General features: G+C 43.5%; 2 protein-coding genes across 3 annotated transcripts; one reads left to right on the forward strand and one right to left on the reverse strand.

The window, feature by feature from the left end:
* Positions 1–20,755: 20,755 nt before the first annotated feature.
* On the forward strand, positions 20,756–147,943 carry MMRN2 (multimerin 2). The gene is made up of 7 exons (XM_030203354.1): positions 20,756–21,406; positions 96,069–96,197; positions 115,969–116,075; positions 124,096–124,173; positions 132,490–132,636; positions 136,825–138,759; positions 146,524–147,943. Exons 1-7 carry the CDS (start codon positions 21,135–21,137, stop codon positions 146,907–146,909), a joined length of 3,054 nt encoding a protein of 1,017 aa, XP_030059214.1. The 5' UTR covers positions 20,756–21,134; the 3' UTR covers positions 146,910–147,943.
* A 27,928-nt stretch (positions 147,944–175,871) lies between these two features.
* Positions 175,872–469,252, reverse strand: BMPR1A (bone morphogenetic protein receptor type 1A). 2 transcript variants are annotated; one of them, XM_030203356.1, is made up of 13 exons: positions 468,950–469,252; positions 397,601–397,731; positions 331,302–331,530; positions 242,178–242,340; positions 213,820–213,922; positions 211,029–211,128; positions 210,809–210,908; positions 199,034–199,172; positions 198,547–198,739; positions 197,086–197,383; positions 196,294–196,469; positions 189,978–190,108; positions 175,872–178,975 (listed from the first exon to the last, which is right to left on the reverse strand). In XM_030203356.1, exons 3-13 carry the CDS (start codon positions 331,366–331,368, stop codon positions 178,850–178,852), a joined length of 1,596 nt encoding a protein of 531 aa, XP_030059216.1. In that variant the 5' UTR covers positions 331,369–331,530; positions 397,601–397,731; positions 468,950–469,252; the 3' UTR covers positions 175,872–178,849. The 2 variants fall into 2 exon arrangements, with proteins under 2 accessions (XP_030059216.1, XP_030059215.1); XM_030203355.1 differs by lacking the exon at positions 468,950–469,252 and adding an exon at positions 468,119–468,312.
* Positions 469,253–503,441: the final 34,189 nt, after the last annotated feature.

The raw sequence follows: 503,441 nt of genomic DNA on the forward strand, positions 1-503,441 counted from the left end.
GTCTAATTGCTATGTTCTGCAAGGTTTGTAACCTCTTCAAAATTAGTTGCCTGCAGCCCGCAAAAAATTACATTACAGTGATCTGACAAGATTATGGCCTGAACAATCAGTCTGAATTGCACTGGTTCAAAACAATATCTGACTCTTCTTAGTCTTCTTAGGGTAAAAAAAGATTTTCTTTGTTAGCTGAGTCACATAATTCTCAAAAGAGAGTTTAGTATCCAAAATCACTCCCAGTATTTTTAACTCTGATTCAACTGGAAAACAGGAATCATCTGTATATGGTCTGACACAAGGTAACCTGTTGAGGGTTGAATGAAGGGGAAAAAAATTCATTTTGTACAAACTGAATTTTAATTTATGTGTATCAACCTAGTCTTCCACTAACTTAATACAAATGAAAACAAAGAGAGAAGCCATATTGGTTTTCATTTCATTAGAAAATGAAACCCCAAAATTTCCTCATGCCGAACCACATCCCAGTCTGAAAATCGTGCTGGCTGACTTTGAGGCCTATGCTATTTTCTAGTATGGCCATTCAACAGAATGGCCAGATCCATTTTGAAAACACAACCCACCAGGACAGGAGTGGCTGAGGAATGCTCCTGTCCTATTTGACAAAAGGGTAAGAAGTAGCCAGGGTTGAAGAGAATAGAGGAAGGTCCTTGGCGGAGTTCAATGTTTAAAGTTCTGTGGCACTGTAAATTATAGAGAATAATGCTGAATGTTCCAGCTGAAATCAGAGCATCCCTTAGATCTGAATACAGAAGTGGAATGAGTGAAATTCTGTGATTGGTTCTTACATTAACCACTCACAAACCAGGCACTAACACATCCCCTTATTATGGACATCCACATGTAAACTGAGCCATTATTATGGACATCCACATGTAAATTGAGCCATTTCTAAAGATCACAATTTACACATGGATGGCATTTACATGTGTAAATGCCAGAATTTACACATGGAAATTGTGACTAAGGCCTCTGAAATAACCCCCTTGATCTTACTAGAGTCTAGTAGGAAAGGCATATAGTGAAGCTCAGAATGATAAACCTAGAAGAAATATAAGGGTACTATGATATATTTGGGTTAGTCTACTTGTGGAAGCACAGTACACACACATTAGAACTGAGGTCAGAACATTTTCAAAGCCAATAAGATGTAGTCTATAATCATTTATGAGGGTGAGGTATTCATTCCATGCAGCAACATATCTCAAAGGAACAGGATTCCTGGAAATTTCCAACTTCAGTATTATTCCTCCCATTCGTATTGTAACCATAATCTTACCAAATGCAAACAATTATAGCACATGGCACTCTGAAGTCCCTTTGTATGTGCAGCATTTGCACATCAAGATGAAAGTCATATGAGAGAATCAGGACAAGTGGCACATTTGTATGGGAACTTGGTTGTGTAAACAAAACTCATATACATTATGGATGAGAGAGAATAAGGTTTATAAGCTGTGAAATATCACTAATAAAGCATTATGAAAATTGAATGAAAGCGGGCTCCTCCATCTCTGTCCTAACGTCACACTCTAATACTGAAATTTACTAAGACCTATATTTGGAGGTTTGATAGCAAAAGATAAAAACGTATTGAGATGCCAATGAAGTCATGAATCTAATAGGGCTTTTTTTTGAGGGGGTACTTGTGAGTACTGAGTACTGACACCTTTTCCATTGTCTGCTAAAATTGACCCATAGTCCCCAAGTTTTAATGAAAGGTCTCAGGCTCTACACACCAATTCTGCCTTGTTATAGATTCTGTGACTGGTTGCAGGGGGCCTGGCTATTGTGGGGTGGGTCTGTCAGAGATCACCCTAATCCTGAAGGGTGACCTGGCATTTGAGTACTGGCACCTTTTTTGCTAGAAAAAACACACTGCTAATAGTAGGAGGTATTTGGTAAGTCTGCACTGGGAAACCAGCATTAAGGGGCCCTTTTACTAAGCCGCATAAGCATCTACACATGCCCAATGTGCGCCAAAATGGAGTTACCGCACGGCTACTGCGTGGCTCTTGTGGTAATTTCATTTTTGACGCGCATCCGATACGTGCGTCCAAAATATAATTTTTATTTTCAGACGCACGTATCAGATGCATGCCAAGTGTCATTTGGCAGGCATAGGTCATTATTGCCCGGTTACCATGTGAGACCTTACCGCTAGGTCAATGACTAGTGGTAAGGTCTCAGACCTAAAATGGACAAGCGGCAATTTTGATTTTCCTGCACGTCCATTTTCGGCAAAAAAAATTTTAAGGCATTTTTTACAGGTGCGCTGAATAATGATTCTGCGTGTGCCCAAAACCCGCATGTCTACACTACTGCAGGCCACTTTTCAGCGCATCTTTGTAAAAGGACCTCTAAATATCCAGGTCATGGTCAGCTGCCAGAAGTTATCCAGATACCACTAATATTCAGAACCAGTTCCTGGATAGCTATCTGGGAAAGTTAAGACTGCCATTGATGCAGACTTACCTACCCAGATATTTATCCGAGCGCTAGTGATCAGATGTGATATTCAGTGCACTATACAGCTAGATGCCTCTGAATATCATGTTCAGGTCAGGTCAGTGGGAATGAACCAAACAGAAGCCACTCCTGCCCAGTTAACTGCCACTGAATATCAATCCCTTATATTTTTGGTTTTACAACAGTTCAGTGCAGTATTCATCTACAACAAACCATTTCCTTAACTTTGCATACTGGAGGTCAGAGAAATAGCTATTACAGAACATGGTTTCCAAAGCCTTGAAGTGCATGCAGGAATTGAATTAGTGAAAACAAATTCCCTTCTGGGGAATGTAATGTACCATACAAGGGCTAAAATACTATAAAAAGAATAGGGGAAGTTCAATCATTTGGCGGGTTCTGAGTTCCAAGCCATGGTATGGCTTTCAGAGGAATATTGTTCATGACCACTAAGCAGTTTCCAAATGCTGGCCTAAGAAAATAAAATACTTAAGGGAAACGTCCAAAATTGTTGCAGATCTGCTTCAAGGCACCTTGCTTTTCGGTTGCCTCATTTCATTTGTTTCATTTTAGGGGTTGTTTCGAATCATTTTGGAAATAGTGCATGGTGTTGGCGAATAGTGCACACTATTTCCAAAATGAAAGACAGGAAATTTGTTGGTTTCTTTTGGGGGGGCATATTGTTTTGAAACAAAATGGAAATGCTATCTTCTACTGCAGAACTGGTGCCAAGCTAGGTTTAAAACAGTAGCAAGTGCATTAGCTAAGTTTCTGACTTCTAGAAAAAATGCTATATAAATGTATTATACTTAAGTACAAAACTGCATTGACCTGTTACAATTTGAAGATTAATTTCCTCTTCCCTTCCCTCCCCTATGTCCAATATCTTCCCTTTCCATCCTTCCTTTCCCCTAAGTGTCTAGCATCTCCATTCCCTATCCTACACCACCACCCCTTCCAGGTGTCCAGCATTTCCACTTCCTTACCCCAATTCCTCCAGGTGTCCAGCATCTCCACTTCCCTTCACTTTCTTATCCCCTTCCCCCCAAGTGTCCAGCATCTCCACTCTACTTCCTTACCCCAATTCACCTGTGCAACATACTTAGTAACATAGTAAGTGACAGCAGATAAAGACTTGAATGCTCCATCCAGCCTGCCCAACAGCCACATTCATTATCAATTCAAGATTTAAATCGACAATGAACGTGATGTGATATACTTTATCATGATCTTTCTTTGGTATTTCTGGGACATAACCATAGAAGTCTGCCCAGCTCTGTCCTTATGTTCCAATAAAACTCATGCATCTTTTCTTATCAAATCAAAACAGTGGACTATATATTTATGTAGAGAAAACTCGGCCACAGCTTTATTAAACATTTCATTAATATTATTATTATTATTATTACATTTGTACCCCGCGCTTTCCCACTTAAGGCAGGTTATAATATAACTCACAAATCAAACCCAATACAACACAAATTGCTCCAATGTGGCTTTCCACCCCACACGGAGTTCTTCAGTATTGAAACACGCTCACCCAGAATTTTATAGTCTTTTTCCAACATCATACAAAAGCATGATCCACAGTGACATCGATCTATGCCTCCCCTCGCAGTGGTGTCACCCATGAGTGCCACATTTCTCCACAATTATTTTAGTAAATGCTAATGTCCCAGCCACATCTGGGGCCAATACCCCAATTTAAATGCCTAATAATTACCAGCTGTGACCTCTCACCCCACTCCCATTCCCACTGCCCAACAATCCCCACATCCCAATAATTGCCCCTATAAACACCCACCACATCAAAAGACAAGCACAATACACCAGGAAGAAAGAAAAATCACCAAAACCTCACCTTCCCTACTAGTCTCTGCTCCTTCCAATACCAAAATGTACTTTTACTCGCCATAATTTTCTCTTCACAATTCCCTCACACAGCTCCTCCTATTTTTTTAAACCCACCAATCTGAATCTTCCCTCCTCCTCTCTCTCCCTTCCTCTGTTGCCCACCAAAATTTTCTCTTCACAATTCCTTCACACAATTCCTCCTATTTTTTTAAAAACACACCAATCCAATTCTTCCCTCCTTTTCTGTCTTCTCTCTCCCTTACCCTGTTGCAAATAGCCCACCAACCAATCAATACCTATTCTACACTTCCCTCTTCTCCTGCCTTACCACCCCCCCCCCCCCCTCACACACACACACACCAAACTTCTAGCTTTTCAGATACCTGGCTCAGATAATGTTATCCAACCACCAGCTAAATCTGGTGGGTCCCCTTAAAATATATGATACATAACCCATGAATAAATTGAACACAGTTGTTATGCTGAATTTTTGGGCACAATTCCTTGGCTTATACACAATTATATCTGATACTTTTGGGGGGAGTAATTTTATAAAGGCACTTTTGCACAAAATTTCCCACTATAAAATAGGCATAAGCTATGTACATATCTCCCACACAAATTAGATGACCTGTTGTAAACTTACACCCAAAAAATCCATAAAATATTGGAGAAAGATTGTTATAGCAAATATTTTTAATTCTATGGTATAAATGACAGTATTCTCAACTGACTGTCATTTGAAGACAGTCACCCTCTGTGCAACAAATTTTTCCACACATTTTGATATCTAATAAATCCCAGAAATCATTCAATATAATTGCTAGAAACTAACATGTGCAACCACATTACCATGTTCTAATGCCATTAACACGCATTATTTTACCATAGGAGTGTGTTAATGGCATTAGCACATGCTAATACAGTAGTGTTGCCAAGTTCCTCTTTCTTTGTAATATAGCAAATGTCTATTTTGTAAAACCACTTCTTTTTTGAAGGTAACTATATCAGAAATTGATAGCTACAAGACAGTATTGAAAATGAAATATTGTGATAACATTTTGTGCAGCTCATAAGGTTCTAGAATGTTCCTGGTTGTTCCACCCTTAGAGAAGAAATAATAACCACATTAATGGCATTGCATACTTGCCAGAATGTATGTATGTATCCTAATTATTTCAAATATTCAGACACACCACAGCATACTAATGAGTTTCGTTTCAAATCATCAGTAACCTACCTAGGCTAGAGATTACAATGTCCCAGAAACCCCATGTGCAAATCAGTCAAATCAAAATGTTATAAAAATTAGGCTAAAATAGGATCAATATAGAAGTTATTCACATACCATTGGGAAAAATAGTATATATCCTCAGGTCAGGAAGGGCTGTAAACACTGCAAAAGGAGCAATAGCACCTCCCCAATGGCATCCTTCTATTATATATACTAAACCAAGTAAGGAGACCACGGGGCTCATTTTCGAAACAGAAAAACGTTAAAAAATTGGCATAGAGCAGCGTTTGGACGTTTTTCTCACAAAAAACATCCAAATTGCTATTTTCAAAACCAATTTTTAGACTTTTTTCTATGAAGTCCATCAGAAATGCATTCAGATCACAAGGGGGTGTATCAGGGGCGTGTTAAGGACAGGATCTAGGTGTTCCTAACACTCAGACATTTTTCAGCCATAATGGAACAAAACAAAACTGTCCAGGACTAAAACTAAGATGTTTTGAGATAGACCTGATTTTATAACGAATAAGACACAAACTGGTGCCCTAAATGACCACTGGAGGAAATCAGGGGTGACCCCCTAATACCCCCTAGTGGTTACTGACTCCTTCCCACCCCCACCCCAAAATATAACTAAAAATACCAGCCTCTATGGCAGCCTCAGATGTTAAATTCAGGTCTATTAGAGCAGCATGTAGGTTCTTGGAGTAGTATAGTGGTCAGTGCAGTACACAGTGGGGGACCCAGGTCCCTATCACCCTCTAACTGTCACACTTTTGGTGGAAACTGTGACCCTTCCAAAATCACCAAAACCCTACTTCACCCATAAGAGCTATTGTAGTTGTAAACATTGGGGGATAGTGGATGGATTTTGGGTAGGTTTTGAAGAGCTCAGGGGACAAGAGAGCAAAGGTAAGATGTGTACCTGGGAGCATTTTTATGAAGTGCACAGAAATGCCCTCTAGGGTGTCCCATTGCTCTCCTGGAATGTCTGGGAGACCAGTCTACTAAAAATACTGCTTCCTCCTACATCCTAATGGCATGAACCTCTATGTTTTACAATTCTTCTTCTTTTTTCTTTTTTTTTTTATCAACAATGGACCAAAAAACAAAAAGTCCAAAGCACAAAACCTTGCTCAAAACAGTATGTTTGAAAATGGCCTTCTTTCCTATTCAGATTTTGTACATTTTGTGCAAAATGTCCAGTCATACTTAGACAACATATCGAAAATGCCCCTCCACAAATTATGTTGATTCTTTATATAAAATATTTTGGGTGCTCAGAACTGTGAAGCAACAAGATTTTTACAATCATTCCAGTGAAATGAGTATGTGATTTCAACAAAGGGGTTACCCTAAAAAAAAGTCATTATAAAAAGTGTTTAAGAGAGCATTTAATACTCAGAGATAGTGGCTCTTCTACGATTCACAATATAAAGTAACTCGTCAACAACATGAACCTTCAGTATGTGTTCTCCTGTTTTCAAAGCAAGCACAGTGGATTAGTGGGATTATAGGCAAACATTGGTCTATTTTACAGTTAATGAAATAGTTTTCAATCATTACCCATTTTGCATACAAAAGGAGCAAAAATTTAAGAGAATATGGGGCCCTTTTACTAAGGCGCGCCCAAAAGTGGCCTGCACTGGTGTAGGTGCGTGTTTTGGACGCACGTTGGTCCATTTCCTGAGCGCGTCTAGAAAAAAGGAAATTTTTTATTGTGCCAAAAATGGAAATGCAGCAAAATGAAAACCAGTGCACATCCATTTCCAGTCTGAGACCTTAACGCCACACATTGACTTAGTGGTAAGGTCAATTTGACGCATGCTGGACGCGTGTAGGTGCCAAAGTAAAAGGGACCCTTAATGAGTAATATATCATCAGATTTTCAAGAAGGGTCCACAGAAGGTCATTCTCCTTGTGGACACTGTGTATATTACAGATATTCTATGACCACACAAAAAGTTTTTAAAAATCCTAAAACAGGTAAGATGTTTATATTACAGAAAGAAACTGGGTGGCACTAAGTGCTCCCCTCTGAAATGGCCACGTGGCAAGTGCTGCGGTAAAAAACACGCATCAAAAACATGTGCTCCCTTTTGCCACAGCTTAGTATAAGTACCCCTACGTGATTTGCCCAAGATCACAAGGATCAGCAGCAGGATTTGAACTGGCCTTCCCTGGTTGTCAGCCTAGTGCTGTAACCACTATACTATTTCTCCATGTTAGTAGTGAAATACTACTTCTAGAGGTGGTGACTGCCATTTTTAAGCCTTAACCACTAAGGACAGGAGTGAGTGGGCTTCATTCCTGCCCCATTTATCCACTGGACCACAGATGACATTAAGTTAGGCCCAAGGGGGCCTACTGTTACTGTGTTGGGGGTAGAAGTGGGCTTCTATTGTGGCAGCGGTGGGGTCCGCAAGATGGGATCAGGCAGTGGGGAGAGGGACTTCTACTGTGGGAATGGAGGGGTCTAGGAGGGGGGATCAGAATTGTGCAATGGTGTTGGGGGCTTCTATTATAGCAGCAGTGGAGTCAAGGAGAGGGGATTGGGATTGAGTGGTGTGGTGTGGTGTGGGGACTTCTATTGTGGCAACAGTAGGGATGGGCCAAGAAGGACTGGAGAACTTGGACTGCCACAGGCCGGTACCCAGCAGTTATGCAGGTGCCAGTCAAATTCAGTGCTGGCATCAGAAAAGCTAACCCAGCAAATTTAGGACTGCCTTCTATGCCGCTCACATATACCTGGCGAGCTGTGCGGACAATGGCACCAAATATTGTTAGCGCCCACATAACTGCTGGCTCCTCTCCTGTCTGCTTAAATCACTTTGAATATCGACCCATTCTCCTGATATACAGTATCACCTAGAAAAGCTGTGGACAGCATTATCAGGTTAGTCCATAGGCTTTATGAGCTGAAAAGAATAAAATGTTTCTTCTTGTAGCAGGGAAACTGTGAGAAATATGTGACATAACATGATTCTTCTTTTCATCAATACTGACTGTGGGTGATTCCGGAAAACCTTATACAAAAGACATTAATGCAGCCCGAAAACAGCAGAATGGCTTTGCTTGGAGAAATATAGGATGGCATTTGATCAGCAGGACTTGAAAGAACCTCCATCCCAGCCCCTCAAACAAAATGACCTCCAAAACCATAAGAATATTCCCAGTTAGGATGCATGAATGGAGCTTGTAAACTTCTCGATATTATATGTTATCCAATAGTTCAGCGAGATAATTTCAGTCCTCCTTTTTCCCATCCTCATATTATTTGCAGGCTCACAGGTCAAATTTCAAAAGGAAAATCCCTGCAGTTACCTTTTAAAAATCCGAAGCTAGGGAATGAAATTGTTTTTTTTTTAATCTACATGTCCTTGGCTGCACGCCTCATCCCTGTAAGCATAAATAAACATGCTGTGGACCACAATTTTCAAAAAGCACCCAATTATCAGGGCTACATATAAATAGAGACTGCCTCTGCTTCAGGAAGCAAGTGAGGATCTGGCTCTTTCTCAAGCCTTTAATACATAGAGTGACTGACTATACACCACTCTGCATCTGGACTAGCTTGCTATACACACTGTAACTTAGACCAGATCCTTATATCTTGTTTAACTGTACAAAGAACTTGCCTTGAGTTTAGCCACCCATTTATTTATCCCAACTGACTCTACTCCATGCATCTTGTCCCCATCTATATATCTGCACTTGGCCCCTCAGCTATACGGTAAGCTGTATTGTAGGAAAACATTAGTATCATAGCAATGTTATTTGAATGTTCTAATTGTGTGCTTATTATATATTTAATTAGCATTATGCTGACATCGTGTTATATCTCTGTTATTTGAATTTCAGTGCTGTTAAATGTTTATATTTTTGATCAAAACGGGAGCTGGGCAGACTTCTATGGTCTATGCTCTGATCGTGACTGAATAGATAGGGATGGGCTGGAGTGTAAATTTTAACGGGCTTCGAAGTTAGCTTCAGAACTTAGTATGAGAACAGTGCTGGGTAGACTTCTACGGTCTATGCCCTGAGAAAGGCAAGAACAAATCAAACTCAGGTATACATATAACGTATCTTGTTGGGCAGACTGGATGGACCGTACAGATCTTTATCTGCCGTCATTTACTATGTATCAGCAGGAATCCCTCACCCCAAGTGGCAAAGTACATAGTCTCACTGGGCCCCTACACACCAGGTTTCCAGGCTATTCCATGTGAATATGCCTGAGATAGATTTGCGTACAATGGAGGTGCAATGCCTGCTGGGATATCCCAAAAACCTTTAGTGTTTGCAGCCCTGTATGAAAGAGAGATGTAAAGGTAAGAATTTTTAAAGCTAGGAACAAGGGAGACTAGAACTGATCTTTTCAAACAAGTGCGTGCTTGCCAGTTGGCTAACTGGGATGAACTATAACTCCACCTAACTGTGGGTGGTAAGTGTGATTATTTCATTCTCTACAATTACCTCTCCTTAAAAGAATCTTCCTTCATATCAGTAATTTATTATATGCGAGACTGCTTATATGTCACTTGCAAATAGAAAAATGAATTGATTGCTGTATATGAGACTCCTCGGAGTCATTTGTTCTCATTTGTTCTTCCTTGGAGATTCCTTCCTCTGACCACTGAATAAAATTCAGGTATCTCTGCATTGATCTATGGAGGCAGCTAGTGATCTAGATATGTCTTCTGCAGAAAGCCTATGAAGCCTGAAAATGTGAATCTGGGCAAGTCACTTAACCCTCCATTGTCCCATGTAAGCCGCATTGAGCCTGCCATGAGTAGGAAAGTGCGGGGTACAAATGTAACAAAAAAAAAATTGGAAATTAGCATCACTGAAAAGCAACCTTCCCTGTATTTTAGTGCGGTCATACCTGCTAAGGTGAAAAACCTTGATGGACTGAAAGCATACACCTCACAAAGCTTTGGTAAACTACATATATTACATCTGTATTTCTAGCATAATGTAGATTCAGTGCCCAATATTCAAAGAAGAAGCCAAGCTCTTAATTTTATGCTGGTTAGGTTCCTAAATGTGTGCTCTTTTCAGCTAAGCTTAGGATACTGAATTTTCAGCAAAAAATTTCATTTTAATTTTGAAGCCTCACAGTCATGCTTATAAATGTAGGCTCGCCTTTCATTTGCCTATATTTATGAGCTTAATTTATGAGCCTAGTGCTGAAAATCAGTGCTAAGCACCTAAGATATATTTTGCCTTGCCCCTAATGCCACTCACTTTTTCATGTTTCTAAATTGAGTTTAGTGAAATTTTGAGTAAAAAATTATGCACTCAGCTCTAGTAAATTTTCAAGAGGTTAATTTAGGAGCATAGCTCCTTTAAATATCAGACCCTTAGGTTTTACTTCAGCTGAATGGCTCTCTGGTAAGGTTTGCCTCTTTGCAGATGATACCAAAATCTGCAATAAGGTAGACACTCCTGATGGTGTGGATAGCATGAAGGAGGACTTAGTGAAGTATTTTTCTGAAACCTGGACATCCCAGGTAGCAGGTTTAACTCCCGATGTCCATCTATTTTGGACTTAGACATTCATTCCCCTTCTGAAATAGTGAATAAATATCTACTGTATTTAATGGCCCACCCTGGTCCCACACAAAACATTCTCAGACCATGGCCTCTTGCCATTTGGGTGTTCCTCAGTTTTAGACATCCATATCCCAGTTTTGTAAAATTGGAATTTTGATGTCTATGCATGATAAATGTCTAAGTGCCAGTTTATGTGAATGATGCTCCTAAAATAATCATCATTGTCTGTCATGCTAGTATCACTCCCCAAATTGTGCCATTCTAGGTAGATGCATAGAGGGGCATAATCGAACGGGGAGCCCAAATTTTCCTGAGGGTGTCCTCGCAGGACATCCCCACGAAGGGGCGGGGAAACCATATTATCGAAACAAGATGGGCGTCCATCTTTCGTTTCGATAATACGGTTGGGGACGCCCAAATTTCAACATTTAGGTCAACCTTAGAGATGGTCGACATAAATGTTGAGATGGTTGACCTTAGAGATGGTCGTCCCCGGTTTTTGGCGATAATGGAAACCGAGGATCCCATCTCAAAAACGACCAAATCCAAGTCATTTGGTCATGGGAGGAGCCAGCATTCAAAGTGCACTGGTCCCCTTCACATGCCAGGACACCAACTGGGCACCCTTGGGGGCACTGCAGTGGACTAACTGATGCACTAACTGAATGGAAAAAGCCCTTCCCTTACCGATTCCTTAGCGATTCGGAAAGGAACGGGCATGCATGAAGGAAATCACATACAAATGAGCTGCTCACTGTTAGCTCATTTGCACATGATTTCCTTCCTAAGGAGGACATGCCAGTGCAGAGCAGCCAAGCATTATGCGTGGCTGCTCTGCGCATGCCAAAGACGGCTTCATAAATGCAGACAAGCTACATGTATAATAGCCGTCTGCAACCTTAAATAAAGTGCCATCTACAACCTTAGAAAAATACAAGTCCAGGTGAAAATGTCCAAGTGCTCATCAGGGACATCTTTTTTTTTTTTTTAGAATATGAGTGAAGGACGTCCTTGCCTCCGTCCCTGCGATGACTTCCAAAATGTATATGTTTCTGTGAGAAGGATGTCCATGCCTGCTATTCCTCTGACACCCCCTTTATTTATTTGGATTTTGGATCACAAGTAGCAGCAGTGAGATTTGAACTGATCACCTCTGGATTGCAAGACCAGTGCTCTAACCACTAGGCCACTCCTCCACTCCACCCCACTCCCTTGAAATTTGGCCATCCCTGTGGGGGGGGGGGCAGTTCAGGACATCCAAAATGTTTGAAAGAAGGACGTCCACACCTTCGCTATGCCTCTGCTGACACACACATACCTCCCCTTCCAGGGACCTGCATACTGCTGCGATGAACATTGGAGGCTGGCAAAAAAAGTTTTTAAAGTTGTTTTTTTCAGGGTGGGAGGGGGTTAGTCACCACTGGGGAATCAGGGGAGGTCATCCCCGATTTCCTCCGGTGGTCATCTGGTCAGTTCACGCACCTTTTTGAGGCTTGGTCATAAGAAAGAATGGACCAAGTAAAGTCGCCCAAATGCTCATCAGGGACGCCCTTCTTTATCGCTCGAGGATGCCCATATGTTAGACATGCCCCAGTCCCGCCTTCGCTACGCCTCTGACATGCCCCCAGGAACTTTAGGTGTCCCCACGATGGGAAGCAGTTGGGGATGCCCAAAATCGGTTTTCGATTATGCTGATTTGGGCAACCCTGAGAGAAGGACGCCCTTCTCCCGATTTGTGTCGAAAGATGGGTGCCCTTCTCTTTCAAAAATAAGCCTGCTAGTTTGTCTAGTGGTCAGGCTGTCCACGCATCTGGATAAAAAGTCATGACATGTCTGATTATAAGTATTGAAATTACTTTTCCTCCTTACCTTTTAAAGGAAAGGATAAGAGGGAACTAAGGATGTAGGTCAGGGAAATAAAGGTGTGCTATGAGTGTCTTGGAAGTTGAAGTTGTCTTCCTATGTTGTTCTAACCGTGTAATTCATTGCCCAACCGGTAGAAAGTTTTATGAAGTCAGTGAGACCCTATCTGATTAAATTGTAAGGAAAGGACAACAGCAGTCCTACCAGCTACTGTATAAAGATCAAGAAATCCAAGCCACCAAGGCTGCTGAAGTCCAGAAGTAAAAGCAACTCAGGCATTTCAAGATCAGGAGAAAGAGGACATAGAGGATCAGAATCATCTGTTCAAAGGGATAAAAAGTAGAAGGATGATTAGGCCTGTCATGGAACCTACTGGCACCTCTGGTAATATAGGAAGGAACCAGCAATGGAAGGGCTGGTGGCATTGGGGAGAACTCTCTTGGAAGAAGCTACCAATCAGTCGATGTCTGTATCCTAATAAAGCAGCTGCAAGCTAACAGATGTGTATAAGCTCAAGCCTACTCTTGCTCCTACAGACATGGTAACAGTAGTGGCAGGATGGAGTGCTGGCTCCCCGCACCTCTGTTGATATAGGTTAGTACTCCTAAGACCTGTTTCACCTGCCTCTTCTGCAAATCCCAGGGAAAAGGAAATTCATCTCAGCACTTAAGGTGAAACCTTAAATTCAAAAAGAAAGACAGGAGGGTCCCAGAAAGGGTGCAAGAGCCATATGCATGCAATGTACAGTGCCATGTTGATTGTCAGTACTTTCAATATTTCATAAACTTTTTATTTGGGAACACTGATCTAGTCTGTGGACTTCTATTTAAAGAAAGAAAAGTGAAATGCACTGGACCCTAAATCTACAGCTTCCTCCCTGTTTAGAGAACCACAAGAGGGATGAGGGTATAGTAAACCCCCATGTCAGAGGAAGAACTATGGATTTGTTATATATGGATGTTACTACTCCTTCAGTGGACTTCTGTTATGAGATGCAGCCTGGAATGGGTCAAAAACAGTAGGAAGCTCCATTATATTTTGAAGGACTGGAATGAGTGGCAAATACTGAAAATGCACCTATGTTATGTTATATTATACCAGACTTCTATTCCACCTTTACCTCCTACAGTTCAAGGACGGATTATATCAAAAGAGACTGGATCAAAGAATCCAGGAATTAAAATGTGAACAATTGATTATGAATACAGAACTTAAACAGTAAAATCATATCAATTAGAATCAGAAGATACAAGGCAAACATCATCGAATAACAAAGTTTTCTGGTTTTTTTTGAACATTAAATAGTACCGACAAGTTCTCAATGATAAAAGTAAAGAATTCCACAGTGTAGTCATCTGATAGTGTAGCGAAGAAGAAAAATGTTTTAAGTGATTGTAGCTTAATTATATCAGGAAAACACAAAAGAAGTTGATTTTGAGTATTATGCTTAGACACAGCATTCTGTAAAAGTGTGACCACATTTAACATATAGGAAGGGACTTCATCATACAAAATTTTTAAAACTGTAACATTCATCTTAAAATGAATGCGAGCTATAATCGACAGCCAGTGTAACTTCAGATAGTAACTTTTAACTGAATCATATTTTGGTACACCATAAATCAATCTAACAGCTGTGTCCTGCATTAATTGCAAACGATTAATTAGTGTTTTGGAACAACAGATTAATACAAGATTACACTAATCGAATCAGGGCAGTAAAAGTGATTGAACCAAAATCCTAAACATATCCAAATTTAAAAACTTTAATGACTCCAAAAACTGACAATAGTCAGTCTATCTATCCATCCATGGGCATAGGTTTATTTGCACATGCAAAGGAGAGTAGGAGCTGACAGGAATCTTCAAATTAGCAGAGATATCAGATTCTCCCACCAAAAGATGAGTGGGTGATGAGAAGGCTGGCTGCTGACTTCAATGGAACGGTGTATTGGGGGGGGGGAGCCCAAACGCCACATAACAAGAGATGGCCTGCTGCTGCTGAGCCAAAAATTAAATAATGTGCCACAGGGAGCCCATATCCCATGGCACAAGAAGGAGGAGCCCTGTCACAGCAACGGCAAAAACTGGAAGTGTGCCAATAGGGCTCAACTCCTAAAGAAAAGGTAAAAGAAATCTTGGGAGAGAGAGGTGAGAAAAAGTGTGAGTACAATGAGGAGGCATGGGTGGAAAGGAACAGTAGTTTGTGTAAGTTCAAGGGGGAGGGTAGTTTGGAGAACATTTAAGGGCAAGTGGGAGGGAAAGGACATGAAAGGAGGAAAAGCGGAGTAAATACACATCTCAACTTCTCCACACCCCCACTGCACATCACCCAACCCCTCCCAACAGACCACATCCAAACACACACACACTCAGACTCGGACATGTGGCTTGACACAACCCCCTAACTTTCCCTATTATCTCATACACACACCACGCACAGCCATCAAACATCCACAAAGACATTCCTACTCTTTCCAGTCCCTATAGACACAGGCATGCACAATGTGAAATGCACAGATATACACAATTCATATACAGCACCAGACAACACAGAAACCCCATATACTTCCCCTCACTCACACAGCAAGCCCTAAAATTTCTATTGAGACACCCTTTTCAACGTCTCTTCCGACTGGGTCTTCAGTCTGCAAATAGAGGAAGAGGAAATGTGCCATTGTGTCACACTGTGATGCACTTTTCAGCTTGTTGAATTTTAATTTAGCTTAACCTCCCCAAATATAGAAATTGAATAACAGGATGTGTTTTGATCATTTTTGGAACTCCGGTGCACTTTTCTTTGAATTATCATGTCAAGGATAATAAAAGCTATACAAATAGAGATTTTTGGTTTCATATTCTATCATTTTGAGGTAACACTTTTCCAGTTCACTTCTTAAAATCAGAATATAAAAGGCTAGGGGTGTATTATGCCCTGGTGACATCAGAAAATGAGACCGATCTGGTGTAAATGTGTTAATGACACTAATTAACAAAACATACTTGACTACATAAATATGCAAGCAAGAAAACTGAATTGGCCAATTAGGCCGGCTGATTCAGGGTTGCCAACTAGCTCCAGATTTTTAGGACAAGCTGATCTGGTATTGGTTTTACCCTACTGCTTTTCTCAGGTAATACAATAATAAAATCAAAACTACAACTCCATGCATGCAAAGGGGTACAAATAGGTCTGGAGCCTGCTGGTAACACTAGAATTATTGATGTCAGTGGCACAGCCAGATCATCAATTTGGGTGGACCTAAGCCCAAAGGGAGTAGACACAAAATTTTCTATCCACCTCTCCCTACTTTCCACCCCCTCTCTATCCCCCCCTAGGGTTACCATATGGCTCCAGAACAAAGAGGATAGATTAGGCCAGTCCGGATTTTACTTCCATTGAAAGCAATGGAAGTAAATCCAGAACTGGCTTAATCTGTCCTCCTTTTTCTGGAGCCATATGGTAACCCTATCCCCCCCACACCCACACACACAGTGCCCCCTACCCAAACTATAAATATCTTAGCTGGCAGGGATCTCCAAGCCCTTCTATTTGAAGACCTCCTGATCCAGTGGACAGGACTCCTACCAAGCATGGCAGTCAGCGACAATGTCCCTGAGCTGCCACTACTGCCAACACCCGCACATATGCGACATGGCCCAGGGACATTGCTTCCGACTGCCTAGCTTGGTATGAGTTTTGACCACAAGAGAAGGAAGTCTTCAGCAAGTGGGCCTTGAGGATCCTAGCCACCCAGAACAAAAGTACACTGCTACTGGGTGGACCTGAGGCCAAAGTGGGTGGGCTCCAGCCTACCCAGGCTCACCTGTAGCTATGCCACTGATATACAGAGAATGCAATGGGATTTTTTTTATGTAGGTATCTGCAAGACAAGCCATGAACTGGAAACTAGAAGGGAAAAGAGGTCTAGGAAGGCCAAGGCAGATGTGGCATGAAACAGCTGAAAAGGACCTCAATGATTGGGATATCAATGGGTCAGAAACATCTGCCTGACTGCCTTAAGCACCACCTGGCTCAAGAAGACATAATAATTATAATAATAATCTGCAAGGAGAGTTTCTACAGACCTAGCAGATTAAAGTTGAAATAAACAAATAAACCAGAATATTGATGTTAAAAAGGACTATTTGATGAGTCTAGCAAGGAAAGGCAAACAGAATCAAATTTAATGTAAGTATGGATACTAACTTACCCAAGTCCACTAAAGACCAAGTCCACTAAAGACATTTTAGGGCAATCCTAGTTTTCAACTTGCATCCCCAGAGCAGAGTGGCATTTGCAGTCCCTGATTCCACACATTGGCATGACTGCTGCATGTCCCATAATGGATCTAGGTAAGTTGGCAGCTATGTGTGAATTACTTCCAAAGCAACATAGTTGTGCCTTCCATTCACAGTTTTTGATTGGTTTACAATGAACTTCATAAAGAATATTAACATACACAGTGCCTCGCTCCCCTCTCTCTCTCTCACAGCAGCTGCCAGAGTGCTGGTCTCTCTCTTAACCACCCCCCCTCCCCCATCTACCTTTGAGCTGTTACCGGCCGCGATTCCTGTAAGCAACCGGTGCCAGCCCTGCAGGTTTCCCTCTACTGCATCCCAACCTTTATGATGTCACTTCCTGTTTCTTCACTCACTGGCAGGAATGTAGTAGAGGGAAGGAAGCCTGCAGGTCTGGTGTAGGTTGCTTACTGGAATCACTACCAGCGACATTTTGGAGGTAGATCAGAGCGGGAGAGAGGAGCAGATGCCGGGCCGGGGGGGGGGAAGAAAGATAACAATAGCAGGCGCAGAGTGAAAGTTTTAAAAAAACTGTATGCATATACGGGGGTGAGGATGGGAAAGGGAACACCCAGGTTAACTCAGGACCCACCCGAAAATGCAGGTCTGGCTATGCTCCTGGCCCTGCCTTATGTTTTTTAAGCATATCACTGTGATGACCTTTGCAATCACTTACCATAGGATACTGTAATATTAGAAAAACATCTGTAATAAAATTCAGTTCCCCCTTTGTGTTTTTTTCTTTGATTCTTTTAATTGATTCCAATTACTGCTGTGCTACTGATGTTGTGGCAGCCATGTAACTTCATATATGGAATTATCATGATGGTGTCAGTTCAGGAATCTCATTCCTAAGCTAAAATTAAAAGTTATGTTCTCGCCATGTCAGTACCACTTTAAAAATAGGTACATGATCTACGGATGTGGGTGGAGCGATTTTTATAGTCACTGTTGAAACGTGCCTGAACTTTTTCAGTTGAGGTATCTTTTTAATGAATCCCCCAAACCAACATCGCTGGATGCAAAGCTAAGAGATTTACCGTCAAAAACATTCCTCATTGTTAAGAAAGTTGTGCTGGTGAATGGGATGGATGAGAGAGGTGCTTCTGCAGGACATTGGAGAAATGCATTTCTTAAACTGACAGAAGTGGAGCTTCATACTAGCAAGACTGGAGGGCAGATATTTACTTCATATACCGGTATTTACTTTCTGCTGTCAAAGCCTGGACTAAAGGTGCTGAACTTGTAATGCATCAGGATCGGTGGGTGATGCGCTTTGTGTTCACTAAAGGAGTTCATAGGGGCATAAGGAAGTGCAGGGGGGGGAGGGGGTGTCATTGTCAGGCTGGATTTTGTGACTGTTGGGGCTTTTAGTTGATGCTGTTAAAATTAATTAAGACTTAATTCGTTGCCAGAAAATGTGGTAAAGGCGGTTAGCTTAGCAGAGTTTAAAAAAGGTTTGGACGGCTTCCTAAAGGAAGAGTCCATAGACCATTATTGGATTAGACTTGGGGAAAATCTGCTATTTCTGGGATAAGCAGCATAAAATGTTTTGTACTTTTTTGGGATCTTGCCAGGTATTTGTGACCTGGCTTAGCCACTGTTGGAAACAGGATGTTGGGCTTGATGGACCTTTGGTCTGTCCCAATATGGCAATACTTATGTACTTATGACTTTTTCACTAAAGCTGCGATAAAAGGGTCTCTGTGGTAGTGGCCATTTTTGCTGCGTGACAGGGCCCTTTATCGCAGCAGGTGAAAATTGGAAGAAATGAAATGGCCGTGCGGTAGGTTTACACTTGCTGTGCAGCCATTTTGAGTGTGAGCACTTACCGTCACCCATTGAGGTGGCGGTAAGGGCTCCCATGCTAACCCGGTGGTAACTGGGCAGTGAGCAACACTGCCCAATTACCGACGGGTAACTCCCTGTGGAAATACTTTTGTAATATTTGTGCTAGCACCTGAAATGGCATGCACTGGAGGTGAAACTACCACCAACACCCGCGTTGGGCCGGTGGCAGTTCCGGGTTGCTGTTCATAAGTAATGCCACACTGGGAAAAGACCAAGGGTCCATCGAGCCCAGCATCCTGTCCACGGCAGCAGCCAGTCCAGGCCAAGGGCACCTGGCAAGCTTCCCAAACATACAAACATTCTATACATGTTATTCCTGGAATTGAGGATTTTTCCCAAGTCCATTTAGTAGTGGTTTATGGACTTGTTCTTTAGGAAACCATCTAACCCCTTTTTAAACTCTGCCAAGCTAACTGCCTTCACCACGTTCTCCGGCAACGAATTCCAGAGTTTAATTACACGTTGGGTGAAGAAAAATTTTCTCCAATTTGTTTTAAATTTACTACACTGTAGTTTCATCGCACGCCCTCTAGTCCTAGTATTTTTGGAAAGCGTGAACAGACGCTTCACATCCACCTGTTCCACTCCACTCATTATTTTATATACCTCTATAATGTCTCCCCTCAGCCGTCTCTTCTGCAAGCTGAAAAGCCCTAGCCTCCTTAGTCTTTCTTCATAGGGAAGTCGTCCCATCCCCGCTATCATTTTAGTCGCCCTTCGCTGCACCTTTTCCAATTCCACTATATCTTTCTTGAGATGCGGCGACCAGAATTGAACACAGTACTCAAGGTGCGGCAACCTTTTAGTAAAAGCCAGGGCCCCAGAGTGCACCAATGTCCATTAGCACACTTTAAGCTTTAGTAAAAGGGCCCCAAAGAGATCTGAACTAAAAATAAAACAAGGCTGTAATTAAAACACTCTTTTCGAAATCAGAGCCTCCTTGGGAAGTGCAAGATTGATTTATAGCAACTGCTTTAAGAAAAATCTATCCTAGCACTCCTTTATGAATAAATAATTTCCTACAATTTCTTTAGAATATCAGCTCATTTTCTTCAGGCGTTCTCCCCTGAAAACTTATAAGAAGTCACTTGTGAAAATATATTTTCCATCTGTGTGATGATTCTGCTGCTTTATTCTTCATATTTGTTCTTGATTGTGACAAAAACATTAGCAAACTTTGAGCAAGGACAAACCCATCCACATCAGAACCTGAACCAGGCCGCATTAGGTTCACTCAGCCTTAAAGAAAATGGCTTGAACTGATAAGCTGATGTGGCTGCAGTGCAAACGCCATCCCCAAGGTATCATTTGTACAAAGAGACTTTTACCACTGGAGGGAATGTTAAAGAGTTTTAATTCAGATAAAGTAAAGGATGGAGAATAATGTAAAAGGTCTGGTGCTGAGTTTCCAAAGGCCCCTTTTTTCAGATGATGTGTTCCCTGTTTACATATTTTCCCATTTGTGCTGCTGCCTTTGAATCACAGATAACTAAATTCTTAACATATCTCTGAAGCAAAGCTAGCTATTTCATGAAGCTTTCCTTATTCTGAGAGTGCTCTAAAAGGCATATTGTTCAGACTTCATGAGCTCTAGTTTCCTTTATTCTCCTCTCAGTTTTCCCCCCTCCTTAAAGCTAACATCCTTTTCCTGCATCCCCAGGGAGAAAGCGACTGATAACACAGGGTTCCTGTTCACAGACAAATTTAGGAGCTTGCCAGAATCCATAATTTCCTTGAATAAGCTACACTACCCTTTTTCAGAGGGGTTTTTCACTCCTTACACAGGAATCAGTCTCACATTGTGTGCTGATCTTTGACATTTCCACACTAGAGGGAAGGGTTTGAAAGATTTTTCCGTTCTTTGTTGCAAGAGAGGGGTATTTTTTTCCTTTACATTTGTCACATTAGCAAGGTTTGAGATTTTCAGCAGACTTGAAGTGCAAGATTCAGAAAGAACAGGACATCATTTTTGACTACACTTGAGAAAGACATGGTGGGAACGTTTTTCCTTATGTGCTGCTTGACAGGGTTTGTGGAGGTGGCTATCTGCTTGAAAAATCCACATGAATACAACCAAGGGGCATCTCCTCACCACGCCAAGCCGGAAGCTTATGGGATGTTGGAGTACCCATATGAGCCCCTTTCCTACCAGGAAGACTGGGACACCGATGGAACTGAGAGCCTGCTTGATGGTCAAAGTGCCATTCGCTCCCAACATAGAAGGCAAGCGTCTGCAACTGAAAGGCCAAAACCTAGGAGAGGGTAAGCAGAAAAACTTTAATAAGAAATGTAATATTAATAGCAATACATTTGTTAAAGAGAACTGTAAGTAGAAAAATCTATCTGCCTATGGCTGGTTATTAATTTACATAGGTCTTAAGAATCTTTTCACAGAATTCTGTCGTGGTTTGGACACCAGGGTGAATGTGGATCAGCAAATATGGCCTGCCCTTAAAAAGAAATACAAGACAAATATGGGACTGTGGAGATTCCAGAATTATAATCAGCCTCATTAATGTCTGTTTTGTATGTCTCTATTTATGGGGTCATTTACTAATGGTTAGTGCATGTTAACAGTAGGGCCCTTTTACTAAGGCGCATAGGTACCTCTATGTGCATCCAACATGCGTCAATTTGAAACTATCTCCCGGCTACCGCGTACCCCTGGCGGTAATTCCATTTTTTACGTGCGCTAACTGGGTGGTAATCGGCAGTGTACGCACACTGATGATTACCGCCTAGTTAATGTGTGAGACCTTACCACTAAGTCAATGGGTGGTGGTAAGGTCTCAGGCCCAAAATGGATGCGCGCCAATTTTTATTTTGTTGCACATCCTTTTTCGGCCAAAAAAAAAGGCCTTTTCTGCAGGTGCGCTGAAAAATGGACCTGTACGCGTCCAATACACGCACCAACAACAGCGCAGGCCATTTTTCAGCACACCTTAGTAAAAGGACCCCAGTGATAGAAGTAAAATATGCTTATGGCAGATAGCACATTCTAGAACCAACAAGAGAACACAGTATTACCACACAAAACACTTACTGTAAACCTTATCTTTAAAAAAACAGGAGGAAAAGACCTCAAGCACCCAAACACCCACCCATTTTTCAGCGTCTTTCACTGGGGTAATGATTGTTATCATAGGTCAGAAAAGTCTCACATATACTTTTGTCATTTATCTTTTTATTTATTTTAATCAAATTTTTGGTATTGGCTTAGGTATTTCTTTTAAATAAAAAATCTTTTTTTTCTTTTTTTCCTATGCATAATTGTCCCAACAAATACATACTAGTTTTTCTTTTAGTCTTTTTAAGCAATGGGTCCTGTTTACTAAGCCACACTAGGCATTCAAACGTTTTAGCACATGCTAATGCTAGAGACACCCATAGGAATATAATGGGTGTTTCTATTGTTAGCACATGCTAATTTTTAGCGTGCACTGAAATGTTAGCGCACTTACAGAGTGGCTTAGTAAACAGGGCCCTGAGTTTGTTGGGACGATTATGCTGGTGGTGCACTAATGCTGACACAGTCCATTCACTTTGAACGGGCTGTGTTGGCATTGCCGCACGGTAGCCGCTGGCACAGCTTGGTAAATGGGGGAGGGGTTAGATATTTCTTTTATTTTTATTTTATTTTTTTATTAGTTTTAAGTAAAAAATCTATCCAAAGTCATTACAAAATATAATGTTACTTCCATTCCACAAGAAGAACTATATGATAACAAACATACAACCAATTAAAATTAACTAATTCGAATTAAGTATACAGCAGGTATACAAAAATGGAAGTTGTATAAAAATAAATAATAACTTGGAGGGAAAAACAAAGGACAGAGGGTAAAATTAAGAAAGGGGGAAAAGGGATCATAATAGTGTGATCAGATGGCTAACTAATGGGGTTTGATTCCAAATATTACTGCAGTGTTAACCAAACTTTGTGATTAGACATCTGGAAATGACCAGTATTGGCTGTACAATATTTATGAATTTGTAAAACATTATTCCACCAAAAATGAATGTTAAGTTGTGAACTATTCTTCCAGTTGGATAAAATATATTTGAGAGTTATTGCAATCAATGTGTCAAAAAGTTTAGAATCATAAAAAAAACAATTGAAGGAAGGTTGATGAGGCAATGGGTTTACTTGTTTTAGCCCAGAATTTTGATTGAAATAAATAAAAAGATAAAAGACAAAAGTATACATGAGGTTTTTTTGACCAATGATAATAATCACTACCCCAGTGAAAGACGCTGTAAAATGAGTAAGTGTTTCAGTGCTTGAGGCCTTTTCCTTCTGTTTTTTAAAGATAAGATTTACAGTAAGTGTTTTGCTTTGTAATACTGGCTTAGCTTGTTGGGTTCTACAGTGGTGTTTTTTGGAATTCCAGTTAGTCTCCACAATATAATTGGTACTAGTGAGATAGTATGTGCCAGGGGTGTAGCCAGACTTCGGCGGGAGGGGGGTCCAGAGCCCGAGGTGAGGGGGCACATTTTAGCCCCCCCCCCCCCCCGGCGCCTCCGCCACCAACAACTTTGGCCTACTTTTGTTAGCGAGGGACCCCAACCCCCGCCAGCCGAGGTCCTCTTCTTCCTTCGTTCTGTTTCTGAGTCTGACATCCTCCACGTAGCTACGCCCCTGGTATGTGCTAACATCATTAACATGTGCTACCATTAGTAAATTACCCCCTTAGTCTTTTAGTGGTCCTTTTACCAAGTGGCGGTAAAAGGACCCCTGTGGTGGCGTCGGCACATGAGATAGCTGTGTGTGCTGAGACCCCCTTTTACCTCTGCCTGTAATAGGCTTTTTTTGTTTTACAGATGGAATGGCCATGCAGTAAGTTTAACACTTGCTGTGCGGCCATTTCCTGGGGGATCCCTAACCACCTCCTCTTTAGGAGGGGGCTCTGGCGGTAGCCCAGCAATAATCAGGCAGCGCACAGCACCACCCGATTACTGATGGGCATGCCCCCCAGAGCTAGAAAATACAAAGGTACCGGCACTTTGTAAAAGGGTCCCTTAATGACACTGATATAGAAAAGAAGCAGCGATATGAAAATACTGGCATTGAATGAGATTTTCAGACGTTCATTAATGCAATTTAATGCATGTTAAATAATGCAAGCTCCATTATACTCATTGAGGCCTACTTGCTAATTGTGCACTTAACTTGAAATACCATGCATTAATATATATTAATGCATAACTGCATTCTGCACTTTAGTAAATAGAGCTCTTGATTGGTATATTTGGACTCTTCCAGGGATCCAGTTAGCTTTCTAAATAATACTTTCACTATGGAGACAATAGATTGCTCTAAGTACATAATTTATGAGAGGCAATGTATCTGACTCAGAGCAATATGACTCTGTCTTCAGCCCTTAGATTCTAAAAAAAATACCATATGCATTCTGGGCATGATATTTGATCCTGTTGTATTTTTTCAATACCATATTTCTTCGGTTACCACAGTCTCCTCCTATCTACAGTTGATTCATTGTGCCAGGTACTCGTGACCTGGATTGACCACTGTTAGAAACAAGATACTGGGCTAGATGGACCATTGGTCTGACACAGCATGGCTATCCTTATGTTCTAATTATCTTAGTTTATGGTTTGGTTATTACTCACCTGGGTTATGGCAATGTATTGCTGATGGATGTCACTGCATACTCTCTTACTTGCAATTGATCTATAATACTGCTATTTGGATGATATATCAAGCTAAAAGATGTGTTCATGTTACTCCATTGTTGTAAGAACTCAGTGGCTTCCTATTAAATTTAGAATTTCATTCAAATTGTTCATGATGTCTTTAAAGACATGCTGACCACCAGGAGCAGACTGATAGTGGTCGGGGCCCCCAGGCAGTAAGGCTCCTTGGCCCCCCGGCCATTGCCCGCCACCCCACCACTGCACCACTGCCCCCCTCCTGCACATCACAGCCCCCCACCACCACACTCTACAGACCCCTGCAAGTGGGTCCTACCTTGAAGGGCACTGGTATTCTAGTGGCTTCTTAGGGGGCAGGAAAGAATCCCACTCTTCCTGTCGCTGCTATTTATTTATTTATTTATTTATTTACGTCAATTTATATACCGTATCTTATTGCTACTGCAAGACAGAACGGTTTACAATTTATAAAAAGAAGCAATACAATAAGTACAAATTGGACAAACATTAGAACTCCAATCATTACAGGAAAGCACAGCAAACCCACAAACTAGCTACATAAGATGAGAACAATATAACTCATGATTAGTACACAGGAGAATGGTGCCTGGGAATGGTGTCACTGTGTTTTCAAAATGGCTACCAAGACTTCCTGTGGTAGTTTTGCAAGTCTTGGCAGCCATTTTTAAAACATGACAGCACCAGGCACAAGCAGAGTAGTGGCACCAGGTAGGAAACAGTGGGATTCTTTCCTGCCCCCACAGAGACCACTAGAACACCAGGGCCTTTTTCAAGGTAAGACTGTCAGGGAGGGATGTAGTGTTCAGCGGCAGCAGCGGGCAACCAGGCAGAGCCTCTGGGCTCTCGGGCACTGCCTGGATGCCCGAATGGCCAGTCTGCCCCTGCTAACCACTCAGCATGCATAGCTGGTTAGCCCTCTCATCCCATATTCACCTGCATGTGTTCTGAGGTCCGCTAACCTAAATCTCCTGACTGTTCCATCCCCAGTTAGGACTTGACTTGAGGCTTCACACAAAACTGTCTTTAGCTTTCAGGCCCCTATTCAGTCTTTAAGGCTGTTTACCAGGCCTTTGATTCCTAATAACAATCTACATTGCAATGCTCGAAATGTACAATATACATTTTGAGTTTTTGTTGTAAATATCAGGCAGTTTTTTTCTTTGATTTATATACTGTTTTATGTTTCCCTTGTTCTTCTTTACTGATCTTTGTAATGTTTATGTCTAGAGTTCAGTTGTCAGTATTTTATGTATTTCCCCACTAATTGTATGTAAACTGCCTTGATTTCTATACCAAAGGTGGCATATATCAAGTTAATAAACCATAAAGCGTATTTGGCTCCACACAAACTGATCAATTCTGTGGTGGGTTTCCAAGTAAAGAAATTAAAATATAAAACAAATTCCCTCTACTTGGTAAATGTACACCGCCTGATATTCAGACTCTAGGAAATAGCTGGGCTGCTCCCGCGGTCTACGCTAAACCGAGATATTGAATGCCGGGCCATTTCCGGTGATCAGCATTGAATATCTGGTTTAACTTTAGCTGGTCCGACTTTAACCGGCCAAGCAGATATTCAGCACTGGTCGGTTAAATTCAGACTGGCAAAAGTTATTCTACCAATTGTAGCGGCCAAATATGGCCACCAAACTTGGCTGGTCTGCCTTTAAAAATCAGCGGATAGCCGGTTATATCGTACGATATAACCAGCGATCTTTAAGCCACTAACCAGTGATATTCAGTGCTGTATAGCCACCCAAGTGCCATCTTAGCAGCCATTTTTTTTTAATATCAGACGGAGAAGTCCTAGCGCATCCTGTGATCCTTGCTCCACGGGCTCCAGAATTAATATGAGTGTAGTACTGTATGTGCCCTGCAGTGTAAATTATAAGATGTAGGTGCTGTTTGCAAATATATTTATTTATTTTATTTATTTTATTTTATTTTATTTATGCATTCTTGTATCCCACTGTTATCCAAAAACAAGTTTTGGTTCAAAGTGGCTTACAATTTACATATTAGGTGAGGAGCACAATAGTATTTCCATTTTACATGAAAAGTTCTTGATAGTCTGTATATATGTCTATAGGATTTTCAGAGAGGTAGTCTGTTTTTTTGTCTGCAGGAGTTTCGAAGGTATTTTGAGGTGGTTAGGGCATTGATTTATGTTAGTTGTTTGAGGGTTATTGCTGAGGTGATTTAGAAAGTTGCATGCATAAACTCTAATTAGTGCCAATGCTGTTATGTTAGCTGCCCTGATCCCTCTGCTGCAAAGACGGTTAATGAAGCAAAGAAATAATGTTGTGCATGTAAATTCTAATGCGTGGATCTCGAAGAGGGGTGTGGGCATGGGAGGGGCAAGGGTGGGTCAAGGACATTCCTAGAAACTATGTGCACTGTTATAAAATACACTCAATCCACACCTAAGTTAGCTGTGGGCATTTATACCAGGTTTTAGTTGGAGTAAATGGTCACGCCTAAATTTAGTCATGGGTCTCGGCACTGCATGTATTCTATAACCTGCATCTACTGTTAGGCGCAGGTTATAGAACAGCACTACGCGTTGGATTTTTTCATACCAATTTTTCGGCGCCATATATAAAATCTAGTCCTAAGTGCACACTCCATGCAGCAGCTGTTGGAGACATTCCAAGCATCTTCCCATACAGTTACTGCACAGAAAAATACTTTACTGTGTAGTAAGTGTACTGATGCACTTTCTATCTTCCTCAATGACAATCTCTGGTAAGTGACTGTGTGCTAAATGCAATGCACAATCCAGTAGTGTACCAAGGGCGGAGCGGTAGGGGTGGTCTCCCCTGGTACAGGTAGTAAGGATTGCGCGGAGAAAGTGCGCAGCTGTCAGCTCTGCCAGTCTCCTGCCCCCTCTGATGTTACTTCCTGTTCTGGGGAAGGGGATTGGCAGAGCCGACAGCCATGCACCTGCTCCACACATCTCCTTGCTATGCACCCCCTTGCTATGAGTAAAGGTGTGATGCACCTCAGGTGGTGTGGTGCGCCTTGGGGGGATGACGCGTCGGGGAGAGCACAATGGCAACTCACCCCGGGTGGCAAACAAGGTAGGTACGCCACTGGCACAGTCCATGCTCATTCCCAGCTCATAATCCATCCATTTCCCACCCCAGTATGGAGTTAGGGGGCAATCTATAATGGAATGTTTCCAGTTAAGCACCCAGAGGGGCCTGTTCCATAAAGGAAAGGACAGTAGGTGCTCACTTTCCTATACAGAGTACTAGCATAACCAGATATCAGCATGCCTAGCATTTAGGAATTCACACGCCAGCCATAGGCTGGTATAAATACAAGTGCCTAAGACAAGAAAGTGCAAGTGGGAGTCCCACCTGTGTTCTGCCCCAGTGTATGTCCCCCTTCCAAATACTAGTTATTTACATGCATAATGGGGAGAATAATATATATGGCACCAAAAAAATCAGTACCAAAAAAAAAGTGCCATTCTATAAGCCGCACTTAAAGTTAGGCATAGTTCATTATTTACAGCGAGACCCTGGGATACATGACAGACCTCATCAACCTACCAATCAGAAATACATCCAGATCAACAAGAGCATACTTAAACCTCCACTTCCCAAGCTGCAAAGGACTTAAATACAAATCAATTTATGCATCCAGCTTTTCCTACTTAAGCACACAACTATGGAACGCACTACCAAAAGCTGTGAAAACAACGTATAACCACCTAAATTTCTGAAAATCACTAAAAACTTACCTGTTCAAAAAGGCATACCCTACTTAAATGTCAGAACCCTGCAACACTACGAAACCAAAGAACGTAATGGACATAATGTAACTCTTCCTCTGTACAATTCCCTAACATGCTGTTCCACATGAACCTTATTCTATCATAACATCACTGTGAAACTGTTTATACCGGAATTGGTGAATGCCTTTACGGTACTATGTAAGCCACATTGAGCCTGCAAATAGGTGGGAAGATGTGGGATACAAATGCAACAAAATAAATAAATAAATAAATTCATAGAATACTGCTTAAGTGCAGGAGTCGTGTGTAAATGTAGGTGCAGCCACTTGCACCAATGAAAATGTGGTGCAAATGCCCATGCCTAAAATTACACTCGGTGCCCCACTTATGTGCATAACTTCAAATCACACCCCCCAGTCCATCCCAAAACACCCATGACCCTCCCATGTCTGTGCCCCCCTTTTTTAGGCCATGAGTAAAATGTAGTCCTAAATTTACGACTGTAAATACCAATTAAATCTAATTAGTGCCAATAATTGCTTGTTAAAAAAAACAGTTATTGGCACTCATTGGCTTGTTATTCAGTTAAACTGCACATACAAATTGGACACAAGCCCAAATATGTGCACATAATTTTTCGTTGGTAAGCCCAACGTGTTCTTACCACTCGCTCTTCCGGGACTACCGCCAGCCCAACGTGGCCGCCGGTGGTAGTCCCGCCCAAACCCTGGAAATGGCATGCACGGCGGTAATTGGGCATTGCCGCACATTGCCAGGTTACCACTGGTTTACTGTGGGAGCCCTTATCACCACCTCAGTGGGTGGTGGTAAGTGCTCCCGGTCGTATGGCCACATGGTAAGAGTTCTATTTCCGCATGTCCATGTGTGTCTGGGGGCTTTTTACCTGCTGCAGTAAAAAGGGCCCTGACGCGTGGGAAAAACAGCTCCTGCCAATAGCACAAGGTCCTTTTTTACTGCAACTTGGTAAAAGGACTCCTGAGTGCATGAATCAGCACTCACTGTCATGTCAGCACAGTAACAGCTACCAATCGATAAATCATGCACATTTAGAAAAGGACCTCAAACTAGTTATAGCCTTTCATCAGGGACTGCATTTTAAAGCAGTCTTTAGCCTTGTAAAAATATGATTTCTATTCACTTACTTTGGATATTTGTTTTTGTCTTACTGAACATATGTATTTTTACCTAGCAGTCTTATCCTTCTTCCTTGGGTTTTATGCCATTTAGAACCTGACCTATTCCTGTTCACGGCATTAATGATATGGGAAAGGGAAGGGATTTGGATTTGATATACCATGTTTCTATGGTACAACCAAAACAGTTGACATATATTATATGCGTGCACTTTCTCTGTCCCTAGTGGGTTCACACACTAAGTTCTTTTTATTTATTTACTTACTTACTTACTTACTTACTTATTTATTTGTTTGTTTAGTTGTTTGTACCAGGGGTAACAGAGGGTTAAGTGACTTGCACAGGGTCACAAGGAGCTGCAGTGGGCATCAAACCCAGTTCCCCAGGTTCTCAGTCCACTGTACCAACCATTAGGCTATTCCATTACTAAGTGAGCACAGTAACTGCAAAATAACGTCCCTGAGGTTAGCTATTTAATTCTGTCCTCTCCATTCTCTCTTCCCCATTATGTTCCCCCATTTCCCACCTTGACCCCAGCATCCGCCAGTATCATCCCTCTTATCCAAATTTCAACATTATCCCCCTGGCCCAGCATCTGCCCCATTTCTCTCTCTGTATTATCCCCCTTCCAGTTCCAACTAGCCCAGCCCTAGCATCAGCAACAGATCCCTTCCAGTTCCAGCCCCACCCCCACATCAGCCCAGTTCTATGCCCAGACCCCTAGCATCAGCCTATTTCTAGGTCCAGACCCTCCAACTACAGACCCCTTCTTGTCCCAGTCCCTCCAAAAAAAAGCCCTCTTAGTCCTAACATCAGCCATCTTTCAGACTCCAGCCAGCTGCTATGCCACTTTCGCCCTACCCTCTTCATTTAGCTCTCTGCCTTTCTAGATTAATGTTTTGCAAAGCCACAGAAGCATGTTGTTTTGCTCCTGCCACTGTGATGTGCTACTGCTGCCAATACCACTACATTTTTAAAAGGCAAACCTGTCTTTTGAGAGAAACAGGAAGTGGCATCCCTTAAGCTTGGACACCATGAGCCTTGGCCTCACTATCTGTCCCCTTAAAGCAGTCCCGTAGTTAGGAAAAAGGTTTTACATTTACCAGCACGGTAAGCACAAACCTTTACCACATATTAGTAAAAGGGCCTCTTAGTCACACTTACCCTTAAATATAATCACAATTTAACAAGTATGGTGGAGTAAATTTATCCTGAAATTTATGGCCAAAAATAAAGGCCGTAAAACCTGTTTAGAGGCATGAGTTTATTTATACAGTTCAATATGTTGTGAATAATTTTTCCATTGTCTTTGGAAACAAAATGCCTTATCTAACAAGTTTAGTATGTGGAAAAACAAAACCTGAATGCTTTCATTGGCATCAAATGTATAGTTTTTAGTTGGGAATGAATTAACATGTTAAATTTGCTTCATTGGTATTCATTAGCAGTATCTGTTGCTTCATAGCACACAGTCAAAAATTTGACAGGCCCTCTTGTTTTATTTGCTGAGCACGTTCCAGCAGTTCTAGGATTTGAAACACGAGCCCACCACATGATGGAACTTATTTTGCAACTGTGCACTGGAAGCAGGAGAAAAAAATAAATATTAATTGCAAGAGGTATGTTCTGCAAAATGAAGTATTCAGCTTTCCGTATGACCTGTCCATTATTAACTATGTATGGCATTCTATGGGACCTTTGACAAGTGATATGATCGTTTTATATTTCCTTTCTAATCTTGGCTCCCTAACACTATTGTTCTAAAGCCTCAAGCTAATCTGAGTTGTTGATCTTGTGGGAAATCTCCAACTTCATAAAATCTGTTGTTTAAGATCAAGAATGATAAGAAAATGCCCAATAACTTGGTAGTAATTTACACCTTTTGAAACAGAAGGGTAGGTAGTTAGAAAGATTGGGTAAAAAGAGGAATTAGCACACAGTGTTATAGCACACTCACTCTTTTACGTAGGTGCGCTGGCGTTTTTAGCGCGCATTAAAACTAGGCGTGCACTAAATGCTAAAGATGCCCATAGGAATACATTGGCGTCTTTAGCATTTAGCATGTGCCTAGTTTTAATGCGCGCTAAAAACCAGCATGCCTACGTAAAAGACTCCCTAAGCCTTCTCAGACTAAAAAAATACTTTTTTTAGTTAGTTGTGCCATATGTTTCTCAAAGGAAAACCCAGTATCCAGAACTACACCCAAAATTTATAACTCTAATTCAATTGGAAAAGAAATATTTTTTATAGTAATTGTATGACATGAAATATTCTGTCTTGGATTAGAAGCCATGAAATTTTTTGTTTTGTCCAAATTTAATTTTAGTTTATGACTAGCTACCCAATCTTCTACTAGCTTAACTCCAAATGTAGCCCTTATTAGCAACATTTGATAGGCCTTCATCCTGGGGAATAAGTAAGGTAATGTCATCTACAAAGCTGAAGTTTTTGACAGCATGACTATCTATGATTTTTCTTAAGGATCAGGGCGCAAATATTTACATGTCCATTACAGGCTAGATTCTGTAAATGACGCCCAAAGATAGGCACGGAAATGATGCTTGTATTCTGTAAACAGCTGTGAGCGGAATGACCTTTGCAGAATACTAGCTTAGGGGTTCTTTTATTAAACTGCGGTGAAAGGGGGCCTGTGCTAACATCGGCGCATGTTTTTGAAGCACACTGAGGCCCCATTTTACCGCAGCGGGTAAAAGTCTGTCCATTTTTGGGAAAAAGAAATGGCCTTGTGGTAAGTGAACCACTTACTGCATGGTCGTTTTGGTGGGGAGGCCTTACCACCACCCACTGAGATGGCGGTAAGGGCTCCCGTGCTAACCCATATATTTTTGTATTGCCGGAAATGGCACGCATTAGGGGTGGGAACTATCGCCGGGTTCCTGAGGTAGCCCGGCGGTAGTTCCAGATTGGCATGTGCATTTCACGCCTAATTTTGGGAGTGAGCATTTATGCCTGCCAAATGCTCGCATTCAACTGATGGCAGGCACGGAAATGCATGTTTCTATAATATCACACCTTATTTCTGGGAATGTCCCTGACCCTCCCATGCTCCTCACATTGCCACACCCCTTTGGAGTTGTGCGCTATGAAATTTAGGCACACATGTTATAGAATAGGGCGAAGGGCAGATCAGCACGTACCTCCTAATTACTGCCAATTAAGTGCTTGTTAACACCAATAATTGTGATCGCCTAAACAGCTAATTAGTTTGTGTGTGGATCTGTGATCTGTGCCCACAATTGCATACCCAATTTTGGGTGACATATACAGAATTTGGGGTACATGTGTAACTGTTTAGAAGAGTAATCACACACCACTTTTTCAGTCAAGACGACCATCAAATTAACAATGGCTAATAACTAAATGGAGGAAAAAAGACTTTAGATGCAAACAGTCACCAAGAGGCCCTTTCACAGAGTGATGGTAAGCCCAATGGGTGGCGGTAAGGGCTCCCCGCTGCATGGCCAAGAGGTAAGAGTTCTCTTACCGTATGGTCATGTGTGTCTGGGGGCGTTATACCCCCTGCGGTAAAAAGGGCCCTGGCATGTGGGAAAAACAGTCCCCAACACTAATGCAGGGCATTTTTTCCTGCAGCTTGGTAAAAGGACCCCCATATTTTTCAGTATCTTACAATCGGCTCACATATCTTACATCAGTCAAAAACCTCCATTATAATTTTTGTGACTTTTTAAAAATGTTACTACTGGCAAAATTCAAGTGACATTAAAAATACTTAAACTTCAAATTGCAGTTTTATCAATGTTCCAGAACAAAAACACTTATCTGTGCCCAACAGTGGCCCTCCATTTCATTCAAGTGACTTCCTCAGGGGCTGTATTTAAACATAATCTCTCCTTTCCTTCTGCAGTTAAACAAAGAGGCCTCAATTCTTTCAGGCTCCGCCCATTGAAATTACATCAATTTAATTATAATATAGTCAGATTTCTTTTCTTGCAATAGCCACTGATTAGATCCAAACATTATCGTCACCGCTGGATGACTGCAAATCCTCTCGTTTATTCCAGAAAATGTTATAGGCGTGCTTTTTATTCAGTGCTGACTTTCAAACCCCATGGTTCCTGAGTTTTCAATCTAAAAATCTCTCTTTGATCTTGCTGCAGAAGGGTCCTCTCGCGATTTTCATTTCTGCTGCTCTCACTCACTGTATCAATGACAAAACATCTCAGACTGTCGAAACTATGACTGTTCTCAATGCAATGAGAGACTAGTGGTGTGTTTATACCACTAGTGTATACCACTCTCTATGCTCGTTCATTCTAACTTTAAAACTTCTGATGGGTTTCCCCAAATAGAGTTTATTACATGGGCATTTGATGATATAGACAACATAATAAAACCCTGAATTTGTAGTGCAATTTTACAGGTCTTACAACATCTACAATCAAAATGTCCGCATATTTTCTCTCCATGTTTTGATTCTCTTGAGTTCAACATAGCAGGGTTATGTCTGCCACTGACTGGAACCTTCTCTCTGCCGTGGCCTGCCCTTGCAGAAGCAGGAAGTTACATCAGAAAAGAGCAGGGTGCAGCATAGAGAAGATTCTGGTCAGTGGCAGATAGCCTATGCCAGGACCGTGTATAGAGAAAGGAACTTTTGCAGTAAACGTATGGGCGGGTGTCAGAGACAGGGAAAATGCCGGAGTGGGGGAGGAGTGAAAGAGAGGGAGAGTGTCAGACCCAGGGACGGAGGGGAGAGAGATCATGTCGGTCATGTGGAGAGGAGGTACTGGGCGTCCCAACTGCTCTGGGACCTCGGGCACTGCCCAGTTGCCCCGAATCGTCAGCCAGCCCAGGACCATACCTTGCAGTTAATGCATGGTAACTTACTGCCCACTAACTATTACCATGGCAGATAGTGCAGAATCACTTAATGCCACCTCAGTCGGTAGTGTTAAATGCATCCCCATCATCTGTCATGGTTCATAAAATTAGTCTCAGGAAATTTCATAAATCTTTTTCTGCATGTAAAGCCTATTTCATACACAGAAAAGTGCTTTAAAGAATATTCTACAGCCACATACACGCACAAAAAGTAATCACACAGAAAGCATAAAGGCAATTCTATAACTGAGCGCATGCAGTTGCATGCACCGTGTGCACATAACTGCACAGAAACGTGTCACTTATTCTTGTAAGTGCACTATTCTATAGGGGCACGTATAAGTGCTATAGCATGGAACTGCACAGGGAGCACACATAGGCACAGCATGGGATGGGTTTGGGCAGGGCTGCCACTTACGCACTCAACTTACAAATACTGTAAGTTACGCATACTGTTTGCCACACTTAGGAGTGCACACTGACACCTGCCATTGACCTACATCTACATTTAGGAATGCCAGTGCAGGTTTATGCTATAACATAATCCATACGCTCAGATGCCATTATGGAAAAGGTTCTTCATGCCCAACATTGCGGCACCTACAAGGGGGTGCCCAGTTATAGAACTGCCCCTTGTGTGCCTGCTTTTAAACAATTTGCATGTAGGTATTCCAGAGGGAGTTATTAGGGCATAACAGAAGCAGAGTTGCAATGGACACACAGCATACATGCTTGATTTAATAATAGTGGTATCTATCAATAGCAGGCAGGGAGTGGTCTGCCCCCCACTGCTCTGTGTACATATTTACAGGTTGTATTATACTGATAGCCTATATAGCTAATGTGAAATACTTCCTGTTTGGTCCTGTAACCTTTACACGCATAGGTAAAATGTTGCATCTGACCTCTCCTGTTCCTTTGAGCAGGGCCGTGCCGATGCGGTAAGCGAGGTAAGCGCCGCAGGGGGGCGCCCACCTCTGGAGGGCGCCGCCGCGGTGCTTACCCTCGCCCCGCCGAGGACTTTAAATCTTTTGGCACCAGAGAGGGGGGTGCCGCCGCTCCCGCTGCTCTTCATCCTGGCACCCCCCCCCTCCCGCACCAGCCCTTTAAATTTATTTGCCGAGCGAGCGCAGCACCTCGTTTGCAAGTAAAAGAAGCGGATCCAATCATCTCATTGGGCCTTCCCTCACTGTCCCGCCCTCCTCTGACGCAACTTCCTATTTCCTCTAGGGCGGGACAGTGAAGGAAGGCCCAATGAGATGATCGGATTCGCTTCATTTACTTGCACACGAGGTGCTGCGCTCGCTATCTCATTGACAATTTCTTTTTAAAGACGGGTGGCAGGGAGAAGACGAAGCAGGGTGAGGGTGGGGGACAGATGGGGTGACTGTGAAGGTGGGGGAGGACTCGGATAGCAGAAGGGACTGGGTGGGAGACAGATGGGGTGAGGGGGACTCGGATGGGCAGAAGGGACTGGGTGGGAGCCAGATGGGGTGAGGGGGACTCGGATGGGCAGAAGGGACTGGGTGGGAGACAGATGGGGTGAGGGTGGGGGGCACTTGGATAGCAGAAGGGACTGGGTGGGAGACAGATGGGGTGAGGGGGACTCGGATGGGCAGAAGGGACTGGGTGGGAGACAGATGGGGTGAGGGTGGGGGGCACGGATAGCAGAAGGGACTGGGTGGGAGACAGATGGGGTGAGGGGGACTCGGATGGGCAGAAGGGACTGGGTGGGAGACAGATGGGGTGAGGGGGACTTGGATGGGCAGAAGGGACTGGGTGGGAGCCAGATGGGGTGAGGGGGACTCAGATGGGCAGAAGGGACTGGGTGGGAGACAGATGGGGTGAGGGTGGGGGGCACTTGGATAGCAGAAGGGACTGGGTGGGAGACAGATGGGGTGAGGGGGACTCGGATGGGCAGAAGGGACTGGGTGGGGGAGAAGGGGCATGGAGCTGGAACTGGGGTCTGAAAAGTGAGCAGGAGGGAGAATGGGGTCATGCCTGGTGCAGGGGTGGATGGGAGAATCAATGGATCTGGAACTAGGGGCAGCCGCAGGTGGGAACTGGGAGCCGAAAAGAGGGGGCAGTGAGAGAGGGGGATAGATCCTGGATGGAATGGGGAGTGAGAGGGAGGGCAGACCCTGAATGGATGGGAGGGCAGAGAGGCATGGATGGGAGGGCAGGGCCCAGGGAGAGGACAAATTGCTGGAAGGGGAGGGGAGAGAGGATTGCTGGCTATGGATGGAGGAGGGAAGGGCAGAGAGGGACAAGGATGGACATGGGGGCCCAGGGAGAGGACAAATTGCTGGAAATGGAGGGGAGGGGAGAGAGGAGGATTGCTGGCTAAGGATGGAGGAGGGAAGGGCAGAGAGGGACAAGAATGGACATGGATGGGAGGGCAGGACCCAGGGAGAGAGGAGAAATTGCTGGAAATGGATATAGAGCAAGAAATGAAGAAGAAAGGAGAAAAGTAAAGAAATAAATGGAAAGGAAGCCCTGAAAATGGAGTTAAGAGGACAGATAGCAGCAGAATCAGATACTGGACCAGCATGATTGAAAAAAGAAAGTCACCAGACAACAAAGGTAGAAAAAAATTATTTTATTTTCATTTTAGCGTTTGGAATATGTCCACTTTGAGAATTTACATCTGCTATCTTATTTTGCAATGTATAGCAATTTGTTTCTAAGAATATTGCTGACAATTCCTTTCAGTGTGGCAAGTGGTGAGCGATCATTTTCATGGGGGGGGGGTGATCATTTTCACGGGGGGGGGGGGGCGCCAACTGATAGTCTGCAGGGGGGCGCCAGAGACCCTAGGCACGGCCCTGCCTTTGAGAGCTGCTTTGGTCATACCTCAGACAGGTTTTAATTCTGACCCTATCATTCAATCCTAGAGCCCTTAGCACTGTATTCCTCTGCCCCCTCTCCTTTGGAAGAAAATCTTCATCCTGGTTTCAACACAACAAGACAAACTTCACAAGCCTCTTCTCTTTCAGCTTGGCAAATCCATCATCCTTTTTACTGATTCAACATTCATCAACTGCAGCATCCATTTCCAACTATTTCCCATGGGGATAATTCCACCAATTGGCAGCCCATCCTATCATTAGCTGTTGAACTGGGACAATTAATTCAGACAGGAGCTGCTGCATCCCACTTTCAACAATGTTCCTGCAGTGTATCCTGTTTTTTTATGAGGGTTAAATCAAAAGCAATTCCTCCACCTCCATAAATTTTGTCAAAATGAAGATATTGTAATGAATAAAAAACTAAAATAATGTTTGAAATTTGCTCTTTTAGTACATGTATTTACTTTTCTACATAGTTGCAACCTTTCACCACACATTTCTGCCAACGGACAAGTTTTTGAAAGCCATCGTGAATGAGCTGCGCATCTTGTCTTTTCAAACAGTTGCTCGCAGCCTTTCCACCTCTTCATTTGAGTCGAAGAGATGCCTCCAGAGGTATTTCTTCAGTTTTGGAAAAAGATGGAAATCGTATGGCACTGTCATGTTGCAACAAAATTTCCATCTTGTGTTTCCCAACTCTTCTCAATCATTCTTTATGTTTTCAGGGTTGCAATGTAACTTTTTGAGGGGGGTCTTTTACTAAGTCTGGGTAGGGATAGAAATCTAGCTGGTAGTAAACAACGAAACGCCCATAAGAATATAATGGACATTTTGGTGTTTACTGCCAGCTGATTTCTACTGCAAACTAAAAACCCTACCACGGCTTACTAAAAGATCCCCTAAGTGATTCTCCAATTGATGCTTAGCACATACTTAGTAAACAGGGCCCTAAGAGTTTAAATCTCTTCCATGAATGCAAGCATGGTTTAGCTCTCTATGTAATTATACATCGGAGAAGTGTAGTATGAGGACAGAAAACTAGATCTGAATCTGGGAACCTACTTTAAAAAGGCACATACATAAGGCATCTATGTTATCTTTATAAAATAGCTTAAAATGGGTGCCTTTTTGAACTTCTTACATAGGCGTCCTTTTATAAAATAAACCCCTAACTTGTGAAATGATAGGCAGCATAGAGATATAATAATAATATATTGTGCAAGAAATATGAATTTGGAAATATTAAATAACTGCCATATAGAAAAAGCGTTTATCTTTTTGGTTCATTTTTGAAAAAAAAAACATCCAAGTGAAAAATACACAAAATCAAGCCATTGGGATGTATAAGGAGCCAGCATTCTTAGTAGACTGCCCCCCCCCAAGACATCCCAGGGGAGCAAATGGGTACACTAGGGGGCACTGCAGTGGACTTCAAATAAATGCTAGGAACACATCTCATCATTGCTCCCTTGTCTGCTGAGCCCCCCAAAACCCACTACCCACAATCGTGCACCACTACAACTTTTATGTGGGCACAGTGGGTTTCTGGTGAGTTTTGGAGGGCTCACAGTTTTCACCACAAGTGTAGGGGGAGGTATGGGCCTGAGTCCACTTGTCTGCACTGCACTGCACCCACCACTAGACTACTCCAGGGATCTGTATGCTGCTGTAATGGACCTGAGTATTACATCTGAGGCTGGCATAGAGTCTGGCAAGTAATGTTTTTATTCACATTTTGGGGGGATGGGAGGGGGTCAGTGACCACTGGCGGAGAAAGGGGAAGCCTTCCCTGATTCCTCCCAGTGCTCATCTGGTCATTTAGGGCACCTTTTTTGTGCCTTATTCATTATAACAATTGGTCTAGCTCAAAATGTCTTAGTTTTAGTCCTAGACGGTTTTGTTTTGTTCTGTTATGTTAGAAACATCCAGATCTCACCCTTAACATGCCCCTGACATGCCCCCTTGTGATTTGCACACAGTTCTGATGAACTTCATAGGAAAAGTCTGAAAATTGCTTTTGAAAATACCAATTTGGATATTTTTTGTGAGAAAAATGTCCAAATGCAGATTTATTCCTCTTTTTGGATGTTTTTCTCTTTTGAAAATGAGCCCCAAGATCTACTAGGCTAGCCAAATTTCTAAAACAGAATATTTCAATCTGCTATTCAAAGCAGTACTACTGATGAAAAATATTAAACAAATAACATTATTAAGATCTATATTTATGATTTTTGTTTGATTCCCAATGAGATATAACTGATTACAATCTTTCTTCAAATTCCTCTACAATGCTAACTGAAACACACTAACCATCAACAGACTATTGGCCCAGAACTCTAGGAAGGATTTGGGTACAATTTCCCAGTCAGCATCTTCTATTCACATGTAAAAAAAAAACCTTCTACAACACATCATGTAGTAGGTTTGTCATCCTATAAAAATGCATATATCAACAAACCCTTTGCTGGAAAGTTAAAGAAATCCAAGCAACCTGCTTCTTATAATTACTTCAGTGACATTTGAGGGTAAGAAAACTTGTTGGATACAGGAAAGAGTTTATTGCTAGAGGAATACCCACGCCTTCCCTGTGCTCTTAATGCTGGAGGCTGATTAAAAACTTTACCTACACTGCCATTTTCAGCCAGAGCAGTGAAGGGAAATGAGAACAATGATAAGGTCACAAAGTACTTGGCTGCCTCCACTTTCTGAGAAAACACCCTGAGATGTAATCATCTGTGATATGGCCAAGATTCATAGAAATAACTTGGTGTACAATACAAGCAAGGCTGGCTGAACTTTTAATGAAAATTTCCCCTCCTTCTGGGCCAGGGTTATTTCAAGGTCTGATGGGCTCTCCCAATTCGCATGAAAATGGAGATCCAAGGAAACTGACTATGATCTGTGTGATCCCGGCATTAGGCATATTCTATAAATGGCACCTAACTCTCAGCGCCATTTATATTGGGTGCTGTTTATTGAATAGCTTAGCGCATTATTTTTTCGGTGCCGATTTTTCAACACTATTTATAGACTTCGGTCGTAACTGTATAGGAAGATGCTGCTCCCCCCCCCCCCTCCCCGGGATAAGTAGTGGATTTTCCCAGGTCTGCTTTAATAAAGGTTGATGGACTTTTCCTTCAGGAATTTGTCCAAACTGTTTTTAAACATAGCTACATTAACAGCTTTTACCTTTTGCTCCAGCAACAAGTTCCAGAGCCTAACAATGAGTTGACTGACTAAATATTTTCTCTTATTTGTTTTAAATGTACAACTACATAATTTAATGTAGTGTCTCCTGGTCTTTGTACTTTTTGAAAGTAAAAAATTGATTCACATTTTCCTATTCAGCTCCATTCAACGATTTTTCCAAGCTGAAAAGCCCTAACCTCTAGCCTTTCCTCATATATGAGAGGAATATCATCCCCTTAATCATTTTGTCTTTGCTCCAGTTATTACAGTATCTTAAATTTGATCATGTCATGATCACTGCTATGAAGCAGACCAAATACCGTTACCTTTCACTCCAAGCCTTACATTCCACTAAGACGTAGATCTAAAATAGTTCCCCCTCTTGTAAATTTCCTGAACCAGCTGCCCCATGAAGCAGTCATTAATTTCATTTTGGAAGTTTACTGCCCTAGCGTTTCCCCATGTGACATTTAGGGGCTCATTTTCAACAGAGAAAAACGTCTCTAAAATGGTATAAAATGGTATTTGGACATTTTTCTCTGAAAAATGTCCAAATCACAATTTTCAAAACTCAGATTTGAGTCGTTTGTCTCTGCAGTGCATCCAAATCACAAGGGGGTGTTTGGGGCAGGTTAGGTATTGGATTTGGGTGTTCCCATAACTTGGACATTTTTCTGTCATAATGGAACAAAGCAGTAACGTCCAGGGCTAAAAGTTAGACATTGTGGTCTAGACCTGTTTCAATCACGCCTAAGTCACCAAAAGGTGCCCTAAATGACCACTTGAGGGATTAAGGCATAATCCCCCGCCCTTACTCCCCCAATGGTCACTGATCCCCTCCCACCCTCATAAAATGTGAAAAAAACAGTACTGCTTCAGATGGTATGGTCAGTCCTATTGGAACAGCAAACAGGTCCCTAGAGTAGCCTAGTGGTCAGTGCAGTGCAATGTAGAGAAGGGGACCCAGGCCCAAATCCCACTTTAACTGGTATACTTGTAGTGAAAAGTGTGAGCCCTCCAAAACCCACCAAAAACTTACTGTACCTACAAATAGGTGGCATCTGCAGGCATAAAAGCTTTTTGTAGTGGTGTGCAGTTGGGGTACAGTAGATATTTGGTGGGCTTTGGAGGGCTCCCCATCCCCATACTATATAAGGGTGTAACAGTGAGATGTGTACCTGGGACCCTTTATGTTAAGTCCACTGCACTGCCTCTTAGGGTGCCCCACTGCTCTGCTGGGGTATCTGTGTGGCAAGTCTACTAAGAATTCTAGCCCCCCCCCCCCCCCCCCCCCCAACTTCCCAATGGCTTGTTTTTGTGCATTTCTCCCTTGGACTTTTTTTTTTTTTAATTGAAAATGGTCCTAAAAGATAGGCACACTGAGCACAAAACATCTAGCAAATGGCCATTTTCAAAATAAAAAAGTTGGATGTCTTTCTGGTTTGAAAACGGCCATGTTCACTACTGGATTTTTGGGCATTTGTCGCAAAATGTCCAAAATCAGATTTAGTCGTCATATCAAAAACACACATTCATGCTTCTTAATATTGGACTAATTGAAATCACCAAAACAGTAGAGAGATCAGTAGGTATGAACTATGAAAATCCAATCTAATCCTAAATACCCAATGAGGGATCAAGAAACAATAATACTGACTTTTAAATAACAAAATAAAAGTGGAGAAAAAGACCACTGTCTTAAATAGGCTCACAATAATCATTGTCAAAAAAAACTCCAATTAAAAATCACAAATTATATAAATAGCAAAATTCCAGAGTCCCCATATTGAAATATATTTATCATAAACTATTCTCTAATTCATAATGTAGTTCCATGTCACTGTAATATACTTTCACAATCTTTGTTCAAATTCATGTCAATAAAAGATGTGCTTATCTTCACAAAACCTTCAAAATCAGCAGAACAATCAGATTATTACAGTGTTACCAAATTTGTTATCTTCCCTAACTGCTGTTGACATTTGTCTGTTTAGTCTAGCCAGGTGGTCGGTAGTATATCCCAATCATTATTCTCCTTCCCTTCACACATAGAATTTCTGTCCATAAGGATTTTACATTGCTATAGGTTCCTGCAGAATTTCTATTCTGTTTGACTCAATTCCCTCTTTTATATAAATTGTCAGCCCATTCCAATGGGATCTACCTTATGATTGTGATATAATTTGTACCCTAGTATCACAATGTCCCATTAGTTATCTTATTTCCACCTGGTCTTTGAATTGCCTGTGAGACCTACCTCTTCATTTAGTGTTGTGGAGGGGCATTTTCAATATGATGTCTAAGTCGGACTTCGGACATTTTGCGCTAAACGTCCAAAATCCAAATAGGAAATATGACCATTTTTAAAACCGCAAAAATGTCTTTTTTTTTTGAAAATACCATTTGTAACAAGGTTTTGTGCTCTGTGCGTTTATCTTTTCAGGCCATTTTTGAAAAGAAAAAAATGTATATGTGAAAAATGTAGACAATCAAGCCATTGAGATGTAGGAGGAGTCAGCATTTTTAGCAGTCTGATCCCCCAGATATCCCACGACAGCAATGGGGAACCATAGGGGGCACTGCTTTGGACTTCATATAAATGATCCCAGGTTCACATCACACCATTGTTCCCTTATCTTCTCTGCTAAGCCCTCCAAATCCCACCCAAACCCCACTACCCACAACTGTATATCACTACAAAAGTCCTTATGGGTGAAGGGAGGGCCTATATATGGGTACAGTGAATTTCTGGTGAGCTTTGGAGGGCTCATAGTTTCCACCACAAGTATAGTAGGAGGTATGGACCTTGATCTACCTGTCTACAGTGCACTGCACCCACCAATGCATTACTCCAGGGACCTGCAAGCTGCTCTAATGGACCTGGCTATAACATCTGTGGCTGTCATAGAGGCTGGCAAGTACTATTTTTATTCATATTTTTAGGGAGTGGGACAGGTTCAGTGACTACTGGGGGAGTGAGGGGGATAATTCCTGATTCCCTCCAGTGGTCATCTGGTCGTTTGGGGCACCTTTTTGTGCCTTATTCATTATAAAAACAGATCTAGACAAAACCGTTTAGATTTTTCCCTGGACGTTTTTATTTTGTTCCATTATGGCTATAAAACATCCAAGTGTTAGGCATGCTCTAATCCCACACTAATCCTGCCTTCAAAATGCCCTCGACATAGCCTCTTGAGATTGGACGCACTGCAGATGAATTGCACAGATAGACGTTTACAAAACAGGTTTCGAAAATACCAGTTGGGACGTTTTGAAAAGATACTGGTCCAAATGGTGCTTTATGACACTTTTTGAATGTTTTTCTCTTTAGAAAATGAGTTCCATATATTTTAACTCTCTCGTCTTATTTTTTTAGACTTACAGCATTTATGTATTGATATTTCAAAGTGTGTTTTTTTTTAAATTTTTATCTACAATCTGCTTAACAGTACAAACATAGGGCTCTGTTTACTATGTTGCCCTAGAGGCTTGTTAGCATTTTTAGGTCGCGCTAAGCATTAGCACTTGCTAACCGTGTAGATGCCCATAATATTCCTATGGCCATCTACACTGTTAGCATGTACTAATTTTTATCACACTCTAAAAATGCTAACACACCATGGTAAACAGGGCCCATAGATTATAACCCAGAAATTCAATGCCAGGCCATGTCCAGGCTCTGGCATTGAATTTCCTGGTATAGGGAACCAGCAAAAACATAGCTGGTTAAGTGCGAATTTGTCACTTAACCGGCTATGAAGAAACACATAAAGATAGGATTGCATTTTATGTAGTCCTATTTTTGTGGTTATTGTAATCCGCCCCAGAATGCCCCCCAAAAAGCTGACTTCAGCTTGAGTGCTTATCCAGTTAAGTGCCACTGAAAATGTTCGGTTAGCCCTGGACAGGTGATTTAAATGGCCCAGAGAAGGTATTGGTGCATGATTATTCTTGTTTGGAGAGATTTGTGTGGAGAAGGATCCCAGAGAAGAAAGGCAGAGACTTCAAGTCAGAAAGGAATAGGGTAGTCCTGTGGAGGGATTATTTAATGCTGTACAGACTCAGGACAGAAAGACTACCTAAAACCAATTATTATTTTCCACTTGTCTTCAGTAAAGAGAGTTGGAGCACCATCTATCTGTTTCTGAGTGATTATTTTGAGAAACTTGTATGCCAGAGCCTTATAGAGAAATCCCTTCCCTCTAGAGAAAACTTGCTAACTTGGATTAAAATGTCCATGCAGTGAGTGGAGTGGGGAGAGACCCAGAAGAAATAAATTCTGTGAGGAATTTGGGTTATGAATCCATCAATGGATTACCCTGCAACCGATAAACCCCCATTACAGGATTAGTATGTGAGTGGGAGGGAGGGAGGATATCTCTGTTTTGTATGTTTATCTGTTTGTTTGTTTGTTTGTTTGTTTGTTTGTTTATGTGTGTTTGTGTTTGTGTGTGTGTGTGCGTGGGTTTGCTGGATATCAAATAAATTGGGACATCTGAAATCATGCCACTAAATGATAATATGATACAATCTGATGTTGGTCCTTCTCTACTCAGATGGTCACCAAATTCTTTGAAATATCTAGGTGTCTTATTTCATAGACATAGAGATTATTTTATGGAAATAAATCTTATGGCCATCTCTACAAAAGTTGATAAGTTAATTGGCCAATGGTCTCCTAATTCTTTGTCATGGTGGGGAAAAATGGAAGCCATAAAAATAACTATAATGCCCACTGTGAACTATTATCTAAGTATGCTTCCCAAATTAGCTCCCCTATCTTTCAACAACAAAATAGAATCTAAACTTTCAAAGTACTTATAGAGTAATAAACATGCAAAGATTGCATTGACTATCTTGAAAGCGTCTAAGGAAGATGGGGGAGTTTGTTTCCCAGATTTCTACCTATACCATTTAGCAGCCTTCCTTCGATATGGCTATCAAGACCTGTGGATGACACGTTTTGTCCCTCGTGGTTCCAAATTGAATCTGATTTGGTCTATCCTATTCCTCTTAATAGACTTTCTTATGCTCCCCAAAAAATTATTAAAGGTAAATCAGATACAATCCAGTCCACTTTACAGGCCATCAATAGTCTGGATACAGTTTTCAAGGAAAATAGATGGTTATCATTAACAGCTCCACTACAGAACAATGCTTATATTCTTATTGATAAATACCCCCATCTGTTGTTATACTTGATTATAAACACTTTGGCACATGTTTCACATAATAATAATTCAATAATATCCTTTTCACAACTTATGCTCAAATATAACTTACCCTGTACTGACTTGTATGCATGGCATCAGTTGAAACGATGCATAACTTACATTTTCCAGTCATTCCTTCTATTACCAACCTCCTCTGATTTGTTTAAAATTAGTTTACTTGGATATTTCCAAGGACTTGCCACCTCATTATTTTACAAACTTCTTATAGCTAAACAATTCCCTTTGAGACAAACCTACTACTTCACTATGGATAACTGACACTTCAGGGACTGGTACTACACATGATTGGTGCAATTTTTTCAACCAAGTTAATCACCAATTAGCCTCTACCAGCCTAATACAATCATTATATTTTGCCTTTCATAAAGCCATCTAGACCCCCAAGTAGAATGCATAGAGTTCATTTTAGTCAGTCTAATCTGTGTTGGCATTGCAACACTCAATTAGGTGATTTGATACATATGCTATATTCATTTCCAAATATTTATTCCTTTTGGACCTCAGTTTGGTCCATTGTTCAACATATATTGCCCATTTCTTCTCCACTGACATCCAAAATAATTATATTTCGATCTTTAGCGATTACTGAGTATGTATCTAAATGGCAATCACAGTTACTAGATATTCTTATAGCCTTCACTATTCAAATGATTTTACTTAACTGGAAAAAATGATAACTCTTTAAACACTACCTTTTGGTGGTCCTCTAATTTAATGATTTATAGATATGAATGTAAGGCACCTGAATTCTCTAACAGAATATCAACTATTGATAAAATATGGTTCCCAGTGTCACATATCACACAATCACCATAATATTTCAGGTGCTATCATTTTGCACATTAACATGTTTTTCAATTTTAAATACTATCAATAATACCACAACTCAGATCACTTGGGGGTCCTTTTACTAAGGTGCGCTGAAAAATAGCCTACGGTAGTGTAGGTGTGGGTTTGGGCGCGCACAGAATCATTTTTCAGCACACCTGTAAAAAAGGCCTTTTTTTTATTGCCGTGCATCCATTTTGGGTCTGAGACCTTACCACCAGCCATTGACCTAGTGGTAAAATCTCATGGGGTAACCGGGCAATAATGACCTATGGGCGCCAAATGCCCTTTGGAACTCATCCAATATGAGCTGCAGAAAATAAAAATTATTTTTCGGATGTGCGTATCGGACGCGCACCAAAAATGAAATTAGTGCAAGAGCCACATGGTTGCCATGTGGTAACTCCATTTTGGCAGGCGTTGGGCACATGTAGACATTTACGCAGCTTAGTAAATGGGCCCATGGGTTTGCTAATACATTTTATGTTAATTTTGTACTGTATTTTGCTGTTCATTTAATTGTAGTGGCAGTCTTTTATATTTATATTTTATGTAACTAGACAATATTCCATATTTTTCACTCCATGGACTGATGATTTAAGCTATATGTCTTTTGGCTTATTATTGTTTGTTTTGTTTATTTATTTATTTATTGCATTTGTATCCCACATTTTCCCACCTATTTGCAGGCTCAATGTGGCTTACAGAAACCTGTTATGGCATCGCCATTCCAGGGGATAGATACAATTGGTGTTACAACAGGATCATGGATGAGGAAAAAAGTGCTGAACAAAGTTATAAAAGGATGACTGTCAGATTAGGGTGACATGGTGAGGTGTTATAGTAAGCTATAGATTCCCATTGTAGGCCTTGTCGAAGAAATATGTTTTCAGTGATTTACGAAAGTTTGTTATTTCGTTAATCATTTTCAGGTCAGTTGGTAGTACATTCCATAGTTGTGTACTCATGTAGGAGAAGCTTAAATAATAAAATTATTTGAACTTTAAAATATTTTTCTGTTTAATCATATTTCTTTATCACCTCCCTGACTCAACAGTCACTAAAACTGGTTTACAAAAAAATACAATAGAAAAGCAAGTTGCCACCAGGCGCCACCCAGTGGAAAATGTAAAATATTACAATCATGCATTACCAACAGATAGCTTATTCCAGGTGCCTTCTTTTCTCATTGGGGGCCTTGCAGAAAGCTTTGCAACAGATTGTGGTATGCTATGCAGTGTTAAAATCGCAGCAGTAATCCATGGCTAATTGCTAAATGATACCTTTCTTATCAATGTCCAAGTGGAGATTGTCTCAGGTACTGACAGAGTGATGTTTAAAAAGAAAATACACAAGCATGCTGAGGTATTTTTTGGATTGGCCCCTCACCGCCACTCAATGCCGTGACAAAACACCCCGAACCCAACACCTCTTCCCACTCACCCTCCCCAGAAAACATATCCTTGGTGTCTAGCAGCACCTACCCCTCCCCCACATGATCAACCCCCCTCCCTTCCCAACTCCTGGAAAATATCCTTATTGTCATTGGTGGGATCAGGATACACCACATAGAGCAGGGTGCCCTCATTTTAAAGATGATAACCACTGGATGCAGGAGTGAGTGGGCATTGCTCTTATATCATTTGAGGTACAGGATCTGAGGGTCTGGTGCAAGGGGTCCCCTGGGGGGTTCCCACTAGATACCAGGGACTTTTACTCCAATCAGGTCAGAGGGGTGTGTGGGAGGTCAGAGGGCTGTCACTAGACACCAGGGATATTTTTCAGGGTCAGGGCAAGAGGTTGTTGGTCATATGGAGGGGTGGGTGTCGCTAGTCAGTAGGGGTATTTTTCAGGGACTGAAATGGGGGGACATTGTGGGACCCTTGCAGAAAGCAATCCGGGGCAGGATGGCCAAGTTGCAGGGGGAGAGGGGGTGCCACTAGACACTCGCTCCTCTCAACGAACCATTTTATGCTGCTTTGGATCTGGAGAACAGATTCCCAAGCTCAACGTGCATCGAATACTTTTTTTTTTCTGCTTGGCTGCAGAATTGTTAAAGACTGCATTTTAATGTAATTTGCAGTAATGGTTTCAATGCGAGTCAACACCCGTGCTGAAATCATTTCTGCATTGCTCAGCCAATAAAACCCACCATAAAAGGCCAGGTTAACCCCACTGTAATGTGTTTTTCATAGGTCCCTTGGTCAGTGGCGTACCAAGGGGGGGTAGTGGGGGCGGTCCGCCCTGGGTGCACGCCGCTGGGGGGGTGCCACACGCCTGTCGGCTCCTTGTTTTCATGCTCCCTTTGCCCCGGAACAGGTTACTTCCTGTTCTGGGGCAGAGGGATCATGAAAACGAAGAGCCGGCAGGCGCGCGGCACCCCCCCAGCGGCGTGCACCCGGGGGGGGGGGTTCTTTCACCGGGGGAATCGGGGGTTCGCTGTTCCAGGGGGCACTGCACCCGGGGGGCGGGGCGCATCGGTGATCCGCCCCAGGTGTCAGCCCCCCTAGGAACGCCACTGCCCTTGGTGCTCTATCCAGATTGGAAGAAAGGTTCAAGATTCAAAGAAGCAAGTAAAGTGTTCAAAAGACATTTATTTGTACATGACCACAGCATACATTGAATTCAAAAATATTTAGTAGCCAAGGGAAACTATGACCAGTTAAGCTTACTTCAGGTCCATATCACAGTACAGATTAAGCATAAATGTATCTAAGGTCACAGCTTTATTAACAACTTAACAAAGGAATTCAGTCTAGATACCTGAGCCCTTCCATCTACATTTATATATACCCAACCCCATCCACTGAAAGAAGGGAAAAAAAGGGAGGAACCAATCAAGGAGTATACACAGTAGGATCACCTCCAAAGCCATCAACCTGCCTTGTGCAACTAAAGTTGCAGTTCTCTCCAGGAGTTTGCTCTCAGTCAGGTGCTACTTGGCAGCCTGACCTTTCCAGCCTTCCAGGTCATGCACCAGGGTTCAACAATCAAGATCTATGGAGAAAGCTGTCTTTCAAAGAACTAACCCAATTAGTAGCATCATATTTTAGATGGATACATAAGGGAAAATGATGATTCCTTGAGATAATGATGTTTTAGAGTTCTTGGCAGGCAAGAGCCTACTCTTTTGCAACCCTGCAGTTGGGGAATCACCTTTAATATCCAATCTGAGGTTGATCTTTTGACATTTCAAAAGAATTTTAAAAACCTACTTCATTCTTGTGCCTTATATTTGAGGGTTACAGTACTTTGACAAGTGAGCAATGATGCCCCTCCTCCCCAGAATTTTATGTAGTATGCCATATATTGTATACTTTTCATTTTATTTTTGTTGTTGTTTATATGTTTATATTCTGGCTTCTTTCTTTTTAATTTTAGCATATTTTCTTCTTTTTATGTTATGTGGATTATATATTTTCTATTATCCAATTTGAATGGTGGTATATAAATATTAAATAATTCACTACCATCTTTGCAGCACAGGGTGGGATTTCCACAGGAAGACTTTGGAGCTCCTTCACTCAAAATGGAAAGAGTATTAATGAAATATTTTAAGTAACTTCCTTCACATTTGGAGAAGAGACAGTTTTTTATTGAGCAGTATAAATAAATTCAAGTGAATGGAAGATTTTCAGGTTAGTTTTAAAGAAAACAGTTTCACAATTATGCCTGCCTTTAGTGTAGCCATTGACTTTGCAGTCTTAAAATAGAAAATTGTTGGTCTTATCTGATAAATACTAATCTCAGGAGCATCTGTCAGGTGCATAATATACCTGAGGGCTAGGAGGATCCTATGAGTTTGGAATCTACCCTTATTTCACAATTTGAAATTATAAGTTCTAGCTTAGAGTACACTTGTGTAACAAGTCCAGCATGAAATAGCATCGGTATCACTGAAATATAGGCTACCTTCTTAAAGGGACACATAGCACAATGCAGTCCAAAAGTTCACACACACACATACATTTTTCCATTCCTGTAAAAATGTTGTACACACTAAATATAGTGCTTTGTAAAAGTTTTCATACCCTTCTACAATTTTTACACTCTGATGTCTAAAAATTACATTTCAAAATGCATTAAGGTAAGAATGTGTTTTACTGATCTACCCAGCATACTATACACCTTCAATATGAAAGTACAATTATAGAAATATTCAAAATCTAATTAAGAATAAAAAAAACAAAAACTCATGCTTGAATAAGTCTTCACACTCTTTGCTTAGCAAATCCAAATTAGCTCTTGTTCCAAAAATTGCTTAATAAGTCCCATAATAAGTTAAATGGAGCCCATTTCTGTCTGTTCACCTTATTGAGCTGATTCAAATATTCCTAGATGCAGCAGTAAGCTGTTTCTGATGTATGACGTGAATTTGAAGCAAAGGTCTAAACCTGCAAAACACAGAGCTATCAAAATTAAAGTTATTCAAAGGTACATATTAGGAAAGGTTATAAGAAAATTTCAGGGCACTGTCAAGTCCATCAATGTAAAGTAAAACATTTTGAACCATCAAGATACTGCCTTGATTAGACCATCCTTCCAAAGTCATTAGCCACGGGTTATGAAAACTGTTGAGGATAGTCACTATGAGGCCTAAGATTGCTTTAAAAGTAAAGGTGTCTTTGGCTGACTGGAAAAAATATTGATTGTTCAACAGTTATAAGATTACTCCACAAACATGGCTTCTGTAGGAAGGTAACAAGAAGTTATAGCTCATTTATAGTTTATAGTTTATGTAGATTTATTAGACCACTCTAACTGCCTTGGCAGAGCACAGTGGTTTACAGAACTACAATCATATAAAATCAGGAAAGGAATACCATTTTTGATTGTAAAGATAAATATTCATACACAGAGCAGTCAGAGAGGTAGAGTAAGGTAGACTCTCATGCTGGAAGAACCAGAAAATCTGCATCCGTGAAAGCCTGCTTAAAGAGGAAGGCTTTAAGATTCGCTTTAAAGGATTTTTGAGAAGAATCACTGCGGAGTGAGAGTGGGAGAGAAAGAAAGGAGAAATAAACAAAATGTACTATGTCTGGTAGATTCATAATGAGCTGATTTTGGATTAGAAAGGAGAAGGCGATGATCGTTAATGGAGCGAAGGACCCTTGCAGGAGAGTAGGGGATAGTAACACATGCTAGGTAATCCGGAAGGCCTATACAGAGAGCCTTAAAATTTAAGAGTGCTATCTTATAAGTGATATATTTTTCAATGGGTAGCCAGTGGTAGAGTTTAAGTAAAGGAGTGGTATGGTCTGAATGGCGACCATGACGGAGCAGTTTAATAGCAATGTTTTGGAGGGATTGAAGCTTTTTTTTTTTTTTTTAGAGAGAGGATCAAGGTAGATAACATTACAGCAGTCAAGGCAAGAAGTAAAGAGGGAAAGGATAAGGGCATGGATGTCGCGTTCTCGAGGACCTTGGCATACTGTCAGGCTTCTTCCCCGGGAGCACTGGGTTCGTGAGTCCTTGGGCCACTACCGTGGAGCGGCGGTGGCAGGCAAGATCACCTTCAAGGTAGAGACGAGACAAGACTGGACCGGAACCCCGGACTGGAGTTCTGCACAGGAATACACAGGACTGGAACGCACCGGACGGGTGTGCACTGGAGTGGAGCCCGCTGGACTGGAACACACTGGACCTAGGCTTCACCTACGCTAAACCACCGTTCCCCAAGGGTTGAGCCCTCAGGTTCGGGCAGCCGGTAGGGCTTACAGGAAAAACCGGAACAGGAACTAGCAGGCAGGAACAGCAGGAGTCAGGATACAGAAGTGCCCCGAGGCGCCTAGGCGAAAGCAAGGCAGACAGGCAGGGAATGTCCGGGTTCCAGCAGTAGGCAGGTTCAAGCAAGTCTCAGGGCGGGCGGCTAGCAAAGCAGTAGTCAGGGTCAAAGCACAGTCTCTGGGCAGGCGGCTAGCAAAGCAGTAGTCAGGTTCAAAGCACAGTCTCTGGGCAGGCGGCTAGCAAAGCAGTAGTCAGGTTCAAAGCAATGGTCAGGACAAGGAGCAAAACTATGGCTGCAGCTCCAGTATCAAAAAGTACTGGCAACAGACAGGGCAGAAGCCCCAGAAGCAAAAGAAAACACACACGGGAAAAACCAGAAAGCTAAACACGAGAAGACTAGGAAGCTGTACACTAGCTAACAGGAAAACTATGCCCAAGCTAACAAGTCATACACTAGAAACATACACAGAGCAATCACAGGAGAACTAATAAAGCTGTACACAGGCTAACAAGCAAAGCTGTGCCCAAGCTAACAAGTCATACACGAGAAACATACACAGAGCAATCACAGGAGAACTAGTAAAGCTGTACTCAGGCTAACAAGCAAAGCTGTGCCCAAGCTAGCTAGTCAAACAGTAGAAACTCACACAGAGCAAACAATGTAGCAGTGTACAGAGCACTCTACATACCAGGGCCCTTAGATGAAATGCAAAGACAAGGGCTGCAGGCTCTAAGTGATTAATAAAGCCTTTCAACACCAGAGGCACAGCTGCAGCAATCTCCTTGCCTCCAAACAGAGGCTTGACACACAGAGAAGTCAGCCCACAGGAAGGAACAGCGGGAGCCATCTTGGATACTGACATAGAGGAGTCAGCAGCCATCTTGGAAGAGGCATAGCCCACACAGGTGAGGTCCAGTAAGGCAATCACCACACAGAGCCAGAGAGAAACTAAGACAGAGACAGACACAGAGATAAGCAGAAGCCAGCACAGCCACTGACTCCCAGAAACAGGGTAAGAATGAGGGTGGTCACGGCCACAGACGTGACAATGGAAATGATTATGATCAAAGAAATGGCATATGGTACAGAAATGCCAAAATAGGAGGAAGGAAACCTTGGACAGACATGAGATTTGAGGGAGGAAAGAGAGAGAGAGAGGAGTCCCAGAAGATCCCAAGGTAACAAAAACTAGTAACTGGCGTGACTTATGCACTGAAAAGAGTAATAAGGGGATGAAGGAAGGGTATGGGGTCCAGAAAACCAACAGGCAACTGTTTTGTCTACATTGGCAATCAAAAATTCAGGATATGAGAAAGGAGAAGGAGCCTCAGTCATTTTTAGATCTGAATTATAAATAACAGTTAGACCACCCCACAGTCTTGAGGCGCGGGAAGCACACAGAGCATCAAAGTCAGGAGGAAGACAGGAGAAATAAGAGCATCTTCTCCTGTTTTTATCCAGGTCTCTATGAGACATAAAATAGAACAGGAACAGTCTTTAAAAAGCTCATGAATGAGAAAAGACATAGAGCATACTAAAGAAACGCCATATGGTGCAACACATAACATCTACAAATACAGACTTAAAGGAGGCTTACATATGGGACATTTGTGGTCTGATGAAACCAAAGTGGAACTTTCTGGTCTAATGCTGAACAATATGTGTAGCAAAAAAAAAAAACAACCAGAGTATATCACCCTGGTAACACCAGGGTGACGGTGGTGGCAACATTATGTTATTGAGGATGTTTTTCAGTGGTGAGATCAGGAAGCCTTGAGAAGATCCGAGAGAAAGATGGATGGCATAAAGTACAGGTAGATCCTGGAGGAAAACTTATTGCAGTCTGCCAAAGACCTAGGTCTAAGGAGAAAATTTATCTTTAGACCTATGGACCTAAGCAAAAAACAAAAGCAACAATAGCAGTAGCTCAGCAAGATGAAAGTAAATTTCCTTAAAAGACTCAGTCAAAGCCCAGATCTGAATCCAAACAAAATATGTGGTAGGATTTGAAGACTGCAGTCCACAAATAATTCACAGCTCACCTAAAAGAGCTTGAGCTATTCTGCCACTAAGAATAAGCCAAAACTGCACCAACCTACTGTGCAAAGTTATCCTAAATGACTCAGCTATTGTTCCTGTTAAGGGGCTTCCCCTAAGTCAAGGAATCCAACAACTTATACTGTACAATTGAAACTTTTTGGTTTCTTATTCTTACTGTAGGTACTTTTGAGTCTATATATAAATTTTCTTTCCTATTCAAAATATAGAATATGTTTTATATAGCTCAATGAAACAAATTCCTATTTTTTTAAGTATATATTTTTCATACATTAGATTGTGAAAAATGTACAAGGGATTTTAGTGAAGAACATATTAAGATACTTAGGGACCTCACTTTATGTGATCAGAGCATAAAAAAAGCAATCTCTGCATCTAATTTGAATATTTAGCACTGCTTGTGCCATGCTATCTAAAGCACTTGTTTACATATGTAATATAATTTAATACAATTATAAACTACCGTTCAGTACATATGAAATCCCCCTAAAGCAATATATATTACTATAATAAACATAGTAAATGGAAGATATGTGACTTCCATAATAGCTGGTAGCACTAGGCAACAGGAGTGTCTGTGCAGGCCCAAACCTTACCTCATCCAGAGAGATAGGGTGTGACAAGAATGCCCGTCATGCTGGGCTGCATTATTTGTGGGTGTTGCCCCCCCTACTGACTTGCTACAATCACAGTCACACCTGTGACCCAGTTCTGGTTTCATGGCCATGACATTGTGGGGGTGCAGGCAAGCAAAGCTGGAGGCTACTTTCAGAGGTGAGGTTAACACCAGACCACGCATCAGCCTGAAAAGAGAGAGAGGAAAAAGGGATCCTGGTGTTTGCTTCCCTATTCTAAAGGACCTGCTATTACTTGCTGCCCATTTCCTCTCCACATTCTGGAATTAAAAAATCAGGTTAATCCCTAACCCTTGGATATGCACAGGCTCTGCCAAAAGGTCAGAGCTGACCATCAGAATGGCCCATTAGTCTAGAACAGTGGTCCCCATTCACCAAACACCCTAAAGAACCTCTGCTGCAATTAGTGGGGTTTCAGACCATACCAAGTTTGCTGTACCGGCATGAAAGTGTCATGCTATAACTGCTTAAGCCCCCTCAGAAAGAAAGATACATGAGACAGAACGAGGAGTCACCAGCAAGGAGGAAGGGCAGGATCTCATGGCTCACAGCACACACACCTTGGCATGAATAGGAACAGCCAACGGCTAGGCCCCTTGGACCTTGGTTCATAGGACAGGGAAGCAGGATGGAAGCACATATGTCTATCTCCAGAAAAGCACGGGCAAAGGCAGAGGTGGAGTTATGGGAAGGCTATGAAGTGGTGAGATTGGTTCCCTCTATAAGAAGAGGGCAATGATGCCATCGTGGCCTCCCAGAAACAGACACAGCTAGCCTAAATCAGCATCCACCCAGTGCTGTTTGGCCTCTGGCAGTGCTTCATGCCATGGTAGTTCCTGCATTGTCTGGTATGTCACCTGTGGGAGCTTTTAAAGGTTCTTTTTAAATGTTCGTTTTGCCATACTGTATTATATTAAAGGAAGGAACTGTTGAGAATGCAGTCAGAATGCAGCCAAGATACGCACTGAATTTTTGTGTCCACATTTAAAAGAGAGATGGGTCAATATGAGTCTGGTCTATCTGGGGGTTTACCAGGCTTTGGAATAAAAGTAATCAAGGCTTCATTCGCATGCTTGGGGAAGGCACACTAAGAAATTGCAGATATATAAAATGCTGTTAAAGGCACACAGATCAGATAGGACAACCTTTTGAAGTATTCTGGGGAGAACCCATCAGGGTCAGGGACCGTCCTTCAGGACAAAAACTTAATTGCCTGCTGTACCTCAGAAACTCAGAGTGGGATACTAAGCTGTGCCCATGCCACCGGTGATAAGTGCAGAAGATTGGAGTCCTCCAAATAATCCACATGTGAGGAGCCAGGAGCAGCCGGAACTGCAGCATAAAATTGGGAAAAGAAGTCATGAAATACTCGGGCTACGTCTTTTGGTTGATATATCCTGGAGCCATCTGGGGCAAAAATAGTGGAGATAAACTTATTAGATGTCCAAACTTTAGTTCGATGGACTCATCGTTTACCTGCTTTATTCCCATAATGATGAAATCGAAATTGGCAATAAAGTCGCTTTTTGGTTATTTTCATAAATAAGGGAATTCAGGGCTGCTAAGTTGGCCATCATGGCATACTGCTTGGTGGTAGAGGGTTCCACCAAGTATGCCCATTTTTCCGCCCTGTACTCACTCTCCATACCTTAGGCAAGCCACTTAGCACGTGAACATAAAAATGCAATCACCTTGCCCCAAAGTACAGCCTTGGAGGCCTCCCCAAAAAGAGGGAATCAGTAGATTCTAAGTTAAAATCAGAGTATTTAGCCCATTTTTGTGCCAAGTAATCCTCAAATTCTTTATCTTGGGCCAGGTAGGTAGGAGGGGAACAACCCTGGTCTCTCACTCCTCTGTCCCAAGTCTGCATCCACCCAAAAGAGAGTATGGTCCGAGACTTCCATGGGGCCTATAGTCAGCCCTATAATCTGGGGGAAGAGCGACAAGGAAAGCAAAGTGTAGTCAATACAGGACCAGGAATAGTGCACCCTAGAAAAGTGGGAATAGTCCTGTGTGGTAGGGTTAAACAACCTCCATGAGTCTATTAAAGTTCAAGTCTTGCAGAAGAATGGTAACCCCTTACCACCTCCTAGCGCCTCAGGGGAGGATCTGACCAAGGAGGGATCCTCATCTAATTAATTATACTCCTAACACTTATTTTATCTTCCCTTTTCTAGTTCTACATCTTGTTGCTTCCTCCTCCCCCTTTCCCTTTACATTGCTTATTTCCATCATTAATTTACAACGGATTTACAGTGCTATAAAAACACTTATTTATCTTATTGCCTTATCAGCAGTGTTATTTTCATGAGATTTATAAGGTAATTTCATGGCTTGTTTCTAGATCCATTTGTTCACTGTTCAAAAATTTATAAATAAAAGTTATTAAAAAAAATCTCCCAGGACAACCCTGGGGGTGTCTGAATGATGTATGTCCAACTGAAAAAAATTGGGGCTCATACTGATTGGGGCTGTACAGTGCACAGAGGTAAAAGACCTGACCTAAGTATTTAAAGTGTATAAGCACATAGCGACCAGCATCATCCTTAGCAATCAACATTGTATGACAGAGGAAACCTTTCTTTACAAGTACAGCGACATTATTATTAGCATTTGTATAGCGCTACCAGATACATGCAGTGCTGAACACCTGACACAGTCCCTGCTTAATAGAGCTTACAATCTAAAGTATTTTTTTTTATTACATTTGTACCCCGCACTTTCTCACTCATGGCAGGCTTAATGCGGCGGGCAATGGAGGGTTAAGTGACTTGCCCAGAGTCACAAGGAGCTGCCTGTGCTGGGAATCAAACCCCGGGACCAAAGTCCACCACCCTAACCACTAGGCCACTCCTCCAGACAGACAAGACAATAAGGGCAAGTACTGGGTGAGAAGGAACAAGGGGAGGCAAATGAGTAGTGGCTAGGAGCCAAAAGCAGCAGTGAAAAGGTGGGTTTTCAGCATAGATTTGAAAATAGGTAGAGATGGAGCAAGACGTATAGGCTCAGGAAGTTTATTCCAGGCATAAGGTGCCGCGAGAGAAAAGGAACGAAGCCTGGAGTTAGCAGTGGAGGAGAAGGGGGACGACAAGAGAGACTTGTCCAGCGAGCTTCTCAGCAGAGGATGAATAATAACATTCTCCCACCCACTGTTGTCGCAGTTTAGCATGCACTGCATCTGTTAATTCAGTTGCTTGTAAACATGCCACCAATGCCCCATGGTGTCTCAATAATAATAAAATCTTAGATCTTTTAATAGGAGAGGTTATACTCGAGGTGAACCATGAGGTGAAGCGAGGCACTGCTATACTAGCCAGAGTTCCATTCAGTGAGCAGACAAGTGACTGATATCCAGCTATGAGGTAGAGTGCACCATGTGGAAAAAGGTACAGAGAAGGGCGACGAAAATGAGGAAAGACTAAAGTGGCTAGGGCTTTTCAGCTTGGAGAAAAGATGGCTGAGGGAAGATATGATAGAGGCCTATAAAATAATGAGTGGAGTGGAACGGGTAGACGTGAATCGCTTGTTTACTCTTTCCAAATGTACTAAGACTAGGGAGCATGCAATGAAGCTACAAAGTAGTAAATTTAAACAAATCGGACAAAATAGTTCTTCACTCAGAGTGTAATTTAAACTCTGGAATTCGTTGCCATAGAATGTGGTAAATGCAGTTAGCTTAACGGGGTTTTAAAAAAGTTTGGATAGCTTCCTAAAAGAAAAGTCCATAAGCCATTATTAAGATGGACTTGGGGAAAATCCACTGCTTACTTCTAGGATAAGCAACATAAAATGTATTGTACTGTTTTGGGATCTTGTCAAGTACTTGTAACCTGGATTGGCTACTGTTGGAAACAGGATGCTGGGCTTGATGGTCACAGTGGCGTAGCCACAGGTGGGCCTGGGTGGGCCAGGGCCCACCCACTTAGGACTCAGGCCCACCCAACATTAGCATACGTTTAGCAGTAGCCAGTGGGGATCCCAAGCTCCGCCAGCTGAAGACTTCCCCCCTGATGGTAACAAAAACGCTACTGTCCACAATACCGGCACCTGTGCATGCTCAGCTTTCAGCGCATGCCTGCTACAGACTGCCAAGGTGGAAAGGAGCATTTTTTCACCAGCTGAGATAATTTTTTTTTGGTGGGTGGGGGGGGGGGGGGTGAAGGGAACACTTGGTGCCCACCCACTTCTTGCCTAGGCCCACCCAAAATCTGTTGTCTGGCTACGCCTCTGGATGGTCAGTCCCAGTATGACAACACTTATGTACTTATGGTACACCATGAACAAGCAAGACCATTAGCAGAGCCCCCTGAAAGGGAGTGCACATGCAAAATGTAAGCAGCAGCACAATAAAGATAGTGTATATACAAACAACCCAATACCCGTCCCATTCCCACCCCCAACAACCACCCCCTTCCCCTTCCTCCAAAGAAACATGTCTGTCCTCCTCTGTGGAAGGACAGACAGTCACACTCATGCTAATGGGTACCCCCTCCCTCATACAAAGAAACATGTTGTAGAATAACCACTTAAAATATGACACCCCCCAACTACATATATTTTGAACTGGCAGACCCAGACTTCAAGAGAACTAAAGATCCTCACTATCAGCAAGGTCTTCTGTTTCACTTGAGCTTCTTGGGGGGCGGAGTCCAAGGCCATGGTGAGTGCTTGATTTCTGGCAGGATAGAGGTCAGGCGCTCATTGTGGCCGTGGGCTCTGCTCCTTGGGAGGCTCGGGCAGGGGCTTTCTGTGGAGCATTCCCAGCTGGCATGGCTGCTGCAGCTCGGATGGGTGCTGCCTGTGGATTGGTGTATGGCATGTAGTGGTTTCTCTTTGAGGTGGGGAGCAGTTTGGCATGTCCGTGCGTGTACCTAGGGTCACTGTGGGAGGTTTTTTGACTCATGGGGAGCTCACACGATGTCCACACTGGGAACAATTTCCTTCGGTGGTGGGTGCCGGGCATTCAATCATTCACTGTTGGCATGGATGGTGGTGGAGAGTGTTGGGCATCTGGGGTCTTTTTCCTCCTTCAAGACACTAGATATTATAAGGGAGAGGTTTATTTGCTAATTAGTGAGTTAAACATAAATTTGTAAGCAAGTACCATCAGCATTTTGAATTGATTAGAGGTATATTATAAAAATGTACTTGATATTTTTATTACTATTATTTACTATTATTTAGTCCCATCCCCGGAGATTTATCAGCCTCATTGGGATTACTTCTCTCTATATGCTACTATATATTCGTCCCAGAGTTGTATTCTCTTTTCTGGAACCTTATCAGCTTCCTTGCACCTACTGTTACCCTATTGTCCACTCTGTATATATTCCTGGAGTTGGTACTCTCCTCTCCGGAACCTGTAAGCCACATTGAGCCTACTGCGATGCGGGAAAATGTGGGATACAAATGTAATAAATAAATAAACTTAATTGGAATTCACATAGAACTTTATGGTGGTTGAGGAATGTAAGAGCAGTTTTAATGTAATGTTACATACACACAGATACTCCTGTAACAAGTCTGTGTCATCAACCCAAAGGCTCCAATCCAAATGATTTTTTAATAAAATAAGTTTTCAGTAAGACTTTAAATTTATTCAGGGAGCTTTCAGCCAGTGGTGTGCTGGAGCAGGCTCTCACAGACTCTCGAGAGCCGTTTGTTAAGTTTTTAAGAATTTTGGGAGTCGGTTCTCCATGGCTACTTTAACAAATGGATCCCAAAATGTGGGCTTGGGCCCCTCCTGAATTCTCTTTTACTTTGCTGGCGAGAGAGAGCCCCCTGTTAACAATTTACCAGCACACCCCTGCTTTCAGCCCTAATAATTGACAGTAATCCATTCCATAACATAGGTACAAGCCCAAAAAAGTGCTTTCACAGTTTGTTTCCCAACAAGCTCTTGAGGGAGTAGGAATTACAACCCTATGATCAGATGCTAATCTTAGGGCTCTGTCAGTTACATAGTGTATAATCACAGAGGCAAGGTAAGAAGGGGTGCTTTCATAATAAGCCCTATAGGCCAGTACTAAGCCAATGAAAGTGAATAAACAGAGGTGTAACATGGGCACGTCTACACTCTTTACCTAAAAGATGTGTTGTTGCATTTTGTAGTGTTTGAAGGAGTTTTAAATTGCAAATTGTAATACCCGCATAGCCCATTTTACTGTAGTCAGTACGTGACATTAAAAGTGCATGGATTAATGTGTTTAACACTGCTTCAAACAAATCTTAACTAATGTAATATGAAAAATCCCTTTCGAACAACCAAAGAAACTTGATCAGTACTGAGTCTTCCAGTCCTCAAGCTCCCCCAACTCAGCTGCCTCATCAATAGCTGAAACACCTAACATGATGCAAGTCATAAAGATACTGAGAGCGCTGGCCTTTCCCAACACGAAACAGCTATGAAACGGGGTACTTATTCCCTGGAACAACATATCACACAACTGCAATATTTGGAGATCTTCAAATTTTAAAAGTTCACAACAAATGTGGTGAAAGGAAGAGGCTAAGACACATGAATCCCCTATTGTGGTCAAGAGGTCTCCCATAGTATTTTCAGTTGGGTTAATCCTTTGCTAAGTTAGCAACCATACTGAGCATATTGGAATCTTCCTTAGACATTATTATTAACTAGTAAAAAAGGCCCGTTTCCGAAACCAATGAAACGGGCGCTAGCATGTGGCTTTTTTTGTGTGTGTGTGTGTATGTGTCACACAGTTATTTTGTGTGTGTGTGTGTGTGTGTGTGTGTGTGTGTGTGTGTGTGTGTGAGTGAGTGTGTGAGGGTGCGGTGTGTGTGCAGGTTGTTGATGTGTGTCTTTTTTTGTTTTGTTTTGTTTTTTGCTTGGGGGTTGGGGGATGTGCTGTGCTGTCCTTGGTCGCTGTTTGCTGCTGGCTGGGTCGCGGGTAATCCTTCCAGCTGGGCCGCAGCTTGTCCTGTTCGCCCACGTCCCAGATGGTGACGGGCACGTTGTTTTCCGGCTCCTCTGACTCCATGTCAAGCGATCCCAAATATAGTCTGTGCTATAGGCCCTCTGGCACTCTTCAGTACTGGCATTAGGCATTTAAAAATTCCCCCCCCCCCCCCCCCGGTCTATTTTTGCACATACCCACAGCAGGAATATTCTTCTCTCGTTCCAACGGTGGATCTGTGCTCTCTGTGCTGCACAGATAATGAGCCATTCTGCTGGGGAATGCTCCTCCCTTATTGTCACGTAGTTTCCTCTGATTGGTCCGTCTTACGTTGCCTAGTGTTGCCTGGGAACGGTGTTGTGATGGTCCTTTGTGTTTCAGAATGTTGAGGGTGTTTTTTCTGATTGGTCCGTCATGCGAGGGCGGGGCAAAGAGACATGGTCAGTGTTATGGCTTCACCACCATGAATCCATGAACCCTTCAGGGAGTGACTGAGTGACTTCAGAACGTTGTCTTCAGAACGTTGAGGGTGAGTTTTATTATAGTAGATGCATATTGCTCATATTAAAGGCTCATTTTATGATTAGGCTTTTTGAAAGCCGAGATCCGAGAAGTCATGGGGATCCTACAATTTGGATTTATGGTTTACCCACATGACTCCAAGAAGTCAATGGGCCAAGGGCAGAGCCACCCCTTTCTGGTGCTCACCAGTATCCCTCAGGCTCAGGACAATTCAGTTATTGACAAGACATGCTACTGGTTCAACTGGAATGATTGTACTACATCAGAGTGCAGGTACAAGCATATCTATATCTCAGCCTCCCTGTCAGTAAGTCCCCTAAGAGTTCTTTCTTAAGTGGCACAAGAAATGGAGGTAAATATCATTGACATCTGGTCCAGGGTGCCATCACCAGTCTTCTGGCGTTCATGATCAATAGGCATACCCTAACATGGAAGTGACTTCAACATTGTTTACTGGTTTCAGAAATGGTTTTAGAATACCCTATAATGGCACTATTAGTGAGCTCACATCATTAAATGTGAGCTGTGTTTTGCTGAGGTGATTCAGATAAAGTTGTAATCTAAGCTGTCTTTGAGACGAATTGCTGTGTCCTTAACGATGGTGACTCCAAAACCAGGAACCTGGGAAATTCAGGTTGATTCACAATCTGCCTTACCCAAAATGGTCTTCAGTGAATTGTTTCATACAAAGCTCCATGCTCCAGCCATGTTCCATGCAGTGTACAGTGATACCTCGGTTTTCGATGACTTCGGTTATCGTCATTTTCGGTTTTCGTCATTTTTTTCTTCAAAAAATTGGTCTCGGTTTTCATCGGTTACCTCGTATTTCATCAGCATGCCCACGCTGCTCATTTTGCGTTCTCCTGTGGTGTTGTTTCTCATTGTGTGATCATCAACCCTAGCTCCATCATGGGTCCAAAAAAAGTTTCCACAGCCAGCAGCCCTTCGAAGAAGAAGGCCAGGAACACGATCGAGTTGAAGAAGGAAATCATTGGAAGTAAATGCTATGTTAAATAAATGTTCCTTTATTCTTTACATTAGTCTTTTGTATTAATTTTATATTAATTTCTTATTGCCTTGGTTTTCGTTGGTTTCGGATTTCGCCGATTGTTTTCGGACGGAGGGCCTGGTTGAGCTACTAATATTTGTGAGTAATGCATTTGATTCAACAAATATAGGGGCCCTTTTACAAAGCTGCAGTAAGCACTAACACTAATAATGGCTTACCATGGGGTGCGCTGAGGTATCACTCTATAATATCGGAATAGGTAGAATACTAAATCCACAATAATCCAAAAGCAATTCTACAATTAACTTTGAGTGTTCAAGAGTAGATGGAAATCAATTGAAAAAAATGTGGACCGCCATTTCTATGTAGAAGCCAGAGGACAGTATGCTGGCGAGTCAATTGCTCTTGGAGGTGTTGAACAAACATATTTTCCCCTGAAGCAGCCGGACAGTGGCGAAACAGGGTTTCCCTGTCGGGAATGATTAAAAGACAAGATAAAGATAAAGAGAAGCAAAAGAAAATATTTCGTGAAGTTTCACAGATGGAAATGATCACCGTCTAAGATAAGTAATATTAAAGTTTTGGACTTTGTTGATATGAAGCATTGCGTGTCCGCCCTGAATGAGTGTCTTTAAGGGTGAGATGGCATTATGAATATGAAAGTAAATAAAGTGGAGTTTTTTTAAAAGACTAATGATTAAGAGGTTCCCTCTCTATTTAAAAGGTGTGTCCTTTACAAAGAGGTGCCCTGAGGTATCCCATGGTAATTTGGGGATGTGTGCTCAGGGAATGAGTCTAGGGGCGTAGAGTGGGCGTGTTCTGCACTAATTGGTTGGCATGTGGATATTGTCATGTGCTAACCGATTAGTGCAAGTTTAGCACGAGTCCCTACTTCCTACAGACTGGTGGCTGTAGGGGCTCTTACGCTAATGGGAAAATTAGCACGTGGTCATTAATATGAAACATAGAAAAATTGGCCATTTTATCCCAGTAGTAAAAATGGCCTTAGCACACGGGAATGTATCATATAATGGCACTCTAAGGCCACTTTTCACTGCTGTTTGGTAAAAGGGTCCCGTATAGTGTTGATGTAACCCAGCAACAAGCTGACAAAGATGTCTGCTTTGCTCAAAGAAACTCTGAGCAGCAAAGATGATCACATTACAGTCACTGTGATCACTAATTGGGACATTGGTATTTGCATACAGTTAGGCATTTCTTATCAGAGTTTGAAGAAGTCTCAATGTGCTAGGCTCTTCAGTCTCCAGTGCTGATCTGGAAGTAGTGGACTTGCTTACTAAAGGTTTTCTCCCATTCTGTATCTATGGGAAAAATGTTTAGTAAACAGGACCCTATATTCTGATGCCACAGGTGGAATTGAATTTGGCCTATTTTGGTGTGAATATTCCAGCATAGATTTAAATGTCATGGTCAGCTGGCTGCGCTGTATAAATATTGGAAGTGGGGGATATAACTTCTGAATAGGAAAAGCTGGAAACTAAGGCACAAGTTTAAAGTCCTAATCCAAAGCAAAAAGAAAATGTTATAACCGAATTTAACCAAGATATAAATGGCTAATTTAATAAACTGATATATAAATTAGTTTTGCTTTTATGAACAGGGTTTATGTTCAAAACAAGGTGCAAATCAGATATCACGTGGAGGGGCATAATCGAACGTGAACGCCTATCTCCATGGGTGTCTATGTCCGAAAACGGGTACGTGAAGAGGCAGGACAGACCGTATTTTCAAAAAAAATGGACGTTTTTCAGCTGGGCATTTGGTTTTTTTAGCGATAATGGAAACTAAAAAAGCCCAGCTCAAAAACGTCCTAATCCGAGCCATTTGGTCATGGGAAGGGCCAGGATTCATAGTACACTGGCCCCCCTGATATGCCAGGACACCAACTGGACACCCTAGAGGTCAGTGCGGTGGACTTCAGAAAAAGCTCCCACATGCATAGCTCCCTTACCATGGGTGCTGAGCACCCAACCCCCCTCCCCCAAAACCCACTACCCACAAATGTACAACACTACCATAGCTCTTAGGGGTGAAGGGGGCACCTACATGTGGGTAAAGTGGGTTTTGGAGACCTCCCATTTACCAGCACAAGTGTTACAGGTAGGGGGGGATGGGCCTGGGTCCATCTGGCTGAAGTGCACTGTGGTACCCATTAAAAGTGCTCCAGGGACCTGCATACAAGCAGGCCTCTAGGACTTGTTGCTGCTATATAACATTGGCACACCAGTTGACACCTGAAGACTAATCTCTCCGAAAACGTCCTTTATTGGAATAAGCACGCTTACTCACAGTTAACTGCAGATCAGAGGTTGTGCCCCACTGGCAACGAGTCTCCCTGGTACTGAGATGAGCAGTAGGTCAGAGCTGGCAGAATGCTGTACAATGCCCTCTTTCAGCCACATTCAAGGTAAGAACTAAGTTCTGTAATGTGGCTAACACATGAAAGGGATCTAAAACTGGCTTACAAAAATGGCCACTACCTCATGGACTACCGGAAACACAACAGGGCACACTCTGACCCAATAAGCAGAGGGAAATGCACCATGGGAGTAGAGCCTACCAACTACCAACATCGTGAGCATTTGCCACAAGCTAGTGGAATCACGGAGTCCAATACATTACATTGCTGATGTGACTCTGCAGTGCGCATAACAGAAAAGGTGTCAAACTCACCCGAGAGCCACATCAGAACCATGGAAAGGCTGTCACAGGATAGAACACATTCTGCTGTCATGGAGGTGGGTACGGCATTTGAGGCTGGCATAGAGGCTGGAAAAAAAGTTTTTAAAGTATTGTTTTGGTGGGAGGGGGTTAGTGACCACTGGGGGAGTCCGGGGAGTCATCCCCGATTCCCTCCAGTGGTCATCTGGGCAGTTGGGGCACTTTTTTGGGACTTGTTCGTGAAAAAAAAGGGTCCAAAAAAGGTGACCCAAAATCGCAGTAAAAACACCTTTTTTCGATTATCAGCTAAAGACGCCCATCTCTCCTCGGCCGATAACCACGCCCCAGTTCCGCCTTCACCACGCCTCCGACACGCCTTTGTCAACTTTACCCGTTTCTGCGACAGATTGCAGTTGGAAACGCCCAAAATCGGCTTTCGATTATACCGATTTGGGCACCCACGGGAGAAAGATGCCCATCTCCCGATTTGAGTCATAATATAGGCGTTTTTCTCTTTCGATTATAAGCAGGATAGTCAAAACTAGAGATATGAGATATGTTTTTGCTCATATCATTGTGGCATGTGCCACTAATATGCAAATATTTTTGTGCCAAATGCAGAGTGATGTGACAAAGTGACAACAAATTCACAAATATGATTTCACATTCTAAAAATACTAATAGTGTGTGTATCATCGCAATAACATGATTTTAGTGCTTTAAAGGAGCAATTCTATAACTGGGTGCCTCCAGTTAGAGGTCTAGAAGGCGCACAGTAGAAGCCAATTTTATAATGGAAAGTAACTGCCTACTCTCCGATATAGAATACTAGCATAACTGAGTATCAACATGTCTAGCATTTAGTAATATAATTCAACTCCAAAATTCTTTGTTAGGTTGCTCTTAAAAGACCTGAGCAGCACCACTCTGGGCTCAAACCTTTCATAGCCCTAAGCTTTATGTGCCATCGTCATCACTGGTCCTACTCCAAGATTATCTCATATATATATATATATATATATATATATATATATATATATATATATATATATATTGTAAAGAGTATGTAGGACAGGCCCCAAAGGAACCCTGGGATAGGCCAGAATACCCCCGTTATAGGCAGGCATTCCCCAGGAAAAAAACTAGAAATAAAGAACTACAACTCCCAGCATGCCCCAAGGGAGACCGGGGATAAGAGAAACTATGTGCATTCCCAGGAGTCTCCAGAGGAGGGCCGCAGGGGAAGGAATAAGGCTGATTCTCCAACCTGGTGGAAGAGGTGGTGGAACAGGTGGGTGGAGAAAGAAGAGCCACCAAAGAGCTTTAATGAAAGAAAGGGTGAGCAGCTGGGAGAAGGGCGGGGCGAGGAGAATATGGATTGGGCTCCTGAGGAGAGAGAGGCAGAGAGTGAGCCTTGCCCTATGGAGTTGACTGAACCGGAGAACACCCTGGAAGAGCCGATGGACTTTTCAGCTCTGGCTCAGCGAAAGCCAAGGAAGTAGCGGGGCCAAGCCGGGTCAAGCGGGAGGAGGTCAGGTAGGAGTATGACTGACCAAGAGGGTGGGACCCTAGGCTTTGAGCCCGCGCAAAGCCAGAACTGAACTGTGTTTTGAAAGCCTGGCTAAACTGAGCTGTGTTTTGAAAGCTTGGCTAAAATTGAACTGTGTTTTGAAAGCCTAGCTGGACTGAGCTGTGTTTTGAAGCTTGGCTAAAATTGAACTGTGTTTTTGAAAGCCTAGCTGGACTGAGCTGTGTTTTGAAGCTTGGCTAAAAGTGAACTGTGTTTTGAAAGCCTAGCTGGACTAAGCTGAAACCAGGGCTGAATTGCGCCGCGTGTTTTTTTTTCTCTTTTTACTGCTACTCTCCATGGGACCGGGAGAGAAAGCAGCGGTTGAAGCCTGCACGGTGTAGCAGGGTTTGTTGTTTTGGAGACGCAACTGAGAGAAGGAGGGACGACCCTCCTATTCAATAAAAAGCTTCATTATTTTTGGTTTTTTGAGGAAAAGGGGGAGCCATACAGGAGTGTGTTTTTTTTTTTTGGTTTTTGTTTGGGAAGAGCTGCAACCCCAGGAGAAAAGAGGATCCACTTTACAATTGGTGTCAGGAGTGGGATCGCTTTGCGGACCTGTCGCTCGAGGAGGCCAAGACCAGCAGGACAGAAAAACCCGACGGAGGGGCCAACGCTGAGAAAGGCGCAGACCCGTCTGGGGTTCCGGTAAGCGGGGCCTAGATTGGGGGAAATAAAGGGATCCTAGTAAGAAGGGGAAACATAAGTAGTGAAACCGCACTTGGAGGTGTCCTCTGTTTTTTTTCCCACCAGGAGTCGCTGTTCCGGAGCAAGGATGGACCCCAAGGAGATCTTCGCTTGGATGACGATGCAGTTCCAGAAACAGCAAGAACTGACGGGGAAGATGGTGGAAGACTCCTTGATGGCGGCACGAGAGCAGCAACAACCGGTGCTGAATATGCTCCAGGACTTTTTTCAGCGAGGGATCGAGGCTCCCAGGGGCGGTGGAGCCGGAGCAACTGGACAGGGGCCAGGAAGAAGCGGTGCGGTAGGACCTTTATCCCTGAACTCACTTACTTGGGGAAAGTTGTCTGAGCAGGATAATGTAGATGATTTCCTGACCGCCTTCGAGAGGGTGGCAGTGGCCGCAGGATGGCCACAAGAGCAGTGGGCCATGCGGTTAGTGCCTTCATTATCTGGGGAGGCTCTAGGAGCCTTTAGAGACTTGGCTCCTGGGGACGCTGCCAACTATGGGAGGTTGAGAGAGGCCATTAAGGACAGATATGGACTAAGTACCCAGGCTTATAGGCGTAAGTTTAGGTCCACTAAATGGGAAAAGGGGGAAACCCCTAAAGCGGTGGCCACTAGACTGATGGGCTTGGTAAAAAAATGGTTGGAACCTGATCGCCACACCACGGGAGAGATTCTTCAAGAATTAGTAGTGGAGCAGTTCCTGCAGGGCCTTCCTAGGGAGATTAGGGCAGGATTGGTCCAAAGGGGCTGTAAGACGGTGGAGGCCGTGACAGCCGGGTTGGAGTGTTATATGGAAGCCCAACATTGGGGAGAACCCGACCTGGAGGGTGGTAAGCCCCGACCTGTGAGAGGCTGGGGTTCGAAAAGTTCCTTCTTTAAGCCAGATCCCCAGGGAGGGAAACCCGATTACGGCTGGGGTGGTAAAAAGCCCGTAGTGCCCTCAGGCCCGGGAAAAAAAGGCCCCCTCGTATGAAGGAAAATTCTGTTATAAGTGTGGGAAGGCGGGGCACTTCCGGAGGGATTGCCCAGGTCGAGAGGGATGGACCTCGCAGGTTGCCCAAGGGTTTAGGCCTCGGTATACTGCTAAGGTGGAGGTTGAGGGTTTACCGATTGTAGCCATGTTAGACTCCGGGGCAGACCAGTCCATGATCTCTAGGAGGTTATGGGAACAAATAAGAAAAAGGAGGACAGGAGGTAAGGATGCCTATGAGGGAGCAGTGGCTATTCAATGTATACATGGGGCCAGTACTCGTTATACCCTCCATAGGGTTCACGTGAAGGGGCCCACAGGGGAGATTGAGATAGCCATTGCCGTTCTGCCCAGACTGCCACAGGAGATGATTTTGGGAAGGGACTGGCCCCCCTTTACCGAGTGTATTAGTGAAAAAAGAGTGTTGGTCACTACTCGCTCTCAGGCTCGGCGAGACCCTGAGGCTGAGGAAGAGGGAATAGGAGGTATTTTTCCTTTTCAAGGGGAGGTTTTAGGGGAGCCGGGAAAAGAGAGAAAGGGGAAAGCTTTGAAAAAAAAGGAGCAGAGGGGCAGACGGGAGGCCTTGGAGCAGGCAAGAAAAGAAAGTTATCTGCCAGTGGCCCCGAAAGAATTGAGCGAGCAGTTTCCCCAGTTTCATAGGGAGCAGGCCACGGACCCTACTTTAGAATATGCCTGGGAACGGGCCCGACAGGGGGAGGGCCAGGAAGCCCCGGGGTTCATGATAGAGGGGGACATTCTATATCGCAGGGTACCCAATTGGGAGAACTCTGAAGCGGGGAGACAGCTAGTAGTCCCCCAAGCTTTCCGTCCCCTAGTAGTAAGGCTCGCGCATGATCACCCTTTGGGGGGGCATAAGGGCTCCCAAGCTACCCTGACTCAGATATTGGGCCGGTTTTATTGGCCAGGAGTTTATGGGGAGGTGGAGAGGTATTGCAAGTCCTGCCCCAACTGTCAGAAGGTGACAGACCGGCTACTGCCTAAGGCACCGTTAAAACCCCTTGCTAGAGTGGAACAACCGGGGAGGAGAATAGCCATGGATATTATTGGCCCAGTAACAAAATCTCAGAGAGGCTTCCTCTACGTTTTAGTGGTTATGGATATGGCCACTAGGTACCCCTGGGCCATTCCTTTGAGAAGCATATCAGCGAAGGTCATTGCCAGGGAACTGATAAAAATCTTTTGTGAGGTGGGATTCCCCCAAGAAGTTTTGACCGACAGGGGGTCCAACTTTATGTCAAGTACCTTAAGGCAAGTGTGGGAGGCTTTTGGGATACAACATATCCGTACAGTGGCCTACCATCCTCAAACTAATGGGATGGTGGAACGTTTTAATAGAACTTTAAAGGGTATGTTAAAAAAAGCGTTAGGCGAGGATAGGACAGGTTGGGACCAACTGTTACCCTTCGTGCTATATGCCTACAGGGAGAAGGTGCAAGACTCATTAGGAGTTGCGCCTTATGAATTGATGTTTGGACGGAGGCCCAGGGGCATTTTAGATATTTTACAAGAACACTGGGTACCCCCGGACACCTCCGATCAGTCAGTGGTCGAATACCTACAGGATCTGAGGACCAGATTAGATAAGTTACAGGAATATTCCCAGGATAGGCTTGAACAGAGCCAAAATCGTCAAAAGGAATATTATGATAAGGGTACTCGTGAGAGGGCGTTTGTAATAGGAGATAGGGTCCTTATCCTAATCTCGGAGGATCCTCATAAGTTTGCCTCTAGGTGGAAGGGTCCCTGGGTGGTGAGGAGGAGACTTGGGCCTCTTACATATGAGGTGGCGAACGAAAAGGGGCGGGTCCAAACCTTCCATGTTAACCTGATGAAACCCTGGGTAGCAAGGGTAGGCTTTCAGACCCGGGGAGAGGAAAAGGAGGGAGAGGAGTTGGGACCGCAAATAAGAGATATTTTCAAGCCCGGTGAACCAGGGGTTAATCCCCGGTTGACACAAGTACAAAAGAAAGAGATAGGAAGGCTCCTGAAATGGTTTGATGATGTGTTGACGGCCTGCCCGGGAAATACTCACCTAGTGGAGCATGACATCATAACGGAAAGGGGTAAAGTAGTTCGGCAAAAGCCCTATAGGCTGTCCCCCATGAAAAGGAGGGAGGTGATAAAACAGGTCCAGGAAATGTTAGACTTCGGGGTGATCGAAGAGTCAAATAGCCCCTGGTCAAGCCCAGTGGTGTTAGTACCAAAACCCGAAGGGGAGTGGAGATTCTGCATAGATTTCCGCCAGCTTAATAATATCTCGCAAGCAGATGCATATCCTATGCCCTATATTGAGGAGCTGGTGGACAGGCTAGGATCTGCACAATATCTCACCACCCTGGACTTGACAAAAGGGTACTGGCAGATTCCCCTTACGTCAGGGGCACAAGCTAAGACCGCCTTTAGTACGCCCATAGGCCTGTACCAGTTCAAAAGATTGCCCTTTGGCCTTAATTCAGCAGCTGCAAGCTGCCAGAGGTTGCTGGACAGGGTTCTCCGCCCACATCAGGCATATGCCGCCGCCTATATGGATGATGTGGTAATACATAGTGGAGACTGGAACACCCATTTAAACCAGGTAGAGGCAGTGCTGCAGGCTTTTAGGGATGCAGGTCTCACCCTAAACCCAAAAAAATGCTATTTTGCGCAGTACCAGGTGAAGTATTTAGGGTATAATGTGGGAAGGGGAGAGGTCCGGCCCTTATTGAATAAGGTTAAAAGCATCCAAGAGTTTCCCAGACCAAACACCAAGAAACAATTGCGTAGATTCCTGGGGATGGTAGGGTATTACCGCAGGTTCATCCCTCATTTTTCCGCAATGGCCACTCCCTTAACTGACATGCTGAGAGGGAAGAATCCGGACCACTTGAGGTGGGGAGGGGAGGAGTTGAGGGCATTTGAACAGATGCAGAGGGCCCTGTGCCAGGAACCTGTGCTGAAGGCAGTTGATTTTGAAAAGCCCTTTGTCCTTCAAACAGATGCTTCAGGGAGGGGGTTAGGCGCAGTGCTGTCCCAAGAGCATGAAGGGGAGGAACACTCGGTGCTTTATTTAAGCCGGAAGCTCCTGCCTCATGAGGAACATTACTCCACCATAGAAAAGGAGTGTTTAGCCATACGATGGGCAGTGCAGGAGTGTAGTGTCTATTTAGAAGGGAGAAAATTTTAGTTGGTAACGGACCATGCTCCCCTGAAATGGTTGAATGTGATGAAGAATAATAATGGGAGACTAATGCGATGGTACTTAGCATTGCAGCCTTTCCAATATTCTGTGGAGCATCGGCCCGGGCGATGTTTAGGAAATGTTGATGCCCTGTCCCGAGTGGAGGAGGAGGAGGAAAAAGAATGCGGGGGTGGAAATTTAAGGGGGGGGTATGTAAAGAGTATGTAGGACAGGCCCCAAAGGAACCCTGGGATAGGCCAGAATACCCCCGTTATAGGCAGGCATTCCCCAGGAAAAAACTAGAAATAAAGAACTACAACTCCCAGCATGCCCCAAGGGAGACCGGGGATAAGAGAAACTATGTGCATTCCCAGGAGTCTCCAGAGGAGGGCCGCAGGGGAAGGAATAAGGCTGATTCTCCAACCTGGTGGAAGAGGTGGTGGAACAGGTGGGTGGAGAAAGAAGAGCCACCAAAGAGCTTTAATGAAAGAAAGGGTGAGCAGCTGGGAGAAGGGCGGGGCGAGGAGAATATGGATTGGGCTCCTGAGGAGAGAGAGGCAGAGAGTGAGCCTTGCCCTATGGAGTTGACTGAACCGGAGAACACCCTGGAAGAGCCGATGGACTTTTCAGCTCTGGCTCAGCGAAAGCCAAGGAAGTAGCGGGGCCAAGCCGGGTCAAGCGGGAGGAGGTCAGGTAGGAGTATGACTGACCAAGAGGGTGGGACCATAGGCTTTGAGCCCGCGCAAAGCCAGAACTGAACTGTGTTTTGAAAGCCTGGCTAAACTGAGCTGTGTTTTGAAAGCTTGGCTAGAACTGAACTGTGTTTTGAAAGCCTGGCTAAACTGAGCTGTTTTGAAAGCTTGGCTAAAATTGAACTGTGTTTTGAAAGCCTAGCTGGACTGAGCTGTGTTTTGAAGCTTGGCTAAAAGTGAACTGTGTTTTGAAAGCCTAGCTGGACTGAGCTGTGTTTTGAAGCTTGGCTAAAAGTGAACTGTGTTTTGAAAGCCTAGCTGGACTAAGCTGTGTTTTGAAAGCCTAGCTGGACTGAGCTGTGTTTTGAAGCTTGGCTAAAATTGAACTGTGTTTTTGAAAGCCTAGCTGGACTGAGCTGTGTTTTGAAGCTTGGCTAAAAGTGAACTGTGTTTTGAAAGCCTAGCTGGACTAAGCTGAAACCAGGGCTGAATTGCGCCGCGTGTTTTTTTTTCTCTTTTTACTGCTACTCTCCATGGGACCGGGAAAGAAAGCAGCGATTGAAGCCTGTACGGTGTAGCAGGGTTTGTTGTTTTGGAGACGCAATTGAGAGAAGGAGGGACGACCCTCCTATTCAATAAAAAGCTTCATTATTTTTGGTTTTTTGAGGAAAAGGGGGAGCCATACAGGAGTGTGTTTTTTTTTTTGGTTTTTGTTTGGGAAGAGCTGCAACCCCAGGAGAAAAGAGGATCCACTTTACAATATATATATATATATATATATATATATATATATATATATATATATATATATATATATATATATATACATAATTATATTCTCCAAACTCTAAGGGCCCTGTTTACTAAGGTGCGCTAGTGTTTTTAACATGTGCTAAAAATTTGGACGCGCTAGCCATGTAGACACCCATAGGAATATTATGGGCATCTACACGCTTAGAGCATGCTGATGTTTAGCACACACTAAAAATGCTAGCGTGCATCTAGCACACCTTAGTAAACAGGGCCCTAAATATTTTCCAATTTTTTTTTATTTTACACTTATCTTGATGCAAATCTATCCAAGTCGGCCAGGAGAACACTTTTCCAACATGTGCAATGTTTCGCTCAATGTCTTTTTCAAGGAACTTCTCCTAAAAATTGCACAGAAAAAAATTTTATTCTAGTGTCCAATTATTTTGCAATATAATTCTAAATGTTAAGAAACTCCACTTATTACCTCATATCGCCACATCCACGACAAAGATGGCGGTGGCATTCTAAACACCCTTTGTATAATGCTTTGAAATCAGCAGTTACAACCCCACCAGCCACAAGCCTCCTGCATTAAATCAGTGACACCCACTCAATTTTTGCATTGAGACCAAAAGATCTAATAGTATTCAATATATATATATATATATATATATATCCATCGTTGCTCTTTATCATTTTAAAATTATAACATTTAGAAATGAGCATTTACCCCAGTCATTGACCTGGTGTAACTGAACAAGCCCAAGTGTGGCAGTGACACATGCAACTTACAATATTCTCTAAATTACACATGTAAATGTGACCCCAGCCTATGTCCCACCCATATTCCGCCCATGTAGGCCCAGCTTGCAAATATGCACTATGCAAGTTAAGTAGGTGTTTCAAGAATAGACCTTAGATGACATACTAGAACTTATAGGTGTGTAATGCCAGTATACTATACATTTCCAGGTGTAATGCATGCACAAATGTGAGCACCTAGGTCAGGAGTGGGCAATCTGCAGCCCACCATTGAATTTTACACAGCCCATGAGACCATGGGAAATAAATGCAGAAAATGGCATTAACCAGAGTTTTTGCAATTTTAAATACTATGGGGCCCTTTTACTAAGGTGCACCAAAACGTGGTCTGTGCTGGTGTAGGCATATGTTTTGGACGCGCGCAGGTCCATTCTTCAGCGCGCCTGGAAAAAAGGCATTTTTTTGTGGCCAAAAATGGACGTGAGGCAAAATTAAAACCAGCACGTGTCCATTTTTGGGCTGAGACCTTACCACCACCCATTGATTTAGCGGTAAGGTCTCACGCGCTAACCGGGTGGTAAGTGGCCAGCCCGCGTAAACTGAGCCACATGGTAGACAATAGAAAATATTTTCCACCACGTGTTTTGGGCGCGCATCCAAAATGGAATTACTATCCGGGGCACGCCATAGATGGGTGGGTAGTTCCAATTTGCCGTGCGTTGGATGCGTATAGGCACCTATGCGCCTTTGTAAAACAGTCCTTATATTTTGCAAATATTTTCAGAATAACCACTCTAGCAGTTTGTTTCCATCATTTTTAGTTACATTTTCACTTATTTATTTTTTGGAGAAGGTTTTTGGAGCTCTGTGCATGTTGCGGTTCACTAAGCATAGTACTGACATTCACACAGCCCTCTGTGTATAAAGTTGCTAACCCCTGGGCTAGGTTATAGAACTGGTCTTTAAGACTTTAAATCTATACAGTGGCCGCTAACATTTACACACCAATTTCATGTGACAATGATTAAAATAATGGCATGTGCACACATGTGTGTGCACATGCATGTATAAATGATGAAATTCTACCTAAGCATTATTCTGTAAATACATATCTTGCATAGTACAGAAGTACCTCGGTTTTCGTTGACTTTGGTTATCGTTGGTTTCAGGTTTCGTTAATTTTTTTCTGCGAAAAATTTGTCTCGGATTTCGTCGGCATGCCCACGTGACCTTGCTGCTAATTTTGCGAAAACAAAGGGCGACCCACACATTCTCCTGCTCAGTTTGGCGTTGTTTCTCATTGTGTGAGCATCAGCCAGCGCGTCTAGCCAAACAATTCCATATGGAAATAATTGCCTCAGTTTTCGTCAGTTTCAGATTTCGCCGATTGTTTTCGGACGGATTATCGACGAAAACCGAGGTATCACTGTACATATTTTACAGGTGGGCAGGACTCATGCCAACGCATATAACTTACAGAACACAATATCTCCAGCATTTAGGCACAAGCACTAAACACCATTATAGAATAGGCTCCTATTGCCTGCCCTCAGGGCGCCTAAATTGAGGTGCCTAATTAAAAAATTGACCTCCCCCCCACCTTATATGCATTAGTGTGAGTCCTGCCGATGTTCCACTCATATGTGTATCAGGCCACAGATGAAACCATACGGCGTACTCAGAATTCGAAAGAAAGCAATGTTTATTCACCACCCACTAAACGCAGTAGAGAAAGAAAATGTGCAGAAAAAAGACGTTCAAATACTTAATATATTGGGCATCTGCATACAGTGATAGATTGAAAAACTTTGATATTATGACGTGACTGATGTGTATATAAGTTAAATGAATACACTAATACGACACAATGAAATCTAAACTACTAAAATAGTAGGAAGCATATCCCACTGAGAAAATAGGAACAAATGGATGCAATGAGAAAATCAATACAGGCATCAATGAAAAAAACTTATATGTGAAAAACATGTAAAATATACATGTGTGATACTGAACTGAGAGCACATTATAAAATGACAGAATAATCTATCTCACTGTTTAATCTATTAGGAGTCTGGGAATTGAGTTCAAAGATAATCCGTTGTTCTTCCTGTAACAATATATTGTCTAAATTGTCTCCCCTCCAAGGAAGAGACAGCATCCTGAATACCAAAAACTTCAAGTCACTAAAACTGTGATTGGCAGATAAACAATGCCAGTACTTATTTATTCAGTCTACGTTTGTGTTCCGGCATCCTCTGATCTTTCTAATTGTTTTGCCTACATACAGCATTTTACAAGGACAAATTTTTTTATTTCATTTATATCCCACATAATCCCAATAGACCAGTTTCAAAGTGGCTAACAGCTTATTGTAATTAACAATACAAAAAGTGATGCCGGATAGTATATATTAAGTAGTAATAAAGTAAATGATTGAGTACTATAATATGAAATATGGGAATGAATGCTAGACTCAAAAAGGTAACAATTTATAGTCAGCCAAGTATAATAACAATTAGAGTGGAACTGAGAAATTGGAATAATTGTACAATTAGGGATTTAAATTAATTATGACCATCTGTGAGAAATTGCTTAAACAGAGAGGCTTTAAGGTATTTCTGGAATATCAAATAATTAGGTTTCCATCTGATGAATTTCGGGGGAGAACTCCACCATTTGGTACAGGGGTAAGGGAATTCTGACATGTAGATTGACTTGTAGATCACATTTTTGCAACTGGGATAGCGGAGGTTTATATAATCTCTTGAACCGGGGAGAGCGTTGCAAAGGGGAAGATCAATTAAAGGTTGAATACAATCAGAGGTTAAACCATATAGAGTTTTGAAAAAAATGTACATGGTTTTAATGTAATTCTGGCTTTGATTCGGAGCCTTTATAAGCAAAGGGGCTGCACTTTCGAATCCCGTAGCCTTATAAACTAATCTGGCTGATTATGATAATATAGATAACATTCTGTGAATTGCATTCTGAAAGATGGTCAATATCATATCTCTTGCCTGTGGTTGGATGAAAAATTACACTATGTTAAGAGAATTAACACAAACAGAACACTAGCCGCATTTATAGTAGCAGACGAGGCAGAATTCAGAGCTGAGAGTGTTCTGTTTAAACACTGCTTCCTTTTGACTTCTGAGTCAAAATGTGGTTTCATCTGTGGCCTGATACACTTCCTTTTCCTGACGACATTTTTCCATCTGATTTGCCTGCCACTCATATCTATACCTATCTTTAAAACATGTACTATTTAAGACATATATTTACCAAATAATGTTTGGGCAGAATTTCGGCATTTATGCATTTATGTGCACACACACATGTGTACATGCCATTATTATAATCATTACACATGTAATCAGCATGTAAATGTTAGCATCCACTTTACAAAATTACACCCTTAAAGGCCAATGTTGTAACCAAGGTGCTTGCATGTTCAGCCAAACTAGGCCACACTTGCTAGGCAAAATAGGTAATGAGCTACATAATGATGAAAAACAACTAATTTCCTATAGTACATTAGCCTAGTGGTTAGAACACTAAGCTGATAGCCAGCATGGCCCAGTTCAGATCCTACTGCTGCTTCTTGTGGTCTTGGACAAAGAACAAATCTCCATTCCCGCCTCTTACGTCTCTAGTTGCTGACCTCGTTTTGTGCAGAATATCAATCAGGCCATAACACTCGTGGCCCAACCAATTCCACTGCCTGTGCTGTATGGGGATTCCCACTGAAATTGTGTGGAAGTAGCTAGAAATGTATGTGCAGAAAATCCCAGCAGGGTTTTCAAAATGAAATGCCTGCACATACCCTCCCTCACATGACCTATCCCCTCCCTGTTTCCCTCTCTTTTCCTGTATGAGCAGAAGTGCTGCAGAAGGGAATGAATGATTTTTCAGTTGGGATTTTCCATGGATAAAACTCTGAAAATTGCCCCTGAATGTGAACAAAGGTTCATAAAAATTATATAAAGTAATACCATACTATGGGGTCCTTTTACTAAGGTGTGCTAATGGATTCAGTGTGCGCTAAATGAGAAGACACCCATTATATGCACTGAGGGGCCCTTTTACTAAGCCGCGTAGGCACCTACACATGCCCAACACACGCCAAATGCACGCCAATTCGGAACTACCTCCCAGCTACCTCGTGGCCCGGGCAGTAGTTTCTTTTTTTTTTTACTCACTGCCACTGCACGCGCCAAAAAATATATATTATTTTCCGGCGCACAGCACTAACCAGGCTAATCGGCATTGTACGCACAGAGATGATTACCACCCAGTTAACACGTGACACCTTACCGCTAAGTGAATGGGTAGCAGTAAGGTCTCAGACCCAAAATAGATGCACTCAAATTTTTTATTTTGCCACACATCCAATTTCGCCCCCCCCCCCCCCCAAAAAAAAGGCATTATTTACAGGCACGCTGAAAAATGGATCTGCACGCATCCAAAACATGTGCCTACATTAGCACAGGCCATTTTTCAGCGCACGTTAGTAAAAGGACCCCTAAATCTGTTAGCGCACCTTAGTAAATGGACCCCCCTATATTTCTTACTGCTTTCTGGGAGTTAACACCCCTTTCCTCCTGCGTAAACAGAAGGTCAGAGATGAACTGACACTGCCCCCCCCCCCCCCAAAAAAAAAAAACAACTGTTTACAAGTCAATCAAAAAGTACATTACGTTGGTAGGGTGATGGGAAAGGGGGGTTGATGTGCCTGAATGAGTGATAAGAAGGTGACAGAGAGGCAGGAGAATTGTTTTTAGTAGTGAGTTTAAAATCTTAAGCTTCTACTAAGCCTCTTGTATCAGGTTTGAAGAGTTCGACCATTTTAAATGCCTTACAGGAACCACACTATTTAGTATGAACTCAGAAGGAGGTAGATTTAGAAGAAGCGTAAGGAATTCAGGACTTCTTCCCAGAAAGGGTGATGGATGTACAATGTGGAATGATTTTCAACAGACGTAATGGAAGCAAAAACAATACTGACATTCCAGAATGTATAAAACAATAGACATGTTCCTTAGTCATAGGAAATTAAAGAGACAGCCAGAAATCAGGCAGGATCTGCAGTAGTATGGTACGTAATCAAACGGAACAGCTTAGTTAGGCTTTATGATCATCACATGGAATCGATTTTCCACAGTGTAGTGGGGTAGTTACTAGCATGAATTAAGGGGTCCTTTCACAAAGCCACGGTAGGGCAACCGCAACAATGGCGCATGGCAAATCGGCCCTACCAAAGGAGTCCGGCAGTAGTTCCAGTGTGTGCTGTGCAACATTTCCGGTGCTGAAAAAATAATGTCTTGTAACGCTGGAGGCTTACCCAGCAGTAATCAGGCAGCGCCACGTATTACCCGGTTAGAGCTAGGTTAGCGCAGGAACCCTTACTGCCTCCTAAAAAGGAGGCGGTAAGGGATATCCCATGAAATGGCCACACAGCAAGTACTTAACTTACCGCACGGCATTGCCTTTTTTTTTTAAATCCTTTTACTTGCTACAGAAAAAGGGGGCTTCAGCATGCAGCAAACCCGCACATTGACGCCATTGCAGGGGTCCTTTCACTAAAGTTTTATTAAAAGACCCCTAAGGGAATAATGCATGCTTTTTGCCAAATAATACACATGTTATTTGTTCTTAATGCACATTTCTGTAGCGCAATGCAAACTAAACAATAATGAGATGCATAGCGTGCAAATGAATGCCAAACACCTCGCTATTATGCAAATTGAAAAACTTAGCTTGTATTTAACCTTGCAAGCAGTGTTATTCGTGGAAGAACACCAGCTTTGACTTGGCGTTATCTTTCTTCCCCAGGACCATCAATCTCTCCCCCCGCCCCTCCGCCTCCCCCCCCCCCCCCCCCCCCCCCCCCAGAACCTACTAGAGTTTTCCTGGTGTCTAGTGGGTGAGGAGTGATTTTCAGTCACTTCTGCTCCAACCTCTGCTGCTTTCAAAGTGGTGGTCAACCCCTACTGCTAAGGATCAGACTGTCAAACAGTGGCGCCAAACAGTGGGTGGGGAAATGTCATCATTGATGTTGGGGTGGAGAGTTCACCTCACACTGGCCTCTTTGAAAGACAACAGGCATGACTTAGGGCCCAATATCTTTGCTTAGCTATGGCAAGGAACTTGTCTAATTTGTGTTACTGAAGTACCTACCGCAAGTTAGTGATTTGCACAATAAATATCACTATGCTAAAATGTGCTGTTTTACTGCAGCTTAGTACCTACTAGATTTAACTGGCTAAGTTCCAGAGGTAGCTGGCTAAACCTCTACTTTCAAAAATTGCTCTGCATGGATCAGCTAAATTTAGTTCCCCAGGACCACAGAGATAAAGCTGGGTCTGGGGCAAACAATGTTAAGGACTCTGTTGCCACCACTCCCCCCTGCTCCCCCGATCCTCTACTTGCCTAGAGTCATTAAATGACAGACAGCAGTGATCAAGAGAGACTGCTCTGCAGGCCACAGGGTCCTCCTTCCTGCCACATCTCCTGCCTCCTGTGAAGTAACTTCATGTTTCCGCATAGGCAGTACACAGCAGGAAGATGGACCCTCACCAGCAGAGCAGTCTCTCTCAATCGCTGCTGCCTATCAGGGTAGTTTCAGTTCCTTGGGATTTGTATGTCAGCTGAAAAGTTCACTGCAGATAAGCAGCTAAAATTAATGAGCTATCTTAATCAATTAGGGGTCAATATTCAAAGCGATTTAATCAGCTAGGAACAACTCCTGGCCATTTAAATTATTTAAGCAGGGCTATCCACTGATATTCAGCTGCACTTCATTGGTTAGTGCTGCTGAACATCAGCACTAACCACCAGATGCAAACCGGCTATTTGGTGGACGGTCTGGGGGCAGAGTCAGCATTTATGCGGTTAAGCGTCGATATTTAATACTTAACCGCATAAGGTGACCACATAAATATGACCACACAAAACGCTGTCCTATCAGTATCCTATGCTGAATATTGCACTTAACCATATATGTTTTAGTCAGCTGCATACAATTGAATATTCTTGCTGGTGCCTGGACATGGCCCGGCATTGAATACCAGGGCACAAAGCTGGCAAAAGACACCACCAACCGGCTGAATATTGACTCCTTAGCTGCTCAGATGATCTCTGTAAAATGACACTATGGGCACAATATTCAAAATGATTTAAGCAGGCAGGAGAAGCTTTTTCCCACTTATTTATTTAGATTTCACTCACCTTTTTCAGTAGTAGCTCAAGGTGATTTACATTTAGGTACACTGGATATTTCTCTGTTCCAGGAGGACTCACAATCTAAGTCTGTACCTGAAGCAATGGAGGGTTAAGTGACTTGCCCAAGGTCACAAGGAGCAACAGTGGGATTTGAACCAGCCACCTCCAGATTGCAAGACCGGTGCTCTAACCACTAGGCCACTCCTCCACTTAAATTACACTGAACAAGTCAGGAGGGGATAGTCAGCAGCACTTACCTGGGCAGTGCAGCTGAATATCCTCTCTGACCGCTTTGGTATGTGCTGGGGGTGATTTTTGGGTGAGGCCAGGAATTATGCAGTCACTAGTGATATTTAGTGCTGGGACCCGCATAGCTAACCAGGCAAGTAGAACCACTTAACTAACAGCCCTAACTTTGCCACATAGGGGGTCTTTTACTGAGGCACACTAGAGTTTTTAGCGCATGCTAAAAGCTAGAGACACCAATGTATTCCTATGGGCTTCTCTAGCGTTTAGTGCACACCTATTTTTAGCGTGCACTAAAAACACTAGTGCGCCTTAGTAAAAGACCCCCATAGTAACATATTAAGTGACGGCAGATAAAACCTGAACAGTCTATTCAGTCAGCCCAACAGCCACATTAATTATCAATTCAAGATTAAAATCAACAATGAGCATGAATGTTATTGAATGGATGAGGGAATACAGTATTTCTAGGATGGGCAGGAAAAATTGCTTGTTCTTTTGGCCGCTGTCGGTGACAGAGTGCTGGGCTCGATGGACCCTTGGTCTGTCCCAGCATGGTGATGCTTATGTACTTATGGTCTTTCTTCAGTGTTTTTGGAACATAGACCGTAGAAGTCTACCCGGCTCTGTCATTATGTTTCAACTACTGGAGTTGCAGTCAAAGCTCACTCCAGCCTATCCGAATCTGTCATACCGTAAAAATCTGCCCGGCACTGTCTTCACATTCCAAATTAGTGGAGTCTCTGTTAAAGCCCTCTCCAGCCCATCCTAAACTGGATTGCTATATGCGAGACATAGACCGTACAAGCCAGCCCAGCACCGGCATTAGTATGTTTTGGTACTGAATATCAGCTGTACTCGCGTAACTTCCAGGTGCTGCCAATTACCCAAATATTCAGAGCAGGTGCCCGGATATGGCCCTGCACTGAATATCCAGGTCTATTTTAGCCAGCAATGCTGACCACCACAGGTCGAATATTGACTTGTACGTTTCTATAAGGATTGCTGTCAGAAAAGTGTTAATGCTTCTCCTCATACAATTCACGTTGCCAAATCTTGGAGGCATCAGGCCAAGTGCCAATCCTTTTTTTCACTGTGTGAATCTGTGTATAATCCACACCCTGACCTGAAGATCAGAGATACAAGAAAACAAATGACTATACACAAAACATGCCCATGACATTAATCACTCTTTACAAATTACATACTCCAAGATAGTTGTATTTATTGTGGGTAACACCTAGAGACATGTCCAAATATACATAATGACTAGAAAGAATATATGAAGAAAGCCTTTTCTAAGGAATTAAGACATCAATGGTATAGAAAACTTGAGGGCAATAGCCTTATGCTTTTATAGATGTCATGGCCATCGTCTAAACATAAAGTCATTGCTTCAGATTGGCACTAGATGAATATGCTGACTTTTGAATGACTACAACTTCAATCAGTAAAAGAAAAATTCATTATAGCACAGGGTCAGCAAATCTTGGCATCTGTGCCAAATACATTTTTCTCAGCATGCCACTCACTAAAAATTACCAACACCCGTGAGTATTTTCAAAACTCACTAGTCGTACTTATCTCACAATGCATTAAATCAGGCAGTTAGTCTAGGAGCTTTGAAAATGCTTGTGGTGTGGGCACTTTCATTGAATCATATCCAGTGTTAGAGAGGCAGGGGTCCAGGGAAGAAATTTGAGGAGAGGCACCAAAACCATTGAAAAGCTGCACCTTACGTAAGAACGTAAGAGTAGCCATACTGGGTCAGACCAATGTTCCATCTAGTCCAGTATCATGTTTTCCACACAGTGACCAAGCCAGGTCACAAGTACCTGGCAGAAACCCAAATCATGGCAACACTCCATACTACTAATCCCAGGGCAAGCAGTTGCTTCCCCATGTCTGTCTCAATAGCAGACTATGGACTTTTCCTCCAGGAACTTGTCCAAACCTTTTTTAAACCCAGATACGCTAACTGCTGCTACCACATCCTCCAGCAAAGATTTCCAGAGCCCAACCACTCATTGAGTGAAAAAATATTTCCTCCTATTTGTTTTAAAAATATTTACATGTAACTTCCTCAAGTGTCCCCTAATCTTTGTACTTTTGGAATGAGTAAAAAATCATTTTACTTCTACTCGTTTTACACCACTCAGGATTTTGTAGACCTCAACCTCAATCATATCTCCCCTCATCTGTCTCTTTTCCAAGCTGAAGAGCCCTAACCTCTTTAGCCTTTCCTCATATGAAAGGAGTTCCATCCCCTTTATCATATTGGTCACTCTTCTTTGAACCTTTTCTAATTCCGCTATATCTTTTTTGAGATACGCCGACCAGAACTGAATGCAATACTCAAGGTGCAAACGCACCATGGAGCGATACAAAGGCATTATAGCATTTTCGGTCTTATTCACCATCCCTTTCCTAATAATTCCTGGCATCCTGTTTGCTTTTTTTGGTTGCCACACACTGAGCAGAAGATTTCAGTTTGGAAAAAAGATAACTGAGAGGAGATATGATTGAGGCCTACTTTCAATGTAGAATGGGTAAAAGTGAATCGATTTTTTACTAGGAGATACTCAATGTTACATGGAAATACTTTTGTTTAAATTTTCTAAAATGTACACAGCTTATATACAGAAAGAGTATATGAATGATGTAATTGAAACAGTAAACGAATTCACAATATCAATGTCTCTGGTAACATTCAACAGCTTGTATACACAAACCAGGACTCATAGCCACCAACTTCAAGAAAGTGCAACAAAACAGTTCACACCAGCATAATATGGTAAATATATAATTTGTATGTATAGAGTACCCTCAGATATAAACCACTATAACTGCAGTCAATAATGCTGCTAAAAAGTGGCATAGCACTTCTTTCATTAGGTAACTCTAACAATTTTTTGGGAGAGCAACATATGCTCGTTTTTGTATGCGTCCCAATCACCACAGTGCTATAAAATCACTTGTTACTTTTAAAATAATATATACTGAGTGAGGCAAGAACTGGGAGGCAAGAACTTACGAGATAAGTGCACAGTTTTCACTCAGTATATATTATTTTAAAAGTAACAAGTGATTTTATAGCACTGTGGTGATTGGGACGCATACAAAAACGAGCATATGTTGCTCTCCCAAAAAATTGTTAGAGTTACCTAATGAAAGAAGTGCTATGCCACTTTTTAGCAGCATTATTGACTGCAGTTATAGTGGTTTATATCTGAGGGTACTCTATACATACAAATTATATATTTACCATATTATGCTGGTGTGAACTGTTTTGTTGCACTTTCTTGAAGTTGGTGGCTATGAGTCCTGGTTTGTGTATACAAGTAATTGAAACAGTGGCATAGCTAGTTGGGCCACGGGGGCCTGGGCCCCCCAAATTTCCTCTGGGCCCCTGATTTTGCTGGAGGGGTCCCCAACCCCTGCCAGCTGAAGCGTTGTCTAGCACCAGCCCTGCTCTGTCCAGCACGCTTCTTTTAGTGAAACTGAACATGCTCAATTTCACTAAAAGGAGCATGCAGGACGTGAGGGGAAAACAGAGCAGGGCAGGCAACGTGGAGGCGCTTGAGACCGGCTCTGGACAAGGCTTCAGCTGGTGGGGGACCCCCGCCAGCCAAGGTATTTGCTGCGGCAGTGGGTGGGGAGCGGCAGGGTGGCGGGAGTGCAACAGGGCGGCAGTGCAAAATGTGCCCCCCCACCTCGGACTCTGGCCCCCTCCCACTGCGAGGTCTGGCTTCGCCCCTGAATTGAAATATTACAGAAATAACAAAATCATTTCCATCATAACCATTTAGCTCACATCAAGGAAAGAGAAAATTACAATAGCAAAAAAGAAAATTAAACAAAGAATCATTGTGCCCTAAACCTATATTATATAATGGCGTTTCTATATAGCATTTACTCCACTAATCTAATACATTATTTCTCGTGACCTTTAAGAAATTGCTCCAATTGTAACAAATCCCAGAAAATATCATTTTTACCTTGAAAAGTAAGCAGGCACAATGGTATTTCAGAATAAAAGAAGCCCCTAGGGGAACTACTCTAGATTTAAAAGGTAAGGAAGCTTTTTGTCTAAGTTGAGTTGCCCTAGAAATATCATGAAAAGCATAAATCTTTGTACCATATGGAAATAGGAGGACTTTTTTTTCACTCAATGAATAGTTAAGCTCTGGAACTCATTTCCAGAGAATGTGGTAGCAGCAGTTAGCGTATCCGGGTTTTAAAAAGGTTTGGACAAGTTACTACTACTACTACTTATAAAGTCCATAGTTTGCTATTGAGATAGACATGGTGAAGACACTGCTTGCCCTGGAATTGGTAACAAGCAAGGTTGCTACTATCTGGATTTCTGCCAGGTACTTGTGATCTGGATTGGCCACTGTTGGAAACAGGATACTGAGCTAAATGGACCATTGGTCAGACCCGGTATGGCTATTCTTACATTCTTATGTTCTTATTACATTCTATTGACTCCACCGTCTGATCATTTCAATACTAATTTAGAATAAGATATGGGAATAAGGAGACAGCTAACAACTGCGGTAAGAAAATTAATAGAATTTCTGCTAAAACAGAGGATGTGCAGTTTCTGGAATCCAGTGGATTACAGGATCTAAGGCATCATGGTTTGATTTCTTTGACAGGGTAACCAGAGAGTTGGATTGAAGTAGAGAGCTAAACATGGTATACTTGAATCAGTGACAATCATTGGTGAACCCGGGCCCAGGTGTAACCCCAACCACATTATCTCTAGTGAGTTCACAATTGATGTTTTCATACATGGGACAATGGAATGTTAAGTGACCTGCTCAGGGTCTTAAGGAGCCAAAGTGAGAATTGAACCCAGTTCTCCAGGTTCTCAGCCCACTGCTCTAACCATTAGGCTACTCCTGTAGAGGTCAGGATTCCATACATTGATATAATACTCATTATTACCACTAGAGGTCTCAGTTGCCATTTTCAGCCTGGAGGAGTATTGTGGCGAGAAGGATTGGGCATTGCTTCTGACCCACTAGACACCACCCTTGGTAAGGCTGGGTTGGTGTCGAGGTTATGGGGGTTGGGGGACTTGCCAGGGGGTCTTCCTAATGGGTTGGCCTGTGGAAGAGGAGATGCTTCACAGGGCGGGAACCACATGATGGGCACAGGGCCACACATGGGAGAGCTGGAGGATTCCTTGGGGAGCATGGTCTGTTTGAACCACCAGGGGGGATTTCTACCGGGGGGTACTATAGTTGGGGAGTCCTTGCTGTCAGAGGAGAACTATGTGGGGGGGGGGGGGCTGTTGGAGGTGAGCCTGGGCTTTTGGAGGTTGCCACAGAGAGGGTTTTCCGTGCAGGGGAATACAGTGCTATGGGGATCTTCTAATTTCAAGGTTGAGTAGGTTGACTGGATGGTACAGAGGGTACTCATGGGGATCACAGACAATAGGCAGTTGTTGGGGGGCCCAGACATAGAGATTTACAGCTGCCCCTACAGCAGGCATGTAGACGTGCCTCAGAGCAGGTATAAATTCCAAAGTCTTGGTTTGTCAATACAGATGTGGAAATAGGAAATATACATCTGTATCCTAGACTGTGCCCAGATCACTCCCTTTCTTTATCATCCTCCTGACCTCTTGCCATCTACACGTACTAAACTTCCCCACGTGTGAAAGGCCCCTTTTCTCAAATGGAATTAAAATATCTGAGCCTCTCCAAACAATTAAATGCTGCCAATTACACAAGGGGATGCTTCTAAAATAACCACAAAACTTGAGGTAGCCAGATAGATAATGAAATGGCAAAAGCCAGAAGGATGCTTGGGTGCATAGAGAGATGAATTGAAAGCAGAAAAAAGGAGATAATATTTTCTCTGAATATGTCCCAGATGAGACCTCAGTTAAAGTATTATGTGCAAGTCTAGAGACTGCATCTTCAAAGGGATATAAATGGGATGGAGTTGGTCCAGAGGCTGGCTACTAAAATTGTCAAAGGAATTCATCATAAAACTATATGGACAGACTTAGAGGGGCATTTTTGAGATGACGTCTAAGTTGGAGTTTAGACATTTTTTTTGTTACATTTGTACCCCGCACTTTCCCACTCATAGCAGGTTCAATGCGGCTTACATATTATATACAGGTACTTGTTTGTACCTGGGGCAATGGAGGATTAAGTGACTTGCCCAGAGTCACAAGGAGCTGCCTGTGCACTAAACTTCCAAAATCCGAATAGAAAGCATGACCATTTTTGAAAGCGCAAAGTGTCTTTTTTTTTTTAATACAATTTGTAACAAGTTTATGTGCTCTGTGCGTTTATCTTTTCAGGCCGTTTTTGAAAAAAAAAAAGGAAAAAGGGGAAAAACAGATAAAATCAAGTCATTGGGATATAGGACGGGCCAGCATTTTTAGTAGACTGGTCCCCTAGACATCCCTGGAGAGCAACAGGGCACCTTAAGGGTCACCCAGGTCCACTCCGATCCACTCAGGGCCTCCGCTCTAGGTGCCCAGCGCTCCCACCAGGTGCTGTGGAGGACTTGCAGCCCTTCTGAATTTCCTCACAGCTGTATCCAGGGTGACTCCAGGTCCACCCTGATCTTCCCAGGGCCCTCGCTCCAAGTGCACAGAGTTTCCAGGTGCTTTTTGGCTAGGATCAGGCGACCCTCAGGGGGAGGATTGCTGGCTTCGGCCTAACCCCTGGTAAGCCTTTCCTCAGCTGAGAGGTGCCCAGCTCTACCACCGGCTGCCTTTCAGGTGCTGTGGAGGACTTGCAGCTCATCTGCATATCCTTACAGCCTTCTCCGGGGTGACACCCAGGTCCACTCCGATCCACTCAGGGCCTCCGCTCTAGGTGCAGCGCGCCATTTTTCTCTTTACATCTAATTTTCTTCTCAGTTGCTAAAGTACCTCAGTCGTTTATGGCCCCTATTCACATTCTCTTCCTAGCCCTGTCCCTTCCAAATCTTTTCCCTCACCCCCTACCTCTCTCCGCTACAGGAACTCACTGCCCATCCATCGACTTCATCACCTCACCTTCTCTCCCATCTTCTTCCTCCCTCTTGGCTTTTAATCTCCGTCTCTTTCTTCCCTCCATTTTGCCTTCCCCATTTCACCTAAATACCTCTCGCCTTCGACGCCTTCGTGGCCACACCTCTCCTACTCTCCTCCGCTCTCTTTTACTCCTTCTCTTACTCTCAGCCAGTGACATCAATCCCAATCCTGGCCCTCCTCACCAACTATTATTCCAACTCTACAGATCTCACCGCGACCTCTCTAACCTCATCTCTATTCCTCTACTCCCCTCCTCTTCTCTGCCCTTCTCTTACGCCCTATGGAATGCCCGCTCTATCTGTAACAAACTCCCCTATATCCAGGACCTCTTTATCTCATGTCACCTCCATCAGCTCGCCATAATAGAAACCTAGCTCTGCCCTGATGACTCTGCTTCAGTCGCAGCCCTCTGCCATGGTGGTTATCTTTTTTCACATTCTCCTTGCCCTGCTGGTCGCAGGGGTGGTGTTGGACTACTTCTCTCTCCCTCCTCCAGATTTCAACCCCTTCTTCCACCTCAATCTCACTGTTTTTCCTCCTTTGAAGTCCACTCTATCCGCCTTTTCTCTCCTCTGCCTCTTCGAATAGCGGTCATTTATCATCCCCCTGATAAGTCCCTTTCATCCTTTCTCAGTGACTTTGATGCCTGGCTTGCCTTCTTCCATGATCCTTCCTCCCCCTCTCTCATCCTTGGTGACTTTAATATTCCTGCTAATGATCCTTCCAACTCTTATATTTCCAAGTTACTCGCTTTAACATCCTCCTTTAATCTCCAACTATGCTCCACCTCCCCCACTCATCAAAATGGTCACTGTCTTTATCTCATCTTCTCCTCCAACTGTTCACCCTCTAGTTTCCTTGCCTCTGATCTTCCCTTCTCTGATCACCATCTTATAACTTTCTCCTCCCTCCCAGTCCCGTCCTATCTTATCTAATTTATCTAGGAATCTTCAAGATATTGACCCTTCATCTCTATCCTCCCATGTTTCAAACCTCCTCTCTACTGAGGCACCATCCACGTCTGTCAATGAGGCTGTTTCTTCTTACAACAATACTCTATCCTCTGCCTTAGACACTCTTGCACCTTTGATGACCCGCCCTATAAGGCGTACAAAACCCCAACCTTGGCTGACTTCTAATATCCGCTACCTACGTTCCTGTACCCACTTCGCTGAATGCCTCTGGCGGAAATCTCGGGCCCTTGCTGATTTCTTACACTTTAAGTTCATGCTGACCTCCTTCCAATCTGCTCTTTTACGCGCCAAACAGGATTATTATATCCAACTGACCAACTCTCTTGGCTCTAACCCTCGACTTCTCTTCACCACATTGAACTCTCTCCTCAAGGTGCCCCCTCCCCCAACTCCCCCTTCATTATCTCCTCAGACCCTTGCTGAATTCTTTCACGACAAAGTTCAAAAGATAAACCTTGAATTCTCTACCTCGCCACCTCTCCCTCCACTAGTCCGTTCCCCTCTCTCTCCTTCCCCTCATTCCTTTTCCTCCTTTCCTGAAGTTACTATAGAGGAAACTACACTTCTCCTTTCTTCCTCAAAATGTACCACCTGTTCCTCTGATCCCATTCCCACCCACCTTCTTAATGCCATCTCACCTGCTCTTATTCCTTTTATCTGTCACATTCTCAACCTCTCACTTTCCACTGCAACTGTCCCTAATGCCTTTAAATATGCTGTGGTCACACCTCTCCTTAAGAAGCCTTCACTCGACCCTATTTGTCCCTCTAATTACCGACCCATCTCCCTCCTCCCTTTTCTCTCCAAATTACTTGAGCGTGCTGTTCACCACCGCTGCCTTGATTTTCTCTCCTCACATGCTATTCTTGACCCACTACAATCTGGTTTTCGCCCTCTCCACTCAACCGAAACTGCGCTTACTAAAGTCTCCAATGACCTATTACTGGCTAAATCCAGAGGTCTCTATTCCATCCTCATTCTTCTTGATCTTTCCGCTGCTTTTGACACTGTCGATCACAGCATACTCCTCGATACCCTGTCCTCACTTGGATTCCAGGGCTCTGTCCTTTCCTGGTTCTCTTCCTACCTCTCCCTCCGCACCTTCAGTGTTCACTCTGGTGGATCCTCTTCTACTTCTATCCCTCTGCCTGTTGGCGTATCTCAGGGTTCTGTTCTTGGTCCCCTCCTCTTTTCTATCTACACTTCTTCCCTTGGTTTATTAATCTCATCCCATGGCTTTTTCTACCATCTCTATGCTGATGACTCCCAAATCTACCTTTCTACCCCTGATATCTCACCTTGCATCCAAACCAAAGTTTCAGCGCGCTTATCTGACATTGCTGTCTGGATGTCTCAACGCCACCTGAAATTAAACATGACCAAAACTGAGCTTCTCATTTTTCTCCCCAAACCCACCTCCCCACTCCCCCCGTTTTCTATTTCTGTTGATGGCTCTCTCATTCTCCCTGTTTCCTCAGCTCAAAACCTTGGGGTCATCTTTGACTCTTCTCTCTCCTTCTCTGCTCATATCCAGCAGATCGCCAAGACCTGTCATTTCTTTCTTTACAACATCCGTAAAATCCACCCCTTTCTTTCCTAGCACTCTACCAAAACCCTCATCCACACCCTTGTCACCTCTCCTTTAGACTACTGCAATCTGCTTTTTGCTGGCCTCCCACTTAGTCACCTCTCCCCTCTCCAATCGGTTCAAAACTCTGCTGCCCGTCTCGTCTTCCGCCAGGGTCGCTTTACTCATACTACCCCTCTCCTCAAGTCGCTTCACTGGCTCCTTATCCATTTTCGCATCCTGTTCAAACTTCTACTCCGCTCCATGGATAAATCCTTCTTATCTGTTCCCTTCTCCACTACTGCCAACTCCAGACTTCGCGCCTTCTGTCTCGCTGCACCCTACGCCTGGAATAAACTTCCTGAGCCCCTACGTCTTGCCCCATCCTTGGCCACCTTTAAATCTAAACTGAAAGCCAACCTCTTTAACATTGCTTTTGACTCGTAACTACTTGTAACCACTCGCCTCCATCTACCCTCCTCTCCTCCTTCCTGTACACATTAATTGATTTGATTTGCTTACTTTATTTTTTGTCTATTAGATTGTAAGCTCTTTGAGCAGGGACTGTCTTTCTTCTATGTTTGTGCAGCGCTGCGTATGCCTTGTAGCGCTATAGAAATGCTAAATAGTAGTAGTAGTAGTGGCTATAACATCTGAGGCTGTCATATAGGCTGCTAAGTAATATATTTATTCACATTTTTGGTGGGGTGGGAGGTGGTCAGTGACCACTGGGGGAGTAAGGGAGGTCACCTGTGATTCCCTCCAGTGGTCATCTGGTCATTTATGACACCTTTTTGTGCCTTATTCATTCTAAAAAAACAGGTCTAGACCAAAACATTGACATTTCAGCTCTAGACATTTTTGTTTTGTTCCATTATGACTGTAAAACCTCAAAGTGTTAGGAATGCCCTAAACCCGCCCACAAAATGCCCCCTTGTGATTTGGATGCACTGCAGATGAATTGCATAGATAAACGTCTGCAAAATAGATTTCAAAAATACCAATTTGGACATTTTGAGAAGAAATTTGTCCAAATGCTGCTTTATGACACTTTTTAAATGTTTTTCTCGTTCGAAAATGAGCTCCTAAAATGACCTAAATATGTACGTACCCTGGAGGAAAGACAAGATAGGGGAGATATGATAACAGACATTTAAACACCTTCAAGATTTATATGTACAGGAAAGAAGGATGAAAGAGATAGACTCAGGAGTAATGTATGGATCTGCTTTTTCAGAGAAAGGATGGTGGAATCATAGATTAGCCCCTATCCCCTCCCTTCCTCCAGTAGAAGTGGTAGAGACATGGACTAGCCTTGAATTCTTCAAGAAAGTGTACGACAAGCGCAGAGGATCTTTGAGGGAGAAGACGGGATTGTAGAGCTGAGTAGATGATATGGATGGGCAGCCCAGATAGACTATCAGGCTTCTTTTCGAAAGAGAAGGGCGCCCATCTTTCGACACAAATCGGGAGATGGGCATCCTTCTCCCAGGGTCGCCCAAATCGGCATAATCGAAAGTCGATTTTGGGCGCCCTCAACTGCTTTCCATTGCGGGGATGACCAAAGTTCAATGGGGCTTGTCAGAAGCATAGTGAAGGCAGGACTGGGGCGTGCTTAACACATGGGTGTCCTCGGCCGATAATGGAAAAAAGAAGGGCGTCCCTGATGAAAATTTGGCCGACTTTACTTGGTCCTTTTGTTTTTATGACCAAGCCACAAAGATGTGCCCTAAATGACCAAATGACCACTGGAGGGAATCGGGGATGACCTCCCCCTACTCCCCCAGTGGTCACTAACCTCCTCCCACCCTCAAAAAAAAATTTTTTTAATATTTTTTCCAGCCTTTATGCCAGCCTCAAATATCATACCCAGCTCCATGACAGCAGTATGCAGGTACCTGGAGCAGTTTTAGTGGGTACTGCAGAGTACTTCAAACAGGCGGACCCAGGCCCAACCCCCCCCCCCCCCCATCTGTTAAACTTGTGGTGGTAAATGTGAGCCCTCCAAAACCCACCAGAAACCCACTAGATGCCCCCTTTCATCCCTAAGGGCTATGATAGTGGGGTACAGTTGTGGGTAGTGGGTTTTGGGGGGGGGGTTGGGGGAGCTCAGCACACAAGGTAAGCGAGCTGTGCACCTGGGAGCTTTTCTGAAGTCCACTGCAGTGCCACCTAGGGTGCCCAGTTGGTGTCCTGGCATGTCAGGGGGACCAGTGCACTATGAATGCTGGCTCTTCCCACAACCAAATGGCTTGGATTTGGTCATTTCTGAGATGGGCGTCCTCAGTTTCCATTATCACCGAAAACCGGGGATGGCCATCTCTAAGGTCGACCTAAATGTGGAGATTTGGGCGTCCCTGACCATATTATCGAAATTAAAGATGGCCGCCCATCTTGTTTTGATAATACTGGTTTCCCCGCCCCTTTGCGGGGACGTCCTGCGAGGACGCCCTCAGGAAAACTTGGGCGCCCTGTTCGATTATGCCCCTCCACATGGTCTTTGCAATTATTTTTTATGCTTCTGTGAAATCTCACATATAAATAATTCAGTCTGTTGTAGCTTTTAAATAGTTTCCCTTTAAGGTCAAAAATATCCTAGCAGCGGCGTAGCGAGGCTGGCTGACACCCGGGGCGGGTCGCCGCTGAGCACCCCCCCCCCCCCCAGGTGCAGCACGGCGCACCCCCCCTCGGCGCACGCAAACCCCCCCCCCCCCCCCAGAGTGCATCTTTACCGCAGACGCTCCGCCCCGCTGAGTGCACGTCATCTCTGGGAGCTGCGTTGGCTCCGTTGATTCCCTGCTTTCTCTGCCCCGGAACAGGAAGTAACCTGTTCCAGGGCAGAGAGAGCAGGTAACCAGCGGCGCCGACACCCCCCCAGCGCGTGCACCCGGGGCGGACCGCCCCACCGCCCCCCCCCCTTCCTACACCACTGTATCCTAGACAAACCATAATAGACTGGTTGGAAAAAAAAATGCTTGCTAATGATTAATTCTGCTCCTTTGGCCTCACTCTCCTAACTGACTCAAGAAAAAGCATACACTGATTCCCCCATAAGTCAGAATGGGAAATGAGATGTAGTAACTATAAATAAAACTTCATTACCCACTTCATTTCCTTTCATTACATAAGGAACCAAATTGAAACTAAATGAATTCTCCTCCTTATTTGACATGTATACAAAATTTGTTGTACATCAGACAAGAAACACAAACATTTTATGTGGGACACAGGTACACAGATATGGTGATCTTGTAAGCCTTTTGTTTGAAAAGCAGGCTGAAATTGGAACAGTTCATGTTTGTGCTGTTTAAAGTAGCAGCACAAAGAAGAGAGGGTCAAAGTATACAGCACAAAGTATGAACAAAACAGCACAAAAGGCCTTCAAGATTGCAGTAGACAATGGTTCTTTATTCAAGACCCAACACAGGCTGTGTTTCAGCGTAACACAGCACAGAGGGAAGTAGTAATGCCCCCTGCATATGCAGTCACCCTGAAGCTGAGCAACAACCACTACATTCAGAGTAGACCTGGATTGTATTTAAATAGCATCATCTGGAATTTTGTCTTGCATATGTGACACATCCCTGACGCAGGCATTGTGACGCCAAAACATGGCCCATGTCAGGTCTTTGAATAAAGAACCATTGTCTACTCTAGTCTTGAAGGCTCTTTGTGTTGTTTTTTCACGCTTTGTGCTGTTTAAAATCTTATGACCAGATTATTCTATAGGTTGATTATGTTTTTTTTTTTTTTGTTACTGGTGGGAAAGTGATAATATCAGTTACCTTGTGGAAAATTAACTAGTTGAGTCATTTGAGAAAAAAAATGGGTCCTGGGAACAGTATACGTATGTAGAGAATTGTGAATACACAATAACTTGTTTCACAGCCCATGCTTCCTAACATTGTTTCAGGCAGGCAGTTACCAAAATAGATGTTTGTCCCAAGTATTTGTGTTTTACAGCATTTGATTTCATTCTTGTGTTTTTATGTTATTTAGTTCACCCTCTTACGTTTTTATGGGCATGCTTACATAGGCACTCCAGGTGTAATTTTACAAACCTTTCTTCAAAAACCAGGTTTGATTTTCAGGATGCAGTATGCTTCCTTTTCTCTTTTAATCTTTATTGTTATCCAACTTCTACTATTTTCCAGAAACTGGTGCTCCTTTGTGCAGTCCAGACTGACCACATTTGTAGCCTCCTGCAAAACAGAGAAATACATTGTCAAGTCCCAACAGCCATGTCCACAAGCCATCCCAGGACCAGAATGTCAGAAAGTCATGTGAGTACATGTGAAATGTCTTTAAAAGAAGTCAGACCTGTAGGGAGTAATTGTATAAGGGGTTGCAGACTTTATGCAATAAAGTAAGTACTCAGGTTGTGGCATTTTAATCATTTCCATGCAAGGCAATATGCAGGCAAATGACTTCTTACAGAAGACCTGCTAGCTAAAGGGTATACACCGTGATGTGATAGTACGTGCTTTGCCGGTGGGTGCAGGGCCGCGGAGAGACTAGGCCGGGCCTGGGGCAAGGCCGCCCCACCTCTGCCGCCCCGCTGCTGCCATCCCCGTCGCTCCCCCTGGCGCTGCCGCCCTGTCGCTCCCCCCACTGCTGCAGTCCGTGGTCTCGCCTGCCTGCCTCCACGGCTCCGGGCCCCCTTCATTCAAAGCGGCAGTCGCAGATCGCGTCTCTTCTGGTCTTCCCTCCCTGTGTCCCGCCCTCGTCTGATGTATCTTCCGGTTTCCATGAGGGCGGGACACAGGGAGCAAAGGCCAGAAGATAGGCGATCTGCGACTGTGGCTTTGAATGCAGGGGGCCTGGAGCTGAGGAAGCAGGCAGGTGAGACCGGGGACTGCAGTGCTGGCGGCCTGACCCTGGCGCCGGGCCCCCCTTGGAGGCCCGGGCACCAGGAATTTTGCCCCCCTTGCTCCCCCCTCTCGGCGGCCCTGGGTGGGTGTGTACAGGAATGGAGTTTGTACAGAGCACACAAGTATGCGTGTAGATCATATGATACTATAATTTTTATGCATACATGACAAATATTGCCATGGATAATTACACCCGCCCTAAGGCTGGTGTAAATGTCTATGCCTATCACATATACTAGTACTTTATAAAAAAGAAAGTAAGCACCTACAATAAAACTGTGGCAGTAATCTGTGACTTAGCACTAAACGTCAACTTTTTTGTCAGTGCCTGAGCTAATCACCACTCAGGCACTAACAAGAAAGATGACATTAAAAAAAAAAAAAACTCATGCCACAGCATGCATCAACCCCTTACTCTCAACCCTTTTCCTGCTACCCCCAAATGTATCAGAGCCTATATTGTAAAAAGTCTTAAAACGACCCGACATGGCCGTGTTTCGGCACAAAGGCCTACCTCAGGGGTCAAATAAATCTGCCAGAATATCTTCAAAAGGCTTGGTTTAGAGAAGATTTTGAAATCCTGGCTGTTTAAACTGCTGTAACTTCCCAAATATAAAGAGCCACTCTACATTGCAACAACGTCTCTGCCCTCTCTATCTGACTCATCCTTTCCAGCATTGCAGCGTAGCTCTTTATTTGGGAAGTTACAGCGGTTTAAGCAGCCAGGATTTTGAGATCTTCACTAAGCCAGTTCTTTTCAAGATATTCCAGTTGATTTGTTTGACCCTGAGGTAGGCCATTGCGCCAAAACACGGCTGTGTCGGGTCGTTTTATGACTTTTTACAATAAAGACTCTGATATTTTGATAAACTTTTCGAGTTTGCCTCACTCTTTTGTTTTATTGTTCATGTTTGCGTGAGGTTCTTTTCCTTCTTTTTTGTTTTTTCCTTTTTACTCCCAAATATATCCCTGGCAGCTATTGGCACCCACAGAAAACCAAACAGCAGCAGCGATTCAAGGAAGGACAAACACAGCAAGAGTTTATCTAAATGTCAAGTTTCAGAAAAACCTTCGTGAGGGCAGACAGGAAGTATATGCTATAAAATTTATTTTATAAATGTAACATAATATTTTAACATTGTGTTGCCCTGGACATCTATATACAAACACTTTGGGGGCAATTTTGTGAGTGCCCAGGATTCATGGAACATAGGCACCTCCTTTCCTTTATACTAGTGTAACCAGGGATTATCACACCTAACATTTAGCCATGAGCATTTCTATCGGCCACACAGCTGGTGTAAATGAAAGTGCCTAAGTGCAGCAGGTATGCACATAACTTACAGAGAGCATGCTAGCATATACACAGGAAAGTGCATACATACGTGCTTAAATGTTAAGAGCCAGGTTATAGAATTACCTTCTTGATGGGTAGCTTCTATGTTTCTCTTTCTGTTCATCTCACAGTCTCTAACCTCCTCTCTACCCCTGACCCCCCAACCACCACCTCCCGTTTGGCTCTTGCCCTTCCACTGCAAGCGTACTATTCTAAAATTCTGATCTCCTATTGTCCCCTCAAGTATTTTCCTCTCTCTTCCCCATCAGGCATATAACTTCCGCTCTCTCCCCTAAAAAGGCACATCTACTCTACTCTCTCCCTCTACCACCTTCTCCATCAAGCAAACTCCTCTCCATCCAGTCCTTCCTTTCTAGCAGGCACCTGTTCTACTCTATACCCTATTTCTCTTCAGGCACCTATTCTCCTCCTCACTTTGATTTCAATCAGGCACCCCTTGCCCTATCAGGTCCTCCTCCCCATCAGGTACCCCTACCCCAATAGGTACTTCTGTTCTCTTTCTTCTCCGCCCTCTCTATCTGGTTCACCCTTTCCATCATGCCTCCCTCCTCTCTATTTTCCCCTCTATACAAACTTTCCCATCAGGCATCCCTTTTCTCCCATCAGGTTTCTCCTCCCCATCAAGTAACCCCTTTCTTCCTCCTCCTCCTCCTCCTCCTCCTCCTCCTCCTCCTCAGGTACTCCTTTTCTAACAGGCCCTCTTTCCCTCCTCCTTCCTTCTCCATCAGACACCCTACTCTCCATCTGGTCCACCCTTTACCTCAGGCCTCCCTTCTCTCTCTCTCTCTCTCTCTCTTTTCCTCTCTGTATCCCCTTTCCCATCAGGCACTCCTCTTCTCCTCCTCATCCACTTCAGGTACTTGGGTGTTATTCTAGATCAGGAACTTCCCTTTTGTTATCAAATTAGTTCACTTGCCTGAGCTTGTTTTCTTACTTTATGACAATTTAAAGCAGTAGGAACCTATCCTGCTTATAATCGAAAGAGAAAAACGCCTATATTGTGACCCAAATCGGGAGATAGACGTTTATCTCCCAAAAACGAATAAAGCGGTATAATCAAAAGCCGATTTTAGACGTTTTCAACTGCACTCCGTCGCGGATGCGGACAACGTTGATGGGGGCGTGTCGAAGGCGTGGTGAAGGCGGAACTGGGGCGTGGTTATCTGCCGATCAGAGATGGGCGCCTTTCGCCGATAATGGAAAAAAAATATGCGTTTTTAGCGAGAATTTAGGGCACTTTTCCTGGACCCTGTTTTTTCACGAATAAGGCCCCAAAAAGTGCCCTAGATGACCAGATGACCACTGGAGGGAATCGGGGATGACCTCCCCTGACTCCCCCAGTGGTCACGAACCCCCTCCCACCACAAAATATGCCGTTTCACAACTTTTTATTTTCACCCTCAAATGTCATACCCACCTCCCTGGCAGCAGTATGCAGGTCACTGGAGCAGTGGACTTCAGGCAGGTGGACCCAGGCTCATCCCCCCCCCCCCCCCCACCTGTTACACTTGTGCTGGTAAATGGGAGCCCTCCAAACCGCCCCCCAAACCCACTGTACCCACGTGTAGGTGCCCCCCTTCACCCCTTAGGGCTATAGTAATGGTGTAGACTTGTGGGCAGTGGGTTTTGAGGGGGATTTTGGGGGCTCAACACCCAAGGGAAGGGTGCTATGCACCTGGGAGCTGTTTTACCTTTTTTTTTTTTTTTTGTAAAAGTGCCCCCTAGGGTGCCCGGTCGGTGTCCTGGCATGTGAGGTGGACCGGTGCAGTATGAATCCTGGCCCCTCCCACGAATAAATGTCTTGGAGTTATTCGTTTTTGAGCTGGGCGTTTTCGGTTTCCATTATCGCTGAAAAACAAAAACGCCCAGCTCAAAAAAAGATAAACATCCATGTTTTTTCGAAAATACGATTCGGTCCGCCCCTTCACGGACCCGTTCTCGGAGATAAACGCCCATGGAGATAGACGTTTCTGTTCAATTATGCCCCTCTAAATCTCTTCTCCAGATGCTCGTCTTCACCCTTCTAATCTCTTGCCTTGACTACTGCAGCTCCATCTATGCAGGTCTTCCTTAAAATGCCATTCATCTACTCCAAATGATACAAAATACTTCTGCTCGGGTTCTTTTGCATGCCTCCAAATTCCATCATGTTACGCCCCTTCTCATTCAGTTACATTGGTTACCAGTTTCTTTTCGGAGTCATTACAGTGTTCTAGTTCTGGCCCATAAGGCTTTCTACTCAGGTCTCTCATCTTAACTTTCTTCCTCGCTAATTTCATATGCACCCCCAGACTCCTTTGATCACATAACGATATTCGTCTTAGGATTCTCTCTCTTACAGAGGCTCACCTCCTTGACTCTACCCACTCCCGTGCCTTCTTCTGGCTTCCTCCCTCCCTGCGGAACTCTCTCCCACAAAGAGGGGCATTTTCGAAAGGGATGTCCAAGTTTTGATTTGGAACGTCCTTGCAAAACGTCCCAATCCAGGGGCGGGGAAACCCATATTTTTGAAACAAGATGGATGTCCATCTTTCATTTTGAAAATACCATCAGGGACGTCCAAATCGTTAAATTTGGTTGTCCCTAGATTTGGTCATCCCTAGACATGGACATTTCTGATTTTCAGCGATTTTCGAAACCAAGGACATCCATCTCAGAAATTATGAAATGCAAGCCATTTGGTCATGGGAGGAGCCAGCATTTGTAGTACACTGGTGCCCCTGACATGCCAGGATACCAACCAGGCACCCTAGGGGGCACTGCAGTGGACTTCATAAATTGCTCCCAGGTACATAGCTCCCTTACTTTGTGTGCTAAGCCCCCCCCAAACCCACTACCCCCAACTGTATGCCCTACCATACCCTTATGGGTGAAGGGGGGCACCTAGATGTGGGTACAGTGGGTTTCTGGTGGGCTTTGGAGGGGTCACTGTTTCCTTCACAAACGTAACAGGTGGGGAAGGGGTTGGTGCTGGGTCCACCTGTCTGAAGTGCACTCACCCACTAAAACTGCTCCAGGGACCTACATACTGCTGTCACGGACCTGAATATGACATCTGAGGCTGGCAAGACATATTTTTAAAGATGTTTTTGAGGGTGGGAGGCAGGGGTGTGCTGGTAAATTTTTAACAACAGGCTCTTTCTACGAATGTAGCCAGCTCTGCAGTTGGAAGGGCCAGGGGTGGCCGGGTGGAGGAAGGGGGAGCAACACTTGCTTCTCTCTCCTCCCTCCCTTCGTGTGGGCACGCTAGGCATACCTTTGCTGGCAACCAATAAATGGACTGCCACCACTCCCAATGTCTTGCTCTGAGTAGCATGCTGAAACTTCTCACACATGCTGGAGAAGTCCCAGCCTGCTGCTCAGAGCTAGAAACAAGGAGCTGGGAGCAGCAGCAATCTATTTACTTGGCTGGCAGGGCTCAGCATCCCCACCAGCAAAGTAAAAGAGAATTCAGCAGGGGGCCCAAGCCCACATTTTGGGAGCCAGTTGTTAAAGTAGCCCCTCCTTTTTTGAAAATGCCCCTCCATTCACCTTGAGCCTTCCTACCCAAAATTTAAGGCTCTCCTAAAAACTCACTTATTTGAATTGGCCTTTTTCTTATCCCCAGATTTGGATGGTTCCCGTTGGTTTCACTAGCCTTCTGTCTTACTCTATCCCCTATTTTCTTTCCTTTCATTTATTGGTGTTCCTTTGTAGTTATTTTTACTGTTTTTAAACATTTGTTTACATCACTTTGTTATCCTTCGGACAAAAGGCGATTAATTAAGTTTTACAAAATCAAATCCCCATCAGTTCCCTCATCCCGCGCCCTTTAATGTCTCCCCTTCTAATCAGGCACCTTTCCTCCCCTCCCTTCTTTCCCCAACAGACACTTCTTTTATTTTTATTTATTCAACAGATTTCTTGAATTATGATTCAAGAAAACAAGACAGGTAATATATGAAAAATGACAAAGAAATAAATCACCATAAATCAAAAGAGAATAACATGTAGAGTGGCATTTTAGAAAAGACATCTAATTCAGAATATGGACGTTCAAATCAGTATGTCACAACAGGAACGTCCATCTCACATGCATTTTAGAACAGGATACATCTTGTTCTAAAATACATGTTTGATGGACATCCACATGCTGGAATCATCCAGCATAAACATCCATTTTTCAAATTGAAATGTCCAAATTATGAACTGGGAAAACAAGGGACATGGATGTCTGTGAGGCAGTATCTTATAAAACAGCCACACAGCTACCCATGCAGAGCAGAGGGGTAGAGCAATGGGCTCTTTTTCAGGGGGCCCAGGTGGACTGGTGCTGGATTCACATTGTCTGGCAATGAATTCCAGAGTTTAATTACACATTGAGTGAAGAAATATTTTCTCTAATTTGTTTTAAATTTACTACTTATTAGCTTCATTGCACACCCCCTAGTCCTAGTATTTTTGGAGAGAGTAAGCAAGCAATTCACATCCACCCATTTCTATTCCACTCATTATTTTATAGACCTCTATCATATCTCCCCTCGGCCATCTCTTCTCCAAGCTGAAGAGCCCTAGCTGCTTTAGCCTTTCCTCATAGGGAAGTCATCCCATTCTCTTTATCATTTTTGTCCTCCTTCTCTGTACCTTTTCTAATTCTACTATATCTTTTTTGTGATGCGGTGATCAGAATTGCACACAGTATTTGAGGTGCAGTCGCACTATGGAGCTATACAAAGGCATTATAACATTCTCATTTTTGCTTTCCATTCTTTTCCTAATAACACCTAACATTCTATTTGCTTTCTTAGCCACCACTGCACACTGAGCAGAGGGTTTCAAAGTATCATTGACAATGACACCTAGGTCCTTTTCCTGGGCAGTGACTCCTGATGTGGAACCTTGCCTCACATAGCTGTAGTTTGGTTCTTCTTTCCCACATGCATCACTTTGCACTTGTTCACATGAAATGTCTTCTGCCATTTAGATGTCCAGTCTCATAAGGTCATCTTGTAATTTTTCACAGTCCTTTTGTGATTAACAACTTTGAATAACTTTTGGGCTCATTTTTGAAAAAGGACGCCCATCTTTCGACATAAATCAGAAGATGGACGTCCTTCTCTCAGAAACGTCCAAATTGGTATAATCGAAAGCCGATTTTGGACGTCCCCAACTGCACTCCATCACAGGGACAGCCAAAGTTCAAGGGGGCATGTTGGAGGCGTAGCGAAGGCGGAACTTGGGTGTGCTTAACACTTGGACGTCCTTGACCCATAATGGGAAAAAAAGAAGGACGTCCCTGATGAACATTTGGACATTTTCACCCAGACCTGTTTTTCTTATGACTAAGGCACAAAAAGGTGACCGAACTAACCAGATGACCACCAGAGAGAATTGGGGATGATCTCCCATTACTCCCCGAGTGGTCACTAACCCCTCCCACCAGTGGTGTGCTGGAGCAGGCTCTCACAGGCTCGCAAGAGCCGGTTGTGAAGTTTTTAAGAATTTTGGGAGCCGGTTGTTAAAGTAGGGCCCTCCATGGCTACTTTAACAACTGGCTCCCAAAATGTGGGCTTGGGCCCCCTGCTGAATTCTCTTTTACTTTGCTGGTGGGGATGCTGAGCCCTGCCAGCCAAGTAAATAGACTGCTGCTGCTCTCAGCTCCTTGTTTCCAGGTCTGAGCAGCAGGCTGGGACTCCTCCAGCATGTGTCAGAAGTTTCAACATGCTACTCAGAGCAAGACATTGGGAGTGGTGGCAGTCCATTTATTGGTTGCCAGCAAAGGTATGCCTAGCGTGCCCATACGAAGGGAGGGAGGAGAGAGAAGCAAGTGTTGCTCCCCCTTCCTCCACCCGGCCACCCCTGGCCCTTCCAACTGCAGAGCTGGCTGCATTCAGAGAAAGAGCCTGTTGTTAAAAATTTACCAGCACACCCCTGCCTCCCACCCTCAAAAACATCTTTAAAAATATGTCGTGCCAGCCTCAGATGTCATATTCAGGTCCGTGACAGCAGTATGCAGGTCCCTGGAGCAGTTTTAGTGGGTGAGTGCACTTCAGACAGGTGGACCCAGCACCAACCCCTTCCCCACCTGTTACGTTTGTGAAGGAAACAGCGACCCCTCCAAAGCCCACCAGAAACCCACTGTACCCACATCTAGGTGCCCCCCTTCACCCATAAGGGTATGGTAGGGCGTACAGTTGGGGGTAGTGGGTTTTGGGGGGGCTTAGCACACAAAGTAAGGGAGCTATATACTGTACCTGGGAGCAATTTATGAAGTCCACTGCAGTGCCCCCTAGGGTGCCTGGTTGGTGTCCTGGCATGTCAGGGGCACCAGTGTACTACAAATGCTGGCTCCTCCCATGACCAAATGGCTTGCATTTCATAATTTCTGAGATGGATGTCCTTGGTTTCGAAAATCGCCGAAAATCAGAAATGTCCATGTCTAGGGATGACCAAATCTAGGGACGACCAAATTTAAGGATTTGGACGTCCCTGATGGTATTTTCAAAATGAAAGATGGACATCCATCTTGTTTTAAAAATATGGGTTTCCCCGCCCCTGGATTGGGACATTTTGCAAGGATGTCCAAATCAAAACTTGGACATCCCTTTTGAAAATGCCCCTCTTTGTGTCATCAGCAAATTTAATTATCTCACCAGTTATTCCTATCTCTAGATCATTTTTAAATATGTTAAAAAGCAGCGGCCCCACTATCTACCCTTCTTCATTCAGAATACTGACCATTTAACCCTACTCTTTCTATCTTTTAACCAGTTTTTAATCCACAATAGAATATTATCTCCCGTCCCTTGACTCTCTAATGTTATGAAGCAGCGGTCCCAGCACAGACCCCTGGGGAACCCCACTATCTACCCTTCTGAGTACTGACCATTTAACTCTACTCTCTGTTTTCTATCTTTTAACCAGTTTTTAATTCACAACATGACATTACCTCCTATCCCATGAGTCTAATTTTTTCAGAAGTCTTTCATGAGGTAATTTGTCAAATGCCTTTTGAAAATCCAGCTACGGAATATTGACCGGCTCACCTTTATCCATATATTTGTGCACCCCTTCAATCTTCCAGTACCATGCTTGATTTTAAATATAAATTACCTATTACTAACAAGAGTTCTACAAGTTCATTTTTCAATTCTATCAGTACTCTGGGATGTATGCCATCTGGTCCAGGTGATTTGCTACTCTTCAGTTTGTCAAATTGCCCCATTACATCTTCCGGGTTTACAGATTTTTGTTTCTGTTTCTCTGACTCATCAGCATTGAATACCATTTCTGGCATTGGCATCTATCCCACATCTTCCTTCCTTCATCTTTATCCTTTTTGACCCCCCCCCCCCCCCCACCCCCCTTTGTATATTTCTTTTATTTCTTTGCCTCCTTTCATGTCTTAGTTCAATATTTTTAATCATTTTAAAACAGTTTATAGTTAGATTATTGATATTTTAATGTAACCTAAGGCACTGTCTGTTTGTTCCTCTGTCTCCTTTTCATTTCCAATTTTGAACTTTAAATTGCTTAAATATGACATGACTGGTGGTACTGTATATTAAATAAATATGGCCTATGACATACTGTTTTTCCTGATACTCAGCATTTACAAGGGAAATGCAGACAAAAGGCGGCACCTATTGCTAGCACTTGAAACTTCAACTGCAAAAAAAGACTGTTGTCTCATTTGTGTTGCTCCAGACACAGCTAGAAATATCTGCATACGCTAGCCATAGAACATCAACTGGTTATTTTTAAATTAGAATTTAAAATTAGCAATTTATCTTCCTCCAGTTGAAAGGACACAACTAAAGTAGCCCTCGTAGACACTTCCTTTTGTGAAGTCTCCAAGAACTCAGTTAAATTAAAACTATCCGGTGAGGCAATCTGATCTAAATCCTCTTCCTCCTCATCTGAGGCAAATATATTTTTAGGAACTTAACATCTAGAAAGCCCTAAGTCTTCTCAACAGGATATATCTAGGACATCTTTCAAATATTGTCTCAAAAACACAGCATGTGAAAGCAAACATAACAGGAAAATTGAGAAACTGAATTTTTTTTTGCTCTAGCCAGATGCTCCGGACATTCCAGTTTATGATAGTTAGAAAGACTCCCTTTAATTCCAAAAAGGCTGGTAGCCTGTAATGTGATAATTTTACTCCATTGTAGACAAATGAGTCCCTGTAGTTAGCAATCTAGTATCAAGTTTAAGAACTGTTTCTTTAAAGAAATCACAAAACTTCAAATAACAGTTCTGTTTGAGACACCACCCTTCATATATCTACTAAAGTAACAAACCTTTCATCAAGAGAAGTTTCAGAAGAATAAAGGGGTGGTGGGATCAGGACTTTAGGCAAAAGAACTGCAGAGGATAATTCTTTAAAGGAAATCATGACCAGCAAAGTATTACTGGGCAATCCCGTATTACTTTCTATATTAGAATCAACAAGAGAGACCAATATATTAGAAGATACTGAACTTATGCTGGACTCAGGGAAGGTCTTCTGATCCAAAAAGGAACTAAAAGCTTCCCTATTATTGACCACTGGCAGAGTCCTTTGTGTCAAATGTTTATCCATAAGACCAATGACAGTCAATTTAGAGAGAACAAGATCTTTAAATTTACCTTTTCTTTTGCCCATATCTCTTCAATCCAGCAGAGTCCCTGCCTCATCCAGGCTCCAAAAGGGTTACAAAGGGGCATCTCTCTTTAGCTATGCCCTTGTGGCTGCATGCAAAGACCCTCCCTCTCCCCTTCTGAAGCTTTAGGTGACATCAGCATGACGATCTGCCTCCTCCAATGGCATTGCTCCCTTGGGGGAGTTGTCACAAGACACTACACAAGCGATACCAGCATCAGGGTAAGATGGAAAGCTGCTCCCCATCAGGTACTTCTGTCCCCCTCCCTTCCCACCTCCTTCTCCATTAGGCACCCTCTCCTTTCTGTAACCTTACACTCCTCTTCCTCTAAAAGGCACCTCCTACTTTCTACCTCTTCTCATTCAGTCATCACTTTCCCGATCCTTGGGAACCCATGATCCTCCAAACCTCTAGGGTTTATATGTCTTTTCCCCTTCACTTCTTTCTTCCATGTTAAAGCATGGATGCCACTATAGATCTGTGAGCTCCTCTAGCTGCTGGTGCTGTTCATCCCCTCTCCCCATGATTCACTAATCTTCCATCTGAACTACATGCTGCTGCTCAAAGAGAAAAATGATTGAATCATGAGGGAAGAGGAGCAGTACCACCAGCTAGAGTAACTGCAGAAAGGTGAGAGACAAATATGAAATCTAGCAACACCCCTTCTTCCTGCTCCTGGCCCAGCTATGCTGAACAAGAGAATACAGTGTTCAGTCACCCCTTTTAACCAGACACTGTATAGCTAACTTAAAAACTGGAGACTCTGATCAAAAAACGGACATTTGACAACCCTAGGAGAACACGACGAACTGAAGTACTGCGGAACCCTACACATACTGATCTAGGTCCAGAACCTAAAAAATATATATTTTAAAAGAACTCTGAATTGTGCCAAAATAGTTATGCTGCAAGTTCCATGAAGCACTCAGATAGGAAAATGTAGTGTTAAGCTCATAGCCAATTGTACTTAATGCTGATAAAGATGCAAAGGCTGACTGGAGAAAAGCACAATGCACAATAGCCATTGCAATGTAACCACTTCTTACACTGCAAGAATAAACAACCAGGGAGCTTACAAGTAATTTAACAGAGAACAACAAATTATCAAAGTTGCAGCCTTCCACTGATAAGATCAAAGCAAGGATGGAAATGAAAGTTCAAAGAATATAACAAGCTGAAAACCATATATCAAGGCAGGAGGCCTCAGTGGATAATAGACACACACATGTGGCTGATTTGGCAACCCAGAACAAGAAACTCATAGACCATATGGAGAATCAGGACAAATAATAACTGAATAACAGAGCAGCATGAAAATAATTCATGAATTGCAATGGTCAGATAATGGACATAGCTGACAAATGCACTAGACCTACCTCAAGAAGAATGAGTGCACTAGATGGCTGTCTTGAGAAATAGATTCATAGCTAAAATTTTGAACTATGCAGATAAAGCAAAACTGAAGGTATTCCTAAGGAACAGAGAGAAAACTATAAATGCATCAAATTGCTTACATATCAGAGCATCACCCTGGTGAAGTAGGAAGTACTCCTGTAGCCAGGACCTGCCCACCAGGGGATGTATTATCCTTTCGCACCGAGGATATATCTCCAAATGTTGCCCGGGAGGGAAAGGCTAGGACAGCTGTTGTACTTGGTGATTCGATCATTAGGCATATAGATAGCTGGGTGGCTGGTGGACGTGAGGATCGCCTGGTGACTTGCCTGCCTGGTGCGAAGGTGGCGGACCTCACGCGTCACCTAGATAGGATTTTAGATAGTGCTGGGGAGGAGACGGCTGTCTTGGTACATGTGGGTACTAATGACATAGGAAAATGTGGGAGAGAGGTTCTGGAAGCAAAATTTAGGCTCTTAGGTAGAAAGCTGAAATCCAGATCCTCCAGGGTAGCATTTTCTGAAATGCTACCTGTGCCACGCGCAGGGCCCAAGAGACAGGCAGAGCTCCAGAGTCTCAATGCGTGGATGAGACGATGGTGCAGGGAGGAGGGCTTTAGATTTGTTAGGAACTGGGCAACATTCTGGGGAAGGGGGAGCCTATTCCAAAAGGATGGGCTCCATCTTAACCAGAGTGGGACCAGGCTGCTGGCATCGGCGTTTAAGAAGGAGATAGAGCAGCTTTTAAACTAGAAATGGGGGGAAGGCCGACAGTCGCTCAAAAGAGCATGGTTCGGGATAAGGTATCTTTCAAAGATATCACCATAACAGGGAAGATAGAGTATCCTGATAGTGAGGTTGCAAAAGAGATTGTAGTAGATCGGGTATCTTTAAATAACAATAAAAATCAGACAAAAGATTGCCAATTAATACTGTCAAGTACTAAGCATGATGTACTTAGGAACAACAAACATAGTTTGAAATGTCTATATGCGAATGCCAGGAGCCTAAGAAATAAGATGGGGGAGTTGGAATATATTGCACTAAATGAAAAATTAGATATAATAGGCATCTCTGAGACCTGGTGGAAGGAGGATAACCAGTGGGACACTGTCATACCGGGGTACAAATTATATCGTAGTGATAGGGTGAATCGGATTGGTGGAGGGGTAGCATTGTATATTAACGAGAGCCTTGAATCAAATAGATTGAAAATTCTGCAGGAAACAAAACACTCCTTGGAATCACTGTGGATTGAAATTCCATGTGCAAAGGGGAAAAGGATAGTGATAGGAGTGTACTACCGTCCGCCTGGCCAGGACGAACAGATGGATGCGGAAATGTTAAAGGAAATCAGGGACGCAAACAAACTGGGCAACACAATAATAATGGGGGATTTCAATTACCCGCATATAGACTGGGTTAATGTAACATCTGTACACGCAAGGGACATAAGATTTCTTGATGAAATCAAGGACAGCTTCATGGAACAGCTAGTTCAGGAGCCGACAAGAGAAGGAAAAATACTAGACTTAGTCCTTAGTGGTGCTCATGATCTAGTGCAGGGGGTAACGATACGAGGGCCGCTTGATAACAGTGATCATAATATGATCGGTTTTGATATTGGCATTGAAGGAAGTGAAACTAGGAAATCAAGTACGCTAGCGTTTAACTATAGAAAAGGTGATTACGACAAAATGAGAAAAATGGTGAAAAAAAGACTGAAAGGAGCAGCTCGCAGAGTAAAAAACTTGCATCAGGCGTGGATGCTGTTTAAAAACACCATCCTGGAGGTTCAGGACAAATATATTCCACGTATTAGAAAAAAGGGAAAAAAGACTAAACGTCAGCCGGCGTGGCTAAACAGTAAGATAAAGGAAATCATTAGAGCCAAAAAACAATCCTTCAGAAAGTGGAGAAGAGAACCAACTGAAAGTAACAGGATAGATCATAAGGAATGCCAAGCCAAATGCAAAGCGGAGATAAGGAGGGCAAAAAAGGACTTTGAGAAGAAATTAGCGTTGGAAGCAAAAATACATAGTAAAAATTTTTTTAGATACATTAAAAGCAGGAAACCGGCCAAAGAGTCGGTTGGGCCGCTGGACGAAAATGGTGTTAAAGGGGCGATCAAGGAGGACAAAGCCGTAGCGGAGAAATTAAATTAATTCTTTGCTTCGGTCTTCACCGAGGAGGATTTGGGGGGGACACCGGTGCCGGAAAGAATATTTGAAGCGGGGGAGTCGGAGAAACTAAACAAATTCTCTGTAACCTTGGAGGATGTAATGGGTCAGTTCAGCAAGCTGAAGAGTAGTAAATCACCGGGACCTGATGGTATTCATCCCAGAGTATTAATAGAACTAAAAAATGAACTTGCGGAGCTACTGTTAGAAATATGCAATCTGTCCCTAAAATCGAGTGTAGTACCGGAAGACTGGAGGGTAGCCAATGTTACTCCGATTTTTAAGAAGGGTTCCAGAGGAGATCCGGGAAATTATAGACCGGTGAGTCTGACGTCGGTGCCGGGCAAGATGGTGGAGGCTATTATTAAGAATAAAATTGCAGAGCATATACAAAAACATGGACTGATGAGACAAAGTCAGCACGGATTTAGTGAAGGGAAGTCTTGCCTCACCAATCTAATGCATTTTTTTGAGGGGGTAAGCAAACATGTGGACAATGGGGAGCCGGTTGATATTGTATATCTGGATTTTCAGAAGGCGTTTGACAAAGTGCCGCACGAAAGACTCCTGAAGAAATTGCAGAGTCATGGAATCGGAGGTAGGGTATTATTATGGATTAAGAACTGGTTGAAAGATAGGAAGCAGAGAGTAGGATTGCGTGGCCAGTATTCTCAGTGGAGGAGGGTAGTTAGTGGGGTCCCGCAGGGGTCTGTGCTGGGTCCGTTGCTTTTTAATGTATTTATAAATGACCTAGAGATGGGAATAACTAGTGAGGTAATTAAATTCGCCGATGACACAAAATTATTCAGGGTCGTCAAGTCGCAGGAGGAATGTGAACGATTACAGGAGGACCTTGCGAGACTGGGAGAATGGGCGTGCATGTGGCAGATGAAGTTCAATGTTGACAAGTGCAAAGTGATGCATGTGGGTAAGAGGAACCCGAATTATAGCTACGTCTTGCAAGGTTCCGCGTTAGGAGTTACGGATCAAGAAAGGGATCTGGGTGTCGTCGTCGATGATACGCTGAAACCTTCTGCTCAGTGTGCTGCTGCGGCTAGGAAAGCGAATAGAATGTTGGGTGTTATTAGGAAGGGTATGGAGTCCAGGTGTGTGGATGTTATAATGCCGTTGTATCGCTCCATGGTGCGACCGCACCTGGAGTATTGTGTTCAGTACTGGTCTCCGTATCTCAAAAAAGATATAGTAGAATTGGAAAAGGTACAGCGAAGGGCGACGAAAATGATAGTGGGGATGGGACGACTTTCCTATGAAGAGAGGCTGAGAAGGCTAGGGCTTTTCAGCTTGGAGAAGAGACGGCTGAGGGGAGATATGATAGAAGTGTATAAAATAATGAGTGGAATGGATCGGGTGGATGTGAAGCGACTGTTCACGCTATCCAAAAATACTAGGACTAGAGGGCATGAGTTGAAGCTACAGTGTGGTAAATTTAAAACGAATCGGAGAAAATTTTTCTTCACCCAACGTGTAATTAGACTCTGGAATTCGTTGCCGGAGAACGTGGTACGGGCGGTTAGCTTGACGGAGTTTAAAAAGGGGTTAGATAGATTCCTAAAGGACAAGTCCATAGACCGCTATTAAATGGACTTGGAAAAATTCCGCATTTTTAGGTATAACTTGTCTGGAATGTTTTTACGTTTGGGGAGCGTGCCAGGTGCCCTTGACCTGGATTGGCCACTGTCGGTGACAGGATGCTGGGCTAGATGGACCTTTGGTCTTTCCCAGTATGGCACTACTTATGTACTTATGTACTTATGATTTTTTTGGGTGAAGGTAACAGGGTTTCAACTATGGCACCACCATACTGCTCAGAAGCACACCATTGCAATAGTGAGTTTACTTTACAATTCCCATCAAAGGCAAAAGTCATGTATAACACCAATGTAACAACAGATGAAAAACCAAATGGCCTAAAGTAATTTCTGCAAAAGATACAGACAGACTAAGAATATGACCGGTGATCTGTAAGATATCAGTACAGTTTTAAATTTACATATTAATGTTATCTGTGAATTTAACCTAGTTCAAAAAATACAGTTCAGTTGATGAAAGGTGACAGAGCATGGAATCCCCTGGAAGAGTAAGGCCCTAAGACTGAGAGATAGTGAAGTATTAGCCCTCTACAGGAGGGGTGGTCAACTTGCCACCAAGGAATTCACTGAGATCTTCTCGTTCATACTTAAACCTCCATTACCCTGTGTGTTCTGGTCTCAAGTATAAAACCACATACGCTTCCACCTTTTCCTACATCAGCACTCATCTGTGGAATGCATTGGCTAAATCAGTAAAGATGGTTCAGGATCATCTGACTTTCAGGAAGTCTCTCAAGACCTACTTAATTGGGCAAGCTTACCCTAAAGATCCAGTCCTGCATCTGTGATTCCTGGACTACAAATCCTATCAAGATTTTGTGAACTCAATTACTTTATCTTGTTCCTGTAACTTTACACCATCCATATCCCTTTCACTTTATTGTACTTTACTGTATGTTTCTTAAATGTTGTAAGCCACATTGAGCCGGCCAGTGGTGGGAAAATGTGGGGTATAAATGATATAAAATAAATAAAGAAATAAAGAATTCCTTCCAAGTGAAAAGCAACACTATAAGTTACACAAAAAGCTTACTGTAATAATGTGTACACAAAATAATACAAATAATAATAGTGTGAGAATGACAGGGGGCAGATATTCAGTTTTAAGAACCGACACCAATGATTCGCAGAGCATCAATTTCCTAATGTAGCCACAATATTAGACTAGTCATATCAGCTCTTGTACATCATAAATCTGCTCCCCTGATGTGTAAACAACTTTAAACCAGTTCTCAAACAAGATTACTCTCAGGTGACACTCAGTCAAATGGAAATAAAAGTCCATCGCCTACCTCTGATGTATACATGAAACTTTCGTTTCAAATTTGTTATATTGCCAAATTCCAGTTCTATAGCACAATTATACACTATATAAAATGCATAAAGATACCACACTTATCTCATATGTGATAAGCCCATAGCCAGTTATTCCGATTTCCTCAATTCAGAAGGATCCCTCCTTCCACATGAAGGAAAATCATTGAACAAGTCATGGGCCTAGCAGAGTTACAACCACTGGTGATGGAAACACCTTCCACAAATGAAAAAGCATCAGGACTTCACAGAACGTTGGCCCTAGAAGCATCAGGATCCAGTGGCTGAGAGGCAGTAGAGTCTCAGCAACACAGGAGGAATTGGCCACGGTTGATGAAAGGTGACAGAGCATGGGATCCCCTGGAAGAGTAAGGCCCTAACTAAGACTGAGAGATAGTGAAGTATTAGCCCTCTACAGGAGGGGTGGGCCCCAATGACAGAGCCAAAGTAACAATGCCCTCTCAGCCCACCAGAAAGGGTGGACCATGCACCAGAGGTTTGGGGCACAACAAAGCAGAGAGAGCAGTCAAGCCAAACTTGATCAATCCCCCATATGACACTGACACCATCCACCAGTCCAGTTACATTTCTTCACCTGGGTAAGACTTGGAGTATAGCAGAAATGAAAAAAAGGTGATTACTATTGGAACATAAGGAAAGAGGTTCTTTTCTATATCTAGTGTACCTTAGTGCACAAGATATTTTACAGCTCTACCCCTAACTATGTGGTGGATTTGCTAGTTATTAGGAAGGCAGATTGGTCATATAGGTTAAGAAATCAAGGCTTAATGCAGTTTCCCACACTAAAAATGAAATTTAACTGTTATATATTTATTTAATTGGTTCTTTGTAAGCTGCTTTGGGGCTGCAACACTGTGGCAAAAAGGCGGGGTATAAATGTACTAAAATAAATAAATAATAAATAAATAAAAGGTGTGAGGTATAAATCGATTCATTAAATGAGCCTTGAGTAAAGTTCAGCAAATTGCTGGAATTCACTTCCTCCCGAATTAAGATTAACTTCTAGTTATTTGAAGTTTTGTAAATTATTTAAAAAACATACTTATTTGCTATATATCTGTAATCCTAATATTTGAGGTATTTATTCTGGTATATTGGAATTTTTTTTAGGATGATGTTACTTCCTAGGATTGACCTAGCTTCTTTTATACGTTGTAATCTGCACGGATCCAGAAATCTTAGTAGCGGAGTATACATTTATTGTATTGTATTGTAGATGATAATACCATGTGGCTATCAGATGCCTTGTAGAACTGCATAGGAGATTCTTTCTTTTCTTTGAATTATTTCATGGAGATTAATACTCCAATTACTTTCATACACTGTTGGTACTTTCTATGAACCTATGATTATGTAATTTCATAAAACTTGTAAAAATTGCCAGTCAGCCCTGGCAGGGTTTTATTGTTTGTTTGCTTTCCTCAGCAAAAAGGGGTAAATCCCATCTGTTAACACCCTTCTTCCCCAGGTAGAGGCACCAGGCATCAAGTATTCAGGGATTGATGGAGCCCACCTAAGATGGACTCCTGCCAAACTGCTCCCTGATACAGGATTCTACCTGCATGGGCACTGGAGCATTATGACAATACTGGTGTTTTGATAGCAATGGGGTAAAACATGAGAAACAGACCCTATTTTAGCATAATGTCTCCTTCTACATGAATATTTGAACTGTAGAAAACCTTTGAAAAGTTATTTTCATTTCTTAACATCTGTTCAATAAGCATTGGTCCACTCCAGGAAAATTCCATTCACACCACGGCAAGCCTGCTAATATTTTCACGTCTGAAAGCATTGCAAATGTATACAAATCTAACATACGTGGAGGCTCCAAGCCTGGCTCTTGAACATGTCCAGACAGAGCAGAGGGACATCCAGGATCAGACATGAAAAAGACACAGATTAGGGAGTGAGTATACAGAGGGAAGACATGAAGAGTAGAATGACATATCTAGGTATCATAACAGGAGGTGATACATAGAGCTAAAACTGAAATATATATAAAATGAACTCAGAAGTCAAAGCAATGTAGGTAGGTTGCCTTTTATTTTTAATTCATTTTCAAAGACTTAATCCCAGTGCTTGTTTACTCCTGGGGGAATTCCATGTCACCATGCATTGCAGAATTCTGCACAGAAATCAGGATGAAGCTGGTGATTTACATGGTTCCCTCTCTTTCCCCTGCAGCACACACCCCAAGCCAGGGCTGGCATTAGGGGATGGCAACCAGGGTGATTTCCCTTGGCATCCATGCCTGCCTCAAACTGAAGGAAACATAGCCTGAAGGCAGGTTTAGGGGCCCCTTCCTCAGTTTCTGTCATGGACCCCTTCCCCCTCCCCAGCTCAAACAGTTTCTAATATTTTTGCCTTGCCTCTAAAATCTAATCTGTAAAAGCCAGCAAGGAGGAAACAGCTATATGTCAGTCTGTGTCCTCCTCCCATCACGCTGAACTGAGGATGTGTGCCTCAGAAACGGCTATGCCTTGGGGGGAGGGGAAGAGAGAGTTCAACTCTGAGTACGTGCGGTGGAGAAAGAGGTGGGTGCGATAACAGGATTCAGGAAAAAGAAAAATCTACGTGAGTACTGTGAGTGTATAGGGGTTTAGAGAGCCATAGGGTGGTTGTATATTACGATCTCTATAATATAGTATTGGAATAACTAGTTGCTATATTTCTACAGGTACAGACTATCTCTGAAGCCAGTTTACCAAGTAAAGCAGAAAGTTGTAACCTCCTTGGAATGGAAGTGTTGTCCAGGATACATAGGAGTAACTTGTGAACACAATGGTAAGAAAAGAAAATAGTACTTACTGGAACCTTAATTGATTCTTACATTTAAGAAGCTAAGAATGGAACATGAAGAGCTTTGTCTTCTAAGCTGTGTGTGTGTAAACTTCCTGAGTCAGCTGCTCATCTACCACATGGTGTCTCTGAAGCGGTTTTCTCTGTTTGAACTGCATGAGAAACTTCACTTATACAGGATCTGTCAGCTCAGCATAGTGCAACATGATAGAATAGAGGCTGACCCGGGTAGAAGATTTGCACATAGCTTAGAAGGAATATTGTCTACTAGGGATATCTACTAGTCCAAAACCTACATTTTTCCCTCATAATTCCCTTAAGGTGGATAAGGTCCTATAATCTGTGTATAACATAAGATATGACTATTAAATTCTTTATAGACTTAGGCAGGAATGCTTTTTCTGATACACAATCTACAATTTCTGTTCTTAATATGGAGTGTTGGGGAAGCAGGCTGTGAATCAGGGAAGCCAGAGTTCAAATCCTACCACTTCTGTTGAGATTCTGTGACCTAGGGCAGAAAATAACTTTTATACCTGACTGCTACCCAACTGCCAATATTCAGAAGTACTGTAGCTCACAGTACTACTGAAGTAACAGGAGAGGTTGTGGCAACCATTTTATTCAGGCAGCAGCAAGAGGCAGAAGCGAATGGGCTTCGCTCCTGCCCCCATCATCCCCACTGGACCACCATGGATATGAGGTAGGCCAATCTTGTTCGGGGGGGGGGGATTGGGGAGACATTCCAAGGGGGAGGGAGTTGCAACTGTTGCGGGCTGGAGGGAGGGGAAAGAGAAGGAGGGTGCTGAATCGAGGGCAGGAGGGGGATTACAGGTGGTTAAAAAAAATTATGTGGGTCCCAGCCGATATTCAGCCGGAGCCCACTTAACTCTCTTACGTGGGCCCCGGCTGAATACCGCCACTATCCACATAAGCTCCAGCAGCCTGACCCACTTAAATTAGCCCCAGATATTCAATGCTGGTGCCCAGACATAGCTTGGCATTGAATATTTGGGGATGACTGCTGTGGGCTGAATATTACCTCCTTAGAATTTAGCCCACACCTTTCCTGTGGTAGTTAAAAGTGAGCTATATTCAGGTTCAGTACTACTACTACTACTACTACTTAACATTTCTAGAGCGCTACTAGGGTTACGCAGCGCTGTACAATTTAACAAAGAGAGACAGTCCCTGCTCAAAGAGCTTACAATCTAATAGACAAGTGAACGGTCGGTCCAATAGGGGCAGTCAAATTGGGGCAGTCTGGATTCACTGAACGGTAAGGGTTAGGTGCCGAACGCAGCATTGAAGAGGTGGGCTTTAAGCAAAGCTTTGAAGACGGGCAGGGAGGGGGCTTGGCGTAAGGGTTCAGGAAGGTTGTTCCAAGCATAGGGTGAGGCGAGTTCAGTAAGTATTTCTCTGTCCCCAGAGGGTTTCAATTAGTTTGTACCTGAGGCAATGGATGGTTAAATAACTTGCCCAAGACCAGAAGGAGCATCAATGAGATTTGAACACTGGTCTCTCTGATTCACAGCCTGCTCTTCTAACCCCTGTGTTAGTCCTCCAATACATTTCAGTTATACTGATTGATTTGGGTTGTCTGAAAGGTGTGCATAGTTTTTATCAGTCTCTTTCCCACTTTCATTGGCCTTTTCCACATATCTAAGACACATTCTACCACATTTGTACCAGCGCTATATTGTCCTTCCAATAGTTCTCAAGCAGCATCCATGTCTTTGCCCATATAGAAGTTTACACAGAAAGAAGTCAGTAGAACTTTGAGAAACTTTCCTGATGGCAAAGAGAATGTAGGGTGACAATATATCAAAGTTTATCCCATACAATGACACAAACATTTTCATCATCTGTTTTAGAGTCTTATGTTAAGCTGCTCTACTAACCCATTAGTTTGAGAGGGGTACACTGAGGTATATAACTTCTTCTTTTTCAAGAGATCATAAATTTGCTTCATTATTCTAAACTCAAAATGGATGCCTTAATATATCTGAATCTCCTATGGCAAATCCATTAGCAAAATTATTTCACTGAGGGCTCCAGTTATTTTCTGGGCATATTTCAAAAGAGAATGATCTCTGGGTAACATGTAGCACAGTCCAATACAAAAAGGATATACTAGTAGCCTCGGGCCTATTATTCTAGGAGTCAGACTATATTGATAGTTATTCAAGGAAGGGAAAAAAAACAGAAAATTGATCCAAGAAAATCCTTAATAAAATTTAACTTCTCTTCTTAACTCCAATTTTTTTCTGTGGGCTTCTTCTGCTCAGGCTCATTCTCCAGTTTCACCTTCCTTTTTGTTATTTATACTTTTCTATCTGTAGAGGGGAAGTGTGGCTCAGCAAATCCTTTGAGTCAAAGTGAGACTCCTGGTGGCCAGTTTGGTACTAGGAGCCAAACTATCCAGTTAGCAAAATGTAGTATTTATTGTGGAAATGTGACCTGATATTTTAGAATTGGAATCAGATCCAAACAAGCTACAACTCCTAACTCCTGTAGGTTCCATTGAGTGTTAGCCCCAAGAATATACCCAAGCTGACAAAGGATTGCTCCTACTGATCACCCACTACTGGCTTCATAATGAAAGGAGCAAGGTCTCCTAACTTCTATTGCAGCTTCCAACTATTCTCAGTAATAAATTCAGTCAGAAAGTGACACTCTTATAGATTTTGCCTTGATGCTCTGTTGAGAGTTCCATTGACTTACCATAATAATTTGATTTCCTTCTGTGTTTTCCTATTATTCTAAAATTGTGAAGGGTAATTCTATAATTAGGTGCTTGCATTTATGCACTGCTTGTTGCGTCAATGTACAGAATACTGGCACTTTTGCAGGTAAGTAGATTTACATGTAAGTGGCAGCAACGCAACTAACCACTATTCCAGTGGTTCTCAACTAGTATACCACCAGGAGCTGGAAGGTGTGTCATCAAAAATTTGACCCACCAAAATACAGTTATGAATGAAGAGAAGAAAATATCCAATATATTTTATAGGGTTTGAGGAGTAAGAAAATACTCCTCAAACCCTATCAAACATATAAATGGCAAGAGGCGTACTCACTCGCAAATGCACAGTAGAGACCCTCTCTGTCCCGCCCCCGCGTCAATACGTGATGACGGGGGCATGACAGAGAGGGAACCTGCGCACCTGCGAGTGAGGGAACCGCCATCGCCACCGCTCCCCCCACCCACCCGGAGTCGCCGCCGCCACCCACCCTCCACCCGGCCCGGGTACCTGGCTTCACTATTCAAACCACCGGAACGCAGCACACAGCTCATCTGAGCTGCCGTTGGCCTTCCTTACCTGCCTGTGTCCTGCCCTCGTTGGCGTTACGTCACATGAGGGCGGAACACACGCAGAGAAGAAGGAAGGCCGATGGCAGCTCAGATGAGCTGTGTGCTGCATTCCGACGGTTTGAATAGTGAAGCCAGGTACCCGGCCCGGGTGGAGGGGTGGCGGAGGGGACTCCGGGAGGGAGGGGCAGCAGCGGCCCCGGGGGGAGGGGCAGCAGCAGCGACCCATCCGGGGGGGGGCTTTCAACCCCCCCTTCCTTTACTAGCCCATTTTTACGGGCTCAACGGCTAGTAAAATATATTGTGTCACAATACAGGGACCAAATGGATATATATAGAGTCCACTAAATATGTGAAGAAGGGAATAGAGTCCTCAGTACCAGCACAAGAGTACACACCTGTGCCAAGCCATAAAAACAATAAGAGGCAACAAAGCCTCCTCTGCTATAAGGCTTCTTAAATCCCTGCAGAGCAAAAGCGCTTATCATATCCCAGGACTCATCTCCCAATCATCCCTCAAATTTGCACAAAAATAACATGAGTCACCCTAAACTAAACTGCTAATGAAATATCACTTAATACAAAAAATGATAGCGCCAAATAGCATTTATCTTAGTGATGTAATAGTCAGTTCATCAAACGGCTCACTAGTTCACTTTCATACAGCTCAACAAGGAGCCTTGTTTTGCTTCTTCGTCAGAAGCCAATTGTAAATTGTGTCTGCCATGGAAATTCTCATTCCTCCAAAACTTTGACAGCATAGTTGTGCTTTCCACAACAACCATGGGACCGATATTCTGCTGCCAGTGATAAACCTGGTGTCAGACCTGTGAGTTCTTGTACCAAGTAGAGCGCTGCCGAGCCAGGTTCTGCTTGGTGGCTGGACAACCCCGGGTTTCACCTGCGCTGACCACCGTTCCCCAGAGGTTGAGCCCCTAGGTGCGGGCGGCCTGCAGGGTTTACGAGATGGAGCAGGAAGCGGGGTGATGAACGTGATGGCCAGACAGGCAGCAGGCAAGGGAGTGATCCAGGTACAGGCAGAGTCAGTAGGCAGGCAGCAGACACGAGAGTAATCCAGGTACAGACAAGGTCAGGAGGCAGGCAGCAGTCACAAGAGTAATCCAGGAACAGGCAGAATCAGTAACAAAGAAAGTAGAGGAGAAGCACACTACTGAGCAAGTAACACCTACCAAAGTAGAAGCTGAAGCAAGGAGTCTAGGGAGAGCTCAGCTGATAAAGTACTGGCGTCTGACATCAGCAGAGAGAAGGGGCACAGCCATAGGACAAGAGCAGGGGAAGGAAGAACCGGAAGACTAATAGGAGAGAAGCAATGGAAGCCAGGCATTGGAAGAGCAGACCCAGGTGGGTGGAAGCAAAGCAATCAAAGAGCCTGGAAGCCAGGCAGAGAGAGAGCAGAGCCAGGTGCATGGAAGCAAAGCAATCAAGGCGCCTGCAGTCATCAAGGAGCCTGCAGTCAGAGAAGAACCACACACACACATGGCTCAGGGCTGTGCCAGTCAAGTGTGCATGTTGACGGGACCCTGCGCAGTCCAAGGACGCTGCTTGCATTGAGGTAGGGGACATGACACCTGGATATTCATTGCCAGGCCATTTCTGGCAACCGGCACTGAATATCTGGGGTATATTAACAGCTAAAAAGTTAACCGGTTAAGCCGATATTCAGCGCTAACAGATTAACTTTTTAGCAGTTAATGAAAGGCCTGCTATTTATGCAGCCTATTTTAACTGCTGAATATAGCTGGTTAAGCACTGAACATCCATGCCTAATTGGCTATGTCACGTGATTAACCAGTTAGCAGCTAGCCGCTAACTGCAGATATTTAGTGAGAGATAACCAGTTATCTTCCACTGAATATCTATTTAACCTTTCAGCAATTGTGTCTGGCTGGTTAAATAGCTTTGAATATCAGGAGGGCTTGTATGCGGCAGGTTAGGGAGAGTTGAAAACCAGGAAGTCAGGTACTTGAAATCTCCATAATTAGTTCCTACTTCTGTCGCCATCCCCAAATGGAAATTTTGCAGGCCACTGGCAGTCACCACCATTGTGTCTGTATTTCTCTTGCATCATTGGCAATAATTAAATGATATATAGGGCTTTTTCTTTGTTCAGAAGCAAAATGTAGTGTTCAGTGTGTCACACATGTGAACATTGTCTATTAAGTGTGTCACAACAGAAAAAAAGGTTGAGAACCATTGTGCTGTTCTGTATGGGTGCATAAGTGGCATAGCACATAAATGTATGATGGGCATTCACATGGGCAGGGCATGGGAGGGACATGGGTGGTGCTGCCACTTACATGTGCAAGGAACAGAATACAGTAAATTACACATGCCCTTGCTGCATTTACATGTCCACACTTATGCCAGATGTATGATTGGTATTACTGCATATGTTAGATGTAAGGCACACTGATGTTGGGTCATATCAGTATACTAAAATGGAATCTGGACACCCCTCCCATGAGCTCGCCTCCTTTTGGGTCGAGTGCTGTGGGATTTAGGCACCCAGAATTATAAAATAACATGCAGGCAGATGGACACACAAATCCAAATTAGTGCCAATTAATGTCAATAAATGATTCTTCAAATTTTATTTTTTTTCTGCATTTGTATCCCACATTTTCCAATCTAGGTGTCGGTTCAATGTGGCTTACATTTTGTTTCGGGTACACAATTACATTGCTGTTTGGAGAAGATGAGAGTATTTGTTCCGAATCTGTTAATGGTCAAGAATCTCAATGTTTCAGTTTGTTGTTCAGGTCAACTATGTGGGTTCATTGAAGAAAACTTTTCTGAAGAAGCGGGCGTTCAGGTGTTTCCGGAAGCTTACGTAATCATTCGTACATTTTAGAACTTTTGGTATCATTTTTCAAATCTTGGGACAGATGTAGGTGAAGCTGGTTGAGTGAGTACCTCACTCTCCACTTCCCTTGGCGCTTAGGGAAGTGGAGGGTGAAGTACGTTCTTGCTCCCTTTAGTGTGTTACGTATAGATAATTAGACTGTGTGGTCACAAAGTGGGGGGCAATCAACACAATATTTTATATCCCCAACACTCAACATTTCTAACCAGCATGGGCATCTCAAATCATCACAATTGGTGCTCCCAGCTGGGCGGGGGCAGTTAAAATAAAAATGAATGCAGAAAAAGCTAAGTTCCTAAAAATAAATCATCCTCATAAGGCAGGCTGTGAGGAAGATGTTCTGATTAATGGAGTGCGTTATAAACTAGAGTCTTAACTGAAAATTTGGGGGGTTGTATTTGATAAGCACTTAATGCTTGACCACCATGTTAATTTGTTGACATCAAAGGTATTTAGGCTTCTTTGGAAGCTGAGACACGTAAGAACATGCTTTGAAGTAGGTGTTTTTTGATTGATTGCACAGACATTAGTACTGGGACACCTGGATTATTGCAATGCTGCTGCGCACAGATCCATCAAAGAATACAATTACTCCAAAACATAGCTGCTCGCCTTATATTTCAATCTCCGAGGTTTGTTAGTGCTAAGCCACTACCTGTGCATGCTGCATTGGCTACCAACAGAAACTCGCTCAGTTTTCAAGTTGTGCTGTATGGTGTTTTTTTTTACTTAATATGGCCAAGTGCCGAATTATATTACATCCTTCATTACTGCACATAGAATTATACAAACCGTTAAAGGCACTATTTGACTTTACAGCTCCCTTCACCCCAGGGTTTGATCTATAAATCAGAGTTCTCAAAGCAATTTGCAAATTCTGCTGCCACCTGCTGGAATAAGTTGCCCTTAAATATTAGATCTGAAACTATGTATGTTTCCGTAAAATGCTAAAACCCTGGCTGTTTATCAAATCTACATGGAGTTGACGTTTTAAAAATTGTATAACGTTTTCTCTTGAAGCTTAGCCTGTTATGTTATCTAGGATTTTGCCCTACTTCTTAGTTGTAAGCTGCTTTGATCTAAAAGCATTTGGTATAAGTGGCCTATAAATGATATCTGTAATATAATGTAATTGCCATTAAAGTGTGCTGCCACAGACAGAAGTGGCCATCCTTGACTTTAAGGAGTCCTTTTACTAAGGCGCACTAATGATTAGTGTGTGCTAAATGATAAGAAACCTCTTATATTGCTAGTCGTCTTATGGTTTAAGCGTACGCTAAATCTGTTAGCACACCTTAGTAAAAATACCTCTATGTGTTTTCACTCATGGTCTACTCTAACACTGGATTGACCGCTGATGTAAAAAAAAAAAAAAAAGTATGACAGCTCAGGATATTCCTCCTGACTACACAATTGCACAAAATAGCACACAAGCAAAGACCATTTGGGACTATTTTTCATGTTTTTGGCATCCTCCTGTACAAAACTTTTTCCTGCAGTGCAAAAATTATATCAGACTTATCAATAAAAGTGTACCATTTTTCCAGTTGAGCAAACACTGATATAAAGTTTAACAAATGATCCCCAGTGAATCTTTCATTTCTTGGGTGTCTAGCAGTTTTGGACAAAAAATTTTATGAAATGTAAAAATTCAATAAACTGATGTATCCAAAAGAAGAAAATGTAAACAAAAAATCTATAACCAATTCCTATACATTTCAGATTATACAAAGAATAAGGACATTGTAGAAAGAAAAGTATTGCTTCAGCAGTTTTTAATATGTGGCCTATTCAACTCTCAATTACAGATCCTAATGCTATTCAAGTTCCAGTCAGTCCAGCAAGAGTAAAAGAGGGTGAGCAGGCCTCAAGGCCTTCCACATACGGTATGCTCTTGAACTTTGTTGTTTTATTCATTGAAACTCTGTATCTGCATTAGGCCAGGATTTAGGCATAAGCAAACTAGACTAGGGCCCAAATATTTAAGAGAGATGTATTAAAAAATATATTTCCAAGCTTCTCCCTATCTGAACACATGCTGAGGGTAATTTTGTAACAGGACACTTGGGCTCTGAAGGCAAATAGGCACATACATTGCACCTATTTTAGAAAGGCAACATATGGGCATGTTCAAAAGCTCCTGGAGAATATTCTACCTGCTCCAAGACAAGTGTAACTTCCCCTCCCAAGTTTGCACTGTGTGTGTATTTTTATAACATAGATGCCTATCATGCTGCTCTGGTCCCGTTCTGCCTGGCTTCCACACCAGAAACACCTAGACATATAGAGTGGGATTCTATAAATAACACTCAAAAATGTCCTCTGTAAATTTTGGCGGTAAACACTATTCTATAAAGAGCACATACCATTTTTAGAAAAGCACATATCGCCAGTTTCCATGCCCAGCTCTGGGTACCAGACTTTTGCCTCCTGAAATCTGATATAGATCCTGGCAACCAAGTTGGGCATGGAGACTCATTATTCTATAACACTTCATGCAATTATTTGGAATGCCCATGACCTACCATGGCCACACTCCCTTTTGGGTTGCATGCTATGGGATTTAGGTGCCCAGTGTTATAGAATAAATCACATCCAGATGCGCACACAGATCCTAATTGGCGCCAAATAACATCAATGAATTTTAGCTTCCAGTTATTGGTGATTGATAGCTTATTAGCCAGTTAAGTTGTGCACGCATCTCAGCAACATGCCTACATTTGGGTGCTTTCTATAGAATCCGGGGGATACCACTTATGAGCTGACCTCTTACTCTGTTGAACAGAGGAGACAATTGCCCAGGTTCCTATGCTGCTGGGGTGTAACTTCTGCAGAAGAGTTTTAGAGCTTGAACGAAGGATGAAGAACAAAGGACACTCCATGAAGGACACTCCATGACAGTCTCTGGAGAATGTCTGGAGTGTGGGTGCTATTTAGACCACTTCCATTACCCATTCTGTTCTGACCCCAGGAGGGGGTCTTTGGTTCCCAAAAACTAGTTAATGTTGGATTATTTGTAGTAAATAATTAGCAGATTTTAGTACACACAGCTTCAGCTTTAGAAATGTTAATTTCTTTCTTCATCTCTCTCTCATTCACCCCTGAATAATTCACTGCTGAGTCACTTTAAAGTTGAAGTAACAAAACATCTGTTTACTCACAGTTTGTAGTTAGATTATAATCAGACAGGCTTATATATACATATTACTATACATTTGTATTATCAGCTCCTTCCATGTGCTTAGATGGCAATGGATGCTCACACCACCATAGATCCTCTCAGGTTAGGAGAGATCATGAGCTCCATGTGCTCCATGTGCTGCATGTGCTGCATCTATCCCCCACAGGAAGTTGCATAGCAGTGTGACCTCTCTAAGTAATTCACATCAGAGGTCACAGAGTAATCACAGAGAAATAATAGGTGACAGGCAATGCATGTAAAAAATACAATTACATTCCAACAAACCCCTTCTCATGCATAACTGTCATGCAATTATTTATTCATACAAAGTCCAAGCTTTATACGCAGATTCACAAAACGTTCTCTGGGTAACGGTTTGGTCATGATGTCAGCTGTCATCTCACTGGTGTGACAATAGTGTAGACTGATGACCCCTTCTTTCGCCAGCTCTCGCACGTTGTGGTATTTCGTTGCGATGTGCTTGGTGCGTGACTGAACCTTGTCATTCTGTGACAGTCGGATGCAGCTCTGATTATCTTCCATTATCTGGATTGGTCTCTTTTCAGCTATACCAAAATCCAGCAAAAGTTTTTCAATCCACATCAGTTCTCTGCACGCTTCCGATACGGCCACGTATTCAGCTTCTGTAGAAGACAAACTCACAATACTTTGTTTATGACTGGCCCATGAAATTTGTACATTTCCATACATAAACACATATCCACTTGTGGATTTATAATCAGAATGATCCCCTGCCCAATCTGAATCACAGTAACATATTAGTTTTGGATTACTATTGGCTGAAATCTTTAATTTACAATCAATGGTACCTTTTAAATACCTTACCATCCTTTTAACTGCAGTCCAATCTGATTTGGTAGGTGAGCTGACCCTTCTGCTCAAAATTCCTACTGCATTTGCTATATCAGCCCTGTACGTGGTAGCTAGATATAAAAGCTTACCTATGGCTGATCTATATTGGATGTTATCTGGTAAAGGTTCTCTTACTGTTTCATCCTTCAGAAAATCAGTGATCATGGGAGTGCTTACAACTTGGGCATCTTGCATACCTAAACTTTCAATAAGCTCATTTATTTTCTGCTTCTGGCTTAGAAGATAAGAACCATCATTTTGTTTCTCAATTTCTATACCAAGATAGTATGACACATTACCCAGTTCTTTTATCTCAACATTCTGGTTTAAACACTTTACAATGTCCTTGTACTCTTGCTCACTTTCGCTTGCAATGAGCAGATCATCAACAAAAGCTAAAATGTATGCATATTGTTCATTTGTGCACCTAGTGTACAAGCATTTATCTGCTTCACCTTGCTTAAATCCTAAATTTGTCAATATTTCATGCAATTTTTCATTCCAACATTTTGCACTTTGCTTTAATCCATAAAGACCTTTGTTTAATTTACACACTAGCTGTCTTTGTTTTGTATTTATGAAACCTGTTGGCTGTTCCATGTACAAGTCTTCAGTTATATCTCCGTGAAGAAATGCTGTTTTCACATCAATGTGTTTGACTTGCATGCCTTTTGAGACTGCAATGCTCAGAAGTGTTCTTATTGTCGTGTGTTTCACTACAGGTGCAAACACTTCATCAAAATCTTCTCCATATTTTTGAAGATATCCCTTTGCCACTAATCTGGCTTTATACCTTTCCACTTTTCCTTGTGCATTCCTTTTTAACTTGAATACCCATTTGCATCCTATAGCTTTCTTGCCAGGAGGTAATTTTGTAAGAATCCAAGTATTATTTTTATCCAATGCATCAATTTCTTCTTGTGCAGCTTTATGCCATTCAGCAGCTTCTTCTGCTGGCATTTTCTCAATCTCATCCCATGTTAAGGGCTCTTGAGCTTCTGCTGACTTTGTTAGGTAAGACAGTCTTGGGGGTGGAACACCTTTGTTTTCCCTGGATGAGCGTCTGACTACAGGTTGGTCTGACCTTTCCGCATCCTCTATATCTGAGAGTTCTTCTCCAATTGATTCCCCTTCTCCAACTGTACTGTCTTCTTCAATGATCCTTTCTGTGTCTGTTTCCTCTGCCTGTTCCTCGTTAGATACAGATGAGTTGCTTTCAGACATCTGCCTTGGTATGGCATTTATATACACTGGCATGTCTATTATGGTTCTAGTTTCATATTCTGGATGATAAGGCTCATCTGGGATAATCCAGCCTTTATCAACCCTTTTGTTTTCATCAAAATATGTAACATGTCTTATGCCAACAATGCCAGTTTTCAGATTCAAAATTCTATATCCTTTGTGTCCTGGAGCATAGCCAACTAAAATGCCCCTTTCTGTTGTGGAATCCAGCTTATGCCTTCTTTGCTTTGGTACATGAGCATATGCTGTACTTCCAAATGTTCTTATGTGTGACAGGTTTGGCTTCCTACCATGCCATGTCTCATGTGGTGTGCGCTCAGCGCCTTTAGTTGGCATTCTGTTTTGTAGGTACACTGCTGTGAGAATGGCTTCCCCCCATAGTCTTTTAGGGAGATTGCTATCTGACAGCATACATCTGGTCATTTCCACAATTGACATAAATTTTCTCTCTGCAACAGAATTTTGCTCTGGTGTATAAGCTACTGTTGTGATATGCTGAATGCCTTCTTGTTCTAGAAATGTGCGCATGCTTTGTGAAGTGAACTCACCACCATTGTCGGTCTGAAGAACCTTTGGTTTTCTTTCAAATTTATTGCTCACCATGGCTACGTATTTCTTCAGCATGTCTGTGACTTGACTTTTTTTCTTTCAGCAAATAGGCCACACAGTATCTAGAGAAATCATCCAAGAATATCAGCACAAATCTGTTATTTCCCAATGATGGGATATTAAACGGTCCACATAAGTCACTGTGTATTAAGTCCAGCACTTTATTACTCCTATTTCCTGTGTATGCAGGAAATGAGGGTCTCACACCTTTTTGAGTAACACAGTCTATGCATTTCTCCATTTTACCAGCATCTGCACTTATCTGAATGCCGGTGGCCAGTTGCTTACTGTAAAGATCCTGGATCACCTTAGAATCACGATGTCCCAGGCGGCGGTGCCAGATTTCCAGACTACATTTACCATCATTCTTCCTTACTTGCGCCATATGTGAGGCTTCACCTGAAATGTTCAGCTTATAAACATCATTATGCATAAAAGCTTCAGCATACACTTCATCATTTTTAGAGATTATGCACTTACTGTTTTCAAAATGAATCACAAATCCCTTCTTATCTAATGTAGATACACTAAGCATATTGCAAACTGCTTGGGGAATATACAAGACATCACTTACAGGAATTTCTTTAACTTCATTAGACACTTTGCATTTTAAGAATCCAATACCTTTTGCTTGGATCTTAGCAGTCCCTGCGTTTGCAGTTTTAAGAATACCTTCCTCTGGACACATTTCCTGAAAGAAATTCTTACAATTGGTTAAATGGCATGTGCTCCCTGAATCCAAAATCCAAGTACTTTCATTTGAATTATTATTTACCATAGTCAAAGATTTTTCTGCCATTAGAAAGCCCTTGTGTTTATCTTTGTCCTTCATACATTTCCTGGTTTGAAAATTCTTTAGTTCCATTGGCTTAGGTGAGCTAGAGGGAGTGTTTTGTGTTTCCTTACACCATTTAGATACATGTCCCTCCTTTCCACATGAGTAGCAAATCAGCTTGCCCTTGGGTGGAGTTTTCCCATAGCTCCGCCTTCCTCTGTTCTTTGCCAAGAAATTTGTTTCATTTCTCTCTGACTGACTTTGAGAACACATCTCCTCAGAATCATTTATTATGCATTCCTGCCTTAGTTTTGATGTTGCCTGTTCAAAAGATTGCCCTTCAATGGCCTCATTTACAGACCTAAAAACATCAAACTTCTTTGATAGTGAGGTAAAAAGAAATGCTCTTTTCAATGCATCACACATGGGAATTCCAGAAAGTTCTAGTTTTTGAAATGAAGACATAAGATGCATAATGTGATCATTACATTTACTTTTATCCCTTAATTTGGTTTCATTCAACTCTGCCAGCCAAATTGGTTGCTGCTTTGCATATGTAGTTGCATACATAGTTCTCAGTTTATATAAAATGTCCTTTGGTGTATCTTTTCCCTCCACTAATATGGCTTGTTTCTCTGAGAGAGCTTCCAAAAGCATGCACTTCACATAATAGTTTGCATTGTCCCATTCAGCCATATTTTCATCTGTTCTGTCTTGGTCTAAGCATATATCTAATCTTTTTGCTCGAAGGAGACATATGAATCTTAGTTCCCACTGCCGATAATTAAACTCAGTTAATTTAGGCACCTTGAGAGAATAGAAAAATGGTGAATTTCTTCCCTCAGCCATTTTCTTAGCCTTCTGTCTGCTGTGTGGGGGGAGAGAGAGACAGACTGAATCTTCCCTTTAAAACTTAAGAGAAAAATGTGGCCTTTTTTTTTTTTTGCCTGGTAATATTTCTCTTCTTTTTCAATTCCTGGACCCTGGGCCCATAACCCTTTTGTTGGATTATTTGTAGTAAATAATTAGCAGATTTTAGTACACACAGCTTCAGCTTTAGAAATGTTAATTTCTTTCTTCATCTCTCTCTCATTCACCCCTGAATAATTCACTGCTGAGTCACTTTAAAGTTGAAGTAACAAAACATCTGTTTACTCACAGTTTGTAGTTAGATTATAATCAGACAGGCTTATATATACATATTACTATACATTTGTATTATCAGCTCCTTCCATGTGCTTAGATGGCAATGGATGCTCACACCACCATAGATCCTCTCAGGTTAGGAGAGATCATGAGCTCCATGTGCTCCATGTGCTGCATGTGCTGCATCTATCCCCCACAGGAAGTTGCATAGCAGTGTGACCTCTCTAAGTAATTCACATCAGAGGTCACAGAGTAATCACAGAGAAATAATAGGTGACAGGCAATGCATGTAAAAAATACAATTACATTCCAACAGTTAATACATTTATTCAGGCCAGTAAAATAAACAAACTCTCACTCTTTTGGTGGTTATTTATTCACTTTTTTCTGTAGAAGAGAGATTTAGAAATTTCAGAGAGTGCTGCTTCCCTTCACCACTGAGAAACAGTGAGATAAAGCAGTGTTTGTTTTCTCACTTGGTTTCATCCTGCTTTCCCTTTGGTCCTCTTCTGGAGTGGAGGAGTAGCCTAATGGTTAGCGCAGTGGACTCAAAAACTAGGGAACTCTGGAAAAGTCACCTAACACTCCATTGCCCCGGGTATAAAAAAACTTTGAATGGGCCGTGTCAGCACCAGCCCATGGACAGCCACTAGCGTGGCATCATAAACAAACCCCTTAGATTGATTGTGAGCCCACCAGAGACAGAGAAAGTGCATGCATATAATAATGGTAAACCACTTTGGTTGTACCCACAGAAAGGCAGTATACCAAATCATGACCCTTCAGGAGTGTTTAATTTTATAAATCTGTGCCCCCCTGCAATTTTATAAGCACCTATAGGAGTGCCCAAGCCAAATATTTTTTGTTTATTTTAGATTTCTTGGACTTCTGTGGTTTATTTCAGACATTCATTTTAATAAAACTTTTTAACATGCATTAAAACTTTTTAATATCTACAAAATGATCTGTATTAATTCATAGGTTATTGATGCACATTAAATCAAACTTGTGCATACTAATTTTAAGGTGCATGAATGAACAGAATGTGCATTAAGAAACTCACATCCTTAGAACCCATTTCTACTAATAAAATACTGGTTTATGCAGAATAAAGGTTTTAAAAATCACACTTTCCTCCCTCATTGACTCATAAGCAAAGCCGGCCCAACCATCAGGCAAACTAAGTGATTGCCTAAAGTGGCAGATTCAAGAACAATTGCTGTCAAAGCAAAACAGTAAGATTTGACAGCCAGTCAAACTAAAAGAATCGTCAGGAATCATCAGGAAAGACGCATAATTTTCAAATAGGCCATTGGCCTTGTAAATGGCTTTTGGAAATTCTCTTATTGGGCTCCTTTTACAAAGCTGATTCCCAGTATGGCAAATATGACGAAGCCCATTGGACTTTGTCACATTTGCCACACGGGAATCACTAACGCGGCTTTATAAAAGGAGTCCATTATCTCCCAGATTCTATATAGCGTGACTTAAGTTGTGCATGCAAGTCTAGTCATATTCTGGATTTGCGCACACAACTTAATTAGTTAAGTCAATCAATGCCAATAATTGCCACTTATCAATTATTGATACTAATTGACATTATTTAGAATTTACATGCAGAGCTGTCTAAGCGTGAGGCGCATAAATTCTAAGTTGCATAGTTGAAAAAGGGTGTGGCCATGGGCGTGGAATGCACAGGACATGGGCGTTTCTAAAATCCATGCGCAGTGTTATAGAATACACCCACCTGTGCGTAATTTAGACTTTGGTATTTATACCAAGTTTTCCTTGGTGTAAATGCCCATGACTAAATTTAGTCATGCAGACAGACGCTCAGCATATTCTATAACCCGTGTGAAAATTTAGGCTTATTCTATAAAGTACGTCTAAATTTAGACGTACTTTATAGAATATGCCTAGGTATATTTTGTTTCAGCGCCGATTTGTTAGGCATGATGTATAGAATTTAGTCCTATGATTATGTTGATCATGATTTTTTAATTTTTTTGTTGTTACATTTGTACCCCATGCTTTCCCACTCATGGCAGGCTCAATGCGGCTTTAATTTTCAAAATTTTGGGGGGTGGGGGGATTGCAAGGACTATAATATTGCCTATGTCCAGAGTATTCTTATAGCCTCCTTCTTGGGTGAATGTCTCCAAAAATGTGATAAATATATCCCAATAAATAAAAGTGAGAGGGGTTGCAAGGCTGAAGTTTCAACTAAGGCACCTAATACCCATTCACTGACCCCACTCACAAACATTAGAGTCTATGAATTTTGCACAAAATAGTCAAAAACAATTTGGTGGCATACATCTGTTGTGATAAAAAGATTATTTTGAAACCTATCGTTCTCTCTCTCATCTTCAGCTAAGTCCGTGGAAATCAAAGAAACAATTTACAATCAAGAGTCTCTTCTGGAGGACCTTCAAAATGATATTCATCAGGCAACGACTAATCTGAAGGCGCTGGAAGAAAATATCACCATCATCTACAAAGGAAATCAAAATAAATCAAGTAAGAGAGGGTCCTGTTAAGACCACTCTATTTTGTTATGGCTTCACTTACATGAAGTCCGACACCACATATTAGTATCTGGAGTCATTTAATGTATTGCATGACCAGTACATAATGTAACAATTGTCATACTATCCATATAGCTGCAAAGGCTGGGGGTAGTTTTATCCACATACAGTAAATGATGGGCGATATTGAAAAGCCCATTTTCATGAGTAAAACAATGTCACCTTCAGGGCTGGCTTTGAAACTTAACTTTTATGGGGGTAATGGCCTTTTACAGAAATGTCTGACCAGTATGGAGAATTCTATAACAGTATATATGAGAGTGCTTTCCTTTAAAGAATGCTAGCCTAACAGGTTAGAGATGTATGTATAATTTAGGGACAAGTACGTATCCCAGCCACAGAGCTGCTATAAGTGTTTACATCTAAATGCTGCAGGTATGCACATTGGGGTGAATTCTATATATGGTGCTGAAAAAAAAGCACTATTTTATAAGCCATACTTAAAGTTAGGTGCGGTTTATAGAATAGCGCATATGCACGTGACTCGCGCTTAACTTTAGGCACAGCTATTTGTTCCAAATAAATGTGATGCAAATGTATGTTAGGCTGGGAACGCCCCCATTTTGACCATGACCCTCTCATTTCTGCACCCTCTTTTTTTTTTTTTACTCACGCATAAAATTTACACACTTTAAGTTTCAATTAAATCTAATTAGTGCCAATAATTGCTTGTTAAAAAGCCAATTATTAGTTCAAATTGGCTCAGTATTCAGTTAGATTGTGTGCACAAATTGGGCACATACCCAAATTTATGTGCACAATTTTTGGCAGCTTTTATAGAATTAGGGGGCTTACTTATAGTATTCTATAAGTTACATATATAAGTGATAATCCTGCACATAGGTAAGCCTACCTGTAAAATATGCACTACGTAAGATATATGCGTATTTACAGAATAGCACATAGGCAGTATTTTGGCATTTACATTCATAAATGCACCTATTTATTCTAATCTTAAATGTGTATATTTGGTGCATCAAAGTTAGTGCACACTTTCTAGTATTGACCTATATAGCACAACTTAAATTGCATGTGCAAATCCAGTCGTAGTCTGGATTTGCTCATGTAACTTATCCTCCTGTTTACAAAGCCACGCTACCGACTTGCAGTGCGGTAATGCCGACACAGCCCATTCACAGTGAATGGGCTGTGTCGGCAATGCCGCACGGCTTTGTAAACAGGGGCCTTAATAAGTTAACAAGGCAATCAGTGCCTATAATTTCCAATTAACAAGCAATTATTGACATAACTTTCTAAGCATATTCTGTAAAGTGATGCATGTAAATTCTAATGTACTTAGCTGAAAAGGGGGCATGGGCATGGGTGTTGAATGGGCGGGATGGGCATTTCTAAAATCTATGCATGTTGTTATAGAATACACCTGGTTTGTGTCTAATTTAGTCACAGGCATTTACTCCAAGTTGGCATAAATGCCCACAACTAAATTTAGTCATGTGAATGGCCGTTCAGCCTATTCTATAAATCGTGCTAAAATTTAGACGTATTCTATAAAGTAAGACTAAACCTAGGAACACCTTATAGAATACAACTAGGTGTATTTTTTTCCTCGCAGATTTTTTAGGCGTGATATATAGAATCCAGCCCTATGTGAGACCTATGTGTTTGAAGACTAGATATACATGAGTTTGTTTCCTAAGGGCAGTGTTGGAGAGGGGTTTAAATTTGCACACATATTTTTTTAAAATTTGAGTGTATGTGTCTTGTTTTTATTTACATTTGAAAATTAATCCAAAAAAAGAAAAGAATAAGAAAAATCAGGATACAATTAGACATAAGGTAAATAATATCCCATCACATTAATGAAGATTATAGTCCACACCAAGAAGAAATCACATTGTTCCACTACATCCTAGCAATACAAGGAAAAAAAAATTCACAAAACTTCCTGCAGTATGAACATAATTTAATTGCATCTTAAAATAACCTGAAAAAGGAAAAGTCTCTTATTTAGTCAAGGAATGATCAACCCACTTTAGTTGAAAAAGGTCTCTACATGGATGAGTCTATTTTAGCTCACAAAACTGATGCACCCCAAATAACAGATGTAAATGTGTGCACATACCCTCAAATTCTATAAATCTGAGTATGTAATTTTGTGCTCTGTGCACACAAGTTATAGAATAGTGCCTGTTATAAGCCTATTTACACCAGGTCAATGGCAGACGTAAACGGGCACACCTATGTAGGCCTTACAGCACACATAGCTTATAGCATTCTGTCAGAAATGTATAAAAGGCATCAAGTCCTGGCTTTTTAAAGAGTCTTTTCATCTGTGAATGCTTGTAACCTTTTATATATGGTAGCCAGGACTGTTCTTACCTTATGTGTACCCAGTAAGCATTTTGTCTTGGATTGATATTGTTGTGCAATGCATTTTCTATCCTTTTGTATCTTTGGTCTATTTACTGATTATTTTTATGTTGTTTAATTTTATATATTACATTTTTATTATATATGCAATTTTGGTATTGTTTTGTTGTACACTGCTTTGATGCAGTCATCCAAATGCGGTATGTCAAATAAATAAGTTGCACACATAAGTTGGAGACACACCCGTGCCCTTTCCATGCTCTGCTTACGGGTAGGCCCCTTTTCCTTTTGGGCACTAAGGCACTAAAATGCTACATTATAGAATAGTGTGTAGTGAAATTATACACATAAGTGCCAATTATCTTGGCACTTACGTGCACAAGACATGCGTAACTGCTGGTGCCCAATTATAGAATTGCCCTGAGAGTATTTCTGGAGTAATTTTTAAAGTGGAATCATGCATATATCTGTGCTTTGTAAACCCGGAAAGAGGTCGTTTTACTAAGGTGCGCTAAAAAATGGCCTGCGCTGGTGTAGACACGTGTATTGGACACGTGCAGGTCCAGTTTTCAGCGCACCTGCAAAAAAGGCCTTTTTTTAGCCGAAAATGGATGTGCGGCAAAATAAAAATTGGTGCGCATCCATTTTGGGCCTGAGAGCTTACCACCACCCAATGACTTAGCAGTAAGGTCTCACGCGTTAACCGGGCAGTAATCATCAGCGTGCATACAATGCCGATTACCGCTCGGTTAGCGCTACACGCCAGAAAATTTCAGGCATGCCTACTGGACGCTCATACAAAATGAAATTGCCACCCAGGCCATGCAATAGCCGGGCGGTAGTTAAGAGGTGTAGGCGCTTACGCGGATTAGTAAAATTGCCCCTAAGTTTCATATGCAAGTTAAAATGTTCATCTAATTATTATACTTTCAATATAATTTAAAGTGCCTAATCATTCATATCACATCCCATGTGACATGTCCTTGTTAATTAACAGAATGTTAATGGGTCAATTCTAAAAATTGGTGTCTCAGTTTAGGACCCCCAATGCCATGGACTTAGTACCAATTCTAAAATGGTATCTTGGCACCAATATTCTGTTATAGAATACTAGTGTAAGCAAGCATCAGCACACCGTCTTATGCCGTGTCAATGGCAGGCATAAGCTAGCACACCAAGTGCTCCAAGTAATGTGTGTAATTTATAGTAGTCTATAAATTATGTGCATAACTGGGAGACACACCCATGGCCTGCCAATGCTCCTGCCACATGTGTGCACCAGTGGTGTAGCCACGGGGGGCCTTAGGGCACTGGGCCTCCCCAAGAACTGCAGCAGCCCTTTTCTTTTGCTCTGAACATGCATAAGAAGTCTCAATGTTGACACATAAATGCACCGCTGACTTCTGCAGGAAGGAAGCAACACGAGGAGGAGGGGAGCAGTGGCACTGGGCACTGTATTTATTTGGCTGGTAGTGCCTTGGCATCCCCACCAGCAAAGACATGTTTAGAGTTCAGGGGGACAAGAAGAGGAGGGCGGAATGCATTGCCTCCCAGTCCACTCCTTGACACCCCCAAAATTGGAGGGTTGGCTATGCCCCAGTACACACCCTTTGCAGTCAGGCACTATGGCACTTAGGTGCTTTACAGAATAGCACCTAGTGTCACATAGGCACCTGTCAATCAATGGTGGCTTTCATGTGGCACATTCCTCAAGGCACCAGCTTGTAGAATTGCCCCTTAAATGAGTAAAACTGATATTAGAATCTAAATTAGTTTATTCTTGTTGCAGGCACTGAAGATCAACTTCTTCAACATGTGCTTCTTCCATACATAGAAATCTTTCTCAGGGAACATTTTAAGCCACTGTGGACAAACTTCAACAAAAGTCTACAGGATCTTTCAATTAAAGTGCAAAACTTGTCCCAAAATGTTGAAACCAGCAAGGAAAACATAGAGAAACTTCAAGAAACAATGGTACCAAAGAAAGATCTGCAAGAAATGGGATCAAAATTTGAATCAAAGATTCAAGAGAACATTGACAGAGTAGACCAGCTAAAGCGAAACATGGACAATCATCTCCATACACAGCAGTCTGGGATCCATTATAACCTCACCATGGTTAAAGATGATACAGACATGGAACTGAAGAGAAATCACAAGATTCATCAGTCCCATTTTGCATTTTTGAGTAGCAGCATTGCTGATATTAAACAGGAACAGGAAAACCTCCAAGATGAAATTCAGACTGTAGCTAGAAACATCACAGAACTTTGGCTACATCACAGCACCAAAGATGGACAAGCTCCCCAAATCAATGCCCACAAAGTTAATGAGACTCTTGCAGCACATGCAAAACAGATTAAACATCTGTATCTGGATTCTCAATCAGCCTTTGAAGACATTTCTACTCTGAATAAATGGATACATGATCTAAGAAATCAACTGAAGACTTCGACAAATGAATATCAGATATCCTTAATAGAGAAATCTTTAATAATAGAAGAAAACAAAGATGAACTTCAAAAGCAGTTAATGGACTTAAACTATACCATCATAGGCCTAGAGGAAAGGAATCAGGATCTGCTAGACTACATTAAAAACTGTGAATGTCAGAGACTGAGTTCAGACATATCTATACTTGAAGATGACCAAAGAAACATCACCAGTCACCTTAAAGAGATTTTTCTTAACTTGGAAGAACTTAACCAAACAGAAACAAATTCTAAAAAAGCCTTGCAAAACTCAGTTGAAGATCTATCAATGGTCCTTCAATCTATCTACCAGTCTTTGGCATCTCAGCAAGAACAAGATAGAACTGTCATAAATGACATTACACAGTTTAAGGATCAAATTAAGAATTTTTCAGATGATGTTTTACTCCTAAAGAAGGAAGATGAGGAAATCAATATCCATATAAAAGATCTTCACAGTTTCTTTAACTCTCTCCTGGAAGATGCCTCACGTCATGACAGAGCATTGGTGGCCCTACTGGGAGATGATGTAATAGAAACCTTGTCTGAAGAAAATCCAGAAGCTCTGAAAATGTCAATATTTGAAATACATGAAATACTGAACGGCACCTCAAAAAAATTTGAAAAGCAAGATGCAATTCTAGAAGTCCTCAAGAAAAGAATACAAGTCTTGGAGATGCAAGCTGAAAATAGTGACTCACCTGAATCTTCAAGTACTTCTGACCTTGGTAATCAAGTTAAGATCATTTCAGAAGACAGCAGCAACAAGCAAGGCATCCTTGAACACATGGAGCCAAACCATGAAGCTACCTCAGAAGATGTGCTTGATAACTCTGTATACAATGACATTTTGACCCTAAAGAAAGACATCAAATATTTTAGTTTGAAAATCAAACACCTGGAAATGCTTTGTGCAGATGGACATTTCTGTTGTAATAACACTTTGTTAAACCTAGTAGAACCACTTAATGCTTCAGTAGAAATGTTAAGGGTAGATCTGCAGTCTTTCAAACAGCTGTTTGAGGAACACCAACACCTTTTCCAAAAACTATTTGGAAGAAATGATGAACTGATTGCTTCCAATATAAGTCTAGACATCACAAAGTTTCAGTCATTCATAATGAAAACCATGAAAAGGCACCAGAGAGCTGAAGACCACAAAGCAAGAGACAAGAAGCAAACTGGAAAGGAAGGCATGTATACTGGAACCTTCTCTAAGGAGAATAAACTACGTGAGAAGTTATTTGCAAAAGGTAGGATTGTTGCTGATAGTTTTTATAATTTATTTTCTCTCTCTCATGGTATATTATAAAATTATCTTTATTGAGTCTATTTGGTTAGCCCATGTTGACTATTGTGTTCCATGTACATGATATTTGTTCACTGAAATATCTTCTTTATATGATTTTACTGTCTTATTGAAATGTTCCTGTTGTGTGAGAGACTCTTTTGCTGTTACAACAATATGATTGTCAAGGGAGTTCATATCTTTCAGATTTTATTTTATGTATTTATTGGACAATGTATTTTACGCTGATCCAGGAAACCAAACTCTCTGCAGATTGCAATGATAAAACAAGTAACACAACATGTGGAACAAAACCAAATTGACAAGATGGATGATACAACATAAAATAGAGGTCCTGAAAAACGAGAGAGATTCTTAACAAATATCTTTATCATGCTGTTAATCATAAGTAGTGCCAGCCAACTCCCCAAGGAGTCTAAGGTTTAATGGCAAAATATGTCTGAATCACCTTACAAAACAGATAATCTTTTTCTAACCAAAGCTCTACAGGGAGAGCATTCCACAGGGTAGGTCCTACAACTGATAAAGCTTTATTGGATCTTTACTAAGCATGTACATTTTAGAGAAGAAAGAATCAAGTGCTTTCTCTCAAAAGGGACAAGACAGAAAAAAAATCCTCCGAGATAGCCTTCTATATAAAGAGGATCTTCCTTTTGGATGATCTTAAAAATCTGTACAATGATTTGACTTTTACCTTCCAATTTATGGGTAACCAAGAAAGGTTTTTCACTATATGAGTGATCCTCTCTCAGTACCCATACCTTGAAATGATGTAACTGCATTTTGGATAAACTGAATGGACTATTACAAATTAATAAAAACAACCAAAAATGAAAATTAAGACGATACCATTTTATTGGACTAAATACATTTTTCAATTAGCTTTCAGAGGCCAAAATCTTTTTCCTCAGATCAGGACAGTAAGCTATGGTTACGGTATTCTCTCCTGACCTGAAGAAGGCAGTTTTGATTTTTCAACAGTTAGTCAAAAATGTATTTAAATTAGTCCAATAAAAAGTTATCACTTTATTTCCATTTTCTGTTTATTTTTATTACCTTTTATTAACATGGCTACCACACTACTTTATCCTAAACTAAAAATAAAATTATTTTTCTACCTTATTGTCTGACCATTTACCTTTTCTAATTGTGTTGGTCCCAGTCTCTGGTTTCTGCTTTTCTACATCTTCCCTTAACACTCTTGCCAGGATTTCCTATCCATTTGTCATTTTCTCTCTCCTCTTTTTCATTCAGCTTTCTTCAATTTATTTTTCTGTATCTCCATCTAAATTTAATTCATTCTTGCTATCCAATCTTCAATTCCCCTTTTTACTATGTCTGCCTACAGCTTTCCATCTCTTTCCCTCAGCTCAGCTCTACAAATCTCTTATTTCTCAGTCTTTCATTTGCTCTATCCACTTTCTCTCCCTCTTCCATACAGCATCTGCCTTCCTTCATTCTTTCCCTCCCCATCCATTAACTACCCTCTTTATTTATCTCCCCTTCCATCCAGCATCTGCTCTTTCTTCACTCTCTTTCCCCCCAGCATCTGCCCTCTTTCTACCACTTCCCTTCCATCTAGCATCTGCCCTTTTTCTCTCCCTCTTCCACCCAGCTTCTGCACTTTTCCTCACCCCCCTTCTATCTAGCTTCTGTCCTCTTTCTCTCCCTTGTCTATCCTGTCTCCCATCTGAGTGCTTTCTGGGAACTGTGGGACCACTGAGAGTGTGGCTTTAGTAACCTAGAAATCACTGAGGATAATTTGAGAGCGGGAGACTTGCCCAAAGGTGGTTGTGACCCAGTCAGTGGGAGGAGGGTGCTAGTGTAGAACACGAGTGGCAGGTGCAAACGCACCTGTGCTATACTGGGAATAGACCCTCTATGTGGCCTTAGGGTAACCCCAGGTGGGTGACTAGGCGTTTCATGATAGTAGGGAAAACAGGGAAGGGAGTGGGAAATACAAACCAAAGGACTGAGTCAAACAGGAAAACAGACTCAATCAAGAGAAAAGCCCTTTTAAAGAGCCAGGTCTTTAAAAGAAGTTTGAAAGTTTTGAAGGATTGTTCAACATGGATGAGGAGAGGGAGGGAATTCCAAAAGAAGAGGGAAGCAAAGCAGAAAGTGTGGTACCTAATACTTTCAAGTTGTGTATTTCTAGGGCCAGGAAGAGCTAGATGGAAATCACTGATTGACCACAACAAGGAGAATATAGTGAGGTTGAATAGGTAGGCAGGCACACCTGTCAATCAAATCCACTACGCCACAACATCACTAACTTACAGATGTAACACAAGGACCTTACCTAAAGGGAAACAACGTAAATATTGCAATGGACCCTAGAACATCATTATGCCTATTGGGAAACTGGATAAACTGGATTACTGCAAATCCTTATATAACAACTCCATGATACCAGAATATCTGGCCTCGGTCACAAACACAGAACCTCACTGAGTACAGAATAAGTTACTACAAACTTAACATAGAAATATGTAGACAAATATTAAACTGAAATCCCAAGAAGCTAGACTCTGCATATAATGCAACAGTATAGAAAATTTAAACTGATGCATGTCCCCCTGCACTGTGCAAAATATAAATATAGCAAATGTAAATTCCTAAAACTGGCATATTCAATCACTAAATTAAATATAAAATTATTTTTTCTGCCTTTGTTGTCTGGTCCCAGTCTCTGGTTTCTGCTTTCCTCCATCTTTTAACTCTTTCCATGGTCTGTAGTCCAGTGGCGTAGCCAGAAGTCAATTTTTGGGTGGGCCAACAGGTTGGATGGGTGGGCACTAGACAGTGGTGTGCTGGTAAATGTTTAACAACAGGCTCTCTCCCCGGTCCACCTCTGCGCCCGTCCACCTCCCCTCAAAATTGCAGAGCTGGCTATAGCCGGGGAGAGAGCCTGGGGGGGGGGGGCAATGCATTACTGTCTCCAGGAAAAAAAAATTTAATGATCCCAGGTTCCAATTTAATTCATGTTTAATGTGGGATAAAATGCCATAAATAAGTAAATAAATATAAACTTTTAATGTTGAGCACCTGATTCTCAAAGTGGACATATTCCAAACACTATAATGAAAATAAAATGATTTTTTTCTACCTTTGTTGTCTGGTGACAGTTTTTCTGATCATGCTGGCCCAGTATCCGATTCTGCTGCTATCTTTCCTCTTAACTCCGTTTCCAGGGCTTCCTTTCCATTTATTTCTTTACTTTCCTCCTTTCTTCTTTATTTCTTGCTCTATATCCATAAGTAAAAGCTGGGTCCTCTGCAGACTTGACTGTCTAGTGGATCCAGCTTCTGCCTATTTTCTTCATCCATGTGCAGTTTTTCTCCTCTCTTCCTTTTCCCTCATCTCATCTCCTTCCTCATTCTTCCATGCCCTCCGTCCATGTCCAGCATTTCTTCTCTCTCCCTTCCCTCTCTTCCATCCATGTCCAGCAACCCTCCTCTCCCCTTCCCTCCATCCAGCAACCCTCCTCTCCCCTTCTTCCACCATGTCCAGCAACCCTCCTCTCCCCTTCCCTTCATCCAGCAACCCTCCTCTCCCCTGCCCTCTCCTCTCCCCTTCTTCCACCATGTCCAGCAACCCTCCTCTCCCCTTTCCTCCATCCAGCAACCCTCCTCTCCCCTTCTTCCACCATGTCCAGCAACCCTCCTCTCCCCTTCCCTTCATCCAGCAACCCTCCTCTCCCCTGCCCTCTCCTCTCCCCTTCTTCCACCATGTCCAGCAACCCTCCTCTCCCCTTCCCTCCATCCAGCAACCCTTCTCTCCCCTGCCCTCTCCTCTCCTTCCACCATGTCCAGCAACCCTCCTCTCCCCTTCCCTCCATCCAGCAACCCTCCTCTCCCCTTCTTCCACCATGTGCAGCAACCCTCCTCTCCACTTCCCTCCATCCAGCAACCCTCCTCTCCCCTGCCCTCTCCTCTCCTTCCACCATGTCCAGCAACCCTCCTCTCCCCTTCCCTCCATCCAGCAACCCTCCTCTCCCCTTCTTCCACCATATCCAGCAACCCTCCTCTCCCCTTCCCTTCATCCAGCAACCCTCCTCTCCCCTGCCCTCTCCTCTCCCCTTCTTCCACCATGTGCAGCAACCCACCTCTCCTGTCTGCCCTGTTTCCTTCCGGTCCCCCCCCCCGCACCGTACCTTTAAATATTATAGTTTTGCTGGAGTCGCGGGCAGCCGGCATTGAAGACATCGGCAGGCTTACGCCGGTTCCAGCAGCCTTCCCTTCCCTCGTTGCAAGTCGGATGATGGCTCCGCCCTCGTAGAAACAGGAAATACGTCAGAAGAGGGCGGAGCCATCATCCGACTTGCAACGAGGGAAGGGAAGGCTGCTGGAACCGGCGTAAGCCTGCCGATGTCTTCAATGCCGGCTGCCCGCGACTCCAGCAAAACTGTAATATTTAAAGGTACGGCGGGCGGCGGCGGGCGGGGCAGTGGCGGGCTGGGGAGGCAGATGCGGGATCGGAGCTCAGCCTGCTCCCTCCGCTCCGCTGCCTCCACTGCTGGGTGGGCCTGAACCAAAACTGGGTGGGCCTGGGCCCACCCAGGCCCACCCGTGGCTACGCCCCTGCTGTAGTCCATCTGCCACATCTCTCCCCTCCTATCTTGTTTATTTCCTCTCCTATATCCACCACTGACATCAGCCCTTTCTTTTCAAATTTCTTGCATTTATTTTTCTGCCTATCTGCTCAAATTTCACTCCTCAGTCTCCCTTTCTACTGCCTCTACCTACAAACTTTCTATCTTTCACTTATCCCAGGCCTTTCATGTCCTATCCTATTATTTCCCTTTTAACTCTCCCCCTCTCTCTCCTGCCTTTTTCCTGCACCTCCTCATTCTTCCCTTCTCTGTCTAGCATCTCCTTTTCCCCCTTCTATCCAACATCTCAACTCTCTCTCTCTGTCACCCAACTCCATATCCAGCATCCCACATTTGTGTCCCTATACCCCTTTCCCATGTGCATCATTTCTCCTATCTCCCTATTCACCACAGGACCAGTATCCTCCTTCTCTAACCCTATAGCCTCCTGTGTCTAGCATCTCCCCTTTGTCTTCCTACTTGCCCCATGTTCCGCATTTCCAATCACCCATTCCCATCCATGCCGAGCATTCTCCCTCTGTGTCCCTATAGCCCCAATACACCCTTCTTAATCTAGCATCTCCTCTTTTTTTTTTTTTCCACTCTGCCCACCACCATATCACACCCAACTCATTCCAGCTCTTTTCTTCCCTTCTTCCATACTGATCCCATCACCCTTCTTCCCTCTGCCTCAATCCAGCATCTTTCCTTTTTTCCTCCAAGATGCATGCTCTGGTCAGTACAGAACAAAGTTATAATGCACCAAAAGATTAAAAGTTTCTGTGCATGTCTGCAGTATGTGTGTGCTGAGGCTTTTTAGATGGCACTGATGAAGCAGTTGTGTGCAACTGTTTGTGCTTAGAGATGATAGCATAGCTGTGTCTTCTGTACCAAGTCTTGATGCTTTTCCATCCTTCATGCTCAGATTTGTGTGAATGCACTGAAGATGTCTTCACTTTAGTTTCAGAAGTCTCAGTCAAGCTAGAGGACATGGTACTGCCCCTTTATAATAGGACTTTTGAAGTTTCTACACAGGGGAACAGAGGTAACATCAACAAAAGATGCCCTGCTGGAGTACATAAAGTTAGGGGATCTCTGTGCCAAGATGTTCTTCGCTCTTTTTTCTGTGCAAGCAAATGCATCTTTTTGCCTCATATTTTGTTTTCGAGGTGATCGAGGTCATCCGCCAGGCTTTTGGGAACACAAGTCTACAGTGTTTGCACTAAGCCTAGCTATGTTCTGAGCCCAAACAGATGAGACATCTTACAATAGTACTTGGCAAGGTCAAAAACCAGGCTTGCTCTGCATCTTTATCTGCAACATCCAAAGAAACAAACTTTTTGTATGTAGACAAAAAAAAACAATGTTAGAAGACAAGACGAAAAGATAAACACTTCAAGATTTAGGAGATTTTTGTCTTTGCACCAATTTAGCAGAGCATAAAAAGCAAAACTGTGAAGACCGAGAAGGCCACAGTACATGAAAGGGGTGTACACACTTATTACTTCCTACTACTTCTAGCAGAGCTGTTCTGTTACACCACCATCTGATAACATCACCCACTTGTGTGCTTGTTAACAGAGAACATTAGGCATCTACAAATATCAGCAAAAGATCTTTAAACATGGAACACGATGGCAGAAAAAAAATAGTTCATGGTCCATCCAATCTGTCCATCCACTTTAAAAAGAGAAGAAGAGATACTGTGAAAAGACAGATTAAGCTGAAACGCAAAATATTTGCATTTGAGCTTAAACTGTGCCCTAGAGAAAGATGGACTACAGATACCAATAAAGTTGACTTATCCACAATCTAATTCTTCAAATCCTGTTACCTTTAACTTGCTGTTCAGCCAGCTCTATTATTTTAGGTTTTTCTGCGGCAACATGATTAGAGCACAATAAAAATTCTGTAAATATATTTTTCTTCTAGATTGATACTAAAGGAACAACTTTGTAATGTTAAAAATTAATAAGACTTGATTTTATATGAATTCCTGTTTTCTGACTTTAAGGTCAAATATTGCATAGAGAACATAAAAAATAGTTTTCATCACTTCTGGGTTAAAACCTAAGTAGAACTCATCTAAAAACTATAGAGATATACATAGGTGCCCGGTATAAGAGGCTTGGAGAGGCTAAGCCTCCCCCCTGCTGCAGCAGAATGGATCAGATGTGGAGTCCAGCTGCTCTGAGGGGATTAAATTGTTGATTTACCTCCATGCTCACAGCAGGAGCTGCAGTGAAAGCCCTCTAGCAGTTGTAGAAATTGGTTTATGGTTTGTTTACCTTACTGCTGGGAAAGCAGGGGGGATTGGCTGGAGGTGTCCTGGGTTGCCAGGGAGATATATAACGAGGATGACTTCCTGACCTGCACTGAGGACAGATAGCAGCAGAACGGATACTGGGCCAGCAAGATCAGAGAAACTCACCAGACAACAAAGATAGAAAAGATCATTTTATTTTCATTATAGTGTTTGGAATATGTCCACTTTGAGAATCAGGTGCTCTACATTAAAAGTTTATATTTATTTACTTATGTATGGCATTTTATCCCACATTAAACATGAATTAGGATGTTTTGTGGCTCTACATGAGAATTGTGATACTATGATCCCTTGTTTCATATTGTTGACGGTCTGCATTTTCCGTATGGGTGGTATATTGGTGTATTAGGTTCTGCCCAGTGTAATATTTATGGTACAGTAAGGTTCTGAGTGTGTTTTTGGACAAAGTTGTGCATAGTGTTTTGTAGTTGAGCGATTGTGGTTAGAATATGCTTTGAGCAACCACTTTATTCTTTGACATATGATACATATCTAGTATCTAAATTTAGTAAAAGGTATTAATTGTGACTTTTATTTTTATTTATTTATTTTTCTGCGTGTTATCAGACAATTATGGATTTAAGCTCCACCCCTGGCCCCACCCCTAACCCCACCCCCTTCAGCCTCCCCAAACAGTTGGGCCACCGACCGCCTATGGAGATATATGTCAAAAAATACAAGCATTTGTGTCTTAAACTTTAAGCAAAGTGACAATATGTTAAATTATGCTGGTGGCCTTGTTTGTTTTATCTAATCTTTATTTGCATTCTGTTGTGTTGCTTATATAGATTCTTCTGTGGCATTCTACGTTGGGTTTTCAGAAGGTGCCAATCACACCAAAATCTTGCAGTTTAATGAACTATACCTCAATTACGGAGAAGGCTATTTCCCTGAAGGGGGGTTCTTCAAAGCCCCCTATAACGGTATCTACATGTTTGCAATCAACGTGGAGTTCGGCCCTGGACCTGCCCTGGGCCAGCTAGTTCTTGGTAACCAACAAAGAATTATGCTTCATGCTAATAAGAAGAAGCAGTCGAATGGAGACCTAACACGTTTTGCTGTGGTAAAATTGAAGAAGGCAGATGAGGTATGGTTTGAGTTGCTGCAGGGCTCTGTTGTTAAAAAGACTCCCCCTGGAACTATCATGGGGGGATTTCTGATCTTCAAAACCTGAAGTGTTTGATCCAGCGTAAACTCTTCCAGTGTTAGGAAGACAACAGCCAGCAGATTACCCAAAATTGAATTCTTTTCACACTATGACTCTGGCTCCATCTAACACAGCTAGAAATGATGGAATATATTCTTTATTGAGAAAATATTGCAAATAAGACAGACATTGGGTAAGTGAACTATTCTATAACCATAGATTGCACATTAAAACACCATCACAAATAGGAGCACAACTGAACAGTGAAGCTAAAGAGAAGATACTTATGCCCTGCCCTGAAAGTGGTGGTGAAGTGAACTCTTTAGAAACACATTTTTGCACAATCAATTCCAGCTGTATACTGTAGATACACTAGTGACAGACAAGATATGCTATTCTTCTATATGAGCTGATAATACTATCAAGGTGAATTAGTTTAAGGGAATTGAATTTGCTCCAAATTTTTATACTAACACTCATATTTATTTGCTGATTACAGTCCAGAACTGTACAAGGAGGGTAGGAATACTGTAACCACTGGGGTCATACGTTATTTTCCTTACCAATGTGAATCCTCATCTGATAACCACCAAAACAACTATTTTGCATTGATTAAATAAATTGTTAATTCAAAGGTGCCCACTTTTTGACAATATTGAATGTTTAAATAATCACAGTGGTGCAAAAACAATAATGATGGTCATTTTGGAGAAATAAACTTAGCAGTCTTCATGCAAATCCAACTCACTCTTTAACAGTTCTTCTTACCCTGAATATTATCATGCTTCATTACTTTTTTTTTTCAAGCAAAAATAGGGTTACAGTTGTTTTCCTCCTTGAAAGAATTTGCAACTCAGAGAACATGGTGTCAGTCAATTTCCCTTTCGTAGGTATCAGAGGCCAGGAGCCTGATTGTGCTCAGAGCGAGAAGTTAACCAGGTGTTTCCTGGTGGTTATGTAGATACTCCACTTCCATAGACACATCAGGTAATCTAGTCTTTTTTGGTCTAAGCCAGCAGTTAGGCACATGGCAATTCCAGTCATGTTGAAGAAATCAGGGAAACAAGCAGGGGCGTATCTGAGGTTCGGCGGTAGGGGGGGCAGGGGCTAGAGTGAGGGGGCACATTATAGCTCCCCCACCACTGTCAACCCCCCCACCGCCGTCAACCCTCCCTCCCTCCCCCGCCCACTGCCGTCACCTACCCCGAGGTCCGCTTCCTCCGGCTTTTTAAAATATTGCTTCAGCTGGCGGGGGACCCCAACCCCCCGCCAGCCCAGCCGCGATCTTTAACTTTTTCATCCTCGTCGTGCAGCGCGCTGTGAAAGCTGCATGCATCTTTAGATCCAGTTGGATGGAGTCTGACGTCCGTGCTGCGACGTCAGACTCCATCCAACTGGATCTAAAGATGCATGCAGCTTTCACAGCGCGCTGCACGACGAGGATGAAAAAGTTAAAGATCGCGGCTGGGCTGGCAGGGGGTTGGGGTCCCCCGCCAGCTGAAGCAATATTTTAAAAAGCCGGAGGAAGCGGACCTCGGGGTAGGTGACGGCGGTAGGCGGGGGAGGGAGGGAGGGTTAACGGCGGTAGGGGGGTCCGGAGCAAAATCTGCGGGGGCCCAGGCCCCTGTGGCCCCATGCAGATACGCCCCTGGAAACAAGATACATGCCAGTACACAGTGTTTGAAAACTTCCACCCCTGTACACTGACTGCTCTTAAAGAGGATTATAAGATGCGGCTTTCCAGTTGGCATACATATGCACAGACACTGTATTTATTTTGCAAATAATTTAAATGCACTTTTTTCTAAGGCTCCCTATCCTGCTCAAACCAGTTTTGTAAGGACAGATGGCGGAACTTACCATCTTAACCTTGGGGGTTTTCCTATCATGTGACTGCCTGTTCTTCTGTTGATCTGTACATCTTAAATTAGGCATAGTCTTAAATTACAAGCACATGTATAACCAGCCAGTAAACCTTGCCCAAGTTCAGTCCTTGAGGGCTGCAAGCAGGCAAGGATTTCAGGATATCCTTAATGAATATGCATACAAGATATTTGTATGTCCACTATTCTCTGTGATATAAAAGTTTCTCTCATGCATATGTATTATATATATTGTAGGTTCTCAAATGTATTATCTAGTCAATACTTATAATTATCAAAATTCTAATTCACCATTGAATTCTTAAAATCCACTTTAATTCAATTTAAAAATAAAAAATGTTTTAAAAAATGCCAATATACCCAACCTTAGAAAATATACTAAATGACCATTCTATATGTAATATATTGTGAGGTGCTCAGTATATCCCATAATCCCTCTCTGGGATGTTATGGTAACTTGATGAAAATCATTGTACCAGAAGTTTATTAACATTCCAATAAAATGCTTATAAGCATTGATTATAAACTGGTACTTATCTGTATGCAGAATAACTTCTTATACACCAGGAGTTATTCTTCATTACTTATAAGCATTTTGTTCGAAGGTTAATGAACTTCTGGTGCAATGATTTTCATCAGGTTACCATAACATCCTAGAGGATTATGGGATATACTGAGTACCACACAATATATTACATATAGAATGGTCATTTCGTATATTTTCTAAGGTAGGGTTTATTAGTGTTTTATAAACATTTTTTTCCAATTAAATTAAAATGGATTTTAAGAATGCATATTTATTTAGGATATCCTGAAAACCTTGTTTGCGGCCCTCGAGGACTAAACTTGGACAAGCCTACAGTAAAGCATAAATTCCAATATTACCCTATACCAGAGGTTCCCAACTAAGTCCTTGGGATACACCCAGCCCAGTCAGGTTTTCAGGATATCTACAATGAATATGCATGGATAACAATGCATCACTCCCATTGTGTGGAAATCTCTCTCATGCATATTCTGACTGGGTGCGTCTCAAGGACTGTGCTGAGAACCACTGCCCTGTACCGAAATGTTGAATACTTACTCAACTCTACTTTACCCAATTCTGGTAAAACACAATGTCCTAAGCTAGTCATGTAGCTCATCATAATTTACTGTGGGGAAGCTATGATTCACCTTCATCAATTTCATTCTTAGGTAGGTTCTAAATTTGTCAAATAAGTTGATGAAGCACAGTATGGAAATGAGGAACATACGAACATAAGCCTTGCTATACTGGGACAGACCAAAGGTCAATGAAGTCCAGTATCCTGCTTCCAACACTGGCCAATCCAGGTCACAAGTACCTAGCAGGAAGAAGAGATCTAACCAACAGCAGGGTCACCTATGATTAACCTTTGTTTTTTTCCATTTACTTTTGCAAAGCACATCAAATCTTCCTAACGAAGGCAAATGGGGCTGGGAAAGAGAATGAATACCACTGAATTAGAATACCTTAGGATACATTATTACATTATTTTTTAAGTTGGTGGCTGTTTGGAACTCAGCCTTCCACCTGGTTTACAGTTAATATTGGTTTTAGAATTTTAAAAGCCCTCTGCTCACATAGCATGTGCCAAGGGGTGAAGGATCCAGAGGGAGGAGAGAGTCCCAGTCATGAAACAGTGACACCTAGTCAGCAGATTTAAGGAACAAGGTTGCAGGGATGGAGCCACGATGAATGTCCGTGGTCAAGAACTATCACTAAAGTGACTGGCTTGAGTGAATTGGATGGAGTTTAAGCTAAGGGAAACATCTGATCTGCTTAAATTATTTTTGTATTTAATAAGCTATGTCACAGTTGTATAGCACCACTGTATCACATGCTTGTGGCATCAAGAAAACTTTGTTAACATGGCACACGTTTTCCTCCCCAGAATGTATTTTACCTTAATTGCAAAGGTATGCATGGGCTGTTTTTCAGTATGAACATCACCAGAAATTTCTGAGTCTGACAAAACGTATAACAACATTTGCTCTCCCTCTTCCTTACTCTAGGAATGAATTGTAACTTTCACTTTTCTTGTCTGATTGCAATTTCATGTCCTTCTCTTTTTCTTTTGGTTAATTTAATCTATGATGTATATGGTAACCCGCCATATTGGTAATTCCATTTGGTGGTATATCAAATGTTGAATAAACTGTTAACTGTACTAAGATTCAAAAGGCGATTAAGTGAATAGACTTGATTTTCAATAATGATATTATGATAAATATGAGTATTTCCCCTTGTACCAGCCTATCTGGATCTTTAGACTCATCATTTGGGGGGCCTATTTTCTAAGCTGCATTAGCTGGGAATGGACAGGCAGATGCAGAAATGCATGCAGGAGAGCTGCATGCTGATGACTGAGCACACAGCTTCTACTATACTGCCACAATGATGTAAACTAATCAGATTTAAATTTCAAGTACTTGTGCAGTAATCAGGAGGACCTGCCAGACAAATGCACACAAAGGTTCTGTGAGGTAAGGGTGTCTTCACTGTGCACACATCCGACGAAAACGAAAGTGCCGCTACACATCTGCACATGAACTGGAATGTTGTTCTGTGCACAAAAATATTAGCCTCACAAAACTTTCTTGCATATTAAATTTTTGAGAGGCTAATATTATGTACAGGACAACATTCTGGGTCATATGCAAATATATGCTGCAACTTTTCTTTTGGTTCAGACATGTGCACAATGCTGCCAGTGGGTGGTGCTGTTTCACTATCACATTTTTAATAATGAGGGACAGGCAAGCTCCCTGACTGCCTCTAGCCATTGAAAACACAATATTGAAATACCACCTGCCACTGGCATCAATTCAGTTGGAGGTTTCCCGCTCAGCTTATAGCAGGGGTTCTCAACCCAGCCCTCGGAACACACCTAGCCAGTCAAGATTTCACTATACCGTCAATAAATGTGCATGAGATAAATTTACATGCACTACCTTCATTACATGCAAAATCAATCTCTTGCATATTCATTGTGGATATCCTGAAAAACTGGCTGGCTGGAGTTCTCCCCGGACAGATTTGGGAACCACTACTGAATACCCATGTCTACCTTGTTAGTTGTCTACCTTGTGAGTTATCTACCGCAGTGAACTCCTTTCTGCATCACGCAGTCAGTCATGTGAGCTCAGAATGCTGGTTAACCGCATGCTTCTGCCACTGTAGCTTTTCTGCATTTGCCTCAGAGTAATTAATCCACACTACCAGCTAACACAGGGGCCCCTTTACTAAGCCATATAAACGTCTGTGTGCGCTCTTGTGGTAATTTCATTTTTGGCATGTGTCCAATACACACGTCCAAAAATAATTTTCTTTTTCTGGCACGTGTCTGTTACGCGTGCCAAATGGCATTATGGCCCGGTTAATGTGTGAGGCCTTACCACTAGGTCAATGGCTAGTGGTAAGGTCTCAGACCCAAAATGGACACGTGTCAATTTTTATTTTGCCGCACGCCCATTTTCAGCAAAAAAAATTTTTAAAAGACATTTTTTGCAGGAGCGCTGAAAAATGGATCAAGGACCCCACAGTATGAGCTAATTTTCTTGTTAATCACCCAATGCAGAAGGAACAGATAGGGAAAGAGTGGTGATTGTACCTCACAGGTAGTTACTATGTGTTAATGGAGCAGATAGCACAATGCAATTAATGCCACCTCAAGACCTATAGCTTGCATCTGCATTATCTGCCATGCAATTAACCCACATTAAAAAAAAAGTCTGTGCATTGACTGAATGGGAAGGTGCTGGGAATGCCCCCAACAATTAACAATAAGGTTTTATAGTTACCACACATTCATTTTAAGCAGTTAACACACAGTACCTGTAAAACCTTACCCCTATGTTAGTAAATAGGCCTGTCAGTCTTTTCCAACAGCTATATAAAACACATCTACAAATCACGGAATACACATGGTTATCACTATAGTTCAGATGTTAGGTAACAATGCTTCAAGAAAATGTTTTACAGAGTAGATCAACACCACCATATTAAAAAATTATTATATTAAATTGCTCCTGGGTTTGTTGTAATGCAGAAGTATTAACATTTTATGATGTGTTCTGGTAACACTGTAATAAAATTCAACTTACATTTTATTTGCTGTGTGTGTGAATTTCTTTGTTCTATTGGGTATGTAGGACACATGCAGATTGCTCCCAATACAACTTCAACTCCTATAATAGGTAAGTCCTTAAGAAGAAGGCATGCACAACGCTGTCTGTAGGTGACCTTTATATGGCTATTTTATGAACGTCAGGCAGTGGAGGAGTAGCCTAATGGTTAGTGCAGTGGCCTCAGATCAAGGGAAATCAGGTTCAACTCCACCTGCAGCTCCTTGTGACTGTGGGAAAGTCACTTACACCCTCCATTGCCTCAGGTACAAATGGGAAAATGTGGGATACAAATGCAGTAAATAAATAAATAAACCATTTTGGTTATAACCACAGTAAAATGGCATATCAAAATCCCATCCCCTTTCCCGTTCCCCATATATACTCAATCAACTGTATAAAATTCATTTTTGAAACACAGTACAGAAAAAATATCAAAGATCACATTAAAGATACTCTTTACTAGAACCAGTATCACCTGATAGTAATAATCCGTGCAAATAGCAAAATCTTTCGGAGCCTCACTTACCCATAACAGAATGTGGCATGACTTTAAATAGCATGATAAGTTAACCGAGACCATGGAAAACATATATAAACATATACTTGAATATTTTGGCATCGGAGGCAATGTCCTAAACTGGTTCAAGGGGTTCTTAACCTTACGCTCATATCAGGTCACATCAAATTCAACTACGTCTGCTGAATGGACACCCGAGTGTAGAGTACCGCAGGGATCCCCCCTCTCGCCAACTATTTTCAACCTAATGATGATTCCCTTGGCAAAACTTCTATCAAACCATAACCTTAACCCATACATATATGCCGATGATGTAACGATATATATTCCTTTCAAACAAGATATTAATGAAATCTCCAATGAAATCAACCGAAGTCTACACATCATGAACACCTGGGCAGATGCATTCCGATTGAAACTAAATGCAGAAAAAACTCAATGCCTCATACTTACCTCCCAATACAACACGCATAAATTTACCGCTATCAACACGCCTAACTGCCAATCTAAATCTGCCAATCTCAGAAACTTTAAAAATCCTTGGAGTCACTATTGACCGCCACCTAAAACTTGAAACTCACGCGAACAATACAGCCAAAAAGATGTTCTACTCCATGTGGAAACTGAAAAGAATAAGACCATTCTTCCCGAGATCTGTCTTCCGCAGCCTAGTGCAATCACTTGTACTCAGTCATCTGGACTACTGCAACTCACTTTACGCAGGCTGCAAAGAGCAAATACTGAGGAAACTTCAAACAGCCCAGAATACAGCAGCCAGACATCTTCGGAAAACCAAAATACTAAAGTGCAAAACCCTTACGTGAGAAACTACACTGGCTCCCACTCAAGGAACGTATCACCTTTAAAGTATGCACATTAGTTCACAAAATCATTCACGGTGAAGCCCCTACATACATGTCAGATTTAATAGACCTGCCACCCAGAAACGCTAAAAGATCATCCCGAACTTTCCTCAATCTCCACTTCCCTAAGTGCAAAGGCATAAATACAAAGTACTGCATGCATCAACCTTCTCTTATATGAGCACGCAATTCTGGAACACACTACCACGCAACCTGAAAACGATCTACGAATTAACCGACTTCCGCAAACTATTGAAGACTCATCTCTTTGAGAAAATTTACTGCAAGGATCAAAACACATGAAATACATACACACTAATAGAATTGCATCAATACACCCTCTTCTGAATTCTCTTCCCCATACTTTCACCACACTTAAAACTCTACCCACAGATAAAATTGTTATACCCTAATGCTCTCTTGCTATTGTTCTATCGCCCTATCATTTCCCCATTGTTACTTTCCATTGTTCTATTCCCAAATGATATCTTGACTTTGACTTTGTCTTCCCATAACTCTTCACAATGTAACCCATAACCATACTGCGAGAAATTGTATTTCCATCATTCACAATGTATTGTAAGCCACACTGAGACCGCAAATAGGTGGGAAAATGTGGGATACAAATGCAATAAATAAATAAAAAGGGGACTTGTCTACTATAATCTGAAAGCATACACCTAACACTGCCTTGAGTGAATGCCTTCAAAAAGGCAGTAAATAAATCCTAATAAATAAATTAGGGATGCAGGAGTTCAGGCCTTGAGTGCCGCAAACAGGCCAGGCTTTGTAAAGCAATGTAATGTGAAAGTGTGCACTCTATTAAAGCGTAAGCAGTTTTTGCAAAGGTAGTGCACTATTTGCAAAGCGGGCGCACTCTTTCTCCATAGTGTGTTCATGCATGCATTAATCGCACGGCACCACGTGTATGTATTCATTTATGCGTGCACTACTGAGAAAGAGTGTGCTTTCTTTGTAAAACGTGCACACAAGTAGGGACATACACAAAATCAAACATGAAAGAGGAATCCAAAGCACAGCAAACCATGCCAAAGGGGGGGGGGGGGGGGGGCGGGGATCACAATAGGCCTCCAATCTTGGAGATTTTTTTATCTCCATTTTGAATTTTGAACTGATTTCTAATTCTGATGTTTTATTGTTGAGACTTTTTCTCTGACCTAGGCTTATGTGTGATCAATCAAGGTAGTTCTCATTCAGCTGGTCATATGCTGGATATAGCAGCTTATTATTATTATAGAACTGGAGAGTTATTGGCTTATGAATGTACCTCTTGGGTGGTTCCCTGGTTAGATCATTTATGCAGCGCTGCGTACGCTTTGTAGCTCTATAAAAATGCTAAATAGTAGTAGTAGTAGTATTACAAGAATTTAATATCTATAAATAAGGCAAATTACTATCAATCTCTGAAATATGACAGGGCAATCACAGCGAGAGGATAAATAGATACAACTCTCCTGTGGAGCGAGAACCGTACCCAGATTGGGCCTCCCCCCAAATCAAATATTTTAGACTTGTGGTGATACTATTAGAAAAGTTCTGGATGAAGCACCTGTATGATCTAAGAAGATTAAGGAAGATCTGGATCTTTGGTTTTTCCCTGAATTAGTTGAGTTAAAACGTAAACGTAGGCAGCTTGAGAGCCGTTCGGGTAAATCTCAGGGAGAAGATGATTATATGGCTTGAATAACAAATACAATCTGCTAAAGGACAGCATTATTCAGAACATATAAGCAAAAGTGTTAATCCTAGTAGAGAGCTTTTTTGGTTAGTTCATTGTTTTACACAAGCTCCATTGAGTAAACTTTCTAATACCCTTTCAGCGCAGCACTTTGATGCTTATTTTAAATTTGAATATGTTATCCCAGGTGGAATCCAGATCTACTGTGACTCGCTCGGGGAGCTGAAGATTCCCTCAATGATGTTCTAGTAGATCAATTGTGGTTAGCTTTTAGACTGGTAGATGTGGAGTATGTGCAAAGAACTGTGAATCATTTTGCCAAAGGGTATTGCGCCTTGGATCCCCATGTCGCAGATATTAAGCTCTTTACCAGACCAGATATATCTTTGGTTTGTAAACTTGGGGGTCCTTTTACAAAGGTGTGCTGAAAAATGGCTTGTAGTAGTGTAAGCACAGGTTTTGGGCGTGTGCTGATCCATTTTTTTTAGCGTGCCTGTAAAAAAAGGCCTTTTTCTTTTTGCTGAAAATAGATGTTCGGCAAAATGAAAATTGCCGCGCATCCATTTTGGGTCTGAAACCTTACTGCTAGCCATTGACCTAGCGGTAAAGACTCACATGGTAACCGGATGGTAATGACCTACACGCACCAAATGCCACTTGGCGTGCGCCCAAAAATAAAAAAAATATTTTTCAGATGCATGTATCGGACGCGCACCAAAAATGAAATTACCGCAAGAGCCACGTAGTAGTCAGGCACTAACTCCATTTTGGCATACGTTGGGTTCGCATAGATGCTTACACAGCTTAGTAAAAGGGCCCCTTGGTAAACTCTCTTCTAATGAATGGAGATTACTCAGAGGATATGAGAATTATCACCCTTAGCCCACTGCTCAGGGAGATAAACTAGATCCTCTGGACTGCAGTAATTATCCGCCAGTAGCAAATATTCCCACATTGACAAAGGTGATAGAAGCAATAGTGACTTCACAACTTCAGGAATATCTGGATTGTTTTGATCTGCTTGACCCTTTCCAATCGGGTTTTTGCCCATTATTTAGTATGGAGATGGTGCTTTTAGTACTGGTATCTACTCTTCAGGGCTATCTGGATAAAAAGATAGAGGTATTTTTGATGCAATTAGATTTATCTGCAGCATTTCATTTGGTGCATCACAATGTATTATGTAGGTTGGAGGAGTTGGGGGTGGGAGCAAATGTGTTCAAATAGTTTGAGGAATTTTTTAAAAAGCAATCTTTGCTGGCAAGAGGGATCTTCTGATCTGTGGAATATGAGACAAGGTGTTACTCAAGGGTCCCTACTACCCCCCATTCTCCTCAATTTGTATGAGTGATCAGGGTGTGTTGCGTTTTCCTATCCTATTAGATCTTTTAATTCTGTAAAGTTACTGATGAATGATTTTTATGGAGATTTATTACTGGCTGTCTCAACATTTTTTTTGAAGATTAATCCTGATAAAACAAATGTTCCTTGTCCAGTACTGGTTCCACCATTTCATCATCTCATATGATCTGATACCCTGGATCATTTGCATCACTGCATATCCATTGGCTAACATTCTCCATATCACAATCAGAGCAGCCAGGAACCTGTAGAAGATCTTTGGTAATGTTTTCAAAGACATAATCATCTTCTTCTCCCTCTCCATGTCTTTCTGATTTGTTTAGAATTATGTTCCATGCATTTTTCAGGGTTTGCTTTTTAACCTGATTCCAAGCATCAGCAACCATGTAGGAACAATCTTTTATGTTCAATTATCTGACGAATTGGATCATGCCACATTCAGTTTCTCGTCAGCCAAAATGTTTTTTTTTTTAGCAGTTGTTTCCTGCAAAGTCATTTTGATGAAACGATAACTCCTTGATCCATTGGTTGAATTACAGATGTCACATTTGGTGGCAAAAAAGTTCTTTGAGTCTACCTTCCTTTTGCTCTAGGCTTTCAGCTGCAGGATGTCATGTAGGTTGCGGATAGCCATGTGTTGTTTTTCTCTTTGGATGTTATGTAGGGTTATAATAGCGGCCCAGAAATTGGGTGGCCCAAAGATCTTTTTTGCAGGAACCAAAGACAGAGCTTGATCTAACTTTTGAATAGGTGACCTTTTCATGGTTTTTCTGGATCAACTCCCTTCCTCTTTTTCAAAAACTGAGATGTAGTTTACAATAGCATCACTTTGTCTTTTTATGTCAGATATTGTTGATGTTCCTACACCACAATCTTCTGCTGAATTTTCCCCAACACTCTTATTTTATTTTTTTATTTTTTGTTACATTTGTACCCCGCACTTTTTCCCACTCATGGCAGGCTCAATGTGGCAGGCAATGGAGGGTTAAGTGACTTGCCCAGAGCCACAAGGAGCTGCCTGTTCTGGGAATCGAACTCAGTTCCTCAGTTCTCCAGGACCAAAGTCCACCATCCTAACCACTAGGCCACTCCTCCACTCCACTCTTGATTTCTCCACAATATAAATCTTCTCTTTTAATGACAAAATGTGTCTTTTCTCTTTGTTGCCATTTTTAAGCTGAAAGAGCAAGGCTGTTTTCTCTGCCACGTCCCCGCAAGCTGAAAGAGCAAGGCATCTCCATAGGCTGAAAGGGCTTTTTTTCTGCTGCATATTAGTTAGGAAAGGACTGGAAAAGGAAAAGGCAGGGCTTTTCTCTGCCTCACCTCCACTCCCATTCACATCATTTCCTGCAGCAGACTGCACGGACAGCAAGGATTGGATGGGAAGATACTGTACTGTTGAGCAGATACTGGATCCAGATAATTGGCCATCCGGATGATCAGCATTCAGAGAATCAGTGTTTTACTATATATCAATATGCATAGTTAATACAAATAAAAATTGTGTGAAAATCATATTCGTCTTTCTTTTGACACATATTTCCTTTCGGTATGCTCAGAGATGAACAGAAGCCATTTTGAAATCAAACTTCAGCTTTTTCTCTCTTGCTTTGTCTCTTACTATAAAAAATGCTTCAAGGTCATTGAAATGCCACAAAAAGTCCACGTCAGAGGTAGAGAGGAAATATTCCAGCTTGCCCAAATATTCTAAAAGAATTCATTGTGACTGTGCAAATGTAATTCAGATTCAGCCCCTGGGATTCCATTCTCCCAAGAATATTTATTACTCAAGGTGCTAATTGTGATGAGAATTCTATGCAAGACATGTCACACAGGCAAAAAAGCAACATAGCACAGATTTCACCCACCACAGAAGAGATATGCTAACCTAGAGAACAGAAATTCTGACCTACAATGTACGTGTGGGGCTTTTATAAATAACAAATTTGGGCTATCATTATCAGCACTGAATGTCTGGTTCAAATGGTCTTCAGGTTCATATGCTTTTTCCATAGACCATAACATTGGCACTTGCACAGCATCTGTACCAGCTCCCACATAAATAAATATACGCATGACAAACATCATTAAAATGGATAATAACTTGGCCACAGCTTTATTAACTAACATCACAAGGCTAAAACAAACACAGATAAGAATTACTTGCTTACATTTCAATGTGACCTTCACTTCTCTTAATTCACCTATTTCAAAGCTAGTCTGTGCCAACCTAGCTGTACATACTTATTCCATCAAATGTATTAATACTCAAATATCCCGCCTTGTAAAGTGAGATCTCACCTCTGTTTATGGCGGTTCTGCACACAAGAGGATTACAGATTATCATTAAATGACGGTCACTTGAAATTATCATTTAATTTTACCTCCAAAGTGGTGACAGCCTAGAGCTCTTCACTGCTCCCCCCATTCCCAGCTGCAGCCAAAGGGACCTTAAAATTAGCCTTTAACAAATCCTGTATAGAATTCAAAAATATATCTAGTCCTTTATCAGATATATGTAAACCATCTGGGCAATAAAGCCCTTCGACAATCAGTTGTCAACAAGTCATGTGTGGGCAACATTCCACCCAAAGAAACAATAAATTTAGAAATTTTCCCATTTACCCACTTGTGACGATGCCTAATTGCTTTCACTTGCTTGGCATCCCTCCAAACCAAATGAGAAATCATTTGGTACCAGACCAAACGAGTGCAAGGAAATCGACACGCCAAACAAAGAAAAGCCTGTTTCATTGATCTGATTAAATCCGCACTCTTCACAAAACACAAATCATTTCCCCTCAAATGAATCAATAACAAATCAGAATGAGAATAACACTGAGCTTCAAATAATGTGGATAGCAACTGGTCCCACAGCATTCCATGCAATCCGAACCAGTGGATGGTGACTCCATAAGCTACCAACCCAAGATACCTTCCTCAACGTGTTTCTTCTGTATGCTTTCCAGCCCAAAATATATAAGAATGGCCACATAACCAAATATCTACAGGGATGATGTGCATAGAAGAAACTAACAAGATAGAAGAACAAAAGAACAAAATATTGTTAGTTAACTATCCACATATCTGACATATCCTAAGTATCTACTAGTTGCCCATTGTCCAATACAACAAATAAAACCTGGGGTCTCACTTCTAAAATCTATATAGGAGGCAGCCCCAATAGAAAAGAAAGCAAGAGCTCTTCAGCCTTGGAGCCCTCTTTTCTTCCTGGCTAAGACGGGGGGCAAAAGCCAGTACAACCCAAATAAAATGAGCTCCTGGGCCAATCAGAGCCCAGAACAACAAGTTTCAAAAATAGCCGGTTACATCGCTATAGGCATTTCCTTTATCTGTGTGCTAACTAAAAGAAGGCACTGTCATTCCTCTATAACAATTTTAAACATAAACATGCACCACCTGCTGGCCAAACTAGAGAAATACAGTTCAAGAAATATTCAATACAATTTACAGGCTTAAAAACACGTTGTTCTGGCACACAGACCAAATGGGGTAATAAATGCTGTTCGCTCCTGAGCAGCCGCTGTTAGGGGAATCTGTCAGAACCTTCGGCTAAGGTCCATTGGGCCTCTGCTAAGTGGTCTAGTAACTCATCCATCCGGGGCATGGGATAGGCATCAGATACAGTACATTTATTAAGTCTCCTGTAATCCATACAGAAGCGGGTTTGCCATCTTTCTTTGGAGCAAGAACTACAGGAGAAGCCCGGGTACTATGAGATTTCTTTATAACACCTAGGGCTAGCATGGTTCGGAACAAGGTATCTTTCACCAAGGTATCACCAAAACAGGGAAGATGGGATGTCCCAATACAAGGTTGCAAATGAGACCATAGTAGATTAGGTGTCCTTAAATAAAAATCAGACAAAAGACTGCATATTAACACTGTCAACTACTGAACAAGGTGTAAATAGGAACAACAAACATAGTTTGAAATGTCTATAGCGAATGCCAGAAACCTAAGAAATAAGATGGGATAGTAGAACATATTGCACTAAATGAGAAATTAGATTGGTGGAAGGAGGATAACCAGTGGGACACTGTCATACCAAGGTACAAATTATATCGTCGTGATGGGGTGGATCGAATTGGTGGAGGGGTAGCTTTGTATGTTAAGGAGGGCCTTGAATCAAATAGATTGAAAATTCTGCAGGAAACAAAACACATCTTGGAATCCCTATGGGTTGAAATGCCATGTGTAAAGGGGGAAAGGATAGTGATAGGAGTGTACTACCGTCTGTCTGGCCAGGATGAACAGACAGATGCAGAAATGTTATCGGGAATTAGGGAGGCTAACAAACTGGGGAACACACTACCACTCTGTATCTGTCATACCGGAATTGGCGATCACCATCACGGTACTATGTAAGCCACATTGAGCCTGCAAATAGGTGGGAAAATGTGGGATACAAATGCAACATAAATAAAAATAAAAGAATGTGTCCCAAATAAAGAGGGATCTAAACCAACAAATACTAAATCAGATTTCAAGACTGCTGCAAACTGAAAATGAGTTAAAGGAGTACTGTCTTTATTAATAATCAACCAAAGTAATCCACCTTCTGGAGGTATTTGGAAATAATGCCTCGCCAACTGCACCAGGCAAGAGACCAACTGGGGAGACTGATGTAAGTACAACCAAGTACCCTGCCCCATTTTGAGTGTCTAATGTACAAATACAATTTATCCTTTTTTTTTTTTTTTTTTAAATAATCACATCCCTCAGTAATAACCAATTTCTCTTTTTCAGTTTTTGATGGAGTGATTAACTCACCTTCATAGCACCACAAAACACCAAAGAAAAAGCCAATTGAAAAAGCCTTATTTCAAAAGTAGAACAAATAGAAGATAAAGCATCCAAAAGTTCTACCAAATTTCTCATTAAGTTACACACCAAAAATGAACTGGTAGGTTCATCAAGGAGTAAAATGCCAATCCTGCTACAGACTGGGTTAACACACCAAAAGGCCACTTTGCTTTTCGCAAAAATAATAAAATCAACCAGTACTTTTCTTGAACGACAGCCACGAGTCACTGTAAAATATGTATTCTTACAACTATGACTAAGCTGTGGGCTGCTACATGGAATATGAAAACCATAGAAAAACCCAGTCCATAATAGTTGAGCTTCATCTACCTTAGGATAAATTAACAACCAGGGATGCATGGTGACTACATTAATGGGAGAGGGAGCCTTGACCCTGCACACCAGAGGCAGTTGGCCATAATTATTGCACCAACTGCACTCTTCCCATGACCCAAAACAGCAGATTGCAGAATGTGCTCCATTGCATGTCAGTGTAAAGTTCAAATATGCAAATATTGTACAGACTAGTCATGAAAAATAAACTTCATAAAATTCAAATGTCACAGGCACTTATCTATATGGTAGTGTTTTCCATAGAAGGTGCTGAAAAAAGGATTTATGTATGCATCTGTACCTACCAGAATGTACCAATGATGCCATCTTGTGCCCAGAATGAGCAACTCCATCACATCTGTGTAATGAGAGCCATAGCAACTGAACTCTCAGCAAAACATACTGGACCCATTCAGATAGTGCTAAAAGCAATGCAAAGTCAATCGTTTGCATAGATCCATTAGTCTAGTTTAGAAATAGACCCCTCCAGTAAACTGTGATAGCTAGTGAGTATTATCTGCCTAAAAGGTTGCTGCAACTCACAGTAGAAACAGCAGGTAAAAATACTATTGAAACATTTCAATCCTGTTGAATTTTCTATTCTATTGCTTATATTCTGCCAATTTCCATTTTGGATTCAAGGCAGATTACATCACGAGATCTTCATTCTAATGAAGAGAGGGTACAATATAAATCAGGGACGGAGCTACAGGTGGGCCTGGGTGGGCCCAGGCTCACCCACAGACCTTCCAAGTCTCCCGCATTGACCAGGAGACTCCCGCTTTGGCGGGTCATCTCCCGTACTTGAGGCACTGAGTCTGCTGCACTCCTCCAGCATCTTTCCCTTCCCGCCGCAACTCCCCCCCCCCCCCCCCCCCCCGGACTGGCATTCCCTCTTTTCTTTCTTCCCTCCCTCAACCCTCTTCCCCTGAGTGCTACCTTTGTTTCAAAACTTGCTGGGCAGTAGCAGCGATTCCTCTCGCCAACCCGACATTCTCTCTCTACTGCAGTGGCCCGCCCTCTCTGAGGTAACTTCCTGTTTCCTCTGGGGCGTGCTGCGCAGGAGAGAGAAGATGTTGGCCGGCTGGCCTGTACATTGCTGCTGCCGCTGGCGGCAAGTCTTGAAAATTAAAGGTAGGCTCGAGGGAAGAAGGCTGAGTGACGAAGATGGGAAAAATAACAATTGAATATCACTAAAACAGCTTAAAAAGTTATTGCAGCTGGTAGAGAAACAGAAAGTTATAAACTGTACTTTGTGCTCATTTTTCTACACTGTTCTATGCAATACAGATTGCCAAATTTCAGTGAGGGGATCTTTTTAGTGCATGCTAATGATTAGCGCACGCTAAATGCTAGAGACATAAGTACATAAGTATTGCCATACTGGGAAAGACCAAAGGTCAATCAAGCCCAGCATCCTGTTTCCAACAGTGGCCAATCCAGAAATATAGAACTATAAGGGCGTCTCTAACATTTAGCGGGTGCTTAGCATGCACTAAACATGCTAGAGTGCCTTGGTAAAAAGACCCCTGATGTATTTTAATATGTTTTAGAAGATGTTTTTGTTTTGATGTTGTATAATACTATTATTGTTGGGTGTTTTTTTTTAAACTATGGTTTGTCTGATTTGGCATTACATATGTAAGATTATTCTCCGCCTAGAATTATGAACATAGTGTGGAATATAAAATCTTGTGAAAAAAATCAGCATAGCTATATTGCCGCACGCTAAACGATTAGTGTGTGAGCCCCTATCGCCTACATATTTGGTGGTGCGTTAATCTGTTTTAACGGCCATGCACTAATGGCAAAATTAGAGCATGAAAAAACTATTGTGAAGAGTCCAGTAAATCTGTATGGCAATATATACTTTCTTATACACTGTTTTACAATATTGAAATTTCTTGTAAAAAACGAGGAAAAGACCTCAAAACACCCTAACGCTTACTTTAATTTTCGGCAGCTTCTAACCACTGTTTGGTAGAAGCACCCCTTAGGACCCTGTTTACTAAGGTGCATTGGTGTTTTTAGTGTGCCTACACTTAGCGTGTACGCTATGTAGGCACCTATAGGGATATTGTAGGCACATTCATGGTTAATGTGTGTTAAAAATGTTAACGTGCCTATAACACTGCTTAGTAAACAGAGCCCTTAGTTTGTTGTGGACGGACACACTAGGTAGGCCTGGCCATATCGCCTTTATCTGCTGTCATGTTTGAAAACCACAGTCTAGGTCAATTTTTTATGTTTGCTACAAGAAATCTTTGTTTTCACTGGAGCTGCAATGTTTGGGTCAACTCATATTTCCCTGGGTCCTTTAAACGGAAATCGGCAGAGGTATACCCTGCTCACCAACAAATATTAAGAGCAAAAAGAAAGCAGGGAAATGTCTAAAAGCTCCTACCACTTTTCCATATTCCTTATAGCATTTTCCAGCTGTCTTACTCCTTGCACACTGAATTGGTGTATCTGTATTGTCACTATTAAAAAGCAGAGTCTTCAGATCTTACACGGAGTTAAAGGGAAGGGAAATGGGACTTGATATACCGCCTTTCTGAGGTTTTTGCAATTACATTCAAAGCCGTTTACATATATTCAAGTATTTATTTTGTACCGGGGCAATGGAGGGTTAAGTGACTTGCCCAGAGTCACAAGGAGCTGCAGTGGGAATCGAACTCAGTTCCCCAGGATCAATGTCCACTGCACTAACCACTAGGCTACTCCTTCACTGCGCAGACTCTGGAAATCTGAGTAAGCTCAGGGCTGAAATCAGCAAAAAAAAAAAAGTAGCTGTGCTTTAGATCAGTGTTTCCCAAGTCTAGTCCTGGAGTACCCCTTGCCAGTCAGGTTTTCAGGATATCCAAAATGAATATGCATGGATTTCATTTTTTGCATACACTACCTCCATATATGCAAATCTCTTCATGCATATTCATTGTGGATATCCTGAAAACCTGACTGGCAAGGGGTACTCCCCGCTCCTCCCGTTTTCTATTTCTGTTGATGGCTCTCTCATTCTCCCTGTCTCCTCAGCTCGAAACCTTGGGGTCATCTTTGACTCTTCTCTCTCCTTCTCTGCTCATATCCAGCAGATTGCCAAGATCTGTCATTTCTTTCTTTACAACATCCGTAAAATCCGCCCATTTCTTTCCGAGCATTCTACCAAAACCCTCATCCACACCCTTGTCACCTCTCGTTTAGACTACTGCAATCTGCTTCTTGCTGGCCTCCCACTTAGTCACCTCTCCAGTCGGTTCAAAACTCTGCTGCCCATCTCGTCTTCCGCCAGGGTCGCTTTACTCATACTACCCCTCTCCTCAAGACCATTCACTGGCTCCCTATCCGTTTTCGCATCCTGTTCAAACTTCTTCTACTAACCTATAAATGTACTCACTCTGCTGCTCCCCAGTATCTCTCCACACTCGTCCTTCCCTACACCCCTTCCCGTGCACTCCGCTCCATGGATAAATCCTTATCTGTTCCCTTCTCCACTACTGCCAACTCCAGACTTCGCGCCTTCTGTCTCGCTGCACCCTACGCCTGGAATAAACTTCCTGAGCCCCTACGCCTTGCCCCATCCTTGGCCACCTTTAAATCTAGACTGAAAGCCCACCTCTTTAACATTGCTTTTGACTCGTAACCACTTGTAACCACTCGCCTCCACCTACCCTCCTCTCTTCCTTCCCGTTCACATTAATTGATTTGATTTGCTTACTTTATTTATTTTTTGTCTATTAGATTGTAAGCTCTTTGAGCAGGGAGTCTTTCTTCTATGTTTGTGCAGCGCTGCGTACGCCTTGTAGCGCTATAGAAATGCTAAATAGTAGTAGTAGTAGTACTCTAGGCCCGGACTTGGGAAACACTGGTTTAGATAATCTAAACTTGGACTAAAAAACTAGTGCATGAGTTGAAACAGGAAAACTACATCAGACTTAGTTTATACCTTGCTCTGCCAGTATCTCAAGTGAAGTAGAATTATATACTTTTGAGAAATAAAGGCATTTAAAGAACAATGGATTCCAAACTCTCACCTACATGGAAAACCAGAATGATGAAAACAGCAGCAGCTATCTAAAAATCTGCAGGTAAACTAGCCCTTTCAAACAGGGGTGCAAACAGAGCATTTGCCCTGGATCCCCCATGCTGGAGGCCCTCTGAAAACTGGGCAGGGCAGTATTACCATCATCATACTACAGTCAAATTAACACAATGCATATAAAAACAAATCCAGTTCTTAAGATGGATAGCATTTGCCCTTAGTCTTCTTGTGCTGAAAAAAGCAGCCTCCTTGGAAACATAGAAAAAAACATCTAGAAACCAAATGTCTGTTTTTTTAGAATGGATTCATCAACATCTTCATTGTTTATACACCACAGGTGAGCCTATCCAGAACCAGATGATGGTCTGGGTGTTCAATCCTGCCCACAATCTTTGACCAGTTAGGAATACTGCTGTTATAACACTTAGTAGTCAGCCAAAGCAAGGCTACCAGTGTTTTCCTTCTGCTTTCCTATGGGTATATCCTATGTGCTAAAAAGCAGACACAATAGTCCTTGACTAGAGAACTTCTTACTGTGTCATCCACGTTGAACCTTTGGGATAATTACGGAATAGGAAAACCAAAATAGAATAGAATAGGTTGTGCGTGATGGTTCACTGTAGCAAAATGAGCAAACTGTACTAAATATTATTTGTTGGTGAACAGATCTTGAAAAACAAGGTTCTAAAACGTGCAAAATATAAAAACATGATCTCCCACATATGCATGAGCTGGGATTCCCCATAGAAAATAGTCATACAAAAGACATCACTAGTTATGTACTAAAATAAGAGTATTTACTTAAAAATGATACATTGGACATAATCTGTGTACAGAACAAAGCAAATTTATGGTCAACTTAATAAGGCACCTTTTAAATCAGATGCAGTACAAAATACATTTAGTGTTTTACATTTTCAAAAGGACAGTCTAAATTTCTGGCATACTGTATATAAACACAAGAATGACAGCTTACTGATGTTCTACCCTTCTGTTCTTTTGTCCATTTACAATTAGACTACATTACCTACAGTACATTATTATTCTCTGTACACATTACATTATGCTTTATCATGGCTGTCATATCATTAGACAAACTGAAACTAGATCCAGGCTCCAAGTCTGCACACAAGGGGTAAAACAAGAGGAGGCCAGAATAACAATTAATATTAGGGGGAATGATGATTTTTTTTTCTCTTTATTGTAAGTCTGATAAGAGAGGGCTACTTTACTCTGACTCTATATAGCATGATGTGCATTTTCAGAAAAAGTAAAATAGTATTAAGCTTTAAAGCAATCAATAATTAGAACTGAGCAGGACATTTCGGATCTTTACCCCTACACATTACCAGAACTAGCTTCTGTTTCAGCAAACCATTTCCTCTTCAGAATTAGTTGGGTGGGTAAATCATGGGATCATGAGGTAGCACATTACTGCCAGTACCTACATTATTAAGTAATCCAATCAATCAATCATTAAAACAAGCAAAGCTATTCAGTATCAATATTCCTGGAAGACAATGCATTCTAAAGGAAGCATGTATATGAAGTGCTGAAACCACTACTTACTAATAAGCCAGTATCAGTACCTTCAACTGAAGTTAATCAGAAATCTGCTGAAATTGTTCACCTCACTAAGGAGGGCTGATGCAGCAAAATGCAGTAGGCTTTGCACATACATTAGCTTGGTTTGTGCAGAACTTTGTATGTGCCTTATAGTTCTGCGCATGAGCTAAGTGTGTGTGCAAAGCATCAGGTAGACATCAGTGCACAACACATGTAAATCTATGCTACTAATGCTATTAGCTTTCTGCACAGATGCAGAGAAGTGTGCAGAAGGCCGACTGCAATGCCAGGGCTTTAACGCAAAGTCTCCAGAGGAGTAAAGGTTAACTGGTTCTTCTTTGGTAGCATTGGTGGAGATTTCATACCTGCTTTTTCCCTTTACTGCTATCGTCAGGACCCACAATTTTTTTCCTGGCTTTGATGAGGAGAGCATGGGATGAAAAAAAGGAGAGAGCTGAGGGTAGATGTGCTGAACAAAAGAGTAAAGTCCTGAACTGTTTTCAAATGGGTATAAACACTCATCAGACTGCATGTGATTATATCCACACATATGATAGAATGTTATTCCGTGCATAAATATTGATATTTTATGCATAGAATACAGTCCTGGCACATGCACAGATGTACAGTATGAGAATGCAATTCAATAAGTGCTGATAATAATTTTGTGCACAAGACATAGTTGCCACTAGTGCAGACCCATGTGTGCATGCATTCAGTGTGCTCTCTCATATTAGTACACACTTTTTACACGCAACTTATCTGCATGCTATTTGGTTACAACACTGGGGAGCAAAATGTTTGCTTTAGGAAACTGTACAAAATCTGCTTTATCACCATTATAATGCAGCACTAAAACCCTAGGCTAAGTTACTGTACTTGATCTTAAAAATGAAAGAATCATGTTATGATTAAAATACACGTGGAAGAGAAATAACCATGGAGAAAACAAGCTGGATCCTCAACCAGCTCAACACAGAAAGTTTTAGGCACGGGGACACTGCTAACTGAACATTGCAAGTAGATCTGTTGCTATAAAACTGAAATGCTCAGCTCCCAATTATTGTTTCCCAGCTCTCTCTTGGATGCACACCAGCCAACCTAGTTTTTAGGATATCTACAATGAATATGCATGAAGTAGACTTGCATGCAATGGATGCAATATATGCAAATCTCATGCATATTCATGAAAATCTGGCTGGGTGCACCCCAAGGATTGGATTGAGAACCACTACTCTAGCAGAATTAATTGAACAGCCATGGTAATCAACTTTAATAACCAAGTCGACGACGAATCAAAAATTTGAGAACTACAAAAATAAGTATGCCATGTGATATTCTATGAATAACACTTTGGAATATTAACATTTTTCAGTTTCACGTGTTGGCAGCCCGATGCTCTGGGCCGCAAGAGTAGCACTGCTTGCAGGGTGGCTCGCAAGTAGCATTATTCATTTATCATGGTAATCAGCAACCTATGAGACTGTTATACCACAGGTTTCTGACTACTGCGGTAAATCTGACCTCAGACTGACTGACCTCAGAACTTCTGTGTCTTGCATGTTTCACTTAATAGTAGCTGGTTTGATAATATTTTCCTTAACCATTCTCATTTAAGAAGAGAGCAGATTTTTCTCTCTTAAATTTCTTGGGTGCTAAGACATTTAACAACTGTTAACCTCTGAGCCAATCAGCGCCAACAATTGGGTGCTAATAATCAATTATTGATGTTAATTAGAACATTTTGGATTTGCATGCACATCTTGCTAGGCACTATTCTATAACGGTCCGTGCGCAAATTTTAAATTGCGTAACTCAAAAGGAGCGTGGCCACGGGAGGGGCACGGACAGGTCAGGGGCACTGTTCCCTCTAGGCTGAGCATCAGCCCTCCAACTATGGTCCTGCCAGTGGGGAGTGCTGTTTTGTTATCACATTTTCAATAGCGAGGGACAGGCAAGCTCTGTAGGATCCAGGGAAACTGCCATTCCCTTGCAATTGAAAATGCAATATTGAAGCACCGCACCCCACTGACAGTAATGCAGTTGAAGGACTCCTGCTCAGCTTAGAGCGAACAGTGGTCAGGGGCGTTCAGGTTTCAGTTGGTGTAAATCCTTGCACCCAAAGTCTGGCAAGGAAATTGGCTTTAAGCACTATTCTATAGAGGCCACACAGCTTAGAGCTCCATTTACAGAATAGTGCTCTGTGCAGATGTTTTTCAGAACATCAGACCATTTACTGAAAAAAAAAGCACTCTAGACTTGTCTTGCAACCTACAAACAAAAGTTAACTGAGCAAAATATTCACAGCTAGAAAAGCTGCTGAATCCACATGGCACATTTAAAAGAAAGAAAAAAACCATAAGAACGGGGCAGCCACATAGATCCTTCAACCATGAACTCAGGGCAAAATCACATCAGAACAATGCAAGCAATTTCCCAGACTGCAAAATGTTAAACGCCCATGGGGTTTTATGAATATGTCACAGAATTTGTGTCCACAGTGATACTTTTCAGTTTATCATATTAATTTTTTAAATATATACAAACAGTTTTGGCTGATTGCATATGGCTCCTAAGGCATCTGAATTATAATTATTACATTTGGCTTTTGAGACAACCCTACTCACAGAGGTTTAACACTTTCTGGCACAGAAAGCCAAGTAAACACTATGGAGACACCCTTTAGCAACAGCCACTGCACTCCAGCAGGAATGCAAGACTGAAAACCTTGGTTTCACAATGGAATTATTGTCCGTCGTCAGTCCTACTTCAAGAACTGAATGGAAAAATAAACACAAACAGCACATTTTGTATTCTGGCACTGCATAGGAGTTGTCATTTATCTTTTAAACCTCCTGCTCAGGCTGGCCAAGAAAGAGGTGTTGCCTGTGGCATAGCATACTTTTCAAGGTTCCTCAAACCCCACCTATTCCCTGAACTCTAGCACCTCTAGTCTTTCTAACCCCATATGATTAAGTGCCTGTGTACCCAGCCACTGGGACCTCTGTGCGTGTGTGTTGGAGGGTCTGTGCATCTAGCCCACAGTGTGGGGTGTCCAATATTCTATTCACCATGGAAATGACAGAGTTATAATATAAATAATAAAATATTATATGATTCAACATACACAACTTTATTGTATTTGCCTGCTGAAACGGCAATTTTTCTCTTTCTTTATCCTTATAATTGAAATATCTCCAAATGAATTTTTTTTCTCACAGTAGCTGAAATTGGAGCTTATTTTTAAGGTTGCCCTATCATTGTGCAAATTATTTCTATTAGCTTGCACAAATAAGCATCCACTTCACCCTGCCTGCATGGCAATTCATTTTTTTGTCTCTACAAAACTGTCAAACATGACATTCCTGATAGCTTTGACCTTAGAAACAGACTATGTGTTGTTTTTGGAAATGAGCACCAAAAGTTTTGTTTAAACTAAATCCCTTATTTTTGTCTAACTGTGGCACAATGTAGCGAAGTTACTGACCACTGGTGTTCTCCGAGGACAGCAGGTCAAGTGTTCTCTCACATGTGGACGACATCATCCAATGGAGCCCAGTGCAGACACCAACTAACAAGTAGATATTACTAGAAATTTCTACCAGTGCCCACTGTGCATGTGCCTTCCCACCCGATGCACAAGCGTGGGTTCCTGAATCATTTAAATGTGGCTAAATCAATACAACTCCAAGGGGAAGTCAGAGGGTATGTAAGAATACTTGGACTGCTGTCCTCAGAGGACACCAGCTACAGGTAACTCCACTTCTCCGAGAACAAGCAGGTCGTACGTATTCTCACATGTGGGAATCCCTAGCTACCAGGCTCACCGAAAACAATAATGTTAGGACAATAGGAATTTGAAACAGCGAGACCTCCAAGCTAATTAACCTGAAATTATTTATATACTAGTTGGGAAGGTGCAGCCTGAAACAGAAATCTGTGAACTAAGTGACCACCACCAGAAACACAACTTTCCAGGTCAAATACTTCAGCACACAGGAGTCAAGAGACTTGAAAGGAAACTTTCCATCAGCTGGTGAGAACAATGTTGAGATCCCATGACACGGTGGGAGGTTTGATGCAGGGCTTTGTCAATATCAAACCTCTCATAAACCAAACTAGAGGCTGTACAGAGATGCTTACCTCCTCCACAGAGATAAGCACTAATTGCACAGAGATGAATCCTTACAGAGTTAGTTTTCAAACCAGACTCATGAGAGGTGCAGCGGGTATTTAAGCAGTTTTTGTGTAGGACAAGCAAGAGGATCTAGGGCCTGACCCTCACACCAGACAGCAAACCTCCTCCACCGCTGTGAGAGCCAGAGACTGGAGGTTGGGATGCAGAAGGGATCCCTCATGCTACTTGACGAGGGTCAGAAAACATTACAATCTCCACAGTTCTACAGAGGACAACTCCAAAACAGGAGAAAACCAGATCAACCTGAGGCAATAAGGATCATAGCTCCTGGCCTTGCTTGAGTTTTTTTTATTTTAGTTATATTTGTACCCCGCGCTTTCCCACTCATGGCAGGCTCAATGCGGCTTACATATACAGGTACTTATTTCTACCTGGGGCAATGGAGGGTTAAGTGACTTGCCGAGAGTCACAAGGAGCTGCCTGTGCCTAAAGTGGGAATCAAACTCAGTTCCTCAGTTCCCCAGGACCAGAGTCCACCACCCTAACCACTAGGCCACTCCTCCACTCAATTAAGTTTCAATTAAGTCTTCTCTATGAGAGGTATCGGAGGATACACATACAGAAGACCATTCCCCCAATGAAAGAGAAAGGCATCCAACGCTCGTCTGCCACGTGGATCTGAGCCTAGAACAGAACTGGGGGAACTTGTAGAGATGAGTAGCAAAAAGATCCATCGAAGGTGTGCCCCATGCTTGGAAGATCTTGCGGGCTATGCCCATGTTCAGAGTCCACTTATGTGGCTGCAAAACCCTGCTCAGTCTGTCTGCCAGGCTGTTGTCCTTTCCTACCAGGTACGAGGCTTGGAGAACCAGTCCATGAAGGACGGTCCACTGCCTCATCCCTAATGCTTCCTGACACAAGGAATAGGATCCTTAACCCCCTGCTTGTTCACATAGAACACTGCAACCTGGCTGTTTGTTTGAATGAGAATAATTTGGCTCTGTAGCCAACTTCTACAAATGACCCTCAGCTTGAGGAAAATGATATGGTCATCTGTTTCCTGAGCAGACCATGTTCCCTGGGTGTGAAGCCCATCTAAAGGAGCTCCCCATCTCAAATTGGATGTATCTGTTAATACCTTCTGAGGAGGTGGAATTTGGAAAGGTAGTCCCACAGTCAAATTTGACTGAATTGTCCACCAGAGAAGAAACCTGACTCAATTCTGGGAGGATCTGGATGATATTCACTAGATTCCAGGCTGCCTGTGACCACTGGGAAACTAGGGTGCACTGGGCCTCTCTCAAATGGATATGTGCCATAGGCGTGACATGCACTGTGGAGGCCATGGGCCCCAATCTCAACATTTGCCAAGCTGTGACCTGATTGCTGCTTTTGACCTGAGAGACCTTGGCTCTCGCTTGGGGAAGGGAATGGCCTGCAACGTATCAACCAGGGCTCCTATATACTCTAATCATTGAACTGGAAGGTGGGACGGGGTAATGTATTACGAACTCTAGCAGCTCCAACACCTAAACGGGATGGCGGAAGCCATCTCCTTCACAAAACAAGTGAGAGACTCTCAGGTGGAGATTTATGTCTCTCTTGACGAGGACAGTGATCAGAAGGGACCCTATAAGACAACTCCTTTGAGAAGTAATGAAAGTCTTCTTCTGAGTCCCATGAGCAGTCCCAATCAGACTCCTCACCACACTCAGACTGAACAGAGCAAGTCTGTGCCTGCCCTGACTGAATGGAAAGACGTCCATGCCCAAAGAGCACCAGGTACAGCCCCACCCTTAGACTCCTGGGAAGCTTCCTCCCCTGACGTCAAGAGCAATACTGCATGGGTCGATGTTGACATCCTTCGGGGTACAGTCATCGAGGACTGTGCCACATAGTAGGAGCCTCAGGAAGGAGCGGAGGAGAGCTGCAGTTGGTGCAAGTGCTCTGGATGCCTAAGTGGAATGCAACTGCAGCTTCTGTGTCAGCAACTCCCTGAGCATGGCTCAGTATTGAAGGAAGTCATCGGCAAAGGTGGGGGAGCTAGGGCAGACACAGCCTGAGACAGCGCCGGTGCCACACTAGAAGTGGGAACTAGGCTGCCCAAAGACTGGAACTGGCACCTCTACCAAAGAGGGAGAATGCTCCTCCCGGTGCTGGCATTTCTCGGGTACTGGTGATGACACCCTGGTGCTCCCGGCATCGCAGTCCTATGGTGCCGACAAGGACGCTGTCGAACCTGTATGTGTCCTCGGTGCTGAAGTCTGGCCAGCCATCGAGGTTGATGCTTCTAGTGTTGATGTTAATGGACCGAGGAGCCAAAATGTTTCTCCTGTTGTGCCCTCTACTACATTTTCAAACAGAAAGAACAAGAGTTAGGCTCATGATTAGGCCCAAGGCACCTGATGCACCAAGAGCTCGGGTACATCACAGAAATCACCCGACTACATTGGGCGCAGCTCTTGAAGCCACTGGAGGTCTTTTTAGAGATCAAAAAAAGAATAGCGGCCAAATTAAACTCAATTGTAAACTGTAAAAATTGAGGTCGCGGCTCCAGTCTAAGCTGTTCTATCAACTCGCAAAACAGAAAGTAAACTTGGAACAACCGAAAACAGTAAAAACAAAAATGCAATAAAGTAAATTGAAAATTAAGGAAATAACATTGAAAGGGACAAAAATACCCGCACAGGAAGGCAATGCAATAGTATACACAAACAAATGCACTGAGACGAGAAAACGAAGATGTGTTCTCTCCACTTCATGTAAAAACGAAGACTGAGAGACCCACGTTCACTCGTCGGGTGGGATGGCACTGATGTATGCATGGTGGGACACTGCTAGAAATTTTTACTAACATCTACTCGCTAGTCAGCATCTACACCGGGTTCCATCAGATGACATCATCCACATGTGAGAATATGTATGGCCTGCTTGTCCTCATAGAAACATTTTATCAGCATGTGCTGTGTTGAAAGAAAAATATATGAGAAATATCCCATGAATAGCTCAGGTAAACATTTGAGAAAACATGTAAATAATGCTTGGAAAACATAATTGCAAAAACACAGAGATAATGTTCCAGGGAAAACTTCTCTCAGTAGAATGTACATTACTGGGGCAATTCTATAAAGGAAGGTGGAACTTAGGCACTAAGCTAGAATTCTATAACAGCAAATTTGTGCACCTACAAGCTGAGGCTCAAAGGTATACGGTAACAAAATTGCTGTAGCATGCTCACACTAATGAGCATGCAAATTAATTTCATGTTAAAATCGCAGCATTAATTAGCTGCTCATTACTCTACGCTAATTTTCCTGTCAGTGCCTGAGCACTGATTGGCCAAGCATCGCACTCTCCCCCCAAAACATTGGACCAACCCCCCTCCATCCTTTAAAAACAAAATTCCCTGGTGGTCCAGTGGACCTCTCCTGGCTTCCTCAAAGAAGGCCCTGGTGGACCAGTGGATCCCCTCCCCCCTAACATAGAAAAAAAGCCCTAGAGGTCCAGTGGGACCCCTGGCCAGGCCAGGCTCCCCCCCCCCCCTAAATCAGTCCTAGTGGCCTAGCGGTGCCCCCCCCCCCCCCCAATTCATACCTCCGAAAAAGGCAGGATGTCTGCTCTGGGCACAATCATTAAAATAGTATTGCCCCACCGGGTGCATCCTGAGATGCACTGGGGGGGGGGGGGGGGGGGGTCCAACTACCTGAATGGTATTTAGTCCTGCCCAGTGAATCCCAGAATGCCCTGGGCAATGCAGTCATCAAAATGGTGGCACCTAGAGCAGGACGGATTAGGCATCCCTCCTGCCTCCTATCAAAAGTATGAAGGAGTCTGGGGGGGGGAAGGGGTGGCCACCAGAGTTGACTTGGGATGGGGAGCCCAGGCCAGTTCAGGGGTCCCACTGTACCACCAGGGTTTTTTCTAAGCTTAGGAGTCAGGGGTCCACTAGACCACCAGGGCCTTTTGTGAGAGGGCCAAGAGGATCCTCCAGACCACAAAGAATTTTTGTTAGTTTGGTGAGGGTAGAGGGGGGCAGGCTGATGCTTGGGAGTGGGTGGGGATGGTGGTGCAGCACAGCAGCATTGTTGAGGTGGTCAGTTTGGTGTGAGAGAAGAGGTGCTGTTTGAAATCTCTTCTCTCAACCAACCCTTCTAACAATGCCCTGGACCTAGCATGATTTTTTCTGGGGCTAAACATGCCCGAGAGATTGTTTTTATTTTTTTTTTATAGAATTCATGCAGGGTACTAAATGACCACATTCAAATGCGATTTGTGCTGAAACCATTAGAGCACTCGGGGTACACTAAAGCGAGTGTTAGTGTGGCACTGATCACCTTTAGCACTGGCATTAGGTTTTGAGCTTCGGCCAGCTAATGCATTATAGAATACTAGAATAAGTCAGCAATTAGGTGTCACCACTTATGCCTGCTCTAAGACAGGTGTAAACATGAGCACCTAATGCAGCAGTTAGGTACCTGACAGTATTCAATAAAGTACGCACTGAAATAGAATACCAGAATCTTCCCTGTGCCCCTCCCATGTGAACACCCCCTTTGCAGTTATGAGCTAAAACAAGATGCCCAGATATAGAACAGCACTTAAGTGCACTTATGCACCTAACTGCCTTTTCCCTTCATTTTGAGGCTTAATTACTATTACCTTCCATTTTAATGCCAAACATTAGTCACCTAATTGGTGCCTAACTTTTGGTGCAATATTTAGAATTACCCCCTATATGTTATGTTTTTGTCAATTACACCCTATAAAACATGATAGAGAATAAATACTTCAACTCTTACTTGACCCTTTTCCTACTCATGAAACAGAAGCCTAAAAGTTTTTTAAAATGTGTTACTGGGTATTGCTGTAGTTATTTACCTAGATACCACAAGAAAATACACAGGTATAACTGAGGGAAAGACACTTAATGCAACAAATACATAATAGCCAATGTGCTTTGGAAACGGAATTTGCATTTTCAATTTAATTCAGATTAAAAACTTGTAAAGAATTTCTTCTGATGGTTTTCTTTATCTTGTCACTTCAGTCTTGGATTATGACTGGCGTGTGTTTCTTTGGTAAAGTTTGGGTCAGACTTAAGTTGATGAAGTCTCACTAAAAGCTATTCTACCATGGCCAAGGTTCCCTGAGGCTTTTCCTCATAGTAAATGTATTGTGCTCAGCCAAACTGTCTGGAGGTTACAAAATACTTTCTATATTATTTGCTTAGCAGGCAGGTGGGAGGAGGAGGAGGGTTTGTTACACATGAATATTACCTGAACAGAGGGATGATGCCAGTAAATTAAACAAAATCACACATAAGATACCATTTCCTTTTTGAAACTGATTCACAACATGCATAATGGTACACATCTAGAGGCGGGAGCAGACTGACCAAAACAGGTCAATGTTCGATAGCCCACAACAGGAGGGGGCCTCATTTTTTCCCAGCTTCCATCTAGTTTAACCACTTTTGACAGGTGACTAGGGGCCCATGACCCTTATTGCCCGGGGCCTAGATCACTGCCAGTCTGCTCCTGGCTAGAGGCATTTAAAATGATACCAAATTCTTGCCTACAATGACTTTTCAAGGGGTTTTATTTCCAAAACAGCTCTATAAGCTTCTAGGAGAACTTTTAATATGTTTTTTTAAATCTCTTTCTAAAATGTGATTACATTAGAATATGAAAGTTGCTGACATTTGACACTGACCATATTGCAGGAATAAGATAGCCCATCCTGCAGCATTAAGATTAACTCAAACGGTTGAGCTTAAAACGCAAAGAGCGCTAAAACACTGGCAACAACACAGTGATCACATACCTTAAGAGATTTTTCAAAAATTCTTCTCTTGCTATCCCAGAAAATCAGAGAGAAATATGTAGACCTAAAGAAGAAGTCCTAAGACCTACACAATCCCCACAGGCATGACTGTGCACAAGCAAAGAAAGAACAGATGTCTGGGGAAATGTATTTCTCTTTTAACAAACCAAACGACTTGTAATGTATTGCCTATATGTAATCGCAAATTATTTCTCATCTGGGATAATGGCAACAGAAGAAACCTGGCACGAGTAAAACCAAGAAACGCTCAAACCAAGATCTTTCTCAGGCAGCATCATAACTTTCACTGTTGTTGTATGACGTTTTGTAGGAATTGGCCTTGTCTGTAGAATTTCATCAAGTAGAAGGCAAAAAGTAAGAAAGCTTAAATCCTCCAGCTCTACAGTTGAATTTGTTTAGCTTTTCAAGGCTTTCACAGAAAGCACAACACTGTCTGGCCATAAAAATCAATGCCAGATTTCACTGGAGTCTCACTTGTGTGATACAGTCTTAATGCATAAAACAAAATAAAATGCATTGAACCAAAAAGAATAAAACTAAGGCTGTCCATGAACTTACACAGGCTCCTAAAGAGGATCAGAAGCGTCATTTTATAAAGTACTAGTAGAGTTAATAATTAGCAGCCTTTAAATGTTTTAATGTGGTGAGAAACTGAAAGAAGAGTTTCCACTACTATTTCCTCCCACTTCATCCCTTTTTCTTGACAAGTCCAAAAGTCACAATGATCAACCCAGGGTTACTCTGTCATATCTTTACATCCTGTGATTCCACCATCTTGGCAAGTGTCTTCTTGATCCTCAATGCTGTGAGCCTCGAAGCTGGATTGTGGGCCCAGCATTCTGACATTAACTTCAATATTGCTCTCAAACACTGAAAAAGAGAGAAAAATGTGGATATTCAGTAATGAAACCCCAATACATCTCTGTGACTATAATAACTGTAGTGCTGCAATGCCCCCCCCCCCCCCCCCCCCACCAAATTTCTCTTGGGGCCTATACTAGGTACTCTGGCAATATGGATATACTGAAACCACATCCCTCACTATCCCTCCAGCAAGGCTGGAAATTAACTGTGAGAAAAAGGTAAAATCCAGACATCTTCAAGGATAAATGGGTTGACGTTAACCCACAAATATAAAACAGTGATGTACTGCAAATAAGGACATCTTCAAGAAGCTTAATGTATCTCTGTAACTGGACATTGGGCTTAAAGGCAAATGTCCATCAAAAAATAAATTCACCCACCCCAGTTAGCTGCTTATTTTAATAACAACTGCTGATATCTTTTGAACATGAGGCTACAGACAGCACCTGTATCCTATGCTTCTTTACTCTTTCCAAAAATAACAGGACTAGGAGGCAAGAAATGCAGCTACAAAGTAGTAAATTTAAAACAAACCAGAGAAAATATGTCTTCACGCAACGTGTAATTAAACGCTGGAATTCGTTGCCAGATAATGTGGTAAAAGCAGTTAGCTTAGCGTGGGTTTTAAACAGGTTTGGGTAACTTCCTAAATGAAAAGTCCACAAGCCATTATTAAGATGGACTTTGGGAAAATCCACTGCTTATTTCTAGGATAAGCAGCATAAAATGTATTGTACTGTTTTAGGATCTTGCAGGATGCTGGGCTTGATGAACCTTCGGTCTGTCCAAGTATAGAAACAGATATGTATCATTAACTTGGGATAAAACTGCATTCTATCCAGTGGTTGTATTGAAAGTATCTTGGACGTATTGCTTGATTCTCTCTCATTCTCTCTATCTATCTATACCTACAGTGGTGGAAATAAGTATTTGATCCCTTGCTGATTTTGTAAGTTTGCCCACTGACAAAGACATGAGCAGCCCATAATTGAAGGGTAGGTTATTGGTAACAGTGAGAGATAGCACATCACAAATTAAATCCGGAAAATCACATTGTGGAAAGTATATGAATTTATTTGCATTCTGCAGAGGGAAATAAGTATTTAATCCCTCTGGCAAACAAGACCTAATACTTGGTGGCAAAACCCTTGTTGGCAAGCACAGCGGTCAGACGTCTTCTGTAGTTGATGATGAGGTTTGCACACATGTCAGGAGGAATTTTGGTCCACTCCTCTTTGCAGATCATCTCTAAATCATTAAGAGTTCTGGGCTGTCGCTTGGCAACTCGCAGCTTCAGCTCCCTCCATAAGTTTTCAATGGGATTAAGGTCTGGTGACTGGCTAGGCCACTCCATGACCCTAATGTGCTTCTTCCTGAGCCACTCCTTTGTTGCCTTGGCTGTATGTTTTGGGTCATTGTCGTGCTGGAAGACCCAGCCACGACCCATTTTTAAGGCCCTGGCGGAGGGAAGGAGGTTGTCACTCAGAATTGTACGGTACATGGCCCCATCCATTCTCCCATTGATGCGGTGAAGTAGTCCTGTGCCCTTAGCAGAGAAACACCCCCCAAAACATAACATTTCCACCTCCATGCTTGACAGTGGGGACGGTGTTCTTTGGGTCATAGGCAGCATTTCTCTTCCTCCAAACACGGCGAGTTGAGTTCATGCCAAAGAGCTCAATTTTTGTCTCATCTGACCACAGCACCTTCTCCCAATCACTCTCGGCATCATCCAGGTGTTCACTGGCAAACTTCAGACGGGCCGTCACATGTGCCTTCCGGAGCAGGGGGACCTTGCGGGCACTGCAGGATTGCAATCCGTTATGTCATAATGTGTTACCAATGGTTTTCGTGGTGACAGTGGTCCCAGCTGCCTTGAGATCATTGACAAGTTCCCCCCTTGTAGTTGTAGGCTGATTTCTAACCTTCCTCATGATCAAGGATACCCCACGAGGTGAGATTTTGCGTGGAGCCCCAGATCTTTGTCGATTGACAGTCATTTTGTACTTCTTCCATTTTCTTACTATGGCACCAACAGTTGTCTCCTTCTCGCCCAGCGTCTTACTGATGGTTTTGTAGCCCATTCCAGCCTTGTGCAGGTGTATGATCTTGTCCGACATCCTTAGACAGCTCCTTGCTCTTGGCCATTTTGTAGAGGTTAGAGTCTGACTGATTCACTGAGTCTGTGGACAGGTGTCTTTCATACAGGTGACCATTGCCGACAGCTGTCTGTCATGCAGGTAACGAGTTGATTTGGAGCATCTACCTGGTCTGTAGGGGCCAGATCTCTTACTGGTTGGTGGGGGATCAAATACTTATTTCCCTCTGCAGAATGCAAATAAATTCATATACTTTCCACAATGTGATTTTCCGGATTTAATTTGTGATGTGCTATCTCTCACTGTTACCAATAACCTACCCTTCAATTATGGGCTGCTCATGTCTTTGTCAGTGGGCAAACTTACAAAATCAGCAAGGGATCAAATACTTATTTCCACCACTGTATATATATATATATTTTTTTTTTTTTAATCCTTCACTATTTGTTCTCATGTAGAAAGTCAATATCAGCATTACCTAAACAGAACAATTTAAGAAACTGAATCATCCCTGTATTAACATTAAAAATGTCACCCGGGACCAGGTGCAAATGAACTATTCTCCACCCCTTATCTCCTGCCATCAATTTAATTTATGTCTATACTTAGGAGTAAAATATTCAGCAGGTATCAGTCAGCATTTTTATGGCTGCCACCAGCATTACTTCTGGATATTCAATGCCAGGCCTTGTCCAGGCACTGGCACAGAATATCTGAGGTTATACAGCCAGCTATCTCTTTCTAGTTAATCACAGTATTCAGGACTTAACTGGTTAAATGTCACTGAATATCAGCAGATAGCTCTGAACAAATGATTTAACTGGCCAGGAGCCTCTCCTGGCCGGTTAAATCACTTTGAATATTGACCTGTCAATGTTATTGTTTCTTGCATATATTTTCTATGCAAACCACAAAGTATTCAAAGTCATATGGAACATTTTCAAACTAATCGATAAAAATTTTAATGCTAGAAAGCCAGACATGGTAGCAGTGGAGAAAACAAAAACAGAATTTCTAGCAGAAACATCCGTATTATGTTCAAAGCAGGCCTCAACAAATTTTCATTAAATCTAGGAGCCAGCAGCTGAGACCTCTCTAGCTTCTCCTTCCTCATTACTCCAACATTGTTCCCAGTGAATTTTGTATTTTAAAGAGGGGGGTGGGGGAGGGGATGGACATCAGCAGTAGCTCTTTACTTTAAGTTCTTTTCCTATTCTATGCCCCTGGGCAAAGAAACTTTAGTAAATTAGTACCATAAGGTGCCTTTGCAAATCACTGGCAGAAATCAGCAGTCTCCCTTCCCAAAGCATGCTGTCAGCTGTGTGACACAGTAACGCCTTGATAGGTGAAGCAAAGATGCAATTGCCTCTTTGTTTCACATATCACCATGGCCTGGGTCCTCATCTCTATCTGTGTCTCTCATATGCACTTCCCTCCCCCCCCCCCCCCAACCTTCACCCTGTCTCTCTCATGCCCAACTCCAGCCTTCACCAGTCAGTCTCTCTCATGCCCCCTTCAGCCTTCACCCAAACTCTTCTCTCAAGCACCCTCCAGTTTTTGCCCAGTCAGTGAATCTCATACCCCCCCCCCCAGCCTTCACCCAGTCTCTCTCATGCCCATCCTCCATCCTTCACCCAGTCTCTGTCATTCCCCCCCCCCCTTCAGCCTTCACCCAGTCAATCTCTCTCATGACCCCATCCAGCCTTCACCAAGATTCTTCTCATGCTCCCCCCAGCTTTCAGTATCTCTGGCTCTCTGTGTCTCATAGCAGTCACCAGCTCGTCACGCTACTCGCAGCACTGCTTCTCCGGACTCTGCACAGCGATCGGGCTCTCCACATACTTGAGCCACGCGTTGCAGGAAGTTTGGAAAATCTTGCAGTTTGAACTTCCTGCACTGTGCGGCTCAAGTATGTGGAGAACTTGATCGCTGTGCAGAGTTTGGAGAAGCAGTTTCACAGGCAACATTGCAAAATGGGGACCCCCCCCCCCCCCCAAATATCTTTCAGGGGGTATGAAATCCCAGGCACTAGGGTACAATTACCAGGCTCCATGGCAACTTTGTGCCTGGGATTCGTCAAGCCCTGGTTTAAAGAGAAAGAATACCATCAAGTGCCAAGAAATGCAATCAGAGATCAAGAATATGTGGCCCAAAGATATAGAAATAGTTCTAGTTCTATTGGGCACCATCAGCCTAATTACAAAGAATTTACAAGCTCAGCTTAGTACACTGCCCATATACATAACACTATACAGGCTCCAGAAACAACTATTAGGCACAATGCAAGTACTAAGAAGAGAATTAATGTGAGCAAGTGCAAAGTGATGCATGTGGGGAAGAGGAACCCGAATTATAGTTATGTCATGCAAGGTTCCACGTTAGGAGTCATGAACCAAGAAAGGGATCTAGGTGTCATTGTTGATGATACATTGAAACCTTCTGCTCAATGTGCTGCTGCGGCTAAGAAAGCAACTAGAATGTTAGGTATTATTAGGAAAGGAATGGAAAACAAAAATGAGGATGTTATAATGCCTTTGTATCGCTCCATGGTGCGACCGCACCTCCAATATTGTGCTCAATTCTGGTCGCCGCATCTCAAAAAAGATATAGTGGAATTAGAAAAGGTGCAGAGAAGGGTGACGAAAATGATAAAGGGGATGGGACAACTTCCCTATGAGGAAAGGCTAAAGCGGCTAGGGCTCTTCAGCTTGGAGAAAAGGCAGCTGAGGGGAGATATGATAAAGGTCTATAAAATAATGAGTGCAGTTGAACGGGTCAGGGGTGTAGCCAGACAACAGATTTTGGGTGCGCCTAGGCAAGAAGTGGGTGGGCACCAAATGTTCTCCCCCACCACCACCAAAAGACATCTCAGGTGGCAGGAAAATACTTCTTTCCACCTTGGCAGTCTGCAGCAGGCATGCGCTGAAAACTGAACATGTGCAGGAGCCAGTATCATGGAGAGTAGCGTTTTCATTACCATCAGGGGGAATCTTCAGCTGGTAGAGCCTGGGATCTCCACCAGCTACCGCTAAACGTGTGCTGCTGTTGGGTGGGCCTGAGCCCTTAGTGGATGGGCCTTGGGTCCACCCAGGCCCACCTGTGGCTATGCCACTGGAACGGGTAGATGTGAAGCGTCTGTTCACGCTTTCCAAAAATACTAGGACTAGGGGGCATGCGATGAAGCTACAATGTAGTAAATTTAAAACGAATCAGAGAAAATATTTCTTCACTTAATGTGTAATTAAACTCTGGAATTCATTGCCAGAGAATGTGGTAAAGGCAGTTAGCTTAGCAGAGTTTAAAAAATGTTTGTACGACTTCCTAAAGAAAAAGCCCATAGACCGTTATTAAATGGACTGGGGAAAATCCACTATTTCTGGGATAGGCAGTATAAAATGTTTTGTGCATATTTGGGATCTTGCCAGGTATTTGTGACCTGGATTGGCCACTGTTTGGAAACAGGATGCTGGGCTCGATGGACCTTTGGTCTTTCCCAGTATGGCAATACTTATGTACTTATGTAGTGTAAGAGAACCAGGGATGAAAGGAAAGGACTGCGTTATAGGTCTTTATACAGACCCACTGGAACAGTGTTTGTCAGCCTGTAGACGGTGTCCTTAGCCCCTGAAGAAGCCCCTCGGTGAAACGGGTCCGTCGGGTGTGGATGCCTGTCCTAGACGCTCCAGCCAGCTAGGTGGTTTTTTTTTCTTTTTCTCTTATTTTGAGACCTTACAAATTTTGTTGTTGAAGCACATTGGAGCAAATTTTAAAAAAACAAATTCTACGAACAGGGAGGATCAGGGTTTTTTGAGACCAATGATTAAAGAAGTGATGGTGACGTTTGTCTTTTGAACTGATTCCAGCAGTCTTGCTGTGTGTCACCTTTTCTGAAGTCTTTTCCCCCCGGTTTTTCCTTTTTTTCCTACCCTGCTGAGTAAGTAGCGTTAACAGACTCGTTTCTGGATTATTGTTGTAATGCAAAAGCTTGAAACGAGTCCCCCTCTTTTTTCTGTTACTTACATTTGTATCCCACATTTTCCCACCTATTTGTAGGCTCAATGTGGCTTACATAGTACCGGAGAGGCGTTTGCAGACTCCGGTGTAAACAAATACAAAGTGATAGTGTGGTAAGATAAAGCTCATGTGGCACAGCCACATTAGGGAATCGTACACCGGAAGAGTTGTGTTATGTCCATTACGTACTTTAGTTTTGTTGTGTTGCAGAGATCTGGCATTTATGTTGGGTTGGTAGCAGGGGCATATCTGAACTGCGGCGGTAGGGGGGGCCAGGGCCAGAGTGAGGGGGCACATTATAGCCCCCCCTCCGCTGCCGCCACCATTGCCGATCCCCCTCCCCCCCAGCCGCTGCACATTATAGCCCCCCCCCCCCCCCGCCATTGCCGATCTCCCTCCCCCCAAGCCGCTGCCATTGCCAATCTCCCCCCCGCCGTTGCTGTCGCCTACCTTCGCTGGCGGGGGACCCCAACCCCCGCCAGCCGAGGTCTGCGTCCTCCTGCCGCTGCCGGTAAAAGAATTCCGCCAGCCAAGCCGAGGTCCTTTCATTTCTTCCACTAAAGCTGGCGCCGAAAGTTTCTTCTGAGTCTGACGTCACTGCACGTTGTACGTGCAGGACGTCAGACTCAGAAACAGAGGGGGAGGGGGAGGGTTGGCAGCGGTAGGGGGGTCCAGGGCAAAATCTGCGGGGGCCCAGGCCCCTGAGGCCCCACGCAGATACGCCCCTGGTTGGTAGGGTATGCCTTTTTAAACAGGTTAGTTTTCAGTTTTTTCCAGAAGTTTAGGTGGTCGTACGTAGTTTTCAAGGCTTTTGGTAATGCGTTCCACAGTTCTGTCCTTATGTAGGAGAAACTGGATGTGTAAGTTGATTTGTATTTGAGTCCTTTGCAGCTTGGGTACGTTCGTGTTGATTCGGATGTGTTTCTAGTTGGTAGGTCGATCAAGTCTGTCATGTATCCCGGGGCTTCACCGTAGAAAATTTTGTGAACCAGATTGCAGATTTTGAAAGCAATGCGTTCTTTGATTAGGAGCTAGTGTAGTTTTTCACGGAGGGGTTTTGTGCTTTCAAATCGCGTTTTTCCGAAGATAAGCTTAGCTGCCGTGTTTTGAGCGGTCTGAAGTTTCTTTCATGTTTGTTCTTTGCATCCCGCATAAATTCCATTGCAGTAGTCTACATGGCTTAGTACCACTGATTGTATCAGGTTGTGCAATACTAGGGCAAGACAATCTGCGTTAGTGCTCTAAGTCTCATTAAGGGGTAAATAGCATGGGTCACTGCCCTAACGCAGCTTGATTAACTTCCCCCTAAGAGGAAATCTAGATTGGGGAAGGAACACATACATTCTTGCATTTGAAACTGCACAGAAAGACAAAATAAGCTCTTTGGCTCCTGAGGAAGCAGATTGCGAAAAGAAGTGCTCTGTAGAGCTATCAGTTGCCAGCAAGTAAAAGATAAGTTGCTGTTTGCTCAACTTTTAATAGTTTCAAAAAAAATGATTGTTTATAAGTTTCAGACAATAATTTGAAGTATAAAACTTTTTTAAAAAGATTAAAAAAAGAAATTAATATTAGCAAGGAGGTTTTTTAGACTGATGACGAAGCGACTCAATAATAGGAGAAAATGCCAGTTGTGTTTGAAGTCGATAAGCTAATAATCTTCTTAAGTCTTTTCCTCCGAAGCACTACATATTTTACTTTTTATTTGGATTTTGCTCACACCTTTTTCAGTAGTAGCTCAGGTACTCTGGATACTTCTCTGTCCCAGACGGGCTCACAATCTAAGTTTTTATCTGAGGTAATGGAGGATTAAGTGACTTGCCCAAGATCACAAAAAGCAGCAGTGGGATTTGAACCAGCCACCTCTGGATTTCAAGACCGGTGCTCTAACCACTAGGCCACTCCTCCACTCATCTTGAAAAAGCTACATGATTGAATGTAGTTAGGAACTGTATTTTCTTGTGGACTTTATAGAATTGGTATTACTACAGCTCACAAGAATTAAGCCATTTTGATTTGGGGATATATACATTCTTATCATAACTGGTTCTGCTCCTTCTCACCTCCCCATCACCTCTCCATCGCTCATACACAAGTTAGCCTCTTCCTTTGTTCTCATCAACTGGAAAGCCTTATCCTGCTCTACCCACCCACCCCGTCATCCACCGCTAGGCAACTAGCATTGCCTCCCCTACCCCAAGGCAGCTGGTATGAGAATAATCTTTCTTTCTCCATTAACCTACCCATATCATCAGGTTTCAAGCTAAACCCTCTAAGTCAGTCAAGCTTCCCAGGACATCTTACTAGCCCCCCCCCCCCCCCCCCCAACCTACTTGTGCTGCTGCCTCCACCCTCCTCTCACACAAGTAAGCCACTTCCCGCAAACCCTGCTTATTGAGCAGCTCTCCCATGCTGACTCCTGTAAACTTGCTTTAAAGTCCTTCATGTCATATCTTAACCTCTCCCTTCTAGCTCCATCTCTCACATCCACATCCCGATCTCATACTTCCCAGTCCACCTAATACACCCAAACTCATGCCTCCCACTCAATTGCTGAGTCCTTGCTAGTCCCAAACATTGCTGTTACCAAGTTTCTATTCTCCCCACATTCCCCTCTCATCCTACCCAAACTCCAACTTCCAGTTCTCCCCTAACTCCCAACCTCATTCTCAGATGAAAACCCCCAACAATCTCTGAATGCTTGTGTCCTTCCCTCATTCATCTGTCTCCTGACCAGTCTGAACATCTTCATACCTTCTGCCCCTGCCCACCAATATATATATATATATGGACATTCCTGCTCTCCCCCTCTCCCTACCCACCCATAACTTGCACTCCCCCTTCCATATTTAGGAGTTCCATTATATTTCTCATCCTATCACCAAGTTGGTGCTCTCCAAAGTAGCATCCCAGTTCTCTTCTCCCGAAGCTTTAAGCGTGCTCCTGTTCCTGAACCATCTTTCATTCTCTATGCACCTACTTCTCTCTTCTCTTCTTGTGCCCTTTCCCAAACTCCATTTCTCTCCCCTACCACTCTTTCACTTGCTCTCCTGACCCTATGCTTTCCTTCCTCCCCATCCCCTTTTCTCTCTCACCCCTCAACCCATATTCCCCCTCTTCTCCTTCCATACCCCAATCCCATCTCTCTGCCTCTCCACTTTTCTTGGCTCTTTATTTCCTAATTTCTGCCTTGTCCCCCAGTCTCTATCAGCAAGACAAATCATAAAAAAGGCAAAAATAGGGAGTTTTTCCATGCTGTCTCCTCTTATTTATTATTATTTTATTATTATTTTATTTAGATTTTGCTCACACCTTTTTCAGTAGTAGCTCAAGGTGAGTTACATTCAGGTACACTGGATATTTCTCTGTCCCAGGAGGGCTCACAATCTAAGTTTGTACCTGAGGCAATGTGGGTTAAGTGACTTGCCCAAGATCACAAGGAGCAGAAGTGGGATTTGAACTGGCCACCTCTGGATTGCAAGACCAGTGCTCTAACCACTAGGCCACTCCTCCACTCCTTACCAGCTGCTACAATTTATGAGTTGTTTCACAGGCAATCTTCAGTAGTGGCAGTGGCTTTGGCAGGTTTAGGGATGAGGGCTGTGCAACTTCAGTGACTGCAGTAAGGACTTCCATAGCAGTGCTTTTCTCCCCCTCAGCCCCCTACCGTGTTCAGCTAGCACTGGTAAAACCCATGCTTCTCTGCTGGAAACCGAGTCCTCATAACTTCCTCTTGCAGCAGCTTAGTTTCTACAGCAGTACTGTTTGAAATTGTCACAGAACTCCTAGCCACCCATCTGGGGCAAACCTGTGGCCACTTAGAGGGTCTATCCACACCACAGCTCAGGTCCCGCCTGCACCTGCCATTTGTGCTCTCTACACTAGTACCCTCCTCACCCCGACTGGGTCCCAACCACCTCGAGGCGAGTCTCCTACTCTCAAGGTGTTCCCCTGTGATTTCTAGGTTACTGGGGCCACACTCCCAGTAGTTCCACAGTTCCTAGGCAGCACTCAAAAACCCAACATACAAAGCACCAGGATTCTTAATCAGTCCAAACAAGCAGAGGCAATAAACTAAAAATGTTTATTGTCATGAAAAATTAAAACAATGAACAGAAAAGAAGCAATCAGCAAAACAATAACAGGTAACTAAATATGGATCAACTATAAAACTGCCTAAACATTTGTTTACTATCCAAACAGTATCTGGGGAGTTCAGGACATATAGCTGCTCACAAGTTATCAAATACAATTGTTCACAGGGCCTCAACAAAGAGATCTTTCTCTCTCTCTCTTCTCCTTGGCTAAGACTGGAGAAAAAAAAGTCAGTACATCCTATATGAATTGAGCTCCTAGGCCAATCAGAGCCCAAAGCAAGTTTTCAAACGTATACTGCATCTTACTTCCTGTGTTTGACTAAAGAAAGAAAAAACAGTCATTTCTCTGTAACAGCTTTAAACATAAACATGCACCACCTGTTGGCCAAACTAGAGAAATACACTTCAGGAAATAACAGTTTACAGGCTTAAAACCCACTGTTTTGTCACAGAAATGCTGTACACTCTCCATACAGAATCTCATATGGTTCAAACTCTGTTGCTGTTTTGACACAAGAAGAAGTTATCGCCAAAAAATGTAGCACATGTTTTACCAATACTAGCAAGACATTGGGGAGAGTTGAGGAAGAGAAAGGGCAGGCCAGGAGCTTAAAGCTCCAAGAGGTGACAGCAAAGACTTGAGGCACTGGTCAGCAGAACAGTAGGTAAACCATTACCTCTGTTACCTCTATGACCAGCGGCATGTCAGCAGCCAGAAAGCACACTATTTAAAACTGAAAAAAATCTTTTATTTGGGACACCTACTTTATCTATCACAAGGGTGAATAAAGTCTTACTTACCTCATCACTGTTCCACCTATTCGATACCACTGGGCGTAGACACTTAACACACACAACTTCTTTCATATCCTCATAGGATGGATCACTTGGCACCATGTCATAATATGGCAACTGATAGTCTTCAACAATGCCTGCAGAGGGTGAGAAACAGTGCAGAATAAATCAAGATCAATTTCTCTTTTCAACAAGGTCAATCTGTGGGAGAAGCCTCCGCATGTTAATGCAGCTGCTGCACAGTGTTACCTCCATGAGCTGAACTGTAGTTTAATAGCTTTTATATATACATGATACTACAGTGTAATTTAAATGGGGATGTATTAAGAATTAGGGGAAGAAGTGGTGGGTATTTTCTTGTATTCAGGAGAAGATACTTTATTTGTTAACTGGGAAAGAATAAATATACTATTTACAAAATTGAATTTAACTGAAACATGTCTGACATATTAAGAAGCAAAATACAGGTTTTTTTTTAAGTACACTCTAGTACAGATGCTTTTTAAAACAATGAGGTGATGAAAGACCGCTCTCCTTGCAAGAAAGGAGCTTTGGTCACTGTTTTGCAGAGTGTTTTACAGGAGATGGAAAGGGTTCTCTCCTGGTCAAGTAGAGACAGTAGCGTACCAAGGGCAGGGCAGTCCGCCCCAGGTGCAGTCAGTAAGGGAGTGCACGGAGTAGGCACGGAGCTGTCGGCTATGCCGGTTCCCTGTCCCCTCTAACATTACTTCCTGTTCTGGGGAAGGGGACTGGTACAACTGACAGCCGCACACCTGCTCCAAACACCCCCTTGCTGGGAGGAAAGGTCTAGTGATATGCTTGTGTGTGTGGGGGGGGGGGGGGGGGGGGGGGGGGGGAGAAACGCACACACCGGCCATGCTGCACTTGGAGATATTTGTATTGGGTTTGACTGAATGACACATGTTGTCAACTACTATGTTTAATGCTCCTTTGTAAACTGCTTAAATCTAAACACACCTGTTCCAATAAGCCTTGGATCTAGTAGCTGTGATAGAACAGACTAATTTGGATTTAGTGGTGGACAGAGATGTGATACACCGAGAACTATGACTGGGATATAGTTATACTGGGCTATAATGTGATCAAGAAAGATAGGGTAGAAAGAAATGGGTAGTAGTAGTATTATATGTTGAAAATAATGTTACAGCGACAGAATTGCAGGACTTAAGGGGTAAGGAAGAGGTACTGTGGATTAATCTGAAAAGAAAGAACAGAACAGAATTTTTATTTTACATTGGTGTGATATACAGGCCTTCTGCACAGGCAGGAATAAAAGACAGAGATTTACTTGAAGACATCCAAAATACAGTTATGAAAGGGGAAGTACTACTAACAGGTGATTTTTAATATGCCAGTTCTTGATTGGGGCATCCCATTGTGGGGTTGTCTAGAAGTAGGGAGAACTGTTCCAGCAGTTGGTAATGGAACGCATCTGGGATAGAGCCATACCGAACTTAGTGCTTATGAATGAGGAGATTGTTTCTGATGTTATAGTGGGTGATCATCTGGCATCCAGTGATCACTGGATGGCGTAGTTCAATACTAAGACAGGTTCTCGAGAAATTCATTCATTCACTTCTAAAAATGGATTGCCTCAAGAGTTGTTCACTGGATGGGAACATCTGGAAGAAGTAGGAAAGCAGTGGTCAAAGGAGCTATTTTAAAGGCAACAAATGTTTTTGTGAGGAAATTAAATAAAAGTAAGAGGAGAAGAAGGCTGCTTTGGTTCTCAAAAGTTATAGCTGAAAAAGGAAAAAGTTAAACTTCATAACTACAAGAGATCACAGAAAAAGGAAGACAGGCAACAATATCTGGAAAAGAAAAGAGAAGCTGGCAAAGCAGCTAAGAAAGCAAAGATGCAAATAGAAGAAAAGCTAATATAATAAAATGAGGAGCAAGATGGGTTTTTTTTTAAAAGATATGTTAGTAACAGGAGGAAGTACAAAAGTGGCATTGTGAGAGTGTGACAGGGTGTATATCCCATCACTGGGAAATAGATCCCCCAGACAAGGGAAAGTGTCTCCAGCCAAACATAGGAAAACCACCTGGGTGTAGTCCATTCCCATGCTACTCAGGGTAGACCCCCTGGGACCCTGCTGGGGTGGAAGTAGTCCAGTGTAGAGACTACTTGGGAGATGCAGGGACAGATTAACCCAGTCCTGAAAGGCGGGGAGTGGATTAGTAGCGTGAGAGACTGCAATCTGTGGAAGAAATAACATTGACTGAAATAGTGATCTGCATGTGTATTTGCATACCAAGCAAGAGTTTGGACTGATTTAAAACCCCAGGAGAAGGGACGTTGCACCCATTGGCTCTCAGGGCCGAACTGAAGCCCTAGACTTATCAGGGGTGAACTGGACAAGGGGTGGTTGACATGGAACCATTTCACCCTGACAAAGGGACCTGTTAAGAGGACCCAGCAGCCCAAGGAAAATAGTCTGACCTCTTTGGAGATCTAGAGTTTGGCTTACACTTTGATAAGTGGTGAAAATCGGTTTGCAGTTCGGCAAACAGTGTTCTGGATTTTGACTTACACTAAAGTAAGCTGTGGATGGTGGATTCGGTTTGCAGTTGAGCAAACAGTGCTCTGGATTTTGACTTACACTTCTGTAAGTGGTGGATGGTGGTTTTTGGCTTGTATTTCAGCAAGCGGTGCCTTGTGGTTTTGGTTTGCTCTTCGGCAAACAGCGTTTGGTGGGAAACCCTCAGCCTATACTGTCGGGCAGGCTGCGTGAGTCACAGAGCGTCAAGGGTGAAGGAGAGGTATATGTAGAAGCTGACAAGGGATGCAGTGGAATTGGTTAACTAATAATTCTATTCTGTGTTCACCGATGAAGGGTTGGGAGCAGGACCACAGAAGACAAACAAAAAGAACGGAAGTGTGGTACACCATGAACGATTTTCAGAGTACTGTGTTCATTAGGAGCTAGCTAAACTAAAAGTGGACAAAGCGATGGGGTTAGATGGCATGCATAGAAGGGTACAAAAGGAACTTGGAGAAGTTATAGTGGCTCCACTGGCTGACTTTTTCAATGACTCTCTCTAGTCAGAAATGGTCCCGGAGGACTGGAGAAGGGCGGATGTGGTCTCTCTCCACAAAAGGAGATGTAAGAAAGAAGTACTTGGGAACTACAGGCTGGTTAGTCTGACTTCTGTGGTAAGTAAATTAATGGACATTCTTCTAAAACAGAGAATAGTGAGGTTTCTGAAATCCAATGGACTCCAGGACACAAGGCAACATGGATTCACTACAGGCAGGTCTTGTCAGACAAATCTGATTAATTTCTCTGACTGGGTGACCAATGATTTGGATCATGGGAGAGTGCTAGATGTGGTGCACTTAGATTTTAGCAAAGCCTTTGACACAGTTCTACATAGACAACTTAATCAATAAACAGAGTACCTTTGGTACAAGCCCCTAAAGTGACTGACTGGGTTAGGAACTGGTGACACAGGGTAGTGGTAAATGGAGATCATTCTCAAGAATGTGCTACAACATTCGTTTCTTGGTCCAATTATTTTTAACATTTTTGTAGGTGATATTGCCAAAAGGCTGTCTGGTAATGTTTGCCTCTTTGCGGATGATACCAAAATCTGAAATAGGGTAGACATCCCTGATGGTGTGGATAACATGAGGAGGGACCTAGCAAAGCTTGAACAATGATCCAGAATTTTTCAGTTACACTTGAATGCTAAAAAAAAAATGAAGGGTTATGCATTTGGACTACATAAACCCAAGGGAGCAGTACAGTTTAGGGGGGGACAAGTACTTCTGTGTACAAAAGAGAAGCAGGACTCGGTGGGGGGGGATTGTTTGTGAAAGGGAAGAGGGATGGAATTTGATGTACTGCCTTTCTGTGGTTACAAAGTGGTTTACATATTATATACAAGTACTTAGTTTGTAGCTAGGGTAATGGAGAGTTAAATGACTTGCCCAGAGACACGTGGAGATGCAGTAGGAATCAAACCTGGCTCCCTTGATTCTCGGGCTACTGCACTAAACACTGGGCTACTACTTCACTCTTCTACTAACTACTATGTGATGTTAAGGTGGCCGCAAACGCAGAAAAGGTGACGGCAAAAGCAAAAGGATGCTGGGGTGCACAGGGATAGCAATGGCCAGTAAGAAAAAGGGGGTGATAATGCCTTTAAGTCTCTAGATAACCCTTATTTAGAGTACTGTGCACAATTCTGAAGACATAACAACATAACATAAGAAAATAAGCATTGCCATACTGAATCAGACTGATTATCCTGTTTCAAACAGTGGCCAATCCAGGTTATAAGTAACTGGTAGGGTAGGGACCCAAAACAGTAAAAACAGATTTTGTGCTGCTTATCACAGGATAAACAGTGAATATTCCCCAAATCCATCTTCCCAAGACCAAAAGATATAGACAGGATGGAGTCAGACCAGAAGGCAGCTACTAAAATGGTCAGTGGTCTTTGCCATAAAGTGTAAGACTGAAAGATCTCAATTCATATACTTGAAAGAAAGGTAGGACAGGGGAATTATAATAGAGAAATTTAAATACCTCTGAGGCATAAATGCACAGGAGCTGAGTCTCTTTCAATTAAAAGGAAGCTATGGAATGAGAAGGCATAGGATGAAGTTGGAAGAAGATATACTCAGGAGCAATCTAAGATAATACTTCTATGCATTCACCACCCTTTCCATGAAGAAGTATTTTCTTAGATTGCTCCTGAGTATATCAAAATGATGTGGCTAGGCTGGTGATCAGGGTACACAGGACTAGTACTTCACTCTGGCTACCTATTCTTGAATGCATACAGTTTAAGATTTGTTCTTGATTTTTAAGTAATAAGTGTTCTGTTGGCAGTGTGAGTAGCAAGTAATACACAGTAACAGGTGCATGTATGGAGAGAGAGAGAGAGGGAGAGAGGGAGAGGGAGCGAGCGAGAGAGAGAGAGGGAGCGAGAGAGAGAGAGAGAGAGAGAGAGAGAGAGAGGGAGCGAGAGAGACTGTCAGGACATATGGGATAGCCTCCCAGAACAGCTGCTACAGCCGAACACGACAACATTGCATGAATTACAGGATTAACATACAGTACTCTTAATTGCAAAAACAAATAGGCAAGAAGGAAATCAAGCAAGGTATATATCATCACAACAGCAAAGAAATCTGCTATTGAGTGAATTCTAATACTGTTTCTTGTCACATACTCTGGATTTGATTGGCCCTGTTAGTTTTATCTCCAGTGTTCCAGCACATAAAGAACTACGTAAAGAAATTCAGAAACTGAGATGATGAGCAGGTGGTTCTAGGGGCTCATTTTCAACTCTAAGGCATGCGGTTATGGAATTACAAGTCATTATTTGCATTCTCTGAAAAACAGCTGTTTTGGTAGACAAAGAGATGACAAAGCAACATCTAGAAACATTAAAAGGAAGAGAATTTCACAAACTGTCATCTGGTCTGTTGCTATAAAAATGTATGACAGTGCAAAATAGAGCATGCAAAGTACAAAAAACTAAACAAAATTGTTTTATATAATCAACAGCAAATAGTATAAACAAGATGGACCCCCCCCCCCCCCCCCCCCCACACACACACACACACAAAGCAGGACTCCCCAAAACTGTCCTGGCAACCACACAGCCAGTATGATTTTCAGGACAACTGACTTCACATGAGAAACTGGGTCGCCAACATATCAAAATTCTTCTCATACATGTGACCATCTTTGGGAAAAGGTGACTAAAATGTCAGATCCAAAATGTGGACAATGACCAGTTTTTCATGCAATGGGTCCACAGGCAGTATGAAAAAGTTACATGTTTGAACTTCTGTAACTTTTTTTTTTCACACAAAAAGGATGTGGTTTGGACTGTTGTATTACACATTGTTTGCTCTAACTAAATTCATTAAAACCTCATTTTTTGTTTCTAGAGACCTTAATCACCTTTTCCCAGAGATGGTCACATATATTACACTGTCTATTAAAATGTTTTATTATGTATTGTTTTAGAACTGTAAATAGTATTCTATGAAATAGTTTGTACTATTTGAATTTTTTTACCGCTGTAATTGTCTATTGCTTATGTTTCATCTATTCTTACTGTACGCTGTCTTGTGTGAATTCCTTCAAAAAAGTGGTCAACAAATCCTAATAAATAAATATTTATTGTATATATCCTGCAAACCCTACCGGCTGAGGGAATCACCAGAATAGGTTTGGGAAGTCCCCACCATAGCTCTTTAGGCTAAAAATACTATTGTCTACTAGCATATTGGAAATATCTAAGCATAAATGCAAACATCAAATATGAAGTCACATACCTCCTGTGATACATCGACGAGACATTTCCCAAACAATCAAGCCAAAGCTGTAGATATCCGCCATGATGTAAGCCTGGAAGTGAGCTTTGTTAAGGCTTTCATCTAGGACTTCTGGAGCCATATAACGTTTTGTCCCCACACGGGTGTTTAAAGGAATATCGACTTCATTTGTATCACTGGATATAAAAAAAGAATCCAAACAAAAGATCCCCAAAATCCTCATAAATAACAATATTTAAAATCAGGCAACTTAAAAACAAGCACAAATCAATGCCATTTCCTCTTACAATGCTTTTTGCCCTCATTATTGGTCAATTGTAATCATAACTAAACGATCAGGTCTCTCCTATTTCTTCCATTTGTGGGAAGGCAAACTTAAGATTCCCCATCATGATTACATTATAAAGCTCATAAATGCCAAAAGTAATTTCAATCAGGGCACTGTAAAAAATAGAAAGTAGCGAACAAAGCAAAAATTACAACATACTCCTTTTCAAACAATAAATCATTTCTCATTTCACACTTTCTAATATAAATGTAACATATCTATTCTGTGATATAGCAACAGTAATACTTAGGATCCTTTCTGTGTGTAAATTTGACAACTTCTGGCTACTGCTTTTGTATCTAAGAATGACAGAACAGAAAAAATATGAACCATGTTGTACTAAAGTAGTGCCACTATACATTCAAATCACACTTAATTCCTCTAACACCAGGGATAATAACTCACATTTTTCTTAAAGGAATGACATTTCTGGTTAGTTTTTCTAGCTGATCTACATGACGAACCTGTTAAATTTGACCGCCAGCCCCAGATCAGCAATGCAGCAAGATCCATTCTTCTTTATCAAGACATTCTTGCTTTTCAGGTCTCTGTGTGCAATGGCAGGTTTGCCTTGCGTCCCATAAATCTCGGTGTGAAGATGGCAGAGGCCACATGCTGCAGAGTATGCCAGTTTGAGTAACGACCTGGTGTCAAGTGTTGCACATTTCAGGAAGTCATATAAAGATCCATTTTCATGGTAATCTGTAATCAGGTAGAGCTGGGTCCAAGAGCCTGTACCTTTAATATCTGCTGCTATAAATCCTGTTTTATACATAAAATCAAGTTTTAATTTTCACTCTTTTGTAACAACATGCAACAAAATCTTTTAATAAGAGTTAATCCAAGCAAGACCAGTGAATTTAAAAAACAAATGATGGAGACTGGATAGCATGTCCTCCTCCCCATGCTTCCAATCCTCCTGAACATAAAAGCCGAGGGATTGAATCCCGAGATCCTTGGAGTGCCCACTAGTCATATATGGGCGCTTCTTGGCCTATATGTTAAGCCCCCTGGATTCCTCACTTCTGCCGCCTCTGTCAGCCTTATTACTCATCTTCTTGTTTGATTTTTTTCCCCCCTACAGAAGCAACCCTCTAGGACAGGCGCCCCAAAGAAAAGATTACTGGGGGAGGGGCAGGGCAAGAGATTCGGAAGCCCACCAAAACAGGAACTATTCACCTCCACTGGCTCTGGCCCCAGAGAACCACTGCCAAGCCAAGCCTCAAATGGAGGCTCACAAGCTTGGCCTTGGGGTTGATAAAAACTCTTCCTGCTTAATCAAGGAAAAAACTGCAGATCAATCCCTGAGAGACTCCACTGTGCCTCAGGGAATCATGCCCAAAAAATAAATCCTGCTGCACTATTCCAACCTACACCATCTACTGGAGGCAGAGAAATACTGTCAAGTTCAAGGATAAATCACTCTTTATACTGACAATGTAACTGGAAGCTCGAGAAGTTTAATTGACAGGAGATGGCAGGAATGTGCTTGGCCCATTATCTGGCCTGAAGCCAGCAGATGCAGCTTGCTGCCATACAAAGTAATGTATTTTGAATGTACCAAGATGGCATCAGCTGCATAGGGAAGCAATTAAACCTCCTTGGGAGTAGACGGCTTCAACCTTGCCATGTGACACAGTCTCCTGTCAATCAGACCTCCTTGGTCTCTGCCTCCATCTGCCAGTGGGGGGGAGGGGAGAGAGGGCATAGACAGTTGGTCTGGAATGGTCTAGCAGGACTTTTTAGCCTAGATTCAGGTAGCAGGAAGGTACAGATTTAAATGGGAAAAGGAGAACATCTTTTTGTAAAATGCATACTTTGCTACATAGGCATTCCCTTGCTATGAAGATCAGAATGCAAATCTATAGACAACAGATCCAATCAGTTCTATATCCATCTCAAAACCACATGACCTGCTCACTCACCCAGGATGTTTTCATGACGCATTAAAACAGTCTGATAAATTTCCGTTTCCCGGAACCAGCTGGCTTCCTCAGCGGTAAAAAACACTTTAACTGCCACCTTTTCACCACGCCATTTCCCCATCCACACCTCTCCATACCGGCCCTTTCCAATCTGCCGTACCATGTTAATCTGTTTGGCAATAGTGCGCTGAACCTGGAAACACAAAACATAGGGAGGAGGAAAACAGAGTATATTGAAAAGTAATATATTAAAAGATGTTACTCAATGATGATTACGATACAATTCCATAAGACATCAGCATTTTCAGCAAAAGGTTCCTTCTACATTAAAATATCAAGAAATGCATCCCCTCTGAATGCCCTGACAATTTTATAGATGGTTTCTGTGTTTGCTGATAATCAATGCAAAGTCGATAAAAACAAAACAAAACAGTCTGCCTTGTGGTGGTGTTTAAGGAACAGGGAAATCAGCAGTCATGAGACTTACCAGTAAAGGCAGCCCTGATCCACTGCCAGAACTCTGCGACTGGTCAATCAGATCCTTTAATGACTCCCCAGCTGGAATAAATGCTTCATCTTGTTCCAGATCACGATTATAATGGCGTCTGACAGATTCTACTTTATGTCTGTTAAAGGAACCAGATACCAGTCTTCAGTTTTCAGCTATTTGTTTTTTTACACGAAATGTGAGAAAAGAATTGTATACAGATGACTTTATTGGAGGAGGCAGAAGCCCCCCATTTCTATCAACCCTGGAGATTAATTCTTGTATTTATTAACTCTCTCATGTCTCTCACTCCCCCCCCCCCCCGCCCCCAAATACTGTCTGAAGACCTCATCTTGGCTGAAAGTGTGTGGCCTCTATACAGTTACTGAAGTTGCAGAACAGATGGCAATTTACAGAAAGAATAATTTTATAACAGCCTAGCTAACTTGTGCACATAAGTTGCATCAATTTTCTAAAGAAAAGCATATGTATACTTTCCCTTTGAAAATTACTCCAAATAAAATATATACCTTTGGCATGCATATTTTATAAAGTATGTGTGTACCTCTGGCCATAAGAAAACCTCTACTTAGATCAGTAAACTTATGTACATACAAACTGTATGGGGGTAATGCAATAAAGAAGGTGCTAGGAACATACAAAACATCTCAAGGAAATGGGATGAGAATGGGCACATATTTTATTGATATCTTTAAATTTAATAATGTTTTAGATGATCGTTTGAGAAAGATCTCTGATCAGGATAAGAAGTTAAGTTGGGATTAAGCCTTTGCCAAAAGTCTGAAGATTGTAGCCCCACTGATAGAATTTAGGTTAAAAGGAAATAAGGGAGGGTTTAGGCCACAAGGGGAGGTTTTGCAATTTAAAGAAAAGACAATTAGAGAGAAGATGGAGGAAAGAAAAAGATTAACGTGCCAGAACTGTTTGGTTTGCAGTTAAATATAAACATTTGAAATGCATTAAAGAGAAATGAGTATTTTTTTTTCTTAGTAAACATTCAGTTAGATGCCCCTCTCAAGGATTATTTCGGGTGGTGGATAATGTGTAGAAAAAAAAGGTCTTAAGTTTAGGGAATCCACATTCAAGGGAGACTTTTTGTGATTATTTTATGCAGAAGGTAATAGATCTTCAAACAAATATTCTTTACCAGACAGAGGAGGTTAAAGAAGGGGGTAGTGTCTTGGTTGGTTGAGTAACAAATGTCAATTTATTTCCGTTATCAATTTTTCAGGTGCAATTAATGAATTAAGGTTAGGAAAAATCTAACTGGGTCCTCTTTCGACAACAATCCATTGCTGGTCATAAGAGGATTGGTTGAGCCTGGTTTAAGGTGGTTGACCACTAAGTTTTCTCTGAAAGAAGAGTGGGAGAGATGGCTCCTTCTTAATAGAATAAATCAATTATTAAGCCTATTTTGAAGGTAAAGGATAAAGGATCCAAAGCTTTGAACTAACTACAGGCCAGCTGCCAATCAATCCTGGCTCGTGAAGCTTATGGATAAAATTTTCTAAGGTCAAGTAGCAGATTTTCTGAAAGATTATAGTAGGTTAGATCATGCTCAAGCAGGATTCAGAAAGTGATATAATACAGTGTCAATTCTATTTTATTTTGAGACATTTATCTATGGGGAAAGAATTTCTGTCAATTCTTTTGGATCTCTCAGCAGACTTTGATTTAGCTCAGCATGATAGACTATGATGTATTTATGTTGGGTTGGGTACAATGGCATCTCTAGACAGAAATATTTGGGGTAACAACAGGAGGGAAATCTTAAATTACATTTCCACACATCAAGCCTACTACCACATTGCACACCCTCCCCCAACCCCCATTTTAAAATTAGCAATATAAGATATCATGGCCTTCTATGCATAAAGAAACTTTCCCCCTCCAGCTAGTTTCAGATCCCAGGTAAAACCTCTATTATAATGGATAGCATCATTCAACCAATTTTTCTGCATACAGTGATTTCTAGATTCTCTACAGGATAGGACTGCATCTCAACATAAACCCTGCACCTCCAGTTCTGTATCACAAACTCCATATTCCCCAACAATGGATCGATCCCTTTTACAACATGTCATACAAAATTTTTTTTAAATTGTGATCATCACCTTAGGAATAGTACATAAATTTTCCACTACCAGGCACTCTGATAAAATCAGATGGGTTTTTGTTTGTGTGGTGACACTACAGAATGTGGAGACCACTTGTCATGAGCAAGGCCTGCATCTAAATAACACAAAACTCTACAAAAAAAAAAAAAAAAAAAGTCATTTAAAACCTATATAGCAAACTTACCAAACCATAACACCACTAACCCATCTCTGAAAAGGTAGTGCTAGAAATATTACACTGGACCCTAGAACACCAATATGCTTACTACTGGGAAACTAGAACACAAAATGCTGCTTCTCAGGAAAGGAGTTGTTTTAGTCCAGTAGGTGGAATTGGTTTTACTGCACCACTGGGTTGTTATATGCTAGCCCCTGACGTAGCTCTTTAGGAGGGTGAAACGCGGCCATGTCAGGCATGTTTTAAATAATGTGGTGAATAAATTATTTTTCTCAATATTGCCACTGGCGATTTGCATCTTTTTTTCTATTCCGTTAAGGATTCCTACACAGGAAGTACATGCTAGCAGAATCTTTCACCTCAGTCTCACATAAAGAAATGTGGACAGACCCTAACCTGATTCAAAACAGGGGAACACAAAAACTGAAAAGGAGACCCCCACCCCCCTTCCGCCCAAGAAACCCAGATTATATAAGCCAGGCTATACCGGTTAAAAAGAAAAAAATGCATTTTCTCCTGTATGCTACAAAATAAAATAAAATAAAAAGTGTGTGTATATATATATATATATATATATATATATATATATATATATATATATATATGTGTGTGTGTGTGCGTTTGTGTGAAAAGGATGTATATTTCCCAAAATGGACACATCGGAAAAAAATATTAAATATTTTTCTTTTCTATCTTTTCAGTCTGGGCATTTTATTTCTGATTGGGCTGGTCCCAGTCTCTTAAGTACATAAGTAATGCCATACTGGGAAAAGACCAAAGGTCCATCGAGCCCAGCATCCTGTCCACGACAGTGGCCAATCCAGGCCAAGGGCACCTGGCAAGCTTCCCAAACGTACAAACATTCTATACATGTTATTCCTGGAATTGTGGATTTTTCCCAAGTCCATTTAGTAGTGGTTTATGGACTTGTCCTTTAGGAAACCGTCTAACCCCTTTTTAAACTCTGCTAAGCTAACCGCCTTCACCACGTTCTCCAGCAACAAATTCCAGAGTTTAATTACACGTTGGGTGAAGAAAACTTTTCTCCGATTTGTTATAAATTTACTACACTGTAGTTTCATCGCATGCCCCCTAGTCCTAGTATTTTTGGAAAGCGTTAACAGACGCTTCACATCCACCTGTTCCAATCCACTCCACTCATTATTTTATATACCTCTATCATGTCTCCACTCAGCCGTCTCTTCTCCAAGCTGAAAAGCCCTAGCCTCCTTAGTCTTTCTTCATAGGGAAGTCATCCCATCCCCGCTATCATTTTATTCGCCCTTCGCTGCACCTTTTCCAATTCTACTATATCTTTCTTGAGATGTGGCAACCAGAATTGAACACAATACTCAAGGTGCGTTCGCACCATGGAGCGATACAATGGCATTATAACATCCTCACACCTGTTTTCCATACCTTTCCTAATAATACCCAACATTCTATTCGCTTTCCTAGCCGCAACAGCACACTGAGCAGAAGGTTTCAGTGTATTATTGACGACAACACCCAGACCCCTTTCATAGTAACATAGTAGATGACGGCAGAAAAAGACCTGCACGGTCCATCCAGTCTGCCCAAGAAGATAAATTCATATGTGCTACTTTTTTATTTGTACTGTCCTCTTCAGTGCACAGACCGTATAAGTCTGGCCAGCCCTATTCCCACCTCCCAACCACCAGCTCTGGCACAGACCGTATAAGTCTGCCCAGCACTATCCCTGCCACCCACCACCGGCTCTGGCACAGACCTTATAAGTCTGCCCAGCACTAGTCCCGCCTCCCAACCACCAGCCCCAGCACAGACCGTATATGTCTGCCCACACTAGCCCCGCCTCCCAACCACCAGCTCTGCCACCCATTCTAGGCAAAGCTCCTGAGGATCCCTTTCTTCTGCACAGGATTCCTTTATGTCTATCCCACGCATGTTTGAATTCCGTTACCGTTTTCATCTCCACCACCTCCTGCGGGAGGGCATTTCTTGGTCCGTATCTCCTAACGTGGAACCTTGCATGACGTAGCTATAATTCGGGTTCTTTTTTCCCACATGCATCACCTTGCACTTGCTCACATTAAACTTCATCTGCCATTTAGCCACCTAGTCTCCCAGTCTCGTAAGGTCCTTCCATAATTTTTCAATCCTGTTGCTAGTTAACGACTTTGAATAACTGTGTCATCAGCAAATTTAATTACTTCGCTAGTTATTCCCATCCCTAAATCATTTATAAATATGTTAAAAAGCAGCGGTCCTAGCACAGACCCCTGAGGAACCCCACTAACTACCCTTCTCCATTGTGAATACTGCCCATTTAACCCCACTCTCTGTTTCCTTTCCTTCAATCAGTTTTTAATCCACATTAGGACATTTCCTCCTATCCCATGACGCTCCAATTTCCTCTGTAGCCTTTCATGAGGTACCTTGTCAAACACCTTTTGAAAATCCAGATACACAACATGAACCAGCTCCCCTTTGTCCACGTTTGTTTACTCCTTCTTCTAAATTATTTTCAAGATTTGCCGTTCCATTTTTTCTCCTTCTCTGCACTTGTATGTCACTGAGCTTTCTTTTTATGCCCCCCCCCCCACCCCCAACACACACTTTTCTCTTCTCTGCATTTAAATCCAGGATTTGATTTTACCCTAATTCTCCCTCTCCCTCACTCTCTCCATGAAACAGATAGCAGCGTGGAATCCTTCTGGATAGAAATCCCACGTATGAAGGCAAGTAGTATACTGGTAGGGCTGTACTACCGTCTGCAAGGACAGGATAGACAGATGGAAGAAACGTTTACAGAAATTAGGAAAGCTGGCGAATTGGGCGACATTATAATAATGGGTGATTTCAATTACCTCAATATTAACTGGATAAATGTTACATCAGGGAGCACTAGGGAGGTAAAATTCTTAGCTGTAATAAATGACTGCTTCTTGGAACAACTGGTCCAAGAACTTACAAGAAGGGGAGCTATTTTAGATTTTGTCTTTAGTGGAATGCAGGGCATGGGACAAGAAGTAAAAGTGTTGGATCTGCTGGGAAACAGTGATTATAATATGATCAAATTTGAGCTGATATCTGAAATGAAGTCACTAAAGAAACCTACTGTAGAAGTATTCAATTTTCGAAAGGGTGACTATGACAAAATGAGGAAAATGGTTAATAAGAAGCTGGAAGGGTCAGCCACAAAGGTTTGGACTTTAAATTTATTTATTTATTTTATTGCATTTGTATCCCACATTTTTCCCACCTATTTGCAGGCTCAAAGTGGCTTACATAATGTTGTTAACAATGTCATTACAAGATATTAGATACAGTTAATATTGTGCAGAGATTGAGTAGGGAAGAGAGAGGAAGGAAGAGAGTGATCGGGAGTTCTGTAGTTGGATTTTCATAACTGATTGGGTTGGTGAGGTGAATTGGAGAGTTGTCAGTTATCGGTTTTCACTGTAGGCTTTGTTGAAGAAGTATGTCTTCAGAGCTTTGTGAAAGGTAGTTATATCGTTGATTGTTTTCAGGTCTGTAGGTAGTGCATTCCATAACTGCGTGCTCATGTAGGAGAAGGAAGTGGCATGCATCAGCTTGTATTTTAGTCCTTTAGAGCTGGGGAATTGCAGGTTGAGAAATTTGCGGGATGATCTTGTGGTGTTTCTGGGAGGCAGGTCCATGAGGTTAGACATGTATATTGGGGCGTCTGCATGAATGATTTTGTGAACAATCGTGCAGATTTTGAACGCAATTCGTTCCTTAAGTGATAGCCAGTGAAGTTTCTCTCTTAAGGGTTTTGCACTTTCATATTTAGCTTTTCCAAAATGAGTCTGGCGGCAGTATTCTGGGCAGTTTGGAGTTTTTTGATAGTCTGTTCTTTACAGCCAGCGTACAGTGCGTTGCAGTAGTCCAGATGACTTATTACCAATGACTGTACCAGGGTACGGAAGATGTATCTCGGGAAGAATGGTTTAACTCTTGAGTTTCCACATGGAGTAGAACATCTTTTCGTTGTATTTTTCACATGGGTATCAAGGGTGAGGTTTCGATCTATGGTGACTCCAAGAATTTTCAAGTTTTGAGAGACAGGAAGAGAACAGTATGATGTGATTATGGTGGGGAAGTTTTTTTGTGTTATGTTGCGAGGTGAGTACAAGACATTGTGTTTTTTCTGCTTTAAGTTTTAGTTGGAATGCGTCTGCCCATGTGTGCATTGTTTGGAGGCTTTGGTTGATCTCGTTGGTGATTTCATTTAGATCACGTTTGAACGGGATGTAGATTGTGACGTCATCTGCATATATGTAGGCATGGATGTTTAAAAATACCATCGTGGAAGCCCAGACCAGATGTATTCCACGTATTCATAAAGGTGGAAAGAAAAATGACAGCCAGTGTAGTTAAAAGAAGAAGTGAAAGAGGCTATTAGAGCATCCTTCAAAGAACGGAAAAAGGACCAGAATGAAGAAAATAAGAAGCAACATAAGCAGTGTCAAGCTAGATGCAAAGCACTGATAAAGAAGGCTACAAGAGAATATGAAAAACTTGCTGTGGAGACAAAAACTCATAGTAACACCTTCTTCAGGTACATCAGAAGCAGACAGTCTGTGAGGGAATCCGTGGGACCATTAGATCATGAAGGAGCAAAAGCGGCACTCAGGGAGGACAAGGCCATAGCAGAAAGATTGAATGAATTCTTTGCTTTGGTCTTTACGGAAAATGATATAAGAGATCTACATGTACCAGAAATGGTTTTCAAGAGTGATGATGTGGAGGAACTGAAAGAAATCTCAGTGAACCTGGAAGATGTTCTTTGTCAAATTGACAAGTTAAAATCACCTGGACCAGATGGCACACAACCCAGGGTACTGAAAGAACTCAAACATGATTTCTGCTCTGCTGTTAGTGATCTGAAACCTGTTGTTAAAATCATCTGTAGTACCTGAAGATTGGAGGGTGGCCAATGTGACACCGATTTTTAAAAAGGGTTCCAGGGGTGATCCAGGAAATTACAGACCAGTAAGTCTGACTTCAGTGCTAGGGAAAATAGTGGAAACTATTATAAAGAATAAAATTAGAGAACACATAGACAACCATGATTAAATGGGTTCAGCCAAGGGAAGTCTTGCTTCAACAATTTGCTTAATTTCTTTGAAGGTGTAAATAAACACGTAGATAAAGCTGAACCAGTTGGTCTAGTGTATCTGGATTTTCAGAAAGCGTTTTACAAACTTCCTCATGAGAGACTCCAGAAAAAAATTAAAAAGTCAATCTCCTTCTGCGGATTTGGAATTGGCTTTTGGACAGAAAACAGAGGGTAGGGTTAAATGGCACATTCATGCAGATTGTGAAAAATTGCAGGAAGACCTTAAGAAACTGGAAGACTGGGCAGCCAAATGGCAGATGAATTTTAATGTGGACAAATGCAAAGTGATGCACATTGGGAAGAATAATCCAAATTATAGTTACCTGATGCTAGAATCCACCTTAGGAGTCGGCACTGAAAAAAAAGATCTAGGTGTCATTGTAGACAATACGTTCAAATCTTGTCAAGTATGTGGCGGCAGTGGCAGCTGTAGCCAAAACAGCACCTTGAATACCGCATTAAAAAAAAAAAAGATATAGGGGAATTCTCTTCAGCTTTGAGAAGACATCTGAGTAGCGTGGAATGAGTAGACGTAAATCACTTGTTTACGCTTTCCAAAAATACTAGGACTAGGGGGTACACAATGAAGCTACAAAGTAGTAAATTGAAAACAAATCAGAGAAAATATTTCTTCACTCAACGTGTAATAAAACTCTGGAAGTCTTTACCAGAGAATGTAGTAAAAACAGTTAGCTTAAAAGGGTTTAAAAAAGGTTTGGACAGCTTCCTAAAAGGAAAGACCATAAGCCATTATATAAAGATGGACTTGGGGAAAATCCACTGCTTATTTCTAGGATAAGCAGCATAAAATGTATTGTACTGTTTTGGGATCTTGCCAGGTACTTGTAACCTGGATTGGCTACTGTTGAAAACAGGATGCTGGGCTTGATGGACCTTCGGTCTGTTCCAGTATGGAAACATTTATGTTCTTATGCAAGGAATTATTAGGAAAGGGATGCAAAATAAGACCAACAATATTATAATGTCTCTGTATCGCTCCATGGTGCGACCTCACCTTGAATACGTAGTTCAATTCTGGTCACCAAATCTCAAAAATAACATAGCAGAATTAGAAAAGGTTCAAAGAAGAGCAACCAAAATGATAAAGGAAATAAACTCCTCCCATATGAGGAAAGGCTAAAGAGGTTAGGGTTTTTCAGCTTGGAAAAGAGATAGCTGAGGTGGGATAAGACTGATGTCTATAAAACCTTGAGTGGTGTAGAAATGGTAGAAGTAAATTGATTTTTTAAGTCTTTCAAAAAGTATAAAGACCAGGGGACACTCAATGAAATTACATGGAAATACTTTTAAAACAAATAGGAAGAAATATTGTTTCACTCAAAGAATCGTTACACTTTGGAACTCGCTGGAGGAGGATATGGTAACAGTGGTTAGCGTATCTGGGTTTAAAAAAGATCTGGACAAGTTCCTGGAGGAAAAGTCCATAGTCTATTATTGAGATGGACATCGGGAAGCCACTGCTTGCCCCAGGAGTGGTAGCATAGAATGTTGCTACTAATTGGGTTTCTGCCAGGTACTTAGATTGGACACTGCTAGAAGCAAAATACTAGGCTAGTTGGACCACTGGTCTGACCCAGTATGGCAATTCTCCTCCTTTTGACCTTTCATCTGCCTACTGGTTTTTACTATCTTCCTCATCTTCTCTCCAGATTCCCATTGCCCCCTCTATCTCTTTCCCCATCTTTCACCCACTCCCTAGTCCCCCACTTTGATCCTCTGTACTCAACTTCTCAGTCCTTCCCTACTCTCCATTGCCTCTCATCCCCTTACTAGTCCCAGCTGCATTCCTCTCTCTCTCCTTTGTTCCCATACCTCCAGGCTACTCTTCTATCTCATATCCTCTACCTCATCTCCTATTGCCTCATTTTCACCTTCTTCTTAATGCCATTTCCAGCCTCACTTAATCCCTTCAGAGACCATCCCCTTCCTCTCATACTCCTCCCTGTTCAATGCCTCTCATGTCTTGCATGTTTTCAGAACCACTCCTGGGGGGGGGGGGGGGGGGTGAAGAGATGCTGGACCTGTGGGTGGGGGGGAGGAGGCAGAAACGGTGGACCTGAAGTGGGGAAGCAGAAGGAAGAGAGGGAGATTAGTGGAGCAAAGGGGAGGCAGAAGAAAAGGGGAGAAATCCTAGACCGGGGAGGGGGGTTGAGGAAGCAGATGGAAGAGATAGCGAGAACTGGAGCAAAGGAGAGAAGAGAGAGGGAGAGATCCTGGATATGGGGGGGGGGGGGGAAGATGCTGCATCAACAAAGGGAGAGAGAGGGACATAGAGATCCTAGGTATGGAGGGAGCACAAGGACACAGAGGAAGGATACGGGCATAAGTACATAAGTAGTGCCATACTGGGAAAGACCAAAGGTCCATCTAGCCCAGCATCCTGTCACCGACAGTGGCCAATCCAGGTCAAGGGCACCTGGCACGCTCCCCAAACGTAAAAACATTCCAGACAAGTTATACCTAAAAATGCGAAATTATTCCAAGTCCATTTAATAGCGGTCTATGGACTTGTCCTTTAGGAATCTATCTAACCCCTTTTTAAACTCCGTCAAGCTAACCGCCCGTACCACGTTCTCCGGCAACGAATTCCAGAGTCTAATTACACGTTGGGTGAAGAAAAATTTTCTCCGATTCGTTTTAAATTTACCACACTGTAGCTTCAACTCATGCCCTCTAGTCCTAGTATTTTTGGATAGCGTGAACAGTCGCTTCACATCCACCCGATCCATTCCACTCATTATTTTATACACTTCTATCATATCTCCCCTCAGCCGTCTCTTCTCCAAGCTGAAAAGCCCTAGCCTTCTCAGCCTCTCTTCGTAGGAAAGTCGTCCCATCCCCACTATCATTTTCGTCGCCCTTCGCTGTACCTTTTCCAATTCTACTATATCTTTTTTGAGATATGGAGATAAGGGGAAGGATAATGCCACAGAGCAGTGATGCGGCCACAGAAGGGGGATGCTGCACAGAGTAAGATAAGGACACAGAGGAGAGGTGCTAAATGTGGATGGAGCACAGGGACACAGAGGGCACTTGCTGAACATTGGGGGGGGGGGGGGAGTATAGGGGCAGGGACACAGAGGGGAGATGCTGGACAAGATGGATAGGGACAGAGAGGACAAGATGGAGAGAGGACATAAAGAAAGAAGAAATATGAAAAGGACAGGAAACATTGGAAAACAACTATTTTAGCAGGCTTTTGGGGATAATTTTACTAAGATCTAATTAATCTATTTCTTTCGAGACAGTCTCCTAAGTTGATTTTGAAGAATTTGCAAAACAGGGTAAAGTTTGTATCTAATTAATTTTATTATGTTTTATTTTGGTTGTATAGGTGTAAGTGATTTTGTAATCCGCCTAGAATCGCAGACACTGCAGAATATAAGTTTAATAAATAAATGGGGATATCCTGAAAACCACAACTGGCTGGGTGTGCCTTGAGGACTGGGTTGAAAACCTCTGCACTAAAGAGTTGGTAGAAGCAAATTTATCTCACATATTCATTGCGTATATCCTGAGCACTCAACCAACTGTGGTGTCCTGAGGACAGGTTTGGGAACTAATGCATCAAGGGATGCCTACCACCCTCAATTCACTATTTTGCAAGAATACAGTTTAAATCCTTTGACTTTATATCAAATTACTGTACTTACTGTATTTCATATTCGTTCAACCAGTTGCACAATGGCTGGGAGACTGAAGAGAAGTGTTCTAGACTTGACTGTTTCAACAAAACTATAGAAATTGTTTGGTACTTGGAACTTTTTTTTTTTTTTATTTACCTAGGGAATTATATTCTGATTGGAGGAAACCCTTGTTGACTTAACTGCCACTGGGAAGATGCAACACTGAGGAGAAAATCAGGCTGGCAAAATTGACATTTTTGTTGTTAGTTTTGCAATCCTTTTGGAACCAAGAGAAACCTGATGATTCCTAAATTTACCCACAACCTCTATTACTTTGAACTGAGTTAAAGTGATCACTGAGAACATATGTGGACATTCTACTTGTGGAACAGAGCTCTCCTGAATTAAGGGGACTGGGAGCTTCAGCCCACCCAAGCAGCTGAATCAGGAGAAGCAAGGAACTGAGGAACAGGAGGACATAAGGAGGTTCAGGTGAGATTCTAGGGTAGTTCAAACCCCTTTTGCTGTACAAGTTCAGGGGATCAAGGAGGACCAGTTGCCAACCAGTAGATCCACTTCTTCAAGGGGGTTTCAGCTATGTGTGATCAAGAAAGACAGGCCACACAGACAGCCACCACACCATTTCTGTTTAAAATACACGTAAGCCAATGGATAAAGCTTTCTTACTTGTAACAGTAGATGCTGAAGGAAATGATCATGACGAGAAGGCACAATGTGACAGACAGAACAAGTGCTATCAAGTGCATACTGCCATTAAACAGCTCATCTGTACAAAAAACAAATAATGTATTATTAAGTGTAGAGGCCAATTGTATAACTATAAAAACAGCAGGCAAGAAGCCTTAGTATAGAAACTACTGATAAACTATAAAGCAGTTGGCCCTACCTGTGCTACCAGGAGGGGAAAGCGTAGGCTGCAAATCCTTGTTACACATATCAGTTCGACAGCACTCAATTGTCCGACGTAGCTGTGCATTTGGAGAATCCTATTGAAAATAAAAGAACATTTACACTGTCAAATTAATGTTCAATGTGGTTCAAGAGCGCTGAAATAGAAACAGATGCCCCCTTCCAGTTAAAAACTAGGGAAAGGAAATATTTTATTCTAAAAACCACTTTAGTATACTATAAAATTCACTTTGACCAATCCACATGACAGGTGCTAAAAGTGTTGAATGGAAAAATCAAGATTTATTCAATAGAGCTCCACTTTATAGCAGGACTGTAGTATCCAAGTCTGACTGACTGGATGTTGATGTATCTTAAATCCGGTTAATAAAAATACATTTAACTCTGCAGCTCTTTCTTTGATAACTGCCACAACTAGCTGGATTTACAGACAATTAAAACAAATGTCAATTATTTTAAAAAAGATACATTTTCATCCATTGTATGTTTATATTGTATATTTGTATATAAAACACACACACAGAGTATACTTTTGGTGGGGAATGGAAGGGGGAGAGAAAGATCCACTTGGGCTACCAAGAACAATTTAGGGTGAGACATTAGGAGGGGTGGTCCAGGGACCATGTGGCACCAAGGGCATTTGTGCGGATCAGAGAGTCAGGGGCGATGCAGAGCGAGTGTCACGGGGGAGGGTGGAAATTGAAGGAAGGGACCCACCTGAGATGAAGTGTCACACTTCACCTCAGATAACCCTTTTGCTCCCAGCTGCACCTTTACATCAGCCCTGACCGGCTATAAAGATTTAACATTAAGGGGAAAGTAAAATATTATGCTAAGTTCCAGCACAGTTTTTTACACTGGGAACAATTTCTATTATTTGCCTGCCCACTGTGCTATCCTTTGCTCAAGATTTTCCTGCGTTAGAGGGCTTTGCAATACAGGAAAGTCATGAGCAAACCAATACATAGCACAGTTTACTGGAATGGCCTCTAAGAGGGTATTTTCAAGAATGGCTTTGGGACAAAATCTTACTAGTGCTTGTTACCTGCAGACTTTGTACCAACTTTAACAGAAGAAGAATGCAAATTCCAAAATCATTTAACAAGCACTAGGGTAGTTTTAATGTACATGAAAGAAAAGAAAGCACATGTCTATTACTTATCCACGTAAATAGCTTGAATATTATCCTCTCAATCAGTATAAAGCACTCATAAACTTCATGTTCTATGGAACTGAGCAGTTTGCAGGTTATTTACACTTTCTAGATTCACTGTGATAAAAGACCACATGCCTTTACACTATTGTACCCAGAACCACCGTATGCATGAAACATCCATCCTTTGCTCTACAGAAGACTGTCATGTGGTTTTACGTTAACTGAGATTTTGGGGGCAAAAACGATCCAAAGGTGAAAACATGTGAGTTGCAGCATTTTATTAATTCATACATACAACAAGTAAATCTCTCTCAGGTATAGATATTATTTTAAAGGAGGAAAAGACTTCAGATGCTCAGCGTTCACTTGTAAGAGTAATTTTCTTGATGTGAATGCCTAACTGCTTGGTATCCACATTTGAAGATTAATTTTCTTCACCTGAATATCTAGAGAGCTTCCTCATAACTCAAAAACCCTCCATAAATCTTTTTCTTAACCCTTATCAGTTTTTAGGGATTTCAGTAGCAAAGAAGATAGTTATCCTCTATTAAAGTTACAAAAAAGGCACTTATCTTCCTTGTGGCTTAATCGACTGGGAACGCTCTACAGAGAGCCCCTGTACAGTGTCCCCTCAATGCAGAAATTGAAGGACCAGGCGAAGCCCCAAAAAGTTTTTGTCTCTGGGCTTCTCGAGCCAGTTGAGTCCTTTTCTTCATATGAAGACAAAGGGCACAACGAGCTGGGCTATGGTCGGGCCCAAGGCACTGAATACATCACGAATTGGTATCAGAGCCCAAGATGGTCCGGTTGCTTTGAGAACAGTGTTTGAAACCACTGGAAGTCTTTGATGACATGGAAGAGAAGACAGCCCTAGCCAAATCAAAAAACACGATTGTGCTAAAAAATAAAACGCAAAAAAAGAGATGACCTGGCCGAGCAGGCCTAAGGACGGCTGCGACTAAAAAATAAAGGAAACTTGATGTGGGTCAAAGGAAAAAAAATAAGAAATTATTATTTTTTAACAATACTGAAAAGAAAAAGAAAAAACCAAAGGCTCGACGCTGCAAAAAAAAAAAAAAAAAAAAACCAGAACTGAAGGCTCTCCTGGCCGAAGAAGCAGAGCCAGAAAAATAACTGCTGCTCCTCATGCAGAAAAAAAAAAAAAGAGAAGCGCAGATGCGTGCTCAGTACTTGTGAGGATTATTCAGCCTGCTTGTCCTCAGAGAATTCCTGTCTCTTCCCAAACTCTGCTGGGGAGTGCCATGGTGATCAGAGGGGATATTCAACGGTACTGTCCAGGTAAGTGCCATTGAGTATCTTCTCCTGACCCACTCAGCACAATTTAAGGGGGCAAATTTGAGGGGAGGGGTGGGTATGAATATCAGGCCCTATGTTGCTTTAAGTGGGCATCCTTTCTTCTGAATGCTGTGGCACATCATTTAAGCACAGCCACCAATACTATGTAAATTGCCTGTCTATTCAATCCCTTGATGTAGACTCAACCTTTGAACTACCACAAAGAAATGTAGCTGTGTTAGTAATATAGCACAGCTTGTGATGCGCCCATTTTGTATCCAGATATTTAAGATCCATGCTAAATGAATGAAGTTACCTTGCACTGAAAGTCAGATCCTTCATACTTCATGCATCCTGAGGTAAGAGTGATTTCTCTATGCTCGTCCTCTTCAATGATTGCAAAACAGTGGCCATTTGTCCTGGAATGAACACAATAAGAGGGTTAATGAGGTAGATTACGTTACAGCACAAGGAACTACCACAAAATATGTACAGAAGGTGAGCATAAATTAAAAAATATATATATATATATATTGAAGGATAAGGTGATGGTGGGTTAAGAGCAAACAGCAAGATACTCACCACACTCCAATCAAGAGTGAGACCTCATAAATAAGATGTATGGAGATCATCTGAAAATCCTCGGCATTACAATGGACCACAACTTAACACTAGAGAGCCAAGTGACATCCACAACTAAGAAAATGTTCCACTCAATGACACAATCAATGGTACTAAGCAATACTGCAATGGAATTTATGCGGGATGCAAAGAACAAACCTTAAAGAAACTCCAGACCGCTCAAAACACAGCAGCTAGGCCTATCTTCGGAAAATCGCAATTTGAAAGTGCAAAACGCCTTCGCAAAAAACTACACTGGCTCCCAATCAAAGAGCGCATTGCTTTCAAAATCTGCACTATGGTTCACAAAATTATCTACGGTGAAGCTCCGGGATACATGACGGACTTGATCGACCTACCAACTAGAAACGCATCCGAATCAATACGAACGTATCTGAATCTGCACTACCCAAGCTGCAAAGGACTCAAATACAAATTACATAAGTACACAATCAGCCTGCTGTCCTCGGAGAATACCTTCTACAGGTATGTAGCATTTGGGATGCAGCTGCAGTTCCTCCTCCACAAAGCCCACCAAGGATATCCTGGAGTTTAGACTACAATTATCAAACCCTGTTTCTATTACTTGGGCCAGCTGGGCTGGGAACGCTCTGAAGGATGTTGATGACTTTACACAATGGCAACACCTAATAATATTGCGGATGCACAGAGAAGCATAGCCAGGTTTTAACGCAAGGGGGAGCGGAGAGGCACGCGCACTGCGTAGATGCGACGGACTGTCTGAAAAATAGGTGACAGTTCCGCCAGAGTAGTTTGGCAGAGTGGTTGCTTCCCTGGCGCCCCACCTATGTCACTGGATGAACTTATGGAGCAGCCTAATGGTTAGTGCAGTGGGCTTTGATCCTAGTGACCTGGGTTAGATTCCCACTGCAGCTCCTTGTGACCTTGGGCAAGTCGCTTAACCCTGCATTGCCCATGTACAAAAATTTAGATTGTAAGCCCTCTAGGGACAGAAAAAGTACCTGCATATAATGTGTACAGAACTACGTATCTCTAGTAGTAGTAGTAGTAGTAGACATATGTCAGATTTTGGAAGGAACTGTGGAGGAGGACTGTCAGTGCAATGATTGGGGCTAGACAGAATAGGTAGAATGGGGGAGGCATGTGGAGACAGTGCTCCCCCAAATGTTATGACTGGTAATGCTGAATTAGTATCCCTCCCTCCACTGATAATACCAATGGGGAGAGCCAATTCTGGATAGGCAAATGAAGGTTTTTGGTACCACTGCCTCAGTACAGTGGCAGGTTTTAACTTAGCTAGAAGTCCCAAAAAAAGGTAGGAGGAAGCTGCAAGGCAAAAATAATAATGATCCAAAATCTCTTCCATTTTATTTAAAAGTATTGATGAAACTTCTTCCCATTCCAAAGGTAGTATAAACAATGAACAAAATTCAATATAAACATCAATCTCAATTTAACAACAAGCGAGACAGATTACTTCAGAAGCTGAGAACAGCAAGTTCAACCAGGCCACCAAGACTCCCAATCTACCTTTAAAGGCCTACACTCAATATGAAAAAAAGCCAGGCTTTCACCATCTTGTGGAAGTACAAATTACCTTCCTTTCTAACCTCTACCAGTATTCTGTTCCTAATTCATTCAGCCTCTGTAATAGCAACTGATGGTCAACCATATCAAAAGCTGCAGAAATGTTAAGTTGAAGAACTACTTATTGACCACAACTCAAATAATTTCTGATTTATAAGAAGTAATAATTCAGTACTGTGTAAATTTTCCCCATAGTTTTAAACTGAAACCTTTTCTTGAGGTAGAAGCCAAACAGCCAAAAACTCTTGTTCTAAAAGGCAGTTATTTTCTGTTCCTTGGCTGCTGGAGAGGTAGCTCATCCAGCGACCTCAATAAAGTGTTAATTAAGGTGTGGGGAAGTAGAATACTTGCATAGGTTGCTGAGACAGCTTCAAAGAGCCTGTTTAAAAAAGGCCCCTTAGATTCAAAACTATATAAAGAGGAAAGGTCCCACTGAACTTTCTTTCTGAGAAGTTCCGAGAGAAGAATACATTTCTCTGGTAAGTGAATGCTATTTTGCTTTGTGCTTTGGGAACTTAAAGATGGGGTTTAAAGGCAAAATTGTAGATTAGTGTTAGGCAAAATAAAAATATAAAAAGCAATTTTATCAACTAATCTCCACAGTCTTTTCCACTTAGTTTTACAAACTTTGTACCACAGCATTAAAAGATAGAATCTAGCAGGCACTGCAGGATCTAGTTTAGTCTTCCCACCCGCCCACCCCTAGGACAACTCTTCATTTATAGTCAGTTATTGTAATTACAGTAACAAGCAAGGAGTGCTCTTACAGAGTTTTAAGTACATTTCATTACCATCTAAGAAGGAAACACTAAATAAATCATACAATCTCTATATATAAAAGGCACCTCCAACCTTCTAATTGAAGCCTCCAACCAGAAACTTGAGGTGGCATAGATATCTGGTTTAGCAAGTACACAAAGGAAAAGAAAGTTGCAAGTAAAGCAATTAACTCCTGCCACAGTTGTTTTCTCAGGCACCTGGAGTGGTTGCCCTGGGTGATTAACAAGGTCAGCTGGGGTGCACAGGGAGGGGGGGGGGGAGAGACCCTGGAACTGGGAGGGAGGAGGGAGTGATGGGCCCCTGGCACACACTCTGACTCTCATACATACACTATAACTGTCACAGACACACTCGCACCCAGTCACACTCTCTCTGTCACACACACACATACTCTCGCACATTCCCTCTCTATCACACAGTCAATCTCACACACACTCTCTCAAACATACACACTCCGAGGAAAACCTTGCTAGCGCCCGTTTCATTTCTCAGAAACGGGCCTTTTTTACTAGTATACTATCCAGCTTATAATCGAACGAGAAAAACGCCCAAGTTCCGACCTAAATCGGGAGATGGGCGTTTATCTCACAAAAACGAATACAGCGGTATAATCGAAAGCCGATTTTGGACATTTTCAACTGCACTCCGTCGCGGATGCGGACAAAGTTGATGGGGGCGTGTCAGAGGTGTGGCGAAGGCGGAACTGGGGCGTGGTTATCTGCCGAACAGAGATGGGCGCATTTCACAGATAATGGGACAAAAGTATGCGTTTTTAGCTAGAATTTAGGGCACTTTTCCTGGACCCTGTTTTTTCACGAATAAGGCCCCAAAAAGTGCCCTAAATGACCAGATGACCACTGGAGGGAATCGGGGATGACCTCCCCTGACTCCCCCAGTGGTCATAAACCCCCTCCCACCTCAAAAAATGATGTTTCACAACTTTTGACCCTCAAATGTCATACCCACCTCCCTGGCAGCAGTATGCAGGTCCCTGGAGCAGTTGTTAGGGGGTGCAGTGGACTTCAGGCAGGTGGACCCAGGCCCATCCCCCCCCTACCTGTTACAATTGTGCTGCTTAATGCTTAGTCGTCCAACCCCCCCCCCCCCGAACCCACTGTACCCACATGTAGGTGCCCCCCTTCACTCCTTAGGGCTATAGTAATGGTGTAGACTTGTGGGCAGTGGGTTTTGAGGGGGATTTGGGGGGCTCTACACACAAGGGAAGGGTGCTATGCACCTGGGAGCTCTTTTACCTTTTGTTCTGTTTTTGTAAAAGTGCCCCCTAGGGTGCCTGGTTGGTGTCCTGGCATGTTAGGGGGACCAGTGCACTACGACTCCTGGCCCCTCCCATGAACAAATGCCTTGGATTTATTCGTTTTTGAGCTGGGCGATTTCATTGTCCATTATCGCTGAAAAGCAAAAACGCCCAGCTCACAACTTGGCGAATAAAACATGGACGTCTAATTTTTTCGAAAATACGCTTGGGTCCGCCCCTTCACGGACCCATTCTCGGAGATAAACGCCCATGGAGATAGGCGTTTCTGTTCGATTATGCCCCTCTATATAAACTAAAAGACACTTTTATATTAGGCTAAAATCCTTAATACTGTATCAAGTTTTAAATTATTGAAAAACTCAAAAGCACTAAGATGGAGTCAGCAGTCCAGCAGCGAGAGGGGTGCTAGCCAGTCTTTTGCACTGAGTGTCACATGTATGATTATCTCCCAGTTGGTGAGATGTCATATGTGTGTGCCCCATGCAAAGAGCTCCTAGCTCTCAAAGAACGTGTACGTTCTTCTTAAGGCTAGAGTAGCAGACTTGGTGGAGCTGAGGGAGACAGAGAGGTACATAGAAGAGAGCTACAGGGATGTTTTACAGAAGTCCCACCTCCAGTCGGGTAGCCCCTGTGTTACCTTGGAGGAGGGAGGTCTCCTAGAAGGAGAGCATCACCCTGGTGAAGTAGGAAGTACTCCTGTAGCCAGGACCTGCCCACCAGGGGATGTACTATCCTCTCGCACCGAGGATATGTCTCCAAGTGCTGCCCGGGAGGGAAAGGTTAGGACAGCTGTCGTAGTTAGTGATTCGATCATTAGGCATATAGATAGCTGGGTGGCTGGTGGACAGGAGGATCGCCTGGTGACTTGCCTGCCTGGTGCGAAGGTGGCGGACCTCAGGCGTCACCTAGATAGGATTTTAGATAGTGCTGGGGAGGAGCCGGCTGTCTTGGTACATGTGGGTACCAATGACATAGGAAAATGTGTGAGAGAGGTTCTGGAAGCCAAATTTAGGCTCTTAGGTAGAAAGCTCAAATCCAGATCCTCTAGGGTAGCATTTTCTGAAATGCTACCCGTTCCACGCAGAGGGCCCAAGAGACAGGCAGAGCTCTGGAGTCTCAATGCGTGGATGAGACGATGGTGCAGGGAGGACGGTTTTAGATTTGTTAGGAACTGGGCAACATTCTGGGGAAGGGGGAGCCTATTCCGAAAGGATGGGCTCCACCTTAGCCAGGGTGAGACCAGGCTGCTGGCGTTGGCATTTAAAAAGGAGATAGAGCAGCTTTTAAACTAGAAACGGGGGGGGGGGGGGGGGGGGGGGGGGGGGAGGCCGACAGTTGCTCAAAAACACATGGTTCGGGATAAGGTATCTTTCAAAGATATCACCAAAACAGGGAGGATAGGGTATCCTGATAGTGAGGTTGCAAAAGAGACCGTAGTAGATCAGGTGTCCTTAAGTAAAATAAAAATCAGACAAAAGATTGCAAATTAATACTGTCAAGTACTAAGCATGATGTAAATAGGAACAAGAAACATAGTTTGAAATGTCTATATGCGAATGCCAGGAGCCTAAGAAATATGATGGGAGAGTTAAAATATATTGCAGTAAATAAAAGATTAGATATAATAGGCATCTCTGAGACCTGATGGAAGGAGGATAACCAGTGGGACACTGTCATACTGGGGTACAAATTATATCGTAGTGATAGGGTGGATCGAACTGGTGGAGGGGTAGCATTGTATATTAACGAGAGCCTTGAATCAAATAGATTGAAAATTCTGCAGGAAACAAAACACTTCTTGGAATCACTGTGGATTGAAATTCGATGTCTACAGGGGAAAAGGATAGTGACAGAAGTGTACTACCGTCCGCCTGGCCAGGATGAACAGACAGATGCAGAAATGTTAAAAGAAATTAGGGACGCAAACAAACTGGGCAATACAATAATAATGGGTGATTTCAATTACCTAAAATCAATTATATGTTAAAGCTACTGATCGCAACACTACGTTGCACTTTCAAAGCATGCAACCGAGTCACTGTAAAACGAATATTCCTTTTGCTCAATTTTTGCGGTACCGTAGAATTTGTTCCTCTACTGATATGTATTTTCATCAGACATCTTATCTTCAACAGAAGTTAGAAGAAAGAGGATATCCTGAAAAATTAGTAAAAAAAAGCGAGGAAACGTGCCTCTTTCAATCATAGTGAATGGTTATTACATCCTGTGAAAGATAAAGAAGAGCTAGATGAAATGGTTACATTTGTAATGAAATATAATGCACATTCAAATAAAATGGTGAAAATTATTAAAAAACATATGGCCATGCTGAAGATTTATCCTTGTTTTCGTGATCTTAAAATCATGTTTGCTTACCAAAGACAGAGCAATTTAAATGATGTATTGTGCAGAGCTGACACGTGGAATAGACGTAGTACTAGTGACATAATTATGGGACATCATGGCGTCTGTGGCCATTGTACAGTATGCTCAATCATGATGAACTTGGATGTATTTGAGGATGTACACACAAGTAGAAGATTTAGATTAAAAGCTATCACTGATTGTCAATCTAGGAACGTGATTTATCTTCTGAAATGTCCTTGTGATCTGTATTATGTGGGACAAACGTCACGTATGCTGAAGACAAGACTAATTGAGCACCGTCATTGTATACAGGCTAAAAAAAACATATGAACCTTTGGTGTCTCATTGTTTATTGAAACATCATGAGTTTGCAGAATTACGTTGTATTGTGTTGGAACAAATTTATATAACTGAACGTAGAGGAGATGTAAGGAAATTATTAAGACAAAAAGAACAACGATGGATTTATGCATTGCAAACCGTGATTCCTAAGGGTTTGAACATATCAATAGAGTGGAAAGCTTTTTTGTGAAGAATTTCTCCTGATGCAAAGTGAGAGGTATCCTGAAACAATACTGATGTCATGAAGGAAATGACGTGACAGGAAATGACGTTGGAGAGTGTATGTGGTTTATATGGGATAGAAGCCATTCGAAGTTTAAAGACGCCAATGAGAGGCAAGATACGGGTGAAAGTTTGATGCTTGAAGATTTAAAATATTAGCCCTTGGGCGTAGATGTATTGGACATCATGGAAAAGAATGGATATTCAGAAGATGCAAGCTAAGTTATATTTTTTAATTGATTCACCGTTATTGTGGCGTGATAAAGAGCCTCTACCTTTGTGTATTGTTTAAGGTGTATGCACAAGTATTTTATGAATAAGAAGAGTGGAGTTTTTTTTTTGTGAAGACTAGTGATTGAAGAAAGGAGTTCTCTTAACTTTGAAAAGTATTGCTGTAAAGAGAATTTTTCCTGTGGTTTCTGAAGTCTTTTTTTCTCCACGCATTTTTCATAAATATACGTGAATTCACACCTGCAATACAGGGTTCTAAATAGTAGAAAGGTTTAATTGATTTTAGATACATATTCTACTAATCCTTAATATATATTAGTGATTTCAATTACCCCAATATTGACTGGGTAAATGTAACATCGGGGCACGCTAGGGAGGTAAAATTCCTTGATGAAATCAAGGACAGCTTTATGGAGCAGCTGGTACAGGAGCCGACGAGAGAAGGAAAAATTCTAGACCTAGTCCTTAGTGGAGCGCATGATCTGGTGCGGGAGGTAATGGTGCTGGGGCCGCTTGACAACAGTGATCATAATATGATCGGATTTGATATTAGCTTTGAAGTAAGTATACATAGGAAATGAAATACGTTAGGTTTAACTTTAAAAATGGAGACTATGATAAAATGAGAAGAATGGCGGAAAAAAAAAAAAAAAAAAAAAAACTTAGAGGAGCGACTGCGAGGGTCAAAAATTTACATCAGGCGTGGATGCTGTTCAAAAACACCATCCTGGAAGCCCAGGCCAAAAACATTCCGCATATTAAAAAAGTAGGACGGAAGACCAAACGACAGCCGGCGTGGTTAAAAAGTGAGGTGAAGGAAGCTATTAGAGCTAAAAGAAAATCCTTCAGAAAATGGAAGAAAGAACCGACTGAAAATAAGAAAGAGCATAAGGAATGTCAAGTCAAATGCAAAGCGCTGATCAGGAAGGCTAAGAGGGACTTCGAAAAAAAGATTGTGTTGGAGGCAAACACACATAGTAAAAAATTTTTTTTAGGTATATTAAAAGCTTCTTGGACCGCTAGATGACCGAGGAATAAAAGGGGTGATCAGGGAAGACAAAGCCGTAGCGAAGAGATTAAATGAATTCTTTGCTTCGGTCTTCACCGAGGATGATTTGGGTAGGATACCGGTGCCGGAAATGGTATTCGAAGCTGACGAGTCGGAGAAACTTAATGAATTCTCTGTAAACCTGGAGGATGTAATGGGGCAGTTCTACAAACTGAAGAGTAGCAAATCTCCTGGACCGGATGGTATTCATCCCAGAGTACTGATAGAACTGAAAAATGAGCTTGCGGAGCTATTGTGATGAATTGTGCAAAAAATATTATAAAATTCTGCATAACTTTCTATTGTATTGCCCTTCAATTAAATTATTTAAAGACCATGAATTACAACAAATTTTCATTATGCAGAACTTTCCTCAATTTCTGAACAACTTGCAAAGATTAGTTTAACTATAATTAAAGAAATCAGAGAAGGTGATACCCAAATGTATTCCATATTCTATCAACAGGAATACCATTCTGAGTCTAAATTGACAGATATTTCCAATCCCATATGTTTAGGGAAGGGGGGTTGGGTGGGTGTGTGAGTACATATTCTCTGCATTGGTATATGTGTGTGTGCTGAACATTTGCTGTGTTTGGAGAGGAGACAAGAGGGTAACGCAATTTAAAATATGCAATTCTTTAATCACATTTTTTTTCCACATAGCAAATTTCACCCCATTTCATTAAATTTTCTATAATACAGAAGCCGAAATTCCTTCTTCCATAGAAGTGCACTGGGTCATTTTGGGGGTGGCTAAGTTCTCTGGACCCTCCCCCCCCCCAAAAAAAAAAAAAAAATCAGATCTGACCCATTTTCAACCTCGTGGGGGTTTTTTTTAATCATTTTTTTCTTTTCGTGCCATTCATCTCATTCCATTAAATTTTTGGTAAATTATGTTGTTCTTGGATAGACAGCCAGTCTCAGCCCCTTTTATATAATTCTTTTCAATTTCTGACGGGTTGGAAAAAATAAAAAGTAATATTGGAGCACAATGGCATAATCAGAACTGTTTTTTTTGTTACAAGGGCCCATGGTTAACATGGATAGGCAGTTGGCATATATGTCTGAGCTATAGTTATGCCCTTATAGACGCAGATGTTAGAGTGCATCTGACAACTGATTTTTACGTAGTCTGTGACAGCTGTCATGTATCAAGGTTCATATTTTAAATATTTTAAACTCAAAACACTTCAAGCACTTACCAAGGGTAAACCACATACACAGTTTTAGAAACAAATAATATTTAACAATATCTCAAGAGGCAGTATGTGAGGACTAGGGACTGAAACAGACTGTAAAATCTCCATTTGATGAGTGAGGCCTTTCATAACACCAAAGACATGCTCATACACAAAGTCTCAAATGGTACAATCTTGTCTTTAGAATTAGTAGCAAATCAGAGTTTCTCTAAACACAAGAGGACTCATTTTATAGTACAAGCTCATTTGTGCATGTATCCAAAATGCACTCTTGCAGCTACATTATTAGACTGTGGGAGTCAGCAGAAAAGATCATCCACATTTACTTCAGAGTGACTGTCACAACAGAGGCTGGAGACATAGAGTTGGGGAGAGGTAGTAGAAAGAGTAATAAATGGTGGAGGGCAGTACGTAAAGGGGTAGATGGCAGAGATCAATCACCTAAGGTGGAAAGACAGCAGGGAGGAATTCTGCAAAAAATATTATAAAATTCTGCATAACATTCTATTGTATTGTCCTCCAATTAAATTATTCAAAGACCATGAATTACAACAAATTTATATTATGCAGAATTTTCCACAATTTCTGAACAACTTACAAAGATTAATTTTATATATAGTGCTTGGCAGTAGAACAAGGCTATCAGACCCAGCCAACCTGCTTATCACTGGTGCATGAAGGAAGAGATCAGTGGTTCCTCTATGCACACTCCCAATACTTTCTCAGAGAGGTGGTCTTCCAGATTGCTGTAGGCAGGCAGAAAAAAGAACCATCTTCTGCACATGTATTCCACATTCATCAGCAGGCACCATATTCTGTGCCTGCACAAATGCCCTGGGGTCCACCTCCTCAATGGCTTTTGGTTTCAGCTAAATTGAGAGACTATCAGCTCTGATACTGTGCATTGTGGAAGAGCATACATTTCTAGAAAATGGGGGCCTGAGTCAAAAGTGAAGGGGCACAGGCCTCTGGGGCCAGCACTCACCCATGGCTATGCCTCTCAAAGTGTGGAAGGGAAAAACTAGATTGCTTCTAATATCATGAAGTTTTCCAAGATAACAGTAAACACCAGAGGGCAGTATAAGATCAGTTAAACAGTTCCACTAGGCTAGGGATATTCAAATTTCAAGGAACTTTTGTTGCAGTTAGAACCCTATTACTGCGCACCTAAGGGTTAACTACTTAAAATCAGCTTAATTTTTCTTTTTAAAAGTGAACACTGAAGTTCCAGGCTAAGAATTTTTCTGCCCCTTTCTACAGAAAGGGAAATGGGACTTGATATACCACCTTTCTGAGGTTTTTGAAACTACATTCAAAGCGGTTTACATGTATTCAGGTACTTATTTTGTACCAGGGGCAATGGAGGGTTAAGTGACTTGCCCAGAGTCACAGGGAGCTGCAGTGGGAATTGAACTCAGATCCCCAGGATCAAAGTCCACTGCATTAACCACTAGGCTACTCCTCCACTCCAGAAAAGTCATGAATCTTTAATTCATCTATGACATTGAAAAAACTTTCTCCATAAACATATACACAGGTGTGCATACACCGAGTACCTACAATTTCACAAAAAGGTTAAAGTGTACCTTTGTGAGCCAGCATTTGAACCCTTGCTTTTATTGGAAGGTATAGGGTTGGTAGTAGTGGCTGAAAATCACTCGAGCTATGCTTTAATTGTAACATGTTTTCCCTGGTTTGGTTTTACATACAGTCAACCTTTACTCCTGATACCAAGGACAGGGATCCCTAGTCGTGTGCTGACATCTCTTCTGCTGAGGAGGCGTCTAACAAACACATGCTCTTTCTTTCCAAGAGGGCACTACCCAATCCCATGCTCTCTTGTGCTCTAGGAATGAAATAGATCTTCCAATGTCATGTTCACACTCGTTCTCACCTCCCAAAAAGGGGATGCCTCAACCTCATCTATTCCCAGGTGAAGGGAATCCCCCAACAACATGCTTGCTCAACTCTCCCTTGAGGAAGGTGATCCCTCTGCCCCAAGTTTACTGCCTTACACCCAAGAGGGTCCCTACAGAGCAATGCTTGCTGTCTTTCATCTTAACATCAAAAGGAAATTTTTGGACCAAAGTCACCAAATGACAGATGAGTCCGTGCACCTGTTCAAACGGCCATTTCATTTTATTAAACAGCTCCGATTACAAAAGAGCAGCTTTAAGGTTATTTCTTATTCATTCCCGTAAAAAAAAGTTTTAAGGCCTATACTCTTTTCAAAGATGCTTCAATATACAGGGGAAACAGGAAGTACCCCAACAAACCATCCATACAGCATAAGTTTCAAATTAATATAAAGAATATACACACAGGGTGACTAATGAATAAAATGGTTCATGGATATCTGAATTACTTAGCTAAGGGCCTCTGGCTTGTGCTCCAACAACATGGGCATTGCTTTAGCCACAGTGTGGCTGTGAATCACAGCTATATCTGTCCCAATTAAATGAAGCTTCTAGCCTCCAGTGTCCCCCTTCAGACTGGAAAACAGATAGCTCGAAAGCTATGTATCACCTGGCAATGCTGCAGTCCAGGGGCGTAGCCAGCTTCCGTGGGGGAGGGGTCCAGAGCCCGGGGAGGGGGCACATTTTAGCCCTCCCCCGGCGCCGCCCCCCCCTCCCGCCGCGAACCCACCGCCGCTGCAGCCTACCTTTACTTTTGCTGGCGGGGGATCCCACTCCCCGCCAGCCAATGTCTTCTTCTCAGTCGCTTCCTGCTCTTCAATTTGCTTGCTGACGTCCTGCACGTTGTACGTGCAGGACGTCAGCAAACATATTGAAGAGCAGGAAGGACTGAGAAGACGTCGGCTGGCAGGGAGTGGGATCCCCCGCCAGCAAAAGTAAAGGTAGGCGGCGGCGGGTTCGCCGGGAGGGGGGTCCTGGGGTGAATCTGCGGGGGCCCCGGCCCCCTCAGGCCCCACGTAGCTACGCCACTGATGCAGCCATAGGCGTAGTCTGACTGTTTCATTTTGGGGAGGGGGGGGCAAAGGATGGGCTGAGCATATTAGCATATTCATTTGCATATATACATATGCAAATGAATATGCTAATATGGAGGGAATTGAAATTTACAGGCAAAATATCACAGATGCACATTTCAAAAAGCTGACATATTTCAATTAATAAATTCTGAATAAAATACTTTTATCTACCTTTGTTGTCTGATCATTTAGTTTTTCTATTCGCTTTGGTCCCAGTGTCTTCTGTTTTATGCAGTGTCTTCTTTCCAGTAGGCTTCCCTCTGCTCCCCACCCTCCCAGTCCCATCCATCTCTTGCTCCTTCCCTCTGCTCCCCACCCCTCCCAGTCCCATCCATCTTCTGTTCCTTCCCTCTACTCACCATCCCTCCGCCCCATCCATCTTCTGCTCCTTCCCTCTGCTGTGCCTGACCTCTCCCAATCCCATCCATCTCCTGGTCCATCCCTCTGCTCCCCACCCCTCTGCCCCAGAAGCCTTCTCTTCAAGTTCCTGTTCCCACCTATGCGGGAACAGGAACTTGAAGAGAAGGCTTCGGGGCAGAGCCGAAGGCAGCGTGTACATCGCTACCGCTGTCAGGAACGCTGAAAAAGACTGCTGCCTGCGCCGGAGAGAGGGAGGAAGAGAGGGGGTAGACGGACACGCTCCTCTCCGTCCGCTTGGCTTCCCTGCCCTGTCTGTGTCCCGCCGAAAAGGAAATGACGTCAGAGGAAGGCGGGACGCAGACAGAGAGGGCAGGGAAGCCAAGCAGACGGAGAGGAGTGCGTGCCTGCTTGTTTTTTTTTTTTTTTAAACTACTGGCGCGGCGGCGCTTCGTCATCATTTGGGGGGGCATTGCCCCCCCCCTCGCCCCCCCCAGTCTACGCCCATGGATGCAGCTGTGATTTATAGCTGCCTGAACTAGTTGCCACATTTCAGCCCTTCAAAAAAACATCAGCAGCTGACTTTTATATTTCAACGGTTTTTATTGATGACAAGTCAAGAAGGACAAATCCACTTCAATACAGTAGCCTCAATACAATATTGCAACATGCATGGTGATTACATAACAAGTAAACCTCTCTACTTACTGTCATCAAACGTTTTAAATTTTTACCTCCTCCTCCCATCAGTGTCTTGTTGTTGTTTATTTACCACCCCCCCCCCCCACCAATTTTATTAATAACAATATTCTTAGTATAACTGCACCAAAGGTCATCTATAATTCTCTAAAGCATGTGATTTTCTGCAATAGAATTCCTCAGGTATATTCCATCCCTAAGTATTTAACAAGTTATTTCCCCCCCCTCCCTCCCCCCCCTCCCTAACCCTTTAAATTATCCTATCTTACCTATCGTGGAAGACAGCTGTATCGTGTTATGTGAGTATGGTTGTGGTTCACAGAATATTCCCTTATTTCATGTGCCAGAACTTAACGAGTTCACATCGAATTAAGAATATGGCTTCTACCTTTCTGAGTTAGAGTCCCCAAAAGGGGGCCCCAAATGTTAAGGAAGCGCTTTTTACGTTTGCAGGATCCTCTTGTTTCCCGCGCTTCCCAAACCATTAATTGATGCGCTTGATTACGCCAGTGCCAATATTCTGGAGGGCTTTCTGACACCCAAACCTGTAATATGCATTTCCTAGCAACTAAACTCAATTTACGGCACAATAATATCTTAGCCGCGGTCAAATCCCCAAATGATCCTAAACAGTCTAATATTAACTGACATGGGGTACCTGTTATCTGCGTTGATATGATATCAGATAAAAATTTCACTACTCTCCTCCAAAATCTCTGTGTTTTAACACATTCCCAAAATGCATGATAAAATGTGTTCTCCTGTTGGCCACATTTCAAACACACTGGAGAGTGAATCCCTCCTGATCGGAACAGTTGTGTTTGTGTAAAGTATGCCCTATGGAGTGTCCTAAAAGCGCATTCCCTATACCGGGCTCCTGTAACTAATTTAGGTATCCTCTTAATGTGTTTGTCAATATCCCAATTGGTTAAATCCAGATTTAAATCTGCCTCCCATCGCTGTCGGAGATGCTCCAGCCCTTTTCTCGGAATCAAGACCCACAGTTTTCTATGTATTCCCGAAATAGATGGAGTCGCAGGCGAGATTTCATCGTAAAAGGACTGTACTTTTTCTCCCAGTTTGGCTGCAAGATTCTCCTTACCCAAGGAATGAACATAATGTCGGATCTGGTTATATGCAAAAGTATCCCCCCATCTTTGTTCATCACTTGAAAGTAATTGGCCTAAGGGTTTGATTTCTCCAGAGGCATCCAGAATGTTTTTTAAGTTACAATATCCTCTGGTTGCCCATTGCTGAAAAACCGAATTATCCAGTCCTGGTAAGAATTCTGGATTCCCCTTGATCGTGATCAATTCCGATATCTTTGGGTCTCCCCCTAAGCTTCTCCCCAAAAACTGCCATGCATCCCAAAGGGGCGCTAATAAAATGCTATGTCTAAAAGCTTTTGGTATCATCTGTTTTCTGGTATGCAATAAGGCAATTAAATCAAAGGGCTGAAAGAAGGCCCTTTCCAATTCACTCGGTACATGTATACTAGTCCCAAACAGCCAATCTCTCAATGATCTTAGCAGGCAGGCCATATTATAATACCTTAGATGGGGTAGGCCAAATCCTCCCTGACTCCAATTACCCATCAAAAACTGTAACTTAAGTTTTGCCTTCTTTTTTGCCCAGCAAAATCTCATCACTACTTTATAAAAGTGCTTAATGTCCTTTTTAAGGAGTCGCAGTGGCAATATTTGCAACACATATAGCCACCTAGGCAGTATCACCATCCGGATGAGACTAATGCGTCCCCCCAAAGGCATCATCACTACGTTCCAAGCTTCTAATTGTCTCTCTGTCTGTTCTAAGAGTCTATTAATATTTAATTTGTATATCTCTGCAGTATTAGCTGCCAGGAGAATCCCCAGATATCGGAATGCTTTTTCCGCCCACGCCAAAGGGAATCCCTCAGCCCACAGACTACGAGCATCTGATGTTACTGCTATAGCTTCTGATTTATCCAGATTCAGTTTAAAGCCTGAATAATCCCCAAATTCATGGATAAGCTCTAGTAAATTTTCCAAGGATGACTTCGGCTTTGTTATTATAACCAACAGGTCATCAGCAAATGCCGCAATTTTGAATTCCTGCCGACCTATCTGCACTCCTTTTATAGCCTGACAGTCTTGGATGTCTCTGATCATGGGGTCTAAATAAAGGGCGAACAGCAACGGAGATAAAGGGCAACCTTGCCTTGTCCCCCTGTTAATCTCAAAGTCCTCAGATCTCCCTCCATTCACCATTATTCTGGCTCTAGGTGAAGAGTATAGCGCCTTAATCGCTTGTATAAACCAGCCCTGGAATCCATAACTATCCAAGACATCGAACATAAATGCCCACTCCACCCGGTCAAAAGCCTTTTCGGCATCAAAACTAATCAAAATGGCTGGTTCCGGGTCATGCTTAAGCCTCTCCAAGGCCGTTAGTATGCTCCGTAAGTTTTTGGAAACAGACCGGTCCTGGACAAAACCTACTTGTGCTTCATTGACTAACCTTGGCAATACTTTATTTAAACGATTAGCTAATATCTTTGCGAATAGCTTCACTTCATTATTTAACAACGAAATAGGCCTATAGGAAGATGCTAACAATGGGTCTCGATTAGGTTTGGGTAGTATTATAATTTGAGCCAGATTTAAACAGTCAGGCAATCGCCCTTCCTCCACCCATTCATTAAAAGCCCCAGTTAGAGCGGAGGTTATATGCTCACCCAGTATTTTGTAAAATTCGGCCTTGAAGCCGTCCGGCCCGGGGGTTTTCCCCAACTTACTTTGGCCAATGGCCCAATGCACTTCATCACTACTAATAGGAGAGTTCAATTTTATACGTTCTCTCTGTGTTAATTTGGGAGTCACCATATTTTGCAGATATATCTCTCCCTGTAGACCCTGCGAATCTCCTGCTTTGTAAAGATTTTGAAAAAAATCGCGGAAGACCTCTTGAATTTTTTTATCAGTGCGCACCACTCTACCTTCTCTATCTTTGATTCCTAGGATATGCTTTGATGTATACTGCGGTGCCACTAATCTTGCCAATAGTTTGCCCCCCTTGTCACCATGTTTGTATAACTGATATTTATAGTATGTTTGGGATTTTACTGCTCGCTCATGGAGTAATGAGTTCAATGCTATCTGTTCAGCTTCCAAATCCTTTCTTACTCCAATACTTGGGTCCCTCCCAAATTGATGCCTTAATTTAGCCAAGCGTTTCTCTAATCGTAGTATCTCTCTATCTCGAGACTTTTTATAATGGCTAGCAAAACTAATTATGTGCCCTCTCAGTACCACTTTAGCCGCTTCCCAATAGATCGAGGCACTTTGTACTGTTCCTTCATTAAATAACTTGTATTCCTCCCACTTTTTACCTAAGAATTCACTGAATTTTTCATTGCCATAAAGATAACTGGGAAACGACCACCCCTTTATATCATTATCTGAGTTTTCTATCTGCCAAGTCATCCAAACTGCTGCAAGGTCAGAGATTACACAAGGACCTATGACAGCTTCTCTAATATGGGTAAAAAAGGTTCTCGAGACCAACAGATAGTCAATCCTAGAATGTGTATGGTGTGCCCTTGATTGATGAGTGTATTCCTTATCTCCAGGGTGTAACGTGCGCCATACATCTATAAGATCTAAAGTGTTGCACATGTCTGGTAACCCCCTTGTTCTGTTACGTCCTCCTGCCACCGAGGGGTGTGACCTATCCATCTGCGGATCCCAGGCCACATTAAAGTCGCCACCTATCATCATAGGCAGTGAGCTATTCGCACTAAGGATCATAGTCAGTTTCTTATAAAATTTCATATCTAATGTGTTTGGCGCATAAATGTTTCCTAACCTAAGTTTTCTTCTTGCAATGGTTACGTTACAGAAAACAAACCGCCCCTCCGGGTCTTTCTGCAGCTGGTGAATCTGTGAGGCTATCCCTTTTCTGAATAAGATGGCTACCCCCCCTTTCCGCCCTGCTGCTGCGGAAGCTATGCAATCTCCTACCCACCATCTAGCCAATTTTGCATGTTCTAGGTCTGTTAGGTGTGTTTCTTGTAAAAGAGCCACGTCTGCCTTTATTCTTTGAAGATATTGTAAGATTTTTGACCTTTTAATAGGCGAATGAATGCCCCCTACATTCCAAGTCACTACTTTAATCCCCCCCATCTCCTAGCTCGTTGTTTAATGTCTGATGATCAGTTGTAGTGATCAAGTGGAGCCATCCCAGCCTATAGCTCCACTCTGTCTTATAATGCTTTTGTTGTTCTGGCTCTAATTTTTTAAACCATTCATCCAACCACATCATATCCCAAATATGATCTGTCTTTCCAACCACTCTTGTATTCCCTCCAGAAAAATGATTGTTATCTTTCTGTTCTTTCATCTCTTTAAAGTATCCCCCTACGCCCCCTTCCCTCCCTTCCCCCCCTTCCATCCCAATCCCAAATTTCCCCTCCTTCTGTGCTTCCCTAAAGGAAGCCGTCACGCTTAACGTTTACCCCACTACTCTATGACCTTCCTAATCCCGAACACCCTATTCCTCTTAAACCCTTTTTGAACCCTTTGTTAAACGATACTTCTACTCCCCTTCTTCATACCAGTATCCGGCTCGCATTTATAACAACCATTGACCCCCCACCCCCAACAATACCCTAATAGGGTCCCTTTATTCTTTACCGATTCTGCTTGCAGTAATACAGTGATTAACCAATTTGAACCTGTTGCAACCTTCAATTTAACGTTCTTGGTTATCTTTAGCTAAGGACCATTAAAACATTGTTTCAACGAAAGCTTTTTAACTTAAAGAAAGAGCCTTATAGCGAGTCTATGTCCTGTCTCCAGTATTAAGTTCAATACTTGCCGCTGATCCCCCTCTTTCCACGTGATGATTCAGGATTTAGAGCACACATACCGGATGCATTGTCCAGTTGTAGGGGTCCAAATTGTTCACATAGGTTAAAAACCCCCAATTGTAGACCCTCTCACTCAAAAGGTTTCCCACTCTGTCCTTATATCCATCAAGGTTTCCTCCGTAGGTTCCTTCTGCGCCTGTATCCATCAGGGTGGCAAGCGCTACTTGTTGAAGAACGTAAAACGTTAACATTTAACATTTAAGTTTTAACTTTATTGTAGCTGTAAAACAACTGCTGTACTGCTATTCAAACAAATCTCCAGCTTTAAATTCAGCATCAATTCCTTGTTACTTATGCCATAGCAGCTGACTTTTAAAACACTTACATATTTAATATACATGCCCCTAGAATACAGTTCTGATTGGTCTCAATTTTAAATACAGGCAATATGAAGCTGCAAATGTTATTGAGATGAAGAACAGATGAGCTATGTTTCTTAAGGAAACCCAGATCTGCAGTCCTTTTCCCACCAGGGGAATATATGCAAACTGGAAAGGTTTAGCTAACAAATAATATTCCCCATCTTTGCCTACTTATTTTGCCTATGATGTGTTCATCCAAAGAGATTACAAAGCTGCCAATTAACAAGACATACTGTCATGTGTGGACTGTGAGAATCCAATTGCAAGGGTGCTCCACTATTATATCTACAGTAGCTAGGAGAACAAGTATTGTTTGGCTTTGCCTCTCAGAAGTTATGGCAATGAATTTGTTTCATAAAAGAGCACTAGAGACAAACTAGCTCAGTTCCAAGTCATCTTTACTGTTTCTAAAAATGGGAGCCAACTGTATGCATTCACTGAATGCCACTGCATTCAAGATGTCAGGTTGCTAAGGAACAGTACTGTCAACTGTCAGCCCCAACTCACCCTTGTCCACCTTTGTCCCTTCCCCATGACTTACTCCCCCCTTTTCCATCTATCAAACTTTCACCATGGCATATCCCATTCTTCCATCTGTCATTCCCCCCCCCCCCCCCCCCCCCCGATTCTATATATAGTGCCCAAAATTGTGCACCAAACTTTCAGCGTCAATTTAAGAGGTACACCCTACTAGATTGGTCAATTAGTGCCAATAACTGGGTGCTAATTGGCACTAATTTGGAATTGTGCACACATCTTGCTGTGCACCATAACAATGTGTGCCCAAATCCTATAGCACACAAAAGGGGACATTTCCATGGGAGCAGCATGAGCAGGTCAGGGGCATTCCTAAAATTTGTGCAGTTATGTGCACCTAAATTGAATTACACCTGGTTTCAGCAGGCTTAAGTCCTGGTGCCCAAATCTGGGCATCAAAATCATCACTCAATGCTATAATGCACACTCAACTTGAGTGCCCATTATAGAATAGCGTTGAGCTCCGATTTTTTTTTCGGCACCGATTTTTGAACCTCCATTCTTTGCAATATGTTTCTAATTTAAGCCTCAACTATGAGTTAATTTGCAACTCCTCTCCCCAAACATACAGTTACTGGTCCCCAAAGATGACCGGGAGGGGCGAAACCAGTGGAGTATTGCTACAATATTCATTCATATGGAGTGTTTTGAGATCAGACACAGAAATTTGGAGATGCTGTACACTTTGAAGACATAATTTAGCTAAGTAAGTAAACACATTTATTATGCTCTCAGTATTGCAGCTTTTGATTATATGGCTTTTTGGAAAGACTTTTTGTTAGGCAAAAATGAAACAATTGTGAAAACCAAATGAGCCTATGTAGCTGTGCATGGGGATGAAGTAATTTTGAGCTCAACTATTTCCTTCTTTGCAATAATGTAAACACTCTGCATATGATCTTTTCTCTATATGATGTTAAGTTTGAGCAGTCAAAAATAGATCCTGTATTCACTGAGGTAATTTTTTTAATTAGGAAATAAAAAAGTAAAAATATAAAATAAAGTAATAAAAGGTAGCAAAATATATAAAAAGAGCTTCATCAGGAGCAGGTTCCCAGACCTGGTCAAACAAATGCTGCATACTATTACATTATATATATATAGATATATAGATATATATATCACCCTACAGCTGTTTTCTCAGCAACTGCTTAAAATTTCAATATGAAATTTTACAGCTTTATTTGATGCTATCATCTACATTTATGTACTGTGTGGAATGAGATTATCTTTAAACACAGCGAAGTTACAGACTCTTTAATGTGACAACCAGGCAATTTTTGTACATTCAAAAATGTTTGCACTATAAAACTACCATTATTTGAAGAAAAAAAAAGCGGTAGCAGCTTACTGTTAATGATATCACAGTGACGTAGACTTTTGTCTGGGAAGCAATGTTGGAGGCCTACCAGAAGCTCCACACAAAGCTGCAAACAACTGCAGAATTCAAGGAAGTGCTGCAGATGATCTGGAACAGACAGCCACAGGGACCGATTGACAAGGTGTTAAACTTTCCAAAGTGACTAAAGGCCTGTGTTAAAGCTGGGGGGGGGGATACTTTGAGCACTCACAGTGACTGCAAAATTCTGACACATTATAAATTGTATCATTTGAATGATGTTATTTTACTGTGTTTTAGATCAAACATTTTTAATGAACAAAAATCACTAGGTAATAACGCTAAAATGTCTGTAACATCAACATTGCTTAAGATAATTAAATGCATATATATCACCTATATCTATCTATTACTTAGCTGTAGCAGGTGTTCTCAGAGAGCAGGACAAGTATCCTCACACTTGGGTGACTTCATCCCAATGGAGCCCGGTGCAGACGCTGCCCAGCACACTATATCTTTAAGAGGCTTTTGGCAGTAGTCCCACCACGTTTGCGCAAGTGCAGGACCCTCAGTAACATAAAATAGCTAAAAAGAGAATTCATCTCCAAGGGGAGGTGGGAGGAATGTAAGGATACCTCGTCCTGCTGTCCTCAAAGAACGCCTGCTACAGGTAAGTAACTGCTTTCTCCGAGGACAAGGACAGACGTATCCTTACACTTGGATATCCCTAGCTACTAAGCTCACCAAAAGCAACAACACTAGGACAACAGAGTCTCGCAATGGCAAAACTACCTTGAATCCAATTAACCATAAACTATATACAAACTGGGTGTAGAGGTGCAGCCTGGAACAAACACTATGTCTAGCAGGGTTCCTATGTTGTCCAATTGCTGAATGTGTTGGAGATGGGGCTTTGGGTTGTTGATTACGAACCCCAGCAGATCCAACACCTAGATAGCTCTTTGCACTGATGTTGAGCGCCCTCCCATGATGTGCTCTTGACCACCCACTTGTCTAGGACAACTGCAAAACATTTTGTAAACACCCTGAGGGCAGGCGAGAGGCCAAATGGCAGGATGTGATACTGGTAGTGGTGCTTCCCTACTAAGAATTTTGTATGGATTAATCCTGTGTGTTGATTTTTTTTTTCTTTCTGTATCTGCTCTGAACTGGCTGGGTGAGTGGAATATAAAATATTTGAATTACATTAAATTAAGAATCTGAGGTACTTCCAGTGATCTGGAATTATCTGTATATAGGTATATGCATTCTTGAAGTCCAGGCAGCATAGCAAACCACTTTCCTGAATCATAGGGAGAAGGGTGCCCAGGGAAACCATCACAAACTTTTCTTTGACCAGATATTTGTTCAGGACCCTTAGGTATCTTGCTAAAGATGTAATTTGTTAATCTCACTCACACACACAAGGAGTGACTCGGGCTGCACATACTGCAGCAGGATATGTTTATCCACTCCTACCCTAGCTGAGAATATTTAACCATCTCTCTGACCTCATGCGCAACTTTCTTTAAATCAGTCACCTTACTTTCTAACTCTTCTTACTCTCTTACCTATCTATATGTTACAGCTTTGCTTTACCCTTCACTATCAATTAAAATGTTCTATTACGTATTGTGTTGACATTGTAAGTAGTACACCATGCCATACTTTGTATTGTTATTTGAATATTTTTACTGCTGTAATTGCATACTGCTCATGTTTGATCTATTCTTACTGTACACCGCCTTGAGCACATTCCTTCAAAAAGGTGGTAAATAAATTCTAATAAATAAAAAGACTTGAAGTGGTCCAGAAGAAGGCGACAAAAATGATATGTGGATTATGTTAAAAGACGTATGAGGAGAGACTGGAAGACATGAATATGTATACCCTAGAGGAGAGGAGGGACAGGGAAGAGATGATACAGACATTTAAATACTTGAAAGGTATTAATATAGAAACAAATATTTTCCAGAGAAGGGAACATGGTATAACCATTGGACATGATTTGAGGTTGCGGGGTGGTAGACTTAGAAGTAATGTCAGAAAATTCTTTTTCACGGAGAGGTGGTTGATGACTGGAAAGCCCTCCCGAGGGAGGTGGTGGAGACGAGAACCGTGGCAGAATTCAAGGTGGCCTGGGATGAACACAAGGGATCTCTAATTAGAAAATGAATGTTATAAAAAACAAAGCTTAAAGATTTGCATACGTGTTTGCATATCAAGTGATGCTTAGATGGCAACTCTGGCTATATCGACTAAGGCCAGTGCCGGGCTGGCTTGTATGGTCTGAGTACCACATATAGTAATCCGGCTTAGGATGGGCTGTAGAGAGCTTCAACAGAAACTCCAGTAATTTGGAACATGAGGACAGTGTTGGGCAGACTTTTACGGTCTGTGTCCCACAAATGACAAGATGGATTCAAATAGGCTTTGACGGCAACTCCTACAGTTGGAACATAAGGATATAGCGTGCAGACTTCTACAGTATATGTCCCAAAAACAACAAAGAAAGGCCATGATTGAGTATATATCATGCTCATTGTTGATGCAATCTAGAATTGAGAACGAATGAGACTGTAGGGCAGACTGGATGGACCATTCAGGTCTTTATCTGCTGTCACTTACTATGTTACTATGTTAAATCAAAAGTCTCAATGAGGCTTACCTGTAATTGAGCTTGGTGCTCTAGCCTAGTAAAGCCTTAGGAGCCACACAAAATAAATAAAGCTTAAAAGAGTTGAAAATGCTAAAACATAGTATAAGGAACAAACTATGAAGGAAGAAAATAAAAATAAGAAAAACACCCACACTGGAAGGCACAAATACAGGTACTGTGGAGATCAACAAGACGTGACCTCCTTGAAGGCACAAATACGCAAGAAAAAAAGTGCTGTGGAGATCAACAAGAATTGACCTCCTTGCTCGACAGAAAAACCGAGACTGAGGGCCCCGTACTCAAGTGTCAGGTGGAAAGGCACTCGCACATGTGCGGTGGGAATACTGCTGAAAGCCTCTCAAAGATACAGTGCACTGGATAGTATCCGCACCAGGCTCCATCAGGAATGTAAGGATGCATCTGCCCTGCTTGTCCTTGGAGAATATATATACATATATATACACACACACACATATATATATATATATATATATATATATATATATATATATATATATATATATATATATATATATATATACACACACACACACACATATATACATACATACACACAGACTTATCTCTATATATCATACAAATTATCTATCTGTATAGATATCCTATATAATAAAGCTCACCTCCAACGTTCTGAGGCTGCCTGGTGGCTTCTGGTGGTGGTGTCCTTCATGGAGTAGATAGTGACATCAGGGAGAGGGGAGGAGCCGCGAGTGTCCAATGTGGAGGGGGAGGAGTAGGGAAACACGCTCCGCGTGTTTCCCTACTCCTCCCCTACCCAGGAATCCTAGACGGCGATCGGCATCGACCCTCCCGCGCACACTAACCGCCCTCACAAAAACAAAAGATCAAGGTGGAGCGCATCGCTACTTCTTCGAGATGCCGGAGATGGATAATAGTGACGTCAGGGAGAGGAGAGTCGCCCCCCTCGCGGTCGCCGTCGCTCCCCCCCTTCACTCGCCCCCCTCCGTCTGCCACCAGGCCGCAGCCCAGCCCCTCACAGCGCCTCTCACCTCTGAGTGAAGGCGCTGCAGTAGGCACCAGCTGATAGTTTCCCTTTGGCCCTCCCTCCTTCCCTCCCTGTGTCCCGCCCTCGCAGAATTTACTCAGACGAGGGCGGGACAGGGAGGGAAGGAGGGAGGCCCGAAGGGAAACGATCAGCTGTTGCCTCTGCTGCAGCGCCTTCACACAGAGGTGAGAGGCACTGTGAGGGGCTAGGCGGCGGCTTGGTGGCAGACGGAGGGGGGCGAGTGAAGGGGGGAGCGACAGCGACCGCGAGGGGGGCGACTCTCCTCTCCATGACGTCACTATTATCCATCTCCGGCATCTCGAAGAAGTAGCGATGCGCTCCACCTTGATCTTTTGTTTTTGTGAGGGCGGTTAGTGTGCGCGGGAGGGTCGATGCCGCCTCCCTCCCAGTCCCGTTATATCCTATCTAATTTATCTAGGAATCTTCACGATATTGACCCTTCATCTCTATCCTCCCATGTTTCAAACCTCCTCTCTACTGTGGCACCATCCACGTCTGTCAACGAGGCTGTTTCTTCTTACAACAATACTCTATCCTCTGCCTTAGACACTCTTGCACCTTTGATGACCCGCCCTGTAAGGCGTACAAAACCCCAACCTTGGCTGACTTCTAATATCCGCTACCTACGTTCCTGTACCCGCTCCGCCGAACGCCTCTGGCGGAAATCTCGGGCCCTTGCTGATTTCTTACACTTTAAGTTCATGCTGACCTCCTTCCAATCTGCTCTTTTACGTGCCAAACAGGATTATTTTATCCAACTGACCAACTCTCTTGGCTCTAATCCTCGACTTCTCTTCACCACATTGAACTCTCTCCTCAAGGTGCCCCCTCCCCCCCTTCATTATCTCCTCAGACCCTTGCTGAATTCTTTCACAACAAGGTTCAAAAGATAAACCTTGCTTTCTCTACCTCACCAGCTCTCCCTCCACTAGTCCGTTCCCCTCTCTCTCCTTCCCCTCATTCCCTTTCCTCCTTTTCTGAAGTTACTATTGAGGAAACTACACTTCTCCTTTCTTCCTCAAAATGTACCACCTGTTCCTCTGATCCCATTCCCACCCACCTTCTTAATGCCATCTCTCCTACTCTTATTCCTTTTATCTGTCACATTCTCAACCTCTCACTTTCCACTGCGACTGTCCCTGCTGCCTTTAAACATGCTGTGGTCACACCTCTCCTTAAGAAGCCTTCACTTGACCCTACTTGTCCCTCTAATTACCGACCCATCTCCCTCCTTCCTTTTCTCTCCAAATTACTTGAGCTTGCTGTTCACAGCCGCTGCCTTTATTTTCTCTCCTCACATGCTATTCTTGACCCATTACAATCTGGTTTTCGCCCTCTCCACTCAACCGAAACTGCGCTTACTAAAGTCTCCAATGACCTATTACTGGCTAAATCCAGAGGTCAATATTCCATCCTCATTCTTCTTGATCTTTCTGCTGCTTTTGACACTGTCGATCACAGCATACTTCTCGATACCCTGTCCTCACTTGGATTCCAGGGCTCTGTCCTTTCCTGGTTCTCTTCCTACCTCTCCCTCCGCACCTTTAGTGTTCACTCTGGTGGATCCTCTTCTACTTCTATCCCTCTGCCTGTCGGCGTACCTCAGGGTTCTGTTCTTGGTCCCCTCCTCTTTTCTATCTACACTTCTTCCCTTGGTTCATTAATCTCATCCCATGGCTTTTCCTACCATCTCTATGCTGATGACTCCCAAATCTACCTTTCTACCCCTGACATCTCACCTTGCATCCAAACCAAAGTTTCAGCGTGCTTGTCTGACATTGCTGCCTGGATGTCTCAACGCCACCTGAAATTAAATATGACCAAAACCGAGCTTCTCATTTTCCCCCCCAAACCCACCTCCCCGCTCCCCCCATTTTCTATTTCTGTTGATGGCTCTCTCATTCTCCCTGTCTCCTCAGCTCGAAACCTTGGGGTCATCTTTGACTCTTCTCTCTCCTTCTCTGCTCATATCCAGCAGACCGTAAAATCCGCCCCTTTCTTTCCGAGCACTCTACCAAAACCCTCATCCACACCCTTGTCACCTCTCGTTTAGACTACTGTAATCTGCTTCTTGCTGGCCTCCCACTTAGTCACCTCTCCCCTCTCCAGTCGGTTCAAAACTCTGCTGCCCGTCTCATCTTCCGCCAGGGTCGCTTTACTCATACTACCCCTCTCCTCAAGACCCTTCACTGGCTCCCTATCCGTTTTCGCATCCTGTTCAAACTTCTTCTACTAACCTATAAATGTATTCACTCTGCTGCTCCCCAGTATCTCTCCACACTCGTCCTTCCCTACACCCCTTCCCTTGCACTCCGCTCCATGGATAAATCCTTCTTATCTGTTCCCTTCTCCACTACTGCCAACTCCAGACTTCGCGCCTTCTGTCTCGCTGCACCCTACGCCTGGAATAAACTACCTGAGCCCCTACGTCTTGCCCCATCCTTGGCCACCTTTAAATCTAGACTGAAAGCCCACCTCTTTAACATTGCTTTTGACTCGTAACCACTTGTAACCACTCGCCTCCACCTACCCTCCTCTCTTCCTTCCCATTCACATTAATTGATTTGATTTGCTTACTTTATTTTTTGTCTATTAGATTGTAAGCTCTTTGAGCAGGGACTGTCTTTCTTCTATGTTTGTGCAGCGCTGCGTATGCCTTGTAGCGCTATAGAAATGCTAAACAGTAGTAGTAGTAGTAGTGAGGGGCCGACCCCACCCCCAAAGCAACACTGCCCCCCTCAAAGCCCCTGAACCCCCTCCAAGCCCCCACCGTCGCTACATCTCCCACCCCGCCCCCTCCGAGTCCTCCCAATGTTCACAGCTCCTCCCACAGAAAGAAGAGGTAAGCCTATTTAGTTCCCTGTAAGCAAGGAAGCCAATTTGGTTGATCTCTGTTTTCACTCTCCCGCGCAGCCATCATTCCTATACACTCATAATAAAGCAAGCAAACGTATGAGCTGCTGCATCCAGGTTGTCGTTCTTTATTATTGGTCCATCTGTAACAACTCTAAAGCTGTTTAATTTGGACCCCCCTCCAAGCCCACAGCCACTCCCTCACACTTCCCCATCTGCCCCCCACCCCAAACATTCACACACACACAAAAAAAACAACTGATAGCCACCAAAAACACGACCTGAAGGATCCCTCCCTTTCAACCTATCACCACAAGAACGCAGACCCCCCTTCAAAACCCCCTCACCACTCCCTCACAGTTCACCATCCCCCACCCCCTAACATTCTCACTCACACACACCATCACACCCTCCCAACTAGCCAACCCCGCCAACCCCTCCCTTTCTCACCCCTCAAACAACATTCTGAAAATAAAAACACAATATCTATCTCACACACAACAACACTTCACTAATGACAAGCCACAACACGACCTGGGGGCGGTGGGGCACCACAAGCAAGCGGCGGCCGACCACAGGGCCATGGAAAACACCTGGAAACTTATGCATAAAGTGGTGAGTTGCAGGGGAGTGGGAGAGGGGAGGGAGGATGGCCTGTAAATCAGATGAGAGGAAAGGTGGCCGTGGAACTCAGAGGGGAGAGAGGGGGAGGGAACAGAAGAAGACAGCGAGGGGGGGGGGATAATCTTGCTAACGCCCGTCTGTCTCACGCAGTCTCACACACACACATACACTCTGTCACACACTCACACATTCACTGTCAAACACACTCTGTCAAACATACACACTCAAAAGAAAACCTTGCTAGCACCCGTTTCATTTCTTACAGAAACGGGCCTTTTTTACTAGTAGACATATAATTCTAGAGAAAGAAAGATCTACACACACGCAGGCAATAAACGATTAGTCACTAGATAATAGTTTTACTCTTGAGAACAGACTTTCTATAGCATACCAGTGATAAAATCACAAGTTATACCTTTTAGTTTGACAGGAAAGAGAAGGGATTTTGGATTCAGCTCATGCAAAAAGGCTTTAGAATACCAATATAAATTAGTATATGAGATTACAGAAATGACATTTATTACCAAACAAATGTGTAGGAGGGTCTAGCTGAAATATTTCTATTTATCTTGGAATGCCTCCAAAGTAAATATATGAAATTGCAATTTCTAAGGGATATTTAATCCATGATACTTACATGCACGTATTATTGACAGCATCATCAGGACAGTGCCCGGAGCAATAACATCTGAGAAATGGTATGAGGTCTTCAGGAGCCTGCGTTACTCCATTTGCTTGTTTCTTCGGGTCAGAATTAGTTTTCATTCCTGTACCATGAAGCATGCTGTCCAGGTTCTGCCCTATAAACCAACAGCAAAACATATATGGAGTTACACAATTCTTAAGACAAAATAAAATATGACTTGCATTTGGCTGTCTAGGCCAATACTGCTAAGTGGTAATGCACTATGTCATTACTATATGTGCTAGGAACTGAATTGTTAAATGAGCTTACAAAGTACACCCTACAATTGGTAGACGGAATGTTTCTACTATTTGAGTTTCTGCCAGGTACTTGTGACCTGGATCGGCCACTGTTGGAAACAGGATACTGGGCTGTATGGACCATTGGTCTGAACCCAGTACGGCTATTCTTATGTTATGCACTTTTAAATCAGCCTTAGAGACAACAGTGGAGAAGTTGTTGCACAGCTGTCTTTCAAAAAAAAAAATGCTAAAATTTGATTAATGTAAGAAAAATGAAAAACAGAAAAAGAGCTAAGCAAATAGAAAACATCATATGTACCTGTTCTTTCTAAGACTAGAGGGTGAAGGTGATAAAAGATCACATGTCCATCAAGTACTGCGGCTGCCTTCTTCCAACACTTATAATACTACTAGTCTATTATCAGAAGAAAAACTGTTTGCTCAAACAGAGCCCCAACAGGTTTTATTTAAATCATTTATTTATAATTTTTTCATTTTACAAGGGTCACTTGCAAACAGTAATACAGAGATGATTGCACATTAATACAATATAAGAAGCAAACAATCCCAACTGATATATGGATTATATACAATCTTTCTCTTTCTTAGACCACAAAGTGAAGAAAAATAGGGAGAGTGGAATAAGACAAGGAGATCAATTAAACAGTAAAAAAGAAAACATTATCCCCAGATATTTCTCATCTAATACATTATTCCACATTGATCATCTGGCTGGCTTCCTCAAGACCAAATACGGCGTATAGTCAATTCATTTAATTGAGAACATATTTATTGTCCAGATTTTAGTTAGAAATAATACATCTAATTACATTCTCTCTCTTTTAAAAACCAGAAATTATTTAATGATACATATACTCAAGTCTCTAATTCAAATCCCACTGATTAAAGCAATCCCAGTTTTCACAGGCTTCACTCCTTTCGAAGTAATAATTAAGGAAATATTTCTGAGGAAAACTTTAGGAGTCATACCTGGAACTCTGGGAAAAACAATAATCTCGACAATCATCCACAAAAACATCCATCTTATTCATCTTATTATTCAAAGTTTCTGGTCCATTATCATTTTCAAGATCATAACCACTTCTTGCTTGTACAGAACTTCATCTGTCATATCAATTTTTTCACTCTCAGAGGGTTCAGTAAAATTGTCCATGCAACTCTCCAATAAGATCATATCTGAAACTATTTACTACCACCGTTAGGTCCCGAAGCGCCTTCCAGATGGTATTCAATGTAACCTCCACAGAAGCCAAAAACTCCAAGATGATTTCTCTTGAGGTGTTTAGGAGTGGTTCCGCCGATTCGGGTTCTGCTGTAAACGTCCTCTGTTTCAGCATATGCCTCTAACTCACTCCTCCACTCCTTTGGGCATGGTGGTTGAATAATTCGGGAGCAATGGAGTTTTTTTTCCAGGTCCAAGAGCGTCGACGCTCCTTCGCCGGTGCTAATCAAAGGACTCGCCAACCCTTTCATCTGTGGGCAGTTCAATGCGCAGCGGTCCCGCACTTGCTGCTCAGGAGACAAAATGCTGGCCATCAGCGGCTGACCGCCGGTTGTTGCCGTCCCCCCCAACAGGTTTTATAAGAATACTTTGGAAACATAGACACAGCTATCTCTGAGATGCACACCCTAGCAGTACACTTCCTATTCTCCAATTTATTTAAGTAGTCGATATTTAGCCAGCGATGCTCAGCATTTTACTGGCTGCTGCTGCCAGCATTATGCCTGTAAAATCAATGCTGCGCCATGTCCAGGCTTCGGCATTGAATTTTCAGGCTTGCAGAGCTGGCTAAAACAGTCGGTTAAGTGCAATATTCAACAAGTAACTAGCTATGGGGTACTGCATAAAGATAAGATTGACTTACGTGGCCCTATTTATGCTGTTACCCTAGCCGGTTAAGTGCTGCAAATCAGAACTTAAGTGCTGACTCCTTTCCTGGAATACCCCCAAAATAGCTGGTTTTGCGTTAGGCTCTAACCAGACATTTGCAGTGGCACTAACCTGATAATTGCCACTGAAAATGACAGGTTAGCCCTGAACAAGGAGCTTAGATTGAGAACTGGAGACAGTACCAGGCTATCAAACCCATTATATAGGTTGAAGCCAATAGGTGGAGCTTGCCACTGCACTGGTTCACCCAAAACAATAGCAAACACTATTGAAAACAATAGTAAAATATTATTAGAAATAAGGGTCTGCCTAGGCATGGTCCATCTATAAAAAGTCAAAAGCTGTTCCAGTTGGATTGGCAGAGTCTTAAAAGGTGGAGGACAAAAGATTTTTTTTCAATAGTTATTTGACAGCCCGACTGTGTTTTAATCTATTTGAAAGCTTCCCATGTGTAGATATAAATATCAATATCATGAAATCAAAACTGAATATCAATAAACAGCTTAAAAAATGATTGTAGCTGGTGGAAACAGAATAAAGGCTGTATTTTGTGCTCGTTTTTCTACACTGTTCTATACAATACAGTAATTCATGGCCAAATTTTAGTGAGGATATCCTGTTTACTGATTGGTTCATCTTAACTGTTGTTCTAATTTGGCTTGGGAAGCCTGGTGTTATAAAGATTGAAAGTAAAATTAAACTTTCATTGGGGCATATTGAATCAGATCGTCACCTCATCTCTTTTGTATAAATGGATTATTCTGTTTTGAGCATGTTTCAAGGACAAGTGGGTTCTCATAAGTCAAAATAATAAAAATAAATATTTTCTTTCATGCAGATCTCTCATTTGTTTAAACATAACTAACTCCCCTGTTTACTAAAGCTTAGCTCGATCTGCAGCAGGGCCCATCTTATTCCTATGGGCCCTGCTGCAGGTAACTCGAGCTAAGCTTTAGTAAACAACCCCCTAAATGAGCTATAAGCCCCTAATGCAGTCCATTGATTTTCTTATATTTTGTCCTTGTGATTACTCACACTGTGCCAAAACTGGAAATACAGTGAGACAGAATAATAGAATTGAGTAATATCCAAAACTTAACATTATAATTGTGTTCGCATTTGGATAATAACTGAGAAAATGCTGTTGAAACATGATTTGAAGAAATAAATACAGAACTGAAAAATGCTGGCACATTTAGGCCGACTCTGGACTTCTGCATGAGGATAGCTCTGCCCTCATTGTTGGAAACGCTTAAATAGTAGTAATAAACAATATTAAGTGAATTTTTATAATATACCACTGCATTCCACAAAACAAAAGGAGCAAGTTCCCACAACTCATCTTTCTCTTTTGATCTTGGCACAGGGAAAAAAATAAGATTTTAAATGCTCCCAGGATTCAACCTAATTTATGTTTAATGTGGGATATAAATGTCGTAAATAAAAAGATACAAGCTGTACAAGCTGGCATCTTTGAAAATATAAGCGAGATTAAATAAAAATGCTACCAACAATAAAGAACAACATGGATGCAGCAGCTCATAGGTTTGTTTGATTTCTTTTTGAGTGTACGCAGAACGACAGCTGTGCAGGGAAGGGGAAACACAGTTTAACCCAAATGGCTTCAACTTTTTGGCGTCATGCCATCTCCTGTTCGCAAGGAAACGTCCCTAAACAGGCGATTTAACCGGCCAAGAGCTGTTTCTGGCCAGTTAAATCGCTTTGAATATCGACCCTTTTAGCCATAAAGTAAAGCCACCAAAGCTGCATTTTGCCCATGCCTTCCTCCTGGGGCACTGCCCTAGTTTCATTACACTGGACAAGCATACTCTTGATCGAGGAACCAAACTCAAGCCTCATGCTTTCCAATGCAAAAATAGTAACCACTGGTCAATCAGGCCAATCCTTTCTTCAGTTCTGACACTAAGAGGAAATGCAATGTTATTCTCATTTAGGACCAGATTACATGTCTATGAAGAAAACAGGCCCTTGAAGTTTATACAAATAAAAACAAGGAACACTGCCCTTATATTTCAGTTTTATTAGGGTCCAATGGGCTTTTTCAACTCAAAATCCAAGCGGGAAATGGAACGGCAAGAAGTTTTAGATTCAGTAGAAAAATTAATTTCCTGTTACTCTATCAACCACAAGATGAATTAATAATCTATTCATCAGGAAACCCAATGAGAATTAATTCAAGAGAGACAACATGGTAGGTGCCTTGATATGTTAAAGAAAACAATTGTTGCTAGAGGCATTTTCATCTCTGCTTGACCCGTCTCCTTCATTCAGTAAGAAAAAGAAAAGTACTACCAGATTAATGTCTAAATATAACATGAAAACAACAGGCAAAGTCATCCTTAAACAGAGGATTTACAAACTTGGCTTATTCATGCTTTGAGTGCAAGTTCAACGAGAGAAAGGCAGTCAGCAATGTCATGGCAGAGGTATATCAGGATGGCTGGGGTGGGTGGAACATAACCCACTGAATACAAGCCTTGGAGTTCAGCTGTATAACCTTTCAGATGAGAGCACTGCAACTTCATAGTGAGCAAGGCTTTCATTATACAACTACGAACTAGTATTTTCTGTCCTAAGCTAACACAAAGATTCAGGAACAGGTGGGTACATGTTCATCAATGTAAAATGATAACAAAGATCATTCTCTATAGATATTTTCACATCTACACATTTTTCAAATTTAAATTTTCTGATGATGCAAAGCTAACATCTCAGATATACGATATATCAAACAACCTATAAAAGGATACTTATGTGTATTGTGATTTTGAAAACCAAATCCATTTTAAAAATAATTCCATTTTACATATATATTTTTTCAATCTGATAATGCAGGAATTTTGTGCAGAAAGTGTTATAAATTGTGTATATTCTGCATAACAATATAATCACCGTCTGAGTAAACATCAACTAAAAACCCAATATAAAAAAAAATGTTTACTCAGATGCAGAATTTACAACTTTTTCTACAGAATTCCCCTTGGAGTACTGTAAAAGGACTTAATGAGGGCAATTTTGAAAACTTGTTGCTGCTAAAAACCAAACCATTTCACTGTGGGTACTTCTACCTGCATAAGAAAAGGGATGGGAATGGGAAGATTCAAGCAGGTATTTCTGTGAGTACAGGTGCAGCCTTGCACATATTCAATGGGAAATCCTGAGTGATATTTTCCCTTGATAAATGTGCTTACAGGCCTGCTTACAATTATTCCATATAAGATCCAGCCCCCCCTCCCCCAGCGGTGTCTATCTCTTAAGGTCCAATTCCAGTTTTCCCCTCCTCTTCTCCCCTCCCTGGCTCTCTCGGGTCCAGATTTAACATTTAGGCAAACCCTCACCCCTCCCATCTAAGACCCCCAAAAATTCACCTTACATTTCTGTTCTCCTCTCCACCCCCCACCCCCAAAGCTCTCTTCACAGCTCCCTTCTCCATCTAGAAAATGACGTACAATGCAGCAATATCTGCCTTTATCTAAAGTACATAGGTTGAGGCTTTTTCTTCAGCCTGCACTGGCTGATGCTGTCACTTCTTCCTCTTCCACACCACATGCATTCTAACGTTCTTGCAGTATTTCACCAAATTCCACATGCAACAGTTGAAAAATTATACACCAGTGGGGAACTCTGTGTACATTCTCTGTTATACAGGATTCCTCTGAGAACACATGGTGGTACTACAATATATGAAACCTGACTTTGGATACTGCTGAATTCGTGCAATCTGCTCCCATCACAGCACAATTAGCTATCAATTACATATCTTTTTCAGTAATACATTAAGTTCTGGCATACTCTCATAATAAATATAATTCAAAGTTCAAGTAGATGACAGTGACTGTACAGAAAACTGGAATCTGTTGACTGTAATATGTTGATAGTTAAGACACAGTTAAGATACATATCAACATGCAAAGATGATGCAAGACATATCATAAAAGACTAAGTGGTCTTTTCTTGAAATATACTATATTTGATGCTTTAACAAGTTACCACAATACACAAAGAACAGTTGTCATCTCAATTGCTTTGGTCCACAAGTTAATTCTGTAGTTAGAAAAATGTATTTTCTTGATGAAGAAGCTTCGTGTCATTCGGAACTTTTTTGAACATAATATGAATGATTGGTAAATTCTTTATTATCATTATCTATTCATTATTGTAATTTGATTTAATTGGGTTGTTCTAAAAGGTCACTGAAGAAGCTTCAAATACTATAGAACATGGTAGCAAGATAAATTTTTGGTTTAACTAAGGGCTCCTTGTAATAAGCAGCAGTAAGCCCAATGCGGGCTTAGCGCTCACTATACAGAAAGTACCACCGAGCTACCGCAGCAGCCCAGCTATACTTCCTACACCTAGCGTGCCGTCATATCCGATGCTACAAAAAAAATTTTTATTTTTGTGGCACCGGACTGTATCCGGCGGTAATCGGTCAGTGTTGCATGGTTGCTTTACTTGCTGTCAGCCATTTTCTGCAGGAAGGTGAGACTTCCCTTTTACCGGCTGCAGTATAAGGGGGCCTCGGCGCACATGTAAAACACGTACTGACATCAGTGCCGGCCCCCTTTTGCCACAGCTTGGTAAAAGGGGCCCTAAGTTTGATAGTGTTTCCTCTTTTTATATCAAGTTTCACTGGTTGCCAATTGAGGCTAGAATTTCATTCAAGTTAGCCTGCTTTCTTTTTAAAATATTACAGGAGCAAATACCTATTTATAAGCTTGTTTATTTCTGCTTTACGTCTTCTTACAGGGTCAGGAGAAGTGATACCTATACTTTCTTGACATTTCCATCAGTTAAGAGCAAAAAATGATTACTACTACTACTACTACTACTTAACATTTCTAGAGTATTGATAAACCACGGCAGTTCAAGCAGCACGTTTATGGAAAGATATTGCTGGACTGTTTTTTTTTTTTCCTTTAGTCATATCTTATTTAGGAAGAATATAAAAACTTTGTTATTTAAAAAATGTACAACATCGTTAGCTTTTCTTGCTAGATTTATACAGTTTTCTCAGGTTCTGGTTATATTGATGTTTGTAAATCGATTAGAACTGAAAGGTGATAGCAGATCTAAGCCTGGATCTAATGCAATGTAAAAACAAAAGCGTAAGAACACCAAGAAAGAAAAACAATCACCAGTGCTTAATTTCTGAGAGAACAACCTGGAAGCAGTTGTGTCACTTCTTTTTAAGCTCTAAAGCAGCAAAGGTGCTCTGCTCCAGTCCCTCCCTTCCAGGCTGCCTGTAGAAGAGAGAAGGGGTGGGTGAGAGCCCAGATCAGACAACTCTACTGCCTAACTAACCCAGTCAGTCTTCTATTGTGCCTGCCACTAACTCGCCCACTCCCTCTCCCTGCTCCACACCGTTCCACTTCTTTCCTGTATAGAAATTAAGCCCTAACAACAACAAAAACCCACAAAAGGAGACATGCCTGCTCTACAGATTGCATAAAAACATGTTTTCAAAACCCATCTGTCTCCCTTACTTCAATTCCCTGCCCAGAAATATGATAGCCACTAAAGCACCCTTCTGACTGGGCCACTCACAACTCAGTTACCTGCTGCCTTCCCTCATGTTGCTGACCAGCCCAGGGGACAAGATGACTGCTGCTGAAGCTCCTATTAAGCCTGGGTCTCCTCTGCTGCTTCATGTGCCAGGAAAAAAAAGGATAAGCCCGACACTCCTCCTCTCCTGTAGTTGCTCAACTGCCACAACCTGTTCACTTGACACTGGGAGAAAAGCAACAGCTGCAGCAGCTCCCACTGTTCCTCCGTACTCTTAAATGGCCTTATGCGAATGCCAGGAGCCTAAGAAATAAGATGGGGGAGTTGGAATATATTGCACTAAATGAAAAATTAGATATAATAGGCATCTCTGAGACCTGGTGGAAGGAGGATAACCAGTGGGACACTGTCATACCGGGGTACAAATTATATCGTAGTGATAGGGTGAATCGGATTGGTGGAGGGGTAGCATTGTATATTAACGAGAGCCTTGAATCAAATAGATTGAAAATTCTGCAGGAAACAAAACACTCCTTGGAATCACTGTGGATTGAAATTCCATGTGCAAAGGGGAAAAGGATAGTGATAGGAGTGTACTACCGTCCGCCTGGCCAGGACGAACAGACGGATGCGGAAATGTTAAAGGAAATCAGGGACGCAAACAAACTGGGCAACACAATAATAATGGGGGATTTCAATTACCCGCATATAGACTGGGTTAATGTAACATCTGTACACGCAAGGGACATAGGATTTCTTGATGAAATCAAGGACAGCTTCATGGAACAGCTAGTTCAGGAGCCGACAAGAGAAGGAAAAATACTAGACTTAGTCCTTAGTGGTGCTCATGATCTAGTGCAGGGGGTAACGATACGAGGGCCGCTTGATAACAGTGATCATAATATGATCGGTTTTGATATTGGCATTGAAGGAAGTGAAACTAGGAAATCAAGTACGCTAGCGTTTAACTATAGAAAAGGTGATTACGACAAAATGAGAAAAATGGTGAAAAAAAGACTGAAAGGAGCAGCTCGCAGAGTAAAAAACTTGCATCAGGCGTGGATGCTGTTTAAAAACACCATCCTGGAGGTTCAGGACAAATATATTCCACGTATTAGAAAAAAGGGAAAAAAGACTAAACGTCAGCCGGCGTGGCTAAACAGTAAGATAAAGGAAATCATTAGAGCCAAAAAACAATCCTTCAGAAAGTGGAGAAGAGAACCAACTGAAAGTAACAGGATAGATCATAAGGAATGCCAAGCCAAATGCAAAGCGGAGATAAGGAGGGCAAAAAAGGACTTTGAGAAGAAATTAGCGTTGGAAGCAAAAATACATAGTAAAAATTTTTTTAGATACATTAAAAGCAGGAAACCAGCCAAAGATTCGGTTGGGCCGCTGGACAAAAATGGTGTTAAAGGGGCGATCAAGGAGGACAAAGCCGTAGCGGAGAAATTAAATGAATTCTTTGCTTCGGTCTTCACCGAGGAGGATTTGGGGGGGACACCGGTGCCGGAAAGAATATTTGAAGCGGGGGAGTCGGAGAAACTAAACAAATTCTCTGTAACCTTGGAGGATGTAATGGGTCAGTTCAGCAAGCTGAAGAGTAGTAAATCACCGGGACCTGATGGTATTCATCCCAGAGTATTAATAGAACTAAAAAATGAACTTGCGGAGCTACTGTTAGAAATATGCAATCTGTCCCTAAAATCGAGTGTAGTACCGGAAGACTGGAGGGTAGCCAATGTTACTCCGATTTTTAAGAAGGGTTCCAGAGGAGATCCGGGAAATTATAGACCGGTGAGTCTGACGTCGGTGCCGGGCAAGATGGTGGAGGCTATTATTAAGAATAAAATTGCAGAGCATATACAAAAACATGGACTGATGAGACAAAGTCAGCACGGATTTAGTGAAGGGAAGTCTTGCCTCACCAATCTAATGCATTTTTTTGAGGGGGTAAGCAAACATGTGGACAATGGGGAGCCGGTTGATATTGTATATCTGGATTTTCAGAAGGCGTTTGACAAAGTGCCGCACGAAAGACTCCTGAAGAAATTGCAGAGTCATGGAATCGGAGGTAGGGTATTATTATGGATTAAGAACTGGTTGAAAGATAGGAAGCAGAGAGTAGGATTGCGTGGCCAGTATTCTCAGTGGAGGAGGGTAGTTAGTGGGGTCCCGCAGGGGTCTGTGCTAGGTCCGTTGCTTTTTAATGTATTTATAAATGACCTAGAGATGGGAATAACTAGTGAGGTAATTAAATTCGCCGATGACACAAAATTATTCAGGGTCGTCAAGTCGCAGGAGGAATGTGAACGATTACAGGAGGACCTTGCGAGACTGGGAGAATGGGCGTGCAAGTGGCAGATGAAGTTCAATGTTGACAAGTGCAAAGTGATGCATGTGGGTAAGAGGAACCCGAATTATAGCTACGTCTTGCAAGGTTCCGCGTTAGGAGTTACGGATCAAGAAAGGGATCTGGGTGTCGTCGTCGATGATACGCTGAAACCTTCTGCTCAGTGTGCTGCTGCGGCTAGGAAAGCGAATAGAATGTTGGGTGTTATTAGGAAGGGTATGGAGTCCAGGTGTGCGGATGTTATAATGCCGTTGTATCGCTCCATGGTGCGACCGCACCTGGAGTATTGTGTTCAGTACTGGTCTCCGTATCTCAAAAAAGATATAGTAGAATTGGAAAAGGTACAGCAAAGGGCGACGAAAATGATAGTGGGGATGGGACGACTTTCCTATGAAGAGAGGCTGAGAAGGCTAGGGCTTTTCAGCTTGGAGAAGAGACGGCTGAGGGGAGATATGATAGAAGTGTATAAAATAATGAGTGGAATGGATCGGGTGGATGTGAAGCGACTGTTCACGCTATCCAAAAATACTAGGACTAGAGGGCATGAGTTGAAGCTACAGTGTGGTAAATTTAAAACGAATCGGAGAAAATTTTTCTTCACCCAACGTGTAATTAGACTCTGGAATTCGTTGCCGGAGAACGTGGTACGGGCGGTTAGCTTGACGGAGTTTAAAAAGGGGTTAGATAGATTCCTAAAGGACAAGTCCATAGACCGCTATTAAATGGACTTGGAAAAATTCCGCATTTTTAGGTATAACTTGTCTGGAATGTTTTTACGTTTGGGGAGCGTGCCAGGTGCCCTTGACCTGGATTGGCCACTGTCGGTGACAGGATGCTGGGCTAGATGGACCTTTGGTCTTTCCCAGTATGGCACTACTTATGTACTTATGTACTTATGGGTGGTGTGCACTGCTATTATGTGATCCTTGTACAGATAGACGGACAGACAACTTTGACAACAGGTACTCTAGTTCTAGAAAAATGCCCTTAAAAATGGCACACGCATCCCCAGAAACATTTTTAGTACATTTAGTATATGGGCTGATATTGGATATAATTGCTTAGTACTGTAAAATTGTAAATCTGTTGTATCACAATGGCACGTGTAAATATATGGTTGTTACGTTTTATAATTCTGATCACCTTACTCAGTAATCAATCTGCTGCACTAGAAGAACCTCTTAAAATCCCATTTTTAGATTTTTCCAGATGCCGACCTAGGTGGTCTGATCATAAGACTGTTGATTCAAAAGCAACGCAGGCTACTACCAGCCCTGGTTCCTACACATGGGAATCATGGGACATAGGCCGCTTCTCCAATTGAAACAGAAAGAAATTTCAAAACACCAAACATCAATTACTGAATGTTCACTGTGTAGATGAAAATGAGGGAGAATATTTACCAATCCCAGTTGGCTACATAAACGCACGCTCAGTTATCAATAAAACAAACTATTAGAGATTGGATTATTGAAGAGCAGCTAGGATTGCTACTCATCAGCGAAACCTGGCTTCATTCTCAAAATGACCCAGTAATCAATGACCTCTAAAATCTCACACCTCACCAGACCAAAGAAAAGAGGAGAAGGGGTAGCAATTCTTTATAAATTCTTCTTCAAATTTGAACTAGTAGAAGAACATTTATTCCCCTCCCTTGAAATACTAGCATGTAAAATCTCCGCGATATCCCATCTAATCAACTGTGCATCACATTATTCTATCGCTCAACTGGCAGATGGAATGATGCACAAGATGATTTCCTAAATTTTACATCTAACATATGTACTAATTTCTCAAATACTATCTTAATTGGAGACATTAATCTGCATCTAGATACTCAACAAGTGCAAACACCAAAGATTTATCCAACTTTTTTATCTTCCTGATGTTTTTCCAGACCAGAGGCCATATACTCACATAATAAAGGTCATCTAAAAGATCTATTTGTATTTGCTTATCCAGATGTCCACTTTATCAGCAATTTCTTATGGTTGAAAATTCCATAGTCAGACCACAACAATCTGACCTTTACCCTAAACTGGAAAGAATCAGAAACCAAAAGAGGACCAAATCATTTATTAACTTATAAAATAAGAGGCAAAGTGGATAGTAAGCTGCGTTGGTCCAACTAGCAAGCAGCTATAACACCATTCCAATGATTTCTTCTCCACTATTAATCAGACTTCATTGGCTCCCAATAAAGGCATGATCTGTTTTCAAAATCTGCACCTTCATATGCAAAATACTTTACGGAGTGACGTCCAATTACATGCAAAACTTGATAAACCTCCCGGCATTAAATGCTACCTCAGGCACCAGAGTCTCTCTCATTCTGCATTGCCCTGAGGAATATCAGGTACAAATCCATATTTACCTGTGGCTTTTCATATTTAGGCACAATGTGGTGGAAAACTCTTCCAAGAGAAATAAGGCATAATGATAACTGTAAATCCCTAAAAACGTTCCTGTTCATAAAGTTTTTAACTCAAGATACTAATTAATTTCAGTATTTCCACTGGCCATCATAACACTCCACTAGTTGTAAAATTGTGCTCTCGCTTTGTAATCTTCAAATCTCACTCATTGTAATTCAACTTTTATAATGTGTATGTATGCCGCACTGAACTGAAATTGTTTTTGGATAATGTAGGATACAAGAACCAATAAATAAATAAAAAATAAATTTAGGGACACATATAGATTCCATATACCTACATCAAAACTTGGGCTTATGCATGTAAAAGGTGTGAGAAATATGTAAATATATTGCTTTTTCATTTAACATAATTACAAAAATAACATGCCCTGGTAGAAAGGAACTCTTTAGGGGTAGACCCTCTTTAGGGGAACCCGAATTATAGCTACGTCTTGCAAGGTTCCGCGTTAGGAGTTACGGATCAAGAAAGGGATCTGGGTGTCGTCGTCGATGATACTCTGAAACCTTCTGCTCAGTGTGCTGCTGCGGCTAGGAAAGCGAATAGAATGTTGGGTGTTATTAGGAAGGGTATGGAGTCCAGGTGTGCGGATGTTATAATGCCGTTGTATCGCTCCATGGTGCGACCGCACCTGGAGTATTGTGTTCAGTACTGGTCTCCGTATCTCAAAAAAGATATAGTAGAATTGGAAAAGGTACAGCGAAGGGCGACGAAAATGATAGTGGGGATGGGACGACTTTCCTATGAAGAGAGGCTGAGAAGGCTAGGGCTTTTCAGCTTGGAGAAGAGACGGCTGAGGGGAGATATGATAGAAGTGTATAAAATAATGAGTGGAATGGATCGGGTGGATGTGAAGCGACTGTTCACGCTATCCAAAAATACTAGGACTAGAGGGCATGAGTTGAAGCTACAGTGTGGTAAATTTAAAACGAATCGGAGAAAATTTTTCTTCACCCAACGTGTAATTAGACTCTGGAATTCGTTGCCGGAGAACGTGGTACGGGCGGTTAGCTTGACGGAGTTTAAAAAGGGGTTAGATAGATTCCTAAAGGACAAGTCCATAGACCGCTATTAAATGGACTTGGAAAAATTCCGCATTTTTAGGTATAACTTGTCTGGAATGTTTTTACGTTTGGGGAGCGTGCCAGGTGCCCTTGACCTGGATTGGCCACTGTCGGTAACAGGATGCTGGGCTAGATGGACCTTTGGTCTTTCCCAGTATGGCACTACTTATGTACTTATGTACTTATTCTGTAGACCCTTCCTAACAGAAACCACCATATTATAGCTTTTTTAAATCATTAACAAAAGAAACTCTGCTAGTTTAAAGTAATGTGTGCAGTGATAAAAGTGTTGAGACAGAGAGAGAAGAAAGGAGGGGTAAGAAACTCAAAGAGCTGAAACAACAATGTATCTAAAAATGAGACCATGAAGCTATAAGACTATGGAAGGTGGAAAATGCCATGTGCTGAACTATGCAAAGTTCTCACATAAAGGTTTAAAGATACAAAAAAATACAGACCAAGCAGAACTAACAATGGATAGGGGCTCAGCTGCTAGGGTGATGGAAAATTTTTCAGAGGACTGTCATATGATAATTAACAATGATGTATTAGGGGTTGGTAAATGTGATCAATATCCACTGAAAAACTTAGGGGCAAATAATTAATGTAACTAAAAAGAAAGGGTATAAAACTGTAAACATTAAGAAGGGGTGTGCCTCTTGCTTCTAGAGACAACCATCTTTGCAAAGGTGTATTTTGAAATAATAAATTAATTGAGATCTGTTTCACCAAATCTGGTCTTTTTGTATAAGTTCTCAGGCTATCTGGGGGCTGTTTATAGCAAAAGGCTGGTTATAGAATAGCCCAGATTGAGATGCAGATAAAAATATGGGCACAGTATTGTATTGTTTTTGTGTATTTCTATTCCGCCTCTAACACAAGCTACAAAGCGGATTACAATAACAAAACTTCTTAATTCAGAAGGAGGTTACAAATTTACTAGATTCCACAAAATCCTCAAATCGTTCCTATTTAAACAAACCCTCACAAAGAATGACCATATCTCAATTATTACCTGAACTGGTTATTACTCTATTTACCATTAACTCTCTCTTTACTTCATGTACAATTTCTCATTCATATTTTCTAAATGTTAATATCTATAGTTATCCCAATATGTTTATGATACTATATTGTAAAATTGGATTCTTACAACAAATTACTTTCTTATGTACCCTATACTGTTTATTATAAGCCACAATGAACTCAAACTTGATTGGGATAATGTGGGATATAAATGTCACAAATAAATAATCTTATATATAATTCTCACCTCCAACGTTCTGAACCTCACTGTGTGGCAGGGAAACACTGAAGCCCTGTAGTCTTCTAGGCTGTCAGCAACACTCACTCTCACTCATAGACCCGCCCTCAGCCACGCCCCATCCACACATAATTCACAACCCCAACATTCTAAATGCAAATTTGTAGTTGCAAGATCCCATGAGTGTATGCCCCGCCCTCACGTCACGTGATGCCTTGGAGGGCGGGGCTATGACACTCAGCCAATCGCCAGTTCCACCGCCCTTCGACGCTACCCCCAACGCACTGCGAGAAACAGCGGCCTACGCAGGGCCTCCACCCCCCCCCATGCACAGCCACAAACACCGAGCTACGCAGGGGGAGGAGTGCCGAACCAACACCTGATCTGTCGGGACCCCGAAGCTGCCGCCCGCCAAAAAAAAATACCCACATGTACCCTCCTCACGCTGCCGTCCTGCGCCCTCCCGACGCTGCCGCAGGTAAACCTTGCTAGCGCCAGTTTCATTGCTCACAGAAACGGGCCTTTTTTACTAGTAAATAAATAAAACAGAATTAGCTACATCATTTCATGATTCGACTATACTGTCTGACTTTACCAAAACAAAAGTAGTAGAGAATTCCTGCCAAAAAGTCTCATTACTAGGATACTTTCTACCAATGTAAGTACTCTCTAAATAGGTCTGATCAAAAGACAGTGATCTGTCCAAGTCAGAGGTTCCCAAGAAATATTGTCCATTAAAAACTCTGCATTATCTCCCCCATGATATGCTATAAAAATCCAATGAGTGGCCTTTAATGTGAGATAGGCTAATTGGGACACATTTGAATGATAAAGAAGATAAAAGTTGAAAAAACTGAGAAACATGGGATCAGATACATCTCCCAAGTGAAGATCTGAATCACCCAAAATTACCAATTTATCAAATAAAGAGCTATAACAGCTAATAATCTCAGTTAGTTTTGGTTGTATAACATTCCAATTACCAGGTGGCCTATATATAAGTAAAACCCCAAGAGAGATATTGTAATCCTTATCAATTAATTTACATACCACATATTCCAGTTCTTTCCCTACTTAACTACCCACCAATTTAAAACTTTAAAAATCCTTATAAATAAAAGCAAGACCTCCTCCCATTTTATCTAACCTAGGTGAATGAATCACCCTGTCGTCTAATGGCAAATATTTAAAATATATGGGGAGAGAAAAATATTTGGAATCCATTTTTCCATTATAAATACTAACCCTGGACCTGAATCACCCAAACCTTTTATAACCTGGGCTTTGTTACACACTGAACAGGAGTTAAAATAAAAACATTCTACCACAGTGCAACTGGGAACTTAAAATCAGTAGAAAATGTAATCAAATTAATAAGGTTTAACCAATACATTCTAAATAATATTTAACCAGAACATAGCCCAAGCAAAAAAAAAATTATTAACTTGTAATTCCCACTTTAAATGAGCCCTGGGTTAAAAATCAATAAAATGCAAACAAAAAAACCCAACAGAATTGCATCCGAAGAACATACGAAATTGCGTACTATAGGGGCGAGGTATGCCCCTTTGGAATGCCCCTTCGATGTGACATCTCAGGACTCAGCATGACTTTTAAAGCTCCTTCTTGTACGCTGAGACCTCCCTTCATTTCACAGCTGGTCAAAGTTAGATGTTAATTCAAAAGTTCCTTACGCTCAAATAATTGCAGAACAGTAATGGGTATGGGTAATCATAATGTCACTTTTACTTGTGGGTACAGTTGATGTGGGGTTTGGACATACATATATTCTTTCGATTTTCAAAAGGTATGCATGTACATTTTTTAGAAAAAAAAACTGTACTAAAATAGTAAGTGTAAAATGTGTGCAGTTTCAGTGTAGTAACTTTAAAAGGGAACAAAGGCACATATCTCACCTTTGAAAATTTGAGCATACTAACTAAAGGTCAGGCAGGCTGTTGCAAAATAACCCACTTATCTTCTCATTTTACCTTATGTATGTGTAGCAATGTGCACACAGCATTGATAGATGCCCTACTGATGCAAAGCTTTAACAGCTCATGAAGAAAAAGTGAAAAGCAGCTGGCCAATGAGAAAATAAAGAAAACATGAAGAAAAGCCCTTAGACTTGCAGACTGATTTCATGGCCTTTTAGGTAACTCTGGAAGACAGACACTGGCAATCAGTTTCATTGCTTCATCCACCCTGTCATAAAAATTCTTGCTTTGTCTCCTGGAACATTATAAATCTGTAGAAGCATTTCCTAAGAGCTGTGTGAAAATAAAGGTCAACCAAAGAGATTCTACTATATCTCAAAAGAAAGATATAGTGGAATTAGAAAAGGTACAGAGAAGGGTGGCAAAAATGATAAAGGGGATGGGATGACTTCCCCACGAGGAAAGGCCAAAGTGGCTAGGGCTCTTCAGCTTGAAGAAGAGACAGCTGAGGGAAGATATGAGTGGAATGGAATAAGTAGATGTGAATCGTTTGTTTACTCTTTCCAAAAATACTAGGACTAGGGAGCACACAATGAAGCTACAAAGTAGTAAATTTAAAATGAATCGTAGAAAATATTTCTTCACTCAATATTTAATTAAACTCTGGAATTTGTTGCCAGAGATGTAGTAAAAGCAGTTTGCTTAACAGGGTTTTAAAAAGGTTTGGATAGCTTCCTAAAAGAAAAATCCACAAGCCATTATTAAAATGACTTGGGGAAATGTATTGTATTGTTTTGGGATCTTGACAGGTACTTGTGACCTGGATTGGCCATTGTTGGAAACAGGATGCTGGGTTTGACGGACCTTCAATCTGTCCCAGGATGGCAATACTTATGTATTTATTAAGTTGATACCTTTTTACTAGACTGGTGTCACTAGGTCTGACACATATCTTGGTCAGATTCCGGAGGTTACACTCCTTTCCTTCTGGTCAAAACAAAGCAGAGAACTGGCAACCAAGCTACTCATCTAAAAGTTGTGAAAACATTTCACCTTTTTGTCCTCTACAAATGTATGTGTAGTTTTTCACCTCTGTAGTTTTTCAATTCCCTTCCTTAAGCCTGAGAGTCACTGAGAGAAGCCCTAAAGTCCACAAAAACACCAAACTGTCATGAAGGAAGACATTAAAAAATACAATATTTGAAATTTCTGTCCAATTCACTAACACTACACACAGGCGAGAATGAACATTTAATTACAGTTGGCATCTCATTGAGGAGCTAATGCAGAAAGCAATCACAAGTTGCAGTGCACGACTAACGACAGGCAGGCATTCACATTAGTCCACAAATGATGCAGAAACTGGTCTGGAGCAACAGATATCAGTGCTAATAAGCTGCCGCACCTGGGGCCCCAGACCTCCTTACACCCCAGATGACTCTTGATGCTCTTATCACTCCTCCCCTTTCTGCATTAGCTCCAGAAGTACCCTCCCTCCGTCAACCCCCCTTCCCCAAAGTAAAACATTTCCAGTGTCCAGTGCCTCCTGCTGCACTGAAAAGCCCCCCACCCCATCTTGGAAAATGGCAGTGCATCCTACACAGAGCAGGGTCTGTCTGTTGAGATAGCGGTGTCACAGCCTGGAGCAAGCGGGCATTGCTCCTGTCTCTTCCAGATTCTCTCGATTGGAGGGGGGGCAGAGGGTATGTAGGAAGGGGTCAAAAGATGCACTAGACACTGGGAATTTCTAAGTTCTGGGGGAGAGGTGGGGTAGGTGGAACTATTTTTTTTTTACAATTATTATTATTATTGTTTGTTTGTTTGTTTTTTTTGGGGGGGGCAATGCAAAACTAAGCCAGTGACTTGTTGGGTGTTTTTTTTTTCACTGTCACCCTACCTGTTAGTGCATGAGCCAACCACCGCTCACATACTGTCAGGAAGGGTGACATCTTGCAACTGGTTGTGGATTACTCCCAAGTTTCTTATTGCAGCAATTATCTGCATGCTCATTGCTCACCACATAACCGTTGAATTTGTTCATTAATTCCATAGTAGATGCTGCATGCTAAACTGCCTTTTTTTACCTGTGGCTTTCTGCATCGGCCCCTGAATTATGTTGAAATGATAGTTTAAGACGACTGTAAGATGTAAACCAAAGTTTTTCAAATGCATGTAAAAGAGAAGCCTGCTACACAGTGTTAAAATGAGTGCTGATGATTTGTCTTTCATAATTCATAGCCCAGGATCTTCTCAAGGTTTGCACTAAACCAGAGGTTCCCAAACCTGCTCCTGGAGGCACTCCAGTCAGTCAGATTTTCATGATACTCACAATGAACATTCATGAGAGAAATTTGTATGCACTGTCTCCACTTCATGCAAATCTATCTCATAAATATTCATTGTGTAATACTGAAAACCTGACTGCCTGGGGTGCCTCCACAGGTTTGGAAACCTCAAAACTCTTGTCTACATTTCACTTTTGTTTTTTTTTAAACAGGGGGTTTCATATACAGTGGTGGAAATAAGTATTTGATCCCTTGCTGATTTTGTAAGTTTGCCCACTGACAAAGACATGAGCAGCCCATAATTGAAGGGTAGGTTATTGCTAACAGTGAGAGATAGCACATCACAAATTAAATCCGGAAAATCACATTGTGGAAAGTATATGAATTTATTTGCATTCTGCAGAGGGAAATAAGTATTTAATCCCTCTGGCAAACAAGACCTAATACTTGGTGGCAAAACCCTTGTTGGCAAGCACAGCGGTCAGACGTCTTCTGTAGTTGATGATGAGGTTTGCACACATGTCAGGAGGAATTTTGGTCCACTCCTCTTTGCAGATCATCTCTAAATCATTAAGAGTTCTGGGCTGTCGCTTGGCAACTCGCAGCTTCAGCTCCCTCCATAAATTTTCAATGGGATTAAGGTCTGGTGACTGGCTAGGCCACTCCATGACCCTAATGTGCTCCTTCCTGAGCCACTCCTTTGTTGCCTTGGCTGTATGTTTTGGGTCATTGTCGTGCTGGAAGACCCAGCCACGACCCATTTTTAAGGCCCTGGCGGAGGGAAGGAGGTTGTCACTCAGAATTGTACGGTACATGGCCCCATCCATTCTCCCATTGATGCGGTGAAGTAGTCCTGTGCCCTTAGCAGAGAAACACCCCCAAAACATAACATTTCCACCTCCATGCTTGACAGTGGGGACGGTGTTCTTTGGGTCATAGGCAGCATTTCTCTTCCTCCAAACACGGCGAGTTGAGTTCATGCCAAAGAGCTCAATTTTTGTCTCATCTGACCACAGCACCTTCTCCCAATCACTCTCGGCATCATCCAGGTGTTCACTGGCAAACTTCAGACGGGCCGTCACATGTGCCTTCCGGAGCAGGGGGACCTTGCGGGCACTGCAGGATTGCAATCCGTTATGTCGTAATGTGTTACCAATGGTTTTCGTGGTGACAGTGGTCCCAGCTGCCTTGAGATCATTGACAAGTTCCCCCCTTGTAGTTGTAGGCTGATTTCTAACCTTCCTCATGATCAAGGATACCCCACGAGGTGAGATTTTGCGTGGAGCCCCAGATCTTTGTCGATTGACAGTCATTTTGTACTTCTTCCATTTTCTTACTATGGCACCAACAGTTGTCTCCTTCTCGCCCAGCGTCTTACTGATGGTTTTGTAGCCCATTCCAGCCTTGTGCAGGTGTATGATCTTGTCCCTGACATCCTTAGACAGCTCCTTGCTCTTGGCCATTTTGTAGAGGTTAGAGTCTGACTGATTCACTGAGTCTGTGGACAGGTGTCTTTCATACAGGTGACCATTGCCGACAGCTGTCTGTCATGCAGGTAACGAGTTGATTTGGAGCATCTACCTGGTCTGTAGGGGCCAGATCTCTTACTGGTTGGTGGGGGATCAAATACTTATTTCCCTCTGCAGAATGCAAATAAATTCATATACTTTCCACAATGTGATTTTCCGGATTTAATTTGTGATGTGCTATCTCTCACTGTTACCAATAACCTACCCTTCAATTATGGGCTGCTCATGTCTTTGTCAGTGGGCAAACTTACAAAATCAGCAAGGGATCAAATACTTATTTCCACCACTGTACATTAACAGAAACCCATACAGACATCATATAAATCCTAAGAGACATCAAAAACACATACCATATAGCTTTGCAATTTCAAAGTATGTGTGTTCAATAACCTCTCCAAAAATCAGAAGTTAAATGGAAAATCCTTTAAATAGAAACCAAATTGAACTTAATATGAAAAATTAAGGAAGTTGTACATAAAAACACTTAACTTGGGAAACCAGAAATTTGTTGACCGCTGTTACTCATTTCAAATCTCTAAAAAACTAGCATACAGCTGTCAAAAGACAACAAAAATTAAAATCTTTCCTTAAAGTCAAGACATACCTGTAAAGAAAGGATCATCAGCTAAAACTGAATACAAAGTGTGACTCTAAAAACAATATCCTATAAGAAAACTTATATAAAAATTGTGGTTTTCATAAAATCTTTAAAAAGAATGTACTGCACAACCAAAGACACTCCAGACACTCGTCCCCTATAACATGCAAGAGCAGCCACCTGAGTCCGTAGGGAATTATATGACAACCCTTTCTGCAATCCTGCCTGCAGGAAGGCCAACATTTGCGCCACAAACACCGAAACGGCAAACTAGCGTACAAAGCACACCATGCATCGAAGGTCTACCACACTCGAGCACAGGGCTGTGCTAACCCGGTAAGCGGGGTAAGCACGGCAAGGGGGCGCCTCACCTTCAAGGGCGCCGCCGCCGGCCGAGTCAGTGTTGTGTTCTAAAATTTAAAAATATAAACCTCGCGTTGGCACCTATATGCGCATGCGCTGCTGGCTCTGGCTGCTGCCTTCCCGTGCGCAGCGCTCGTTCGTCTGTTTAGGCTTAGCACCGCCCCAGCTCTTCCATGCACGGCGACGGCGTGACACCACTCCTGGAGCCTCGCAGGCAGTCCGACTCCGAAGGACCTGGACGGGTGCGTGTTGCCGACGACGACGCGTTGGAGTGCTGAGAGGAGTAGAGCCGGCGCCCCTGCTTGATGATCCGTTGCTGCCCACTCCCACGGCGCTCGCATTAATTTTGTTTTTTGCTGAATGCTGAGCCTGAGAGTCAGACTGTGGTGGACATCATTGCATGGTAAGGTTTCGCCTTGTTGTTAACTTCATTACTCCGTAATGGCTGGCTGGCTGGCGTGGTGGCCTACTTATCGTTATCAATAAAGAAAGTACATTTGAGGCTGCAGGTTGGGTGGGGGAACTGGAATCAACCAGGCCAGCTGGGGAAGAAAAGAAAGACAAGGCAAGGAAATTTCTGTGTGTGTGTTTGGGGGGGGGGGGGGGGGGAGAGAACAAGCTAGAATCAGGGAGGAACAAAGGAGGGGAGAGTAAGGGCAGGAAAGGAAAATAAGAGCTGATGGAACAGAAAGGCAAAGAGGAAGATAGGAAAAACAAGGCAAGGAAATTTCAGTGTGTTGGGGGGGGGGGGGGGGAAGAGAACAAGCTAGAATCAGAGAGGAAGGAAGGGGAGACTAAGGCACGAGGAAAGGAAGATAAGCTGATGAGTAATAAAATGGATTGTCCTAAGAAACAAGATGGCAAGCGATCCGCAAAATCCAACGTGGAGACAAACAAAGCAGATCAATCAGTGATATGGTTCAAAACTTTATTTTCAGAGATTCGCCCGACACAGACTGTGTTTCGCCCACAAGGGCTGCGTCAGGGGCTCTACAAAAGCAAATAAAATCAAATACAATTAAAAACATATATGTTTGTATAATACTATATCATAAAATGTTAATAATGAAAAAGAAACCATATCAGATATATAAAATCAAACACTTGGAAGGAGAAATCAAATATCGTCGAGGAAATAAACATAAATACCTGCATAAACCTATATTTACAAACATACAAATTTGAGTAACACAAATAAGACAATCATAAATTCTCTGTTATGCATATAATTATCTGAAATAGAGATAACTGATTTAGATAGCATAAGAACAATAGTCCAAACAATAAAGCGAATGCTACATACCTGTAGAAGGTATTCTCCGAGGACAGCAGGCTGATTGTTCTCACTGATGGGTGACGTCCACGGCAGCCCCTCCAATCGGAAACTTCACTAGCAAAGTCCTTTGCTAGTCCTCGCGCGCCTGCGCACACCGCGCATGCGCGGCCGTCTTCCCGCCCGAAACCGGCTCGAGCCGGCCAGTCCAGTATGTAGCAAGACAATACACTTCAAGGGAAGACACAACTCCAAAGGGGAGGCGGGCGGGTTTGTGAGAACAATCAGCCTGCTGTCCTCGGAGAATACCTTCTACAGGTATGTAGCATTCGCTTTCTCCGAGGACAAGCAGGCTGCTTGTTCTCACTGATGGGGTATCCCTAGCCCCCAGGCTCACTCAAAACAACAACCATGGTCAATTGGGCCTCGCAACGGCGAGGACATAACTGAGATTGACCTAAAAAATTTACCAACTAACTGAGAGTGTAGCCTGGAACAGAACAAACAGGGCCCTCGGGGGGTGGAGTTGGATCCTAAAGTCCAAACAGGTTCTGAAGAACTGACTGCCCGAACCGACTGTCGCGTCGGGTATCCTGCTGCAGGCAGTAATGAGATGTGAATGTGTGGACAGATGACCACGTCGCAGCTTTGCAAATTTCTTCAATGGAGGCTGACTTCAAGTGGGCTACCGACGCAGCCATGGCTCGAACATTATGAGCCGTGACATGACCCTCAAGAGCCAGCCCCGCCTGGGCGTAAGTGAAGGAAATGCAATCTGCTAGCCAATTGGATATGGTGCGTTTTCCTACAGCCACTCCCCTCCTATTGGGATCAAAAGAAACAAACAATTGGGCGGACTGTCTGTGGGGCTGTGTCCGCTCCAGATAGAAGGCCAATGCTCTCTTACAGTCCAATGTGTGCAGCTGACACTCAGCAGGGCAGGAATGAGGACGGGGAAAGAATGTTGGCAAGACAATTGACTGGTTCAGATGGAACTCCGACACGACCTTTGGCAGAAACTTAGGGTGAGTGCGGAGGACTACTCTGTTGTGATGAAATTTGGTGTAAGGGGCCTGGGCTACCAGGGCCTGAAGCTCACTGACTCTACGAGCCGAAGTAACTGCCACCAAGAAAATGACCTTCCAGGTCAAGTACTTCGGATGGCAGGAATTCAGTGGCTCAAAAGGAGGTTTCATCAGCTGGGTGAGAACGACATTGAGATCCCATGACACTGTAGGAGGCTTGACAGGGGGCTTTGACAAAAGCAAACCTCTCATGAAGCGAACAACTAAAGGCTGTCCTGAGATCGGCTTACCTTCCACACGGTAATGGTATGCACTAATCGCACTAAGGTGAACCCTTACGGAGTTGGTCTTGAGACCAGACTCAGACAAGTGCAGAAGGTAATCAAGCAGGGTCTGTGTAGGACAAGAGCGAGGATCTAAGGCCTTGCTGTCACACCAGACGGCAAACCTCCTCCAATGGAAGAAGTAACTCCTCTTAGTGGAATCTTTCCTGGAAGCAAGCAAGATGCGGGAGACACCCTCTGACAGACCCAAAGAGGCAAAGTCTACGCCCTCAACATCCAGGCCGTAAGAGCCAGCGACTGGAGGTTGGGATGCAGAAGCGCCCCTTCGTCCTGTGTGATGAGGGTCGGAAAACACTCCAATCTCCACGGTTCTTCGGAGGACAACTCCAGAAGAAGAGGGAACCAGATCTGACGCGGCCAAAAGGGAGCAATCAGAATCATGGTGCCTCAGTCTTGCTTGAGTTTCAACAAAGTCTTCCCCACCAGAGGGATGGGAGGATAAGCATACAGCAGGCCCTCCCCCCAATCCAGGAGGAAGGCATCCGATGCCAGTCTGCCGTGGGCCTGAAGCCTGGAACAGAACTGAGGGACTTTGTGGTTCACTCGAGATGCGAAGAGATCTACCAAGGGGGTGCCCCACGCTTGGAAAACCTGACGCACCACTCGGGAGTTGAGCGACCACTCGTGAGGTTGCATAATCCTGCTCAACCTGTCGGCCAGACTGTTGTTTACGCCTGCCAGATATGTGGCTTGGAGCACCATGCCTTGACGGCGAGCCCAGAGCCACATGCTGACGGCTTCCTGACACAGGGGGCGAGATCCGGTGCCCCCCTGCTTGTTGACATAGTACATGGCAACCTGGTTGTCTGTCTGAATTTGGATAATTTGGTGGGACAGCCGATCTCTGAAAGCCTTCAGAGCGTTCCAGATCGCTCGTAACTCCAGAAGATTGATCTGCAGATCGCGTTCCTGGAGGGACCAGCTTCCTTGGGTGTGGAGCCCATCGACATGAGCTCCCCATCCCAGGAGGGACACATCCGTGGTCAGCACTTTTTGTGGCTCAGGAATTTGGAAGGGACGTCCCAGAGTCAAATTGGAGCAAATCGTCCACCAATACAGGGAGTCGAGAAAACTTGTGGACAGGTGGATCACGTCCTCTAGACCTCCTGCGGCCTGATACCACTGAGAGGCCAGGGTCCATTGAGCAGATCTCATGTGAAGGCGGGCCATGGGAGTCACATGAACTGTGGAGGCCATGTGGCCCAGCAATCTCAACATCTGCCGAGCTGTGATCTGCTGGGACGCTCGCACCCGCGAGACGAGGGACAACAAGTTGTTGGCTCTCGTCTCTGGGAGATAGGCGCGAGCCGTCCGAGAATCCAGCAGAGCTCCTATGAATGCGAGTCTCTGCGCTGGGAGAAGGTGGGACTTTGGATAATTTATCACAAACCCCAGTAGTTCCAGTAGGCGAATAGTCATCCGCATGGACTGCAGGGCTCCTGCCTCTGATGTGTTCTTTACCAGCCAATCGTCGAGATATGGGAACACGTGCACTCCCAGCCTGCGGAGTGCCGCTGCTACCACAGCTAGGCACTTTGTGAACACCCTGGGCGCAGAGGCGAGCCCAAAGGGTAGCACACAGTACTGGAAGTGGCGTGTGCCCACCTGAAATCACAGATACTGTCTGTGAGCTGGCAGTATCGGGATGTGTGTGTAGGCATCCTTCAAGTCCAGAGAGCATAGCCAATCGTTTTGCTGAATCATGGGGAGAAGGGTGCCCAGGGAAAGCATCCTGAACTTTTCTTTTTCGAGATATTTGTTCAGGGCCCTTAGGTCTAGGATGGGACGCATCCCCCCTGTTTTCTTTTCCACAAGGAAGTACCTGGAATAGAATCCCAGCCCTTCTTGCCCGGATGGCACGGGCTCGACCGCATTGGCGCTGAGAAGGGCGGAGAGTTCCTCTGCAAGTACCTGCTTGTGTTGGAAGCTGTAAGACTGAGCTCCCGGTGGACAATTTGGAGGTTTTGATGTCAAATTGAGGGTGTATCCCTGCCGGACTATTTGCAGAACCCACTGATCGGAGGTTATGAGAGGCCACCTTTGGTGAAAAGCTTTCAACCTCCCTCCGACTGGCAGGTCGCCCGGCACGGACACTTGGATGTCGGCTATGCTCTGCTGGAGCCAGTCAAAAGCTCGCCCCTTGCTTTTGCTGGGGAGCCGCGGGGCCTTGCTGAGTCGCACGCTGCTGACGAGAGCGAGCGCGCTGGGGCTTAGCCTGGGCCGCAGGCTGTCGGGAAGGAGGATTGTACCTACGCTTGCCAGAAGAGTAGGGAACAGTCTTCCTTCCCCCGAAAAATCGTCTACCTGTAGAGGTAGAGGCTGAAGGCTGCCGGCGGGCGAATTTGTCGAATGCGGCGTCCCGCTGGTGGAGAGACTCTACCACCTGTTCAACTTTTTCGCCAAAAATATTGTCCGCACGGCAAGGCGAGTCCGCAATCCGCTGCTGGAGTCTATTCTCCAGGTCGGCGGCACGCAGCCATGAGAGCCTGCGCATCACCACACCTTGAGCAGCGGCCCTGGACGCAACATCAAAAGTGTCATAAACTCCTCTGGCCAGGAATTTTCTGCACGCCTTCAGCTGCCTGACCACCTCCTGAAAAGGCTTGGCTTGCTCGGGGGGAAGAGCATCAACCAAGCCCGCCAACTGCCGCACATTGTTCCGCATGTGTATGCTCGTGTAGAGCTGGTAAGACTGGATCTTGGACACGAGCATAGAGGAATGGTAGGCCTTCCTCCCAAAGGAGTCTAAGGTTCTAGCGTCCTTGCCCGGGGGCGCCGAAGCATGTTCCCTAGAACTCTTAGCCTTCTTTAGGGCCAAATCCACAACTCCAGAGTCATGAGGCAACTGAGTGCGCATCAGCTCTGGGTCCCCATGGATCCGGTACTGGGACTCGATCTTCTTGGGAATGTGGGGATTAGTTAAGGGTTTTGTCCAGTTCGCAAGCAATGTCTTTTTTAGGACATGGTGCAAGGGAACAGTGGACGCTTCCTTAGGTGGAGAAGGATAGTCCAGGAGCTCAAACATTTCAGCCCTGGGCTCGTCCTCCACAACCACCGGGAAGGGGATGGCCGTAGACATCTCCCGGACAAAGGAAGCGAAAGACAGGCTCTCAGGAGGAGAAAGCTGCCTTTCAGGAGAGGGAGTGGGATCAGACGGAAGACCCTCAGACTCCTCGTCAGAGAAATATCTGGGGTCTTCCTCTTCCTCCCACGAGGCCTCACCCTCGGTGTCAGACACAAGTTCCCGAACCTGTGTCTGCAACCTCGCCCTGCTCGACTCAGTGGAACCACGTCCACGACGGGGGCGTCGAGAGGAAGACTCCCTCGCCCGCATCGGCGAAGCTCCCTCCGCCGACGTAGTCGGGGAGCCCTCCTGGGAGGTGGCCGCGGTCGGCACCGCACGCGGTACCGACGTCGGGGACCTCAACCTGGGCGATGGGCCAGCCGGCGCCACGCTCGACGGTACCGGAGGCGCAAGCACCACCGGTACCGGAGGGGTAGGGCGCAACAGCTCTCCCAGAATCTCTGGGAGAACGGCCCGGAGGCTCTCGTTCAGAGTGGCTGCAGAAAAAGGCTGAGAGGTCGATGCAGGCGTCGACGTCAGAACCTGTTCCGGGCGAGGAGGCTGTTCCGGGCTGTCCAGAGTGGAGCGCATCGACACCTCTTGAACAGAGGGTGAGCGGTCCTCTCGGTGCCGATGCCTGCTGGGTGCCGAATCCCTCGGCGACCCAGAGCTCTCGGTGCCGACACGGGGAGGAGACCGGTGTCGATGCTTCTTCGATTTCTTCCGAAGCATGTCACCGGAGCTCCCCGGCACCGACGAGGAGGACGTAGAATCCATCCGTCGCTTCCTCGGGGCCGAGACCGAAGAGGGTCGATCTCGGGGGGGCTGTACCGCAGGAGCCCTCAGGGTAGGAGGAGACCCACCCGAGGGCTCACCGCCACCAGCAGGGGAATGGACAGCCCTCACCTGCACTCCACTCGATGCACCACCGTCCGACAACATCAGGAGACGAGGTCCCGGTACCACCGACGTCGATGCAGCTATCCGATGTCTCGGCGCCGATGCAGAGGCCCGATGCCTCGATGCACTCGATGCAAGGGCGGCCGAGGAAGATGGTCTGGACGCTGACGACGTCGATGCACTCGAAGATCCCGGTGCCGATGCCGACGAAGAGCCCGAGAACAACACGTTCCACTGGGCTAGTCTCGCTACCTGAGTCCGCCTTTGAAGCAGGGAACACAGACTGCAGTTCTGAGGGCGGTGCTCAGCCCCCAGACACTGAAGACACGACGAGTGTCGATCAGTGAGCGAGATAACCCGGGCGCACTGGGTGCACTTCTTGAAGCCGCTGGAAGGCTTCGATGTCATGGGCGGAAAAATCACGCCGGCGAAATCAAAAGCCGAAATGGCGAAAATTGAAGCACCAAAATTTAGAGGGAGAAAAATCTCGACCGAGGCCGAAAGAGGCCTACCCCGACGACGAAAGAAAACTTATCGGGGCAAAAAGCTGGAAGTACGGGGAGGATTGACACGAAACCCGGGGAGGGTTTCCGGAGCACTTCCCGCACTAGAAGAAAGCTTTTCCGAAGAAAAAACACGCTCAAAAAAACTTTGGACGCGCGAGGTCGACTTTCCGGGGCTCGACACGGCGAAAAAACGACCGTACCGAGTGCGGACAAAAGAAGACTGGCCGGCTCGAGCCGGTTTCGGGCGGGAAGACGGCCGCGCATGCGCGGTGCGCGCGGGCGCGCGAGGACTAGCAAAGGACTTTGCTAGTGAAGTTTCCGATTGGAGGGGCTGCCGTGGACGTCACCCATCAGTGAGAACAAGCAGCCTGCTTGTCCTCGGAGAATTAACATAATAAAATATCATTTATACTTACATATATAAAGAATCGAACTCACAACAATTATAGCAAAATACCTCATACAATTTTATCACATCAATAAAAATGTTGAAACATAAAGCTAAGTGGTTGTAAACCCTTTATTTGTTCAGCAATCCCACAAAGATGCACTCCACCCTTCAGCTCCTATTTCCTTTGCATCTTGTACCAAACCAGGAGGTGGGGGGGGCGCCAACTGATAGTCTGCAGGGGGGCACCAGAGACCCTTGGCACGGCCCTGCTCGAGCATAAGCCGTAGAAGTCGACTGCTTTCGAGCCTGCAGCAAAGTAGCTATCACCGCCTCTGAATAACCTTTCTTCCTCAACTTAGACCTCTAAAAGAGCCAGGCCGTAAGACCAAAGTGGGAGGGAGCTTCCATCCAGAATGGACCCTGGTGGAGCAGATCCGGTAAAACTGGAAGGAGAGGCGAATCCCATAGAAGACAAATCAGATCGGCATACCAAGGTCGCCACGACCAATCTGGAGCTACCAATATGACGGGACTGTTGTGCCTTCCAATCCTGTGCAGCACCCGGCCAATCAATGACCACAGTGGAAAGACACAAAACAGGACTGCTTCCGGTCATGGCTGCAGCAGAGTATCCAAGCCTTCGGACCCAAGTTGACTTTTTTGACTGAAGAATCTTGGCATTCTGGCATTCTCCCGGGTGGCCATCAGATCCGGTGTTCACCACATCTGACAGATTAGGTGAAATGTCTGAGCGGACAGTTCCCATTCTGCTGCGTCCAGTCGATGCAGACAGAGAAAATCCACTTGAACATTGCTCTGCCCCGCAATGTGTGCCACCAAGAGGCACAGAACACGAGACTCCGCCCACTCCAACAGGTGATGCACTTCAAAAGCCAGTGACAAACTATGCATGCCTCCCTGCCGATTGATACAGGCCACCATTGTCGTGTTGTTGGACAACACTCTCACGACTTGGCCGATCAAGAGATCCTGAAATGCCAGGACTGCATTCACTACCGCCCTGAGCTCCAAGCAGTTGATGGGCCACAGTGCCTCCGCCGCTGTCCCAACGCCACTGAGCATAATGGTGGAGACAATAGGATCCCCCCAGTCCGACAGGCTTGCATCTGTTACTACTACCACCCACTGTGGTGATGCCAGGGGCATTCTGCGCCGCAAATTGGGGCGGCAAAGCCACCAAGAGAAGCTGAGTCTCACTCGAGGCAACCATGGTAGGCAAAGCTGATAGTCCTGGGAAATTGGTGACCATCTGCTGAAAAAGGAAAGCTCGCCCACGGCACAACCTACAATGTGACCGTCATCGAGTCCAGCACTTACACGTAGTCCAAAGCTCGTGGACTGTGCAATTTGAGAATGTGATGAACTTATGAGTGCAGCTTGAGTTGCCATGCACTAGGTGATTCTTGGTGATTCTTGGCAAAATTGAGCACCCAGCCCAGAGACTGCAAAAGGGCAATAACTCTGTCGGTGGCCAACCGGCTCTCCTGTTCCGAGTTTGCTTGAATCAGCCAATCGTCGAGATAAGGCTGAACTTGAATGCCCTCTTTGTGGCGGAAGGCCATCACCACCACCACCACCACCATGACATTGGAAAAGGTGTAGGGAGTGGTTGCCAACCCAAAGGGCAATGCCCAAAACTGAAAATTGCACCCCAGGATGGCAAGCCGAATAAAAAGATGGTGAGGCGGCCAGATTGGAATATGGAAATATGCTTCTTTGAGGTCAAGAGCCGTTAAAAATTCTCCTGGCTGGACCACTGCAATGACGGATCACAGTCTCCATATGGGAGCAACAAACTCTGAGAAACTGATTGAGCTTCCTGAGATCCAGAATGGGGTGAAAGGCACCCCCTTTCCTGGGCACCACAAAATAAATGGAGTACCGACCCATGCGCTCCTTGGCCAGAGGCACCTGAACCACAGTCCCGAACTGCAGATGATCTTGCAAGATATCCTCTATTGCCATCTGTTTGGAAACCGTGGCGCACTGAGACTCCATGAGTGAGTCAGCAACGAGAGAACAAAAATCTAGTTTATATCCATTGCAAACAACTTCCAGGACCCATTAATCTGACTTAACTTTGTCCCACTCCTGGTAATTGAGAGTCAACCAGCCCCTTACCTTCTGTACCACAGAGTGGACCAGTGCCCCATCATTTTCAGGGACGGGCTGGAGTTCCCTGATGAGAAGCAACGCCCGAGGCTCTTTTGTCAGCCCGAAAGGAAGGCTGCTGCTGAAATCTCGAGTGCTGAAAGGCTTCTCCAGACCAGCATCTGCCAAATAAGCAAGGCCACTCTCCATGTGGGACAAACCAGAGGTGAGAAACACTGCCTCATGTTTCTGTTCCATAAACTGCTGGAGCCAACTAAGACAAGCTCCAGCAGCATACGAACTGCAAATCAAGGCCTGAATAGACACAGCGACTACCTCAAAGGACCGCTTCAAGGAAGCCTCAAGGCGCCTATCCTGCATGTCTTTTAGTGCCACACCATCCTCCACAGGGAGGACAGTCTTCTTGGTGACTGCTGCCACCAAAGCATCAACCTTAGACAGAGCAAATTGCTCCACCTTATCCACACTCACCGGATAAAGTCGAGCCATAGCCTTTGAAACCTAAAGGCCTGCATCTGGGTCCGACCACTGGGCCAAAATCAATTCTTATATGGCCTTATGCACCGGGAATGCTCTAGTCGGTCTCCCAGTGCTCACCATCTTAGGATTAACTGTCGCCTCCTCCGCTATGGCAGGATCAGAGATGTTCAGAGCCTCTAAGGCGTGAATAATCAGGGAAGGCAACTCCTCCTTATGAAAAAGCCGCACCTCTGTGGGATCATCCTGCTCCTCCTGGAGGAATTTACTCTCTTCTGCGCCATCTAAGCTGGCATGCCGCAAAGACCCCTCAGAAGAGACCTCCAGAGAGGCAGGTGTGGGCACCAAGGACCCAGCCTCTGACCCAGAAGCCAGCTTTCTGTGCTTGAGGAGTGGATCCTGAACCAGAGGAGGCAATATCTGCCCCAAATCCCCCACAGGGCCCCTGGGGGCCACCAGAACTGCCACAGGAAGAACGTAAGGAAAAGTGCACTTAAGCACAATAAAATGAATCCTAGGGATAAATCTCCCCCAAGGCCTCAATCCTTGGAGATCCATCCAACAAGGTATGCAATGTAGGCTGAGAGACACTCACCAAGGAGGGGAATGCAGTACTCTCCTGAGAAGCAAGCGTTCTCGCCTATCCCGCTAAAAGAGAATGCGGGCCTGCAACAGCAGAAACACTACCATTCAAAATGATGCTCCTGCCAAAAAACTCTGCATAGGAAACCGTAGCATCGGAAATGGAAATAGAACCCTCACCCCATAGACTCCGGTTGATGTCTCCCATTTGCCGGTTCTACCAATAGCTTTGTGTGCGTCCTTAGTAGTGGAGATCCAATATAAGCTGATTTGTTTTATATTAATTCTTATGAATATTCCATTGTCTGTACAGAACCCCTGATGAAGGTCTGGGTGCCAAAACACGGCCTGTGTTAGGTTCAGTTTGTCAGCTTTGGATCAATAACCTACTACTCTGATAATCTTGAAGATTGTGGTTGGCTTCTTCCACTCCTGTGCCCACTTGTTACTGTTTGTGGAAGAATTATTTTTCTTATTTTCATTGCTTCTCATTATGCTACATGATCCAGGAGAAAGACATGGTAAGAGCAAGGAGAGAAAGAATCATGAAAGGTCAGCACTGTGTACCTGCTAAAATCAGGGAGAATCTACTTCCTGTTTCATGTGCAATACAGGAAATATTTGTTCTCTAATTTCAATTCCTGTGTGGAGCTGGCAGGAAGAAAGGAGTTCCCTGATCTGCATGGGGCTAGTGGCGTTGGGGAAGTGGGAGTTGGGAGCTGGAGATCTGATACAGAGGATGGGAGGAGGGCACTGGTGTTGGGAGAAGGAAAAGGAAGACAGATATTGTTGGGGGGATACACATGAATATATGCAGGAGAAGATGCAGGTGAAGGGGCAAAGAGAAAGATGCTGGGGTTAAGGTGGAAGAAAGGACAGAAAAATACTGGAGAAGGAGGAGATGAGTGGATGCTGGAAGTGGAGAAGGAAATATGGAAGAGACAGGGGCAATGGCCATGGAGGAAAGGAGAAAAAGACAAAGGGCTACAAAGAATATGAGGGATAAAAAAATGTGACAGATGAGAAAGGGTGGAAAAGTAAAATGAAAATGACAGGGCAGTGAAGAAACAGAAAATGGAAGTGAGCTCCTGGAAAGGTACTTGGAGAAAAGCAACAAAAGGAAGTAGTAAAAAGAGACCAGGACCAACACAGGTCTGATAGCAAGGATACAAGCAAACCTATTTTTGATATTTAGAGAATAAGATGTCAGCTTTGATAATATGCATTTCTTGTATTTTGTTCTTTACTGATGGACATGCATCTTCTGTTTCTCCCTCTTTGCGGTTCCACTGCATCCACTTTGGTTTCTTTGTTGTTGTTTTTTTATTTTGTGTACATATTTGTTTCTAGTTTGCAGTCTTTTTAACTGATAGCCTGAGTTTTCCTTGTGTAAAAAAAGATGAGGGATTCTGTTGATGTATAGATTCCATATAGGAATCTGAATAAGTCTATTTTTCCAGATGGAAAAGAGCCCCAGTACCTCCTCTCCTTAATAAAAGGCATCCCCCCACACCCCCGATTCCTGGAGGTGAAGTGGTGTTCTAGAACATTTGCAGTGCTAACTTTTCATGGGTAGAGTTGGTGCAGTTTGAGTTCTTAACTTGGAGCTGGTAGGGTAAGCTGAGTCTCTACTTGCAAGGTTTTTTTTACATCACAGTGTCTGGTAGCAGAAGGAGTTTGTACTGCTATCACGATTCGACAACAGAGTTTATATGTTGAGTTGCAAAGCGAAACATTCTACTTCTGCTCTGTACCCCTTATTGTTAAGAGTTTTATTAGCTTATCTAGGAATGCCCATATGAATGATTATGTTCTATATAATTTATATACAGTTGACTTCTCTGTGAGTTCTTATACTCCTCACCTCAGGCCTCACGAATATGCAGCAAAGCTATGGCGATCACCAGCACCAGAGGGCTCAACCCTGCAAGAATGGACTGGACATTTTTCTTGTGTGTGTGGTTTGGACCCCATCAGCCTGTTCAACTTTGGTTTTATGTGCAAATATATAATTAATATAATATGTATTTTCATGAGTTTGTAATAAACAATTGTTTAACTGTTTTCTATGACTCCCAATTCCCATAATCCTTGATTATAGTTTTGAGGAGCTGCGGGGAGGGGGGTGGCAGCAGATATTGCCTTGGATCGTCCCTGCCACCAAGTCTTGCTTGTGTGCACCCAAGTAATCTGAAAAGTTATTTTTCTATTCTAAGTGAGGAAAAACATGCCACTTCTAATGAATCAAAATACTGTGTCCAGAACACAAGAGCTAATGCAGTAATCAAAACCAGCTGGATGGCAGATCAGTTTTAAAAATAGCCTGGAGAAGCACTGAAGAATGCCAAGAGAAAAAAAAATCAAATATTCTTTTTGACTAAAAGCTTCAGTGAAGAAGTACGGTGAAAGACATGGCACTATGTGAGCTTTCCTATTTTACATATCCAGAAATCCTGAACTCCAGCCCATATCCTTGAGTAACCTGATCATTTTTTTCACTGCTCTACTTAGCATAGACATGCTTTTCAACTTCTATTCTTCAGACATTTTGGTTAGCTAAAAGACTTGCTCCAGCTGCAGGTTTCCAATAAAAACAAACAAAAAGGGTTGGCCCTAGGCTGGACATGAATATAACATCCATTACATTAACACTAGATTTATAAGTTAGAGAACTGACCCATGTACTCTGAATAAGAAATCTTGCTCTTTCCTCGGTGATGTCCTGACAAGGCAAAGGTAGAGGGGAGGGCAAACATGCTCTCTAGGGTCTTCTACAACATAGGTTCTTATCATAGAGTACATGTACCCCAAGACCTCAGCAAGGGGTATGTGGTAGCTGATAAGAGATCTTCCTCACCTCCCTCCCTGGTGCCACACTGCACCTCTGCTGCTGCTTCTCTATACCAACAGCAGCAGCGGGCAAAACAACAAAGCAGTCATGGGGTTGCTGTTTTCATGCACATCCACTGTCAATTCTGCTAGTCCCCGCACCCTCCTCAGACATCAGCTTCCTGTTCCGAGACATCAAACCAGCAGAGCAACAGCATGTGCATAAAGACTGTAGTCCTGTGACTGCTGGTCTGGAGAAGCAGCAGCAGAAATCGTTGAGAGGAACAGAAAATGTGAGAGTAGACAAGGGGAGAGGAAGGAAAGACTCTAGATGGAAGGCTGGGGGGGGGGGGGGGGGAAGAGACAGAGAGAGAGAGAGACAGAAGACGCTGGATGGAAGGGGTAGAGAGAGAGAGAGACAGAAGACGCTGGATGGAAGGGGTAGATAAAGAGGGGAGATACTAGAAGAGTGGAAGACTGGGGAATAAGAGAGCCAGGATGAAGGAAAGAGGGGAAAGCTGTAAGTAGACACAATTAAAAGAGGGAAATTAAATATGGACAGAGAGGCAGAAAAATAAATTGAAGAAAGCTGAAAGGGAAAAGAGGAGAGAGAAAAATGACGAGAGTTAAGAGATGATGGAGGAAAGTAGAAACCAGAGCTCAGACCAACACAATCAGAAAAATAAATAACCAGACAGCAGGGGAATAAAGCCTGAACAGGAAGGCCAGTCAAATTAAATGACAATTTTTACCAAGGGCTGCCTGGAACAGCAGAGATCCCAAGGGGAGATACCTCCAATGGAGATGCGGGAGGTAATGGGGGGGGGGGGGGACCCATTTCCCCTGCAGCAGTGGCTCTGTGAGGCCCGAGCCACGCCACAATATTACCTGTGGGTGATGACTTGAGACTGCGGAACCACTTTACCAGTATGTTACATGAACGGGAAATCTGCGAGCAAGGCTGTCAGGCTCATCTAAGTACTGTGGTTTTAATCGACATGGCTGGGAGCTAGACCAAGGACCAGGTGCACCAGCCTGCACAACCTGTCATTTGCTAAAGGTAAAGAAAATACTGGATTTTTCCACAGAGCACCAGCCGGTGATATCACTGGGAAAATTCAGTGTTTCTACCTCCATCTGCTGGTAGGAGGGGAATACAACCCACTAGTTAGGATGGTGCAGCTAGATACTAAAGAATATATTTTTATATGTATTTCTGGAGTATACACTGGACTTTTTGGACACGACTGAGAGCTTTAAGAGATAGGGTGACAATGGAGTATGTCCAGTGAGTAGGGCTTGGAGAAGAGATATGCCCTCTCTATTTCCAACCCACTCAAAAAAGGAGTTACAGTGGCTCCCAAACCTGGTCCTGGAGGCACCCCAGCCAGTCAAAGTTTTAGTATATCCACAATGAATATTCTTGACATAGATCTGCATGCAGTGGAGACAGAGAATACAAATCTCTCTCATAAATATTCATTGTAGTTATCCGGAAAACTGGATGGGGTGCCTCCAGGACCAGGTTTGGGAACCACTGAGTTAAGGGAAGGCCACATCTTCAGCATCTGTAGGCTCCCAGTGCTGCATATTACAATCCACCTAGGGACCAGTTACATAAGTCATTGTGGAAATGATCCATTCCTGAAAGTTAAAACAGTCCTCCATCCTTCAATGAACTGCATATATTTCATGAACTTGTCACATTATATTAACAATAGTTACTGATATACTTAAGTATTGCTTCCTCTTTGAAGACAATTTCGGAATTTCCTTTCATTTTTAATTGCATTATATTCCCCCATCTCCATGAGCTTTAATGCAGGATGCAGGGCTCAACAAAGTTTCTTAGGATCTAGGATCCAGACTTGCAACAATTAGAATTTTTATTAATATATGCACATTCATAAATTGCAGATTCATAATGTGCTCAAGATGATGCACAGCAAGTTGTTTAACACGATAAGATGCAACTGCTCTCCCCTTCGCCTACCCATCTACAGCCTATCATCTGACAACAGAGAGAGGCTTTAGGCTGTGGTTGGTGGGGCAATGGGAAAGAAGCCAAAGCTGCACCAACTAATGGTGGTTGGGACAGTGCACTCACCAACCCACAAAAGCAGCAACCTTAGACTCTTTCTATCACCCACCTGCCCCCAGCAGTTGCAGTTTTAAGCCCTGCCCACTGCTAGCCACATCCACTCCCACCAAACACAGCCACTCTTCATTGCTTACCCAGCCACCACCCCAGCAGCAGCAGTGGCTCACATTCCTGTCCGCAGCAGTAGACTCTGAATCTCTCCTCTATCCTCCCAAACAGTAGCTTATTTCAATCACCACTCCCCTATCCCCCCCCCAAAAAAAAACCCTAGATTCTTAAACAATTTAAATTTATCCTACCAACAGGGTTGCTGGAGAATCGTCTCCACAGCAACAATGCCCCTTAAGGGCTGCTTCTGTAGTTGCTAGCACTCCAAGTATCCTCCTGATTAAGGAAGTTCTATGTGGGCTGCCTCGCTAGGGTGGATACCCCCAGATTTCTCTCTCTCTCCCTCTGCCTCCTTTCCCATCTCTCCAGCATGCAGAAACACTCGTAGTTCTCCCTTTGCCTCCCCCCCACACATTTGCACGCACACACCCACCCTCCCACAGCCATAGCTCTCTCTGTCTCTCTCCAGCACACAACACCCATAAATCTGTCAACCACCACACTATATACCCTCCTGTGGCATACCCCCCCTCCCCGGTAACTGTCTCCCAATGGCTCCCCCAAAACTGAATGTTCAATACTGCTCATCAGCTTTTCATCTTCTCCATCTGCACACCTCCCCAGGTCCCAGCACATTAACACCAGTTTTTGTTCCCCCTCCCTTCCAGTAGAACAGACACCCACAATTCATGCTCCCCCCATCCCCAGCAATATTAGAGAAACAGAAATGCAAGGTATCAGATATGTACCTTTCCCAAAGCTGACATGGTCGAACGGATAAATATTTTTTTTATGTTCTACCTTTGTAGTCCGAGTCTTTTATTTTTCCATTCGATATAGTCTGTGTTCTGCTTCTCTCTGTTTTCCCTGCTTTCCATGGTCTCCTATTAGACATTTCTTCTATCTCCATGTCTGCTATCCATCTTCTCTCTGTGTCTCCATCTGTCCTCTCCAGCATCTCAACTCATTATCCCTGTTCCTATCTTCCCCCATGCTTAGCACCTGTTCTTTTAGTCTCCCTATCCTCTCCTCATATTCAGCATTGCCCCTCTCAGTCCCTATCCTTCCCCACAGTGGCATGCTGAGGGCGGGGTGGTGGGGGCAGCCCGCCCAGGCGCAGATCATAAGGGGGTGCTGCCATATACGTTCCCCCCTCCCCCAACTGGTGCTGTGCTGCCATGTATGTTCCACCCCCCCCCCCCCCCCCTCCGACCAGTGCAGTGCTGCCATGGGTGTCCCCGTCCCCCTGACTGGTGCGGTATTATTCTCCCTCCTTTCTTCACCTCTTCTCGCCCGATGCAGGCATTTAAACTTTCAGGCCTCCAACAGTGTCAGTGCACAACAATGTAAGCGCTGCTTTCGGCCATCTCCAGAAGCCAGGAAGCTGTACAGAGAAGGCTTCCGGACAGGGCCGTGCCGACACGGTAAGCGAGGTAAGCAACGTAGGGGGGCGCCGACCTCTAGAGGGCGCCACTCAGTTGCAAAATCTTTTACCTGAAGTTGTGATTCTCCTCTCTCCCCTGCTCTTCCCGCATCAGGAAGTGAAGGTAGCCCAGCAGTGCTGAGACAGACATGCTGCTCTGCTAAAGCTGTTTCAAAGAGTACAACCAGCAGCTATTTATGGCTTTGGTGTGTGAACAACTTTCATTCAGGGTGAGCTGGAACAACATTCAAATTAAAGAGAACAGGTTTGGAGGCAGGTGTGCAAGTGAAACTGGGGAGAAATAAAAAATAAATAGTGTAATTGTTATCTGTAAGTGGTTCAAAGTTTTTGTTTTTTGAGCATGTACACTGAGAGGAGGGCATGACTGCAATGATGTGTACATAATTATCATAGCTACAGCTAAAATCCATTTAATTGGCTGAGGTTCAAAGAGGAAGTTTAGCTGACGTATAGTGTAGAATAGCTGGTAAGTAAAAATCTGATTGCTTTTTTTTGTGTGTTTGTTTTTATATAAAACATTCTGCTTGGATAGGGAGAGTTTGTGTTATTTGAAAATACACTTTGCTTTAATGAAATTGCTAAACTTTAGAGTCAGAGACTTATCAATGAGGGATACATACAGTGGAAAGGAAGCCCTGGAAACAGAGTTAAGAGGACAGATACCAGCAACAGAATCAGATACTGCGCCAGCATGATCAGAAAAAGAAAGTCACCAGCCAACAAAGGTAGAAAAAAAATCATTTTATTTTCATTTTAGTGTTTGGAATATGTCCACTTTGAGAATTTACATCTGCTATCTTATTTTGCAATGTTTAGCAGTCTCCAAGAGACTGGGCTCCCAGTGAGCCAGGGAGGTCAGACTGTGTAAATGAAATGAAGAGAACCCCCCCCCCCCCCCCCCCCACTGAAACAAAGACAGGAACATGCATAATCAAAGCTTAGGTCTCTGCAGTTACAAGGGCTGGCCATTCCTAATTATGCTAATAGTTTTTAATAGGCTAAGTCCCTCTGAAAAGCCTCTTTATAAAGGCAGTGCTTTCTCTGGAGAGCAGTGTTAAGAAACAGCAGGAATTGTGTTTATTTTTTTAAACTGCTTTCCTGTGAAAGCTAATTTACAGTTTTCTAGTATATGCTTGACAATGAAGGGTGTGGTAGACCCTTTTGTCAGGTCTGGCTGGGCCTGTAGTTTTCAGTCTAAAGGAAAGATAAGCAATGGAGAAACATCTAATGAAGAAGCGAGACGGGGGGGGGGGGGGGGGGGGGGAGCACCAACTGATATAGTCTGCAGGGGGGCACCAGAGACCCTTGGCACGGCCCTGCTTCCGGGGCACGCCGAAGGCAGCGTTTACATCACTGATGATGCCGGTGGGCCTGGAAGTTTGGAAGCCTGCAGAGCGAAGTGGGGCTGAAGAGAGGAGGGAAAGCAATGCCAGACCATAGGGAAAAGGAAAGAGGGGTGGAGGGAGGACGATGTAATGCCAGACCCTAAGAGGGAGGGGGGTGGAGAGGAGGGAGAGTGATGCCAGACCACAGGGAAGGGGAAAGGGGAGAGGAGGGAAAGTAATGCCAGACCAGAGGGGAAGGGAAATAGGGAGAACGATGCGATGCCAGACCATAGGGGAAGGGAAAGAGGGTGCAGAGAAGAGAGAGAACGATACGATGCCAGACCATAGGGGAAGGGGAAAGGGGGGTGGAGAAAGGAGGGAGAGCAATGTGATGGCCAGACCACAAGGGAAGAAGAAAAGAGTGGAAATAGGAAAGAGAGCAATGCCGGACCAAAGGGGAAAGAGGAAGCAACAGCAAAGATGAAAGGGAGGGGGGCAGAAACTGGATCCACTGGGGGGGAGGGGAGGGAGAAAGGTGGGACGCATGAAGGTGGGGATACTGGGAAAAGGCTGGATCTGGGGAGGGGGAGAATGAGATGCAGCACTATGGGGCAGGGGAGAAAAGAGGGAGAGATGTTCCCCCTTCTTTCTTCCTCTCTTCTGCACTCCCACCCCAGGGCCAGCAACTTGGGAACAGAGGGAGGAGGGAGGAATGGGGACACAGAGAGCAGATGTTGAACATGGAGGGATAAGGACAGGGACACAGAGGGGAGGTTATGGACAGGAGAGATAGAAAGCCAGAGGGAATGATGGTGGACATGGAGAGAGAAAAAAGTCAAATAGGAGATACTGGAAAGTAGAAGATGAATATGAATATAGATGGGGATCAAAGGCGAGATAGAGATGGAGATGGGAGGAGATGCTGGAATGCATCATGTAAAAAAGAGAGAGGGGGCACAGGCTGGATGGAAGGCAAAGAAGGGGCAGGCACTGGATGGAAGGGGCAGAGAAAGCGGGCAGACACCATATCAAAAGCGGGAGAGAGCAGACGCAGGATGGAAGAGAGAGGACAGATAGTGGATGGAAGGGACAGAGAAAACAGGCAGACGATGGATGGAAGGAAGAAAGAGAGCAGACGCTGGATGGAAGGGAGAGAGCGAAGAGAAGATGAGGAAAGCAAAAACCAGAGATGACAAAGGTAGGGGGAAAAATATATATATATATAGCTTTAGAATAAAGTATTATTGTAGCTCTGGTAACAGAAAATGAAATAAGTTGATCTTTTTATTCAACTAATTTTAAAACATTTTTGACTAACTGTCAGAAATCAAAAAACCCATCCTCAGGTCAGGACAGAATACGCAAACAGCAGTCTATTGTACTAACCTGAGGAAGTAAGTTTTGGCTTCTGAAAGCTACCTGAAAAATGTATTAGTCCAATAAAATGGTATTATCTTATTTTCCATTTTTTGTTTTATTTCTATTTGTTAATTTGTAAAGTGGTGATTGATATTTGACAGGGTCTTTTTTTTTTTCAAATTTACATCTAACTTTATATTTTGCACAGTACTAGTAGTACTGTTTCTGTGGTGTTGCATTGTATGCAGAATCTGGCTTCTTGGGGGTTCAATTTAATTTTTGTTTACATATTTCTATTTTTAGTTTGTGGTTACTTATTCTATACTGGGTAAGGATGTATCTGTGTTCTATGTTTGTGAAAAAAGACATGCTTTTCTGTTGGCAGGATCATCGTTACTAATCTGGCTTGTTTAGTTTTACAATGGGTGCATTGATGTTCTAGTGCTCACTGCAATGTTTAAGATGTTGCCTTTTCCTAGATATACCCCCTTGTTGTATGACGTAGATTGTTACTAAAAATAATTTTTTTATATAGAGGAGGGGACGTAAAAGAAAATGATGGGCCCTGGGTGGCAAATATACTAGATATGCCACTGCTTCCCCTGTGATCAACAATGCCCCTCTGTGCTCCTATCCTATCCCTTTTCCCTGTGTCCCTGTTCTACTCTTACTCCATGCCCAGAATCTCTTCTCTGTGCCTGTTCCTCCCCTCTCTTCCCTTCCTCCCACACCCCAGGGTCCAGCACATCTCCATTTCCCTCCAGCCCCCCCCCCCCCCCCACCCCTGGGTCTAGCACATCTCACTCTTTCCCTCCCCAGCTCCCCTCATGGGTCCAACATATCTTCCTGAATTTGGGAGCGCTGGGGAGAGGGAGACACTGAACCCGGTGGGGGAGAGAGGAGTGCGGACAGGGACAAAAAGTATTTTCGGGCCAGGTGAAAATCTAGGCGCCAGATCCGGTTTTTTTAGGCGCCATGGTGACCTGGTGCCTGGAGTTTGTTGAGCCCTGCTTTAATGGACTAAAAAGGTATATATAAGTACATAAGTACATAAGTAGTGCCATACTGGGAAAGACCAAAGGTCCATCCAGCCCAGCATCCTGTCACCGACAGTGGCCAATCCAGGTCAAGGGCACCTGGCACGCTCCCCAAACGTAAAAACATTCCAGACAAGTTATACCTAAAAATGAGGAATTTTTCCAGTCCATTTAATAGCGGTCTATGGACTTGTCCTTTAGGAATCTATCTAACCCCTTTTTAAACTCCGTCAAGCTAACCGCCCGTACCACGTTCTCCGGCAATGAATTCCAGAGTCTAATTACACGTTGGGTGAAGAAAAATTTTCTCCGATTCGTTTTAAATTTACCACACTGTAGCTTCAACTCATGCCCTCTAGTCCTAGTATTTTTGGATAGCGTGAACAGTCGCTTCACATCCACCCGATCCATTCCACTCATTATTTTATACACTTCTATCATATCTCCCCTCAGCCGTCTCTTCTCCAAGCTGAAAAGCCCTAGCCTTCTCAGCCTCTCTTCATAGGAAAGTCGTCCCATCCCCACTATCATTTTCGTCGCCCTTCGCTGTACCTTTTCCAATTCTACTATATCTTTTTTGAGATACGGAGACCAGTACTGAACACAATACTCCAGGTGCGGTCGCACCATGGAGCGATACAACGGCATTATAACATCCGCACACCTGGACTCCATACCCTTCCTAATAACACCCAACATTCTATTCGCTTTCCTAGCCGCAGCAGCACACTGAGCAGAAGGTTTCAGCGTATCATCGACGACGACACCCAGATCCCTTTCTTGATCCGTAACTCCTAACGCGGAACCTTGCAAGACGTACCTATAATTCGGGTTCCTCTTACCCACATGCATCACTTTGCACTTGTCAACATTGAACTTCATCTGCCACTTGCACGCCCATTCTCCCAGTCTCGCAAGGTCCTCCTGTAATCGTTCACATTCCTCCTGCGACTTGACGACCCTGAATAATTTTGTGTCATCGGCGAATTTAATTACCTCACTAGTTATTCCCATCTCTAGGTCATTTATAAATACATTAAAAAGCAACGGACCCAGCACAGACCCCTGCGGGACCCCACTAACTACCCTCCTCCACTGAGAATACTGGCCACGCAATCCTACTCTCTGCTTCCTATCTTTCAACCAGTTCTTAATCCATAATAATACCCTACCTCCGATTCCATGACTCTGCAATTTCTTCAGGAGTCTTTCGTGCGGCACTTTGTCAAACGCCTTCTGAAAATCCAGATATACAATATCAACCGGCTCCCCATTGTCCACATGTTTGCTTACCCCCTCAAAAAAATGCATTAGATTGGTGAGGCAAGACTTCCCTTCACTAAATCCGTGCTGACTTTGTCTCATCAGTCCATGTTTTTGTATATGCTCTGCAATTTTATTCTTAATAATAGCCTCCACCATCTTGCCCGGCACCGACGTCAGACTCACCGGTCTATAATTTCCCGGATCTCCTCTGGAACCTTTCTTAAAATCGGAGTAACATTGGCTACCCTCCAGTCTTCCGGTATTACACTCGATTTTAGGGACAGATTGCATATTTCTAACAGTAGCTCCGCAAGTTCATTTTTTAGTTCTATTAATACTCTGGGATGAATACCATCAGGTCCCGGTGATTTACTACTCTTCAGCTTGCTGAATTGACCCATTACATCCTCCAAGGTTACAGAGAATTTGTTTAGTTTCTCCGACTCCCCCGCTTCAAATATTCTTTCCGGCACCGGTGTCCCCCCCAAATCCTCCTCGGTGAAGACCGAAGCAAAGAATTCATTTAATTTCTCCGCTACGGCTTTGTCCTCCTTGATCGCCCCTTTAACACCATTTTCGTCCAGCGGCCCCAACCGACTCTTTGGCCGGTTTCCTGCTTTTAATGTATCTAAAAAAGTTTTTACTATGTATTTTTGCTTCCAACGCTAATTTCTTCTCAAAGTCCTTTTTTGCCCTCCTTATCTCCGCTTTGCATTTGGCTTGGCATTCCTTATGATCTATCCTGTTACTTCTTTACAAAGACCACATCTGTTTTGAAAAACCTCTTTCAAAGTGTTCACTCATTAGCTGTACCAGAGCCGATGATGGGAGGCGGGAAATACTGCTGGGCAGACTTATATGGTCTGTGCCCTGAAAAGGACAGGTACAAATTCAAGGTAAGGTATACACATATGAGTTTGTCTTGGGCAGACTGGATGGACCATGCAGGTCTTTTTCTGCCGTCATCTACTATGTTACTATTCATTATCCTTGAATCTTGCTCCAAACTGACTGAAGCACTGGCCTCCTTTATAAAACAGCTAGACTAAAGACCTCATCTAGTCACCTGAGGTAACACATAAATCAAATTTTATGTAATCCCTATCCAATGCCTGCAGCGATTCTATCATTTATTTAATAGTTTACACTTCCTGACCAGAATACCTTATTTGTTTTTCACCCCTCTCTCCCACCCCAAGATTATCTACTTAATTCACACTTGGCATAAGGCTATGAAACATACCACTAAAAATTAGACATCTATCCCTGAGTTGAAGTGAGGCAAGAGCAAGCTGTTAATAAGGTATGCAAGTGCAGCCGACTGTACAGAACGGCACAGAGCTCCGCCTGTCTCCACATGTGCAACTAATATTTTTCTACAGCCGTCAGAGAGGAGTCTGAGGTCTGGCAACATTCTTCAACAAGCTCTTTCCAGCTCAGCCTTTTGTTTTCTTTTTTTCTTAGTCATTACTTTATCCAATTCCCTTGCTCTGCACTGCCTTTCTACAAGAGGGCATTACACCATGTCTGAAAACCCTGTCCATTCATGCCAAGGGCAGGAGTTAAAACACAGCAGTTTAAAATCTGCAATCAGTAGGAAGGGTAAAGGAAGGAGATTGTAGGAAACACACAGACAAGAGCACTTTTTTTGGATCTATTGCTGTTCTTTCTTACGTGTATTGAGAACATCTGAAAATGGTTAACTAGGACCTGAAAAATTGAAAGGATTTTTTTTTCCCTGCATGTGGCAATGAAAACATTCTAAATTTGGGCTCACCAACGGGTTGAGACTATTTGCATTTTTATAGCATAAGGTAAAATTATGTATCATACCTGATAATTTTCTTTCCATTAATCATAGCTGATCAATCCATAGACTGGTGGGTTGTGTCCATCTACCAGCAGGTGGAGATAGAGAGCAATCCTTTTGCCTCCCTATATGTGGTCATGTGCTGCCGGAAACTCCTCAGTATGTCGATATCCAAGCTCCAACCACAGGACTCAGCACTTAGAGAATTACACCCACAAAGGGACACTCTGCCCAGCTCACCACCGTCGAAACGGGGGAGGGGAATTAACCCAGCTCATCCCCACACAAGTGGGGGAGGGAATCCGTCCAGCTCATCCCCGCGGAGCGGGGGAGGGGCACCACCCCGCTTGCATATCTCTTCCAAGGAGACGGACCCGGCCTCTGCCATTGAGGCCGCCTGAGCTCTCGTGGAGTGAGCCTTCAGCTGGATAGGCGGCACCTTCCCCGCGGCCACATAAGCCGCTGCAATGGCTTCCTTGACCCATCTTGCCACTGTAGGCTTAGCAGCCTGCAGACCCTTACGAGGACCTGCAAACAGGACAAACAGATGATCCGATTTCCGGAAATCATTGGTCACTTCCAAGTATCTGATGATGACACGTCTCACATCCAGATATTTGAGAGCAGAGTATTCCTCTGGGTAGTCCTCCCTACGAAAGGAAGGGAGACAGAGCTGCTGATTCACATGGAAGCGAGAAACAATCTTGGGCAGGAAGGAAGGCACTGTGCGAATAGTCACTCCTGCCTCAGTGAACTGCAGAAAAGGCTCTCGAAATGAGAGTGCCTGGAGCTCGGAAACTCTTCTGGCTGAAGTGATAGCCACCAAAAAGACTGCTTTCAACGTCAGGTCTTTCAGAGATGCCCTCGACAAGGGTTCAAAAGGCGGCTTCTGCAAGGCTCTTAGCACCAGGTTGAGATTCCACGCAGGCACCACTGAGTGCAGAGGAGGGCGCAGGTGATTAACTCCCTTGAGAAAACGTACCACATCTGGCTGCGAAGCCAGGGAAGCACCCTTCAGGCGGCCCCTGAAGCAAGCCAGAGCCGCTACCTGGACACTAAGGGAACTGAGCGACAGGCCTTTCTCCAGACCTTCTTGCAGGAACGCCAACACTGAAGAAATTGGAGCAGTGAAGGGAGAAAGTGAGCCTGCTTCACACCACGCTGCAAAGGTACGCCAAACCCTGGCGTAAGCAGTAGAAGTAGAGCGCTTCCTCGCCCTCAGCATAGTGGCAATGACCTTGTCTGAGAAGCCCTTCTTCCTCAGACGCTGCCGCTCAATAGCCAGGCCGTAAGACCAAAGGGGGAGGGATCCTCCATCACCACGGGACCCTGATGCAACAGGCCCTGCTCCACTGGCAGCCGCAGAGGGTCGTCCACTGAGAGCCTGATCAAGTCCGCATACCAGGGACGTCTGGGCCAGTCCGGAACCACCAGGATTATCCAGCCCGGATGCTTTGCCACCCGGTCTAGCACCCTGCCCAACATGGGCCAGGGCGGGAACACATAGAGAAGCTCCTGTGTCGGCCACTGTTGGAGAAGAGCATCTACTCCCAGAGATCGAGGGTCCCGTCCTCTGCTGAAAAAGCGCGGCACTTGGCAATTGGCCGATGACGCCATCAGATCTAGGCTCGGCTGGCCCCAGCGTTTCGTGATGTCCAAGAACGCCTGAGCCGATAACTGCCACTCTCCGGGATCCAAGGTATGGCAACTGAGAAAGTCCGCCTTGACATTCATGACTCCGGCAATGTGGGCCGCTGACAGCTGTTCCAGGTTCGCTTCCGCCCACTGGCATAGATTCATGGCCTCCTTGGCTAGAGGGGCGCTCTTGGTACCTCCCTGGCGGTTGACATAGGCCACAGCCGTGGCATTGTCCGACAGGACCCGTACTGGCCTCAACGCCAGTACCGGGAGGAACTCCAAAAGCGCCAACCGAATGGCTCTGAGTTCCAGGAGGTTGATAGACCACTTTGCCTCTGCAGGAGACCAGAGCCCCTGCGCTGTCCTTCCCAAGCAGTGGGCTCCCCAGCCCGTCCAAGAGGCGTCCGTCGTGACGACAATCCACTCCGGGGTCACAAGAGGCATCCCTGCAGACAACTTGTCTGTCTTCAGCCACCAGCTCAGTGCCTTGCGCACTGCTGGGTCCAAGGGAAGGCGCACAGCAGCAGACAGTGTTGTAGTGGTCTCATATGAGCCCTGGCCCAGGGCACTACTTCCATCGTGGCCGTCATAGAGCCCAACAGCTGCACATAGTCCCAAGCCCAAAGCGGAGAGGCTACAAGGAACTGGTCCACCTGAGCCTGAAGTTTGACAATCCGATTGTCCGGCAGGAACACTCTGCCCACTTGGGTGTCGAATCGAACTCCCAGATACTCCAGGGACTGACTCGGGCGCAGTTGGCTTTTCTCCCAGTTGATGATCCACCCCAGGGAGCTCAAAAGAGCAATCACCCGGTCCACAGCTTTGCCGCACTCTGCACAAGAGGGGGCTCGGATCAACCAGTCATCCAGATAAGGATGGACTTGTACTCCTTCCTTTCGCAGGAAGGCCGCGATGACCACCATTACTTTGGAGAAGGTCCGCGGAGCAGTAGCCAACCCGAACGGGAGGGCTCTGAACTGGAAGTGTCGGCCCAGGCCTGCAAAACGCAGAAAGCGTTGATGAGGAGGCCAGATGGGAATATGCAAGTACGCTTCCTTGATGTCCAAGGATGCCAGGAACTCCCCTGCTTTCACTGCCGCTATAACAGAGCGGAGAGTCTCCATGCGAAAGTGCCGAACTTTCAAGGCCCGATTGACCCCTTTGAGGTCGAGGATAGGCCGTACAGAACCTCCTTTCTTTGGTACCACAAAGTAAATGGAGTAACGTCCCTTGCCAAGCTGATTTTCTGGCACCGGAACGACCGCACCCAGGCGGATCAGATTGTCCAAGGTCTGCTGCACTGCCACAGCTTTGACCGGAGACTTGCAGGGAGAGAGTACAAACCCGTCTCTTAAGGGTCGGCAGAACTCTAGCTTGTAGCCGTCTCTGATGACTTCCAGCACCCAAGCGTCTGAAGTTACCCTGGTCCACTCGCCCAGAAACGAGGACAGGCGTCCCCCAATCTGCACTGGGCCATGGACCAGGACCCCGTCATTGGGTACGAGACCCTGGGGGAGGACCGGAGGGCGCACCTCTGGGACGGCGGTCTCTGCGAAAGGAATGCTGCTTGGGGGAGAAGTTCCTCTTGAAGGAAGAGGGGGCAGAGGAGCCCGACTTGCCCGGGCGGTACCGACGGGCTTCCTGAAACCGTCCTCTGGAGTTACCGGGGCGAGCACTGGTCCGAGCCCTGACCTCTGGTAACCTCTTGCCCTTAGACGTGCCGAGATCGGTCACAATTTTGTCCAGCTCGACCCCAAAGAGCAGCTTGCCTTTAAAAGGCAACTTAGCCAGGAGGGACTTAGAGGTGTGGTCAGCAGACCAATGTTTCAGCCAATACCACCGCCGCGCAGAGACTGTCTGAGCCATACCTTTAGCCGAGGCTCTCAAGACATCATACAGTAAGTCTGCCAAATAAGCCAAGCCCGATTCCAGGGCCGGCCAATCAGCCCTCAAGGAAGGATCCGAGGGGGAAGCCCACTGAACAATCGTCAGGCACGCCCTGGCCACATAGGAGCCGCAAACTGAGGCCTGCAAACTTAAGGCAGCCGCCTCGAAGGACGACCTTAAGGCCGCATCCAATCTTCTGTCTTGGGCGTCCTTTAGGGCCGTGCCACCTTCCACCGGCAACGCCGTTTTCTTAGTCACCGCAGTGATTAAAGAATCCACGGTAGGCCAAAGAAAGGCCTCCCGTTCACTTTCAGGTAAAGGATAGAGGCGGGACATAGCCCTAGCCACTTTGAGGCTCGCTTCCGGGACATCCCATTGAGCCGAAATTAAGGTGTGCATGGCATCATGCACGTGGAAGGTTCTAGGCGGGCGCTTCGTCCCCAGCATAATGGCGGAGCCAACAGGGGCTGAGGGAGAGACGTCCTCTGGAGAGGAAATCTTCAAAATACCCATGGCCTGCACTAACAGGTTGGGCAAGTCCTCTGAGCGAAAGATCCGCGCTGCAGAGGGGTCATCCGCTCCATCCGAGCGGGAATCCGTCTCCTCCAAGGAATCCGCAAAGGACCGTTGGGAGAACTCAGATACGCTGCCCTCATCTACATCAGAGGAGACAGAGTCCTCTAAGGCCTGGGAATCCACCCGAGGGCGTTTACTTCCGGGGGCCTCAACCCCTTTATCGGACAAGGGAGCAGGGGCAGCGTTTTGCATAAAGAAGGCCTGATGCAGCAGCAAAATAAACTCGGGGGAGAAACCCCCCAGACTGTGCACTTCAGCAGCCTGGGCCACAGCCCTAGACGCACCCTCAACCGGCGCTAACAAGAGTGGGGGAGAAACATGCTGCGCATCCAAGATGGCATCCGGCGCGACACTCCGCGAAGGAGCTGCGCGGGAAGAACGGCGCTTAACTTTAGCCGCTTTTTTGCCGTCGCCCAAATCAAGGGCGGCCATGGCATTAACGTCTCCCAGCTCAAGGGCGGCCCAAGAAGCCGTCCGAGCAGAGTGGCCGGCCAAGATGGCGGAGGCGAGCAGCGGGGAATGGGCGTTTATGGCGGGAAAAACCGCCGCACCGGAGGAAGACCCGGGACACTGACCGGCCTCCAAACTGACACCCAACAAGGGCGAATCAGACTTTAAGACCCCCGCATCCCCGCTAGAAGCGCACACGTGGTCCGGGGAGCGATTCTTCGCGCCCCTCGCCCTCCGACGCCATAGGCCATGTGGAGATCGATCGGGGAACCCCCTGCCCGCTATAAAAAGGTAAAAATTACCTGCTTCTCGCTCCGAGCTGTAACGAACTGGTGTCCCAGTGAGTAGCTGCAATAAACGTTTAAATAAACGTTGAAATAAACGCCCTGAAGGACGTCCAAAATTTTTTTTTTTTTTTTTTAACGGAGCCAGCGGGAGGGGGGAGAAAAGGAGGGACCTGGCGCCACCAGGTTTGCACTTGCTCAAGAAGAGCCCTCAACCCCAGGTACTCAACAAAACCTAAAAATTAGGCTTGGAGACCTAGCCAGAGCTGCTGCTGGTGTGACCACCACCTGCTGAGATAGAGAACATACTGAGGAGTTTCCGGCAGTACATGACCACATATAGGGAGGCAAAAGGATTGCTCTCTATCTCCACCTGCTGGTAGATGGACACAATCCACCAGTCTATGGATTGATCAGCATGATGATATGGAAAGGTATGTTGGTTTACTATATTTAAGGAAACACACACAGCGGGGGTGACACAAAGAATGATGCTGAATAAAAACGGCCAACCTACTGAAACAGTTCACATCAGAGACTTTATTCACTGTAAAATGGACTCGACACAAATCGTGTTTCGGCTGCCAAGGCCTGCCTCACGAGTCCCTAAGCAAATACAAAGACAATTTGTATACATGTACAAAAATATCAAAACTATAAAAACATAAGAATATAGTAAAATATAAAACATTTATATTTACCCATGGTAATCTACAAGGTTACAAACTTGAATTTAAAACAAAACTTGAAAACTAATATGATTAAAAGCCTAAATATATAATAGGAAACGAACAAATTACAGTATCCAAGAAAGGATTGACAACCAACCATACAAACAAATCTAAAAGCATAATCAAAAATTTGACGGAAGACTAATCATATGTGGAAGTCATACCACTTCTGTGTGGAGCCTAGACTTGTTATAGAAATAATTGTACTCCAGAAAATTATGTTTATATATATCAAATATTTAACTTTATTTAACTATAATATAAATGCAATACATGCCTTAAAGTCAGTCATTCACAATAACTCATTCATCCCACAATAACATACTCCACACTCTTCATTCACTTTCACAATCATATCATAACCTACGCTCCATTATCATTACTTCATTCCGATGACTAATACAAGGTGATTTTACAATTTCATCTGATCACAATATCTGTTATCAAAGTTCATTGGTTCAGACACTGCCTTAAACTGTAAACAGTCTTTCAAAAAAATATGTATATAAGGAAGTACTGTCCTCAATATGATAATTCAAACACTTCAATAGTCTCTTATTATCCAGTTCTGTAAAAAATCAAGTGGAAGATATAGATAGTCAGGATGACTAAAAAGACAATCGCTGTTGGGAGTTGTGATTTATTCCTGCGTTCTCTGTGAGGACTAGTACTGAGCCATTATCAGGAATATTCTTATCATTGAATATATAAAGATGGTCATCGGATCAAACAAATACAAGGCAATAAGAGACTATTGAAGAATTTGAATATCATATTGAGGACAGTACTTCCTTATGTACATATTTTTTTGAAAGACTGTTTACAGTTTAAGGTATGTGGCCCTGCATACTATGTTATGACTTGAGGTCCAGTGATACATCCCAACCGCTTCCTGACACAAGAAGTATGATCCCATGCCTCCCTGCTTGTTGACATAATACACTGCAACCTGACTGTCCATTTCAATAAAAACTATTTAGTTCATCAGCTGACCTCTGATAGGCTTTAGTATTCCAAACAGCCCAGAGCTCCAGGAGGCTGATATGAAACTGAGCCTCCTGAGCAGACCAGTGACCCCTAGGGTGGAGTCCATCTTCATAGCACCCCCCCACTCCCCATCCCAGGTTGGTCACATCCATTGTCATTGTCTTTTGAGGAGAGATTTGAAATGGGTGTCCCAGGATCAAATTGGGCCAAATAGTCCACCACAGAAGCGACTCTGCGAGCTACGAAGTGACCGAGATCATTTATAGTTTAATGTATTTGATATACTGCTGTTTCATGGCAACACAGCAAGGCAGTGTACAGACAAAATTAAAATCCCAAGGAAAAGAACATTATTCAGTAGGAAAGATGAAGGATAGCAAGTGCACAAACAACCAAGGAGCATGCATGCAGAGATGGCTTCAATCATTCATCAAACTTATGGGCTTAACAGTCATTGTTGTTCCCCGGTCTCCCCAACACTTAGAGAGACTATCATTAAAGGAAAGTTGAAATAAATTTTTAATACCGCCTTGATTTTTGGGAATGATAGCTTCAGACATAAGGCAGTGCGTAATGCATTCCACAGAGAGGGGGCAGTAAAATAAAAGGCACAGTGTCTTGATGTATAGCCATATATTTCTTTATTTTAAAAATTTATATTTCTCACTATCCTGCAACTCTAGGAGGATCACATTATATAATCAATATACAAAAAAAACCAAGAGAGACTGCAAAAGCAGTAATAAAACAACTCACATCAACATCTCATTAAACATATCTCCTTGGGTAAAAAGATATGCTTTCAAATGCTTATGAAATTGAAGAAGTGAGGTAATACTTCATGAAGTAAAAGGTAAAGAACTCCATTGTCAATACATATTGATGGTATACATAGGCTTTGCTCATTGAGAGACCGAAGTAGTCAAGATGGGGCGTAAGGGATAACTGCTGAAGATAGATATGTCAGAATTCCTGTAGGTACAACTTTGTGTGTTGGTATAAGTATTTTATATTGGACACAATAAGCAACTGGGAGCCAATGACATTTAATAAAGAGACAGATAATGTGATCTGACTTACGGACACGGGCCAAAATTCTTGGAGTCGCATTCTGCACAGATTATATATGGTAGTGCTGTCCAGCTTGTGATTCGAATCAATCTGCCAATTCATTTTGGGCAAATTGACTCGTTTGGGGGGGGGGGGGGGAATCAGGACTTTCCCCACCCCCCTTCTGCTGTCTCCCAAGTTGCTGCTGCTGCTGCTTTGCTAGAGCAGCAGCAGCGGCAGTAAAAGAAGCTACTCACCAAGGGGCCAGACTCATCATTCAAACAGGCTGCTGACTCTGCCCCTGAACAGGAATTGGCATCCAAGGGGGGGTGAGACCAACCGCTGTACCAATGGAGAGTCCAGCCTTGCAGTAAGTAGCTTATTTTGCTGCTCCTGCTGCTGAATCAACAGCAGCTGCAGTGGGAGGGCGGAACAGAGAGAGGGCAGAAGCTGGATGCAAAAGGGGCAGGAAAGGAGAGCAGATGGGAGGAAAGAGAGCCAACGCTGATGGATGGAAGGGGTGGGGACTGGAGAGGAGACAGACACTGGATGGAAGGGGTGGGGACTGGAGAGGAGACAGACACTGGATGGAAGAGGTGGGGACTGAAGAGAAAGAGGGCAGATGCTAAATGGAAGGAGGGAGACACTGGATGGAAGGAGAAGGGAAGGACAAGAGAAGGAAAGGGTGATGTTGGTAATGGGGGGGGCAAGGAAGGAAAGAGGAATAAGGGGAGTAGCTGAACATGAGGAGGGATAGGGACATAGAGATGAGGTGCTGGATGTGGGGGGGGGGGGAGGATAGGGACTCAGAAGGTTGCTGCTGGACAGGGCAAGAATAAAGATACAGAGAGGGGAGATGCTCAACATGGCAGGAAGATAGGGGCAGGGACACAGAGGGGAGATGAATGATGGACAAGGACAGAGAAGGAATGCCAAACGAACCAGGAGACCCTGGCAAAAGAGTTAAGAGAAGACAGAAGAAAGCAGAAACCAGAGACTGGGATCAACATGATTACAAATATTAAAAGACCAGACAACAAAGGTAGAAAAATGAATTTTATTTCCTATGTATTGATAGTAGCCTTAAAGAACTGAATAGGATCAAAAAATTGATTCATATGAGTGAATCAATTGAATCAAAACTTTTTGGCCGAATTGGACAGCACTAGTATATGGCATAAAAGGGCTTGTGGAGTATATGGCGTAAAAGTGCTTGCGGTAGACCAGAATAAATGATGTTGCAATATTTTAAGTATGAAACAAGTCATTTGCGAAGAGGAATCAAGCAATGAACAAACTGTACGGAATTCAATGAAAACATCCAGGTATCTAAAATGAGTAACCAAATCTATAGGGGCACCCCAGATGGATGGAGATGACATCTGTCACATTCCTTGAGGCCTGAGACCACTAGGAAGCTAGGGTCCACTGCTGGACCTGCCTCAAATGGAGGCATGTCATGGGTGTGACAAGCATGGTAGAGGCCATATGGCCTAGCAACCTCAATATCTGCCAAGCCGAGACCTGCTGGCTCTGTGGAACCTGGTGAACACTGGTGATCAGGGCACTGATTCAGAGAGCTGGAAAAAAGGCTTCGGCCTGAACCATGTCTAGCAGGGCTCCAATGAACTTCCAACTGCTGAACAGGAAGCAGACGGAACTTTGGGTAGTAGACAATGAACCCTTGTAGCACCAATATCCAAATGGTTCTCAGCACTGATTCTTGAGTACCATCCTGCGATGTGCTCTTGACCAGTAAATCATTCAGATAGGGAAACACATGCACTCTCAGCCTGTGATGCAACATTAAAAATACTGCAAGACACTTTGTGAAGACTCTTGAGAGTGGAAGTGAGGCCAAAGGGCAGAACACGGTACTGGTAATGGAAACCATCCTGAACTTTTCTTTGACCAGATATTTGTTCAGGGCCCTTAAATCTAAGATGGGATGAAATACTCTTGTTGTTTGGGGGCACAATGAAGTACTTGGAATTGAATACCTTCCCTTCTTCCCCTTGTGGTATGGATTTGGGCCTGTAGTTTCTCCTCTGTGAGCACATCCTTATACCGAGAGCTAAATCTCGATGCCCTCAGTCAACAATTTGGAGGGTGTTCTTCCAATATAGGGCATAACCTCCCCCCCTCCCCGAAAATTTTCATAACCCACCACCAGTCTAAGAGTACAAGGGGCCACCTTGCTTGGAAAAAATTCAGCCTCCCCCTGACTAGTAGGCTATCCTGGAAGGTCACTTTTATGGTGGCTATACTTTCCTGAAACTAGTCGAAAGCTCGTCCCCTGCTTTGACTGGGAAGCTGGATGGGGCTTTTGGGTTTTCTGCTGCCAGGGGTGGAAACAGGTGGACTGAATGAACCCACACCTTTGACCACCACCCGAAAACCTCTGAGAAGTGGAGGCTGCAGGAGGAGTGGACTGAAACAGGAACTTGATGGTATCGGCATGTTTTTGATAAAGTCAGCAACCTCCTCTACTTTGCTCCCAGAGAGACTATCACCTAGGCAAAGAAGAACCACAAGTTTCTCCTGAACCACTTGTTCTAGGTCTGAAATATGCAGCCAGGTGAGTCTGAACATTTCAATGCCTAAGGTGGAGACTGTGGACACCATATCAAAAGCATCATAGGTTGACAAGCTATGTGATTTTGGCATTCCTTCTGCTTAGCAACTAGTTGTGGAGTTCTGCAGCCTGCTCTGAAGGAAGAGTGTCTGCAAATTCCACCACAATACACAGCAGGTCATTCAAGATTGAAAAGACTATAGCACTCAGTTTAAATATAACTCGTGCCTTTACTGGCAACCAGTATAGATTTCTCAGAAATGGTACGGATGATTCATATCTAGAAAAACCATATATCAACCTTGTGGCCGTATTCTGCATTGTCTGCAGTTTTTCCCAAAGACTTTCAGATATAGCTAATAATGCTATGTTACAATAATCTAATTGGGGTAACAGCAAAGAATGAACCAAAAGTTTAAAGGCATCAAAATGTAACTTTGATCTAAGACGTCTAAGCCTTTAATTAACTATTTGGTTCACGTGATGTTCAAAAGTTACATGTTCATCAAACATTATCTCTAAAATCTTAATTTGAGCATTGTCAAGAGCCTCCTTAGGAAAGAAATCATAGTTGAGCACATCCATCATCTTGGCCCAGGGCTCATCCTCAATCTCCAATTTAAATGGGATGGACTCAGCCATCTCCCTTTAAAAAAAAATGGCAAAGGAGAATTCCTCTGAAAGTGCTGCATATTATAGATTTAACAAGGTCCTGAAGGGAACAACCGATTCAGGAAACCTTTAGTGCTACTGGAGGATCAGTAAGAGGGTGTATCACCAATGTCATTTCCTCTTGACCTGCAATTCTTATGAGTAAACCATCTAAAATGACTTTGGTTTTAATTTGGTTGGTAGTTTGCCTAAGTTATATTCCCAGTAGTTAATTCTCTGTATGTACAAGTTAAAGATTTGGAAGAAAAAATATCCTAGCAAAAGAGAGGACTTTCAAAGATTAATACTTCACAGTTAACAGTGGAAACCCTGGAACAATCAATTTCACAGATTCAAAATGTTCAAGTAAAGATGTTTCCACTAATAGAGTAAAAATGGACGCATTGGAAAATTGTGTCAGAAGTGTTATTAAGACTTATAAACTTACCCCGGATCCCAAAAATTCCACCTAAAGAAATGGCTACAAGATATTTCTCTGAAATCTGTCATGGTTCTCAAGGTGAAATGCCGTCAATTATGCAAGCTTACTATTTGCCACCTAGTATCATGGGGCTTCTAGGACTGAAAGGAGATATAACTTTGGATTCTTTTTGGAATTAAATATAGAATCGCTGCCTGCTTCAGAGCTACCTCATTCAACATTGGTGTTATCATTTGGCACTACTTATGACAGAGACTGAATGTTGAAGCAATATTTCAAGAATATAGAGAAACCATTCCTGGAAAGTACATTTATATTTACTGATGTGTACCATGAAACACAAAAGAAGCGGAAGCAATTTTATTGTTCTGCCCTCGTGTTTTTCAGCTTGGTGCTACTTTTTATTTGAAATTACCATGTAGAAATGATTTATAGTAGTAGTAAATGTAAAATCTCTTACCAGACTACAAATTATATTTTGGGGGGTTCTCATCTATTCTCTTGTTTGGCAACTTAGGGGCCCTTTTCCAAAGTGTCGGTAAGCCCAACGCAGGTTTACCAAATGCTAACCCAGAACTACAGCTGGCAGTTCTGCCTCGAATGCACGCCATTTTCAGTGCCAGAAAATTTTTTTTTATAGTGCGGCACTAACCCGGTGGTAAATGGACATCGCCATACGCTGACTGGTTACAGCTGGGCTACTGTGGGAGCCCTTACTGCCACCTCAATGGGTGAAGGTAAGAGCTCCACCCCCTCCCCCGCATGGCCACACAATAAGAGTAATCTTACTGCATGGCCACTTTTTTAAGAAGCTTTTTACCAGGGCCCTGGTACATGGGAAAAATGTCTCCCTGCTGCTACTGTGGGGCCATTTTTCCCGCAGCTTAGTAAAACGACCCTTACGAGAATTACTGTATTGGCGACTCAGGAAGAGGGTTTAATGGGCAGAATGTTATAAGCGAGCTCTCCACAGCCTATACAGTGTTCTTCAGTGCAAGGCCTGGGGGTCAATGGCGGCCTCTGTAGACCTCTGAGGCAGCCCCCATCATCTTTCTGTTATTTTTTTCAGCTATTATCTGCATCTTTAACCAAGCTCACAACAAAAAGGAGGAAGTGGATGGGGAAGAACCACATGCTTGCACAAAGAGAATGCATGTGGAAATGTTCTCCTCCTTGAGACTACCCTCAAAGTTTGAAAGTAGACTGGTCATTGACACATGCATGGGAAGACATCTTGTGATTCTCCTTCAGGACTTTTGCATCAAAAGTGGCCCCAACTTAAAAATTAGTGAAGACCACTGGCTTAGTATTTCAGCCTTTTCTCTTTTGTTCTTATTCTTTCTTTTTGGAGGGGGGGAGGATCTTGATTCCTCATTTGGAACGGGATCCCATTTGCTATTGTGGACTAGGATAGTGATATATGTATTACTCAATACTCATCTGTTTCTTTTTTTTTTCTCTTTCTTTTTTTTCTGAATATTGTGAATTTTCTGTACAAGTTCATTTTGATTGGTTTGTATAACTTAAAAATAAAAATCACACAGGGTGAAGGCAAGGAAATGCTCCAAAAGAGCATTAAAAATACTATATAATTATTACACAGGGTCCAATACCATTGGAGGTACAGTATTTTTATAAATACCAGCAAGATTATGAAGCACAGGAAAACTGACTTCCTAGCATTTTGGGAAAAATTTCCCTTTAAGAGTCCTTTTTTTTTTCTTATAAATCGGAAAAATAAAACTGCTTCTATTGAGAGAGATGCTTTAACTGGAAGGGCCTAATATTTTAGGAACTTAAATGTCTAAATCTACAGAAACGGTGCAGCAAACCTGCTTACAGCGATGAACTAAAATGTTTAATAACTCCCCTTATGACAGAAAGTTCACCACTCTACAGCCTAAGGCAGATGTACCCTAGCTTCTTAAATTAGGTAAACCAAACCTAATTCACTACAACATAGCTGCTTTTCATGTATTCAGATTAATCAAACTTCAAAAGTTGGTGTATCATCAAAGTTTAGTGTTTGGGTTCAAAAAGACAGAAAATCTGGGAGTGTATTTTTTTTCTTCAAAGTGTTCCCTCTTATGACACAGGACTTCCAGCCTGGTTTGCAATTTTCCACCAAGGTCTTTGATAACCCTGAGAACAGCCCATTCTGCCACATGAATCTACAGATCGTGTGCCAGGGCATTTTTACAGAAAGCCAGATACACATGAGCTCACACTGCTTGCCCAGAATTAAAACCATGTGCTAGATACAGCTTATCCAAGCAAATATTCAGTTAAGCCTTGCTAAGGCCCTGGTCTCTGCTGAATGGCACATTTGGGCTGCAGCTTTACTAGAAGTCTTCAAGGTGCTGTAAAAATGGATCGTTTTGGAGCACCCTCAACTGTGTATCTGATAACAAGCTATGTATACAACATCTGTTTGCCAGGAAATTAAAAAAAAACAATACTTGTTTATGTGAATACGGGTCTGAGATGGGGAAACTGGTAGGGAAGAAAACACTTTAGAAGCAACAGAAAATACATCATCATACACACTGAACCACAGGAGAGGAGTTTTCTGTTTGATAGTTTGTTTGCTTTTTTAATTAAAGAAGCGGGAACAGACCCTTTAATGTACATCGAATTAGATTTTTACATTGAATGGAGAATTTCAATTTTATACACTTAAGCTTAGGTAAAAACCAACATTTTTCCCCCTCATATAATCAATTAGCAACCTAAGCCAATATCACCATGAGAAGGGAATTATTATTCACGTTTATTAATATTTGATTATCCAATATACATCAGTGACACCTAATGGAGTATAAAAATACACATTTGAAAGCAGGTCAGAAACTAGGGTTTCCTAAGCCCTCAATATCGTCTCCAAATGTAGCTGACTCAATCAATACTTGTGTCAGATGTGCTGGAGAGAACAGAACTACACCAGGGCAGTCTCCACTGGAGTCTGGGACTGTAAGTAGAGAACGGGAGTGCATCATGGGGCATGATGTGACACTGAGCCCGAATAAATGCCTACACTGCCTCCGCAACTGAAAGTGTCGACTCCACCAGGACAAAATATTCAGTGCTCGCTGAAAGAATCAGACTGAGAATTTGTCCCCGTAAGATGCTTTGGGTCAGCTTGGTGCTACAGGGGAGACACTGGAGAACAATATGGAGGAACTTTATATCAGAGTTCAACAATTGCAGAGCCTACACTCGAGGTAGGGTTCTCATTCAACATCCCAGAATTACCTAGTTCACTTCTTCATAAGCCTACTGATATGACATTGGATTCTATATGGATTTCGATATCTGATTTGGCTAAGACACTTTCTCCAGTTATTAATAATTTAGGGGCCCTTTTACAAAGCCGTGGGAGGGCTAATGAACAGGTTGTGTGCGCCAAATTGGCACTACTGCCAGGATAGAGCATGCTCCTGGTGGTAATTCCAAGTTTGGCGCACGCTGAATCCTGTGTTAGAAAATATTTTTCTATTTTCTACCACGGGCCTTGTTCCCGGTGGTAATCGGCAGAGCTGCCATGTTGGCGCACGCTGCATGGTTACCACATGGGTAGCGCATGAGCACTTACTGATAAATCAATGGCTGGTGGTAAGGGCTCAGGCCGTAAACAGGCACTTGCTAGTTTTAATTTTTGCACATGTCCATTTCCTGGTCCATTAAAAAATGGGCTTTTTCCAAACCGCAGTAAAAAATGGCCCAGAGAAACGTCACAGGATAGTTATATAGAGGGATCACCGTTAGGAATGTGTCTGCCTCCATTGTTCCATCACAGCTGAACACAGTTTAAACTAAATAAGCAATGTTTGCTGATCTTACTATGAAGATACTTTTGCAATATTTACTGCCATTTTCTCTTTTTCGCAGATTTTTGACTGGTTGACCCTGACGCAGGTTTCTGCTTTGCTGGGAGAAAGAGACTATGCAGCTAAGTACTTTTGAAATTGTTTACGCTCATGTTTTGCAACTGAACAAAAATATATTTTCTTTTGGGGGGGGGGGGGTTCTACTGACCATGAAGAAGTCCTTCTCTACCAGCTGATATCTGGAAGCTTCTTGAGGCTTTTTCCTCCCTTTTTCACTATTTTCATTGCTTATTTATTCCTATGTAGAGAACCTTATTTTGTTCATTTATGTTGATAAGCATTTAAGGTTCTTTTCCCAAACACTGATTTTGTTGTTTGATTCTAACATTAGCACATGGCCATTAATGTCAAAAATAATTGGTTATTTTACTGCAGTGCTAAAAATGGCCTTACCACATGGAAAAGACCTGCAAAAGGGCATGCCAATGCTACTTTTTAGCACTGTTTTGTAAAAGGGTTCCTAAGATTTGTGATTATGCTCCAATATTTCTGGCATTCACAAGGAGAGGTTTTGTTGAAAGTTCCAGGAGTAAAGGAGATTAGATTGATCTGCTATCAAGAGTGCCTTCTTGGTTAGGTCTCAGTTATTTGGAATGTTCTTCCCAGAGGCCTTTAATAGAAAACACATTAGTTGAATCTTAAGAAGGGGTTTAAGACATATTTATTTACATATACATATGATTAATTGGGGTGGGATAATTTTGTTTACAATTTTTGCTAACCTTATTTTGTTGTTCACTGTATGAAGCAGTTCACCAGATGTGTGGTATACAAGTATGAATAATTAAATAAGCTATATTCCACACTTTACAAATAAAAACTAGAACAGGGGATCACAACCAAGATTTAATTAATTTAATACAAAGTCTTTCTACTTTCGGCCAAAGGCTGTATAGAGCGGATTACAGCAGCAGACACAGCAAAAAGACAACATTCTTTTCTATCTCAGTTTTATATACCGCTCATTTTTCCAAATAGGATTTGCGACGATTTACATACGAGAAGACAGTTTTCCCACACAAAAGGACATTTACAAAGTTATCTAGCACAACCTAACATTTACTATCTAAAACATCCAATTCTCAACTTATTCATCAATTAAAAAAGTTTTTAAAACCTTTCTAAAAAGTGCATAAGATGACAAACCTTTCAAAAACGTAGGTAACGTTCCAAAGTCATGCCCCCTGAAGAGGAAAAGAACCCTCAAGAACCGATCTTAATGGAACATCTTTTATAGTTGGATAGTGTAAATTTAAGTTTGGTAGAAGTACAAACTTCTATCAGAAGAAGGAATCTCAAGCAGTTTTACAGGTCCTCCTGAGTTCAAAACCAAAAATGGATTTAAAAACCAGGCAGACAATTTTAAATCTTATTCGCTGATGTACCTTTAACCAATGAAGATTTTTCATTAAAAAATGAGACTCTCTCAGAATGACCCAATCCAAATATTAACCTAGCAGTGATATTCTATAATAACTGTAATCAATACATATTTATCACAAAAAAGGTTAGAGAGTATTAATGCTATGTAGCACCACAATTTCTCTCATATAATGTGAGGTCCATAATTTGAATTATTTGAAAAAAAAAGGGGGGGGGGGGGGGGAAGCCTCTGAAAGAAGCCCAGCCACCAACCCAAAGAATCAACAATAAAAACAAGGGTTGAGGAAAATCAAAGGGCTGTTTTATCTTCACTGGCATAAAAAAAAACCTTATTTGTTTAAATATAGAAATGCTGACCTCACATCCTGACTTAGGATGGATCCTCCAAAAAAGTGAAAAAGTTACTTAACTTAAATTTCAAATGCAAAGAACAATGTGCAAATGGTCAGTCCGTCACACCGACTTTGGCCAGAGTTTCGCTGTATGCGGTCTCAAGGCATGGGAGACCAGATTCCAGCGGATTCCCCTGATAGATTGAAGAAGTTGCTACAGAGGGAACAATTTTGGATATTCACCCTAAAGACGGAAGAACCTCAAAGACTAAATATGAGATTAGAATGGAGGAGTTTCCTGTGACATGATCATTTCCCAAGTTTTTGAAATTATATCGGGCTTGGTCCACGAGATATGATGATAGCCTCTTCAGACAGCATACTTTAGACCCAATACAAAGGCAATTACAACCCAATGTTCATCTGTTCACAGATAGGTCTATCAATAGCAACACCACAGGATGTGACATCTTAGTAATTCCACAGGATATGATGTCACTTAATTCAAAACCTATAAAAGAACAACGCCGCAGCCATTTTGTTGGGGATCCCATTGCAACAAGGCTGAACGTGCCTGATCTTACTGGCAAGTACTTTTTCTGAACTATATATTTTGAAATTTTGACTTGTTGGATTGTAGTTTGTTTTTGCACGTGTTTGTTTCAAGTATTCTATACATACATTCTTTTTAATGATCAAGTTTTTGTTCCACACATTTTTTTAAGGTCTCCCACGCCTTGAGACAGCATACAGCGAAACTCTGGCCAAAGTCAGTGTGACGGACCAACCATTTGCACATTGTTCTTTGCTTTTGAAATTTAAGTAACATTTTCACTTTTTGGGGGGATCCATCCCAAGTCAATTCTGTGAGGCCAGCATTTCTATATTTAAACAAAGGGAAAATTAGGTTCTTACCGCGATAATTTTCTTTCCTTTAGTCATAGCAGATGCAGCCATTACAGATGGGTTGTGTCCATCAACCAGCAGAGGGAGATAGAGAGCACACTTTTTTCAGTGCCTCATACCAGCTTGCTCCACTGCCTCTCTTCAGTATATGAAGCTTCCAAAGCAGTATGGCAAACCACAATGGGAATAACATGAACTTTCCTCACAGCGAACAATGGCCCTACAACAAAGGGCATTAACTCAGAATGGAGGGAATGAAACATCCTCCCGGAGGGCATAAACTCATCCTCCACTGAGACATAACTGGAGGGAATAAACTCATCCTCCCGGAGGGAATAAACTCATCCTCCAAAACATGAAACTGGAGGGAATTAAGTCATCCTCCTTTAATTGAACAAGAATCCTGAAGACTGTTTTCCGACTTTCTCCCTACTACTACTACTACTTAACATTTCTAAAGCGCTACCAGGGTTACGCAGCGCTGTACAATTTAACATGGAAGGACAGTCCCTGCTCGAAGAGCTTACAATCTAAAAGACAAATGTACAGATAATCTGAAAGGTCAGACAGATTGGGGCAACCTATATGTCCGAAAGGTTAGGTTTCGAATGCAGCATTGAAGAGGTGAGCTTTAAGCAAGGATTTGAAGATGGGTAGGGAGGGGGCTTGGCGTAGGGATTCAGGAAGATTGTTCCAAGCATAGGGTGAGGCAAGGCAAAATGAGCGGAGCCTAGAGTTGGCAATGGTGGAGAAGGGTACTGAGAGGAGGGAATCTCAAGGAAACACGAACAGAACCTGAAATAGATTTACAGCAGATAGCATCAGACAGGGAGGGATCATGGCTGCATCTGCTATGGCTAAAGGAAAGAAAATTATCATGGTAAGAACCTAATTTTCCCTTCCTTGTCATCAAGCAGATGCAGCCATTACAGATGGGATGTATCAAAGCAATCCCTAGATAGGGTGGGAACAAGCCACACCACGCGCCAGCACTTGCGCTCCAAAATGTGCATCCCTCCTGGCAGCCACATCCAGCCTGTAATGTCGGGCAAAAGAGAGCTTAGAAGCCCATGTTGCTGCACTACAAATCTCTTGAAGAGAGAGTGCTTCAGTTTCATCGCAAGAGGAGGAAATTCCTCTAGTGGAATGCGCCTTAAAGGCATCAGGCGGAGGCCGGCCGGCAAGCAAATAAGCTGAAAGGATAGATTCTTTAAGCCAGCGGGCAATAGTGGCTTTAGACGCTGGAGACCCTCTGCGAGAACCTGATAGCAAAACAAACAGATGAGCAGAGGTCCTGAAAGAGTTAGTAACTCGCAGATACTGCAGCAGAGTCCTGTGCACGTCCAACAGGTGCAATTGCCCAAAAGATTCTGGAAACTCCACCTCGACAAAGGAGGGCAAGAAAATAGGTTGGTTTAGGTGAAACGCTGAAACCACCTTAGGCAAGAAGGAAGGCACGGTCCGAACCGTGACCCCGGACTATGAAAACTGCAGAAAATGGTCTCTACAGGACAGCGCCTGGAGCTCTGACACCCGTCTCGCCAAAGTAATGGCTAATAACAAGACGGCCTTCAGTGTCAAATCTTTCTCTGAAGCACGCCGAAGCGGTTCAAAGGGAGCACCCTGAAGGGCCTTCAGCACTAGCCCCAGGTTCCAAGCTGGACAAGCATGCACAGGAGGACGGAGCCGAAGCACCCCTCTAAGAAACCGTGCCACATCCGGATGAGCAGCTAAAGACACGCCTTCAACCTTGCCATGCAGGGAGGCCAACGCTGCCACTTGCACCCGCAGGGAATTATAGGCCAAGCCTTTTTGTACACCATCCTGCAAAAAGTCCAGAATCAGCGAGACAGGAGCCCGCAGGGGTGTGATCTCTTTAGAAGCACACCAGACTTCAAACTGGCGCCAAATCATGGCATAAGCCACGGAAGTGGAACGCTTGCGGGCTTGCAGGAGAGTGGTAATTACTTTATTGGAATAGTCTCTGCCTCTCAATTGCGCCCTCTCAATCGCCAGGTCATAAGACCAAATCGGCCGGCGTCCTCCATGGTCACCGGACCCTGTGACAACAGGTTGGGAACCAGAGGTAACTGAAGGGGATCCTCTACGAGCACCTGTCAGAGGTCCACATACCAAGGCCTCCTGGGCCAATCCGGGGCGACGAGAACCAATTCTCCTGGATGCAGCCGAATCCGCAGGAGCACTCGCCCTATCAAGGGCCATGGAGGGAACTCATACAGTAGGCCCGGAGGCCAGGGTTGAGCCAAGGCATCCAACCCCGCCACGCGAGGATCTCTCCGTCTGCTGAAGAAGCACGGGACTTTGGCATTGGAGCTTGTCGCCATTAGATCCATCACAGGCTTGCCCCACTTGGCACATATCTGCAGGAACACTTCGTCTGCAAGTTCCCACTCCGCTGGATCGATCTGATGCCTGCTTAGATAATCGGCTTGCACGTTGCTCTGACCTGCAATGTGAGCTGCCGACAGAAACTGTAGATGCAGCTCGGCCCAGTGGCAAATCTGTTCGGCCTGCGCAGCTAGAGCTCTGCACTGAGTGCCGCCTTGTCGATTTATGTAGGCCACTGCTGTCGTGTTGTCCAACATCAGTCTGACAGCCAATCCTTCCAGGGTCACTTGAAAGGCCAGAAGCGCCTGAAACACTGCTTTCAACTCTAGGCGGTTGATGGACCACTCCGACTCCTCGGGTGTCCATAGACCCTGGGCATGCTTCCTCTTGCAATGTGCGCCCCAGCCTTTCAGACTGGCATCTGTCACCACTAGGCACCAATCGGGGAGCGCCAGCAGCATTCCTCGCCACAGCATGCTGTCTAAGAGCCACCACTCCATGCTGAGTCAGGCCGCAGGGAGCAAAGAGAGTCTGCATTGGTAATCCTGAGATACTGGAGACCATCTTTGGAGTAGAGCATACTGTAGAGGTCTCAGGTGCGCTCTCGCCCAGGGCACCAGTTCCATGGTGGCCATCATCGATCCAAGCAGCTGGACAATGTCCCAAGCTCGCGGGCGGGGCATCCTCAGGAGCAGACGGACCTGATTCTGAAGCTTGCACCGCCTTAGCTCGGGTAGGTACACATACCCCGAGGCTGTGTCGAACCTGGCCCCCAAATATTCTAGAGACTGCGAGGGGGTCAGGTGACATTTGGCCAAATTGACGACCCAGCCCAGAGATTGAAGTACTGAGACCACTCTGGCTGTTACATGCTGACTCTCTGCAGCAGAGTTTGCTCGAATGAGCCAGTCGTCCAGGTACGGGTGAACCCGAATACCCTCTCGCCTTAGAAAGGCAGCTACTACCACCATAACCTTCAAAAGGTGCGGGGAGCTGTGGCGAGGCCAAAAGGCAAGGCCCGGAACTGGAAATGCTTTCCCATCACCGCAAACCTCTGAAACTTCTGGTGCGGGGGCCGAATTGGAATGTGCAAGTAAGCTTCTTTCTGGTCCAGAGACGTGAGAAACTCTCCTGGCTGTACCGCCGCAATGACGGAGCGCAGGTTTTCCATGTGAAAATGCCGCACTCTCAGGGACTTGTTTAATTCTTTTAAGTCCAGAATAGGGCGAAAAGACCCTCCTTTTCGCTGCACCACAAAGTAGATGGAGCAGCGGCCGCAGCCGTGTTCGGCGGGAGGTACCGGGAACACGGCCCCTATCTGAATCAGACCTTGTAAAGTCTCCTCTACCGCCGCCCGTTTGGCGGCAGAACCGCATCGGGACTCCACAAACACGTCTCTTACAGGGGGGTCGAATTCTATTCTGTAACCGTCTCTGATCAGGTCCAAGACCCACTGATCTGAGGAAATGTTGGCCCACTCCTCGGCAAAGAGGGAAAGACGTCCTCCAATGACAGGACTCGAGGAGAGGGCCGGCGCACCATCATTGAGAGGGTCGCCCCTGAACTCCAGGTCTTGAGCCAGTGGCTGTGGAACGTTTGTCCAAGCGAAAGGAGTTCCTCTGCTGAAAACAGGCATGAGAAGTGAACCCAGCAGAATGCCCGGGCGGTACCTTCGAGCTTCACGGAAGCGAAGTCTGTAAGAGGAGTGGACCGCCGCACCCTTAGAGGAAGGCCAAGGCCTATCTTCAGGCAAGCGCTGGGGTTTAGCCTCACCCAGGCTGTCATGTCTCCCGCTCCTACCTGTGCCCCCGTTGGGGCAGGCGATGGCCCTCGGGCGGCGCAGCGTCCAGGGGGGCGGAGACGGACCTCCGCGGCAGCCGATGCTGCCACGGGTCAAATCGAGGCTGGCGGTCCGCTGGACCGAACGTCGGCCTCGGAGGAGGAGGCACGCCGGCCAAAATGGCAGCTCCGGCGTCGGCATTACCCTGGCTAGGGGCGGATCAGCGCAGAAGCTCCGCCCCTCGCGCCGGATTGGAGCACCGGCGCTGGGACTCCGCCTGCAGGGCAGTTTGGCCAATCGGGCCCCCTATTGTCTGCCAGGACTCGGGGATTGGTCCTCTCTCCGTGGGAGGGGCGGATTGGCGCTAAATTTAAATGGACAGGCTGGAAGAGTCCAATGCTTCCGGTTCTTTTGTCCGAAGCCGACGCCACGGATCTGGGAAGCTTGATTCTTCAGAGACTGTGTTCCTTTGACTTGCTGGCCGTCCTTGCCAGCAGCCTTCAGAGACTGTGTGCCTTTGACTTGCTGGCCGTCCTTGCCAGCAGCCTTCAGAGACTGTGTTCCTTTGACTTGCTGGCCGTCCTTGCCAGCAGCCTTCAGAGACTGTGTTCCTCTTCGGGCTAGCCGTCCTTGCTAGCCACCTCCAAGGGATTGTGTTCCTCGTCAGGCTAGTCGTCCTTGCTAGCCACCTCCAAGAGATTGTGTTCCTCTTCGGGCTAGCCGTCCTTGCTAGCCACCTCCAAGGGATTGTGTTCCTCGTCAGGCTAGTCGTCCTTGCTAGCCACCTCCAAGAGATTGTGTTCCTCTTCAGGCTAGCCGTCCTTGCTAGCCACCTCCAAGAGCTTGTGTTCCTCTTCAGGCTAGCCGTCCTTGCTAGCCACCTCTAGAGACTGTGTCCCTCGTCACAGTAGCCGTCCTTGCTAACCACCTCCAAGAGATTGTGTTCCTCTTCAGGCTAGCCGTCCTTGCTAGCCACCTCCAAGGGATTGTGTTCCTCTTCAGGCTAGCCGTCCTTGCTAGCCACCTCTAGAGACTGTGTTCCTCGTCACGCTAGCCGTCCTTGCTAGCCACCTCCAGAGACTGTGTTCCGCTTCGAGCTAGCCGTCCGCTAGCCACCTTCAGAGACTGTATTCCCCTTCAGTGCTAGCCGTCCTTGCTAGCTGCCCTTCAGAGACTGTGTTGCTGACTACTAGCCAGGCCGGCCGTCACCCCGCGGTTCCAGCAGTCCTGCTGACCGCCTGCAGCTGGGGGCTCAACCCTTGGTGAACGGTGGTCGCCGCGGGTGAAGATTCGGGGTGCGTGGCTGTCCTCGGAGGTCTTGCGGGGCCTCAGGGAACCTAAGGGCTCACCAATAACCGAAACAGGACAGGAACCGGAAGCCATGAGCTTGCCTACGCAGCCTGATCTGCGGGACCTGGCCAAGGTACTTCAGCAACAGCAGGAGCAGCTGTACGCCCTATCGGGGGCGCTCCAGAACGTGTGCTCTCAACTTTCCACGCTTCAGGTACAGAACCAGGCCGCTGTGGCCCAGGGGGCCGCAGCGACTCCCCGTTCGGGAGGGTTCCGCACGGGACCTCGGTTCCCTGAGCCGGCACGATATGATGGGGCTCCCGGAGGTTGTCGGGGGTTCCTCAATCAGTGCAACCTGGCCTTCCGGATGCAACCGGAGGCATTTGCTTCAGACCAAAGTAAGGTGGGGTTTATCATGGGCCTATGCGAAGGGAAGGCCCTGGCATGGGTGTCACCGCTAAACGAACAACAGGACCCCGTCTTGGATGATTATGGCGAATTCCAACGGCGCTTCCGCATGGTGTTCGACCTCCCAGGCAGACCGTCTTCCGTGGCATCGGAGCTGCTGCGGATTCAACAAGGGGAGGGAACGGTGGCTGATTATGCCATTCATTTTCGGACCCTGGCCACGGAACTGCGTTGGAATCAGGAGTCCCTGGTGGCTATCTTTATGGAAGGACTACAAGAGCGAATTAAGGATGAACTGGCAGGACGCGAGGTGCCGGTGCAATTGGATGCCCTGATTTCGCTCTGTGTTCGGGTAGATACCCGGTTCCAGGAGCGAGCTAGAGCCCGGGCTGAACGGCAAAAATGGGCGCAGGGAGCCTCCCGGACCAGTAAAAGGCCGTCTCCTCGCCGGTGGAACCGGGACTCCAAGGGGAACGGGGAGGAGCCGATGGTAATTGGCCGTCAGCGGCTGGCTCCCGCTGATCGGAAAAAGCGCCTGTGGGACGGACTGTGCCTTTATTGTGGGGAGGCGGGGCACTTTGTCCGTACTTGTCCCGCTCGGGCGGGAAACGCTCCCCCCAAGGCGCCTTGAGGGGAGGGGTCTTGGGGCACTCCGCTCCCCTACCGGATTCCCTGCTAACATTGCCAGTAACACTACGTTGGCACGAGACGGTGATCCAAACCCAGGCCCTGGTAGACTCCGGGTCAGAGGGCAACTTTATTGGCCACGAACTATTGATACAAATGGGCTGGCCTACACTTCCTCATCGACCGGCGTTGCAAGTAACCTCCATTCAGGGAACCACCCTACCGCAGCCAGTCACGGAGATCACCCCCTTTTTGGGACTTCAGGTAGGGGAGAATCACTGGGAGGAGGTTCAATTCCTGGTACTATCCCGGACCATTCACCCGGTGGTCCTAGGCTTGCCCTGGCTATGGTGTCATAGTCCCTTTATTGACTGGACTGGGGGGAAGATCCGGTCTTGGGGTGACACCTGTCGGGAGACCTGTTGTAGGGGCCGAACTAGCTGCTGCCCTGCATTAACTATGACACGCGAGGGGGCACGGGCAGAACTGGACTCCCTACCGGTGGCCTATCGGGACTTCGCAGATGTGTTCAGACCCGTGGAAGCGGAGAGTCTACCGCCTCATCGGTCGTTTGATTGCGCCATTAGATTGATGGCAGACACGACGCCACCCCGGGGCCGATTATACACTTTGTCCCGGGAGGAATCCAAGGTGATGCAAGAGTACATCCGGGAGAATTTGCAGAAGGGGTTCATCAGACCCTCTACGTCCCCTGCCGGGGCCGGATTCTTTTTTGTTACCAAGAAGGATGGCTCCTTGAGACCCTGTATTGATTATCGAGGCTTAAATGCCATCACTGTAAAGGATCGGTTTCCCCTACCGCTCATTCCTGAACTTTTGGATAGGCTACAAGGAGCCCAGATATTTACTAAATTGGATTTGCGGGGGGCTTACAATTTAGTTCGGATCCGGCGGGGGGACGAGTGGAAGACCGCATTTAATACTCATGAGGGACATTTTGAGTATCGAGTGATGCCCTTCGGTTTATGCAACGCACCGGCAGTGTTCCAACGACTCATCAATTCTGTGCTCGAGGATTTGTTGAACTCCACGGTGATAGTGTATCTGGACGATATCTTAATTTTCTCCAAAGACCCCGCCGAACATGTGAGGCATGTCCGGGCGGTGCTGCAACGCCTACGGCAATCCCGCCTGTTTGCTAAGCTCAGTAAGTGCGCTTTTCATCAGCGGTCTCTGCCGTTTTTGGGACACATTCTATTACCCGAGGGGTTGAGGATGGAACCTGACAAGCTCCGGGTTATTCGGGAATGGCCGCAGCCGCTGGGATTGAAGGCACTGCAACGGTTTTTGGGGTTCGCGAACTACTATCGCCAGTTTATCCCTCACTATTCCCAACTGACAGCGCCGTTGACGGCGCTCACAAAGAAACATGCGAATGTCCGGGATTGGCCGCCCGAGGCGCAAGATGCTTTCCGCCAGGTCAAAGAGGCGTTCAACTCAGCGTCCATCCTGTTGGCCCCGGATCCAGAGAAACCCTTTATCGTAGAAGTGGATGCTTCCGCGTTGGGGGCCGGGGCGGTTCTCTCCCAAGTTAACACCAGGGGCCGGCGCCAACCTTGCTCCTTCTTCTCTCGGACATTCTCCTCGGCGGAACGTAATTATACGGTTGGGGACAGAGAACTATTAGCCTTAAAATTAGCCTTGCAAGAATGGAGGCATCTGTTGGAGGGAGCCGAACACCGGTTCACGGTGATTACCGACCATAAGAATCTGCTGTATCTGCAGGAGGCCCAACGGCTAAATCCCCGACAGGCCCGTTGGTCCTTGTTTTTTGCCAGATTTCACTTTCAACTGGTATTTCGGGCTGCTGCTCAGAATACCCCTGCGGACTCTCTCTCCCGAGCATTCGAGACTCCAGAGGAGACAACGGAGATCCATCCCATGCTGGACCCGGCATGCATCAGCGCGGCCGTGGGAGGGGTCGCTCCTACGAAGGAAGTAGTGGCAGCCGCCGATCGAGAGAAAGTAATGCAATGGGGGCATTCGTCCAGATGGGCTGGGCATTTTGGGTATCACAAGACCCTTCGTTTCATTGCAAGACAGTATCGGTGGCCTCAGATGAGGCAGGACATTCTTCAATTCGTCCGCACCTGCCCGGTGTGTGCCCGGACTAAGCCAGCAAGGGGGCACCCTATGGGGGAGTTGCAACCACTGCCGGTGCCGATAGCTCCCTGGACAGAGTTATCCATGGATTTTATCACCGACCTCCCCAGCTCCCGGGGACACACGGTGATTTGGGTGGTAATTGACCGTTTTTCCAGAATGGCCCATTTCGTCCCCTTGCCCGGACTTCCCTCAGCGACCTCTTTAGTCCAACACTTCATTCAACACATCTTCCGGCTTCATGGGCTACCCCTTCGGATCATCAGTGACCGAGGACCCCAATTCACCTCCCGCTTCTGGAGGGCCTTGTGTACGGCATTGGGGGTGGAGACCCACTTCTCATCGGCCTACCATCCTCAAACCAATGGCATGGTCGAAAGGGTCAACCAAACCTTGAAAGGGTTCTTGTGGGCCTTTGTCAACCAGCGTCAGGATAACTGGGCCGCTTTGCTTCCTTGGGCTGAGGTTGCTTATAACCACAGCGCCCATTCGGCCTCAGGAGACTCTCCATTCTTCTTGGTATATGGACGACATCCTCGGCTTCCAGCACCTCTTCCGTCGGGATCTAAGTAGAGTAATTTTTCATGCTTTACTAATACTGGATATTTGAATTGATTATCACAACGTGGGAAAGAATAAAAATGCATCAGAAAATAATTAAAAAAGAATAATTACAACATAGTAAAAAAAGCTATAAAATTAGGAGCTTACTATAGAATGAAGTTTTTTTAGCCCAATGATCGAACCGTGGTGCGTGTTACAAAAATTTATATAACCGCACACTAAACCCTGGGTATTTTACCCACGGTTTCTGAGGGCTTTTTCTTCATTTTTAAAAAAGCACGTTAATCGCCACTGGCACATTAATTTTGTATTAAGACGGCGAGCCACCACTGCTACTGCCATGTGTTTAGCCGAAGCTCTGACAATATCATAAAGGGCGTCAGCAAGAAAGGACAAGGCCGACTCCATCCGCGGAGCCACATCTGAAAAGGGCTCCGCTCCATCACCGGGCTGTTCCACTGCCTGTTGCAACCAAGCCAGGCAGGCTCTAGCAGCATAACAACTGCATGCAGACGCCCGAATAGTGAGACCTGCAATTTCAAATGACCGTTTAAGTGCTGATTCCAGTGTACGGTCTTGAATATCCTTCAGGGCAACACCTCCTTCAACAGGGAGGGTAGCTCTCTTTGTCACAGCTGTGACTAGGGCATCCACTTTAGGCATAGCAAAGCGAGCCATATGCTCCTCACTCAGAGGGTATAATTGCCCCATAGCCCTGGAAACTTTCAAAGGTCCCTCGGGGTCAGCCCATTGAGCCGAAATAAGCTCTAGGATGGAGTCATGCAAAGGAAAGGCTCGAGCAGGCTTTTTGGTACTAGCCATCCTAGGATTCACAGAGGAGGCTGTGCCACTGGCAGGGTCCTCAATAGAAAGAGCCTGCAGGGCATCAGAAATAAGCGCTGGCAGCTCATCACGGTGGAAAATCCTCACTGAGGAGGGATCGTCCAGATCCTGAGTCACTTCTGCACCAGACTCTGGCTCCTCAGACCATGAAGGCCTGCCAGAGTCCTCCGAATCCTCGCAGCCCGACCCCGGGGGGGGGGGGGAGGAGGTGCAGCACTCTCTAAAGGGGAATGAGCCCTTCTGCGCTTCATATTCTGCCAATTATTAGGGAATAACGCCTCAAGAGGGCATACCCAGGCTATAATCCACTGGGGGGGGGGGGGGGGGCATTAGAAGAGCCCGTGCCGGGCTTTGTGGGAGAGCTCTTTTAAGCATGTATGCTTTATGCATTAATAAGACAAAATCAGGGGAGAAAAACTCACCCTGGGCACCCGGATCTCTGCCGGGGCTAGTAGCTCCCATATCAGCCTCACTCCGAGGCCTCCCCCCGGGCTCAGGACTCTCCATCTCAGCGGAGGTCGCGCCATGTGGTAAATTCAAAATGGCGCCCGCTGCCAGCTCAGAGCGTGAAAAATCGTCGCTCGCCAAGCTCGGGCCGGCTCTAACGTCTATACAGCACGATTTACAGAGCCCCGCTGCTGATCTGCGCTTGCCACACTTGGAACAGCGCTTTACTGTCTCTGCAGCCATCGCCGAAAACGGCGGTAAAATTCAAAATGGCAATTCGCGCCAAAATCGCCCCGATTGCGGGTCCTCCCCGGAGGAGTCAGAAAACACTCTTACCTCACTGGACCGAATATCACAGCTTCGATCCCACAGAAAAAGGCAAGGAAAAACCTCTGTTCCAGCGTCTAAGCGCCAAAGCACGATGCAACTTTTTTTTTCTAACGCTGTGAGCAAAGCAGAGGTAAATAGAACTCCGGAGGCTCAGGTGAGTGGGAAAGGCAGGGAAAGGGCGAACCTATGTGCCTGCATCCACTGTTGGTGGGGAAGGACAGGGAAAGCTAAGCAATGTGTCCACATCCACGGAGGTATGGGTAAGGCAGGGAAAGGGCGAACCTATGTGCCTTTAAAGTGAAGCTGCTATAGCCTCCAACACCCCTGCTAACAACTGGCAAAAGCACAGGAGCAACCTCCAAGCAGATTTTAGATGGAGCTCGAAGAAGCTGCAGCCACTCTGCTAGGGGAGATAGAGAATACTGGAGAGAGGCAGTGGAGCAAGCTGGTATGAGGCACTGCAAAAAGTGTGCTCTCTATCTCCCTCTGCTGGTTGATGGACACAACCCATCTGTAATGGCTGCATCTGCTTGATGACAAGGAATAAAAGGTTTTTTTATGCCATTGAAGATAAAACAGCCCCTTTGATTTTCCTCAACCCTCGTTTTTATTAACAATTCTTTCTTTATTTATTTGTAGCATTTGTATCTTTGGGTTGGTGGCTTGGCTTCTTTCAGAGGCCTTTCCCCCTTTTTTCAAATAATTCAAAATATGCACCTCACAGAACTACAGTCTTATGAAAGTACTTATTGCCATTATACAAGAGAAATTGTGGTGCTACATAGTATAACTGTAATCAATTACATAGTTTAGTAGAGATTTGACAGTATAAAGAGTTACAGCAATCAAGTTGAGGCAAAAGAATTGCCTGCACCAAAACCTAAAATCTGCGCATTGTAATGAAGACCTTTGGAGTCCAATATTATCCCCATCACTCTAGAATTATTTTTGGTTTCTAACTTCTCACCTGAGGATAGTGTCAATGACCTAGCTGTTATGACTGGAGATGTGTGAGCCCTTGTGCCCCGACTGAGCACGGCAAAGATGGAGAGATGCCGTACTCTGTCAGGCAGCCAGACAACCCCTAGCTTCACCTGGGAAGCGACCACCGTTCACTGAGAGTTGAGCCCTCAGCTGCAGGTGGCCACCAGGACTTCTGGAACCGGCGGGGTTGCACAGCCGCTGACCAGGATGGCAGGAATACAGACACAGTCCAGCACCAGAACTCCGAAGGCAAGAATAGTCAAAAATCAGTCCAGGGTCAAGGCAGGCAGCAAACAAGCGAAATCCAAGAAGTAGCCAAGGTCCGGGTACATAGGAAATCAGGAACAGGAGATAGCCAGCGAACAGCACTCCGAAAGCAACTCCTCAGAACAAATGAGGCCGAAGCAAAGAAGGCCTGGAGGCAGTGCTTTAAATAGTGAAGCAATCAGAGCAAACCAAACTCAGGTGCATCCAACATGGCAGCCCCCATAGGAGATCCTCCCATGACCAGATATGGAGTTCCTTCCTGTTCTCGTTTAGATAAGATGGCTGCCCTCTCCTGAGCTAGCCAAGATGGCTGCTGCTCTTGCTCCAAGCCGGATGACGGCTGCCAGGTTAGGAAACAGAAACCAACCCATCCCGGAGAAGAGTAGCAGAGCGTAACACTAGCTGAATATTTTCTACATTCCCAAACCACAGAATTTTAGTCTAGTGATTAGTGCAGCAGATTTTGATCCTGGGGAACTGAGTCTGACTCCCACTGCAGCTCATTGTGACCCTGTGCAAGTCACTTAACCCTCCATTGCCCCAGCTACAAATAAGTACCTATATATACTATGTAAACCACCTTGAATGTAGTTGCTAAAACCACTGAAAGGCAGTATAAAAGTCTCATTCCCTTTCCCCTTTTCTGTTTATTTAACTTAAAAACTAGTAAAAAAGGCCCGTTTCTGACACAAATGAAACGGGCGCTAGCAAGGTTTTCCTCGGAATGTGTATGTTTGAGAGAGTGTGTGTGAGAGTGACTGTGTGAGAGAGAGTGAATGTGCGAGAGTGTGTGTGTGTGACAGAGAGAGAATGAGACTGGGTGCGAGTGTGTCTGTGAGCGAAAGAGAGGGGCATAATCGAACGCCTATCTCCATGGGCGTCTATGTCCGAAAACGGGTACGTGAAGAGGCGGGACAAACCGTATTTTCGAAAAAATAGACATTTTTCAGCTGGGCGTTAGTTTTTTTTTTTAGCGATAATGGAAACTAAAAACGCCCAGCTCAAAAACGTCCTAATGCGAGCCATTTGGTCGTGGGAGGGGCCAGGATCCGTAGTACACTCACCCCCCTGACATGCCAGGACACCAACTGGGCACCCTAGATGTCAGTGCAGTGGACTTCAGACAACTCTCCCACATGCATAGCTCCCTTACCATGGGTGCTGAGCACCCAACCCCCCTCCCCCAAAACCCACTCCCCACAAATGTACAACACTACCATAGCTCTTAGGGGTGAAGGGGGCACCTATATGTGGGTACAGTGGGTTTTGCAGACCTCCCATTTACCAGCACAAGTGTTACAGGTAGGGGAGGATGGGCCTGGGGCCACCTGGCTGAAGTGCACTGTGGTACCCACTAAAAGTGCTCCAGGGACCTGCATGCACACAGGCCTCTAGGACTGGTTGCTGCTATATAACATTGGCACACCAGTTGACACCTGAAGACTAATCTCTCCGAAAACATCCTTTATTGGAATAAGCACGCTTACTCACAGTTAACTGCAGATCAGAGGTTGTGCCCCACTGGCAACCAGTCTCCCTAGTACTGAGATGAGCAGTAGGTCAGAGCTGGCAGAATGCTGTACAATGCCCTCTTTCAGCCACATTCAAGGCCACATTCAAGCCACATTTAAGTTCTGTAAAGGGATCTAAAACTGGCTTAGTTCTGTAAAGGGATCTAAAACTGGCTTACAAAAATGGCCACTACCTCATGGACTACCAGAAACAAAACAGGGCACACTCTGACCCAGTAAGCAGGGGGAAAAGCACCATGGGAGTAGAGCCTACCAACTACCAACATCGTGAGCATTTGCCACAAGCTACTGGAATCACGGAGCCCAATACCCTACACCCACCACAATGCATTGCTGATGTGACTCTGCAGTGCACATAACAGAAAAAGTGTCACACTCACCCAAGAGCCACATCAGAACCAGGGAAAGGCTGTCACAGGATAGAACACATTCTGCTGTCATGGAGGTGTGTACGGCATTTGAGGCTGGCAATTGAGGCTGGAAAAAAAAGTTTGTAAAGTGGGATTTTTTTGGTGGGAGGGGGTTAGTGACCACTGGGGGAGTCCGGGGAGGTCATCCCCGATTCCCTCCAGTGGTCATCTGGTCAGTTGGGGCACTTTTTTGGGACTTGTTCGTGAAAAAAAGGGTCCACAAAAAGTGACCCAAAATCGCGGTAAAAACGCCTTTTTTCGATTATCAGCTAAAGACGCCCATCTCTCCTCGGCCGATAACCACGCTCCAGTTCCGCCTTCACCACGCCTCCGACACGCCCCCGTCAGCTTTACCCGTTTCCGCGACGGATTGCAGTTGGAAACGCACAAAATCAGCTTTCGATTATACCGATTTGGGTGCCCACGAGAGAAAGACGCCCATCTCCCGATTTAGGTTACAATATAGGCATTTTTCTCTTTCGATTATAAGCAGGAGAGTGTGTGTGTGAGATTGAGAGTGTGTTCCAGGGTCATCCCCCTCCCTCCGAGTTCCAGGGTTGTCCCCCCTCCCTCCCTCCGAGTTCCAGGGTCGTCTTCCCCTCCCTCCGAGTTTCAGGGCCCCCCTCCCCTCCCTCCCAGTTCCAGGGTCCTTCCCCCCTCCCTCTGAGTTCCAGGGTCCCCCCTCCCCTCCCTCCCTCCCAGTTCCAAGGTACCCCCTCCCTCCTCCCAGTTCCAAGCTTGTCGTCCCTCCCTCCCTTCCATTTCCAAGCCCCCTCCCTCTGATTTTTATAAGTCATCTTCACTTACCAAGTTTGGGTTACGGCGGCGGGCAGCAGCGGTAAAACGTGTGCAGGCTCGGCACTTCTCTCTCGTTCTCAGCTGTGGTCCCGCCCTCATTTCCTGTTTCCGCAAGGGCGGGACCACAGCTGAGAAAGAGAGAGAATACCAAAAAATGAACATTTCAAAAATGACACAAAGACACAGCATAAAGCAATCAGATTTTATTCTTAACGAGAATAATAATAGCACAATAATTAGAAAGGCTTTTCATATTACACAGTTGATGCAGGTTTCTTCTAAATCACACCCTCTTGATGCACTTGAACCACAGAGGAAATAAGTTAAAGTGAAAAAAAAAAAAAAAAAAGGAAAAAGATGTGAAAGGATGTGGGAGCCTAACAATGAGCCCAATAACTTCCTCTTTGAGGTTTACAGGATAAAAAAGCAACACTTGGCAGAAAGAGAAAGGTTTATGTTTTAGAAGTAAAATTCCAGTGGTTAAAGAACAAGTGTGAAAATATAAACTGATTTAAAATATATAGGCCAGCATCTTGGATAACCTAATTTATAACAAACTATTTGTACAACTGCAATAGAAGAAAAAAATGCTCAAGATAGAAAGGTTAACAAATATGTTCAGCATGAATGGTGTAGCAATTATTAAAGCAAAGTGCACGTGAATATTTTGATGCCATACTGCATTACAAGAAGTGTTATAACTGTTTACCCTACATTTTTCTATACAACCTTAGTAAAGATAGATCAGTACAATTTACAAACAAATTAATTCAAAATTTAAAAAACAAAAAAAAAACAAGAACAGAATAGAAACAATCATACTTCCTAAATTACAAGGCAGAAAAGGAGAGTAAACAAAATATCTGGAAGCTTGTTTTTGATACTAAGGCCAGCAGGCGCACTTAACTTCTTATGATTCTGTAATTGCAGGGATAGCTGCATAAAAACTTAGGGGGTTGTTCACTAGCCACATTAAGCCTGCAAAGAGGTGGGAAAATGTGGGATACAAATGCAATAAATAAAGCATAGCTCAAGTAATCTGTAGGAGGGCCCATTTTATTCCTATGGGTCCTGCTGCAGATAACTCAAGCTAAGTTTTAGTAAACAAACCCCTACTTGGTAAAAAGTAAGAACCACAGAAAACTCTCTTGCCCACTGCTTCTACAACCAACCACCTGCCCTTCATATGCCCTGCCAGCACCGGAACCTGTAGTTCTTATAGCCTGGAACCCCCCCCCCCCCCCCCCCCCCCCCAATACTGTTTTGACTAAGTTAGAGAGGCTTGTATAACATACTGAAGAGGAAGGAAGTAAATGAGATGGGGAAAGACTGAAGAATAGGGGAGGTAGGACTGAAAGATTAGAAGGAAGGAAAATGTGAAAAATAACAAATAACAGACTGAAGACAGATAGCAATGATGAAACTAAACAGAAGAGGAAGGTATGAAAGACTAAAACAGTGTCTAGTTCCAGCCTGTCTGGACTGGAATGCTGGACTTATTCTTCAAATTTCAAAAGTTAACACTTTGGTTTTGGTTGAGAGACACTTGTCAAGGTTTATCTTTAATAAGTGGCAAGGAGTTTATATTCTACTGAAAAAAGTTTTTGTACTTTGCTTTGACTCTCAAAGATGCTACAAAATGAGGTATACAGAGGCTCCAGGGGTTGGCAATAAACCAGAAAACGTTCACTGAGCCTCTAAGAAAACAAACAGATAGAAAGGGGGGTGGGGGGAACCATATAGGTGCAGGGGAAGGTTTGGGGAGATTAATGAGGTGGAGGAAGCTGAGACAGGAAGGAATTAGGGTCCAATTCATGGGAATGGGTAGTGATACAATGGGGGGGGGGGGGGGGGGGAGGGCAGAGAACAGCTATTAGAAGGTGTTGGAGAAATTGCTAGAAAGCTGGGCTGTAACAGGGAGGTGATTGGCTGGTGTGTTGGGTGGGTGAAAAAAAAGAGAAGGATTGTTTATGACAGTTGATTTTGGTGGGTTTGTGTGAGAACGGTGGAAGTTTGGTGAGGAATGTTCGGTGTGAGGTGGTTTCAGGGGTAGCTTTTTCCCACCAGATCCCTCCCTAGGTTATTTCAGGTTGCTGGGGATGTGGTTTTCTGTTGTTTTGGGTGGGGGTATTCTTTTGTAGTTTGGAAGGGAGGTGTGTGGGGGGGAGGGAGGTGCAGAACAACAAAATAAGGATTCCGGGCTACCTTCATTATAAAAGGGAATTGATGAATAATAAATAAACTGGATGTGATTGTCCCGTGTGCGATACCTCTACACAAAGGTGAGGCCTTGATGACATTGCAGGTCTTAGAGCTAACTGTAGACACTAGTGAACATTGGTACATATATGGTGAGAACGGGCTGCTAGATCAACACAGACTAGCTGCAAATGGGGGGCGGGTAGAGGAGGAAGAGTTGCAAGTTGATGTTGCACTGGAATTAATTTATGAATTTTGACTTTGTAGTTTTCAATTAACTTGTTGTTTTGATGTTTAATAAAACTGCAGCCAAGTTTATGCTCCAAACTTAAATTATGGTGTTCATTTTGATGCTATGATTCGGGTGAGCACGAAAAGGTGTGAATGCCAATGTTAAATGATTTGAAAACAAGTTTTTCCCCCTCCTGATTTCCCCTTTTATTGCATATTCATTTTTTTTAAAGATCTCAATGGCTTCTGATGTTTAAAAAAATGTAATACTGTATTAGACAAACAACCGGAACATGAGAAAACAACACAGTTTTTATTATTTAATAAACAAGTTATCCAACACTCGTATCACCAATGTAAAAAAGTAACTGCCCCTAAACTTAATAACTAGTTGAACCACCTTTAGCAGAAAAAACAGCAACAAAAAACTTCCTATAATTTGATATCAATCAATCATTCTCATCACTGTTGGGGAATCTTAGCTAATTTTTCTTTGCAGAACTGTTTTAAATTCAGACACATTTGTAGGTAATTGTGCACGAATGACTCGTTTCACGTCTATCACAGCATCTCTACTGGGTTCAAATCAGGACATTGACTAGACTGATCCAAAAAAAAAAAAAAAAAAACACTTTCCTATTGTTTCTCCTCAGGAACCAGTACCAAGGCTAAACCGTGAATCTGCCTACACTTCCATGGGGCAATCTCCCCAGAACTACTGGACCAGCAAATGTGCATCTTCAAGGCCTTATGTTCAGTCCTTAATCAGGATACACCCAATGCTGGTCCAAAGAGATCTTCGGGAACATGTCTTTCTGATGCACAGAGGATGACTACCCTTAGCACGTTTCTCAGCTATGTAGCTGCCATGGTTCTGCATCCAACCCAAGTATCATAGGTTTGCTCCTCATCGACTCCGAACACCCAAGACCCAACTTTCTCAACATGTTTCATGCTGATGTCTGCCGATACTTCCCACTTCCTCCATTAAAGACATTACATCCAGAATTCTAGAGGACAATTATATCTCGAGTCACTTCTAGCACAGCTTCAACAACTGATGTGTAGGGCTAAATTTGACTTGGTATGATTCATTATGAATTCTACTAACTTCTGCAACTTAACAGTGCTTAGCATGGACCTTTCTGCTTCTGCCTAAAAGGTGTCCCTAATAAGGGAATCATTAAGGTAAAGAAAAACATGAACCCCCAGTATGAGCAAAAATAAAGTGACAACTACAGAATATATTGTAAATAGCTTAGTCTAATAGGCAAAGTACTGAATGCGGTCCTTCCCCATCAGAAATCTAAGAAACATCCCAGCCACAGAAAGTACCTACATGTGGGTGTACCCTTTCTTCAATTTGAAGGGACATTAAGGAATACAAGAAAAATATGTGAAGCTTTGTCTATGTGTTGAAAACCTTTGGCGCTGAAGGCATTCTTTGAGCTGTGCAGCTTATCAGTGGGGAAGCTTTCCTTGTTTGGTTTTGAGTTGGTCCAGATTCCAAAATTCAAAGCTCAGCGATGGCAGCAAAAGCAGAATCTGAACATCATCAAAATGTTTGATTTCAGCTGCTTGCTACTCTTTCATAAACCATGTTTACCATCTGCTTCCAAAGCTCCTCGTCAAAGACAGTGAAGCCAAAAGCCAATGGGTCTCAGCAGCAAGGATGCCAAAGCCCTGGAGCTGGGCCTGTAGAGAATGACAACTGCTCAGTATGAAAACCAGCTTTCCTCCAAGCAAAGCCACTTCCAGGCTCAGACAGTATACTTCAGAAGCCTCCCACTCTGGAAGCCATGTGTCAAAAGGAGATCAGCGTCAATGGTCCTTGTCCTTCAACAAATTCACAAAGCAAGTTCTCCTTAATGCCATGCTCTAGCATTCAGAGTTCTCTGCTTGATGCAAATTTATGTTAACTCTTGGACTTTATTTTTGTCCATTTTAAAGTAAACACAAATACAAAGGAGTACTATGGAAAAATACAACCATAAAAAAACAACATATATCAAAGATAATAATAAGACAGCATAGTGCATAACCATAAAATGGTTCAAATCAGGTCATTTGAATAAGCTGAATTAGAGATACTTATGCCATATTTTTTTCTAACTGCTGTACATGGTCAGTGGTGGTTTAAGAAGGAACTTTTCAGCCATTTAGGTTGATGAGATAATTCTCCAGGCTGGACCAAATTTTAGATTTATGCATTGTAGTTTCCATTTTATCTGACAAACCCCCATTTACTAAGCTGCACTAGCGACTGCCGGTGTGCTAACGCCAACACAGCCCATTCACTTTGAATGGATTGTGTCAGCATTGCCACACGGCTTAGTAAATGTTAGTAAATGGGGGGGGGGGGGGGGGGGGAGAAACATTTCAAATTTGTTAACTCTTGGACTTTAACTTAGGCTTTGGTGCCAAAAATGTTTATATCCCCTTCAGCAGCTCCTTGCCTCCAGAATGCCACACAACTCAGCACTCCTTATGCTTCAATGTTTGACATCAACTTAATGCTCTTTTGCTCAAGGAAAAATGATGATTCTCCCTTCCTGGATCATGATGCCACCAGATCTTAGGGCAGCTGCTGTAGTTGCCACTAGATAGTAGATGATGGCAGATAAAGACCAGTATAGTCCATCCCGTCTGCCCAACAAGATAAACTCATTACATATGGTATGAAGTGATACATCATATGTATACTTGATCTGGAGTTATCTTTGCCATTTTTAGAGCACAGACTGTAGAAGTCTGCCCGGTACAGGCCTTGTTCTAAAATTTCTGAAGTTGTTGTCAAAACCCCTGAAAAGCTCCACTCCAGCCCATCCAAATCTATTCAGCTTTGATCAGGGCACAAACCATTAAAATCTGCCAAGCACTGATTTTCCTACAAGTCTCAAATCTTTGTTTCAATGTTTTGTTTGATGATTAAAAGAAGCAACTATAACGTTTAAAAATAAATTAAAACAAATTAAAACTGATAAGTTTAAATGTAAACAGATTATAGGAATGGAGCAATTTTTCCTTGGCAGAAAGAAAGGACAGGCTGCAACATAGCGTAACCAGGGCCAGAGTAATCAGGAATGTTGTAGTAAAAAGTTCTACTTACAAAAATTTGAAGAATATAAATTTATAGTAAAAATTAAGCCCTCCGTCTCATGGAGAGGAGGTGAAATTGATAACGTTTTGCTTCAGACTTAAAGAATCATTTACAGATTTGAGACACTGATCCTACAAGGTTTAAATCAGGAAATGGACCTTTCAGTATTTTTACTGGGGACTTTTGCCTTGTTTTGTGTGTTATACATGGTTTCATTTGTTCAGTTTCTGTTTTATATGTTTAATCATATTTATGTATGATGGTTTTAGTTTGTACCTTTTTATTTGCAACTTCTATTTCTACAGTAATTTGTTTTTATGTAATCTTAACTACTCCTGTAATTGCTTCTATTACATTTATATTTGATTGTATTTTATAGGCCCTTCTTTTACAGTATTTGCTTTATCTTTCTGCCCTCCTGTTTTTTTTAATCTGTTTTATTCAAAAATGAGTGTTTCCTTTTGTTTTCTGATATGTTTTTATAATAAGATTCTCTCAATTTGCTATAATCCATCTCTCCATTACATGTCTTCACTGGAACTCAAACATGAGCTCCAGTGTAGAACATACAGAGTTTAATATTTTTTTTTCCATTTTCCTTTATAAAAACAATGTGGTTTGGATTGAACTGTAGTTTTACAAGGTGAGCAATCAAGGGTGAGTCAGTTGAGCAAGTTATTTTCAGTTTTAATTTTTTTTTTTTTAATCTGGAGTATGTAGTTACAGTTGGTCACTTCCTGTTGAGATTATATTTGTTTATCTTCAATTTCCAAATAAAGACAAAACTAATTCCTTGTAGATTCACATAATCTGTTTACTAAGATTTAATTATTGAGCTATGAGCTCAAGAAAGATAGTGCATAAAAGTTGATGAAAAGCAAGACAACAGCATCCACTAACAAAGAACAGAATTTATCAGTGTATTATTTATTTATTTAGATTTTGCTCACACCTTTTTCAGTAGTAGCTCAAGGTGAGTTACATTCAGGTACAGTGGATATTTCTCTGTCCCAGAAGGGCTCACAATCTAAGTTTGTACCTGCGGCAATGAAGAGTTAAGTGACTTGCCCAAGATCACAAGGAGCAGCAGCAGGATTTGAACTGGCCACCTCTAGATTGCAAGACCAGTGCTCTAACCACTAGGCCACTCCTCTACTCTGACTTGTTACTGGATGAGTTGCTGCTTTCTTTTATGACTTTTACGTGAGTGCCCCTGAACTATGTAGCTGTATGTATTCATTTTTACTTACAGTGGTGGAAATAAGTATTTGATCCCTTGCTGATTTTGTAAGTTTGCCCACTGACAAAGACATGAGCAGCCCATAATTGAAGGGTAGGTTATTGGTAACAGTGAGAGATAGCACATCACAAATTAAATCCGGAAAATCACATTGTGGAAAGTATATGAATTTATTTGCATTCTGCAGAGGGAAATAAGTATTTGATCCCCCACCAACCAGTAAGAGATCTGGCCCCTACAGACCAGGTAGATGCTCCAAATCAACTCGTTACCTGCATGACAGACAGCTGTCGGCAATGGTCACCTGTATGAAAGACACCTGTCCACAGACTCAGTGAATCAGTCAGATTCTAACCTCTACAAAATGGCCAAGAGCAAGGAGCTGTCTAAGGATGTCAGGGACAAGATCATACACCTGCACAAGGCTGGAATGGGCTACAAAACCATCAGTAAGACGCTGGGCGAGAAGGAGACAACTGTTGGTGCCATAGTAAGAAAATGGAAGTAGTACAAAATGACTGTCAATCGACAAAGATCTGGGGCTCCACGCAAAATCTCACCTCGTGGGGTATCCTTGATCATGAGGAAGGTTAGAAATCAGCCTACAACTACAAGGGGGGAACTTGTCAATGATCTCAAGGCAGCTGGGACCACTGTCACCACGAAAACCATTGGTAACACATTACGACATAACGGATTGCAATCCTGCAGTGCCCGCAAGGTCCCCCTGCTCCGGAAGGCACATGTGACGGCCCGTCTGAAGTTTGCCAGTGAACACCTGGATGATGCCGAGAGTGATTGGGAGAAGGTGCTGTGGTCAGATGAGACAAAAATTGAGCTCTTTGGCAAGAACTCAACTCGCCGTGTTTGGAGGAAGAGAAATGCTGCCTATGACCCAAAGAACACCATCCCCACTGTCAAGCATGGAGGTGGAAATGTTATGTTTTGGGGGTGTTTCTCTGCTAAGGGCACAGGACTACTTCACCGCATCAATGGGAGAATGGATGGGGCCATGTACCGTACAATTCTGAGTGACAACCTCCTTCCCTCCGCCAGGGCCTTAAAAATGGGTCGTGGCTGGGTCTTCCAGCACGACAATGACCCAAAACATACAGCCAAGGCAACAAAGGAGTGGCTCAGGAAGAAGCACATTAGGGTCATGGAGTGGCCTAGCCAGTCACCAGACCTTAATCCCATTGAAAACTTATGGAGGGAGCTGAAGCTGCGAGTTGCCAAGCGACAGCCCAGAACTCTTAATGATTTAGAGATGATCTGCAAAGAGGAGTGGACCAAAATTCCTCCTGACATGTGTGCAAACCTCATCATCAACTACAGAAGACGTCTGACCGCTGTGCTTGCCAACAAGGGTTTTGCCACCAAGTATTAGGTCTTGTTTGCCAGAGGGATTAGATACTTATTTCCCTCTGCAGAATGCAAATAAATTCATATACTTTCCACAATGTGATTTTCCGGATTTAATTTGTGATGTGCTATCTCTCACTGTTACCAATAACCTACCCTTCAATTATGGGCTGCTCATGTCTTTGTCAGTGGGCAAACTTACAAAATCAGCAAGGGATCAAATACTTATTTCCACCACTGTATGTTTTTAACTTCTGCTTCTCGCTTTTGTAATTTCAACAATGTCTACACAGATACTTATATATTCATTTGATCTCCATTAGGTATGCACAATTTTATATGTTTGTATTTTTTTAAATTCACATTTTTGATATTATTGTATTAACAATAACCCCAGATGCAGCCCATTGGTGGGTGAAACATGGTCATGCTGGACTTCTTTTACGTGAGATTTTCCCCTGCTGAATAAATTATTTTATCCTTTGAAGCATGATCTGTGCTTCTTACTTCCCTGCATGCTGTCTGCAGATCACTGGCCCTCTACTGATTCTCTCAATTTGAAACTAGCCATCTTTTCTTCCATCACTGGAAAAACAAGATGTGAAATTTAAAACAAGTCTTCCTCCTCCAACAGCCCCCATTTGCCCCCCCCCCCCAAAAGATGACCAAACACAGGCAAACTGGGAGTATGTCATTTCCACTACACTTCGTTCTAAATTCTATCCTTCATCCCTCCAATCCAATAATGCCATACTTACAGATCTTAAAATTCTAGATCTTCAGAGTTGAAGCAACAACAACAACTGATACACAATTGTTCAAAACTTTACCAAAAGTAGGATCTTAAACTTGATCCTCTGTGCAATGGGGAACCAGTGCAGCTGTTGCAATACTGGTGAAATGTGTTCATATCGCAAACATCCTATACTAACTCTCGCCGTGGCATTTTGAGCCACTTGCAAAGCCTTCACAAAATTTGTAGATAAACCAATTAACAGCCCCTTGCAATAATCAAAGCATGGTGTCACAATACTCTAAATAACCAATCTGAAACCGTCTTCAATAACCAATCTGAAACCGTCTTCCTTAAGATAGTTTCTCAATCTCCTTAATGACCTCAACTTAAAAATCACTTGACTAATTACCTTATGTACTTGATGTCTCATCATTAGTCCAGCGTCTAAAATCACACCCAGATTATACAGCTTATTCACTAACAGAATCAACACATCATCAATCAGAATCTGAGAAGAAATATCACTGAAGAGATATCCTGACAATACCATTAACTGAGTTCAGACATATTTAGTTTTAAGCAATTACCAGAACAGTGACTTAATTGCCTGCATGCACAGGGTCAACATCCTAATAATGTCTTCAACTGATTTCTCTATACAAAACAAAAACTGGATATCAGCATATAAATGGAATTGCAAATCTAGGCAATTCAGCAGTCTGTATAACAACAAAAAAACGTTAAATGTGGCAGATAAGTACAACCCTTGAGGCACTCCTGTTTGACACTCAATTTCAGATATTTGTCTGCTTCTTTAAATACGCAGTATTTCCTCTCTGACAAAGAGATCCAAACCACTGCAGTACTGTTCCACTGAAAGCAGTCACTCATGCCTACAGGCCACATTTTCACACTAGACATTGCATCACAATTGTGCACTGACTCAGGTACCCCAGTGTAATTATCGGCCATAACAATTATAAAAAAAAAAAGAAGGGCGGGAGGGAGGTTGCTCCTCGGTGGGAAAGGAACTAGAGTGGCTGGTCCCACACACTTGTACTCTTTCTTGCCCTACCCTCTCCTCTCACACAATGCTGACCAATCTCCAGTGGACATTTGTGTCTTTCCCTTTGAAAGAAAACACCACTATGGGCGCAAATATCCATACCTGGTCTTCCTGCATTTTCCCAACACAGTCCTTGTGATCCTTCTCCCTTCCCCCACCCATTTCTTGTCTTCTCTTTCTGTACTGAGCCCTAAGACCAAAGACTACATATCCTTGCCTTCCCAGTTCTAATACTGTCAGCAGCCAGGGACTGAAACTGCCTTCCTGGTTAACACACTGGCCAAATCCCCCTGCTTGTGGACTTGGCACACCCCCCTCCTCTTCTCAACTCTTAAAGCCACCTGCACTTCTACTCCTCTTTGGTAAGGATCTTTCACCTTCAGTTTTCTTCGATTTCTCCACCTCCTTCTCAAATGTATCTTGTCTCCCCTCTTCCCTTCCCTTTATGTGCAGGCTGGCTCCCTTCTCCTGTGGGTCTAATCCTCTTTTCACTCTTTGGGCCTCTCTCTCTCCTCTGCTTCAATTTCACAAACTTTGAGGTTGCCAGTAGCTATTAGAAGAGGCCTTGCTCTGGCCACCCCGCTGTTTTCTCTCTGCTGCATCCCTCTCGCACATCAGAAGGACCGACCCCGGGGCTGGCCAGAGGAAGGCCTGTTCTAATACCTGCCAGCAACCACAAAGTTTGAAGAATTGCAGCACAGAGAAGAGAGAGCAGAGGGGTACAAGGAGGAAGATAATGAGGCAAATCGCACAACAACTATGATCTGGAGGGGATTCCTGGACTCCCTGTAGTACACCTGGAGAGCAGCTAGAGCACATCAGTTGAAAAATGCTGCCATAATGCATGCCACATAGAGTGGCAAAGAGAATGGCATAAAGCTCAGTCCTGGCTCATAGATGATTTCCTTCATGTTCAGTATGTGTACAATTCTTGTTACTCGTGCAATTTGGGAAAGCAAGTACAAAGAGGGAAAATACCTGCCAATACTGACAAAATAAATGTCAAAATAACCAAAAACTAGTAGACACATCGAGATTTTGCAAAACAAGACCTTTCGAAAAGTGCATGAATACCACCAATGGTTCATCTGAAAAAGACAGCAAAGGCTTAAATAGATATAGACTTACCATGAACACGGAGAATGATGAGCACAGAGGCACACAGTAACCTGAGGTAAACTTGAAATCCAGCCATTTTTTGGTTTTGATTTGTTCTATGCACTGTTGCAAATGACCTGTTACTGAACAAATGTTATGCTTGGCTTGAAATTTGTGACATTCAGAGAAAGCGTAGGGTTTTCAGATGGTCTTCAGATAATTACTCTTCAGCTTCTACTGCTGCATAAACACAACCACCCTAGAATATAAAATGAAAAGTGTTGAAGAACAGGTGCCTGGTCACCAATAAGACCAACAAAATTGGGGATGAGAAAACCCACCCCACTATAAACAAGTTCAACAGATTGGCAAAAATTAGCATAATGCAGACATCATTTTTAAAGGCTACTGCAGACTAAGAGTTACTGTAGAAGACAAAACAGGTTTCATAATCAGACTGACACTCAATACCACCTGGTTACAAATCTAGAAAAAATAGGAATGCAGGTATGTAAATTAATAATCTTTTCTAACTGAAAGTAGAACAGTATGCATGAAATCAAAGCATATATTCTAGGGGTAGAAAAGACCAGGGCACCAAAAAATTAATACAGGCTGCTTTTCTGAGCCCAGGAAAGAATGATGCTATCACAGTGGGCCTGGAACACAAGAAAGCCATCACTGTAGGAGATCCTAGAACAGAAGAGAATCACAGCTGTGGCAGACAGTGGTCCTGTAATGAGCTGTTGTTGTGGTGGGCCTCAGGTTATTAGAAGCTACTACACTGCTGTTACTGCAGCAGGCCTCATCTGGATGAAGCCACTGCAGAGGACCCAGGAGAAGCTCAGTAACCTGGGGCTGCTTCCTAAAAGTATTGAAGAAAGGCTCAGTTACGGAAAGAAGGGACATAACCTGGACAGACAGAGAACACATAAAAAACGAAAGAAAAGGTGAGCAAGGAAAACAAGTAAAAAGCCCAGAACAAAAAAAAAAAAGAGAGAGAGAGAAATATCCTTACAATTCTTTCAGTGCACCCCATCTCTCAATCAGACTCAGTGGAAGGCGTTCATTATTTAAACACTAGTGTCTCGAGCAACAAGAATACCTACAAACATCTGCATAACGGAAAACAGATGCAACTACCTTCACAGTATGTTTCCATCCTTTACACATAAGGTCTATTACACCATACCACTACATTTGCTCCAACCCATAGAACAGCTTTAACTGAATAATAGTACAAAAGGGCTATCACTCCAAAATCTTCTCCAAAAAATTTGTATCATTATTCAAAACACCTAGGGAAAATCTACTACAATAGGAGGAAAGGAGAACCAGGAAGCGTGTATCACTTTTAACAACATACAATCTGGAACAAGAAAATCTAAGAGAAATCATCTTCAATCACTAATACTGGAGAATAAATTACTGGGGGGGGGGGGGGTTTCTTTTACTAAGCTGCATTAAAATGTGGCCTTAGTGTGCCCCTTACACGGCTCTTCCCCATATGCTAGAGGGCCATTTTTAGTTCAGCTGGAATGTGGCTGATTTTCCATTTTCTGAATTATTGGCCATGCACCAATGTTGCCATCAGCGTGTGGGTCCTAATGGCCAACTCTATTTCTCTCACAACTCTTGACTCCCTAATGCCTGATTAGATCACTACATTCCTCACAAAACTATCTCATTGACCCCCTCGATCCTCAAAATTGTTTATGACACCACCCACTGAGTAATTTTCTCTGTTCAAAGTCCCGAGTTATAGAATAAGTCCCCACAACACCTTAGATCTACATCAATTTAAAATAGGTCCAAAAACCTATTGTCAATGCCTACATAGTTGATACATAGCCCTCTAGGGACAGAGAAACTTCAGACAGCTTAGAACACTGCAGCTAGACTCATATTCGGTAAAACAAAATATGAAAGTGCTAAACCCCTACGAGAAAAGCTACACTGGCTCCCACTTAAAGAACGCATCACATTCAAAATATGCACCCTAGTTCATAAAATCATTCATGGAGACGCCCCAGCCTACATGTCAGACCTGATAGACTTACCACCCAGGAATGCTAAAAAATCATCCCACACATTCCTTAATCTTCACTTCCCCAACTTTAAAGGTCTAAAATACAAACTACGTTAACCTTTTCCTACCTGAGCATACAATTCTGGAACACGCTGCCGCGCAACTTAAAAACAATCTAAGAACTAGCTAACTTCCGCAAACTACTGAAGACCTATCTCTTTAACAAGGCATACCACAAAGATCAACAAATGTGAACTCCTATACATGTATCCTGAACTGTCTTATAATATTTGCTTGTTAAACTACTATTCATGTTTGATCATTGTCATGTTACCCAAGATCCTTCTGTAATACTAAATGTATATTTTCTTGTGTACTGCAAGTCACATTGAGCCCGCAAAGAGGTAGGAAAATGTGGGATACAAATGCAATAAATAAATAAATAAATTTCTGGTGATGGAGTGTGCTGGAGATGAGACAGGACTGCATCACTTGCCCTATGTCAGCTCCTTGTTACCTTGGCCAAGTCACTTAACCCTCCATTGGCACAGGTACAAAAACATAGATTGTGAGCCCTCTAGGGACAGAGAAACTATCTGCATATAAAGTGTACAGTGCTGCGTAGATCAAGTAGCGCTATAGAATAGTAGTAGTATATGTCCCCTCGCCATCACTTTCCTATGAACAATGTAGTTCCACCCCTCTCCTCCCTTTCTTTTTCTGTTGGGCTTTCAACCTTCTCTCCTATCTCTATTATCCTTTATTAGATTGTAAGCCGCTCAGCCAGAGCTCTGATGGGCAGGATAGAAAATTTTGGAATAAACTTGAAACTAATCAGTGAGCGTGCAGTAACGCAGATGCGCTTACTGATTAACACAGAAATGCCTAATCTCTACCCCCGACACACCCCCTCTGAGAAAAAAAATCAAAATTATTTTTCAGATTGCCTCAGTGATAAATCCCTTAAAGAAATCTTCCCTGCTTCCTTAGCTCTAGATTTCTGGCAACCATCTAACCTGAAAGAAAAAAACTTGAAAAATAATCTCCAAATTATCCTTGAAGAAAATGGTACAAACCCTGCAAAAACATTGAAATGCCAGTTATGCCAGTACACATTGCAAAACCCTACAGCTCCCCACCCCCCAAAATAAGACATACAAATTAAAAGGTTTAAGTTCATGCTTCTCTGTGAACGTGGTGCACATGATTCAATTAAAAAAAAATCAAAAACATTGAAGGATGATACATTGGTGAAAACATTATGTATCAAATTATAGTATGTATATGAAGATTGATATTAAAATTTAAAAGATCAGAATGACAAGGTAGGTCAACATCTCTCAAAGATGTCCCCCGATGACATTATAATCAAGATACTTAAAGGAAACAACAAGAATACACAAGAACAGAAAATGTAAGAAATTAAGATGTTCATACACTTTGAAACTAACACTGAAGGACTTATGATTTCCCATACCAGATTCCTTGATTCTATGGCAAGGATTAAATTCTGCAGCAAATTTTTCAAAATTCTACAGTACCTGCGAACATACCTTGAATACATAAAGCTAGATTCAATAAATGACGCCTCAAAAATGGGTGCGGGAAAAAGTCGGCACCAAGCATGACTCTATAAAAGGCATGCACCCTTTATAGAATTGCGTCTAAGCCTGGCTTCTGCAGTGCCCTTTGAGCACCAGACTTATGCTGAAACCCGGCATAAATGCTAGCCCCTTGGCACCCCCTCCAAATCTCTGTTACTTTCTCCCCTCACACTTTTTATCCTTCCTACTTTCTTCTCCATCCCTTCAGCCACCACCACTGTGATTTCTTCACTACATAAGTACTGCCATACTGGGACAGACCAAAGGTCCATCAAGCCCAGCATCTTGTTTCCAACAGTGGCCAATCCAGGTCACAAATACCTGCAAGATCCCAAAAAAGTACAAAACATTTTATGCTGCTTATCCCAGAAATAGTGGATTTTCCCCAAATCCAATGTAATAATGGTCTATGGACTTTTCCTTTAGGAAGCTGCCCAAATCTTTTTTAAACTTTGCTAAGCTAACCACATTTACTACATTCTCTGGCAACGAATTCCAGAGTTTAATTACACGTTGAATAAAGAAACATTTTCTCTGATTAGTGTTAACTTTACTACTTTGTAGCTTCATCGCATGCCCCCTAGTCCTAGTATTTTTGGAAAGCGTGAACAGACACTTCACATCTACCCGTTCAACTCCACTCATTATTTTATAGACCTCTATCATATCTCCCCTCAGCCGTCTTTTCTCCAAGCTGAACAGCCCCAGCCGCTTTAGCCTTTCCTCATAAGGAAGTCGTCCCATCCCCTTTATCATTTTCGTCGCCCTTCTCTGCACCTTTTCTAATTCCACTATATCTTTTTTGAGATGCGGCGACCAGAACTGAACACAATATTCGAGGTGAGATCGCACCATGGAGTGATACAAAGGCATTATAACATCCTCATTTTTGTTTTCCATTCACTCTTTCCCATTACTCCTCACATAATGCTGGGGCTCACCAGTGACCCATTATTCCTACCCCTTTTCTCATTGCTCCTCACCACTGCACAATCCCCCTGTGTAATATTCCCCTGCACTCCCTCACCTACTCCACACTAGCTTATGGATCAGAGAATGATAGATGCATGGCAGCACATCAGGCTATATCTTCCTCCTCTACTGTGTGGGGCCCAGGTGTCACAATTTGAAACATTTGGTAAAATCAGAGCTTTTTTTTTAGGGGGTACTGAATACCGGCACCTTTTCCATTGTCTGGTAAAATTCACTCATGGACCCCAAGTTTTAATGAAAGAGCTCAGGCTCTACACACCAATTCTGCCTTGTCATAGATTCTGTGACTGTTTGCAGGGGCCTGGCTATTGTGGGGTGGGTCCCTCAGTGATCACCCCACCCTTGAAGGGTGGCTTAGCAATTGAGTACTGGCACTTTCTTTACTAGAAAAAATGCACTGGGCAAAATGTAACACTATGGCCAAGCCAGTAGAGGGGGGAGGTGGCAGCCTGAGGGGCTGCAGTGGTACTGATTCATTGAGTCATCCTGAAAAAGGTGAGGAAACTGCAGGAAGAGAAGGGAAAATAAAGGTAGTTGCCTTAATGTGGCTGCCACCACATTCACCACCAAAATCAGCTTACAAGTTGCACCTAGTGTCCGTCTCCCATCTTCTGTGGCAATTCTGTGGGACTAGTTCATTCCATAGCAAGGGTTGAATTTTTCAACCCTTATGGCAGCATTATAGAAGTCTGGTGGCTCTGTGCATTACATAAACCCAATATAACTGCTGTTTCTTCACTGACCTGATGAAGGGAAGATAAAGTATCTGTGATTAACTATTGTAAGTTAAGTTTGAACAATAAGAAAAAAAAAAAACCCAAAAAAACAGGTTATCACCTACAACTGTTTTGTTGTAGGTGATTATTTATATTATCTATATTATCTATATTATATTATTATATTATCTAATATAATAAAACGCACCGTGAACATTCTGAAGACAACGTTCTGAAGCCACTCAAACACTCCCTGTAGGGTTCGTGGATTCATGGTGTGAAGCCAGCCAGCCGTCTCTGCCCCACCCTCGCGTCAAACGTCATGACGTCGAGGGCGGAAAAAAAAAAAATTCCGGCAGCGCAGCGTCAGGGAAGGAGGCGGCGCTCCCGACGTCTCTAGCCTTCCCTTCGCTGTGTTCCGCCTTCTTCTGATGTCAAGGATGACGTCAGAAGAAGGCGGAACACAGCGAAGGGAAGGCTAGACGTCGGGAGCGCCGCCTCCTTCCTTGACGCTGCGCTGCCGGAACCGCTACGGAGGTAAATTTAAAAAGAAGGAAAAAAAAAAAAAAGGAAGTTGGGGGGAGAGAAGAGGGTGGGCAGTAAAGTTGAACAATGGGAGCGGGAGGGCAGGGGAGAAACGACAGCATGGATGCGAAGGGGGGGGGGGCGAAGAGGGCGGGCCAGGCTGGGACATGGGAGAGAGAGGAGCATGGATGCGAGGGGGGGTCTTGGAAGGGAGAGAGGGGACTTGCTGGAAAAGGATGAATGGAGGCAGCAGGGGACAGAGGAGCATGGATGGGCATGGATTGGGAGGGCAGGGCTCAGGGAGAAAGGGGAATTGCTGGATAGGGATGAATGGAGGGGGCAGGTGACAGAGGAGCATGGATTGGGAGGGCAGGGCTCAGGGAGAGGGGAATTGCTGGATAGGGATGAATGGAGGGGACAGATGGGCATGGATGGATACGGATTGCAGGGCAGGGCTCAGGGAGAGAGGGGAATTGCTGGATAGGGATGAATGGAGGAGACAGATGGGCATGGATGGATATGGATTGCAGGGCAGGGCTCAGGGAGAGAGGGGAATTGCTGGATAGGGATGAATGGAGGGGGCAGGTGACAGAGGAGCATGGATGGGCATGGATTGGGAGGGCAGGGCTCAGGGAGAGGGGAATTGCTGGATAGGGATGAATGGAGGGGACAGATGGGCATGGATGGATATGGATTGCAGGGCAGGGCTCAGGGAGAGAGGGGAATTGCTGGATAGGGATGAATGGAGGGGGCAGGTGACAGATGGGCATGGATTGGGAGGGCAGGGCTCACACTCTCTCTCTCATATACAATGTCTTTCTGACTCTCACTCTCACACACTCTGTCTCACACTGTATCACATTCACTCACACACTCGCTTGGTCTCATACACTCACTCTCACAGAGAATCTGTGTCTCACACACACTCTCTCTCTCACCCACACACACACTCTCTCTCACACTGTCTCACATACACACTTGCACACACTCTCATTCTCACACACACACACTCTCTCACAAACACACACTCACACTTTCACTCTGACTCTCAAACAGTCACTCTCACATACACTCTCCCAAACATACACACTCCGAGGAAAACCTTGCTAGCGCCCATTTCATTTGTGTCAGAAACGGGCCTTTTTACTAGTTTCTACATAAAACAGTCAAAATGAGAAAAGCAAAAAAAGACCATGGCCCCAATATTCAGACTGCGGGAGCCGGACTGTCTCCCGCGGTCGGCGCGAAACCTGGATATTCAATGCCAGTCTGTTTCCAGAGACTGGCATTGAATATCCGGTTTAACTTTTGCTGGTCCAATTTTAACCTGTCATGCTGATATTCAGAACTGACCGCTTAAAGTGAGATCGGTCAAAGTTATTCCACCTATTGGGGCAGTCAAACTTGGCCACTCTCACTTTAAAAATTGGCGGCCCAATATAACTGACTATCTTTAAGCTGGTAAGTGGCGATATTCAGTGCCAGATATGCGACACTTGAATATCGTCGGATAGCTGCTTAAGTGCCGTTTTAGCGGCCATTTTTGTTTGACTATCAGGCTAAATATCTATATAAACAAACACATATATATACATATATACACATACATATTCTTTTCTCTTTTAAAAAGAAAAGTTTAGCTGATGTCTAAATTTACAAAACGTTTTTCTATCTCTGCCTATATAAATCATACTAAAACTGAAACATTTAATGTACTGGGTTTCAAGATTATTTTTCTGTGACTTTCACTGAAGAGATTGACAGGCATGGGTCCTCTTAAGCCAAGCAGAAGACTCAGTATTCTGTTTTATGGCTCATGAACTCAATTCCACATTGTAACCAAAAGGTCACATGATTTTAACATAGAGGAATAACAGATATATATATATATATATATATATATATACACACACACTAGTAAGAAAGGCCCATTTCGAAACGCAATGAAATGGGCACTAGTAAGGGAAATCCCCACCCATCCTCCCTCCCTGCCGAGTTCCATACCTCCCTCTGTCCCTCCGTTTCTCCCTCTCTGGCGAGTTGCAGACCCCCTCCCTCCCTCCCAGTTCAAGGCCCCGTTCACGCCCCTCCCAGCGAGTTGAACCCCCCCCCCCCCCTTGGCGTTACTGCCTGCCCCCCCCCCCCCCCCCCGTGGCGCAACCCTCTGGACACCAGCCTTTTGTTCGGAAACCCTCCCCTGAAGCCTGTGCATACCTCTGCTGATGGAGGCGAACTTCTCTTCTCGTGTTCCTTTCGTTCCCCAAAATTGTTCCGCCCTCGATGTCATCACGTTCTACGTGCGGCCGTGACAGAGAGAAATGGGAAGTGGAGAGACTTTACAACCATGAAGTTACGAACCCTTTACGGAAGTGGGTGGAGCTTGGGGGCTTCATTAGAACGTTGGGGTTGCAAATTATGTCCGGATGGGGCATGGCTGAGGGCGGGTGTATGAGTGAGAGTGAGAGTGAGTGGTGCTGACAGCCTACAACAGTACAGGGCTTCAGTGTTTCCCTGCCACACAGTGAGCTTCAGAATTGGAAGTGAGAATTATTTATATAAATACTAGTAAAAAAAAAAGGCCCGTTTCTGCCTGTCATGAAACGGGCGCTAGCGGGCACGGGACTCCCTTCCCCTCCCCTTACGCTAGTATCCCTGGTAGTGTAGAGGTACCTGTTCGATCGGGGCAGGAAAGAAAGAGCCCCCTCTTTCCTGCCCGTAGCGCTGCTGCTAGCTGCCCTGCTGCATCCTGTGCGAGTCCGGCTCTCGGCGTTTCAAAATGGCCACCGAGAGTTGAAGTCTCGCGAGGCTGCTTCAACTCTCGGCGGCCATTTTTTAATGCCGAGAGCCCGACTCACAGAGGATGCATCAGGGTAGCTAGCAGCAGCGCTCCGGGCAGGAAAGCGGGGGCTCTTTCTTTCCTGCCCCGAGCAAACAGGTACCTGTAGACCACCAGGGATAGTAGCGTAAGGGGAGGGGAGTTGACAGGGGGGAGGGAAGGTGATGGGGGGGAAGAGGGGGCGGTGTGCTAGCGTTAAAGGGGCGGGGCAATGGTGCAAAAGGGGCAGGGTGATGGGCACGTCCTCGGCGGCTGCGATTCATTGGAAGGGGAGGAGTAGGTACTCCTCCCCGTTCGTTCATTTGCGTGGCTATGTACATGTTCCACCCTCGACGTCATCACGTGTGACGCAAGGGCGGGGCATGGAGACATGGTGAGTGTTCTGGCTTCACCACCATGAACTTACGAACCGGTGTCTGAGTGCTTGCAGTGACGTCAGTGTCCTCAGAACGTTGAGGGTGTGTTTTATTATAGTAGATATAAACTGATTGACAATCTATTGTGTGTGTATTTGGTACCCAAATACTAAGGATATTAACAGGGAACATTAAAAATAATGGTACTAAATTTTAATGGGAATATAAATGTTTTTAAATAATGAAAAGAAATGACGATTAAAGAAGAGATGACAAGCAAAAACATGCAGAAATCCACACATTTAATTGTGATTTATTAGAAACGACAGCTGTTTAGGAAAAAAAGAAATAAAGGAATAAGTCTATATTTGTGTGGCAGACGGTACCTTTTCTTGGCTTAGTAACCTAAAAATGTTTACAGTATATTTGTTATGCAAGAAATACTAACCAGAAACAAGCCAGCCCACTTTCCAGGACACAGGGGCTCATCCATACATTAACATGGATGCAAGAAAGGCCACTCTAGTTAGAGTTTATGCCTCCTCCGATGAGCAACAAACAGGAAAGTTATGAGAGGGAAGGGTGGAGCGGGAAATGAAAGGACAGACAAAATGGTGATCTCATTAGCCCTTTTGCCTTCAGCAAGCAGGCTAAAAATAAAAACAACACAGCACTTATCCGAAAATGTCACTGATGGAATAAAATCCAGTGGTCTCCGGCTCCAAAAGTATCAGCTCTGCCAATATGTGTACGAGAGAAAACTACTGAAGAACTGTTGCTTTCAGATACTAGTTCTTAAACCAGCCGAGATGCCTTTTTGAATAGTGCTTTGAATATTACCTATCAGATACTACCTTTTGACTTTCATGTTCATTGTAATTCAATATTAATTGCTGCTTTCTGAGGTACAATCTTAAAAAGAATTTGAAAATCAGATTGGTTCAATAACTGGATGCATTGTCAGCGAGGTAAAAATAAGGAATGATACAAGATATGGTAAGTATGATCATAAAGAGCAGGATGGGTAATAAAATCTCCAATAGTTTACAGTGATTCTGACATTCTCTCATCCTGACCGTAACTAGTATTGATGCAAAGGGAACAGGATATGACAGCACAAGAACCACAAGACCATCTAGGCCACCCAGTTCTCTTCCTGCTCTAGTGCCACACTCTCCACTTCATCTCCAAAGTTTCCTTCACCTCTGTTTTAGCCTCTGCCACATCTCCTGGGAGGCTGCACCCTATGCCCACCACACTTTCTGTGAAGAAACACTTTTCCATCTTACTCCTGAATATCAAACTATAACAACATCTTTCAGAAATTTGTTTTCACAGAAGAAATGCCCAATTCTTGTGCATATTTTATACCTTTGAGGGGATGGGATGCATGGATTGGAATTATGCAAATGTCCACCAATTATAAACAATTTGGATTGGTAACACTGCATTATATTTTGGCCTTGCTCTGTTTGCCTGATTCCTTAAACTCTGAAGCTGGATGCTATGAAATTATCACACAACCCATTGTTCTGTTGCAGTGCAACAGATACGGGACAAACTATGAACAATTCTTTTGTACACATATTAATAAAAATGATACCTCTATACAAATACATTAAAATTAAATAATTTGCAAAAATATGTATTGGGCTATGAGCATGGAAAAGCAAATGAAGTTAACTGACTGAAAACTTAGCAGCTGACAGTCAGGCTTCTTTATTAACTGGAAAAAAAAGCATTGCTTCTTCCAGGAACCAAAACGGAATATTACAGCAGAAAGTGAGACACTTGTGGTTACAATTTCCCCGATAGAGTTTGTACAGTGATTAATATAGAAAACAATTAAGCCTGAAAGGACTGCACAAAAGCTCGCACCCCTGGTTAACAATACATACAAAGGAGATTTGTGGCAAGTTGAATAGAACACTGATTTTGGCCTCTTACTTCAGTGGGCTTGACCCTCTGACCCCTGTCAGCCTGGCGCTATTCTTGAAGGGAAACAAAATCTTATTTTGCCATTAATTACTGTTGGTGTCTGATTCCAGTATAAATCACTGTCTGTCAGACCCAGAAACTTTTCATTTTAATTGCTGCTTGGCAGGATTTAACATGGAAGAAAATTAGTAGCAGACGAAGGTGGAGTTTGTCTATTGGTGTATGGAGCTTTTGACATGTGGCCTAATTTTCACTCACACATGAGTCTCACATAAAGAAATAACAAAGGCTCCACCACCACGAGAAAGAAAAAAAAAATGGAAAGACAGGAAACCAACAAAACACAATAAAACACAGCTCTATAGCAGAGTTTCTTAATTTTTTTTTTTTTTTAAACCTAGTGCAAGCTATGGACCTCTTCCACCAATAAAAGCATATGAACATAGTTTACTAGCGTCTTTTTATAAGGTGATACATATAGAGCAATACAGGTCCTCAACATTTTACATACTGGGCCAACACTTTGGAACACATTGCCTCCCAACGTACAATCATTAAGAGACCTGAAAGACTTTAAGGGTGCCTTAAAGACTTTCTTTCTTCAAAAAGTTACTAACAGTCTATGACGGCAGTTAAGACCAGTTTGGCCCATCCAGTCTGCCCAACATGATAAACTCATTACACATGGTATGTGATACTTCATATGTATATCTGCCTTGATCTGTCCTTGCCATTTTCAGGGCACACACCGTAGATGTCTGTCCAGCACTGTTCTTGTACTAAAATTTCTGAAGTTAACATCGAAGCCCCTTAACAGTTACACTCCAGCTCATCCATATTTATTCAGTCAGAATCAGGGTACAGACCGCAGACGTCTGCCCAGCACTGGCTTTGATTCCCAGTTACCGGTGTTGCCACCTGATCTCTGTTAAGATTCCGTGGATCCATTCCTTCTAAACAGGATTCCTTTGTGCTTACCCAAGCATTTTTTAATTCCGTTACCATTTTCATCTCCACCTCCTCCTGCGGGGAGGGCACTCCAAGCATCTAATACCCTCTCTGTGAAAAGATACTTCCTGAGTCTGCTCCCCTTCATCCTCAATTCATGTCCTGTAGTTTTACCACCTTCTCATCTCTGGAAGAGGTTTGTTTGCAGATTAATACCTTTCAAATATTTGAACGTCTATATCAAGCCATCCATTTCTCCTTTCCTCTAGGGTATTCATATGTTCAAACACTTGGTCCTTTTCTTTTTACAACCAAGCCACTAAAATGTGCCCTAAATGACCAGATGACCAACGGAGGGAATCGAGGATGACCTCCCCCTATTCCCCCAGTGGTCACTAACCCCCCCCCCTCAAAAAAAAATATATATTTTTTTGCCAGCCTCTAATATCATATCCAGCTGCATGACAGCAGTATGCAGGTCCCTGGAGCAGTTTTAGTGGGTACTGCAGTGCACTTCAGGAAGGCGGGCCCAGGCCCATTCCCCCCACCCCCACAAATGTTAAACTTGTGGTGGTAAATGTGAGCCCTTCAAAACCCACCACAAACCCACTGTACCCACATCTAGGTGCCCCAATTCATCCCTAAGGGCTATGGCAGCGGTGTACAGTTGTGGGGAGTGGGTTTTGGAGTGCTCAGCACACAAGGTAAGGGAGCTATGCACCTGGGAGCTTTTTCTGAAGTCCACTGCAGTGCCCTCCCCTAGGGTGCCCGGTTGGTGTCCTGGCACGAGGGGGACCAGTGCACTACGAATGCTGGCTCCTCCCACGACCAAAGGGCTTGGATTTGGTTGTTTCTGAGATGGGCGTCCTCGGTTTCCATTATCGCCGAAAATCGTGCATGACCATCTCTAGGGACGACCCAAATGTGGAGATTTGGGCGTCCCCGACTGTATTATCGAAACGAAAGATGGCCGCCCATCTTGTTTCGATAATACGGGTTTCCCCGCCCCTTCGCGGGGACATCCTGTAAGGACTCCCTCAAGAAAACTTGGGCGCCCCGTTCGATTATGCCCCTCCAAATGTCCCAACAACCGCAACATCTGCCAAGCCGTGACCTACTGAGAGGTCAGAACCCAAGAAGCCAGAGCAACTAGAATGTCCACTCTCAGCCCCGGGGAGAAAAGCTTGAACCTTCTGCGTATCGAGCAGGGGCTCCAATGAACTCCAATTGCTGGGCAGGGTGTAGATGGGACTTAGGGTAGTTTAAAACGAATCCTAGTAGCTTGAGTACCAAAATAGTCCTCCACATGGAATCCTGAGTACCATCCTCAAACATGCTCTTCACCAGCCAATTGTCAAGATAAGGGAACACATGGACTACCATTCCACGTAGCGATACTGCAACTACCACTAGACATTTGGCAAATACTCTAGGTGCTGACGTGAGGCCAAATGGCAAAACATGGTACTGGAAGTGCTGTGTTCCCAACCGAAACCATAGATATTTCCAGTGGGCTGGGAGTATCGGAATGTGTGTATATGCATCCTTTAACTCCAGAGAGCATAGCAAATCATTTTCCTGAAGCAAGGGTAGAAGGGTGCCCAGGGAAACAATCCTGAACTTTTCTTTGACCAGGAATTTGTTCACAGCCCTTTGGTCTAGGATGGGATGAATTCCCTCATGTCGTCTTTTGCATGAGGAAGTACCTGGAATAAAATCACTGCCCTTTCTCCCCTGGTGGAATAGGCTCAACTGCATGGACCTTCAGAAGGGCTGGGAGTTCTGCAAGTACCTGCTAATACTGAAAGCTGAAGAAATGAGGTCTTGGTGAGCAATTTGGAGGTTTCCAACGTCAACTGAGTGCATATCAGAGATGGACTATTTGAAGAACACACTGGTTGGACGTGATAAAGGGCCACCTTTTGTGAAAAAAGCTTCAGGATCCCAATGACCGGCAAGTCATCTGGCACAGACACTGGGACAGCGACTATGCTCTGCAGGAGCCAGTCAAATGTTTGTCCCTTGCTTTGACTGGGGAGCAGCAGGGGCATTAGGCGCATGCTCTTGAAGAGAACGAGCTTGCTGAGCTTCTGAAGGTGGGTGAAAGGAGGCAGCGTACTTACACCTCTGCAAGTAGTAGGCATCTCTTCTCAACTTACCAAAAGACCTCCTAGTGGAGGAGGTGGATGCAGGAGCCCGGTGGGAGACAGAATTGATGGTATCAGTGTGTTTCTTGATCTGAACACTCCTGGCTTTCTTTCACCATTATTGAAACCTCTTTATTGGAATTCCCTAAAGACCCTGTTTCAATAGTATCCTTCAAGAATACTCCACACCGAACCATGGGGGGGATGCACTAAAGTCGTCATTAGAGCCGTTCTGTACCGAATTGCATAGCGAATCGGTAGGGAACGGCTATGTATCAAGGAAAGGGAATGCAAATGAGCTAGTCGTTGTAGCTCACTTGCATTCTCTATTCCATCGTAAAACTGTCGGCCAATCCGCCAGTCAAGCATGCGCAGAGCAGCAAAGCAATGCTGGCTGCTCTGCGCATGCCAAAAAAAATCCAAGTGCTCATCTTTTTTTTTTTTTTTTAAATAACTATTACTACTTAACTATTGGTGGGATTTGAACTCGACACCTCTGGATTACAAGACCACAGCTCTAACCACTTGGCCACAACTGTGCTTACTTGGATGTCCCTCCCTTACTTCCAGGTCTCTGAGCCGAGTGAAGCATGGCCAAAAAGGACGTTTTTATTATTGCGTGGGGGGGGGGGGGGGGCACAAAATGGACGTTTTGTTTTTTAAGCAAAGCTTTATTAAAAAAATCAAACAGACTCCGATGCTGCAGGCTCTTTTTTGGACATTCAACCCCGCAATAAAAACGTCCTTTTTGGCCATGCTTCACTCAGCTCAGAGACCTGGAAGTAAGGGAGGGACATCCAAGTAAGTACAGTTGTGGCCGAGTGGTTAGAGCAGCGGTCTTGTAATCCAGAGATGGTGGGTTCAAATCCTAATAGTTTTGTAAAAAAAAAAATAAAAAAAAAAAGGATGAGCACTTGGATTTTTTTTCTACTTTTTTAAGTTGTATGAAGTCTTTATTGAACATTTATCAATAAAGTGACAAGCACTTGGGCGGTTTTTCGGGTGTAGAACCGGGGGCGTAGCCAGACCTTTCATTTTGTGTGGGCCTAGAATTTGGATGGGTGGGCCTTCCAAAATCCACCCTCCATTGTCCTGCATCTTTCTCCCTCTCCTCCACTCCCAGATCCTGCATTCCCCGCTCCCCGAGGCCCAGCATCTCTCCCCTCTCACCTCAGTACTTTCGACAACAGTAATGTACATCCAACTGCCTGGCCAGCCCCCTCAGACTTCCCTCTGCTGCGTCCTACCAGGTAGGAAGTGAGGGCAAGGCAAAAGAAAGCATCTAAATGTGACAGAGACACACACATCGCGGCTGCTGCTGAGAAAGGAGCTGAGGTAGAACAGAGAAGGCAGGTGCTGTGGAGCTGCAAGCGGGAAGTAAATGCCAGATCCGGGGGTGGAGGAGAGGGAGAGAGGGGAATGAGGCAGCCACTGCTGAACTATTTTGGAGGCCAGACAAGGTGGGCCTGAGCCAAGAATGGGTGGGCATGTGCCCACCCATAGCTACACCACTGTGTAGAACGGCCATAATGGCCATCCATGATGAGCACTTGGCCGTTTAGCCCCCCCCCCCCCCCCCCCGATTTTTTACCTTTTAATAATTTTTCCAATCCCGCACAGACCTCTCGTTAGATTTTCCACCGTTTTCCAGCGTTAAGGCAATCGGAGAAGGTTAGTGCATCTCATTACAATAGGGTTTCTACACGATTTGCTCATCCGTTTTCGTTAGCTGCTACCGTCGTCGTAAAAAAGTGTTTAGTGCATGCCAGGGTAATCTACTTATTTGTTAAAGGCTCCTTAAAGGCTCGTTAAGTTTAGTGCATCTTGCCCCATGTCTGGGCGACTGTGCCCCCCCCCCCCCCCCCCATATTTTAGTTTCAAAGCTGCTCTATCTCCTTTGTAAATGTTGATGCTCGCAGCCTGGTTCCATCCTGGTTAAGGTGGAGCCCACTTTCAGACGGGGAATTTACCCGTCTATGTTTAACGTGTTTCCAACGCTCGGGGGAGGAAATAACTTCTGAAGTCATCCCCGGGGCATCAACACCCGGAGGGAAGCCAGAAGGCAATGTAGTGTCAGACACTTGCGGCAGAGCTCTTTTCAGCATGAACGCCTTATGCATTAAAAGTACAAACTCAGGGGAGAAAAACTCAGACCCTCCGCCTCTGAATTAGGAGAAACGGATATTGGAGCTCCTCTGGCAGCCTCTAAGCGAGGCGTCCCCTGCCCTCAGACTCCTCCGCAACCGCGAGGGTTGAGGCATGCAGTGCTTCCAAAATGGTGCCCGCTGCCAGCTCCATCGAGCGGGAAGAAACATCGCTCGGCATGCTCAAACCAGCATGAGCGTCTAAGGAGCACGTTTTACATGGTCCTGTGCTGATCTGCGTTTACCACAACGAGAGCAGAACTTAATTCCTTCAGCAGCCATCGCCCATTTTTTTCACAGGACAGGAATATAGCAATAAAATGGCGGCTTCACGCCAAAACTTACCCCGATGGGAACAGCGTCCGCGGGACCTCCCCGAAGGAGCTGGGCACCACTCTCACCTCAGAAGACAGAGTCAACAAGCTCCGGTCAAGCTGCACAGAACCAGGATCACTGGAAAAAGCCTCGGAACAGTCACGCAGCAAAAGCACGCTTTTTTTTTTTTTTTTTAACGCTGTGAGGAAAGTTGGAGGCAGGCAGCAACAGAGGGACTCCAGGAGGCGGGGGGAATGGGTAAAGCAGGGAAAGGGCGAACCTATATGCTTTTAAAGTGGGCACCACCAGCCACAACAACCTTGCTCAACTGGCAAAGCACAGGAGCCACCCCAGGCAGTCTGAAATCCAGGAGCTGATCAAGCTACGTCCGCACCTGCTGGGAGATAGAGAAATACTGAAGGCAGTTGGGGGCTAGCCATTCAAGAGGCACTGTGGTTTTTCAGTGTTCTATATCTCCACCTGCTGGTAGGCGGATACAACCCATCAGTTAATGGATTCATCTGCTGCTGATGACAAGGAATAATGCTGATTTTAATGTCCAAGTCTTAAGTAGAGGAGTGTGGTAGCCGTGTTAGTCCACTCTTAAGGTTATCAATAGAAATCAAACAAAATAAAACATGGAAAAGAAAATAAGATGATACCTTTTTTATTGGACATAACTTAATACATTTCTTGATTAGCTTTCGAAGGTTGCCCTTCTTCGTCAGATCGGAAATAAGCAAATGTGCTAGCTGACAGTGTATATAAGTGAAAACATTCAAGCATTACTATGACAGTCTGACAGGGTGGGAGGATGGGGGTGGGTCGGAGGTATGCATGGGGACATCAAAGCATATCATTGATATTCTAACAGGATGGGTGTGGTTCCTGGCCCATTATAAACCATAAAGCTGTATGTCTCTGTTGATCACCCCACCCCTCACCTATCCCTGGTGGTCCAGCATAAGGACAGCCCCCTCCCAGCCCCCCTACCTTAGTTGGAGGAAGAACGTAGCCTGCCTCTCTCCTCTTGGTTGACGACACAGCACCAGAGATCACTCGGACAACGCTGGGGGGGGGGGGGGAGTTGGGGTGGGCTGGAGGTCCACCGGACCTCCAGCCCCCCCTGTCGCTTGCTGGGTGGGAGGGTGAGAAGGGGTTTTGCTGGCAGCCACTAGACCACCAGGGACCAATTTTGGGGAGTTTGGGGGGGCTGGAGACCCACCAGATCTCCAGCCCTCCCTGAACCTGGGGGGGTGGGATCATCAGGGGGACCGGAGGTGCAGGGTGTTAGTTGACGGGGCAGGGTGTTTGACAGGTTTGGGCTTTTGACAGCCCAGACCTGTCAAACAAGTGCGGGAGGATTGTGCTGAGCGCATGCTCAGGCATAATTCGCCCGCACTTCTACCCGATGATCAGAGATAACTGTGCTGCTTAAATTTGCATGCATTCTCTCTGATCATCGGTGTGGTAAAGCCCTGCACTGTCCCAGCGCTATTTTAGAGCACTGTTTGGAGCTGCGCGGGGCTTTTGATCATGAGGGTCTCAGTACTGTAGGAACACTCTATTTGGTTCAGGATTACATTACTAGATTTAGCTTGAGACATTTGGAAAGACATTTTGGTGTTCTCAGGTGTTAAAAATAAAAGTAGTCAGCAACTAAGAAACTTTATCATGATTTGGTCTTGGAAAAAAAATGACAACTTCCATAGTAATTAATTGTTTCAAGAGATCTGTCTGTCTTGTCTGCATAGCTTGAAAAAAATCATGCAACAGACTTCTGCTTGGCCCAAGCACAGACACACACACACAATTAACTCAGAGACACATGATCAAAGTTCCTGCATTAAAGCCCACAATGCAAACCCCATAGTGTGACAACAGCACAGAAAAACAGCTAATGCTCAAAGCAAATGAATTCAAATTTTATGCACAGATAATTCACGCTGTTAGACCAAAAGAAAGGGGAGGAAAGTGCCTTGCACATGTGCCCAAACATTTCACAGTAAGTACGGTTCTTGTGCACATGTCCAGACAAAACTGGAAGTGTAAGCACACATTGATGCTGTTCTGCGCCTTTAAATATGAGCGTTTCAAAAATTGTTTAAAAACTTAGATTTTTGAAAGTTTTATATTTCAGTGCAGAAAAACAGGTACCAATGCATGTTTTCACTTTCTGTTTTGATCAAACACATGCACATTTCAAACTTCTGCGGGATTCCTTCAGCTTGTGAAATAAGACAAAACCCGCAGTTCAATGTGAGATTTTGCCAAGAAATTCTGTCCTCAAAACCTATGTGGTCCCTGAGTAGGCTTTACGTTTCGGTGTTATAGACCATAATTTGCTTCTGGGCACTACAGCGCTGCTGGCTAAGCATTAGGAAGAAATAGTTAAGGACCTCATTAATATCCATTTAAATACATTAGCATGCAATTTGCGGCCATCTTTGGCACATACGTTAGCACCACTGCCTGAGCCCTCTGAGCATTCAGCGCTATCCCCTTTTACCAGTGGCACTAGTTTTTGACCAACGGTCTCAGAGAGGAGGAAAAAGGGAAAGGAGCAAGGATAAAGGCCCAGATGCACTAAACCTGACTGACCCTTTTAATGACTCTTAACGAAGAAATTTTCAAACCTAGCATGCATCAAAGGCCATTTTCCGAGGAAGCTAGCAGCTAACGAAACTGGAATGCAAATGAGAAACTACCATTGAAATGTAGACAATTCGGAATGCACTAACCATACCGACAATAGCAACGATTCACTTACCGCCAGAAATTTAACGTCAGCTCAGACCTGTCGTTAAAGCCTGAGCTGTCATCTCCCCGCTGCCCCCTGCACAATGAAAAACCAAATTGCTGCCATGTTTAAAAAGAAAAGTGGCTCCCTGCTTCCCTGGTCCTAAAATAAAAAACGAAACTAAAAAAGGATCGGGAGGGGGCAAAGGCACTCATCAGCAGCGTCCTGTATGGACGGCCTTGCCTTGCCCCCCCCCCCCCCCCCCCCGAAGTCCCCGCTGCTCCGATTGTGAAATAAAAGCTGTTAAAAATGAAACCTTTGCAGTTGCTGGGCTCCCCCTCCCTTCCTGTCTCTCTCTTCTTCAGTCGGCAATGCTCCGCCTCCTGCCCTCCTCCACCTCCGTGCCCCGCCCCCCCCCCTGGAGTTTGTCCCCGCCGCTCCCCCCCTCCACCACAATGGCTGGTGCAGCGCCTCTCACCTATGTTTGAAGGCGCTGCAAGGGATGGATCAGCTGTTCTTGATCTCTTCTGTCTCCTCCATGTCTCCTTCTTCTTCCTGTGCCCGCCCTCCTCTGATGTCAGAGAGAGACAGGAAGGGAGGGGGAGCCCAGCAACTGAAAAGGTTTCATTTTTAACAGCTTTTATTTCACAAACGGAGCTGCGGGGACTTTGAGGGGGGGGGAGCAAGGCAAGGCCGTCCATACAGGACGCTGCTGCTGAGTGCCTTTGCCCCCTCCCGATCCTTTAATGTTTGTGGAGACATGCAGGGGAAAGTGGGGAGCCACGTGTTTGCGTTTTCTTTTTTTTCTTTTACGTTTCTGGCATGCGCAGAGCAGCCAGCATAACGCTTGGCTGCTCTGGGCATGCTTTACGAGCCGATTACAGACGGGGATTAGTGCATCGTTCTTTACAATACCGCACCGAACTTGTGCGACTTGTTTTTTAGGAGCATTGGTCGTTTTTTAAATTCGGTAATGGCTTTAACGGTTTTGATTTTTTAAAGTTTGGTTTATGCATCTGGGCCAAAGTTTGCTACAGACACATAGCAAAACAACAAAAGAAAGAAAAAAAAGGAATAAATTATGTCCTACAAAGTGCAACCATTTTTCAAAAGAATAATTCACTGTGATCTTCAAATTCCAGACTATCCTAGTTTAACTATATTTTAAACTGGTGTGCCAGTTGAAAAATAAACTGAATGGTATCTAATAGGATTGGAAAAAAAGACAGCAAGAGGAGAGAAATTAAGTAGACCCCCAAAGGTTCTTCTTTTCCCACTACCACTCTTATTTCATCTGGAAGGGTTTCTACTCTGTTGGCATCCTGCCAGCCCTATAAAATAACAGAGGCAGTTCTCATATCTCTCAGTGCCCCTCCCCCCCATGTAGCCTAGGCGCCCAATCTGACATGGCTCTCAAGGCTCCCTAGACTGCACAGCAGACTTTCTGGCTCCATTTCCATTGTTTGCCTTAGCTACTTTTCTCCTTACCCAAGGACTGGATTAGCATAAGAATAACTTCTTGGCTTCAACAACTGAATCCCCTAGCCCTACACTTTTGAACAGTACCAGATTCCCTATGGGATTTTTATTTCTCCACAATGAACCCTCAAACAATCTTTTACTATTAACAACTTTTCAAAAAGTAACACATAAATAAGAGGGCTGCAGTAAACAGGTGCTTTTCTTCCCTTCTTCAATCCAAGCTCAGAAACAATCCTCTAACAAAGTAGGGTGGTTGCACTGTTAGTAGACAGAAATGATGGTTAACAAATAAAAGCAAAGGAACAGAATGAGAGACACTTTTACTGAAAAGATATTTACTCCCGCCGGAAATCTGCGCAGCACTGAATTTGCGCAGAATTCCCCAACCGTGCAGGATTCTGCATTTTTGCAGAGAATCACCAATCAGGTGACGAGAGAGCACGTTGGTCACCTGATCTACTGCCATGGGACCTCCTCCTTTATGTAGCACTAAGAGGGAAAACTAGTTCTTTTTAAGCCCCTTTAGCTCACCACCCACCTCAGGGGTCACAAGCACTGTATCTTTGAAATACAGGAGATGTATCGACGGTGCAAATTACTAAATGGTGCCGCAGACTTAGTAAAATTAGACTAAGCACATCTACCGTGTTGCCAGAAACAAACAAGCACCATATGTGCTTCCTCTAATTTTACTAAATCTGTGGCCCCTTTTAGTGATTTGCACTATCAACACAGCTCCTGTATTTCAAAGATACAGTGCTCGAGACCCCCGAGGCAGGCGGCTTTATCCACCGAAACACAGTTCCGTGTTGGGTCCTGTATTTGTATTAATCGGCCCACTGGAAGTCCTTGAATCATCCCATACATTTCTCCTTGCATCTACTGAACGTAATGGCCACTACACTTCTTGTGTGCTCATAATAATATTCCTTGACAGATACAACAGCGATGTGGTCTTGCAATAGTGGTCCCACTAGAATAAGTACAGCCTGGTGGATCTCCTATTGCATCAAAAAAAAGTTATTAGAATGAAAATTCAAAACCTCACCTGAAAAAAAATGTATGGGATTCTGGAAATACACACAACAACATCCAACAAAACACAACATCCATGAACAAAAAAAAAAAAGATTGCTTATTCAATTAAAGTTATTGCATGTATCATAATAACTATTGACACAATTGTACATGTGATAACAAATATAAAGAATGATTACAAATAGTGATAAAACAGTAAAATAAAATAAAGAAGGATGCAAAAAAGAACACCAAACAGGGACACTTCCCAGGTTCTGGAGTTGGTCCATATCATACCTGGTCAGGTTACATTTCATAGGGACAGGATGACAGGGAAAGGGGATGGGATCTGATTTACTGCCTTTCTGTGGTTACAATCAAAGCGGTTTACATATTATATATTTAGTTACTATAGCTGATGCTTCTCCTGTTTCCACAGGATTACACAGACATTTTTCCTGCTTATTCTTTGTGAAAGTCTAACTAGCCAATATTCAGCGTGAGTTAACTGGATGAGAACAGCCGCCGACTGGTTAGCTTGCATCTCAGTGGATAACCAGTCATTTTCAGCAGCATTTAACTGGTTATCAACACTGAAAATACCCAGTTAGCGCCGAAAATAAAGACAACGATGTTGAGGGCATTCTGGAGGTGTGACTGGTTAAATCCTGATATTCGGATCTTAGCCGGCGAGGCTTAGCGACCAAATAAGGCCGCATAAAAAGAAGCCTATCTATGCCCGCTAATCTATGGTCAGTTAAGGCATATCAACTTAACCGGTCATGCACTAGCTGGCATTGAAAAACCCGGATATTCAATGCCGGTCACTGGAAACAGCCTGGCACTGAATATCAGGGTTGAATGCCAGCAGCGGGCATTTAAAGTGCTGCTTGTCACAGGCTGAATATCGGGTGCTGTTTCTTGGTTAATTTTAAGAAATTGGCAACTTTGATCATCACTACATTTTGGACAACACAGGAAAAAATGCATTTATGTCCTTACTTTCCAGTGCTGCACTGCAGACTCTAGCTTCTTAGTATTCCAGTTTGGTTTTTGTTTGCATGTTTCTTTCTCTCGTTTTGTGTTCATTTATTCTATACTTGGTGAGAGTCTGTATTTGCACGCGTGATCGAGTTTCCCTGTAGGGATCTGTAACAGTTCACCTTGTTCTGATTTTCAACCTCTAATTCCCCCACTAGGATACTATGGAGATATCTTCTTTCTAGACCAGAAAAAAACTATCACCAGACCTGCAAAGCAGTAAAACTAATCTCAAGATACAAGGATGTATTTCTACCTTATGTCCAGGCTTCCCAAACCAGCCAGTTTCACAATATCCCCAACAAATGCACAAGAAATCTGCATAAGCTGGAAACTAAATATGCTAGTTTCTCTTACAGTGGGGGAAATAAGTATTTGATCCCTTGCTGATTTTGTAAGTTTGCCCACTGACAAAGACATGAGCAGCCCATAATTGAAGGGTAGGTTATTGGTAACAGTGAGAGATAGCACATCACAAATTAAATCCGGAAAATCACATTGTGGAAAGTATATGAATTTATTTGCATTCTGCAGAGGGAAATAAGTATTTAATCCCTCTGGCAAACAAGACCTAATACTTGGTGGCAAAACCCTTGTTGGCAAGCACAGCGGTCAGACGTCTTCTGTAGTTGATGATGAGGTTTGCATACATGTCAGGAGGAATTTTGGTCCACTCTTCTTTGCAGATCATCTCTAAATCATTAAGAGTTCTGGGCTGTCGCTTGGCAACTCGCAGCTTCAGCTCCCTCCATAAGTTTTCAATGGGATTAAGGTCTGGTGACTGGCTAGGCCACTCCATGACCCTAATGTGCTTCTTCCTGAGCCACTCCTTTGTTGCCTTGGCTGTATGTTTTGGGTCATTGTCGTGCTGGAAGACCCAGCCACGACCCATTTTTAAGGCCCTGGCGGAGGGAAGGAGGTTGTCACTCAGAATTGTACGGTACATGGCCCCATCCATTCTCCCATTGATGCGGTGAAGTAGTCCTGTGCCCTTAGCAGAGAAACACCCCCAAAACATAACATTTCCACCTCCATGCTTGACAGTGGGGACGGTGTTCTTTGGGTCATAGGCAGCATTTCTCTTCCTCCAAACACGGCGAGTTGAGTTCATGCCAAAGAGCTCAATTTTTGTCTCATCTGACCACAGCACCTTCTCCCAATCACTCTCGGCATCATCCAGGTGTTCACTGGCAAACTTCAGACGGGCCGTCACATGTGCCTTCCGGAGCAGGGGGACCTTGCGGGCACTGCAGGATTGCAATCCGTTATGTCGTAATGTGTTACCAATGGTTTTCGTGGTGACAGTGGTCCCAGCTGCCTTGAGATCATTGACAAGTTCCCCCCTTGTAGTTGTAGGCTGATTTCTAACCTTCCTCATGATCAAGGATACCCCACGAGGTGAGATTTTGCGTGGAGCCCCAGATCTTTGTCGATTGACAGTCATTTTGTACTTCTTCCATTTTCTTACTATGGCACCAACAGTTGTCTCCTTCTCGCCCAGCGTCTTACTGATGGTTTTGTAGCCCATTCCAGCCTTGTGCAGGTGTATGATCTTGTCCCTGACATCCTTAGACAGCTCCTTGCTCTTGGCCATTTTGTAGAGGTTAGAGTCTGACTGATTCACTGAGTCTGTGGACAGGTGTCTTTCATACAGGTGACCATTGCCAACAGCTGTCTGTCATGCAGGTAACGAGTTGATTTGGAGCATCTACCTGGTCTGTAGGGGCCAGATCTCTTACTGGTTGGTGGGGGATCAAATACTTATTTCCCTCTGCAGAATGCAAATAAATTCATATACTTTCCACAATGTGATTTTCCGGATTTAATTTGTGATGTGCTATCTCTCACTGTTACCAATAACCTACCCTTCAATTATGGGCTGCTCATGTCTTTGTCAGTGGGCAAACTTACAAAATCAGCAAGGGATCAAATACTTATTTCCCCCACTGTATGTGTATTTATCAGAAATATTCCAAAATGGGACTGTGGGGATTGCTGGGACAAGTCTAGAAAGCCCTGCTGTATGCATGTGATCAGCAGCTGTTAAACTGCTATGCTACTATTAAAGTCTTGTAACTGCATCAACCCACTTGAATGTGAAAGGAGGGTGAAGAAAAAAAAAAAGCTATGTTATCTCCTTAATGGCAATTAGCACCGGACTATGCTGCAGCGGAATGAGCTAAGGTTGTTAGCCTGGGTACTAACACTATTAACGCAAACCAAATTTAAATGCATTTAAATTCATTAAGAAATCTGCAGGAATTCCCCCCCCCCCCCTTCAAATCAAAGTCTCTTAGGCACGTTTAGTGATGAATACTAGCATCAGATCCAGGGCAACACTAGAAGGATTGGTTAAGAGGTGTCTAATAACACACCCTTCTCTCCCATGAACCCAACCACCCTGTCCCAGAAAGGCTTCCCTAACAATGCCACCCCCCACCCACCCCCCTTTTCCCACCAAATTTAGAAGCCCTGTGATCCAGTGGGACACCTGGCTAGGCATGCCCAGACCCTCCCCCTCTCCTAAATCATCTCTTATGGCCTGGCAGTGGCCTATCCCCCCAGACCTCTCCATACCTATGGTAGGAAGCGGGAAGAATGCCTACTCCCGCCTTCCTCTGGGAGCCATCACATTCAAAATGGAAGCACCCTCCCCAGCCAGTGCATTATAGGAAGAAATGGGCAAGGCTTAACTACCATATAAGAAAGTTTCTCCTTCACACTTGAGGTATGGAAGGTTTTGGGGGGAAGTACGCCACCGCTAGGCCACCAGATATATGATCTCAGGAAGGTGGGGGGGGGGGGTCTGGGACAACCAGAGGCTTTGCTAATTTGGGGTGGGGGGGTCAGAGGCCCACTGGACCACCAGGGCTTTTTGTGAGGGTTCCATCAAACCACTGGGGATTTATTTTAGGTTTAGGGGAAGGGGCCAATGCTCAAGGAAAGCCTTTTTTTTCTCTTAAAGAAAGAGGTTGGGGGTAAGGGGCCACAGAACGATATGGCATGCCTTTTATACATACATACATACATATATATATATATATATATATATATATATATATATATAAATATATATATATATCCATCCTGTCAGTGCCTAGGCACCAACAGGAACATTGGCAACGAGAACTGAACAGCTAATTAATGCTGCGATTTTAACACAACTGTTAATATCCTGTGGCAATTGTCTACTAGGAATCCTTCAATAGCAATACACAAAGTAGTAGAGAAACAAGTATGCGTGCCTTATGCCAAGGGAACGTCTCATCCAGTCGCCGGGCATTTTATTCACCACTTCCGATGTACCCCTATTTTGCAAAATAGAGGTACATCGGAAGTGGTGAATAAAATCCCCGGCGACTGGATGAAACGTTCCCTTAGCATAAGGCCCGCATACTTGTTTCTCTACTAGTTTGTGTATTGCGATTTTAACATGGCATTAATTTGCATGCTTTATACTCTCAGCATGCCGCTGCAATTTTCCTGCACTAAGAGGCAGATGCACTAAACGTTTTTCATCGTTAAATGAGCCCTCGGGGAAGAATTTCCGATCCTTTCCATGCACTTAAGCCTATTTTCCGACGACAGTAGCAGCTAACGAAAACGGAATGGAGATGAGCAATTAGTGTGAAAACCCCATTGAAACGACATGCACTAACCTTTTCCGATTGCCTTTACGCAGGAAAAAGGCAGGAAAACTAACGAGAGGTCTGGACCTCTCGTTAGGACAGCTCTGTGCCAGGAAAAAGTGTTAAGTGAAAAAATAAACAAACTTTGAGCCAATCCCAGCGCATTAGCAGAGCTAAAAGCGCTGTGATTGGTCCAAAGGACCTCAGAAAACACATAAAAAAATAAAACTAAAAAAAGGATCGGGGGGGGCAAGGGCGCTCATCAGGAGCGTCCTGTACGGACGGCCTTGCCCCCCCCCCCCCGCTGCTGCTCCCCACTTTCCGCCGCTCCCCCCACCCCGAAAAAGCAAAATTGTAGCAGCCCCTTGCCCCCCTCCCTTCCTCACTACTCTCAGCTCCGCCTCCCGACATCCTCCGTCTGTGCCCCGCCCCCTTTGGGGGTCGTCGCCGCCATTCCCCTTCTCCATCGGGCCCCCCTCCCTCTTACCGGGCCCGTGCAGCGCCTCTCTCCTCTGTCCGAAGGCGCTGCACGGGCAAGAAGAACGCTGAATCAGCTGATGCCTGCCTTCGCGATGGCGCGTCTTTCTCCTGCTGCGCCCGCCCCTGACGTCAGTAACCTACGTAGGTTACTGACGTCAGACAGGGGCGGGCCCAGAAGGAGAAAGACGCTCTATCGCGAAGGCAGGCATCAGCTGATTCAGCGTTCTTCTTGCCCGTGCAGCGCCTTCGGACAGAGGAGAGAGGCGCTGCACGGGCCCGGTAAGAGGGAGGGGGGCCCGATGGAGAAGGGGAATGGCGGCGACGACCCCCAAAGGGGGCGGGGCACAGACGGAGGATGTCGGGAGGTGGAGCTGAGAGTAGTGAGGAAGGGAGGGGGGCAGGGGCTGCTACAATTTTGCTTTTTCGGGGTGGGGGGAGCGGCGGAAAGTGGGGAGCAGCGGCGGGGGGGGGGGGGCAAGGCCGTCCGTACAGGACGCTCCTGATGAGCGCCCTTGCCCCCTCCCGATCCTTTTTTTAGTTTTATTTTTTTATGTGTCAATTCAATTTGCCATGTGCTTGTGATTTGACTGTTTGTGGCATGCGCAGAGCAGCTAACATAACGCTTGGCTGCTCTGCGCATGATTTGGGGGCCGATTAACGATGTGTATTGTGATTCTTTGATACATTGTACGTTTCAATACCGATTCCAGCATGTGTGACTTTTTTTTTTGGTGCATTTTTCGTTATTTTAAAATCGTTAGGGACTTTAACGATTTAGATTTTTTTACGTTTGGTTGCTGCATCTGCCTCTAAGTTTGCAGTAGAATTTCATTCTACTGCAAACTTTCGAGTATCAGCCCCTGGGAGAGCCGCTATATCCCGGCATCAGACATAATCTACTTGTGTGTACCTCAGTCCTGCTTGTCAAAAGAAAATAATAAGACTTGACTAGACTAATGTCCACAAGGAGAGGTGTCTTTTTTTTCATTATTTTATTTAGCACCGTCCTTGAGGAATGCTCTTCCGCAATCTCTGTAGGATGTACAGTCTGACACGTTTTAAGCACTTGTTGGAGACTCAGTTTTTATGATGGTGTTTGTGGTCTCACTGCCCGAGAACTAGGTGAGAATTTCTTAGTCTGGGATCTGACTTGATAGGAGTTCTGATGATGATTTGTATGGTCTTCTATGGATGAGTCTTTCCCACCTTTTAAATGGCATTCCCACTGCAGGAACAGGCCTGTCTTCTTCGACCCTCTGCTGCAAGGGATATACCAAGATTGGTGGAAATCTTAGGGGGGCACTTACTGGATCAGCACAAGTATGCCTCTCTAATCAGGATTTTATGGCCTTTCACCCTAGCTAAAGGTCAGAAGGAAGTCGGGCTGGTGGGCTGGACCTTAGGAGAATTTTGATCCCTAATTGAGTGCACTTTTATGAGGGCCCCACTGGGCCAACGCAGGCAGGGAAAATGAATCACAGGAGCCACCTCTGAAGTACAATGAGGAGGGGCTTCAGACACGGGGGCAGATACCAGGGCCGCCAGCGTAGGAGAGGAAGAGACAGGGCCCCACCTGTAGCTACACCACTGTCCTCAACTCCCCAATTAGCAAAAAGCAATAGGTCTACATGTGCACATCCGAACCTTCACAATATGTAGGGAAATGTTTGTCTAAGTTTAAAGTTCATGATGGAATTGAAACAGGGAATTTGGGCATTATAAATGTGCTAAATTAACCTATTGTCAATATAAGTTAAAACACAATAAGCTATTACACCTAATTCTAATTGTAAAAGTTCTTTTTCAGATCTAGAACCGATTGCCATTCTCAGCAGGTTATCTATGGTATAGGCTATGGTCTATTGGACAAATTAGAAGGATGATAAAAGAACATATAGCACATCATCTTAGCAACCTTCCTGTAAATTGAACGGAAGCTCCTTTAGTGAAGCAGTGGGATATAGCACAACATAAAGTGGATGAATTGCAGTTTATTATATCAGTATAGTAACATTTGCAAAGGTAATGTATCAGCTGTCTTGCAGCGTAAAGAACAACCAGTTCATTTATATGTGGGGAAACTAATCCTTTTGGATTAAATATGGAGATAGATTGGTTGAATACCGCCATTCTGAAACACTCCAATCTTTAAATATCCTTTAGCAATAAACGCGCATGCTCCAGTGTCTTTTTTTTTTTTCAGTTCACTCCAGAATAGCAGAATGTTTTTCACAGCCTTGGAGAGTTTCCAGCCTGCACATGATTGAGAACAATTTTAACAGCTGTTATAATGTAAATTTGTTATTTATTAAAATTGTGACATTTGAGGAAAGAAGTTATCTTTTAGCACAATGGTTTCCTGCTTTATTTTCAGTCTCAACCCCTAACGATGTTACATAGCAAAACCTGGCTCCACGTCAGGTCAGAGCGGCAAGTTTATGTACTAGTGAGGAGTTGAATTGTAATTTTACATATTCGTTGTTTGAAGATCCTTTGAGAGAAGCACCTTTTAGATAAACTGGATTCTGATATTGCAGTTGAAATAAAAGTGTCTGTAGTGAAGCTGACTGGGAGATTGTTTTTCAAGTATAATCTCAAGATGATCTTCCCCAGAGTTTATGGATTATTGCAGTATGTGGAAACTGAATGTTCACAATGTGGTGAAATTATTGTGAATATAAGGAGAATGAACAGTGTTCATATATCTACTATAATAAAACTCACCCTCAACGTTCTGAGGACACTGACATCAGCGAAGCCAAGCCCTGACTTCCTTCAAAAAGGTTTGAAGGTTCGTGGTGGTGAAGCCACCAAAATCGCTCCGGGCCCCGCCCTCAAGGGCAGAGCAATGGCAGAACGAAGGGGTTGGCAGGGAGGCGGGGGTGGGAAATCGCTCTGGGCCCCGCCCTCGTGTCAAACATCATGACGTTGGGGGCAGAGCTATGGCAGAACAACGAAGGGGTTGGCCAGAGAGCGGGGAAGGGGGGTGTTTGTGACGAAAACCTTGCTAGCGTGTTTCATTTGCTCTGAAACGGGCCTCTTTTACTAGTATTTTAATATTTGATCATAATAAAGTATGTTTGCTATACATATATGAGATGTTATTAATATTTGATGGATATATAAATTGTAACCATATTGAAAGCATATTTTACCCAGATTAGGACATATTTCAAAAGGAAGAGCTTATCTTCCTTCATTGCCCAGGTTACTTCAGCCCTCCAGATATCAGAGGTAGTGCTAGAGGCTCTAGTAAAGGGAACCCAATTTTAGTGGGCATTTGATATCTGTTTTGCTCCTTTTCTCTCATCAGATCCTTCAGATGATGTTCTTTATGGAATATGAGGCACCCGCAGCAGTACTGAAAGAGAGTAAGGTAATGGAAAAGCTTTACCCACTAACATGGGAGGATCTGAGAATCTCTCAAATGCCCAGGATAGAGTCCCTAGTTATTGTGGTCACCAAGAGAACAACCCTATCTGTGGATGGTGGTGAGGTCTTCAAGGACACGCAAGAAGCTGGAGCTGCTCCTGAAGGTGACTCAAGGTGGCTAGCTGTGGGGGATATGTTGTTTGAGTACAGATTATGTTGCTTGAACAGTTCAGTAGCTTCCAGATAGTCTGGAGGCAACGTGTTTTTAGTCTGCCTTGGCCTTCCTGGCAGACACAGTATATGACTGGTTCAGATCTCTTGGAGATACATTGTCCCTGTAGTTATGGCGAGGCGTTAGTAGTGGCAATGGAATTGGGCAGCAGATACAAGCTTGAAGTTTCATCTTAGAAAACTCCTGTTTAAGGGTAAGCTTTTATTTGGGAAGCTTATAAAGGATCTGGAGGAGATAAAGCTGCAGCAGTTACTGGTCAAAGGGGACAACACTTGAAGGTCTTTAGGAAATACAGACTTGGGAAGGCAGTTATATCCATCTTCAGCCCAATCCAGCTGCAGGAATGTACAGATTACCCTCCAGTTGCCTCCCCAATGGCCTGGGAAACACCTCCAACTTGTCCCCCCAGACTATCCAATACCCTCTCTCATGTCCCCATCACAATCAGGAAGAACAAGCCAACTGCCAAGCTCAGCTGCTAGCTCCCAACTGTTTACAATGCCAGCTGTGGCCCACCATGCACTGCACAAGCTGTCCCACAGTGAGAGAATTCTACTGCCACAGCAGCCTAGTGTCAATCTTCCTGGATGTCCAACTGCCTAAAAAAAATAGTGCTTGCTCTTTACCTTTTTTTAAAACTCACCACCTTTATTAGCAGCCAGCCCCAGAAGGATAAACAAGGGAAGAGATCAGGACCATTTTCAAACAGAAAACACTCCCCCCCCCCCCCCCCCCCCAAAAAAAAAAAAATCAGGATCAGGAACTAGCGGCCACTGGCTAAGCTCCCCTGGATCAGAGATCTTAAGACAAGAGATCCAGAAGCATTACCCTTTCCTGGACAACTAATCCACAGGAATAGGTCTGCAGACTACTGCCCCAGGAAGTAAGACTGGGCTCAGAGGACCACAGCTTGCACTGTATGTGCCACCATCTGTGGGAGACAGCCAATACTGGCAAATTCTAAGGCTGCACCGATCCTTATATTTGTTATATTCTCACTTGAGGTGTCTATGTTCTTTGTTTCCAGCAATCTGTTTGCAGTGGGGGATAACTCATGCACCTGGACTGGTGTAGCAAGATATTAAGGAAACGACTATATTGACATGTTCAGCTGCAAGCATGCACAACACTTTTTGGTATTAAAACTGTAATTTAAAAAAATTTATTAACACTTCTCAACACATCAAAAAAGTACTTACGCAGTAATTCATTTCATCTGTCAGGAATCCAATTACATGAAAACTTGGTGGAAAAGTCAGCAATAGAGCTGGAATATGCCCTATTGAAAATGATCAGGACCTGCGGACTTTGGGATTACTTTACTAGGCTAATTTGAATAGTGCTACACCATTAATGCTTTTTCATGTTTTTTAATGCTCTGATTTAAGGCCTCTGTATATCAAGAGCTCAATACTCCTTTCTCTTATGACTCTTTGACCCACAATGGGCTCCAAAGCCCAAAAGCAGACCAGTCATTGATACCCGATTTATTTACAACTGTCATGTTATTTGTGAAATTCTCTAACAAACTCCCTGGCAACGCTTTCATGGTTCTGAAAGGAGCAGAGACAAATGCTGTCAGATTGACAGGAACCCACTGGTCCTTGCTAGCTGTGCTGTGTGTGAGCCAATTTTTCTAGATGGTTGACCAATGCAGAAAGGGACTTGTATATCATAAAGGGCATGAAAAGGTGCAAACCATACATATTTCTAGTTTTTATTATAAGCTGTTTTGCTCTTCTTGATCTGGGAGCAGATCTAGAATTGCAAGACAGCATTTTTCTGGTAACTACTTTTCTAAGGCTGTAGAAATTTGAGCTTGGACATTTTACCTATGCTAACTTGTGAATAAGTTGCTGGTGAGCAACTAAAAGCCAGAGACTCCTATGACTAAGGACACCTGCTGTATCCAGATCAACAATCAGAATGAGAAGTGGGTGTGGATAAAACTAAGGGTGGAGGGGCTAGTATGATGACTGTGCATACCAAGGACATAGGTCAACCCATATCAAATGAAAACTTATGCTTATGAGAGGCCCTAACTGCCAATATAATAAGGGAATAAAATTATAGACTTTGAAGGACCATGAGACATCATAACAGGAAACAGAATATTCTGGAAAGATGCATATTCATTAGGTAGGAAGGGTAATTATAATTAAGATAATAAAGAAAGGAAGAAAAAAGTATTTAACAGGAAAGAGAACTGAGGATGGCGAGCCTAAATGTGCCTACACTAGCAGGTGGACATATTGACAGCTCCCAGGGAAAACTCTATTTTTATTTGCTACATATTATACTGTATTGGGAGTTTGTTACTATTTCAAATAGAGGAGTGTGGTAGCCATGTTAGTCCACTCTTAAGGTTATCAATAGAAATCAAACAAAATAAAATATGGAAAAGAAAATAAGATGATACCTTTTTTATTGGACATAACTTAATACATTTCTTGATCAGCTTTCGAAGGTTGCCCTTCTTCCTCAGATCGGAAATAAGCAAATGTGCTAGCTGACAGTGTATGTAAGTGGAAACATTCAAGCATTACTATGACAGTCTGACAGGGTGGGAGGATGGGGGTGGGTAGGAGGTATGCATGGGGACATCAAAGCGTATCATTGATATTCTAACAGGATGGGTGTGGATAGGTGAGGGGAGGGTGATCAACAGAGACATACAGCTTTATGGTTTATAATGGGCTAGGAACCCCAGATCCTTGTTAAGTCCTTTCTGTTGGGTGTTAAAATATTCAATCATTCTGACTTCAAAGGTCTTACGTTCTTGTATGGTTTTAAAGTTACCTTTCAGGATTCTCACTGTGAAGTCACTGGTACAGTGTCCTGGTCCTGTAAAATGTTGACCAACAGGCGTGGGAACCCTACTGGCACCAGTATTGTTCATGTGATGTCTATGTAAATTGAATCTTGTCTTAAGCATCTGGCCTGTTTCTCCAATATAGCATCCTTCGTTACATTTTTTACACTGAATGATATATACCACATTGGAAGATGAGCAAGTGAAAGATCCCTTTATGTTGAATATCTTTCCTTTGTGGATGACTTTGGGGTCCTGTGAAATATTTTGGCATAGTTTGCAACTGGATAAATTACAGGGAAGTGTGCCCTTCTGTTCCTTTTCAGTCTGTGATGGAAGTTTACTTCTGATTAGCTTAGAATATTGCCTCCTCCCTCAAAACACCCAGGGAGAATCTGCTACAGTATAAGGAGAAAAAATCCACAGACAGAATCCCCCTTGTAGTGACATACAATCCAGAGCTGGAAAAACTGAGGAAAATCATAAGAGATCTACAACCTATACTCCAGGAGGATGAATTACTGAAAGAGATATTCCCATCCCCACCAGTACTGGCCTTCCGACAGCCACCCAACTTAAAACACAAGCTAATCAGAAGTAAACTTCCATCACAGACTGAAAAGGAACAGAAGGGCACACTTCCCTGTAATTTATCCAGTTGCAAACTATGCCAAAATATTTCACAGGACCCCAAAGTCATCCACAAAGGAAAGATATTCAACATAAAGGGATCTTTCACTTGCTCATCTTCCAATGTGGTATATATCATTCAGTCTAAAAAAATGTAACGAAGGATGCTATATTGGAGAAACAGGCCAGATGCTTAAGACAAGATTCAATTTACATAGACATCACGTGAACAATACTGGTGCCAGTAGGGTTCCCACGCCTGTTGGTCAACATTTTATAGGACCAGGACACTGTACCAGTGATTTCACACTGAGAATCCTGAAAGGTAACTTTAAAACCATACAAGAACGTAAGACCTTTGAAGTCAGAATGATTGAATATTTTAACACCCAACAGAAAGGACTTAACAAGGATCTGGGATTCCTAGCCCATTATAAACCATAAAGCTGTATGTCTCTGTTGATCACCCTCCCCTCACCTATCCACACCCATCCTGATAGAATATCAATGATATGCTTTGATGTCCCCATGCATACCTCCTACCCACCCCCATCCTCCCACCCTGTCAGACTGTCATAGCAATGCTTGAATGTTTTCACTTATATACACTGTCAGCTAGCACATTTGCTTATTTCCGATCTGAGGAAGAAGGGCAACCTTCGAAAGCTAATCAAGAAATGTATTAAGTTATGTCCAATAAAAAAGGTATCATCTTATTTTCTTTTTCATATTTTATTTTGTTTGATTTCTATTGATTACTATTTCAATAATTACTGATTGGCTTCTTTGACAATTTGAATAAACATTTATTATGTCTAATACTTATTTAGTAGCCAGAGTTTTTCTTGCCTGGAATTCTGCCTGGGGGAGTAAAGATTTACTCCTTCAGAAGGTTACTTCTGTCCCAGAGGCAAGACAGAAAGTATACACACTGTGTGCAGGTATTAACTCATGTGGAAGTCACAGCCACACAGTACATTGAAATGGATGCTGACAAAGCCATTAAGCGTTCAGATGCAACATACAGGAGAAAAAAAAAAAAACTGTGTGTACATACTTCAAAGTCAATATCAAATTTGATCATATTATGATCACTGTTATCAAGCAACCCCAGTACCATTACCTCCTGCACCAGATTGTGCGCTTCAATAAGGACTAGGTCTAGAATTTTTCCTCCTCCTGTTGGTTCTTGTAGCAGCAGTCCTCCCTAGCATGCCCTGATGTTACATTTACCCAGTATATATCGGAGTAATTGAAATCAAACTCATTATTATAGTGTTCCCCAGTTTGTTAGCCTCCCTAATTTCTGATAACATTTTTACATCTGTCTGTTCATCCTGGCCAGATGGATGCTAGTACACTCCTGTCACTATCTTTGTCCCCTTTACACATGGAATTTCAACCCAAAGGGATTCCAAGATGTGTTTTGTTTCCTGCAGAATTTTCAAATATTTGATTCAAGGACCTCCTTAACATACAATGCTACCCCCTCCACCAATTCAATCCACCCTATCACTACGATATAATTTGTACCCTGGTATGATAGTGCCCCAATTGTTATCCTCCTTCCACCAGGTCTCAGAATATATTGCACTAAATGAAAAAAAAAAAACTCCCATCTTATTTCTTAGGCTTCTGGCATTCGCAAATAGATATTTCAAACTATGTTTGTTAGTCCTATTTAGATTTTGCTCAGCAGTTGACGTTAATTTGCAATCTTTTGTCTGCTTTTTATTTAAAGACACCTGATCTACTATGGCCTCTGTTGCAACATTGCTATCGGGATACCCTATCTTCCCTGTTTCAGCAATATCTTTGAAAGATACCTTGTTCCAAACCATGTGTCAGCCTTCCCCCAGTTTCTAGTTTAAAAGCTGCTCTATCTCCTTTTTAAATGCCGATGCCAACAGCCTGGTCCCACCCTGATTAAGGTGGATCCCACCATTCCAGAATAGGCTCCCCATTCCCCAGAAGGTTGCCCAGCTCCTTACAAATCTAAAAACCTCCTCCCTGCACCATCGCCTCATCCACGCATTGAGACTCTGGAGCTCTACCCGTCTCTTGTGCCATGCGCGTGGAATGGGGAGCACTTCGGAAAATGCTATCCTAGAGATTCTGGATTTCAGCTTTCTACCCAAGAGCCAAAATTTGGCTTCCAGAACCTCTCTCCCACATTTTCCTATATGACTGGTACCCATATGTACCAATACAGCAGACATCTCCCTCAGCACTATCTAAAATCCTTACTAGGTGATGCGTGAGGTCCGCCACCTTCTCACCAGACAGGCAAGTGACCAGGAGATCCTCACGTCCACCAGCTACCTATATGCCTAATAATCGAATCACCAAATATAACAGCCGTCCTAAATCTTCCCTCCTGGGCAGAAACTCCTAGAGACACATCCTCGCTGCGAGAGGATACTGCATCCCTTGGTGGGCTGGTCCTGGCTACAGGATTACTTCCAGCTGTACCAGGGTGATAATATCCTTTTTGAAGGCCTCCCTCCTCCAAGGCAGTAACAAGAACTGCCAAACTGGAGGTGGGACTTCTCTACAAAGTCCCTGTAGGCCTCCTCTATATACCTCTCGGTCTCCCTCAGCTCCTCCAAGTCTGCTACTCTAGCCTCAGGAGAACGGATTTGTTCTCAGAGAGCTAGGAGATCTTTGCATCAAGCACACATATATAACCAACTGCATCTTATTATTAAAGAGTTATTTAATTAAAACTCAAGGTACTAGGTATATCAGATGAATATAAAGAGCCTTAAGACGGGTGTAATTTATTTAGTGTTTGCTTCTCAGAAACTAATTAAATAATTACAACTCTAAAGAAAACTAACCTCTTGTTGTCCTAATTAAACTAACCTCTTGTTGTCCTAATTAGAATAACTGACTATAAATGAAGAGTTGAGCTAGGGGTGGGTGGGAGTGAGGACTGAAATAGTCTCTAGAGGACCTACCTGTTAATGCTGTGGCAGAAAATTGAAGTTTTAAAATTATGGGGGAAAGGGTATGGTGACTAGCTAATTAAATAATTACAACTCTAAAGAAAACTAACCTCTTGTTGTCCTAATTAGAATAACTATGGAGGTAGCAATTCCAGCAGCGGTGGCAGTGGAAGAGACTGGATGGTTGTGGTTTGGATTGGGGAGGTGCTATCATGTACCCCCTACTGATGTCTCAAGGGGTACGCATATCACATGTTGTGAACTGATGACTTGAAATGATCAGGTAGGTTTTCACCAATTTCACAGCACTAAAACTGTGCTTACTATAATATTTGAAACAAACATTTTTTTTTTGTAGAAACACAGATAAAGATCATACAAACTATCCCAGTCTGCCCATTTATACCCGCTACAAAGCTCTACAATTCCATTCCTCTCCCTAGCGATCCTCTGTTCTTCTCCCGTGTTTTCTACAATCCAGATGCCACCTCCACTTGGAGGCTGTTCTATGCATTCCCACCCTTTCAGTAAAGAAATATCTTCTTATATTACTTCTGAGTTTACCCTATTTCATTTTCATCCTATGATCCATTGTTCCAGAGCCTCCTTTTAAAAAGGCCTGCCTCCTGTGCACTTATGCCAGAGGTAAATAATTCTAATCATATCTCCATTCTCTCTTACCTTTCTACCAAAGTGTACATATTAATATATTTAGGAGAAATTAAGTCTTACCTGATCATTTTCTTTACATTAGTCCTTCCCACTATTCCAGAATCTATAGGATAGTTCTGTCCATCAACCAGCAGGTGGAGATAGAGAACTGAAACATCTTGGCATCCAGTCCAGCTCCTCAGTATTTATACAAACAAGCAGTAAGGAGAAACTGAGAATAAATACAACCACCTTAAATAACTCGCTAACCTAACACTAACCAGATGAGCAAACGTGTGGGGACCTCTATCATCTCTGGACAACTTGTAGAGAACAAGAGATATTTAGGAAGCATGGTGGTTGGGAGGCGGGGATAGTGCCGGGCAGACTTACACGGTCTGTGCCCTGAAAAGGACAGGTACAAATCAAGGTAAGGTATACACAAAAAGTAGCACATATGATTTTATCTTGTTGGGCAGACTGGATGGACCATGCAGGTCTTTTTCTGCCGTCATCTACTATGTTACTATGTATGTTACCATGCAAGGTGAGTGTCATTAATTGACCCATTACTTCACACCAACTGAACATCTCAGAAACCTCAGGTATTCCTCTGGAACAGTGGGAAGGACTAATGGAAAGAAAATTATCAGGAAAGACCTCATTCTAGTTCCATTACATAGCTTTCCACTATTCCAGAACCTGTGGGATGTTCAAAAGCAATCCCTAGAATGGGCGGGATCCTGGAGCTGCTACCCTGAGGACCAAAGCCCTAAAACTGGCTTACAAGCGTGCCACAACATCCACCCTGTTGTGTTTGGCAAAGGTATGCAGCGTCAACCATATTACCGCCTTGCAAATATCTACCAGAGACAGTAAGTAAGGTAGTCTCCACCCAGGATGTTGCTGTATGCCCCATAGAATGAGTTCGCAAGTCCTGAGGAGCCTGCTTCCCCACAAACAAATAAGCTGATACGATAGTTTCCTTCAGCTAACAAGCAATGTGGGTTTGGAAACCATGAGGCCAAGTCTCTGTTTACCTCTGTCTAATTTGTGAAACTCATTCGTGACTTCCAGATATCTAATGAGGACTCTACGCATATCAAGAAGCTTCAAGGAAGAATACTGAGCCTCTTCATCCTTTCTGCAAAAGGAAGGAAGTGCCACAGATTGGTTAAGATGAAATTCTGAAATGCTGATACCACTTTTGGAAGGAAGGAACCGTGCGCAGGGAGATCCCCACCTCCAAAAAGCGAAAAAGGGATCCCAACAAGAGAGAGCCTGAAGCTCTGAAAACAGCCACCAAGAACAGTGTCTTTGGAGTAAGATCTTTCAAGCAGCCTTCCAGAGTGGCTCAAAAGGAGGCATCTGAAGAGCCCAAAGGACTAAATTAAGGTTCCACTCCGGACATGGCGTATGAAAGGGAGGTCGCAAGGGTCCCGCTCTCTGCATGAATCGAACGATATCCAGGTGAGCCACAAGAGACATCTTCTTTAGTCAGTCCATGAAACAGGACAAAGCTGCATCCTGAACTTTTAGAGAACCCGATGCCAATCCTATCTGAAGGCCTGCCTGGAGAAACACTAGGATGTGCATGATCTGAGCAGTGAAGGGAGGAAGTCCACGATCAGAACACTAGCCCTCAAATGTCCTCCACACCTTCACATAGGCCATGGATGTAGAGCATTTCCGAGCCTGAAGCATGGTAGTGATAACCAAATCAGAATGCCTTTTCATCCCAACTTGATGCTGCACCTGCTGCCCAATGCCATAACCATAGTTACTGACACGTCATGGCATACTGCGGGCCATAACATGTCAAACAGCATCCACCAAGTAGGCCAACCCCACTTTCAGCTTGGCACTATGGCACCTGTCTTGTGTTGCCGACTGCTGATGCCACTGCAGGCTTCCTTTTCCCACAAATGAGTTGCACACTGTTGCATGAAGGCACAAAGCGGCCACTTAGGCTTATTTCAGCAAAACTTCTAGCTTCCTATCCTGTAGGTCTTTTAGGGCAATGCCCCCCTTCCACCAGCAAGGTGGTAACCAGAAGTCCACTCTGGGAAGCTGCAATTTATCTTTCTCCTCCAGAACTAACAGAGACAAGCCATAATTCTTCCCACTCTCAGACCTGCGTCCAGTGAGATCCATTCTGCTGTAATCATGTCCTTAAAGTCTGGATGCATCAGGAAAGCCTTAGAAGGGCCTCTGCCCCCTCATAATCAATAAAGATGGAACTCCTGATGCCTAAGCAGAAGGCTCCTCAAAGGAAAGCACAGCCAGTGCCTCAGAAACAAGAGTACCAAGCTCCTCTTTATGAAACAACCTCAGTACTTTCAGATCACCCTCCTCCTCAAGAGGGAGCTCTCTCTCCTCTAATGGCTCCTCTGAATAGACCGAGGCCACATCAGATAAGTAGGGAGGAGCAGAAATCGCACACCTTCCCATTCCTGGAGGTTTAAGAGATCTCTAGGAAACCGGAGGGGCAGCAGGGTAAGAAACTGAAGCACCTTGAACCAACTCTGATTGTCCATACTTCAGTAAATAGGCCTGGTGTAAGAACAATATAAACTCCAGAGAAAACAAATATCACAATGAAGCTGAATTCTCTGTCAGGCCCCAAGACTTTAAAAGGGTGGCTGTGTTCACATGTGATAGCCACAGGTTGCTTCTCACTGCCAGTCGTCTCCAACAGAATGGTGCCTCTTCCTGTGCTCTCCTGCATCAAATTGCGCACTGGCCCTGCCGGAGAGCCCGAATACCTCGGCATGTTCGGAAGCCAAATCCTCTGCAGCCTGCGGTATTCCCAGCTTACCACTTCAATGCTGGTCAGTAGGAACACCACTTAACTGCCTCTGCGGGAGTTGCCATTGACCTTGACTGTCACCAGCGCAGGACAGTGTGTCCCAAGCAGTGAGTCAAGAACCCTCCCCAGGCTCAGGACTGATATTCTATCCCATTCTCTCCAGTAACCTCTTTCTTTCTCCTTTATTTTTTTTAAGGTGTTGTGCTGGAAAAGGATTACTCCACAGAAAGCAGGAAAGAGATTAAAGGGAGGGATGAAGTAAATTCGCGGGACACCACAGTGATCTGAAGACCTCCAGATATGATTCTGCAGACTCAAGCCACCCGCAAAGTTCAACTGGAGACCAGTTGACCAAGTGGACCACGAGCAAGAAACTCAGAACCAGAGGCTAAAAAGTGTGTCCTTCCACCTGCTGGAGATAAAAAATACTGGGAGCTGGACTGGATGCCAAGACAGAGATGTCTCAGCTTGGTTTTCAGTTCTCTCTCTCTACCTGCTGGTTGACAGATACAACTATCCCACAGGTTCTGGAATAGTTGGAAGCTACTTAATGGAAAGTCTGTTCCCATATGCTTTACGATGAAGACAAGTGACCATTTTTAGTAGCAGCTCTCTAGACTAACTCCATCCTATTTATAACCTTTTGAAGGTACAGTCTCCAGAATTGTACACAGTACTCCAAATGACACTTTTCTGCTCTTGGACTGTGAAAATATAAATAGTTTCCTGTGATGTTTCTGCCTATTATACACTTTTTGCCAATTCTGGACTTCAATAAACTATTTTTCTGCTTTGGAACAAAACTCGTTTTTCTTTTGTTGATACTGAGTGAATCCCTTGAAGGCTTATACCATGGCTGTCCCCCATTCTAGAATCCATGTTCCAAACTATAAAGTTTTACAGTACTCTGTAAACTCTAAAGGTGGAAGTTAGCCTTAACCAGGAGTGTCTTGCATAAAAAGAGTTACACAAAATGCTTTGGAGTAAAACCTCTCTGTCCTTCCTTATATTAACTTGAGCCTTGCATGCAGAATTCTTACTTTAGAAGTCTCAAAGGATGCCTTGCACAGGATGCTAATTACGAGCACTACATCACCATAAATTTACTTACACTCATGGCAGCTCCTCAAATTTCATATACAGTGGGGGAAATAAGTATTTGATCCCTTGCTGATTTTGTAAGTTTGCCCACTGACAAAGACATGAGCAGCCCATAATTGAAGGGTAGGTTATTGGTAACAGTGAGAGATAGCACATCACAAATTAAATCCGGAAAATCACATTGTGGAAAGTATATGAATTTATTTGCATTCTGCAGAGGGAAATAAGTATTTGATCCCCCACCAACCAGTAAGAGATCTGGCCCCTACAGACCAGGTAGATGCTCCAAATCAACTCGTTACCTGCATGACAGACAGCTGTCGGCAATGGTCACCTGTATGAAAGACACCTGTCCACAGACTCAGTGAATCAGTCAGACTCTAACCTCTACAAAATGGCCAAGAGCAAGGAGCTGTCTAAGGATGTCAGGGACAAGATCATACACCTGCACAAGGCTGGAATGGGCTACAAAACCATCAGTAAGACGCTGGGCGAGAAGGAGACAACTGTTGGTGCCATAGTAAGAAAATGGAAGAAGTACAAAATGACTGTCAATCGACAAAGATCTGGGGCTCCACGCAAAATCTCACCTCGTGGGGTATCCTTGATCATGAGGAAGGTTAGAAATCAGCCTACAACTACAAGGGGGGAACTTGTCAATGATCTCAAGGCAGCTGGGACCACTGTCACCACGAAAACCATTGGTAACACATTACGACATAACGGATTGCAATCCTGCAGTGCCCGCAAGGTCCCCCTGCTCCGGAAGGCACATGTGACGGCCCGTCTGAAGTTTGCCAGTGAACACCTGGATGATGCCGAGAGTGATTGGGAGAAGGTGCTGTGGTCAGATGAGACAAAAATTGAGCTCTTTGGCATGAACTCAACTCGCCGTGTTTGGAGGAAGAGAAATGCTGCCTATGACCCAAAGAACACCATCCCCACTGTCAAGCATGGAGGTGGAAATGTTATGTTTTGGGGGTGTTTCTCTGCTAAGGGCACAGGACTACTTCACCGCATCAATGGGAGAATGGATGGGGCCATGTACCGTACAATTCTGAGTGACAACCTCCTTCCCTCCGCCAGGGCCTTAAAAATGGGTCGTGGCTGGGTCTTCCAGCACGACAATGACCCAAAACATACAGCCAAGGCAACAAAGGAGTGGCTCAGGAAGAAGCACATTAGGGTCATGGAGTGGCCTAGCCAGTCACCAGACCTTAATCCCATTGAAAACTTATGGAGGGAGCTGAAGCTGCGAGTTGCCAAGCGACAGCCCAGAACTCTTAATGATTTAGAGATGATCTGCAAAGAGGAGTGGACCAAAATTCCTCCTGACATGTGTGCAAACCTCATCATCAACTACAGAAGACGTCTGACCGCTGTGCTTGCCAACAAGGGTTTTGCCACCAAGTATTAGGTCTTGTTTGCCAGAGGGATTAAATACTTATTTCCCTCTGCAGAATGCAAATAAATTCATATACTTTCCACAATGTGATTTTCCGGATTTAATTTGTGATGTGCTATCTCTCACTGTTACCAATAACCTACCCTTCAATTATGGGCTGCTCATGTCTTTGTCAGTGGGCAAACTTACAAAATCAGCAAGGGATCAAATACTTATTTCCCCCACTGTATGGGCACAAAACCAAATACTGTGTTCTGGTCGTCTATAATTAGTTTGTTACTATTATTACAATTTCTTCCAATGTGAAAATGCACCACTGGGAAAGAGAAGAAGTTTTTCATTCTACTACTATAAAATGTATTCTTTAGTAAGCAATGTATAATATGAAAGTCCTGATTATCATAGGTGGTTAGTGACCCACTGTTTAGGAGGCTGAAGCAGGAGGGGAAAGGGGTAGAGGAGAGGGGGCATAGACAATCCCCTGCAAGGTGTTAGCATGGTGGATAATTTTAAGAGACAAAAACTTGCCATATGCACATCAATGTTCTCTCTAACTTTTGCTGGCCCATGTGCTCACGAAAAACATTTTGTGCGCAAGTTTTCAATTTCAACTTGATGTGTGCACTATAGCCTATGTTCACAATAAGAAAGCCAGAAAACATGTTGTGCATGCATTTGCTAGGCAAGTGTGCTCCCATTCTGACCCATGTGTACGCGCACACGGGCACAGCTTAGAGGAACACTGTTGCACATGTTCTCTTACCAAGGTTCCTCCTATGACTTATTCCACAAAACCTTTACATAACAGAAACAAAATAATTTATATCAATATGGAATTCAGGTTCATCATCCAATTACATTTTTAAACTTCTTTTATTGGATCTATAAAACATGTACAGTTGCAGAAATATCCAATTATCCTTTCACAGATGCAATACAATGTACATAATATACAAATCCTGCACATTTCAAAAGCTGGCATATCAAAACTACTAACTGGTGGAACCAACTGAGTGAATAGGGGTATGAAAAATACATTCTTTTATATTTTGCATATCTCTACTCACGGGGGCCCTTTTACTAAGCTGCAGTAGGCACAAGCATGCACTTACCGCAGGATGCCAAAGTTCCAAATCTGTGTGCACTGATGGAGCGCTAAAATGTTTTTGTATTGTTTTGTTTTTTTTTGCAGAGGGGGCATGTCTAGGAGTGGAGAGTAGGTGTTTCTGCACTAATCAGTTAGCACAGCTACATTACTGCATAGCCCTTACCACCTACGAAACAGGTGTCAGTAGGGTGCTAATGCCATAATTTTTTTTTTAATGGCAACATTAACACATGAAAAATAGGGATATCAGTTTACAAAAGTATATTTCTGTCAAGCTGGAGCAATCCTAGCTAGAGCTAGATACTGCTGATTTACATGAAGGAAGATGACCTCAAAGTGTGTTTATAGCTAATTGTCTAACATTAGCACATGGCCATTAATACAGGAAACGCAAAAATCAGCCATTTTCAAACTGCAGTAAAAAAAATGGTCTTAGTGCACAGAAAAAAACCATATTAGGGCACATTAAGGCCACTTAACTGCCTCTTAGTTGGTTCCTCCAGTTGGCAGTTTTGATCTTTTCTAGGGAACCTCATTTGACTCCCTTTTGGGGGTTTCAAAAATTGACATATGCCAATTAATCTAAAAACAGTTTCTACCTTTGTTGTCGTACTAATTGGGCTGTTCCCAAACTCTCTTTTCCACTTTCTTCATGTTGATTTTTTAATCTAAGTTCTTCTCCAAGATCGAATGTTCATCTTTTTCTTTCTTCACCATCTTTCCTTTCTCTCTACATCTGTCTGACATTTGAGTGTTCCTCTTTCACGGTTTATCTTCTCTGCTTCTCCACTCACTTCTAAATTTTGCCCCTTATTCTTCCCCTCTGTTACCTTCAAATTCTCACACTCTCTTCTCTTTTTTTTTTTTTACTGAATAATTTTCAAATTCTATTATACAGAGAAAATACAAAACAAAGACAATAAAAAAGTCACATAAGCTTACTAAGAAACAAAACTACATTTTCACTTTGTAAAGATCTCATCATAAGGTGAGAGCATGAATTTAAACACTTCAAATTTAAAAAAAAAGGAAAAAGAGGTATATAAAATAACCTCACAATACAGCCTACTCCAAGTTATAACCCCAACCAATCCTTTTGATTTTAACCCTGATTTAACATAAATCTTTCCAGATGAAAGGGATCAAAAAATATATATTGTTTACCTTGATGGTGAATCAACACACTGACAAGGAAAAGATAGAAAAAATGTAGCCCCCAAAGCCAAATGTTTGAGTTTCAAAGAAAGAAAAAATCTTCTTTCACTATTGAGTAGTAAATGCCACATCTGGAAAAAGTTGAATGGCCTTGACCACAAAATTATGCAGTTTTAACCTTAAAGTACAACTTCTAAATTTTTTTACTTACCATTTTCTGAACAAAAGGTTACCAATAAAGTAGCACGGGAGGTAATTATATCCTGAGAATCCTCCAGAAAAGCGTTTCTGTAGAAGGTTGGCCGCCCACACTGCCTACCCGAGAGGGAGCAACACCTTTAGTAATCTAATAACACTTAGAAATAGGAAAAGACTCCCCTTGCTCAAGATGTAAAACCTCCACAAAATATTTTCTTAGCAATATTTCTGGTGAAAGCAAATATATAATGGGAAAATTCAAAAATCTTAAATTATAAATCTGTATACCATTTTCTAAGGATTCTATCCTATTACGGAGGCTCAAGTTTTTGACCAAAGAGGCATTAACTGCCTGCAAGGTTTAAATTTGAGACTGCATACCATAAAGATTCTACAACTTGTACAGAATAATCATGTAATTGTGCAATCTTCCCAAGGAGCAATTCTTCAGTCCTAGAAACTACACACCAAATATCTACCTGGGAGATCTTCCCGTTTACAACTGTTCCAGATGGAATATCCTTTACAGGATCAAAAGTAACAGCTTGTAGTTGCACTGGCTGCTGAATCCGCTCTAATTGAGGAAGAATGAGACCAGAATACCCCTGAACCATTTCAGTAGTGGGTTCTCGCTGGGCTCCATCAGTGGGCGGCGGAGGCAGGGTTCTGTCACCAGAGCTCAAAGAGGCACCCTTCTGAAGACAAATTAGACGTACACTCACAGTTTGAGGAACAGGTAAACATGCTTGTCCACTGGACCACTGATCTTGGGAGTAGAAGTGGTAACAGGTCTTTGAGTTTGGGATTTTGGCCTATTTTTCCTCTTCATCAGACCAATTTGTCAAGAAAAGCCCCCACAAAAAGAAATAGGAACCATCTCAACTTTCACTATTATAATGTTGCCCAATTTGCCAGGTTTCCTAATTTCTGTAAACATTTCTTCACCTGTGTGTTTATTCTGTCCTGGCAGACAGTAGTACAGCCCTACCATTATACTCACTTCCCTTCGTACATGGAATTTCTATCCAAAAGGATTCCAAGCTGCTATCCATTTCATGCAGAATATTTATTTTGTTTGACTCCATTCCCTCTAACATATAACGCAACACCCACCCCTTCAATTTGATCCACTCTGTCACTGTACCCCTTTGGCACACCTCTGAAAGCTTGAGAGGCAGGGTACCTACCCAACTTTTCCAGGTCATCTTCAAAGAGCAAGCACCTCTGTAAGGGCAAACTACCCCAATGCTGCTCGTTGGAGAAGCCACAACCATTTCCTGGCAACTATTAAGGCCACTGAGCAAGAAGAAACGCAAACATATAAAATGCCCAACAAGATGGCATCCCTCACTTCAAGTGTGTCACCTCAGGGGACTCTGGGATTTGCTGCAGCCAATACAGCATGGCCATGGAGGGGGCATGTCAAGATGGCGGACGGACTGGTAGACGCTTAACACCGTCGCTGACTTTTCCCAAGGTGAAGACGATTACTGCAGCAAAGTTACCTAAAATGCCACACACCAAAAGGAAAGGGGTAGTAAGGGGTTTACCGGTGGTGAATTCCGAAACCGCCCTAGTCCAGACGACGATGAAGAAGTATGCTACCAGCACTCCACGACAGACCGGCTTGAGTCAATCTCCCGCAATGGGAGACGCGGGTGGATCGTCTCTCCCACGGGGAGTGGAGACATCATTATCCTCGCCGGAGATTAATCCCCCACCTTGTCCAGCAGGCCTCAGAAGCGGGTTAGGACTTCTAGAGGCGTCTGAAGATGGCGCAACAGATGACCTGTCCACCGGAACCCAAGACGAGGCGCTGGGAGAACAGAACAAAGTGGAGCCAAAGGCTCCCGAGGCGGTAACTTTGGATACTATTTGGGAGGCGATACAGACGCTGACTTCTGTTGTGACCCCAATTGTGAGTAAATTAGATTTGGTAACTTCAGCGTTGGATACTTTTTAAAAAGAATCTGAAAAAACTAATATAGCCGTTCAATAGGAATTATTGACTTTGAAAGAAAAATCTGATTTGCTTATAAAGGACAAAATGGTAATCCATCGAAAGATAGAACAGTTTGAAAATTATAACAGACGTTTAAACCTGAGGTTCTTGAACTTTCCAGTTTCCTCTGAAATTAATGCGAAGGATTTGTTTAAAAAATTTCTGATGGAAAACCTTCTATACTCCCCAGAGTTGATTCCCCCAGTTAACAAAATATATTACTTACCAGATTTAAAAAGGGGAGAAAAATTGAAGGCTCCTGGAGATTTACAAAATTTAACTGCCTTCTTAGAACAATCAGCAACTGAAATCCTAGTTAGGAAGACCTTGCTTGTTTCATTAGTCTTCGAACAGGATGTGAATGCCATATTAAAAATGTACTTTAAAAATGCAACTAAAATGTTTCTTGGAGATAAGATATGGATCTACCCAGATGTGGTGAAAACCACACAAGATAGAAGAAAGGCTTTTCTAGCCTATAGAGAAGAAACTCGATTGTTGGGAGCAAGATTTATTTTGTCTTATCCATGTAAATGTTTGATAAATTACTTAGATAAAAAATATGTGTTTTTTGAACCGGAACAGTTAAACGTTTTCTTAGAAATGAAGAAAGTAACCAGATAGTTTCTGAACAATGAGAAAATTGTTTTCTTGTTGTTTTTCCACCATTTATACCTAACCCCCCTTCTTCTTGTTTTGAATAGGTGGTCTAAGAAAGAGATTTAATTGTTATGTTTTCTTTACCTCTCTCAGAGTAAGAGGGGAAAGATTATGTTGTTTCCTAAAAGTATCACATATGCTCTGTTTTTCTGGAACAAGATTGAATGCTTGTATAATATGTTGAAATTATAAATAAATAAATAAATAAATATACTGCATGGCCCTGGCCACACTGGCACCACCAACAGTGGTCTGTACCATTCCACCGCTGAAGAGAAGGCCTGCTTCAAGAGGTATTCCATGTTCCTCTCATGAACATCTCCTTCAGAGCAGATCCCACCTCAACTCGGGTAGTGGTCTTCTTGGTTACAGCCAATTTAAGGGCATCCAACTCATGAACCCACCAGTACTTTTCAGTTTCAAACTCAGGGGGTAGAATCTCTCAAGAGCCTGTGCCCCCCACAAGGACCCCCTCAATCCACCAATATCATGCAGGTGAGCAAAAAAAAAAAAAAAAAGCTTTTGTCACCCTCTACCAGAAAGGCATTTAAGTGTGAATACACAAAAAAAAAAAATTTTCCAGAATTGCCACCACTCACTACAATTTACACAAAGAACCTCAATGCAGATGCTATCCCAAAATGCAATGTTCTGCACAGAAAACATACTTCATTATAAAATCAAGGCACTTTTGGTGGACCCTTGGCTACGGCGATGTTGCATAATCAATGAAGTCCGACCTAACTGCTAAAAACAGAGACACATACTAAGAAGCTATTATGTGTAGGATACAGATCCATTTTGTGCATATGGTTGTTTTAAAACTGTCACACATGTCTTAACTCTCTCTAGCTGTTTATGCTAAATTTTAATATTCTTATTATACTTACGGATGGTTCACTGCACTGTACCAGCCACATCTGCATAGATTCATAATCCTAGGAAATACAGGAATCTTCTTGTTAGGTTTCTCAAGGCAGAAACTAGGTTCTTGAGCACTTGGACCACTGCCAAGGTGCGGCAGTGGCAGGAAAAACCACCCCACAACGGAGACAAGGCAGAACTCTGACAGAAACAGCTAGACTTCACATGCACTTGACCACCCTTCCCCAGGAGTTGAGCCCCTGGGTGCAGGCGGCCGGCAGGACTTACCGGACAGGGCAGGAACTGGATACCAACTAGGCTTAACAGGGACTGAAGATCAAAAGGGAAGGGAATATACATGGGCAGCAAGGCAGGAAACTGGGCCAGGACTCACAGACAGACAATACTACACAAGGCAGGAAATGGACAAGCTAGAGGACAAGAACTGAAAGCTGCCAAGCAGCCACTGAAAAACACTGACAGACAAGAGACAGGACTGAAAGCTGAAGAGCAGCCACTAAGCAAGAACACAGACAAACAGAAACTAGACCAGGAATACAGACCAGAAACAAGACTAGGGAAATAAGCAATAACCTAAGCTAAACTACACACAGACTAACTAGAACCAGACAAGAAACCAGACTAGGCAGAAGTGCAACAAGCACACCAATATACCAGGGACCTTAGACGATGTAAAGGCAAACACAGAAATCTTCAGATGATTAATAAAGCCCATCCGCAGCTGAGGTTCAGCTGCAGGAACCACAAGGCAGCTACAGGGGCTGTTCAGGCACAAACAAGAAAAGCAAGTCTGGCAGCCTGGAAGATCCGGACCGGACTAAAGTCTGGAATGGGTGACAGTCCATAGCAGCCACCAGTTCTGGCCACCAGAGGGCGAGGTGAGCACAGACAAGTAAACACACTTCTTTCAAAAAAAATTTGTTTCCACCACAAGCAGAATCCAGTAAGACAAGAGGATCTACTGATGTGCGCTATTCTCTACTAGTAAATCTACGTAGGTCGAATTACTACTTTTGAAAAACTGTTTGGAAATAGCTTCTTTGTTTGACTTTACAAAAACTTATCAGGATTACTTGATGGGATTCTGGAAAATTGATGATGCCTTTTTAATTCTACAGTTTAGGCTTAACTAAGAAAATGTGAACATCAGAAACATCAAAAAACTCTTCCTCCCTACAATACGTTACATTACCATTACATGTACAGATCATTCAAAGTAGCCTATGCCTGTGTTTCAAAAGAAGCATGCCATGTTATACTGTTGTTTTTTCCAACTTGATCAAGTGTGCCATGGGAAAAAAGTCACCATTGCTTGATGTTAAAATCCATACCCGCACAAGGGCTCTGCTTACAGCACTTCTCAATAATAAAAGGCCATGTGTAGTTGTACATACCCCTCTCCTTCCTTGACATCCTGAGCCCCAGAGTATAGAAATTAACAGGCAGCATGTTAGGGCATGGGAAGCCAGTGCTTTGTGCAGCACACACTGCATGCAACAACTCCCCATCTCACCCCTCCTAAGCCTCCTCTCTCCTTCCAGCCTCTAGCAGGGCTTTCAATGTTTTGGTAGCTTTTCTAGGCATATTTTGCAAAGCCTGCATGCCTGCAGTTAAGAGTCAATCTGTCTGTACTCATCTGTTTTCAGTGCCGAAAGCCACACTGAGCCCGCAAAAAGGTGGGATACAAATGCAATAAATAAATAAATAAAAATGTGTATGTACTAACCTAGACGAGACGTCAGAAGCAGTAAAGCTAAGAGAGTAATAAGGGAGCTGAACAGAGAACACTTGATGGAGCCTGCACAGCCTTGTGAGAAGCAGAAGGGTGTAATTTGTTCTAGCTGTGACAAAAAGCTGAAGCAGAGCCATGCTGACTTTGTATGCTGGGCTGAGGCTGCATTGGGAATTCAGGGTAAACTACTACCCAACAGAGCAGAAGCACATGACGTGGTAGTTCTTTTCCCCATTGCAGCATGAAGGAAAAGGCAAAGGAAGTGCACCAAGATTTTAGTAGTGCTATCTGGCCTCTAGTGCTGAAGCCAGGCAGAGCACCACCACCAAACTGTGGTCACCACTGCCATAGAGCTGGTGATATAATATAGGAGATCAAAGGCAAGGACATGGTGTGGCCAAATCCCACTGCTGCTCCTTGTGATCTTGGGCAAGTCACTTAACTCTCCATTGCCTCAGGTACAAACTTAGATTGTGAGCCCTCCTGGGACAGAGAAATATCCAGAGTACCTGAATGTAACTCACCTTGAGCTACTACTGAAAAAGGTGTGAGCAAAAACCTAAATCTAAATAAAAAAAAAAAAAGGTGTCAGCTATCTTACACACAAACACCCCCCTCCCCCCCCTTCAGGCTACCATGTAGGCACATTCCAGTGCTTACATACCCTGACCCTCTATTTCCTGTATGCCCAGACTCCCCCCTCTTCCTTCCAATGATGCACACAGAGACATCCACTCATGAGCATACCCACACCCTTCCCCTGTGCTCGCTCACATATATACACACACACACACACAAATCCCTCCCTGTGTGCATAGGCACAATCCGCACACACTCCACACTGCCCTTCCCAAAGTGTGTACCCATGAGCATTTGGGCATAATCTGATATACACAGATACACCTTTGTGTTATGCTTAGAGAATGCACGCACTTTTCAATTCTTTGGGGGGGGGGGAGAGGAGGAGGAGGGAGACAGTGTTCTCCCAGGTCCACACTGCCTGCTTTATGGAAGCTGGTGTACCAAAGAAATTTGGAAAATACAAGTGTGCCTCAAGTTTGAATGGGTTAGGGAACAAATCTTATAAGGACTACTATACTGTATTAGGATAACTGTCCAGGAAACAGGAACTTGCAATATAATAAGCAGTAGAACTGAACTGAAGCTACCTTGTATCTGCACTAACTGTGGCTTTCATGATACAGCCTAACTTAATATAAACACAGGGACGCATATTTATTTTCTTCATTAAGTATCACAAAGTTATACAGATGCCTAATTAATCTGCAAATGGGACTATTCTACAGAAACAAATACTATACACCTGCAAGCCTTGGGAAATATCAGTTTTGCCCTGGGACATCTTCAAACAGCTGGAATTTTACTAAAGTCCGGCAGCCACAATAGAAGTAGAAGCTCAAATCCTTTCATAATGCATAAAGCCATGAAAATTGGAAACTCGATATTTAAGATCAAAAGAATAGCCGAACTGGGTCAAACCAATGGTCCATCTAGCCCAGTATCCTGCTTCCAACAAAGGCCAATCCAAGTCACAATGACCTGGCAGAAACCCAATTAGTAGCAGCAAGATGTATACAAGATTTATAGCTTCAGTAAAGAAAAGGCAACATCACCTTATCAATGCCAGCCAACCACTGAGTAATCTGAGTTAGGTAACCAACTTTACGTGTTCATGAAGACATTAAAATTAAAGTTTTCTAATACAAAAGAATAATATTTCACCACGCTATTGTGTTTTTCCAAAGATATACATTTTTAAAGCAGGGCTGCATTTGAATACAATTAAAAAGGTATGCCCCCCCCCCACCACAATAGTTTCTTGTTACTCTGGGAAAGTCATTTAACCCTCTATTGCCTACAGCCACAAGGAGGTACAGCGGAAGAAAAACAAACAAACATGTGATTAATCGCAATTACAAATTTTAATCTCTATGCAGCCCTAAAAAATTTGAAAAGATAGGAAATACAGTACAAAACACAGTACATAAATATTGCCATACTGGGACAGACCAAAGGTCCATCAAGCCCAGCATCCTGTTTCCAACAGTGGCCAATCCAGGTCACAAGTACCTGGCAAGATCCCAAAACAGTACAATACATTTTATGCTGCTTATCCTAGAATAAGCAGTAGATTCTCCCAAGTCTATGGACTTTTCCTTTAGGAAGCCATCCAAACCATTTTTGAACCCTGCTAAGCTAATCACTTTTACTACATTCTCTGGCAACTAATTCTAGAGTTTAATTACACGTTGAGTGAAGAAATATTTTCTCCGATTTGTTTTAAATTTACTACTTTGTAGCTTCATTGCATGCCCCCTAGTCCTAGAATTTTTGGAAACAGTAAACAAGTGATTCACATCTACCCGTTCTACTTCACTCATTATTTTCTCTATCATATCTCCCCCTCAGCTGTCTTTTCTCCAAGCTGAACAGCCCTAGCCGCTTTAGCCTTTCCCTTTATCATTTTCATCGCCCTTCTCTGTGCCTTTTCTAATTCCACTATATCTTTTTTAAGATGTGGTGACCAGAATTGAAAACAATATTCAAGGTGCGGTCGCACCATGGAGCGATACAAAGGCATTATAACGTCCTTATTTTTGTTTTCCATCCTTTCCTAATAATACCTAACAAAACACAAATTGAAAAACTATAAATTAAAGAATCTAGAACAGCCTTACAGTTTTCAAAGCCTACTTCAGAAAAGCAAGCCTATTTTACAGTTTTTCTAAAAGACAAGAATACTAAGGCGTGAACACGATTATCACCATAATGACAATACATATGTGCAATGGTCATGACCTACACATTATCTCTCAGCAGTAACAACCCTGCATGGAACCACACCTATAGCAACCACTGTATAATACTGGGTGAGAAAAAAAAAAAACTAAGATTCTCTATCCCAAGGTTACTTCCAGTTAAAATGTACTATGCAGCTCCTGAAAAAACACCTAGAAAAAAAAGGTCAACTACATAGTATTTTTAAACCAGCCTGCTACATTGACAAGAAAGCCAAAATCTACATTTTAAGCTTCTTTTACAAAGCTGCATACCTGCATGGCAAATGAGAGGAAGCCCATTCAGTTCCTATGGGCTTCCTCTCATTTGCAACAAAGGAATCACTAGTGCGGATTTGTACAAGAAGTCATATACTACTTCCCTCATTAGCATCCTATATAATAAAACCCACCTCCAACGTTCTGAAGCTGGCAGCGTGGACAAAAACATTGAAGCATTCGTGCTCCTCCTCCCACAAGCGGCATCAACGACTGCCCAATAACAAAACAGCAGCAGCGCGAGACAGCGTGAGTCATCAGCGTGAAAAAAAAAACGAAGCTGGCAGTCGGAACGAGGAACGAGAGGGCGGGGCCTGCACCTCAGACGGAAGGAGAGCAAGTTACCGCTGTGCTGGCGAATTCACACAAATACAGAACGGTAAGGAGGGAGGGGAGTGAGGACCATCACTTACTTCACTGTTCCCTGTCTTCAAGTCGGACTGAAGAGTGAGGGGGCGGGGCCTGCACCTCAGACGGAAGGAGAGCAAGGAAAGGAGGGGGTCATGGAACTCAGTTCCACACACACACACACTTTGTATCTCTCTGTCACACACACAGTCTATCGCAGACACACACACTCTTTCACTCCCTCTGTCTCACACTCTCTCGGACACACACACACACACACACACATACACTCTGTCTCAATGACCGCCCCTGTGGTCCTGCCCACACACTCTCTCACATCAGATGGAAGGAGAGGAAGGGAAGGAGGGGGTCATGGAACTTAGACCCACACACACACTATCTGTCACACTGTACCTCTCTGTCACACACACACAGTCTTTCATTCTCTGTGTCCCACTCTCACACACACTCTCTCAGACACACACAGTCTGTCTGTCTGTCTCTCTCTCTCTCTCTCTGGGGTCTGGAACTCCAAACAAAAGGGGGACTTCACCTCGCACCGAAGAGAGGGGGTCCTGCACCTCGGACGGCAGAGGGGTGCCTGCCTGCACCTCATCTGGAAGGGGAGGAAGGGAAGGAGAGGGTCATGGAAGCTGGACCCCCCCCCCCATACACACACACTCTGTCACACTGTATCTGTCACACACACACACACACACACTCACACACAAACTGGATGGTTGGTGAACATAGGGTGATAGTACAAACACACAGACAAATACATTGGGTCAATTAAACTTAAAAAAAAAAAACAGAGGAAAAACAGAACGGTTGGTGGACATGGGGAGGGGGTTGCTGCACATGGGGGTACAACAGGGCAACACATTAAATACAATTAAAAAGGGAAAAAAATGTCAAACTCATGAACAATTTTCCACATTATACACCCTTCACAATTACTCCATCATTATAGCACTTTACTATGAACTGTTTGGTTAGCAACAATTAACTTATGAATATAACCTTGCTAGCGCCCATTTCATTTCTAACAGAAATGGGCCTTTTTTACTAGTGTTATTTATAATTCAGAGTTCTAGTAACCATATTATTCCTAGATATTAGTAAACAGGCCCACTGTTTGAATAATCTGCATGTTAGCGCAGGCCTTGAAAAATCTCTTTTCAATCTAGATGAAAAGCCCCAGTCTCTTTCATCCTCAAGCCCTGCTGTCTGATTAAACTTGAAGCAAGCAATGAGCAGACCAGAAATATGTGGCCATGTTTCGCCGTATGGCTGCATCAGGGGTAAAAACTAATAAAACTAATGAAATTAATATAATTAATCAAAATGATAAAATAAGCAAATAATAATTAAAGCAATCAAATTAAAAAGATAAAATCATATAAAATGCCAGCTAATTAAAATAATAGTGATAATATCAAATGTAAATATATGACAATAAAAAGTAAAACATGTTCTGAAATCTTGGCAGTCGGATATGATGCCACCATTGACATGTTGGCGAGCACTGATGATACAGCAAAGAGGCTTGACAGATGCAGGGTGAAATCGCTGGACAGCACAGGGGGAGAAGAGTTCCACAACTTGTGGGAACCTTTGTGGTTAACTATGCCCTCAAGAGCGAGAAGTCACATTTTGAACATTTAAATAGCTCACAAGGGGGGGAAGGGGGTGGGATTTGCATCATTTGGAGATTGGGGAGGGTAATGCTTTATTTGTATAAGTTAAATTCAACATTGCTATACTGGTTTGCAAGTTTTCTTTCAGACCTGTGATGTATCATGATGCAACTGTTGTCAATAAAAATGATTACACATAAAAAGTAAAACATGCATATGCATAATAGCTTTTTATATAAAAAAAAAAAAAAAAAACAAGACAAAACTGAGACTAATACATGAATTCAAAGAACAAGCCAAAGAAGTCAAAAATGTGTGAGAAGGGAATGCCTATAAGGGAGAAAAAAAAAACAGCTTTCCCCTAATAGCTCTAATGTCTGATTCTTGGTTTAATCCAAGAGGGACCACAGTTTTAAATCTAAAAATGAATCTCTGTTCTTTCTGCAGTAAAATCTTCTCCACATCTCCACCCCTCCAATGGTAGATGACTTTGTGTAATACAATGAATCTCAATTGGTCAAAATTGTGCCCTCTCATGCATCTGTTCTACTAAAGGTTTATTGGAGACATTTCTTTTTATAGCACTGTGATGTTCTATAACGCATTTATTAAACGCACGGCTTGTTTTCCCTATGTATAACATTGTGCAAGGGCATACAACAGCATACACTACACAAGTTGTTTTGCAATTGGAATAATGTCTCAATTCAAAATTTTCACCAGTATTAGAGTGTGTAAAAACTTTTGTTTTTTAAATTGACATGGCAAACTGAACAAGAGAGCAACCATAATGTCTTTTTTTTTCAAAACCAGGAATGCATTGGATGATAAACCAATTTCTCTTCAATACGTTAATAATGTCAGGAGATAAACGATCAAAATAAAGTGTGCATACTACTTTTTCAGAAGCTTTTTCTGTTTGGTCTGTAAGAGGGTCCTTCTATCTTGTTGGATAGCTTTAATATATCCCTCTTCAATACATCGCTTAGGGTACCCTCTATCATTGAATATGGCAGCCATACATTTAGCTTGGTGATTCATGTCTGTCTTCTGTGAGCAAATTCTTCTCAATCGTAAGAACTGATTATAAGGTAAATTGCTTTTGAGGGATTTTATTGTGGCACTGTAATGTAGAAATTTATTGACATCTGCTGTCTTACAATACAAACTAGTATCAAAATTGCCATTATTCAGGAATATCTTAGGCTCCCTTTTACTAAGGCATGCTCACGTTTTTAGCGTGAGCTAAAATTGTGGGCGTGCTAAACGTTAGAGACGCCAATGCATTCCTACGGGCATCTCTTAATGTTTAGCGCACCTACAATTTTAGTGCACGCTAAAAACGTGAGCGCAACTTAGTAAAAGGGGGCCTTAATGTCTAAAAATGAAATCTTATTGTAGTCATAACTGATCTGAAATTTAAGATTATCATCCTGAAAAGTCAGCCATGCGTAAAATTCTAAAAGGATATCCTCTGTACTTGTCCAAATCATAAAAACATCGTCAACATATCTGCGCCATAATAAAATGCTGCAATCTTTTAAAAAAAGTTTTTTCAAAATCAGCTATTTAAAGGTTAGCGATTGAAGGGGCTATGGTTGCTCATGGCTGTGCCTTTGATTTGTTTATAAAAGTTCCCTTCAAAATAAAAGTCGTTCTCTTTAAGGGCTAAAGATGACAGTTCATTAATGTATTCTATGGGGACTCTCTGTTTTTCAATTCTTTTACATAAAGCAGCTCATATCGCTTCTAAGGCTTCACTTTGGGGAATATTAGTATTTAAAAATTCTACATCCAGTGCTTTGTATATATCTTTGGTAATATATAAATTATGAAAATTTTTGGAAAAGGTGTAAGCAAGAACGAGTATTCTTTAAAAGTGAGTAAACAGGTCTATCCATTTCTAACAAGGAGTCAACCTTCTTCTTCAACAAGGCTGTGGGATCATTTTTCAAACGTGCATAAAAATCTTTAGCCTGTCTATTAATTTCATTCACATATTTATGTTTATCCATGATTACAACTGCTCCTCCTTTATCCACTTCTTTGATCACTATAGTATCATCATTTTCAAGGTGGCAGTAGCTTTTTTCTCTTCTTTAATTGGGTTATAAAAACACATTCTAGGCTCATTCTCCAGTTTCTCAATCTCTTTGGAGTACCACTTTTTCAAATGTATGTATCATGGGGTTACAGAGCCCAGGAGGGTTCCATGTACTATCTTTTTTAACAGAGATATCAGGGGTCAGTATGATTTGAAAACTGGTCAATGATCTTCAATTTGCATGTTAATTTAGAGATATCAATGCGTGTGTTCATAGCATTGTAGCAGGGTGTCAGTACAAAAGACAGTCCTTTCTGCAGGACAGAAGTTTCAATTGCACTAAGTACTCTTTTTAAAATATTAAATACTCCCTGAGAGGTCACAATTACATTATTCTGTTTGGTTGCCAATGTCTGTTCAGATCCCTGCTCTGACAGTTTACAGATTAGTGATTCAAAGGTGCTCCTCTTCCCCTTCCCCCCTCTCCCTCTGTAATATGGTAATCTCCCCTGTGCAGTGCTTTTTTTGTGCCGGTACGCGGCGGTAGGGCGTACCGGCACCTTTTTTTCAGGTCCCGCTCCCGTGCATTTAATTTTTCCGGTCGCGATTCCCCTCTCTCCCCTGCCCTCCCCCTCCATGCCAGCAACTCTCTCTTCCCTGCCCTGCATGTCCGACATATCCCCTCTCTCCCCTGCCCTCCCCTCTCCAAGTCGCGACAAACCGGCCGGCGGTGAAGACAGTGGTACTCACTGACGCAGGCACGCAGAAAATGCAGGGCGCGCGCAAGCAGGTTCGTCTTCTCCTCTGATCTCGCGTTGCTTCCCTCTCAGCCTTCGAGGGCGGGACGCACTGAGAGGGAAGCAACGCGAGATCAGAGGAGAAGACGAACCTGCTTGCGCGCACCCTGCGTTTTCTGCGTGCCTGCGTCAGTGAGTACCGCTGTCTTCACCGCCGGCCAGTTCGTCGCGATTTGGAGAGGGGAGGGCAGGGGAGAGAGGGGACATGTTCTGACATTTGCTGGTGGCAAGGTGTAGTATAGAAAGGAGTCCAAGGATCAAAAACCTCTTCAGACTCAATTCTTATACTTTTGCTCTCTCTCTCTCTCTTATAGGTGGGCTCTTTACTATGGTATTATGGGGTGGGGTGGGGGGTTCTTAACCCTTGTGGCACTTCTATTCCTCTCTCTGTTTTCATAATACCTGGATTTATTCCTCTTTTGGTGCCAAGGGTATACTGAATGGAATTTATAATCTGTCTCATCTCTCATATTTATCAAATTTCATACTCAACATTCTTCTTAAATCTTGCAAATTGTAACTCAAAATCATCATAGAGTTCCTTAAAGCATATGTCATGTGCTTTTAGAATTCCTTATCCAGGTTCTCCTTTAACGTTTCAGCTTTTTTCCTGTTTGTACAAGCAGTATCATTAAATCAAGTCAACGTTTATTCAGTATTGCTTCCCATTTTAACATAAACTCCAGATCATCATTGTACAATTTAGGTTCTTCGTTAACAAGCCCTCTGTGTATCATCTTGTTCCTACAATATTCTGAGTCGAGGCATGAAGTTCTGTACGAGCTAGTCTTTTCCTAATCTTGTTTCTTCCCAATGATCCATTTGGTTTCCTCCATCTGTGGGTTTCTCAAAAAAAAAGTTCTTTGGGTAACAGTTCCTGAAGCTGAGCCTCTGCAAATCTGTTGAATACTGCTGAACACTATTTTATTTACTGCTTTTGGTTTTTAATATCCTGTTTGGCTCCTTTTTGTTTTTACAGATATTTGGAGAATCTGCTACCGGAGGCAAGTTTGATCACCTCACACCACAGCCGGGACTAAAAATCGGCACAAGCCCACTATGCTAATGTAAGCAGGCTATGAGATGTTGCTTTTTTTTTTTTTTTTTTAAATAAGAGGCAGGAGAGCAAGCCAAAGCAAATCCCAGTCAAGGTATCTCAATTACCTCAAGGCAGACTAGGAGGGGATCGATGGGGAGGTGAAGAAGGGAGGGATCTGGAGCCACCAGGTGCACACCTAAACCCTAAAGCCTGGGTCAATTCAACCCCAAAAGTTCTACCAGACCTGGGTGACCAGGCCAAGAGCTAAGCAATCCAGAACTGCATAGTTATGACTATCCACCTTCTAGACAGAATACAGAGATTAAGGTGGTTGCACATGACCACATATAGTAAACCTCAGAAGTTCTCTATCTCCATCTGCAGGCAGAGGGACATAACCCACAAGTCTCTGGATTGATCTTTGGGATGCTATGGAATCATTATTACATATCACAACAAAAATATTTTACAAAACAATTTTGAAATCATAACAAAAGTGATTTAAAAAAAAAATGAAAAGGGAAAATTAGGTTCTTACCTTGGTAATTTTCTTTCCTTTAAGTCATAGCAGATGAATCCATTATGAATGGGTTATGTCCATCAACCAGCAGGGGGAGATAGAGAGCACTGAAAAACCAGAGTGCCTCATGGCCAGCTAGCTCCATCTGCCTCTTCAGTATTTGAAGCTTCCAACACCGCAAAGTATAATAACATGAACTTTCCTCACAGTGGATGAACACCCCAGAACAGAAGCAGTAATCCAAAGGAAGGACAGAGGATGTATCAAAGCAATCCCTAGATAGGGTGGGAACAAGCCACACCACGCGCCAGCACTTGTGCTCCAAAATGCACGTCTCTCCTGGCAGCCACATCCAGCCTGTAATGTTGGGCAAATGAGAGCTTAGAAGCCCATATCTCTTGAAGACAGAGTGCTCCAGTTTAAGCCCAAGAAGAGTTATCAATAGAAATCAAACAAAATAACAGTCCAAGAAGAGGAAATTACTCTTGTGGAATGTGCCTTAAAGGCTTCAGGTGGAGGCCGGCCAGACAACAGATAAGCTGAAAAAATAGCTTCCTTGAGCCAACGGGCTATCATGGCTTTAGACGCTGGAGACCCTCTGCGTGGACCTGACAACAGAACAAAAAGATGATCAGAGGTCATAAATGCATTCGACATGCACAGATACTGCAACAGAGCCCTTTGCACATCTAGAAGGTGCAATTGCCCAAAGGCTTCCGGAAACTCCTCTCTGGAAAAGGAAGGCAGGAAAATAGGCTGGTTTAGGTGAAACGCTGAAACCACCTTAGGCAGGAAGGAAGGCACAGTACATACCATAACTCCGGACTCTGAGAATTGCAGAAATGGGTCTCGACAGGACAGCGCCTGGAGCTCAGACACCAGTCTTGCCGATGTAATGGCCACCAAAAAGACCATCTTTAGGGTCACATCCTTCTCTGAAGCTCGTCTGAGCGGCTCGAAGGGCAAACACTGAAGGGCCTTTAAAACTAACCCCGGGTTCCAGGCAGGACACAGAGCCCGCACGGGAGGACGGAGTCGAAGCACCCCTCTAAGAAACCGTGCCACATCCGGGCAAACAGCCAGAAAGAGGCCAGCGACCTTCCCTCGAAAACATGCTAAGGCTGCCACTTGAACACGCAGGGAATTATAGGCAAGGTCTTTTTGTAAACCATCCTGCAAAAAGTCAAGTATTGGCGAGACAGATGCCCGCATAGGTGTGATCGCTTTAGAAGCACACCAAGCCTCAAATTGGTGTCAAATCCTGGCACAAGCCTAGGAAGTGAAACGCTTGCGGGCCTGTAGGAGAGTGGAAATGACTCTTGTCTCTCAATTGCGCCCTCTCAATAGCCATGCCGTAAGACTAAAGCGGCAGGCATCTTCCATGGTCACCGGTTCCTGTGACAAAAGATTCGGTACCAGAGGCAAAGAAAGGGGAGCCTCTACCAGCATCCGCCGGAGATCCACATACCACGGCCTCCTGGACCAATCCGGGGCAATGAGAACCACCTCTCCTTGGTGTAGCCAAATCCGCAGGAGCACTCGCCCTATCAAGGGCCATGGAGGGAACACATACAGGAGGCCCTGAGGCCAGGGTTGAGCCAAGGCATCCAACCCCGCCGAGCGAGGAGCTCTCCGTCTGCTGTAAAAGCACGGGACTTCGGCATTTGTACTTGACGCCATAAGATCCATAACGGGCTCTCCCCATCTGGCACAGATCTGAAGGAACACTTCGTCTGCCAGCTCCTAGTCCGCTGGGTCGATTTGATTCCTGCTTAGATAATCGGCTTCCACGTTGCTCTGACCTGCAATGTGAGCTGCTGACAGAAACTGCAGATGTAGCTCGGTCCAGTGGCAAATCTGCGCGGCTAGTGCCCTGCACTGAGTGCCGCCTATCGATTTATGTAGGCCACTGCTGTCGTATTGTCTGACAGAACTCTGACAGCCAATCCTTCCAGGGTCAACTGAAAGGCCAGAAGCGCCTGGAACATCGCTTTCAACTCCAAGCGATTGATGGATCACTCCGACTCCTCGGGTGTCCAGAGACCTTGGGCATGCCTTCTTCGGCAATGTGCACCCCAGCCCTTCAGGCTGGTATCTGTCACCACCAGGCACCATCAGGGGGCACTAGCGGCATTCCTCGCCGCAGCATGCTGTCTGAGAGCTACCACTCCATACTAAGCCAGGCCACAGGGAGCCACGTGAGTGTGCGTTGGTAATCCTGAGATATGGGAGACCATCATTGAAGCAGGGAACACTGCAGAGGTCTCAGGTGCGCTCTCGCCCATGGCACCACTTCCAAAGTGGCCGTCATCGACCCCAACAGCTGGACTATGTCCCAAGCTCGCGGGCGAGGCATCCTCAGGAGCAGACGGACCTGATTCTGAAGCTTGCACCACCTTTGATCGGGTAGAAAGACAAACCCCGAGGCTGTGTCGAACCAGACTCCCAAATATTCTAGAGATTGCGAGGGGGTCAGGTGACTTTTGGCTATATTGTCGACCCAGCCCAGAGATTGAAGTACTGAGACCACTCTGGCTGTGACATGACGACTCTCTTCTGCAGAGTCTGCTCTGATGAGCCAGTTGTCTAGGTACGGGAGAACCCAAATACCCTCTCGCCTGAGAAAGACAGCTACTACCACCATTAGCTTGGAAAAGGTTCAGGGAGCTGTGGTGAGGCCAAAAGGCAACGCCCGAAACTGGAAATGTTTTCCCATCACCACAAACCGTAGAAACCTCTGGTGCGGGGGCCAAATAGGAATGTGCAAGTAAGCTTTTTTCAGGTCCAGAGACGTGAGAAACTCTATTGGCTGTACCACCGCAATGATGGAGCACAGGGTTTCCATGTGAAAATGCCGCACTCTTAGAGACTTGTTGACTGCTTTTAAGTCTAGGATGGGCCGAAAAAACCCTTCTTTTCGCGGCACCACAAAATAAATGGAGTAACGGCCAGAGCCGTGTTCAGTGGGAGGCACAGGGACCACCGCCCCGAGGTGCAACAAGCCTTGTAAGGTCTCCTCTACCGCCACCCGTTTGACGGCAGTACCGCATCGGGACTCCACAAACATGTCTCTTACCGGGGCATTGAATTCTAATCTGTAGCCATCTCTGATCAGGTCCAAAACCCACAGATCTGAGGAAATCTTGACCCACTCCTCGAAAAAGAGGGAAAGCCGTCCTCCTATTACAGGAATCGAGGAGAGGGCCGGCGCACCATCGAGAGGGTCGCCCTTGAACTCCAGGCCTTGAGCCGGTCGCTGCTGAACGCTTGTCCAAGCGAAAGGAATTCCTCTGCTGAAGCGGGCACGTGAAGTAAACCCAGCAGAATGCCCCAAGCGGTACCTTCGAGCTTCACAGAAGCGAGGTCTGTAAGGAGGAAACCACCTGACCCTTGGAAGAAGGCCGCGGCCTATCCTCGGGTAAGCGCTGGGGTTTAGCATCCCCCAGGCCTTAAACAATTTTCTCCAGCTCCTCACCAAATAGAAGAAGGCCTTGAAAGGGCAACTTCACCAACCTTTGCTTAGAGGCCATGTCAGCCGCCCAATGCCGTAGCTGCTTAGCCGAAGCTCTGACCAGATCATAAAGGGTGTCAGCCAAGAAAAACAAGGCCGACTCCATCCGTGGTGCCACTTCAGAAAGGGGCTCCGCTCCATCTCCTGGCTGTTCCACTGCCTGTTGCAACCAAGCGAGGCAGGCTCGGCCAGCGTAACAGGTGCATGCAGACGCCCGAAAGGGTAGACCTGAAATTTCAAAGGACCGTTTCATAGCTGATTCTAGGCGTCGGTCCTGCATGTCCTTCAGGGCGACTCCTCCTTCCACTGGGAGGGTAGTTCTCTTTGTCACAGTCGTGACTAGGGCATCCACTTTAGGCACTGCTAGGCGCGCCAAATGCTCCTCACTTAGAGGGTATAATTGCCCCATAGCCCTGGCGACTTAAGGCCCCTCAGGGTCAGCCCATTGAGCCGAAATAAGCTCTTGGATGGAGTCATGCAAAAGTAAGGCTCGAGCAGACTTCTTAGTACTTACCATCCTCGGATTACCAGAGAAGGCTTAGGCACTCCCAGGATCTTCAATAGAGAGGACCTGCAATGCATCAGAAATAAGGGCTGGCAGCTCATAGCGGTGGAAAATCCTCACCATGGAGGGATCATCTGGATCCGGTGGCAATCCTGCACCTTCCTCTGGCTCTTCAGACCACCAGGGCCTGCCAGACCCCTCAGAATCCTCACATCCCGACCACGGGGGGGGGGGGGGGGGGGGCCACTGTCTGAAGGGGAATTCACCCTTCTACGCTTGTCTTGAGGCCGGGCTCCACTGGAGAGGAAACAGGTAGCAGGGCCGAATGAGACCCCTGTGGGAGAGCTCTTGTAACATGAATGCTTTATGCAGCAGCAATACAAACTCAGGGGAGAAGGGCTCACCCTGGCCTCCCCGTTCCAGTCCGGGGATAACAGTTCTCGTTAGCCTCCACAAGAGGCTCCCCTCCAGGCTCAAACCCCTCCGCTTCTGCGGGGGTCGTGCAATGCGGCACGTCCAAAATGGCAACCGCTGCCAGCTCCACTGAGCGGGAAGAAACATCGCTCACCATGCTCATGCCGGCTCTGACGTCTGAAGAGCACGATTTACAGAGCCCTGCTGCTAATCTGCGCTTGCCACAACGTGAACAGCGCTTAACAACCTCCGCAGCCATCGCCAAAACACAGTGGAAAATTCAAAATGGCGGATTCATGCCAAAACCGTCCCGATCGCAGGCCTCCCCGGAGGAGCTATATAACACTCTTAACCTCAACCGACCGAGTCCAGGAGCTCCGGTCACGCTGCACAATCAGAAGAAAACCTCTTTTCTGGAATCGCAGCACCAAAGCACGATGCGACTTTTTTTATTTTTACGCTCTGATAGAGGCAAATTTCCAACTCCGGAGGATCAGTAGAGTGGGAAAGGCAGGGAAAGGACAAACCAATGTGCCTGCATCCACAAGGCAGAGCGTGGGAAAGGCATGGAAAGGACTAACCAATGTGCCTGCATCCAAATGGCAGTGGGAAAGGCAGAGACAGGGCGAGCCTATGTGCCTGCATCCACATCGGGGGCCAGGTAAGGCAGGGAAAGGGCAAACCTATGTGCCTTTAAAGTGGGCACCATCAGCCACAACATCCCTGCTACAACTGGCAAAAGCACAGGAGCCACCCCAGGCAGATTTCTGAAGGAGCTGAATAAGCTGCGTCCACCCTGCTGGGGAGATAGAGAATACTGAAGAGGCAGATGGAGCTAGCTGGCCATGAGGCACTATGGTTTTTCAGTGCTCTCTATCTCCCCCTGCTGGTTGATGGACACAACCCATTCGTAATGGATTCATCTGCTTGATGACAAGGAAAAAGATAATACTATCAATCACAAGAAATAGCATGAGGGGCCCTTGTAAAACCAATTTTCATGCAGGTGCCATCATTTTTACAGTTTCCTATTTTAGGCATCTTTAGCACAATCAACTGCAGAGCTGTCCAAAACTTTCCTGGAGACCCAGAACAGTTTTTTTTTTGTTGTTAAATATTCTAAAATGCATATACATAAGATTAACTGGCATACACTGGAAACCCAGTATATGCTAATCTAGATCATATGTGTTTATCCTTAAAGCCTGATAAGCAGTGGGATCCCTGGGTTAGGTATGTTAGAGCAGTACAGGGATTATATCTAGTAAACAGACACAAGTTTAATTTCATTAGACATAAAAAATAACCTTAGCTAGCTAAAGAGTTAACAAATATATTAGAACACTGCTCCTGTCCACAGGGAATAATTTCATTTAAAAATGTATAACAACTATCAGAAAACAATTTGAATTCATTGTTTGGCATCAGATTTAAGCCTGTATTTTCTACAGATAGTGGTATGGAAAGGATCAGATTTAATAAACCAAACCTGGAATTAATTTGCTGTTTAAGGCATGAAACTACACAAATTCTCCCCTATATCTAAAGGCAATAAGGCACAGACAGTTGTAAAGCTGTTTTAGAAAAGCAAACCTCAACAGTCTGTAATTCTTCTAAAAATAGCAAGAACACTAACACCCAGAATGGGTTTTATTTCCTCTGACTCTTAAACTGTATGTATGTCTGGCCCTGATCTACTCTCGGTGGCTAATTTTTCCAGAAATGCATTCTGATAGGGGGAGGGCCTACAAATGAAGCCATACTTTTCTATACACATTCCAGAACTGCCCTTACCTTGGTCAGAAATCTTTACTAGAGTGGCCGAGTGAAACTGCACCCTGGAATCTTTTCCAAGCCTTTTTCATCCACATTTCCACTTCCATTAATTCCAACCCGATACCAAACTGATGCATATTTCCAAAAATCTGCAACACAAACATCAGTAGTTTTATTTTTTCCAGTTCTCTAGGAGACAGACATACTAATGAACACAAGAGGCCCAATTTACATAAAGCTTTCCTCATAAGCACTACTCTTGGTAAAAGCCCTTAAACCAGGCACAAGGTACAGTATTACAGTATATTCAATTCCAGCCGAAAAAGCCCACCAGAAATGTCTGACAAAAAGATAGTGAAATATTCATATTCTTTTCTCAGTGCATCAAGGTTAGAAAGACACAAACCAAAAATACAACACAAACACTAACTGAATACTTATGCTATCATTGACAAATGCATATCATGTTGGTAAAAACAGGAGTAAAGGAGCTCAGGCCCTGCTATCCATGCTCAACAGTAATTGATAACACACCATTGAGCATGGATTCAGTAATGTGGGGGGGGGGGGGGGGGACTCCACTTCAAATATGTGTAAAACAAACAATACAGTGAAAGAAAAATATAATTTATTGAAAAACTGATTTATCTGAGCTGCAATAAATCATCCATCACTATAAAGGACTGCGTTTCAATTCTAAGAAGTAGGTGATTTTCAGTATGATTCGTACACAAATGCTAACTCACTTTCTCTCTCTCTGCAAATCAGATTCATAAATATAGGCAAATGGATGATAGGCCTAAATTTAGGACCACAACTTTTTAAAATAAATGTAGGTGAATTTTCAGCTGAAAACATATTTGGTTGGCTAGAATTGCATTGTAGTCCAGACACTTTTCCTTCATTTAACCATATCACATCTGCTCTGTTGCATTCTGAAGGTCTCAGTTGTATTGCATCCTAAGAGAGGCAGAATCAGCTATGTTTCATCTGGTGACTACTGGCTATGTTGCATCAAGGTGAGCAGCTGTATTTTCAGTCTGCAGCAGGTGGTGATGATACACCTTGCAGGCTCTCAGTTGAACAGGACACATAGAGGGGTATAATTGAACGAAAACGTCTATCTCCATGGGCGTTTATCTCCGAGAACGGGTCCGTGAAGGGGCGGACCGAACCGTATTTTCGAAAAAAATAGACGTCCATGTTTTATTCGACAATTTGTGCGCTGGGCGTTTTTGTTTTTCAGCGATAATGGAAAATGAAAGCGCCCAGCTCAAAAACGAATAAATCCAAGGCATTTGTTCGTGGGAGGGGCCAGGATTCGTAGTGCACTGTCCCCCCCCCCCCCTCACATGCCAGGACATCAACCGGGCACCCTAGGGGGCACTTTTACAAAAACAAAAAAAAGGTAAAACAGCTCCCAGGTGCATAGCACCCTTCCCTTGTGTGTTGAGCCCCCCAAATCCCCCTCAAAACCCACTGCCCACAAGTCTACAACATTACTATAGCCCTAAGGGGTGAAGGGGGGCACCTACTTGTGGGTATAGTGGGTTTGGGGGGTTGGACGACTAATAAGCATTATGCAGCACAATTGTAACAGGTAGGGGAGGGATGGGCCTGGGTCCACCTGCCTGAAGTCCACTGCACCCCCTAATAACTGCTCCAGTGACCTGCATACTGCTGCCAGGGAGGTGGGTATGACATTTGAGGGTGAAAATAAACAGTTGTTAAACGGCATATTTTGTGGTGGGAGGGGGTTTGTGACCACTGGGGGAGTCAGGGGAGGTCATCCCCGATTCCCTCCAGTGGTTATCTGGTCATTTAGGGCACTTTTTGGGGCCTTATTCGTGGAAAAACAGGGTCCAGGAAAAGTGCCCTAAATTCTCGCTAAAAACGCATATTTTTTTTTCCATTATCAGCGAAAGGCGCCCATCTCTGATCGGCCGATAACCACGCCCCAGTTCCGCCTTCGACACGCCCCCGTCAACTTTGTACGCTTCCGCGATGGAGTGCAGTTGAAAACGTCCAAGTTCGGCTTTCGATTATACCGCGTTATTCGTTTTTGGGAGATAAACGCCTATCTCCCGATTTAGGTCGCAATATAGGCGTTTTTGTCTTTCGATTATAAGCTGGTCTGGCTCTTAAACCAGGTGACACTGGATAAGAAGCCCTCCACTTCCTCTCTGCATGTAAGCTGGAAGAAAATTGAGGGAATACCTGGCAAGGTCAGATCATTTCCCTCCAACTCCCCCTTCCCCCAGTAAGGGTTTTTGGGATTGAGATGTCATTAAGGAACTGACTGATGGTCTAAGGATTACAAGACAATGACACACACCATTTTTAGTAGTAGTAGTAGTATTTATTTACCGCCTTTTGAAGGAATTCACTCAAGGCAGTGTACAGCAAGAATAAATAAAACATAGGTAAAAGACAATTACAGCACTAAAAATACTCAAACAACAATACAAGATATGGTATAGTATGCTACACTAGAATGACAATAGACAGCATAGGGTGTAAGCAAAGATGAAACATGTGGCAAAGGAATGGCAACCATTAGGTGCCAACTCAGATATTATCTTGCCAGCACTGCTCTACACTACTGCTATGGCACGGAGACTATCCTAGATACTAGTGCTGTGCTGCTCTTATATCCCTCTGAGGAGCAGAAATGGCAGTGGAAGACCAACTTTGTTGTTTACTATTGAATTGTTCTCTGTGCCTAAATAAAGCACAGAAATGACAGGTGCCGCTTTTGCCACAGCTTTGCTCTGGACAACTGCATAGCTATTAATATGTAGCTGGATGCCACATTGATTGCTGAAATTCAGTGTTGATCTTGCCTGAAGCAGAACAGGCTTAGAGGTGCCAGGACATCCTCAGTTGGCTGCAGTGCAGCATATTCTAGGAGCTTCCTCTGAGACACCAAGTTTTTCTCTTCAGCATTATTGGCATAGTACAGACTACTACCTCAGCCTCAACAGTAACGGTCTGATCCCCCAGTAAGGGGCCCAAAGACCTAAAAGAGGAAGATTCTATTGCTTAATAGAAATCAGAAACAACTCTTTTGGAAAGAGAGATAGCAGCAAATCTGAAGGCAAAACATGACAGCAACGACTATGCCACAATAGAGGGGGAAGGTAACAGTCGCCCTTTCCACGCTTTTGTGAAGGAATGCAGAGCAACATGACTGAGTAGGTGGTTTCCCAATCCAAGCAGAAAAGGCATATTGAGCCCAGAGTCAGATAAGAAGAAAATCCTTTCATTGTCCGACTTGCAAGGTTCGAGCTACTACTGAAAAAGGTGTGAGCAAAATCTAAATAAATAAATAAATAAAGATGTTGCAAAAATGAATGGCGAAATCACAGCACACGTAACACTTGACATGTTCAGCTAACCGCCAGAACAAACTCCCTATATTACTCAGGCCAAGACCTCCAAACATATCATTTCGCACTTGCTTACAAAAGTCTGTCAGAAAGAAGTCTGGGGCAACAAGACCCCACAACATCCAATGAACCAATGCCCCTCCTCTTCAGTTCTTTTAGAAATATACTCCCTGACCTCTATCCCTAGTAAGCATTGTGCATCATACCCCTTAACCTCTCCCATTGTAGGAAATAACACAGGTGTAAAATGTAAACACTTTTCCACTATAGTCAACTCTCAGGAGTCAAATTATCACTTTCAGAGTATGGTTCAACCTCAAATTCCAGATGCTTAGCAAATTTCCCAAGTAAATACCAAATACACTTGTGTATAAATCAAGAAATTTTTACGTTAAAATCCTATCAATAAACCAGGGTTGTCTTATCTATGGAACATTCTCATCAGTGCCATGTAGAAAGACGTTGGTTATGCTGAAATTACTTTAGAAAACAGAGCCAGTGCTATATATGTCCCTGGTGCAGGAAGAACTCTCAATTCAGGGTGTACATGTACAGTGTTCAAGTTAAAGAGAAGAGGTTTGGAGGTGTGCAAGTGAAACCGGGAAGTGAAAAATAAATAATAATGATTGTTTAAAATTTGTAAGTGTTTTGGCTGATTGAAAGTTTCTGCTGATGTACACTGAGAGGAGGGCATGCCTGCAGAGAAGTGTGCATGACAATAATCAGGTGACCAGGAGACAACTAAAAGCCATTTGACTGGCTAATGAGTCAAGCAGCATGTTCAAAAAGGAATTTTAGAAAAACAAGAATATGGGGATGCTGAAAAATGTTGATTCCTGAATAAAATATTCTCCTTGGATAGGAAGGGTGAGTGATTTCTAAAAATACTTTTCTAGAACATTTTGCTTTAGTGAACTTGTCAAAATTTAGAGTAGAGAATAAAACTGAATTGAAGACTAAGAGGGATACATATATAATCCTTACATACTGAAATCTGATGATTTAGCTGATTCTGGATTTAAGTCTGTTCTGACTGCTGTAGAAATCTATGAAGCTGTGGACTATGGGAAGGGAGTGGGTTTGAGAAAGGCAGGAGAGATGCTGGAGGAGATGGAGAAAGAGAGGGTGCCATGTTGGACATGGGAAGTGGAAGGGAGGGAGAGAAAGCAATGTGGGACGCAGCCTAAACTTTTAGAGGGATCACAGAATTTTTGGCCATTTTTAGTCCTAAAACTGCCCTTGACTTATACACAAGATCAACTTATACACAGGTATACACGGAATACACTATTTAAATGTTTACTAATGCATACCGATTGATATGTTCTGCTAAGTTCTTCCAACAGTAATAGATCTCAACATTCCAGCATCTATGCCTGTACCTTATCTGTTGCTATCAGATGTAGTGTTAACAGCTTTCAGAAAGGAGGTGGGGTTTGATGGGGCAACGAGAGGGGTGCCGGTAAACACCAGGGTTTTTGTTTTAATTGAGGAAAGGGAGGATCACGTTGGGGGGCTGGGAAGGTCCAATCAGGTCAGAAGGGAAACCGGAGCCAATGCAGACTGTGGGAGCTCCCTACACTGCATCAGAACTGGTGGTAGATGGGAAAATTAGGTTCTTACCTTGGTAATTTTCTTTCCTTTAGTCATAGCAGATGAATCCATTACGAATGGGTTGTGTCCATCAACCAGCAGGGGGAGATAGAGAGCACTGAAAAACATATTGCCTCATGGCCAGCTAGCTCCATCTGCCTCTTCAGTATTTGAAGCTTCCAAAGCAGTGTTACACCACAAAGTATAATAACATCAACTTTCCTCACAGTGGATGAACGCCTCAGAACAGGAGCAGCAATTCAAAGGAGGGAATGAACTCAACCTCCTGTAACAGAACAGAGATCCTGAAGACAGTTTTCCAACGTCTCCCAATGAGGGAACATATCTACAGGAACAACTGAACATAAAACCAACATCAATCACACAATGAACCACTGAGGGAGAGCTCATGGATTCACCTGCTATGACTAAAGGAAAGAAAATTACCAAGGTAAGAACCTAATTTTCCCTTCCTTGTCATCAAGCAGATGAATCCATTATGAATGGGATGTATCAAAGCAATCCCTAGATAGGGTGGGAACATGCCACACCACGCACCAGCACTTGTGCCCCAAAATGCGCGTCTCTCCTGGCGGCCACATCCAGCCTGTAATGTCGGGCAAATGAGAGCTTAGAAGCCCAAGTAGCTGCATTACATATCTCTTGCAGAGAGAGTGCTCCAGTTTCAGCCCAAGAAGAGGAAATCGCTCTTGTGGAATGTGCCTACTATATGTCTTGTTCGCTTAGTGACTGAACCAAGAGGGTCTTTTACTAAGTTGCGCTCACATTTTTGGCGTGCGCTAAAATTGTGGGCGTGCTAAACGTTAGAGATGCCTATGCATTCCTATGTTTAAATCACCTAAACAGAAATCTGTGGGGACTATATATCAAATACCAAGATCATGTCCCAAACAATAATATATTCAGCAAGAAATTTCTAAAAATTTCTAAAAATTTATAATAAATAAGGTACTTGTTTACCGTTATGGCTTTCATACTGTTCCTGCATCAACAAAATGGCCGCGGCATTTCAGCGCACGCCTTCCTTTTAAATAAGCTACAGCTGATCATAAAGAAAACTCCAGGATTGGATAATCAATCCAAGTGACCAGCCAATCAAATTAGATCAGCGACCACCAGTCTATTTCAGAATTCAAACCGTCAGGATACAAAGATTTAAGCTGAAAGATCCATCTTTGTTCTTTAAAGTTTAATAATTGAACAGTGTTTATATACTGTTATCCCACAGGATGGGGCTTTAAATATCATTCAAGAAATATTGGATCAACATTCTGCTCCCCATCGGATTTCTACTGAATTCCTTATGAAACTTGCTCATCTGGTCATTGAGAATAATTATTTCTTTTTCCAAAAACATTTTTTTGTACAAAAAACAGGTATAGCGATGGGGGCTACGTTGGCTCCCTCCGTTGCAACATTATATTTAGCCAAATTTGAAGATCAGATGATTTATACATTACAGGAATTCAGTAATATCTCTTACTGGAAACGTTATTTGGATGATATATTTTTTATTTGGGAAGGTTCTGAGACATCTTTGTTACATTTTATGAATAAATTGAACTATTTACAGAATAATTTGAAGTTTACATTCCATTATCATCATCAAAGTTTGGAATTTCTGGATGTCTGGATATTTAAAACATCTAATCAGATACATACTACTGTGTTTCAAAAACCCACCTCTCGAAATACCCTGCTACATTTTTCTAGTTCTCATCCTTATCATCTTAAAGCTAGTTTACCCATAAGTCAATTCTTAAGAATTAGAAGAATATGTTCTGAAATGGGTAATTTTGAGGATCAAGCTAGAAAATTGACAAAGAAATTTTTAGAAAGAGGTTATCCCAAATCAGTGGTTAGAAAGGCTTATTTACGAGCAAAATTCTCCAATAGAGATCTAGTGTTACAATACCGTGCCAATGACCCAGAAGATAAACTTACTGTTGTACTCCCCTACTCTCCATTAAGTTCGAAAATTTTGGAAAGTATTCATCAGCATTGGCAAGTTTTACAGATTTATGAATGTTTCGCATATCACCCGATTGGTGCTTATAAACGGAGTAAAACTTTGGGTGAGTTATTATCATATAGAAGATTGGATTATGAGAGTACTAATTCTGTTGTTTTGGGTCATTCAAAATGTGGAGCATGCCAATGGTGTGATACCACTATTGAGGGTGTAGTTTGGAGATATTCTGATGATTCTCGACCTATATATGCTAGATCGAATACTAACTGTTTGTCTAATAATGTGGTATATGTTATAATTTGTCCATGCTGCAAAATATATGTAGGGAGATCCAGCAGACCTATTAAGGTGCGTTTGAATGAACATAAATCTCGTATAAAAAATCAAGTGCTTTCGGCACCTTTGGTTCAACATTGGCTAGAATTTCATCATTCTTTTACAGATCTTAGATGGAGAATTATTGACCATATATGCGTGGGATGGGAGGGTGGTAACACTGTTCAATTATTAAACTTTAAAGAACAAAGATGGATCTTTCAGCTTAAATCTTTGTATCCTGACGGTTTGAATTCTGAAATAGACTGGTGGTCGCTGATCTAATTTGATTGGCTGGTCACTTGGATTGATTATCCAATCCTGGAGTTTTCTTTATGATCAGCTGTAGCTTATTTAAAAGGAAGGCGTGCGCTGAAATGCCGCGGCCATTTTGTTGATGCAGGAACAGTATGAAAGCCATAACGGTAAACAAGTACCTTATTTATTATAAATTTTTAGATTATAAGGAATCCCTTTATGGAAGGTAGTTGATTTTCACTTTCATTGTTGTGTTGCAGTGAGCCTCCTCCTTGATAAAGCAGTTTGCGAAACTTGGCCATGTCGGCGGGGGTTCCTGATATCTTTATGCTGCTGCCATTAAAGATAAGTTGTAATTTCTAAGAATTTTTAAGAAAATCTTTTTTGAATAAAAATAACTAAATATTAGAGCAAAAGTGGGATTCCATGAGGATTTGCACCGCGCCATTTCGTTTTTAACGAAAGAACGATAGAACAATACTGTTCAGATGGTTGCGAGATGCATAGAAATCTGATAATCCCTATAAATACATATATAAGATCATGAGAAATACTCTGCTGTATAGATTTGAATACCAGTTTGAAGAAATTTCCTGCTGAATATATTATTGTTTGGGACATGATCTTGGTATATACATTCCTATGGGCATCTCTAACATTTAGAACGCCCACAATTTTATACTGCGCCAAAAACATGAGCGCACCTTAGTAAAAGATGACCCAAATTTGTAAATCGCTGGTTGGTTTTATGATAGAAGAGTGGTATATCAAGTACAATAAATAAATGCCTTTTTCGATGCCTAAAGATATTTTTGCCATATGCATTAATTATAAGTGAAAAATCTCAGTGCTAGCCTCCTGTTTTACCAGGTCCAGTATTCAGCAAAGAGAAAAAAGAATTTCTCAAAATCTGACAAAATGATAGGTGGGAGGACATGACATTTCTCACCTTGTTCTTTTTGCTTTGTCACATGCAAACTCATGTGGGGGCTCTGTAGAAGAGAAAATTGCTATGACAAATCAGACTGAGCCAAAAGGGTCCAATAGACTGATCTGTTGAGCATTTTCTCAGATTTCCAAAAAAAGTGTTCTTTTCTGAAAAATGTGCAAGCAAGCTTGTTTTTCTAAAACAAACCTGGCAAAACCTTTAGCCATCCTTCTGAATGGAAATTTCAGTTTCAGCCTTAACAGCCCCCAAAATTTCTTACTTTGCTTTTCTGATGTGCTTATCAAAAAAGTACTAAGAACAGGGTTTACAAAATCAAGGGTTTTCTAGTAGATTGTGTAACATTTTATAGGGAAAGTTCTCTATAGTGTGCACATTGCAAAGTGTTAACAAAATAAGGTGACAACAGCTGTTGCCAGATAATCTCTTTGCCCATGGCAGGTCTATTCAGTCAGCACTTTCTTCTTAGCATCGTTCTCTGCATCTCTCACAAACAAGTATTTACTCCTGGGGAATTCTATGCAAGAGGAAGTTAAAATATGTCACATTTTAAAATTTTGTATACTTGTGCAAAATTAGAGAATATAAATACCATTAAGAAATAAAATAATCACTGTAATAGTGATTTTTAAACTACAGTACAGAAAAAAAAGAGTTGTTAAAGGCACAGTATTTAAGATTTTGACACAGAATTCCCCCCGGGAGTATTGTAACAGTACATCATAACAAAGACTTCTGGTTTTCATGGATTTAAGCTGGGTAATGTACAGCTTGATAGGAGCTCAGAATTGCAGGCAGTGTTGACTTCTTCCAGCTGTCAAAACCTGAGGTAACACAAAGTTATACAAATAGCTGTTGCCACAAATGCTATCAGCAACAGTGCTGCTGGCAGCTTAGAGCTCTCATCACAGATTGTAAGGAAGATGTAAAAAGCTATTTGACAATGGGATGTATGCAGTGTAAATTATTAGATCTGCCTCACCCATTTGGGCAGCGGAAGCCATGGGCTCTCATCCCCTCTAGATACTTAATTACCCCAACCTGGTATCTGCCCATGACAGTGTTACTCAGTCAAGGCAGTATAGACCCTTGTAATTAGAAAGGAACCCAGTATGTAATAGATAATGTAATATAGTTTATTAGTATTGATATCTTACCCAAAGATAGTACAAGCAGTTCAGGCAGTCATATGATAGAACAGCATCTCCCGCTACGTCTGTCTCCAGCCTTCTCTCTTCTCTGGTCTCGTCTTGTCTGATTTAATACCCCTCAAACTGGTCCTTATATACCATTTTGGCTTCATTGGTTCCAATGGACACTAGCTTTGTCACCAGGTTTCTTGGACCTTATCAGTTGATCAAAATGACTTCACATATTCTCAGGCTCTAACTATAAACAAGATAAGTTCAGAGCGCGTCTTGTGAGATGACTTTGCATATTCCCCAAACCTTTCCCTAGCCCCCCTTTGGATGTTCTCACCCTGGGTGCAGCTGACCCAGTACTATCTCTAAATAACCATAGCAACTCTTGCTCATGACGTCTTGCAGGTGCCAGTCCCAGAGCAAATGCCCCCCCCCCCCCCTCCCTTGCCAGCTCAGCACTTGCTACAGTGAAATGTAACTGTGTCAAAGGTGATCCCTGATTTTTACAAGCTAGCTCTCTGGGAACTCATTTCAGTTTGTGCTGCAGTGAAATATATTTTGTATCAGAGGTGATTTTTGGATTTCAAAAGGCCTAGCTCTTAGCCTGGGCCACTGGCCTGTATTTTACTAAAAGCAAGGGCCAGCATAACTCTTCAGCAGTTACATGCGTCTTGTACATGTTAAGTGCATTACTCTATAAGATAGCACAAAATTGCAAGTGGATGTACACATAGGCGGTGCATGAGAGAGGCAATGGCGCGTCTTCAACTTATATGATACTACAAATTACACACACACACATTGCATGGCACTCTTAGCACACCCATTTACAGCAGATTTACACCCAAAGCCGTGTATAAATTTAATAATGGTACAAAAGTACATAAGTATTGCCATACTGGGAAAGACCAAAGGTCCATTGAGCCCAGCATCCTGTTTCCAACAGTGGCCAATCCAGGTCACAAATACCCGGCAAGATCTCAAAAATGTACAAAACATTTTATACTGCTTATCCCAGAAATAATGGATTTTCCCCAAGTCCATTTAATAACGAACTATGGACTTTTCCTTTAGGAAGCTGTCCAAACCTTTTTTAAACTCCGCTAAGCTAACCGCCTTTACCACATTCTCTGGCAACGAATTCCAGAGTTTAATTACACGTGGAGTGAAGAAAAATTTTCTCTTGATTCATTTTAAATTTACTACATTGTAGCTTCATCGCATGACCCCTAGTCCTAGTATTTTTGGAAATCATGGACACTTCACACCTACCTGTTCAACTCCACTCATTATTTTATAGACCTCTATCATATCTCCCCTCAGCCACCTTTGCTCCAAGCTGAACAGCCCTAGCCGCTTTAGCCTTTCCTCATAGGGAAGTCGTCCCATCCCCTTTATCATTTTCATCGTCCTTCTCTGCACCTTTTCTAATTCCACTATATCTTTTTTTGAGATGCGGCGACCAGAACTGAACACAATATTCGAGGTGCGGTCGCACCATGGAGCGATACAAAGGCATTATAACATCCTCATTTTTGTTTTCCATTCCTTTCCTACATAGACATTTTCCTGCTCACGCTCCTTTAAGGAGTAGCTCAAGCCTGTAGCTTCACCTTCAGATACTTAAACAGCATCTTCAATGTACAATAAATCAGGAAAACTTAACTCTTTGTCCCTTTATTAGTGAAGGATATATCTGTTGTTTGGAGATATAGTAACATACATAGTAACATAGTAGATGACGGCAGAAAAAGACCTGCACGGTCCATCCAGTCTGCCCAACAAGATAACTCATATGTGCTACTTTTTGTGTATACCCTACTTTGATTTGTACCTGTGCTCTTCAGGGCACAGACCGTATAAGTCTACCAAGCTCTATCCTCGCCTCCCAACCACCAGCCCCACCTCCCAACCACCGACTCTGGCACAGACCATACAAGTCTTCCCAGCACTATCCCCGCCTCCCTACCACCAGCCCCGCCTCCCGATCTTGACTAAGCTCCTGAGGATCCATTTGGAGATATGAAATAGGGATTCACCTGCTCTTCTCACCAACACTGCAAGTGTAAAAATAGTTAGCAAAAATATATTAATGCTCAACTGGGAGGTAAAGGATATATTTGGGAGACAAGTTTCTTTCCACTTCAGAGTCCTCTCAAGTGTAAAGCAGACACACACTTGGGTAGTGAGCTCTTACACCCTAAATCTGATCTCTTTGACAGACATATGATTAGACTGTTAAATCTTCCCTTCTTTTCATCATCTCCTATGTTGCTGATTTCTCTCCTTCATAGAGCTCTTGTGACCTGTGGCCTCCTCACGTTTTGCGGGTTAACCGCTACACATCACATATAATACACAGGCTGTACCTCTAGACTCAGCTAGCCTCTTCTTTTATCCCAAACTCTTTGGTGCAAGGCAGTGGCGTACCAAGGGGGGGAGGGCGGTCCGCCCCAGGTGCACGCCGCTGGGGGGGGTGCCGCGCGCCAGTCAGCGTCGTTCCGGGGCAGAGGGAGCATGGAAACCAACGACGCTGACTGGCGCGCGGCACTCCCCCCCCCCAGCGGTGCACCCGGGGGGGGTCGCGCTGCACGCACCCGGGGGGCGGGGCGCATTGGCGATCCGCCCCCGGTGTCAGCACCCCTCGGAACGCCACTGGTGCAAGGCAGACAGGTGCTCCTCTACTTGCAAGGCCATTTTATAGCTCCCTCCAAATTTACAGAGGGAACAACCTCTTATGTGACAGAAAAGTTCTGCCTCCCTCACATCACACTGCTAGATGGGCTCTTTGTAGATGGAAGCAAACTTGTGAAGCTCCTGCTACCTAAGTTTTCGATTTGTCTGCTATTGAAATAGCAGATTATGGAATTGTACACTGGAATTAGCTACTGATATTACTTGCTCCTCTTAGATACCGTTTCATGACAACAGAGAAAGATGTTCCTTGGCTCATTTTAGAAGAGAATTAAACGGAGGGAGGGGAAATGGAAAGGAAAATATGATTGCCAAAGAATAAGAAAGTTGGCAGCTCTGTAAAACTTATAATGCCAAGATTGTAATGGCTAAGGTGGTTATTTTTTCTAATACTTTGACATCTCCTAGTAGTAGATCAAGTTAGTAAAATCGCCTCCGACTTGCTATCTAAGCAGTCAAAAAAGTGTGAAAGATGTTAACTCAGATGAATCCCAATACATTTTCTGAGTATATTTTTAAACGTGATCACAAAGATCAGGCTAGAATTTGAAGCATATGATTTTTTTTTATTCCTTTTTGAATCTCCCTTTGTTCTTCCAACAGAGCCCAGCGCACATCCAAGTGATGCAGACTGCCTCCAGAACCAAAATTTAAAACAATTAATTAGACTAAGAAACAATAGGAGGGGAGGAGGTGAAAATATAGATAACACAGTGATAAAGAATCTGCTCACAATAGGTCACCACCCAAGCTGTGGAGAAAGTTCAAATGTACTTTAAGGTTAAACAGGGAATGTTTTCACAAAAAGGTAGGTCTTAAGTACCAACTTGAATCTTCAAAAAGATAGCTCTAAGCCTAACTCAGCTGGTAGAGTGGTAGAGCACTCCATAAAATAGGAGTAAAAACTGAAAAACAGGAAGTATGGGCTACATGAGATTGCATGTGAAGATGAAAAGGAATTGTAAGAAGATTCTGATGTGCAGAAGAAAAAGACCGGGTATGCAAATAAGGAATGAGAGCTCTATTCTATTGACAAAAAGTGGTAAACCGGAATGTGAAATTGGAAAAATAAGAATGAGAACTTTGTAACTAATCCTACTATACAAATGAGCTGTGACCGACACACCCGCAAATGCGCAGTAGAGAGCAGCTGTCATCAACGTTCCGCGCATGCACAGGTCACAGTGATCCATGGCCGGCGTTGCTGTCCCGCCCCTTCCACCGACGGCACACCAACGTCCACCCCCTCCCAGACATCATCGCCGCTGCTCCTGCCCCCCTCCGTGCCAGGCTCTCTAACTACTCCACCGCTCCCACCCCTCCACCCCCACGAGGACGCCGCCACCGCCGCTACCCCCTCCACCACCCTCTCTGAGGTCACCGAAGCACCAACCTCCACCCCTCTCCCCAACATTGCCACCGCTGCTCCCGCCCCCCCTCCGTGCCGGGACCCCTGCACTGACATGACAGCGCCTCTCACCTCCTCCGTGTGAAAGCGCTGCAGGCAGCAGAAAATTGATCTTCTGCTGCCTGCAGCACTTTCACACAGAGGTGAGAGGCGCTGTCATGTCAGTGCAGGGGGCCTGGCACAGAGGAAGGAGACAGCGGCGGCGTGGAGGGTAGCTGGACATGGGGGGAGGGCAGCGGAGAGAGCAGGGTTGGTGGATGGGGGAGGCCAAGGGAAACAGGACGATTGCTGGACATGGCGGGAGGGCTGCTGGACATAGGGGAGAGAGCAGGGCTGCTGGACATGGATGGATGGAGGTGAGAATTATTAAATTTACAACAACTCGCCCCTTAATTTTCATTTCTTCCTGTCGCTCTTTCATTACATTTTTAAAAACAAAAAGCTTGTCCGTTTTAACGGACTTAACTGCTAGTACGATGATAAACTGGAGTTACACTATCACACCTTTTGGTTCCATGAATTAATTTAAGAGCAGTACTTTAAACTAATTGTAAACGCCTTAATTGATACTGAGGAACACCATGCAGAAGGAAATTGCAATAATCCAGAGACAAAATAACCAGTGAATGAATAAGTAAACAAAGAGATTTTAAATCAAAAAAGGAATGGACTAGATGAATTGGTCTTAAAGCAAACAATTATTTCTGAAGAATAGATAAATATGGTTTGTAAAAAGTAAGATGATTATCAATCTGCACTTCCAAAATCCTGGTGGAATCTTTAAATGGGATAGGGACATCATGTATCATTGGTGAAATTGGTAAAACTGAAAAAACAGCATAAGGAAACAAAGCAATTGTTTTTGATGGAGTCGATTTAAGGCCGCTTGAAGCAATTCAATCAGATATTTGAAGGAGCTTATCCATAATAGAGTTAATCAAAGAGGGGAATCTAGTCTCAAGAGGAAACAACAATTGTATGTCATCAGTAGGCTGTACCAAATATTCACAATCGATTCAGCCAAATAGTGATTTAAATTTGAATACGAATAACCTGGGGCTCTAATATGCTAAATCCTACTAAAACACTTAGATGCGTATTTTCAAAGCACTTAGACTTACAAAGTTGCATGGGGGCTCATTTTCGAAAGAGAAAAACCATCTAAAAAGTGGCATAAAGAAGTATTTTGACGTTTTTCTCACAAAAACGTTCACATCAGTATTTTTGAAGCCTATTTTAAGGCTTTTTCTATGCTGTTCGTCTGCAGTGTGTCCAAATCTCAAGGGAGTGGGTTAAGGGCAGGATTTGGGCATTCCTAAGACATAGTCGTTTTTCAGTCATAATGAAGCAAAACAAAAAACCTAAGACGTTTTGAGCTAGACATGTTTTTATAACAAATAAGGCACAAAAGGTGCCCTAAATGACCACTGGAGGGAATCAGGGATGAACCCCCCAATACCCCACCAGTGGTCACTGACCCTCTCGCACTCCCCAAAAATGTGAATAGAAATTGACTTACCAGCTCTATGACAGACTCAGATGTTAAAAACAGTTCTATTAGAGCAGCATACTGGTCCCTGGGGTAGTGTAGTGGTTGGTGCAGTGCACTAGGGAGTAGGGGACTCGGGTCCCATCTCCCTCTACCTGTCACAATTGTGGTGGAAACTGTGATCCCTCCCCAAGTCACCAAAACTCCTACTGTACTCACATATAGGTGCCCCCTTCACCCATAAGGGCTATTGTAGTGGTGTACAGTGGAGGGCAGTAGGTTTTGTAAGGCTCAGGGGAAAAAGTAAGGGAGCAAAGGTAAGATGTGTACCTAGGAGCATTTTTATAAAGTGCACAGAAGTGCCCTCTAGGGTGCCCCATTTCTCTCCTGGGATATCTGGGGCACCAGTCTGCTAAAACTGCTGGCTCCTGCTACATCTCAATGGCTTGATTTTCTATTTTTTGCACTTATTTGGGGGTTTTTTCCGAAAATGGACCAAAAAAATGTTCAAAGCACAAAACCTTGTTTGAAACAGTATTTTTGAAAAAAAAAAAAAAGACTTTCTTTCTTATTCAGATTTTGGATGTTTTGTGCAAAACGTCCAAAGTCGGACTTAAACATCATATCAAAAATGCCCTTCATAGTAACCTAAGTGTTTTGAAAATGAGCCCCTTGATCTCTGATTTCACATTGCTTCTTTTATTATTTGTTATATTAAAGCTCAATACGCGTTATTCGTATTTGGTACTCTTATTTAGCTGAATAATATCTTTTATTATTTGTATTTGGCCGAAAAGTAAAATATGTTATTCAGTACAGCTCTAGTCATCAGCACAGATAAAAAAAAATCTGATCCCAAGAGTCTGAAGTAAAAGTGCTAATAGGGAAAGAAAATTATTAAAGGGTACCAGTCCAAGGACGATCCCAGATGAACTCCACAGGTAAGCTCATGGATGGAAAAAAAACAATTATTACAACAACCTGCTTTTTTTGTTTGTTTTTTAAACAGGTAGGATACGGAAAAAAAGACCTGGGGTGAGAGGAGGAGGCGGAAAAAGAAATCAGACAGAAGGGCACACACCAGGCACTCAACCTCTATATCTACTTACCACCTCCCTTGAAGGAAATGGCCATCTAGAAACCACAATGCCCCAAGATTCATAGCCCACCAGGAGGTCTAGCAAAGAGGCCAAAACAGCTCCCTCACCCCCATCCTCCTGTTTCATTAGAGGAAAGGTGTGTAAACCTCTCATACAACTCCAGGTTCACCCAAACTCAATCTCAGGTCACAGGCATCACCCCACACCACTGGGAGCCACCCACATGAAACCCTGCTACATGAATCCAGGCTACAATCATCTGCTGGAGGCAGAGAACACTGGCAAGCTCCAGGAATATATCCCTTTGGTAAAATGTATTCATACCTGTTAATTTCCTGTCCTTTAGTTGGGCTGCACCACCTTGACCTATTAAGTTGTTATCCCCACCTACCAGAAGGTGAAGGTAGAGAAACTGATTTCTTCTAGTGATATCACTAGTATAAGGGGGGCTGGTGCTCAGTAGAAAAAAAAAACTCTAGTATGCCTTTGCCAAAACAGCGGAAAGTCTCAAAATGTGTACCCTTGTCCCATTAACCACTACAGCTATAGACAATTTTTTTTTTATTATTACTGCTGGCGAGAAGAGTTCCAGCAACTGCAGTCTTCCGAGGAAAGGTCTCATGATAGTACAGCCAGAGTAACAGAAAGGGTCTGAACACACTCTAGCCAGCCCATAATTCTTTACAAAGGAATGGAGCAACCACCACGTTATCACCTGGCAAATATCCTCCAGACAGACTGCCCAAGCCTCCACCCGAGTCACGTGTGCCCTTAGCCTGGGAAGCACTCTTCTGTTTCTACAAATGAAAGTGGTCTCAATGTTTGCCATGATCCAACATGCAATGGAGGCCTTGGACGTCACCTGGCACTTCCTAGGGCCATGAAAGGGAACAAAACGATGATTTGAGGGCCAAAACTCATTTGTCTCCTGCAAATACTTGGACATAACTCTGCAGAAGTCCAGCTTGTGAAGCCTCCTGTTCATGAGCCTGAGCCCCCATCCTCAAAGGAGGGCAGACAAACCATATGGAAAGGGAAAACCACGTTGGGAAAGAAGGAAGAAACAGCGCGGATGATTGGTGCAAAAGAATAATCCCACCTCGCAGGGCCTTCACTAGATACACAATCTCCAAAAGTTTAGGGGGCCCTGTCAGATGTGCTCAGGATTCAGGAGGCTAGGATTACTGTCTGGATTTTTCCAGGATTCTAAAAATGTATAAATTACCTGTCTCAGAGTCAGAAGGATGGCTAAATGTGTGAATATTTTTCAGAGTTTAGCCCACGTCAGCTCTCCAATGTCCCCCTCTTCCCTTCCAGTACAGAGGCTGTGGTAGAAACCAGCCAGTGGGAAGGCTTCTAGTCACAATAAAGATGGGCTGAGCTGCAAGGGCTTTGGGGAAGCTGAGCTCTACACGGAATCAGGAGAGAACCAGTGAGTTTTCTGGGGCTGGGGTGAAGATTGTTGAAAAACAGTACAGCTGAAAAATATGGGGGAAGTGTGAAGGGTCTGTTGTCAGCTGTGGAAAAGAACTGACAGCAAATGCCATAATTTTACAAGATGGTGGACCGGGGTCGGGGTGGAGGGAGCACAAACTGAATGAGCACACGAGAAGCAAGACAACGCTAGAAAAAGAGAGCTACAAAGTGCATGTACTTCTGTACATTTCTGTGTCTCTGGTGACTACAGACTCATATAAAGTTTCCCTTTGAAAATCTGGGCTGGAGTCAGGCCTACAGAGGGGTGAGGTAGTCTTCAGGAAGGAACTCACCGCTGTTCTGATGGAAGCCTCTTGCTTGAAAGATGTACTGTTCTGTGCGGCTGGCTAGAAACCATGACACCGACTTCTTCACACCAGGGGAGATTAGGGCCGTGGAGCTCTTCAACTGGCAGGGCTTGGGCATCCCTGCCAGCACAGGTAAAATTTTAAATGTGTGTGGGGGGGGGGGGGGGGGGGGGGAGAGGAGCAGAGAGGAATGGTGACTCCCCCCTCCCCCCCAAAAAAATGGGCTGTTGGCTACGTCCCTGCCCCAAACCAGTCTGGTTTTTATGATAGCCGCAATAAATATGCATAATGTATTTGCATACAATAGAGACGATGCATGCAAATATTTCTCATCTATATTCATTGTGGCTATCTTGAAAACCAGACTGGCTTGGGGGTCCCCCGAGAGAGTGGGTTGAGACAGGGCCGCAGAAACACTGGGCCGGGCCTCCGCCCCTGACACCCTCATCGTCGCCCCCCCCCCCCCCCCGAGGCCGCCACTCCCTCCCTCCACCCCCTCGAGGTCGTCACTGCTCCCCCCCCCCCCCCCCGAGATCGCCGCAGCCACTGCTCCTCCCTCCACCGCCGCCGGGCCCCCTGCATTGAAATCACAGTCTCACCTCCATGAAAGCAGTGCTGCAAGCAGCAGAACGCCACCCTTCGGCCCTCCTTCCCTCCTTGTGTCCCACCCTCGTGGAAGTTACGTCAGACGAGGGCAGGACACAGGGAGGGAAGGAGGGCCGAAGGGAGGCGTTCTGCTGCCTGCAGCACTGCTTTCAAGGAGGTGAGACTGCAATTTCAATGCAGGAGGCAGACAGTCGACGACCGAGGACGGGTGGGACTGCGGCGCTGGGCCCCCCCTTGGAGGCCCAGGGAATTTTGTCCCCCCCCCGCCCCCCCCTCTCGGCGGCTATGGGTTGAGAAACCCTAGCCTGGAAAACAACTAATATTTTTAATTCTTATAAGTTTAACGTATATTTATTTTATTTATTTAATCGGCTTTATAAACTGCCTCTAAGAAGAAATTCACTGTTCACGTGTCCATTGTGTACTTCAGCCCATGAAATGAACAAAACCACAATGGAAGAGACTGAAACTGAGGTTTTACCTACAGTTATGCTTAACAGAACTTGTTTTTATTTTTTTATTAGCACAAAACTTTAAACCACAGGAGATTATCTCCCATGGTTAACACAGATAGACAAGATTCTTTTGTTGGGGCTGCAGCAAACTCTTTTTTGGGTTGTTGTTTTTTTTAATACCCATTAACCTACACCCTCCCCTCCGAAAGGAAACAACTGTGTCCCCTGTGAGGCAGCTTAAGAGAAAATAGCCCAAGGTCCACAGGGAAACAAAGCCAACAATTCATCTGTACTAACTAAACTGCTACCTTTTTAAATAATTAACAATGCTCATTACCAATTGAAAAATGCAAGGGTAGTTAGAATAATCAATAGTTTTAGAATGCTATTATCAAGGAAGGGAAATAGGTGGTTAAACCTTAAGCATTAACTCCTTCATTCAATTAAGACTGGTTTTACAAGATCTTCAATTTTCCTCAGGTGTTCAGATATTATGCTGGGAATAAGAGCTAGAAGAAAAAAAAAGCTAGAAAAAAAAAAAAAAAAAGAGCACAAGCATTAAAAATTATTGGACACAAGTATATAAAGATGTAGAAATTGCAGATCAATTAAAAAACTTATTGTACTTCATGGACTTCAGAGTCAACATGCCAGGTAGTCACATTAATTACTTTAAGTAATCTGCAGCATCCCACTCTTATCAGAAGAAAGGTTCCATCAAGAAACTGGCCTATGAGAAGCAGAAATACCTCACACATCATCTGTGTTACATGAACTTACTGTTTATTATTTTCAGGCATTTCATCCTATTTTAATACCTCAATTCTAACAGCTGTTTCAAAAGTTTAAACACAGGGAAGAGATCCAATCGCTCCTCTGCTGATGTGGCACCCCGGGATTGGTGAGCTCTTGGACCGCAGTCAAATTTGCACTGCCCACTCATCCTGGAGGGCAGGCAAGCCCCAACTGGCAGCAGGCGAGTTGCCCCAGCTATGGTAGACTGGAGCTAGAACCCGAGGGTGAACTGGAGCTGGAGACAGCCTGAAGCTGATGAGACACTGGAGAGAGAGCTGGAACTGAAGACTGGAAATGTACAAGAGCTGGGGACTGGAGCTAGCAGATGTACTGGAGCTGGAACTAAAGAGAGAGCCGGTACTGAAGACAGCAGCAGTACTGGAGCTGGAACTGCAGAACACACTAAAGCAAGGCCAAGCGACCTGTTACAAGAAAAAGGGGAGGAAAGCCCAATCTCATGAAATCATCATGGTTGCCATGATGGTCCACCAGCCACTGGCCTTTCAATAAAGTTTCCGGTGCACATACGCACCTAAGGATCCCAACACCAGCCGCAGCAGGGTAGGAGGCAGCCTTCCAGGCCAGAGGAAGGACCCGGCAGAAGACCTGCACCCCGAAGAAGTTTGCTGAGCCCCATCCCAACATACCACACCAACAGCAGGTGAGCCAGGGGTCAGGGCACAGTGGAGGCCTTGACAGCTGAGCTAGGACAGTAGTTCTAAAAAGTCAAGAGGAGTCTGCATTTTTTTTCACAGACCAATTTCTTTTATTACTAGGAACTGAAGAATCTATGCAAAGATATTAACACAAACATTAGGTCAAGATTTCTGGAAAAAAGAATGAGATTATAGTGGATTTATGAAAGACAGTTTGCCTTCTGATAGTGCCAGTTTCTTCTGTAATATGATGAATTTGTTCTTATCTACTTCCTTTCCTTATTTCTGCTACACCAATTTAGCCGAGTTATGCTGCCTAACCAGAAGACAGAGGCAAAGATCACTGACTTTCTGTGAGGTCGTCACCACTATAAAGAGTGGTGCAGCCCTGGAACTTGCCAGTATAGTGCTCACAAAACAGAATCAAACAGATTTGTACTAAATTGCAAATACTTGGAGCACAGCCTGCTTAGCATTGGGATTGTTGCTTAGTCCCTGAGCTCTCTCTACCTATGCTGTAATTATCAGATTTTCACCTGGAGCGTTAATAACAGTTTTCTTTTATTATATTTGAGTACTGGAAGATGTCTGCTGGAAAATAAAGTAAATTAGGCACCGCATTTGGAATGCAAGGAGGAGGTATAAGATCAAAGCAAGATCTTCCTACACCTCTTAATATGGCATCACCTTGCGAGCTACTAGAGCTTCTGGAACTGGTAATGAGTGAGCTTGGTATCATTAAAATCATGATACAAGATAGTTCACAGAGAACTACTGCATTGCAACAAGACATAGCAAACATGTCCGTTCAACTTACTGTGTGTATGGAGAGAGCCATCCAAGTTGATAACAGAGTATCAGAGCTTGAGGATAAGGCCCACATGTGGCTGGACGATCATGCCACCATTGCTGAGCTGCAGAGGGATCTCAAGAGGCAAAAATTAGAAGCTGCAAGAACATAAGAATTTTGGGCCTTCCAGAGGGGATAGAAGGAGCACAACCAGTAGCATTCATGGAAGATTTCTTACCTTAAGTTGCTACACAAAACGTAAAAAAACAAAACAAACACCCATTTGAAGATGAGCAGACCTATCACATTCTAGTGTGGAGGGTTGAAAATATAAGTGGAGCATGCCCTTTTGTTTTATATAAGTAATGGAAATATTAGAGGAAAAACAGAGATGTCTGATCTGCAATGGAATGGCTCACAACTCAGAATTGTGCCAATTTTTAAAAATACATTGTGCAATGTAGGAAGAAATTTCTCAGCATGTGCTTACAGCTGAAACAATTAGAAACTCAATATGGGCTTTTTTACCCAGCGACTATAAAGGTCACATATTGTAACCACATATTCCATTTTGATGACCCCAATGAGCTCAAAGGATTCATTAGAGCTGTTCAAGCTGCTGGCATAGGAAGAAATCCTAGTTCATGTAGGGTATGTTAATCCTAACAAGAGATATCTGGGGTATAAGCTCTGTAGCTGTTACTGTCCACTGACCTTTTACTAACACTTGATTAGCAAGGGGGCAATATGTGTTTTATGGTGTTAAATTTAGGTGAACTGTAGTGTACATTTGGTTGTATGTTCTACTAGGTGAGGTGGGGGGGGGGGGGGGAATAAGCCGGATCTGAGTTAGCCACCATGATGTTACAGTGCTAGCTGGGGAAGTGTTGGCAAAAAGTGTATGTGTGTGGTGGGGGGGGGGGGGGGTAAATACCTGTTGATGGAATTGTGGGTATGGGGGTAGAAATGAGAAGGGATCTATTTTGGAGTGTTGCATAACCTGTGTACAAGAGTCTTCCTATCAAGGGCTGGATACGTATGGATGGTTAATGCCTGTACTTTGTTTATAGATTTTTTCTTTGACTACACTGGTAAAGTGGATGGTACTGTAGTTGTATGTCTATGGCTAATTTAAAATTATATTCGCTGAATGTGAATAACCTAAAAATCATCCCATTTATAAAAGATAAGGCCAAAGCAGACTTTTTTTTTTTTTTTTTAAACAAGAAATGCACCTAAATGGAACCGAGTCACCCAAACTGCTGGAAGGTTGAGTTAAAAGCTGTCACTATGCGGCTGCTCAGTGTAAAAAGGGAGGGGTAGCTATTTTGATCAACCGCACAGCCAATGTTTCACAACACTGGCTGATGTTGGTGGGAGATGGATTAAGCTGAATCTTACTGTAGGGTCGTCAGCCTTAGTGCTGCTGAATATTTAGGTTTACGAATATTTAGGGGATATGTTTTATCAACAGATGCAAATGCTTATTCTTGAGAAAAGAGATTTGCCATTGATTATGGCAGGTGATTTTAGTCAAGATGTAGACCCCATTTTGGACAGAAAACTGCACTTGCCTTCCCACTGTAACAGTAAGGAGTTAGAGCAGATGACTGAAGGGGGCATTGTGGATATAGATATTACACCCAGAAAGACAGACATTTACTTATTGTTCTCAAGCACATCGATCATTTTCAAGGATTGATTTTTCTTAGAGAGTGAAGGATATGGTTAATAATGCGCAGGACACTGTTGTAGAGGGTATTCTGGTTTTGGACCTTGCTGGTATATTACTTGAGTTGGTACCAGATCAAGTAACGAAACTAAGACCGGCCTGGTGTTTCAATAATGCCCTCCTCCAAGATGATCTGTTTACACAGACAACTGCTCTAACTATTGATGAGTATTTTGAAGTCAATGCACATGCGGATATCTTCCAAACAGTGAGATGGGATACTTTTAAGGCAACCATATGTGAGGTTACTATGCAACATACTGCCACACAAAATAAAATGCACAAGGCAGAAAATGGAGCACGTGATAAGCGAGTCAGAGGGGAAGCTAACTGCACAATGGAAAATTGCCACTTTATCCCAGTTAATGAGACAGAAATACAATCATAATTTTATGCTGAGTACAAAGGCTAGAGGTGAGCTCTTTGTTCAAAAATCTTCTCACTAGGAAAGTTCTAATAAGGCAGGAAAAATATCAGCCACAAACCTCAAAGGGAGGAAAAATAGGGAAAGGATGACTATCGTAAGAGATGATGCAGGACAACTTAAGACCATGCAATCTGATATTGTGATGCAACTCACAAATTTCTATAAAAAATTTGTATCCTTCGGAAGGACCAACTTCTATTCAGGCCCCTTCATTAACTGTCCAGGAGAGGGAAGCATTAGAAAAAGAAATTACTGTGGAGGAGGTAGCAGAGGCAATAAAAAAACAACTATAGAACAATAAAATACCTGGAATGAATGAACTTATTGTGGAATTTTTTTTAAAGCATTCCAACATAAGATTCTTCCATACCTGGGTCAAAATTTCTCCCAAGGTTCTTCCCCTTATGTATGCCACTATGAGGAATGTATCAAAAAATAAGTATAGTTGCATCACATGCCAGTGGTCCCGCATAAGTTGAACAAATTGCTTAGAAATCTGATAGAAAGGCAATATACATGTCAGACTGTCATCCTGCTCAGGAGGACGTTGTTGTAATAACAATTCTCTTTGGACATACTGTGCCCTCATATGCCTTGCGTATTGAAGATCTAGGATATCCTCTCTGCAAAAATCTCTGGCATAATTGTGCTGAATGGAATTTAAATTCTTTTATAGATATGCAATTCCGACGGACAAGAAGGAACTGGTTTACAGGCAAATTATACTTTAAGGAAAAAAGGTGATAACTGTCAATATGTAATAGTTACATTCAACTTCCTTACGATAAAGACTAGTAGTAATCACACCCTCATGTTTAATGAGCCATGTCCAAAAATTCAATTTTATAATGATTATAATGCATTTCAAAAGAAATACGGGGATCCAATGAGTTCAATCTTTCAAAGAAAGCTATCAGTTGTTTCTCCGTGCCTGTCGAGATGAGAAGCACATCATCAAAGAACCTCTTCGACAATGAAACTAAAGCAAATTCTTCCAAAAAATACATTTTCTGTACCTCCAACTGGGCAATATAGGGTGTCTATCGACAGGACTAACATAGCCCCCATGGCCAATCCACTAATTTATTGATAAAAAAAAATCCTGTTACACCAAAAAAAAAAGTTTTTATCACCAGAGCAGCCAATGACATCGGAGAAATCCTCTGTGATAAACCCTGCCGACGTAAAGCTTATCTTATGACTTCCAAAGCCCTTTCTTGGGGAATACTTGTGTATAAAGAAACCATGTCAAGTGCTACCAAAAATGCTGTCTGTGGGATATCAGAGTTTGTAATATCCATATTAAATTAGAAGAATCTTTTAAATAAGATTTTATCTTTGAAACTTCTCCTCGTAAAAATCTGTCCACAAATATAGACAAGGGCTCCAAAACTTTATGTATACTGTAGGGCGGCCAGGTGATTTTTTTCCAAAGATTCGTGAATTTTTGGTACAAAATAAATTTTTGGAGTACGCGGATGATCAGTCTTAAGAAAATTACTCACTTTATTAGTAAGCATGCCATTATGAGTCACTGTCAGGGGGACCAAGGAGCTGTAGATTCCCAAGCCTTTGATGCTAAAGAATGAAGAGATACCAGGCTGCAAGTGCAACTTGATCATCCTGTCTTCCACTAGGAAGACTTAGCCAAATTAGGGACCCAGACTCCTCTCAATCCCTTGGGTAATTCAAGTTCTTCAGATACCTCACTTCCAGTCAGGTTCTCACATTAGAAACAACATGAAAATGGCAGGCCTGGCCCCCTTCTCCCATTCACATCCAAACAGGTCACTGACTAACAAAGAAGCACTTCAAACCTCTTTCACAGGCAGGCTGCCACCAACACCAAATCAAATTGAAGGGCCCCGAATTTCATAGCATTTGTCAAGTATCCTGGCAGAGAACACTCTGGTGAACCTTTGGACTGGAGGGAAAAATAAGCTCTGTAAAGGAAGAGAAACAGACCTTACAGATCACAAAAATTGTTGGGCTTCAACACACTGAGGAACCATCTCACAGATGCAAAAAACTGAGCTCCACAACTTTTCAGACATAAGATTACTGAATCACTCCCAAGCTCAAAGACTAGGGGTAGCATAACTTCCACATGCTGCTACCTGAGACAGGTCCTATTGCAGATCACTGGGCTTCTCCACCTCCAGAGGAAAAAAAGATCACCCCCATCTCAATTTAAAAAGATATAAAAATAGAAAGTCATATATAAAACAGGCACAAATATAGAGAGAAGAGGACGCTATCATTTAGCTACTGCTGTACCAGCAGGCAGTGAAGAGCGACAAGGGTCAAAGGCCCTGGTAAATAGATAGGCCTTGAGGCCTGCTTTAAAAGTAGGCAGGGAAGCTTCTGAAGGAAGGGCTAGAGAAATGGAGTTCCCTATAAGGAGACTCCTGAATTGCTGCCTTTATTTAAACCACCCAATTATGACAGAATGGTTATCACCTTTGCCGAGTGCTAGGGTGATTTAATTTTTCTAAATTATGTAAGGGCTTATTTTTTTGTTAACACAAAATATCTGTTGTACACCACTTTGGATGAATCACTTCATAAATCTTAAAATATATATGACTTATCCACACTGAATAGAAAACCTCAGCAGTACCTTTATAGTCATTCTTATTTAATGTCACAGTAAAAGAAAAAAAATACTTGATATTTTCTTAAGCAGGATAATGAAATCTGGGTGGGGTAGAAAACCTGTCTATTCAGATTTTCTACCAAATTAACAGTCACTTCCATCCCTAAACTGCTATGTACAATGAATCTTTTTTCTAGGATAGTGGGCTGTAACCCCATCAGGAAAAACATGAAGTACTTAATTACCATTGCTTTTACTTTACAATCCTTTCAGTGGGCTGCAGATGTTATCTGTGTATCTTATTTAATATATATATATTTTTTTAAACTTTCATTGAAAATGGATAGAATTTTAAGTAGTGTGGGGCTAAATCCCCTACATGGCACTATTCAGCATTTCCAATTGGACATTAAAATACAGACTCCGGCTACCTTCAGCTTTCATGCAAAGGCCTGTTGCATTTTAGGTCTCAGACTTGAATTCAGATAAGAATGACGTGTCTAGATATTGCCAAGGTTGCAAAAGTGGACAAGAACAACAACAACAACAACTGTACACTGTTTAGTGGAACAATGACTTTATGGTCAAAATGACCTTGCAGCATGACGCAAGTGGTACGGTGTTTTGGTTCCACAAACCATGATATTGGGGATCAACAAACTTACTCTGCTAGAATTTGAGGCTCATTTTCACCCAAGAAACAGTATAAGAAGCCTGGAGTTTTCTGGATGCTATCTGGTGCAGTCATCCGAAGGGCTGTTGATAGGGGAACAGATAAGCACCAGATCCAAGCTGCTGTGCAATGGAGACATCCTAAGCTTGTTAACCAAGGCCCTGCCTCCAACTTGTCTGCACAATCCCCTTTTATCATAGTGCTGGAGAAGTTAGTGGTCCTCACTTCAGGACCTAGGGTACTAAGTGGGAGTTCTCTTCACTGTCTTGCTAGGTACAAAATTACTCATTGCTCTACCATCAGTTTAGGTATTTTAGAATCTGTGCATTATCTCTGACTTTTTTTTTTAAATCTTTTACCTGCTGCCAATAATAAGTTATCTTCAATTTTTATAATATCTGAGCATTGTGTCATTTTCTTTTCAGTACGTCTAGGCTGTAAATTTGGATTTATAGTTAGGGAACGTATAAGTTGTCGTCCACATTAATTGTCTAAATACCAGAGTGAGAGTGCTACCTTTTCAATTCATTTATACTTAAGTTCACATTCCCTAATTACTTCTCCTCTATTAAGGATGAAGTAATCTGTGTTTGCTTCACAGTAGTGTGTAAGAATTGACTGGGGTAGCCCAATGGTTTGCACAACAGGCTGAGAACTAGGGTAGTCTGGTTCAAATTCCACTGCAGCTCCTTGTGATCTTTGGCACGTCAAGTAACCCTCCGTTGCCACAGGTATAAACTCAGTCTGTGAGCCTTCCAAGCAGGGGCATAGCCAGACCTCGAGGTGGGAAAGGGGCCAGAGCCCAAGGTGGGGAGGGGGCACATTTTGGTCACCGCACCACCACTCCCCCTCCGCCACCTCGCAGCCCCCTCCTCCGCCCACTGCCGCCACTGTAACATCTTGGGTGGTGGGGGTCCCCAACCCCTGCCAGCTGAAGCACCACTGCAGCAAATACCTTGTCTGGCAGGGAACCCCCGCCAGCTGAAGACTTCGTCCAGCGCTGGTCTCCGGCTCCGCTGTATTGCCTGCCCTGTGCTCTCTTCCCTTCACTTCCGGCATGCTCCTTTTAGTGAAACTCAGCATGCCCAATGTGAGGGGAAGAGACAGCAAGGCAGGCAATGCGGTGGCGCTGCCACAGACCAGCACTGGACAAAGTCTTCAGCTGGTGGAGGTTGGGACCCCCGCCAGCCAACCAGGGGCCCAGAGCAAATTTGGAGGGCCCCTGTGGCCCCACCTAGCTACACCACTGCTTCCAAGGACAGAAAAATTCCTACTGTACCAGAACGTACACTGCTTCAATAGCTTTCAGACTCATCGGCAGTATATAAAATAAAAACAAAAATAAGTCATACAAGCATGCACACTTTGGGGTGGAGTAGAAGCGGCAGGCTGTGAACCAGAGAGTCTAGGATTCAAATCCCACTGACACTCCTTGTGGCCTTGGACAATTCACGTAACCCTCCACTGCCTCAGATACAAACTTAGGGGTGCTGTATGCTCAGAGGGCTAAGGCACAGATGCACAGTAAAGATGGACACAAATTGTATTGAAATGCATTTAAATGGACAATGCACAGAAGGAAACAATGGGCCTATAACAATGAAGTTTTCGCCAAGTCAGGGGCAGCACTGAGGAGAGAATTTCTTGTCAATTTTTCAGTCTGAATGCCCAGTTTTTTTCTTTAATAGCACGATTTAACCACATAAAATTTAAATATGATTTGCTTTGAGCATTGCTGTGCTTTTTTATTTTTTTTTGGTGGGGGGGGCATTGTTACATTCTGGGCATATCTGAGCGCAGCTATCGTGAACAGTTTTAAACATCAGCCTCTTAGAGTGTAAGCCCACTGGGGACAGGGAAGTGCACGAGCTAAATAAAGAATAAATGGTTGTCCTCATCTCCTTCCTGGTAAGAAGGGCTGGAACCCATTAAAACAATTGACTCAAAAGGTCAATTATGTCTTAGGAATGCTCACAACACTATTTCCAGATGACTTCTTCCAGGACTTGAAAACACTTCACTTTGCAACGTGCAATAATCTAAGGTAGAAGCTGACCAAATGTTGGGTTTAATTAGGTTTTGTCAACAAAACCGAGCCGAAATTCGGATTCAGTCGCCGGCACATTTTCAGCTGAAACCACAACTGTACTGTGCAGCTAAATCAACACTACCATTGGGGTAGCGTGGGCGCCCTGCTGGTAGTCTCGAAGTTAACGCATGCCATTTCCCGCACTAATAGGCAACATGGCCACATTAACGTGCTCTGTCTGATTACCGCAGTAGTGTGTGAGTCCTTATCACCAAGTAAACAGGTGGCATTAAGGGCTCAGGCAGCAAATTGCCACACGCTACTTTTAATATTAGCACATGGCCATTTACCGTCCCATTAAAAAAAAGGCCTTTTTACGCACCGTGATAAGAAAATAGCCCAGCGAGCTAATTTCACGCAAGCAAACTAGCACAGGCCACTTTTTACTATAGCTTAGTAAAAGGGCCTCTTAAGGAACAAAGTTATCCAACAGCCCATATAAAAAGGTTAACTTCCCCCTAAACTTAATAACAGCTGCATCACTTTTGGCAACAATAATGCAACCAAAAGCTACCTATAATTTGATATCAGTCTTTCACATCACTGTTGAGGAATCATAGCTCACTCTTCTCTGCAAAACTGCTTTAATTCAGACCTGTTAGTAGGTTTTCATGCATAAACTGCTCATTTCAGGTCCTGCCACAGCAACTCTATTGGGTTCAAGCCAGGACTCTGACCAGGCTGATCCAAAATGCTAATTTTTTGTTTCTCCAGGGCCATTCAGATGTTGATGCTTTTGGATCATTATCTTGCAGTATAACCTAGTTACACTTTAGCTTCAGCTCATGGACAGACAGACAGACAGACATTCTTCTTCACTACGAACCCAATGTTTGACTGTTGGTATGATGTTCTTACTGTGGAACGCAGCACTTGCTTTATGCTAGATATAATGGGACCTGTGCTGTCCAAAGATTTCCATGTTTGACTCATCTGTCCACAGAACATTATCCCAAAAGGCTTGCGGAGTATCCAGGTGTGTTTATGCAAAGGTAAGAAGAGTATTGTTATTACTCTTGGATAGCAAAAGTTTCAACCTTGCTATTCTCCCATGAACCCCATTTTACTCAGTCTCTTTCTCATTGTGGAGTCATAAACAATGACCTTAGCTGAGGCTGAAGAGGCCTGCAGCTTTTTTTAAAGCTTTTTTCGGATGTTCTGTGACCTCCTCAGTTGTCACTGAACCCTAGGAGTAATTTTGACTGACAGGCAGGCCACTCCTGTGAAAATTCACCCCGTTCCAAGTCTTCTCCACTTGGCGATAAAGGCTCTGACTGTGGTTTGGTGGAGTCCCCACAACTTTAGAAATGACTTTGTAACTCTTTCCAGACTGATATTTCAACTTTTCTTCTCATCTCTTCTAGACTTTCCTTTTGAAGTAGCACAGCAATCTTGTAGAAACTTTGTGGTGACTACTCCATTCAATATATAGTGAGGTTTAGATTCAACAGGGCTGGCTGCAATCAAAGCCTTGTGTTCACTAAGCTAAATCTAATCACTCACCAATTAAACTTAGTCAATTTGTTGATTAACTAAGGGGGAAGTTACTTTTTCACCTGGGTGATAAAGTGTTGGATGACCTTGTTCTTTGAATGAAGCAATTAAAAACTGTTGCTCACTCAGGTTCTCCTTGTCTAATATTACATTTTGTTTCAAGATCTGAAACCATTCACTATGACATAAATGCAACAGGGAAAAATCAGAAGGAAAATCTTTTTCACATTACTGTACATACATATAAACACATACTCCTCAAACATAAAACCCATCACTGTGGGGTCTCAGTGTGATCACGGTTACATGTTAGGTCAAAATTGCTATGTAACCATGGTTGCACAGGAGCTTTGCAATGGCTTGGGACAGGTTCACAGCAGACAATCTGGTTGTACATGTCCCTATTCTGCAGACTGTCTGCTGAGAACCTGTCCCAGGCCATTACAAAGCTCCTGGGTTCTCCTTTACTCAAGCTCCTGCAGCAAAAGCAGAGGCTGGCCAACCTAGTTTCCTGCTTCCAGCCAATTCCCCCCATAATTATGCATGCTGCCAGAGCACCATTCTTTGCAGCTGTTTAGACTCTCCTTTGCTTTCACTCTCCCCAGCTAGAAGTCAGGTGGGAAAGAGTGGATGTTGCATATCCCACTGTCTGGAGTGTCATCCTCTCTTCACATCCAGCAGACTTTGGCAGATAGGAAGGCAGAGCAGTTTCAGCTCCTGAGAGACAAGAAGAGATCCCTCCTCCCAGTGAAACCAAGAAACTGAAGCAGTAGCTTTAGCTGCAAAATGATATTGTGATGATACAATCATTAAACATGCTAGAATTAATGTGCAAAATAATTATTAAAATGTATCAAAAAGCTGCAGGACTATCATTTTTTCACTAGATTGCACTCCCCACCCTCACCACAGCTACTAATTTAAAGTGCTAAGAGCTTCAGAAAACATCCAATATATTAAGAATAATCATATACTCATGATTCTACTCCAATTTGTACTAATAAAAATAGAATTGTTATAAAATTGTATATATTGTGACCTCATCTTAGAGGGTAAAATACCACATTTAATCAGAAGCCAATACACCAAATAAAGTTTATCACTACTGTTTTCTATTGGATTTGTGAGAAAAAAATTAAAATAATTTTTCTTTCTACAAATCACAAACTATGCTCACTTCCTCTCAGATTACAAGGAGACAGATATCTAATATAATAATTTGCTCCTGCAATGTTCCAATATCTCTCACTGCGTCCGTAACCATCTCCTGACGTCACTCTCCCGCAGTAGAAGCCTGCTTGCCTGACATCAGGAGATGTTACTACTCGAAGCAGGGAGGCGAGAAGCGCCCGACCAAAAGAACCAAGAGAGGGCTGAAACGTCGATCTCGAGGACGCTTCTGTCAATCTCTCACAGAAACTTACCGCACTTCAAGGAGGGAGGCGCAGGGGCGTTAAACTCGGAGGAAGGGGAGGGCGTGAAACTCGGAGGGGAGTGGAGAGAGGGAGGGAGGGGGTGTCCTGCAACTTGAAGGGGAGGGGGCGTCCTGCAGCTGGAGGGGAGGGGGGCCTGGAACTCAGAGCAGTGTTGCCAGGTGGGTGGTTTTACCGCCCAATTGGGCGGTTTTCCGCGACCCGCCGCGGGTAATTTTTGCCCGCGGCAGGTTGCGGTTTTTTGGGCTGTTTTTTGGGCTTCAGGGCGGTTTTTTGTGCGGCTTTTTCGGCCGCGGGGGGCAGGGTTAGTGACTTTTTGGGCGGGGCCGATGACGTGGGAGGCGGGGCCGATGACGTGGGAGGCGGGGGCGATGACGACGGGGGCGGGGTTGATGACGGCGGGGGCGGGGTTTGAGTTTGGGCGGGTTTTGGGCGGTTTTTGTGCTGGATTGGGTGGGAAAAAAATTTTCCACCTGGCAACACTGACTCAGAGGAGACTGACAGAGGGAGGGAGGGAGAGAGGCTATGGAACTCAGAGGGGAGGGGGCTGGAACTCGGATGACAGACAGGGAGAGAGGGAGGGAGACAGGGAGATGGGGGGCGTGGAACCTTGCTAGCGCCTGTTTCATTCCTCTACAAAACGGGCCTCTTTTACTAGTAATCACATAAAATTACAATATAAAAGATGCAAAAGGATTTTGGGGACAGCTGAGCAGTTGATCTTGGACATCCCGGGGGCCTTCAGAGGGCAGAATAAATTTGAAACAATATTGCTCAGAAAGATGAGTTTACTAGCCAGGAAATGTATCTTACAGTACTGGACAAGTAAAGATCCTCCAGCATATTGGCACTGGAGGAATCAATTACACCAGATGGCTTCTTGGGAGACTAGAGAATCCCGGCTCTCAAAGCACAAGAGAGTCACGTTCTTGGCTGTTTGGGGCCCTTATCTGAAAAGTCTAAGCCAGAGAGGTCGAAGTTTGCTCTTAAATGAAGGATAAAACCATAGACTACACTGAATAACTCCCAGGTCGAGAGGGGGGTGGGGGGGAAGGGAGGGAGAGGGAGGGGAAGGATAAGTGGGATAAGAGCAATAAATAAAAGGCTGTACCACAAAATGCATAAATGACATATGTTTATTAACGAATGGTTGTATAATTAGCTTGAGATATGTTAAGGGTTAACTGCAGAGCCTTGTGTGGCTGTGTTTATATTTGTTGCAAATCTAATAAAAACCGTTTAAATATATAAAAGATGCAAAAAAAACTCAATTCATACAGCTTAACCTAAAACTCGGATGTATATTATTATTCAATGTGATCAGGTATCAAAGCATCTGAAAGTACCTTCTATCTATCAATTACCACTCTAAGGGCTTCTTTTACAAAGTCACGCTATTGATTCCTAGCGTGGCAAATGAGAGGAAGCCCATTCAATTCCTATGGGCTTCCTCTCATTTGATGTACAAGAATCACACTATGCAGGATGCACTTACACATATACATACTATGAAGGCTTGAAGAGTTAAAACAAAAAACAAAGGCCATAGTCATAATAAGATGCATGCCTTTTATTATTTTTAAAAAATGTAGGCTAAAAAAAGAGAAATAAGAACAAGTGAGCAAACAGACTAAGAAACTGGCAAACTGACAGCAAAAACCGTCTAGCCAGTACTGCAACTTAAAAACGCAAACTCCTCAAAAAGTTAAAAAAAAAAAAACTCTCTCACATTTCACAAATATAACACTGTTAGTACTGGTAGCCCTATGCAAAGGGACACCTAGCAAGTGGGAAAAGAAAATCTCCCCCTTTTTCAGGCCCCTTGAAGAGAACAAAAAAAATCAGAGATTTACTCTCCTACTCTCCCAAACTGGAAGCAAGGCTTTCTGTGGCCTGTGATTGCATATTCCTGCCCAGCCAGCCTGTCTCCAGCCTTGACGTGCAGTGGAAGACTTTGCAAGGGAGAATATGAAACATGATCTCTGCTCCCCCTCCCCCCTTCTTTGCCGCAACATTTAGAAAGCTATTCAGTCTCTTAAAATGGCATCTCAGCACCACATGAGATCAGCAGACCTGCAATCCTGATCAACTGCTGCTAAATACAGAACAAAAAATTAAAATTACACTGCTTGAATAGGAAAAAAAATTGCACCCCTAACACATCAGATATAAATCTGTGCTATAAGATACCAAGTGCCAGTTGTAAGAGGCCTCAATTACACTTCAATTTCTGAAATCACACTTAAGATAGGGAAGTAATGAAGGTTTATTTTATTCATGTTATTTATTGGGATTTATTAACTGCCTTTATGAAAAGATTCACCCAAGAAGGTAAACAGCAGTACAGCTTGACAAATAACTTACTGCTGTCATGCTGTTAACTAAAGTATATAATGACCAGAACAAAGCGCAAGTACAATCAATCAAAGAGGTAAACCTGGAGTCTAGCAAATAAGAACACGATGATACACTGCCAGAAATATACTCAAAAATAGTACAGTAGAATAATAACACAAATATGATAAATGTCAGCAGAGTACAAATGATACGGGACGTGATATACCGTCTTTCTGTGGTTTTTGTAACTACATTCAAAGCGGTTTACATAGTATACACAGGTACTTATTTGTACCTGGGGCAATGGAGGGTTAAGTGACTTGCCCAGAGTCACAGGGAGCTGCAGTGAGAATCGAACCCAGTTCCCCAAGATCACAGTCCGCTGCACTAACCTCTAGGCTACTCCTCCACTCCACCTACTAGCTTTTACCATTGCTCCCACTGTCTCTCACTTAATATCCAGTCTCCTAAACCCCTATCTTTTTTCACCCACTTCCTTAGCCCTCATTCCCATCCTATTAGCCCTCATCTACCCTCCACTGGCTCTCATCACCCTATCAGTCCCCAGTTCCATCCGTTTCTCTCTTTCATTCCCTTGCTTCCAAGGCCCCTATACCCCATGCCCTTCCTTCCTCTTCCCCCTTGCAAGGTCGTGTCACTCTCCCTCCCTCCCTTCTTCCTTCCCTCCACAAACTCTGGTGTTGCTTTCCTTCCCTCGATCCTTGTCCAACATTTCTCCTCTCTTCCCTCCCCTCCATCCATGTGCATCTCCTTCCTGACTTCCCTCCCCTCCCTCCCTCCATCCATCCATGTCCAGCAACTCTCCATTCTTCCCTGCCCCTCCATTCATCCACCCACCCATGTCCAGCAACTCTCCATTCTCCCCTGCCCTCTCCTCCATCCAACCATCCATGTCCAGCAATTGTCCTCCTCCTCTCCCCCTCCCCCTCCCATCCCTCAGCTCCCCGACAGCCTTCCTCTCTGTTCCTTCCTGCCTTCCTCTCCGTTCCTTCCTGCCCCCCCACACGTTTAAACCTTTTATTTTCCTCGCAGTGACTTTTTTTTTTTGTAAGGTTTAATATTTGTTATTTTCATTATGTTCTATTTTACAAGCTTCTAATAGCCATTTTAGAACACTACTATCAGGAGATGTTTTGTATTTTGAAATACATACTGCTTTTACCGATTCATAGTGGTTCTTTATATCATCTTTGGCCAAATTTGTTTTTTAAGAAACTTTTATGAATTTCTAAGATCTTAATCATTGTAAATATGAGATTTGAACCAATATTCACCAGACTCAAGATGAAACTTCACAGTTTTTCTTCTTCTCCTCCTCCTTCATCATGTTGAATTATCTTCACAGCCAGTGTGGTGGATGTAGCCATGTGGCCCAGAATACCTCTCTACCTAGAAGGTGGTCGTCTCTGAATTTGAGGGCTACAGGTTTGAGGCTGGCTGGTATAATCAATATAAACACAAGCTGGGGAGACTGAGTCAAAAATGTAATGCATAGAACATTTTTTTTTTTTAATTTGTGAAAGTGTCTGTACTCCATACCAGTGCATACGGGCTGAAAAAGAACCCTGGTTTTAAGTATTTTTGAGCAATTTTAGGCTTTAAAGTTTATTTTTATGCATTTTAGGTGGCATAAGTGTTATATAACTTTGGTATGTTTCGGTTGCATACAATGTACAGAACTTTTAATTCTTATACGTTCTCAATATGAATGGTTTTTGTCTTAGTGGATGTCTTCTTAGTATATTTTAAATTTTCAAGTGTAGATTATAATTTTGATATAATTTTGATTGATACTGTTTTTAAGATAATTAACACTGTATATATGTGTATGTATGTTCACAGTTATCAATCTCCCTGAAGCAAACTCTTGGGCGAAACATGGCCACATTGGGTATGTGTGTTTAGAACCCAGAACCATAAAGTAGTCAAAGTCTGCCATTATGTACAATCTGCTCTTCTTTTTTACCTACATTGGATCTTGCAAACTAACTGCCTTGTCGTTTTATCAGACCAAATAGAGGGTCAGCAGGCCCAGCTGTCTGTGCCACAACCTCAGATGGATAAGACAGAATCTAGCTTGGACAATGTGGAGTCTCTTGGTATTTCTGTAACCAAGGAAAACTATTTTGTCCTCTAAATGTGAGAATTTGGAAAATGCAGTTTGTTGTAGAAACTTATGTTTGATAAACTTTCCAAGAGTGCCTGGAATTTCTGCACATTCTTAAGCAATATATGATTGAAACACTATGTTCCTTTATAATCTCTTCTGATTGTTTTGAGAGGTTAGGGGTTTTTTTTTTACCTCTAACCTTTTACAAAGAATTCTGGTGCAGATGGTCAGGATTACATTGCTTCAATTTCAGAAGACAGTTTGGATCTTACTGCTTTCTTCAAAACTTCCTGGGAGGAGGCTGCAATACCATCTACCTTACTGGTTACTATGGCAGCAGACCCAGACCAGGACTGCTTACTGAGACTATTTTAGGTACAGGACTTCTACAATTCTTTCATTGGCTATGAGAATATTTCCTGATGTAGCGAAGGAAACAATTTCTGTTAATGTGTCCCAGGGTTCTAGCTTTGAGGACAGTATTTCTATTTTAAATTTCCCTGAAAATGTCTGATAAAATATCAAAATTTGACTTAATTTCTTTAAGCCTTCCCAACTTGTTTTGTTTCTGAGTAATAAAGTTGTAGCAGAGGAGAGAGCTACTGTTTCTCAGCAGGGGGAGGATTAGTCTCCACCCAGGTTTATAGCTTTATGTACCTGTTGGAAAAAATGCAACTGTCCTTCTACAAGTATTTTTTCCTTAGGGGCCCTTTTATTAAAGCTTAGCATAGGGAATGAAATTAGCATATGCTAAATGCTAAGAAGTCCATAGGTATAAAATGAGCTTCTAAGCATTTAGCACATGCTAATTCCATTGCAGTGTGTTATGTTTTAGTAAAAGGGCCCCTTAGTTAGGAATTCTCTTTGTTAATTTCCACTAATTTCATTTGATCTGTTGTATTCTCCATTGATTGAGGACAGGAATCAGCTGTTAGGTTATTATTGTTTTCTGGATAAGTTTGTTCCTGTAAATGCATAATTAGAACATGAATAAAAATAAAACTTTTTAAAAATGCAAAATATAAATTACAGAAAAGGTTAATTGGAGACAATTATATTACTTGGTCAAAAAATAGACTTTTTTTGTTGGCATTAAATTTAAAAAGGTCCTTCCTGTCATCTTTAGCTACCAAAAAAAAAAACCCTCACATAAATGTCATATTCTTCCCCCAGTCCCATGATCAGCATCTACGCATTCCCTCCCCACCCCACCCCCAAGTCCAGCATCTCACCTACTCCCATCACCAGCATCTTCTCCCCCTCCTTTCTCATGTGGCACTGTCACCAATAACTTTTCTATTACTCCAAAGCTGTTGTACTCTGGAGCAGGTCTTCCTGTAGAGTTCCCACGATGCACTACCCGTCAGGGAGAGAGCAGGATGCAGCACTGCGCTTGAGCACAGACCAGTACAGGAAGGCCTCGCGCTAGTACACACCACCTTTGGCAGCAACCACAGGGGGAAAGAAGAGAGCAGAGGATGCTGCCTGAAAACCAGGGCAAGAACCAAGGGAGATGGGGAAAGGGAAAGGGAGTGCTGCACCCAGTGTAGGTAAATAGGGAAAGACTAAACCTACGGATAGACTTATATATAGGAAGCCTCCTTGACTTCCGACTTTTAAACTAGTCAAACAAACTATACACAAGTATCTATGGTAGTATCTCCACCCATAAGAAAAACAACTATTAGGTTAAGGTGATGAAATAGCACCTTTGAACACATACAATTCTGCAAAAATGAAGCTGAAGATAAAGATCACCACACTGACTAGAGACTCATAGCAACTTTTTTTTTTAATTTAACAAGGTCTTTTACTGAAACAAGTGCAGCATGAATATTACAACACTAGGAACCAGCAAAGAAATAAGCAATCATGAACATCTCTCTTATGGCCACACAGATCAAAGAAATACAGCACAGCAAACAGTGCAGTCTTACAAAAACAAAGCTCAGTTTAACCTTACTTTTTTAAATCTTCTCTCCCCCCCCCCCCCCAACTCCCTCATGCCCCAGCACACTCAAACTCCAAAATATACAAGACTTCTCCCTCCATGTCCCAAAACAACAAGAACACTCTCACCATACAAACATAATCAAGCTAGGGGACCCCACAACTTTTTCCATTTGTCCAAAGCCTTCAAACGCATAGCCCTAAGCTGGCAACAATACAGATGTACTGGAAATAGCACTTCCCTTCAATTTTATAAGAAAAAAATATGATAATTCAGAAATGCAACCAACCATAAGGGAAAATTAGGTTCTTACCTTGGTAATTTTCTTTCCTTTAGTCATAGCAGATAAATCCATTAATTGATGGGTTGTGTCCACCTACCAGAAGGGGGAGATAGAGAACACTGAAAACCATAGTGCCTCTTAGGACAGCTCGCTCCATCTGCCTCTCAGTATTTTGAAGCATCCAAAGCAATGTTAAACCGCAAAGTAACATAACATGAACTTTCCTTACAGCGACCAAACGCCCCAGAACAGGAGCAATAACACAAAGGAGGGACGAACTCAACCTCTTGTAACTGAACAGAAATCCTGAAGACTGTTTTCCAACTTCTCCCAATGAGGGAACATGTCTGCAGGAAAAGAACTGAACAGAAACCAATCAATCATACAGTCAGGAAGGGATCATGGATTCATCTGCTATGACTAAAGGAAAGAAAATTACCAAGGTAAGAACCCAATTTTCCCTTCCTTGTCATCAAGCAGATGAATCCATTAACTGATGGGATATATCAAAGCAATCCCTAGATAGGGCGGGAACAAGCCACACCACGCGCAAGCACTTATGCTCCAAAAAGCGCGTCCCTCCTAGCAGCCACATCCAGCCTGAAATGTCGAGCAAAAGTGAGCTTAGACGCCCAAGTTGCTGCACTACAAATCTCTTGAAGAGAGAGTGCTCCAGTTTCAGCCCAAGAGGAAGAAAGCTCTCTTGTGGAATGTGCCTTAAAGGCGTCAGGCGGAGGCCAGCCAGACAGCAGATATGTTGAGAAAATGGCTTCCTTAAGCCAACGGGCTATAGTGGCTTTAGACGCTGGAGACCCCCTGCGAGGACATGACAACAATACAAAAAGGTGATCAGAGGTCCTGAAAGGAATTGACAACCGCAGATACTGCAATAGAGTCGTGCGCTCATCAAACAGGTGCAACTGTCCAAAAGATTCTGGAAACTCCTCTCTAGAAAAGGAGGGCAGAAAAATAGGCTGGTTTAGGTGAAACGCTGAAACCACCTTAGGCAGGAATGAGGGCACCGTACGTACCATCACCCCGGACTCTGAGAATTGCAGAAATGCGTCTCGACAGGACAGCGCCTGGAGCTCTGACACCCGTCTCGCCGAGGTAATGGCCACCAAAAAGACTGTCTTTAGAGTCACATCCTTCTCCGAAGCTCGCCTCAGTGGCTCAAAGGGCGAACACTGAAGAGCTTTCAATACTAGCACCAGGTTCCAGGCCGGACAAGGGGCCTGCACGGGAGGATGGAGCCAAAGCATCCCTCTAAGAAACCGTGCAATGTCCGGATGCGCAGCCAGGGAGAAGCCAGAGACTTTCCCCCCAAAACAGGCCAAGGCTGCTACTTGAACACGCAGGGGATTATGGGCCAAGCCTTTTTGTACACCATCCTGCAAAAAGTCAAGTATCGGCGAGACAGAGGCCCGCATGGGTGTAAGGGCTTTAGAAGCACACCAGGACTCAAACTGGCGCCAAATCTGGACATAAGCAACGGAAGTGGAACACTTGCGGGCCTGCAAAAGAGTGGAAATGACCTTGTTAGAGTAGCCTTTAAGCAAGCTCATTTTCAAAGCACTTAGCCTCCCAAAGTTCCATAGAAACCTATGGAACTTAGCCTCCCAAAGTGCTTTGAAAATATGCCTGTTTGTCTCTCAATTATGCCCTCTCAATAGCCAATAGACCAAATCGGCAAGGATCCTCCATGGTAACCGGACCCTGCGACAACAGGTTCGGTACCAGAGGCAACAGAAACGGAGCTTTCACAAGCATCCGCCGGAGGTCCGCATACCACGGCCGCCTAGGCCAATCCGGGGCTATGAGACTTACCAGTCTTTGGTGTAGCCAAATTCTCAGGAGGATTCGCCCTATCAGGGGCCACGGCGGGAACACAGAGAAGGCCTGCGGGCCAGGGTTGAGCCACAGCATCCAACCCTGCCGATCCAGGATCTCTTCTTCTGCTGAAGAAGCTGGGAACTTTGGCATTTGAGCTTAACGCCATGAGATCCATCTTGGGCTTGCCCCATCTGGCACAGATTTGCAGGAATACTTTGTCTGCTAATGCCCACTCCGCCGGATCCAATTGATGCCTGCTGAGAAAGTCGGCTTGCACGTTGCTCTGACCTACAATATGAGCTGCTGACAGAAGCTGTAAATGCAACTCGGCCCAGTGGCAAATCTTTGCAGCCTCTGCTGACAGGGCAGCACACTGAGTGCCGCCCTGGCGATTTACATAGGCCACCGCTGTCATGTTGTCCGACAGAACTCTGACAGACAGTCCCAGCAAGGCTTGAAAGATCGCTTTTAGCTCTAAGCAGTTGATGGACCACTCCGACTCCTCGGGTGTCCACAGACCCTGGGCATAGCTTCCCCGGCAATGTGCACCCTAGCCCTGTAGGCTGGCATCTGTCACCACTAGGCACCACTCGGGAAGGGCTAGCGGCATTCCTCGCCACAGCATGATGTCTGAGAGCCACCACTCCATACTGATTCGGGCCGCAGGGAGCCACGTGAGTCTGCAATGATAATCCTGGGATATGGAAGACTATCATTGAAGCAGGGCAAACTGCAGAGGTCTCATGTGTGCTCTCGCCCATGGAACCACTCCCAAGGTGGCCGTCATCGACCCCAACAGCTGGACATAGTCCCAAGCTCGCGGGCGAGGCATCCACAGGAGCAGATGGACCTGATTCTGAAGCTTGCACCGCCTTAAGTCGGGTAGATAAACAAACCCCGAGCTTGTGTCGAACCGGACCCCCAAATACTCTAGGTCCTGAGAGGGAGTCAGGTGACTTTTGGGTATATTGACGACCCAGCCCAGAGAATTAAGTACTGAGACCACTCTGGCTGTTACATGACGACTCTCTTCTGCAGAGTCCGCTCTGATGAGCCAGTCGTCGAGGTACGGGAGAACCCGGATACCCTCTCGCCTAAGAAAGGCAGCTACAACCACCATTACCTTGGAGAGTGCGCCACTCTCCAACGGGGAATTTACCCTTCTATGTTTAGCGTGCATCCAACGCTCAGGGGCATCCACGTCTAACATCTGCCCCGGGCCATCATCAGTTGGAGGAAGACCAGGTAGCAACCGCGGGGGTCGAGCCATGCGGCGCTTCCAAGATGGCGCCCGCTGCCAACTCCATTGAGCGGGAAGAATCATCGCTCGCCATGCTCGTACCAGCTCTACCGTCTATACAGCACGTTTTACAGAGCCCCACTGCTGATCTGCGCTTGCCACAATGGGAACAGCGCTTAACTCCCTCAGTAGCCATCGCCAAACAACGGCGGAATAAAATACAAAATGGCAGCTTCGCGCCAATATCACCCCGATCGGAACGCCGTCCGCGGGCCCTCCCCGGAGATGCTAAATACCGCTCTTACCTCAAAGGACCGAGTCCCGGTCACACTGCACGTCAATAAAATCCTCAGAATATCAGCGCATAAAAAGCGCGCTGTTTTTTTTTTTTTAACGCTGTGAGGAAAGTTGGAGGCACAAATAGCTACAGAGGTACTCCGGAGGCATGAGAGGGTGGGAAAGGCAGGGACAGGGCAAACCTATGTGCCTGCATCCACAATGGGTAAGGCAGAGAAAGGGCGAACCTATATGCCTTTAAAGTGGGCAACACAAGCCACAACACCCCAGCTCAACTGGCCAAGCAGAGGAGCCTCCCCAGGCAGAATTTTCAAGGAGCTGAACAAGCTGCGTCCTACCCTGCTGGGAGATAGAGAAATACTGAGAGGCAGAGGGAGCTAGCTGTCCTAAGAGGCACTGTGGTTTTCAGTGCTGGTAGGTGGACACAACCCATCAGTTAATGGATTCATCTGCTTGATGAAAAGGAAAGTTTGGCATTTTTTTACTTTAAAATTTATTAGTCGGATGAAGTGACATCATTGCTAAGGGATGACAGCCTGATTTCAGAGCTCTGCTGAGAACAGAGTAAATAAGTGCTGTAACCCCGAAAAACACGGCGATTTTGCGAGTGCAGAGGCTCCTGTAGTGTATACAAGCATGGCAGCGAGAAAAAGACTCTCCAAGTTTAAATACCTGCCGGATGGATCCGGATCCTCGAAGTGTGCTGGGCCACGAGCTAGTGTGAGAGGATCCAAGATGGCTGCTGGAGATTCTGAGTCAGACCTTGATATCGAGGAACCAACAGAGGAAGAGGCTGACTGTGGTAAGACAGCGTTTATTCGCTGGTTTAAAGACTTAAAAGCTGAAATGGTGGCCACAAGAACCAGTATCCAAAATGGAGTTGCAGTGCTGCATGAGCAGCTGAAGGAGATTGGGAACCATGTGGCAGACACAGAGGAGAGGGTGGAAAATATGGCAGAGGAGGTGCGGGACCTGCAGAAAGATCTTAAAGCAGAACAGCAGCTGAGAAGAGACTTAGAATTGCAGTTGGAGGATTTAGAAAACAGATCACGAAGATGCAATTTGCGATTTAAAGGGTTCCCAGAGGAGGGAGAGTTTAAGGATGTGGTGAAAGTAATTCAAGACCTGTGTAATTTTATTATGGACCCGGGAAATACAGGAGGAGAAGAGCAAAACTCCAAACGCATTAAAATTGATCGGGCCCATAGGAGTCTAGGTCCCCAAAGGGGAGGACAGCCTAGAGACATTGTGGTTTGTTTTCATGAGTTTGGAGTAAAAGAGGCAATCTGGAGAAAAGCCCGGGGACTGGGTGAGATTGCCTGGAAGAACTGTAAACCCCAGATATTTCAAGATCTGGCCAGAAATACACTGCAGAGGAGGAGAGAATATAAGGAGATCACCAGATATCTGCAAAAAGAGGGACTGAGATATAAGTGGCTTTATCCCCTGGGCATGCAAGTCACAGTGGGTAATAAGACCCGGAGATTCCTGTCTACTCAAGCAGCTTGGAAGTCATTGAAGGAGATGGGGTGCACAGATTTGCCAAACACAGTGGAACAGACAGACCAGCAGCGGACACCAAGTCCTAAGAACAGTAAACAGGGATGGAACAAAGCTCGTGGAACGAAGGGGCGAGGGTCTCCGAGTGTGGATAGTCGCAGATCTGAAGCCAGCGGAGTGGACTGATCATGGTGGCTGGAACAGCATTGGATCTCACAGGATAATAGTATTATTATCTATTGACTGAATGTTGATAACTATAGGAGGGAAGTGACAGGATGCTTGGTTACTATAGGAGGTATATAAGCAGGGGGGCTGTGAATGAGGAGGGATATCAGAGGGGCAGCTCTCAGGTGATGGCTCAATTCCTCAGGGACTGATCTGGCAGACAGGGAACAGAGCCAGATGCAGGGGGGGAAGGTTACAGGTGGGAACATGGAATGTCAATGGTCTGAATAACCCTGCGAAAAGGAGCATTGTATTTAAAGAACTGAACCGGTTAAAATGGGACGTGATTATGTTACAGGAAACCCACATAAGGAAACAAGAGGAACACTTGCTTAGAAGTAAACAATTGGGTGACTGCTTTCTGTTGGCGGACCCTAAGGGGGGGGGGGAAACGGGGGGGGGGGGAGTTGCCATCTCTGTTAAAGCACATCTTAGATTTGTTCAGGAAGATATTTTCAAAGGGAAAGAGGGAAGATGTTTAGCGGCGAAAGGAAAGATAGGAGAGCAACACATTACTCTGGTTAATATATATGCCCCTAACAGTGGACAGGGGGCCTTTTTTGAGTCCATCAGGCCAGAACTCAGTGCATTTGGGAAAGGTCAGATAATACTGGGGGGGGGGGGGGGATTTCAACTTCACAGCCTCAAATTTAGACCACTCTCTTGGACAAGCTGAGGGAACTAAGCAATATAGGGGGAAGTTTCTTAAGCTAATGGCAGAATTAGACCTGGTGGACCTTTGGAGATTACAACATCCCAGACAGAGGACTTACACATTTTATTCCCATGCACAAAACACATACACTAGGATACATGCAATATGGTGCAGCCGGTCACTGTGGGGGGGGGGGGGGGGGCTATAAAAGAAACTGAGATTGAAAGTATACATGCTTCTGATCATGCACCTGTGTGGGTAATAGTGGGAAAATTGGGAAAGGAGCGTGGAGGTCGAATGATACTTTGATTGCAGAGGAAAAAGATTGTCAGGATGTGTGCAATATAATAAAAAGACTATCTTCAAATCAATGACAATGGGGAGGTGACGGAAGGGATTCTATGGGATGCCCTCAAAGCAGTAGTTAGGGGGCATCTTATACAAAGGGGTTCGCAAAAAAAGAGGGACCAGGAAGCACATGAGCTGCATACACGAAAGACACTGGCACAATTAGAGGTTAAACACCATACTACTGGGGACACGCAGACATTTAAAAAAATCAGTAGATTGTAGAGCAGAATTGAAAAAATACAATTGAGAAAAATGGAATATACCAGAAAATTGATGAAACAAGTTTTTTTGAATTTAGCAATAAAGCAGGTACTATGCTAGCGAGAAGCTTGAGACAAAGACAGGTGAAAAATACGATTACAAAAATTAAAGGTGCTCGGGATGAAATATTGCACCAAGATAAGGACATAAGCAATTTGTTCATTTTTACACGAAGCTATACTCTAAAGGGGAGGTGGTGTCCCAAGGAAAGATGCGAGAATATTTACAAGAGCTAGATATATCACAAATTACAGGACTGCAAAAGGCTGAGCTCGAGGCTGAAATTACAACGCACAAGGTTCTCAGGGTCATTAAAGGGTTAAAACCGGGAAAGGCCCCTGGCCTCGATGGATATACAGGGCAATATTACACGGTATTTGGGAAGGAACTGGCACCATTATTAGTTAGGGTGGGCAATGCAAATTTTGGGGGCCATGGAGTTCCTCCCAGTATGAGGGAAGCGGGGATATCAGGTCCTTTTAAAACCAGGGAGAGATCCAGCAGTGTGTGGATCATATAGACCGATATCTCTGCTGAATATCGATGTAAAGATTTTTGCCAAAGTTATGGCAGATCGTTTGGGGAGAGTGCTACCTCACATAATTCACGAGGACCAATCAGGGTTCATAGCACACAGACATGTGGCAGACAATATTCGCCGCACTTTGAATATCACATGGGGGGCACAGAGGAGGGGAGATTCACTGACACTGCTGGCGGTGGATGCGGAGAAAGCATTTGACAGGGTGGCGTGGGAATATCTGTGGGAAGTGATGAGGGCTATGGGAATGGGGGTGCATTTCTAGAATGGGTAAAAGGTATGTTTACATTCCCAGTGGCGCGTATAAAAGTGAATGGAAGGTACTCAGAGTATTTCCCAATAGCAAGAGGAACGAGACAAGGTTGCCCATTATCTCCCCTGTTATTTACTATTTCCATTGAACCCCTGGCTTTGAGAATACGGACTCCGAGACATTAGAGGAGTTAAATTAGGGGGTCATGAGCACAAAATTGCCCTGTTTGCAGACGACATTCTCTTTTATGTATTCAACCATTACTGACACTGCCTATTAGAGTAAGGGAACTGGAACTATACAGTAAAGTGGCGGGGGTTTTAGTGAATTACGATAAATCTGAGATGATGGGAATTACTAGCACAGAGGCAGAGTTGGAGCAGCTGAAACAGGCATTCCCTTTTAAAATGACGGACCATAGTTTTAGATATTTGGGAATTATAATACCAAAAGATCTAGATAACCTCTTCTTGTTAAATTATACGCCTTTGCTCAGGGATGTGAGACGGAACTTGATTAAGTGGACGAATAATTGGTTGTCATGGTGGGGGAGAATAGCAGTAGTAAAAATGAACATTTTACCCAGACTGCTTTTTCTATTTCAGACACTGCCAATATTAGTACCCAGAAGGGAAATTTTAAAACTACAGTCAGATATAGGGACCTTTGTGTGGGCGGGTAGGCCGACTAGGCTGTCGAAAAAAATCTTGTGGGGGAAGGTGGAAGGGGGAGAGGGATGCCAAATATGCAGTGGTACTATTGGGCGGCCCAATTAAAACAGATAGGGGAGTGGAGTAAAGTAGACTTATCTCCAATTACTAGGCTAGAGCAAATTTTTGTTAGGGAAGGAAAGCTAGATGGTCTGCTGTGGGCCTCAGTCCCGGAGCAGACATATAAGGGCCTTACGCTGAATCCTTTTGTATCTCATCTCTTCACAGTGTGGGGGAGGCTGAACAGGAAGGTAAGAGGGATAGGGAATAGATCTACATATGCATGGCTCACACAGGAACCCGGGTTCCCGGGGGGGGGGGGGGGGAGGGAAAATAAGGTATTCCAAAATTGGTTTCAAAAAGGGCTCATACGGTTTCATGAGTGCCTAGATGAGGGTAGAATATGGACATTTGAAGAACTACAGGAAATGTATGGGTTAGTAGAGTCAGATTTGTATGTGTACATGCAGGTCAAACACTTTATTAGTACAGAGAAATGACCCAGGGAGGAATTCAAAGACCAAGAGGGATTTGAAAAAGTATGGGATGATATGGATAAGTGCGGGAAAGGAATTTCACGGATATATGGACACCTCAGGGGACAGAGTTTTATGAAAATGACCTATATGGAGGCATGGGGAAAGGACTTGAATCAGGATGTTTCGGAGGCAGAATGGAGGAGGGTATGCTTGGAAGTCAAGAAAGCCTCGGTGTGTGTGCTTATTAAAGAAAATGCGTATAAAGCGCTGAGCAGATGGTATTATACACCTGATAGAATTAAAAGAATGTTCCCTGAGGCTTCTGATAGCTGTTGGAGATGTGGAAGGGAGACAGGAACTTTTTTTCATGTTTGGTGGGGGTACAGTTTGATTCAACCTTATTGGAAAGATACAATGGATAGGTTGTCTAAAGGTTTAGAAGGTACTTTTCCATGTGATCCTAAATGGTGCCTCCTGGGGTGGGGGAACCAGAGTGGAAAGAGATGGCAACAGAGATTTAAGAAAATGGGGTTAGCCGCTGCAAAAACCACTATTGCAATGCATCGGAAAAAGTCCGCTGGGCCAACTGTAGGTAATTGGGCTGAGAAATTTAAAACCATTATAGAGTTGGAAAAATTGACTGATAAGCGTAAGGGGAGATATAATCCAGAGGCACCTGACTGGATTCATCTAACAGATATTCAAACATAGTAAACATAGTAGGGTTTGGGCTGTTGGGAGAATCAGTTGTTGAGGGGTTAGTGGGGGAGAGGGGGGAAGGGTTATAAGCATAATGTTAAAATAAAAATTAAATTGTTGCATTGTCTTGTACTGGAGCCAATGGCTCGTTATGTTTGAGATGTTATTTCAATAAAAATTCAAAGTTAAAAAAAATAAAATAAAATTAGTCATATTTTAAACATACAACCTCCAAACTCAAAAATAATATAAATTTAGGGAAGAATTCATCAAGGTATGGTAAAAAAAAAAAAAAAAAAAAAATCACCGTTTACCACACCTTAATTCCTTGCGGGATCCAGCAACCTGTTGGATCCCTCAGCCACAACTACAAACTACAGATCATTCTGGCCCCTGCCAAAGATAGACCCTAAATCAAGCCACTAGGCATCACTGATCAGCAAGGAAGAATATTCTCCCTCCTCCACAGCAACAGTTGCAGTCAGTCTAGGAAGCAGAAACCAGGCCTGCAAATCTAATCCAGGTTCTCCACATGGTAGAGAACAGAACTTCCACTGAACTACCAGGGAGGCCTTAGACAAAACAGCTTTTCAGTAAAAGGCAGGATAATTTTCTCAGTTATTCTGGGTTTACAGCGTGAATTGCTTTTCCTGTGGCAATTTAATATCCTGCTGAGCATATCAGAGCTGCACTGCCCAGCACAGCTCCAACAGGTTCAGAGGAGGGGAATGTAAATTAAAAAGTAGTCTGACACACAACACTAGTGTAGCCATTTCAACCTACACAGAAATCTTTATATAAAATAAAGTTGTATTTCAGTGTCAACAGCTATGCAGCTAGAATAGATTTTTGTACTGTACCTTCAAAGAGGCATATCTGACTTGCATTTCAACACTCAAAAATCCAGATATACAGCCATATGTGTTACTACTTGATACTCTGAAACTCACCAGAGGAGTCTGTTCACTGCCCTTGCCCTGAAGCCACCTTTCCTCAATTTTACTCCAGCACCTCCATCCTTAATGTCTCCTTCCCCCCCCAGCCCAAACGCAAACCCAGCACTTCCTTTATCACTTTCCCATCACGCTTTATTTTATTTTTATAACAATTTTAAATTACAATCACATACTACTGAATGGTTCAGAAATATCCAAAATAAACCAAATGAAAAAGAGAATAATCTTAAAATCAGGAAAAAGGAGAACTTATATATCTTACCTGGTTATTTTCGTTTCTTTAGTCAAATCCACTGTTCAGAACCAATGGGTGTTCTCTTCCTAACAGCAGGTGGAGATAGAGAAAAGTGAATTTTGCCAGTACCACCACCAGCTTAAACAGAGGTGCTACTTGGAACAATCCAGTATGCATCTGCCCATGCGGCAGAAAGTCCCACCCATCAATCACTGCAGCTGCAATAAGCAAGCAAGCAAAACACCACAGAGTGACACTCACTACCCTGCATAAACCAGGATATAGCCATATCATGGGAACCCGTACAGCTGCCAATCACAAAATGAATTTTTTTTTTTTTGAAGCACTGAAAAGGAAGAACAGAGCACACCCAGACCCCCAGGCTGAGGTCTTGCATGGACAGGACTTCAGAACAGTGTCACTGACTAAAGAAAAGAAAAATGATCGGGTTCTGAATCAGTGGGATGTACTGAAGCAGATCTATTGGGCAGGGGAAGACGAGGTCCCCTGAATGACAGCTCTGCCAAAGTCCAAGCGGGCGCTGGCCAGCAGATCCAATCTGTTGTACTTAGAAAACAAATGAAGCAATGACCAAGTCACCGCCCTGCAAATCTCCTCAAGGGATACCACAAGGGGCATCCGCCCAGGAAGCAGCCTGAGCCCTATTAGAGTAGGCTTTGAACCCGAGGCACTGGACAATTCTTGACAACGTACACAAACTCAATAGCCGCCTTAATCCACTTTGCAATAGAGGCCTTAGAAGCAGCCTGGCACTTCCGAGGGTCATGGAAAAGTATGAAGAGGTGGTCAGAGATGAAACTCGTTCATCAACTAGAGGTACCTGAGCAGTGTCCTCCAGACATCCAGCTTGTGAAACCTCCAACCCTCCGATGACAATCCCTGTGCCACCATGAAGGGCAATCAAACCTCCTGATTCACATGGAATGGAAACACCACCTTCGGAAGAATGGTACCGTGTGCAAGAATATGGAATCCTCCAAGAAGGAGAGATAGAGATCCCAACAGGACCTGCAATTCTGAAACCCTCCTAGCAGAGGTGATAAGGGTCTTGAGTGTAAGATCATTGCTGAAAAGACAACCACAAGGGATAAAACAGAGCCTCGGACAGTGCCTGGAGAACCAGACTAAGGTCCCAAGAAGGAAAGGAAGGACACGTGCGCCACCCCCAGAAAGATATATTCCCGTTCTCCTGAAAGCTGGAGAATGCAGACACCTGGACCCTGAAAAGGCCTGTCCCTGTTCCAGGCCCTGCTGCAGAAAACCCCCAAAATTGGGAACCTGAGCCCTCCATGGAGATAGGGACGGTACCCCACGCCAGGATTCAAACACACCAGACCTTGACATAAGCCAGGGACGTAGAGGAGGAAATTAGGGTAGAAAAGCACTGCTGCTCCATATTCTTTTCATAGAACTGTCCGAGGACCGAGCCCCCCTTGGACAGGTACAGTGGTCACCTGTGTAACCACCATAACCAGGCCATCCACCCTCAGGATAACACTTCTCAACCTCCTGAGCAAAGAAAGAAAGATGAGCAAGAGCCCCGGCAATGCCAAAGGGACCATCGGGGAACTCCCACTCTGCTCTCATCAAGCGGATAAGGACTTAATGGGGTGGAAAATACTTTGGGCCCCTGTGGGGCCTGCTACAGGAAGCTTAAGCATAGCCAAGGCCCCCGCAACCTCATCTAAGAGACGAGACAGCTCCCCATGATAAAGGAGCCAAAATCCATGGGACTAGTCATCCACAACCTTCCAACAGGGAGAGTCCTCGGAAATGGAGTCCACCAGGGACTGTGAGTCCAATAGGACCTTTGAATCCTTGTCCGCTCCCTCCAAAAAAACCCAAACCCTCCAGGATGCCGAGATCCATTCCACAGCACAGACTCCAAAACAGGGCCCCCGCTGATTCCTTTTGGGCCCTTAGGGACTCCCCACCAAGAGGATTAGGGTTAGGGCTAGGATTAGGTCCCAAGAGGAGACTGCTTAACCAACTGGGCCCCTAAGGACCCCCACCGGGTCCCCCTTACTGAATGGACCCAGAGTGGACAGGAATGAAAAAGCCAGTCACATAACCAAGGATTTTTCTCTTTCTCTGTCCAAGTGAATTGAGAGAGAAGAGAGGATTCTATCTGCCAATTTCTGCTGGCAGGAACAGTGTGTGAAAGGAAAGCAATGTATCCATTTTAGCTGAAGAGAGAAAGGGAACAGCACATGTAAAATGCTCACTGAGAGAAAGGAAGACAGACTGAAATGAACCACACTTACACACTAAAAATAATCTATTACCCCTGCTCAGCTGCTGGCTTTGAAGGCCGCACAGCATGTGCCATCAGCATGCTCTGGCAAACGTGCATTGGCCTACCTGACTGTCCCAGCCTACTTTGTTCCTGGGCTCCAGCATCTCTGCTGTCCCCAGCTCTCTGGGTACACCTAGAAGGAAATTCCTTACTTAGGCCCAGATGCATCAATCAAACGTTAAAAAAAAAGTCCTAACGAATTTGAAAAAACGTACAATGCACCAAGAAAAGTCGCACACGTACGGTGCGGTATTGAAAAGTACAATGTATTAAACATTCGTAATCCCCATCGGTAATCGGCCCCTAAAGCATGCGCAGAGCAGCCAAGCGTTATGCTGGCTGCTCTGCGCATGCCACAAACGTCAAAACAAACAAAAAAAAACACAACAGAAACACGTGGCTCCCCGCTTCCCCCTGCACTACAAGAAAATAAAACAAAAATCGAAATAGATCGGGAGGGGGTAAGGGCGCTCGTCAGGGGGCGGGCCTAGGCCAGGAAAGGAGAGACGTCATGAAGACTCGGCGACGAACAGATCTTCTTCCTGCCCGTGCAGCGCCTTCAGACAGAGGTGAGAGGAGCTGCGCGGGCCCGGTAATATGGAGGGGGTCCCGATGGAGAGGGGAAGCGGCGGAGACGATCTCTGGAAGGGTGGCGGGGGACGGGGGTCAGAGGATGACAGGAGGTGCAGCTTTGGCAGAGAACAGAGAAAGGAACAGGAAGGGAGGGGAGCAAGGCCGTCCATGCAGGACGCTCCTGACGAGCGCCCTTGCCCCCTCCCGATCTATTCCGATTTTTGTTTTTAGTTTTCTACGGAAGCAGGGGGAAGCCTAGGAAGTACTGCGGTAGAGTTCTTATTTAATCTCACTTTTAAACATGCCAGCTTGGATTTGTATGCTGCAGGGAGGGAGGGAGCGGGCAGTAGCGGCGTATCCGACAGCTCAGGCCTTAAGGACAGCTCTGACTACACATAAAATATATTGCGGTAAACGATTCAGTGCAATCTTTGGTATTGTTAGTGCATCCCGAATCGCCCACATTACAATGGTAGTTACTCCGTTTTCGTTAGCTGCTTGCTTCGTTGGAAAAAGGCCTTTAATGCATGCAACGGTTAGGAATTTCCTTCGTTAAAGGGTTGTTAGAGGGTCGTTAAGGTTTAGTGCATCTGGCCCTTAGTACTTTACAACAGCATTAGCCACTGACAAGGAGCATGAAGCTAGCCAGGCCAACTGAAATAATTTTATTTTTGGAAAGCTTGTGAGCTGCGGGGGAGCTTGTGGGGAATACACCCAAACAGGGTGAACAAGCAAGAGGGGTGGGGGGATGGGGAGCCTACCTCTCGGGCAAGGCCCCACAGGACCGAGCCAAAGCCTCACAGAGTGGCAACTAAGAAGTGCAACTGGGGGCTGAAGAGCCAAGCTCAACCAAGTACGGTCCTGAGACTGTGACCTGGGAGCAGCCATTAGACTCAACCATGCTATGAAGCTGCAGCCAGCAGAGCAGGGAGTTAGGACAGGGACAGCAGCACTGTTAGCACAACCTATCACCTGCTGAAGGTAGAGAAAAATACTGGATTGTTCCAGAGAGCACCTCTGTTAATGTTGGTGATGTTACTGGCAAAATTCAGTTTTCTCTAACTCCACTTGCTAGTAGGAAGGGATAACACCCATTGGTTCAGAACAATGGAGCTAAAGCTAAGAAATCGTCCACAGCAACAACAGGGAACCAAATCCAGTCATTCTCTGTCCACCTGGGTTAAAGGAAGTTTATCCTCTTCCTCAATGAAATTGCATGGAAATCTTTTAAAATAAATAGGAGGAAATGTGTTTTCACTCAAAGAATAGTTGAACTCTGGAACTCATTACCAGAGGATGTGGTTAGCGTAACTGGGTTTAAAAAAGGTTTTAACAAGTTCCTGAAGTAAAGGTCCATAGTCTGTTATTGAAATGGACATGGGGGAAGCCACTTCTAGCCCTGGGATTGATAGCATGGAATGGTGCTACTAACTGGGTTTCTACCAGATACTCGTGACCTGGATTGGCCACGGTTGGAAGCAGGATAGTGGGCTAGTTGGACCATTGGTCTGACTCAGTAGGGCTACTCTTATGTTTTCTCTTCATCAAATGGGCTGATCACACCCCCACTGACTCCACCGTTCCCTCAGAAGAACTCAACCAGGGACAGTATGTGCTGCCTTCTTTCACCCCCACCCCCTTCATACTGCTAGTTGCTTGTCAAGGGGTAGATAATAATGTACTGAGGTACTTCCATACCCTTTTATTTCCACTGTCAAGATACATACACACACCTCTGACTGGAAATAGCCCACAATAGAGAGCTGAAGAGTTCTGACAAAGAATCTACTCAAAAAACAAAACAAAAAAAAAGTATTACCACTACATTAAAAAAATAAGTTTGAAAGCAATTGTTTTATTTTTAGAATCTCTACATTCAATGGTCCTAATATTTTTCAATCAGACTGCTAAAACTGTTATTTCTATAATCTAGACTTACAAGTATGGAATGCACAGTTGTCCAACAGATGTTTAATTTCAGCATTTATCTTCTCCTATTCCTGACACGTCTCTTGTTTCATCAGACATTTTAAGATTTATATTTCCATCTGGTTTTTGACCTCCCATTATTATGTTTATCTGTAAGTCTGTACAGCCCAAAACTCTGAATTGGATACACCTTCACTAAGGGCCTCTTATCAAGCCGCTCTAGAGGTCCCCGATATGGCAATGCTGACAAAATGCATTTACTCTGAATAGGCTCCGTAGGCATTGCCATGAGGGAACCACTAGTGCAGCTTGATAAAAGAGGTCCTAAGAGAACTATTGTTAAAGGATTTTTTTTTAAAGCATGAATGCAGATCTCACAGACAAGATAATCTATTGTATTAGGGCACAGGTTCCCAAACCTGGTCCTGGAGGCACCTGGAGGTTTTCATGATATCCACAATGAATATATTAGAGAAATATTTGCATGCACTACCTCTACTGCATGCAAATCTCTCTCATGCATATTCATGGTGGATATCCTGAAAACCTGACTGGCTGGGGTATCTCCACGACCAGGTTTGAGAACCACTGTATTAGGGTTTTTTTTTATCAAAGAAAAGATTCAAGTATTTGGAGAAACCTGATTTCTTGGTTTTTCGATATGGCCTGCCCATACAGAACCATTCAAAATGGAGCTACAGGTTCATTCCCTGCCTTCATATATTAACTTAGCTGATCCCAGCCCACTATTTATAAGGAACTAAAAAAAAAAAAAAAGACATAGCAAGGCTCTGGGTGTTAAATCTAAATTTGAAATTTCCCAAGTATAAAACCACAAATGTTTGCTTTGAGATGGAAAAAACTGAGTCTCATGTACTGAAAGTCCCTGCCTATAATAAAATGTAAACCACATTGGTTGTATCAGAGAACGGCAGAATATCAAATCCATGACCTTTTACCCTTGAAATTGCAAAGTGACTGCAGAAATACATGTCAAAAAGGGAAAATTAGGTTCTTACCTTGGTAATTTTCTTTCCTTTAGTCATAGCAGATGAAGCCATTACGTATGGGTTGTGTCCATCGACCAGCAGGGGGAGATAGAGAGCACAACTTTTCACAGTGCCTCATGGCCAGCCAGCTCCACTGCCTCTTCAGTATTTGAAGCTTCCAAAGCAGTATGGCAAACCGCAATGGGAATAACATGAACTTTCCTCACAGCAAACGATGTCCCCTTAACAAGGGCATGAACTCAAAAGGAGGGAATGAACACATTCTCCTGGACGGAATAAACTCGTCCTCCTTATTGTATAACTGGGGGGGATACACGCAACCTCCTGGAGGGAATAAACATCCTCCAAAACAAACTGGAGGGAATGGACTCATCCTCCTATAAGTGAACATGAATCCTGACTGTTTTCCAACTTTCTCCCAAGGAAGGAACTTCAGGAAACAAGAACAGAACCTGAAACAGATTCACAGCACACAGACAATCATACAGGGAGGGCTCATGGCTTCATCTGCTATGACTAAAGGAAAGAAAATTACCAAGGTAAGAACCTAATTTTCCCTTCCTTGTCATCAAGCAGATGAAGCCATTACATATGGGATGTAACCAAGCAATCCCTATATTGGGTAGGAACAGGTCACACCACGCGTTAGCACTTGTGCTCCAAAATGTGCATCCCTCCTAGCAGCCACATCCAGCCTGTAATGTCAGGCAAAAGAGAGCTTAGAAGCCCATGTTGCTGCACTGCATATCTCTTGCCGAGAGAGTGCTCCAGTTTCAGCCCAAGAGGAAGAAATCGCTCTGGTAGAATGCGCCTTAAAGGCTACAGGCGGAGACCGGCCGGCAAGCAGATAAGCTGAAAAGATAGTTTGATTGTACAGCGCTGCGTAACCCTAGTAGCGCTCTAGAAATGTTAAGTAGTAGTTAAGTAGTAGTTTGAGCCAGCGGGCAATAGTGGCTTTAGACGCTGGAGACCCTCTGCGAGGACCTGATAGTAAAACAAACAGATAATCATAGATCCTGAAAGAGATAGTAACTCGCAGATACTGCAGCAGAGTCCTGCGCACATCCAACAGTTGCAACTGCCCAAAAGATTCTGGAAACTCCTCCTTATCGAAGGAGGGCAAGAAAATAGGCTGGTTTAGGTGAAACGCTGAAACCACCTTAGGCATGAAGGAAGGCACGGTCCGAACCATGACCCCGGACTCTGAGAATTGCAGAAATGGGTCTCTACAGGACAGCGCCTGGAGCTCTGACACCAGTCTCGCCGAAGTAATGGCCACAAGAAAAACGGTCTTTAGTGTCAAATCTTTCTCCGATGCTCGCTGAAGCGGCTCAAAAGGAGAAGCCTGCAGGGCCTTCAAAACTAGCCCCAGGTTCCAAGCTGGACAGGGTGCTCGCACGGAAGGCCGGAGCCGAAGCACCCCACTAAGAAACCGTGCCACATCTGGATGAGCAGCTAAAGACACGCCTTCAACCTTACCACGAAGGGAGGCCAACGCTGCCACTTGCACCCGCAGGGAATTACAGGCCAAGCCTATTTGTACACCATCCTGCAAAAAGTCCAAAATCGGCGAGACAGGAGCCCGCATGGGTGTGATCGCTTTTGAAGCACACCAAGACTCAAACTGGCGCCAAATCCTGGCATAAGCCACGGAAGTGGAACGCTTGCGGGCCTGCAGGAGAGTGGAAATGACTGTGTTTGAATAGCCTTTGTCCCTCAATTGCGCCCTCTCAATCGCCATGCCATAAGACCAAAGCGGCAGGCGTCCTCCATGGCTACCGGGCCCTGTGACAACAGGTTCGGTACCAGAGGTAAAGGAAGGGGATCCTCCACTAGCATCTGTCGGAGGTCCGCATACCAAGGCCTCCTGGGCCAATCCGGGGCGATGAGGACCACTTCTCCTGGGTGCAGCCGAATCCGCAGGAGCACGCGCTCTATCAAGGGCCACGGAGGGAACATATATAGTAGGCCCGGAGGCCAGGGCTGAGTCAAGGCATCCAACCCTGCCGAGCGAGGGTCTCTCCGTCTGCTGAAGAAGCACGGGACTTTGGCATTTGAACTTGTCGCCATAAGATCCATCACGGGCTTGCCCCATTTGGCACATATCTGCAGGAATACTTCGTCTGCTAGTTCCCATTCTGCTGGATCGATCTGATGCCTGCTTAGATAATCGGCTTGCACGTTGCTCTGACCTGCAATGTGAGCTGCCAACAGTTGGCAGCTCACATTGCAGGTCAGAGCAACGTGCAAGCCGATTATCTAAGCAGGCATCAGATCGATCCAGCAGAATGGGAACTAGCAGACGAAGCTGAAGATGCAGCTCGGCCCAGTGGCAAATCTGTTCGGCCTGCGCGGCCAGTGCTCTGCACTGAGTGCCGCCTTGTCGATGTAGGCCACTGCTGTCGTGTTGTCCGACATCACTCTGACAACCAATCCTTCCAGGGTCACTTGAAAGGCCAGAAGCGCCTGAAACACCGCTTTCAACTCCAGGCGGTTGATGGACCACTCCGACTCCTCGGGTGTCCATAGACCCTGGGCATGCTTCCCCTTGCAATGTGCACCCCAGCCCTTCAGGCTGGCATCTGTCACTACTAGACACCAATCGGGGAGCGCCAGCGGCATTCCTCGCCGCAGCATGCTGTCTGAGAGCCACCACTCCATGCTGAGTCGGGCCGCAGGGAACCAAGAAAGTCTGCATTGATAATCCTGAGAAACTGGAGACCATCTTTGAAGTAGGGAATACTGTAGAGGTCTCAGGTGCGCTCTCGCCCAGGGCACCACTTCCAATGTGGCTGTCATCGATCTCAGCAGCTGGACAATGTCCCAAGCTCGCGGGCGGGGCATCCTCAGGCGCAGACGGACCCGATTCTGAAGCTTGCACCACCTTAGCTCGGGTAGGTATACCTAGCCCGAGTCTGTGTCGAACCTGGCCCCCAAATATTCTAGAGATTGCGAGGGGGTCAGGTGACCTTTGGCCATATTGACGACCCAGCCTAGAGATTGAAGTACTGAGACCACTCTGGCTGTAGCTTGATAGCTCTCTGTTACAGAGTCTGCTCTGATGAGCCAGTCGTCTAGGTATGGGTGAACCCTGATACCTTCTCGCCTGAGCAAAGCAGCTACTACCACCATTACCTTGGAAAAGGTTCGGGGAGCTGTGGCGAGGCCAAAAGGCAAGGCCCGGAACTGGAAATGTTTTCCCAACACCGCAAACCTCAAAAACGTCTGGTGCGGGGGCCAAATTGGTATGTGCAAGTAAGCTTCTTTCAGGTCTAGAGACATGAGAAACTCTCCTGGCTGTACCGCCGCAATGACAGAGCGCAGGGTTCCCATGTGGAAATGCCGCACTCTCAGGGACTTGTTTAATTCTTTTAAGTCCAGAATAGGGCGAAAAGACCCACCTTTTCGCAGCACCACAAAGTAGATGGAGTATCTGTTGGAATGTAATTGTATTTTACATGCATTGCCTGTCACCTATTATTTCTCTGTGATTACTCTGTGACCTCTGATGTGAATTACTTAGAGAGGTCACACAGCTATGTAACTTCCTGTGGGGGTTAGACACAGCAGATGCAGCACATGGAGCACATGGAGCTCATGATCTCTCCTAACCTGAGAGGATCTATGGTGGTGTGAGCATCCATTACCATCTAAGCACATGGAAGGAGCTGATAATACAAATGTATAGTAATATGTATATATAAGCCTGTCTGATTATAATCTAACTACAAACTGTGAGTAAACAGATGTTTTGTTACTTCAACTTTAAAGTGACTCAGCAGTGAATTATTCAGGGGTGAATGAGAGAGAGATGAAGAAAGAAATTAACATTTCTAAAGCTGAAGCTGTGTGTACTAAAATCTGCTAATTATTTACTACAAATAATCCAACAAAAGGGTTATGGGCCCAGGGTCCAGGAATTGAAAAAGAAGAGAAATATTACCAGGCAGAAAAAAAGGCCACATTTTTCTCTTAAGTTTTAAAGGAAAGATTCAGTCTGTCTCTCTCTCCCCCCACACAGCAGACAGAAGGCTAAGAAAATGGCTGAGGGAAGAAATTCACCATTGTTCTATTCTCTCAAGGTGCCTAGATTAACTGAGTTTAATTATCAGCAATGGGAACTAAGATTTATATGTCTCCTTCGAGCAAAAGGATTAAATATATGCTTAGACCAAGACAGAACAGATGAAAATATGGCTGAATGGGACAATGCAAACTATTATGTGAAGTGCATGCTTTTGGAAGCTCTCTCAGAGAAACAAGCCATATTAGTGGAGGGAAAAGATACACCAAAGGACATTTTATATAAACTGAGAACTATGTATGCAACTACATATGCAAAGCAGCAACCAATTTGGTTAGCAGAGTTAAATGAGACCAAATTAAGGGATAAAAGTAAATGTAATGATCACATTATGCATCTTATGTCTTCATTTCAAAAGCTAGAACTTTCTGGAATTCCCATGTGTGATGCATTGAAAAGAGCATTTCTTTTTACCTCACTATCAAAGAAGTTTGATGTTTTTAGGTCTGTAAATGAGGCCATTGAAGGGCAATCTTTTGAACAGGCAACATCAAAACTAAGGCAGGAATGCATAATAAATGATTCTGAGGAGATGTGTTCTCAAAGTCAGTCAGAGAGAAATGAAACAAATTTCTTGGCAAAGAACAGAGGAAGGCGGAGCTATGGGAAAACTCCACCCAAGGGCAAGCTGATTTGCTACTCATGTGGAAAGGAGGGACATGTATCTAAATGGTGTAAGGAAACACAAAACACTCCCTCTAGCTCACCTAAGCCAATGGAACTAAAGAATTTTCAAACCAGGAAATGTATGAAGGACAAAGATAAACACAAGGGTTTTCTAATGGCAGAAAAATCTTTGACTATGGTAAATAATAATTCAAATGAAAGTACTTGGATTTTGGATTCGGGGAGCACATGCCATTTAACCAATTCTAAGGATTTCTTTCAGGAAATGTGTCCAGAGGAAGGTATTCTTAAAACTGCAAACGCAGGGACTGCTAAGATCCAAGCAAAAGGTATTGGATTCTTAAAATGCAAAGTGTCTAATGAAGTTAAAGAAATTCCTGTAAGTGATGTCTTGTATATTCCCCAAGCAGTTTGCAATATGCTTAGTGTATCTACATTAGATAAGAAGGGATTTGTGATTCATTTTGAAAACAGTAAGTGCACAATCTCTAAAAATGATGAAGTGTATGCTGAAGCTTTTATGCATAATGATGTTTATAAGCTGAACATTTCAGGTGAAGCCTCACATATGGCGCAAGTAAGGAAGAATGATGGTAAATGTAGTCTGGAAATCTGGCACCGCCGCCTGGGACATCGTGATTCTAAGGTGATCCAGGATCTTTACAGTAAGCAACTGGCCACCGGCATTCAGATAAGTGCAAATGCTGGTAAAATGGAGAAATGCATAGACTGTGTTACTCAAAAAGGTGTGAGACCCTCATTTCCTGCATACACAGGAAATAGGAGTAATAAAGTACTGGACTTAATACACAGTGACTTATGTGGACCGTTTAATATCCCATCATTGGGAAATAACAGATTTGTGCTAATATTCTTGGATGATTTCTCTAGATATTGTGTGGCCTATTTGCTGAAAGAAAAAAGTCAAGTCACAGACATGCTGAAGAAATACGTAGCCATGGTGAGCAATAAATTTGAAAGAAAACCAAAGGTTCTTCAGACCGACAATGGTGGTGAGTTCACTTCACAAAGCATGCGCACATTACTAGAACAAGAAGGCATTCAGCATATCACAACAGTAGCTTATACACCAGAGCAAAATTCTGTTGCAGAGAGAAAATTTAGGTCACTTGTGGAAATGACCAGATGTATGCTGTCAGATAGCAATCTCCCTAAAAGACTATGGGGGGAAGCCATTCTCACAGCAGTGTACCTACAAAACAGAATGCCAACTAAAGGCGCTGAGCGCACACCACATGAGACATGGCATGGTAGGAAGCCAAACCTGTCACACATAAGAACATTTGGAAGTACAGCATATGCTCATGTACCAAAGCAAAGAAGGCATAAGCTGGATTCCACAACAGAAAGGGGCATTTAGTTGGCTATGCTCCAGGACACAAAGGATATAGAATTTTGAATCTGAAAACTGGCATTGTTGGCATAAGACATGTTACATATTTTGATGAAAACAAAAGGGTTGATAAAGGCTGGATTATCCCAGATGAGCCTTATCATCCAGAATATGAAACTAGAACCATAATAGACATGCCAGTGTATATAAATGCCATACCAAGGCAGATGTCTGAAAGCAACTCATCTGTATCTAACGAGGAACAGGCAGAGGAAGCAGACACAGAAAGGATCATTGCAGAAGACAGTACAGTTGGAGAAGGGGAATCAATTGGAGAAGAACTCTCAGATTTAGAGGATGCGGAAAGGTCAGACCAACCTGTTGTCAGACGCTCATCCAGGGAAAACAAAGGTGTTCCACCCCCAAGACTGTCTTACTTAACAAAGTCAGCAGAAGCTCAAGAGCCCTTAACATGGGATGAGATTGAGAAAATGCCAGCAGAAGAAGCTGCTGAATGGCATAAAGCTGCACAAGAAGAAATTGATGCATTGGATAAAAATAATACTTGGATTCTTACAAAATTACCTCCTGGCAAGAAAGCTATAGGATGCAAATGGGTATTCAAGTTAAAAAGGAATGCACAAGGAAAAGTGGAAAGGTATAAAGCAAGATTAGTGGCAAAGGGATATCTTCAAAAATATGGAGAAGATTTTGATGAAGTGTTTGCACCTGTAGTGAAACACACGACAATCAGAACACTTCTGAGCATTGCAGTCTCAAAAGGCATGCAAGTCAACCACGTTGATGTGAAAACAGCGTTTCTTCACGGAGATATAACTGAAGACTTGTACATGGAACAGCCAACAGGTTTCATAAATACAAAACAAAGACAGCTAGTGTGTAAATTAAACAAAGGTCTTTATGGATTAAAGCAAAGTGCGAAATGTTGGAATGACAAATTGCATGAAATATTGACAAATTTAGAATTTAAGCAAGGTGAAGCAGATAAATGCTTGTACACTAGGTGCACAAATGGACAATATGCATACATTTTAGCTTTTGTTGATGATCTGCTCATTGCAAGCAAAAGTGAGCAAGAGTACAAGGACATTGTAAAATGTTTAAACCACAATGTTGAGATAAAAGAACTTGGTAATGTGTCATACTATCTTGGTATAGAAATTGAGAAACAAAATTATGGTTCTTATCTTCTAAGCCAGAAGCAGAAAATAAATGAGCTTATTGAAAGTTTAGGTATGCAAGATGCCCAAGTTGTAAGCACTCCCATGATCACTGATTTTCTGAAGGATGAAACAGTAAGAGAACCTTTACCAGATAACATCCAATATAGATCAGCCATAGGTAAACTTTTATATCTAGCTACCACATACAGGGCTGATATAGCAAATGCAGTAGGAATTTTGAGCAGAAGGGTCAGCTCACCTACCAAATCAGATTGGACTGCAGTTAAAAGGATGGTAAGGTATTTAAAGGGTACCATTGATTGTAAATTAAAGATTTCAGCCAATAGTAATCCAAAACTAATATGTTACTGTGATTCAGATTGGGCAGGGGATCATTCTGATTATAAATCCACAAGTGGATATGTGTTTATGTATGGAAATGTACAAATTTCATGGGCCAGTCATAAAGAAAGTATTGTGAGTTTGTCTTCTACAGAAGCTGAATATGTGGCCGTATCGGAAGCGTGCAGAGAACTGATGTGGATTGAAAAACTTTTGCTGGATTTTGGAATAGCTGAAAAGAGACCAATCCAGTTAATGGAAGATAATCAGAGCTGCATCCGACTGTCACAGAATGACAAGGTTCAGTCACGCACCAAGCACATCGCAACGAAATACCACAACGTGCGAGAGTTGGCGAAAGAAGGGGTCATCAGTCTACACTATTGTCACAACAGTGAGATGACAGCTGACATCATGACCAAACCGTTACCCAGAGAACATTTTGTGAATCTGCGTATAAAGCTTGGACTTTGTATGAATAAATAATTGCATGACAGTTATGCATGAGAAGGGGTTTGTTGGAATGTAATTGTATTTTACATGCATTGCCTGTCACCTATTATTTCTCTGTGATTACTCTGTGACCTCTGATGTGAATTACTTAGAGAGGTCACACAGCTATGTAACTTCCTGTGGGGGTTAGACACAGCAGATGCAGCACATGGAGCACATGGAGCTCATGATCTCTCCTAACCTGAGAGGATCTATGGTGGTGTGAGCATCCATTACCATCTAAGCACATGGAAGGAGCTGATAATACAAATGTATAGTAATATGTATATATAAGCCTGTCTGATTATAATCTAACTACAAACTGTGAGTAAACAGATGTTTTGTTACTTCAACTTTAAAGTGACTCAGCAGTGAATTATTCAGGGGTGAATGAGAGAGAGATGAAGAAAGAAATTAACATTTCTAAAGCTGAAGCTGTGTGTACTAAAATCTGCTAATTATTTACTACAAATAATCCAACAGTATCGGCCGTTTGGCGGCAGAACCGCATCAGGACTCCACAAACACGTCTCTTACTGGGACGTTGAATTCTATTCTGTAGCCGTTGAATTCAATTCTGTAGCCATCTCTGATCAGGTCCAGAACCCACTGATCTGAGGAAATATTGGCCCACTCCTCGACAAAGAGGGAAAGACATCCTCCGATGACAGGAAGCGAGGAGGGGGCCGGCGCACCATCATTGAGAGGGTCGCCCCTGAACTCCAGGCCTAGAGCTGGTGGCTGCGGAACGCTTGTCTGAGCGAAAGGAGTTCCTCTGCTGAAAAACGGGCACGAGAAGTGAACCCAGCAGAACGCCCCGGGCAATACCTTCTAGCTTCACGGAAGCGAGGTCTATAAGAGGAGTGGACCGCCTGGCCCTTGGAGGAAGGCCTCGGCCTATCTTTGGGCAAGCGCTGGGGTTTAGGATCTCCTAGGCCTTTAACAATTTTTTTTTCCAACTCCTCACCAAATAGGAGAAGGCCTTTAAAGGGCAACTTCACCAACCTTTGCTTAGAGGCCATGTCCGCTGCCCAATGTCGTAGCCAAATAAGACGGCGAGCCACCACTGCTACTGCCATTTGTTTAGCCGAAGCTCTGACAATATCATAAAGGGCATCAGCCAAAAAGGACAAGGCCGACTCCAGCCGTGGAGCCACATCCGTGAAGGGCTCCGCCCCATCTCCGGGCTGTTCCACTGCCTGTTGCAACCACGCCAGGCAGGCTCTAGCAGCATAACTGCATGCAGATGCCCGAACAGTAAGACCTGCAATTTCAAAGGACCGTTTAAGTGCTGCTTCCAGCCTACGGTCTTGTATATCCTTCAGGGCAACTCCTCCTTTCACAGGGAGGGTAGTTCTCTTTGTCACCGCAGTGACTAGGGCATCTACTTTAGGCCTTGCAAAGCGAGCCAAATGCTCCTCACGCAGAAGGTATAATTGCCCCATAGCCCTGGAAACTTTCAAAGGTCCCTTGGGGTCAGCCCAGTGAGCGGAAATAAGCTCTTGGATGGAGTCATGCAAAGGAAAGGCTTGAGCAGGCTTTTTGGTACTAGCCATCCTAGGATTCACAGAGGAGGCCGTGCCACTGTCAGGCTCTTCAATAGAAAGGACCTGTAGGGCATCTGAAATAAGCACTGGCAGCTCATCACGGTGGAAAATCCTCACCGCGGAGGGATCATCCAGATCCTGTGGTAATTCTGCACCTGACTCTGGCTCCTCAGACCACGAAGGCCTGCCAGAACTCTCCGAATCCTCACAGCCTGACCACGGGGGGGGGGGGGGGAAGAGAGGAGGAGGTGCACCACAATCTGAAGGGAAATTAGCCCTTCTACGCTTTTCTTTATGCCAATTATCAGGGAAAATAGCCTCAGCGGGCAGTCCCAGGCCAGAATCCACCAGGGGAGGAACAATAGAAGGGGCCTCAGACGACCCTTGAGGGAGAGCTCTTTTCAGCATGTATGCTTTATGCAATAACAACACAAAATCAGGGGAGAAAAACTCGCCCTGGGCACCCAGATCCCGTCCGGGGCTAGCCGCTCCTTGAATAGCCTCAATTCGAGGTCCCTCCCCGGGCTCAGGGCTCTCCGTCTCTACGGAGGCCGCGCCATGCGGAGAATTCAAAATGGCGTCCGCTGCCAGCTCTGAGCGGGAAGAATCATCACTCGCCATGCTCGGGCCAGCTCTTACACCTGTACAGCACAATTTACAGAGCCCCGCTGTTGATTTGCGCTTGCCACACCGGGAACAGCGCTTTACATTCTCTGCAGCCGAAAAGGCAGGAAAATTCAAAGTGGCGGTTTCGCGCCAAAAACACCCCGATCGCGGGCCCACCCTGGAGGAGTTAGAAAACACTCTTACCTCACCGGACCGAGTATCACAGCTCCGGTCCCATTGAAGAATCAAAGGAAAACCTCTGTTCCATTTTTTTTTTTTTTTTTAATGCTGTGAGGAAAGCAGAGGTAATAAGAACTCCGGAGGCTCAGATGAGTGGGAAAGGCAGGGAAAGGCGAACCAATGTGCCTGCATCCACTGAGTGGGAAAGGACAGGGAAAAGCAAGTTAATATGTCCACATCCACAGGGGCATGGGTAAGGCACGGAAAGGGCTAACCTATGTGCCTTCAAAGTGAAGCTGCTATAGCCTCTAACACCCCGGCTAACAACTGGCAAGCCAGGAGCCACCCCCAGGCAGACTTTTGATGGAGCTCGAAGAAGCTACAGCCACCCTGCTTGGGGAGATAGAGAATACTGAAGAGGCAGTGGAGCTGGCTGGCCATGAGGCACTGTGAAAAGTTGAGTGTTCTCTATCTCCCCCTGCTGGTTGGTGGACACAACTCATACGTAATGGCTTCATCTGCTTGATGACAAGGAAAGTAAAGATAGGTAAGAGAGTAAGAAGAACTAGAAATTAAGGAGACTAAAGGGAAAGGGAAATAGGACTTGATATACTGCCTTTCTGAGTTTTTGCAACTACATTCAAAGCGGTTTACAATATATTCAGGTACTTATTTTGTACCAGGGGCAATGGAGGGTTAAGTGATTTGCCCAGAGTCACAAAGAGCTGCAGTGGGAATCGAACTCAGTTCCCCAGGATCGAGGTCCACTGCACTAACCACTAGGCTACTCCACTCTAAAAAACAAAGTTGCACATGAGGCCAGAGAGATGGTTATATAACATGAAGGTTATTTTGGCACACACACACACTAACCTCGTCAGACGGGGGCAGGCCCAGAAGGAAAGGAGAGACATCTGAAGACAGCGAAGAGGCGATCAACTGTTCTTCTTGCCCATGCAGCGCCTTCACACAGAGGTGAGAGGTGCTGCACGGGCCCGGTAAGACGGAGGGGGGCCCAGTGGAAGGGGGAGCGGGCCTGTGGGAGAAAGAGAGGAACAGAGAGAGAGGGAGGGGGGCCGGGGCGACCTCGGGTGGGAAGGGGGGCAAGGCCGTCCATGAAGGACACTCCTGACGAGTGCCTTTGCCCCCTCCCGATCCTTTTTTTTTTTTTTTTAACTTTTCAATGTAGGGGGAGTGGGGAGCAACGGCGACCTCGGGCGTCAATAAAGGACGCTCCTGAAGTGCCTTTTTGCCCCCTTCGCAATTTTTTTTTTTGTTTTTACATCAATGTTTTTAGCCGGGCAGCCCTAACGAGAGGTACAGACCTCTCGTTAAGCTTTCCCTTAGTTTTCCAGTGTTAGGGCAGGCGGAAAACTTTAGTGCATCTCATTTCAATAGTGTTTCTACACAATTTGCTCATCTGCATTCCCTTTTGGTTTGCTGCTTTAATGCATGCCAGGGTAGGAAAACTGTTCCTTGAAGGGTCGTTAAAAGGTGGTTAAAGCCTTCTTTAGTTTAGTGCATCTGGCCCTGAGTTTGATTCCCACTGCAGCTCCTTGTGACTCTGGGCAAGTCACTTAACCCTCCATTGCCCCTGGTACAAAATAAGTACCTGAATATATGTAAACCGCTTTGAATGTAGTTGCAAAATCCTCAGAAAGGCGGTATATCAAGTCCCATTTCCCTTTCTTTTATATATATAATGAAAAATAAAGAAGAGCATCCTAATTCTGTTCTGCATCTATTATTATCAGAGTGGTTTTGTGGGCAGAGTATCAGTTTACAGAACTGGAGATGCAGAATTTCTGTTAGGGCTCTGTCCGATTCTATATACATTTTAGCACACTGTTGCGCATTTTATTTGTACGGATTCCATAATGAAGTGATTTATTATTTCTGGGCACCATCAATTCTACTGTGTCTATTGCTAGGTTTTTTTTTTCCACTTTACTATGTTTATTACTTGTCTTTATATAACAACTGTAAAGTCTCTTGAATGTGATTCTCTGTGGGCACTATTCAAGCTTTACAATCACACACTAGCCTGAGAGCTGCAGGAACTTCTGATAACAAGGTGTTGTTCTGCAGATCCTTATCCCATCCTCTCAAGTCACTCTTCAAATGTTTGTGCTGCAGTCACACTATGCTTCAAAATGGTGCTAAAACCAGTTTCTGATAACAATCAGTAAAGTAACACCCCAGTTTAGACACACAACAGTAAGATAGCTATGCAAGAAAAGCTTTCGAAATACTTATTTCCTAAAGCATATGCAATACAAATCAAATCAAGGCTGGCTTTGATGGGAAGGGGAGGGGGAGCAACGACCTTACATGTTTGTTTTAGCTGACCATGGATTTCTCAACAAAATTTTGGTGGTATTTCTATTTTATAGACAGAAATAAAAGGTCGAATGAGTTGCAGATAACTGTCCAACGAAAACGTTATCAGCTACAACTTCTAATGAACTCTCTCTCTCTGCATATTTAAGTGACCTAACACTGTCAAAAATACTGATTTTTAAAAAAAATTAACTGGATGGAAAGCTGTGAACATATTTTTTTTTGTTACATTTGTACCCCGCACTTTCCCACTCATGGCAGGCTCAATGCGGCTTACATGGGGCAATGGAGGGTTAAGTGACTTGCCCAGAGTCACAAGGAGCTGCCTGTGCCAGGAATCGAACTCAGTTCCTCAGTTCCCCAGGACCAAAGTCCACCACCCTAACCACTAGGCCACTCCTCCACCCTGTATATGGTTGTTGATTCTACTGCTTCCCCAGATTTTGTGTGTGGGGGGGGGGGGGGCGGTTTCCTGCTCATTCTTTTGTGGTAAGCTTTTGATTGCCTCTATTAGTTTTGGGAAATATGCATTTCTGATCAAGCAAGAGAAGATGCATTTCTGCTTCTACTTTTCCAATGTAGCAGTGCATGCAGTCTGGTTTCTTCGTGTTTCCAATTCAGTTTCTACTCCTAGTCTGTGGTCTGTTATTCTGGGTTTGGTGAGTGTCAGTGTCTGTACTTTCACAGAGAACTAGCAATCCACTAGCACGTACTTTCTGTGTAGCACATGTAGAGGTCCAGCACATTCTGTACCTCCCAACAGGCAGGGTATTAGTGTTCTAGAGGACAATATCTGCTTTTCTTAGACCAGGTTATGTGTGGGTTCCGAGTGTTAACTGCTGGTTTGGCCAACCAGGTTTGCTATGTGGTTTTTTTTTTCCAGGGTTTTGCATTACTTTACAGAGTGCATTGATAGGAAGGATTTAAACCGTTGTTGAGGTGACATTAAATCTGAACATTCTTTTATATGATTTATAAAAGGGGGTATTCTAATTCTGCCCTGGATCCATTATTGGGGTGTTTATGTTAGCCAAAAGTATCAGTTAGAAGAACTGGAGGTATATACTTTATACTGGGGTTATACTGGGGTTCTGTCCCATTCTATCTATATACATTTCAATTAATGACAGGACAACTTTCTAAATAAAAATGTGGGTTAGGCTCTCCACCTACTTTGCTGCTTATCACTCAAACCACTGTAAACATAACTATGCCTTGTTTCTACTGAGCAAATGCCATCACAAACTGCATTGACATATTCAGAATATTACACCACAGTAACCTGACAGGAAGGCCTGAATAAAAGATAGCAAAACAGGAGACATGTGTGGAGCAAATACTGTTTTTTCCTCTTTTATATAAAAAAATACATATAATCTTTTCCACTCCTGCAAACTAATAGAAAAGTTTGGCTCCAAGGAAAAAAAATTAACTTTTTATTTACTCCATTCAGTTTCTTAAAATTTCTGAGAAGGTTTGTTACTTCCATCTCCCAATCTCTCTTCCCAGAAGCCTCCTCCCATATCCATTACCCATGTTCTCACTCTGTTGGCCTAGTAGGAGGCCATGCCTTCACGCTCTCATCTCCTGGCCCATGCCAGCACATCATCCTCAAAACAGCCCAGAAGAGACTATTTGAAACAGGAGAAATAACTTTAGCTGCTCAAGCAATATTGTATGGCGTATTTTCTAGCCTATTGTATATAAGGAAACAATAAAGTAACAAAAATTAAGATCAAAGTAAGCCAAGGATCAGGCCAACTGAAAAGTGTTTTTCAGACCACCACTGTAAAGCAGCTTTTAAAAAGCATTAAAAATGTAAATCAATGATAATACCACATTAAACATGTCATTTATGGAAGAGCAAACTAAGCTAACCTAAGCAACACTACTACCTCATTTAAAATACAATAAGCAAAAAAAAAAAATACCATCAGGAACAATTCTAAGATTTTTAGCTTTGGAGAAATTAGAGTCAAAATCTTTAGCTGCTATTTTTACTGCACTAACATCTCTGACAAGCTTTCAGTATAAAAAGAAAAGTTAGGCGACAAATAGTTCAACCACAAAAATGTGATTTCTAAATGAAACATTAAATGAGAAGGCTGTAAACAAAACATACAAGTAGTTGCATGCCTTTTAGTTCCTGCAAAACACACAGTAGCAGCAGAATTCTATAAGCAAAATCCTACCATATGTTGAAAACTCATTAACCTTGAACATGAAAAGCTGAAAAGTATGTAAAACGCTGAACAATAACAAAAAGAAAATCTTTATCAACGGATTTCTTTGGAAAGGAAAACTACAACTGTGCACCCTCAAGAATCTAACAACTTGTTGACACCAAAAAAGGCCAATATGAAAATATTTGCTTTCTACAGCTATGTTACTGCTGATTACTTTTGCTGTTTATGGATAATAAACCCACAACATGTTACACATTTCGAGTGTACTAGCAAAACATTTTACAAGCAAAATATAAAAACGTGCCTTACAACTACAGAAAAAAGTTACATGGATTTTACATGTATTTTCTCGGAAATTAGTAAAGTATTACATTTGAACATAATCTGGTTACAATTTCTACATACACAAAAACAGACAAATAACGCTCATTCTGAAATTTTATTCCCCTCTATATATATTAAAACAGGTTATGTTCTCATCCTAATCGTCTTTACTGACCTACTACTGATAAACAGAGTTTTAAAGAATTGCATTACAAAACATAAACTGTTTAAGGGCATTTAAATAAGTATTTTTGATCTTATATGGCTAAGATCAGAAAGATACTTGCAATTTTTTGGGCAGGCCCAGATGAGAACAAAACATGTCACCAGTTGAAGTGACTACACAGCTGCTCCTTTTATAGCGAGCAAGACATGGAAAAAAAATTCCTTTTCACTTAAAATAAACCTAACCTAAAAGTCAGCCTGTGCAAACGGAGTGAACACAATCGAAATTTGGCATAACAACAAGAAAGGTTCCACTAAGTCCTTCACAAACTGCTTATGATGAATGAAGCCCTCGACAAACTGGGAATGCTAAACTCCGTCTGGGCTTCATGCGCAGGTCTGAAAGCAGGGGGAAAGAGTGTCCCAAGCACTACCCCCCTCCCCGAACCCTAACTATAGCAGGGAGAATTCGTACTTACCCAAAGCCCTCCCCCAACTTCATACTGCACCGCTCCTCAGCCGAAAAGCACAGCCTATGAGCTCCAGCACCTGACGAGAGAAACTCGGCAGTGGGAAGAGGAACAAAAGCCCAACAAAACAGAAAATCCAGCCCGATCCCACAATCAGTGCAACGACGGCGGCCACAGACTAGAGAGGATCTATCTAGACAGTGCACGAGAGAGAAGACCCAAAGTAGTAAGTGAATGCGGCGCGCGCACGCGGAGAAGGGGGCGGAGCAGAGGGAGGTGAAGAGCGCGAGAGACCTTGCACAGTGGAATAACACTCACCGGAAGTGATTGGCACAGGGAGAGAGATCTTGCAGCCACACCAGTGAAGTGACTCTCCCGTGACGTCACTGACCCGGACCCGTAGCAAAGCATAAATTAAAAGTCATTTACATACGTGCCCCGTGCAGGTCCCCGCTCCCCGGGTCAGTATAAATACACAGAAAGACCGCCCCCTAAACAGTTTTTTTCTTTCCGCATGACGGCTAGACCTGCGATCTTGTATACTATCTGTGCAGGTTTCTTTCAATATTTGTATTTCTTTAACGAGTGTATGTTTTCATCTGCATAATTCCTACTCAACGAATTTAACTTAGCAGCCATTTTCTTCCCTGCCATGCCACCGAGGAAACAGGGCTTTAAGGCTTGCAACGGAAAAATGTCTAATTCAGACCCACACGACTATTGTGTGCTGTGTCTGGGAAAAGCAAGCACACTTAAATACAAACTGCAAAGACTGTGCTAGCATGCTCCCTTGCACAAGGAAGATCAGAGAGCTTAAAATGAGAGCAGTTCCCGACTTACCTCAGCCCTCCCCTTCAGATCAGTTGGATAAGAAATCGGCAGCCAAGAGAAAACACAAGGAGGGAAAAAACTTGGAGAGTGTCCTTGCTCTGCTGAAGCAACAGCCTGCCCAGCAGCTGTTTACCTCTCCTCAGTCTCTGCCACCACAAATCACTGATTCAGTTGTTGGTGCCCAGACTCAGCTTCAACGTAGGCCCCCTGGATCATCAGGGATGGCTCTACCTCCTCCCAAGAGAGCAAAGATGACCCTGGAGCCAGAGACTAGCACTGAACCCTCCCCTCTGCACCGACACAGGGCACCGGCACCAGCACCAGGGAGCTCTTCTCCCTCCCCTCTGTACTGACACAGCTCCTCCCACTCATAGGAACCGATCCAGCTCCTCCTCCTCTCACCAGCATAATGCTTCTCAGCAATTTTCTGCTTCTTCTCCCTCACAGACTCACTCTATCCCAAAACGGATTCCACCTCTCTCTCCACAAGGAAGACAAGAGGCAGTGCACCAGCACCACTCAGAGTTGCTGGCAAATATGCCTCAGGCCAATCCAGTGCCGTAGCGAGGGTGCCTGACACCCGGGGCGGGTCACCGCTGCGCACCCCCCCCCCCCCGGGTGCAGGGCACGGCGCCCCCCCCCCCCGAAACGCACCGTACCTTTCAGCGGGGGGCAGGCGGGAGGGCCGATCCGCCCCCAGTGCACGTCACTGGGAGCTGCGTCAGCTCTGCTGCTTCCCTACTTTCTGTGCCCCGGAACAGGAAGTAACCTGTTCCGGGGCAGAAAGAGCAGGGAACCAGCGAGCCGACCCCCCCCCCCCCCCCAGCACGTGTACCCGGGGCGGGGCGGACCGCCCCCCCCCCCCTTCCTATGCCACTGGGCCAATCCCTCTCATTCCTTCCAAGTGTCTCAGTCAAATCAGGATATTCTCCAGTTGCTTAAGGATTTCTTGTTAAAAAATCAATGCCAGCAACCCTCAGATTCTCAGCTGCCCAGGGAAGCGACAGCTCCATGCTCACGCAGCAAGTGCTCTTCCTTGGTCTCTACCTCAGAATCCATGGCAGCGGAAATGTTCTTCAATTACGAATCCTCTCCTCTGCATCCTCAGACCCAATCCAGAGCTTCCTCCCCGGATTATCATTCTGCAGTGGCGTTCCTAGGGAGGGGCGGTGGGTGCGGTCCGCCCCGGGTGCAAGTCGCTGGGGGGGTGCCACACGCCTGTCGGCTCCACTCGTTCTGTGCTCCCTGTGCCCCGGAACAGGTTACTTCCTGTTCCGGGGCAGAGGGAGCATGGAACGAGTGAAGCCGACAGGCGCACAGCACCCCCCAGCAGGTAAAAATGCACCCAGTGGGGTCGTTTCGCCGGGGGGCGCTGCACCCGGAGGGGAGCGCATCGGCGATCCGCCCCGGGTGTCAGCCGTCCTAGGAACGCCACTGTCATTCTGACCAGGATGCAGACATGCTGGGCTTGCTTTCAGATCCCTCTCCTAAGCAGCCATCTAAGCAGGGGCGTAGCTAAGGGTGGGCCCAGGCCCACCCAATTTCAGCTCTGGCCCGCCCACCCACTTTTCCTTCAGGCCCGCGCCAGCCCCAGCTCCCATTGCCGGCCACTGCTGCTTTTCCTGATGAGCAGCAGGGCCGGCGCTACAAAAAGAAGAAGCGCTTAGCTGACTGAGCTGAGCCCCAACGCAAACGACGACTCAACAAGAAAAAATGTTAAAAAAAAAAAGCGGCACCGCAGGCAGCCTCGAAGCATTGGCTGCTGGCTCTGCCCGTCTCTTACGTCACTGCCCCTGCTTCGCTCAAGCTCTGCCCATCTCCCAGGTTCCAAATAAAAACAGCTTTAGGAGAAGCGGCAAAAAAAGCAATTATTTTCTTGCTTTTTTCTTTCCTGACCCTTTCTTTCTGTAGGGTATTTATTTCTCCCATGTTTCTTCTCTTTGCTGCTCTACACATCTTTTAGCAGAGAAAGATCTTTCATAGCAACTGCAATTTTTAACCAGTGAACCCTCCCATTACTTTCCCGGGCCTCTTTTGGGAACTTTCTGTTTCTTAATAACGCTGACAAACATCTGTTCTGGGTGTTCCCCCAGAGCACGTGCATTTTTAGCCACAAGAAAAGGAAGTGCTGTGGATGTGTTTAGATTTGGGGAAGGAAATCAACACGCTTGAGAGACAGAACGAAGGGACCAGCGCTTGAGAGACAGAACGAAGGGAAGGCTGAAGGCGCGCCGAGCCAGCGCTTTTCACTGCCGCTGCCGACGCCTTAACCCCGAGCAGGTATGACGCTTAAATTTCAGAGGTGGGGGCCCTGGTGCTCGACGGAGGGAGGGGCTGGGCGGCCTGGCGCTCGGTGGAAGGGAGGGAGGCCGGCCTGATGCAGGTATGACTCATTCGGAGGGGGGCTGGAAGTGGCTGAGCCAATGGCACGCGTGCCAACAGAGAGGGCTCTGCGTGCCCTCTCTGGCATGCGTGCCATAGGTTCGCCATCACTGCCCTAGAGGATGACAATCTCAATCAGTCCAGATCCTCTTTTCAATGCTCATCATTTGCGTCCTCAAAAAAGAGATACAACTCTCGCAAGACATACTCCTTGAATAGGTACAATTCTAACTACAAGTACAACAACAAAATGAATAGATCTCAGCAATCTAAAAAATCGTTCAGAGAGCGGAGAACTCCTAAACCAGCGATCCCTCTGGCACCAAAACCCTTCTCCCTGGACAGATTGGATCTTGCAGCCCCACAATTGAAGTGACTCTCCCATGACGTCATTGACCCGGACTCGTAATAAAGCATTTTTAAACATAAACTAATAATGTATGTGCTCGTGCTGTCTCCCGCTCCCCGATTCGGTATAAATACCGGGTGGCACCGTCCCCTTAACAGTTTTTTTCTTTCCACTGACTGTTACGACCCGCGTACTCCTCCTACACCTACTCGCTAACTTACTTTTATTTTTTCCACCATTCTCAACTAATTTAATCTCGCAGCGATCCTTTTTCCCGTTATGCCACCCAAAAATCAAGGCTTCAAGCGCTGCGGCGCCTGCAACGGGAAGATGTCCATTTCGGATCCCCACGATCTGTGTGTCCTCTGCTTGGGCAAGGCACACTTAAATATAAATTGTGCGAACTGTGCCCCACACAAGGAAGATTAGAGAACTCAAAATGTGACCAGTTCCTGATTTTCCCCAGCCCTCAAATGCCCATCCACAGGGGAAGAAATCTGCCTCTAAACGGAAGCACTCCAACAAAGGAACAACTTTTGAGAGTGTCCTCCCCCTGCTAACGCAACAGCCCTACATCCCAGGCGTTGTTTTCAACCCAGTCTCTGCCACCACAAATAACTGAGACAGTTGTCGGTGCCGAGACTCTTACCTGTCGCACGTCCCCTGCACAGTCTAGGCAGGAAACATCCTCTCCTAAGAAACACATGGATCCAAGGCTGGGCACTGACCTCTCGTCTCCTCCTTCTCATCAGCACCGACGGAGCTCTTCACCCTCTCATCGGTACCAAAGTTCCCCCAATCGTTGTCATCGACACAGCTCCTCCCACTCCCAGCATCGCCATCACCATGGCTCCTCCCACTCTCATGGGCACCGATCCAGCTCCTCCTCCTCTCACCAGCATAAGGCTGCCTGTCAAATCTCTACTGCAACTTCTCCTGCACCGTCAAACCCTGCTCCACAGGCGATCCCCTATCTTTCTCCACAGGAGATGACAGCTGTACTACCCCAGGCTAGCTCTCCTCAGAACCCAGCAGTAGGCATAGCGGATATGCCAACGAGAGACCAAACACGTCCTTTTCCAGTGTCCCACAATAATCAGGACATCTTTCAATTAGTCAGGGATTTTTTGCTGCAAAATCAAACTCAGCAACCCCTGGATTCTCACCTGCCTTTGGACGGACCAGCTCCGTTTTCGCGCAAGCGTTCCTCATCAGTATCTACCTCGGCATCCATGGCAGCAGAACTGTTTTCAAACTATGACTCCTCTTCTCTGCAATCCCAGCCACAATCCAGACCTTCCTCTCCAGAAGATCATTCTGACCGGAGAGCAGACACACCGGGTTTACTGTCTGATCCCTCTCCAATGCAGCCATCCAGGACATCTCAACCTGAGGATGTCTCCTACCCCAAATTTCTTCATAAACTGGCGGCAGCTTTAGGCATTCAATCCACTTCCCAACCTGATCCAAGATCACGGAAACTACAGACGCTTCGCTATAAGGAGGCGCCAAAGGAGATAATTGCCCTTCCATTGCATGACGTCCTGGCCGACCAACATAAGACTATCTGGTCTACGCCCTTTCCTTCCACTCCAACCAAGAAGAGTCTAGACACTAAATATAGGGTTCAGGATACTTTCGGCTTTGGAAAGCCCCAATTGTCCCATCAGTCCATTGTAGTATGCTCAGCCATGCGTAAGCATCGGAATTCCAGAGACCACTCTAATTTCCCGCCCACTAAAGACATGAAGCTCATGGACTTACTGGGAAAGAAGATTACCAAAATGTGATGCTTAATGCATGCATAGGACTCCATATTTTCCACTACACTGAGTACCAGTTCGCTATCCTAGAGGCTTTGTCCAAGATAGTGGATTCCCTGCCGGCGTCGACACAAGCACAGCTGCCACCATCCCTACAAAATTTAGACGAGTTTGCCACTAACCTCATCCGAGTGGCTCACGATTCCTACGACACTTCAGTGAGAGGAGCAGCTGTGGGCATTTCAGTGAGACGACTGGCTTGGTTGAAGGCTTCTGGTCTCCGTGAAGATGTCCATAACAGGGTAGCAGATGCCCCTTGCATAAGAGATAATCTCTTCGGAGACAAGGTTAAAGACATTATAGGTAATATCAAGCAGGATTTCACAACTTTGGATACTCTGGAGGACGATAACCTCAATCAATCCAGATTCTCATTCCAACGATCATCATTTAGTGAAGGGAAGTCTTGCCTCACCAATCTAATGCATTTTTTTGAGGGGGTAAGCAAACATGTGGACAATGGGGAGCCGGTTGATATTGTATATCTGGATTTTCAGAAGGCGTTTGACAAAGTGCCGCACGAAAGACTCCTGAAGAAATTGCAGAGTCATGGAATCAGAGGTAGGGTATTATTATGATTAAGAACTGGTTGAAAGATAGGAAGCAGAGAGTAGGATTGCGTGGCCAGTATTCTCAGTGGAGGAGGGTAGTTAGTGGGGTCCCGCAGGGGTCTGTGCTGGGTCCGTTGCTTTTTAATGTATTTATAAATGACCTAGAGATGGGAATAACTAGTGAGGTAATTAAATTCGCCGATGACACAAAATTATTCAGGGTCGTCAAGTCGCAGGAGGAATGTGAACGATTACAGGAGGACCTTGCGAGACTGGGAGAATGGGCGTGCAAGTGGCAGATGAAGTTCAATGTTGACAAGTGCAAAGTGATGCATGTGGGTAAGAGGAACCCGAATTATAGCTACGTCTTGCAAGGTTCCGCGTTAGGAGTTACGGATCAAGAAAGGGATCTGGGTGTCGTCGTCGATGATACGCTGAAACCTTCTGCTCAGTGTGCTGCTGCGGCTAGGAAAGCGAATAGAATGTTGGGTATTATTAGGAAGGGTATGGAGTCCAGGTGTGCGGATGTTATAATGCCGTTGTATCGCTCCATGGTGCGACCGCACCTGGAGTATTGTGTTCAGTACTGGTCTCCGTATCTCAAAAAAGATATAGTAGAATTGGAAAAGGTACAGCGAAGGGCGACGAAAATGATAGTGGGGATGGGACGACTTTCCTACGAAGAGAGGCTGAGAAGGCTAGGGCTTTTCAGCTTGGAGAAGAGACGGCTGAGGGGAGATATGATAGAAGTGTATAAAATAATGAGTGGAATGGATCGGGTGGATGTGAAGCGACTGTTCACGCTATCCAAAAATACTAGGACTAGAGGGCATGAGTTGAAGCTACAGTGTGGTAAATTTAAAACGAATCGGAGAAAATTTTTCTTCACCCAACGTGTAATTAGACTCTGGAATTCGTTGCCGGAGAACGTGGTACGGGCGGTTAGCTTGACGGAGTTTAAAAAGGGGTTAAATAGATTCCTAAAGGACAAGTCCATAGACCGCTATTAAATGGACTTGGAAAAATTCCGCATTTTTAGGTATAACTTGTCTGGAATGTTTTTACGTTTGGGGAGCCTGCCAGGTGCCCTTGACCTGGATTGGCCACTGTCGGTGACAGGATGCTGGGCTAGATGGACCTTTGGTCTTTCCCAGTATGGCACTACTTATGTACTTATGTACTTATGTACTTATTTAATTCATCGTTTAATTCATCCAGGAAAAGATATAATTATCGAAAGACATACCCCTTGAATAAGTACAGATCTAACTACAAGAATAATAGCAAAATAAATAGATCTCAGCAATATAAAAAACCTGTTAAAGTTCGGAGACCTCCTAAGCAAGTAAACCTTGCTAGCGCCCGTTTCATTGCTCAAAGAAACGGGCCTTTTTTACTAGTATTGCATAAATAGGCAAGACATATTCAACATAAATGCAATTTAATGCCAGTGTATCTACGTCCATGTGTTCTAGCCAGAACAGGACCAGGGGTGCACAAGATTCTGTTCTCCTTCACCCCGGAAGTGAGACAAAATGCTGACAGAGAAAGCAGCCAGCAACTATACTCCCTGTCCTGAAGCATACAGGGTTTTGATTCATTCCGTCCCACCTCTTCTCCATCATGACTCGAGCAAAAAACAGTTTGGCATTGCCAGAGGCTCAGGTGCAGAACTGCCAACACTTCCCAGAAGAGGAAGATTCCCTCTTCTTGGGGCCAAGCATGATATGATTTTCCTCCTGTCTCTTTTAGAAAAGTTCCATTACAGTAGTAGTAGTAGTAATATTTCAGTGGAATTTTAAGGCATCTCTTATTTCCTGTGCCAAATATCCCTCCTAAGAACTTTCAAGTGTTGGCATGTATGAGTTTGGGAAACAGCAAATCAAGACTGAAAAAAAAAAAAAAAGGTAAAGACAGTAAGATGAAAGCTGTTTCCTAATTTTAAAAAAAGTTCTAATGGACGAGCAAGAAACTGTGTTATGATACAGAAGGGAGAGGAAGAGTATACCAATTTAAATGTTTAATAAGAAAATACATGTAGAAATGGAATGCTTCTAATATCTAAAATGTACACTTGCAGTGCAAAAGCACTGATTTGCCCAAATGTTTAGAATCCTCCCAAAGCATCCATTTAGCTTGAAAATAAACACCTAAATTTACACACACTCACACACTCCAATATTCAGCCGGCAGTGGTCAGTATTTCAAAGGCACTGATTATCACCAACTGAATTTGAACCCTCACCATTGGTCTACTCTGGGTTATTTTGCTGTCCTAACTTTATCCAGGCACTGGTCTGGTTAGCAGACTGAATATCTCCACTAACCCACTAAATCCTGGCACTATCCCAACCTTGGTCCCGGACTGCCCAATAATAACTGGAGTAGCCTAGTGGTTAGACTACCAATCTTGACATCCAGAAGTGGCCAGTTCAAATTCCACTGCCCACTTGTGATCTTGGGCAAGTCACTTAACCCTCCACTGCCTCAGGTACAAAATTAGATTGTGGTATATCCAGGGACAGAGAAATGCTCAGTGTACCAAAATGTAATTCACCTTGAGCTCCTACTGAAAAGAGTATAAGCAAAATCTAAATAAAGTAGTGGTTTTAGATAAGTGAGTAGAAAGAAACTGCAGGATTGTCATTGCTATCTTCTGGATTTCTGTTTCATCAAGTACCCAAGTAAAATGTAAGTGCTCTTTTTTTTTTTTTCTAATGGTCTTCAGGGTCTGCTGACCAGCAGCTACTGATAACTAATTCCAGCAAGTTTGTTTCAATTTTACTTGTAATTCCTTTAGTGTTGTAGGGCCGCTGTGGAATGTTGTCTTTATTCACACCTTGAATCATCCAATCAAAAATTTAAGACAAGCTTAAAAAGTTATTTCTCTGAAAATAAAAAATTACCCCTGAGAATTACTCATTCTGGGCATGGAAATATCTGGGACCAAGGTGCAGGACCTGGATTGTACTGCAGATCCTCCAAATCTATCATAACTTTCATATCATATTGTATATTTCTTTTCCACTACTTTGACTGCCTTTATAACTTTTTAGTTAAGGCTGCATTTCTGAAGTAGGCTCTGAAAACTGTAAGGCTGTTTATAGCTATTCAGCATGCTGTTTTATATTCTGTAATTTTTCAGTTTGATCTTGCATTTCTTATCTTCTCATTACTTTTTATTATTTAAGGGCCCTGTTTACTAAGGCGCGCTAGCGTGCACTAACACTAGAGACACCCATAGAATCTCTAGTGTTAGCACATGCTAATTTTTAGCGTGCCTACAGAGTGGCTTAGTAAACAGGGCCCTAAGTTTTTTAGTGCTGCATTTAGATTACAATCATAATTGTGCTTAATCGCATGATTAAAGGTATGTTTCCCCCCCCACACACACACTCGAGCTCCTTGTGACTCTGGGCAATGAAGGGTTAAATTAGTTGCCCAGAGTCACAAGGAGCTGCAGTGGGGAGAAAAATAATAACATACCTTTAATCACGTGATTAATCATGATCCAATTTTTAATTGAAATGCAGCCCTATTTTTAATATTTTCAGAATATTGTACACTGCTTAGTTAGTATTTCAATATATCAAACTTAAATAAACTTTAAACTTGAAATTTGAAACTCAAAAGTGCATGTCCTCTACACTGTCCACCTACCCAGCCTTCCTGGGCAACATATAATGTAAATATGCTTCCCTTGTAAGGCACCAGTTACACTCAGAGGCACACTAAGTATTTCAGTGCTCCAGAAAACTTACAGTCTAAGGCAGTGGCGTTCCTAGGGGGGGCTGACACCCTGGGCAGATCGCCGATGCGCCCTGTCCCCCGGGTGCAGCGACCCCCCCCCCCCCCCCCCCCCGGCAAAAGAACTCCCCCGCCAGGTGCACTCCGCTGGGGGGGGGGGGTGCCACGCGCCTGTTCCGGAGCAGAGGGAGCACAGAACGAACGTAGCGGACAGGCGCACGGCACCCCCCCAGCGGCGTGCACCCAGGGCGGACCGCACCCACCACCCCTCCCCCTTGGTACGCCACTGGTCTAAGGAGCCTTTTTACTAAGCTGCATTAGAATATGAGCTTAGGGACTTTCCCGCATGCTAAGCCCATTTCTAACATAGCAGTTTTGTAGGCATTTTTCAATTTTTGTGCAGGTATGGAAAACCGGTATGAGGATGTTATAATGCCGTTGTATCGCTCCATGGTGCGACTGCACCTTGAGTATTGTGTTCAATTCTGGTCGCCGCATCTCAAGAAAGATATAGTAGAATTGGAAAAGGTGCAGCGAAGGGCGACGAAAATGATAGCGGGGATGGGACGACTTCCCTATGAAGAAAGACTAAGGAGGCTAGGGCTTTTCAGCTTGGAGAAGAGACGGCTGAGGGGAGACATGATGAAGGTATATAAAATATTGAGTGGAGTGGAACAGGTGGATGTGAAGCGTCTGTTCACGCTTTCCAAAAATACTAGGACTAGGGCAGTGGTGTGCTGGTAAATTTTTAACAACAGGCTCTCTCCATGGTCCACCTCTGCGCCCCCCTCCATTCACCTCGGCGCCCCACCATCCACCTCTGCGCCCCCCCCCCCCAAAAAAAAGATTTTGTAGAGCTGGCTATACCCAGGTGGGGGGGGCCGCCAACACATTACTCTCTCCAGGAAAAAAAAATTAAATTATCCCAGGTTCCAACCTAATTCATGTTTAATATGGGATAAAATGCCATAAATAAGTAAATAAATATAAACTTTTAACGTTCAGCACCTGATTCTCAAAGTTGACATATTCCAAACACTATAATGAAAATAAAAAATTTTTTTCTACTTTTGTTGTCTGGTGACTTTGTTTCTCAGATCATGCTGGTCCAGTATCTGATCCTGCTGCTCTCTATCTGTTCCCTTGACTCCATTTCCAGGGCTTCCTTTCCATTTATTTATTTTCTTTCCTCCTTTCTTCTTCATTTCTGGTCCTCTGCAGACTTGACTGTACAGTGGATCCAACTTCTGCCTATTTTCTCCATCCATGTGCAGTTTCTCTCCTCACTTCCTTTTCCCTCATCTAATCTCCTTCCTCTATCTTCCCTCCATGTCCAGCATTTCTTCTCTCTCCCTTCCCTCCCCTCCATCCATGTCCTGAAACTCTCCTCTCTCCCCTGCCCCTCTCTATCCATCCATACCCAGCAATTCTCTTCTCTCCCCTGCCCCCCTCTACCCACCCATGCCCAGCAGGTCTCTCCCCTGCCCCCTCTACGCACCCATGCCCAGCAAGTCTCTCCCCTGCCCCCCTCTACCCACCCATGCCCAGCAGGTCTCTCCCCTGCCCCCTCTACCCACCCATGCTCAGAAAGTCTCTCCCCTGCCCCCCTCTACCCACCCATGCCGAGCAGGTCTCTCCCCTGCCCCCCTCTACCCATCCAATGATTCTCCTCCCTCCCCTGCCGCTCCAAAGCATGTCCAAAGATGTCCTTCGCTCCCACCCTCCCCTCCCGCTCCCCTCCGTCTTTTTTTAATTACCTCCGTCGAAGCGCGCGCCATTTAAAGCCCTGCTGCATGCTGGCCGTCTCCAGGCTTCCCCTGCTTGATTTGGATGATGTTCGTGCCTTAGTCCTGCCTTCGCGAAAAAAGGAAATTACGTCATCCGACGTCATCCGAATCAAGCAATGCTTCGGAGCGGCAGGGGAGGTAAGCATGGCCTGTGATGGCGCCCTCCTGCCATGCTTACCTCCCGCAATGGAGACGGCTCGCCCCCAACAACAACCGGCTCACAAGAGCTGTCAAAATTTAACAAGCGGCTCTTGCGAGCCGGTGCGAGCCGGCTCCAGCACACCACTGGACTAGGGGGCATGAGATGAACAATTTAAAACAAATCAGAGAAAATTTTTCTTCACCCAATGCATAATTAAACTCTGGAATTCGTTGCCGGAGAACATGGTGAAGGTGGTTAGCTTAGCAGAGTTTAAAAAGGGGTTAGACGGTTTCCTAAAGGACAAGTCCATAAACCACTACTAAATGGACTTGGGAAAAATCCACAATTCCAGGAATAACATGTATAGATGTTTGTACGTTTCGGAAGCTTGCCAGGTGCCCTTGGCCTGGATTGGCCGCTGTCGTGGACAGGATGCTGGGCTCCATGGACCTTTGGTCTTTTCCCAGTGTGGCATTACTTATGTACTGCCTCCTGCATTAACTCTGTGTTAACCAGTTAGCAGTGTTGTTCAAAGTACTTAAGTAAAAGTAAAAATAAATGTATATTTTAATAATTAAGTAAAAGTACAATGAAGAACACATTAAAAAATTTACTTAAGTAAAAGCAAAAAAGTTACTGCTTAATATAAAACTTTTTGAGTAAAAGGTAAAAGTACCGTAACTACAGTGAATGCAACTTTTGTTAACATTTTTATCGCTTTACAATTCAATCTACTTCGCTTTTAATAAAACTACATTTTGAAAATGACTATCACTCATGTGAGTGCACTTGTGAGTCTTGAATCTACCACAGCTAAAAAGGTGTTCAGCAACTGCACTATCAGGAAGTGGATTGTTCAGTCTGATAAAAAGTTCCTTCAAATCAGGCCAGGCCACAATATTACTGATGCCTTTTAACTGGGCCTGCAGGTAGTGGTCAAAGGAATTTGTCTGAAACACTTGACTTCCATTATCGTCTGCATTGGTAGTAGTGCTAATTCATCACCTGCAACTTTATCTTTATCATTGTCATGCTGTCTGTCCAAGCAATCCTGACAGCTTTCACGAAGTTTAAATCGTTTTCTGTTGTCCTATTTTTTGTCTGATGGCAAACTCTGAATATCTTTAAGAACTGATGCAAGAATATCATATATATAGAAAGTCTTCAGTCTTATGGCCAGACAAGAAGACTATCTATGCAGCGGACTGCCATGCAAATGTAACATTTTCCATGGGATGTCCAGCAGTCTGTTGTGATAGACATATGTCTGTTCACCAAGAAATGCAATCAGCTTCAGCTTCATTTCCATCTCTGCTTAAGTGACCAAACTCATCACTGTTCTGTTTGGCTGTTGACAAGGAGAGGCAACTCTACTGTTCTCATAGGCTGTATTTTCTGAACACCAAAATTTATGATGACATATCCACTGTTTGTGTGATGAGGTTTGCAGTTGCAAAGTCCTGTTCCAGGTTTTGTTTACCGAGGAATCATCTCTCTGCCACTTTTACTTTTAACTTCAAGCTCAGTTCATTCAGTCTTAGTAGGCCAAATACAGTTTGTGGCTACCGGGATTGCTACACCCCAAACACAGCCGATAAGTTCTCGGTTCTCCGTTGAGGGTCACTTCTGGCTCCAGCAAGACCTCAAATCAAAACTTATAATGTTTAGTCTTGCAAATCAAATGGCTTACCTCAGCCAAGTTGCGATTATAGAATAGTAGCTTCTATGTCATATCTTGGGATTAAAATCTTCTTTCCCTGCGCCTCCTTATCTTCAGTCTAGCTCTGTCTCATATACTCCCAGGTATGGGCTCTGCCCCTTTCGGCTCATTTCCTCCCAGGGCAGGTCCCTTGCTGTTAAGGTGGCTCAGGCTATTGGAGGGGCTTTTCTTAAGGGAGAGGGACAGTGTAACTAGTTACATTTACTTAGTTACTATACAACACTGCCATTTAGGGCATGCTAATGTGAAAGCACTAGCTGGTTAACACTTCCATGCCCATTCTGCACTCATGATGTCCTCAGCAAAAAAGTGCTAAAGAAAAAAATAGCTAATGGACAAGTTTGCACATGCTGACAGGCAAACTACCACAAAATGCTTTAACACTTGCTCAAGATCACATGGAGCAACAGTGGAAACATGGGAATTGAACTCTGGCTTCCCTGGATCTTAGCTTGCTTCTCTGACCACTAGGCTTTTGCTCCTTCACTACCAAGGTTTATGTTCTAAACCAAAGAACTTGGTGAGATTTCTATCAACACTGAGAAATGTCTGCAGTGTGCCTCTGGTCATATGTTTGAACAGATTCATTTCTACCCTTCCCAGAAGCAGGTTTTCCTGAACCGGGGAGAGAGCTACTTATTTTTGTTTTTGTTCAATTTAATATACATGCACGAGAGAAAATATATAATGAATGTGATGTTATCTCAACGGTAAATATTCATTCTGACTCTTAGCAAATGTCATCTGATAACTTAGAAAGGAAGATTCCATGTGAGCTGAACTGACGCACAACCCTTCATTTTGGTATGCATCAGAAACTGCTTTTGATTGAGGAAAAATGTGTGTGTTTAGGGTTAGTGAATTGGCATCCATTCTTGGCTCCATGCCTCTTTTCTCTAGTGTTCAGATCTGGCTGCTGTTACCAGTCATGGAGAAAACTAAAATCTTTATACACTGTGATTCGCACCAAGTATGTGTCAACAGAGGCTTCTGCCCAGGACGGAAGGGTTAGGACAGCCATATTATTGGAGATTAAATTATTAGGCATATAGACAGCTGGATGGCTACTGGATGTGAGGATTACTTGGTTACTTGCCTGCCTGGTGAGAAGATAGCTGACTTCACTCATCACCTAGATAAAATTTTAGACAGTGCTGAGGAGGAACTGGCTGTCTTGGCATATGTGGGTGCCAGCAACATAGGAAAATGTGGGAGGAAGGTTTTAGAAGCAAAATTTAGGCTCGCAAGTAGAAAGCTAAAATTCAGAACCTTCAGGGTAGCATTTCAGTAGGGTCCTGTTCATGGAACTGAGAGCACAAGAGGTAGGCAGAGCTCCGAAGTCTCAGTGTATGGATAAGACAATAGTGCAGAGAGGATGGATTTAAATTTATTAGGAACTTGACAACATTCTGAGGAAGGGGGAGCCTATTCCAAAAGGATGGACTCAACCTTTTCTAGGATGGAACCAGGCTGCTGGCACTAACATTTAAAAAGGGTATACAGTAGCTTTTAATTTAGAATGATTCAGGGTGAGGTATCCTTGAAGCATATTATTATAACAAGACATTTAGGGAATCCCAATAGAGCCAGGACTGTATGCGGGTAGAATAGTGCAAAGACTGCAAATTATCCCAGTCAAATTCTAAGCAGCTTCTAGATGCAAGTAAAAAACACACATTGAAGTGTCTATATACAAATGTTATAAGCCTAAAAAATAAGATAGGGGAGTTAAAGTGTATAGCATGAAATGAAGACAGAGAAATAATAGGCATTTCAGAGACCTGGTGGAAGGAGGACAATCATTGGGACACTGTGTTATCGGGGGTTAAGTTATACTGCAATGATAGGGTAGATCAAATAGGGGGGGGGGGGGGGGGGGGACTGTGCTGTCTGTTAAACAGGGAATTGAGTCAAACAAAATAAAAATTCTGCATGAAGCAGACAACAATGTGGAATCCTTATATACAGATAGGGCTATACTACCATCAGTCAGGCCAGAGCGATCAGACAGATGAAGATATGTTAACAGAAATTAGAAAAGCTAGCAAATTTTTAACAACAGTATAATAATGGGTGATTTAAATTACCTCAATATTGACTGATTAAGTGCCACATCATGGAGTGCTAGTGAGGTAAAATTCCTAGATGTAATAAATGACTGCTTCTTGGAGCAACTGGTCCAGGAACTGACAAGGGGGGGAGCTATTTTCGATCTAATCCTTAGTGGAACGCAAGACTTAATACAAGAGGTAACAGTGTTGGGTCTGCTGGGAAATTTGACTTAATAACTGCAGTGCAGTCACTAAGGAAATCTACTGTAGCAGCATTTAATTTTCAAAAGGGTAACTAAGATAAATTAGAAAAATGGTTTAAAAAGCTGAAAGGCATGGATTTTGTTTAAAAATACCATTTTGGAAGCTCTGACTAGATGTATTCTACATATTAATAAAGGTGGAAAGCAGAGCAAACAACAGCCAGCGTGGTTAAAGGGAGAAGTGAAATAGGCTATTCGAGCAAAAGAACATCTTTCAGAATATGGAAAAAAAGATGTGAATGAAGAAAACAAGAAACAACATAAACACTGACAAGTTAGATGCAAAACATTGATAAGACCAAAAGAGAATACGAAGAGAATCATGCCTTGGAGGCAAAATCTCATAGTAATAACTTTTTCAGGTATATCAGAAGCAGAAAGTCTGTGAGGGAATCCAATGGGACCTTAGATCATCAAAGAGTAAAAGGGGCACTCAGGGAGGGCAGGGCCATAGCAGAGAAGCTGAATGAGTTCTTTGCCTCCGTCTGTACTGAAGAAAGATATAAGAGATCTACCAGAGATGGTTTTCAAGGGTGACGATGCAGAAGAACTGAAAGAAATATGGGTGAACCTGGATGTACTGAGCCAAATCGATAAATTAAAGAGCAGTAATTCACCTGGACGAGATGCTATACACCTCAGGGTACTGAAAGAACTCAATCTGAAATTGCAGATCAGGTGTTACTGATCTGTAACCAGTCGTTAAAATCGTCCATAGTACCTGAAGATTGGAGGGTGGCCAGGTAACGCCTATTTTTAAAAGTGATCCGGGGTGATTAGGGAAATTACAGACTGGTAAGCCTGATGTCAGTGTTGGGCAAAATAGTGGAAACTATTATAAAGAATAAAATCACTGAACACATAGACAAATGTGGTTTCATGGTACAGAGTCAACATGGATTCAGCCAAGGGAAGTCTTGGCTCAACAATTTGCTTAATTTCTTTGAATGCATAAATATACATGTGGATAAAGGTTAGCCAGTCAATGTAGTGTATCTAGATTTTCAGAAAGTGTTTGACAAAGTCCCTTGTGATAGACTCCTGAGAAAATTTAAAACCCATGGGCTAGAAGGCAGTGTTCTGTTGTGGATTAGGAATTGGTTGATGGATAGAAAATAGAGGATACAGGTAAATGGCCAATTCTCTCAGTGAAGGAGGGTGAATAGCAGAGTGCCCCAGGGATCTGTACTGGGACTGGTGCTATTTAATATATTTATTCATGATCTGGAAATGGGAACAATGAGTGAAGTGATTAACACATAACTATTCAAAGTTGTCAAAATGCATGTGGTTTGTGAAAAATTGCAGACCTTAGTAAGTTTGAAGTCTGGGCATCCAAATGGCAGATAATATTTAATATGGACAAGTGCAAAGTGATGCTTATCGGAAAAAATAACCCAAAACATAGTTGTTTAATGTTAGGCCTCACCCTAGGAGTCGCACCCAAGAAAAAGATCTTGGTGTCATCCTGAGCAATACACTGAAATCTTCTGTAAGTTACACAGGTATCTGCAGCACTTAGCTGCTAACACAAAAACCAGCTGTATGTCTGGAGCAAGTGCTCACGCCTAAATATTTAACACCTATATAGCTGGTTAGGCTACTATTCTATAGAAGAAAGTATGTGTCTCTGTTCCTTTCTAGAATACTCACTTACCAGGGACCCTATTATAGAATTGCCCTGGCAGTGATGAAGTAACCCAAGCCAGTTCTGATTTTCAGTTTTGGCACAACACGGTAAGTGTGGTAAGCATAGCAGGAGGCCACAGACATTCGTGGCACACCAAAAACTGTCAACGCTTACCTGTTACGTCAACCCTGCATCACACCACCACTCGCATAGCAGAACAGCTGTCAGAACATAGAGCTATTGCTATAAAAAGAACTACATTTCAGAATAAGATATTTATGTTTTTCAATAGTGTGGGTATTAATGTCATTGAGGGAATTTGTATGTCATTAACATGAGCTGACAGTTAGTGATAATGCTTGTACATACCTCTAGGTAAGATGGTTTTCCTGCAGAAGTAGTACAGCATCTGCTCCTAAATAATCTTCCACACTTCAAAAAACATCTTACAAAATCTCATCTGACTGAGAAATGTAAATCAGTCTATGAAAGCACAGATTTTCAGAATTTCACTCTGTTATCACAGTATCTTTATGCACACTTTGGCTCCAGAATCCATTGAACTATAAAACCTTACCATGAAATGTAGCCAAGAGAAATGTAAAACAGGTGTCTTTATTTATCTTTATGCCACGTAGCCTTGGAGGTATTTTTTATATATTCCATTGCAAGCTTGAATTTAAATTCTGCACAATGTGCTTTCTCATGAAATTAAGTAACTAGATAAATCCCAAACGTTAAGAATAGATTCAAGCCTGAAATCTTGACCTCAAGGGTTTCCTTATTTATTATTATTTTTTTATTTATTAAGAAGGAAGAGCTAACCAGATCGATAAGATCCTCTCTTCATCATGGGCCATAAAAAACCTTCTGAAATGGGGTAATGTCCAAAACTTTCATTCAGTTGTGATTTTTAGATGTGCTATTAAACATATCCAAAATTACCTCCACTCACAAAACTCTTTTATAATAATATTCTCAGGCTCGGCTATCAACTGGTGAGCCTAAGTAATAGGAAGGACACTTATCTTTTTCTCATGCCTACAGCTCAGATAAGTGCTGCCTGTTAAACTGTTGTACAAATATAAAGTAATACAGTATTCCTGTTTCATGGTAAAGGGTAATTGAGCATGTCCCTACATATAACTAGGAGTCCCCACACTCGGGAGGTTTTTTTGACTCCTGAGGAGCTCGCATGATATCCACACCGGGAAGAATTCTCTCAAATAGTGGATATTAAGCATTCAATCATTCACTGATAATAGAAACTGTAAGAGAATGTTGAGCATCTGAAGTCTTTCTCCTCCTTTAATATACTAGACAGTATAAGAGATAGATTCACTTGCTAGGAAGAGAGTTAGACATTTATCTATGCAATTTGTCTGCAGTGCATCCGAGTCACAAGGGGTGTGTCAGGGGCGTTTGAAAGGCGGGATTAGGGCATGCCTATCACGTAGACATTTTACAGCCATAAGGGAACAAAACAAAAACATTCTAGGACTAAAACTAAGAGATTTGGTCTAGACCTGTTTTTGGAACGAATAAGGCACAAAATGATGCCCTAAATGACTAGATGACCACTGGAGGGAATCAAGTGTGACCCCCAACACCTCCCAGTGGTCATTGAACCCCTCCCACCTACCAACAATGTGAATAAAAATATGACTTACTAGCCTCTATGTCAACCTCAGAGTCCGGTCTATTAGAGCAGCATGCAGGTCCCTGGAATAGTGTAGTGGTCGGTGCAGTGCAACCACATATCCACACAGTAACCTGTAACTTCCCTATCCTCATCTTTTCCCTATGACAAATCCACTTAGGGAAATACAACAGGCATCATAAAATACCAATAAACAAGAAGTCCAGGCTGCAAATCTTAGGCCCAAGACCAAATCAAAGTTCAAGTACTTCCCATCCCACAGTACCCCATCCCCAAGGGCTCAGAAGGTGACCTAAACACTTAAAAAATCACATTCCTTATTCTAGTTTTTCTTTTATACCCCACTCTTTTCAGAACCAAATCAGAGAGGTTTATAATAAAAAACATTAGAACAATTTCAAAATCAAACATTAAAATAAACATAAAGCCCCAGAACATTACTACCCCAGCCTTTTCATATTCCACAGCCACCCACGTCTTTGTATCCCAAGCTCTATCAAGCATTTTGGAAATGCCAGACAAACAATTAAGTTGTAATTTTGAATGAAAAGATAGGTAACTCGTTTCCAATGAGAGTTCAAAGCGCAAGCCTGCATTATCAAAGTCTCCTTTTTAGCTTTGATCAACCACATTTGGGAAGGGCTGGGTGTCGCGTTCTCGAGGGCCTTGGCATACTGTCAAGTGCTCAAGGCAGCACTGGGAATTGTGAGCCCTTGGGCCCCTGCCACGGAGCGGCAGAGGCAGGCAAGACCGTCTTGGAACTGGACGTCCGGAAGGACCGGACCAGAACTCTGGACTGGAAGTAGGCAACTGAACCGGCAGAACAGGAACCGCTTCACCTGTACTTAGCCACCTTTCCGCTAGAGTTGAGCTCTAGTGTGCGGGCTGCCGACAGGACTTGTAGGGCAAGGGAACTGAAGATCCAGAGGACCCACCTTGGGTCTAGGAAACACGAGGGAACAATATTAGACTGCACTAAGCGCTGCATGCAGCCGCTAAGCCAGACACACCAGACAGACTAGACAGACAGAAGCTTATCAGGAGCAGGGACTAGGGCAGACATGCAAGCAAGAAAGAAGGGGAGACAGGGAATGCCCACAGGGCAAACCCACTAGCTAGGTCGAGGCAGGTAACAGGATAAATCCCCCAGAAGATACACGCTAGCTAGACAGATACAGGAATCAGGATACATAAGCAGGGATCCGGATAAGCACACAGGATATACAAGCAATGTACAAGGTAGACACACGGGACAGAAGGTAGCTAGGCAGAGCGGAAAACCGGATAACACTAGCTAGCCAAAACCAGGACTCAGGACGAACAAGCAGGGACCAGGATGTGCACACAGGATATACAAGGCAGGGGCGTAGCCACGGGTGGGCCTGGACGGGCCCAGGCCCAGCCACTTTTCCTTCAGGCCCGCCCAGCGCCCACCCTAACAAGCCCCAACCCAAGCCATCTTTTCCTGCCTCTTCTGCTGGCTCTCCCCATCCACGTGGTCTGTTTAATTTTAGTCCTTGAAGCGCCGTTCTCCCTCCAGGACCGCACCGGCGATTCCGATAGCCTTCTGCCAGCGTGCATCGTCGGGGGCGGGGCTTCTCCTTAGGCGCATCCCACCTCAGGACACGCCTGAGAGGCCCCGTCCCCGACGACGCACGCTGGCAAAAGGCTATCGGAATCGCCGGTGCGGTGCTGGAGGGAGAACAGCGCTTCAAGGACTACAATTAAACAGACCACGCGGACGGGGAGAGCCGTCAGAAGAGAGGGAGGGGATGGCGAAGGGAGAAAGCGCTGCCAAGGTAGGCCGAGGGAGACAGAAGAAAATGCCGGGGGGGGGGGGGAGGGAATATTTTAAAATTACTGTGTAGGGGTGGGGTTGGGAACAGCCCACCCAGGTTAATGCGGGGCCCGCCCAAAATGGCAGGTCTGGCTAAGCTGCTGATACAAGGTTCAAGATGTGCACACAGAATATACAAGCAGGGAGTAGGGCAGGCTGCAAACACAGATGGGGAAACCCGGACTGAGCTGCAGAGGCTACCTCCACAGCGAAGGCAAAAGGACTAGCAGCCAGGATGTGCACATAGGATATACAAGGTTCAGGATGTGCACACAGAATATACAAGCAGGGAGTAGGGCAGGCTGCAAACACAGACGGGAAACCAGGGCTGAACAGCAGTCTCTAAACACAGACTAAAGGCAGAAGGCTAGCAGCCAGGATGTGCACACAGGATATACAAGGTTCAGGATGTGCACACAGAATATACAAGCAGGGAGTAGGGCAGGCTGCAAACACAGACGGGAAACCAGGGCTGAACAGCAGTCTCTAAACACAGACTAAAGGCAGAAGGCTAGCAGCCCACAGGTACTGGGAACCGAAGGGCACTAGCCCACACAGAAGGGCAAGCAGCCCACAGGTACTAGACAGAAGGGCAAGCCCACACAGAGGGACAAGAAGCCCACACAGAAGACAGGCTTAGAAGCAACACACTAACTAACCTGTCGGCCTCTGGGCATGACACCATGCAAAGGCACTGACTGCAAACACAGGCCTTCCTTATAAAGGAACTAACTGATGAGTCACCACCAGCAGGACAGAAGCAGGAAGTTCCTTGCCTCCAAACAGAGGCTTGACACACAGAGGAAGTGAGCCCACAGGAAGGACAAGCAGGAGCCATCTTGGATACTGGCATAGAGGAGGCGGCAGCCATCTTGGAAGAGGCATAGCCCACACAGGTGAGGTCCAGTAAGGCAATCAGCACACAGAGCCAGAGAGAAACTAAGACAGAGACAGACACAGAGACAAGCAGAAGCCAGCACAGCCACTGACTCCCAGAAACAGGGTAAGTCTGAGGGTGGTCATGGCCACAGACGTGACACTGGGGATCTGCAGCAGAATCTGCTGGGATAATTGCAAACTTCTACTTGGCTGATAATCAATCAATCTTGCAGCAATCAATGTGAAATCCTGTCTTGTATGCCTTAAAATAAAACTGGAAAATAAAAATAGAATTGGAAAAGTAGAGAGGGGCTCACACGATCTCTTGTCCACCTATCCTGCCCTATTGTGTGCAGTCTGCAGCCTCCTCAGGTCTTGATTAGGTAGGCCTTGATACAAAGCATTGAAATAGTCCCATTTACTGATAACAAATTATCTGGTTAAATGTAGTCAGATAATGCAATGGTTGAACATTGGCCTGTTCAGTTACAGCTTTTCAGCAATTTAAAATTCATACGCTTACAGTGAAGTACATCAAGTTAAAATTCCCATGCATAAGAGGTAGCAGAACAGCATGTAATAAACAGTATGGGTCTACCCCATTCTCTCTCATCTGTTGTCCAAACTTATTTCTAATGAGATAAGCTTTTACTGCCTTCCAGAATTTCAAGAATGCACCACAAAGTTGCATGTCTATCTTTGCTTATAGCCTATGCTGTCTATTAAAATGTTTTATTACTTATTGTGTTGGCATTGTAAGTAGTATACTATGAGGGGCATAATCAAATGCGAACGCCCATATGTAAGGACGTCCATCTCCGAGAACGGGTCCGTGAAGGGGTGGGCTGAACCTTATTTTCGAAAAAGATGGACGTCTACCTTTAGTTTCGAAAATACAGTTTGTGCCAGGCTAAAATGCATTGGATGTGGGCGTTTTTTGAGCTGGGCATTTTCATTTTTCAGCGATAATCGAAACCGAAGTGGCTCAGCTCAAAAACGACCAAATCCAAGGCTTTGGGTCGTGGGAGGGGCCAGGATTCGTAGTGCACTGGTCCCCCTCACATGCCAGGACACCAACCAGGCACCCTAGGGGGCACTTTTAAAAAATAGAAAAAAACATTAAATTACCTGCCAGGTGCATAGCTCCCTTCCCTTGGGTGCTGAGTCCCCCCAAATCCCCCCCAAAATCCACTCCCCACAACTCAACACCATTACCATAGCACTTAATGGTGAAGGGGGGCACCTACATGTGGGTACAGTGGGTTTTGGGGGTGTTAGAGGGCTCCCATTTACCACCACAAGTGTAACATGTAGGGGGGGGGGGGTGGGCCTGGGTCCACCTGCCTGAAGTCCACTGCACCCACTAAAAACTGCTCCAGGGACCTGCATACTGCTGTGATGGAGCTGGGGATGACATTTGAGGCTGGCATACAGGATGGAAAAAAAAGTTTTTTAAGTTCTTTTTTTTTGGTGGGAGGGGGTTAGTGACCACTGGGGGAGTCAGGGGAGATCATTTCCGATTCCCTCCGGTGGTCATCTGGTCATTTAGGGTGCTTTTTTGGGACCTGTTCGTGATAAAAAGGGTCCAAAAAAAAGTGACCTAAATTCTCGCTAAAAACGCCTTTCTTTTTTCCATTATCGGCCGAGCGCGCCCATCTCTGTTTGGCTGATAACCATGCCCCAGTCCTGCCTTCACCACGCCTCTGACACGCCCCGTCAACTTTATTCGTTCCCATGACGGAGTGCAGTTGAAGACGCCCAAAATCGGCTTTCGATTATACTGATTTGGGCATCCATGCGAGAAAGACGCCCATCTCTCGATTTGGGTCGAAATATGGGTGTCTTTCACTTTCGATTATGAGGCGGTATATATTTGTATTGTTATTTGAATATTTTTAGTGCTGTAGTTGTCTATTTCTTAAGTTTGATTTATTCTTACTGTATACCGCCTTGAGGAGCCCTTTTACTAAGCCACGTTAAAAAGTGACCTGCAGTAGTGTAGGCACATGTATTGGGTGTGCGTTGGGCCAGATTTACAGCATCTTTTTTTTTTGTTACATTTGTACCCCACTCTTTCCCACTCATGGCAGGCTTAATGCAGCTTACATGGGCAATGAGAGTTAAGTGACTTGCCCAGTCACAAGGAGCTGCCTGTGCCTGAAGTGGGAATCAAACTCAGTTCCTCAGTTCCCCAGGACCAAAGTCCACCACCCTAACCACTAGGCCACTCCTCCACTCCAAAAAAAAGGGCTTTTTTTTTTAATGGGATGGGAAAAGGGCCTGCGGTAAAAATGAAACCAGCACGCCAAAAACCGGCCTGAGCCCTTAACGCCACCCGTTGATCTAATGGTAAAGGCTCACACACTACACATGTGTGACTGGTCGGCAAATTACGTACGTAGGAGGAAATAAATAATTCACCCACGCGTTATAGGCGTGCTCCAAATCTGAAATTACCTCCAGGAGAACGCACTGGCCTGGTGGTAGTCTGATTTGGGCACGCGCTGCATGAGCGTAGAGCCTACTGCAGCTTAGTAAAAGGGCCCCTGAGTGAATTCCTTCAAAAAGGTGGTAAATAAATACTAATAAATAAATAAAGAAGAACCAATGTTTGTGAACCATAATAGGTAGTATCTGTGTGAAATTGGAATGTTTTGTTAGCTGGTATGTTTTGTTGATTTGTCATTAGGTAACTTTTGCTGAACAGACTTGTGAATTATCAGCTATGTCCTGAACACCACTTTTTATAAGCAGTTCTTTCCAGGAAGCAAAACAAAAGGAATAAACATAGTGTCCATGCATGTAGTGGCTTCAGAAATCACATCACACACAGATTCTCTCAATTTGTCTTTTTCTTTTATTGCAGTGAAATCAAATTTTAATTCATGCAGGTCTGCAGCATGCACACACACTTGTGAGAAAAAGGATTACAGAACCCAAGTTTCACAGCTCTGCTGCAGAAAAACAAACAAAGGGAAACATTTGTGCTTTAGTTGTATAAGCTTTAAAAAGAACACAGAAGTCTCTCTATGTGCGCGACGGATCTAAATTAAAACAGCAGCAAAATTATTTTAAATGCACAAGGCAAACTTTTTCCTTTCCTTCAAACACACACAGAAATTATATGCCAATGTGCTATAAAGTACACAGCACTTTTCATTTAACCTACATTCTTTCTTTTTTTTTTCCATGTACATTGGAAATCTAAAATTTACATAATGGTAGACCTATCAGCAAAGCATTCACATACCTTTCAAATCCACTTTCTGGTTAGTACAATAGTGGCCATGTGCATGCCCCAGCGGGATGCACAGCTGTGCCTCTTTCTACCACAATTAATAACTTCCGCTGTATATAAAATTGAAAGTATTGAGTACTTTGGGACGGAAAAAGGATTTCCTGCGATACTGCTCCTGTTTCCTCCTGAAAGTCTATTATGCTGCACTTGAGAATTTAGCTATATAAACTGAACTGTCACAGGATGGCTGACCGATGTTCATCAGCAGTGATGCTTTCTTCATTCATTAAAGTAATTTTCCTTTAAACATTGCACTTTTTCAGTTGGCTGTTTCCTCCTCCCCCTACCCCATTTTTAGTAGCAGAAAATTGCTGATGGGGTCCAGCAGGCCTTCCCATTAACCCCTACACCCTCTCGTCAAACAAGAATCACTGGTTCTTTCAAATTCTATCCTGGGGATTATGGGATATGCAGTCTTGCACTCTGGATCAATAAAAGCTAGGGCTGCAAAACCCAGAATATTTTGGAAGTAAGCAGATCTGTGCTTGCTGTAATATTGCACTCTACAGATCTGTGGGGCCTGGCATGTTCTTAAAAAAAAAAAAAAGCCAATAACAGCTGACATAATAAATGAAAACCTTTATATTAAGTTTAACTTAAATGTGTTGCATACATTTTATATGGTTTACCTTTCAGACACTTTTTTTATTACCTCTTAATATATCTATATAGTACAAGATACATCTCCTACTTTCCAATGATTTTAGATGGACTTGACATTTCTCTGTTTTCCGAATGGTTCTATAGCAGAGGTTCTAACCCAGTCCGTGAGGTATACCATAGCAGTCAGGTTTTCTGGTTGTCCAAGATAAATATGCATGATAGAGATGTGCAGGCCCTGCCTCCATTGTATGCAAATCAGTCTCATGTATATTCATTGTGGATTTCCTGACAATCTGACTGCTCAAGGACTGGGTTAGGAATCATTGTTCTAGAGTAAATTCTTTCTGAGGCAACACCATGATAACAAAATGAAAGTCACATTCTGACCCTGTAAATCATGGACACACAGCTCCAGTCCTGAAGGACTTCAAATGGGTCTGGTTTTCAGGGTAACAGAGCTACGCAAATGGACCTGATTCTTAGGTAAACATTTTGAAGATAATGTTATAATTGGTCACATGAAAGAGAAAAATGGTGCCTATTTTATAAAGACACATAGAGGCATATTTTCAAGGGCCCTGTTTACTAAGGTGGCTACCAGTTTTAGCAAGTGCAAAAAAGTAGCGCCCGCTAACCATGTAGACGCCCATAGGAATATTATGGGCATCTATACGGTTAGCGTGCACTAAGCATTAGCGCGTGTTAAAAACATTAGCATGCCTCTAGCGTGGCTTAGTAAACAGGGCCCTTAGACTTACAAAGTTACATATTGTAACCTATGGAACTTTGTAAGTCTAAGTGCTTTGAAAATGAGCCCGATAATATACTAGCACAAATCCTTCAGAAATTGTGTTTAGTTTGAAGGCACAGAGAACATGCCTGTAAATGCTTATATTTTATAAAGTAAATGTGTAATTGCGATTCCGCCCATGCTCTGTCCAAACTCCACCCCAGGACACACCTATATCTAACGCACATACAAGAATGCACAATCTTGCCATCTTGTGTACTTTTACATTTAGAATAATGTAATAAGAGGCTTTACACATGTGCACATTGGCAAATAGGTGTAAGAATGAACTTCTATGCCATTATCCCCTTTAAGATCTGATTCACACTAATAGGTCGAAAACATATCTTTTGCAGGAAAATGTGAAATCACCTACATATATATATATATATATATATATATATATATATATATATATATATATATATATATATACTTTTTCTACACATACGTTCCTGCCTTTTTCTGGAAGTACACAGCTGGTGTGATACTTTTCATTAGACCCAAAGAAGGCAAGGTCCTTTTGGCTAGCACAAACCCAACTTCGAATAATTACAACTTACAATTAGGCAACCTTTATGGCCTCATACACGTGTTCTTGTCTGATTAGTTTTGATACTACTCTCATAAAGATGTACCATTTCTTCAAGGGAAGAAAGAGGTTTGTTTTGAGAGAAAATGCTAGGATCAAGAATTGTGTAATATACAGAGATGTCATGAGGTTAATGACATTTATTACAACTGTTTCTGTCCTTATCTATCTAGATAAATTTAGATATAGCAGTATGCAAGAATTTAATATTTATCTATGTGGTTTATAAAATACACATCTACCTGTATATTTCATCCATGTACATTTATATCTGTTCTTTGTAGGGTACATGGAATGTTGGCACTTCCTGGTGTAGCCTACTTTTAAGATAACTATGTTGAAATGCTTCCTTATGAAACTATATTTATATATCTTGCAGTCTGCACACAACCCTTAGTGGCCACCATTGTCCCAACCCCTTAACTATACCCATCAACTAATTTCCATTCTCCAGAATTTCAAATTCTGAGAATGTCAACCCACCACGATTTCTCGTATCTTCACATTAGCAAATTGTTTCATAATTTCAAACTAAGTCCAGCATCAAATTTTGAGCAAGCTGCTAAACAACTCACAATTCAAACTGGGTTATAATTGACTAGGAAATTCAGAGAAAATTTGAGCTGGGATGACTCTACCAACAACATAGCAAAGGTGACAAATGCACTTACTGATGACATTTTGTATTATCACAGGATCTTTATTCTTAGCATCCAAGACTCGACACAGGCCATGTTTCGGTCACTAGGCCTGCATCAGGAGTCTGCAAAGGATGTATATGTAAGACAATGTCTCATTTCCAAATCGTTGGTCAAAAAAACCTCCACTTATCAAAGTAACTGGTCACACCTTGTCTGCAGCTCGATAAAACAGCAGCATAGCAGCTCGCCGTGACAAGTTACTTTGATAAGAGGAGTTTTTTGACCGACAATTTGGTAGTGAGACGTTGTCTTACATATACATCTTTTGCAGACTCCTGATGCAGTCCTAGTGACTAAAACATGGCCTGTGTCGAGTCTTGGATGTTAAGAATAAAAATCCTGTGATAATACAAAGTGTCATCAGTTTGTGCATTTGTCGCCTTTGCTGTGATGTTGGTATCGCAGTAGATTTGCGAGGGTTTGTTGTTCTGTGTTTCTGTCATGAATCTACCCAAAATGTAGCTGGTAGCAAGTGGCTCACCCATCCCTGTTCCTCATATCCAGAGAAAGTTTTGGTTTACCTTTAGACAGTTGCCACATTGGCTAAACCATCTTCAAACTGGCACTAATAAAGACATGACACTATCAAAATCACTGTACATCATGCATGAAAGAAAATATATATGAAATAAATCTGTGTTTTCTTTAAAAAAAAGTCTAGTAAGTGCTAAAAAATAAGCAGGTAAAATCCTGTTCTCGAGGACCAACAAAACATTGCTGTAAGATATGTCAATTAGGCAAAAATGTACAAATGAAGGTTAGTACTTTATCACACAATGTGACCAGAAGCTCGTGAACAGCAAAATCAATGTTGTATTGTGGTGTCTTAAGGTATTAATCAGGAACTGTACACAGAGGGCCAGACTTAGACTAAATATCCAGGCTGGGCAATAGCTAAGTAGGGTGATTTGTGGGCAACAATCCTACTTGACTTTTAAACATTTTAGAAAAAAATACAGAAGGAAGCATCAGAAAACCCACAACGCAGGGACCATTGCCACAGGACACATGAAACAGGATGATAGAGGCACATTTATTAAATGACCCTCTAAGGTGTGAGCTGGATTGTTCACGTGCATATTTGATATGATCATATGATTTAGGCACACCCCTTTGTGGCATTTGATCCTTCAAGAATCCTGATAGTGACATTAGTGAATGACTCCTGATGCAGGCTGATGTCCAAAACATGGTCTGCATCGGGCCCTTCAATAAATTTGCCTCTATTATTCTGCTTCTTGTGGTCTGTTGCATTCTTTTAAACATTTTACTATTTAGCTTTATGACATCATGGGCTGTCTGATAATTTAAAATGAATTGATCTGAAAGGGGTTTCTGCAGTTTGTTGCCTATGATAGTTAAATACGTTTAATTTAGCAGGACCGGGTTGTGCCAGACCTGGTCTTACTCCACTGTATGTATGGAGAGACTTGAGATAATACACTTTGAAGAAATGGAAAATACAGGTCCCTATGTGTGATGACAAATAACTGGATAACCTAGAATCATTTGCTCACCCTTGAGTTGAGGCTAGGAGAAGCTCTAAGTATGTACTTTTGTACACTGGATTTCCAGTTGACTCCATTTTCCACTGACTAAGCTCAGTGCTTGTTTCACTCAACAAAAAGGGATGCATACCAGAAGGTAAGACTGTCACAAGAACAGACTGTCCTAGCTGGTAATCCTATGTATATATTCTATGTGTTGCACACTCTTTAAAAGATTATCACTAACAACGATGAGCAGAAAGGATTTTGAAACTTTGTTCCACAGCAAGTTACCTTAATCGACCATTTATGTGACTATCTCCTTTTTACCCCCAACATTTTTGCATCACATTTTACCTTCCTCTTGAGAATGTAGGACTACAGTTCTGGAGAAATAAAAAAAGATATGCAGTCTTAGCCTTAAATCAGGGGAGGGGGAACGAGGTCCTCAGTCCCACCCATCTTTTACTTATTTGGCCCAAAGAACAAAACCCTCCCTTGTTGGGCTAAAACTGATCTGCAGGGTCTGGGTCATGCCTTTCCTAGGCTTTCCTTTTCATTCCTTTCCTTTCTTTCTCAGCTAATCAGCATGAATTTAGGCTGAGTATTAGATGTATGATGCACAAAGGAAACCCCTGTCTTGGAGGCATAATCCCTTTTTTAAAAGAAGACAAAGCAACATTTCAGGACTCTCAAGCCGTTTTCAATGGAAAGGACAAGAGGTCAGGAATAATTAGGGCGTAACGGTGATTAAGTCTCAAAGGTGAAACAGGCTTCATTTGTTCACCCTTCACATTGTCATTTTATGGAGCATTTGATCTCCAGTTCATTAACATTCTCAGCAGCTCATCTGTGTTGTAAAAGAAAAATTAACATTGCAAGTTTAAAATTCCTTTTGATGCAAAATAAAATGCCTATTTATATTTTAAAGCATCCTAGCCTTATCAATTATATTAATATACAAAATTAAAAATCTAAAACTCTTTTTAAATTTGTAAAAACAATTGCTTTTTTTTTTTTTTTTAAATTAGGATGAAGTTCAACTTATCCAGAAATGAGTTTATTAGCTCTTTCTGGTTTGTTTTTAAGTATTTCTGTATCTATTTTGCTTCATATTAGTGATACAATTCAAAAATCTAAAGCCGTCTATGAAAAATGATAGTAGATAAGGGTAATGTTGCAGAGCTACTAAATATCACAACCTTACAGCAGCAGATATGGGCCAAAATATTTTGTGTTCGTTTGACTTAAGATTTAACCCAGACAGACACTTCTGATGACAAAAAAATTAAGGGGATTTATAGGGGCATGTTCAGTTCTTCCACTTAATGCAAGCTTACAGTCAAAATCAAAATGTGCCTTAAGTGCAAAGGCTCTGGGGTAACTGTTAGGGGTGTTATCTAGCATTCACCCTACTGTTTCTGCATAGGTATGTTCCTTTTTGTGCTTTACTTTCAACTGCTATGAGCTTGGCTGTACCTATTGAAGTGGTGTTAGGGGAACCTGGGTTAACTACACATTTGATGGCATGTGCTGCTTACCACATGCTGATTCCAATGTGCAGTCCCCACCCAATCTCTGCCCATACCCTGTCCAGTCCCTGCCCTCTCCCATGCTAAGCAGTTAACACCAGACTTTTACCGAACAGGGGTTTTTAACACAAGCTAGATGCTAGTGCGGGCTGACAGGTAGTGTATCTTAGTAAATATGACCCATATTTCCTCATTCCTTCTCCCATCTACTTTTCAATCTGGTTATAACTTTTAGGGCTCCTTTTACTAAGATGTGGTAAGCCCAACGCGAGCTTAGCGCTCGCTATAATGGAAGCACCGCCAGGCTACTGTAGCAGCCTGGCGGCACTTCCCACCCCTACCACGCCGTCATTTCCGGTGCTACAAAAATTTATTTTTGTAGCACCGGACTGTACTTGGCGGTAATCGGGCAGTGTCATTCACTGCCTGGTTATCACCATTTTAGCACGGGAGCCCTTACCGTCACCTCAGTGAGTGGCGGTAAGGTCTCCCCCCCAGAAATAGCCACACAGCAAGTGCTTTACTTGCTACCCAGTCATTTCCTGGAGGAAAGCGAGACCTTCCCTTTTACCAGCTGCGGAACAAGGGGGGCCTCGGCGCCAGTGTAAAACGTGCCAACTCCAGCGCCGGCCCTCTTTTGCCGCAGCTTGGTAAATGGGGCCCTTAGCCAGGTAATAATGGTTGCCCAAGGCTGTTTTATGACTGTCCAAGAATGACTACAGGGAGGAATGACTAAAGATATGCAAACTGTAATCACTCCAATTAAATACTTTCAGCTAAAACTATGCAGCACTATTCTGTCTTAAAGTATGCATTAAAAATAATCATATAAACGGGCATCAAGGCAGCCTATTAGCAAAATGAGAACCAGCTACAGTCATCATGACAGTGGCTGCTTTTAAATGGAAAATTCCATATTTGCAATTATATCTGTTCAGTAAACAGTTTTCAGGGCGGCAGTGTTAGTCTAAAACAAAGCTAATGGCAGAACTGTCTTTCCAGAAAGCTTTTTCTCAGCAAGAAATTGTGCTCTTTCAATACGCAGTGAAAACAACAACAACAAAAAAACAACTGCTTTATCACTGATTCACCCTAAGAACTGTATTTTTCCCCATAAGTACTTAAATAGATGTCTTTACATTTCTGGATGTATCTACAAAGTAGAACTCAACTTATCAGCATCAACACTTATTTCACAATATTTTCATCATGAGTGCATAAATTTACAGTATATTTTTGTTATTATTTTTTTTCAGGATTATTTTAGGGGACTTATTTACAATTTCCATGTGGGAAATCTGGCATTTGCATGTGGGAAATCTGGCATTTGCATGTGGAAACATCATCCTCCTGTAAATTATGTTAGAAAGGGCTCAGTTTATGTGTTGATATAGTACATAATAGTTAGAAATTGTGAGGGGGTGTGTTTGGGCCTGGTTTGGGCGTGGTCTTGTTAGGTCAAATATCTACATGTGCATTTCCCATTTCATAAAAGGAATACATTTGCAGGACCTAATATTTCCACATAGGGATTTACAGCTGTTCTTTGGCTTGTACAGGTTTTTTAAAAATGCTCAGTTCGGCAGCCCTTTACAGGAGGGATTAAGGGCATTATCCTTTGTTTATTTCTTCCCCTAAATTGACTCTTCCCTGGCATCTTTGGCCAGGCCAGCTTTACTCTGATACAACCATATTTACAACCCCCACAGCAGGCATGGGTATACTGAAACACAATGTTAGTGTTGGTGTTGTTCCTGGTTCAGAGCCACTGAGATTTGCTGTGCAGCAATAAGATAAGGGGAAGAGCACTGCTGTTGATTTCAATATACATATTTCTATAGCAGTGAATTTTTAGACAGTTGGAAGGTTCGGAAGGTGTATTTTTTTTTTGAGAGTGTGATTTTGTGGATGAAGAGTCAAGCGATTTGGACAGTTCATAAGCAAGTTTGGACATTTTGGGCTACATTTAGTAAATGATGTCCAAATTTTGGTCCTGAAAAAAATTGGCAGCCAGCACTATTCTATAAAGGACACTCCGGAACAAGCACTCTTTATAGAGTAGCACTGGTTGCTGAATTCTGCGCCCAGCTTTGGGTATAAGGACTTATACCAGCTGAAATCAGGTGTAAACCCTGGCACACATCCATGGTATTCTATAATATTGTGTACAATTTTCTGGAATGCCCCTGACCTGCCCATGCCCCTCCTAAGGTAATGCCGAATTACAGTTGTGCACAGATACACACTATCCTTTAACTGGGCACGTAAGTGTATTTCCATGCTGATGTGCCATTTCAGCCCCATTTTGGCACCTTGTATCAATTGGAACACATTTCTGCGCTGAAATTTGTGATAGAATTAGCGCCTAACTTTATACACCATTTATAGAACTCTCCTGTTTCTGATGAAAGTACACAATGATATAAAAATTTGGTGCGGGCAAATGATACCGCTCCTTAAAATATATAACATAAAATTATAAAATGACACTATAAAACTGTGCAAAATAATACAAAACACACTAAGTTGATGCACTCTCAATGCAAAAATATTGTGGAATAAGAGATAGTGATTGTTCTACTTCACAGGAAAATATATTATTATACCCATAGAACATTAATTCCATTTTTAATATTTTGTATTGTTTACATTTCTGTGAACATTCAAGATTACAAATATGTCATGTCACCTTCAGAAAGAAACTCATTCTGATTAGTTTTTTTTTTCTGTCCAACTGAAGAGGGCTAATATGATTTTACATCTGCCCTTCTGGGGCCCTTTTACGGAAGTACGCTAAGCCCTAACGCAGGCTTGGTGCGCCAAAAAAGACAACACAGGATGTGTTAAACTGTCTTGGCATGTGCTAACTGAATAACATTGTCTTAATGAAGGAGCCCTTAGCTCTTCCTAAATAGTAGGCAGTAAGAGCTCACGCATTAAGGGCCCTGTTTACTAAGCAGTGTTATAGGCGTGTTAATGTTTTTAACGTGCGTTAACTATGTACACGTGTTAACCATGTATGTGCCTATAATATCCCTATAGGCACCTACATGGTTAGCGCTCGCGTTGTGTAGGCGCGCTAAAAACACTAACGCACCTTAGTAAACAGGGCCCTGAGTATTTGTGGTTTCTGCATGCTGATAACATTAATGCATGACGTGCAAATAAAAAAACTAAAAAATGCCCTATTTTATGGACACACTAGAAATGGGCTTAGGGGTCCTTTTTCAAAGGCACACTACTGTTTTTAGCGCGTCCATGAAATATGCATGTGCTAAACACTTGAGACTCCCATATATTCCTATGGGTGTCACTAGCATTTAGCTTGCACTAAAAACACTAGCAAGCCTTTCTAAGACCCCCTTAGTGCGTGGGACAGTCCTGTGTTAGGATGCGCTAAGCCCATTTCTTAGCACATCTTAGTAAAAAGGCCCCTGTTTGTAAGCTAACTGCTTTCCCTATGTATTAATATCAACCTCTAAAAGTATCCACTGATTTTTTTTTTTAAATTTAAGCTATCCTCATTGATATAGGTATTCCATGCATTTTTTTTTTTTACTTTCACTTCATCACTCTCACTACACCTTATTCCTAAAAAAGGAAAGCTTAGGAAAAACAAAAATGAAAGGCGCTTGTAAAAAGTCAACATTTCAGAAAATAGAAAAAGCTAAAACACTAGCACCACACTCGCATGCAGAAATGGCTCAAAATTCATAATAACTCTACTAATAAACATCCTTGCAAGGGAAATAAATAATCTTACTGTTATCTAACATTAGTTATTATCGAGTGTGCTTATTGCTAGAAATATACTCATACTATATAAAATGGACCTTCCTTAGTTTACAGAAACAAAAGAAGGAAAAAAAAAACAACAACCAGTTAAAGTTTTCCAAGATTCCTAAATCCTATAGAACCGAACCTCAATGAGTATTCGTGACTTAATTATTTCCTCTAAATTTGTGCCTAATCAAACACAGACAGCTCTCCAAATCTATTTGCAAAAATACTCATTGAAAACACTATTGTAAAATGCCACAGTAAAAGAAAAATACCTTGTGCTTCATGCTAATATAGGGATTTTTTTAAACTAAAGATTAGTGTTTGTTTTCTGCCACAAGAGTAATTTTGGGCTCATTTTACTAAGTGGGCTTACCACTCGCTAAACAGGAAGTAGCGCCGGGCTGCCGCAGCAGCCCAGTGGTACTTTCCACCCCTAGCGTGCCATCATATCCGGCGTTACAAAAATATATTTATTTTTGTAGCACCAGAGTGTACCTGGCGGTAATCGGGCAGTGCCACATGCTACCTGGTTACTGCCAGGTTAGCATGGGAGCCCTTACTGCCACCTCAATGGGTGACGGTAAGGGCTCCCCCTGAAATGGCCGCTCAGCAAGTGCTTTACTTGCCGCATGGCCATTTCCTGCTGGAAAGAGAGACATCCTTTTACCCACTGCGGTAAAAGGGGGCCTCGGCATGCGTGAAAAACATGAGCCGATGCCAGGCAGGCCCCCCCCCTTTTGCCTCAGCTTGGTAAAAGAGGCCCATTTATTCCTATGGGCCCTGCTGCAGATAATATGTACTAATCTTTAGTAAATGGCCCTCATGATTTCCTGGACTGAAATGTTAGTGAGTATATACATTAAATGTTATTTTACAGCAGATATCTATGCTTAG

The sequence above is a fragment of the Microcaecilia unicolor genome, chromosome 5, assembly GCF_901765095.1.
Source record: "Microcaecilia unicolor chromosome 5, aMicUni1.1, whole genome shotgun sequence".
Classification (NCBI taxonomy): domain Eukaryota; kingdom Metazoa; phylum Chordata; class Amphibia; order Gymnophiona; family Siphonopidae; genus Microcaecilia; species Microcaecilia unicolor.

What these genes read in the sequence shown, in the direction of transcription:
- BMPR1A (XM_030203356.1), bottom strand. Translation starts at nt 331,368, where the DNA reads ATGGCTGGATTTCAAGTTTACCTCAGGTTACTGTGTGCCTCTGTGCTC. An exon ending in TCGTCGATGTATCACAGGAG is followed by an intron (nt 190,109 to 196,293) that starts GTATGTGACTTC and finishes CACCCTCTGCAG; the next exon opens with GCATTGTTGAAGACTATCAG. An exon ending in ATAGGTGGAACAGTGATGAG is followed by an intron (nt 178,976 to 189,977) that starts GTAAGTAAGACT and finishes TCTCTTTTTCAG; the next exon opens with TGTTTGAGAGCAATATTGAA.
- MMRN2 (XM_030203354.1), top strand. Translation starts at nt 21,135, where the DNA reads ATGGTGGGAACGTTTTTCCTTATGTGCTGCTTGACAGGGTTTGTGGAG. An exon ending in AGTAACTTGTGAACACAATG is followed by an intron (nt 116,076 to 124,095) that starts GTAAGAAAAGAA and finishes TCTCAATTACAG; the next exon opens with ATCCTAATGCTATTCAAGTT. An exon ending in CTCAAGGCCTTCCACATACG is followed by an intron (nt 124,174 to 132,489) that starts GTATGCTCTTGA and finishes TCTCATCTTCAG; the next exon opens with CTAAGTCCGTGGAAATCAAA.